This window comes from Callithrix jacchus, chromosome 7, assembly GCF_049354715.1.
Source record: "Callithrix jacchus isolate 240 chromosome 7, calJac240_pri, whole genome shotgun sequence".
Classification (NCBI taxonomy): Eukaryota; Metazoa; Chordata; class Mammalia; order Primates; family Cebidae; genus Callithrix; species Callithrix jacchus.
This window is the reverse complement of record NC_133508.1, coordinates 91216063-91718595: the sequence shown is the minus strand read 5'-3', so window position 1 is coordinate 91718595 and position 502533 is coordinate 91216063. Positions and strand designations below refer to the sequence as shown.

At 48.1% G+C, this 502533-nt stretch overlaps 7 protein-coding genes and 2 pseudogenes across 32 annotated transcripts; 6 read left to right on the top strand and 3 right to left on the bottom strand.

Annotated features, from left to right (window-relative positions):
* Window positions 1–117217: 117217 nt before the first annotated feature.
* On the top strand, window positions 117218–294062 carry SSBP3 (single stranded DNA binding protein 3). 13 transcript variants are annotated; one of them, XM_035251581.3, is made up of 18 exons: window positions 117218–117247; window positions 118660–118732; window positions 118950–119011; window positions 121546–121630; window positions 241212–241301; window positions 264295–264375; window positions 265280–265339; window positions 271003–271069; window positions 271170–271246; window positions 279041–279105; window positions 280121–280169; window positions 280825–280860; window positions 281374–281428; window positions 282701–282771; window positions 290775–290853; window positions 291108–291136; window positions 291229–291330; window positions 292339–294062. In XM_035251581.3, the coding sequence occupies exons 5-18, from the start codon at window positions 241266–241268 to the stop codon at window positions 292366–292368; spliced, it is 837 nt and encodes a 278-aa protein (XP_035107472.1). In that variant the 5' UTR covers window positions 117218–117247; window positions 118660–118732; window positions 118950–119011; window positions 121546–121630; window positions 241212–241265; the 3' UTR covers window positions 292369–294062. The 13 variants fall into 13 exon arrangements, with proteins under 13 accessions (XP_035107472.1, XP_054092252.1, XP_017830265.1 ...); XM_054236277.2 differs by having other exon boundaries at window positions 279017–279105; XM_017974776.4 differs by having other exon boundaries at window positions 117218–117649.
* Window positions 294063–301206: 7144 nt separating this feature from the next.
* On the bottom strand, window positions 301207–317012 carry MRPL37 (mitochondrial ribosomal protein L37). Its single transcript, XM_002750864.7, has 7 exons — window positions 316611–317012; window positions 312174–312357; window positions 311965–312080; window positions 308382–308567; window positions 306687–306844; window positions 303208–303411; window positions 301207–301418 (listed from the first exon to the last, which is right to left on the bottom strand). The coding sequence occupies exons 1-7, from the start codon at window positions 316954–316956 to the stop codon at window positions 301341–301343; spliced, it is 1272 nt and encodes a 423-aa protein (XP_002750910.2). The 5' UTR covers window positions 316957–317012; the 3' UTR covers window positions 301207–301340.
* Window positions 317013–317172: 160 nt separating this feature from the next.
* Window positions 317173–347604, top strand: CYB5RL (cytochrome b5 reductase like). 8 transcript variants are annotated; one of them, XM_078331939.1, is made up of 7 exons: window positions 317173–317219; window positions 325199–325292; window positions 329228–329311; window positions 332033–332120; window positions 336002–336106; window positions 340640–340843; window positions 345197–347604. In XM_078331939.1, exons 5-7 carry the CDS (start codon window positions 336011–336013, stop codon window positions 345398–345400), a joined length of 504 nt encoding a protein of 167 aa, XP_078188065.1. In that variant the 5' UTR covers window positions 317173–317219; window positions 325199–325292; window positions 329228–329311; window positions 332033–332120; window positions 336002–336010; the 3' UTR covers window positions 345401–347604. The 8 variants fall into 8 exon arrangements, with proteins under 8 accessions (XP_078188065.1, XP_035107475.1, XP_002750906.1 ...); XM_035251584.3 differs by having other exon boundaries at window positions 329228–329376; XM_002750860.6 differs by lacking the exon at window positions 325199–325292 and adding an exon at window positions 324197–324411 and having other exon boundaries at window positions 329228–329376.
* Window positions 347605–365828: 18224 nt separating this feature from the next.
* CDCP2 (CUB domain containing protein 2) lies at window positions 365829–387065 on the top strand. Its single transcript, XM_009001290.3, has 6 exons — window positions 365829–365985; window positions 374253–374600; window positions 378201–378536; window positions 379496–379849; window positions 383093–383271; window positions 386465–387065. The coding sequence occupies exons 1-6, from the start codon at window positions 365907–365909 to the stop codon at window positions 386789–386791; spliced, it is 1623 nt and encodes a 540-aa protein (XP_008999538.2). The 5' UTR covers window positions 365829–365906; the 3' UTR covers window positions 386792–387065.
* A 22529-nt stretch (window positions 387066–409594) lies between these two features.
* On the bottom strand, window positions 409595–470920 carry TCEANC2 (transcription elongation factor A N-terminal and central domain containing 2). 2 transcript variants are annotated; one of them, XM_035251578.3, is made up of 5 exons: window positions 470749–470920; window positions 470021–470163; window positions 455513–455654; window positions 432010–432203; window positions 409595–412853 (listed from the first exon to the last, which is right to left on the bottom strand). In XM_035251578.3, the coding sequence occupies exons 2-5, from the start codon at window positions 470120–470122 to the stop codon at window positions 412758–412760; spliced, it is 534 nt and encodes a 177-aa protein (XP_035107469.3). In that variant the 5' UTR covers window positions 470123–470163; window positions 470749–470920; the 3' UTR covers window positions 409595–412757. The 2 variants fall into 2 exon arrangements, with proteins under 2 accessions (XP_035107469.3, XP_002750904.4); XM_002750858.6 differs by lacking the exon at window positions 409595–412853 and adding an exon at window positions 420071–424056.
* On the bottom strand, window positions 430429–430944 carry LOC144577006 (cytochrome c oxidase subunit 7B, mitochondrial pseudogene; annotated as a pseudogene).
* LOC100390757 (glutathione S-transferase Mu 5 pseudogene) lies at window positions 447345–448005 on the top strand (annotated as a pseudogene).
* A 327-nt stretch (window positions 470921–471247) lies between the features above and the next one.
* TMEM59 (transmembrane protein 59) lies at window positions 471248–502186 on the top strand. 6 transcript variants are annotated; one of them, XM_054236273.2, is made up of 8 exons: window positions 471248–471500; window positions 477209–477314; window positions 478799–478893; window positions 480720–480872; window positions 482409–482490; window positions 483343–483424; window positions 487451–487559; window positions 501398–502186. In XM_054236273.2, exons 1-8 carry the CDS (start codon window positions 471312–471314, stop codon window positions 501494–501496), a joined length of 915 nt encoding a protein of 304 aa, XP_054092248.1. In that variant the 5' UTR covers window positions 471248–471311; the 3' UTR covers window positions 501497–502186. The 6 variants fall into 6 exon arrangements, with proteins under 6 accessions (XP_054092248.1, XP_054092247.1, XP_008999535.1 ...); XM_054236272.2 differs by having other exon boundaries at window positions 483340–483424; XM_009001287.4 differs by lacking the exon at window positions 501398–502186 and adding an exon at window positions 496522–497153.
* Window positions 487732–495949, top strand: LOC128928173 (putative uncharacterized protein encoded by LINC00269). Its single transcript, XM_078332910.1, has 2 exons — window positions 487732–488089; window positions 494057–495949. Exons 1-2 carry the CDS (start codon window positions 487865–487867, stop codon window positions 494453–494455), a joined length of 624 nt encoding a protein of 207 aa, XP_078189036.1. The 5' UTR covers window positions 487732–487864; the 3' UTR covers window positions 494456–495949.
* Window positions 502187–502533: the final 347 nt, after the last annotated feature.

Below are 502533 nucleotides of genomic sequence, written 5' to 3'. Positions count from 1 at the left end.
CCACCGCAAAAAAATAAATAAATAAAAATAAAGTAACCTTTTGCTCTTGAGATTATGCATTGCATAATGATGTATCTTACTTTTTACATATTAGTGGTATTGATTTGTTAAATTTTTTGCATCTATTTAATGATGGATATCATTCTACAGATTTATTTATTCATAATCATTTTATCTGGTTGTGATAGGGTAATCTGAGCTCATAAAATGAGTTGGGAAGTGTTCCCTTCCTTTCAGTTTTCCAAAAGAGTTTGTGAATTGCTATTATGTATTCCTTAAATTCCTTAAATGTTTGATAAAATTCACCAGCTAAGTCATCATTATATGAAGTAAACTTCATGGGAAACTTTTATGCTACACATTCAATTTGTTTAATAAATATAGAGCTATTTAAGTTATCTGTTTCTTCTTGAATGAGCCTTAGTGCTTTGTATCTTTCTCCACTTCATCAAAATTCAAATTTATTGGCATAAAGTTATTCACAAAATTTTCTTATTATCTAGTTAATGTCCATCAAATCTGTAGAAATCTATCATTTCTGAGATTGATAACTTATGTCTTCTTTCTTTTTCCTAATCAGCCAGTTGCTCAATTTTATTAATCTTCTCAAAGTACCAAATTTTTGTTTCATTAATTTTTCCTATTGTCTTTCTGTCTTATGTTTATTAATTTCCACATTTTTCTTTATTATATCCTCTTTTCTGTCATTTCCTGGTTTTGTAAAGATGGACACTTAGGTAATTTATAAGAGGACTTTCCTTTTGCCTAATGTAAGTGTTTAATGCTATGTAATTTCCTGAAACACTGCTTTAGCTAAATTCCAAAGGAGTTAACTTTTTTCTTCTTCTTCTACTTATTTTTTCATTTTACTTATTTATTTATTTATTTTTAGAAAGAGTGGGTTGGCTCTGTTGCCCAGGCTGGAGTGCAGTGATACAATCTTGACTCGTTACAACCTCTACCTCCCAGGCTCAAGTCAGCCTCCTGAGTAGTTGGGTCTTCAGATGCATTTCACCAGGCCCAGGTAATTTTTGTATTTCTTGTACACACAGGGTTTTGCCATGTTGTCCAGGCTGGTCTCAAACTCCTGAGCTCAAGTGGTCCACCCACCTCAGCCTCCCAAAGTGCTGGTATTACCAATGTGAGCCACTGCACCTGGCCAACATTGTATTTTCACTCAGGTTTAAACAATTTCTTATCTCCTTTGTGACTTTTTGATCCATGTGTTACTTAGAACTGTATTATGTTATTTGAGGAATAAATTTAATCAATGAGATGAAAGATCTACACACTGAAAAGTCTAAAACAGTGATGAAAGAAATTGAAGAAGACACAATAAATTGAAAGATATCCCATGTTCATGAACTAGAATAATTAATATAATTAAAGTATCCATACTACTCAAAGTGATCTACAGATTCAATGCAACCCCTTTCAAAATACCAATGACACATGTTCTCACTACAAATACATAAATATGTGAGATAATATGTATGTTTATTAGCTTGATTTTGTCATTCCACATTGTATATGTATTTTAAAATATCACATAGTATACCATAAATATGTATGATTTTTATGTGTCGATTTTTTTAAATATATAGAAGTGCATTGTTTTGTCTTCAAAGATACAGGAATTTTCCAGATACCTCTCTGTTATTGATTTTTAATTTAATTCCAAATGGCTAGAATCCTTTTCAATTTATTGATACTTGTTTTATTGCACAAAATATTATCTGTTTGGGTAATATTTCATGTATACTTGGAAAGAATGTATACTTTTAAGAATGCTGTTGTTGGCTAGGCATGGTGTCTCAGGCCTGTAATCCCAGCACTTTGGGAGGCCAAGGCAGGCAGATCACAAGGTCGGAGATCGAGACCATCCTGGCTAACACAGTGAAACCCCGTTTCTACTAAAAATACAAAAAATTAGCCAGGTATGGTGGCACATGCCTGTAGTCCCAGCTACTGAGGAGGCTGAGGCAGGAGAATTGCTTAAACCTGGGAGGCGGAGGTTGCAGTAAGCTGAGATTTCGCCAGTACACTCCAGCCTGGGAGATAGAGCAAGACTCAGTCTCAACAACAACAACAAAAAAGAATGCTGTTGTTAGGTGGCATGTTCTGTAAATACCAGGTCAACTTGGTTGAGAGTGTGGTTCAAATCTACATTCTTACTGAGTTTTTGGTCTAGGTGTTCTACCAAATATCAAGAGGGAGTGTTGAAATCTCACTATGATTGTCCATTTCTCTTTGCATTTCTATTTTACTTCATGTATTTTGATACTTTGTTACTAAGTTAATAACTATTTAAATTGTTATGGCTGATTGGCCCCTTGCTCATTATGTAATGATAGTATCTTTTTTTTTGAGACAGGGTCTCACTCTGAGGCCCAGGCTGGAGTACAGTGGCTCAGTCATGGCTCACGGCAGCCTCAACCTCCTGGACTCAAGTGATCCTCCCACCTCAGCCTCCTGAGTAGCTGGGACCACAGGTACACACCACCATGCCTGGATAAGTTTTTAATTTATTTTTTGTAAAGATAAGGTCTCACTATGTTGCCTAGGCTGGTCTTAAACTCCTGAGCTCAAGAAATGCTCCTGCCTCAACCTCCCAAAGTGCTAGGCATGTGCCACTGTGCCCAGCCCCGTGATGGTATCCTTGATCCTAAATCTTTCTTTTTGTTATTGTTAGAATAATATATCTTTTTCTACCCTTTTACCTTTAACATACTTGTGTTTTTATATTTAGAGTATGTATCTTATAAATAGGATGTATTTGGATCTTGCATTTTTATCCTATCTGACAATCTCTGTCTCTTAACTGAAGTGTTTACGCTATTCATATGTAATGTGATTATTGATATGGTTACGTTATATCTACCATCTTGCTGTGTTTTTTAATTTGTCTCATTTGCTCTTTGTTCCTTTTTTCCTTTCCCTGCCTTCTTTTGAATTAATTGAGCATTTATTACTATTCCACTCCTATACTAGAACAGCTTGCAATAACCTAACTATAGACAGAACTGACTATAGACAGAAAACAGAAGTCTACTTCACTAAATCCACACTAAATGTATTCTTGCACAACTTTCGTTTAGCCACATCACAACAGCCCGTGGCCACTTCAACACCATCCAGTGTAAGTGAATGTATTATAAAGGAGAAGTCATCAGTGAAAAGAGACAGTAGTCCCAATTGGTTTTAGTTAAAATAGCTTACTTTTTCAAATTTTACATAAATCACTTGATTATGTAACTGCCCTGCATTATAAGGATTTGTCGAAGTGTATGCCGTGTGCAATCTATGAACAGTACAAAAGGATTTATTCACCTTGGCCCTACCACCTGGCACTATATCCAGACCAAAGTGTGTGCTCAATAAATGTTTACTGAGTAGCTTGTGGAGCAAGCGAGGTGAACCCTAGACTGAAAGTCAAAAGACTTGTCTTTGAATCCAGCTCTGCCACTAACCAGCTCACTACACTTAAGCCCATGAATTTGAAACCAGCCTAAGCAACATGGCAAAACCCCATCTCTACAAAAAACAAACGAAAAAAAATCAAAAAATTAGCCAGGCTTGGTGGCACCCTCCTGTAGTCCCAGCTACTTGAGAAGCTGAGGTAGGAGGATCACCTGAACCCAGGGAGGCTGCAGTGAGCCATGATCATGCCACTGCACTCCAGCCTGGGTGACAGCAAGACCCTGTCTTAAAAAAAAAAAAAAAAAAAGTTTGTTTGTTTTTTGTTTTTTTGAAACGCAGTCTCACTCTGTCACCCAGGCTGGAGTGCAGTGGCACAATCTTGGCTCACTACAATCTCCACCTCCTGGGTTCAAGCAATTCTCCTGCTTCAGCCTCCGGAGTAGCTGGGATTACAGGTGTGTGCCACCACTCCTGGCTAATTTTTGTATTTTATTTTGAAAGGCTTTTTAACATAAGAAATATAAGCACATGATTTTCAAATTAAATATTATTGGCAGGAGAATCACTTGAACCCAGGAAGCAGAGGTTGTAGTGAGCTAAGATTCATAAGGAAAAGCAGTACATCTGTACCTCTCTCCCCTGAACGCTAGTCCTGCTTGTAAGAGGCAACCACTTTTTAGCTCTTTAGCTATTTCTTCTAGTTGCCATTTCCATTTTTCAAAATAATGTGGTTATGCAGCAACTCCTTGCTTATCAATTTTAAACATTGTCTATAGATGATCATCATACAGATAATAAGTTAACACACACCAGCACCATAACTCTTCTCTCCCTGCACTCCTCTGCAAATCAACTTTTTCCATTGTTCCATAATCTTACATAGTAGGGTGGGACTTCCCATTTTTTAAAATGAGGACATTAGGCCCCTTTCTTTCCCCTTTAACTTTCCTCTTCCCCTTTCTACCTCTCTTACTTTCTTTGAACTTTCAAAGTTGTTAATATTAAATTATGTTCTATAACCATAATTACGTCTTCAAACATTTGACTAATTATTTAATTAATATTAATTTGATCCTAATATACAGCATTTACTTTTTTTTTTTTTTTTGAGATGGAGTCTCAGTCTGTCTCCCAGAGTTGGAGTGCAATGGCACAATCTCGGCTCACTGCAACCTTCACCTCCCGAGTTCAAGGGATTCTCCTACCTCAGCCTCCTAAGTAGCTGGGATTACAAGCCTGAGCCATGCTGTCCGGCTAATTTTTGTATTTTCATTAGAGATGGGGTTTCACCATGTTGGCCAGGCTGGTCTCGAACTCCTGGCCTCAAGGATCTGCCCGCCTTGGTTTCCCAGAGTGCTAGGATTACAGGCATAAACCACCACACCCAGCAGCATTTACATTGTTATCAGCTATGAGAATATTAGTTATTTCAGAGACCATGATTTCCTTTCCTTTCTTATAGAGCTATTTGTTTATCCCAGAGTTTCTACTTTCTTTTCTCTTTTACTGTTTTCCTTAAGTTATCCTTGTTCATTAGATTTGGACCTCTCTGTGTTCTATCATGTCAGATGGTCTAACAGATCCCCTTTTCATTGTCTCAGAGCCCTCCATCCTCCCAGTCAATCTGGTCTGGTTGCTTTCTAAGCTTACTGGTATGGTGGTCATCGGTGCTGTTCACAAATATTCTCATTCTCCACCTAAACGTAGGAGAGAATTGCACGTTCCTGCTGCCTGTGAAGTTAGCCTGAGCCATGTGACTTGCTGTGACCGAGTTACATGTTTCATTTCTAATTTGAAGCTCTAAGGGTCAGTGCATAATTCACGTCTTCTCTTCATCTCCACCATGGTAATGGATGGCATTCACTTAGGTGGTGGTGCTGACAGCCTTGATCCTAGAATGACAACATGGAGCAGAGGCCCTAGCTGGCCCATGATGGAGTGAGAAATGGTTTATCACCTTCGTTGGTGGTAAACCATTGAGATTGTGGGGGTATTTGTTAGCTCTTCATAACCTAGCTTCTCCCAACTGACATGGAAATTGGTACCAGAAGTGGAGTGGCACCGTAACAAAACCTGAAATATGGCCGGGCACAGTGTCTCACGCCTGTAATCCCAGCAGTTTGGGAGGCCGAGGTAGGTGGATCACAAGGTCAAGAGATTGAGACCATCCTGGCCAACATGGTGAAACCCCATCTCTACTAAAAAAAAATACAAAATCAGCTGGGAGTGGTGGCACGCACCTGTAGTCCCAGCTACTCGGGAGGCTGAGGCAGGAGAATCACTTGAATCCAGTAGGTGGAGGTTGCAGTGAGCTGAGATTGGGCCACTGCACTCCAGCCTGGCAACAGAGCGAGACTCTGTCTCAAAAAAACAAAACAAAACACTAAAGTGTCCTTCCCAGGATGTGAGGGCAAAAAAGTGAAAAATTAAATAAAATAATAAAAATTAGCCAAGCATAGTGGTACATGCCTGTAGTCCCAGCTACTCAGGAGGCTGAAGCAGGAGAATCGCTTGAGCCCAGGAGGTGGAGGTTGCAGTGAACCAAGACCATGCCACTGCACTCCAGCCTGGGCAACAGAGGGAGACTCTGCTATTAGCTTTGGTCAGGCAGCAGGAACAAAGAAATTGTTATTGGAAGCTTGGGCCGGGCGCGGTGGCTCACGCCTGTTATCCCAGCACTTTGGGAGGCTGGTGGATCACCTGAGGTCAGGAGTTCAAGACCAGCCTGACCAAAATGGTGAAACCCTGTCTCTATTTAAAAAAAACAAACAAACAAAAAAACTGTGTTCTGGAGCAAATGGGGAGGAAGATTGTGAACTTAACATACTTGTAACTCAATAAAAGAGGTTGGGCCAGGCGCAGTAGCCTCAAGCCTATAATCCCAGCACTTTGTGAGGCCAAGGTGGGAGGATTGCTTAAGCCCAGGGGTTTGAGACCAGTCTGGGCAACATAGTGAGACCCCATCTCTACCCCCCAACAAAAAAAAAAAATAGCTGAGCATGGTGGTGCATGCCTATAGTTCCAGCTACTCAGGAGGCTGAGACCAGAGGACTGCTTGAGCCCAGGAGGTTGAGGCCCATGTTCACACCACTGAACTCTACCCTGAGCAACAGAGCAAGACACTGTCGAAAAAAAAAAAAGTGGGGGGTTAGCAACAGAACATTAATAGTCTGTATTGGTTGCTGTTGGCTGTATTTGGTACGATACTCCAAAAATTATTAACCTCAGAAAAGAATTGGCCAGTTTACTTGCAAGAATAAAATGAAACAAAGAATCCAGACATTGAAACTGACAGGATTACTTCTCAATCCCAATCTATAGCAGATGAAAGTGAGGGGATTTTTGAGTGAATAAGCCTCAGTGGAAGCAGAAGTATTGCCGTCACCCTCTTGGTAAAAACCTCTTAAGTGCAGCCAGATGCTGGCTCAAGCCTGTAATCTCAGCACTTTGGGAGGTCAAGGTGGGAAAGTCACTTGAGCCCAGGAGTTCTAGACTAGTCTGGACAACATGGTGAGGCCCCCATCTCTACTAAAAAAAAAATTAAAAATTAAAAATTAGCCAGGCATGATGGCATGCCTATAGTCCCAGCTACTCAGGAGGCTGAGGCTGGAGGACCCTTGAACCTAGGAGTTTGAGCCTACAGTGGGCTATGATCTGGGCAATAGAACCTGTCTCAAAACATGTGGTCCCAGCTACTAGGGAGACTGAGGTGAGAGAATCATCTGAGCCTGGGAGGCAGAGTTTGCAGTGAACTAAGATCTTGTCACTGCACTCCAGCCCGGGCGACAGGGAAAGAGCCTGTCTCAAATAAAAATAAAAACAACAACAAAAGATAATTGCATTATCAATGAAAACTTCTAGAACTCTTCCTCCATGAACCCCTGTTAATCTCCATTCTGTTTACATAATTGATATTTGAGTGCAAAGCACAGGCTCTTACTTTTATTTCACAATGTTAGATTTTTCTGGTTCCAGTCTGGGAATCTGCTTGGCCTTGATTTACTCATTTGTTTTTCATCATGATCTTTGGTTCAACACACTTATAGCTGTCTTTTACATTTATTTAGTCTTTGTTTGTCCACTTTGTAATTTATTTAACAGACTTTTTTAGCAGTTTTAGGTTTACAGAAAAATTGAGTGAAAAGCACAGAGAGTTCCAGTATATCCTTATTCCCCACTCCCACTTCCCTGATGGTTAAAATCTTGAATTATTAGGGTGCATTTGTTTCAACTGATGAGCTAATGCTGATATATTACTATTACTTTAAGTCCGTCGCTTACATTAGGGTTCACTCTTACACATTCTGTGGATTTCGACAAGCATCCGTTTATTTTGTTATTTTTATTTTATTTATTTATTTTTGAGACAGGTCTCACTCTGTCGTCCCAGCTAGAGGGCAGCTCACTGTAGGCTCAACCTTCCAGGCTCAAGTGATCCTCCCGCCTCAGCCTCCCCAGCAGCTGAGACTACAGGCACACACCGCCACACCAGCTAATCTTTGATTTTTTGTAAAGACAGGGTCTCGCTATGTTGTCCAGGCTGGTCTCAAACTCCTGGCTTCAAATGATCCTCCCACCTTGGTCTCCCCAAATGCTGGGATTACGGGCATGAGCCACCACACCCAGCCCCATTTATTTTTAATAATATAATGAAGAGCTGTGAACCTACCACCAAAATTTTATTGCATCAGTGACAACTTAATCTACCTATATTCTTCTCCCCACCTCACCCCAGGGAATCACTATCCTGAATTTCCTATTTCTTACTCTTTCGCTCTGATGGAGTTGGGGTTTTGTTTTTGCTGTTTTGCTACCGCAGATTGCTGTAAGGAATATTCTTACACATGACTCCTGGTGCTATCCAAGAGTTTCTCTTGGGTATATCTAGAGTAGAATTCCTGGGATATAGGATATAAAAATGTCCAGTGTTACGAAATAGTAATAATACATTGGTTTTCAAAGCAGTTGTACCAGTTTATACTCCTACCAGCAATGTATACGCAGTCCCATTGATCTACAGCTTCTTTAATTGTTGGACTTTTCATTTTTGGCCATTCAGATGTAAAATGGTATTTAATTGTCTTGATTTTCATCTCCCTGGTTACTAGTAAGATGAGCATCTCTTCAGAAGTTTATTGGCTATACATATTTATATTTTCTCTTCTAAGAACTATTGGGTCATGTTTCCCCTCTCCCCTTTTTTTGGCCTAAGCTGGTTATTTTTTCATACTAATTTTATATAGTGGTTTGTTTTGTTTTGTTAAGATAGATTCTTGCTCTGTTGCCAGGTTGGGGTGCAGTGGAACCATGTCAGCTCGTTGCAATCTCCGCCTCCCAGGTTCAAGCTATTCTCCTGCCTCAGCCTCCCAAGTAGCTGGAACTACAGATGCCCGCCACTATGCCCAACTAATTTTTGTATTTTTAGTAGAGATGGGCTTTCACCATGTTGGCCAGGCTGGTCTCAAACTCTTGGCCTCAGGTGATCTACCCAACTCAGCCTCCCAAAGTGCTGGGATTACAGGTGTGAGTCACCGCACCTGGCCAATAGTCTTTTTTTTTTTAAGGCTAGACATAATTTTACAAATTCCTGGTACGAATCTGTTATTGGTTGTATGCATTACAAATATCTTCTTTGTAGTGTGTGTTTGTGTGGTGTTTGTTTGTTTGTTTGTTTGTTTAAAGACAGGATCTCTCCCCCTGGAGTGCAGTAGCAATAGCACAGCGCATTGCAGCCTGGAACTCCCAAGCTCAAGAGATCTTCCCACCTCAGTCTCCTGAATAGTTAGGACTGCAGGCACACACACCAAGTCCAGCTAGTTTGTTGTTGTTTTTTATTTGTAGAGACAAGTCTCACCATGTTGTCCAGGCTGGTCTCAAACTCCTGGGCTCAAGCAATCCTCCTGCCCCAGCCTCCCAAAGTACTGGGATTACAGACATGAGCAACCTCACCCAGCCCTTTGGAGTGTCTTTTCTTTAAGATTCCTTTTCAGAAAAAGAAGTTCTGGGTTTTAATGTAGTCAAATATATCAATCTTCTATGTATGTATGTATGTACGTATATATGTATGTATGTATTTTTAGAGACAAGTTCTGTCACCCAAGCTGGAATGCAGTGGTACTATCATAGTTCACTGTTCACTGTAGCCTTGAATTCCCAGCCTCAGCCTCCCAAAGGGCTGAGAGTACAGGCATGAGCCACCATGCCTGACCAATATCAACCATTTACGGTTAGCACTTTTTTTTTTTTTTGAGACAGAGTCTTACTCTGTTGCCCAGGCTGGAGTGCAGTGGCACAATCTCAGCTCACTGCAACCTCTGCCTTCTGGGTTCAAGCGATTCTCATACCTCAACCTCCTGAGTAGCTAGGATTACTGGCATGCACCACCACACCTAGCTAATTTTTGTATTTTAGTAGAGACAGCGTTTCACCATGTTGCCCAGGCTGGTCTTGAACTCCTGGCCTCAGATGATCCACCTGCCTCAGCTTCCCAAAGTGCTGAAATTACAGGCAGGAGCCACCATGGCCATCTTATGGTTAGCACTTTTAAGGCCTTTTTTAAAAGGGGCGCAGTGGCTCATGCCTGTAATCTCAGAACTTTGGAGGCCGAAGCAGGCAAATCATGAAGTTAGGAATTTGGGACCAGCCTGGCCAACATGGTGAAATCCCGTCTCTACTAAAAATACAAAAATTAGCTGGGCATTTTGGTGGTCGCCTGTAATCCCAGCTACTGGGGAGGCTGAGGCAGGAGAATCGCTTGAAACCGGAAGACGGAGGTGTTGATGAGCTCAGATTGCACCACTGCGCTCCAGCCTGGGCAACAAGAGGAAAACTGTGTCTCAAAAAAAAAATTACCCCTAAGTCAAAAACATCTTCACTTATGCTTTCTCCTCAAAGTCTCCAAGTGCAATTGTTGATAAGGACTTTTGGTAAAAAGTTGGGTACAGATCCAATTTCATTTTTCCCTGTCTATAACTATGTTTTCCCCTTCCATTTATTGAAGAATTGTAGAATTCCCCACCAGGGAGATGGAGGCCAGAGACATTCAGCAACTTGTACAAGATCACACAGCTAATAATCGTCAAATGGTAAAAGCTCGTGGCACCTCCCCACTCTCTCTCTTGCTCCTGCTCCAGAATCTGCCATAGTTTTAATCTCTTTTGCTTCTATCATGTAAATTAAGTGCAAAAATCTCTGGCAGACTTTCAGTTCGATTCTACTCATCACTTTCTCCATTCCTGCATCAACTCCACGCTGTTTTAATTTTTAGGGCCTTTTCATACATCTTGATATCTGGTTGAGCAACTAATATGGTTCGATCTGTTTCCCTACCCAAATCTCACGCTGAAATGCAATCCCCAATGCTGGAGGTGGGGCCTGGGGGGAGGTGATTAGATCACTGCCTCAGTTTCTCACGGTTTAACACCATCCCCCCTTGATACCGTGTTGGCGATAGTGAGTTCTCATGAAAGCTGATTGTTTAAAAGCTCGTGGCACCTCCCCACTCTCTCTCTTGCTCCTGCCCCTGCCATGTAAGACATGTCTGCCTCCCCTTCACTTTCCAACATGATTGGAAGCTTCCAGAGGCCTTCCCAGAAGCAGATGCCGCCACGCTTCCTGCACAGCCTGCAAAACTGTGAGCCTATTAAACCTCTTTTCTTTATAAATTACCCAGTCTCGGCTGGGCGCCTATACCTGTAATGCCAGCATTTTGGGAGGCTGAGGTAGGTGGATCACTTGAGCTCAGGAGTTCAAGACCAGCCTGGGTTTTGCAGAGACGGGAAAACACCATCTCTACTGTGTGTGTGTGTGTGTGTGTGTGTGTGTGTGTGTGTGTGTGTGTGTGTATACAAAAAATTATCTGTGCATGGTGGTGCGTGCCTGTAGTCCCAGCTACACAGCTACTGGGGAGGCTGAGGTGGGAGGATGGCTTGAGCCTCGGAGGCGGAAGTTGCAGTGTGCTGAGATTATGCCACTGCACTCCAGCCTGGATGACAGAGGGAGACTCCATCTCAAAAAATAAAGATAAAAAATAAATTACTCAGGTGTTTCTTTATAGCAATGTAAGAACAGAGTGATATAGCATGTCTGACCACCTTATTCTTTAGAAATGTCTTGGTTATTTTTTTGGATCTTTATTCTTTTTTTTCTTTTTTCTTTTTTTGAGACCGAGTCTCACTCTGTTGCCCGGGCTGGAGTGCTGTGGTGCAATCTTGGCTCACTGCAATCTCTGCCTCCCTGATTGGAGAAATTCTTCTGCCTCAGCCTCCTGGGTAGCTGGAGGCTACAGTCGCACACCACCACGCCCGGCTAATTTTTTTGTATTTTTAGTAGAGACGGGGTTTTATCATGTTGGCTAGGATGGTCTCGATCTCCTGATGTCATGATCCACCGGCCTCAGCCTCCCAAAGTGCTAGGATTACAGGCGTGAGCCACCGCGCCCGGCAATTTTTGTATTTTTAGTAGAGATGGTGTTTTGCCATGTTGGCCAGGCTGGTCTTGAACTCCTGACCTCAGGTGATCCACCCACCTCGGCCTCCCATAGTGCTGGGATTATAGGCATGGGCCACCGCACCAGGCCTAGATCTTTATTCTTATAGGCATATTTCAGAATCAGTATATCAAATTCCTCAGAAATCCCTGTTGGAATATCAGATTGGAGTTGCATTAAAAATATTTATCTATTAATTTAAGGAGAATTTATACCTTTATCATTGTTCAGTCTTCCTCTCCATTTATTTAAGTCTTTTTAATGCCCTTCAGTTAAGTGTTCACTTTTTTCCATGCTGGTTTTGCATGGCTTTTACTCCTGAGACATTTTATAATGTTCCTTAGACACTTTAGCTGTATTATATATAGGTCTTTCTCATTACGTTCTCTTAACCCTGGGCCCATGTTTCCCAAGGCGTCATGGCTGGACTGCAGGGGTTCTGTGAACCTTCTGAGACCCTATGTGCATTTTGTGGGTGAGTTCTGTACTCCTGCCAGATTCCCAAATAGCAGCTGCCACCAGTACTAAATGTTTCTCATGTGACAGGTGTTCCCCTGAGCACTTCACAAACCCCGCAATCACCCCAAAACATAAAGGCAGTTATTCTCCGCATTTTATGAATGAGGACACTCATGCTCACACAGATTAAGTACTTTGCCTGAAGTCACACAGCTAAGAAATTAACCACCAGCATTCAAACTAGACTGTCTGACCCCAAAGCTGTACACATAACCTCCTTACCTGATAGCCTCCAGAGAGATTAAGGGGCCCTGCTCTAGGCCTAGACTCTTGGCCTCTCTGGGCTCCTGTTTGCTCATCTGTAAAATGGGGGAAGGATGACTTCTCCATCTCCATCTCAGGGCTTTTAGAGAGTTGCTGAGGCCACAGAGGGAAAAGAGGCTCTGTACACTCTAAAGTGCTGCCACAAGGCAGGCGAGGTGGCAGAGAAGGCAGGGGCCTGGGGTTGCAGAGTGGGCAATGGTCCTCTCTCCCACCATCACTGCTAGCTTCCCAGGCAGCCTCCTCGCAGAGGATGGAGGACCCCTAGGCCAAGCTGGGGAGAAGCTGTGTCCCCTAAGCACGGCTCTGCACCAGGGCCTGGGCTGAGAAAGGGGGAGACACAGAATTGGACATAGCCACGTCGGGGAAGGCCCACATCTGGTGGTTCTGACCTTAACAGATGGTGACAGCTAGGGGCAAAAGTGCCATGACACAGTCAGGCCTGGGGGTGGCAGGAGCACAGAGAGGAGCCTGATCCAGCCCAGGGAATCCAGGGACACCTTCCGGGTGGAGGTGTTGTGGTATCTTTTTTTTCTTTTTTTTAAACAAATCCAACAAAGCTTTTCTGTTTTTTGTTTTTTGGCTTTTTTTTTTTTTTTTTTGAGACAGAGTCTTGCTCTGTCACCCAGGCTGGAGAGCAGTGGCACGATCTTGGCTCACTGCAACCTCCACCTCCCTAGTTTAAGTGATTCTCCCACCTCAGCCTCCCGAGTAATTGGGATTACAGGTGTGTACCACCACGCCCGGCTAATTTTTGTATTTTTAGTAGAGACAGGATTTCATCACATTGGCCAGGCTGATCTCAAACTCCTGACCTCAGATGATCCGCCCTCCTCAGCCTCCCAAAGTGCTGGGATTACAGGCGTGAGCCACCGTGCCTGGCCTTTGTTTGTTTTTTGTTTTTGTTTTTTGTTTTTTTGAGACAGAGTCTTGTTCTCTGTCACCCAGATTGGAGTGCAGTGGCACAATCTCAGCTCACTGCAACCCAGCCTCTGGAGTAGCTGGGATTATAGGCGTGTGCCACCATGCCCAGCTTTTTTTTTTTTTTTTTTTTTTTTGTATTTTTAGTAGAGACAGGGTTTCACCATGTAAGCCAGGTCAAACTCCTGACGTCAAGTGATCCGCCCACCTCGGCCTCCCAAAGTGCTGAGCCACCATGCCTGACCCCTGCAGTGGCATCTTGTACCACCCTGGCCAGTTCCCCTTCCCTAGATGACCATCACCCACCCTCATTTAGGGCTTCCTCCAACCAAGCCCTAGGAAGCCGCCAGGTCAACTTCTGAAGAGGTGTTCCTGTCTAGAACCCTTTAGCAACCTCTGCTGCCCTTACAACAAAATCCGTAGTCCTTCCCATGGTCTTTCATCTGGCCCCTGCCCCTCGTCTCCTGGCCTTGCCCCACACTCATTACACTTCAACCCCACTGATTTCCTCAGACCCACCCAGTTCTCCCCTGCCTCCACCTCAGCATGGCTGAGCCCTCTGCCTAGAGCAGCCCCTGCACCCCCACACACAAACACACACACTCTCCTCGGAGGGCTCCTTCTCACCCCCGGGGTCCCAGCTTAAATGGCTCCTCCTCAGAGACACCTTTCCTGACCACCCCATCTACTGCCCCAGGATTTCTATTCTCCATCTCAGCCCCTTATCATTTTCTTTCCTAGCTTTTATTAAATTTCCAATTATTTTGTCTGGTTCTCGTTCTCTCTCCTCTCTCTTATCCCTCCCCATAACAAATGCTTCATGAGGGCAAGGGTCATGCCTGCTTATTCTCAATAGTCTCCCCAGTGCCTGGCCACAGCAGATACTCAAAAAATATTTGTTGGATGAATGAATGAATTAGTAAATGAATGAATGAATGGATCTTGAAGGAGCTCCAGCTGCACTGCCCAATACAATAGCCAATAGCCACATGTGGCTATTTAAATTTAAATGAACTAAGTATAAATAAATTAAAAATTCAGCCCCTCAGTTGCGCTAGTCATATTTCAAGGACCCAACAGCTACATGTGGCTCATGGCTATCACATGGGACCGCAGGGACATAGAACATTTCCGTCATTCAGAACATTCTACTGGACAGCACTGCTCTACAGGATCTTAGAGGCAGAGAGGGTAGACCAGGCATTAGGAGCAGGGGCACAGCAGGTACCAAAACCTACAAGTGGGAGAGCATAGTAATGGTGCACCCTGGAATAAAGAAAGGGGCACTTCATCCAATCTCTACACAGCCCTGTTTCTTATTAGAAACTTTGGCTTAAGGCAAGGAAGGATATCAGAGCAGGGAGAGTCCTGAGAGGAGCTGGTCCCATCCATCCCCATCAGAAGCAGAGACTGTGACCCAGAGAGGAGAAGGGATTTATTTACTCAGGGTCACAGAGAAAGTTGCATAAATGGAGCCAGAAGCTGAGGCTCCTGATTCCTGGTGCATGGAGTCAGTTTCCCCCATCAGGCTGGTAAGCACCTCCTCCCTCCTTCCTGGGTCTCATCCCCCCACAGCTAGGCCATCAAGTTCACAGAGCCTCCCAGGCACTTACCCTGGCAGCTCTTATCTCTTATTTACTCACTAAAGCAACCCTCCCAGCATCTGACCCTTAGAATTTTAGACATCCCAAGGAGAATAGCTGCTTATAACCATTTGCTAATTACACGTATGGATGTCAATTAATTCATTTAGCTAATTAGCCACTCGATGAGCACCACGCACCAAAGAACTGTAAAAGACAGGCATATGGTGAGGGAGTGGGGTGGCTGGGTGCTCATGCAGCATGCAGGGATGGGGAGGGCGGGCAGTGGCTCCAGCTCCCCACCCCCAGATGAGTGGAGGGAGGCAGCTTAATGGCTGGGGGAACAGAGCTGCCACTGCCACTGCTGTTGCTGCTGCTGCTGCCATAAAACATAATTACAGCTTCCTACTAATGGTGCTGGGAAAACACACGCACACACACAATCATGTGCACAGACATATGCATGTGTCTGTTTACACATACCCACACTCAGGTGCACACAAACATAGCAGGCACATATCCACAGGTACGATGTACATGTACATGCACACAGGGACACACACAGGTAATGGGCATGTGGGATCATGTGAGATCAATCCACAGAAGAGTTCTTAATTCAGTGCTATGCTTGGTGGAGCCTGGAAAAAGGGGATTCTCTTTTATTGCACCTAACTTTGTGCCAGGCACTGTGTTCAGCCCTTCCACATACAGTATTATTTAATCCTCAAATAATCTCACAAATAATGAATTATCTTCACTCTACGGAAAAGAAACAGAGGCTCAGAGAAGCTAAGACATTTGCACAGGACCACACAGCTGGGAAGTGGCAGAGGAAGGGCTGATTCCTTTGTCTTCATGACCACAGGCTGCAGGAGCCAGGGGAGGAAAAGGGGATTTTCATCTGCTTCGGAGGAAATCATCTTTTCGTGGGGGACCAACTGCTTCAGGAGTGAAAATGGGCTGTTTACAGGCTTCGTTCCACAGGGCTGAGAAGAAAAAATGAATACTGATGAGAAAGAAAATGGGTAGAAGAGAGAGACATGTAACTGGGACTCTAACACAAATGCCATTCTCACTGGGAAGGGACTACCCCCGTCAACAGCTACCTTACTCTGTGAGTTGGTTCTGAGCCAGGCAGAACTCCTCTGTGCCAGGCAGCTCCAGACACAAGGTGAATTCGATCCAAGCTCACAGCCAGGTGAGGTAGACAGAGTGACACAGGCTCTGTCACCAGAAAAGCAAGCATTTGAAAGGGCTGTCAGATGGAGAGGCCAAGCTCTTTCTGTTCTAGGCTCCCTCCCTCTGCTGCAGTGGGTAGGGGCTGGGCTGGGAAGCCCACCTGAGCCCTTGCAGCTCCCTGCAAGGAACCCTCACCTCCTCTCTCAAGCCCCCTCTCCTGGGCTCCTGGGCTGGCCCTTCACACCTTTCTCCATCTCCATCATGACTGCAGGCTTTGGCTTTCTCTCAGGAAAATAAAGAACTTTTCCCCACAAAATTCTACAAACTCTTCCAGCCCCTTTTTTTAGCTACTCTCATGTCCATTCACCAAAGTGATAATAGGACATCACCAGTCAGGTGACTCATATATTCACCTCTTCAGTAAACACTCCAGAGCATTCCCCTGGTCTAGGACTGATGGGTCTCACACACAATATTCTAAGCGAAAAATAAAACAAAAAACCTGCCCGGCACGATGGCTTTTGCCTGTAATCCCAGCACTGTGAGAGGCCAAAGCGAGAGGGTCACTTGAGCTCAGGAGTTCAAGACCAGCCTGGGCAACACTGAGAAACCCTATCTTTACAAAAAATACAAAAATTAGCCTAGTGTGGTGGCGTGCACCTGCAGTCCCAGCTACTCAGGAGGCTGAGATAGGAGAATTGCTTGAGTCCAGGAGGTTGAGGCTTTAGTGAGCTGTGATTGCACCACCTCACTCCAGCCTGGGTAACAGAATGAGATCCTGTCTCAACACAGAAGAAAAAACCTGCTGTTCAAGTCTTAGCTCACATTAACGTGGCTCGGGGAGGTGACTCATACTTGTAATCCCAGCACTTTGGGAGACCAAGGCAGGCTGATCGCTTGAGCCCAGGAGGTCAAGATCACAGCCTGGGCAATATTGTGAGACCCCCATCTACACACACACAAAAAAAAAAATATATATATATATATTAGCCTAGTGTGGTGGCGTGTGTATACACACACACACACACACACACACACACACACAAATTAGCCAGGTATGGTGGCACACACCTGAGTCGCCCTAGCTACTCAGGATAGTTTAAGCTTGCAGTGAGCTATGATCGTGCCACTATACTCCAGCCTGGGTGACAGAACAAGACCTCATCTCTCCTTCTCTCTCTCTTTGCGACAGGGTCTAGCTCTGTCACCCAGGATAGCGTACAGTGGCACCATCTCAGTTCACTGCAAACTCCACCTCCCAAGCTCAGGTGATTCTCCCACCTCAGCCTCCTGAGTGGCTGAGACTATGGTCACGTACCACGATGCCCGGCTAACTTTTGTATTTTTTATAGAGATGGGTTTCACCACGTTACCCAGGTTGGTCTTGAACTCCTGACCTCAAGTGATCTGCCCACCTCAGCCTCTCAAAATGCTGTGCTTACAGGCATGTGATCCCATCTCTTTTCCCTCTCTCTCTCTCTCTCTCTCTCTCTCTCTCTCTCTCTCTCTCTCTCTCTCTCTGAGTTTCTTGTTGCTCAGGCTGGAGTGCAATGGCGCGATTTAGCTTACTGCAACCTCTGCTTCCTGGGTTCAAGCAATTCTCCTGCATCAGCCTCCTGAGTAGCTGGGATTACGGGCTCATGCCACCATGCCAGCTAATTTGTGTATTTTTAATAGAGACGAGGTTTCACCATGTTGGCCAGGCTGGTCTTCAACTCCTGACCTCAGGTGATCTGCCTGCCTCAGCCTCCCAAAGTGCTGGGATTACAAGCGAGAGCTACGCCGCCAGGCCAATCCCATCTCTTAAAAAACAAAAACAAAGAAACATGGTGTCCGGTACTATCAGTTAAAAATCTTTCTCTGGGGCCGGGCGCAGTGGCTCAAGCCTGTAATCCCAGCACTTTGGGAGGCCAAGGCGGGTGGATCACGAGGTCAACAGATCGAGACCATCCTGGTCAAAATGGTGAAACCCCGTCTCTACTAAAGACACAAAAAATTAGCTGGGCATTGCAGCGCGTGCCTGTAATCCCAGCTACTCAGGAGGCTGAGGCAGGAGAATTGCCTGAACTCAGGAGGCGGAGGTTGCGGTGAGCCGAGATCGTGCCATTGCACTCCAGTCTGGGTAACAACAGCGAAACTCCGTCTCAAAAAAAAAAAATCTTTCTCTGTTGCAAGCGACAGAAAATCCAACACAAAAAGCCTCAACCAAAAGGAAAGTCATTGGCCTACATAACTGAGAAGCCCAGGGGTGTTGTGCTGCTTCAGGCATAGCTGATTCAGGGGCTCCAGCAAAGTCACCGAGCCGTCTTTCTCCACCCCTTCTCTTACTGGCCCCTGTATGTTGGCTTCACTCTAAGGATCTACATAATGATGACAGGGCAACAGGGGCTCCAGCTTCACAACTCAGTCAAGTCCACAAGGGGCTTTTCCAAGAGCTCCTAGGATAGCACTGGGACTCACTCTAATTGGAGGAGTTCAGATCACATGCTTACCTCTGAGCCAATCGCTACAGCCAGGGGAATGGTATGTTCAGATTGGCTGGATCCAGGGGTGGAGTCCCACCCAAACCACTTGAACTAAGGATGGAGAGGGAGAGGGATGGCCCCCAAATGTCAGAAGGAGTAGGACTGGATAAGGACCAGGAAGCTAACTACCAGTATTCACTACAGTGTTCTAAAGTTTCTTTTCTTATTTTCTTTTTCTTTCTTTCTTTCTTTTTTTAAGACTAAGTCTTGATCTGTCACCCATCCTGGAGTACAGTGGCGCGATTTCAGCTCTGCAACCTCCACCTCCCGGCTTCAAGTGATTTTCGTGCCTCAGCCTCCCAAGTATCTGGGATTACAGGCCCCCGCCACCATGCCTGGCTAATTTTTTTTTTTTTTTTTTTTTTTTGATACAGAGTTTTACTCTTGTTGCCCAAGCTGGAGTTCAGTGGCACAATGTTGACTGACCGCAACCTCTGCCTCCCGGCTTCAAGTGATTCTCCTGTCTTAGCCTCCCGAGTAGCTGGGATTACAGGCATGTGTCATCACATCTGACTAATTTTGTATTTTTTTAGTAGAGACGGGGTTTCTCCATGTTGGTCAGGCTGGTCTCGAACTCCCGACCTCAGGTGATCCGCCCACTTCGGCCTCCCAAAGTGCTGGGATTACAGGTGTGAGCCACCGCACCTGGCTGCCTGGCTAAGTTTTGTATTTTTAGTAGAGACGGGTTTTCGCCATGTTGGCCAGGCTGGTCTTGACCTCCTGACTTCAAGTGATGGGCTGGCCTCAGCCTCCCAAAGTACTGGGATTACAGGCATGAGCCACCAATCGCAGCCAAGTGTTCTAAGTTTTAAAGGCAAGCAGGGTAGGTATTATCGACCCCAGTTTGCAGCTAAGGCTGAGAAAGGAAATATGCCTATGAAAAATTATAGAGGAAGGGATTGAGTCAGGGATTGAGCCAATTTGACTTAACTTCCACCTTGAGCCCTTCCCCAAAGCAAGCATCCAGCAGTACTTACCAAGCATCGAATCTTGGACATACTGCCTTCCTCAGGCCTTGCTTTCTGCAGCCGGGATTCTAGGCCTACAGACTGGGTGGGAAAGGTCTCCAAGGCTGGGCTGTATGAGCCAGCTTGCTCTACAAAGCATCAGGACCACAGTGTGCCCTCACTCCAGAACAAGCTGAAAGCCTTCTCTCCACCCCAGGTATGCTGCAGGACAGGCCCGAAGGGCCCAGAATCAGCTCTCAGCAATGACCAGCGGGAGTTGGAGGATACATACCCCAGCTTCTTTGCCTCTTGGTGGGATTACAAAGTGGGGTCTATTTTACCCAGAGACGCAACGTGGTAACAAACTTGATTACACACCCTTCATCACTGTCTTCCCTTCCCCATCTCACTTGCCCCTCTCCCTCAGTGCTTCCTGGGACCACCTCCCAAACAAGCTTGCATTCTAATCTTTGTAGTGGGATCTGTTTATGGGAAAACACAACTTAAGCACTCCCCTCCCCTGCATTATTCTACAAAATGAGGGTAAGGGAAGCCTGAAGGGATTCATCTAGATAGATGATTTTCAAGTACCCTTTTTTTCAAATGCCTTTCTTCCCCATGTCTTTGTTTTTATCCCTCCCCATTCCTTCACTCCAGGCCTCTTCCCTTCCTCTCCTTTGCTCCCATCAAGTCCCAAATGTCCCAGATCGCCTGTTGAGTCTTGTGAGTTCACAGTCCTTGGCATCTTCTAAGTGAAAGGCATTTTATTTTATTTTATTATTTATTTATTTAGAGACAGAGTTTCACTCTTCTTGCCCAGGCTGGAGTGCAATGGCACAATTTTGGCTCACTGCAACCTCCGCTTCCTGGGTTCAAGCGATTCTTCCACCTCAGCCTCCTGAGTAGCTGGGATTACAGGCACCCATCACCACATCCAACTAATTTTGTATTTTCAGTAGAGACAGAGTTTCACCATGTTAGCCAGGCTGGTCTCAAACTCTAAACCTCAGGTGATCAGCCTGCCTCGGCCTCCCAAAGTGTTGGAATGACAGGCGGGAGCCACTGTGCCCAGCCTAAAGGCATTTTCTTCTCTGCCAGGTTGTCTGCTGAGGGGAGTCAGAAGCTTTGTGTCCCGTAGGTGGTGACAGAGGAGGCCATGGAGTATGGGTTGCAGTGTGCATCTAAAAAGTCAGACACATCCCACACCTCAAAAGCCGGTTTCCTGTTGAAAATCCTCAGTGTCTACATATTTTCTCTGATAATGTAGCTTTGGTCTAATTATGCTGCTGGAATTCTCACTCGTCCCCCACCCTAGGAAACTTTACAGAACCCTCTTACATGAACCCAACCTGGCAAAGGGGTCCGGGCTGATTGAGTCCTGGGTTTCTCCTTCAGCTTCATGGTGGATATGAGAACCCTACCTTTCTTTTTTTTTTTTTTTTTTTGAGACAGATTCTTCCTTCTTTGTCCAGGCTGGAGTGCAGTAGCCCAATCTTGGCTCACTGCAACGTCCACCTCCCAGGGGAACCCTATCTTTCTAACCCCTTAATCTGTCTCACCACCCTCTCCCACTCAAGGGTCATCTTCCCCTAGGGTATTTGGAAATAGGGGTGCTATGGTTTAAATGTCCTCTCCCAAAATTCATAAGTTAAAACATAATCTGTAATACTGTGTGATAACATTAAGAGGTGCAGCATTTAGGAGGTGATTAGGTCATGAGGGCTCTCCCCTCATAAATGGGATTAGCGCCCTTACAAAAGAGGCCCCAGATAGTTAGCTTGCCCCTTCAACTGTGTAGGGATGTAGCAGGAAGGCACCGTGTTTAAAGCAGAGAGCCTTCACCAGATGCTAAATCAGCTGGTCCCTTGCTCTTGGATTTCCCAGCTTCTAGAACTTTGAGCAATAAGTTTCTGTCGTTTATAAATTACCCTACTCTAAGCAGCCTGATCTAAGGGGGTGTGCAGTTATCACATGCTGTGCAACAAATAATATCGAATTTTAGTGACATAACACAATTGCTTATTATGCTTCCAAATTTTGTTGGTCAGGACTTCAGGAAGCTCGGCAATTCTCCTTTGGCACCTCCCATGCAGCTGTAGTCAGATGTCAGCCAGGTCTGCGGTTACCTGAAGGCTTGACCAGACCCAAAGATGCATTTCTCACTCTTGCCCAGGCTGGAGTGCAGTGGTGCAATCTCGGCTAATTTTGTATTTGTAGTAGAGGCAGGGTTTTACCATGTTGGCCAGGCTGGTCTGAACTCCTGACCTCAGGTGATCCGTCCACCTCAGCCTCCCAAAGGGCTGGGATTACAGGTGTGAGCCACTGCGCCCGGCCTTCCTGCTGCTTCTTTATGCAATTTAGATCTTCTTTCTCCTTCCCTCCTCACCATCCAAGGAATCAAGCCAGGAACCCAGAGAAACAGAGCCTTCTTGTTCGGCCTCCACTTTTGGCAATACCAAGAACCAGCAGAAGCTGGGACATTACAGCTTGTTCCTGAGCTTATCTTGAATAAAAATGCTGTGACCTATGCAACCAGCCTCGTTTAGGTAGGTTGGAAGTGGGCAGATTGCAGGTGGGGGAGAATCTCCTATTTTTTTAGTTTAACCACACCTGGAAGGAAAAGCATGAACCTATTTTTAACCAAACAGGGAGATTTCTCAGGAGGTTGCCGAGATAGCCCTCAGGCATCTTGGCAGGAATCTGGATGGTAGTTCTGTGAATCCTTGGAAGTGGGACATTAACCAGACTTTTTTTTTTTTTTTGAGACGGAGTCTCACCCTTGTCACTCAGGCTGTAGTGCAATGGCACCATCTCGGCTCACTGCAACCTCTGCTTCCCGGGTTCAAGTGATTGCCTTGCCTCAGCCTCCCAAGTAGCAAGGATTATAGATGCCTGCCATCACTCTCAGCTAATTTTTGTATTTTTAGTAGAGATGGGGTTTCACTATGTTGACCAGGCTGGTCTCGAACTCCTGACCTCAGGTGATCTGCCCACTTCAGCCTCCCAAAGTGCTGGGATTACAGGCATGATCTACGGCGCCCAGACTAACCAAACATTTAATAATTGTTATGGCCAGGGAATGGGGTCACAGAGGACTTATACTTGCTTCATATTGTCTGGAGTTTTCTCAGTAATATGTGTAATCAACAGGGATGACATTTCCATTTAGAAAGAGAAAAGAGGAGGCTGGGCACAGTGGCTCACACATATACTCCATTTTGGGATTACAGGGCAGATGGATAACTTGAGATCAGCAGTTTGAGACCAGCCTGGCCAACAAGGTGAAACTCCATCTCTACCAAAACTACAAAAATTAGCCAGGCACAGTGGTGCACACCTGTAGTCCTACCTACTCAGGAGGCTGAGGCACAAGAATCGCTTGAACCCAGGAGGCGGAGGTTGCAGTAAGCTGAGATCACGCCACTGCACTCCAGCCTAGGCGATAGAGTGAGACTCTGTTTCAAAAAAAAAATCAGGCAGGAGGTAGTCGTGAGCACCTGTAATCCCAGCTACTCAGGAGGCTGAGGCAGAAGAATCCCTTGAGTCTGGGAGGTGGAGGTTAGAGTGAGCCAAGATTGCGCCACTATACACCAGTCTGGGTGACAGAGTGAGACTCTGTCTCAAAAAAATGAAAAAAAAAAAAAGGTCTGAAGCAATGGGGCATGCCTCCCTCAGCAGCCCCCCACCAGGACACCTCTACTGCATGATTTCTTGAAATCAACCAGCCCAGTCACTGTCAGACACTATGGAGTCTGGACCTGTCCAGGTGCACCTCAGGGCCTACCAGGGCCCCCATGTAGAGAGACCTGGCCCCCACTGCTGGTCTTCTGCCTGCTGACAAATGATGTTGACTGTCTGCTATGATTCCCATCTATCAGCCACCCACCCAGCGCCACTGGAGTTTAATATGTCATTACAGGAGTGATTACAATTGTTAATTACCTTCCAGCTTCTGCGGGCCCTCCACCATGTGGTGGCTGCCACGGCCACCCTGTGCCTGCACGTACTACTCCCAGCCGTGCTGCCAAATGCCCTGGGACACAGCAATGGGCATTTCTTTGGGCATCTCCCCAAGGCCCTGGCACTCTGAAGGCCTGAGTGTTCTCCCCTGGTTTAATGTCTAGAACCCATGCAGTCAGCATCCTGAAGGGAAACACTGACCACATCACTTTCTGCTCACACTCAGTGGCTCCCCACTGCAACGGCATAAAGTCAAAACACCTTAGTATAGCATGTAAAATCTTCCAAGGCCGGGCGTGGTGGTGCACACCTGTGGCCCCAGGTACTCTGGAGACTGAGGGGGGAGAATTCTGGAGTCAAAGACTAGAGTGCACTATGACTGTGCCTGTGAATAGCAACCGCATTACAGCTTGGGCCACGTAGTGAGATCTCCTCTCTTAAAAATGAAATAAAATACAATGTCCCATGAGGAGCATCCACAGAGGAAGGTCCCTACCTTCCTCCAGTCTCTCTCCATTGCTCCACTGCACACATCCCGCAACAGAACTGCCTGCATCCCCAGCCGTGCCTCAAACGTTCCCAGTTCCGTTCCTAGCCTGTGCCATACCTCCACCTGGAAGGCCCTTCACCCAGCTCCATGCTTTCAACTTCTACCTGTTCTTCCAGGCTTGTATCGAAACTCTGCGGAATATGGCCCAGACCCTTGCTCCCACCGCTGACTGACTTTGGCCCCCTTGGGTCTCCTGTGGTGCCTCCTCTGACCCTCCTTTCTCACACGTGAACCTCCTGGTGTGCTTGAAGACTGTGTCCCTGTCCTGTCTCCCCCATGGCAGTGAGCTTCTGGACAAGGCCTCCGCCCCTGCACAGGGCCTGGTGTGCAGCAAGTGCGTAGAATGAGCAGATAAATGAGTCAGAGTAGGCCAGGATGCGGGGAGCAAAAATGGCCCAGAGTGGAGGCAAGGTGGCCACTGCTTCCTCCTCAGGGGACTCTGTGCCCCCAAACACCACGTCACACAGGAGGAGCAGCTTTCTTGCTGTGTCCGCGCTGGCCCCTCTAGCCCTCCTCCACCCCAAGTGAGCCATCAGAACTGCGAGTTAGCAAAACTGCAATTCTGCTACTCCTTGGCTTAAAACTCTCCTCACCTCAAAAATCAGTTTCTTAGTTTGGTGCCCAGACTCTTCATGCCCATGGTGGGTGCTTTCAAAGCTGCCTGTTCAGCTCACTGCCACCCCTCTCCTGTGTGTACCCCATACGACCTCCCCCATCACAGCGGATTCAGATGGACCCTGGCCCACACTCTGCCAATCGGACTATCTCTCCTACCCTAGGAATAAAGCTTTCGAGATGAGATGTGGAATGCGTGTAAATGCTCCAGGGGAGGTTATGGTCCCCTTGGAGCCCAGAAAATACAGAGGAAACTGGGCTGCAGGGAGGAAAATGTAAAGGATGAGCATGAAGAAGGAAAAGAAAGAGGAGCACTGAGAGACAAAATGCATCCAGGCAGCTCTGCCTGCCAGCCTACCCGCTGCCTTCTCCACACCCAGTTCCGGATCCAGGAGGCCCTTGTCTCCTTTAAACATAGTACTTTCTTTCCTTCTTTCATTTATTTATTTTTTTGAGATGGAGTTTCACCATGTTGGCCAGGCTGAACTCCTAACCTCAGGTGACCCACCCACCTTGGCCTCCCAAGGTGCTAGGATTACAAGAAGGAGTCACCATGCCCGGCTCATTTTTTTTTTTTGAGACGGAGTTTCACTCTGGTTGCCCAGGCTGGAGTGCAACGCCATCTTGGCTTACCACAACCTCCGCCTCCTAGTTCAAGCAATTCTCCTGCCTTAGCCTCCCGAGTAGCTGGGATTACAGGCATGCACCACCATGCCCTGCTAATTTTGTATTTTTAGTAGAGACGGGGTTTCTCCATGTTGGTCAGGGTGGTCTCAAACTCCCCACCTCAGGTGATCCACCAGCCTCAGCCTCCCAAAGTGCTGGGATTATAGGCATGCGCCACCACACCTAGCCTTTCTTTTTTATTTCTTTCTTTCCTCCTTTCTTCCTTCCTCCCTTCCCCCTCCCTTCCCCCTCCCTTCCCCCTCCTTTCCCCCTCCCTTCCCCCTCCCTTCCCCCTCCCTTCCCCCTCCTTTCCCCCTCCCTTCCCCCTCCCTTCTCCCTTTCTTCTCCCTTCCTTCCTCCTTCCTTCCTTTTACAGGCAAGGGATCCCCATCCACACCCCAAGACAGGGTTCTTGGATCTTGCACAAGAAAGAATTCAGGGCTAGTCCTCAGTACCAAGTGAAAGCAAGTTTATTAAGAAAGTAGAGGAATAAATAGTGGCTACTCCATAAAGAGCCCCAAGGGCTGCTGGTTACCATTTTTTTTTTTTTTGAGATGGAGTTTCGCTCTTGTTACCCAGGCTGGAGTGCAATGGCGCAATCTTGGCTCACCGCAACCTCCGCCTCCTGGGTTCAGGCAATTCTCCTGCCTCAGCCTCCTGAGTAGCTGGGATTACAGGCACGCACCACCATGCCCAGCTAATTTTTTGTATTTTTAGTAGAGACGGGGTTTCACCATGTTGACCAGGATGGTCTCGATCTCTTGACCTCGTGATCCACCCGCCTTGGCCTCCCAAAGTGCTGGGATTACAGGCTTGAGCCACCGCGCCCGGCCTGGTTGCCCATTTTTATGGTTGTGTCTTGATGATATGCTAAGTAAGGGGTGGATTATTCATGCCTCCCCTTTTTAGACCACACAGAGTAACTTCCTGATGTTGCCATGGCATTTGTAAACTCTCATGGTGCAGGTGGGAGTGGAGAAGTGAGGACAACCAGAGGTCACTCTCTTGGCCATTTTGGTTTTGGTGGGTTTTGGCTGGCTCTTTTACTGCGACCTGTTTCATCAGCAAGGTCTTTGTGACCTGTAGTTTGTGCTGACCTCCCACCTCATCCTGTGACTTAGAATGCCTTAACCGTCTGGGAATGCCGCCCAGTATCATTTTACCCAGCTTCTGTTTCAGACGGAGTTGCTCTGGTTCCCATGCCTCTGACACTTTCTTCCTTGCTTCCTTTTCTTTCTTTCTTAGACAAAGGTTTTGCTCTCACCGGGGCTGGAGTACACTGGCACAATCATAGCTCCCTGCAGCCGGGAATTCCTGGGCTCAAGCGAGCCTCCACCGCCTAAGTAGCTGGGACAACAGATGCGAGCCACCATGCCTGGCCAGTTAAGCTGGTTTCTGTTAAATGTGTAACAAAATGGAGGAAATTTTGCTCTCCCAAACATGTCTAGTTTGGAAGAAACACCATATGTGTCTGGAAGAAACACTTGAAAAGGCATTTGGAGTGTGGTGGGGAGGTGGAGGGACAAGTTCTGAGTGCTTGTCCGCATTCCAGGGAGGCCTGCCTTCTGAGAGGCAGACAGGAGCACTGTGCTGCTTCTAACAGTAGTCTGGAGTAGGGGCTCCCAAGAACCAACCACCTCCGTTTCAACCCCACCGCTGCTACTGCCTGGCTGTGTTTGAAGACTGGGCTGGTTATTTCTGGCATTGGTTTCCTCATCTGTCAAGTGGGGATGATGAGCATCGGACCCACCTCAAGGGGCCGCGGTAAGCATTCACTGAGTTCATATATGAAATACTTAGTGCCTGTTAACTAGCAAACACTCAAGTGTTAGCAAAAGTCAGAAAACAACGCTGTTGACATAAAATCCCTGCTAACTGGAGTCCTGGGGGAAATTGAGGCGTGCAAATCTGAAGCCAGGAGCGGAGGCACAGGTGAAGTTGAGGAGAAGGAGATTGAAAGCAAAATATTCCCCCCACTGTGTTTCAGGGCACGTTCTGGGTGCCACCAGGCAGCAGTTTCAATTCTAGAGAGGGACAGGCAATAAACAAGGAAGCTTCAGATGATGCCACAGAGACAACAGATGCTGGTAACGTGATGGGGACTGCCCAGAGGCTTCTCTGGATCAGGAAGTCAGGGAAGACCTCCCAGAGGAGGTGGCCAAGAGGGGACTAAATGTTTAAAGGCACCAGCCACACAGAGGGAAGCCACAAGGAGGGAACAGAGGCTGGTGAGGGAGGTGGGGAGAAAGAGCCCAGCAAGGCAGGGAGTGGTCTGTGAGGTCAGGGGAGCAACCCCAGGACAGACAGCCAGGGAATGAAAGAAGAAAAAAACAAAGGTGGCTGTTTTTAGGTTCTTTGCTGCACGGTATGAACAGAAGTGGCCTTGTCCATCTCCGCTTTGATCTTTAGTTCATCCCACTTGCTCATTAATGCTTGGGTGGCTCAGGTCACTTGTGGGAAAGGAGTCAGGGAAATTCAGTGAAGAACAAACACGAAAGAACAGGTGTGGGTGCGCAGTGGGGTCCCAGGAAGCCAATCTGACTCCAACCTTAGCCCTTCCTGAAAAGTTCCACAAAAGTCTATATTCATCCAGGGTCCAAGACCGGTTAGCCCTCTGCAAGGAAGAAGCTGACAGAAGTCACTTTTGTCCTGAGGGCCTGCTGAAGACCAGGAGTCTCCCTCAGTGGCCTCCAGTGAGGAGAGGGAGGAGCACTGGTTTGGGAGTCAGTTGAGCAGACAGGGTTTCAGTCTTGCTCTGCCACTTATATCCTGGGTACCTGGGCAAGGCACTCAACCACCCTGCCCTATACGATAGAGTGACAGTTCCTGGGGAGGGTGAGTGGACCTTGGCACTGTGTAATGGGGTATGAATCCCAAGAGGCCCATAGTCATCCTATTGTCCCTTCCTGGGGGATGGAAACAGTGGGACAGTCAGAATCTTCTCCAAGAAGAACAGCAGTGACAGCTACCCCTTGCTGAGCACCTCCTAGATGTCAGGCATTTGCTAAAGAAAACACAGCAATAAAGACTAAAAAACACAGCTATTATAGGTGCAATAGCTCACACCTGTAATCCCAGCACTTTGGGAGGCCAAGGCAGTTGGATCACCTGAGGTCAGGACTTCAAGACCAGCCTGATCAATATGGTGAAACCCCATCAGTACTAAAAATACAAAAATTAGCTGGGTGTGGTGGCACGCACCTGTAGTCCAGGCTACTCAAGAGGCTGAGGCAAGAGAATTGCTTGAACCCAGGAGGTTCAGTGAGCCAAAATCAGACCACTGCACTCCAGCCTGGGCTACAGAGCCAGACTCATCTTAAAAAAAAAAAAAAGGCTAAAAAACAGCCTGGGTAACAAGAGCAAAACTCTGTCTTAAAAAAAGAAGAAAAAGGCCGGGCGCGGTGGCTCACGCCTATAATCCCAGCACTTTGGGAGGCAGAGGTGGGTGGATCACTAGGTCAAGAGATCAAGACCATCCTGGTCAACAAGGTGAAACCCCGTCTCTACTAAAAATACAAAAATTAGCTGGGCATGGTGGTGCGCACCTGTAGTCCCAGCTACTTGGGAGGCTGAGGCAGGAGAATTGCTTGAACCCAGAAGGCAGAGGTTGCAGTGAGCCGAGATCACGCCATTGCACTCCAGTCTGGGTAACAAGAGCGAAACTCCATCTCAAAAAAAAAAAGCACCCAAGAATGAGCACTGGCCGGGCTGTCACGCCTGTAATCCCAGCACTTTGGGAGACAAAAGCAGGCGGATCACCTGATGTCAGGAGAGACCAGCCTGGCCAACGTGGTAAAACCCCACCTCTACTAAAAATACAAAAAATTAGCCGGGCGTGGTGGCGCATGCCTGCAATCCCAGCTACTCAGGAGGCTGAGCCAGGAGAATCGCTTGAACCCGCCAGGCAGAGGTTGCAGTGAACTGACATTGCACCATTGCACTCCGGCCTGGGCAACAAGAGTGAAACTGTCTCAAAAAAAGAAAAAGAAGAACGAACACCAAGTGCAATCGTTCCACTGCTGAGCAGACCCCCAGTCCACCAGCAAGTCCAGGCTCTGGGAGATGGGAATTTGTTGAGGAAAAATGAAGTTGGTCTTTTAAAGCCCACATACCACGTATTGTCCCTGCCCAGCAGGGACAGTACATTGGACTATCAGCAGGTCAGGGCTGCAGGCTCAGGCTGCCGATGTCGGGATAGGGCACCTAGGCGTCTCTGCTGTGACCCATGGGTGGGGTCAGAGTTATGCACCCAGCAGGTCCACCCCAACATCAACAGGGTTATCACTGTGTAGAGTACCCCCATACATTATCACAGATCCTCACAGCAACCCCACCAAATGGGAAACTGAAGTCCAGAGATTGCCCGGAGGTCATAGTTAGAAGGTGGCTAGGCTGGGACTTGAACCTAGATCTGTCTGGCTGCAAAGGACATAACTGATGCCTGAAGGCACAGAAAGGCCAGCCCTGGGGGGACGACAAGAAGGCGTCAGGCAGGCTGAGCTCGGCGTCCTCACAAGCTGAGGAGTAGGGGAGTTGAGGCGGGGGAAGGGACCCCGCCAGGATGCCGGCAGCGGTCCCTCTCAGGCTCCCTGAGGTTGATGGGAAGCAGGCAGGATGGCACAGCGGTAAGTGTGGGGTTCGCTCCCAGGCTGCAGCGCGGTGGAACAGGCCTGCTACCTCCCCTCCTAGGCCCCCCAGCAGGGGTGATTTTTCTACCCAGACTTTGCAACCCCACCCCTCCCCGGGCGACCAGACGCTCCCAACCTCCCGCAGACCGCCCGCCCGCCCGCCGGCCCTGCTCCCTCCTGGAACAGCCGGAAGCCGCAGTCGCTCTGCAGACACCTCCTGGTGGAAAGAGCTCATTACGGGATGGAGAAAATGTGCTAGAACATTAGCTTAATAAATCAAGCGCTCCCGGAGACCTGCAGCCGCCGCCGCTTGGCGAGGCGGGGCCGCGGCGCCCACCCCTGCTGGGCCTGTGGCGGCGGCGGTGGTTTGGGGTGCGGGTTCAGAACGCCCGCCTCCCTTCTGCCCTGCCGAGCCACGCCTTGCACCCTCATCCCGCCGCCGCCTTCGCCCCCACCCAGCTCCTCGCCCAAGCCGAGTCGCCCATATGGAGAGAGGCCTTGGGAACCCCAGGACCCCAGGGGTTTGAATCCTGGCATTGCCATTTGCTAGATTGCGACCTAGAAACAGGATCTCCTAGGAGCCTCGGTATCTTCATCTCAACGATGAAGCAATAGCAGACACTGTTGACTGAGGGCCGACTAAGTGCCAGTGCCCTCCCTGACTCATTGCAGCCCTGTGAGATCCAAACTGCCATCTCCATTTTTCACAATGATGAGACTTGGAGCCTGTGGCCAATTATTTTTCAGTCCTTTCCTCCCCTCTGCCCACGGTCAGTACCAACCTGGCTGCTCCCACCTGCGCCCCTGGAGGGTGCTCTATGAGAAAAAAGACCTGTTCACAGCCAGGTCTGCAGGGCAGCTGGATCTGCAGAGCAACAGGCTGGCCCCTACCAACTCCGCCGGCTCCCAGCCAAGGACATGCCAACCAGTTGCTGTGGTAAAGGGGCTGCCTCCTTCGAGGGACTCAGGAGCCCCAGGCTCTCTGCAACTGGCCAGACCTGGTGTCTCTGCGGGACACTGAACCCTTCCCAGTCCCCACTCCCTGCCTTCCTGGGGTAGTGCAATAGCTGGCCTAGGTGGCTTTTCCCTTCTAGTCCCAACCAAATTCTAACCTCCTGAGTTCGTGATGCAAGTCTTGCGCCTCCCTAGTCCTCAGTTTCCTCCTCTGTACAAGGCTTAGCTCTGGAGGAGCCTCAGAGGCTCTTGCCTGCCATTCCCCTCTCCTTCCTGCTGGTCTAGGTGGGGGAGGGGGTGCAACCACCAGAGCTCCTTAAGCAGGGAAAACCACTGTCTGGAGAGCTAATTCTTCCTGCTCTCTGGGGGGTGGAGAGAGAGCAAGAGAGAGAAAAAAAATTCAATTACTGGACGTCTATTCGTCAACTCCTCCCTCCCCATTGACTTAATTTTCTCTAGCCAGACCCAGAGTCAGAGGAGGCAGGAGGAGTGAGCTGCAGGCCCAGACAGGGAGGGAGGAAAGAGAGCAGAAGAAGGGGTAGGGAAGGAGGCCCCCAAATGGATGGGGTAACGGGCTTGTCCATGAAGGGAAAGTCATGTGGGCATGAACAAACAAGCAGCACCTGGAGAAGAGGAACAGCTATTCCTGCATTCCTGTGTGCCTCTGCTCCCTGGGTCTTTCCCAGCAAGTTAGGAGCCCCCACTGGGCCCGGTGGATCATGCCTGTAATCCCAGCACTTTGGGAGGCCAAGGAGGGCAGATCACGAGACAGGAGTTCGAGAGCAGCCTGGTCAACATGGTGAAACGCCATCTCTACTAAAAATATAAAAATTAGCCCAGCGTGGTGGCACACATCTGTAATCCCCGTTACTTGGGAAGCTGAGGCAGAAGAATTGCTTGAACCCAGGAGGCAGAGGTTGCAGTAAGCTGAGATCGTACCACTGCACTCCAGCCTAGGCAACAGAGCCAGGTTCTGTCTCAGAAAAAAAAAAATCTAGGAGCTCCATCTGACTCCCACAGACCCCTTGGTTTCCCCTAACACCATCTGATACAGTCTGTTCACTTTCATTCATTTATACAACACACGTTTGTGGAGCACCCAGTATGGTTCAAACGAAATGCTAGAAACAAAGCAGAAAACAGTAATCAGAGCCTAGGAAAGGCTGATGAGAGAATAATACAAACATATTTGGATTATCTACTGCTGTGTAACAAATATCCCAAACCTTTGTGGCTTAAAATAGCCAGTCATTTTTGAATCCCTCATGATTTCTGTGGATTAGGAATTGGGAAAGGGCTGGGCAGCCCTAGCACAGGGCCTCCCATATACTGCAGTCAGACAGTGTGACTGGAGGTGGCACAGCAGAGGCCAGGGTAGCTGGGGATGGCTGGGCACCTGTCTCTTCACCTCACTTCTGGGCTTCTCCATGTGATCTCTCTAAACTCCATTGGGCTTCCTCACAGCATGGTGGTTCCAGGGCAGTCAAAGTGCTTCCCTGGCAGCTGGCATGCTCCACAGTGAATTTCCCAAAAGAACAAAGCAGAAGTACAGAGAGTTTTTATGACCTAGCCTTAGTCATAAAAATAGTGTCACTTCTGCCACACTCTGTAGGTCAAGGGACTCTTGAAGTTCCACACAGGTTCAAAGAGAGGAGATACAGCCCCAGCCTGTTGATTTGATGACAGTGTCAAAATCATGTTGAAAGAGGAGCATGTGAGATGAGAGATATTATTGTGACCAATTTTGGAAAATACAATTTGCTAAAAATCCGCTTAGCTCTAAATAAGACCACCTCAAACCCTCCCCTCACCCTTGCAAGTGAACACCTCCCCATTTCCACAAAGCCCCCAGCACCTGACTCATATTTCCATGATCACCTCTGATTCCAGATTCCTGCTTCTGCTATATTTGATCAACTTTTGGACTCTCACCATCCTGTGGGTGCTGACTCTGTCACAAGCCACGTGACCTCCACAGAAATTCGATCCCTTCCTCAGCTCCCACAAAATGCTCACCTAATTGGGCAAGTGAGGGCATGTGGGTTCTGCTAAGGACTTAAGGAGACAGAGGAGCAATCAAGTGAATTGAAATGGAATATTAGACATCCCTGTTCATGCCGAGGTTTATGCCTGGGCCTCTTCACTCTGCATACCTCACTCAATCTCTTATCTACTCTCTCTACCTCTTCCTCCCAACTCCATCCCCAATTCAAGTTACTATCAGCTAAGCTAAGCAGGTCTCTAGGGTTCCTTGCCCTGAGTTCAGCCCCAGGCACCTGTCTGGATGCTCAGCAGAAACCAAGGGTCTTCCAAGTTCAGAGCTGCCTCCTTAGTCTACTCAGTAGGTTGGTGTGGACTCCCTGGTGCAGTGATGGATGTTTCTTCCCCTGCCCAAGCCAGGATCATCAAGCAGGACAAGGTCTCTAGAGAAGGGCTTTGTATCCATCATCTCATTTCATCTTTACAATAACTCTATTCTGTCTAGTCTGCCTCCCTCACTGCACTATGAATTCTTTTTTTCTTTTTTTTTTTTTAGACAGAGTTTTGCTCTTGTTACCCAGGCTAGAGTGCAATGGCGCGATCTCGGCTCACTGCAACCTCTGCCTCCTGGTTTCAAGCAATTCTCCTGCCTCAGCCTCCTGAGTAGCTGGGATTACAGGCACATGCCACCATGCCCAGCTAATTTTTGTATTTTTAGTAGAAACGGGGTTTCACCTTGTTGACCAGGATGGTCTCAATCTCTTGACCTCGTGATCCACCTGCCTCGGCCTCCCAAAGTGCTGGGATTATAGGCGTGAGCCACCACGCCCGGCCTTTTTCTTCTTTTTTTGTACAGAGTTTTGCTCTTGTTACCCAGGCTGGAGTGCAGTGGCGTGATCTCAGCTCACTGCAACCTCTGCCTCCCAGGTTCAAGCAATTCTCCTGCCTCAACCTCCTAAGTAGCTGGGATTACAGGCATGCACCACCACACCAGGCTAATTTTTGTCTTTTTAGCAGAGACAGGGTTTCACCATGTTAGCCAGGCTGGTCTCGAATTCTTGACCTCATGATCTGCCTGCCTTGGCCTCCCAAAGTGCTGGGATTACAGGTGTGAGCCATCACGTCCAGCCTGCAGGAGCAGGAGCAGCCTGACTCCTTTGGGTCCTGGGGGCCTACACAGTGCCTGCCGTAGAGTAAGCACTCAGGAAATGTTTATGAAATGACAGCAATTCAAATGGCAGATGCCATTTGGATCGAGGTGGGTCATTTGCCTGACCTCAGGCCCATGAAGCCAACCTGACTGCCCATAGCCAAAGCACTGGCCTGCTCCGGGGCAGTTGCCAGAGGCTGCCTCCGATGGCAGTTGTTTGTGGAGCACCCAACAGGAAAACCTGATGAAACCCAACCGAAGATGGGTGAAGGACATAAAAGTAACTCACAGAATAACAAGCCATTTCTGGATTATTAGTGAGTATAGGTAGCTCTTCATAGACTTGTTGGGCAACGCTCAGTAAGAAGCCAAGAAACAGGCCAGACGCAGTGGCTCAAGCCTCTAATCCCAGCACTTTGGGAGGCCAAGGCAGGTAGATCACGAGGTCAAGAATTCACCATGTTGACCAGGCTGCTCTCCAACTCCTGACCTCAGGGGATCACCCGCCTTGGCCTCCCAAAGTGCTGGGATCACAGGCATGAGCCACCGTGTCCAGCCAAGATGCATATATATTTAAGGTCACATGTGAGATTCGCTGGAGTGAGCACTCATGGAGAGAGGACACCCGGGATAGGAGGGATGAGAGGCAGGTAAAAACCCAACACGTTACACATTTACTATGAGCCAGGCACAGCACTTAGAGCACCATATCAGCTCTTTTCATCTTTGGAATAATTCTATGAGGTGGGTACTATTAGTATGTCACTTTTTCAGAGAAAACAGGCTCATATTGTCCAAGGCCACACAGCTATGGAAGTGAGTGGAAGGGCCAGGTGTTGACCCAGGCCTTGGCCACCATGCTGGCCTCCTCCCTACCTGAGTTCACCCCAATGCCATCTCTACTGAATGAGAATTCAGCTTGTGCCTTGATCCTCCATCTGATGCTGCGCCCTCAGGTATCACTGGGCCTGCTGGGACTCAGCCTCCACCTTCCTTCTGTGAGTCCCTATGCCCCGGCTGCCCCCTATCTTCAGCTCTGGCCCCTCCAAATCCAGACCAACAAACACTGGCCAGCAACCAGCACCCTCCACCCGCAAAGCACCGATTCCTCTAAAACCAGCTCAGGTCAGTGCTCTCTGGGAGCCAATGGCTCCCATATGCCTGGACACTAATTCCAACTCTATCTGAGAGTTCAGTGCCCTCCACAACTGGACCAGCTGATCTGGGCAGTCTCACCTCTCCACTATTCCCTTTCATGCATCTGATGATGACACCATGTCAGACTAAGCTTCTGGCCTTGGTGCGCCGTGTGCTTTCACGCCTTCCTTGAAAGCCTTCTCTCAGCGTGATGGGCCCCCCATGTCCTGTAAGGACCGCATTCACCTGGGAATCCTCTTTGGGTCCTCCTGATGGCACAGGGGACTAGAGTCAGGTCTGGCCAACAGGGGCTTTAGAGACAGGTCACGTGTGTCAAGTCCTGGCCTCTCACCAACTGTGCTGCTTTTTTTCTTTTGTAATAACAAAAAACTATTTCTCAGTGTTTTTTCAGACATGAGGAATATTATATGCTTTAATTGTTCTCTTGGCTTTTTTTCTTTTTAAAAATTGAGGTATAATTTACATCCATAGATCCTAACTTCAGATAATTCAATGAGTTTTGATAAAGAGCTTTGTCATTTTGACAGTCATTTCCCCTGTCTTAGTTGCAGTTTCGCCGTCTACAAAATGGGACAATGTCAGCCTTATAGGGCTGTTGTGAAAGAGGAGAACGGGCCGGGTACAGTGGCTCACATCTGTAATCCCAGCACTTTGAGAGGCCAAGTCAGGAGGACTGCTTGAGCTCAGGAGTTACAGACCAGCCTGGACAACACAGAAAGACCTCGTCTCTAAAAAAAAATAAAGAGGGGCTGGGTGAGGTGGCTTATGTCCGTAATCCCAGCACTTTGGGAGGCCGAGACAGGTGGATCACGAGGTCAGGAATTGAAGACGAGCCTGGCCAAGTGGCCAAGATGGTGAAACACCATCTCTACTAAAAATACAAAAATTAGCTGGGCATGGTGGCAGGTGCCTGTAATCCCAGCTACTCAGGAGGCAGAAGTAAGAGAATTGCTTGAACCTCAGGGAGCAAAGGTTGCAGTGAGCCAAGATTTCATGCCACTGCACTCCGGCCTCAGCAACAGAGTAAGACGCCGTCTCAAAATAAATAAATAAAGAGGAAGCTGGGCGCAGTGGCTCACCCCTGTAATCCCAGTACTTTGGGAGGCTGAGGCTGGCGGATTACCTGAGGTCGGGAGTTCGAGACCAACCTGATCCACTTGGAGAAACTCTGTCTCTATTAAAATCACAAAATTAACCAGGTGTGGTGCCACATGCCTGTAATCCCAACTACTTGGGAGGCTGAGGCAGGGCAATCGCTTGAACCCAAGAGACAGAGGTTGAGGTGAGTTGAGATCATACCATTGCACTCCAGCCTGGGCAACAAGAGCAAAACTCTGTCTCAAAACAATAAAAATAAAATAAAGACGAAAACAACATATGACAAGTGGCTAGCACAGTGCCTGGCACACAGCAAGCAGTCAGTAAATGTCTGTTGCTATTATTATTCGCAGCAGCTTATGCACAGTCTTCAACAACAAAACCTTAACTGAGCATCTACTCTGAGCCCTGGCATATATGATCTACAAGAGACCCAGGGTAAACCAGAGATGGAGGATGCTAGTCTCCTGAGGATGACTGTTAGGATGGGCACTATGCTGAAAGGAAGCACAAGGGACAATGGCAATTCAAAAGAGGAACGAAACCCAAATTTGGGCATCAAGGAGGGCTTCCTGGAGGCAGTGATGCCTGACAGGCCACAGCTGAATGAAGAAAAAGAGCCCTGGAGAACAGAATCCAAGGCAAAGCAAACAACTGGCCACAGACCAGCTGGGTGGTGGGAATGTGGTATACTGGGGGAACCGCAAATAACTCACTTGGCTGGAGTAAAGGGAATGGGAGGGGTACAGGTGAGCAGAGATGGAGCAGCCGCCAGAGCAGACAGGAGCCAAATAAGAGAGTTTTGTTTTTTTTTTTTGAGATGGAGTCTCACTCTGTCGCCCAGGCTGGAGCCCAGTGGTGCAATCTCTGCTCGCTGCAACCTCTGCCTCCTGGGTTCAAACGATTCTCCTGCCTCAGCTTCCCAAGTGCTGGGATTAAGGCATACACCACCATGCTCGGCTAATTTTTGTATTTTTAATAGAGAAGGGGTTTTATCATGTTGGCCAGGCTGGTCTCAAACTCCTGACCTCAGGTGATCCACCTGCCTCAGCCTCCCAAAGTGCTGGGATCACAGGTGTGAGCCACCACTCCCAGCCCAAAGGGCTTCCAGGTATGTCTTGTCTTGTCTTGTCTTTTTTTTTTTTGAGACGGAGTCTTGCTCTGTCACCAGGCTGGAATGTAGTGGTGAGATCGTGGCTCACTACAACCTCCACCTCCCAGGTTCAAGCCATTCTCCTACCTCAGCCTCCTGAGTAGCTGGGACTACAGGAGTGCACCACCACACCCAGCTAATTTTTGTATTTGTAGTAGAGACAGGGTTTCACCATGTTGGCCAAGATGGTTTTGATCTCTTGACCTAGTGATCTGGCTGCCTCAGCCTCCTAAAGTGCTGGGACTGCAGGCATGAGCCACTGCGCCCGATCTATTTTCTTTTTTATTTTTACTGTTTTAGAGGTAGTGTCTCACTATGTTGCCCAGGATGGTCTCAAAATCCTGTCCTCAAGTAATATTCCCGCCTCAGCCTCCCAAAGTGCTGGGATTACCAGCATGCGCCATCATGCCCAGCCCAGGTACATCTTTTAGAAAATTCTCTCTGTGCTTTCCTCATTTTGCCTTGAGCCACCTTATCCTTTACCTATCTCAGTCTGTGAGCTCCTTGAAGGCAAGAACCAGATCTGATCCTTCTTTGGTGCGCATTTAGATCCTTTCTGGAATGAGGCAGGAAATAAGAAGACAGGCTGGGTAGGTAAAAATAACCATTTCTGGGCCGGGCGCAGTGGCTCACACCTATAATCCCAGCACTTTGGGAGGCCATGGCGGGGGGATTGCTTGCCATCATGAGTTCAAGACCAGCCTAGGTAACATGGTGAATCCCCGTCTCCACTAAAAACACAAAAATTAAAGACTGGGCATGGTGGCTCATGCCTGTAATCCCAGCACTCTAGGAGGCCGAGGCAGGTGGATCACTTGAGGTCAGGAGTTCGAGACTAGCCTGACTAAAATGATGAAACCCTGTCTCTACTAAAAATACAAAAATTAGCTGGGCGTAGTGGTGTGCACTTGTAGTCCCAGCTGGGCAGGAGAATCGCTTGAACCTGGGAGGTGGAAGTTGCAGTGAGCCAATCTCGCCATTTGCACACCAGCCTGGTGACAGAGTAAGACTCCATCCCCTCCAAAAAAAATAAACAAAAAATTAGCTGGGTGTGGTGACAGGTGCCTATAACCCCAGCTACAGGTGCCTATAATCTCAGCTAAAAGAACTGCTTGAACCCGGGAGGCGGAGGTTGCAGTAAGTTGAGATCACGCCACTGCACTCCAGCCTGGACAACAAGAGTGACACTTCATCTCAAAAAAAAGGAAAAAAAATCAGCTGGGCATAGGAGCACACACCTTTGTCCCAACAACTCTTGCTGAGGCAAGAGAACTGAATCCAGGATGACATTACAGTGAGCTGAAATCATCGTGCCACTGCACTCCAGCCTGTGCAACAGAGCAAGACTCCGTCCCCATCCCCTGAAAAAAAGGCATTTCTGCATCCCCAGGTCCTGGTTGCAAGAGGGAGAGTGTTCCCAACACGGAGTCCAGCCCAGAGCTCAGGGCCCTCTGTGGTCCCGGTGACCTGCACGTGGAAGTCCCGGTGCTTTAGGCCAACACACACAGACCACCTGAACCTGCCTCCCTCCAGCTTCAACTCTCTCTACACCTCAGCTACAGTCTTATCACTGCCCTAGGAGTTCTGCTCTGTCAGGACTGTGCCTGCCCACCACACTCCCTCTACCTGGAGTCTTCCCCATTTACCTCTACTCCTCTCTCTGCACTCAGCACAAGCCCCCTTTCCTGCAGGAAGTCTTCCCTGATTTTCCCCCAGGATGGGTAAGGATCCTCTTAAGACTCCATTCTGCCAATAATCATTCTGTGACCAGGTCGGGGGTGGGGGGTGCAGGGTCTCCCCCATGAGTCTATGAGCTTTCTGCAGGGAAGGGCTGGAGTTATCCACATCAGTGTCCCTGAGACTGGGCAGGACCTGACCGATGACCCATGGAACCCCAGGGAGCGTGGCAGGCTCCAGAAGTCACATGCAATGTCACCAGGACAGAAAGTCTGTGTCAAAGAAAGACTCAAATTCGGCTGCAGAGGCGGGCAGGCCCAGGTCCCAGAGGGCTGGCCAGGAGGGCAGTGGGAGGCAGGGCCAGGCTGGGCTTCACAGGAGAGGTTCCCAGACAGTGTTGGAGTAAGGCCTGCAGGGGCCAGTTGAGAGCTAGCCCCTGGGAGATCAGGGAACAGTGATCTGATCTCTGGGCATTTCTCCCCTTAAATATCTCCCATCAGAAAAAGGGACAACGGGAGATATTTAAGAGGAGAAAGGCCCAGACTTGGTGCCTGACTGTCCGTGGGCAGTGAGGGAGAGGGAAGACTCCAGATGACTCCCAGAACAGTTTCCCTGGTCTCTAGGGACAGGAAGGAGGCTAGCAGCAAGCTCGGACACCAGTTACCTTAGACAGAAATAACCCCTGGGGACTCTGTCCCTGCCAGCACAGAGCTGCAGCCTCTGACAGCGCCTCAGCAGCAACCCGGCAGCCCCCCACCCCATCTTCCCCAGGGGTTGACTTGACACTCTACTGGCTCTGTGCCCACTGCTCCCTCCGGCAGTCAGCACAGGCCAGGAGGGGAGGGGAGGGGAGAGAGGGGCGGCTGCAGGAGCCCTGCAGGGAGGGAGGAAGGGAGGCGGGAGGAAGCCAGCCTGCAGACCACAACCTAGAAAGGAAGGAGAGAAGGAGAGGGCGTGGCAGACCAAAGAGGCGGAGCGTACAGTGTCCCCAACCACTGGAAGATTCCAGACTCTTAGATCCGCTTGCTACCAACCACTCTAAAGATGGTGAAACTGAGGACCATTGATGGCAGCTGTTTAGAGGCCAAGAGCCTAGGTTTCAGCAAACTCAACCCCGCTGTTAAATTACCACCACCCGCCACCAGCCTGGAGCAGCCACCTCCACCCGGGTATGGCAGGGATGACCATAGAATACCATGGGGCCCCAGAGCAGAAGGCCGGCCTGCTAATTGACCCTAAGGTTCAGGTCCCCCAAGTCCCCACGGTCTAGAGGGCTGAACTAAAAGATAGGCTCACTGAGCAAGTTGAGACCTCTCTAATTTCTCATTTGTAAAATGAGAGTGGTGATGCCTGACAGCAAGCCATGGGTGTCAGAGGAATCAAAGAGGACTTTGTGAGCCCGAAAAAGCCACAGGGCCGCAGATGACAACTGGGAGGACAGGTTCAAACCCCATATCCCTGAGCAAATCATTCCCTTCTCTGAGCCTCAGTTTCTCCAACTGCACCATGAGGGGACTCAGTCATGATCTTAAAAGTTTCCATCCATCACCAAGAGCCTATGGAAAACTGTCTTCCAAAGTTTTAAATTCTAGAGCAAAAATACAAACCCTACTACCATATCTCCCCAGCTCCCAGAACTGGCACTTGAAGGCCTCTGGCCTGTCACTGGTCGGCCAGGGGATCATAGTAGCCCTGCCCGGGTACTCCCCGGATCCGCTGGCCGGTGAAACGTGCGGGCCAAAGTGCCTGGTCCCAGGGCTAGACCCAAACAAACCTCCAGACCCCTCGCCAGCCCCAGCTGCAAACCTCCGGCGGCGGCCCCTAGGGGGCAGTGTTGCCCCGAGCTTGGGCCCTAGCAGTCACTGCCCCCGTCCGGCCCAGCGCCGGGAGAATATTTGAGTTCTGGGAATGTTGGACACCCCCGCCCCCGCACACACGCCGCCCCCCGCGGCCGGCCCCAGCCCGGGGGCTCCCGCGCTGCGCGTCGCCGGCTCGGTGCGGACTCGCTGCTGGCTCCCCACCTCTCCCAGCCGAATGCACTTCTGGGGACAGGGTTTTGTTTGGGGTTGTTTTATTTTTTGGCCGGGGGTGGGAGCAGGCATTCGGCTCGGGCTGCCGGCGCGGACTAGGATGTCTGAGCTCGGAGACCCGTGAGAGAAATTCGAGGGGCGAGGGGGCTTGTTTTTCCAGTAACCTGTCAGCTGCTTTCCCCGTCTCCCCTTCATCCCTCTGCTGCCACCCCTCCCCGATGTTTGATGGGCATCCACACCGCACCACCTACCAAAGATCAATCTCTGGGGATCCCCCAACCCCGCCAGGAAGCGCCCCGGGGTAGGGGGTGCTGCAGTGGATGATGTTTTCACCCCACCATCAGCCTCGCTACCCCAGCTCAAATCCAGGCCAGGGGCCAGGAGACAGTAACGATCTGAAGGGTAGCGTTTGGGGGGGTGACTCCTGCTGCGAATTTCCCCCATCCCCGACCGTGAGCCGTAAAGTCAGGGTTTGGAGCCTAGACGGTAAAGGGGAAACGGAGGAAAACCCCATTCAAGTTTGGTCCAACGGTTTCATGGGGAGTGGGGCAAGTAGGAAGAATTTTAAAGACCCGAACCCACAAAGCAGACTTTAAAAAATTATAATTGAAAACATCTCGAAGTCAGGGCCGCCAGAAGCGAGACCGCTCCCCGCCCCCCGCCCCAGCCCCCTCTCCCGCTCCCCGGAGTCCGATGAAGTCATGATAAGTAGGCTGCAAAAAAAAAAAAGTGGGGGGTGGGCTGGAGGGGTGGGGGCACAGGGGTCCCAGGCTGGGGCCCCGCGCGGACAGTTTGGATACTATGGTTACGCGATCCGACCCAAACAGCGAAGGTGGACAACAATAGCGGCCGCCAGAGGAGGAAATTCCTTCCGGGGTGGACGGCGCGGGGGGAGGGGCGCCTGGCTGGAACGCCGAGGCTGCGGCTCGGCCAATCAGCGCGCGGCCGCCGGCGGTTTCAAGGTGCCCCGCGCTGCGCGCCCCCACCCCCCCGCGCGCTCCGCTCGGGCGCTGGAATTGCTGAGACGTTTCCCTGCACGCGCCCGGGTAACCCTGCGGAGGCTGCTGCCCCGGCCGACGCCGCCCTCCCTGCGCCGCCCCCCGCGCCGAGCCCACCGCCCGGGGAAGGCCGAGAGTGGCGCTGCAGGAGTTGCTTGCCCTCGAGGGAGGTGGGGGGAAAAATCCCTACAAACCACCCCTCTCTGTGTGTTTGGTTCCTGCACAAGCCTGTTTTCTATTTTAAAGCATGTCTCAAGAAAAAAAAATGAGAGGAAGAGGGAGAGAGACGAGGACAGAGAAGGTCCACTGACAGCTCTAGAAGCCTGGCAGGACCTGACCCTGCCTCCCGGTCTCCGAGGCTGTTATATAATAAGTTGGGTTATTGATACTGGCGATCTTGCCCGGGCATCCGGGATGCAGAGGTCCAAGGACAAAGCTGCCATCTAGAACCCCCTGGCCACCACCAAGTTCATGTGACCTGGTTTGCAATGGGCTAATCGAAACCAGGGGCTCCCCTTCGCTGGCATCTGGGTTATGTATGTGGTGCCCAGTGGGGCGACTGTAGCCGCTTCTCCCTCACCTGCCAGGGATTCTGTGCCCCAAGTCCCCCTCCTTTGGAAGCCCCGGACTAGCTCTCAAGCCGCTTTCCAGGCGCCCAAACCCTCCACCGCGCCTCCTCTCTCTCCTGCTCTCCTGCCAACTAACCAACGCCGGCATGCTGGGCACTGCGAGCGCCACATCGATCCGGTTCCTTTTTTAAGCCCCTGAACCAGGTTTCTGTTTTTCTGATGCCTTCTGGGCACAGGGCACCACTTGGATGAGGAATACATGTCGTTTATTCACTGCATATTAAGAGACACTTCTCTGGAAGGATCTAATGTTCAAAAAGTATTTTGCCTCTTCACTCTTTCTCCCTCTCTTCATATATAATGGGGATAGCCCTAATTCTCCCGTTCCTCGTGTGTCTCTTTATAAATAAATAATGCGATTTTATTAATTATGCACGTACAGTGTCTCCAAGCAGATTGCTGTGTCTCTTGATGCTTAATATTAAAAAAAAAAAAAAAAAAGGAAAAAACCCTCTACACGTAAAGCTGTTTTTCCCCTACTGCAAGCAAACAAAAACTTCAAGGGGACCTATGTCCTCAAAAGGGGGAAAGGAAGATTGAAACTGGGGAGAGCATGGGCGGGGGAATCTAAAGGCGTTCCTGTGCAGGTTTTCAAGGCAGCTGAAGGTGGATTTCAAGTCGCCTGCTTCATGCTTGTGATTGAGCTGCGGGTCTGAAAACATACCAAGGTTCACTTGGGTATTTGTGCGCTAGGAGGGATGGGCAGCTGCTAATGGTAAACAGGAAACCAGTGAGAAGAAAGCTGGCGGCAGCCCAGTCCCTCTCTCAACTCCATGCCCCTCCTCAGAGCCCCTGAACCCCGGAGCTCTCGAAACACACTTGGTTTCTGTGCATTTGTGCATCGACAATCTCCTGAATGCCCAGCATAATTCCTGGCATATAGTAAGGGCTCAACAAATATTTGCACATTGAATGAATGGAGCGCGGAAAACATAAACGGGTTGGGACTGGGCTAGGTCTTGGGACCCTGGGTCTAGAAGGGGCAGAAGTTGGGGCTTTATCCATCAGACAGTTGCAGAACAGGCTGGGGGGCGGGGTTCCTGAAGCTTTCTGACCAAGGAAGGGACAGAACAGAGCTGAGCGTTAAAAAGCTAAGAGGGGCCATGCAGGGTAGCTCACGCCTGTAATCCCACCACTTTGGGAGGCTGAGGCGGGCGGATCACCTGAGGTTGGGAATTTGAGACCAGCCTGTCAAACATGGAGAAACCCCATCTCTACTAAAAATATAAAATTATCCTGCGAGGCCGGGCGCGGTGGCTCATGCCTATAATCCCAGCACTTTGGGAGGCCGAGGCAGGTGGATCGCGAGGTGAAGAGATCGAGGACATCCTGGTCAACAAGGTGAAACCCTGTCTCTACTAAAAATACAAAAATTAGCTGGCATGGTGGTGCATGCCTGTAGTCCCAGCTACTCAGGAGGCTGAGGCAGGAGAATTGCTTGAACCCAGAAGGCGGAGGTTACTGTGAGCCGAGATTGTGCCATTGCACTCCAGTGTGGGTAACAACAGTGAAACTCCATTTCAAAAAAAAAAAATTATCCAGCGTGGTGGCGCATGCCTGTTAACCCAGTTATTCGGGAGGCTTAGGCAGGAGAAACACTTGAACCCTCAGGCAGAGGTTGCAGTGAGTCAAGATTGCACCATTGCCCTCCTGCCTGGGTGGGCAACAAGAGCGGAACTCAGTCTAAATAAATAAATAAATAAAAAGCTAAGAGGGCACAGAGAGGTGCAGTAATACAAGCAACATTAAGCAGAGTCAGTGTGGCCAGAGAGGAATGGACACAGTCAGAGATGGGGAGGTGGGGTGGGGTGGGGCTCTTCAGTCTCTTTAGTACATGCATATGAGGGAGTGGGAGGGGGTCAGAGGTGAGCTCTGATTTGAAACACTGTGGTTGCTGGGCTGGGTGGGTCACCCCTGTAATCCCAGCAGTTAGGGAGGCCAAGGTGGGTGGATCACCTGAGGTCAGGACTTTGAAACCAGCCTGGCCAACATGGTGAAACCCTGTCTCTACTAAAAGTACAAAAATTAGCTGAGTGTGGTGGTGGGCGCCTGTAATCCCAGCTACTTGGGAGGCTGAGGCAGGAGAATCGCTTGAACCCGGGAGGCAGAGGTTGCAGTGAGCCGAGATCACACCACTGCACTCCAGTCTGGGCACGGAGACTCTTGTCTTGAAAAAAAAAAAAAAAGAACACCACGGTTCCAGTTCTGAATAGCAAGGCTGTGTGGGAACAGGGTTTGAGGGGTGACGTGCTGTGATGCAGAGTCTCCTATAGAAGAGGCGCCTGAGGCTGAAATGTTAAAAGCAGGAAAAAAAAAAAACAGAGATCCCAGAGGAGGCACATAAAACTGCCCATAGAGCAATTTGTCCAGTGAAGACCCAAATGCCGCAGAGGCTCTGGACCAGCCACGGGTCCCAGGGCAAGGCAGTGCCCAAGCTGGCACATGTTTTTTGTACTGCTCCCACCGCACAGAGCAGAAGCAGTTTTCTCACACTGCCTGGGGCAGACCAAGCTTCCTGACAAAAGGGTTAATTAAGCTGGGCATGTTGCGCAAGTTGAAAAATAATCTTTTTTTTAAAGGGAGAAGTTCTGGATGCCATTTCTCCTGCCTGTGAGAGGTCTATATATCACTGAGGAGTTAAAACATAAAATAAAATTGTGCTGGCTGTGGTTACCACAAAGCTATCAAGCTGGGTCTTGTTGCCCCAGCCCTGGCATCTGCTGTGTAATTTGGGGAGCACTTAGTCTCCCATCCGTGGGTGGGGGCAGCCTCCTGACTTCTCCCTTTGTATCCTCCTAATTAAAAAGAATTAGGATCTCTTTCCATGTGTGTTAAAGACCATCTCTTGTGCTAAGGAAAGGCAAGGAGAGGCAGACACTAGAGGTCCCTGGGGTTTGGGGAGACAATACCAGGACCCAGCATGAACTCACCTCTCAGAGAAGCCATGCCCTGTCCTGTGACCTTGAGCAAGGACTTCAATCTGCCCACAAATTAAACTGGGGTGGAGGGAGGCTCTTTGAAGATCAAGGATCTGTCGTGTTCTGTGGATCTTAGAGTATGTGTCCAGCAGGACCGGTGGGGCTGTTGTGACTTGTGGCTGGTTGCGATGGAGCCTCTGCCACCATGCAGCCATCATGCCTGTAATCCTGCTCCAGTTCCAACTGTGAGCTAAGATCCAAAAAAGCAAACCACCTCTAGACCACAGAGGTCACCAAATTACAGATATGCTCAAGCTCCAATAGAGAGCATCCCACACACACATGCAGCAAAACCCTAGAGTCAGAAACTGTGCAGGCTGAGAAATCAAGGGGCCCGGCTCACCTGAGATGCACAAAGGCCCTCCACAACATCCCAGGCTAGTGTGTATCCAGACCCTGCTTGAATGCCACAAGTGACAGAGAGCTCACTTACCATCTATGAACTCTAGCACAGTCTATCCTAACCGCTGCTGCTGCTGTCCACCGAGATGTCTTGCTCATATCTCAGAGTCAGCATTTAACAAGATGGAACTCTTCATGTCCTCATCAGACCTGCTCCTCCTCCCCTTCCTCCTATGTGTCCTGGCTCGGAAAACTGGCACCACAAGCTAGAAACTTGGGAGTTGTTCTTGACTTCCCACTCCACCTCCAGGCAGCCAGTCTCCAAGTCCTGAGGTTCTGCCTTCTTACTCCCTCTCCAGGCATTCCCCGCTGCCTCATCACTCCTCACCTACGTATACTGTTGCATCAGCTTTCTAGCTGGTCTCCTTGCCTTCTCGCTATCCCTTCCAAATTACCCTCCAGGCTGCCTACCAGAAGTTTCTTTCTGAAGCCTTAACCTGAATGCAACATGCCTCTGCTTATAAATAAACGATGACCTGAGTTGCCCACATAAACAAAGTCCAAATTCCTTAGCATATTATTCAAGGACTTTATTCACCTGGCTCCAGGCACACCTGCAGCCCCACAGCTCACTCCTCCCCACCGATTTACCTTAAACATAAAAACAGCTTGCTGTTCCCTGAATATTCTGTTCTTTCATGCCTCTGTATCTGCAAATGCAGCGTCCTCTACCTAGGACACCCGTCTAGCCACTAAAGAAGGAGATGAAAAATACATATCCCTGACCAAGAAGAGCCCACATTCTAGAGCTGCACTATCCAGTATGGCAACCACTCACCACATGTGGCTAATGAGCCCACAACACATGGCCACTCCAAATTGAGGTGATGTAAGTGTAAACTACGTGCCAGAGTTCAAAAGACTTAGTACCAAAAAATGTAAATTCACTTCTTAATAGTTTCTTTATATTAGGCAGGGCATGGTGGCTGATACCCGTTATCCCAGCACTTTGGGAGGCCAAAGCAGGAGAGTGGCTTGAGGCCAGGAGTTCAAGACCAGCCTGGGCAACATAGTGAGACTCAGTCTCTACCAAAAATAAAAAACTTACCCAGGTGTAGTGCATACCTGTAGTCCCAGCTACTCGGGAGGCTGAGGAGAGAGGGTTGCCAGGAGGATGATGCTGCTGGAGGTGAGCTATGATCGCGCCACTGCATTCCAGCCTGAGTGACCTTGCCTCAAAAATATAAAGAAGTTATTATTATTATTATTATTATTGATTACATGTTTACGATATTTGGGATATATTGAGTTTAGTATAACTTATTAAAAGTAATTTCAAGGGCTGGGCATGGTGACTCATACCTATAAACTTCAGCACTTTGGGAGGCTGAGGAGAGTGGATCTCTTAAGTTCAGAAGTTCAAGATCAGCCTGGGCAACTGGGCAAAACCCCATCTCTGCACACAATATAAAAATTAGCTGGGCCTCGTTGTGCATGCCTGTAGTCCCACCTCGGGAGGCTGAAGTAGGAGGATTACCTGAACCTGGGAATTCAAGGCTGCAGTGAGCCATAATGGTGCCATTGCACTCCAGCCTGGGTAACAGAGCAAGATCCTGTCTCAAAAAAAAGTAATATCACCTGTTTATTTTTATTTTTAAAATTTTTATTTATTTATTTATTTATTTATTTATTTTTGAGACAGAGTTTCGCTCTTGTTACCCAGGCTGGAGTGCAATGGCGCAATCTCGGCTCACCGCAACCTCCGCCTCCCGGGTTCAGGCAATTCTCCTGCCTCAGCCTCCTGAGTAGCTGGGATTACAGGCACGAGCCACCATGCCCAGCTAATTTTTTGTATTTTTAGTAGAGATGGGGTTTCACCTTGTTGACCAGGATGGTCTCGATCTCTTGACCTCGTGATCCACCCGCCTCGGCCTCCCAAAGTGCTGGGATTACAGGCTGGAGCCACCGCACCTGGCCCCACCTGTTTGTTTTTAAAATGCAGCCGGGTGCAATGGCTCACGCCTGTAATCCCAGCACTTTAGGAGGCTGAGGCGGGCAGATCACCTGAGGTCAGGAGTTCGAGACCAGCCTGACCAATAAGGTGAAACTCCGTCTTAAAATATATATTTTTTTTAATTAAAAAATTTAATTTAATTTAATTTAAAAATAAAATAAAATGTACCTACTAGAGAATTAAAATGACAGATGCCAGCCAGTTGCGGTGGCTCATGCCTGTAATCCCAGCACTTTGGGAGGTTAATGTCAGAACACTAACCTCTGGTCAACATGGTGAAACCCCATCTCTACTACAAATACAAAAATTAGCTGGGTATAATGGTGCCTGCCTCTAATCCCAGCTGCTTGGGAGGCTGAGGCAGAAGAATCACTTGAACCTGGGAGGCAGAGGTTGCAGTGAGTTGAGATCACACCACTATAGTCCAGCCTAGGCAACAGAAGGAGACTCTATCTCTAAATAAATAAATAATAAAAATGGCAGATGTGGTTCACGTTGTGACTTGCCTTATATGCTATGGGACAGTGCTGTGAGCAGCGCAGACGTGCAGATAAGTAGGTGTAATGATCACGTGGGAGGAGCATTGATGGCATAGTGAGAAACAAGGGTGCTGGAGGTGGGGGGGTCCGCTACCTCCTTCCCATGCTGGTCAGTTCAGCTTTCCCAGCATAGCTAAATGACTCAGGCAGTACCTGGGTCCAAGTGGCACAGAATGACAAGTACTGGTTGAAATGAGAGCACCAAGGCAGGTCAGGCTCAGCTGTCACCCCATCACTTTCTCTGTAAAGCTGTCCTTGACCACCCTATCTCTTCCCAGCCTGGGTCAGGCCCTCCTGGTAGCCCCCCAACCCCCTCTGCTTCCCTGCCATATTGCTAATCCCTCTGCTTGTCCCCACCTTTAAGGGGTGTGCCAATCTGCCCCTCCCCTGCCCAGACTCCAGGCCTTGAGGGCAGTGCCTGCCTCCTTCCTCCTGCCCTGTCCCAGAGCTTGGGGCAGGCAAGAGCTCAGCTCAGTAAATGTTTATTGAAAGTTGAGTGAATTCCTTCGTTCAACAAACATTTATTGACCCTGAGTGTCTTTTCCAATTAGGTCCTTCCACAACGCCAATGTTACAGACCCTCTGCCCATGTTATTGACCCATTTTTCTCTGGGTAACAGTGATGGTGACTGGGTTTCCTTTTTGAGCACTGACCACAGACCACACGACACTGGCGTGGGTTATCTTGTTTAAACATCTTCATAATCCTGTGAGATCGATTCCATGCATCCCCACCTTTGCCCCTGAGGCTCAGAAAAGTGAAGTGACTTGCCCAAGCTCATACAGTCGGTCTGCAGGGAATGGACCTTCACAAATCCACCTTCCAGTTCCGGGCCTTCAGCCTGAGGCAGGCCCAGACCACCCCACTCTCTCCCGCTCCTTTGCTGCCTCTCCCTTTGTCTATACTGGGGGTATCTATTCTTTTGGCTTCCAATGGCCACACCAGAAGAGGAATAATTGTCTTGCGCCACACATAAAATACATTAACACTAACAACAGCTGGTGAGCTACACAAAATAAATAATTGCCAAAAAAAATCTCATAATGTTTTTTTAAAAGTTTATGAATTTGTGTTGGGCTGTATTCAAAGCTGTCCTGGGCCACATGTGGTCCATGGGCCATGGGTCGGACAAGCTTGGTCTATAGCCCTCCAGCCTGTGAGAAGGTTTAACTCAGACCCCAGAGGCAGGGAATGCATCTCACCCCACACTCTGCAGGGGAAGTGCCCCTCCCCATATGCTGCCTAGGGTTGAGCACCCCACCCCCAGCTGGGGAAGGGTGGAGGGAGGAAAAGAAAAACCCACCGGGCCTCTGAGGCGCAGCCCTTGAGGAGCCCCGGTGTTTGGTTTCAATTAGGAGGACAAATTCCAGGAAGCCAGGCCAGTGCTGGGGGGATGGGGGTTCACAGAGCAGGACTAAGAATGAGGAGGCTCCTGGAATCCGGCCTTGGGAAGAGGCTCCCATAGGGCTGGGGTCCTCTGGGAAGAAGGGTGGCCTGCAGGGCCAGGGTGGAGTCCCAGTTCACGGTCACCGACTTAGAGTGTACTGTCAGGGCAGTAGAGAATGTAGGTCAGGCTCCTGGCACACAGTGGGCTCTCAGGGGCTCAGCAAATGGTGGCCGGCACTGCTTCTGCTCCTGCTCAGGTTGCTCCATAAATCCCAGTTCTTGGGGGTGGGGAAGGCTGTCTGGTGGTTGTCAGTGCAACCCACTGCCTGTCAAGCTGAGGGCCGCACGCTGGGGCACCAAGATGACTGAAGCTGGGAGCTCCTATACAGTCTAGGAGCTCTGGGCACAGACAAATAACTGCTATGGTGCAACCAGAGCTGGATGCCGGGAAGCTTCGAGAATAGAAGCTTGAAGAGGGAAGAACTCTTGTCTGTCCTGCTCACTCTTGTCTCCTCAGCACCTAGCATCATGCCTGGCATATGATGGGCACTCAATAGATATTTGTTGAATTAATGGGTGATTAGCTGTTCTGGGAAATTTCAGGGAAAGATTCTTAGAAAGGTGCATCTAAGTAGGTTTTAAGAAATGAATAACAGCTTGGAAACCAAGAAAGGGAGAAAGGGCATTCCAAGCAAAGGGGCCAGTTGATGCAGAGACCAGGCAGTGTGGAGCAAGTTGGAAAGTATTCATTGATTCGTTCATTCAACCGATGGGTGATGGCATACCTGTGATGTTCTGGGCACGGTGCTCACCAGGTCGCCGTGCTGGATCAGAAGGGTTCATGATGGAAGAGGAGTAGGCAGGGGCCAGACCGTGGCAGTGTTGAGGGTGGGATGGGGATGGGCTCGGGTGTCTTGCAAGGGAGTCAGGCCTCTGCCCTGCCAGCTTTAGGGAGGTCGGGAGGGGTTCATGTCTCCTCAGGAGTAATCAAGTAACATAACTGGAGCTTGGGCTGGAGGAGTTCTCAAGAACAACAGCTTGGCCGGGCGCAGTGGCTCACGCCTGTAATCCTAGCATTTTGGGAGGCCGAGGTGGGTGGATCACCTGAGGTCAGGAGTTCAAGACCAGCCTGGCAATCATGGTGAAACTCCAACTTAAAAAAAATAAAAATAAATAAATAAAAATTTAAAAAAGAACAACAGCTCATTCTACCTTACAGGTGCTACTCTGAGGGATGTTGGGACTTGCTCAGGACATCCATGTAGGCAAGCAGAGCAGGTACTCAGTGGCACACAGCCCAGTGCTTGCTCCCAGGGCCAGGCCCCTCAGAAATGGAACCTCAATCTCATCTTCTTGAAAGTTATTCCTTTTCCTCCAGGCGTGGTGGCTCACATCTGTAATCCCAGCACTTTGGGAAGCCAAGGCGGGTGGATCACCTGAGGTCAGGAGATCGAGACCAACCTGGCTAACATGGCCAACATGGTGAAACCCCTTCTTTACTAAAAATACAAAAATTAGCTGGGTATGGTGGCGGGCACCTGTAATCCCAGCTACTTAGGAGGCTGAGACAGGAGAATCACTTGAACCCAGGAGGTGGAGGTTGCAGTGAGCCAAGATCACACCATTGCACTCCAACCTGAGTGACAGAGCAAGACTCTGACTCAAAAATTTTTTTTTAGGTTATTCCTTTTCAATTCTTCCTTCTGATTAAGTCTGTGAGAAGGTAAAAGGCTCAGTTTGGGGCTGGTAGGTCTCTAATACCTTTCTAACACCTGTGAATCTCCCTTTGTAGAAGAGGAGACCTCCCAGCAAGCAGGAGTATCTAAGCCAGCGTTGGTTCGTTTCATTACATTAATTTTTTATTTACCTTCTGTTTCTGGAAAGCCATGCTGGTTTTCCATTTAGAATACTGATAGAATTTCTTTATTAAAGTTTTGCAAAAGTGAGTTAATTTAAAGTAAAACACTAAGGAGGTGAGGTAAGCAGATATGGTGAAAGTCATGGACGGGCCTTGGGGAAGTCCTAGGTGGGATCCTAAGCACCTATGACTCTTCAGTTTTAACATCACTATTTTTCTAGGAAACTGCCTAAGAGTCTAGATGCTGCTGTTTATCTTTTTTAAAGAACAAGAGAAGGTGGATGTCTCCCTGGGCATTTACTGATGGGATCAATTCTATTTGCCATGGAATTTCCCTTAGCGAACTTCAGTGCCAGTTACAACTCCTTGGCCACACCCCCTGTGAAATGGAGATGAGGAAGGAACCCCAAGCTGGGATGGTCGTCTTAGGCCATTATCAAACTCATTCTTGTGATTCTGGGGGGCTCTAAGGAGGTAATCTGGGACTTCCACACCCCTAGAGTGGAGAGCAGCTCTCAGCAGGCTTCAAAGCAGAAAAAAGCTTTGCTGAATTGAAGAGGGCAAGGGGACATGTTAGTGGACACTGTGGTGCTATCAGTTCCCATCCAATCTTTCTTCTTCCCCCATCAAGTATCCTGTAGATGAAGGTGCTTACAAAGAATTTTGGGGCCAGGCACAGTGGCTCAAGCTTGTAATCCCAGCACTTTGGGAGGCCAAGGTGAGTGGATCACCTGAGGTCAGGAGTTCAAGACCAGCCTGGCCAACATGGTGAAACCCCGTGTCTACTAAAAATATAAAAATTAGCTGGGTGTGGTGGCGCACGCCTGTGGTCCCACCTACTTGGGAGGCTGAGGCAGGAGAATCACTAAACCAGGAGGTGGAGGTTGCAGTGAGCCGAGATCGTGCCACTGCACTGCAGCCTAGATGACAAGAGTGAAACTCCATCTCAAAAAAAAAAAAAAAAAAAAATTTCAAGAGGCTAGGGAAAGGCTGGCTCTAACACCAGGTAGATGTGGTAGAAGTGGGTTCCGATCCTGTTTCACTGTTCAGCCGGAGTCTACAGCTGATTTAGCTGACCCAGAGCATTCCTGTGTGCTAGGTGGTGATCTCAATCCCCCCATGCCCCACAGAGGCAGAAAGGGTTTGATGGATAAACTAGATACTTCGAGAATAGCAACTTCCAAGGGTCAGGTACACGCCTGCTTATTAAACTATGCCAGTGTTTGAACTACAGAAAGCACAGAAAGCTCAGATGCCTTCAGGAAATAGGAACTCATTCTGCCCAAGGGACTGAAGCAAGAAAACTCTCTACTTAAGGGCACTTTTGAGTTGGGCTTTGAAGAGTTAGTAGGAGTTTCCCATTGAGTTGGCCACAAGGCTTGGGAAAGAAAGCATGGTTAGAGGAAACTGAAAAGAGGAGGCTGAGAGTCACACAGCGAGTGCACTCTCAACCCCTGCAGGTAACCACAGCAAGAATGTTGGTTAGGAAGAAGGGAGGGGCTAGGTTTGGTGGTGCTGGGCCTGTAGTCCCCACTACTGCTACTTGGAAGGCTGAGGCAATGAGACTGCTGCTGAAGCCCAGGAATTCAAGGCCAGCATGGACAACATAGCGAGACCCTGTCTCTAAAAAAGAAAGAGAAAAAAAGAAGGAAGGACTTACCCCAGGGGGTTGGGAAGAATTCTAGTCCAGGATTTGACTCTAAGTATAAGGTGACTTAAGAAGGGCCCCTTCATCATAAGTCAAGTCAAGAGGTCAGCTGGTCCGTTCCTCTGTGGCTAAGCTACCCTGGTTACTTCGTCCCTAAACCTGCTTCCTCTGTGCTAGAAGCAAGCCCCATGTTGCCTGAGTAAGGGAGGAAGGGGGAGGCTCCTCCCTGATTCCTGGGTTTGTGTCCAACAGGCTGGGCCCACAGCCCAGCAGCCCCCTTCCCTCCCTCTCCAGAAGTATGACCCCCACCTTCTACACCAGGGGATGGGGGGCAATTCTCCCTGTGGCCTTGACCCAGGGCAGTGAAAGCAAATGGAAAAATAAGCCCCCTTTCCCAGGCCTGGGAGGGACTGAAGGAGGCAGGGCCCATTTTCTAGGTCAGAACTCCTTGCCCCTGCTCTTCCTCCCCTTGCCTATATTTTTCAAAACTAGACCTTGGGGAAAGCAGGAGAGGGAGAGAGTGTGGATGCTCTGTGTGTGTGGCTGAGTGTGTATATGTGTGGAGAAGGAAGAGGGAGAGGGAAAGAGAACAGAGCCTGGGAGTGTGTGTGTGTGTTGTGTGTGTGTGGAGAGAGAGGGTGACAGGGAGAGGAAGAGAGAGCAGAGCCTGGGAGTGTGTGTGTGTGGCTGTGTGCAAGAGAGAGACTGGCGTATGGGGTATGTGTGTGTGTGTTTGTGGCGCCTCAGCAGCAAGCTGTACCTTAAAGGCACAGACCCTGCCTCTACCTGCTCCCCTATACCATCCCCCAACCCCAGCAGCACCTCCCACCACCCTCAGCTGAGAACCGAGCAGAGCCTGTCCCCAGCGACTCCAGCCAGAGGGCAGAGAAGCAAGCGCAGCCCTCAGAACCACCCCCTCCAGAGCCAAGGCTTGGAGAACTCAGAAATGGGTCCTCCAGGAGGAGGAAGGAGAAAGGGGCTTTATTGCCCAGGAAAGACGGGCCTCCCCTGAGCCCTGGGGGCCGGGGAGAGAGGAGGCCCAGCACTGGGGCCAGACTTGTTGGGATCCTGGCTGTCCTCTTACTAGGGGTCGGGTGAGTGGAGGGAGGCTTCCGCCTCCACCCATCTTATGAAGGCTGGCAACAGGGCCTCGGCGCTGTACCAGTCACTGATGGAGCCCAGAAGGGTGTGGGCAATGGGAGGACAGCCACCCGGGCCTCTTCGCAGACAGGAAGCCCCTGTCCCGGGTCTGCGCTCAGCCAGTCTCCTTGCCATCTTGGCAGCTGGCGCCTGCAGACCAGAGCACTGGGGTGTTGTTTTCTTCCCACAGCGACTGCCCCTCCCCCACTCCCAAACTCGGTTTCAGCTCGAAGGCTCGAAGGCGGGCGGTGAAGGTGGGGTGCTGTGAGGCTCACATCGAGTTTCTCACCCCGCCCTTGCCTCCCAAGCGCTGTGTGACCCAGACGGTCCGCACCGTCTCTGGGCTGCTGCCCCTTCTGTGCAATGGAGGCGGTGGGTGCAGACACCTCCACGTCAGCTCTTACAGCTGACATTCCCCGGTTCCGGATCCAATGGTGGGTGTCATCTGTTGAGAAAATAAATGTCTTCACCTGGGAAGAGGATGAACAAGGAGGTAGCCCTGAGTCCTCCCCGCCCTATCCCAGAGCCACAAAAAGTAGTGTAGTCGTGTGTGCTGGAAATGTTCATGGAAATCTGGTCTAACCCCTCTAGGCACTGTCGGGGAAACTGAGGCTAGGAGGGGGAGTGGGGAGGTGGTGAGTTGCCCAAGATGCTCGGGGAATCAGAGCCTAAACCGGGGCTGGAGCCCGGGTGTCCTGGCCCCAGCCCAACCCTCCGCGGCAGGCCCGGGTCTCAGAAGGAGCAGCCGGAGGCGCGAGGCTGGGAGGAGGCGGAGGAGCGAGGGGCGCGCCCCGACCCCGCAGGCCCCTTCCGGCCCCTCCCCCAGCCTGTGCACTGTCCCGCCACCTGCTCCCCCTGCGCCGGGGCGGGGCCGCCGCCCCCCATTCCCATGGCAACGCGCGGCCCCGGGCTGCCGGCCCTGCCTCCCCGCCGCCGCGCGGCCCATCTGGCCCCAAGCCCACCCCAGCTGGGCCACCCGCGGCCAGTCCCGTCGGGGGCCCTCACAGCCCCTCAGAGGCCGGAGACCAGGACGGCAGCGCCAGGCGTCGGGCGCCTCCCCGAGACGTGGCCGGCTGCTGGCCGCAGTATGTGGGGCCAGCGATCTCACATTCTAGCCCCGGAGGCAGAGAAACCCCCAAATCCCCACCCATTGCAGATGAAGGCATCATGCTGGAATTAGAAGCCAGCTTTCTGGAGGCAGCTGGCCTGGGTTCCAGTCCCCAAACTGTGTGACTGCAAGCATTCCCCTTAGCCTGTTACCCACCTGAAAAAGGCAGGTGATCATAGAACCTGCCTCAGGGGAGTAAATGGGTCAATAAAGAAAAATGCATGAGGTTAGCACTCGGTAAATGTCAGCTATTGTTATTACTGCAGGGGCAAGTGTTGCAAGAGAGGGAGAAGTGGAGAGGTCCTAACCGAGCAAGGGAGACTGGTGGAATCTTAGGAAGCAGCCGTTACTGAGGGAGCCAAGGGGAAGAGGGAACAGCATCAGCAAAGGCACAGAGGGGGAAAAGAATATGGGGGTGTAGGTGGGTGGGGAGGGAGGCTGGCAAAGCCCCTGAGTGTCGCTGGGAAGTATAGAAGAACTGGACTTTTAGGAAAGCCTTGGGACAGGAGCCATGGATGGGTTTTGAACAGAGCTGTGACGTGGCCCCTTCCTTTCCCAGAGACCACTCTAGCTGCCATATGGGGAATGGCTTGGAAGGACTAGGGGTCCTTCTGAAAGATGATAAGGCCTGAACAAGGGCAGGTGCAAAGTCACTGAAAGGTGAGGACAGAATCAGGAGCTACTAAGGAAGTAGACATGGCAGGATGGTGACCTATGGATTGTATGTGGCAATGGACATGGACGCTCGGGTGTTTGGCTTAGGCCCTGGGAACATGGCAGGGCCAGAAGAGGGGCAGGTCTAGGGCAGGGAGGAAGATGAGGAGTTGTGTGTGTATAGCAAAGGTTGGGGCTGCTGTCCAGCTGATAAGCCTTCTGTGCAAAGCCAAGAGGCCTGAGCTGGAGAGACCAGCATGTGAGACATCAGGGTCTGGATGGTGGGTGACAAGCCCCACCAGGGCCTGAGAGCTCTCCTAGAGTCAGCAGGGTGTGGGGAGCCCCCACCAGGCCATGATCCTCCTCCAAAAGAGGAGGACCAGTCTTCTGACTGAAATCTCAGTATCCTTTCCCTGGGGGCCAAGTGGAATCTGTCCATAAGAAATCAGGAGTTCTGACACAAACTCTATGCATGCCGTTGTGTTTCTGAGTTTTTGGGGTATTAGAGGGCAGTTTTGGAGTCAGAGGGGGACAGAAGGCTACAAGGAGATAGTATATACAAGGAGGTCCTTTACCTGTGTGAGGTCTTAGGCAAGTCTTCTCACCAAGTCTCAGTTTCCTCCTTGGAACCTACCATGCAGGATTATTGTAATAATTAAATGGGATGCTGGACACAAAGCTCCCAGCATGGCCTCTGGCACAAGGAAGGCACTCTAGTTAAACATATAAATTCCAGGATCCCTCCTAAGACTCAAGAATATATATTTCCAGGGGAGGGTCTGAGAATCTGCTGTTAAGACTTGCCCACCATTGGATCAAAGCCTCCGACTGTCACCCTGAACTCTTTTGGCACCAGGCCCTCCAGCAGATGGCCCACCCCTAACATCACAGCCTGGGACAAAAGTCAAGTGGCAGTCTTCCTGCCAGGCTCCTCCTCCTCTTCCCACCTGCCTCATCCCTTACTGCAAGGGTCCTTGTGTGCACACATTGGACCCCAGCCCCCACATCCAAACTCCTGAGCTAATTTCCTCCTGCCCCCAAACAGTTCGTTTGTGCACCCCTTGGTGAGATTTGCACATGCCTATAGCACAGTCAGTCCACTGGGAGGACACACCCTAGTCCTGGGAACCAACTCAGGGCCCTTGGGACAAGAAGTTCCAGATCTCGGGCACCTTAAGTGTGATCTAGAATGGTGGGCTTGGGCCCCAGGTGGGCATATCCCCTTACCTTGAGGGGGGCACTCCTCACCTTGTAGGGAGGGGTGAGGCTAGAGGAAGGCATAGGGGACCTCTATGTAATAGAGTTCAGAGCAGGGGCCCAGCCTCTTGGGAATGTGGGCTTCTCTGCCTCTGTTCCTATCAGCCCTTCCCACCGAGGCCCTCTGGCCAGCCCATGGCTTCCCAGCAGCCATATCACAGAGGCCATAGCCATGTGTCCTCCGTGACTAGCTGATCACTTCAGATTTCACCTCCAGTCACAGCCAGCTTCTGCTGGAGCTGGGAAGATGGAATCCTGAGGCTTCCCACACAACTACCTCCTGGGCCATCACATCCCACACATGCCCAGCCCCTCACTTGTCATAGAAGGTAATATATTAATACTTCTCCTTTAAAACAGGCCAGGCACAGGGGCCCACACCTGTAATCCCAGCACTTTGGGAGTCCGAGGCAGGCGGATCACTTGAGCTCAGGAGTTCGAGACCAGCCTGGGCAACATGGGGAAACGCTGTTTCTACGAAAATTTAGCTGGGTGTAGTGGCACATGTCTCTAGTCCCAGCTACTAGGGAGGCTGAGGTGGGAGGATCACTTGAGCCCAAAGAGGTGGAGGTTGCAGTGAGCTGAGATCACACCACTACACTCCAGCCTAGGTGACAGAATGCAACTCTGTCTAAAAAAAAATAGAGGAAACAGAGGCTCAGAGAAGGTAAAGGAGGTGCAGCAGTGTAGAGCGGCTACTAAATGCCAAGCGCTGAGATCAATGCTTTCAGACCTTCAATGACCCTCTGATGCTCCTCAAAGCCTGGCAAAACTATCCCCACTTGGCAGGTGAGGCCAGGACAGGGTAGCTCAGGAAGGTAGTTTGCCCCAGGACTCACTCAACTGGTGGTAGGAGGCAGAGCTGGAATTTAAACTCAGGCTGGTTAGACCCCTGGTCCAGACCCCAGGGACCCACAGTAGGCCTTCCGTGAGTCTTGCCAGGAGGGGCTGAGGATAGTTGTAAACCTTGGGCCTACCATCCTGGTGAGGGCCACGGAATGTGAGGAATGTCCACCCTCAGGGCAAGGCCCTGGGCAAGGTGACCTTTGGGGAGATAAAGTGGAATTCCAGTGCTCAGAAGTGAGGCTGTAATAGACAGGCAGAGGTAGACCTGGGGTGGTACCACCAGGGACGGGGGCCAGCTGCAGCCAGGCGCCTGCCCCCCAAACTCCTCCCTGAGTCAGTAGTTAAACCTGGGGCACATGATGGGGCGCTGGGAGGAGATAATGCTAGGTCTCAGGCCCTGCTGTTCCCTCCACTGGAAACTTCCTTCCCCCATCTGCTAACAGCATATATCAACTGCTATCCTCTAACCCTGTCCCCAACTATTACCAGAACATTTCCACTCGGAGAACCCTGGAGAACTGCTAAACTCCAGAACTAAACTCACCAAGCACCCTGCCAGCCTCCAGCATCCTCCATGGAGTGCCACCTTCATATTCCACTAGTCCATTCAGGAGCAGAAGTGCTAGTCTTGCCCCTTCCTTCCCCTGTCACCCATGCATCCAAACTCAATCTCCCAATTCCTCTGCAGCCCACCACTCTACCCCAGCCCCTCTACTCTGGCCTGGAACCCAGCTAGCCTCCTTGTTGGCTCTGGCAGAATTATTCCCAGTGGACAGGTGAGGACATTGTAGCTCAGGAAGGAGAGGTAACTTGCCCAAGTTCACCAAGCTGATAGGAGGCAGAGTCAGAATTCAATTTAATTTTGGGGGGGGGGCGTTTTTTAGACAGAGTCTTGCTCTGTCACCCAGGCTGGAGTGCAATGGCATGATCTCTGATCACCGCACCCTCCACCTCCTGGATTCAAGTGATTCTCCTGCCTTAGCCTCCCAAGTAGCAGGGATTACAGGCATTCGCCACTACATCTGACTAATTTTCTTTTTTTTTCCTAAGACAGAGTCTCACTCTGTCACCTGGGATGGAGTGCAATAACACGATCTTGGCTCACTACAACCTCTGCCTCCCGGGTTCAAGTGATTCTCCTGCCTCGGACTCCTGAATAGCTGGAATTACAGGTGCCCACCACTATGCCCAGCTAATTTTTTGTATTGTTAGTAGAGACAGGGTTTTTCACCATGTTGACCAGGCTAGTCTCAAACTCCTGACCTCCTGATTAGCCCACCTCAGCCTCCCAAAGTGCTGAGATTGCAGGTGTGAGCCACTGTACCTGGCAGAATTAAATTTAAAACGACTTTTTTTTTTTTTTTTTTTTTTAGACAGAGTTGCCCTGGCTGGAGTGCAGTGGTGTGATCTTGGCTCACTGCAACCTCTACATCCTGTGTTCAAGTGATTCTCCTCCCTCAGCCTCTCCAGTAGCTGGGATTACAAGCACAGGCCACCATGCCAGGTGAATTTTTTGTATTTTTAGTAGAGACAGGTTTTCACCATGTTAGCCAGGATGGTCTTTATCTCCTGACCTCATGATCCACCTGCCTCAGCCTCCCAAAGTGCTGGGATTACAGGCATGAGCCACTGTGCCTGGCCTTTTTTCTTTTCTTTTTTGAGCAGAGTTTCACTCTTGTTACCCCAGCGGGAGTGCAATGGCACCATCTCGGCTCACTGCAACCTCCGCCTCCCAGGTTCAAGCAATTCTCTGGCCTCAGCTTCCCAAGTAGCTGAGATTATAGGCATGTGCCACCATGCCTGGCTAATTTTTTATATTTTTTAGCAGAGACAGAGTCTCACCATGTTGGCCAGGCTGGTCTCAAACTCCTGACCTCAGATGATCCACCCACCTTGGCCTCCCAAAGTGCTGGGATTACATGCATGCCCGACCAACTTTTTTTTTTTGAGGGAGGATATCACTCTCAGCGCCCAGGCTGGATGGCAAGGGCACGATCACAGCTCACTGTAGACTCAACTACCTAGACTCAGGTGATTGTCCTACCTCAGCCCTCAGAGTAGCTGCAGAGTAGCTGGGATTACAGGCGTGTACCACCAGGCCCAGTTAATTTTGCGTATTTTTTGTAGAGACTTTCGCCATGTTGCCCAGGCTAGTCTTGAACTCCTGAGCTCAATCCATCTGCCCTCCTTGGCCCTCAAAATGTTGGGATTACAGGTTAAAATAAAATTTAAATTAAATTTCAAATCAGTTAAACTTGAATTTCAGATAAGCCATAAATAGGTTTTGGTATAAGTATATCCCAAATATCACATGTGTATTAGTCCATTTTCATGCTGTTGATAAAGACATATCCGAGGCTGGGAAGAAAAAGAGGTTTAGTTGAACTTACAGTTCCACATGGCTGGGAGGCCTTAGAATCATGGCAGGAGGTGAAAGGCACTTCTTACATGGTGGCAGCAAGAGAAAATGAGGAAGATGCAAAAGCAGAAACCCCTGATAAACCTATGAGATCTTGTGAGACTTATTCAGTGTCATGAGAACAGTATGGGGGAAACTGCCTACATGATTCAAAGTATCTCCCACTGGGTCCCTCCCACAACACATGGGAATTATGGGAGTATACTTCAAGATGAGATTTGGGTGGGGACATAGAGCCAAACCATATCATTACACCCCAGGACCCTCCAGTTCTCATGTCCTCACATTTCAAAACCAATCATACCTTCCCAACAGTCCCCCAAATAACTCATTTGAACATTAACCCAAAAGTCCACAGTCCAAAGTCTCATCTGAGACAAGACAAGTTCCTTCTGCCTATGAGCCTGTAAAATCAAAAACAAGCTAGTTACTTCCTAGATACAATGGGGGTACAGGTATTGGGTAAATACAGCTGTTCAAAATGGGAGAACTTGCCCAAAATAAAGGGGCTACAAGCCCCATGTAAGTCCAAAATCCAGTGGGACAGTCAAATTTTGAAGCTCCAAAATGATCTCCTTTGACTCCAAGTCTCACATCCAGGTCACACTGATGCAGGAGGTGGGTTCTGATGGTCTTGAACAGCTCCACCCCTGTGGCTTTGCAACGTACAGCCTCCCTCCTGGCTGCTTTCAAGAGCTGGCATTGAATGTCTGTGGCTTTTCCAGGTGCATGGTGCAAGCTGTGGGTGGATCTACCATTCTGGGGTCTTGAGGACAGTGGCTCTCTTCTCACAGACCCACTAGGTGGTGCCCCAGTAGAGACTGTGTGGGGGCTCAACCCTGTATTTTCCCATCACACTGCCCTAGCAGAGGTTCTCCAGAAGAGCCCTACTCCTGCAGCAAACTTCTGCCTGGACATCCAGGTGTTTCCATACATCTTCTGAAATCTAGGCAGAGGTTCGTAAACCCCAATTCTTGACTTTTATGCACCTGCAGGCTCAGTACCATGTGGACGCTGCCAAGGCTTGGGGCTTGCACCCTCTGAAGCCACAGCCCAAGCTCTCTACATTGGCCCCTTTCAGCCATGGCTGGAGAGGCTGGGACGCAAAGCACCAAGTCCCTAGGCTGCACACAGCATGGAGACCCTGGGCCTGGCCCACAAAACCATTTTTTTCCTCCTAGACCTCCAGGTCTATAATGGGAGAGGCTGCCACAAAGTTCTCAGACACGGCCTAGAGATATTTTCCTTATTGTTTTGAGGATTAACATTACGCTCCTCCTTCTTATGCAAATACCTGAATTCCTCCTCAGAAAATGGGACTTTCTTTTCTATTGTATTGTCAGGCTGCAAATTTTCCAAACTTTTATGCTCTGCTTTCCTTTTAAGACTGAATATCTTTACAAGCACCCAAGTCACATCATGAATGCTTTGCTGCTTAGAAATTTCTTCTACCAGCCAGGGACAGTGGCTCACCCCTGTAATCCCAGCACTTTGGGAGGCCAAGGCAGGGGATCACAAGGTCAGGAGATCAAGACCATCCTGGCTAACACAGTGAAACCCCATCTCTACTAAAAATACAAAAAATTAGCTGGGCATGGTGGCACACACCTGTAGTCCCAACTACTCAAGAGGGCTGAGGCAATAGAATCACTTGAACATGGGAGGCAGAGGTTGCAGTGAGCTGAGATTGTACCACTGCACTCCAGCCTGAACAACACAATGAGAGTCTGTCTCAAAAGAAAAAGAAAAAAAATTTCTTCCACCAAATACCCTAAATCATCTCTCTCAAGTTCAAATTTCCATAAATCTCTAGGGCAGGGGCAAAATGCTGCCAGTCTCTTTGCTAAAACATAACAAGAGTCACCTTTCCTGCAGTTCCCAACAAGTTCCTCATCTCCATCTGAGACCACCTCAGCCTGGATTTCATTGTCCACATCATTATTAGTACTTTCGTCAAAGCCATTCAACAAGTCTCTAGGAAGTTCCAAACTTTCCCACATTTTCCTGTCTTATTCTGAGCCCTCCAGACTGTTCTAACCTCTGCCTGTTACCCGTTTCAAAGTTGCTTCCACATTTTGGGGTATCTTTTCAGTAGTGCCCCACTCTACTGGTACCAATTTACTGTATTAGTTCATTTTCACACTGCTGATAAAGACATATACAAGAACAGGAAGAAAAAGGTTTGGCCAGGCGCGGTGGCTCAATCCTGTAATCCCAGCACTTTGGGAGACCAAGGCGGGTGGATCACAAGGTCAAGAGATAGAGATCATCCTGGCCAACATGGTGAAACCCCATCTCTATTAAAAGTACAAAAATTAGCTGGGCATGCTGGTGCAGACCTGTAGTCTCAGCTACTCGGGAGGCTGAGGTAGGAGAATTACTTGAACCCAGGAGGCAGAGGTTGCAGTGAGCCAAGATCATGCCACGGCACTGCAGCCTCGTGACAGAACGAGACTTCATCTCAAAAAAGAAAAAGGGAGAAAAATGTTTAATTTGATTTATAGTTTCACATGCCTGGGGAGGCCTCAGAATCATAGCGGGAGGTGAAAGGCACTTCTTACATGGCAGCAACAAGAGAAAATGAGGAAGATGCAAAAACAGAAACCTTGATAAACCATCAGATCTCGTGAGACTTATTCAGTATCATAAGAACAGTATGAGGGAAACTGCCCACATGATTCAAATTGTCTCCCACCAGGTCCCTCTCACAACACATGGGAATTATGGGAGTACAATTCAAGGTGAGATTTGGGTGGGGACACAGAGAAACCATATCAACATGGGATATACTTATATTAAAGTGTATTTATTGCTATCTACCTGAAATTTCAATTGACTGGATGTCTTGTATTTCACCTGGCATGTGTAAACCAGTATACGTCACCACTTGAATCTCTAATGGTTTCCTGGGTAGCAGAGGATGAGCAAAACTCCCATGCTTGGAGCACTCTTCCCCCACTGGTACTTCTCTGCCTATCTCCTGCTACCCTTCAATTCTCAGAAATCACCTCCTCAGAAAGCTTTCCAGAATATTCATAGGTGGGGCTAAGGGCTGCTCTGGGTAATTAGAAGCCATCATAATTCCCTTGTTGAAGTCCTAGATGTCCTGCACTGCTGTTCCCCCAGTCATAAGAGCTCCACCAGACCAGAATCTTGTCCTTTTATTCACAGTGGTTCCCCCATCCCTAGGACCTCATGCGGCATGAAAATAACTTGCTTGGAATCCGGGATAATCTCATTGCCTTCTTTGGGCCTCAGTCTTTCCATCCACAGGAGGAGGGGTCATTGGAACTGGTCTGGGAGGCCCCCTCCAGCTGATGCCTGCCCATTTCAACCTGCACTTTCACCCTGGAGACCCTGGGTAGGAAGCCTGCTTAGAAGACCCCAGGACAAGCCCCAGCTCTGCCTCTGTGTGGCTGCAGCCTCGGACATGTTCCCCAGCTCTCTCAGCCTGACTCTTCTCTGCTGCCAGGTCCTGTAAAAATAGGAACCGACTGCCTGCCTGATGAGGTTGTCAGGAGGCTGAAACAACAGAGGAAAAGCATTCAGCATAGCCCAGGCACACAAGAGGCCCTCGAAGAACAGGAGATTTCCACCCCCACCCCCACCCCCACCCCCACCCGGCTCTTCCCACTCCAGTGGAAGGCTTGAATGCCCAGGAGGGGCTCAGGCAGTAGGGGCCGGGAGAGCTCCAGCGGGAGGAGGGAGAGAGGGAGAAGCTGGGCTGGGAGCGTTGAGGCAAGACTTTAAATCTGGTCTCCAATTTATTTATTTATTTATTTTTAAAGGGCCTGAGCATCTTCTGCAGGAGGCCCAGGAATCAATCCAGCTGGACAGAGAGGCAACCTGAAGCAAAGACTCCTCCCTCATTTGAAGGTTTCAATTCTGAAGACTAAGTAGGGGGCTGGGAACAGGTAGGCACAGGGAGAAAAGACTCTTGAATGGGGGTCCAAGGAGACCCCGAGGTAAGGGGCTTGGCATAGCCCTGGGTTCACCAGTCTCCCTGGGCCACCGTAAATAAGCAGCAGCTTGAGGAAAGGGGTTGCTCTCGCTGGCTTCAAGGCAAGCTCCCCCACCACCTCCGGCTGACCCCCTTCCAGCCAGCGAGCAGCCTGCCCATGTGGCGGGGAGACCCTGGCAGGCCCTGAGCCAGGCCCTCCCCTGTGACTGCTCTGCCAGAGTTCGGACAAGACCTTCCCAGGCCCTGATTTGGTCTCCTCACCCGGCAACATAAGGCAAGGAGAGGGGAACATCCTCTTCCAGGACAGACAGTCTGGGCTTCTGGAGGCTGAGACAGGAGTGAGTGAGCCCCCAGGAAATGAACGTGCCTCTGAACAGGAACTTGAGACAAAGCTCTCCTCCAGCCCCTGCTGAACTAGCTTCCTGTCAGCCCATTAATCAGGCTCGGCCTAACCTCAAGGCCAAAGTGCCACAAAAAGGAGGGAGGGAGAGGAAAGGAGGAAGGGAGGGAGGGAATCGGCCTCCACTGAGCACCTGCTCAGCCCCACTCACCTTTGCCTCTGCTCTCACGGAGTCTCCCAGCCACCCCCCGAGACAAAGCCTACCTTACAAAGGAGGATTCCTTTTTTCTTTTTCTTTTTTTTTTTTTTTTAGAGATGGGGTCTCGTTATGTTGCCCAGGCTGGAGGGCAGTGGCTATTCACAGGCTTGATCCCACTGCACAGGAGTTTTGACCTGGGCCAGTTCACCCCTCCTTAGGTGACCTGGTGGTCCCCCACACCCGGGAGGTCACCATATTGATGTCAAACTTAGTGCAGAGACCCGATTGGCATAGTGCATTACAGCCCAGAACTCCTGGGCTCAAGCGATCCTCCAGCCTCAGCCTCCCGAGTAGCTGGGACTGCAGGCACGCGCCACCACGCCCAGCAAGGACTCCTTTTTAAGACAGTCTTGCTCTGTTGCCGAGGCTGGAGTGCAGTGGCATGATCTCAGCTCACTGCAACCTCTGCCTCCCAGGTTCAAGTGATTCTCATGCCTCAGCCTCCCTAGTGGCTGGGATTACAGGCATGCACCACCATGCCTGGCTCATTTTTGTATTTAGCAGAGACAGGGTTTCACCATGTTGGTCAGGCTGGGCTCGAACTCCTGACCTCATGATCCACCCAGTCGGTCTCCCAAAGTGCTAGGATTACAGGCATGAGCCACTGCACCTGGCAAAGAAGGACTCTTAGTCCCCAAGAAGTAGATGTTCTGAAGGAAGCCACACCACTGATAGGGAGCCAGCCTTCGTACTTCCCCCCTCACTCTAGGGCTCCCTGGTGAATCCAGGAGCTTAAACTGACTAGGGAGGAAGAGCTTTGGGGGTCCTGGAGAAAGTCTGGCTTCTCCATGATGCAAGGCAGGAGGGGTGGGCTGGCCAGACCCTCCCAGACCCAGGCAATCTGAGGCAAGTCACTTCACCTTTCTGAGAATTCCTCTGTCCAGTTACAAGCTGGCATGGAGTGATCTTTGCCCTCGAGAGTAAGGTGATAAGTGCCCGGGCTTTGGAGCAAGACTTGATTTCCAGTTCTGGTTCTGCTGTTTCCTAGGTGAGTGGCCAGAGACAAGTCCTTCCCTTCTCTGAACATCACTTCCTGTGACAAACATAGGGGTGATGAAACCATCCCCATAGGGTTTTTCCGAGGACTGGGAGAAGGCCTAGATGGAGGGCCCCACAAACAGTGGGCAAGGGGTGGAGACAAACCCAGTGAGAAGGTATAGTGAGTGTCAGCTGTGGGACGGAGATCTGCAAAGTTCCCACCACCTTGGTGAGGGACGAAGCAAGTGATGGCCCCTTCATCACCCCCCACTGCACCCCAGGAGGCCAAAGCACTCGCAGGCCTGAAAGGACAGACTCCACACTGCCACCTCTGTCTGACCTCTTCACCTCCTAAACCCACACCTCCTACCCCATCTCAGCCCCAGGCAAACCCATCTAGTTCATTCCTCCCCATCCTAGTGCAGGCCTCCCATCTCCATCCCACCCCCATTCTCCCACCCCCAGAACAAAAGGGACAGTTGACATTCTTTGTCCTGTGCAGACTCATTCTGTGAGTGCAGGACCCACCAGACCCAGCAGCTGGCACCTGCCACCTTCCCCCCAAGTCCCAGCCCAGCTCTCTGGGGAGGCTTTGCTCAGGAGAGGGAGGGAGGGGCCTTAAAGGAGCAGAACCTTCTTTTGGAAAACATTCCCTACCCCCAAGATCAGAATTAGCAGGAAGGAAACCAGATAAGGGAGGAGGACAAGAGAGGGGGTCTGAGGAGATCGGAGTCATGTGACCTGTCTGAGATTAGGATGGGAGCTAAATTGGGGCTAAAACTCACTCTCCTGGCTTCCAGCCAAGAGCTCTTTTCATTAACTGATTTTTCAGTGTGTTTTAAAGGAACTGGTCCCAACCCTGTCTTGATTTGCTGTGTGACGTTGGGTGAGCTCCTTTCTCTCTGGGCGTTGGTCTCCCTTGGGTAAAATGAAAGAAAAGAACTGGAGGATCTCTCACACGAGAGATTTCCTCAGCCAGACCCTGGCCAGGTGCCAGATATCAAAGATAAGCCGCACTCCCTGGAATCTAGCTCTAGGATTCCATCAGGAAAGAGCACAACGTGATTCCTGAGGAGAGCCCCCAGGTGCTGGAAGAGAGCTAGACTCCCAACCCTCAGATAGGTCCAGTCCTGTATAACCTACACAGCTCATGTACCCTGTTCATCTATCAACAAACTTGTTGACAAACAAGGCCAAATACTGTCCTCTTTCCAGAGAAAAAAAGGCTCCACCAGGGCCTAATGCCCTGGGCTCACTGAGGCCAGGTCCCTACCCACCCTGGATCAGAGTGCTGGAAAGAGAGGTCTGAGCTGAATGGGGCAAGATGTGGACCTTTCAGCCTGCATGACGGAGATTCTGGCTGAGGGACCCCCACGGGCGACAGACAGCAGTGAGATCTCCAGCTGCAGTTCCTCTTGGCTGGAGCCTAGGGTCTGCCTAAGTTCGGAGCAGGAGAGGAGGCGGGAGGGCCTTGCTGCCGGGCTTAGGAGTTTGTCCGGGGCTCCTGAGGAGACTTAGCCAGGTGGGGGTGGGATGTTAGGCCAGCAGTGTCCATCCAGTACTGCTGGAGTAAACGGGGTGAAGGGCGGGGCCCCCGACAGAGGTCACAGAAGCTGGGACAGCTGTCCACACAGGTACCTTCTGACAAAGGGGCCTTGGAGCCTCCACGTGCTGGGGGGCAGGGGAGGGGGAGGAGTCCTTGGTGGAGCCGAGCAATTCCTCCCGGTAAAGAGAGGAAGTGAGCAGGGAGATGAAGCAGGGAGAGGAAATGAAAGATTAAGTGCATAAAGGCCATAAAGCTCGGGAGCGGCTGGGCCGGATGGATTCCAGGTTTATGGACACACTTCCGTCCAAGGATGCTCCTCCAGGGCCTGACGCCCCGCAAGCTCAGCCCCCTAGGGAGGCAGCAGGAACACTGGCTGGAAGGGACCCCTATGCCCTGTGGTCCTCTCTTGCTACCTCCCTCACCTACCCCAACTCCTCCCAGCTGGCTGACAGGCCAGCTGGAAGCAATTGTGGGGGCCCCCAGCCTGGAGCGCTGCATCCCACAAAGGGCCCTGGGAAATAGCAGCCCGCACCCCAGACAGGCGGCAGCACCACCTCCCCGAGCCCCACTCGCAGCCCCCTGCCCGGAAATTCAAAACAACTGCTCAACATAGTCTTAAATCCTCCAGGAAGGAGCTCGGGTTGGCAGGCCTGGGTCTTGCCTGGAACTCCCTCTGTCCCCAGCCCCCACTCTGAACTCTCCTGAAATATCCACCCCGTCCCTGAAGCCTTGCCACGAGCTCTCCACCCCTGGGCTTCCCATGCTGGCATTCACTGCAGGCCACTGCAGCCCTAGCTTGGCTTGAATTGCCAAGTAGAGTGTGGGCACTGTGAGCAGACGGTGGTGATAGTCTTGTCCCCTGCTGCATCCTGGCCCCAGGTCTGCCGTGGAGCAGATGCACGGTATGTAAACGAAGAAGGAATAAATGAACCTGCTGAGTGACCCTGAGCCATCGCTCTGCTCTTTGGGCCTCAGTTTTGTCATCTATCAAATGGTCATGATAACTTTTACCCAGTCTGTTTCCCAGAGTTGTGAGAGTTAACTAAGAATGTTTATTTCAGTGTCCTGGTAAAATAACTGCAAAGCTGATGGGTCACGGGATTCTTGCAGGCCTTCCTGGCCTCAGTATGCCCCTCTGTAAAACGAGGTCCTGCGTTCAGTGCTAGCTGGGACTAACTCTCAGCTTTGCTATTCTGAGTCTCTAGCCAGACCTAAGGATGCCCAAATTTTCCTCAGCTCCTTAAACACCAGCTGGGTAGTAGGGGGCAGGCAGAAGATGGGGTGTCACAGAAGACCCCCGCCCAGCATTCAGAAGACCCTATTTTAGTTCCAGCGTGGCACCTGGCTCACAGTGTGATCTTCTCTGAGCCTTAGTTTCCTTCTCTGTAAAAGGGGAAGAGGTGGACACAGGAGGCCTACAGTAACCTTTAGCATTCAAGTTCATGGCAGGACAGTGCCTGGGGGGCAGCAGGGAGCCCTGATGGCTCTGAGCAGGAGTGTGTGATCAGTCTTCTTCAGAGTACTGCAGTGGTGAGATTCATGGGGAAAGGGTGGGGAGTCTGTAGTCTGGAGACATGGGAGGGGCTGTTGCCTTTGCCCGGGCAGCAAAGATGGCGGTCTCCATACCTCTGCTCATGCTCTGCCCCATGCTTGGCTCTTCCCAGTATCTACTGCTTTTATATTTTTATAAAATTAATCATACATATGTACATATATACATATACATGTGTGTACTTTCTTTTTGAGACAAGTTAGCCCAGGCTGGTCTCAAACTCTTGGCCTCAAGGGACCCTCCCTGCCTAGCCAGGTTCGAGGACCACTTCCTATATAGTTTTCCCACATTGTCTCTGCTGCTGTTCATCTCCTCCACCTGCGCCATCCAGTTTCCCAGCTCTGTACTTTTTATCATGGGACCAGTTTGAATTACTGGTGTGTTTGAGAGAGAGGGAGAGAGAATGAGGGGAGGAGGAAAGGAAGAGAGAGAGAGAGACAGGGAGAGTGTGTGTGTGTGTGTGGTGTGTATCTCCTGGTGTGTGTGTGCGTGTGTATGTGGTATGTGTATCTCCTGGTGTGTGTGCATGTGTATGTGGTGTGTATCTCCTGGCGTGTGTGTATGTGTGTGTGTGTGGTGTGTATCTCCTGGCGTGTGTGTATGTGTGTGTGTGTGGTGTGTATCTCCTGGCGTGTGTGTGTGTGTGTGTGTGTGTGTGTGTATCTCCTGGCCTGGGAACACCAGCAGTCAGAGCGGTGCTCCACCCATCCCCATGTCATCTCCCGCACTCATCACCTGGCCTGGCCCAGAGGAGGTGCTGGGTGTCTGTGCACTCTGAGTCCAGCTGCAGCATAGGAGACGGGGATCCAGCTCCAGCTGAACACTGCTAATAGCTGTGTGACCTGTCCCTTTTGGCCACAAAGGAATGACCCCTATTCTCAGGTTAGGATTCTGCAGGAGGGACCAGCCTTGGGCTTCTTCTGTGGCACCTCCCCTCAGCGTCCTCTCTCCTGTGCCCCGTGATCACGATGAGCTGTTTCCAGTGCGACTCCAGATGGAGCCCAGGCTCGCTGAGAACCTCCTCCCTGGGTCCTGCACAGTGGGCTGCTGACCAGCCTGAATAAGAAGGGCCTTGTCCACTCCCTCCCTCCCTCCTTCCCCACCCAAGGGAGGGAGTGTAGTAGGACTTCCATAAACAGTGACATGACTTTGAAAAATCCATGACTCTGCAAGAGGCCAGAGCATGCACTGCCCAGACCCGACTGCGGCCCTGCCCCTGTCTCCTGTCTCCTCCTGCCCAGCCATCTCCTGGGGCAAGTGTGAACTCCCTTGAGAAGTGTGGGGAAGGGGTGCTGTTCTCCCCTGAGGCAGATGGATCTTTAGTGGCACTCGTGTGCCCCAGGCAAGCCCTGCGCAAATCTCATCCAGGAGCCCTCCCTACTCCCCCACCCCATGGGCTGGGACAGACCTCAGCCAGCAGCCTCCCAGCTTTGATCAATACAGGGCAGGCAGCCAAGAGGCTGCAGGCTCCATCCTCCCAGGAGGCCCCAGCTCAGCCAGGGTCATGGGGGGAGGGGGCCAATGCCTGGCTCAGGGGCTCAGCAGGGTGGGGCAGGGCAGGGGAGAGCAGGAAAGGCAGGCATCACTCACACAGTCATCCATTCCTTCACCCGCTCACTCCACCAAACACATTTGTTCAGATCACAAATATTTAGTGAGCACCAACTAGACACCCGTACTGTCACTGGCACTGGGGCACAGCAGGACAGCCGCTAGCATGGAACTTGTGTTCCAGGGGAGAGAGAGACAAAAGATGAACGAACAGACACAAACCGCAGGTAGTTTCAAAAGGCTGTGAAAATAAAATAGAGTAGGGTGACAGAATGATAGGACAACATGGCAGTGGGCAAGAGGATGACATCAGAGCTGAGATGAGATGGCTCGGGTCAGGAGATTTTGCACGCAGGAAGCTCACTGTGGAGCATTTCTGGGCTGGACCCCTACGGGGTAGTAGGAAAGCAGGGCAGGGTAGAGGGAGAAGCTGAGCAGAGCTGCAGTCACAGGAAACGCTTAGGCTGACTCCCATGGAGCTCCAAAGCAAGTATAGACTTCCTTCCTTCCTTCCCTCCTTCCCTCCCTCCCTCCCTCCCTCCTTCCTTCCCTCCCTTCCTCCTTCTCTCCCTCCTTCCTTCCCTGCCTCCCTCCTTCCCTCCCTCTCTCCTTCCTTCCTTCCCTCCTTCCCTCCTTCCTCCTTCCCTCCTTCCCTCCCTCCCTCCTTCCCCTCCCTCTCTCCTTCATTCCTTTCCTCCTTCCTTCCCTCCCTCCTTCCTTCCCTCTCTCCTTCCCTCCTTTCCTCCCTCCCTCCTTCCCTTCCTCCCTCCTCCCCACCCTCCCTCCTTCCCTCCCTCCTTCCTTCCCTCCCTCCTTCCCTCCCTCCTTTCTTCCCTCCCTCCTCCCTTCCCTCCTCCTTTCCTTCCTCCCTTCCCTCCTTCCTTTCCCTCCTTCCTTTCCTCCTTCCTTCCCTCCCTCCTTCCTTCCCTCCCTCCTTCCTTCCTTCCCTCCCTCCTTCCTTCCTTCCCTCCTTCCTTCCCTCCCCCTTCCCTCCTTCTTTCTCTCCCTCCCTAGCTCCTTTCTTCGTTACTTCTTTCCTTCCCTCCCTCCCTTGTTCCCTCTTTCCTTCTTTCCTTTTGTCCTTCCTTCCCTCCCCTTCCTCCCTCCCTCCCTTCCTCTCTCCCTCCCTTCCTTCCCTTCCCTTTCTCCCTCGCTTCCCTTCCTCCCTCCTTCCTCCCTCCTTTCCTTCACTCCCTCCCTCCTTCCTTCCTTTATTCCTTCCTTCCCTCCCTCCCCTCTTGCCTCCCTCCTTTCTTCCCTCCCTCCCTCCCTCCCTTCCTTCATTCCCTCCCCCCCCTCCCTCCCTGCCCCCAGCTGGAGTGCAGTGGAAAGTTCAAGAGATCCTCCCACCTTAGCTTCCCAAGTAGCTGGGACCACAGGCCTGTGCCACCACACCCAGTTCATTTTTGTATTGTTGTAGAAATGGTCTTGCCATGTTGCCCAGCCTGGTCTGGAACTCCTGGCTCAAGCAATCCGTCCACCTCGGCACCTCAAAGTGTTGGGATTACAGACGCGAGCCCGTGTCCAGCCTCAATCTGTTGCCTAGCCTGGACTGCAGCGGTACAATCACAGCTCATTGTAGCCTCAACGTTCCTGGCCCAAGTGATTCTCTGACATCAGCCTCCTGAGCAGGTGAGACTACAGGAGCACATCACCATGCCTAGCAAAATTTTTTTTTTTTTTGAGTAGAGATGAGGTCTCACTATGTTGCCCAGGCTGGCCTTGAACCCCCGAACTCAAGTGATCTTTCCACCTCAGCCTCCCAAAGTGCTTCATTACAAGCACGAGTCAGCAAGCTCAAGCTTTTTTTTTTTTCAAGATTGATTGATTGATTTGGAAACAAGGCCTTGCTCTGTCACCCAGGCTGGGGTGCACTTACACCATCATAGCTCCTTGTATGTAGCCTCAAACTCCTGACTCAGGTGAGGCTCCTGTCTCAGCTTCCTGAGTAGCTGGGACTACAGGCATGCACCACCATGCCTGGCTAATTTTTAAATTTCTTTTAGAAATGGGGTCTCAGCCGGGCACAGTGCCTCACACCTATAATCCCAGCACTTTGGGAGGCCTTGGCAGGCAGATCACCTTAGGTTGGGAGTTCAAGACCAGCCTGACCAACATAAAGAAACCCTGTCTCCACTAAAAATACAAAAGTTAGCCGGACATGGTGGCGCATGCCTGTACTCCCAGCTACTCAGGAGGCTGAGACAGGAGAATCGCTTCAACCTGGGAGGCGGAGGTTGCAGTGAGTCAAGATCACACCATTGCACTCCAGCCTGGGCAACAAGAGTGAAACTCTGTCTCAAAAATAAATAAATAAATAGGTCTTACTATCTTGCCTGGGCTTGGAGGATAGCCTTTCAAAGTTGTCCCAGATGGAGGCAGCGGGGCCAGGCCTTTGTACCTCACTGACCAACCACTGGCTGTGGTCACCCAGAAAGGGGCAGGACTTGGGGCAAGCCACGTGTCTTTGATGGGGAGTCATTCGTGGAGTGCCAAATAACAGCAGTCCCTGCCGACACTCTCAGATCCTAGGGAAATGGGCACCTCAGCCCTGAGGGGAGATGTGGGGGGCACACTACAGCATCTGCCAAGATCTGGAGGAAGAGCGTTCCGAAGAGAGAACAGCCAGAAATGCCCTGCAGCAGAGATGCGCTCTGCCTCTTGAGGCACAGAGAGGCTGGTGCGGCTGGACTGTGGACTGTGCTGAGTGAGGGTGGAGGTGCAGGATGGCAACCAGCAAGGGAAGCCCAGGCCAGTCCAGAAAGGCCTTGTGAACCCTGGGACTTTATGCTCAGTGTAACTTCTCTTTTTTTTTTGAAACAGAGTTTTACTTTTGTCACCCAGGCTGGAGTGCAGTGGGGTGATCTCAGTTCACTGTAACCTCTACCTCTTGGGTTCAAGCAATTCTCCTGCCTCGGCCTCTTGAGTAGCTGGGATTACAGGCATATGCCACCATGCTCAGGTAATTTTTGTATTTTTAGTAGAGACAGGGTTTTACCATGTTGGCCAGGCTGGTCTCGAACTCCCGACCTCAGGATGCCCCTGCCTCAGCCTCCCAAAGTGCTGGGATTAGAGGCCTGAGCCATCACGCTTGGCTAAGTGTAACTTCCCTTTAGGAAGAGAGTGGCCTGATAATCACCTCATAAATGAGTCACCTGGCTTCTGGGTGGAGAATGGAGAGGATTGGGAAAAGGAGAGCTGTTTGGGAGCCTATGGGTAGTGTTCAATGCGGCTTCACTAGGGCATGGACAGTCACAACTCAGAGGCTGAGTGCTGAGATGAGGGAGGCCCGGGATACTATAGAGGTGCAGAGAGAGGGCTCCTGATAGATCTTGGGCTACCATGGGGTACTGTAGAGATAATTCTGCATCCCATGGGGATGGCATACCAGATGAATTGAATTTTTCCCAACCTTAAGATTCTGGAATTTCGCAAATTAGGAAAAAGAAACACTTTTTTTTTTTTTTTTTGAGATGGAGTCTTACTCTTTTGCTCAGGCTGAAGAGCAGTGGCGTAATCTCGGCCCGCTGCAACCTCTGCCACCCCAGTTTAAGCAATTCTCTGCCTCAGCCTCCCTGAGTAGCTGGGATTACAGGTGCCTGCCACCATGCCCGGCTAATTTTTGTATTTTTAGTAGAGACAGGGTTTCACCATCTTGGCCAGGCTGGTCTTGGACTTCTGACCTTGTGATCCACCTGTCTCAGCCTCCCAAAGTGCTGGGATTACAGGTGTGAGCCACCGCTCCCAGCCAGAAAAAAAAAAAAAAAAAAAAAAAAAAAAAACCTTAGGAACTCCTAGCTCCTCTCCCCAATGTGAACAGAAATCTAATTTCCAAAATTGGTGACTAATGAGTGTGCAGCCCTACTGTTCCCTACAGGGATGAGGCGCTCACTCCCCACATTCATCACCTTTCTGGGAAGTTTTCGTTGTTGCTGTTGTTGAGACAGGGTCTCCCTGTGTCACCCAGGCCAGAGTGCAGTTGTGTAATCTTGGTGCACAACAACCTCCACTCCCCAGCTCAAGCGATCCTCCCGCCTCAGCCTCCCAAGTAGCTGGGGCTACAGGCACCCACCATCATGCCCGGCTAATCTTCTAGGAAGTTCCGAGAGCTGCTTCTTTGTAGCTGCTTCCCTGTTCTGCTCTGGGCCACGCTGACTGCATTGGTTCCCTCTGTACCAATGCCCCCAAAAGTTGAGGACATGGCTCTTGTCTCTACCCCCATCCACATCTTCTTGCCTTGTGAGTTACCCTCAAGAGGATCTCAGATGATGGCCCGCACCCCCCTCACACACAGCTCCCCTCCAGCCCCAAGTCTGGTCCCTTGCCAACCCACCAACACAGTGCAGTGATTCATGTCTGAGTCCAGAAAGGTATGGAGAGGAATCATTTTTATAGATTTCTAAGAAAAGTACATTTCCTTCCTGATGCGTATTAAGGCAAAACCAGGCTGGGCGTTAGAAGAGTTGGGTTTTGGCCTGTCTGTGTGACCTTGGACCAGTTTCTTTCCCTCTCTGGCCTCCATTTGCTCCTCTATAATGAAAGCGGGCCAACTAGATAATATTTAAGAACTGCCAGGACCAAAATATCATGAATCTATGTGTAGGTTCATAAATCGAAACTTGAGCCAAAGGACTTTCTGTTTTCTTTTCTCTGACTCCTGGAGTCAGGGAATTCCATACCCTTGAGGCTGGAAAGGCGTCTCTCTCAAAGTGTAACCAATGCCCCCACCTCCATGCCACTTGCTCTGCTGAACTGACAAATCAGTTGATTGTCTACCTCCAGAGCTTGTACACCTCCAGACATAGGAATCTCACTACCTTTATTAGACAATTTTATTAGAAAGCTCTTCAGGTAAATGCAAAGAGTCTATGATTCTATAAATAGCACAGTAACTGTTACCTTACTTTGGATCATTGCTCACCCATTCATTCCTTCAGCAATATTCATTCAACAAATGAAGCAAAGGCACACACAGTCAAGTAATGGAGCAAAATCACAAACTAAAAGGTAATTCAGGCCAGGCGCAGTGGCTCATGCCTGTAATCCCAGCGCCTGTAATCCTCTGGGAGGTGGGAGGATCACTTGAGGTCAGGAGTTCAAGACCAGCCTGGCCAACATGGTGAAACCCTGTCTCTACAAAACATTTAAAAAATTAGCCTGGTGTGATTGTGTGTACCTGTAGTCCTAACTACTTGAGAGGCTAAGGTGGGAGGATTGCTTGAGCCCATGAACTTGAAGTTTTTTTTTTTTGTTTTTTTTTTTTGAGGCAGAATTTCACCATGTTAGCCAAGATGGTCTCAGTCTCTTGATCTTCCCAACTCGGCCTCCCAAAGTTCTGAGATTACAGGCATAAGCCACTGCGCCCAGCCTGTTTTGGTTTTTTGAGACCATCTGTCACCAGGCTGGAATGCAGTGGTGTGATAGCTCACTGCAACTTCTGTCTCACAGGTACAAGCAATTCTCCTGCCTCAGCCTCCCAAGTGTAGCTAGGATTATAGGTGTGTGCCAGCTAATTTTTGTGTTTTTAGTAGAGATGGGGTTTCACCGTGTTAGCCAGGATGGTCTCAATCTCTTGACTTCATGAACCATCAGCCTCGGCCTCCCAAAGTGCTGGGATTACAGGTGTGAGCCACTGCGTCCAGCAGGAATTCGAAGTTATAGTGAGCTGATCCTACCACTGCACTACGTACAGTGAGACACTATCTCAGAATAAAAGATAGTTTGTGTTCTTTGAGCATTTACCATGGCCCATGACTGTCCTAAGCACTGTTCATATGTGATCTCATTTAATCATCACAGCAACTCTATGAGATATAAAATCATTGCTTCCCAGTTAACAAACCAGCAAAGTGAGAGTCAGAGAGTATGTGATTCAGGCCAGGTGCAGTGGTACCGGCCTGTAGTCCCAGCTACTCAGTAGGCCGAGACACAAGAATCGCATGAGGTGGAAGTTGTAGTGAGCTGAGAATGTGCCACTGCATTATAGCTTAGGTGACAGAGCCAGACCGTGTCTCAGAAAAAAGAAAAAAAGGAGAGTAAGTGAATCAGAGTCCCAGTAGGAAATTGATAACTAAAAGCATTTCTTGAAGACAGTCTAATAAAGTGACTATTTACAGAGTTGTGGGAAGAGTTAAGGAAACTCGCAAGGGATGGCGAGGTGCCCTATGGTTAGCACAGTGGGGTGCAGTTACCACCTGTAGGTCTGGAGGGGAAGGGAAAGGTTGTCACCAGAATCAAGTGAGAGCTGGAGCTGTGGAAGTGGGACTGATTGACAGGAACTGTGGCTGTAGAGAATAGCGGTGGGAGGTGGGGAATTAATACTCCTTCCCCTCTGTACTTCTGAGACTTCCCTTTGGTTGAATCCACAAGAAACCGGAAGACAAGGTTTTCTGGGTGATTAGTCCACAGAGGTCAGCCTGCTGAGGCACAGAGCTGGAAGGAAAGAGATAAAGAACAGTTCTTGGAGAAAAAGTGGTGTAAACAGAGTCCAATCCAGAGAGTTAGGTGACATGTCCAAGCTGTCAAAGTCAGTGCCATAGAAATAAAGACAAAATGATAAATACTGTATTCAAGTTTTTATGTCATTTTATTTATTTACTTATCTTCAGAAAATTATTTATTTTCTTGTTCTGTCTTCCAGGCTAGAGTACAATGGTGTGATCATAGTTCACTTTAGCCTTGAGCTCCTGGGCTCAAGCGATCCTCTCACTTCAGCCTCCTGAGTAGCTGGGACTACAGGGGCACACCACTATGTGTGCCTGTAGTCCTTCTGTATTCAAATTTTAAGAGCATGAAGGAGCATGTTGTGGAAGAGCTTGGGGAAGAGTTCACATAAAAGGACCTGGAAAATAAGCAGGAGTTTGCAGAGAAAGGGGAAAGGACAGCACATGCAGTTTCATAACTGCACATTCAAAGGCTGGAGATGGGCAAGAACACAGATTATGAGGCAGGGGTGAGCAGCTCGGAGGGGCTGGACAATACTGGAAAGATTTCAGAAACCTGTGGAGGAGAGGCTGGAGAGGGAGCTCAGAAGTGTTACTGTTGGAACAAGCTAAAGGTACTACCCATCCATTAATTAATTAGTGATTAATTTTTTTGGAGACAGAGTCACTCTGTCACCCAGGCTGTAGTGCAATGGCATGATCTCAACTCATTGCAACCTCTGCCTTCCAGGTTCAAGTGATTCTCCTGCCTCAGCTTCCCAAGTAGCTGGCTAATTTTATATATATATATATATATATATAGAGAGAGAGAGAGAGAGAGAGAGATTGAGAGAGAGACAGAGTCTTGCTCTATCACTCAGGCTAGAGTGCAATGGCGGGATCTCGGCTCACTGCAACGTCTGCCTCCACGGTTCAAGCGATTCTCCTGCCTTAAACTCCCAAGTAGCTGGGATTACAGGCATGTGCCACCATGCCCAGCTAATTTTGTATTTTTAGTAGAGATGGGGTTTCTCTATGTTGGTCAGACTGGTCGAACTCCCAATCTCAGGTGATTTGTCCTCCTTGGCCTCCCAAAGTGCTGGGATTACAAGCATGAGCCACTGTGCCCGGCTTCTTCATTACTGAAATTTTATAATTAGTTTTATATAGGGTAGTAAGTCCTCAAGCTTTGTATTTTTCTTTTTGAGATGGAGTTTCACTCTTGTTGTCCATCCTGGAGTGCAATGGCGCAATCTCAGCTGACTGTAACCCCCACCTCCTGGGTTCAAGCGATTCTCCTGCCTCAGCCTCCAGAGTAGCTAAGATTACAGGCATGCACCACCACGCCAAGCTATTTTGTATTTTTGGTAGAGATGGTGTGTCTAGGTGTTGGTAAGGCTAGTCTTGAACCCCTGACCTCAGGTGATCCGCCTACCTCAGCCTCCCAAAGTGATGGGATTATAGGCGTGAGCCACTGCACCTGGCCCTGCTTTGTATTTTTCCAAATCCTGCTTCCACAGGAAACAGCTCTTCTCTCAGACCCAGGGCTCTCCAGCCCTGCCTCTGCCTCCGTACCCTGAGGGGATGTGAAGTTAAATCCAACCTGGATTCTTTCACCACCTGACACAGACAACCACTCACCCCTTGGAATGTGGTCTTCCTTGGTCCTCTGTTACACAGTTAGCTTCACTGCACTTTCACATGAATCTTAAAGTAAAATTGTTTACTTAAAAAAATTGACATTTTCACTAAATTGCATTGAGTCCTTAGGCCAATTTGGGAAGCACCTTAACAATCCTGAATCTTGCAATCTGTGAGTGTGGTGTATTCCTTCATTTATTTCGGTCTTTTTTTACTTCCTGTAGCAATAATTTAAAGTTTTCAGTGTAAGGGTCTTACATATATTTTGCTGCATTTACTTCTAGGTATTTGATTTTTTTATGTTATTGTAAATGCTATCATTTTCATATTTTGTTTTCTTAAAAAAATTTTTTTTTAAGAGATGTAGTTTCACCACGTTGCCCAGGCTGGTCTCAAACTCCTGGGCTCAAGCAATCTGCTCACCTTGGCCTCCCAAAGTGCTCAGATTATTGACAAAAGCCTCCATCATGTTTCATTTTCTAATTGTTGCTAGCATATAGAAATACAATTATTTTTGTATATTGTTCTAATATCGAGTAACTTTGATACATAAATCCTAATACTTAATGTGTAGATATTTTTGGAATTGCTATGTACACAATCATATCAGAAAAGAATAACAGTTTTGCTTCTTTTCCAATGCTTACATCTTTTATTACTTTTTCTTGCTTTATTATTCTAGCTAGGACTACTAATACAATGGTTGAACAAAAATGGTGTGATTGGACATTTTTGTCTTGCTCCTGGTATCAGAGTGAAAATGTTCAAATTAAATATGAATTTAGCTATAGGATTTTCATGGATATCCTTTCTTATATTAAAGAAGCTCCTTTCTACTCCTATTCCTAGTTTGCTGCGAGTTTTTATTATGAACTGGTACTGAATTTTACTGAATGCTTATTTCTCCTTCTATTGGAATGATCGTACTTATCTTTTCTTCTATGAATGTGACAAATTATATTAACATATTTTAGGATGTTAAATTAAACTTGCATTTCTGGAACAAGCCCCACTTCATCATACATCATACCCATATATCATCATATAGCATGGAAGAGAATGAGCAAGACTGGAGGGAGTGAGACCAGTGAGAATGCTGATACAGAGATACCAGTGGGAGAGGAGCAGGGCCCCGGCTAAGGTAGAGACTGCAGTGAATGAGGAAGATACTCTGAGAGGGTGGAGTGAGCAGGACTTGGTGACAAATTAGATTTGAGGTTTATAGAGAATACAAGCTTCTGATTCAGGCATCTAAGTGGATAATAGTGGTATCATCTGCAGGGAAGGGGACTGTAGGTCTGGGGTCAATGGTGGTTGTATTATGTACATGTAAGTGGAGCTGTCTAGGAGACAGGTGGCCATAGCAGACTGGAGCTCAGAGGAGGGGTCTGCATGGGGATGTCAAGGTGGATGTCTTCTGCTTAAAGGAGGTAATAGATGCCTGGAGAACAGAAGACACAGCCTGGAGACAGAGTGCAAGGTGAAGAGAGGAGAGGCCCAGAACGGGCCCACATTTAAGAAGTAGGCTGAAGAAGAAGCCAGGGAGTATGGAAAAAGACCAACCAGAAAAATTGAAGGATACGCAGGAGTCCAGGTGTCCACATCCCAGGGAGGGAGTAGTCAGCTGTGTCAACAAGAGGTCAAGCCCTTAAGTACACAGGTTGTGTCCCCTGGGGGGACAGAGGCACAGGCAGTGATTGAAAGCCCTGGGTCAGTCAGAAGAGCTGGCTCACACAAAAGCAGGATCAGGGATCCAGTCCTCAAATTCCATACATCAGAGACTAAAGCTTAGTGAAGGGAAATACCTTGTTCAAGGTCACACCTCTCAACTCTGGCAGAACAAGGACCAGAAACCTGTCACACTACATCCCAGGCCTAAGCTCTTTCAGTATCACCCCTGTATTAGTCCATTTTCACGCTGTATAAAGAATTGCCCAAGACTAGGTAACTGATAAAGAAAGGGGGGTTACTTGACTCACAGTTCTGCATGTCTGGGAAGACCTCATGAAACCCACAAACATGGCAGAAGGCAAAGCAGGCATCTTCTTCATGAGGCAGCAGGAGAGGCACAAGGTGAGCAAAGGAGGAACTTCCCAAACACTTATAAAACCAAGAGATCTCACTGGGTGCTGCGGCTCGTGCCTGTAATCCCAGCACGTTGGGAGGCTGAGGCAGGCAGCTCATCTGAGGTCAAGGGATTGAGACCATCCTGGCCAACATGGTGAAACACCATCGTTACTAAAAATGCAGGAGTGGTGGCGCCTGTAGTCCCAGGTATTCAGGAGGCTGAGGAAGGAGAATCTCTTAAACCCAGGAGGCGAAAGTTGCAGTGAGCCAAGATCGCACTACTGCACTCCAGTCTGGTGGCACTCCTTCTCAAAACCCGCCCCCACAAAACAAACCCCATCAGATCCCGTGAGAACTCACTCACTATCACAAGAACAGCTTTGGGGAAACCACCCACAGGAAACAGATCCAATCACCTCCCACCAGGTTCCTGTCTCTCTCTCTCTCTCTCTCTCTCTCTCTCTCTCTCTCTTTTTTTTTTTTTTTAAGACAGAGGTTTGGTCACTCAGGGCGCGGTGGCTCACGCCTATAATCCTAGCACTTTGGAAGGCCGAGGTGGGTGGATCACGAGGTCAAGAGATTGAGACCATCCTGGTCAACAAGGTGAAACCCCGTCTCTACTAAAAATACAAAAATTAGCTGGGCATGGTGGCGCATGCCTGTAATCCCAGCTACTCGGGAGGCTGAGGCAGGAGAATCGCTTGAACCCAGGAGGCGGAGGTTGCGGTGAGCCGAGATCGCGCCATTGCACTCCAACCTGGGTAAGAAGAGAGAACCTCTGTCTCAAAAAAAAAAAAAAAACAGAGGTTTGGTCTTGTTGCCCAGGCTGGAGTGCAATGGCGCAATCTCGGCTCACCGCAACCTCCGCCTCTGGGTTCAAGGGATTCTCCTGCCTCAGCCTCCCGAGTAGCTGGGATTACAGGCATGCGCCACCAATTTTTGTATTTTTAGTAGAGATGGGGTTTCTCCATGTTGGTCAGGTTGGTCTCGAACTCCCGACCTCAGGTTGATCTCGAACTCCCACCTCGGCCTCCCAATGTACTGGAATTACAGGCATGAGCCACTGCGCCCAGCCGGCTGAGGTCCCGCTCTTTGAATTGCAAACACCTTGGGACTGCAATTCAAGATGAGGTTTGGGTGGGGACACAAAGCTAAACCATATCAGCTCCCAATAATAATAGCTAACATTTGCAAAGTGTTTGCTGAATGCCAGGCACTGTTCTACACACTTTACATATATTAATTCATTTAATTAATTATTTCAAAACACAAGGTAAATATTATTATCTCTTATAGATGAGTAAACTGAGGCACAGAGCTTGGACAAAGTTTTTGTTCTCAACTATTTGTCTATATTCTCTTTTTCACACTTTAAAGGCTGCCCCTCCATGGGGCTGAAAATAAGGATCCTTTTCTTCCATTTTCATGATTTTTGAGTCTGTATTTGTGTTCCTTCCCTTGGCCTCCACAAAGTGGCATAGCGACATCCCCACTTCTCCGCTTTGGTCATTCTGCAGATCACTGTGGCCTACATCCTCATCTCTAACCTGGCCCTGGTCCTCTTGGTCCGGCTCAGGTACCTCCCTCCCATGATCACCACCACGGAATTTCAACTCCCTCTGCGTATCAGCCAGGGCTTTTAGTTGTCATTAGCAGAATACACTGCAGCATGTGAAAGCAGAAATAGCATCTGTTACAGGTTATTAGATATAGTTCAGAAAGTCATCAGAGGATGAGAGGAGCAGACTCAATAATAAACATCATTGCTAGGAACAAGGGCCCAACCAACCTGCAAAACTGGCCCTCTGAGGACCTGCTGTCATTGCCACCACCATAACCAAACTACAAAGGCTAAAAACTCAACTTCAGTAGCAATTGCTACTGCCACAAGCACCAATGCCCCATAACTGTGTCATTAACCCAATCTTGAGGCCAGGAGCAGTGGCTTACACCTGTAATCCCAGCACTTTGGGAGGCCAAGGTGGGCGGATCATGAGGTCAAGAGATCGAGACCATCCTGGCCAATACGGTGAAACCCCTTCTCTACTAAAAAATACAAAAATTAGCTGGGCGTGGTGGCGCGTGCCTGTAATACCAGCTTCTCAGGAGGCTGAGGAAGGAGAATTGCTTGAACCCAGGAGGCAGAGGTTGCAGTGAGCTGAGATTGCACCACTGCACTCCAGCCTGGCACCCAGCGACAAAACAAGACTCTGTCTCAAAAAAAAAAATGCATTTACATTCAATCCATGTAATTTGTTATTTAAAGAACAATAGAAACAATTTGCTTTTTCACCTAAACAAATTTATTTCTTGTTATGTCATTTAAGAAATCTTAGGCCGGGCACAGTGGCTCACGCCTGTAATCCCAGCACTTTGGGAGGCCAAGGCGGGTGGATCACGAGGTCAAGAGATCGAATACTCATATCTCTGGGTATTTGTTAAGGTTCATTCCCAGAAGCCTACTTCCTGGTCAAAAGAACAGGAAGCCCCTGACGTAGGTTGCCACCCTGCCCTGTAGAAGGGCTGGTCCCAGGAACTGTCTCAATGACCTCCATGAGCATACCCAGGCTACCACAGCTTCTCCAGCACTGGTCACTAGTGACCCACCTTATCTAGGTCTCAGCTGTGAATAGGACAACAGACTCCAGAATTTCCTGTTAACTTTTGTCTTTATGGCTTGCAATTTGGTTGTAGGTCCTTATTATAAACCTCAGTCATAAGCTGGGAATGGAAGAAAGTCTAAACATGATGAAGCAAATGGAAGAAGTAACTCAGAATCCGGGGGACAGTAAAGACAGCAAGTTGCTAGCACGTGTGTGCTCGGAGTGTACACATCTAAATTCCAAATCGAATCATGTTGCTAACACAAATGACAAAAATCATAAGGGTGTTGGAGGGCCAGGTGTGGTGGCTCACACCTGTAATCCCAGCACTTTGGGAGGCTGAGGCGGGTGGATCACGAGGTCAAGAGATCGAGACCATCCCGGTCAACATGGTGAAACCCCGTCTCTACTAAAAATACAAAAAATTAGCTGGGCATGATGGCGCGTGCCTGTAATCCCAGCTACTCAGGAGGCTGAGGCAGGAGAATTGCCTGAACCCAGGAGGTGGAGGTTGCAGTGAGCCGAGATCGCGCCATTGCACTCCAGCCTGGGTAACAAGAGCGAAACTCTGTCTCAAAAAAAAAAAGGGTGTTGGAGGAAAACATTGATGATTTAGTTCACAATCTGGAAATGGGCAAAAACTTTAGGCATGACGTTAACCTAGAAGATATAAACGAAAATAATAATAAATTTGAGATCATAAAAAACTTTAAATTTCCATATGGCAAAAACACTGTAAACAAAACAGAAGATAATATATGCAGAGAAACTAGTCTAATTTATCTTATAAACAAGTCTAATTTCATTTAAATAGAAGTAACTTTCATAAATTAATAAGATGAACAGACAAACACAAAAGGAATGAATAAAGGAATGAACAAGTCGTTTGTACAAAATGAAACACACAAGCACTGCTCCATGGTTAGAGAAGAAAGAAAAGAAAAAGAAATACAAATAGCCAATAAACATAGTAAAAAGATGAGCAACCTCACTTATAATTAAGTTAATGCAAATTAAAACAATGAGACCACACTTTCACTTATCAGATTGTCAAGATTAAAAAGATTGCGGCCAGGTGAGGTGGCTCATGCCTGTAATCCCAGTGCTTTGGGAGGCCGAGGCAGGCGGATCACAAGGTCAGGAGATCAAGACCATACTGGCCACCATGGTGAAACCCCGTCTCTACTAAAAATACAAAAATTAGCTGGGCATGGTGGTGCACACCTATAGTCCCAGATACTCAGGAGGCTGAGGCAGGAGAATTGCTTGAACCCAGGAGGCAGAGGCTGCAGTGAGCCAAGATGGCACCATTGCACTCCAGCCTGAGCAACAGAGTGAAACTCTGTCTCAAAAAAAAAAAAAAGGATTGCTAGATAGTTGACAAGGGAATAGGCTCAATGGAACATTCTTAGTGCTGCATAAATTTTGAAGGTAATTTGTTCACTCATACTACAAGATACCATGAAGCTATTTTTAAAATGAGATGGGCTGGGCATGGTGGCTCACGTCTGTAATCCCAACACTTTGAGAGGCAGAAGCGGGTGGATCACTTGAGGTCAGGAGTTTGAGACCAGCTTGGCCAACATGGTGAAACCCCGTCTCTACTAAAAATACAAAAATTAGCCAGGTGTGGCGGTGCCTGCCTATAATCCCAGCTATTCAGGAAGGTAAGGCAGGAGAATCACTTGAACTCGGGAAGTGGAGGTTGCAGTGAGCTGAGATCATACCACTGTACTCCAGCCTGGGCAACAGCGAGACTCTGTCTCAGGAAAAAAAAGAACGAGACATATCTATATGTAACATGAAAAGATGTTCATATAGGATCTATTAAGTGAAAAGAAGCAACTTACAGAATAGTAAATATAAGATGAATTCATTTGTTAGAAATAAAAATAGTAGGGGCTGGGCACAGTGACTCATTCCTATAATCCCAGCACTTTGGGAGACCAAGGCAGGCAGATCACCTGAGGTCAGGAGTTCGAGACCAGCCTGGCCAACATGGTGAACTGAAACTCCTGTCTGTACTGAAAATACAAAAATCAGCCAGGCACACTGGCAGGTGCCTGTAGTCCCAGTTATTCGGGAGGCTGAGGCAGGAGAATTCCTTGAACCAGAAGGCAGAGGTTACAGTGAGCCAAGATCATGCCACTGCACTCTAGCCTGGGTGACAGAGCAAGATTCCATCTCAAAAAAAAAAAAAAAAAAAAGAAAGAAAGAAATAGAAATAGTCTGGACACAGAGGCTCACACCTAGAATCCCAATGCTTTGGAAGGCTGAGGTGGGTGGATCACTTCAGCCCAGGAGTTCAAGACCAGCATGGCCAACATAGCAAAACCCAGTTTCTACGAAAAGTGCAAAAATTTGTCAGGTGTGCTGGTGCACGCCTATAGCCCCAGCTACTTGGGAGACTGAGGTGGGAGGATCTCCTAAGCCTGGGAAGGTCAAGGTTGCAGTGAGCCATGATCAAGCTAGTGCACTCCAGCCTGTGTGATAGAGACCGTGTCTAAAAAAAAGGAAAGAAAAGAGTATATATATATATAAATGTGTTTGGAGATATGTAGAAAAGATTTGAAGCAAATCACGAGAAACTGTAAACTCTAAAGGGTTTGGGTTACACGTCAGGCCAAAGCCAAACTCTCTAGCTACCTCCCCACCAGAACTTTTCAGCATGTTCCCTAATGCTCCCTGTAGTTTCACACCTGTGTGATTTTACTTTGCTGACTCTTCATCTACCATTTTCTAGTCCCCCATCATCTGCTCGGCAACTCTTCTTCATCCCTCAAGACTCATCCAAGCACTTCCCTCTCTGAGTCATCATTCCAGATTTTTGTTTGTTTGTTTGTTTTTGTTTTGAGACAGAGTCTCACTCTGTTGCCCAGGCTGGAGTGCAGTGGTGCGATCTCAGCTCACTGCAACCTCCACCTCCCGGGTTCAAGCGATTCTCCTGCCTCAGCCTCCCAAGTAGCTGGAACTACAGGCACCCGCCACCACACCATGATAATTTTTTGTGGTGTTTTTTTTTGTTTTTTTTTTGAGACGGAGTTTCGCTGTTGTTGCGCAGACTGGAGTGCAACGGCACGATCTCGGCTCACTGCAACCTCCGCCTTCTGGGTTCAAGCAATTCTCTTGCCTCACCCTCCCGAGTAGCTGGGATTACAGGCATGCGCCACCATGCCCAGCTATTTTTTGTATTTTTAGTAGAGATGGGGTTTCACCTCGATGACCAGGATGGTCTCGATCTCTTGACCTCGTGATCCACCCACCTCGGCCTCCCAAAGTGCTGGGATTATAGGCGTGAGCCACTGCGCCCGGCCAATTTTTTGTGTTTTTAATAGAGACGGGGTTTTACTGCATTAGCCAGGATGGTCTTGATCTCCTGACCTTGTAATCCGCCCACCTAGGCCTCCCAAAGTGCTGGGATTACAGGCGTGAGCCAGCACCAGGCCTAGATTTTCTGAAATAAAATACTCGTTCCCTTGTACCACATTGCATATCCCTCTATCGCAGTTCCTTCCTTCCTACCTTTCTTTTTTCCTTCCTTCCTTCCTTCCTTCCTTCCTTCCTTCCTTCCTTCCTCCCTCCCTCCCTCCCTCCTTCCCTCCCTCTTTTCTTTCTCTCTTTCTCTCTCTCTCTCTCTCTCTCAGGATCTCACTCTGTCACCCAGACTGGACTGCAGCGGTTCCATCTCAGCACACTGCAACCTCCACCCCTAGGCTCAAGTGATCCTCCCACTTTACCCTTCCAAATGACTGGGACCACAGCCACGCACCACCATGTCTGCCTAAGTTTTTGTATTTTGGTAGATACAGGGTTTCACCATGTTGGTCAGTCTTGAACTACTAGCTGAAGTGATCAGCCTGCCTCAGCCTCCCAAAGTGCTGGGATTACAGGTGAGAGCCACCGTGCCTGGCCTCCTCTATTTTAGTTCTTATGATTTCCCATTAAACTGTATATTTGTGCTTGTCCACTTTGTTAGATTTGGAGCTCCTTGAGAGCCCAGATATTTAATCTCTGAATTTAGTTAATGTTTGGCCGGGCGCGGTGGCTCAAGCCTATAATCCCAGCACTTTGGGAGGCCGAGGCGGGTGGATCACGAGGTCAAGAGATCGAGACCATCCTGGTCAACATGGTGAAACCCCATCTCTACTAAAAATACAAAAAATTATCTGGGCACGGTGGTGTGTGCCTGTAATCCCAGCTACCCAGGAGGCTGAGGCAGGAGAATTGCCTGAACCCAGGAGGCGGAGGTTGTGGTGAGCCGAGATCGCACCACTGCACTCCAGCCTGGGTAACAAGAGTGAAACGCCGCCTAAAAAAAAAAAAAAAAAAAAACTTAGTTAATGTTCACAGAATGAAGAAATGAGCACACCCCTTGGCTGGCATGTCTTTATTCCACCGATTTGTCTTTACCTGCCAAGCCATCTCCTCTCCTTGCCTTTTCATCATGGTTCCCTAAAAAGGATACCTGACGCCGAGTTTGGTGCCTCTCATCTGTAATCCCAGTGCTTTGGGAGGCCAAGGCAAGCAGATCACGAGGTCAGGAGCTCGAGACCAACCTGGCCAACATAGTGAAACTCGTTTCTACCAAAAATATAAAAATTAGCTGGGCATGGTGGTGCATGTCTGTAATCCCAGCTATCCAGCAGGCTGAGGCAAAAGAATTGCTTGAACCGGGGAGGCAGAGGTTGCAGTGAGCCAAGATCACGCTGCTGTACTCCAGCCTGGGCAGCAGAGCGAGACTCAGTCTCAAAAAATAAAAAAAAGAACAAAAACTCTAATGGATGTAGTGCATGACATCACAGAGTATAAAGCAAATAACAAAACATTTTCCTGTGGTATTTCTTGATAGCTTGGCTCTTTAGTAAAACTGGGGGGCCGAGGCATGTTTGTGAGGGTGTGGCTTTCCATCGTCCTCTCCAGATCTAAGAGCGCACTTGGAGACTTCAAGTGAGGTGCCCACCTACTCTCGCCTTTATCATCCATGTTCCTGTCTGACAGCAGCAAAGACATACCTGTATTCTCATCAAACGTACTGAACTCAAAGTGGATCTCAAAGTTATAGTATCTGAGAATGGGACTGCTTAGAACAAGGTCTACTCTTGGCCCTGGGATGGGGGAAAGCATCAGGAGTTTATGGACACAGATAGGATCAAACTGTGAAACATGAGTGTCTGTGTGTACTCATGTGTGTACATGAGGGTATGTGCCATGTGTGCATGCATGCCACATGTACGCCCGCCTCAGCCTCCCAAAGTGCTAGGATTACAGGCGTGAGCCACTGCACCTGGCCGAAGGTTTCCGTTCTTAAGCAACAGAAACTGGCTATGGCTAATGTGAGCCCAAAAGGAATCCTGTGGAGGCTGTGATGTAGCTTGTGGAACCAAGGAAAATGCTGAACTACGCAGCCTTGAAGAGGACGCTGTGGGATCCTACTAGAGATCCAAGCAGCGGGAACTGGCAGACAGCCTTTAAAATTTTTTTAATTAAATTAATTTAAATTTTACTTTATTTTGAGACAGAGTTTTGCTCTTGTCACCCAGGCTGGAGTGCAGTGGTACGATCTCAGCTAGCTGTAATCTCTGCCTCCGGGATTCAAGTAATTATCCTGTCTCAGCCTCCTGAGTAGCTGGGATTATAGATGTCTGCCCCCATACTTGGCTAATTTTTGTTTTTTGTTTGTTTGTTTTTGTCTTTTGAGATGGAGCCTTGCTCTTACCCAGGCTGGAGTGCAGTGACATGATCTCAGCTTACTGCAACCTCTGCCTCCCGGGTTCAAATGATTCTCCTGTCTCAGGCTGGGGCATCTGGGAGGACAGATTCTCCTCTCTCAGACTGGGGCATCTGGGAGGACAGTAGCTGGGATTACAGGCATCTGCTGCCATGCCAGGCTAATTTATACATATATATGTTTTTTCCTCTTTTCATTTTTTTAAAAAATTTCTTTACACAGCATGGAATTTTTTTTTTTTTTAGATGGAGTTTCGCCCGTTACCCAGGCTGGAGTGCAATGGCGCCATCTAGGCTCACCGCAACCTCCATCTCGTGGGTTCAGGCAATTCTTCTGCCTCAGCCTCCTGAGTAGCTGGGATTACAGGCATGCGCCACCATGCCCAGCTAATTTTTTGTAATTTTTAGTAGAGATGGGGTTTCACCATGTTAACCAGGATGGTCTCGATCTCTTGACCTCGTGATCCACCTGCCTCGGCCTCCCAAGGTGCTGGGATTACAGGCGTGAGCCACCGCGCCCGGCCCAGCATGGAAATTTTTATATTTTTTTGTAGAAATTGGGTTTTACTATGTTGACCAGGCTGGTCTTGAACTCCTGACCTCTGGTGATCTGCCTGCCTTGGCCTCCCAAAGTGCTGTGATTACAGGCGTGAGCCACAGTGCCTGGCCAATTTTTTTTTTTTTTTTTTTTTTTTGAGATGGAGTCTTGCTCTGTTGACCAGGCTGGAGAGCAGTGGTGTGTCTCAGCTCACTGCAACCTCTGCCTCCTGGGTTCAAGCAATTCTCTGCCTCAGCCTCCTAAGTAGCTGGGATTGCAGGGGCCCACCACTATGCCCTGCTAAGTTTTGTATTTTTAGTAGAGATGGGGTTTCACCATCTTGGCCAAGCAGGTCTTGAACTCCTGACTATGATTACAGGTGTGAGCCACCACACCTGGCCCAATTTTTGTATTTTTTTTTTTTTTTGAGATGGAGTTTCGCTCTTGTTACCCAGGCTGGAGTGCAATGGCACGATCTCGGCTCACTGCAACCTTCGCCTCCTGGGTTCAGGCAATTCTCCTGCCTCAGCTTCCTGAGTAGTTGGGATTACAGGCACGCGCCACCATGCCCAGCTAATTTTTTGTATTTTTAGTAGAGGTGGGGTTTCACTATGTTGACCATGGTGGTCTTGATCTCTTGACCTCGTGATCCACCCACCTCGGCCTCCCAAAGTGCTGGGATTATAGGCGTGAGCCACCGTGCCCGGCCAATTTTTATATTTTTTTAGTAGAGATGGGGTTTCACCATGTTGGCCAAACAGACCTCAGGTGATCCACCCACCTTGGCCTCCCAAAATGCTGGTATTTCAGGTGTGAGCCACTGTGCCCAGTCCATATCAAGGCCAAGCATGGTGGCTAAGGCGATACCCTAGCTTGGAGATGAACTGATTACTTTGTGAGACAGGCTATGATTCTAATTTCAAGGGTAAGCCTGTAATTGGCCAGGCCCAGATCAGCGCTAGCCTTTGGCCAGACTGATGGAAATCCCCATAAGACTCTTTCCAATGGTGGAGAGATAGGTCCCCAAGCCAATCCATGTGGTTATTAGAAGTCCAGCAGATGCCCTGCCCTGGGCTTCCCCACACTGAGGAGGTGCAGGGGTACCTCACACACCCCACACCTAACTCAGGCTCTTTGTTTCCCACCCAAAACTTCTCTGGCACTTCTTCCTTGGTACATGGCACACTGTCCTCCCAGATGCCCCAGCCTGATGAGGCCATCATCTTCCCTCATTTCCGTGGTAGCCAGTGGACCCCAGCTTGGCGACCCTGCCTCCTTCTTCCTTCCGGGCTCACAGCTCTCCATCCCAGGGCTACTGCCCAGGTATCCCTCCCTGAGTACCTCCATCTTCTAACTGGTCCTCCTGCTCTCACTCATTACCTTTCTGTCTCTCTCAAATTATTCCTAGCTACTAGAGTGATTTTCCTAAGAGAGCAATTTGAACAAATCACTGCTGGCTGAGTACAGTGGTTCACACCTGTAATCCCAGCACATTAAGAGGCTGAAGAGGGCAGACCACTTAAGTTTGGGATTAGCCAGTGTGGTGGTGCACACTTGTAATCCCAGCTACCCAGGAGGCTGAGGCACGAGAATCACTTGAACCCTCTGCCTCCCAGGTTCAAGCAATTGTGGAGACCAGCTTGAGCAACACACACACACACACACACACACACACACACTACCTGGGTGTGGTGGCATGTGCCTATAGTTCCAGCTCCTTGGGAGGCTAAGATGGGAAGATCACCTGAGCCTGGGAGGTCAAGGCTTCAGTGAGCTGTGATTGTGCCACTACACTCCAGCCTGGGCAACAGAGGGAAACCTTGTCTAAAAAAGGAAGAAAAAAAAAATCGCGGGCCGGGTGTGGTGGCTTATGCCTAAAATCCCAGCATTTTGGGAGGCTGGGAGGATCACGAGATCAGGAGTTCGAGACCAGCCTGACCAACATGGTGAAACCCCATCTCTACTGAAAACACAAAAATTAGCCGGGTGTGGTAGTGCATGCCTGTAATCCAAGCTACTCAGGAGGTTGAGACAAAAGAATTGCTTGAATTCAGGAGGCGGAGGTTGCAGTGAGCTGAGAATGTACCATTACACTCCAGCCTGTGTGACAGAGCGAGACTATGTCTCAAAAAAAAAGTACCTTTGTTGCTTAAAACTCCTGATCAGCTCCCCATTGCCCTCAAGATAAAGTCTTGGCACCTTTTTTTTTTTTTTTTGAGGCGGAGTTTCGCTCTTGTTACCCAGGCTGGAGTGCAATGGCGCGATCTTGGCTCACTGCAACCTCTGCCTCCTGGGTTCAGGCAATTCTCCTGCCTCAGCCTCCTGAGTAGCTGGGATTACAGGCACGCGCCACCAAGCCCAGCTAATTTTTTGTATTTTTAGTAGAGACGGGGTTTCACCATGTTGACCAGGATGGTCTCGATCTCTTGACCTTGTGATCCACCCACCTTGGCCTCCCAAAGTGCTGGGATTACAGGCGTGAGCCACCATGCCCGGCCAAGTCTTGGCACCTTAAATGGCAGAATCTTCTCCTGACCTGGCTCTACAGGCCTCTTTGTTAGCCATTTCTCCCTCCCCACACAGCTTCCCCTGTAGCCACACTGAACTACAGGCCTTTCTCTTTTATCTATTCCTGGTGCCTGGAATGTAGTATGCCTTCAGCTGCAAGTAACAGAACATCCTGACTCAAACTGGTTCAAACCATCAGGAAACACATTATCTCGCAAGATGAGCCCCAGGCCCTCTACAATCAGCAGCTCAAAATGTTGAGAAGCCAGCTCTTTCTGTTTCTTCTCCGACATTAGAAGGGGTCAGATTCCTTCTAAACTTGGATCCTCTCTGGGTTGGAAGAATACAGCAGCAAATCCAAACTTCACACTCAGATATGACAGTAGCCACAAGAAGAAAAATGGGCCACGTCTGGTGTCTCTGTGTTAGCTGCTCAGAAACACTTCTCAGAAGCCCCTTAGCTGACCTCCGCTCACCTCACGTTGACCAAGAAGGTCACACGCCTGTCCCTAAACTAACTACCAGCAACAGAAGTGAGATTAATATGGGTGGAAGGGATCTGGAGGGGTCAATCTACCTGATGGAAAGATTTTTATAATATATTGTTAAATAGGAAAAGCTGTTTAAAAAAAAGCTATTGTTAAATAGTCAATCCATGACTCCAACACTTGCCTTTTTCTTTTTCTTTTCTTTTTTTTTTTGTTTTTTTTTTTTGTTGTTGTTGTTGAGACGGAGTCTCGCTCTGTAGCCCAGGCTGGAGCGCAGTGGCAAAATCTTGGCTCACTGCAACCTCTACCTCCCAAGTTGAAATGATTGTCCTGCCTCAGCCTCTCAAGTAGCTGGCACTACAGGCGCCTGCCACCATGTCCAGCTAATTTTTTGTATTTTTTAGTAGAGATGGGGTTTCACCGTGTTAGCCAGGATTTTTTTTTTTTTTTTAAGATGGAGTTTTGCTCGTGTTGCCTAGGCTGGAGTGCAATGGTGTGATCTCTGCAACCTCTGCCTCCTGGGTTCAAGCAATTCTCCTGCCTTAGTCTCCCAAGTAGGTTGGATTACAGGTGCCCGCCACCATGCCTAGCTAGTTTTTGTATTTTTAGTAGAGACAGGGTTTTACTATGTTGGCCAGGCAGGTCTTGAACTCCTGACCTTGTGATCCACCTGCCTCAGCCTCCCAAAGTGCTGGGATTACAGGCGTGAGCCACCACTGCCAGCCAAAGATTTTATTCTTTAAATCAAAATGTATCTTACCATACTTTCTGTCTGTAAGCAGCTTTTCCTATTTAACAATATATTATAAAAATCTTTCCATCATATGGTGTCATTTTTAATAGCTACATAGTGTTTCATAATATTGACACACTGTGCTACAAATTACTCAGTCCCTATGGGCAATTGGTTATCTAAATTGTCTCATTTTTTTAGCATTATGTTGTGGCATATAAACAATGTATATACTCATTTTTACTCTTACAATACTATGAACAATGTTTTAGCATTATAAACAATGTTGTGGCATATAAACAATGTATATGCTCATTTTTACTCTTACAATACTATAAACAATGTTGTGGTAAACTTCCTTTTACACAGATCTTAGACACTTGTGTTACATGCCTATGATAAATCCCTAAGAGGAGTGTGTGGTTTTTAAAAACCAGATAGGGGCTAGGCACAGTGGCTCATACTGGAAATCCCAGCACTTTGGGAGATTGGGAAGGACTGCTTGAGGCCCAGATTTCAAGATCAGCCAGGGCAACACAGTAAGACCCTATCTCTACAAAAAAATCTAAAAAATTAGGCCTGATGAGGTGGCTCACGCTTGTAATCCCAGCACTTTGGGAGGCTGAGGCAGGCAGATCACTTGAAGCCTGAAGGAAGTTTGAGGCCAACCTGGGCAACATGGTGAAACCTTGTCTCTATTTATGTAAACATTTTAATTTTATTTATAAATTGGAAAAAAAATTTTTTTTTTGAGACAGAGTCTCAGTCTGTAGCCAGACTGGAGTGCGGTGGCACGATCTCAGCTCACTGCAACCTCCGCCTCTCGGGTTCAAGTGATTCTCCTGCCTCAGCCTCCTGAGTAGCTGAGACCATAGGCACGCACCCCCACACCCAGCTAATGTTTGTATTTTTAGTATAGACGGGGTTTCACCATGTTGGCCAGGATGGTCTCGATTTCTTGACCTAGTGATCTGCCCACCTCAGCCTCCCAAAGTGCCGGGATTACAGGCGTGAGCCACTGCGTCCAGCCAAAAGTAAAATATTTTTTAAAAAATTAGGCTGGGTGCTCAAGACCAGCCTGACCAATATGGTGAAACCCTATCTCTACTAAAAATACAAAAATAGCCGGGCGTTGTGGGGCTCACCTGTAATCCCAGCTACTCAGGAGGCTGAGGCAGGAGAATCGCTTGAACCTGGGAGGCGGAGGTTGCAGTGAGCTGAGAGTGAACCATCACACTCCAGCCTGGGCAACAGAGGGAGACTCTGTTTCAAAAATAATAATAATAATAATAATAATTAGCCAGGCATGGTGGCGCACACCTGTAGTCCCAGCTACTTAGGCTGAGGCTAAGGCGGGAGGATCACTTGAACCCGGGAGGTCTAGGCTGCAGTGAGCTGAGATCACATCAATGCACTCCAGGCTGGGTGACAGAGTGACAGAGTGAAATCCTTCTTAAAAAATTAAAATAAAATAAAAATAAAAAAATTCAAAATCGGATGACTGAAAATTATTTGCTATGCCTCCCATCAAGAGACATGGTCTACATCCCCTTTTCCGAAACCCTGAAATCTGGTGAAGCTGTGCTGCTTGGACCACTAGAGTACAAGGAAGTGACAATGGGTGACTTCTGAGGCCAGGTCAGAAAAGTTCATGCAGCTTCCACCTTGGTTTCCTACATTCCCTCTCAGGGAATTCCCTCTCTGTTTTGAAATGCAGCTGACATGCAGCGAATGCCCAAGCCACAAGGAGAGACCATAATCGTAGCTGAGCCCAACTTTCAACTCATCCCAGTTCAGGCATCAGATATGTGAGAGAAGAAGCTTCCAGAAGATTCTGGCTTGGAGAATCCTTCCCAGTTGAGGCCCCAGACATTGTGCAACAGAGAACAACCATCCCTGCTGTGTCCTGTCCAAAGTTCAAAGAATCCCTGCGCGTAGTCAGTGAGCTGCTGTTTACATCACTACATTTAGGATGGTGGGGAATAGTACCTGGAATAATGGCAATTTCTCTTATAAAAATATACACATTTTAAAACCTTTTGACTCTTGAATAAATGCAAAATTAAATCACAATGCTAGTAAATGTTCAGAGAAAAACTACATTAAAATTTTATAGCTTAATGCAAGAAAACATGTTGACTCAGAAATTACCTTCATGACACAGTGGGGAAGATGTGTGTCTGGGGTGCTACCCTGAGCAAACTTACTAACATGTCTGCTTTAGATCTGATTTCCTGGAAACCAATCCTGATTCAGTGAGCTGTGGCTCAAAGTTTTTGGGGCAAATGCTCTTAGAAGATGTGCCTGAAAGGAAGGCAGGAAGGCAGGACCAGGCAGAGGTAGAAACTGACCTGCAATGGCTGTCATTGAGGCCTCAGCTGATCCCACAGAGTGCCCTAGAGCTGAGATGGCCCTTCAGAGGTGTCCTGAGTAGGCTGACTGTGGTGGCCCATGCCTGTAATCCCAGCACTTTGGGAGGCTGAGGTGGGAAGATCGCTTGAGCCCAGGAGTTCAAGACCAGCTTGGGCAACATGATGAAACCCATCTCTACTGAAAATGGAAAAATTAGCCGAGGTGATGGCATGCACCTGTAGTAGTCCTAGTTGCTTAGGGAGGCTGAGGTGGGAGGATCACCTGAGCCCAGGAGGTAGAGGTTACAGTGAGCTGTGATTATGCCATTGCACGCCAGCCTGAGCTATAAAGTGAGACCCTGTCTGAAAAAAAAAAAAAAAAAAAAAGGTGGAGGGACAGGGTCAGGCATGGTGGCTCATAGCTGTAATTCCAGTACTTTGGGAAGCTGAGGTGGGAGGATCATTTGAGTCCAGGAGTTCAAGACCAGCCTAGGCAACATGGTGAAACCCTGTCTGTAAAATACAAAATTAGCCAGGTGTGATGGTACACACCTGTATTCTCAGCTACTCCGGTGGCTGACAAGAGGGTCACTTGAACCTGGGAAGTGGAGGTTGTAGTGAGCTGATATCATGCCACTACACTCCAGCCTGGGCAACAGAGTGAGACTCTGTCTCCAAAAAAAAAAAAAAAATGGCTAAGTTGAAGCGAGGGCAACCAGCTGGCCATTGCACCTCCACATTAGCCAAGTATCGGCCATGAGCCACCCCTTGGGAGGGGCATAACCTTGAGTGAGAATCTCTGCAGCTGAGGAAATTCCTTATAAGTGATACAGCTGGCATCCATCCACAGCCAATATTCCAAGCAGCTTAGGATGGGTGGCTCAGCCTCAAAGGGGGATATAGTCAGAGAATCAGAGTACCCACTACAGTCCACCCCTTATACTGCTCCTTTCCTTTTGCTCTGTGAAGTTGGACCCATTTGGGAATAGCTTCTCTAGTTTTCTGGTTGGGTTTGTTCCCTGTGAAACTCAGAAAAGAAAGGTAGTGAAATGAACTGTAGAAGCTGCAGAAGCTGATGTCAAGGCTGTAACAGATACTTGTTATCACACTCTTCTACCATCTGTCCTAGATTCCCTTACCTTTTGCTAGCATTTCTTCTTTCATTTTATTTATTTTTATTTTTTTGAGACAGAGTCTCACTCTTGTTGCCCAGGCTGGAGTGCAGTGGCATGACCTCACCTGACTGCAACCTCCACCTGCTGGGTTCAATGGATTCTCCTGTCTCAGCCTCCCGAGTAGCTGGGATTACAGGTGTACACCACGATGCCTGGCTATTTTTTTTTTTTTTTTTTTTCATATTTTTAGTAGAGACAGCGTTTCACCATGTTGGCCGGGCTGGTCTTAAACTCCTGACCTCAAATGATCCACCTGCCTCAGCCTCCCAAAGTGCTGGGATTACAGGCGTGAGCCACTGCAACTAGCCTTGCTAGCATTCCTTCTCATTTAGGCAGCTTGTCTGGTGGAAACCCAAATCCTCAAACCTGAAGGGTCTGAGCCCCAGGTTACTGTGCCCTGTTTAAGCCATGCTTGCTTTACCTGTCCATGTACCAGTAAAGCCAGGCATAGTAGCACGAGAAGAACCCCCCACCCCACCCCTAGTGTGTCACCTGAGCATGACACGTACTCACCTCTGTTCCTAATATTAACCACACACCCTACCTCCTAATGATAACCAGGGTAATTATCACCAACTCTATGGTGATTCCTTTCCTTGCTGATGATCTCTTAGCTCAAGAATCAAGAGGCAGTCACAGGGTAAAGTTCAGTGGAACTCCTACTATGCCCCAGTGGAAACACTCCTCCTCTGGGAGCTCTAGCCCTTCAGAGCTTTGTGTTGCAGGGATAGGAAACTTCCCCTTAAAGATGGTATAACTTTGGATAAAGTCCTTCCCTGCAGCTAAAGGGAATTCCCAGGGAGAAATGCTCCTGTGAACTGTCAGCAGCCAATGTTCCCAGAAGTTGATAAGCGTGCTGGCTCTGAATAGGGCGTCTTGGTGAATTCCCACCACAGTCCACTGCAACAGGCTGAGATTCATTTTCCTAACCATAAAATGGGAATAACAATGGCTTATTGGCATGGTACTGGGAAGAAAATGAGAAAATGTATGTTAAAAATTCTGGATGGTTGGGCGCAGTGGCTCACTCCTGTAATCCCAGCACTTTGGGAGGCCGAGGCAGGTGGATCATGAGGTCAAGAGATCGAGACCATCCTGGTCAACATGGTGAAACCCCATCTCTACTAAAAATATAAAAATTAGCTGGGCATGGTGGTGCGTGCCTGTAATCCCAGCTACTCAGGAGGCTGAGGCAGGAGAATTGCCTGAACCCAGGAGGTGGAGGTTGCGGTGAGCCGAGATCGCGCCATTGCACTCCAGTCTGGGTAACAAGAGCGAAACTCCGTCTCAAAAAAAATACAAATACAAAAATTAGCTGGGCATGGTGGCATGCGCCTATAGTCCCAGCTACTCAGGAGGCTGAGGCAGAAGAATCACTTGAACCTGGGTGGCAGAGGTTGCGGTGAGCCGAGATTGTGCCACTGCACTCCAGCCTAGGCAAGAGAGCAAGACTGCGTCTCAAAAATAAATAAAAATAAAATGAAAATGAAAATTCTGGAATTGTATTCAACAAATTTTAGTTATGTCAAGAGCTCCATAAAGTGATCATGCTTCCTTTGTTGCCTTGGCCAGCAGGGAACTTATAGCTTCATCTAGTGCTCATTCACAGAAGCTACACTGCTCATTTTCATTCTCTTATTTCCTTGGTTTTCCTGGTTTCTTCTCCTTTTTTCTTTAACCTTATACACAATCCCTTTGTGGCAAGCTCTTTGAACTGGAATCATTTTTGCAGTGTGGCAGGGGATAAGTAATGCCTAGCAGAGGAACTTGCTGCTCTGAAGACAGTTCATTTTCTAAGAAGAAACAATGCCCCACCTAGCACCTTGTTTAAACCTAGCCAAGCACTTCAGGACTGGGTCTTTGATTTGTTTTGGCATCTGCCAACCAACCGGCACCTAGGCGTGGGAATACCTCCATGCAGAGGGTGACTCACAGCTCCGACAAGTTGGAAAAATACAAAGCAGGTACCAAAAATGGGGGGATTAGTGTTATCAGGCATTCCCATCAGCTAAACACCGCTGATAATCTTTATTCCTGCCCTCCTTCCAGACGTCCCCCCCCCCACCCGAAGATGGCTTGGTTAGTAGTCTCACCCTACTTCTGAAATTGAGCCATTTAGGGGACAGAGACATAGCAGAAAGATGAGAAGGTAGAGTAGCTGGAGCATATGTGACCCAGATGTTATGGCTGAGGTTGGTCCTCCCACACCAGGCTGCCCATTGGGTTTGGCCCTGGCCTTGAGGCATCTGGAAGTCCCCATCATGGAGTCAGCAGGCCCCAGAAGGGCACAGCTGCCCTCTCTGCCTTGAGATGTCTTCATCATCTCCAGCCCAATCCTGTCAGTTCCCACCCACCTCGCTTCTCTCCTTCCATAAGATGCCTTGGAGTGCCAGTGGGGTGCCATGCCTACTATTCTTTTTTTTTTTTTTTTTTTTTGTCAGATGGAGTTTTGCTCTTGTTGCCCAGGCTGGAGTGCAATGTCATGATTTCTGCTCACTGCAACTTCTGCCTCCTGGGTTCAAGCGATTCTCCTGCCTCAGCCTCCGGAGTAGCTAAGATTACAGACATGCACCATCACACCTAGCTAATTTTGTATTTTTAGTAGAGACGGGGTTTCTCCATGTTGGTCAGGCTGGTCTCAAACTCCTGACCTCAGGTGATCTGCCTGCCTTGGCCTTCTGAAGTGCTGGGATTACAGGTGTGAGCCACCTAGCAGGGCCTTGTTTTGTTTTGTTGTTGTTTTGAGATAGAGTCTCGATCTGTTTCCCAGGCTGGAGTGCAATGGTGCAATCTTGGCTCACTGCAACTTCTGCCTCCCAGGTTCAAGCAATTCTCCTGCCTCAGCCTCCGGAGTAGCTGGTATTACAGGCGCCCACCACCATGTCCATTTAAATTTTGTATTTTCAATAGAGACAGGGTTTCACTATGTTGGTCAGGCTGGTCTTGAACTCCTGACCTCAAGCCATCCACCCGCCTCTGACAGGTGTGAGCCACTGCACCCAGTTTGCCATGCCTACTATTCTTCTTGCACATTGGTATATAAAATGAACCACACTCATCAATAACACTTCTCTGGAAATCATATTAGCAAACATGCTTGCTGAGGAGTTTCAAATCTCCTGTTGTTCATGGCTCTTGGCTCCATCACCATTTGTGGTTCTATGGGATCATCAGGAGTAGGGAGAGCTTGGGATGTCTGGTGTTCAGTTTCCCAGGGCAGGGGTCTTGTTCTTGAAATCACATACTTGTCTAGCAAGAACAAGCACAAGAGCCTTTTTAGGGAACAATTATAGGCTGGGACTTGGATTTCAGGTGCTGGGGCTCTGGGAGGGAGACAGAAGATCAAAACAGTGATGATGCTAGGTAAGAGGCTAGAGTTGGGATGCGCAGTTTCCAATCCTAACCCTACCACCTACCAGCTGGGTAACCTGGTAAATTGGTCTTAACTTCCTCTCCAAGCCTCAGCCTCTCTCCTGGAAAATGGGTGACATGATACCCACCTTTTGGATTGTTGCCACTGTCAATAAAATAACACTTAGAGGCCAGGTACAGTGGCTCACACCTGTAATCCCAGCACTTTGGGAGACTGAATCCGGTGGATCAATTGAGGTCAGCAGACACCAGCATGGCCAACATAGTGAAACCCCCCTCTCTAATAAAAATGCAAAAATTAGCCAGGTATGGTGGCACATGCCAATAGTCCCAGCTACTTGGGAGGCTGAGGCATGAGAAACCTGGGAGGTGGAGGTTGCAGTAAGCCAAGTTCTCACCACTGCTCTCCAGACTGGGTGACAGAGCAAGACTCCATCTCAAAAAAAAGAAAAAGAAAAAAATAGGCTGCGTGCAGTGGCTCACACCTGTAATAAGAGCACTTTTCGAGGCTAAGGTGGGCGGATCACCTGAGGTCTGGAGTTTGAGACCAGCCCGGCCAACAGGCTGTCTCTACTAAAAAAACCCTGTCTCTACTAAAAATACCCTGTCACTACTAAATTAGCCTGCATGGTGGTGAATGCCTGTAATCCTTGCTACTCAGGAGGCTGAGGCAGGAGAATCACTTGAACCCGGAGGGCTGAGGTTGTAGTGAACTGATATCATACCATTGCACTCAAGCCTGGGTGACAAGAGCGAGACTCTGTCTCGAAAAAAAAAAAAGAAAGAAAGAAATAATAATAATAACAACAGGCTGGGTGCAGTGGCTCACAATTGTAATCCCAGCACTTTGGGAGGGTGAAGCTTATGGATCACGATGTCAGGAGTTCGAGACCAGCCTGGCCAAGATGGTGAAACCCCGTGTCTACTAAAAATACAAAAAAGTTAGCCAGGTGTGGTGGCATGCACCTGTAGTCCCAGCTACTTGGGAGGCTGAGGCAGAAGAATTGCCTGAACCTAGGAGGCAGAGGTTGCAGTGAGCCAAGATCGCGCCACTGCGCTCCAGCCTGGGTGACAGAGTAAGATTCCATCTCAAAAATAAAAATAAAAAAATAATAATAACAACAACATTTAGAGGCTGGGTGCAGTGGTGCATACGGGTAATCCCAACACTTTAGAAGGCTGAGGCGGGAGGATGGCTTGAGGCCAGGAGTTTGAGACCAGCCCGGGCAACATAGTGAGACCCCCAACTTTTTTCTCTTTTTTTTTTTTTTTAAAGAGTCTCACTCTGTTGCCCAGGTTGGAGTGCAGTGGTGTGATCTCGGCTCACTGCCACCTCTGCCTCCCAGGTTCAAGCTATTTTCCTGTCTCAGCCTCCTCAGTAGCTACGACTCCAGGTGCATACCACCATGCCTGGCTACTTTTTAAAAAAATACATTTTTTAGAAGAGACAATGTTTCACCATGTTGGCCAGGCTGGTCTTGAACTCCTGACCTCAAGTGATCCGCCCTCATTGGCCTCCCAAAGTCCTGGGATTATAGACATGAGCCACCGAGCCCACTCTATTTTTTTTTTTTTTTTGAGACGGAGTTTTGCTGTTGTTACCCAGACTGGAGTGCAATGGCACGATCTCGGCTCACCGCAACCTCTGCCTCCTGGGTTCAAGCAATTCTCCTTCCTCAGCCTCCCGAGTAGCTGGGACTACAGGCGCGCACCACCATGCCCAGCTAATTTTTGTATTTTTAGTAGAGACAGGGATTCACCTTGTTGACCAGGATGGTCTCGATCTCTTGACCTCGTGATCCACCCACCTCGGCCTCCCAAAGTGCTGGGATTATAGGCATGAGCCACTGCGCCCCGCCTATTTTTTTTTTTAAGAAAGAAGTACAAAGAGAATTGAAAAAAAGGAAGATAATATTTAGAAAACTAGTACTTTCTACCATTTCTTGATCAAACACTAGGCTAGGTACTTGGCCAAGCATTTTATAGCTATTGCCACCTTTATTTTTGTTATTATTTTGTTTATTTATTTAAGACAGTCTTGCTCTATTGCCCCAGCTGAAGTGCAGTGGTGCAATCTCGGCTCACTACAAGCACTCCCTCCTGGATTCAAGTGATCTTCCTGTCTCAGCCATTCGACCAGCTGGGCTACAGGTGCACACCACCACGCTTGGCTAAGTTTTGTATTTTTTAGTAGAAACGGGGTTTCACCATGTTGGCCAGACTGATCTTGAGCTCCTAACCTCAAGCGATCTGCCCACCGCAGCCTCCGAAAGTGCTGGGATTATAGGCGTGAGCCACCATGCCTGGCCTCATTTATTTTTAAAAATTATTAAAAAAAAAAAAAAGAGAGAGAGAGAGCGAGAGATGAGCTCTTGCAGGCTGGTTTTAACTCCGAGCTGAAGTGATGCCCCCATTTCAGCCTCCTAAAGTACTGGGATTACAGGCATGAGATACTATGCCCAGCCCCCAGAGAATAAACTTTCAGACCAGCCCCTGAAGAAGTGTGATGGTGACTAGGGTCACACCAAGGCAATGAGTGGCTGGTGTCAAAAACTTTTCCAAGCACAGATCATTGGAAGGGACAGTGCTTTGGCCTTGGGGGTCCTTCTGTTCAGGGAGGGGCCCTGAGTAGAGGATAACAGTGACTCAGGAACCAGCTGAAGGCATCAGAAACAAGTTGCTGACTGCGCAGTTTTGCCTTGGGCTGCCCAATGCCTTGTCCTGTTTATAATGGTAATTTGGGGAAGTGGGGAGTGTGTGTAGGCAACTCTCTGAGGGTTGGAGCTGAAGGCTTGAAGTTAGGTTTCCTAAACCCACATCAACCTGGGAAACGTTTATGGGAAGGAATGCTGCAGATGGTTTTCTGTGTGCGTGCATGTGTTCAGGAGAGAGACCAGCAGCAACAGAGAGGAAGAACAGCAAGAGAGGAAGAGAGAGAATGAGAGGGACTGAGCAGAGAGGAGGGAGACAAGGAAAGGAAAGGAGAGAGAGAAACAGAAGTCAAAAGACACACAAACAGCAGATGAGGCCAGGAGAGAGGTTAAGGAGAGGAGGCCAGAGATACGCAAGAAGGGGACTGGGAAAAAGAGAGAGGAACAGATAGAGAGAATTCATTTGACAAATGCTTGCTGAACACCTACTACATGCCAGGTCCCATCCCAGGCATTGAGGATAAAACAAAGGATTAAACAGACAAAATCTCTGTCCTCCTGGGTCTTTCCAGTGAGAGAATAGAGACACCCAAAAAGACGGCAAAAGTTCAGAGAGAAGCCCACAGGAAGATACTGGGAGGCTGGGCATGGTGGCTCATGCCTGTAATCCCAGTACTTTGGGAGGTGGAGGTGGGTGGATCACGAATTCAGGAGATCGAGACCATCCTGGCCAACATGGTGAAACCCTGTCTCTACCAAAAAATACAAAATATTAGCCAGGTGTGGTGGCTGGTGCCTGTAATCCCCGCTAATTGGGAGGCTGAGGCAGGGGAATCGCTTGAACCTGGGAGGTGGAGGTTGCAGTGAGCCGAGATCATGCCACTGCACTCCAGCCTGGCAACAGAGCAAGACTCTGTCTCAAAAAAACAAAAATAAAAAGATAAAAAAAGATAAAAAGGTTGGGAGGCATGTGTTCAGAGAAACCCAGAGACAGAGATAAGCCAAGATTAAGACAGAAGAGGCTGAGATGTGTAAAGACACAGAAAGACAGAGATGCAGCAGAGAGATGAGAAGGTGGGACCCCTCGGAGCAGGAGCAGAGAGAGGGCTGGCATTCCAGAGCGGAGAGCTGCAGCCCAGGGGCGCTGCGGGAGAAGCTCTTTTTTTTTTTTTTTTTTTTTTGAGACGGAGTTTCGCTGTTTTTACCCATACTGGAGTGCAATGGCGCGATCTCGGCTCACCGCAACCTCCGCCTCCTGGGTTCAGGCAATTCTCCTGCCTCAGCCTCCTGAGTAGCTGGGATTACAGGCACGTGCCACCATGCCCAGCTAATTTTTTGTATTTTTAGTACAGACGGGATTTCACCATGTTGACCAGGATGGTCTCGATCTCTTGACCTTGTGATCCACCCGCCTCGGCCTCCCAAAGTGCTGGGATTACAGGCTTGAGCTACCGTGCCCGGCCTAAGGGAGAAGCTCTTTTCCTGTGAGCCTACTCAGCGCCACAGCACTAGTGCTCCTGGGCAACCTGTGCTCTCTCTTTCCTTCCTCCCAGGGTCCTCTCCAAGCTCCCAATTCAACCACTGCCACTCTCTGTACCCACTGCCCTGGGCTCTCTTGCACTGAGCTGGGAGGATCCTGAGGTGCTCAGCAAGCATTTGTTGACTTCAGGAACCATGGCCTCATCATATGGATGGGTAAACTGAGGTAGGATGGCTTCCTGGGCCTCCCGGGTTGGAAGCAGTGCCAGATAAAGGACAGAGCATTCAACTGGGAGCTAGGACCTTTACGGCAAGGTGGGCAGGGGGTGCTCTCAGAGGCTTCTGCAGCTCCCGAAACTGCAGAGCCTATGAATCACGTGAAAGTAAGTTTTGGAAGAGACCTGTATTTGAAAGCTGGGACTTTGACGTTTGCCGATGTCTGTTTCCGTGGAAACAGGAATCAGAATCAGAGAACGAGCCTGCGAGCTCTGCTCTGGGTGCCCCAGATTGCTAGGGTGCGAGAGCCACTGACTGGCACACTCAGTATGTCATCTGTGTGTCTCTGGAGTCCTCTCAGCCCCCACCTCGGGCTGGCAGGGGAGGGAAGCAGGGCTGGAGCCCCTGCAGGAGGGATGGCTAGAAGGGAGGTTTTGAACACGCAGCTCCACAGGGGCATAACCAACCTTTACTGGGCACTCCTTGGACATCTGGTGCTGACCTCTGGATCCCCACCCATGCAGTGTCCGGCACACAGTTGGAAAGGAATGAGTGACTCAGATGAAGGAATCTTACCATTTCCAGCACGTTCATCCTCAGGATGAAATTACTCTGTTATGCTTTGCCACGAAACATGGATTCTTCATTTATTCAGCACATATGTAAGCCAGGTACTGGGCAACGGAGAGGTGAACAGAAAACTGTCCTTGGCATCCCTCAGTGTCCACAGGTGTTCAGGCTGGGTCCTGAGTTCACAGATGCTCATGAATTCCTACATGAAGGCTACAAGAGCTTCCTGGTCACCTCTCCAGCCTCATCTATCACCATGTCCTCCTGGGCTCCGTGTATACCCCCTGAAACAACCATTGCTCTAACATGTTGGCTGGGCCAGGCATGGTGGCTCACACCTGTAATCTCAGCACTTTGGGAGGCCAAGACAGGAAGATCACCTGAGGTTGGGAGTTCGAGACCAGCCTGACCAAGATGAAGAAACTTTGTCTCTACTAAAAATACAAAATTAGCTGGGCATGGTGGTGCATACCTGTAATCCCAGCTTCTCGGGAGGCTGAGGCAGGAGAATCGCTGAGGAGGTGGAGGTTGCAGTGAGCCAAGATTGCACCATTGCTCTCTAGCCTGGGCAACAAAAGCAAAACTCTATCTCAAAACCCCCCCCCCAAAAAACAAACAAAACCATGTTGGGTGTTTCACACCTCTGTGCCTTTGCCCATGTTGTTCCCCTGGTCTGAGATCCTTTTACCCCTGCTGGTCTGCCTAGCAAACTCCTACTCATCCTTCGAAGCCACAGCTCCAAGCTTATCTCCCCTGGACAGCTTTATCTCCTAGACTGCGAGCGCCCCATGCTAGCTTTGCCCTCTACCTCCAGCCAGTTCTTCCAGCCTTGCCCTCTGCATGGACTCCCTGCAATTAGCATTCGTGCAGGTTCTAGTGTCTCCCACTTTCCAGCAAAACACAGCAACACATTAACCTCTGGGTGCTGGCTGTCTCTTAGCCCAAGAGTTATCCACACTTGCTGTCTCCTCTTTCCCTCCCATTCTTTCATTGCATTCTCTCTCCTGTCTCCCTTCTACTCCACCACTGCTGGGTCTAGTTCCAGTCTCTTCACTCCCCTAAAACTGCTCTACTCAGGCCAACTGCGCCGCTCACAGAGCTCTTTCCAAAAGCCGTGTTCATGCTCTCTGCTGCTCAGCCACTCTCCCCCCGCAGGCGCTGTCTTCCCTGGGCTACCTCCTCATCTGTGGCTCTGGGCAGTCCTCCTTGGTCTCCTTCACTGTCTCCTCCTGCATCAGCCCTGCTGGCAAACCTCAGAGCCTGTCCCGAGCTTCCCGAGAGCGCTCATCCATTCCCGTTACAGCCTGAGCAAGGAAGGTCACCTCTCCAGCCACCTTCCCTGAGGCCCTGGAGCAGCTTAGCGCCCCTGCACTGTGACCACTACATGGGCCTGTGGGTCCCATCACCCTCTTGTCACATTGGATTGTAGGTACTAACAGTCATCTGCTTCCCCACAGGTGACAAACCCCCAGGGAGCAGGGACCATAGCTCTCTTATTCACACATCCATCCCCCGCATCCAGGACAATCCCCCAACAGGTAACAAGCTGTGGAGGGAGGCAGGGCCAGATCATGAAGGACCTTGAATCTTTCTGCTGTGGAATTTGGGCTTCATTTGGGATGAGACTGGGATTCCCAAAGAGCTTTAAGCAGGAGCATGACATGGTCGGACCTGTGCCTTAAACATGTCCCTCTGGCTGGGGAAGGGAGGGTAGGTGAGAAAGGGAGTGTTTTGAAGCCAGGGAGACCAGTTAGGGACTGTACGACAATCCAGGGCTGGATCCAACCATCTCTACCACACAGCAGGGGGCCAGTCTCTGATTCTCCTCTTTCTCACTCCCAGCCAGTGCCAAGCTTGGCCAGCTGGATCTGGTACACACGCCACCTTCTGCATGCTCTCCTCACCCAGTGGGAGGGTGCTGGTTCCAGGTACAGAGATGGAGACTGACTATAGGTATTGGATGGGGAGAAATAATGAGGCCAGCTCTGGACACATGGATTTTGAGCCACCAGAGGGACAGACAGATGAAAACGCCCTGTAACTGAACACACATGGCTTTGGGGCTGAGAAGAAGGATCTGGGCTAGTGGGATGGATTCAGGAGTCATTGTCATTGAGGTTCAGGTGCAATCAGTGCCATGTGCTTGGATGAACTTGCCCAGAGAGAGAGAGAAGGTCCAGGACAGAGCATGTGAGAAGCCCATTTGTGGTAGATTTTATTACTGTTCAGCAAACATTCACTCCCCCTTCCTGCCCCATTGATGCCGGGCTTGGCCATGTGACTTGGGAGCGGATGTGAGGCTTGCGTGAGTTGGCCTGGCCTCTGGTGCTCCTTTTACACTGGAAAGAACGGCTAGGCAGCCTCTGCCCTTCAGCCTGTGCCCCAGAATGGGAGACCCATGGGACATACTCAAGCTGTACCCTGAAGCAGAGCTGCCCAGTTGACTGCAGACCTGTGAGTGAGAAATAAATGGCTTTTATTATAAGCCACTGAGACTTGGGGGCTGTGTGTTATGTAACACTGTATCAGCAATAGTTTGACTAATAACATTTTTAGAGGAGGCTGGAGAAAAAAGAATCCATTAAAGGATAACAGGAAGAACAGCCTGAGAGGAAGAGGGAAAACCAGGAGAGAGTAGAGCCCCGAAACTGTGTGAGAAGAGGGTTCAGGAGCATGGGAACCCCTGATGCTCAGACAGGGGTGTGTTGTGTCACTCTGCGTCATGTCCGTGAGTCTCTCCCATGTGTTATGCCTAGGTCATCACCTCTTTTTTTTTTCTTTTTCTTTTAAATTGCAGTAACATATAACAAAATTTATCATTGTAACCGTTTTATAGTGTACAGTTCAGTGGCATGAGTGCATTCACATTATTGTGTAACCAATGGAATCATCCATTTCCAGAACATTTCATCTTCCCAAACTGAAGCTCTATTACCATTAAAGACTAACTCCCCACTTCCTCCTCCCCCAGGCTCTGGCAACCACCTGTCTACTCTGTCTCTCTGAATTTGACTATTCTAGGTACCTCATATGAATGGAATCACACAGTATTTATCCTTTTGGGTCTGGCCGATTTCATTTAGCATAATGTCTTCAACGTTCATACATGCTGTAGAATGTATCAGAACCACCTTCCTTTATTTGTTTATTTATTTATTTGAGGCGGAGTCTCGCTCTGTCACCCTGGCTGGAGTGCAGTGATGTGATCTCGGCTTACTGCAAACTCCACCTCACGATTTCAAGCGATTCTTCTGCCTCAGCCTCCCTAGTAGCTGGGACTATAGGCACACACCCAGTTAATTTTTGAATTTTTAGTAGAGAAAGGGTTTAACTATGTTGGCCAGACTGGTCTTGAACTCTTGACCTCAAGTGATCCACCCACCTTTGCCTCCCAAAGTGCTGGGATTACAGGCGTAAGCCACCGCGCCCGGCCCGCACTGCATTCCTTTTAAAGGCTGAATAACATTCATTCAATGTTTGTACCACATTTTGTTTACCCATTCATTTCTCGATGAACGTTTGGATTGTTTCCATCTTTTGGCCCTTGTGAATGATGCTGCTATCAACACAGATTGAGTCCCCGCTTTTGAGCATGTACTTAGAAATGGGATTGATGGATCATATGGTAATTCTATGATGAATTTTTTGAGAAACTACCATACTGTTTTCCACAGTGGCTATCCCACTTTCCCTTCCACCAATAGTGCACAGGGATTTTAATTTCTCCATATCCTTGTCAACACTTGCTACATTCTGTTTTTGTTTTGTTACAGCAGCCATGCTAATGGGTGTGAAATGGTCAGCCCAGGTCTCATTCCAGACATTGCTGCAGTAACCGGCTTCCTGCAGTGTTACCTGACAGCATCTCTACTCACAGATGCCAAGTGAGCTCTCGTTTTCTGCCCTGGGGCTTCTCTGACGCCATGGCAAGGGACACCTGCTGAACTGCTGGGCATTCTGCTCCTGCTACAAGGACCAGCTCCACCTGGCAAGGCTCCTCCCTGCTCAAGACTTCCTTCCCCTGCCTGGGACATCCCTCCTTGCCTTTGCAAGATTAACTCCCACACTCTCTCTAGCATTCAAATGTCACCTCCTCAGAGAAGTCCTCCCTGACCAGCGCCTCTTCCCACACTAGATCAGCCCTGCTGTTATTTGCTCTTACAGCATACTCTGTCCGTGGTTCCTAGCACTGGTACAGTTTGTAATGACTTCTTTATCTGAGTGCCTATGGAATTAACCCTTGCCTCTCCTGCTAGGCTGTAAGTTCCACAGGAAAGGAGACCATGACCACCCTGTTCACCACGGCATCCTCAGCACCTACCATGATGCCCAGCCCATACCAGAAATTTAGGAAGCCCTTGTTAAAATAATCATTTTGGGCCGGGCACGGTGGCTCAAGCCTGTAATCCCAGCACTTTGGGAGGCCGAGGCGGGTGGATCACGAGGTTAAGAGATCGAGACCATCCAGGTCAACATGGTGAAACCCCGTCTCTACTAAAGATACAAAAAATTAGCTGGGCATGGTGGCGCGTGCCTGTAATCCCAGCTACTTGGGAGGCTGAGGCAGGAGAATTGCCTGAACCCAGAAGGTGGAGGTTGCGGTGAGCCGAGATCGCGCCATTGCACTCCAACCTGGGTAACAAGAGCGAAACTCCGTCTCAAAAAAAAAAAAAAAAAAAATCATTTTATTCAAAAAACATGTAATGATTTTTTTTTTTTTTTTTACTGAGTACCTGTTCTAAAAGTGGCAATAGGCTGGGTACTATAGCTATGCCTATAATCCCAGCACTTTGGGAGGCTGAGGCAGGAGGATCTCTTGAGGCCTGGAGTTCAAGACCATACTGGGCAACAAAGTGAGGCTCTGTCTTTACAAAAAAGTTTTTAAAATCAGCTGGGCATCATGGTGCACTCCTGTAGTCCCAGCTACTTGGGAGGCTGAGGCAAGAGGATCACTTGAGGCCAGGAGTTCAAGGTAGAGTGAACTATGATCCACTGCACTCCAACCTGGATGACACCGTGAGACTCTGTCCACTCCACCCACCAAAAAAAACTTGCATTAAAAGTGGGGCTAGGCTGGGCGTGGTGGCTCACATCTGTAATCCCAGCACTTTGGGAGGCTGAGACAGGGGGATCACCTGAGGTCAGGAGTTCGAGACCAGCCTGACCAATATGGTGAAATCCTGTATCTACTAAAAATACAAAACTTAGCCAGGCATGGTGATGGGCACCTGTAGTCTCAGCTACTTGGGAGGCTGAGACAGGAGAACTGCTTGAACCTGGGTTGCAGTGAGCTGAGATCATGCCACTGCATTCCAGCCTGGGTGATGGAGTGAGACTCTGTCTCAAAAAAAAAAAAGTGGGGCTAAAATTTCCGTGTTCATGCGATCCTTTCACCTCAGCCATTCGATTAGCTGGGACTACAGGTGCGTTCCACCACATTGGCTAATTTTTTTTTCGTAGAGATAGTGTCTTGCTTTGTTGCCCAGGCTGGTCTCAAACTCCTGGCCTCAAGTAATCCTCCCACCTCAGACTCCCAAAGTCCTGGGAGTACAGGCATGAGCCACCATGCCTTGCCTCATGGTGCTTAAATTCTTATGAAGGAAATAAGTAGAAAAAAAAAATATATATATATATATATATATATATATGGTGGTGATAGTTGCAATGGAGAAAAACAACAGAATGGAGGGCAGCTATCATTCTAAAGAGGTTTCTTTGGGAGGGGCGCTGGTGATTTGACCTGGAGGAAATGAGGAGGGAGTGAAGCCTTTACCTGGGAGAGGAGTGTTCCCGGCAGGGGCTCCAGAAGGAGCAAAGTTTGGGCCAGCGAGTGAAAACAGAGCAGGGCCAGTCCCAGGCTCAGGGAACTCAGAGGCTAGGGTGCTCTGGAGAGGCAGAGTCGGGAGAGGCTGTGACTGGTGTCCGCTCCCTCTCCGCAGCTCCTGGGGAGAGGGCTGTGCCTTCTGCTTTCTTGCACTTCCCAGCATCCCTGGCTCAAGCGATCCTCCCACCTTGGGCTCCCAAAGTGTTGGGATTACAGGCGTGAGCCACCATGCCCTGCCAGAGTGCTTACATTCTTTTTTTTTTTTTCCTTCTAAACGGAGTCTTGCTTTGTTGCCCAGGCTGGAGTGCAGTGGCCTCATCTTGGCTCACTGCAACCTCTGCCTCCTGGGTTCAAGTGATCCTCCTGCCTCAGCCTCCTGAGTGGCTGGGATCACAAGCATGCGCCACCACACTCGGCTAATTTTTGTATTCTTAGTGGAGATGGGGTTTCACTATGTTGGCCAGGATGGTGTCGAACTCTTGACCTCAGGTGATCTGCCTGCCTCGGGCTCCAAAAGTGCTCGGATTACAGGTATGAGCCACCATGCCTGGCCCAAATGCTTAAATTCTTATGAAGGAAATAGGCAGAAAACAAAACAAAACAAAACGAGGCTGGGCGCATAGGTGCTTTCAAATTGGACTAATCCATTCTATACTAACCCATTCTATACTTGAAGCTTGTTTTGCTGTGACAAATTGGTTCAGGACAAATATGTGTCCACTGGAAGACATTTCAAAACACATTTGATTTTAAATTTAAATCCACTTCTTTCTTAGCACCTCTCTGTTTGCTGGCCATGAATAGTCATCTTTTACCATTTTCAAAACATTTCCCCAATTACTGTCTCCCTTGAGCACCCAAACAACCATCCCAAGCGGCTACTCTCCATCATCAGAGCCTTGGGCTCAGCCAACACTGACTAACAGCCTAGTGGGTGAGTCCCCATCATTTACGTTTCTTTGTCCTCCCAGCCTGCCTTTGGCATAGGCATTAAGGTCTTTAGTGCACAGAGAGGACACTGAGGCTCAGAGGGGAAGGTCACCTGCCCAAAGTCTCCCAGTGAGACAGTGAAGCCAGGTCTTTGGGTGCTGAATTTTGTACTCCTCCGGTGGAGGCCCCTGATCGCCCAGGGAAACTTCTGATAAAACCAGAGCTGACTGGCCTGGTCCCAAGCCTGTCCAAACCCCCAAGGTTTTGATCAGAGGTGTCCCCATGCAATTCTAGGACTGAGTGCTGTGGGTTCAGAAGGGGGAAGGGCTGGATACTCAGCTTCCACTGAAACAGCCCCCAGGGGAGCCTGCATCCTCCTAGCAGCTGCAAGGAACACTGAAAGAGAGCTCTGAACCAGGGAAAGGGAACAAGGTGGGTCTTCTGGTATCCTTGGCAAGCACAGTCTCTTGGGTTGAGTTCATAGGCCTGAAGTCCCTTTCCTTAAACCACCTGCTTCTGGAGGTCTGGACCCCACACATCTCATCCCAGAGCCCAGGATTTCTGCTGCCCCAGTTTCTGACACCCGAGAGAGGAAGGAGCGGCCCTTCTAGCCTGAGCTTGGAATTCACCTCTCCCTCCTCGCTCCCACCTCACCTGAAGGTCCCGCAACATCTAGTTACCCAGTTCTTCATCTGTCCTTCTGTTCCTTTCACCATATTGCTGGGCACTGAGGGTCCCCCAGGGAATGATGATCATTCCCTTACCCTAAGGAGTCATATTTCCATGGGAAGATGCACCCCTGAACCATACCCATACCCATGCAGTGGGGACACACCGAGGGCACACCTGCCCTCAACTGGAAGTTCAGAGGGGATCTGGGAAGGGTCGCCAGAGGCGATCTGGGAAGGGTCGCCAAAGGAGACGATGCCTCTCCAGGATGGATCTGAGAAGTGTTGGTGGGAGTCTGTCACAGGAGGGGGCTTTGGGCAGGGGACTTCACAACAGTGTAAGCTCCATGGGGTGAGGATTTTTGTCTGGTTTATCACCCAGGGCTCAGAACAGCACATTCAATAAACATGTCCTAAATGTAATAGGCGTTCAATAAACATGTCCTAAAAGAAAGAAATAAGGAAAAAAAGGAAGAGAGGGAGGCAAGAGAAAGATGGGGGAGAGAGAGACAGAATATGAGTCAGGGTGGATGTGTGAAATGGCATGGCCTTTCTGGAAACTGAAAGTACAGAGTTCCAGGTGGCTGTAGCTTAGGAGGGTGGGGCTGAGCCGAGGGAGTGGCCTTATCTAATCCTATTGTTGGTGGTGTCGGTTCCTTATCTCCCCACTGGGCCCAGGACTTTGGGGCTGGGGTGAGTTTTCCCTCTCTAGGTCCCCCGGGGCTCCTGGGCCTACCTTGAGTGTTAATATACACACAGGTATTGAACCTGTGCTGGAGATGCACAGATAACTCAAACTGAGATCCCACCCTCCCAGTCTGGTGGGGAAGACAGACAGTAAACAAGTGGCTACAATGGTGCCAGCCAACTGAGATAGGGTTGGAGGGACAGGCTTTGCTCCAGGAGTGAAAAGCAGGGAGGTTTTCATGGAGGAGATAGCACTGGAGGGGGTGTCGGCCTTAAAGGATGGTCGAAGAAGGGAACTGGGGCAGGAAGCATTCCAGGAAGAGAGACAGCAGGCCCAAAGATGGGGCATGGTGGATGTAGAGGGGAAAGGGAGACTGGGGCCTTGAATGCTGTTGGTGGTATTGAGACTTCCTTCTGATCTGTCCACATTCTGGATAATTGTGCCAGCAGCCACACACCTAGTTAGGGCTGCTGAGTGGTCCTGCTTCCAGGGAACCCCTCAGCTAGCTCCCTTCTAGCCGGCAGGGGTGAGGGGTGGCTAAGACAGTCTCCATGCTGTATCTGCCCAGGCCCTCTCACCATCTCTTTTAGCTCTAACCAGGAATCTGCCTACCAACCAACGTGAAGCTTTGTTGTGTCAAGTTCCAGCAAAGGGCTGACCACAGAGACAGAGTGCCTGGCACAGGGTCTCCCAACTGTACCCCTCTCTTGCCACATATTTGGAAAGGAGGTGCTAGTCCTTTTTCTAGGGTGGTGGTAGGGAGAGAAAAATATAGAAGGGAAGTCTTAGCGTTGTAGCACATCAGACTATCAAGATATATTGAAGATCTTCTAACCTCCCTTTGCCATTTGCCAGATCAAGAAACTGATGCTCAAATAGATATGCTTGTGTTGCAGCCACGAAGTTGATAGGGGCATGGCCAACCTGGTAGAGTCCTGGGTCATATTAGGGCCGGAGACAGGCAGTGTCTTCTTTTTTTTTAGCCAGGATCTAACCCATACTCATAATTTGTGGGCCTTGCAGACACAAGATGAGTCAGGCTTCTTGTGAGTCAGTCTGTTGACAAGCCATTCCTGGCCATTCCTAGCCCATTCAAAATAGAAGGAAGTCCAGGGGAAGGGTATGAGCAGGCCAATTTAATTAGCGTGGGCTCTAAGGTACCTTAAGTTAGCCCTATTAAATTAAACCGCCTAGGGGAAAAAAATAACTGTAATTATTTCCTTTTCTCCCCTATCCTTGTATTCCAACTCTCAACCTCCATGCTTCCCTCATTCACAAAACAACCTTTAACATAGGGACTAGCGCACAGACGCCCATAAATTAGGGCTCAGCGTTCCTTTCTTCTGCCCCTTTCCCCTGTGAGCGCTGGGTCCTGGACGAGAGCTGAGTGAGTCCAGAGGTGTCTGCAGTGGCTGGCTGTATTCTAATTTAGGGAGGTTGTTACATTGAGTAGAATATTATTCCAAAAATTCACCCAGTCTCCTTTCGGAACCAATGCAGATCCTTTTGCTGCGGGGCATTTCTTTTAAAAGCCCCTTTTCTCTCTTCTACAGATCAAAATAAACAAACTTTAATGGTAGGGAATAATTTGTTTATTTTGTTGAAATCTAGTTCTGAGTTTTCCTACTTGAAACGTGTTTTCCCCAGGACACTGACCTATCCTTTAATTGTTTGGTGCGAGGCATGTTAGGGGGAGGGGCGTTACTTGTTTATTGGAACAGCACGGTTTAAAAAAAAAAAAAAAAAAAAATCAACCTAGGCTAACAGTTTCAAGGCTCCCCTAAAGATGTATCCAAACAGGCAGCCAATCAGCGCTTACACAGCTTTTTCTGCTTGACTCTTTTAAAGAGACAGTGCCGACAGTGTTTTATCACATTTAAAGAGAACCGCGTTCAAAAAACAGTCTGAAAATGGGGGAAGTCTTCCCTTATTTCACTGGTATCTAGTCTTAAGAGTCTCTAATGAGGGGCACACAGTGTATCTTCTGGGTTCTCGGCGTGGGCAGAAAGGAATCAGGAGCAAATAGCTGGGTCACTCAGCCAGCGCCCCCCCAATTTCCCATTGTACACCTGGGTCACTGACAATGGAAGCTTCCCCTCCCCCTACGCCTGCCTCTCGTCCCCCACTCCCCAATTTAGCTCCATTTATTTGAAGTTTGCAGATTTCTGTGGCGCGCATTCCGCGTCGCGGGCCGCCCAGGTGACGCCCCCCCATTCCCGAGTGGCACCCTTTCCCGCGGAGAAGCCGAGGAGCTAACTTGCCGGGACTGGCAAACCTTGAAAATTTGGGAAAAATCTCTCTCCTTCCTATTAGCCCAAGTACCCTGTCCCCTACCCCCGCCCCCGCCTTCCCAAAGCACGCTAAGGGCCATTTTCGCGCGGCTCCACTTTGGGGTTTTCCAAAGTATTTTAATGATCTAGTAAAGGAGCAGCCGCGCTCCTCGGCGCCGGCACGAGCCGCCCAGCTCTCAGCGTGGAGCCCTGGACCCGGCGCTCGGAAGCCAGACTGGGCGAAAGAGAGGCCCGGGGGCGGGGCGGGTTGGGGCCGGGCTGGAGTCTGGGGAGGGGGTCGGGGTCGAAGCCCTGGGGGAGGACAACCGCGGCGGGGGAGGGCGAGATAAGGGCTGCGCTGGCGCGGGCAGCGGCAGAGAAGGTGAGGGGCAGATAAGGGAGAGGGACGTGGCGGGAGGGGGCGAGCGGCGACCGCTGGGGGGGTCTGCGCCCCCTCCCTTCGGACGCTGCCGCAGCGCCCCCTTGGCCCCCAGTGGTCCGCGCCGCGGGGAGTGCCGGTCAGATCCCTCACCTCGCTAGGGTGAAGAGACCAGGGTGCCCCCAGCCCGACCCACGTCACCCTCGCCCCAGGGACAGAAAAGAGAGGCTCGCACCCCCGGACTCCCCCAGTTCGCCCGCAGGAGCAGGCAGCGGCTCCGTGGAGGCGGCGTAGCGGGGACTGCCGCGGACAGCGCTGTCAGGGCGTCCCTCTCGGCCGGCCTGGGCCCGCCCCCGCGCGCTCCGATTGGCCCAGGCGGCCATCCATCGCGGGACGTTGCCGCCCGCCTCGCTCCCTCGCCGGGGTAGCCACGTTCGGTTGAGCTCCAAGTAGACCAGCGGCGGCGGCGGCGGCGGCAGCGGTGCGGAAGGCGCAGAGGGCGGCGCAGGCGGAGCCGGGCGGGCGCGGAGCGAGCGGAGAGCGGGCGGCCGTGAGGGCGGCGGCGGCGGCACCACAGGCCGAGCCGGCGCGGGAGGAGTTCCAGGGCGATGGGGCCGCGGCCCGGGCTGACGCTTTGACAGCTGGAAAGAGCGCGGAGCCAGCGCCTGGGGGGGAGGGAGGGGAGCGCGGCGAGGAGAGCGCCAGCGAGCGAGAGAGCGAGTGAGCGAGCGCCGGGGAGGGGGCCGGGAGCGAGGGGCAGCTCGGGAGAGCCGGAGCGGTAGCGTCGGCGGCGGCGGCGAGGCTCGGCGTCCTCTTCCCAGCAAACCATGTTTGCCAAAGGCAAAGGCTCGGCGGTGCCCTCGGACGGGCAGGCTCGGGAAAAGTAAGCCCTATTTTGCAAGTGGCGGCAGCGCCGCCGCCGGGATGCGAGCGGGCGGTGGGAGGCAGGTGGGCGGGCGGGCGGGGGCCGGGGGCCGCTGCGCCCTCGGGCCCCGGGTCTAGACGCAGCCTGCCTGGCCCTTTACCGGAGGCCGCGGCGGGCGGCATGGGAGAGCTCATTGTTGGAAGCCGGCGGAGGTTGGGGGTTTGGGGAAGGGGCGGCGGGGGGAGCCGCCGGAGGGGGCACTTGGTGGCCGCGGCGCGGGCCGGGCGCCGGGGTCCGCGGTGAGTGGTTGGCGAGGTCCCGCCTGCGAACCTGGGCGCTCGCACCAACGGGGCGCTCGCCGCGGTGGCCGCACTTTGCCCACCGGGCGCGGGCAGGGGGCGCGTGGCTTCTGCAGCCCCGAAGCTTCCTTTTGTCCGCCCGCGGCGTGAAGAGTGCGTGCCGGGGGCTTTGTTCGGCCGGGAGAACACTCCCTTCCCTGCCCTCGGCTTCGTCACCGGCTCCGCGTCCTCGGATGCCGGGCTGGGCAGCGACGGTGGCGCCGGCTTGGCCCCAGGCTTGGGGGACAGTTCGGGGGGAGGTGACGAGGGTAGCGCTTTGCTGCCCTCTCCAGAGCGCGCCAAGCCCGGGAGCCCAGGGCGAGTCTCCCCTGATCTCCAGAGCTGCGGAGAGCGTAATGAGTAGTGGGTTGGGAAAGGTAAGGTGGCTGTGGGGTCGAGTGGCTCGCGAGTTTCAGGAGCCCGGGTGGGTTTGCCCCCGATGGCACTTGGAAGTTCAAGTTTGGGGGCTGCTCTCCACCCCTCACGGTTTGAGGGAACGCTTTCTCCGGTCTCCACCGCCTAACCTTTCCTACTTGGCGGCCTCGTTTGGGGTGAGTTAGCTGCTTACCTCTGGTGGGGGTCACAATGGGGCGGTGCAGACAGGGCTCAAAGCCTGCTAGCAAGGTCCCGAGAGCACCGGTGGGATCTGACGCCTTTCCTCTCTCTCTCTGCCCCCTGCCCACTTTTCAGGTTAGCTTTATACGTCTACGAATATTTACTGCACGTAGGAGCACAGAAATCTGCACAGACCTTCTTATCGGAGGTGAGTGGGACTTACCCCAGCATCCAGTTTCTTGACACCCCCCCCCCAACTATTCTTAGAGCCTTTGTTTTCAGGAGCAGCCACTGTGGCCACCATTTTGAATTTTTATCACCTTTTGGCATTTATTGTTACTTGGTCTTCCCAGCCTTTTGGTTCTGGGAAGCCCCCAGCCCGCCCCCTCTCTGCTCATCCAAGCTGCCTCTGCTTTCCTTTCCAGATTCGATGGGAAAAAAACATCACATTGGGAGAACCGCCTGGGTTTTTGCACTCGTGGTGGTGGTAAGTTTGTGTGATAGTTTTGCATGTGTGTGTGTTTTGTTCCGAGCCCTGGGTCCAAGTGAACAAAGAGGGGAGGCATGGAGCAGGCCCTCCACCCTGTGGCCCTCCCTGTTGCCCAGAGTAGGGCACCTCCGGGCGCTCTGGCCTGGGTGGCCAAGGAGGAAAAGGGCAGAGGAGGATACTCCTTAAAGTTTTGGGGGAAAAATAAGAAAACCGTCTGTGGTGTTGGGGTAGAAACTCCTTACTTATACATCTCACTTTTGGGCTCTAGGCAGGGGATTTGAAAAAACATTGGAGGATTTTTGTCAGTTCTGCATGTTGTTTTAATTAGAGGAGTGGGGGTGGGGCGGCGTGGAGGGGATACCAGGTCTGTTTTACAACTGGCCTGTCCCTTTTTCTCCTCGGAGCTCACATCCTTAAGAAAGGACACTACCGGGGCTTTTTCCAGGCACCCTGAGAAAAAGCAAGAAAGGGCTGCCACTTCCTTTAAAGATACTGATTCAGACTGACTGGTCCTTCCTTTCCTCTGGGAGCTTCTTGTTCCCCTCCCCCACTAAAACCACAAAGTGGTGTTTTATGGAGAACCTTAACTGGTCAGAGTCGACCTCACAGTGCCTGCAGTTAGGGGCTCTCACTCTCTGTGACTCTGTCACCAGGCCTCTGTGTCCTTTGGGTGTGGGGCCATCACAGGTCTGGTCTCTGTTGGGTTTGCGACAGGCAGGAGGGAGCTTAGGGTCAGCCCGAGTCAGTTGCCCTAAGTGTATGACCTGGGTGTTTTGTGGGACTGATGGGTGGGGTCTTTGACATCTTTTTGGGAAAAGAAAAGAGTGGCTTTTGATATTTTGATGGAGTTCAGTGAAACGTTTGTTGGGATCTTGGTTTACCTGCCAGCTCAGGTTACTGTTTCAAGTCTCTGAACAGCCAGAGGATGAAGTGTCTGTTCTAACTTGTGCAAAGAAAATGAGTTTTTAATTACTTCTGCCAATCTCGGAACTGCCGGTCTTGGAGGCATTTCTGTGGTGGAAGGATTCCACCTGTAGGAGTGGCTGATAGGTTTTCTGTGGCTGTTTTTGGAGGGAATGTGTGGATGGAGTTGGTGGCTCTGATCAGCTTGGGTTTTGTAGAAACTTTGGCTTATGAGTGACGGTTACTTAGAAGGGGCCGGGGAATTTGTAGTGTTGGAAACCTTTAACCTGTGGAGGAGGTAATCAGATGTGTACAGTTCCAGAAGACAGAAAGGAATGTTCTCTAGCCTTCTTCGGCAGCTAGTAGAAGTCCCTGATTTTCCTGTTATATCCAGAATCTCCTGAAACTTCTCCATCCCTGTCTCAGCCGCAGGAACGTAGAGTCTGCTGTGTTGGGCCTGGGCGGTGGTGGCTTTGAGTGGCTGTGGTCCTGTTTGTTAGAAGTTGCTTCGTGCCATTTGACACTGAGCAAATGACCCAGGCTTTCTGGAGCGGGAGGAGGCAGTGGAGCTTGTCCGGTGAGGGGCTGGCTGCATTATTCACACACCTCGAGTGAGATGCTTGTCTGGTGACTTGCAGAGCTGGCTGTTTGTGATGAGGACAAGAGCACTGCGCCAGGAGTCAGACTTTGGTTTTGGTGCCCACTTTACTCTTTAAGCTGGTTCTGTCCCTGGGCCTCCAGCTCTTCTTAGAGTGACTACTCCATGTTTGTATAGGGTATTGGTTGACAAAGGGCTTGTATGTCTGTCATTTTAATACAGAGCGTTAGAGTGACTATACAAAATCTTTAGTAGGGGGTGAGGAGGTGTTTCCAGGGCTGCTTCGTTCTTCCTCTCCCTCTCCTGACAGGTGCTTCTCTGAACAGGGCCCTCTGTTGCAATGTGAAAGGACTAGATGTTTGGTTGACTGTGACCTGTCCTTTGCCTAATTGATTGGTGTTTTTTGTTTTGTTGGGGGAGGAGTTGTTCTTGCATGAGAATTCCTTGGGGGAGGGCTGGGGTGGAAGTGGGGGTGAGGTGGGAAGAGTGAAGTTTCAGGCTCTGGGATTTCAAACCTGTAAAGTTTCATTTATTGCTAGCGTCTCCCAGTCTGAATGATAGTTGTGTCCTGACTTTGGCACTTGCAGCTTTTTTATGCGTTTTGGTTTGGGTAGTAAAAAGACGGGAGGCGGGACCGGTGTGGATTCTTATCCACATTCATGTTCATCCTCCTAGGGCGTCCATGAGTGGGTTCTACTAACCCCTTTGAGCTTCAGTTGCCCTTGTGTAGAGTAGAGAGAAAATTGCCTACCTTACAGTACATGGTAGACACAAGTAGTATGGGTGTGAGATATCCAGCACGTAGTAGGTATTTGATATATAAGAACTATGACTCCCATGAATGTTGGCTGGCTTGCCAGAAGAAGTTGGATGTGTTTTGTTTTCTAGGCTGCTTGCCCAATGAGAGCTGATATGGTGGGACGGAGCCTTTGGGAGACCTAGTACTGTTAGCGCCATGCGTTGTGCACTTGCCATTGTGTACACAAGTAATAATTAGTAACCTGATATTATTTTATTTTTCTCCTTGCAGTGTATTTTGGGACCTTTACTGTGCAGCTCCTGAAAGGAGAGACACTTGTGAACATTCAAGTGAAGCAAAAGCCTTTCATGATTATGTGAGTAACAAATTTTTAATCCTAGCAATAATTACAGGGTTGGATAGCTCTAACTTCTCTAGTACAAAAAGCAAATAGACAGCCAGTTGGCAGTGGTCTTACTTTCTCCTTGCCTTTCTTTCTGTTCCCCTGCCCACCTCTCTGCAGCCCTCCCCACGGTACCCTTCTCCAGCAATGTTCTAACTTGGTGAACGGTGTTTCATAATGTTGTAATGATGCAAAATTGTGTAGATATCTGTCTGGAGAACTAAATGGTGTTGTACAGGACTCAGAACTATGTGAGACGTTAAGAGTGAACAGTTAGCTGGGAGGGGACTGAGCCTCTTTAGTGTTGGTTTAAGAAAAAAATTCTAACAAGCAAACCCAATATGAAACTTGTGTTTTTGGAGTTGAATGAGAATTTGGTGGAATGGACTCTTGCTCTACTTTCTAGAGAGCAGTCTTTCAAATTATGGGAGGGTGGTGTGTGTGTTTGGTGTGGGTAAGCTTCTGTGCTGTCCACTAAGACGATCTGTACACTGAGATCCTCAGCTAGTTCATACATAACTTTGTGGCCAAAATATTCTTGTGAAGATAGTAAACATCATCAGATTGTAGTTCTTTCTATGCTATTACTCACTTTCTACCGGGATGAGTTTCTTAAGATTTAGGAAATTATTACAAGAGAGATGTCTGCCAACTATTCATCTCCGATAGCAGTCCCCAAAGGGGACAGCTACACACACACATGGCTTTCAAACCTGGGTTAGAATCAGACTTGACATCTGATGAAATGGGTTAGGACTCGTCTTGGGGAGATGGAAGAGGATGTGTCTGAAGGTCTTCCATAGCCTCCATTCAGTTCTTCTTGTTAGCCCTGTAGGTGGTTAAGTGTGTCCATATAGCAGGTGATCTAATTGGTTTTGCTCCTCTGTGTGCAGTGGGGAGGAATGGTCCTGGGAATCCGTGGGTCCATGGGAGTTGGTTTCTTGAACATCGTCAGGTCCTACCTGCTTGGCCCGGCCATCTGAGTTCTCTGCATGTGGAGGTTGAAATCGGTTAAGAGACCAGAACTCATCTGGTTGTTTCACAAGTAGTCAAATCCCATGACTAGCAATGTCCCATGGTGAAAATTTCTTCTGTAGTATTAGGAGTTAGAGACTCAGCTGGTGGCCCACTGGTTTTGGGAATATTCAGTGTGATACAATTTTGTTGTGACTGAAAAGTTCCTGCTTTTGGAATGGAATGCTGAGGAAATTGAGCAGTTCTTGTGCCCTCTCTAGGGCTGAAAAAGAGAAGCTGGTGAACGGTACTTCTCATCTGGTAAACTTACATGGTAGTGAAAGGGAGACGTGGCTGGTTCACTTATGATGTGGTTCTTCTGGGAAAATCCCATAGTGATGATAGGGTTTCCTGAACTTGATGTTCAGGGAGGCTAAGACGTAACAGACATATGAAAATAGTTGGTGAATTTGACTTTTCTACCTAGTAAAAATCTTGTATGGTATTTTTTCTTTTTTTTTTCCTCTCTCTCTCTCTTTTTTTTTTAAAATAAAGACAGGGTTTCACCATTTTGGTCAGGCTGGTTTTGAACTCCTGACCTCAGGTGATCCGCCTGCCTTGGCCTTCAAAGTGCTTGGATTACAGGTGTGAGCCACCACACCCGGCCGCATGGTATTTTTTCTAAACCTATGAACAGCCAACACTGTTGCTAGCTTTTGACTATGATGCAAATGGTTTCATTTTAGAATCCGTGGATGGGTGGGTGCATCTATTTCATTCTCTTGAGGTAGCGTATCTATGCTATTTTTTATGTGTACCTTTCAGAGAAGTTAACCATTTCAGCCAAGTTGGGTGCTTGAGGCTCTGGGAACTTGCGGTGTGGTGTTCTGTCTTGAAACAATATAGCGACAGTGGAAGTTCCTACATGAGGTTGCTTTCAGTAGTTTGCTGAGGAGTGGCAGTAGAATTGTATAGAGATCACTGAGGTTGGCGTTGACATTTAGAAGATACTACTAAGTGATGAGGTCACCCTGGTTGAGGCTCACACTTCATACCTATTTTCCTGAATTGGGCTCCACCTGGTATCATGTGGCCTGAGAGCCAGATCATGTGGGAGGAGGGATGGAGTGATGAATGGGGATTATGAAGGAGTTAAGGCAGGTAGCATTGAGTTGAAGGCGTAACAGTGGATGGAGAAGCAAGGGGAAAACTAAGATAAAATTAAAGAAAATTAGGAAAAGGAACCCTCTTTTCTCTTTGTCTTTCTCAGGTCTCTTCCTTCCTGTGGCTACCGTCTACTTAACCTTCATTCCTTCTTGCTAGAATGATTGCAGTAGCTTCTTGCTGACTCCTTCTTCTTCCCTGGATGTATTCCTCTCTTACCTATTCAAATCTTGTTCATCTTTAGAGGACTTACAAGATCATTTTCTGCATTCTGTGATCACCCCTTCATCTCCATGTCTATAAAAACCACCTATACAAAGCCTCTGTTGGCAGCTCTCCATGTGCTAGGCCATTCTGCTAACTGCTGTAGGTTCAGTCCCTCATACCCTGCAGGGACCTGATGGGAGAGGGCTTGTTGTACACTCCATTTTGCAGATGAAGCAGCTGAGGCACACAGAGGTTAATTCCCAGCTGGGAAGTAATAGAGTTAGAATGCACACACATGGAGGCGTGATTGACTCCAGAATGGGTGTTTTGAACACCGCCTGGCTTGGCCCTACAGGCCCATGGCAAGTACCACTTGTTTGCACAATTCCAGCTCACTTCTCACTTAGGGTTGTCTTTCTGGCTACAGCCTATTATTTTTTTCCATGGTTGAGACCGTGAACTATTCACCTCTGTAGCTTCCACGGTACCTTCCATGTAGCAGGCACAGATGCTGATTGAATGAAGGAGTTAAGGTCACAGGAAGAATGAATAAGTCACTTGGGGGTAGTGAGAGTTGAATGGTGTTCTTTCAAATACTTACTTGTGGGTGCTCTTGAACAAGGTGGTTTTAAAGTCAATTAACTAGTTGCTGTAACTACTTTTTAGAAAATCAAGTAGAGTGTAAATCAGTGTGTCTATTGACTGACACTCTGTTTCCTATCAAGGAGATCCAAAGATTCTCAGGGTATGGGGAGTTTGTGCAGCCAAGACCCATCTTTGGTGGGTAAGAAGTGCTTACAGGGGGAATGGGAGTGTTGGGGAACTCAGTCTGGAGTGGACTTTTCTGAGAAATTGGTTTGCATTAAATCAGAAGAGGTCCTGGGGCAATGGGAGGAAGGTCAGGTCCCATTGTAATTTTCTTGCTGTTGCCTTCAAGCCAGAGCAGTGCATCCCAGATTGTTGGCAAAAGGCCATGGGGTTGGGTTGGGACATCTCTTTGGGTTCTCTTAGATACTGTTGTCTGGGTCCTGACCCTTTGTAGAGCGGTCACTTCCAGTTGCATGAATGTCTCTTACTGTGGGCCCAGTGGTATCCTGGCTGCCTTCTCTGCTTTGACTTTCTTCAGGGTGGAGCTGCAGGGAAGTGTCTTTGGTGCCTTCTCAAACAACAAGCAATTCTCTTCCTCTATGTGGTAGTTAATTTTGTGCTTTCTTTTTGGTGTCAAGAAATGGGTGGAATTTGGAAGGCCAAGAGATGAGTGGCCTTTGAGCCAAAGAGACCAGAGAATAGTGATGGATTCTTAGACCACACGTCTGCTGTACTTTTTGACAACACATTTTCACTTTGCAGCTGCCTTGTTGGTTGGTTTTTGTTATAAAATCTCACTCCCATTTTACAGATGAGGAAACTGAATCCTAGAGTTTAGGTGGCTTGTCTGAGGGCAGGTAGCCAGGTGGTGGCAGAGCTGAGACTAGAAATTCTCCATCTTTCTAGTTCTACCTCTCAGCTTGTGTTGACACTCATTCGATAGAGAATCCCTGCAAAACAGAGGGAAAGTATTTGCAACTGACCTGAAGCATACCTGGCACCAGGTATGCTGGTTGGTGCCCCTTACATGTTTACTGAAGAAATGAACTTAACAGAATTGAACGGAAGCCCCTACAAGGTGAATTGTAGAGTCACTGACAGAGGTGAGACCTGAACTCTGGGAAAGGAGTTTGTTGTGGTGCAGCGACTCTTAACTCTCAGCAGGGTAAATGTGATAAAAGCTAGGACAGTATTTCCAGAAAGCCTTCATAAAGGGGACTTCATGCATGGTTTCAGGAGGTTCATGGACAGCTGCTCCAACTCCAGGCTCCTCTGTGATTCCCAGTGAAGAACTTCAGGAGTGAAATGGATGTGGAATTCCATGAACTTGAATTTTCTTTGCTTGCCTCAGTTTCCCTTGTCTGAAGACCTGAGGTCCCTTTCATCTTGGCTGTTGTGTGCTCCTGAGGCTGGCTCCCTGGCCCTGTGTTCCCATCCCAGTAGGACTCTGCTGACCCCTGCCTCAGCAGAGGGGAGACTTTGCCTTGAGGAGGGTTGGTTAAAGTAGGAAAGTGCCCCAGAGTTGTGGGCATGGGCAGGCGCTGAGGTATTTGTGGCTGTGTGGCAGGGGTCCAGCGTCCTTGGTGGGTTTGAAATAGCAAAGTGATATTTGAGAGGGCTCTCCTTGGATGTGCTGAGGGTGAGGTTCCTGCCAGGCTGGGAGTGTCCATGCCTGCCAGAACCCCTTTGGGGGAGGGGAACGAGAGGGTGGCAGTGCAGGCAGGAATAGGTGGAGAAGGCCTGCAGCTGGGCTACAGGGAGCTGAGGGAGTGTGCTGCCCTGTGATAAGCCAGGCTAGCTATCTGCCCAGAGGTCCTGGCAAGTTCATGGCGTTGCCTTTGGCTCTGACCCTTGGCACCTCGTGTGGCAGATTAAAAATACAAAACATACACACTTTTTCTTTTTTTTCCTCTCCCCGATTCCCTTCGGAGCGTAGGCTTTGGGTTACAGCCCCTCTTTAGGCTCCAGCCCTGTTTTCTGCAATTCCTCTTAACCCCAGAGGCTGCCAAACTCCTCCATCGGTAGTTAATTAAAAATTAAATGAGAAACTGGAATTGCATTTTGCCAGAACCTGAGCAACACAGCCACCTTAATGGGTTTCAAGTGGCGGCAAGACCCCAAATTGCAAATCCTTGCCCTTTATTTCAAGGCGGGAGGTGGGGCAGGGGGGAGTGGTGGGGACCCAAACAAAGTTTTTGGCAGTGGTCACTTCATTTGAACTCCCAGACCAGCAGCGTGCACCAGTCTTTCGCATAATACCATCTTTGTTAGCTAAGCATTTGCAAACTTGGACCAAGAGTTAGCTCTGTGCCAGCCAGCACTCAGAGGGAGCTGGGAGACACCCAGCTCTCCCCACATTGCCCTTAGGTCGTCTCAATTTTGTGAGGGAGGCAGGTTCTTGAGTGGGTACCTCAGGTCAATGGTGCCTGGCCCCCTTCCCTTGGCTTCCCTGCCTCTGTATGTGAATGTGTGTGTTTAAGCCTTAACAGGGAGAAGTGGCAGGGAGGTGTGTGTGCTTGGGGGTCTGTCAGCCAAGATAACAGAAATGTTACACTAGCTGTAGCCTTTATAATAGTGTCTGAGGTACAGTATTTAGAAAAATTAATCTTTTTTAGCTTGGTAATAATTCTGACTATGGCACAAGTGCATTGGACAATTCACATAAACTTCTTTAATACATGTTGCTGGGAGCTTACAGCAAATAGACAATCAACGATTGTTTGGTTTTGATTTGCTGGGGTAATGGCGCTTTTTGTAACCTTAGCAAGATGAGTTTTAGGAATGTTTCTCTCTGGGTTACCCATTTCTTTTCCTGGGTTTTGAATCCTCTGGATTTTAAAGGCTTTGTGTTCTGACTGGTGGCTTGGACTCCGGTGTGAATTGTAGTCTCTACTCTGTCATTTCCTGGTTGGAAATTGTCAGGGATCTTCATTTCCTGGCTGGGGTCCTCAGTTTTCGCATCTGTAGAATAGGGGACTGGTGATTCCTTTGCATAGTGGTTGTGAGGGTTAAGTAATACAGTACAGTCATCCCTCAGTATCCATGGAGGATTGATCCTAAACCTCCAACCCACCACCCATCCCAGCCATCTTGTCTTACCCCCGCACCTTCAAAAGGGGCAGAGCTGGCAGTCCTGTCACAGACTCGTACTGATTAACGTTCCCCTGAGATGTCTGTACCCCTTATCTATATTGGGCAGAGTGGTCCTGTCCCACTCCCTCATGTGGCCATTGCATAGCTAAGTGGGAAGGCCCAGAGTGTGTGCAGCTTGGCATCAGCAGGAATCTAGATTTGCATTTCGGTTTCATGCCCTCATTAGCTGTGGGGGTCCTGCGTTTCTCAAGGTCCGGCCCTCTACTGTAAAATAGGCTCAAGGGCTGTCCTGGCGCAGCCCACCATGGGGACCACCGTGAGAGAGGCATGGAAAGCTGTCCAGGGAAAGTTGGTTGTGCTGTGAAATCCTGTGTCATTGTTAACAGGGATGAACAGGACTGAAAGTCCCTAAATGAGGGTCTTGCGTTGTTCTCTTTGGTATGTATCTTGCCCAGACTGAACCTGATTATTATTTTTTTTTAATTGTATGAGGGAATCCTCCCTTTTTGGGGGGATTCCCTCATACAATTAAAAAAAAAAAAAGGAGTCTTAAAGAGAAGGGGTGAGCTTGAGAAGGGAAGTGTCAGCCATGGCAGGTCCATGGGAAGCTGGTTCTGCCCATATTGGCTTCTTTTTCTTTGGACTTCCTGGGGTACTCCTGAGGCCTTGATAAGTTGGCCCCCAGACCAGGAGAACAAGACATTGCCGTGTTTTCAGGTTACCAAGCTCCTATTCTGCTCACTGTCCAGTTAAAGAAACAGATGCAGTCCAGGATGAGATTTGGGCTTAAAAAGAATTGTGAGGAATGATCCTTGTTTTTCTAAGAGACCAGGATACAGAGTCAGTATGGAGTAGCAGGGGTGGGAGGGAGTTAAACAGTCCCACTCCTGTGTCATAGTGAAATATGTATTTATTGTAGATATAAATAGCAGGATTGCAGGTGATGGAACTGGAGGTTACCTAGTGTTCTTGCAAGTATCGAAACAAACCTGCCCAGAGGGAAAGGTGCCCGAGTGAAGTTACCAGTAGAACTCAAACCTGCAAGCCTAATTAAAAAGTTTAGCATGCTTTCCTTTACCTTGTTGTGGTTACAGGCTGTGCAAATGTGGGCACTTAAGTAACCTCTGAGCCTCAACTTCCTTGGGTGGAAAATAGGGTTAATGAAGTATACCAGGCCAGGCTGGTGGCTCACCTCTATAAACTCAGCACTTTGGGAGACCAAGGCGGGCGAATCACTTGAGGTCAGGAGTTAGAGACCAGTCTGGCCAACATGGTGAAACCTCATCTCTGCTAAAAATGAAAAGTTAGACTGGTGGCATGTGCCTGTAATCCCAGCTACTTGGGAGGCTGAGGCAGGAGAATTGCTTGAACCCCAGAGGTGAAGGTTGCAGTGAGCCTCGGCACTCCAGTCTAGGCGACAGAGTGAGACGCAGTCTCAAAAAAACACATAAAGTATACCTACCTTATAAGGTCATGAAGATGAAGTAAGTTTATATACACATACAACATGTATACTAGTGTCTAGCACAGTATAAGTGCTGCGTAAATGTGTCATTTTTCTTTCTTTCTTTTTTAAATTTATTTTTAATGTTTTGTAGAGCGTGGTCTCGGTTTGTTGCCTAGACTGGTCTTAAATTCCTGGCTTCAAGGGATCCTACTGCCTGGGCCTCCCAAAGTGCTGGGATTATAGGTGTGAGCCACTGCTCCTGGACTGTGCTGTCATTTTTCTTACCTCACTTACAGCCTGGTCTGAGTCCTGGCTGCCTGTTGGGTAGTGTTCTCAGTGATACCTGACAAGGAGCCAGTGGAATGACCTTGGGGTGAGAGGTGTGTGCCTGTGACCTGTGAACCATCATGGGTTAGCCTCCCTGTTGATCAGCTCTCTGGATCCCTGGGTTTTAGGTACCCCTGAGGGATTGTGGGGGCAAGTCACGTATGCCTCCCCTCCCCCAAGTGATTGGAGGAGCAAGTCACATATGCAGCTTCCACACCAGCCCGGGTGCTTGTGAGGATGAGAAAAGGGTGGACGCACGGTTGCTCCTGGCCTGTGCCTGGCCTGAAGTTAACCTATCACTGTCCATTTTCTCCTCTTCTAGTGACTTCTTATTTTCTTGAGACAGAGTTTCACTCTTGCTGCCCAGGTTGGAGTGCAGTGGTGCCATCTCGGCTCGCTGCAGCCTCCACCTCCGAGGTTCAAGTGATTCTCCTGCCTCGGCCTCCTAAGTAGCTGGGATTACAGGCATGCCCCACCATGCCTGGCTAATTTTGTATTTTCAGTACAGGCAGGGTTTCTCCATGTTGGCCAGGCTGGTCTCGAATTCCTGACCTCAGGAGATTTGCCAGTTTCGGCCTCCCAAAGTGCTGGGATTACAGGCGTGAGCCACCTCGTCCGGCCATGACTTTTCATTTTCTAGGAATCTGGAACAGGCACTTTCCCAACCCACTTTGGCCTCTTCACCATGATTCCCGCTTGGTACTATACCACCTGAGAGGGTTTTTTCCTCCCTACCAACCATTCCTTCTGCAGAGCTGATGCCAGCCTGGAATATGGCCGCCTCCACCAGGCCTGCCAGGAAGACTCACATGGGAAGATATCCCTCTTCTGTTTTTGTCCCTCAGGAACTAACTCTATTAGTCATTTGTTACCAACTGCCTGGAAGGCGAATTATTTCAGTTAAGGTGGTGTCTCTTCCCTTCCCCCTTCTGGAATGAAAGCTCCTTGAGGAGAGGAACTTTATCTTCTTGGTTTTTCTGCTACCCCATTTGTGGGGCCTATTGCAGATCTTGCATGCATTCTGAGGTCAGTGAGCAGGGCTCTGCGCCTTGAGAGGTGAGAAGGATGTGATTACTGCCCAGGCATCAAATGTGTTAAGTACATGTTTTAATGAAGATGGACAAGGGGCACATGGTGAAGCGTTTTGTAAACTCCGAGCTGTGACCCATTAGTACATCGTGAAACCAACTTAGTGGGTCATGACTGGCAATTACCAAAAAAGAAACAACTGTATTATGCAGAGTAAACATAAGTACTGTTTCTGGAAATGTCTGTTTTCAGTGATTTATGTGTGCATATAAAAGTATGTGTGCGCTGGGTTTGTGTTGTAGTATTTGCCTTATTTGGGGGCTCAACCCAAAGTCAGGAGGCCTCTAGCCCAGAGAGAGCTGAGACTGAATCTTAGTTCCTACAAGTTAAGTGGCTTGCGTCAAGTGACGAGCGATTGCTGAGCCTCGGTTTCCAGATCTGTACTAGAAGGAAATGATCTTTACCTTGGAGAGTTGTTGGGGAATTGTTCCCCACCACATCTTGTGCTTTCAGAGTTGTGCCAGGTGGGCGCTTGGTACCTTTGTCTCTGTGTTTGCTGCCCTAGTCTTAGTGCACTGAACACACAGAAAGTCTCAACAGATGCTCGTTGAAGGCAGAGTAAGCAACATCTCCCATTGGACGGGGTGCGACTGTGGCTTGGACCACTCTGGAGTCGGCATGGGAGGAGAGGGCCTGAGAGTGCAGAGACATTCTTCTTCTTCTTCTTCTCTTTTTTTTTTTGAGACAGAGTTTTGCTCTTGTTGCCCAGGCTGGAGTGCAGTGGTGCAATCTCAGCTCACTGCAACCTCTGCCTTCTGGATTCAAGTGATTCTCCTGCATTAGCCTCCTGAGTGGCTGGGATTAACAGGCATGTACTACCATGCCCAGCTAATTTGTATTTTCAGTAGAAAGGGTGTTTCTCCATGTTGGTCAGCCTGGTCTTAAACTCCCAACCTCAGGTGATCCTCCTGCCTCGGCCTCCCAGAGTGCTGGGATTACAGAAGTGAGTCATTGCTGCCGGCCAACACTTTTCTTGATAGCGGAGTCCACATGGCTCTCTAGGTAAAGCCTGAAAAGTCTGCAGCCTGTCCCTGCTGGCTGACTGTGGGGCAGCTCCTCCTGCCTGTCTGTTTGAGGTGGGGGTCCCTTGCCCCCTGTGGAGCTTGTGTCTGAACAGGGCTCAGGCAGTGGCGGCAGTGAGAATAGGTCATCAGGCATCCTGTCTGACTGAGATTGACCCAACCTCCCAAATTCCCTGTCCCCTCCTGGTGACAGCTGTTTGCACAGCTTCCAGGGCAGGTTTTGTGTCCTCTGCTCTTTATGTGTTTGGGTGAAGCGCCTGACATTTCACTTCTGTTTCACAATCCTCTGACCTTAAGAAGCACGTCTGCTCCCCGGGGCCGCTGCCTGAGGTTTTCCTCTGATCCTTCTTTCCCAGTCACAAAAGGCTATTTGAGAGAGGAGGCGGTGGGGGAGAGCAGGCCTCTCTCACATTCCGGATAGTGCTGCAGTGCTTTGAGCTTCGAGAGGGGCAGAGCGTAGCTTTGCAGACCAGGTGGAAATAGCAGTAGGTCAGTGGGCAGTTACTGCCCAGTGCCCGCTGCCTGGCAGGCTTTGCCATTTGTTGATGGGGACTTATTCGGTGTTGTGGACTGTATTTAGGATTTGGACTGGGATGACCAAGGTATGAGATCTGGTTCTTTTAGATGGCCTTGGGTAAGTCGTCTAGTATTGTGAAATGATACCATTTCATTTCATTCCCAGTGGTATCATTTCATTCCCAGTGAAATGATAGGAAACAGTGGGCCAGCATTTTTCTGCCCCTCCAGCTTTTTGGAAGTTGGGCGAGAATGTGTGAAAATGCTTTGTGAGTTGTGGTATCCTTTGAGAAGGCCGTTTCAAATGTGGATAAAGAAGGAGGCAGTTTCTAGATGGAGACACTGAGGCTGAAGCAGGCTGGTAACACAGCAAGCCTGGGGCCACCACTGACTTGAGAAAACCTCCACCTACGAGGCTGGAGCCCATGTCTGTGTCTGTGCCGGTGCCATCCTTTAGGAATTTTGCAGCTTTCTTTGGGAGAGGCCAAGAGCTTCCTGTGGCTTTGGCTGTTCGGCTGGTGCCGGGGGCAGACGGCCCAGTGGGCAGGCCTGGTGCCGGGCGTGTGCGTGCTGCTGGTCTTTGCTCGCTGGCTTTTAGAAGGCTTCCAATAGAAAATGTTATCCTCTCTCTAGAGGCCCTTCCTCTTGGCAGCACGGCCCGCCCGCCGGCCAGATCCCGCTCGGAGTTTGAGCCCGCTTGTGTTGTGGGCGGCAGCCCTGGCCCACAGCTCTGGGCAGGCTCTCTACGATCTCCGCACTGGTGAGCCGCTTCAAAAGGGGATTTTACAGCATGACAGGGAATTTCAGCCACCACGTTATCTCCGAATTGGCCAATTGATGGTTTCAGCAGAGCATTTCAGCACCGGGGAAGCCAATACAATTTGAGTTAGTTGTGATGGCTGCCACTTTAAATACCGCAGTGAATTTCTGTCAGGGAGCTAATGCGTGGAATAGGGAATTGCGGAAAACTTGATCACCAGAGTGCTTCAGTCGATTCTGACCCCAAGCTACAGAAAATGAACTTAAATCTAGTTGACTGTCGCCACATACTTTCTTTGGTGTTATTTTGCTGGCAGCATCTTTGTCAGAGGGAGCTGGAAAGAGACTAGGAGGAAATCGGGATGTTTGCCTCTTGTCCCTGGGATTTTAGAGAGCGATAGTCTTCATGGGAGGTTGACCACTGGGATTTGGGGTGGGGAGTTCCTGGGGAGGGATAAATTACAGCGTTATTTTGGCTTAGTAATGGTGAATTCCCTATTTAACAAAGCAAACCAGTGCTTACTGAGCACTTACTATGTGTTCAGACCCTTAAAGGCATTCTTAGTTCTCCCTGTTGGGCAATGTGTAGGGGACAGGCATTCCTCCCATTTCTTGGTGGAAGAATTGATAACAATAGCAAACAATTACTGAATGCTAACTGTATACCAGGAACTGTTGTGTGCTTTAGGTTTTGTTTACTGTCATACTTGAAACAGCTCTGTGGGTTAAGATCTGTTTTTCCTATTTTGCAGAGAAGGAAATGGAGGCACTTAGAGGGATTCAGTAATGGGCAAGGTAGAGTTAATAGGTTTGTCTTGTTCTTTTTTTGAGACCGAGTCTCGGCCTATTGCCCAGGTTGGAGTGCAGTGGCGTGATCTCACTTCACTGCAACCTCTCCCTCCTGGGTTCAAGTGATTCTCCCGCCTCAGCCTCCCAAGTAGCTGTAGCTGGGATTACATGTGCCCACCACCACGCCTGGCGAATTTTTGTATTTTTAGCAGGGACCAGGTTTCACCATGTTGGCCAGGCTGGTCTTGAACCCCTGACTTCAGGTGCTCTGCCCGCCTCAGTCTCCCAAAGTGCTGGAATTACAGGTGTGAGCCACCATGCTTGGCCAGGTTTGTCTTCTTAATTAAAAAAAAAAAAAAATTTATTTTTTTGAGACAGGATCTCGTTCTGTTGCACAGGCTGGAGCATAGTAGCACAATCTTGGCTCATTATAGCCTCAGCATCCTTGGGCTCAGGTGACTCACCCACCTCAGCCTCCCAAGTATCTGTGGGAGGCATGTGCCACCATGCCTGGCCAATTTTTCTATTTTTTGGGTGTAGAGACAGGGTTTGCCATGTCACCCAGACTGGTCTCGAACTCCTGGCCTCAAGTGATCCTCTTGCCTGGGCTTCCAAAGGTCTGGGATTATAGGTGTGAGCCACCGTGCCCCGCCCAGATTTGGTATCTTTTCTGTCTCATTAGTTGATGACCCCCTACCCAACCTAAGGTGGTTTGATGCTGGGGCTGGCAGGGCCAGATGGGTCCTGAGGGGGTGAGCTAGCCGAAGCCCTGCCTGGGCTCGTAGGGTTCCTGACTAGCGCAGTGCTTCTCTGTGGGTGGAGGGATTGGGCTGGTTTTTAATGAGTTCATCCAGGAAGAAAATATTTTGGCTTTGGGAACTATGTAACTCAGAGGAAAGATTTGCTATCTGTTCACTTGAAAGGCCCCCTTTTATTAAATCTCCTACCACCCCCTGTGGACTCCACGCTGGAAAATATTTTATTTACAAAGAGATTGTATGCATTGAGTCACCGTTAATTTTAATGAAGAAATGTGGAAAATGAGAACTATATAGCTGCCAATGAGACTTTCTCATCAGCTCAGGGGAACCAGTGTGAGCACACCAGGTTGATAGAATAGAATAGAATTCTGGTCAACAGAAAAACATTGGAAATTTTAGTTCCAATTCAGTTGAGGCAGACCTAATTCTTGTAGAGCTTAAAAAATATTAGCAATGCCTTAAGAGCCCCCAGTAAAGTTTTCCAGAGACCTGGTTAGAATCCTTAGGCAGGACCCACCTAGCAGTGGTACCTTCTCACTTTGTCCTGGCATGGCTAGGGTTGACCTCTGTAGAAGGACATCTCATGTTTCCCCCAGGACTGAGGAAGGTTAGAATGCAGAGTTCTCTCTGGAGATGGCTGAGCCTTCTATCTATCTATCTATCTATCTATCTATCTATCTATCTATCTATCTATCACTTATTTATTTATTTATTTTTTTGAGATGGCGTTTCACTCCAGGCTGGAGTGCAATGGCATGATATTGGCTTACCACAGCCTCTACCTCCTGGGTTGGAGTGATTCTCCTGTCTCAGTGAGATGAGGTTTTTCCATGTTGGTCAGGCTGGTCTCGGACTCCCGACCTCAGGTGATCTGCCCACCTTGGCTTCCCAAAGTGCTAGGATTACAGGCATGAGCCATTGTGCCTGGCTGGCTGAGGCCTCTGTAGGTCATCCACCCCTGCTCTTCTGGCTCTGCAAGCAAGGCTTATCTCTTAGGGCAATGCAGCTTGGAGGGTAGACACACTAGGGGTATAAGAGCCTACATGGACAGCTCCCATCTGCAGAGCCTCCTTTCCCTACAGACATGCCAAGGGCAGGAGTCCTATATTCCCTGCCATTCTGAGCTGCCATTACCTGCAGGAGATGGATCACTGGACAGTGAGTCCAGAAATCATCCTTCTCCACCAAGCTTTCCCACTTAATGGCTTGGTAAACTTTGACAGATTCTTGTCTTCTTCTTTCCTAATTTATAGTGTAGGGATAATGAGGAATATAAGAGCAGTTTCTGAAACAGCAGTGACCACCATTTACTGCATTTACCCCAGGCCAGGTACTATGTGTGGCCATGACATTTAATCCCTCTAATAGCCCACAACGTAGGGGCTGTTCGGATCCCATTTCTTGGATGAGGAAGCTAGGGCTCAGAGAAGTGAAGTGATGAGTCCGTTGTTATGAATTCTTTAGATAGTGGAGCTGGGATTTGAACCCAGGGCCCCATTCTACCTGTGAGTGCTGCTGCTACTTTGACAAACTTTGGATGACTTTGGGAGATGGGGACCTTGGGGAGGAATGCACTTTGAAAGAATTGGATCATTTCAGTAGAAACCTGTAAACATGTCTTTTTTAAAAAAAAATGTCAGTGACAGTTTGCTTCTCAGTGAGATGAATGCAGATAAACCTATTTTGACTGTTAACTTATTTTGTTGCTTAAAAGCCAGTGACATGTAGCGTTGAATTTATTTTTCTTCACAACATTTAAGTGTTTGCCACTTCTTGAGTGATGTGTGTGAATTTGGGAATTGCCTGTACTTTGAGAATGGAGGCTGCTGTTTGTACGTAAGGCTTTTGCCTTAAGAGGGACTTTTGGGAAGGCTTGTTCTGGCTTGGGGCCTCGCTGAGAAGTGACTTGAGTGCAGCAAGTGTACCTGTGTCTGAGGATATTGATGGAGCCAAAGCTCGCTCTGAAGTTGGGGTCACGGTGGAGAGCCGATCGCAGGAGTCTTTGTGACTGGAAGCCTAAATATTTATTCTGTTCTGTCCCTAATGAAAACAAATTGTCAACAGTTGTTCAGTAACTGACTAAATTAAAATCTGTAATTAGTCAATTAGATTAAAGAGTTGGCACAACCTGATTGTATCATGCTGGTTAGGTTATTAAGAGAAAGGGTGTGATTTTTAATTACTGAATGCTAATTTTGACAGTTTCAAATAGAAGCAGACGTGTTTTTCCCCCCTTTCCCTAATTCTGAATGGTTTGGAAAGTAAAGACACTCAATGTGTAAATGATGTTTTTTTGAAGGAAAATAATCCGAGAAGGCCCTTCTGTAGAGTAGGAGGGATTTCAGCTAAGAGCCCACGTTGGATTTAGTTGAAAGGGTTAGTTGGAAATCCTTCCTTTCTTGAAGAGGCATGGCTTGGCTTTTGGCAGCTTCGTTTTTGCTGTCAATGAGAGAGGTTGGATTTCAGCTCTAAGCAGTTGAATCATTGAGTTCTTTTTAAGGGTCGCCCCGATTCTCTCAACTTCAGGGTTTTTTCTGGCCAGTGCCCTGGAAACTATAAGCCATAGTAAATGGTCCAGGAAGGAATCCACTGAGAAGGAAGCCCTGTGGGCTCTTTGGGAGACCAGTGTGTGTGAGCAGTCAAACCCAGTGTGGTATCAAGTGCCTGTCTTCTCATACGCTGGCATCCTAGGAAGACGGATGGATGGAACAGACGTTCTTACTTCATGGAATGAAAGTTTTGCTGACTGCTTGAGGAGAGCTGAGAGCTGGGGAGTGGGGTGCTCCAGTGTGGAAGGTCTGGAAGAATGTACTAGGGGGAGGGTGCTAACAGGCAAGAAGGAAGGGACTCCTGTTAAGTAGTAGCTGGGGATGACAGGAGAGAGTCCTCTTGCTTGGGAGGAAGATGGGATCAGAAAGTAAGGCCAGTTCAGCTAGGTGAGGTGGTGTGCGCCTATAGTCCAGCTACTCAGGAGGCAGAGGCAGGAGAACCGCTTGAGCCCAGGAGCTGGAGGCTGCAGTGAGCTATGATCATGCCTATGACAACATAGTGAAACTCTCGCTCTTAAAAAAAAAAAGTAGGATCAGTTTATGGATTATGGATTGAAGCCAGCCAGATAATTTATCCTGATTGGGGAAATGGGTTTGAAGATGGAGCCAGTCCTTCCTCCCATTTTTTCTGGTGGACTCTATGTCGTTGCTTCCCTTGCCGACACTGGAATATGGGATATGAGCTGCCTTGGGACTGGGGGTGAGAGCACCTGAGCTGCTTCTAGCCGAGGGCCCCAGTACAGTGTGGATTCTCTCACTGGCCAGAGGGATCATGCCATCTCCCCACCCTCCCCAGCTCCTGGGAGTTTATGATGTGGATGTCTCTAGAACCCATAAGATGCTGTGCCTGTGGGACATTTTCTCTGAAGGACGTCAGTCCTAAGAATGGGCTCATGGGCCACTGCGGGAAGACCATCCAGCCCTTGCTTTTCCCTGCACAAAGTCCTGTGGGGAGTGAGGGGTTGAAGCTCTAACCCCAGGTCCCTGACTGGCCATTGGACAGCATCCCTGTCTTGAGGGAAAGCCACCCTAAACACCTGTACCTCTAGAGCTGCACTGAACCACCACTACATGTTGACGCACAGGCTCTACTTTTTGGATGGTTTTCTTGTGGGCTGAGTCTTCCATGATGCCTTTTTTTTTTTTTTTTTTGTATTTTTAGTAGAGACAGGGTTTCACCATGTTGGCCAGGCTGGTTTCAAACTCCTGACCTCAGGTGATACCCCCTGCCTTGGCCTCCTAAAGTGCCCGGATTACAAGTGTGAGCACCGTGCCCAGCCCCATGATGCTTTTTGATACATCAGTTAAAATGGCCTTTAGCTTTCAAGATGCAGTATTTAAAGCTGTAGGTTATCCAGAATGGGTCATTTTTCTTTGAAAATGGAAGCAACTTTACTGTTTGTGTCTGATGGATATGGGGTACTGGGGGACCGAGGTGCAGAGAATGAGAGCTTTTGATGGTTAAGCAGCCTGGGTTCTAATCCCCACATGAACCTTCATTCACAGTGTAACCTGTGCCTGTTGATTAACCTCTGAGCCTCAGTGCCCTTATCTGTAAAATGGGGATTGTACTCAGCTTGCAGTACTGCTTTGAGATAATGAAACATAGCATGGTAGATATATCAGGAATAAAAGAATAAGAGGCTGAAAGGAAGGTATCTGTGCTTAGGATTAGAACCTAGACTGCAATTCCGGGGCATGTTTAGCAACATGAATAAGTGAGAGGAGTGGAATGAAAAGCAGGAAGTATTTATGAATGGTGGATTGGTGTAGGATCTGAATTTGGAATTCCTCCTTCAGACTCAGGATTCATAGCCAAGGCTAAAGAAACCATTATGAGGGGTGTGTGTTTTGGGGGGGGGGTTGGGGGTTGGGGGGCAGTGGCAGATGGAAGGAACAGTGCTAGGAGAGAGAACATTTTAAAAGCTTCCCCACTGATAGATTTGTAGCCCTGGGTAAATAGGGAAGCTTGTAAAACTTGATTCATTTTCTTCCTGAAGTCTGTTTTTGGTGGAGAGCAGGGGTGAGGACAAAGACAGCCAAGGGAGCCAAATGCTTTTAGGTTAGAAGTGATTATATGTCCCCAGCACACGCCATGTCCTTCAGAAGGGCCAGGGAAGTGTTTCGTCCTGCTCCCTGCCCCCAAACGATCTTTCTCTTCCTAAGTGCCAGCTTCCCCAGTCCATCTGTGGATGGACTGCCCACTGCATGCCGCCGGAGACTCTGCTCAGGCCTCATCTAGGGGTGAGCAAGAATTTCTGCCTCAGGATGACTTCCTGCTTCCTCCTGGTTTGTGGTTTGCTCTTTCCTTTTGGTTAGGAAGTATGTCCTTCCCTGTCCCTGCCCAGAACTGCTCTGGAAACGTGGACAGGCAGCTGGGGCCACCATTGGCCAGTGAGGCGATAGGGTATGTCCACAACTGGAGGCCCATGTGAGCTCCTCAGGAATGAGGAGCTACTGCTCTTGGAAAACCTCTGCAGAAATGGAAGGGTGGTCAGCGGGGAGAGATGAGAAAATGATGGGCCTTGTATGTTGGAAAAAAAAATGTAGAGGGACTCATGGAATATTTCTGTGTTTTGAAATAAAAATTATCTGGGGACCTAACATTAAAAAAAAAAAAGATAGCTGTGGCCGGGCGCAGTGGCTCATGCCGGTAATCCCAGCACTTTGAGAGGCCAAGATGGGTGGATCGCCTAAGTCAGGAGTTTGAAACCAGCCTGGCCAACATGGTGAAACCCTGTTTCTACTAAAATACAGAAATTAGCTGGGTGTGGTGATGGGCACTTGTAATCTCAGGCTGAGGCATGAGAATTGCTTGAACCCAGGAGCGGAGGTTGTGGTAAGCTGAGATCGCGCCACTGCACTCCAGTCTGGGCGAGAGAGTGAGACTTTGTTTCAAAACAAAAATAGAAAAATAAGGACCGCTGTGTAATTTGTTGTTGGGGTGGAATGTGAAGCCTGAGATGGGGCCAGCCTGTAGTTAGGGAAGAGGGAGGCTCCCTGCCTTGGGGCCTTTGCACAGGCTGTTCTCCCAGCATAGAGCATTTGGCTGCCATTCTTTCTCCTCTGGGGGGACCCTGTTTAGTTTTCATGTCTCAGTTTAGACATCACTTAATTCTAAGATGCTTCTAATAATCCTTGAGCCTCTGGGGGCAGAGCCCCTGGTGTATCTTGTAAACTGAGGCCCAGACACTTAATGGATCCCCACTCAACATTTGTTGGCTGAAAGAATGGTCAGGGAGGATCAGGAGGCTGCCCACCTCCCAGGGCATCTCTGTGCAGTCTGTGCATTTGAGCGTCTCCCTGAAGTCTTAAGGCCCTCAGAGCAAGTCCAAGTTCGGCTGCTCAGTTCGAGCGCTGGCCTTGGTGTTTGCCTTTCTTTTCTGAAGTAGGCCTTTGACACATCGATGGAGCTTCAGATGTGAAGTGGCCTCAGAGATGTGTGGGAGAATGCCCACTGTTCAGTTAACCCAGCCTTTTGACAACCTCTGAGGCCTCTCGGGCTAGAAGCCCCGTGACTGTTCTGCCCAGTTCTTGCTTTTTGTGAAGGGGGTTGGGGAGTGGGTGGGGCAGGGATGTGGTCTGGAATCCAGAACTCCATCACTCAGCCTGTGTCTTAGCGGGGTGTTAACGGAGGATGAGGGAAAATACCCCACTTCTGATTTATTTCTCTCCTGTAGAAATATTTTATTATTGAACCCTCTGTGGGTAGGTGGAGATTTTGTCAAGATTTTTACAAGTCTACCATTGACCTTTGCATTATCTGGGAAGACTTGTGTTTGCTTAGCCAAGGATAAACAGGATTCCAGTGTGAGTGGCTCAGGGCTTGGGGCTGTGGCCTCTGTACAGGGTTGCTTCTGTGAATGGCTCTCATCTGTTCTTCAGGGAGGGTCTAGCTACACCCTAGTAGAGGGGCTTCTTTCTTTTTTTCCTTTTTTAAGAGATGGAGTCTCGCTCTGTTGCCCAGGCTGGAATGCAGCGACTAAATTACAGCTCACTGCAACCTCCACCTCCTGGGTTCAGGCAATTCTCTTGCCTCAGCCGCCTGAGTAACTGGGACTACAGGTGCACGCTGCCATACTCAGCTAATTTTTTTTGTATTTTAGTAGACACGAGGTTTCACCTTGTTGCCCAGGCAGGTCTTGAATTCCTGAGCTCAAGCAGTTCGCCTGCCTGGGCTTCCCAAAGTTCTGGGATTACAGGCGTGAGCTACCGTCCCTGGCCAGAACTTTTATTTCTAAGCCTGCCATCCAGGCCTTTCCAAGGGCCTGAAATGCTTACTCCCTTTCAAAAACCACTTTCTGCTAAGACTGTCTTAATAGTATCAGTTTAGGAAGAGGTTATCCAAAAATCCACCCGTAGCTCATCAAAGATATTTGTTTTTCTCAGATATTCATTCATCTAGTCTGTCTCATTCATCAGATATTTGATGCCACTGCCATTTGGCTATGGAAGCAAAGACACCAGCAAATCTTTTGCCCTCACAGAGTTTATAGACTATTTCCTCCCCTTTATCTGGAGTTTATGTATTTAACAATACTAACTGGCTGGGTGCAGTGGGTCATGTCTGTAATCCTAGCACTTTGGGAGGCCAAGGTGGGAGGATTGCTTGAGCGATCAAGACCAGCTTTGGCAACATAGTAACACCTTGTCTGTAAAAAAATAAAAAATAAAATGCTAACTGCACATCTTTATTTTTTATTTATGTATTTTTTGAGACAGAGTATTGCTCTGTCGCCCAGGCTGGAGTGCAGTGGTGCGGTCTGGGCTCACTGCAGCTTTTGTCTCCTGGGTTCAAGCGATTCTCCTGCCTCAGCCTCTGGAGAAACTGGGGTTACAGGTGCCTGCCACCATGCTCAGCTAATTTTTGTATTTTTAGTAGCGATGGGTTTCACCATGTTGGTCAGGCTGGTTTCTAACTCCTGACATAAAATGATCTGCCTGCCTCGGCCTCCCAGAGTGCTGGGGTTACAGGCATGAGCCACTGTGCCCAGCCTAATTGCACATCTTTAAATATAAGATATATCCTGTTGGTTCTGGTTGGCTTGTCCCCTAGAAAGGCACAGGAATGCTTCTCAGCATCCCCTCATGAGATTGTGGGGTCATCCTTCCCTGGGCTTGCCCCGGCACCCTGTCTCACTGCGCTGGCCGGCTCTGTCATTTTTGGACTTGTTGCTTGGACTCAACTGAGTATTTGCTTCCTCCTCTGTAAAGTGGTGATAAATGATACCTTTGTGGTCCTTGAGTGTGTGGTTGTGGACTTGGCTGAGCCAAGTAATTTGAGGGCCTCAGCGAGGTGCCCCAACCAGGTGGGGGTTAGAGTTTGGAGAAAGTGGTAATCACCTTGGTGAGAGCACAAACTGGAGATGTAAAAACAGAAATGTCCTTATAAGGCTATTATTCTAGCAAAAATGTGTTAAAAATTGGTTATTGGAAACACAAATCTACAAGGACGTAAACTAAAAGAATGAGCCGGGCATGGTGGCTCACACCTGTAATCCCAGCCCTTTGGGAGGCCAAGGCTGGCGGATCATGAGGTCAGGAGATCCAGACCATCCTGGCCAACATGGTGAAACCCTGTCTCTACTAAAATACAAGAATTAGCTGGGCGTGGTGACGCATGCCTGTAATCTCAGCTACAGGTGAGGCTGAAGCAGGGGAATCACTTGAACCTGGGAGGAATCTCGGCTCACTGCAATCTCCACCTCCTGAGTAGCTGGGACTACAGGCGTGCGCCACCACACCCAGCTAATTTTTTTTGTATTTTTAGTAGAGACAAGGTTTCACCATGTTGGCCAGGATGGTCTTGATCTTCTGACCTCATGATCTGCCCTCCTCAGCCTCCCAAAGTGCTGTGATTACAGGCGTGAGCTACAGTACCTGGCCAATACATAGCTTCCTGGTTTTAAGGAAGCTTTCGGGGGCCCATACTCTCTCAGACCTGAGTTAATTTTTCTAGGCTTTACCAACACCCTTCACCTCATGGTTGGGGGTTGGTACAACCAGGCCGTGGTCACCTCGGAGGCACAGGTGTTGGCCACAGCACCACCCTTTCTGGTGAGTCAGCGAGTTTGTATGGAACATCCCTCCCCGGGTGAGGACTGGGGTCCTAGGCTGGGGCCGCATGGGCTGTAGCTTCTCAGGAAGCTGAAGCTGGCCCTGGCCAGAGCTGCCTTGCAGACTTGAGATACAGATGGCTTCTTTCCCCGTCCCGTTTTCTTTTTGAAAATGTTTTTAACTCGGAGCATGTGTTGGCGCGCCGTTCTTTACACGAGGACAGAGGCTGTCACTGCACGCAGCGGAGAGACTGGTTCTGATCCAAAGCCGACTGTGGCCTGCTCCTGAGTCTAATTATTTGGCAAGCCAGGTGCTGGGGCCCTGTCCAGGGTGTAATCAAGACTCAAGCATTTGGGCCTGGGGGTGAGGAGGAACCGGGGAGGGGAAGGGAGGAGGAGGAGTGTGTGGCTTAGCCTGTGCAGACCACAGAGCCAGTCACTCCCCTCTGGAACAGCAGTGTCTGCTGCTCTGCCCATGACCTGGTGTGGGAACTGAGGCCACCACCAACTTGGGCATCCAGCCCAGATCCTAAGGGAGGGAGGATCCTGGAGCAGCCTTTCCATGGTGAGATTGGCCACATTCCATTTTCCTCTCTTACCAGAGAGCCCTCTCACCCCTGGGTGTACAGCCTCTTTCTGCTAACAGAAGTCCCCCTCCCACCCTATTGTCCCCACTGTGAGACCAGGAGTGCCCCTTTCCCGGCCCCAAACAATGAGTGAGCTCCCAGTGCCAGGCACAGAGTGAGAGTCTCGTGTTGGAGAACGGCGGGTGGGAAGGACTTGGCAGGCCCATGTTCTTACAGGGAGGGCAGGGGCGATGCTGCCTTGTGCTCTGCCTGACACATGGACGGGCTCAGGTATTTGGGTGAATGGAGTGATGTACAGAGAAAGCAGGACCTCGGCACAGGCAAGGAGTGGGTGGCAGCAGGGAGGGCTGTGGTCTGTGGAAGGGGCAGCGTGCCTCTTGGCTTTCTCCCACTGTCCCTGCCCATGGTGACAGCCAGTCAGCCTCCTGGCTGCACCCTTGTGCCTCCTTTTTCTTGGCTTCGTCCTGGGCGTGGATGTCAGATTTGCCTTGTTTGTGGAAAATGTGGTGGGATCATGTCTTTCCCTCAAATCAAATTCCAACCAAAATCAAAACAAAACAAATCAAGGGTCTCAATGAAGACAGCCCTGAGGGTTCCCTTGTTCCAGCCTGGGAGCCTGGTCAACCTCACCCACTTTTCAGATTTTGCTGTGTTTGTTGCAAACGTCTTCATCCTGGTGCCGGGCACTCACCTTCAATACAGGTTAATTCTCACAACCTCCAGGTGTGGTGCACAGTGGTCTTAAGGAAAGAAAAAACAGAAAACGGCCGTACAGGTAGGGCTTCAGAGAGCATCTGAGGGCGCCCAGGGTGGCGAGGGGTGTTGCTGGGGAAGGTGCCCCTGCAGCCTAGAAAACCCGCCCCTCTCTCCTGCATAGCAGTGTCACGTCTGTCACTGGCTGACACTTGGAGGGTTTTTCTTTTCTCCAAATAAATAATTCTTTGTCTCTCTTCAGGGTGGCAGATCTGGGCTGGAGGGAGGCAGCCATCACAGCCTGGCTGACTGTGAACCAGTGGGCTGGGGACTTGGTCAGGTGGTGGCAGGGCTGGGAGAGCCAGTGTCTTGTGTCTGGCCTGGGTGGGGAGGGGTTTGGGAAACCTGAAGCCACCTCGGAATATGTTCAGTGGGGCATTTCTTGCTTAGAGATATGTGAGTGAAATATTAGACTAAATGGGGAGTTCCTTCCTCAGAAGAGGAGAAAGCGGGCTCTCTTTTCCTGTCCCTTTGTCTCTTGTCCCCTTTGTCCCAGCCCTCCAGCTCTGCGGCCTCCCCTCCCCCAGCAGTTCCTTCCTTTGTGCCCGCCGGCCACTCACCAGTGAAACTTAGCTCCAGGCCTAACGCCCCTCGAAACAACAGAAGGAGCTAGTAGGTTGGGCCTGACTATCAGCGCCTTGGACTAAAAGGAACCAAGCCGCTGTCCCAGCCCCCAAAGGTCGCAGTTAATTTTGAAGTTTGGCGTTGACTGTCGGCAGTCCCTTCAGAGGGAGCAGCTTTGCAGGGGGTGGTGTTGCCCCAGCCAGAGTGGTCGGTGGCTGTAGGAAAGGCCAGGAGACCTGGTTGTATACTCCTTTCCCGGTAAAGGGCCCTGGGTTCTCCATCAAAGCCCCTCTTCTGCTCTGAGTGGTTTGGGGTTCTTTGTACAGTAGCCCAGAAATATGGACGCCCAAACTGTAACAGAGCCCCACCCACACTTCTGAGTATCGAAGCACCCATATTTGTTACATGATTGTCTTAATCCTGTTTAAGCAGAGTAGCCATCACTAGGGGATTAAACAAAAATCAGGAAGAAAAACTGTTAAGTTGGGGAAAATCTATCCATGAAAGAAAGTTGATAAGAATATTGAAAAGTCGGGCTTGACTCAGTTCATTTGTGACAAAAATGGGAACTCTGGCACCCTTTTCTAAGCTCATGGCTGGAGGTCTGAGGGTACCTGCTTCTTGGGGTTGTGTGGCCTGCACATCAGGAGGGAGCAGGGGACTGGGGCCTGCAGAGCACTTTGTTGAGGCCAGGAGGAACTGTTGAACTGAGGCAACTTCATTGTTGCTGAAAGTATTTTTCCCTATTTAAAGTATCTAATTTATTTATTTAACCACACGTTTAGGGTAATATAGAAGATAATGTGTAAATTTTGAAATACCATGTTCCACCCTCAATTTACATGAAATATTTTATTCTAGGTCTTTATATGCATTTTTGGCATCAGTGTCTTAAATGCTGTCATCAAAGCCAGTTTTTGTTTTCTAACTCCCCTTTCTAGGATGTATCACCAACAGTCCAAGTTGTTTGACATATATTATTTTTCAGCTTTGTGTATGACACTTCCTCTGGGAGTTTTGTCCCAAGCCACTGGAATCCATTAGAACATTAAAACAGTGGCTTTGTAAAAAACGTGTCTCATAGGTGTCTGTCGCTGGAAATGTTCTGGCAGATCTGAGATCCCTGCTGTGAGGCTGGGGGGTAGGGTGACACCACCCTTCCTGAGTGTTAAGAGCCTGGGTGATGGCATCCCACCTTGTGCCACCTGTGTGACCCTGCTGTTTCTCGGCCTCAGTGCCCTCATCTGGAAGAGGCAGACAGCAGTGCCTAGAGCTCACTTTTCAGGATTCATTGCATGCACAGTGGCCTGTATACAGTAAGCACTTAGCACACTGAGATTGGGCTATTGGAACACTCCTGCCCTTCTGGTTCACAGAGTAACCTTGAGGGCTTATCCGGCAGGGCCTGGAGGCAGACCTTGTGAGGAAAGTGAGGACCACTGTGGGTTTCAGTTTTGGGTTTTGGAGTGGGGAAACCATTCCAGGGAAAGGGGGTGTGCTTTCAGTAATGTGATGAGGACTGTGGCTCCCCCACCCCTTTTATTGATTGCCTGCCTTTTAACTGTAGTGTCTTTGCCAGCCATTTCCAGAGTGGAATGTTTTAAATGCCCTTGGTTCAGGACTGTGTGTCCTGGAGGTGAGAGAGGACTTTACCAGTCTGTAGAAAATCTTTGTCATTTAATGCTTTTTATTTCAAAGTTGGCAAAAGGTTATGGCATTGTCGCAGAGGGGCCAGGCTCTTTGTGTGTGAGTCATCACTGTCATGGTCATGACTTGTTGGTCACGGAGTGACAGATGGTAGTCACACCCCTAGGCCTCAGTTGGGATGGAAACTCCTGGGATGGGCAGCGGCAGAGATGTCTGTCAAGGCTGCCCAGGTTGTCGGGACAGATTTGCATCGCCGTTTGTAAATAAGTGCTGCGTTGAATGTCTACCTTTGATGCCGCTGGTGGTGGAGGAGCTGGGACTCCCAATTTAGATGTTTGATGTAATTTGAAACTGAAACAATCAAAAGTCTGTCTCATGAAGAAGAATAAAGGAGGGTGAAAGCCCCCCTCGCAGAAGTTGTCACCTGGCTGAGATTTTAATCCATACAGTTTGAAGGAGTCCAGGCTGACCATATGTTGAAGGCCCTGCCCCAAAGAAGAGTTTTTCCTTCAAATTATTGCATTTCTTTCTTTCTTTTTTTTTTTTAGGATGGGGTTTCACCATGTTGGTCAGGCTGGTCTTGAACTCCCAACCTCAGGTGATCCGCCCGCCTTGGCCTCCAAAGTGCTTGGATTACAGGTGTGAGCCACCACGCCTGGCCAAATTATTGCATTTCATTGAGAGAATGAGTAAAATGAAGTCAGAGCGGGCAGTGTGCCTTGTTACTTGATGGAGCTGTAAGGGCTGTGTCTTCAGGTTGGGAGCGCCATTCCTTTAGTCACCATTGCTGGACCAAAGCAAGATATGGGTAGTGGGTTTAGAGGCTGTCAATGTTGGCAGGGATAACGTGCCTAGAAGTGGAATTGTGTGGACTGAAGAACTTGAGGAAAGGGGTAGGGGTGGGAGTATGTTTCTTTCCTGAATGGGCTAGGCCTCAGGGCCACTATACCTCTTAGGAGTGTGTCACACACGTAAGCAAGCCCGAGTGAACTGGATGGAGGGGAGATCAGAGACTAAGGGAGGGGGAGGAGGTCCAGGAGTGGATGGCTGGGCTTGGGGGAGGGATCCCTGTTTGCATAACTAATTGTTGCTCCTGGGGATTGTGGAGGAGGGTAGCCAGCACAAAGGCTCTTTCCTCCCCTCCCTCCTTCCCCCTCCCTCTCCTACTTATCCCTCTCCTCCTCTTCCCTTTCCTTCCCCAGCCTGGTCAGCACCACCTGTGGCCCCCTGCGCCGCAGATGGCACTGGGCTGGCCTTGCCTTTGCTTCCCTGCCCACAGGGTTTGCCACCGACAGGGCCTTGTGGCAGGCAGGGCCACCGCAGCTGCCTGTAGCATCGAGATAAAGTCCAGAGGAAGGCTCTGGCTGTGGGTCATCTTTTAAAGGCTGTTACTTTACGAGGACAGCTTCTGTGTGAGCTCTGAGTTGCTCGCCCCTCACCATCCTTTCCCCCAGGCGACTGGAGGCTTCTGGAGGGGGACCGGCTGGGGACGCCTCTCATCATCAGTGGTGTTTCTGGATCCTGTTTCCTGGGGCCCACGACTTGACACTCTTGAAGAAGCACTGGAGTCACAGCTGCTGGCGTGAAAGTGGCTGGCAGCAGAAGTGCACTGTAGCAGCTTCAAGCAGGCCTCAGAATGGGGATGGGGTCGAGGTGCCTGAGGAGTGGCCCGTGGGCAAGACCTCACAGCGGGATCCCCGGCAAACCCCTGTCTGGCTGGTCTGCCACACATCTTTGCTAAATAAATAAATTGAATGCATGTATGCATGCATGCAATGTGACCCCCAAATAAGAATAAATAAATTATCCCTAAGTGGTTTGTCATCCACGTGTGGGCTTTTCTGTCTGCTCCTCAGTTTCCCTGTTAGTCCTGTGGTGGTGACTTTTAGCACTGTCAGGCTGTCTGCGATGATTGCTCTTGTGCTACATGCCAAGCCCTCCAGGCTCTGACCACAGGGTCCTGCCCAATACCTGGAGACACAGAGACAGAAGCAGGTCCTGTGGACACCTCTGCCAGCTAGCAGAGAAGGTGGGTGGCATGTGCAGGGCCAGGGGTGAGTCCTGGCCCAGCCTCCTCTGCTGCCTTGTTTCTTTTGTCCCGGGAGCCCCGGGAGAAGGTTACAGATTGGGAGCCAAGACTCCTGCAGTGATGGGGCAGAGGGTGCTGTGCATCTTCCCAGGGGATGCTCTTATTCCCTCCCCATCTCTGGCCCCTGGCTTCCTGCCTACCTGAGTGGTGCTTGCGCTTAGGCTATATGGCCTTTTCATGAAATGAGAACTAAAGAATGTTTTTAAACAAGTTTATGCTCTGCAGGTGAGTTGGTCCCCTGATAGCTCAAGTGTTATTAGGTGGGGTCTACATTTTACACTCTGGGTTCTTGGGGGCCAGGGCCAGGGTCAGGGTGTGGTTAGCATGGATTTGCTTTGCATTCTGTCCCCTGCCAGGTAGGGTGGGGGACAGAGGGAGACAGGGATGGGGAAAGCTTGTACCACCCAGAACAGGCTTCACTGATTGCCTTGCTTCTTTACCTTGGCTTCTTTTTCTGTGAAATGTGGATAATGTAAGCATCCATTATAGGATAGTTGAGGGTGGTTTGTGAACAAATTTCATTCTGGAGAATGTGAGGTGTTTGGTATCAGTTGTCCTGGAAAGGCTTGGACAGGTTAAGAACTTGTGGATGGGGAGGAGCAGGGCCAGCAGGGCCTCAAGGAACTTGGCCTCAAGTTCCCAAAAGGGAATTCATGCCCTTTTGGGGCTTGCTGAAGAGATTAATGGCAAAGGTCATGTGGGATGACCCAGGGTATTTGCTCAGAGTCATCATCTTCCCAGAGCCTGTGCTCCTTGTGAGTAGTGGCAGGAGCCTCCCGGCTACCCAATTGCTCTGTCCCTGGGTCTGTGACATACCATGGGCTGCTGGCCATCTGCCTTTGGACACTTTCCTGCGCACCTGCGCCTTACCTGCTTAGCCTGCCTTCCGAGGCTCTGTGTGAGCTCTGACTTCTTCTAAGAAAGCTGCCTGGGCTGCTTTGCCATTATTTATTTATTTATCTTTTTTGAGACAGAGTCTTGCTCTGTTGCCCAGACTGGAGTGCAGTGGTGTGACCTCGGCTCACTGCAACCTCTGCCTCCTGGGTTCAAGTGATTCTCCTGCCTCAGCCTCCTGAGTAGTTAAGATTACAGACGTGGGGGGCGGGGCTAAAAAAATTACAGACGTGCATCATCATGCCCAGCTAATTTTTATATTTTTAGCAGAGACGGGGTTTCACTATGTTGGCCAAACTGATCTCGAACTTCTGACTTCAGGTGATCCATCCACCTCAGCCTTCCAAAGTGCTGGGATTACAGGTGTGAGCCACATGCCTGGCTGCTTTGCCATTCTTAAAGACAGGCTTCCAGCCAGTGCCCATTGGGCTCTTTGAGTCCGTCAGTCACGTCTTACGGTGATGTCCCTGTACATGGCTCTGGGCAAGCCTCCCTTTTCTGTCCAGTAGGAGAGAGTCTAGTGGGGAAAATGGGATGAGCATCACACTGACTCTAGCTCCAGTGGTCCAGACGAACTCACGACTGGAAAGAACTCACATCTCCCCTGGTCAGCCTGGGGCACTCAGCTCAGACACCTTCCCTGAGCAGCCTCAGGGTATGAGTAGGGAGTTGGGGGCAGTTCTGCTGAGCTGGGGTGCCCAGAGGTATTTCGTTTTTTTTTTTTCCTTGAGGCAGGGTCTCACTCTGTCACCCAGGCTGGAGTGCAGTGGTGCAATCTTGGCTCCCTGCAGCTTCCACCTCCCAGGCTCAAGCCATCCTCCCCCATCAGCCTCCCAAGTAGCTGGTACTGTAGGCATGCACCGCCTCACCTGGCTAATTTTTGTATTTTTTATAGAGAAAGTGTTTGATTATGTTGTCTAGTCTTGTCTCAAACTCGTGGTCTCAAGCAATCCGCCTGCCTCAGCTTCCCAAAGTGCTGGGGTTATAGGTGTGAGCCACTGTGCCCAGCCTGTTGCTGTTTTTTTTTTAAAATAAACTCTTTGTTGACCCTTCTAAATCTACCCAGCGCACCCCCAGAGGCCCAGATTGGCTGGATTCCTGTAACCCTTTTCAACTCTGTAACTAGAGCCATGAAGGGTGGCACTTGCTTTTTATATTCACTTTTTAAAGAGGAAACCAAGTCCTGGGCAGGGAAGAGGCCGATTGATTGACAGAAAGGGGCACCGGAGGCTGTTGAAAATTTCCCTTCAGCCCTCAGTGGTGGGCTGGTAGGTCTCACCTTGCTCCCAAGGCTGTTGTTGCCATTAGCAACCAACTTCCGCTGTTGGTTCTGGGGGCCCTGGAGGGGAAGAGTGAAGAAGGTGAAGCAGTGCTATCAGGTGGCAGCTGAGAGTGTTTGAGCCAGTGGGTTATGCAGGTGACACTGGGAAGAAGGCCCCAGGCACACCAGAGCCACGAGTGCACAGGCCTGTTGGTTTGCTCTTCATTATTCCCAGCCATGGAGAGATTAGAGAGACATTGTGTTTTTTTGCAAAATCATCTCCCCCCACCCCTCAACAAAAGAACAGAAAAGGAAGAAGAGCCTAGAAAAAGAGGAGGACTAGGCATAGGGTCTGTTGGAGTCAGGGAGGCTTTGCCATTGTCCTGCCCCAGCGGTTCGCCAGCTTGTGTGGCCTTGGGTTAATTGGCTGGCTCCTGGGGCCTCAGTTTATCCATTCATAGAAGAGGGGACAGGGGCCAGGCGCGGTGGCTCACGCCTGTAATCCCAGCACTTTGGTAGGCTGAGGCAGGTGGATCACAAGATCAAGAGATCGAGACCATCCTGGTCAACATGGTGAAACCCCGTCTCTACTAAAAATACAAAAATTAGCTGGGCACAGTGGCGCGCGCCTGTAGTCCCAGCTATTCGGGAGCCTGAGGCAGGAGAATTGCTTGAACCCAGGAGGCGGAGGTTGCGGTGAGCCGAGATCGCGCCATTGTACTCCAGTCTGGGTAACAAGAGCGAAACTCCGTCTCAAAAAAAAAAGAAGAGGGGACAGGTTACAGGTATACACTAGCAGTGCAGGTGTGCAGTGCTCAGCCCCATGCCTGATGCTCCTGAGCCCGCAGGAGAGGACTGTGGAAGAGGGTCAGAAACCTGCAGTGGGTGGGTCTCCAGTCACATGGTCACCATTTATTGAGTGTAACCTATGTCCATCTGCAGGCGTGGCACCAAGGGGATGCAGAGTTGAGCAAGGATTGTGTTGACTGTTGTCTGGAATGGCAGACAGACTAATTGACAAGGCAGGCTGTGGTCAGTGCTCAGAGGGAGTGCAGGCTGAGTTCAAAGAGAGCCCAGAGAGGGAGGTGCTGGCTGCTTTAGGGGCTGGGAAGGCTTCCTGGAGGGGGTGTTGCAGCCAGGCCTCAAAGAAAGAGCGAGAAAGAAAGGTTCTCGGATGGTGTTGGCTCTATGAGATGTGCTCAAGAGAGTGCCTTGTGTTGTGGGAGGCTATTTCCTCGGTTCCTTTACCAGGAGGTGGTTGCTGGGTAGAAAGGTGTTTGATCTTAAGGCAGCCACTCCCCAACACTTGCCTGATTGTCTTCATTTTCTTTTATTTATTTATTTATATTTTATTTTTAAGACAGGGTTTCACCATGTTGGTCAGGCTGGTCTTGAACTCCCGACCTCAGGTGATCCGCCCGCCTTGGCCTCCAAAGTGCTTGGATTACAGGCGTGAGCCACCGCGCCCGGCCAATCGTCTTCATTTTCGAGGCCAGGAGCTTGTCAGCTTTGGCAGGATTAGATAAAATGTGGGCACAATGCCCGGTGTAGCACCGGCACATGCACAGCCTCTGTACACAGTTGTCATTTTTATTATTGTGTCTTATCTTTCTATATTGGTGATTATTACTGATGGTCCTCTCCTCAGTCCTATGGGTAATTTTAGCCTCATTTTATTTATTTATTACTTATTTATTGACAGAGTTTTGCTCTTGTTGCCCAGGCTGGAGTGCAGTGGTGCAATCTTGGCTCACTGCAACATCCGCCTCCTAGGTTTAAGTTATTTTCCTGCCTCAGCCTCCCAAGTAGCTGGGATTACAGGGCACGTGCCACCTTGGCCGGGTAATTTTGTATTTTTAGTAGAGACGGGGTTTCTCCTTGTTGGTCAAACTGGTCTTGAACTCCCGACCTCAGGCGATCCACCTGCCTTAGCCTCCAAAAGTGCTGTGATTACAGGCATGAGCCACTGCGCCTGGCTAGCCTCACTTTAGAAGAGGAGGTAGTGACCGGGTACAGTGGCTCACACTTGTAATCTCAGTACTTTGGGAGGCCGAGAGAGGCAGATCATGAGATCAGGAGATCGAGACCATTCTGGTCAACATGGTGACACCCCATCTCTACTAAAAATACAAAAATTAGCTGGGCATGGCGGCAGCTGCCCAGTTGCTCAGGAGGCTGAGGCAAGACAATTGCTTGAACCTGGGAGGCGGAGGGTGCAGTGAGCCAAGATTGTGCCATTGCACTCCAGCCTGAGTGACAGAGTGAGACTCGGTCTCAAAAAAAAGAAACAACAACAACAACAACAAAAAGAAGAGGAGGTAGCTTGGGAGTGGATAGTGCATCCAAAGGCACCGTAATTGCAGACACACTGAGACACCGGCTTGGGTATGTGTCTCTCCCATTCCTGCACTCATGTCACAGCACAGGAACAAGCAGATTCTCCCTGTGTGTTGGCAAACAAGGCTTAAAATCACCTGAGCTTTCCTCAGAGCCAGCCTTCTGAAGTGAGCCACCATGTAAGGTGTGACATGTTCATGCATGTGTGACATCCACATGCTTTCTCCCACTTGGGCGCTTGAGCTCATGGTAGTGTTTCTACTCAGTCCACAATGTAGTGTTCTAGGTGCTGGAGTTAATGCACTCTAAACCTAATCTTGACTATGAGCGACTCAGTCTTGCAAGAACATGCAGCTCCTATCTAAGAATACAGTGTTTGCCTGCAGGGCGACCTGATACGTCTATAAAAACAATGTAGTGGAGCAAGTGTCTATAGCTTTGGGGTGCTTGGAGACCCTTCCCCCCTTGGCTGGTCTTCTGGCAGCAGTCTTGTTATTCTTTGCCCATCCAGCTGCCACTGGAAAGGGGAGTGGCCCTGTTTCTTCAGTCACTGAGCCCTGGGGCATTAGGGCATTTGGGTCTCTGGACTGTGTGCGCTTACGGCACAGTGCTAGAACATCAGGAAGGACATGGAAGACACTGGTATCCCTTGATCCTGTATGATGGGGGAACCGTTCCCAAGTCTAAAATTGAGCTGAGCCATTCTGAGGACTGCCACCACCCACCACCATCACACTTGTGCTCATTCTTTGCTGATTTGGAAGCCTCTTGAGGATGGTGTAGTGCCTGAGGGCCACTCTTGCAGAGAAGAACTGTAATCCCTTAAATATAATAATCCCCTGCACTGGACACTTTGTAGAACAGTCTCCAGTATGTGAGCCCATTGGCACCCTCTAGCAGTCCTGGGGCAGTGACAGATAAGCCTTATTACCCCGTTTTGTTGATAAAAAGGCAGGTGGCTTTAGTGATTTTATAAAGTCATGTGTCCAGTATATGATGAAGCTAAGAGTAAAAATCCAATCTGAAGGCTAGTGATGGTGCACAGGACAGATGGTAAATGCTTGGCACATACTCCGGCATTCCTCCCTTGCTCGTGTCAGACATTGCAAGTTGATCACGGTAACTTTTTTTTCTGCCAACCCCTGGTTCAGAATTATTTCAGAACACAGCCTTCTAGTCAGCCATTATCAATCGAATAGCATCAGCATGCAGGATGAGCTTGTCATCAGAGTCACAGACGAGGCTAGAAGTTGGCTGGTGAGGTTGTGTGGATTTCCTGGTGGTTTGGATTTCTGGGTAAGTGAAAGTTGGATGCAGATGGTAAATGAATTCCATTTGGAAGCCCTGTACCTGCCTAACAGCTAGCTACCAGCTTCCAGGAAGGCCCTGGAGGATCTTAGGGAGGTACATGGTGATTGACTCAAGAAGGGTTGCCTGCATTGGAGTGCCAGGTGGTGATGAACCTGAAGCGGATGGAGGGTGGGACAGGCCAGTTTTGGAGACATGATGGAACCCTCCCAGCTGCAGGAAGCTTAGAGGAGGAAAGCTTCTCTTCCAGGCATCTTGAGCTCTCCACATTTTGATTTCTCTTGGGATGTTCCAAGGATGGTTTTTCACATCACACAAACCCTCATGGGATGTGGGGATCCCAAGAGAGATGGCAGGGGGAAAAAATGGAGCAGTGTTGCACCCAAGATAACCATTGAGGGTACTTTTTTTTTTTGTGTGACGGAGTTTCGCTCTTGTTACCCAGGCTGGAGTGCAATGGCATGATCTCGGCTCAACACAACCTCCGCCTCCTGGGTTCAGGCAATTCTCCTGCCTCAGCCTCCTGAGTAACTGGGATTACAGGCATGCGCCACCATGCCCAGCTAAATTTTTGTATTTTTAGTAGAGACAGGGTTTCACCATGTTGACCAGGATGGTCTTGATCTCTTGACCTCGTGATTCACCCACCTTGGCCTCCCAAAGTGTTGGGATTACAGGCTTGAGCCACCACACCCGGCCCATTGAGGGTACTAATCTTGGGAATCCCATCTCAACCAAAGGGACAGGATCCCGTTCGCAGACTGGTTGGTGAGTCTGCATATCTGATTCTGTTCTGAGCATCTTCGTACACCAGGTTTGAGGTGGAGGTTGAGTTTGAAGTTCTCATTCAAGTTGAACCTTGAATTCTGCATCTGCCCTTGTATAGCCAGACCACAAGAACAGATTACTGCAGGACTTCTTCACCTCCAGTCTTTCCTCCACATGGAGACACAGAAACTGTCTGCCACGGTCACCTAACTAGTGGTTCTCTTTTTTTTGATCACATAACTCTTCAAACATTAGTCGATTTCTTGCTGTCAGACTCCACGTGGATATTCTTGACCTTAGTTTTCAAGATGCCTTTTTATCCATCCACCTAGCTGCGAAGGCCCCTCTCATCTCCCCCAGCAATGGTCACCCTAGCTCCCTCCCTTCCTGCATAGGCAGGCCTCCCAGCTCGCTCCCTGCCCCAATCCCGTGGAGCCTCTGTGGGAAGAAGTTCAGCTCACACCCTCACCTTTTCCAGGGACCCTGGCTTGGCACTCCCCCACCCGCCACGTGAAATGCAGATTTAAAGAAAATCAACAGTGGCAGTTAGGAAGGACCACGCAGGACATAGGCTTCAGTGGCTTTTGACTTACCTTTTTTTTAAATTTTAGCAGGAAAAGCTTTTCTTTAAAGGAAGTCTTACATGGAAGTGCAAATAATGAAACAAAAATGGAGCCATCTACGTGTTTTAGGAGAGTGGGGTGCTGTGAATTCTGCCTGCTGGGTTTCCCACCTTTACACCTTCCCTCATGCCCCCAAAGGTATGAAGAGAGCACAGTTCTAGGTACCTCAGCTTCCAGTTGGAGAAGTTGTGCCTAGAATAGAGAGATGACTTGGCCGAAGGTTCCCTAGCGAGAGTCATTGGGTCCCCAGGCTTCCCTGCCATATTCAGGGTGCTTTTTAGTCTATCAGCTTTCCCAGCTCTTCAATGAGGTGTTCAGGCACATTTCAATGAATGGTCTATAGCCAGCTCTTCGTGGGGATGGTAAGAGTGAAGTAGCTCTCAGAGTTTCTACCGTACTAAGGTGCATTGCAGATCTCAGAAGTGGAATAGGATAAGGTATGGGATAGATTTTTAAAAAGACAGTAATGGCCAGGCACGGTGGCTCATGCCTGTAATCCCAGCACTTAGGGAGGCTGAGGTGGGCGGATCACCTAAGGTTGTAGGGAGTTCGAGCCCGACCAACATGGAGAAACCCCATCTTTACTAAAAATACAAAATTAGCCAGGTGTGGTGGTGCATGCCTGTAATCCTAGTTACTTGGGAGGCTGAGGCAGGAGAATCATTTGAACCTGGGAGGCAGAGGTTGTGGTGAGCCGAGATCCTGCCACTGTACTCCAGCCTGGCAACAGAGCAAGACTGTGGCCCCCCTCCCCACCCTCCCGCCCACCAAAAAAAAGAAAGACAGTAATTCTCACACCTGTTTATTGCAAGACCTCATCTGGTTAAAGAATCCTTAAATGGTTTCAGAAATGTTGCAGGTAGGGAGGTGACAGGTTGTGAGTTGGTTCCTTATTTTTTTTTTTATCCGAAATGGGGAGAACTGTGGTTCCAGTTGGCAATCCACAAACCAGTCCCTTTTCCCTGGCTGCAGAATAGTATCTCCGTCCTTGAGAGCACCTGTCTTTCTTCATTAAGCACCTATTTTGATGTTAGGTGAAGGACTCCCATGGGTTCCTCCTCCATGTCATTAAGGTTTTCTTTCTTTTTTTTTTTTGAGATGGCATCCTGCTCTGTCGCCCAGGCTGGAGTGCAGTGGCGTGACCTCAGCTCACTGCAGTCTCCGCCGCCTGGGTTCAAGTGATTCTCCTGCATTCAGCCTCCCGAGTAGCTGGGATTACAGGTGGGCACCACCACAGCTTACTTTCATATTTTTAGTAGAGACAGGGTTTCACCATGTTGGCCAGGCTGGTCTCGAACTTCTGACCTCAACTGTCCTACCCGCCTCAACCTCCCAAAGTGTTGAGATGACAAGTGTGAGCTGCTGTGCCTGGCCTAGGTTTTCTGTCTTTTTTAATGATCACGTATTATGCTTCTTGGATGTGACATAATTTACCAGTTCCTTACTATTGATTGTTTCCAGTTTTCCAGAATTCTTTTGCATTAAGATTCTTTTCAGCTTTCTCATAATGTAAACAGTGCTGTGATGAACATCCTCATGGCTAAATGTTTGTGCACATAAACATGATGGCATTCTTTTTCTTTTTTGAGATAGAGTCTTAGTCTATCGCCAGGCTGGAGTGCAGTGGATCTCCACTTACCACAACTTCCGCCTCCTAGGTTCAAGTGATTCTCCTGCCTCAGCCTCCAGAGTAGCTGGGATTACAGACACATGCCACCACACCTGGCTAATTTTTTGTATTTTTAGTAGAGACGGGGTTTCACTGTATTGGCCAGGTTGGGCTCGAACTCCTGACCTTGTGATCCATCCGCCTTGGCCTCCCAAAGTGCTGAGATTGCAGGTGTGAGCCACCGTGCCCGGCCAATGTGATGGTATTCTTAGGTGTAAAGTTGCTGGTCCATGTGTTACACAGAGCACTCTTTAGAAACAAAAGTCCATCAGAATTGCTAGCACATTGCTGAGGAGTGATTTGAGTTTCACTTCCTGGTGTTGCTCCTAGCAAAGGTCGGGGGGACCTGCCGCAGAGGCAGCCTCATGTAGCTTGCTGTGCTACCCTTTCTGGCTAGTCTGGTACCAGAGTGCTGGGACCCTGCCCCTCGCCCCTTCTCCACTTACTCTTCTGATGCTTTCCTTGAGCAGTGGGTCCTGTGGGGACTTAATGCATATTAATTGACTTAGATTCAGATGCTTTTCCCTGTGTAAGAGTTCAGTAGCGGAGACCCATTTATCTGAATGCTTTTTACATCTCTGAAACCTTGCGTGAGAGGCACAGATTGGACTACAGAGACAATGGGGCATCAGGGACCTTGTTCGCAAGCAGGTTTCTGTCTCTGCTTTTATTGCCTGGATCTTGCCTGACTCCTGAATGACGCTGGTATTCTCAGAAGGCGAGGATCAGGGTGGGGGTTTGTGGGCAAGAGCGATTGGTGGGATTCTCCCCCTACCTTTCATTTGCCCATTTTGGAAAAGAACTGACTTACCGATGTGTAGACTAGGATTAACGCTTAAAAACCAGCTCAGACTCTAGCAGCTAAGGGAAGAGGCAGCCTTACTTCTGGCCTCTGATGTGCACAGCACTGTATCAGATTTTTGCATGCTACTTCAGGTGCTCCCCATGAGAACCTGCAGGGTAAATAATAGCACAGTTCTCCTTCCAGCACACTCAGCCTCTCAGAGCCTTCCAGGGATTCGGAGGCTCTGAGAGGCTGAGTGCCATGAACAGTGTCACTCAGTTAAAAATGGGAGGGTGCACTGCTGAAACTGGAAGCCAGGTCTGTCTGAATCCAAAGCCAGTTCTTACCAAGCTTTTGGTCCAGGAAAATTGAACACTTCTAAAGTTTTATTAGAATTCAATCAGAATGGTTTCAAGGTCTTTTGTAGGAAGTAAGTTTAACATGATTCTTTATAGTAAGCTATTTATTTTTAATTATATGAGTAATACCTAAGTACTTTTGCTAAAAATTGCTAAAATACAGAGGTGTATAAAATAAGAAGTGAAGTGAGGCTCCCTGCCCCTCGCCATCCTCCTCTGCATCCTGGTACCAGGTATAACCAGTTGGAGGATGTCCTTCTAGGCCCTTTTCTTTGTGCTCACATGCATTGATACCTGTCTTGATTCAGCCCCAAAAGCCATTTCAGTTCTGATTGAAGGCCCCTTTGTTTAATTTCAGCAAACTGGAATTAAATAGCAACATACTAGTAACTTTGGGTAAGTTGCTTTTCCTGGAGAAATCAAGCATCAGATTCCTCATCTGTATACTTGGGGTGATAGACCTAGAGTATCTTAGGGTTGTTGAGAGGTAACTATATAATATCCCAGTATATGGTGCAAATATACTGTACCAGGTACTCAGGAAAGGGACTGGGGACTCTGCCTCCATGCTGTGGGAATGGGTATAGTTAGTACTCTGCCTTCAGAGTCGTGTGGGCAACAATGATATAAATAGGCATGAGTAAAAAGATAAGCTATAAATGCCATCAGAGGGGTGTTAGCAGCAGTTGGAGCTCCAGGCTCCAGTGGGGGGCAGTTAACCCTCAGAGGGAATTAAGGAAGACTTTCTGGAAAAAGTATCCTCCAAGGAGGGATGGGGACCTTAATGACACTAATTCAGCCCTGACTTTGTGCCAGGCAGTATTCTAAGTGGTCTGTGTAGACTAATTTATCCTGTATCAGTAACTCTGTGAGGTCAGAACTGTGGTTAGTTTCTCAGATGAGGAAACCGAGGCAGAGAGAGGATAAGTAGCTTGCTGAAGGTTACACAGCTAGTAAGTGTCTGAGCCAGGATTTGAGCACAGGTGAACTGGTTCTTCTAGAGTCAGTGCTCTTAACAGCCAGGTTGTGCAGCCCACCAGATTTTTGTGGCCCCGAAAAATATACTATACCAGAAAAGCACAGGAACCAGTGTGAGCAAGGTGTAGGGTGTTTAGAAGCTGTCGGCAGATCCAGAGAGAAGGCAGGCGTTCCACATGAGGGGGTGTGGTTGTTCATGATGGAGCTGGGTAGGGTAATTGTGGCAGACTAGGGAGTACCGAGGATCACTGATATCTGATGGTTGGGCCCCGCCCACCCAGTTCTGTGCCTTGAGTAAGAGGGCATGTGGCCTTCATCATGGCGTGCCAGCTCCTAACCTGCCTTCCTTCCACTCAGGCCACTCAGCCATAGGCGGCTTCGTGCTGTTCTGCTCAATTGTCGCCTTTCAGTTAGGCTCTCAAATAGAGTGTTACTATCAATGTTTGGTTACTGTGTTTTTGAAATTAATTTAAGAAAATCTTAACACTGACACTTCTTAACCAGTAGCCACCCAGACACACACACACACACACACACACACACACACACACACACACTCTCTCTCTCTCTCTCTCTCTCTCTCTCTCTCTCTCTCTCTCTCTCTCTCAAGCATACCTTTCTTCAGGGAACCAGGTTGGTGACACGACAGAGCATGTCCTCACCCTGTTGGACCTGTGGCTGCCAAGGGCCTTTCGACATTGTGTGTGATGCCCTCGCACTTTGATTGCTTCACCGCGAAGCACAATGGAGCCTCTGTCAATATGCCAGCTAATTAATTTCAACTTTGGGATGTTGCTTCATCTCCATGCACCATTCACATTGTTTGGAGTTCTCCTGGTGTGGGTGCAAAGAAAGCTCTTCGGCGCCTTTGTCTTGTTGCTGACCCTCCTTCTCAACCTCAACCCCTCTTCCCTCTTGATCTGCATGTCCCTCTCGATCTGCATGTCCCTCTCAGCCTGATTTCCCACAGCTGTTTTGGGGGAAGTGCTGGGCATTCCTTTTGGGAGAGGTCTTAATTATTGGAATGTTAGCACAAACCCCACTAACTTGGACCCTCACGGGCAGAGCTGTGTGAGAAGCAGAGAAGTTGACACTGCAGGCAATGGGTAGAGAAAGGCTGTTTGGGTTTGGTACTGCCAAGTTCACCATCACTGCTGAGAGGAGGAGTGGCCATCTTCTGGGCAGGGTGAGAGGCAGGATGAATCATTAGCACACGTGCTTTTGGGTATGTGGAAGGGGCATGTGGAAAGGGCTGAAAATAGGCTGCCCTTTGGATATTAGTTTGCTTAGACCATCCCATGTGCTCCTCTTCCCCTCCCCATTTTTCACATTTCTCATGTTAAACTTGAGTGAAGCATTAATGTTTATTTGTAGGACTTAATTTTCTATTTATGTTTTTCCCTACTGCTGGTGTTTGGTTTTGAGAAGCCTCACCCCTTATCTGTGTTAAACAGAGTGCTGGATTGAGAGGCAGGTGGGACCTCAGTCTTTCTAGCAGGCTGGCTCTGGCAGGTCACCTCCCCTTCTCTGGGTCTCAGTTCCTCCATTTATAGAGTAGAGTGCTGAACTAGCTGTCTTTATTCTTTGGAACCTTTCTATTACTGCAGCCTTTGTGATGGAATGTACTTGACACTAGAGTAGGGTTCGGCCAACTTTCTCTATAAAGGACCAGATGGTAAATATTTTAGGCTTTGTGGGTTGTGTGATCTCTCTTGCAACTACTCAGCTCTGCCATTGTAGCATAGAAATCAGCCATAGACAGGACAGAAATCAGTGGGTGTGGTTGTGTCCCAATAAAACTTTATTTACAAATATAGGTGGTGGGCTAGATTTGGCCCTTGGCCCTTACTAGTTTGCCATCCTAAGCTCTGGAGTGTTCTCTTTGGCTGCCATAATGTCTTCTCATACACTGGCTAGTCTGTAAGGAAGAAGTTCTTACTTGAATTAGGGACCAACACTTGAACCCTCCTGAGGCCTGGCCTTGCCATGAATCTGGTCTGCCTTCTTTGTTTCCCCTCTGGTTGCCGGGGAGGTGGCCTGTCCAGGCCTTTCTAGGGAGCAGGTGTGCCTAACTCTATGCAAATCACCCATTCTTGAAGAGCCGTAAGATTTAGTAAATCCCATTTTAAGTCTGATTAAGGAAAATCTCTATCACAAAACAATATACCTTTCCCTGTACATTTCATCTGCAGTATACCTTTATAGTGGAAGGAAAAAAAATCAAACCTTGGTTGCTTTTTAAAATTTTATCTCTTTTTTTTTTTGCCTTTTATTTTTACATTAAAAAAATGGTGGTGCGGAGGGTGTTTTTAGGGATAATAGTGTTGTTCTCCCTCCCATGTAACTTATTTTTCAGTCTATTTCTTTGAAGGCCAGAGAAGACTGGCCAGAGAAGACTGAAGGGCAAATTTGGTTATTTCTCTAATTTGTAATTGTCCAATGTAGTATCAGATTGCTGATTTGGTAGCAAACTTAGCTGTCATAATTTTGAATTGTGCTAAATACTTCTGAATTGTGCTAGTACTTTTTTCCCAGGTGAAGAAATACTCATGATTCACATCATTGCTGAGAGCTGTGTGGGTCTTCTGTTTTGAGATGGCTGGTAGGGAGAGGGCACCCTTGTCCCCATTTCCCAGGTCAGTGAAACAAGGTACTGTGTGGTGAGGAGGTTTGCAGTTCTGGATTGACAAGGTCATGTGGCTGTGACAAGCAGCGTCTGTCATTTTCCCTTGGAAACTGAGATACGACTCAGCAAACAATATCCAGCTGTTTACGGACTTTGCTAGAGTGGGCTTCCTAATGCCTGGTGCCTTCCACCCAAGAATACCTCCAGACAGCATGGTATCCACACTGGTGGAAGCTGGGAGGACTGCACCCTCATTCCAACACTTCCCGTGTAAATATGCAATCTCAGTAAGACAACAATGTCTTACCAGGCTCCCCCACCCACCATGAGACGGTTCATCTCCCAGGCCCCTATCCGGTCAGGTTGCTACTCCCGGGCAGCACACAGCTCTTCCAAATGCCTGGCCTCATTGTTATCTGGGAGAGAAAACGAGGGGTAAAACACCACCACTACCAAAAGCCCACCACTGAAAGCAGAACTAATCCCCAGGGCAGTCTAGCCCGTGGCTCAGATGCTCAGACAAATGTTTAGACAGCTTAAGAAGGTAAACTAGAACTTAAATGAATAAAAGCAACTACTCGGTCTATGAAAAAGGTTAGATTTGAGGGCCTGCTATTTCCTGATGCTTTCAAGGCCAGGAGCTTATAGGGTGGGGGATATACCACTGAGAGTTCTTTCCTGGTCTGATATCTTCCTTTCCTCCTTTGCAGGAGCCTGTGCCTATGTAGGGGCTGCCTGGAGGAGCTCAGGTTAGGTAGAGGCTTCTGCCTTCTGGGTCCTCACTCACCAAGTAGACTATCTGTGGCCCTAAAGAGGATTTGACCGGGGTACCCCCTGGCCCATTTGCTCACTAAATCAGTCTTTCCACAAAGCAACCCCTGGGTGCTCTCCACTCTCCGCCAGGCCCTTTCTTGGGGAGGAGAGGATGGTTTGTGGAGAGAGAGACCCTGGGGATGGCTCTGTCTCAAAGGATATGCTGGCTGATGCAGCATATTGAGCTGGTGGAGATTTGCTCTTAGTTGAGCAGCTGCTTGCTGCCAGGTTGGTACATTGCTGGCAGGGTCACTGAACTCGCTCTTGGGAGCTCTGGATCTAGCATGAGGAGATGAATGAATAGTGAGAAAAGGGAGAGATTTTTTTTTGCTGAGATACTTGTGTAGGTGTGTTTATTCGTGGTCTCCTACGCTTGTCCTTACCATGGTGGTAAAGATGGGCATGCAGATAATTAAGATGGCAGGCTGAGAATGAAGATAGAAATTTTGAATTTTGCCTTAAGCCACCCAAGAAACCTTTGCTAGGTCTTCAACACCTGTCCTTCCTGAGCTTTTAATTATGCCTCCAGGCTCTTTCTGGGAGAGCTTTCTGATTGCACCCTCTTTCAGTGAGGAAGGGAGAACTGAACCCACGGCAGGAGGAGGATGACAACTCCTCCCAGTCAAGGACAGTTAAAAATTAGGGCTTTTGCCATTAAATGAGAATGCACATTGCCCAGGAGTATCATCGTGGTGGTGGGGAGGCTGAGTGTTTCTGGAGTGTCCAGAATGGCCACTTATCTTGAATTTGGTTGTCACTTCTGTCTGCTGCTTGTAGATGCTCTGTTGATATACCCTACTGATGGTGGCCTTGCTTGTTCAGCTTGCTCCCGGGCTTTGGGGAGCGCAAGGGGACATCCCACGCTCTGTGGGAACAGGTTCTGCACCTCCTCTTTGATGTTCCGTGCTCAGGACCAGAGTTCTCCAAGAGGCTCTTTCTGAATTCTGTTCTGCCTGGGAGGGCCTTGCTCTATTGGGGGCAGTGTTTCTCTGCTTATCCCACACTCAGCGGGAGTGCGTGTGGGGTTCATCTGCAGCTTCCGAAGGGCTCTTTTCTTTTTAGGGATGTTCAGTTTCCCAAATGTTTCCCCATATCTGCTTTAAATCTCTGCCTGTTCAATTTCCTGATAAGGGAGCAAAAAACTCTAGATGAATTAGGTTTTACAAAAATTTACCTCTTTATAGTTAGAACAGTCTAGGTTACAGGATGTGAATTTTCATAAAATGTTATCTTGTGAACTGGTCTTTTTTTTTTTTTTTTTTTTTTTTTTTTAATAGAGACCGGGTTTTTCCATGGTGGTCAGGCTTGTCTCAAACTCCCAACCTCAGGTGATCCACCCCGCCTGGGATCCCAAAATGTTGGGATTACAGGGGTGAGCCACTGCTCACACAGCTGTGAACTGGTCTTGATTATCCTTTGTCCTGAATTAGCATTTCCCTTCGAGGGTACAAGTAATTGTAAGGTTTAGAGCTGGAAATGAAGTAGGTCCCTCTGCGAGTTGGGGTTTGTGGAGTCTCACTCTATGTGCAAACTGCTTTTACATGTGTAATCTTATTTGATCCTTTTTTTGAGACAGGATCTCATTTTGTTTCCCAGGCTGGAATGCAGTGGTACAATCAGCTCACTGAAGCCTCAACCTCCTGAGCTCAAGCAATCCTCCCACCTCAGCCTCCCAAGTAGCTGGGACTACAGGCATGCACCTCTGCCACATCTGGCTGATTTTTTTTTTTTTTTTTTTTTTTAAGCAGAGACAAGGTCTTGCTATGTTGCTGAGGCTGGTCTCAAACTCCTGGCCTCAAGTGGTCCTCCTGCCTCAGCCTCCAAAAGTGTTGGAGTGAACCACTATGCTTGGCCACATGTATTATAATCCAGGCTATAACCTGTGGCATGGTCCTTCATTTTGCAGATGAGGATATTGTGGCTCGAGGAGGTTCAGTAACATCCCCAAGTTCATGTGTCCTAAGCAGAGCAGCTACCTAAACATTTTGATCTTCAAATTTGGATTCCTTTTTTTTTTTTTTAAATGGCACCAAACTGCCTCCTAGCTTCTTCCTTGGTGGAAACACTTAGGGGGACCCATGCAGGCTTTCTCTGATCAAAGCCATTCCCAGGCCAGTTTACCTGGGTCACAGGCTTTCCAATACATTAGAGCTGGCTGGGGACCCCTGAGCCCCTTCCAGCACTGTTACTCTGTAGTTGAGAAAAGGTGTTCTAGAGAGTGAAGTGACTTGCCAAGATTGGACAGTGAATTTGTTTGCCGATTCTTTCTAGGTATTTGTTGAGTGCCTATCGTGTGCCAGTATCAGAACACATGATAAAGCAATGAACAAAACACAAACATTCTGATCCTCTGGGAGCTCAAATGGAGGTTTCCATATTTCTGTGCTTTCACTTCCTCTTCTTTCCTAAGCTTCTAGACAGCTCTTTTATCCCTCTGTGGACTCAGGGAATGCAAAGTAATTTTAGTATAATTTTTTTGGGTTGAACTCAGGGAGATAGGTGACTCAGCAGAGGAAAAGAAGTTACATAATTGATTCCAAAACTGAGAGAAAGGTACTTGGTTTGCTTATTTCTTTTTAATATGTATTCTTTTTATAAGTGTTTCTTGAGCACATAGTATATGCCAGGTACTGTTCTAGGTCCTAAGAATTTTACAAGTGAGCAAAACTGAAGGTGTTGGCGGTTGAGTCACACCAACACCCGGGGGGTGGTAGGAGGTCATGTTTTGACTCCTTAGTGACCATCAACCTGTGATCTGAACTTTCTTCAAGGTAGGTGAGTATTAGCTCGTCACAGCGGTCCCCATTTATCCTCAGCCTGCCAGGCCGGTGATGCCACTGTGGGGTATCAAGATGGCGGTGTGCCCTCCCAAAATGATGAATGCTGACCTGCTACGTTTCTGCTCTCCGAAATATATTTTCTGATTCTTTGCTCTACAGAAGTGCCCTAAACATTTGAGTTTTTACATAAGAACGTTTCTTATCTAGCATTTCTGTCACCACCTGCAGCTTTTGCCACAAAAACACAGTGACCTCTACAGCTGGGAAGAAGAGTAGGTAGAGTCTGAGCAAGGATGCCAGGAAAACCTTGTGTTTATAAAAAGCTCTCTGTAGGTCAGTGAGGGCAGGCCAAACCTTTCCATGTCCTTGTAGGAATCCTGGGTGCTGTTTTGATTGTTTTTTTTTTTTTTTTTTTTTTGAGACGGAGTTTTGCTCTTGTTGCCCAGGCTGGAGTGCAATGGCGCGATCTTGGCTCACTTCAACCTCCGCCTCCTGGGTTCAGGCAATTCTCCTGCCTCAGCCTCCTGAGTAGCTGGGATTACAGGCACGCGCCACTATGCCCAGCTAATTTTTTGTATTTGATTTTTTTTTTTTTTTTAAAGGAAAGGCTGTTTTAAAGCATGCAGGGTTTTGTGTTAATTTTCTCATTAGCATTTTCTCAGTCAATAACCCCTGAAGTCTCTTCTGACTACAGGAGTCTCCCTGGCCCCGGTTCCTTCTGCAACCTCTGCTTTACCTCCAGTGATGGGGAACTCACTACCAGATAGGATAGCCCATTCCTGGTTTAGACAGAATGGCTATAATCCATGTCCTAGGTATTATCATCACCAACTGGAAAGACTTCTTCCTATGACAATTTTTTTTTCCCCCGCAGGGAGGGTAATTATAGCAACTCATATATGTCTCTTTTCTTCCCGTAAAACTCTTCCCACCTCCACCAATGGGTTTACGTTTAAAATAGCCTCTGTTCTGTTTTGGGAGGCATCTCCCTGGCTTCTGGTTTGCCAATGTTCTTCTGATAATCTGACATCCACCACTGACCTCTAGCCCCTGCTTTTTGGCCTGGCCCCTTTGAAGCACCTGGAGCTGGCGGAGGGAGAAGTGTGGCGGGATGGAAGATACTCTTGAGTCAGGAGCTGGCGGTGATCCGCTTTGCTCTGTGGTAGGTATTAACTACGTTCCCAGGCCTGTTTCCTGCTCCCAAATGCCAACATCCCTGCCTCTTAAGTGAGGTTTAGCTTAATCCCCAACCTTACCTAAATGTTATTTCTTTTATTATTCAGAGCTGTGGGCAGAATCTCCCTGTGTCATTGAGAGTGTAGGTGGGGATGCACTGGCGGGATGCCCTCCCCACTTGCAATACTTTCTCTTGCATCTATTGTTCCACAGCCCCGTCCAGCTAGGATGATCCTGGTCTCCTCATGTTGTTTGTTAGGATGTCTTCGGGGTTCAGACTGGGCATCCTCCTCATTTCACCAGCAGAGGATACTGAGGCCCAAGGGATGGAGGTTATCTCATCTCCCCTTCTCAGGGCAAGCAGCTAGAAGCCCTGGAGCAAGGTGTGAGCTGTAGCCCCTGAGAAATAGTCTATTGTTTAGCAGTTGTGGAGTTGCTCAGGAAGCTTCCAATTGGTGAGCCAGTCAACAGTCACTGGGATTTGCACAGAAGCCCCGAAACTCTGCCCAACCCCTCCTTGCCTCCTGAGCTGGGTAGGCTGGCTCAGCCTCAGGGGAACACCTGATAAGCCCCCAAAAGTCCACTGTGTCTAAATACTGAGGGTCTTTGCACACAAGGCAGAAATGGAGCACTGTCAGAACACAGCATTGAGTTGCCAGTTAAGCGGTACTCCTTGAGGTCAGGCAGGCATGTTAGTCTTGATTTTGTATGTGTAGTGCCTGACGCATACTAAGTGCCCAATAAAAATAAGCTTGGTGGCAGCCTGCCCATATGGTGGGTTAAAATGGAAAAAGCTCATTCCTTTTTAGCTTGAAAATGTTCTCCAAACTCCTGTCCTGTTCCAGATGCTGTGGAGGGCTATAGAGGTGCTGTCTCAGCCCTGCCCTTGAGTGGATTTGGGAAGGAGACCTTTCATAAGAACACTGTGCACTCATTCCTGGATGGTATAGTGTAGCTGTGGAAGTGCTGGCTGCCCACCTGCCTTCACTTTGGAGAGCCCACACTTGAGGGGTCCTTTGGAACCTGATGGCTGCTCTGCATGTGGAAGGACCGGGAGGCAGGTGAACGTGCTGGTAAAAATCACCTCTCCTCCTTGGGTGGCAGGCCATTTGTGGTATGTCTTATTAGTTGGCAAAGAGGACATTAGGGCTTTATTTATTTATTTTTGAGATGGAGTCTCACCCTGTCTCCCAGGCTGGAGTGCAATGGGCGTGGTCTTGGCTCACTGCAACCTCCACCTCCCAGGTTTAAATGATTCTCCTGCCCCAGCATCCCAATAGCTGGGATTACAGGTGCCCGCCATCACACCCAGCTAATTTTTGTATTTTTAATAGAGACGGAGTTTTACCATGTTGGCCAGGCTGGTCTCAAACTCCTGACCTTGTGATCTGCCCACCTCAGCCTCCCAATGTGCTGGGATTACAGGTGTGGGCCACCCTGCCTGGCCGGCTTTATTTATTTTGTTAGAGACAGGGTCTTGCTCTGTTAACCAGGCTGGCCTGGAACTCCTGGGCTCAAGCGATTCTCTGGCCTCAGCCTCCTGAGTAGCTGGGACTACAGGTGTACACCACTGTGCCCAGCCTAGGACATTAGGACTTTAATTCACTGAATTGGATTTCACACCGTGTGTACCCTCTGGATGGGGGAGAGGTGGTGGTGGTGGAGCTGGCTGGGGAGCAGGAGGGTGAGGTGGCAAGGATGTGCAGGGTTGAATTTTCTCCTTTTTCTCTGCAAATAGTGCTAGCACCCTGATGGTACACCCTACTGCCAGCCCCGCAAAAACTTATTGAAGCACCGCCCACCAACACATTGACCTTCCTTTCTTCTTCTGCCTGCCTGACTTTGTAAGTGAGCCCCTAGCTTTTTGTCAGGAGTGGGGCTATGGATCTGTATGTAGCACAGTGGCATCATTTGTCAAGTGCCCTCCCTGGGCCACTGTGTCAGGCACTCGCGATTGCTGCAATGCCTGTAATTAGCGTCCCAGGTTACCTGGCTGTCCTTCTCACTTGCACTGCCTTTTTCCTTTTCACCCTTCCCTCCTAGCCCCTTTAGTCTTCTGTCTCTTCTCACTGGGGACTCAGTCCTCTCATCTGTCTTCCCTCCCTCCCTTCCTAAGGGGCCTTTTCTCGATTCTCTGGGGAAACCACATAGGCCTCCGCTAACCCATTGAGCCCCATTCCATCCACCCAGAAGATGTGGAGTAAGGTGAGGGGGCTTTACCCCCAGTGTTGAGGCTGCCAGGCCTTCTGTGTCTGCATGATTTTATGAAGTCTGTCCTGTCAAAACCAAGAGGCCAGGGAAAGTCCCTAGGTTTATTCTTTGAAGACCTCTTGAGCTCTTTTGCTGAGCACAAAGCTTGTGGGGCAGGTGGAGGAAGACTTTCGGAAATGGAGAGAAGGCCAGTGGATGGCTGATGACTTGCAGATGTGGGTAGAATACGGGAGGGAGAAGCGGCTCCCAGGGCACCCGCGCTGAGTCCCTTTTGGAGCTTGGCCCCCTTTGCACAAGCTCTGTGTTGGGGTGGGAGCGGCTTCGAGGCAGTGGAGGGCTTGTTTGGCAGCCGGCGCCCATCAGACAACTGGAAAGTGCCAGTGCCTGCGTGGCCATCTGTCCCCACCGCCTAGCTCCCGGCCGCCTTCTGCTTCCCACAGAAGGGCCCACGCTGTTCTGCAGCACAAGGGCACAGGGCCTGGCTGGGAGGGGCAGGCACAATTCCATTTCGCCTTTGTTTATTCCCATCTCCTTTGCGGCTCCTGCACTTGGGAGTTGCCAGGTGTGTAAAAAGTTTGAGGTGCCCTGGCTAGTCAGGTTGTTTGGTGGGGCTCTGGCGGGAAGGAAAGGTGGATGCGTGTGGCGTTTCCTTTGCTCGGTGTCTGTTTGTCCAACTGTGGACTTTCACCCCTCCCCGCGGCCGCTGGTTTTCTTTTTTCTTGCTTTGATTTGTAAAAGCGCAGCCAAAGCAGGCCAGCTCTCCGGGATTTGGGCTCATCTGCACGCCACCCTCTCCAAGCTAGTTAAAGGGTTAAAAATTATGGGGAAGTTCAGCCGGCACTTGCAAGATATGGTTGCCGTAGCAACAGGCCTTCTAATCTGGTAGGTGACCTGAGAGACTGGAGAAGATGTAGGGGTTGGTTTGGCATTTCATTATTTCATGAGGCTGCCTCTCCAGCTGGTTTCTTTGCTGAGCTTAAAGCTTGCTGTTCCTGCCACTAGAATTACTGGCACATTCCAAAACAACAGTGTTGATGGCACGAGCACTGCGTTAATGGGGGTCTGGCCAGGCGGGATGGGCGGAGGAGAGGGAGCTGGGTTCCAGGAGCGCTCACGTGGGACTGTGTCCCCTTGCACAAAGCAGGAGGTGTTGATAGAGGGATATGTGCAGGGGTTTGCCCTCCTGTATACAATAGCCGCCTTCTTGAAACACCACCTCACATAAAGAGTTTTTTTGGAGGACTTTAAGATAACTCCTTTAGTTTTCCAAGAAGCCTCCTTAAATTTGGGGGGCAGGGGAGCTGTCTGAATATGGGGGAGAGACTGGGCACGGTGGCTGACGCCTATAATCCCAGCACTTTGGGAGGCCGAGGGGGATGGATCACTTCAGGCCAGGAGTTCCAGACCAGCCTGGCCAATATGGTGAGACCCTGTCTCTATTAAAATTACACAATTTAGTCAGGCATGGTGGCATGCACATGTATGTACTCCCAGCTACTTGGGAGGTTGAGGTGGGAGAATTGCTTGAACCAGGAGGCAGAGGTTTCATTGAACCGAGATCGTGCCACTGTACTTCAGCCTGGGTGACAGAATGAGACCCTGTCTCAGAAAATACATCAGTAAAATAAATTTGGGGGAGATCTCCATTGTAATGTCTGTGGTTGGTGCCTGCCTCTTGAATTTTTCTCCAGATAGATATTGTCTAGAAATTCGGCTCAATTGAGCACAGTAGCCTTATGTCTGCTATGTGCCCGATGCAGAGAGGAACAGGACAGAGTGCCTGGTCTCATTCATTCTCTCATCAGACATTTGTTGGACGCTGCATGTGGCAGGCACTGCAGCAAAGGGGCAGGTCACATCGCTGTCCTGGCCTGAGATTCTCCCATTGTGTGAGGGACCTTCAAAGCAAGAGCAGGAGAGGAGGAGGAAACAACCCAGCCTCACCCTCCCCTTCCTTTTAGAGGGACCTTGTGTCGAGGGCAGCAAGCAGTCTTCTGGCCTTGGGAAGGCATGAGGCATTCATGGTTTTTCATTCACCTTTCTCTTTTCTGCCCCTTTGCTCTTGGACGTAATTACTGGGAAATCCACAGGCTGGGTAGATGGCATGTACAGATGGTGTGTTCTGAAGTCTGCTCCTCCCTAAGCGCCGTGTCTTACACAGAGTTGTATGTTACATTAGGCCCAGATTCACAGAGATCTCCGATTGGTTGGCTTCCTGGGTTTCTTGTTTTTGTGAATTTCTTTCCCCTGGAGAGGTTAGTGTTCCTGGGATTTGTGAGGGGGAGGGGAGTGGGCTGGAGAGGAGCTTAGAGTACTTACTGGGACTTCATGTGGCTTACTCCCTCTCCCCATCTCCGTTGTAAGCTCCTGGAGGAGAGGTCTGTGTGTTAGAGGCCCAGCAGGTCTTTGTGGAAGTTCCTTGCCCCCTCGTTAGATGCGACCACCAAAGACCAGAGAGACAAGGTCATGACAAGGGTGCTAGCATGTATACTCCTGGGGCTCTGGGATCCGGCAGGGGTACCTCCCCATTTCACCCACTGCCTCATTTCTCTCCTGTAGTTTGTGGGTTTGCCATTCAGTGGGGTGCATATCAAGAGTCCATTGAGGGTCCCAGCATTGGCTTATGTTTTATGGGATTGGGTGGAAAGACTTGCCTCACCGTACCGTGTCATCCCTGGGCTGTCCACCCGCCCTGCATGTAGCAGGTGCATGGGAGAGGTCGGCCTGGCATGTGGTTTTGATGAGTGGGTATATGAGGGGCTGGTAGGTGTACTGATGCTACAGAAAGCGGAGCAGACATGCAGCCTTGTAAGGCTGTGGAGTCTGTAGGCAGTAGTATGCAGTGGCTCCAGGCTTTCTAGGTAAGATCAGGTTGCGGGTAGTGGAATGGGAGTCTCATCTTTTGTTGGGCATCCTGGTGCAGCATTGAGATGGAGGAGTGCTCTTGCGTAGTGGGGGGAGTGGCCAGGACACTGAAGGCCTGGATGTGTGTCCAGCTTGGCTTCTGGTCCCTGTATGTTTTGGGGGAGTCAGCCCCCTCTGTGCTGCGGTCTCCTCATCTGTAGCATGAAGGCGCTGACCTGATCATCTATGATCCTTCTCAGTCCCTCAGCCCATGTCTGGATGGAAAGAGAGATCTCAGCAGAGTCTCTGCACTGCTGGGCCTCAGACTGGTTTCGCTATATAGAAGATGGCTTTAAGGTGTATCCGGCTTGTGTGAATTTTGTCCCATTCCGTGTAGTTCCTCGAGGGTTTACTGAATGCCACTCCCCTTGCCCCAGGCTGCGTGGGTGGGATGGGGCAGGCCAGCCATCTAGAGCAGCCTCTGATCCTGCCTACATTTCTCTGACTTCCGTGACGCCTGCAAGAGGGTGGCCAGAATTGGGATCCGACAATGTACCTGGGTCACCTGGATACTTGGAAAACTCCCATTTCCCTTCTGGGAGAAATCTTGACTTGGTGGGGCTAGCATAGAGGGGGCACAGAGTTTTTCAGAGTGGACACATCTCAGAGGAGTAAAGGGAAAAATCTTTAAGGTTGAAGCCTCTGGGGAAGGCCTGGCCAAATGTGTATAAGTCACAGGGCTGGAGGTGGGTGTGGAGCTGAAGATTTTCTGGACCCTCGAGGATCTGAAAGCAGAGGTGACCTTTCAGGTTACCCTTTCGGCTTAGATTTTGGCCTGCAGTTTTCCCCTCACAATGGGCCTGATTTCCACCGAAAGGAGTCTGCCCTGTTCCAATTAGAGTGTCAGGGCCTTGTTAGATGCAAAATAAATAAAACAAACTTGTGTATCCAGCTCTACAACTGGCTGGGGCCCTCTGAGAGCTGTCCTCCCCGTGGCAGGGGTGTGTGGGGACCGGGGCAGGTGAGGAAACCTAGGGCCACCCAGGGGATGGGATGATAGTCTGAGGACACAGTGCTGCCGGCCGGTCTGCCTCTCCTCTTCGCCCGCTGCCACGTGTGTCTCCTGGAGTTCTCAGGTTTGCTGTTCAGAGTCTGTTGAGGGCCCGGTGTCGGCTCATGTTTTGTGGGACTTGGGTGGCTTTTGTGCTCTATTGTGAGGGATCTGGCTTAAGCCCCATGGATTGTGTTGAGGTTCCTGTTTAGTCATCCTGTTTTAGAGTGGAGGAAAACTGACAGTTTACTCTCAGATTGAAGTTTCCAGGCAGTTGATTGAGATGGGAGTTCTCAGGTCTTGCATTGTCTGCATCTTTCTATTAGCAGTGGTGATGGTAGTGAGTGCAGTGCCGATCATACTAGATGCTTGCATGGTCAAATGGTGAGATGCAGCTTCCTGCAAGGTGAGACTCGGGAGATGATGGCCAGCCTGCTCTCCGCTTGCCATGTTCCATTAACATTGCTATAGGAAGACCCCAGATGGATGACTTTGTCTTCTGGAGGCTGAGAGGTGAAGGCAGGGAAGGAAGGGGTTTGGAGCTGAGATGAAGCCTCATAGGAAGCGGCGTGACTCAGTGGGGACAGTTTCTGACAGAAGATTCCCGAGGGGTGTTTTGTGGAGAAGTCACTTGAAGAAGCCACCTTACCCATCAGCAAAGAAGTTTGGACCCATTTGTTCTCTCTGGAGTTTGCCACTTTGTAGAATAACAAGGTAATTTCCTGCTAGCTGAAGTAGGACTTGAATCAGTTTCCTTCAAGCTTCCTAAGGCACCTAGTGCTACTTCTGAAGTTTTACGCTTTTGGTCCTTTTATGTACCCCGAACCCAGTCTAGCCCAAGGCTGTTCAGACCAAGGGGACTGTTTTTTGGTGGTTGGTTGTTTTGTAGAGACAGGGTCTCACTTTGTTGCCCAGTCAGGTCTCAAACTCCTGGCTTCAAGGGATCCCTTGCCTCATCCTCCCAAATAGCTGGGACTAACAGGTGTGGGTCACCAGGCCTGGTCAAGATTGGGGGACTTCCTGTGTTTTGCTTTCCATGCTGTGGAAGCCTGTTGGTTTGCTGGAATACACATTGCTCTTGAGCTCACCAGGAGCTCCTTCTGGAGAACAAACTTACAGATGTTTGGAAGAGTGGGTGGATGGATAGATGGGCAGTGTGCTCAGCTGGGCCAGATCAAGTCAGGAGTCCTTCCCAAATGGCATTGGGGATGTTTCTACAGCTGGCAGCAAGCTAGTCCCAAAACGGGGGTTCCCATAAGGGCCCAGTGAGGTCACTCCCTGGGAGTATCTGCTGGAGGTTCATCTCTGCTAGCTTGGCCTGTTGAGGACCCCTGTCTTAGGTGAATATCCCACACATCAGAGGAATATGAAAAGATGAAGTAAGATTGTTGTTAAAGTTTCATCTATACTTAGATTAATATAGCATTGCTACCGAGATCCATGACTTTGAGCATTTGTGGCCTCAGTTCATAGGCGACTGGAGTCATTTATAACCTTCCTGAGCATAACTTGAATCTTGGCCCAGGAGGCAGGTGGGCCCGTGAGTCACTAAGCTGGTGGGTCAGCCTTTCTGGCAGTCTGCAGCTCACGGGCTTCGCGTGTTTCATACGTAATCTAATGTCATCCTTGCAGTAACCTTGGGAATCAGGTATAATTGCTGCCGTTCTGTACCTGAGAGAACCAAAGAAGCGATGTGTTCTGTACATGCTCATTTTGAAAAACAGAAAGAAGAAAAAAGTCACCCACCACCAGGACTAACTCTGTGCTAACTTTGAGAGTATTCCTTTTCAGGCTGTTTTCCTTCTTTTACTTAACTTTTGCACATCATTATCTTCTGGTCAAAAAATTCTCATTTTAAAAGAGAGCATTTAAGGCCAGGTTAAGGCCGGGCACGGTGGCTCACACCTGTAATCCCAGCACTTTGGGAGGCCTAGTAGGGAACATTGCTTGAGCTAGAAGTTCGAGACCAACCTGGGCAACATAACGAGACCCCCCACCCACCCACCCCATCTCTACAAAAACTACAGAAAGATTAGCTGGGCATGGTGGCATGGGCCTGTCGTCTCACCTGCTTGGGAGGCTGAGGCGGGAGGATCGCTGAGTCAGGAGGTCGAGGCTGTGATTGCACCACTACACTCCAGCACTGATGACGGAGTAAAACCCCATCTCAAAAACCAAACAAACTTTAAGAAGCTGTGCGGGTTCTATTTCTGCTTCCAGACTTGAGTTTATTTCCATGCTGATATGATTTTTGGAGGGTCATTGTGTGTGTCCTGCCTGTCTCTGGGCAGGAATGGTTTATTCAGCTCAGCTTCCCGGGCTGAGATATTCAGACCCAAGCAAGGCCTTTGTGTCTAAAGTAGTAGTTGATTCGAGTGCTAATGAATCAATTAGAAAATTACTTGCTGCTGAGCTCCTCAGCCAAACCCGGGTTGTGCACACGTCTTAGAAAACCATTCGAAGGCAGACGGATATAAATTTCTCTTGGCTGTGGCCCTCGTAAATCGCACCACAGCCTTTCTTGGACCTGTTAATCACTTGAGAAAAACAGGACTACTTCTGCTTTGCAGGGCTGCCTTGTGCTTGGCACAGTTTTCTAGCTTGTACCTCTTCCACGGATGAGAAAGGAGAATAGAGTTCACAGTAACGCTGCTTGCTCCGCACTTAAAAAAAATCATTCAGGGGCTGCTGTTGTTTTGTCCCCACAGCAACCCTGTTGGGAGGCACTATTATTATTTTGCCCATTTTTATGGATGGCACCATCGGGGCTCAGATAGTGTAAGCAACCTGTTCTCAAGTCACCACCTAAAAGGAACCAGCAGTGGAGTCCTCAGTTTTCCAGATCTTCACACTGTCACTCTGCTGAGATACCTTTTCACGTGGATGCCCTTAGTTAGTTAATATATCTTGGTGGTTTTTCTTAGTCCCAGGTTGGCGTGGCAGGTGAGGCACAGCCAATAGAGGTGGAAATGGTAGAGGCATTTCTGGTTAGGTACCCAGGGTCGGGTTTTAGTGCAGTTTAATTTGGAGCAGAAGGGTTGTAATGACAGCCAACAGCAGAGGCTAAAGTGACCCCGGGTGGGAGATGTACTAGGGGCTCCAGATTGCCAGCAATTTGTGTTATGTATTCTAGGACACTCGCCAGGTATGGTTGAACCTAAAATGGAAATGAGGAGAGGAGAGGAAGGTTAAAAGATGAAATGGCTGTGAATCCCAGCTGAAGCGGGAGCCATTTCTTGAAAAAGACATCTGTAAAATAATGATTTTGATTTTTGCGGGGGGGGCCCATCCACACTGCTTCCTCATTGGATACCAACCTCTTGTGACTCCCAGCCCTCATTTCGTGAGTGAGCCTAAGGTGGCATGCCTAAACCTTAACCTGCTTTCTCCTGGAAAAGCCAACATGCCTCTTTAAGGCTGAAGCCTGAGGAAGCTCTGTGCTGGTTTCCTCTTTTAATTCGGCTTCATTTGAGGGGAACTAGCAGCCTTTAGTTCCCAGGATGGGGGCCAAGGCTGCTGCTTGTTTTACAACGTCATAGTATGCGCCTTTGTCCCCAAGATGGTCAGTGTATCATGCAGTTTTGATGTTTCTGCATCTAACCTTAAGGGGATTGGATGCCCAGCAGTTGTTTTTCTCACATAGTAAACATTTGGGTGTCTGCTGTGTGCCAGGCACTGTTATAGGTGCTGGGAATGGCGCAGGGAACAGCAGAGTAGCAGCCCTGCCTGCCATGTGGAGCTGACCTGCTGGTGGACCTTGTAGAGACCTGCCTGGTCTCAAGCTCTGGGTTGGCAGATAGACCCTAATAGTTCTAATCTCTCCTCCATAGTGGCTGTTTTTGATGTGCCCAACATTGTGCTGGGCGTTTTATATTTGTCATCATGCTCCATCCTCAGAAGAGCTTTGTTCAGGCAAGTAATTTTCATTCTATCTTTGCAGAAGGGGCTGTTGAGAACACATAAAGAGTAGGTGCTCACCTGTTTCTTCTTGAATGGGTGAAGAGCAGCAGCTTGCCGGTCACCGAGCTGGGTTTCTCGCCTCGCTCTGGCTCTCAATAAGACAACCAGGCTATCTCTCCCAGGCCTCACTGGCCTAATTTTGTGACTTGCCTTGAGTGTAGGTGAGTGCTGGAGCAGGGAGAGGAGGGGAGATTTGGAGGAAAATCACTTCTGCAGCCCTATGAACTCACTTCCAAGGCCTGCCCTGGCTTTGCTGTTCCAGGCACATTGGCACCACCGTGCCTGGCTAATTTTTTTTGTATTTTTGTAGAGATGGCCAGGCTGGTCGCAAACTCCTGACCTCAAGTGATCCAAACACCTCGGCCTCCCAAAGTGCTGAGATTACAGGTGTGAGCCACTGTTCCTGGCCTAATGTTTTGTATTTTAGTAGAGACAGGGTTTCACGGTGTTGCTCAAGCTGGTCTGGAACTCCTGAGCTCAGGCAGTGCGCCCGCCTCAGCCTCCCAAAGTGCTAGGATTCCAGGCATGAGCCACTGTGCCCAGCCTCAGTACAGTAATCTGCTCTGTCATGAATCTGTGTTAGGAATCTGCTCTGTGTCATGGTCAGGGCTTGGTCAGGCACAGAGGTGAGACATTGCTTGGCTTTTAGGGTGAGAGGCTAGCTACTTCTATGGAAACCACGGATTTTAAAGGAAATCTTAAAAGGAAATGTTCATGCAAGCACTTCAGAGAGGGCCTTTGAAATGCGGAAGGCTTTTCTTTTCTGTCCTGTTAATTTTGAGGCCTGCTGGCTCAAGTCAGGATTACTCTTCCTTCTCCCTGAAGGGGAAGTGTGGGGAAGGTAGCCGGGCCCATGGACTTGGAGATTTTTCCAGGGCCTTGGTCTTCTCCCTGCACGGGAGGGCTGAGACTTGGGTGGTTTTTAGAGTGCGACTGTTGGTGTCCTCTGTTGCAGGCTGCCTTGGTAGCTAGGAACTGTTCTATTGGAAGGACAAATATTATGTAGTGTCAATAAGGATGGTGGGCTCCTGTGCTTCTGCCGTGCATAAGCATGGAGAAGCCAAGTGTGAGTTAGTTTCTAATGGCTGAGTTCAGCCCATTTTCTTCCCTTGCACAAGTTTCCCATTTGAGCAGAGAACTGAGACTGAGCCTGCTCACCATGCACGACAATTCTTCTTGTAACTTTTTAGTCTCCCTGTGTGTGAGGAGAATTTCCGCATAGATGACAGGAGTGGAATAGAAAGCATTTGTAGCTATTGTATTGGTGGAAACAAGTATAAATAGGAAGTCTAGATTATATGTATCCTTACCGCTGCAAGGAAAATCCACACGCACCAAATGCAGTTTACAGCTGTGTGCATGTGGACTGATAGGTGCTGGCTGTCTGTGACAGGGCTTCAAGCAGTGGGAGACCTTGTTTTGTTTTTTAATGTGTTTATTTTTAATTTGAGACAGTGTCTTGCTGTGGTGTTGCCCAGGCTGGTCTTGAACTCCTTTGCTGAAGTGATCCTCCTGCTTTGGACTCCCAAAGCGTTGGGATTACAAGTGTGAGCCACCATACCAGACCTGAGACTGTCTTCTCTTTTGCTATCTCTCATCTCTTTGTTCCTCTCTAACCACCCAGAAAAAGAAAAAAAATTTGATCGATGTTTCTCCCAATTCTTTCTTCTCTTTATAAGGCCTTCCCCCTACTGACGACACTGAATGTGTTAAGAGGTGATGTGATCACCTGCCCCAGCAGTTATCCCAGGGAAGCAGAGCCCATTTTTATGCTCCTAATAAATGAACCACCCACAGAAGAAGTGTCTTGAATATACTTGAACCACCCCCTTCTCTATTCCCTAAGTGATACTTTTCTGGGAGTGGCTGGAATCACTCATTTTCAGAAGGGGGTTTGATGAGTCTACTTTGAGCAGAAGCACAAATATTTATTATGCGAAAGACTCTGCAGTGCATAGCTGTCTTTGTAGGTAGTTTGGTTTCATGTCTTATTTCCAGAGGATGTACAGATATATGTTCATTGTGAAGGAAATTAGATAATGTAAACAAAACTCTGGTAATTCCACTCTTCAAAGATTAATGTTGTTTATATCCTGATTCACGTCTTGGTGTGGCTTTTTCTTTTCTAAACGTGTCTCTGCCCTTAACAAGCTCAAGTGCACTGGGGTATAATGTCAGTCCACTGGAGTGACCGAGTCCAGGCATCTAATCAGAGGCACCTCTTGGCCATCATGCCCCGCACCCCCAGGTGCTACCTCAGTTACTGAGCTTCACACCATCTCTCCTTTTTCCTCTTGGGGTCTTCTTGGAGCCACTGGAAGTACAGACTACCCTTCCTCATTTTCTTGAGTTGCATGTTCTCTTCAAAAATTCTGGAATGTGTGTCAGCACACTTTCCTGCCAGTGGCTCTCTCAGCCCCTTCTTCTGGTCCAAAGCTTTTTGTAATTGATGTTGCCAAGAACCAATGTCTTTCCTTTGGGGAGAGGGGGTGGGATGTAATCCCTGCTCCATATCCTAGAGTTCAGGACTGCTGTGCCAGGGTGACCTTATGTGTAGTAAGTAGACATGGTCATAGGAAGCCATGGTTTGTAACCTTTATGGGACCGTAGATCCCTGGGAGACTGAAATTCATTGCCTTCCTCTCTAAACATTGCACATTCACATGTGTACAAATAATTGTGCACCATAAGACCAGGGGTTTGGGTTTGCAGACCCTCTGAAGCCCATCCCTGATCCCCTTTAGAGGCAGACATGCTCCTTTGCTGGTGGCCTGGACAGCTGGCATGGCCTCTTAGTGTCCGTTTTACCTTTGGTAGGATAGCTGAAGTGATAGGTGCCCTATGGTTTGATTATAGCAGCAGTTCATGTCTACTGAGCTCTGATGTTCACCCAGTCCCCATCCTAGTGCCGTGGGGGGAGGGTACTACCATTCCAGTTCACAGATGAGCAAAGTGAAGCTCAGAGACATGAAATGACGTGCCCAGGGTCATACAGTTAAGAGCCAGGATGGGCACTCAGGCAGGGCAGCTTCGGAACACATGCCAGACATCTGACACACAGCAAGAAAAGTATCGTGTTCCATACATACATGGTAGTAGCAATATGAAAAGCGGCAGAGGGTTAGGGCATAGCCTCCCCTCTTCGCAGGCCCCCACCTGTTCTAAGTATCCCCTGATACAGTATTCGGGCTATGGAGCTCACAGGCGGGTGGAGGCGAGCGCAGATCCGCCAATCCTGAGAAATGTGTAAAATCCTGTTCCTGAAAACCGGCCGGGTTCTCAAAGTGTCCCGGCTGGCGTGTTTTGCTAGTCACGAAACATGATCCATACGCTGTATTTTAGGACTCCCCATCTGTCGGCATCGGGGAGCGTTTTCCCTTGAGGAAGCTCAAAGCATGCCAGCTCACCGGGAGGGGCAGTGGCAGGAGAGTCTGTGATAGCAGTGTGGATCCAGGGGGCTGGGGCATGGGAGACCTGGGGAGGGGTCTGCCCATGGTGTGACAGGTCCCTTTCTCCATGACTTCACTTGATTTTTACACAGATCCCCACTTTTTACTCAAGATGACTGAGGTTCAGGGAGTGTGGCTTCTTTCTCGTCCAGGATTTCAAGGCTGTAGCAGAATTGAACTTCAGTTTTTAGACTGGCCAGTGTTCTCTACCTTCCCCCAGTCTGTCCCTCTTGTTGCTGGGCTTTAGGTGATGAAGGACAGGGTGTGGGAAGCCTTGCCTGGGAATGGGAGTGGGTGGAGAGGGAAGACGTAAATACCTGCTCACAGGCCCACTTTGCAGGGAGCCCACACCTGCTCTGGTCACTGCTAGTGGTAGAGGAAGAGCTAAGAGGGCTATTGATCCATCCATCTCCTCCCAGGGAGGGAGGGCCACACGTTCAGGGCTTTCTTTTTAAAAATGCTTCAGCCTGACCATAAGAGGGCCCTGGTTTAAAAACAAATAAAAATAAGACAAGAAGGCAAACAAGTGGGTGTGGGGGCAGGAGTGGAGCTAACCGTTTGGAGAATGGAAAGGGCATTTGAGAAGGGCCCTTCTCGAAGTACCTCCTGGTTCCAGACCTGAATGCCTGGACTCTGCAGCTGGACTGCTCTGCTTTCCTGTGTCTTGGCCCATGAGTACCTCTCCTGGTGCTCTCCGCAGGGCAACTTTACCCAGATCCAGACGTCGCCGGAAATCTCTTTGCGCGTGGCCTAACATAGTGTGGTACCAGTCCGCGTTTTGAAAGCCTGCCTTGGTAGCCCTGACTTGGAAAACTTGGTCTCCCTCTTTCCCTGCAGCCACACTGGGCAGCTTTTGGTTTCTCAGAAGTGCCAGGTACTGGCCTTTGCACATGCTGTTCCTTCTGCCTGGAAGGTGCTTCTGGTCCCCTTCTCTCCCCTGCTTTCCAGGTTAGTACCTGCTCGTCTTTCGGGCCTCAGCCTAGAGAACACTTCCTGGGAACCCTGTCCTGCCTGCTGGCTGGGTCAGGCCTCCTACCATATACCCCCTTGGCTCCCAGGACTTCTCTTTTACACCTCCTCCACAAGCATAATAAAGGAATTATCGTATTTTGTAGCAGGTAGCAATTCAGCTCTGGGGAAGTAGGACTGGGCTATCCTCTTTACTGCGTTCCACTTTGCCCTTGGTCACCATTGGCTAAATATCCCTGGCCTAGCACAGCTCTTACTACCATGGGAGCTCAGTAAATCCTTGTGGAATGAATGGATAGCACGTTTGGATCTATTCTTTTTGGCCCATGGATGCAGTTTGGATGAGGGCAAGGGAATAAACATTATCATCAGAAGTCACTGCAATTTCCTAAGGTTTCTTAAGGTATAGGCCCACTGTGAGGTCAGGATATGGTTTCAGAGTGGCGCCCCCAACACGTCAAAAGGGGAGATGTCTGCCAACAGTCCGCCAGGCCAGGGTGCTTAGCAGCATTCCAGAACAGGCAGGGACCTTGAAAGGTCTCTGCCAACATGTTCCCTTGGTAGGTGGAAAGACGTGGAACCTGGAGAACAGAAAGCACTTTGCCAAGACCACACAGCAATAGGGCCTTGGGAGACCTCTGCTTAAGCCTCAGTTCCATTGTGAAAAGAGAGTTAATCCAGCACCAAGTGCCAGCTAGCTTACTCCACAGACATTGTTTCACTGGCCTGGAGAGCGACTCGGTTGTGGCAGCACACCGATTTCCAGAGGAGGGAATGGAGGCTTGGGGAACTTGAGTTGCTTGTCTTAAAACGCAGCAGGGGTGGGAACTGAAATTCACGTGTTCCTGATTCCATAGCCTGGTTCTTTCCACTGCCCTGCTTTCCAGCAGGGTGGGGTGGAATGACAGCCTTGTTTCTTGGATTGGCTCTGTTGGGGACCTTCTGCCTCCTCTTAGCCAGTGGGGCTGCAGCTACTTGTAGAAGCCTGGCACCAACTAGGCTGGTATGGGAGTGTCCTGGGTTTTCATGGAGTTCACCTTTTTTCCCCAACCTCATTTTACCTTGTTTCCGTCTCCTGCCTCTCCAACTCTGAAAGATCCTCAGAAATTCCTTTGTTCCCTTATCAGTCATTTCCCTGGGAGGCCACTTAGGATCCTGGAAAGGTACTGAGGGTGATGAAGCACAATTTTCACCATTCCCAGAGTAACTTTGCCTCATGCATGGCTAAAAATAAAGTGTATACTCATTTCTCCTTGCTGCACATGGGCTTGCTTTTGGGGTTTCACAGGAGCCACTTGCCCCTTTGTCCCTCCCTCCCTGCCACCCCTGGGCAGGCCTGTTTTCACAACTTGGGAACATGGGTGGGCTTGATGCTGCTCGCATCTCCAGTGAGCAGAACCCCTGGGCCTCTACGAGGAAGCACCTCTGGCTCTCAGGGGCAGCAAACAGCACATTGGTGGGCTGGTGCTTTGGCATATGCAGGGATACCAACTCCCTTTGCAAATATTACTGCAGCCAAAAAGAGGCAAGCTACTTTTAGAGGACTTTCTTTGTGCAGGCTGTTTCTTTGTGGTATCTGGAATACACAGAGGCAAGAGAGATAAAATTAATTTGTTCAATTAATTTTGTAAATATTGACTGAGCAGAAGTTTTATGCCAAGTCACATGTCAGGGACCTGAGAGCTTACCAAAAAGCAAACGACACACTCCCTTCCTCGAAGGCGCTTATCCTCTAGGTGGGGGAAGAAAGATATAAGTGTTTAGACAGATGTAGAGCCAGAGAGGCACAGGGTCCTACCCCTACCCCTCCCTCCCTTCGCTCTCTTTCTTTCACTCTCTTGCCCAGGCTGGGGTACAGTGGCACGAACTCAGCTCACTGCCACCTCCGCCGCCCGCTCCCCCTCCCTCCCCCACAAGCAATGCTCCTGCCTCAGCCTCCCAAGTAGCTGGGATTATAGGTACCTGCCACCACTCCTGGCTAATTTTTGTATTTGTAGTAGAGATGGAGTTTCGCCATGTAGGCCAGGCCGGTCTCGAAGTCCTGACCTCAGGTGATCTACCCGCCTCAGCCTGTCAAGGTGCTAGGGTTACAGGCATGAGCCACCACACCTGGCCTCTCTTTACCCTTTCTTAAGGTACTAGATATTCCCCTCCCACAATGATTTTATTTTAGTGCTTACTATGTGCTAGGGCTAGGCTGGTATTTTACTTGCATTTATTTCATGAACTCCACAAGAGCCTATGAAGTAATTACTGCTATCATCCCTGTATTCTGGTTAATGAAACTGAGGCCCAAGGCCCCATAGCTAAAATGTTGCAATTCAGATTCAAACTAAGCAGATTAATTTCAGAGCTCATGCTCCTAACCACTAGCTGTATGGAGGCATCCACACTGAGAATGTGTATCTGCTAAGAACCCACTATCTGTCCAGCATCAGTTATCCTAAATAGGTGCTTTTTCTTTAAAAATCTTCACTATGCTTTCCATTTACTCTTTAACATTCCTAGTTATGCATGGGATAAGACCCCCTCCTCCCCCATTTCCTATTCTTTTGTTGTTGTTGTTGTTGTTACAGATTGGACCAAATGGTGATAGGTGAAGTGGCTTAACAAGGTCTCTGGAGAGGGCAGGATACTTTGGAGGCTGGAATTGAACCATGTTGTCTTAATCCAGAGTCTATGGGACAGAGAAGGCCCATGAGAACACTCTGCAAACTGCAAAGCGCTGCATGAAATGAAAGGCATGTGAGAAAAGGTGTGTGTTTAGAAGACTAGCTTTAACTTGGACCTCGTGCATCCTATTTGGGGATTTCTTGCACAGTCGTCATGATACGGTTTCAGGTACCTGTGAAAAATTATGGTAATTAAAATGTAATTTAGAATACCCTGTTGGCTCACAGCAGCTGGTCCAGATGTAGGAGGCTGGGGCTGTTCATGCCAGAACAAGCTAAGGCTTGTTAGGGGTGTCACTCTCCTCTGCGCTTTGTGTTGCTAGGGAGAAGGGTGGGGGCAAAGAGATACAGGAGCTGTTTTTAACGCTGTTCGCGTCATGTTCAGAATTACTGGATGTTTGTGGTTGGGTCCCTGTTTAGCCTTGGCCAGGAAGAGAGAACTCCCTTTGCTGCCTGGGTCTGTATGGAAACTCGAGTTCATACCTTTTGGTATATATATTGCTGTAAAGGCAGAGAGATGCAGAGTGACTGGACAGTTATCCTGAATAGTTGGCTTCGATTTTCCTTTCTCTTTAGAATGCTTCTGGGGGGTGGAGACAGTGGGGGTGGGGGGCCTGGGAGTGAGAGGCTGGAAGTATAGGCAGACGGCCATGTGCTCATCCGGTACCTTATTTATTCAACAGATGGTTTTTCAGTGTGAGATACATGCTAGATCTTTTTCTAGGTATTTGCAAAGTAAAGTAGAGTAAGGTGTTGTCCCTCAAGGATTTTATAGTCTAGTTGGGGAAATGGAAAAATAAACATTGAGTTTAGCATATGCAAGGCAAGCATATCAGCCCGCTCTGCCAGAGGTGCCAGCTTTGCAGCCTCATTGTAGTAGGGGCACTTTGGCTGTGGGAACATCAGAGAGGGACACCTGGACCACACAGGCAGTCAGAGGCCTCCTCTGACTGGAGCAGGCAGTGAGTGCAGGAGCTGGCTTCACCAGCTGGAGGAGAAGTACTTCCGGTTTAGTTACTGTTAGTGTTATATACACACATGATGTCATGGATGGTTACAGTCATTCTGTCTCATTATATCTCTGGGCCTCAATTTCATCAACCAGAAAACAGGGATGATAACAGTAATTATTTCTCAATCAAGGGTCTGGGACTTTATTAATTATTATTATTATTAGTTGTTTTTTGTCACCACCCTGATTCCTATTTTTATTATTTTTAAATAAAAGATAGAGATGGGGGGGTGGTTTCACTGTGTTGTCCAGGGTAGTCTTGAACTCCTGGGCTCAAGTGATCCTCCTGCCTTGGCCTCCCAGAGTACCGGGGTTACAGGTGTGAGCCACCATGCCCAGCCAAATTTTATTTTGTATGCCCAGAGAACTCACTGTCTTCAAAAAGTTTGAGGAGGCCGGGCACATTGGCTCATGCCTATTATCCCCGCACTTTGGGAGGCCAAGGTGGGCAGATCAGCTGAGGTCAGTTCAAGACCATCCTGGCCAACATGGTGAAACTGTCTCTATTAAAAATAAAAAAATTGGCAGGACGAGGTGGCTCATGCCTGTGATCCCAGCACTTTGGGAGGCTGAGGCGGGCGGATCACAAGGCCAGGAGGTCGAGACCATCATGGCCAACATGGTGAAAACTCATCTTTAAAAAAAAAATAGTCGGGCATGGTGGTGGATGCCTGTAATCACAGCTGCTCAGGAGGCTGGGCAAGGGATTTTCTTGAACCATGGAGGCAGAGGTTGCAGTGAGCCGAGATGTTGACAAGGAACTCCAGCCTGGGCAACAGAATGAGACTCCATCTCAAAACAAAACAAAAAAGTTTGAGGAAAACAAAATGCATTGGTCCAGCCAAGGCCTTGATGCTTGAGGTCGGAGATTGGAGTGAGAACGGCCTCAGCAGCATAAAGGTGGCCCTTGAGATCCCTGTACCTCCTCCTGTAGAGGGCAGGCCAGGGTAGGTTATTGCCAAGCAAGGGTTAAACCAGCTTCTGCAACACCGGGTCCTGGCCTGGCTCATGCACTGTGCCACGTGAGTGTGTGAGGCTGAGATGGTCATGAGGCCTGCATGTGTGCTCTATGAACCGTTTGGGTGGGTGGAAGTACGTGGCCCGTGTAAAGGGGGTTGCTGGCAGATTCCACTGTGAAGTTCAGCTGTGGAGGCAGTAACTGTCACAAAGTGGAAGGAAGAGAAGACAGCAGAAGCCCAGAGAAGCAGTGCTTCTCACCTTCGGCAGCAGTTTGCGTGGTTGGTTTGGGTCTGAGGCTAATGTTGAGAGCTGTCAAGATACCAGTTGAGGCAGGCACGGCGGCTCACGCCTGTAATCCCAGGACTTTGGGAGGCTAAGGTGGGTGGATCACGAGGTCAGGAGTTTGAGACCAGTATAACCAATATGGTGAAACCCTGTCTCTACTAAAAATACAAAAAAATTTAGCTGGGTGTGGTGGCATGTACCTGTAATCCCAGCTATTCAGGAGGCTGAGGCAGGAGAATCTCTTGAACCCAGGAGGCAGAGGTTGCAGTGAGCTGAGATCACGCCACTGCACTCCAGCCTGAGCAACAGAATGAGACTCCATCTCAAAAAAGAAAAAAAGATACCAGGTGCACACACTTTCCCCTTTACCTCTGCGTGCATTCCTTCATCCAGAATAGATTCTGCTTGGGACCTCCCCTCTATCACTAGGGCACGGTATTGAGGAAACCAGTGAATTGGGCTCAGCCCTGTCCGTGGGGAGCTGACTGTCAGGGTGGTTACCACACAGTGGCGGAGGGGCCTAACCTGACGTGTACCTTCTGGGACCCTCTGCATATAGCTTGAGTGTCCCCAGCATCCTTGTGAGCCACGTGTGCTGATGCTGCAGCATGCCAAAGCCCTGTCCTTGGTGTGGGATTATTTGCAGTTAGTATTCCAAATGTCAAGTTCCCCTTGACTTGCGCTGAGCAGACGAAACAAAATGGTAGACAGATTAGAAGAGGCTTGAGAAGCGTTTTAGGATTTGAAAACCTTACTCTGTTGACTTTGAAAAGCTGCTGAACCAGGTCCATCTGTACAGGGCCTGGGGGCATCTGCTTGGAGCCCATTGGCTCCATGGGCTTGGGAGGCTCTGGCCAGTGCTGGCTCTCCCCTCCCTACCCGTATGTGTGTGGGAGCCAGGGACCCACCGAGAATGGGTAGGAACTGAATCCAGTCCCTCCCCATTAGCATTGTGAGAGGAGGGAAGGGGGAGAGGCAGTGAGGGGGGCTGGGGCCTCTGAGGGCTCCAGGAGAGTTTCTAGTGGGTCCCCCGACGTGGGGGGCCATGTCAGTCAGCATCCATTTAACCCCATCTCATATTTGCCCTGCCTGCTGCAGAGACCCAGTGGGTAAAAGGAAACAGGATAGCCCACTGGATTATAGTCTCTTTGGAGTGGATAGTTAGAAGTTTAAGAAGTTAGGTTCACCAAAAGTATAGAAGTCCCTGGCTAAGAATCCAGAGTGTCAGTGCTAGAAGAACCTTAGAGATGGTCCTGTTTATTCCCTTCTTTCTACAGATGCAGTAGCTGAAGCTCAGAGAGGTTAAGTAATCAGTCTGAAGCCTCACGGGAAGCGGTAAAACGGAACTGGCGCCTATCTCTTTGGCTCCAGTGCCTGTGCTTGTCCTGTGACATCACTTTGGCTCCGGCTTTTAGTCCTCCCTTGGGAGACTTAGTTCTCCTGCCCTTCCCCCAGCTACTTCCTTTTCCTGCCTGGATTCCCCAGGAATTCCTTTGCCGGTACTGCTCTGTCCAGTCTGGGAGAAACAAGAGCTGACTATTTGATTGAAAACCCAGCCCCTTGCTGTTTCTCTGACACCTTCAGGGATCAGAGTTCTTGTCTTCGGGGATTGTGTGCGCCTCCTTGGTTCCTGAGGACGGCGGAAATGAGTCTTGCACCTTGTTAGGTCTCTCAGCATCAGGGAGGGTTCCTTGAATTGATGTGTTGGGCACAGGGGAGATAGACTTTAAATGGTGTGAAACTCTGTGGCCTGTGGGAGCCCATGGTAAGTCTGTCGGGACACATGATCTTCAGCCCTAGCCTTAAATCAGCCTCTGCCTCCCGCTGTCTCTGCCAGCCATGCAGGGCAGGTTGCAGGAAGGTTCTTGACATGGACCACAGTTGCCGGGGCCCAGAGTCTGGAAGGCGGGCCTTTTTCTTTGTACACTTATACACAAGTGCCTTTTCTTCCCAGAAATGTAGCTCTCTCAGTCCCCATCCTAGAAACATTGTCGGAATGTGATAGATCTGATTGTGTTTATGTTGAAGAAATGAAACATACTGCTCTACGAGGAGGAATGCACGGAGGCCTTGAACAGGGCTGTGTTTATGACAACAGTTTACACATGGGGCTTTATTTTCGCAAGCTTAGTGCTCTGTCCCTCTTCATGGGATTCTCATACAAAGAGCTGATTCTTGTGTCCGGTGTTGGGGCAGACAAAGGGCAGAAGCCGGCTGAGGCCCTCACAGCTGTGGCTGTCACCTTAGTTCTGAGTGCCTGGCTCCTCTAGGCCCTTGTCCTTTCCTGGGGGGGGTTACAACTCTTCCCAGGGCAGGGCCTCTGTGCTGCTTGAGTCAGAGCTTATTAATTCAACCTCCTATTCCTATTTCCAGGTCCAAAACAACAGGATGAAATTTAATAGGCATAAATGTAAAGTCCTACATGTGGGTTCAAAAAAATCAACTTCACAGGTACAGGATGAAGAAGATTCATTTGAACAGCAAGTGAGAAAGTGTCCCTCGAATGTACCTGACAGTCGGCTCTGTGTGCCAGCAGTTGGCCATCCCTGAAAGAGAGTTACGCAGGCTCGTTGCACAAGTATCATGTCCGCACGGAGAAAGATGATGATGTCATTGTTAATAATTCATCCTAATAGCTAGGTACTTTACATGCATTATCTGTCCATTGTTAAAACCAGCCTTTCAGGTAGGTCATATGATCCTCGTATTTTGGAAGAGGAGACCCTGGCTTGGAGGGGTTAAGTTACTTGACCAATGTTAAACAGCAAGAAAGTGGCAGAACCAACTGTAATAGAGGTCCAACTCAGAGCCTATGCCACCTGGCACTAATGAGTGGGTCCGTCAATGGCAGAGGTTTAGAATGGAGAAACACTGAAAGACATGACAGCATTTAGCTCGCAGGCAGCCTTAATAACATCTGACCTGTATTTTATTTGTCGTTGAGACAGGGTCTCGTTCTGTCCGCCAGGCTAGAGTGCAGTGGTCGCTCTCAGGCTCAGTGATCACAGCTCACTGTAGCCTCAAATTCTTAGGCTAAAGTGATCCTCCCACCTCAGCCTCTGAGTAGCAGGCAACACATCATCATGCCTGCCTAATTTTAAAACACTTTATAGAGATAGGATCTTGCTTTGTTGCCCAGGCTGGTCTCAAACTCCTGGGCTCAAGTGAGCCTCCTGCCCTAGCCTCCCTAGAAGCTGGGATTACAGGTGCAAGGCTCTGTGCCTGGCTACATTTGAGTTTTATATGACCCTCACTGTGTATTGGGCACCATTCTCAATAGTTACATGTATCAACTCCATTATTATCCCTGTTTTACCACGGAGACACAGAGAGGGTAAGTCAGTTGCCCAAGATGATACAGCTTATACGTGGCAGAGCTGGGATTCAAACCCAGATAGCCTGTCTTGGAGTTCTTTTGTTTTTCTTTCTGCCTTTTTTTTGGGGGGGGGGGGTGGTTGTTATGTAGAGATGGGATCTTGCTATGTTGCCTCAGTCTCCCAAAGTGCTGGGATTTACAGGTGTGGGCCACCGTGCCCGGCCTCTTGGAGTTCTTAATTACCACGTAAGGCCATGTAGCCTTACAGTGAGCCAGTTGGGTTGGGGTGGTGAGAAATCTGTTTTTCGGCAGGATGGTAGCTGCCCTGTTTGGATCCAGGGCAGAGCTACAGTCTGAGCATGGCTGTATAAATGGGAGAGGCTTCTGCTGTCCTGTCTTTGTAAAACAAATGGCTAGGAATAGGCAGAGGAGGCGGGAGGATGCAGGAGACCATCTTCTCCCCCGAGAGTTGATGAGGTTATGAAAATCCTTTCCATATTCTGTGGGGTATGCGAGGTCTCCAGGCACACCCACGTAATTGGCTGGCTCCCAGGGCTTTGTTGAGGACAAGGTCAGTTTTCCTGGACATTCCCCACCCCCAAGCAGTGGTGTGTTCGGTGGTGATGGTCCCTGCGGACCACTGGAGGGGAAGTGACCAGGTGTTCACTGGGTCCAACCTGGCCCTGTTAGGAAGCCCTGATTATCAAGCCCAGCAGAACTGCTGACGGTGGCACAGGGGAACAATGCTGTGTGGGAGGAGGGGTGTGCCTGTGCGTGTGTGCGCGCACACTTGTTTGCATGTTTGCTTACTTCCCTCCTGACCTGAATGCCAGCAGTGACACACTTTACTTGTCCCTTCTGGTCCCCTGTGGTCACTGAGTGTGACTCTCCGATGTGCTCGACACCCTCTCAGGGCCCTCGTTGAGCTGCAGCTCTGGCTGTGGGGCAAGGGAGCAAGTCCGTTGTTTTGATCTTCCCCCCCATACCAGGGCAGACAGAGGGACACCTTAGGCTTATGTGGCCTTTTTGGAGCTCTCATCAAGGACCCCTGGGGGAGAGTGTCACTTCCTTGGCTCCAGTTAGGGAGTGAAGGCACAAAGAGGTGAAGTGACTTATTAGAGGCCACATAGCTAGCAAATGTGGGCCAAAGCTATAGTCAGGGCCTGGCGATTGGAAATTGGGGTTGGGGCGTTTGGAAAGATGATCTCTTTTGCCCAGCCCTTTTATTTACAGCTGAGGAAATGGAGCCAGATGGGTAGCTTGACCTGGCCAAGGCATTTGAGGTGGCTGGGGCTAGACTCTCCTGGCTCCAAATCCCACATCCTCCCATCCACACTCCCACCCCTCCCAGCAGCTCCCTGCTCCACTTTTGGTTTCCTTGCATCTCATTTCTCTGTTGCTGCCTCTCCTGCAGGCCTGATTCGATTATCTGTGACTGCCACATGGGGGTCCTTTCCCCTACAGTTCCTGCCACCTTCCTTGGTAGCCAATATCTGATTATCCCATTTACCACCTTGCCTCCTGGGAGCTAATAGCAACAGCTGGAACTTAGGGGAAGGCTCACAGGCTTTGGCTAGGCAGCCTGGGATCCGCTCTCAGCTCTTCCCTTAGGAGCTGTGCGACCTTGGGCAGATCCTTCAACTTTTCTGAGCCCTGGTTTCTCATCTGGGAGATGAGATGGCTTGGACTAGATAACCTCCAGTGACCTTGCAGCCCTGCACAGGTCTGTGGCTGGTGATTTTTTAAAAAATATATTTTATTGCGTTTTAGGTTTTGGGGTATATGTGAAGAACATGCAAGATGGTTGCATAGGTACATACATGGCAGTGTGGTTTGCTGCCTTCCTTCCCCATCACCTGTATCTGGCATTTCTCCCCATGTTATCCCTCTCCAACTCCCCACCCCGCACTGTCCCTCCCCTATGTCGCCCTCCACAGACCCCAGTGTGTGATGCTCCCCTCCCTGTGTCCATGTGTTCTCATTGTTCAACACCCGCCTGTGAATGAGAACATTCGGTGTTCGATTTTCCATTCTTGTGTCAGTTTGCTGAGAATGATGGTTTCCAGGTTCATCCATGTCCCTACGAAGGACACCAACTCATCTTTTTTATGGCTGCATACTATTCCGTGGTGTATATGTGCCACATTTTCCCTGTCCAGTCTGTCATGGATGGGCATTTGGGTTGGTTCCAAGTCTTTGCTATTATAGACAATGTGTGACTGGTGATTTTCATGAAAGGGAGTGAGAGCCACAGTGACCTGTTGTTAGAGGTTCTTGGGAAGGGCAGATGGCGTGGAGTGGCGGGAAAAGCCCTGTGTTGGGAGGCGCAGGCCTGCATTTCCAGCTCTGCCTTCACCAGAGAGCAGTTGCCTTGGCTGTGGGTGCTGGTGGGCAGTTGGGGTAAGGGACCACCCTTCTGTCCTTTCTCTGCCACTTCTTTGCACTGATGCTGGGGGCACTTGTTTTGAGTATGTGAGTGGCAGGCTTTGCCAGCTGACCAGTATGTCACAGGGCAGGAGTGATGGCCGGGCACAGACAAACGCCAAATCCTGTGTTGCATAAGAGGAACTCCAGCTGTGTTATTGGGCCTGTGAGATCCCACGCATGGTAGATCACAGGTATGGTGTGGAGGGAGGGGCATCAGAGCAGAACCAGAAGCCTCTGCCCCTTTGTCACTGTCTTCAGTCTTGGTATTGTGTTGGCTGTTTACATGGTTTTCATTCTTCGGTTTTTGTCTTGGCTGTGAAGTGGCACTGTTTTCTGAACTAATCCTGTTTCATGTAACCCGAACCCAAGTATCTGGACGCGAAGGGCAAGCTTTTTCTTCCTCTTCCTTAACCAAGGATATTTGAGACTGTAGCATCTGGAAGTGGTTGGGCATCTGGTCTGAGGGAGTGTGTGCGTGCGTGCACACACTTCTGTGATACAGAGTGCCTGTGTCCAGACAATGCGCCTTTGTCTCTCCAGCCAGGCCTATACCTGTGCTGCTTTCTATACAGAGGACATGACATGAGGAGGTTATTATATTGGGGCATATGTTTATGTGGCATATACATGTATAAACCTTTATTTCTACTTAGGAGGAAATTTTCAAGGGCTTTATGTGTACAAAAGTATTTGCAATGATGGATGTTGATGTATTTTTCTTTACAAAGTGTAATAAGCCATTTAACAGTGTCTTCAGTGGCTGTCATTAGCCATTTCCTCATCACTTCTAGGCTCTGCCAAACCATGTATCACAGGACCCCTGCTCCCCGGCACCAGAAGCAGTGATTTGCACTCAAGATGGCATACTCAGGCGGCAGCACTGACCTCAGGGTGGCCTGTGTTGGCCATCTCTTAAGGGTGTCTCTTTGCTGCCTGGTTTTGGCGTGGGTGGGTGGGAGCCTGTCCTGAGAGATTTCTGGGCTGGTTATGTCCTTGAGAGTTAGGCTCTGAAAGGGATTTTTTTGACTGCACAAGGTTGGAGTGTTGAGATTTGGGCTGTGTCAGCAGATAGAGCCTCTCCTTGGGGATGATGGGCAGACAGCGCTGAGTACCTCCATCAGAGGGATGTGTGTGAGGAACCTAGGGCCGACTGGTGGTGGTGAGGAGGGACTCCTGTGAACCAGGGGGTCGCCCCTGTTCTGGTATGCTCCCAGGGACTGCTGGTGCTGGGATTCATGGTAGAATTTTAGACTCAATGCCAGAAAGAACTTGGTGTATCCATAAGGGTGAATAAAATGGGAATGGGCAGCCGTGGAGGAGGTGTGGGGGGCCAGGCCCGGTGACTCCTTGGGTACAGCATTTGCTCCTCCCTGAACTGCCACTTAAGCTTCTGTTAAGGGAAGCCATTCACACCTCCCTCTTGGTCACCGCCAATTCCCACCAGTCCCTGTGTGCCTGGAACCAGTGCCCTTTGGGGTAGTCCTCCCTCCAGGGTGGTGGTAATTATGTTGATTGATTTCTGCTTTTTTCTGTTTGGCCCAGGTTTACCTCTGGCTCAGGATGATTTTCAGGCCTGCCTTCTCAGCTTTGGGCACTGCCTGTTGGGGGATTCCGACAATCTGTTTTCTTCCTGGGCTCAGGGCTCTTGTGTGTGTTTATTAGGGGACCATATAATATCCCACTGGGTTACTTTTATAACCAGACAGTGCTACTCATCAGTATGGGGGCAGGGGCACCAGGTGTGAACCTGCACACTTTGGGTTGTGTGGTCCCCTTGGTGTCTGTTGGAGACTCTCCTTCCAGCTACAGAATACTGATCAAAATCTACCTGCAGAGCAGTCCGGTGTTCCTCTGTCCTCGCTACTCCAGCCCTAGCAGCCCAAGATGAACTGTGGGGTGAGAAAGATGGCCAGCCAGGGCTGTCCCCTCCCCTGCTTCTCAGGTGCGGCTGGGGCTGCTGTTTTATGTTGAGCATTTGCTGCCATGGCATCCAGATTCCTAAGGAGCTGGGGGCTCCCTGCCTGTGATTGTGTAACTTGGAACAGTTGATGGGGAGCTTGATTCCTGAATTAGATCAGGAAAATGGCCTTTTTTGGCGACCCCTTGCAGAGCCTGTGGTCTCCTTGAGGCTTGCTCACCTCCCCTGTAGCCTGGGGCCCTGGACTCAGCACAGGCAGGTGGCAGAGGCCTGACAGCCAGCCCTCCTGTTGTTGCGAGCCCCACCCTGGCAGGCCATCCTGCCTCCTCCCAGTGCATAACTCAGTATTGATTGTGCAGGAGGCTGGGACTGTCACATGCAGTAATCCTTGCTTCATGGCAGGCATGCTTCTTGAAGGAAGAAAGGAAGAGGTTTTGTCCCTGATGTAACATGCCTTTAAAAATGCACCTTGATTTAAGATTCAGCTTTTTGCAGCATATTTTAAAATGTCAGAAAGATAAATATGCAGCCTTCTTAATGTGTCTGCCTTGAACAGCCCTTTAAAAAAAGTATATCATTCATCCTCAGGGTCACAGGCTGTTTGCCTCCCTCCCCGCCTCCCTCCCTGCCTTTGATGATCTATCCACCTTTCTTCTATGAGTGGAGTCTTGGTGGGGGCTGGGGAGTAGACTCAAACCCCCTTCCTTCCAGAAGTCTAGGAGATGTATTTCTTTTCTCGGTTTTGAGGCTGGCAAGGAAAGCCATACAGAGTTTCTAGAAGATTATTTGGAACTTTGCGAAACAAGCAGGATCTAGGTACCCTTCAGGGGTATCCTTCTCATTTCCCACGAAAATCCACTAACCAGAGATGAAAAGAAGGAGATTGTACACGCCAGCCCCTGTCCTCCTAGGCAGGCAGGCAGGCAGGCAGGCACTGGCTCCTGGTTCCACTGTAACATGGAGGAAGTAGGGCCTGGTGCGTTCCTGATGCTGTTCCTGTGGCCAGAGCTTCCTTTCCAAGGTTGGTGTAGTGGCCCCTTCTCAGCTTAGTTAAGGTCCCGGTAGATATCCAGTTACAGGTAAGGGAGATGCCACTGGAGAGTGAATCAGTCTGTGGGGTTGTCATTGTGTGTGGCTTTTATAAAGGCGCCTTGGCAACATGGCTGTAGATGCTTCTCCCAGAAGGAACTGGAGGAACCCCAGGGTTTTTCAAGATGTGAGTGACGATGTCAAAACATTGTTAGGCTGATTTAGGAACTCAGAAACCCTGGTGGACAGGGCAGCATGGAGCCTGAACAAGAGCTGCTGAGAGGGCAGGTGTGATGAGGCGGTCACTCAGGGTGAGGCCAGGGCTAGCCCCTGCAAGTATGTAGCCCAGAGAGGGCTGGAAGCCCAGAGAGGGTGGTGACTTGGCCAGGGTCACACAGCAGATCAGCACTAGAGTCAGGACCAGAGCCCTGCTCTGACCAGAAGCTTTTTGTCACCTCAGCCTCCTGCCTCAAGTGGGCTGTGCTGGCGACACAATGGTCCTGATTTTAGTGTGTGAATACCTTGCTTGCTTTCCTTGTCGTTAACACACTGGACAGTGTGGTCCTTGCCTCTGGCTCATTGTTCACTGCTGGGCCCTGTTGTTCACAGAGAACAGGGAGAGAGGGTGGGGGAGGAGCAGCAGCGCCTCCCTGCATGTGAGCCGCTTGGGTACCAGGTCAAGGCAGCTGTGGAGTGACTCCAGGTACAAGCCCCCATTCTTCCTCCCACTCCCTGGAGTCGCCCGTCCTCTTCCCTAAAAACCATTTTGAGGATCATAACATTTATCATGAGCTTTATTATGGGAGACTCTTCTTCGTGTTTAAAAATAAACGCTGGCTTACAGAACTATATTTGGTATATGGAAGTCGTTTGCATGTAAATGTGCTTAAAGGACAACTGCTTTATTTAAGATGCAGAGTGAGCCCCAGCTCCAGGGGGCCTGAGATGTGGGAGGGGGCAGGACCCAGGGGTCTGCCTGGCTCTGGACACTTTGAGTGTAGCCTGCGGTCCTGTTGACTCTGTCGTCCTTTTCCCTGCGGACAATTGCAAAACAGGATAACTGGTACTTAAAAATTCACAGAAAATGTTTCTTATTACAACGTCATAATTGTTACGACTCAGAAAAGTTGAATTGCCTTTCCACTCTGCCTGTCTGCCCTTACTTTTGTTGCCTACTGAGTCCCCAGCAGCAGCTGCAGAATCATTAAAAAGAGAGAGAGAGAAAGGGAAAGAAAGAAAGAAATACAGGGCGATGCTTTATTTATGTTAACGGCTACATTTGACTTGAAAATTCTGTCCCTCGAGCCTTGCTTGAGGTCAGCACATTACTGAGTGATTGATGGCTGTCAGGAGCGGGCAGGGTGGCAGATTGCAGAGGGGGAAGTGGACAGATGATGCCATGGCTTTCCTGGGGCTTAGCAGATCCCAGGCCTTGAAAGGAACACCATGGAAAACAAAAGCAGAGGGAGAACTCTGCTTTGGCCCTTACCTTTTTTTTTTCTTTCTTTCCTTTTCCCTCTCTTTACTGTTGAGCATTAGGAAGCAAGGGAAGGGCACCTTGCACCCTCAGAGCATCTCAGAATATGTCCACTTTTGGGTGTGGCACTGGGGTAAGATCCTAGAGAGGCTGGGCCTAAGGTGAGGCACCCCTAATCCTAAATAACTGAGTTACTGCTTAGAAACCAGGAGGCCTGGCTCTGCCCTGGCATTGCCTGTCCTTGAAATCCCCAGAAACATCTTGGGCACCCCCCATCTTCTCCTTGGCCCTGTTTCCTAGGTCCACAAACCAAATAGGGAGGACCAACTCGGGGCTCTTGTAAATTGTTCCCGCCTTATGGCCTGGGCTACTTAGGATTATGTTTCCACAGGGCTTTCTGGCTAATCCTTGTGTATTTTCAGTGGTGGAAACAAATGGTATCAGACCCACAGGCCTGTTTACAGATGGGGAGACACGGAAATGATGGAAGAGCTTTGAATTTTAAACATTAGCTAATGAAATTGCAGATGAGGGCAATGGGTGGAACGGCCGGGGTATTCCCATGAAACACTTATTAGAGTCAGAGCGCACTTGGGGTCGGCGGTTAGGGAGAAAGGCAGGCCTGGCACGCGTGTGCACCACAAGCATATATGGAGCCCTTTCCCAGTGCCAGGAGCTGCGTCAAGGAAGAGCTTTGAGTCCTGCCCAAGGTGTCCCAGCCTGGCTAAATAGAGTAAGCTTGGGGCAAAGGAGCAGCTTGGCTGGCAGGACCTTTCTGCACAGAGGAGCTGGTATCTGCAGAGTTGGAGGAGGTACCCAAACCAGGCTTGGAAGGAAAAGGAGGCTGACCTAGCTGCAAAGAGGAAGGGATGCGGGAGGGTATTCTGGGCAGATGCTGGAGAAGCTGGAGGTGAGGCTGGAGTTCCCGTGTCCCTCGGAATGGGCATGATGGTGGGGGCTGGAATTTGTCACTTCCTTTGCTTGTGCCTCCCTATCTTGCTGCTGCGCCGTATGCAGTTGTGTCAGAGATGGGACTGGCTGTTCATTCATCCGCTAATTGTTTTGATAAGAGACTCTAATTACCCACTGCGATCATCAGATTACCCTGAGCTCCAGGAGGGAGATTTGAGAGTTTTAGCTGTGGATGCTGCTGCCACCAGCACCACCATCCCTGCTGAAAGGAACCCCCTCCTATACCTCGGCCCCAGTGCCCGCTTCTGGCCGGTGCTCACTAAGCCATCACATGAAGGTGTGACAAGCTGCTGTTGGGGGTGGGGGTGCTGCCTGTGAAATCCACCCAAGAGCACAATCCCCTGATGTCAAGCAGGATTTTCCCTTTGATTATCTTTGCCACTGTGTTAAGTCCCCAGATAAGAGGTTTGGTTCTAGGGATTTCAAAATAAGGAGAGGAGTGTGGAGGAAACCAGAGAAAAACAGTAACGCCTCTAATGAATTGACATGGGCAGTCGAGACAAATTCAAAATCCTTTTGAACTGTTTGATTAAGTTCTACTTACATGTGATTTTAGTATAAAGAGAGCAATAGACAAAAAACAACCAGGAAGGCAGATTATAAATTAATCCAATAATTGAATCCCCCAGCAAAGGTAATGGGGAATGATGGCGTCGTAATTGATGTGATACGGAGTTTTACATCAGCAGGAGTTAGAAAATAAGGGAGTATTTCATCTTGGGAGGAGTGACTGTGATCGGCTATGTTGCATCTTAAAGGCTTGGCCCTTGGAAAGCTTTGGTATGGCATGTCTGACCTTTTCCCCACCTTCCACTCCTGTCTTCATTCATTCACCCATGTCTGTAGATCTAGAAAAGCTGGTGAATCCCAAGATACTTGGGCCTAGAGAAGTAAGATTCTGTTCCTGCCTTTTCCCAGTGAGATCAGAGGCTCACAAACCATCTTGTTGGTTAATATGGTTCTCAGAGAAAAGGGCAGCGAGGCTGTGGGGTCTGGCTAGGATTTAGAGGAGTGGGCAGCTACAATACCGAAAGACAGTGGGTGCTCAGTGCTGGAGTGACTCATGCTGGGATGAGGTCCTGGGCCCAGATGCTCAGCTCCTCTATTTTTCCATTTATAAAATGGAACTGCAGTAGACGATATCAAAATTCCCTTTTGGCTCTGCTCTCTTAGTTTGTTTCAGACCCCATTCTCCCGCCAAAGCAGAAAGCCAGAGAACATAGGTCCAGCTCTCCGCTCCCCGGAGCTGGCTGCCATAGGCCGCCTTCCCCTCTTGGTGGAGCAGAGCCGGCTTTCTCCCTGGCTCACTCCCATTGTCTTCACATTTGGGGCTCGGCTAGCCGAGAAGTTTGGCAACATGTCAGGCCGTATATCTTTAAAACCGCCCTCCAGAAACCACCTCATTTAGCAGATTTACCGACATATTGGACCTGCCTGTTCTCGGGGGCCAGCGTACTAAATCACAGTGGGGCCACTGGGCTTGGACGCCTTGACGCAGAACTTTTCAAAAAATTTCAAGCAGGATATATCACTGCCCCATTAACTCCCTGCCATTAATCTACTACTAAAAACCTGGAGTTTTCCCAAAAGGACTGGAATGGGGTGAAAAACGGAACCATTTGGTAAATTCTGTAAATCAGGCTGTCTGTCTCTCCTCTGCTGCCCTGGCCTTGGTGGTGGGCTGCTGCGTGGGAAGATGGAGCTGTAGCCTTCAGGCTTTCCAGGGAATATCCCTGGGATGGATGTCAGTCTTGAGAGGCTGCTATTCTTTATCCTGCCCTGGCCTGTGGGGTCACCGAGTGAACAGTGTTCTCCAGGGGTTGGGGTGGGGGCTGTTGTCAGGAACAGCTGCAGAGAATTCGACTAGCTGGCTTCTCCATGGCACGGAAGCTGAGCCTGGTGCTGGGGCTGTGCCAAGCACTGTCTGGAAGGGACCAACCCCTTGCCTGACTTTTCTGATTTCCAAGAGGAATTTTCTTGTAAGGGGGCTTTGTCTGGAGCCCTGAAGACTGTTGAAAGGGTCCATCCTCACTTTTGATTTCTGTGACCTGAAGGCTTTCTCCTTTTGGAAGAAGATGCTGTCCAGGAGCTGGCTGGAGCCCGACAGACCTGGATTTGAAATGCCAGCGTTCCTTGCTCACTAACCTGAGAATGCAGGCAACATGCTTAACCTCTGGGCTCCTTCATTCCACATCTATAAAATGGGGATAAGACACATTCTCCAAGGATGTTTGGGGATTAAATGAGGTAATTCTTTTAAAATGCTTAGGATAATTCTGAATGCAATGCTGGTGTTCTATGAATGATACTCAGTAGATCTTCTCTGGGGGGGACACACAGGTTACCTGCTGCACTCTGCTTGTACATCCTGCTCAGGTGGGCCTGTACTAGATTGAAGGAGGAAGACACTCTTTTTTTGGCTAGTTCCCTGTCTCCCTCCACCACCACCACCACCCAATCAGACAGTCTCTGGGGCAGAGCCTTCCTCTGCTCCTTCTGGGTCATTCTTTTCCACCTCCAGATAGGTGGGAATTCATCTGTCATTGGAGTCCAGGCTTTTGCAATCCAAGGCTGAGCTTTACCCCCAAGCACAGGTATCCACCCACACTTCTGCTGGCCTTCTCCTGGCCCTTCACTTGCCTGAAGGCAGATAGCATGGTGAGGTGAGGCCAAGAGCAGTCCTTGCCTGCCTGTTGGGACAGGGCTTGATGAACAGGCCGGGACAGGAGGCTGGAGCAGCACCTCCTCCCAGGAAGATGAGGAGCCTCCTTTCAGCAGGACGCCTGTCATCCTGCTCTGCTGGAGGAACTGGTTTCCGGGGCTGACTTCCAGCCCCAGCTGCTGGAGGGGTCTTGGGATTTGAGGGGCCTGGGAGCAGAGATCTTGCCTCTGTTTCCTGGAGTAGTTTACTTTTCTTCCCACTTAGGGCAAAAGTATCTGTTATCTTATGCATCTTCTGACCTTTACAACATGAATTAAGCCCTGGAGGCAGATTTTTGGGCTTAAATTTTTTTCTTTCCCAACTGAAGAGTAGTCAAATGCTCTGGGAACTTTATTGACTTGCTTAGGGCTGTCCATTGGTTCTTTCAGCTGGGAAGTGGGAGGTTGAAGTGCTGAGTACCTACCTCTCCTCACCCCAGGAGAGTCCAGATGACTCAAAAAGATATTTCTGCCTTGTCTTTGTTCTGGAAGTTTGGAGTCTCCTCCCGAGTTTCCTTGAAAACCGTAGGTCAGGGTTCAGTGAACAGACCCATGGAGTACAAGTCATTATTTGTCAGTATTGTCCTGGGACAATTATGGCTTTTTATTCCCAGTCCCCTAGTAAGTGACCGGAGCAGTTTGAAGGCAGCCAGTGGTTATGTGGGTTCCTGCTTTTTGTTGGGTGCTGTGTTGGGACTTTCAAGGGCCACCTGGTACTTGAGGCATAAGTGGATGGTTGGTTTTGCATGAACCCAGGTTGGTTGATGGAAGTGCGAGGGATAGGGGGACAGGTGAGTTGTCGCTTGGAGAAGAGTGCGTGGGTATTCCTTTTTTTTTTTCTTTTCTTTGTCCTTCCTGGAGGGGAGGGTCTTGCTTCCTGTGTCTCTTTAGCATGATGTACACCCCGTGTTCCTGCTTGACTGGCCATTTTCACATGGTATTTGATAAGTGCCATCTTCAATTTATGTGGCCAGGTGCCTTATTAGGTTGGCAGTGAGAATGAGCTATATCCTAGATCCTGGAGGGGATTGCCTCTTGGCTCAGGGGCAGAAGCTTAGTGGTGGGCACACATCAGAGAAGGCTGGCCATTGTCTGTGCTGGTGGCTGTTGTCCAAGGCTGTTCACGTCTCATACATCTCAACCCACTGAAGCCTCTACTTCCCCCACCACATGCTACAAAACTTACCAGCAGTGCTGCAGTGGACCTCGGAGGCCACGGATCCACAGGCGTCCTTGTCAGCCCTGTTTACTGCCGGATTCTGTGTCTTCCTTTCTCTTGCCTGATCAGCCTGTTCCAGCAGCCAGGAAGGGACAAGAGAAATCGTGGAGATTTGTGAGAAAACAGATCCTTCTTGTACAGTGGTGTCAGAAATGGGACCATGGGAAGGCTGGAACCAGGGCCACCACCATGCCCATCCTGCTTCTCGCCTGCAGCCTTTGGTGTCTGGGAGACCTACTCATTTTTCAGTCCTGAAGCTTTGGAAGGGCAGGGCTGAGCAGTGCACCTCCTATTTTCCAGCCCCTCTTCCAGCCAGCTTTCAGTTTTTATCTCTAAGCAGTCAAGCGGTGCTCCAAACGTCATGCTTCTACTCATGCTCACTGAACCTCCTTACTTTGTAGGCCAGTGGGCTCAGACCCCACCTCCTTCTCAGTGGGGGACATTCTGTCCACTTTGAGCCTGGTGGAGTTCAGCTCTCTTTTCCTCATCCTGCTCTTGATTTCCAGAATAGCACGTAGAAGGCACTCCAGTATGTTTGGGTGAGTAATGCTAGTTGGGTGTCCTTGGAGGGCTTACCATCTGCAAGTCGGTGAGCTGAAGCTGTGCCTTTGCACGTGCAGTCTTCATTTGATTTGCACGGCAACTCTAGGTTTAATATCAATTCCCCAGTTTTCCACGGAGAAAGCTGAAGCTCAGTCAGGTTAAGGCCTTCCCAGGCCTCTGGCCTGAGAGTTGCCTTACTTGTTTGTGCAGATTCACCTGGAAGAGCCTTTGTAGCATTTGTGGAATATTGAGGTGATGCAGTGAGAGCTTTGAGGACGGTAGCAGGGTGTGGTAAAAGGAGCCCTGGGGTAGAAGCTAGGGATGGGTATTACCCAGCCACTTGACTTCAGGCAGATGATGGCCTCACTCAAATCCACAGTTTCTTTATCCAGAAACTGAGGGCACTGAGATGAATACTCATCCAGAAACTGAGGGCACCAAGACGAATACAGCCTGCTGCCAGAGTTCTCTCTGAAACGCAAATCTGGCCATGCTGCACCAGTGCCTGCGGATCTTAAGGGCTTTCTCCTGTTCTTCAGGATGAAGCCTGAGCTCCCTAGCTGGGCCTTCAAGGCTCTGTGGGTCAGCGCCTTTGCTACCGCATCCCCTGCCTCTCCAGCATGAACAGAAGGGCTTCTTGGGAGTTCGTGGCTCTGCCACACTCCCTTAGGCCACTGTGCCTTTGCACATGCAGTTTCTTCTGCCTGGAATGCCCTTGCTGCCTTTGCTTGCTGGGGGCAAGCTTCCCCTTGGTAACTGAGTTCCAGGTTATTTTCACAGCAAAGCTTTCCTGCCTCCCAAAGTAGAATAAATGGCATTTTGTTTTGTACTCCTGTTCATTCATTCCACAAAGTCATTGGTGGAATGCCTACTGTATGCCAGGCACTGTTTTAGTTGCTGCAGTTTCCCAGACAGCCTCAGAAGCTTCTGTCTGTGGATTGGAGCTATCTGCCCTCCTTCTCCTTTCCCTGGTTTCCTTCAAGTCAAGGCCTGTATCTCTGTGTCTGCCTTCGGTTCCTGGCACCTGGATGATGTTCAGCATCTACTTCCTGACTGCCTGCCCACCTCTCAGGACTCTGGCGTTAACTTAAAACCTTTTTGGTATAACCTGTCTTTGGCTTCTTTGAAGCCAGATCTCTTCCCCCTGTGGTCTGTTTCTTTTTTTGAAAAAGAAAGGCCAGTGTCAGTATTTCTCATCTCCGAAACTGGCTTTCCTTTCACTTTCAGTCAGTGCTTTTCAGCCCCTGGAAATCACTGGCATTTGACTCTTCCCTGGGAGACTGGAAGCCCTTAGAGGGCAGGGAGGCCTCTGCTTCACCTCTGAAGTCGTGCTCCCTCTCCATCCTGGCATGAAGCAGGTACCTGTGGCTGGAATGGATATGAATGGATGGCAAGCTACCTCCTGTTGGTGCATTTCAGAGGGGTCTGGGCACCAAGGGAGCCTGCCTTCTGTCAAATCCTGAAAAAATGTGAAGTCTGTCTAGACAGTGAGTTTGAAACCAGACTCCCCAGCACTAGTCTTTGTGGTTGCCTCATTCCTCAGACGCCTCCCAGGCTACCTGCATCCTTCAAAGAGAACACACCAACAAAAGAACAATACACATTTTCTGGAAATACCGTGTCTTAGCTGCTCTTTGTTTTTTTTTTTTAAATACACCTAATAAATTGATGCAGAACCTGCTTCCGGTCAGTTTTCCTGGAGGTGGTCATTATCCCTTTGGAAGGCTGGCGCCAACCTGGAAGGTTGATCATTAACAGATTCAGGGAGGGTCTGTGTGGTACAAGCAGGAACACAGAAAGTTGGCTTGTGTGGAGATAGGGGACACCGAGAACCTTCCCACCTGTGGGGCTGAAAGTGGCACTGAATGGGTAAGGCTGAGTCCTGGGGTTCCTGCTGCTTCTGTGTTTGGAAGCTTACCCGGTAGCAGGCTTTCTCCTTCCCTTCCCCCAGCACAGTCACATGTCTTGTGGACTCGTATCGTGCCAGGTATAGATCTGGATGGGAGTTGCAGAACAGGTCACAGTCTCATTCCCAGAGGAGTTTTCCATCTAATGGTGAGGGTCGGGAGAAGGTGACTGTCACTGTGCAGGGGACATGGGCCCTAGCTCTTAAGGTTATCTGGCTCATCATTTAGAAAGTGTTTGAGAAGGATGTCAGCTCATCGCTGAGCCTCAGTTTTCTCATCTATAGGCTGGGGATGAGGAAGCCCTCACTTCTCTAGGTTGTTAGAAAAATTAGAAAGAATGCATGTAGAAGCACCTGCAGGTGCCCAGTGCTCAGGGTTGGTTGGTTCTTTGCCCTTCTGCTCTGTTGAGCATGGTCTGCTGCAGCCAGTGTGGCATGGAGAGTCTAGATCGCTAAGGATTCAGCCAGAGACACATTGTTTCCAAGCCTCAGTTTACTCCTCCATAGAAGGGGAATTCTCACTCACTGGGTTGCTGAGGGTATAGATGAAATTATAGCAGGGAAAGGTACCCGGCATATCCTGGGGCAGGACAACCTCTTCCTTCCTTTCACCCTCTCACTAAGTTTTGAGGATATTATAACTGGCATAGGTAAGGCTGGTACAGTGATAGAATGGTCTAGAATATCTTTGCAGTGGGAGGAGGGGGAAGATTCCCAGCTTGGGGGTAGGGAATGTGGAGAGGCTTTTGAGAAGTGGTGCCACTTCCTGCATCTGAAGGGGACCTGGGAGAGAAGGCTGCGGACACATTCCTCTCTTGGCAGCCCTCTTCCTTCCAGCCCGTGCTTCCAGCTCCTCCACCAGGAGGTGAGACTCGACAGAGAGCTGCTTGGAAAGCTTTATCCTCCCCCAGCCCCCCAAACTCAAGGGTGTGAAGATGAACTGGTGTAACTATAGCTTGGTGTTTTGGTGTCTGTGAGGAAAGCAGAATTGGCTCAAGCTGCTTTCTCAGTTAAGGAGATTTAAGAAGAAAAAAATTTAATCCTACCCTGGTGATCAATCTGACACCTTCCCTTTGAGCCCCAGATGGTTGGTTGGGGTAGAAAGTTGGCCACTGCTGCAGTTAGGGAACGGAATGGTATAGCTGTCTCTCTCTTTTGAAAATTATGGCTCTCTATATGCACATGCACATTACATACATAAAGCCTGCCTGCCTGGTTTGGTTTTTTGGAGGGTATTGAAATACTTCCAGAAAGTTCCTGTTGGTTAAATGTCAACCTTGGAGGTGTCCTGTGAACACTGCCTGGAACCGTGTTCGTTTGCCTTGGATCAAAGTCTTCCCTTACCTCTCCTTGCTCCCATCCCAGGCCTGGAGATGAGGTCGATGGCTCAGAGAGAGGATGGAGACAGGACCTCGTTGCCTTCCCTCCTTGAGTACGGCACCCCATCTCTGAGACACATTTTGGAAAGTGAAAGGAAAACATTCACTCTTCTCCTAGCGAGACTTATAGACTTGGACAAAGGCTGCCCAGGTCTACACATTTTTTTTTTTGTGGTTTGATGCTTTTTTGTTTGATAAACATGTTTATCAAATTAGGATGCTGCCCCTCTCCCCCTCCCTTTTTTTTTTTGAGAGAGTCTCGCTCTATCACCCAAGCTGCAGTGTAGTAGTACAACCTCTGATCACTGCAACCTCTGCTTCTTGGGCTCAGGTCATCCTCCCACCTTAGCCTCCCCATGCCTGCCACCACACCCAGTTCATTTTTGTGTTTTTTGTAGAGACAAGATTTCACTACGTTGCCCAGACTGGTCTCAAACTCCTGGGCTCAAGCGATCCGCCTGCCTCAGCCTCCAAAGTGTGGAGATTACAGGTGTGAGCCACCATGCTTCTCTGATACTTTTTCCGTTTGACAAACATATTTATTATCATTTCAGTTTAATGGCCACATAGACTTTATTCAATCATTCCCTTAATTGGCGATTCCTTCCTGTCCTCCAACTCCCCACGCTGCCATTGTACATCACTGCAGTGAACATCTTTGTCTTTCTTTGTGCATGATTTTTGTTGTGATCTAAATGTTGAGGTCTCCCCAAAATTCATGTTGTTGACACATAATTCTCAGTGTGATAGTATTGAAAGGCAGGTCGTTTGGGGGAGTGATTAAGTTATGAGGGCTCCATCCTCATGAATGGGGTGAGTGCCCTCCTAAAGGAGGCTGAAGGGATGCTGTGTGAGGATACAGCAAGAATGTACCATTTTTGAAGTTGAACTCAGGCCCTCACCAGACACCAAGATTTGCTAGTGCCTTGATCTCAGACTTCCCAGCTCTGGAACTGTGAGCAATACATTTCTGTTGTTTATAAATTACCCAGTCGAAGGTGTTTTCTTACAGCAGCAGGAATGGACGAAGACCATTTTTCTTAGAATAAATTCCCAGAAGTGAAATTACTAGGTCAGAAAATATAGACCCTTCTGCTAAGACCTTTGAATCCTTTGACAAATTATTTTTGGGAGGGTTGTCTTGGCCAGGTGCAATGGCTCATGCCTGTAATCCCAGTACTTTGGGAGGCCAAGGCAGGAGGATTGCTTGAGACCAGGAGACTGAGACCAGCCTGGGCAGCATGCCAAGATCCTGTCCCTAGCAAAGAAAAAAAATTAGCTGGGCATAGTAGTGTGAGCCTGTAGTCACAGCTACTCGGGAGGCAGAGGCAGGAGGATTGCTTGAGCCTGGGGGTTTGAGGCTACAGTAAGCCATGATTGTGGAACTGTACTCCAGCCTGGGTGACAGAGTGAGACCCTGTCTCTAGAGAAATAAAAATAAAAGGCAGAGATCACATTACTGTACCCCAACCTGGGTGACAGAGCAAGACCCTTTTGTTGTGTTTTTTAAAGTTGTCTCAATTTATACCGATGCTAGCAATAGATAAATGGGTACTCTTGACTACATTTTTACTTGTACTAGAGGTTATTAAACATTGAGGAATCTTTTGTTGCTTGTTCTAGATGAAAAATGTTGTAACTCTGACTTTTCTACTTTCTGTACTAAACACCAAGTCCAACTGCTGTATGCCTCGTCTGGTACCAAGTGGTGTGCAGTGAGTTCTTTATTTTCCTTGACTGCCAGGGACTTGGAACTATGTAAGAGAGAGGAGGGACAGGCGGCGGCTAGAGACAGAGGTAGACCAGGCATGGTTTTGTGCTGCTGTGTGTGGCAGGAGCTGAAGTCGCTCTCACAAGTTAAGGAGAGAGACTTATGTGGCCCAGAGAGCCTTGGCCTTGAGGAATGGGTACAGCCAGTGCTTGCTGTGTACAAGGAGGCTCTGATAGTAGCCTTGATTCAACATTTTGTTCAGTAATGTTTATGGGGGGCCTCCTGGGCACCGAGCTCAGTGGGGATAGGGAGATGGATAAGAGCCAGCAGTCTCTCCAGGCAGACAGAATCACACGCAGGGAATTTCTATATGCTGTGACAGATGGCTGGATAGGGTGCCATGGATGATCAGGGCCGAGTGACAAGCTCTGCCGTTCTTTTGTTCTTAGGATTTTCAGCTCCCTTCCCCCTTTCCTGCTTATCAAGGAAGGTTGGGCAGATCAACAAGTATCCCCTCCCTGTCCAGTGCCTGTACCCAGGTGACTTTGACTTCATACTGGGAGGGGACACTGGAAGCCTCATTCACCTCCTCTGCTGGGACACTGCCAGTTGACCGGGTGCTCACTGTCTAACTAGGCAGCTCCCTCTCCAGTTCTGGTGAGACCAGTTCCACAAAAAGAACAACTCTTTCCTTAAGAGCCCTTTGAGGTCCCTTTTAGGCAGGATCTAAGGAAATATTTAAGTTCATAGAATCTTTGTCTAGGGAAGCAGTGTTCAAGGCATCAGACCCAACTAACTGCTCATCCATTTAACAGTCTATTTCACAAATCTTTTTAACGAAAGTGTTGAGGCCTTATTTTTGAGTGCCAGGTGGGGAGTCCCTGCTGTCCCCACCAATGTTGGTGAAACTGAAGTAGCAGGTATAGGCACTTCAGGCCACAGCCCTTGGTGACGTCTGAATAGAAGGGTTGCTTTGCCCTTCTTCTGGATCTCACAGCTCTGTGAAGTGGGGTAGTCCTTTGTCCTTTTAGCTTCCCTCTGTGGAGTTTGTGCCACTTGGTAGGTCCTCAGAACTGCTTATTTGAATGTGTTCCTGCATGCACATGGTTCGTGTAGCTTGTCAGTATGGGGTCTTCCTCCCCTACCCCTGCCAGATATTCAGATAATCCTGTCTCCCCTTGGAGACTAGGTGTAGGTTATACCTTGGGCACAGGCCCCAGCTCTGCTCCTTAGTAGCTGTTTGGCTAAGCCCCCCTTGGCTGGCTCCCGTTTTTCATCTCAGCCACTCTGATACCTCTTACATCTGAAAAGTGAAAATCCAACCAGGCATGGTGTCTCACGTCTGTAATTCCAGCACTTTGAGAGGATGAGGTGCGTGGATCACCTGATGTCAGGAGTTCAAGACCAACCTGTCCAACGTGGTGAAACTCCATCTCTACTAAAAATACAAAAATTAGCCGGGTGTGGTGGCAGGCGCTTGTAATTCCAATCCCAGCTACTCGGGAGGCTGAGGCAGAAGAATCTCTTGAACCTGGGAGGTGGAGGTTGTAGTGAGCTGAGATTGCGCCTGCACTACAGCCTGGGCGGCAGAGTAAGACTCCATCTCAAAAAAAAAAAAAAAAAGGTGAAAATCCTAGTCTCCCTCCTTACCAGGTGCCCTAATGTTTGAGAAAGCTTAGCCATCTTGACTCCAAGTAACATCTGCTTACTAGCACTGCATGGGCAGCCTGTGACTGCAGGTCAGGAATGCCCCGGGCCTCCATGCTTTTGTGTGAGACCTTGGGCATTGACCCCAGAGTACTTGATTTTTGATGTCAAAAAGCACAGGCAGGGCCGGGCACGGTGGCTCAAGCCTGTAATCCCAGCACTTTGGGAGGCCGAGGCAGGTGGATCATGAGGTCAAGAGATCAAGACCATCCTGGTCAACATGGTGAAACCCCATCTCTACTAAAAATACAAAAAATTAGCTGGGCACGGTGGCGCGTGCCTGTAATCCCAGATACTCAGGAGGCTGAGGCAGGAGAATTGCCTGAACCCAGGAGGCGAAGGTTGCAGTGAGCCGAGATCGTGCCATTGCACTCCAGCCTGGGTAACAAGAGTGAAACTCCGTCTCAAAAAAAAAAAAAAAAGCACAGCCATAGCTTCTCGGGAGGCTGAAGTGGGGAGATGGTTTGAGCCCAGGAGTTTGAACACAGCCTGGGCAACACAGTGAAACCCCAGCACTTTAAAAAGGAAAAAAATAGCTCAGGCACACAGCTTTGGTGTGAGCCCCTGGTTCCTGGCTGAGGAACAGGGAAACCCTGAGACAGAAGAGAAAGCAAGACCCCCAGACTGTATCAGAAAGAAGGGTCCCAGCTGCCTTCCATTGTCTGGGGAGGCAGAGGCTGCAGTCCCCTCCCCCAGGTTCTTCTTTTGAGAACAAACATATCAACAGGATTGATTACCCTGATTGGTCCCTGGACAGTTGGCTGTGGCCTGCATCTGGAGCTGATTTCTCCGCTGTTGTATACCCATTGTCTTGGATCGTTCACGTCTACAAATCAGAGGCCGGCTCTACCGCCCTAACCCTGGCACGACCCCAGATGCTTGTTTGTCAGTCGAATGAACACTTCCTGCTCAATGAAAAAAAAAAAAAAAAAAAAAAAAGATCCAGGCACACGTGGGCAGGCTCAGGGCCACCTCCCCTGCTCTGATGCAGACAGGATGTTCCTTCCCATCCCAGCCCCTCCCGGCCTCCCGCCTGGGCCTGCCTTTCTGAAGTGGATTCAAAGTAGAAGAGACATTTCCAGGAAGCTGGACGGATCAACCCCCACTGGAGTGGGAGCTCAGAGGGAAGAAACACCCCAGGGCTTCAGTGTGGTGCTGTGCCATGGGCTCTGCCTCCCAGGAGGGACTTGAGCTTGTGAGGCCTGGTAGCCCCTTTACATAGCTGTGGTGGTCTGGTCTGAACACTGGACTCAGGACTTGTAATATCAGAATGGGGCAGCCTTAAAGGATATGGAGAGGGGCCATCTCTTTCGTTAGGGCCCATAGTAGAGACTGTGAAGGAAGGAGTGAACAGGACATGTTCTCTGGTCCTCCCTGAAATCCTGAATTATTTTTTTTCTTTTCTTTTTTTCATTTTTATACCTTGCAACTTTTTTTTTTTTTTGGGGGGGAGATAGAGTCCAGCTCTGTTGTCCAGGCTGGAGTGCAGTGGCATGATCTTGGCTCACTGCATCCTCTGTCTCCTGGGTTCAAGCAGTTCTTCTGCCTCAGCCTCTCAAGTAGCTGAGATTACAGGCACTTGCCACCACGCCTGGCTAATTTTTTGTGTTTTTAATAGAGATAGGGTTTTGCCGTGTTGGCCAGACTGGTCTCAAACTCCTGACCCTGAGGTGATCCACCCACCTCAGCCTCCCCTCACACCTGTAATCCCAAAGTGCTGGGATTACAGGTGTGAGCCACGCTGCCCGCCCCCCCCCCGCCCCGCTTTTTTTTTTTTTTAAGTGACAGTATCGACAGTATCTTCCTGTCATCTGTCACCTAGGCTGGAATGCAGTTGCACAGTCCATAGCTCACTGTAACCTCAAACTCCTGACCTCCACTGACACCCCCCCACCCCGCACCTCCCAAAGCACTGGGATTGCAGGCATGAGCCACTGTGCCTAGCCGCTGCATATTCTTGAGCACACATCCCAAGCTGCACCCTCCTTGCTAAAGGAAGCCGTCTCTGACCGCTTGCTCCCAGCAAGACTTTCCTTTGAAATACTACAGAGCTCAGACCTGGTACTATGTGCTAGAGCCCCTTTTCTGTGGAGGCAAATCAGCCAGTGGATGCTGGAGAGAGGCAGAGTTGGGTTTAGGCTAAGATGGATCTGTCTGAGAGCCTCCCCAGCTGTAGGTACACAGGGCAGGAGCCCTGACTGCTGTAGATGTCAAGGAGTCCCTGGAATTGTGGCCCCAGGGAACAACACAGAGCTTGCTTGCAAGGACTATTTCTACATGCCACCTTCTTGCTTTTTCATAGTGATGATGATTTGGCTTTTTCTCTAGCCAGAAACCTTAGAAGTTGGAGCCTCTGACTCGGCACGGGGGCAGGTTGGGACAGGAGGGCCGCTGCTCAGTGTGGTCAGGCTGCCCTCTGGAGCCTGCCACCCTGCTGAGTGACAGTGGTGATGCTGTGGCTGTGAGTGTCTTACCCTTGTTGGCTGTGGGGCTGGCTCATGTGTTCCTGACGGGACCCACGAGGCAGGCGGGATTGCCTAGATTTTGACATCTTGTGGGTTAGGTCCTTTAATAGTTTTACTATTAAAGGAGCCCTTTTACCTCCACTGTCCTTGATGAGCCTCACAACAGGTCCTGCAAGTCTGGCTGGGTGGGTGATTGTCTTCACTTTGCCTGGAAACTTTGCCCAGCACCTGGTGGCCCACTAGGGCTTGGACCCACTTTGACCTGACAGAACCCCTCACTGCTGCCTCTCTCCTCCTTGGCTTCTGTTCCGAAGCAGGGAACACTCTGACTTAGCCCTTCCTATGGTGTTCTCAGGAGTTGGCACATTAACCCTGGGAGGACCCTTGTCTTCACTCTAGGCTGGTGGTGGATTTCCATCTTGAGCCTGGAGGCTGCCCAGCGTCAGACCTTAACTCTGCTGCCCCCTTCTGGGATGGCTGGTTCTCTCCCCATGACGTCCCCACCTTGTTTTCCCATCAAAGAATCGGCCCTGGTCAGCAGCAGAGGAAGAAGTCAGCCATCGATTAGGGTCGGTGAAATAGACCCAACCATGTGTGGCTTGGAAGATATCAAGCCACAGATTTCTTATTGCCCAAGAGCCCTAGAGAGTTGCGGGTGGGGACCTGTGGTCCTTCCAGGTGACGTCAGCCCCCACGGAGACCCAGACCCGAAGGCAGGCCGGCAGGCAGGCAGGCGTGCTCTCCACTGCCAATCCGCGTGCTCCCGGTGAGTCAGCTCAGCTCCCTCGATGCATAAAGCGGGGGTGGTTCTCCCCCCACCCTCGAAGGTGGTGTAGGTATTTCAGTTGTTTGAAAGACCAGCAAGTGGAAATACTGTACTTGAATCTGTAAAATAGTGGTGAGGGGAGACCCCTCTTTTCCCAGCAGTGGAAGTGCAACGTTGGAACTCTCTAGGCCCACCCACCCAGCCCCACTTTTCCACTTAACTCTTGTCCTGGTCTGGGCTGGTGCTTTGCAGATTGCATCAGGGAGCCACTTACCCCAATTAAAACTGTGAGGGTGGGGGAAGTAGGAAATGGGTTGGGGTGTGTTGGGAATGGTTTAATGCAGGGAGTGCTTTTTAAAAGACGGGTAGAAAACTTTCTTCTCTTTGTAGATCAATTAAAAACCCTTCTTAAAATTAACCCCTGGGAAGGTGTGTCCGTGGGCTCTCTTTTCTTACGTGTACCTAACTGCATTTCCCCCCAGCCCGCCCCAACCATACTCTCAATGCCTTTAGAAATTGCGATGAAAAGTGACCAGGTGTTTTTTAAAAGAGCTCTCCTCTAGTGATAAATGCTAGGTAGTGACTGAGCCTGAGGCCCCCGGGGAGAGAGAAGAAAGCCTGGCTGAGAGTTGAAGAATCATCCCAGAGAGGGTGGGGAGATTGGCTGCGCCTCCCGGAGGTCCACACGGCCTGCGGGCAGCAGCAGGCACTAAGACGGGCATCTTGTCAGCCAGGCAGATGGTGTTCACCTGCTTGGGACATGCTCCCTGGTGCTGGGGCCCTTGGAGTTGCTGGGATAATAACGGACAGCTGCCAGCTCTGGACTGAGATCTGCGGGCATTCAAAGGCTTGGAAGTACACAGGGAGAGGGAGCCTGCCCGGGCTTCCCTGCACGCTGTGTCTCGCCTTTTGTTTTGAGATTTGTGCTCCCCCACCCCTTCCCCCGCACCAACATCGCACCAACATCCGAGCAACAAGAGCATTTTAATAGAGGACAGTTCTGTTTTGGAAACGACAAGAAAGCGCCTTGTCGAGTGTGACCTGGCCTCTCCTTTGTCCTGCCTTCCCCGGCTTTGTGTGTGCCTGCAATGGGTTTTGTTCCAAGGGGCAAAGGAGTTGGACATGGATTTCGTGTGTTCCTGGGGTTTTCTTTCTTTTCCCTTTTTTGGCAGCAGCTAAAGCTTTTGGTTATTTCTGAGTACAGGGCAATTGGGGAGTTAGGGATTTATCGGGACCACTCCAGGGTCTTTGAGTTACCGATTGGTGTCAGGAGCAAGTGAGTGGCACAGAAGCCAACTTTCTGACAGCCCGGCGTTGTCTAAGCCCATTGACTGTGTGCAAAGGACAAATGATTTCTCACAGTGCAGTCTGCCTTGAATCCTAAGGGGAATGTTTCCCTAGATATCAGTCCAAAGCAAGGCTGGCTGTTTGAGAACCAGCTTCATTTCCCTTTGCTGCGCAGAGAAGGGATGCCGATGTTGTCTTGGTTATCCTGTTACTGCAGCTTGGTGAAAGACTTCACTCGCCAGTGTCAACTTGCACTGGCTCGACTCAGCCTCATCAGCTCTCATTAGGCTACTTGGAAAACTTGGTGTAATTTGGGGGTGGCTCAGTTTGATGAGGTCTGATAGAAATTTATAACTTGCCTCAGGCCAGGGTTCATGCCTTACTCCTTCAGGCCAAGGCCAGAGGGCAGGTTTGCCAAGCAAATGAGTGGTGTTAATAAGATGTGGGAAGATTGCAAAACCTGCTTGATAATCTTAAACTGCCTGCAGTGAGTGTGTTCTCTTTGCTTACCCGCATGGGACATGCCAGTGACAAATGACCTGTGTTTAGTCACTAAAGCTGTATGCACATAAGCCCCAGTTATCAGAAGAGCGTTATGATTTTGTTTCAGCCTTACATTAGACCAGCTCTTCGTCTCCTATCCCTAATCATTCCAATCCAGTGAGATTTTTCCTTTGCAAGCCACCTGCAGAGATTGCCTTGTTCTTGGGTATTGTTTCTTTTTGTAGGGGAGGTGGGGGTCACTGATTTGAATCTCAGGTATTCTTAAAGGGTCTTAGTTTTCAGAGCTGACCTTGGAAAAAATCCCTGCTTTCCTTGGTGATCAGTGGCTCTTTTTCTTCTTCTTTCTTCTTCTTTCTTTCTTCTTTCTTCTTCTTCTTTCTTCCTTCTTCTTCGTCCTTCCTCCTTCCTTCCTCCTTCCTCCCTCTTCCTCCTTCCTCCTTCTTCCTTCTTCTTTCTTTCTTCCTCCTTCTCCTCCTCCTTCCTTCTTTCTCCTCCTTCTCCTCCTCCTCCTTCCTTCTTTCTTCCTTCTTCTTTCTTCTTCGTCTTTGTCTTACTCTGTCACCCAGGCTGAAGTGCAGTGGCACGATCTCGGCTCACTGCAACCGCCACCTTCTCGGTTCAAGCGATTCTCCTGCCTCAGCCTCCTGTGTAGCTGGGATTACAGGTGTGCCACCACGCCCGGCTAATTTTGTGTTTTTAGTAGAGATGGGGTTTCACCATGTTGACCAGGCTGATCTCGAAGTCCTCCTGACCTCAAGTGATCTGACTGCCTCGGCCTCCCAAAGTGCTGGGACTCCTGTTGTCAGCCGCCATGCCCAGCCCCTTCTTTGTTATTTTAATTACTGAAGAGCATCTCTGGTGAGGGGTTTGGGGTTGTTTCAGGGGAAGTTGTGCTTTAAAACATGACTTGGGCCAGGCAAGGTCGCTCACATTTGTAATCCCAGCACTTTGGGAGGCTAAGGCGGGTGGCTCACCTGAGGTCGGGAGTTCGAGACCAGCCTGACCAACATGGAGAAACCCTGTCTCTATTTAAAAAAAAAAAATGACTTAATGTATTCTGCAAGCACTGGGAATGTTACAGGAAAGGTCTCAATCCAGACCCCAAGAGTCGGTTCTTGGATCTTGCACAAGAAAGAATTCAGGGCGAGTCCTCAGTGCAAAGTGAAAGCAAGTTTATTAAGAAAGTAGAGAAATAAAAGAGTGGCTACGCTATAGACATGTATATAGCCCTCAGGGCTTCTGGTTGCCTATTTTTATGGTTATTTCTTGATGATATGCTAAGTAAGGGGTGGATTATTCATGCCTCCCCTTTTTAGACCACATAGGGTAACTTCCTGATGTTGCCATGGCATTTGTAAACTGTCTTGGTGCAGGTGGGAGTGTAGCAGTGACTTCACCATCTTGGTTTTGGTGGGTTTTTGGCTGGTTTATCAGCAAGGTCTTTATGACCTGTATTTTGTGCTGACCTCTTATCTCCTCTTGTGACTTAGAATGCCTTAACTGTCTGGGAATGCAGCCCAGTAGGATTCAGCCTCATTTTACCCAGCTCCTATTCAAGTTGGAGTTGCTTTGGTTCACCTCTGACAGTGATACGAAGATAAATCAACATGGATCCCCTGCCCTCAAGGAGCTGATGTTAAACACAGCGAAGTAAGGCAGTTTAGGTTCTGTGCTAGGCCCAGATCAGCATAAGTCCTGGCCTGGGCTAGGGTAGACTGGGAGAGGTTGGTTCTCCGTCGGCCAGGAGGTGCGTGGGAGTGTGTGCAAAAGTTGACAGAGGTGACCTGGAGCTGTTTCGGAAGTAGAGAGTAGAGCGGGTGTTTGCTGGAGGACTATAATGTAAATGATGGGACCATAGTGAGGGCGTTGCCATAACTGGGGGAGCTGGTTCCTTTAGAGGAGATCCTGGGCCCCTGGGCTCTAGGTCCAGAAGGCAGAAGAAGTAGAGGGAGCACAGTCTGACGGAGTAATGGGAGTGTAGGGTGCCCAGTTAGTAGGGCTTAGGTGACCTGTTGAGGCCTGGTCTTCCTCCTGGAGGCACTGGGCAGGGAACAGCTGGAATGCTGCTTGAGTCTTCATAGTTTGGCCTTTAGAATCTCAGGGTTGAAAGTCAAGGTAAGTAGTAGTTGGAGGGTCCTGGTGGAAAGCTGTAGTAGAAGGAGCCCAGTGTCAGTATGCGGCCTCTGCCCTCTGCCTCTAAGTGACTTTTGGCAGTCTAGCCTCAGTTTCCTGCTCTGTGAAGTGTTTTTTTAATTAAAAAATTTATTTTTAGGCCGGGCGTGGTGGCTCACGCCTGTAATCCAAGCACTCTGGAGGCCAAGGCAAGCGGATCACCTGAGGTCGGGAGTTCAAGACCAGCCAGACCAACATGGTGAAACCCTGTCTTTTTAAATAAAAAAATAGATACATTTTTTAAATTGCGGAGACCAGGTCTTGCTCTGTTGCCCAGGTTCGTTTTGAACTCCTGGAATTACAGGTGTGTGCCACTAGACCTGGCCTGTGATGTGGTTTTTATATTTATATCTTAGGGTTTATAATATACATTTATATTTATAAAGAGAGGCAATCACATAAAGCACTCGGCACACAAAAATACCAAAAACTGTTTACTATTATCTTCTTTGTAATGATAATACCAGTGACAGCTTCTAAGAAATGTCAGGGTCCTGGCTCTGGTATACCCAGCTAGCAGCTTTCCCATTTAGCTGAGGGATGACTGAGGTAAGAGTTGAAGATGGCCTCAGGAGAGGCTGCAGTATGGCTGGGTTTTGACTTCTGTTGCACAGTCTGGTTTCAGATAACTCACTCTTTGCTAGTAATAAGCCTGGTGTCCTAGACTGAAACTCTATGCCTGTTTGGACTTGTAGCTGTCCCCTGTTCTCCAGTGGATGTGCTCTTTGACACATGGCTGACACCAGCCTGGGACATACCGCACCAAGGTGTGCATTATCATATTCCTCTTGTTCTTTCACTGAGCACGTGTATAATATCCACTCACTCCTTGGGAGGGACGTGGTGTGTTCTCTGCAGGCAAGACTGGGTCCTGGGGAATAGGGGGCTGTAGGGGTGCTTATATAGTCCAGGAGGAGGAATAAGAAATGAACACAGGAGCTGCTAGTCTGGCTAGAAGTGTACAAGAAGTTGGAGGATAGGATGGGAGGGGGAGCACCTTCAGCTGGGGGAAGTCTGAGAAGGGCTACTGAGGAATATGGTATTTCCCCAGGACCCTGAAAGTTGGTAGTTCTTTCACAAATGAGGATTCGTGGAAGGGTATTATGGTAGAAGACGATATCATAGGAAACAGCTTTCAGATACGAGTGACTGGGCTTGGGGTGAAACTGACAGCAGGGAGAGAAGTCTGCTAGACAGAGAGCCTGATAATAGTGACCGTCTTTGAGCCTCAAGTCCAAGTGAGAGTCTCTTTCCACCTGTGGTGCATAACTTTTATAATAAATCCGAACTCAGCTGGGTGCAGTGGCTCATGCCTGTAATCCTAGCACTGTGGGAAGCCAAGGAGGGAGGATCGCTTGAGCTCAGAAGTTCAAGACCAGCCTGGGCAACATAGTGAGACCTCATATTATTATTATTATTTTTTTTTAAAAGAAAAATAAATAAATAATGACATCCAAACTCAAGTCCCCTGGCTTCTTCTCCATGGCTCCCAATTGCCCAGCATGGCAAAAGAAGCTGATGGCCTGGATCCTGAAACTTTCTTCCATTTTGAAAATGTTCCCTGGCTCTATGATGGCTCAGTTAGGTTAACTTTCTGCTCTCCTGAACTCCAACTCCAGCCAGAGATGGATCTAAGTTAGTATTTCTTCAGCTGTGATGTCTCATAATAGAAAGTGTGCTATTTATTGAACCCCTATCATATGCTGGCTGGTGTGCTAGGCAGGTGCTATGAAGAGGGGAAGGAGGCATTTGGAGGACCAGTGATACCGGGAAGGGCAGGGCCTGGGTCTGTGCTGGGAAACTCACAGCTACTGAATGTCGTTATTCCTTGTACAGGCCCTCGGCAGTAAAGGGTGGTGGTTTCCATCTTACTAAGTTAAGAAAGAGCCCAGAGTTGCTCAGCTAGCAGTGGCAAAGCTGAAGTTAGTTACCCTTGGCCTGGCCTCCCATGCCATGCCTCCCGCCAGGCATACGTGATCTCTGCTTGGCCTTTCTCTGGTTATGGCAAATCTCAGTGGGTGTGGAGGACGGTCTCGGCCATGCTGGTGGAGTGCGCATGCCCCGTTAAGAGCCACACCGGGTCCTGCGCATCCTCGCTTTCTCATGGTGTCTGTAGGGGTAGTGTTCTTCCAGGTTCTGCGAAGGTGTTTATCTGTGATTGCCTTCTCAGCAGCCACCCTGGGTAGGCCAACTCATCTCAGCAGAGGATGGCTGGGAGGCTTTTGACAAGGCCCTGGGTGGTTTCCACTGGTGAGGCACCTGTCTGTTCTCTGATAGCATCCACAAACTCAGCCCTAGCCTTCCACTTGCTGTGTTCCCTGTCTAGCAGAACGGCCTAGGGTTTGGCTCCAGTGACACTGCTGGACTGTGCTCTTCCTCCTCTACCTGTGGCTGCCCTTCACTGCCTGCTCCCCTTGCAGCCTCTGTAGGCTGGACCTTCTGCCAGAGTTACCTGTCCCTCCACACACTCCATCCTGCTGTGTCCTTTTCCCACCATCACCTACAACTCCCTACTCGGCCTCCCCTGGCTTCTCTTCCTTGGGGAGCCCCTTCACTCCTGCTATGTGCAGCTAGCCATGTGCCCAGAAGATGTTCTGGTGCCCTGGTGCTTGGAGGAGAACCCTCCGCCAGAGCTCTTCAACTTAGGAAGTTGAGGTATTATTGTCATGTTCTGGAACGACACTAGCTAGGTGACTGGTTTCAGGCCTTGTCCCATAGAGGCATCATTCCCAGCTCCCTTTTCAGCATGGTAAACAGCCTTGCCAAAAACTCCGGCTCAGAGTCCTGCCCTGCTGGTCTCATCTTCTGTAGTTTGGTTTCAACATGCCTGACCAAGTGCTCCCCAGTTATGTTCAGAACTTGTTATGGCTTCTCCGTCCTGCACAGGCTCAGGAGTGCCCCCTTTGCTACCCCTTGGTTCAAGTTTCTCTTTGTCTGAAACTTGACATGTGCCATCTTCTCCATCCTCTCTTCCTTTCTCTCCATCCTACCCATGGCTCGTTCTGCAAACACGCGAGGCACTGCTGTGTGGAGCAGTGCTGTCTGGTAGAAACGAACTGAGGGCCGGGCAGATTATTTCAGATCTCCTTGTGGCCACAAAACAAAGTAAAAAGAAATAGGTGAAATTAGTTTTAATAGTATACTTTAATTATGACTGAATATATCCAGAATAGCACTGTAAGATGTCATCGGTATAAAGATTACTAATGATGTCTTTTATATTTTTTCCCCAAACTGTCTTTGCAATCTGATACATAGTTTGTGCTTACGGGCATCTCTGTTTGAACCACCCACATTTGAAGTGCTCGGTAGCTGCTTGTAGCGTGTGGGTTAAAGATTTAAGAGCATGAGATTTGTAGCATGGGGACCTGTTTAATGCAGTGTCTTGACTGCTGTTTATGGGCATCGTGTCCTTGGGCGGGTGGCTTCCTCCTCCGAGCTTACTATTCACACTGCCTAGGGTTGTTGTCGGGATTGACCAGGATGAGTGCAAGGAAGGGCTGAGCACAGAGTTCGGCACACAGTGAGGGGAAATGCGGACGATTGTTTATATCAAGTAATGAGCCAGGGACTGGCTTGGTGCCAGGGCCTGCCCCCTGCCCCCTGGGCTGACTGTCTAGGAGGTCAATAACAAACTGCCCGAATAAGGGCAGTGAGGCGTCAGAAGTGTCAGAAGGGATCATCTAGCACAGGGACTGGGTAGCAGGAGCACCGAGGTGGAAGGAGCAGTCAGGAGAGACTGAGTGGCAGAGCCCCCCCAGCCCAAGCTCACCTCTGGTTTCTTGGCCTCCAGAGCTTTCTGTGGCAGCACCAGCACCCCATGGCTCCCGTGAGCTCACCCTTTGTGCTGTGTAATTAGCGCAGTGTGCCTGGCTCTTGTCTCTAATTGTGTTGTACAGCGTGTTCTTTATTATATCAGGATATAATACCACTAGCCTGGCAGTTATCTTGTTCACTAATTGTTTCACGTGTCTGTCTTGTCTGCCCTGCTAGATCACCTGCTTCTTCTGAGCAGCAGGCACCATCTTCCGTGCCTTTTGTCTCCCCCAACGGGGCCTAGCACTGCCAGGACGTGGGTGCCGTGGCTGGGTGTCAGGAGCCTGACATCTGGGTCTGGGTTTGAGTCCTGCATTGACTGCACTGACTTGGTCAGCGGCTGTAAACAAGTCATACTCCCTCCTCTTATCAGTGAGCAGGCAGTTTCTGAGCCCCCATGCAGCCCTAACACCCTCTAATGTGGTGGAGATTCCTCCACTGGGTGGTATGATGTCAGTGTTCTTGAAGTGGTGAGTTCTTACTCCTTTGCTCAACAAGTGTGTATTGAACGCTTGCTAAGTATCAGCTATTAGGGGGCAATGATGGATAACACAGATGGGATTCCTGCCCTCGGGGTGCTTAAACTTTAGAGAAAGAAACAAATATTAAAGGAATAAACACATCAACATTATGCTAACATGAGACCAACCTGGCCAGCATGATGAAACCTCCCTCATCTCTACTAAAAAATACAAAATTAGCTGGGCGTGGTGGTGGCGGTGCACCTGTAATCCAGCTACTTGGGAGGCTGAGGCAGGAGAATCACTTGAACCCTCCAGCCTCGGTGACAGAGTGAAACTCCATCTCAAAAAAATATATGTTATACTCAGAGTCATGACCTACATTCATTCAGAAGATACTTGAATACATTTTGCACAGCCTTGCCTGCACTAAGGAAGCATGGGGTGGGGAGCAGGGGGTACCACAGTGAGGAAAACAGAGGTTGTCCCGCCTGCTTACAGGCTGGAGGGGAAGACAGGCAGACAGACACACAGAATGATGGTGTCCTTGCGAATGTGGGGTGGTGGTCTGAGTGGGAGTAGCAGGCGCCAGGCTGGGGAGAAGTGGGTGTACGTGATCTCTGCTTGGCCTTTCTCTGGTTATGGCAAATGCCAGCCTTCCCAGGCTGGGAAGAAGTGGGTGTCTCCCTGCAGCCTCCCTTTGGCGTTGTAGGCGAATCCAAAGAGGAGTGCGTAGTCTGTGCCTCCGTCTACCTGCTTCCCAGGAATTGGTACCATAGGGCTGGGGTGTTTGTATTCCTCCTGCCTTTGCACACATAATTTGGGGGAGGCCTGGGTAGGATTCTAAACCCAAACCAGATGAAGGCAGTGCCTTTGGATGCCTGGGAGCAGGGGTTGGCCCCGGGAGCATGTGGCTGGGTCACCCTCTGTAATTATACCACTGTGGTGAAGGCCCCGGAATCTGGGGTGGTGGTGGTGGTGGCGGGTGGGTGGGTGGGTGGGGGATGTTTAGCTTCCCATCTGCTCAGCCTTGCTTGGCTCTGAATGGATTAGTTCTGTTTGGGTTGGAGCTTACTGTTGTGTGTGTTTTCCATCCCCCTTCCCGTTTGTTCTTCTCTCACTGGCCTGAGCGCCTCTTCAGGGTTATGTGCCTTAGGAGCAGCGAGGGTCCCTGCGTGGGAGGGAGAGTTGTGAAGTGGCCGTTATCTAGACAAGAAAGGGAGTAATTGGAGTTTGCATTCTTCTAGGCCTCTGTGGAAACAGGGATGTGGCTGGATGTGGGTGGGGGGGGTTTGACTGTGCCCCAAAAGTGGGGCACAGTCTGCAGAAACTAGGGGTACAGCATAGCCTGGATGAATGAGCACCACCTGGTACAGTGTGCTGTTTGGATTTGTTTCTGCTGCAGAGCCAAAGTTGGTGTGCTGCTACTGCTGGTCCTCAATACTGCTTTACCATTGGCAAGATTCTGAATGGGCATTAATTCCTTCCTGCCAAATGGTCCAGGTGAGGCTTCTGTTGCAGGAAAACTGTTGGCAGGGAATTAATATGGGTATTGTGATGTGGTAAAGATGAGATGTAGGTCTTCTCCTAACCTTGCCAAGGGACCTCTCTGAGCCCCAGTGTTCCCCATCGAGTGGGGATATTGATTCCTGTCCTGCAGGGTTGTTGGAGGAAATGGCTAAGCTGTTCGGGAGATCCAGTGCCACCTGTCGAACGTGGGAAATGTTCAGTAGATCCTAAGAGTGCCTGTCTCTTAAATGCCACACCTGGGGCACAGAGGATTTGGGATGTTGGAAGTGCCCATGGATATCAGTGAATTTCCTCATGGGGTTCAGAGAACTTCTGCAAGGTAAAGCAGATTTGTGGGAAAAGAGCTTTGCTTTGACCTTCTCTCTCAAATAAAAAAGTGGGGTTCATTGCTCTTTTTGGAGTTCTTTCAGCATCTACTGGGAGCCCATCCATGGGATGGAGATTTGGAGACGGAGTAGGGTAAGGCAGAGAAAGCAGCTACAGTCTTGGCCCTGTCAAAGTCTAGCTTGAGAATCAAAGTTTCACACATGTGGAACAATTAGAGAAAAATAACAGATGGTGTCTGATCAGATGTCACTGCTCTGTGAAGCTGTCCAGACTGCCCCACCCTCTGGCAGAAGTAATCCTTCCTTTCTTTGGGATCCTGGAGCTGAGTAGAGGCCTGTGAGGTACTCTCTGTCATTGGCCGTTTGTGCCATTCATGTGTGCAGCAAATGTTAATGAAGTGTCTCCATGCGCCAGGTACCATCCTTGGTGGTTCTGCGTGTCCTCCCTGAGCGCCTGTACTGGGCCCCTGAGCTGAACTGACATGATGACACCCCCCACTCTAAGGGATTCCAGGCCCATGCACGAGTTCGCTTCTGCGGCCTCCTGAGCTCCCCGGTTGGCTCTTCTGTGCTGTCTCTAGAACTCCCTCAGAGCCCTCTTTCTTGGATATATGGCCCTCAGTGGCCTTTGATCTTGCTGTAGGGCTGGTGAGTTGGAGAGGGTCTTTGAGGACTTTTGGAGTTGATGAAGACTCTGGCCAGCCAGGAGTCCAACACTGCTAACCTTATCTTTTGTGGCCCTTCCTTATTCTCTCTGGGCCTTCATTTTCTTGACTTCAGCTAGGACTGAATGATATCTCTGATTATTGAGTTCTGGTTTTGGTGACTGAGAAGGAAGACTGTGATAGGAGCATTCCAGTGTTTGGGAAGAGTGTACAAATGCATAGAAGCTTAAAAAGACATGCAGCATTCAGGGAGGGAGGAATTAGTGGGTGGAGCTCGGAATGAGGGTCAGTTCAGGCCAGGTCCTGAAGGGCTCGGCTGAGCTGGTGTGTGACAATGAGCAGAGAATCCTCAGGTTGTGAGCCTGCACTTGAGCGATCTGGGTTTCATCTGTTTAGAGAAAAAGTAGATCGAGGTTAATAAACCAATGAGGGGGCTGATGCAGTTGTCCAGGCTTCAGGTCCATGTCTAGATGACAGATGGAGAAGGCAGGCACTGGGGTGGTTATGTGGAACCTGAGAAAGTGGGCCAGCCCACTGAGAGCTGGCATGATTTGGGGGATTGCCCATAGCCGGACTCTCAGACAGTTTCCTAATAATTTGGTGCCCCGTGCCCACAAGAGTTGGTCTGGGGTGATTGTAAACAGCCTGGATTTGTGGAATGCATTAAAAAAAAAAAAAAGCCACCTCTATCCAAATTATCCAAAGGGTGACAGCGTGGTGGAGTAAGAGGGACCCTAACCAGGTTCTGGGCATGTCTGTCTCCTGCTTGGGACCTTAGTTTCCCCTTTAGTGAAAATGGCAGTGGGTAGGGGGACATCAGACCAATGCCTGAGGTGCACTAGCATGCCTCTGTGACTGCCACCTTTGTTTCCAGGAGTTTGAGGATCAAGCATGCAGGGCAGGGTGGCTCCATTCTTGGCAAGTGGAGCGGAAAATGCCAGCGTCTTGCAGCAAGTCCCAGAGGGTGTGGGCTGGGTGTGTGTGTGTGTACGTGGCTAGGCGTGCCCCCTGAACATCTCCCTTGAACAGGGCATCCGTGCTAGCCTGGCCTGGAACCTGCATAGAGTTCTGTCTCTTCTAAAATATTGTCTTTCCTGTTAAATATTAATAACAACCAAGCACGAACCCTCAGTGGGACTGAACCCCCAGCACACCCTGGGTGGTTGTCGCCTGTGAATGTTTGTGTCTCCATGCCTGTCCTCAGCTCTGTGTAGCACCTTGAACAGAGCGCTCTCTCTCTCTCTCTCTCTCTCTCTCTCTCTCTCTCTCTGTGTGTGTGTGTGTGTGTGTGTGTGTGTGTGTGTGTGTTTTGTTTTTGTTACTTTGGAGCCTCTGCAGAATTTCTCACCACTGCCAAGTTATTTCCTTGGGATATATTTAGATAAAGTGAGATGATGGAGAAGTGGGCGACGTGTATTTGCTCAGGGCTGTTTGCACACGCTGACCATGGTGTTTTTGAAGCTGACGTCCAGGAGCTGGATCGAAGGAGAGCTGCAGTGTAGCTCCTTGGGGAGGTAGAAGGGGTCAGGGAGAGAGTGAGTGGCAGAGAGAGTGAAAGCAGGTGTTTGGGTCCCACACCACAGCCCTCTGCTGCCTCCTGCCCATCTGAATGAAGTAGAGTACTAAAGCTATGAAAAGAATTTGGAGAGGTAGCTGTGAGTCCCACACTGTGCCCAGAAGGGCCACTTCCTCCTGGAACTGGGTGGTCTCTGGCACTGTGTACTGATAAGATAGGAAATCAGATTACTCTGTGGTTTGTATTCACTGAAAATCCAGGAGATAGCACTGACTCCCCAGAGTGGGGTAGGCAGGTCTGGTCCCATACCCGTGCTGGGACTGCTTCCCTGAACTTTCTTCCTGCTGGCCTCCTCGTCATTGTGCCTCTCTTCATGAGTCTGGGTTTGTGGCTTCCATGTGGCAGTAAGGCGTGGTAGTGCAGAGAGGGTCCGAGCTAGGCCTCCCCAGACCTAATCAGCTTACAGTGGGGCAGAGCAGTGCTCTTCTGTGATTCAGTTCAGAGCCTCAGTCTGCTTGATGGAGGCAGCTTTAATGAGATTAGAAAGCTTAACCAAGAGGCCAATTAAAGCTGGGCCTATACCTGTTTGGGCGGCTGTTGAAGCCCTGATCTGCACCTGGAGGCTTCCTGTAGGCCTCTTGGGAGCCTCGTTGGGGAGCATGTGGGGGCAGAAGAGGCCTGCCCATCTGGCCCAGCTATCCCCAGAACCTGGCATCCGTTTCCCCTGCTGGGGTTAGGGCAGAGGCGGAACTGAGGAGGGATCTGATGGAACATCTGGTCCAGGAGCTCCCAGAAGCTGGATCCCTGCACCCTTAGGAAGCTGAGTTTGTTGCAAAGCTCACTACATGATTTTGATGTGCAACCAGATTTGGAAACCAGGAATTGAATCCACTCCCTTTGTTTTATGGGTACAGTGAAGGGCCTTTGCGGGTAGCCAGCCAGGCCCGACTCCTCACCCAGTGCTCTTCTGCAGCGTCTTTGTTCCCAGCTCCTTTGATTGTCCAGGGTGATGGGGATGGTGGTGTTGCCCTTCTGTTCCCAGACAGCTTTTTGTTGGTTTGTTTTTTGAGACAAAGTCTCCCTCTGTCTCCCAGGACAGACAGAGTGCAGTGACGCGATCTTCGCTCATTACAACCTCTGCCTCCCGAGTTCAAGTGATTCTCCTGCCGCAGCTTCCCAAGGAGCTGGGATTACAGTCACACATCACCACATCTGGCTAATTTTTGTATTTTTAGTAGTGATGGGGTTTCACCATGTTGGCCAGGCTAGTTTTGAACTCCTGACCTAAAGTGATACTGCCGCCTTGGCCTCCCAAAGTGCTGAGATTACAAGTGTGAGCCACCATGCCCAGCCTCCAGACTGTTTTTATGTCTGTTTCTTCGTTTGTGCTTCATGCCACCGTTGCGAGGTAGACCAGGCAGGGAATGGTGACTTCTCTTTTTACAGATGGGCAAATTCAGGTTGGATACCTGTCCCAAATTGGTGCCAGACCCAAAGGGCCTGATTCTGGGATTAAGGTTATTTCTTTCCATGACTTAAATCTTCCTTCTGGTTCCCACTGGAGGTGGTGGTGGGTGGTATGTGAGTTTATGATGTCTGGATCCAGCCAGGAAGAAAATCCCAGCATCATTAACTGTGACCTTGTGCAAGATGCTTAACTGTTCATGTCACCAGCAAGATAGGTTGGATATAAAATAAAGGAGTGGATCCACCCACCTCAGGAGATTGTTGGGAGGATTAAGTGAGATCAGCCTCCTTTGGTGCCTACATAGAGTCTCAGGATATGGGGCTTATTGTTCCTAGGACACAAAGCCAGGAGGCTTTGTGGGCAGGGATGGCAGGGCTCTGGGACTCTGCTCTGCAGGAAAGTGGTCCCCAGCTGGTCCCCAGGGACAGGCCATCCTTGTGGAAAACAGGTAGAGAGGGTTTAGAATGAGTTTAGAAATACCCATGCAGCAGGTATTTCTGGAGCACCTGATGGATGCATGCCAGGCACCATTCCAGGGGATCCAGCAGAAACTTGACCCTCACAAATCCTGCGAGGCAGGCAAGGTTTATTATTCTCATTTTCTCGATGAGACAGCCGGGGCACAGACAGCTTGAGAAAACCAGGTTCCAGACCTTTGCTGTCCTTGACACTGGTGTGTGGATGGGAAGCCACATCTGTCCAGCCTGGCTGTGGGACTCCTTCCTGTTCTATGGTTGTAGATTCAAAGTTTCCGAAGGCCCAAATTTAAATTAGTAATTTCTGTCTTGGACAGAGAGGACCCAGGCGATGGCCTTAAATGGAATTAGACAAAAATAGAAGAAAAACAAACTGCCTTAGCCAGATTTGCAGCAAAGTGGGGACCTTGTCAAGAATGGTCCTGCTGTCTCTGATGGGCAAGTTTCAGGCTAGAAGCAGAACCAGGACTCACATTCAGATTTCACCAGAGCTTTTCATGTTTGTCTCTTCCAACAGTTGTTTGAGGAGAGAGAGAGAGACATGCAAACCTTTGGGAGTTAAGGCTGCTTTTTGCACCTTTTGACATTTGGACTTACCAAAATCTGGTCTGTTCCTTAAAGTTACATCTTTATAAAGTAGACAAATAGGAAGAAGGGAGAAATGTCCCAGAAGGACCAGGCCTAGCTTTGTCCAAAAAGCTCCTTTGCAGTCCCCAGTCACTTGATGTTTATTGATACGAGACATTGTAAATATTTGGATTCCCCTTTTTTGGAACCAGTAGTCCTGCAGGGAGGTAACCCGTCCACATAATATGACCAGGTACAAAATGCTAGAAGGGTGAAGGTAGCTCACATGGATTGGAGGATGAAGAAATCATCCTGCCTTGTGTCCAGGGTGGCCTAAGGGATATGTTGGAGTGGCAGAAACCAGCAGGAAGGTGGGCATTCCAGATGGAGGGGAGGAGGACATGTACAAAAGCTGGGGACCAGCCAGCGTCCCCTGTGGCTGAAGCTTAGGGTATGAGAAAGGTGGGAGGTTGGAATGGGAGGCAGAGAAGAGAGGCTGAGATGAAATCACAGCCCTTTCCTTATCTCCTTGTTTTTTAAAAATCTCATGTCAACCTGGAGATTGTCCTGTATTACAGGGTACAGCCCAAGTCAGGTGAACTGCCTGCCTCTCTGAATTGGTCAGGGAGCCCACGAGCTGGAGCTCTTGCCCTAAATCCAGTGCTCTGTCTGCTTGGTTGGGAGGCCATTGGTATTGCATGCTCCATGGGACGCCTTGTGAAAGGGACACAGGTGGAAACTGGCATCTTCTAGTATCAAGTTCTAGCTCATGAACCTACTTAGGGACTTTAGTACCTAGTTGGACTAGAAAGCAAGGACATTTGAGCTGGGCATCAGTGGTTAACTAGGAGTTCTATAGGTAGATACATGGACTAGGATGGAGGCAGTGTTGAGGGATACTTGGTCTGTGAGGGGCTGGAGCCATTCCCAGGACATGATCAGCACAGGGATGGGGCAGAGTGGAGATGCTGCCAGGGGCCCAAGTGGGCTACAGGGATCCTGGTCTCTCCACTCTCCCCTTCTCTCCACCCCTGTCAAGTTTCATCTCATGTCAAGTGAGGGACTGAGGAAGGGACAGGGACTGAGGAAGGGACAGGGACTGAGGAAGGGACAGGGAGGGGGAGGATGGGGGTGATGCATTCCTCCCACATGAGCTCAGAGCTTGCTCTGTGGTTTGTCTCTGATTCCGAGAACCATGTCTACTAATTTCTGTGGCTTGTAGGGTCTAGCTGTAAGGGACAGCCCCTAGTTTGGTGGAGGAGCCTTTGCTTGTGGGGTGCATTTTCAGGGAAGTAGAGGAAGGTATCTCAGGCTGGTACCCTACACCCTGCTGTTCTGTGCTTGTGTCCAGGCCCAAGAGCAGCCCCTTTTTCCTCTGCTGTCCCTGGGTCCCACAAGTGATGGGCAGCAGAGGCCTATGGGAAAGTGGTTCCCTGGGCCAGTGGAGCAGTTGGCCACCTTCAGAGAGGCCAGGGAATCCAACCTCTCTGAGAATAAATAGTAGGCTTCATTTTGGAGATGGAAGGGAGGCAGGCTGGGGTGACTGGGAGAGGCCAGTTGAACCCCTTCCTGCACCCAGCCCACTGGGCCTGGTCTTGACCTCTTCCACAGTGGGACTAAGAACAAGACGCCAGCTCTATGATGCCACCCACTCCCTCTCATTGCTTTTGTCCTTCCTTGGAGCTAAAAATGCTTTCTCCAGACACTAGCTGAAGCTGTCTTTCCCATTGTTTTGGGAGGGAGTGATACAAGGATGATTTCCATTTTAATAACCGACGACTCTGGGAGATAATGGCCTGCCCAAGTCATTTGCCAGGGCTTTACAGGCAGAGGGCACAGTGTGTGGCAGGGTATGTGTGTTATTATTTGGAAGGGAGGGGCTTGTTGTTTGGATATAGCCAAATGTTAATGAAGGGGACTGAGATAGCTAGTCTTAGAGTTTGACCTTTTAGATTAGGTGACTACTCTTGAAAAGCAGGATTTTTTTTGTTGTTGTTGTTGGCTGGGGTGGCTCACGCCTGTAATTCCAGCACTTTGGGAGGCCAACGTAGGCAGATCACTCAAGGTCAGAGGTCAGGTGTTGGAGACCATCCTGGCCAACACAGTGAAACCCCGTCTCTAAAAAATAATTAAAAAATAATGAAAGAAATCATGTTAAAATGCAGGATTTTTTTTTTTTTTTTTTTTTTTTTTAAAAGATGCAGTCTCACTCTGTCCCCCTGGCTGGAGTGCAGTGGCATGATCTCGGCTCACTGCAACCTCCTCCTCCTGGGTTCAAGGAATTCTCCTGCCTCAGCCTCCTGAGTAGCTAGGACTACAGGCGCCTGCCACCGTGCCTTCCAAATTTTTTTTATTTTTATTTTTATTTTTAGTAGAGATGGTCAGGCTGGTCTTGAACTCCTCTCCTCAGGTAATCCACCCTCCTCGGCCTCCCAAAGTGCTGGGATTACAGGTGAGAGCCACCACGCCCAGCCAAAAAGCAGGATTTCTGCCAGAACTTTTTTCATCCCAAAAACATTTACTGAGCCAGCATCTTCCCTGTGCTGTGCACACTATTCCTGCCCCCATTCCTGGAGGACAGCTGGCTAATTTAATAAGGAATTAACAGTCAGGTGTGACAGACACTGTGATGAGAACATATAAAGGACGAGAGGGTAGCACCCAGGCCTGAGTAGAGAGGAGAAGAGTGTTGCAGAGAGAGGGGCCAGCCTGTGCAGAGGATGGTTGTTGTTTTCATCAAGTAAATATGTGTCAAAGAAAGGCCTTTGTAAGCTGGTACTTTGTTAAGTCCTAAATATGTGCAAGTAATAATATGTTATTATTCTTCGAATGGGACCCCAGTATATGTTTCATAAAGACCTTCCTTTGTGCTTTGAATACCATATTGATGGGTGGTATGAGTAGGGGGTGGACCACTCCATGGGAAGTCCCGTGTTTGTTCAGAAGCAGAGTTTGGGTCAGAATTTTCAGTAGATGAACTCCCATGTCCCTTCAGAAGCACCTGACTAGCCCGTCTGCCTCCCAGCCTCCTTGGCCCCACCCCCTTAGCACATCTCTCACCAGGATCCTAAGTGATGTGTGTGTTCTTGGGTGCTCTGGCCTTCTTGTTGGTGGGTTCAAACAAGAAAGCCCTGCTGTGTGCACCTGGTAGACGCCCAACAAATAATCTGTAGTGAGCTCGGAAGTGGCAGTCTTGCCTTGCCTTGTAGCTCTGTGGCTCCCACCAGACCTTAGCAGGCCAAAGCCTGGGGTTGCAGGGTGGGGTTATGTTTTGGTCAGAAGCAGGCTGCAGGCTGGTTCTTGGTGGGTCCCTGAACCACCTCTTTGTCCCCTCTGTATTACTTTTGGAGCAGATCATCCGGTCACCATCCTCTGAGCGGCCTGTGAGGCCGCTCACCAGGGTGGGGATGTGATGCCTCTTGGAGGAGCTGATAACTGTGATGCTAGAATTTGAGACATCTAGAATGTCTGTGTTTGGTTCCTAGGGATGTCAGGTACCAGAGATATTACCCTTCCTGCCCCAGAGACAGAGATGCATGTACATACACACACGTGCACACACACACATGGAATCCATGGCCTGGTGAATTCTCCTTTTGGCGGCATTAGCATTGCCTTGCCTTGACACCACTCCCTCTGGTTTGTTCAGAGCCCCAAGGGCTGGGATTGGGGAGAGATGAGGGTCACTGCTGTCTGGTCTGAGTGTAGCAAACCTTCCTGGACCTATACCCTGGAGGCTGGGGTTTGAAGGGCAGCAGGGGACCTCAAGGGGCTCATGCAGTGCCTTGCTCACAACCCAGGAGTGTTCTTGTGGGGAACTGACAGGAGGCTTCACAGTGGCCAGGGCAGCTGGGGCTGTACAAGGACGTGCCCTGGAATCTCATCCTTTCCTGTGGCTTCAGAGCTCACCCACTGGAACCCTGCCATTTTGCAAATGAGGCACCTGGGGCTCTGAGAAGGAAAGATGTTGGCTTGCTCTTGGTCACCTAGCTAGTTTCTGTCTGAGTTTTCTTTAAGGCCAAGCAATGGGCCTCTCTTGTGTCAGTCTGAAGGATTTGTTAGAGGGGAAGAATCATGGATGTTGAAATCGGGTCGACCTGGGTTTGAATCCCAGGACTGCCATTTCCTGGCCTGCCATGCACCTCTGGCTGATCAGCTCTCAGGGCTTCAGCGTTCTTTTCTGTGATACAGGGAAGACAATGCAGGCTACCCCATAGGACTGTTGAGAGGATCAGAGATAAGGAGAAGGCACCTGTGCGCACATCAACTGTTGCATTCCTCCCATTCCCTTAGGCAGTGCAGGGGAGAAAGGAGGAGGGCCTGGCTGGAGTTGTCACCTCCAGGGGAGTAGAGTCTTGGCTGAGGGGCCTGTCCTTGACTTCCTGGAACACTGGAGGGCCTAGATGCTGGCCTAGCCATTGCTACTCAGCGCCCACCTGGTGGTAAGGGGGTCAGTGTGGGCTTCTCTCCCTTCCACCTCAGCTGTATCTGGCAGGTGTCCGGGAGTAACCTTCTAGAGGCTCCAGATAAGGTTCCCCATTGGCAGCACCAGCAACTGAGCAGGATGCAGGCTGGCACCTGGATTTCAGGCAGGAGCACTATCTACACCGTTCCTCGACTGACAGCTGGGCGTGGAGGGCTGGATGGACAGCAGCAGACACTAAGTGCTCATCGGCTTGTAGTGTCGTTGGGTCCAATTTCCTTTGCTTTGTGACCTATATCTTTCTTTATTTGGTAAACCCTCTGAGCAGGCAGCAGTAATAAATCAATTAATGACTCCGATGAATCGTTTAATGGCTGACAAAATAACACTAAAGCCAACAGCTTGCATCTCTCCAGCAGTACCAAAGGACTGGTTGACTCGGGTGGGGGACGAAACAGAGACTGTTAGCTAAATTAGCGCAATTAGTGCATGCTTTAAAGGCTTAGATGGCATCTGCTCAGCAGCGAGCCTGCGTGGCACCATGCACCGGGACGACTGTGCAGACCATGGTGGTTCGATGCTCGCTGCCTTCCCTCCTGGCCTGAGGAGCTCAAGGACTCATGGCTGTTCATTTACACAGAAGAGGCGGTGCCTGGTTTGAATGATGCACACCTTCCCCGGCACTGGGGGACATGGGTGAACTTGTCAGATTGTGTACACTTTGTCCTGTCACAGTGGAGGAGGAGGTGAGGGAAAATGACTTGGTCCCCAGTAAATCTGATGCTCTCCGAGAAGAGTGTGGGGCTCCCATCCTTGAAAGATGTTCTGAGGGCCCTGCCTTTAATGATTTATTTTAAACTTAAAGTTTCTAGAAGCGGGTGGTTTTCTGTTCGCTGCATACCTCGGTCCTGGCAGGATTAAGTTGTCATTGGAACTGAGCGTGTGCACGGGTCCACGCCAGGGAATTTTCCACTTTGTAGAAGCCACTGCCAGTGTTCTTGTTACGGAGCTGTCACTGGCCTACTATGACATGTTTGTGGTTGTAAGTAGCTCCTTTAAGACAGTGGGAAGTGTGCGTGTGTGTGTTTTGCTAATGGTGTAAACCAGGGCCTGAAGCTCATTTCTCTTTAAAAGAAAATCAGCATTGTGCAAATACTGAGCTGTTGATCCACTCTGCAGTGTTCATCTAGCGGGGACTTCTAGCCTTTCATCTTCCTTGTCTTGCATGCACACGCCTGGGACCTGCGCCCTGTGCCATGTGGCCCAGCTGGGCAGTGTTTGCCTGTGGAAGAGGGTGCCCTGGCTGGGATCCACTCTTTCACCAGGTACTAATTACTAAATACATGGGGCTCCACCTCTTACCAAATGGGGACCTTTGATCCAGTCCTTAGAAGAAGCTGGGTGCTTCCTGGGATGAATGGGCAGGGCCCAGCAGTATGGTAGCCTCACACTTCTCAGCCCAGGAAATTCACTTCCTTCTTTTTTTGGGAAATTGTTCTGACTGGGATACCTTTCTTTCATTTTTAAAAAAAGAAATAGTATTTTTCTAAGGTGGCCACTCAGCAGAGAGGCTCCTTCTCAGAAGAGTTGCTTTTCTGTCCAGCGGAATATCTAGTCGTTGCACAGCTTTCAGGCCCCTTTGTCTCTCCAGCCTGCTGTGGTCAGGGAATCTTTGCCTGGAGCTGTCTCTCCGGCTCTGGGCTGCTGGTTGCTGAACCCTTACCTTGGCTGAGCCTGGCTAAGAGTCATGTTTAAGCTCCCTGTGCCCCCAACAGAGGATAGAGGGCTCCCTTCCTTAGCAAATGATGAGGGGGCACAGAAGGTAAAGTGAGGTACCCAAGTACTCGGCCCCTGGTGAACGGAAGGACTGAGCTCTGACCTGTTTCCATGTGACCACCTTTAAGTGTCGGTTCTGAAACCTGGATCAGAGAAGCTGAGATGTGACCAAGAGCTGGGGCTGCCCATTTCCAGCTGTGTGCCCTTGGACAAGTCCCTTTACTCCTCAGAGCGTCTGTATTCTGGTGGTGACTGCAGATGGTGGGGAGGATGGAGGGAGAGACTGAATGAGCCACACCATGAGCTGGGTCAGAAGGGACTGCTTGGGGACAGCGAGCCCTCTCTGACTAGGTGGCTGGCTCCTCTCCTGTGGGGAAGGGAAAGTGAACAAGCCCCATGCCCACCCCCTACCCTAGAGATGGAGTGGGGGGCGGGGGGCGTCCTGGAGGTGTTTGCGCTCTGAGGAGAGGCTGTCAGGAGGCCTTGTGCCCAGGGAGGGTTAAAATGACAGCATAATCTCTCACCCCTGTATCACCTCCTGTGTCCTCCAGTTCTGCCGTCCTTTAAGGCCCCAGCTCAAGTGCCATGTCTTCCACAAAGCCTCCCTGATCCCCCTAAATCCCTGCTCACCGCGCCCGCCCAGAGCACCTTCCCTGTCCCTCAGTTCTGTCACCACAGCTCCTTGCATCCTCCTGGCCTGCAGGGCAGACCCACGCCCTGTCATCTTCTCTGGTGAGTACAGCACAGTCTGGCTGGCCCCAACCCCAGAAGCAAGCGTTTGCTGATACATCCAGTGTGTTAAAAGCACTTGTAAGGTTTGTATAGCTCGCCCCACGCCTCATCTTGTTTCTTCTTCTCCTCCCAGGGTAATTTGCCGGTTATATCCAACAGACTTTTCAGTGGGATCTTGCATTCCTTGACACACATGTGCATGCACACACACACACATAGACACACACACGTACACCCCACCCACCCCTTGGTGAATGCCGACTCATTGAAGTATTTGTCAGAAAGCGCAGAGCTAGAAGGTCAGCCTACTTGGGAAGCATAAAACATAGACAGTCTCAAACACAGGAAGGAATTGTGTTTCTCTCACGTGTTTAATGAATTATTTTTCCATAAGAGTCAAAGCACACAGAACTCTTCCTGAGAACTACAGGGGTGGGTGGGACATGACCATGGTTTTGTATTTTTGAACCCAAGATGCAAGGTGGAGGCACAGAGGGACTAACATTAGAGCCACATAGCTACCTGACCTTGAGACAGCACACCTCTCTGTGCCTCAGTTTCCTTACCGGGAAAACAGAAATGACATCTTGCCAGGGACGTTGGGGAATAAATACTTACCGCTCCCCCTGACCCCCAACTCATTGATGGGATCAAAATGAAAAGGCAGTTGCTTCTCCAGCCCTTCCTGTATTTTAGGGCTGTACCCAGGTGGCAGACGTGAGCTGGGACTTAGTAAAAGAAGCGCAGGTATCAGGACCACCCTCATTGGGTCTGATGGTGATGGCCTGGCCATGACAGGTTGAGGCTTCTGTTGTCTACAGGTGGCCCTTTTCAGGTTGCTTGTTAAAGAGCTCCTTTGACACCCGCTGTGCCACTGGAGCAGCAGGCCCTCGGCTGCCTTGAGTGGAGCCCAGGGCTAGGGACAGGAAGACCTGCTCAGATCACACAGTAGGTGGTTTGCAGCCAGAGCTGGAACCCTGATCTGGGACCCTCAGTCCAGGGCTCTTCTATCTTAATAATCCCCAGGAGGCGCCAGGTGGTGGTGGGTCCTATGGCAGTCCCCTCTTAACATGTTTTTTTTGCCATGTCTAGACTGGAAGCGATGCCAAATTATCACAGCCCACCACCTCCTGAGGCAGCCCAGAACCTTTTTGTAGCTTGGGGCATCTACTCTTGGACCCAGGGCCATCCATCGGTGCGAGGAGGCTCATCCATCCCTCCTCCCACACGCTGGCCCCCTGGCTGTTTGAAGGCAGAGATCCTGTGTCACTTGTGTATGCCATCCAAACCTATTTTTAACGTCAGCTGGTTCTGTCTCTTCGCGTAGCAACAGCTCTGTTTTCTCCAAACCACACAATTAGAGCCCCTATTCTCCAAAAGTGATTCTGTTCTGTGGTCTGTATCTGAAACAAGGAATCCTCTTCCTGGCCCCTTCCCTTATTTGAACCCCATTTCTCTCCGTATTGGCCTTTCCATTTGGGTGATGACATTCCCTTGGTTGGTTCCATTCCTGCACTTGTATCTTTAGTTTGTTGATGCTGCTGAAATTCCCTTTGGGAACCTGGGTTACCCCATAGTTTGCATAGAATTAGAAGGTCCCATCTTGCTGAAACCAGTGCTGGCATCCCTCCCTTCCTCCCCAGGCCACCAGACAGGCGTCACTTGGAGGCTTCCTGTCTCACTTGCCCTCTGCATGAAGTCATCACAGGAGTGTCTTAAGCTTCCCTAAGTGACCTTCCTTTCCCAGCTTAGAGCACATGGCTCCACCCCCAGCACACACCTTGCACCCCTTGGTGTTTTGGGTCCTGGACCTCGCAGCCTGTGTTGAGTTTCAATCAAGGAAGTCGGCACATATGGTTGTGCATGTGGCCCCAAGCTGCTGCACGCCAAGGCCTGAGTATTAGGGCAGGGCAAGGAGGGGAGGAGATTTGCAGAACAAAGTACCATTTTGCAGGCTTTGTAAATCAGTCAGGAGGGGTTGGCCAACCTGGCAGGAGTCCCACATTTCCCTTTGAGCATTTGTTTTTATTCAGTTTTCCAGGAGCTTCATGTGCCTAGAACTAATTTTAAAAGAGAGTCAAAATGCGGCAGGGTGAGGGGGTAGGTCCAGGCTAGTTTGTGAGTGAGGATAGGTGGAGTTCTTGAAATGAGGCCAGAAGATAGCATCTTGCAGGGAATGCCCCTGGACCATTGCTTTTCAAAGGAAAAGCATGAACACTTTTGCCTACTCTGAGATACTCGTCTCTCTGGGTGGGATGAGAGGCCTCTGGGAGTGTGGGGATTTGTCAAGTCCACTTGCTCCTGGAGTTTGGGGGTACTCTGGTGGTTTTGGGATTTGTTGAGTGAGCATGAGTATGCCTGGCACAGGGTGAGGTGGGACAGAAGTCCTCCCGCCACCCCATTGTCCAGAACAGAAAGTTTTATTCCTTAGCCTGGCTTCCAAGGCACTTCTTCTTGGAAGCACCTCTCTGAGGCCCATGTTTTGAACCCTGCGTCTCTGCCCTGGAGTGTGGAGGGGGGGGGAATGTCCATCTTCTGGGGTGGGACTGGTGGTGAGGTTTTCAGGTATACTTACAGAGTGGGATTGCGGGGGATCTCTGGTTGCTGTGGCATGTGTCTATCTCGTTGAATTGTGGATGGGGCCGAGGCAGGGGGCAGTCCCGGAGCCCCATGGCTGTGTACCCATCCTGGGATCATCAAGAATCCCTATTCCTTAGAGAGCTCTGGGATCGGTCCTCCTCGCAAGTCTCCCTGGCTGGGAACGGGAAACTTCAGGCAGTGCTCTGGAAAAGCACATCCGGCTTTTGAAGTTGACTGTAGGTTTAGAGAAGGCAGCTGGCTAGAATGGGCCACATCACCCTGTTCAAGGCCTGTTTTCTGTTTAGAAAAGAATTTAAGTGCAAGTTAACCAAACTGCCTGGCTGGTTTGAGTTGGCTTTTTTGAGTCCAGAAAGTGGATAACCTAGGCGGTTAGAACCCAAATGTCAGCCACTGTTATCTGTGGGCTCAGATGACAGGTCTCTGGGTAGTTTTGAATCTTTGATCACAAAACAGTCTATAATGAATAGAGAAGAGTTAAAACCCGGGTCTCCTAGAAAGAGGATTGCCATCCTCTTCGTGGAAGAGCTGCTGTTTCCAGTTCTGGCTCCTCTAGGTGTGTGGACTGAACTGGGGAGAACAGCTTGGAAGAAGAGCCTTACTGGTCATCTCTCTAACCCCATCATTGGATACATGGGGAAATTGAGTCCCAGAACGAGAAAGGGGTTTGTTTATAGGGGCTCCCAGCTAGGAGATCTCTAGCTTCTGAATCCAGTGTTCTTTTCTGTTGTCCTCCATGGGGGACTTCTAGCCTGTTAAACCCACTGCAGCCCTGGCACACTCACTGGAGGCCTTAGTAAATGTCAGGGGTTTTCAGGGGTTTTGGTTTTGTGATGTTAGAGAAAACTCAGGAGACACTTTTCTGAGTGCCTTAATGGAGCTCTAGCTCCAAGTTGGAAACCACAGGGAGAGGCCGATTCCTAGCAGTCTGGAAAGGCCTGGCTCCGGACGGTCAGCTTTGAGCAGGTCTTTGAATAATACAAATAGTAATCATTTATTGAACACCTGCTGTATGCCTCACGTTGTGCTGGTCTCAGAAGTCGGGTGAAACAGCCCCTGCTGCCACTGAGCTGCAGAAGGGTCAGGGCAGGGATTCAGTGTAATGTTCCTAGATGTGGTTGCAGGGAGGATACCTTGGTGTAGGTTTTGTGAGCAAGTTATTTTTGAGCCTTTCCTAACCTCTTAACTCTTTCGTTGCCCTATACTATCAGTTGCTGCTTTTTGTTTTCTTCTTCATACTTTTCTGCCCTTTTTAAAGTTTTTTTGTTATGACCACATATTTGCTTCATAATCAAAGGGGAACAGCAATAACTATCGAAATTCAGGGCACATATTTAAGCACTGCAGGACAACTTAATTTTGCTGCCTGAGAAACTTTGAATGATAAAAGCATCTCCTCAGCTTCCTGCCCCTTAGTCACTGCTTAACATGGTCTTGGTTTTTGTCCTCCATCACTGGAGAATAGCAAAACTCCATCTTCCACCCCCACATTTCAGAGAATTGAAATGTGCATTTACTAGAACCACGGTCACCCTGGCCATTGCATTCAGAGAACCATGGCCCACCCACTACTTCCAGTTCCTAGAACCATTGACTCACTCCTGATCTCATAGGAAAATGACATCTTAAAGTGAAGGAGCCTCATAAATGAGGCAATGGATCACTCTCAGGTTTATGTTTTTATATAAATAAGTTTATTAGGCCAGACACGATGGTTCACACCTGTAAAGCCAGCATTTTGGGGGGGCCGAGGTGGCAGGATTGCTTGAGGCCAGGAGTTCAAGACCAGCCTGGGCGACATATGTGAGACCCCCATCCTCCCCAGCATTTTTTTTTTTTTTTAATTAGCTGGGTATGATGGTGTGTATATGTATTTTCAGCTACCTGAGAGGCTGAGTCAGGAGGAACCTTTGAGCCCAGGAGTTTGGGGCCACAGTAAGCCATAATCAGGCCATTGCACTTCAGCCTGGGGACCAGATCTCTAATAATAATAAAGTGTTGTTTTTTTTTTTATTTTTAAATCATAACTTACCCTTATTCTAGTTCCTCAATATATAAAAAGTCAAATACCCAAATAGCAGAAGACATGAATGGTTTGCCATAAAATTAGATCTGCAAGTGGTTAATGCAAACCATTTCAAAAGGTAATGACCTAAGAGGTAAGTCAAAATACCAGATACCAAAGGGATACTGACTGCCAGATTAGCAGACACTGATATGTGATGCCTGTTATTGCATTGGTTAATAGGCTGGGTGTGGTGGCTCATGCGTGTAATTCCAGCACTTTGGGAAGCTGAGGTTGGAGGATCACGTGAAACTAGCCTGGGAACACAGTGAGACCCCATCTCTAAAAAAGCAAAACAAACTGGTTAAGTAATGGTACACAAGAAGGTTGAAATTCTTAAATATAACACCAGTCTCTGAAAGAACTTGAAGAAAATGTAGGTGAGTGTTTACCTCACCCCATTTTTTAAAAAAAGTTTTTTGCTCTTGCTGCTGAGGAGTAATTGTTGACAGTTAATCACAAAAAGTTGCCATTTTGGCAGAACTACTGACCACAGAGAAACAGTAATGCAGCCAACAGTAACACAGCTAATGGATAAGCTGGCGATTCCCCCATGAGGCCCTATCTTGGATAGTGCTGGGGCAGCGGTGAGGCAGGGGCCTGGGAGGGGCCTGTGACCTCAGTCCTGAGGGATGGGGAGACCTATAATCCTGATTTTGGGAGATGCTTGAAACTTGTAAACACATTACAGGATGGTTGGCAGGATATCTCTTGCAGAGAGGGCTGTTTTTCTGTAGGAAAGAATCATTTTGAAAAGTAACATGCGGCTTGCCCATTCTCTTCACCTGAAGCCTGCTCAGCACCCACGGTATGCCCTGTACTTCTTTGTTTCTAGATTCACAGAGCTGTCCCAGCTTACAAAACACAGCCTATTCTGTCACTTAATCTTCCCACAACCCTGGCGAGGAGGTGGGACCACAGCTATCTCATTGTTTACAGGAAGCAAATTCAGAAAGTCCAAGTGGCTTGCCTACAGTCATCCCACTTACTAGTAGAGGTGACAGTGCTGAAAACCAGGTGCATTTGCTCCCAGGTCTGTTTGTTCATTTAGATGCATACGTTGTATTAGTGGGATTCGCACATTACCTCATTTTCTTCCATCAAAGTTGGAAGTTAGAGGTTCTGGTTTCTATTTTTTTTTTTTTTTTTTTTTTTTTTTTGAGACGGAGTTTTGCTTTTATCGTCCAGGCTGGAGTGCAATGGTGCGATCTCGGCTTACTGCAACCTCTACCTCCTGAGTTCAAGCGAATTCTCCTGCCTCAGCCTCCCACGTAACTGGGATTACAGGTGCCCACCACCACGCCCGGTTAATGTTTTATATTTTTAGTAGAGATGGGGTTTCACCATGTTGGCCAGGCTGGTCTCACACTCCTGACCTCAGGTGATCCACCTGCCTTGGCCTCCCAAAGTATTGGGATTACAGGCGTGAGCAACCGTGCCTGGCCTCTGGTTCCTATTTTACTGCTGATGAAAGGAAAGAGAAGTGGCTTCTTGAAGGTGGTGATGGAGGCTGTGTTTCTAAGAGGAAAAGAGGTGCTCTGTTTCCTGACCCCAAGGAGCTCATTCCTGTTCCAAAGAGTCAGAACCCTGGGAGATGATTAATGACCAAGTGTCACTTTTTCGGTCATAGTGGGGTTTGGGGACCACCAATGTTGGAGGTGGGCTTCCTGTGGGAGGAGACCCTGGAGGTTTAGAATCAGTGGGGAGGAGCAGGGCCCAGTTCCAGGTAGGACTCTTAGACACCTGTGGCTTCCTCAGGGCTGAGGCCCAGGCGTCTCAGCCTCACCCCCGCCTGCATGAGCACGGCACCAGGCACAGACACACTGACCACCTGACCAGGTCTCACACAGATCCTTTGGAAGGAGGCCAGGCTGGGAGAGCAATGTCTGCTCACCCCTGGGAGGCATTTGTTGAGGCGCATATACCAGGTAAATGCTGCCAGAATAGCAGCGTTTAAAGAAAAAAGGAATGACGGTTCCCCAACTTATCGAGCCCCCCCACCCCCATGAGACACCTAGGACCCTGCAGGGCAAAGAACGCACCCTGCCCTCTGTCCCCCTCTCCAGCAGTGTTTCCCAGTTGGTCTGTTCATTTATGCATTGAGTCATGGATATTTATTGGTCTTTTGCTCTATATGACATGCCAGCCACTTGGAGAGGTCACAGCAATTTATAAATCACCTGTCTGCCAAAAGCCTCTCAGAGTAGCTGAGCAGACACAGCCCGGGGCCATATAATGCCAGGAGCAGCCACTGCACATTGGCCATGTTCCCCTGCTCTGGTCCTCTGCTCTGTACTGCAGGAAGTACCTTTGGCGCTTTGTCTCAGGCTGTCCTGCAGCCTCCCTGAATGGTAGACGTTGCTCCCCCCCTTCATTTTATTTTATTTATTGTTATATGAGATAGGGCTGAACCTTTTGGGCTCAAGCGATCCTCCCACCTCAGCCTCTTGAGTAACTGGAACTACAGGAGCCTGCCACTGCGCCCAGCTAATTTTTTATTTTTTGTAGAGACGGGGTCTTCTCCTTACGTTGCCCAGGCTGGTCTCAAACTCCTGGGCTCAAGCAGTTCTGCTTTGACTTCCCAGAGTGCTGGGAGTTCGGGTGTGAGCCACCACACCCAGCCCTCCAATTTTAAAGATGAGGAAAAGGAGGCTTGGAATCGGCTGCTTGCTCAGTGGGGGGCACACCTGGGAATTGAGTCCAGGTCTGAGTTTACAAGCCCTACCTATGTCTTGTCTGTGGGAATGTGACACTTTAAGTAGAAAGTGGTCTTTGAGGAAGGTCCACAGGGAATGTGGGCAGACAGGGAGAGCCCAGGCCGGGGTCAGAACTCCACGTCTCTGGTTTCGGGTGTGGCCACTAACCCTCCGTCTTGTTGTCTCCACAGAGTGCAGCAGCTGCCCCAAGCCCCGTGCTTGGCAACATTCCCCCCAATGATGGGATGCCGGGAGGCCCCATCCCGCCAGGTTTCTTTCAGGTATGTGCGGGGCCCGGGGGTCTTGTGCTCCACCTTGTATTCCAGGCTGAGGCCCTGGGCAGGTGGGAGGGCAGAAGAGAAGTAAGTAGCTCAGTTTGCCATGGTCTAAATACAGTTGCTTTATGCTGGTTCAAATCCTTCCCTTCCCCATGCCTTTCTCCAGTCCTAAAAGCCGAGAGGGAGAAAAGAGATGGGAAAGCAGATGCCTCCTGCATTGCCTGCACTTCTGCTGGAGTTTGCTTTCTTCATGCCAGCTTCGTAGGCGCGACACAGTCTGCCCCTGGCTTGGGAGGCAGTGGGGGCTGCTTTCAAGCCAGTGTGGAGCTTTCTTTTAACAAAAGGCTTTTAAAAATATTGGTAAATCGTTCTTTGTTTCTGTTTTGTTGCTGCTGCTGTTGTCATTGTTTACTTTGTCTGTTCAAACTACAAACCTTAGGCGTAATCTAAAAAAAACAAAAAAACCCACCATCCCAGCAGGTCTCAGGACCCTTTCCCTCTAGATAACCACTTGATTTTTTCCGAGTGTGATCACAGACAGCATCCCACAAGCATCTGTGCCCGTGCTCTACCTGCCACAGGCAGGAACAGATCCCACATGGGTCGAGAGCCTGGCCTTCTCCAAGAGATACCTTGTTCGGCTTTTTCCAGGGTGTGTGTGAAATGGGGCTTTCTGTTTTGCCAGGTTGGATGCGGCTACCTCCCTTTCCGAGCCACCTCCTCCGTCTCTACCTTGTCCCCGGCGGTTCATGTGATTTAAGCCAACGTGAGACCGGGAAATGGCATGTTAGAGGGGTACAGCATTCAGGACTGTAACTTTCACGATGACACTCTTGATCATAACATGGCTCATTCTTTCAAGCATGTCGGCGCTGAGCTTGAGAATCCGCCCAAGTTCCCCACAGCTTTTGAAAGATTGGCACTCACAGATAAGAATGTGGAAAGAGCCGTTGTGTGGAAAAGGAGGCAGAAGCTTCCTCTGTGCAGCCCTAGAATTCAGAACTGGGACCAGTGAAAGTCCAAGGACACTTTTGCTTGGTATAGGCCAGAATTTAGCACCACGCTCATCCCACATCAAGGCAGGAGGCTCTCTGGCCCTAGGTGCACCTGCGCAAAGACCTGACAGACATCTCCTAGGGATGTTAAAGGGGTTTCTCTCTGGGCGGGGATGACTTGGAAGATGATTCTACTTGGCAAGATTTTGTATTTTTGTTGGTGTTAACTCCTGAGGGAAGAAGGCTGGGACATGCTGCTCACCAGCTAAGAAGGATGGCAGTGAAATTCAGGCATTTCCTGAAAACAGAAGTGGTAGGTCATCTACCGTGATGTGGGAGGAGAGAGAGGAACGCAGGTTGGCCATCCGGAGCATTGGATGGCCACATGCAGATCTGTATGCATTCCCAGCACACTGCCAAAACTGGGGCCTTGTCCAAGGGGCAGAGATGAGTGTAGCCTTAGAAATAGGTATGTGAGCTCCAGGCTGGACTGGACCAGGCATTGCCAGGGTCTTAGCTTGGGGCAAGGCTGCAGACATATTGAAGATGGGTTGAGAGTTAGACCTTAAAATACTGGCAAGCCATGGACCCAAAAAGGCAGGAGACAGAGGGGCTGCTGTCCTTTCCCCGGGGGGGAAATCCACAGGGCCAGTGTGTGAGAGGCTCGTCCTCACCAAGGTGGGTATCTTCCTGGCCACTGCAGACGGTGTCCTGCACCCATCAACGGGCCTTTCCCACTGGCATTCTGTCCAGTTGGGCATTCTTTGTAGGCTCACTTGCCACAGATGCTCTTGATACAGTGCAGCTTCCCTGTCTGGTGGACATAGCCCACCCAGGTACCATGCTTCATCTGTGTACATCCAGATTGAGGCTGCTTGCTGACAATATGGGTGTTCAGTGCAGATTAGACCACTGTGGTAGAAAGAGTTAGACAATAGCCAGTTGTATGTTTTAAAAATAGGCCATTGACTTTTATTTTGGCCTGAGTCTAGGACAAGGCTCAGTTCTGCCTGATATGTGGGCAGCTCCCAACTTCCTGCTTTGGTATAATTGTCCATGGCTAAGGCCTAATTCCAGGCATACTTCTTGGGCCCTCCCCTGTGACGTTTGGGGTGTATGGTCAGAAAGCCAAGACTGATTCCTGTCCTTATTTAGCCATTACTAGCCACCATCAAATAGAGGTAACTTTTGGACTTTCTTGACTTGAGGTCACCTCTGTTTTCCAGGCATGGTGAGCCATCAAGAGCTGATGGGGTCATCTAGCAGACAGCAGAGAGCAGTGTCTTGGATTGTCTGCTTTCTTGGTGATGTTGGGTGATTCCTTTCTCCCACTTCCCGGCATCATTTCCCCATCAGTCAGATGCAGGGTGGTAGGCTAGGCCAGCAGGTACCTGGCCTGGTTCTTCCTGGCCGTGATGCTGAACCTCTCAGCCTGGGTCGCTGCCAAGGGGAAAGGGTATCTCTCTGGAAGGAGGTACTGGTTGCCCATTTCCGGAATAGACCTGCTTACAACAGGAATATTAGCTATTGATTGCCGGCCCTGCCCCTCACTAGTATTGCAGGCGGCCACTGTGATATTAGAAGGGAAATAGAGATGGTATCGAGAATTTTATCTGCTGGCGACAATTGCACTTCTTCCCCTGCTTGGCCGAGGCCTGGGTAGGAAGCTCTGCTGTGGGAAGGCTTTGCACCAGGGAGTTGGCTCGGGATGGCTGAGCCAGCCTTGGCCAGCCCTTGGCCTAGGGTAACCAGCCCAGTTTTCAGGTCAGGACTTCACCCCCAGCTGGTCCTAAACGTAGAAGCCAGCAGGCCTCCAGGGTTGGGTGGGAGGGAGCAGCTGTCCACCTCCATCCCAGCCACTCAGTAAGCAGCACAGGGCCTTGCTCCTGTAGGCCTCTGACTGCCAGGCTTCAAGGCCACGCCTGAGGTCACAAATTTTGGCCATCCACACATGGGGGTCTGCCATCAGCTTTTACTTCATCCATGTCCAGGTTTCCAAGGTGCGGGCAGTACCTATTGTGGTCCTGTGGCACAAGATGTCTCTGGTAGCCAGTTACGGGCTGGCAGGGAGGTGGCTTGGAAACTGACCTGACCACACCTCACTGTTGGGGAATAGTGTGGGGTTCTTGGGGTCTTGGTAGAATTTAGCAAGGGCATTCTACTTCTGAATTTCTTGTTTAAAAACAAGACTGCCCCAACATTGGCATCCCTAGCACCTGTCATATACTAAGGACCCAGTAAATGTTTGAACTGAGCCTACTTTATTGCTCATCTTATAGGAGAGGAGCCCAGTCAGCCCCAGAGTGCTAGATCTGACATTCTGATCAGGGAGGGTCTAACAGGAAGCCGGCTTGGGAGTTCAGGAGTGGTGTCCTGGTGTTTTGCAGCAGGGAAAGACAAAGAGGGCTTGGCTGCTTACTTGCTGAGTGACCTTGGGCAAGTTGCTCCCCATCTCTGAACTCCCAGTTTTCTCACCAGTAGATGGAGCAGGCTGGACCAGATGGTCTCTGAGGGGCCCTTCCAGGTTTGATTTTCTGCTTTGGATCCAGATGGACTTTACATAATCAAGCAGTGGCATTTTTTTTTTTTTTTTTTTTTTTTTTTCATGCAGCTTAGCTGGGTTGGGCTGCACATCTGGCAAACCCAGCTTGGCTTTGGCCAGCCCCACTGATCTGGGTGGGTCCCCTAGTTCCTTGGTCCTTAAGGGGGGCACTGTCCAGTAAGAATTCCTAAGTTCCTTGGCTCTAAAGTGGTCCCAAGGAGGGCACTGTCCATTAAGGGTTTCTGAGTCCAAAACAGGAATCACAAGAGGGCAGGGGTCGTGGAGAACTGAGCATTGGGTACAGGCTGTTTTTCTTCTTGTTTTGTTTTTGAATTCCAATAATTGTTTTCAGTTACATAGTGTTTTAAACATGCAGCTTACTTTCATTTTCATCACAGTTTTTCTGCAGAGAAGGCATGCACACTGAGAAAGTGAGACTCGGAAAGGAGAATGACTTGCCCAGAGTTGACCAGGGGCTGTAATCAGAGTCTAAACCCAGGTTTCCTGGTTCCTCATGGAGTGCTCTTCCACAAACACTCCAGAGTCCAAACGTAGATACTCATCTGATTGGATGGAGGAAGCAGGGAGATTAGAGAACTAGAGAAAAGGAGGGAGAGACCAAAAGGAGACAGAGAAACTATAACTCTTATCTAAAGAAGTAGCAAGTAAGTTTCCATTCATATGCCAGCTCTGCTTGATGCGTGGTGGCTGCCCAGGACACTGTGAGAATGATTCTGAAGCTGTGTGTCTGGGCTCAACAGTGACTGGCAATGTCTACCATGAACGTGAACGTGTCAGTGGTGGTACACATCCTATTTGCCATCCCTGATCTAATTCAAGCTTCCATTTATAGACAGGGAAATGAAATCACAGGAGAAAGGATTATGGTTATGACAGTCATTGGCCGTCTCTGATGTACAAGGCATGGGGCTTGGCTCTAGCCTTGAACTGAATCAACCATAGCCTGCCCACAGGAGCAGCCAGCCTAGCAGAGAGACAGACAGGTAACCCAGGCCTGGTGGCAAAACAGAGGAGAGGCCTGTCTGCCTGCCAAGATGAAAGTTCAGGAAGGGGTTCCTGGAGGCAGTGTAGCCCTGACTGAGATGGTGTCTAGAATTAGGTGGTTTACAGGTGCTCAGTGGGAGATGAGGCTGGAGAGGTTGCTGGGCAGTTGTTGAAGGACCTTGTTGGGTGTGGGCTTGATCCGGTGGGCAGTGGGAAGCCAGGGAAGTACCCTGGGCTGGATAATGTCTTGACCAGATCTGTGTTCCAAAACAGTTCCTCTGCAACTGCTCCAGTGGCTTTGTGGTGACGGGGACTTGGGCATTGCAGCCAGTGCTCAGAAAGGAGTTGACAACCTTTTTTTTTTTTTTTTTTTTTTTTTTTTGAGACAGGGTCTCACTCTGTCACCCAAGCTGGAGTGCAGTGGTGATCTCAGCTCACTGCTACCTCCACCTCCTGGGTTCAAGCAATTCTCCTGCCTCAGCCTCCTGAGTATCTAGGATTGCAGGCACCCACTACCACGCCCAGCTTTTTGTATTTTTAATAGAAACGGGGGTTTCACCGTGTTGGCCAGGCTGGTCTCGAACTCCTGACCTGAAGTGATCCACCCACCTCGGCCTCTTTAAGTGCTGGGATTATAGGTGTGAGCCACCGTGCCCCACCAGAGAGTAGCTGACCATCTTGATGATGGATGCTGTGTGACAGAGAGCCAGCAGAGGCCACAGGGTTAAAGACTCTTGAGTGCCTTCTCTGGAAAAGACAGTCCTGGAGGAGGGGTCCCAGCTTCTGTTGCCAAAAGCTTAGCCCATCCTGCTTTGAACATCTAGATACCTTCCACCTTGGTGAAGGGTAATAGGGAGTATTTGACACTTTGCAATGAGTCCTCATTCCTGCTGGCCAGGCCCACCAGCCTTAGAAAGATGTTGAGGTCCCTAGAGAACCCTTCCCATTGGTTATGGGAAGAGGACAAGAAAGAGCAAACAATTTGTGTAGCCCAAGAGCCAGAGACATGACCCAGAAAACAAGAGAGGAGAGAGACATGCGTGACTAGAAAGCTTTTCTCATCTCCTGCAGAAGTAGCTGGGGTTTCTCTGGGAGAAGGGCAGCCTACCGAGAGCTCTGATGACTGAGTTGAAGTATCTTAAGTTCTGCGATGGAGAGCCTGCCGTGTACTCAGACCTGCCTCTGTGAGCTCTCAACCCCAGATCCCAAGTCCTTGAGAGAAAAGAAGAGGGAGGACAATTTGGATCATTGTATGGAAGACATTTCTGTCATCTGCCAAATTAATGATGAAGTGGTGAGCTGCTCAACAGCAGTGGGTAACTAAGCAGAGGCAGGATGCCCAGTGGAGTGCCTTGGGTGCTGTGAGCTGTGGGGTGGCCAATGTGTTCCCAGGGAGGGTCGAAGCCCAGTAAATGAGGACATACCCCTGGGAGCAACTGGTGCAGTTTCCAAAAGCTGTGCCAAATGCTGTCTGTTTCCTGCCCTGCTCTCCAGCGGGAAGCAGAAGCCAGCAGAGGGAGCGGACATTCCCCCTGCCAGAAAGCTGCTACGGCAGGAAAGGCCTCTCTGTGCTGACCAGGACAAGTTTGGGACAAGGGGAGACTTGGGAAGAATTAAGCCACCTTGTTTGCTTTTGGTTTCCAAAGCCTTTTACTGGTGGAAGCTTGGTGGCGGGGGCTGGGGTCCAACCTACCTGACATAATGGTGAGGTGAAGGCAGGGCAGGGGAAGGAGCTGAGCCCTGATCATGTGAGACCTGGCCAGGCTTGCTTGGTTGTCCCTCAGCCCCTCGGTCAGACATGGTGTCTAAGGGCAGGGGACCGGTCAGTCACCCAAGAGGCAGCCACGGACCCCACCCTCAAGGGGCTCTTAGTCTGGTGGAGGGGGCAGGGAGTGACTGTGTGCCACACTGGAGAGGTTGACAGGAAGAATGCCATGGGGGCAGGTGCAGGGAGCAGCTAGCCTGGCTTCTCTGGGGAAGCCTCCCCGAGGGACTGACATTTGGGTTGAGGAGGAGAAGGCAGTTGGCAGTGAATTGGGGTGGGGAAGTGTGCCAGGTGAAAGGGAGCCTGTGCAGGATGTGATGTGATGGGGCAAGTTTGGGGTGGCAGGGGCCTGGACAAGCGGGCTAGGGTGTGGGGATGGAGCCAAGAATAGACACGGGAAGGACTTAAAGTCGGGGAGCCATGGAAGGTTCCTAATAAGGGGAACAATGTGATCCCAGGAAGAGGCTCTACAGCCCTTGGCAGGCTGGCCAGTGTGGAGTCCAGCTGTGGTCCCCTCTGGAGGTGGTTGCAGCCCGAGCAGGAGTGGCTGCTGGGTGAGACTGAGGGCAGCTTCCCTGCCGGTGATTGGTGGCCTCTGGTGATGTTGGAGCCTAAAGGAGGCCTGACTTGTGGCCTGCACAGATGGGGGGCAGGAGGCAGGTATGGACACTTCATCTGGGGCTGCACAGCCTAGCCCTCCCACCCACCCCAGCCAGTGTTCTCAGGCCTGAGAGTGGAACTGTCTGATTCCCTCTTATGTTAGTAGTTGCTGGTAGAAGCTACTACCAGCAGGCTAGAAAATTCTCCAGGCTAGAAAAGCTGTCCCCTGCTGTAATGCTGTGATTTCATTTGGCCCTATGAGGTAGTCCTAAGAACCAACAGCATTGCCAGTGTATACACAAGAAACTGAGGCTCCAGTGGGGCGGGGGGATCCGCAGCTTCTTGATAACTGCTTATCTGTTGGGGAGTAAACCCCCTCCTCATTCTGGGCCTCGCCTGGCCCTGTCTGCTTCTCTGCAGGTAGGGGGAGTCTGATAGATGCAGCCTTTCATTGGGGAGGAGGACAGAGATGCTGTGTCAGGGTGGATGTGTTCGCTCCACCCCCTCCAGCTCCTCCACCCTGCCGTCGGCCTCCAGACTGACAGAAGGCAGGGTCACCCCTGCTGAGAAGGATTATAGAGGAGGCGGGGCGCCCCAACTGCTGGGCTCCCGGCCACAGTTGGAGGTGGGGAGCCACTGCTCTCCCCACCCCCAGGCCCCACCTGTTCCAAACTGACTTGGCTCTGGGAGCGGCAGCTCCTCCTCTGCTTGCTGTGCTGCAGCCCACCTGAAGCCCCATGCCCTGGGAGTGGGACACCCTGGTTGGAGTACGGCCCTGCACACCTGTGTGTCCTTGAGATCCAGCCTGCCCTCTTGGCCTTAGCTTGCCTCTCTGTCCAGTGGTGGGTGCTGGCCACTCTGAAGCATATGGGTCTGGGCTGGTCCAGCCCTCCACAATCTCCTGGCCAGTGAGAAGAGGCCTGGGGCAGAGGAGAGGAAAGAAAGCCTTTTTTTACTTGCTAGCACCTCCCTCGCAAAGGTCAGGCTGTGCTCCCCTCCCTGCCCGGCAGCCAGCCTGGTGCCTAACGTCTGCCCAGCCGCAGATGACCGGCACTGGGGCTCCTAGCAACAGTGCACTAAAGGTTACTCCTGACGTGCCAGGCTGCCTCAGCGGCGGCTGGCTCAGCCCTGTCGCCCTCCCCCTTAAATAGGAAAAAAAGTTGCAGCCCTGACTGGTGCGTGTGCCTGTGTGCACGCATGTGGACATGTTTGTGTCTGCACACTCGAGCCGCCTCTCCCTCCCTCTCTGAAAAATGTGAACTCCACATGTAGCGCTTTAACTCTCGCTGATGAAATGGAAAGTTGAACATAAATCAATGTCTGCCGCCCAGTTAGCTATGCATCAGCAGGCAGCGCCTGGGAGATTTGCTCGGTAACAAAGCACCCAGCGGCTGCTAGGGCCTCGACTGCCCCCTAACGCGGAGCCAGCCCCATGCCACAGAGCCCAGCTGGGCTGCACACCACCTTCTCCTGGTCTCCCAAGCCCAGGGTGGGACTTTCACTCCTCTCTTCTCCCTTTTGAGGGAGGGGGTGGGGAAGGAGTCTCTGGCCTCTTGGACTTAGGAGGCCTGGGCTCTGTTCTTGGTGCTGCTCTTGGCCAAGCCCTCACTGGGGCTATGCTCTCAGGCTGTAAAAGGACTCTGGAATCTCTGGCTTCTGTGGATCTGATACTGGAAGGATGGGCGTCAGTAGCTACCTTCACTTCACGCTTTTTAAGAGCGTAGGCTGCTTTATCCTTTCCCCTTTGGACCTGAGTTTTCACTTTGCATTTACTTAGGACGGAGTGATTGTTCCCTGTGGCTGGGGCCCTGTGGGGCTGGAGGGTGTTTTTGTTTTGTCTCTTCATAGCTGACTGAGGGTGGATTCCCTTCTGCTCCTGTCCCCACCTACCTTCTCAGCAAACCATACTGAGGTTTTTCTCCTTTAAAAAAAAAAAGGTCAAATTCCTTAGCCCTTGTAGCAGAAGAGGTTTGAGGAAGAGAATTCCAGCAGAATCCTGTAATAACACGCCCTCGGCATTATATGGATCAGGACAGACACCCTGAGTAAGCTCACGCCGCAGTGGGAGGAACCTGGTCTTCAGGGGAGTCTGGGCTGGGCTCTGGGCCCCAGCACTGCCCTGGGGGTCAGAGGCCATTCCAGCATCCAGCTGTGTCAGGCACTGTTCTGAATGCCAGGATCCCTAGTGTGGGGTCAGGTTCATGTCCTGTTACTGCCTAAATTCACTCCTAGACAACCTCTCTCTGAAACACTTCCTCTCCCAAAGGGCCTTGGAATCCTCCTGGGCCGGGCCCACCTGTGATCCTGTAAACTTTTCTCTCAGAAAGCCCCATCTCAGGCCGGGCACGGTGGCTCATGCCTGTAATTCCAGCTCTTGGGAGGCTGAGGCAGGTGGATCCCCTGATGTCAGGAGTTCAAGACCAGCCTGACCAACATGGTAAAACCCTATCTCTACTAAAAATACAAAAGTTAGCCAGGTGTGGTGGCGCACAACTGTAATCCCATCTACTTAGGAGTCAGCGGCAGGAGAATCACTTGAACCTGGGAGGCAGAGGTTTCAGTGAGCTGAAATTGTGCCACTGCACTCCAGCCTGGGCAACAGAGCAAGACCCTGTCTCAAAAAAAGAAAGAAAAGCTCCATCTCTTATTTCTTGCTCAAGACCAAAATGGTGGGAAAGAGACTGGGGACATGGTGGGTAGGTAGAGGGGCACACTCTTCATGAAGTACCAGGTCTGTATGCAGCACAGGGATGGGGATGGGAGGGCACCCAGCTCAGCATCAGGGAGGTCACAGAGTGGCTATGAACAGGGTCTTGACCCTGCACTTCCTGGCAGTGTGAGCCTGGCAGTGACCCAGCCTCTTCAGGCGGTTTTCCTGAGCTGTGCTGTAGGAACAGTTACGTAGCAAATCATCCCATGTCCTTTTTGGAGCTGTGGTAAGGATTGACTATACATATAAACCTATATTCAGGCCACATGTGGTGGCTCACACCTGCAAATCCCAGCACTGTGAGAGGCCAAGGCAGGAGGATCACTTGAGGCCTGTTCAAAACTAGCCTGAGCAATATAGTGAGACCCTGTCTCTATAAAAGAAAATTTTAAAAATGAGCCAGGCGTGGTTGCATAGGCTCATAGTCCCAGCGGCCATGGAGGCTGAAGTGGGAGGATGGTTTGAGCCCCGGAGGCTGATACGGCACTGAGCCCCAGTCACACCACTGCACTCCAGCCTGGGCAACAGAACAAGACCCTGTCTCAAAAGAAACCCACAGTGCTGTATTCACATGAGTAATGATTTATTACTGTGTGGAAAGATGAGTGACTGGGCTTCGGGATCCCCGTGGACCAGCAGCTGAGCTGGAGCTCCCCTCATGACGGTCAGCTCATCTGTCCCTTCTGTCTTGGACAGGAAGGTGCTGGGTCCCATCGCTCCCTCACCCTCTGTGAAGGTGGTCCATCCTTCCTGGAGGCCTCTGGTGTCACACAGCTTAGGTGGGTATATGGGTTCCCTTGGTTGCTTCATCTGGTAATTGGAAGCAATGATAGCCCTGACCTCTTAGGTCAGCTTCGAGAAGGTCGTGAGATGATGCTGATGAAGCCCCACCTGGTGTCTGCTGGGTTGGCTCTTGAGACCTTAGAGTTGTTGTAGGCATGTCTGGGACTGTTTTTTTTCTGGAGACCCAGGTCTTCCAGCTTACCCAAGAGCAAGAGCTGCCTTACGGTTTCAACTCTTTCTAGAAGGGAGTCGTAGGGGCTTGGCCCGGCCTTAGTGACTGATGTGTGGAAGAGGTTCTGGGTATTTTTGAGATCGCTAGCTTTGTAGTGTGTAACCCTTCAGTTTGGCCGATATATGTGGCACATCTAAGCACCAGGCCCTATTTGGCCCTTTCACATGTGACCTCCCTTCATCCTGTCCACCTGATTTACCTCCCTTACCCCCTGCCACCTTGACTCCCAGTGCTCTGCTCTACCACATAGGAGCTGCCAGGGGAGGTTGAGGCTGGGAGGCAGGTGTTGTGTGTCTGGGAGCCTCTGATTCTTTTCCTCTCAGGCTTACTGCCGTGAGTGTGATGGAGACCAGCTCTGACATGGGGAGCTAGGGACCTGTGCATCTGCATTCTGTCACTGATGACTTTCACCTGAGTATCATTTGAGCTTGTGTTCCCCACCTATAAACCAGGAGCAGCTCTCCCTAGTTCATCAGCTATGCCTGATACCAGCGTAAGGCGAGTGATCAGAATCAATGGCAGATGGTAAATCTGATAAGCGCTCCTTCCCAGATGTTGATCATTCCTTCCTTCAGCACACATTCATGAGCTTTCTGCCCAGCCCTGCTGGGCTCCCAGGGTTGGGAGGCAGGGCAGCCTCTGGCCCCCACGTGGTCACAGCCCAGGGCAGACCTAGGTTAGGCTAACCTGAAGTGAGCAGCTGGCTTCTTCTCCTCTGTCAGGTGCTCTTCCTATCAGTGGTGCCCCTTCATTAGAAGAGTGAAGTCGGAGCTTTCGTGGTCTAGCTTTGCTACCCTCGCCCCACTGTTGGACCAGCTGTTCCATAGGGCATGCACTGGAGCTGCTGGCTCTTGGACCTGGCCTCTGCCCCTCCATCAGTCTGCCTGGATTGTTCTGCGGGCTGCAGCCTTCTCCCCACCCCTTCTTGAAGCTTCTTCCCTCTCAGGTCACTTTTATTCAAGAAGACTTTCCAATTTTAGTATATGTGCTGCCTACGCGAGCACTATTCAAGAAGACTTTGATAAAGTCTCGCCTTCTCCTTGCCCCAAGATTAAAAAAAGGCATGCCCAACCTGCATATCTAGTTAAGTTCCTCTTCTCTAGATTAGTTGTAGTAGCCAATCCTGAGGCACTTACTCTGGAGTTGTAAATAAGGTCCAAGCGCTTAGAAACTTCTGTGTTGGGAAGTAAGTTTACCTTCCTGGATCACAGTCTCCCCACCTGTAAATGCAGCAGTATTAGAGAGAGTGGACATGGGAGTGCAATGGTGAGTAGAAGAGACCTGGCCCCTGTCCTCTGAGCCATCAAAGGCTCTGGGGACAAAAGAAATGGGGGGCCACTTCCAGATGACTCCTGTTGAGCTTGCTGAAGGGCACCCAGCATAAGGTGGGGTTTCTCTTGCTGAGGGGGTTGCTTCCAAACCCAAGACCAGCTTAGGACAGCTTATGTTGCAGGCAAGCGGAGTCGCTCCCTTGGGTAATAAGGAAGGCTGCGTGGGATAATAAGGAGGGCTGAGCCAAAGAAAGGAGGCTCCTGCAGGATTTCATGAGGTGGGGCAGATCCTGAGCCACAGCTTGGTGTATTAGCAGCTGCCCTTGGTAAGGGCTGAACTAAGTACTTGACTCCTGGTATTTCAGTTACACAGTTCTCTGTAAGGCAGGTAGGGCAGCTGCATTTTACAAGAGAGATAAGTCCATTTCAGAGGGAACTGCAGGCCGGGCTCCAAGCCCCATGAATCTGGGGCTCTTCCATTAGCACCACGAAGCTGCTTCTCACTTTTCACTGAGTTTGCCAGGTATTGTTGCACCTGCCCATGTGACCGTGGGGCTGGCCTCCCAAACCTGTGTCTTCGCAGAGTCCTGGTTCTTTTCCCTCCTCCATCCTGTTGCTTCATCTTAACAGAGGAAGGGGGAAGAGGTCTTGGGCCATTCCTCAAGCTTCTCGGGGAGGAAGAGGCATGAAAAACCACCCAGTCATCCAGGGGGCCGCAAGACTAAAAGGAAAAAACTTGGCAGACTTTGCTGTTCCATTCTTAACCCTCTTTTGCTCAGTGGGCAATTGAGGTTGAATTATGGGGATTCTGGACTTGTGGTTTCTAGGGCCCTGCAGCCCCTCTTCCTAGTTGGATATCATGAATCATTACTTTTCGGAACAGTTGGGGATGAAGGGGCAGGGCAGGAAGGCTGTGTGCACACGTGTGTCTGGAGAGCTTAAAGTAGAGCAGGAATTCTCTGGGTGGATGAGGGAGTGCCTTTTTAATATGCACCTCACCTTTGCTGTGTTGTCATGATTAACAGTGGAGCCTGAGTGCTGGCGAGTGGTGGCGGATTGGCATGTGTCTTTGCAGCACTATCCATTTTCAGAGCAAAAGGAAATCTTTTCTGGGGGGAAAGGATCAGTTCCCTTGGCAAGGCCATGTTCACCCCATGTTCCAGAGGACTGGAGTGGGTCTGGATCCCAGGCCCATCTCTTCCTCCCCAGGCTTGTCTCTCCTGGACCAGTAGAGGTCAGGGAGGGAGAGGAGGGCTGTGTGGACCCTCCCCTGGGGTCCTGTGCCAGCATTAAAGAAGGCTGGGAGCCAGGCATGGTGGCCAATGCCTGTAGTCTCACCCACTTGGGAGGCTGAGGTAGGAGGATTGCTTGAGCTCAGGAGTTTGAGGCCAGCCTGGACAATATAGCAAGACCCTGTCTCTAAATTTTTTAAATAAGGCTGGCTGTGCAGGGCTGGGATGTGGCTTAGTGGGACAGCAGGTAGGATGGAAGGAGCCACTCACAGATAGGAATCTAATAGGTTTCCAACTTGAGGGGGTGTAGAAACATCTTGGAAAGAAACATAATAGATATGTGATTCCCAAGGTACAGATCATATTGCCATTTCCTTGATCAAGCCCCCAGATGTTAGTACCCTCCTCCTTGGCCTGGTGGTCCCATCCCCAGGGTCACCATCTTGTGCATAAAGTCCTCTAGAACCCCTCCCAAGCCTGCCTCTGGACTACATAAATGCCATCCTTGCAGTCCAGAATCCCCTTCCTTTTCTTCTGTGCCAGGAGATAACTGTTCATTCTACAAGTCCTGCCTAAATGTGACTCTCTTGTGATTCCTCACTCCCCAGTGCACTGGTACCTCTGCCTCTATAGAGTGTTACACTGTGGTCTCGCTGGCCAGCCTGGAGCTCTTTAATGAAGGGCAGAATACAAGCTTGTTTACCTGTCTCCAGCACTTAGCTCAGGGTACTGGGACATAGTGCCTGTTTAGATTGACTGCCAGGTAGAGGTAGGCTCTGCCCATATGTTCTGGATATTGAGCTGTGTTCTTGAAAAGAGTGCCCCGTTGTATGGATACGTGTGGACACATAGGGAGAGTCTCTAGCAGGAAGACCCTCCTTAACATTTAGTGACTGGAGGCAAAGTTGTGTCTCTTATACCCTGCCCCTTCCCAACCACAGCTATCCTAGGTGGAGCCTTTTCCTGGCTGAGATGACCCTAAAGAATCCAATTCACACCCCTGGAAAGGGTCCAAACAGTTTGAATCTGCCAAAAGAACTCAAGGCTGAGATTCAAGCACCCACAGTATTTGTGCTGGTAAACAAGGGAAGGGCTTCTTCCCCAGCATTGTAGCAAGAATGAAATTGGGGAGACCATCAGCAAGGAGGGTTGGGACCAGCCAGCTGGGTGTGAGTGCTGGGTTTTGTGTTACAATGATGCACTATCATTGTGTTCAGGAGCAGTGGCCAAGATACCCAGGGCTTACTGATTAGAGAGCATGGAGCATGTTGGTGTGAGAACCAAATTTGGGTGTGCCGACACCTGGCCAGTGCTCCTTCTGTTTGTCCTCAGTGGCATACATCTTGGCTCTCTGATAATTAATGCCTTAATGTCACTATACCTCAGTTTTCCCTTTGTAAAATGGGGTTCACTTTTGCTTCATTTGCCTTACAAGAGAAATGTGAGGTTAAAATCAGAAAGTGCAGCACTGTTTTGTTTTTCCTTGAGAAAGAAGACTCTAGTTTCCCCGTCTTTAGTCTTGAGGACCATCATCTAACTCAGGGGTCTATAAACTTTTTCCACAAAGGGACAGCTAGGAAATATTTTAGACTCTGTGGGCCGTCAGGGCTTTGTAAGCAACCATGGACAGAACATGAGTGAGTATGGCTCTGTTCCAACAAAGCTTTATTTACACCATGTTTTATTAAAACTTTATTTGCGTTGTATTCTAATCAAAGTTAATTTAAAGAAACAAGTGGCAGGCAGTAGTTTGGGCCTGAGTTGACTCAAGCTGAGCCTGGTGGCTGTGCTCTTGGGGTCCTTGTGCTGCAGCCAAGACCAGCCATTGCCCTGGTACACAGCTTGGTGCAAGGGACCCAGCCTAGACTTTGGAAGCAGGTTGGACCTGGAACCAGTGAGCTCACATTCCTGAGGTTCAGTCTTCCCATCTGCGTCATGGCATAGTCACAGGCCAGGCGCTGGAGAAGGAGGTGCTGATGAGCAGTGTGTGGGGGGACTCCACGTTAGGTTTTAGGCACCACCTGTACTTTGCATTTGCCATGTTTCCTCCCTTCGTGTGGGAAGCCATTGCCTGCTGATTCTGTTCCTCCAGGAGGCAGGTGAGCCTCATGCCTGGTGAGCAGAGCCTTCACTGACCCCGCTCCTGTTCATGTCTTAGCAGGGCTCTCCAGGGAAGCCAGATTCCTGATGGTGCAAACCTTGCACCCTCGCTGTCCACCCAGTGCTGCCCTGGTTCCTAGGAGAGACTGCTAGGAGGAAGGGAGTCAGCTGGGGCCTTTGCTCACATGGAGATCAATGACCATTTGCTGACCTTTGCAAGGAGTGGACCTTGGTGGCTGTGAGGATCCCCTGGTATTTATGCAGAGGTGACTAGAAGGGGGGAGTTGCAGTACATTCCTGCTTTCTCTAACTGGTAACTTCCCCACCATCCAGGAAGATGGCCCATGCCATTGCCAGACCTCTGAACCCAGTCTCCTCCTTGTCCTCTACCCACACAGGGCCATTGATTGTCTTGGGCTCTTCTGCTGGGTAGCCAGGGGTCCCCCTGACTGTGAGCTCTCTGGAGTCCATGCAGAAGCCCAGGCAGTTGCTCCGCTGTTATGTGGCCTGGCTCAGCCCCCTGAGGACCGACCTACTGTGCCAGGCCCATGCTGTGTATGCAGGCAGGCAACTTAGTTGCCCTCTGCCCTCGAGTTAGTGTCTCAGCCCCAGCTCTGGCCTGTAAACACACATACCTTCCGCACACACCCCTCCTCAGGACACACACACATACACACACACACACACACACACACACACACACACACCCTCTCCAAGCCATGCCAAGTTCATTCCCATGGGTTGAAATGAGGAAATAACTTTTCCTCTAAAGAGCTGCATGTAAAATGACTTGCTTCCCTTCCTGCCCTCGTTTGGTGGTCAGCTTCCCTCTCCTCGGGGTCTGTGGGTGAGGCAGGCCATCATGACAGATCCTGGGTGTCAGGGGCACCTGAACACACCTTGGCCTTCTCCCCGTACTGAGCTTATGGCATTTTCTGTCAGTATTTGTGACCAAGGAGCAAATTGGATTGTCTGTCAAATGCCTTTTGCTGTGTATAATTATTGTAATTTTATATTCACTCAATTAAAGTGACACACCTAACAGGCAGATTACACAGGTCACTAGTACTGCAGGTCCTTCTGTGTCCCGCTGCTGGGCGAGAAAACACACTCATTCAGCCTCTCCAGACCAGTGGCCAGTGTCCTAGGAGTCAGGAGGGATGGGGATGTGTGGAGTGTTTTATCTCTTAACAACCTCGAGCCTCGAGTCCCCTTTCCCCGGCAACCTTCTGTGAAGACAAAAGGCAGATTTGGCCGGGTGGTAATGGCTTCTGTCTGGATAGCTGTCAGCGGCTTACAGAGAACTCTCACAGCTTTCGTGACCTGTGAGAGAAGCATAGCCTGTACTCCCCAACTCGTGTTAGGGATGTGCTGCCTGAGACCCAGGGCCACAAGGCCAGGACTCCAGCCCCGGTGCTTTTTGGGCTTCTGGGACCAGTGCCTTCAGCACATGCCACAGCCTGTCCTCACACACGCCCCTCCCATGCACGCCTCTGAACCTACAGAGCCAGGACTTGAGTCTCAGCACTGTTTCTCTGCAAGCCCATGATTTCTAGGCAGATTTGAGGAATATGGGTGGCATACAGGGTGGAATATGGGGGAAGAAGCAGTGAGTTTGGGGAATATTTAACAGGTAGTTTGTTTTCTTCTTTAAAAAAATCGGCAATTTATTTTGTTCTTACTTTTTTTGAGACAGGGTCTCACTGTCTCCCAGGCTAGAGTGCAGTGGCATGATCACGGCTCACTGCAGCCTCGACCTACCTGGTTCAAGGGATCCTCCCAGCTCTGTCTTCTGAGTAACTGGGACCACAGGCGCACACCACTACACCTGGCTAACTTTTGTATTTTTTTTGTAGAAATGGAGTTTTGGTATATTGCCCAGGCCGTTCTTGAACTCCTGGGCTCCAGCAATCCTCTTGCCTAGGCCTCCCAAAATATTGAGATTACAGGTGTAAGCCAATGTGCCCAGCCTTTTTTGTTTTTAATTTTAAGGAGCTATCCTCCATCCAGCTCCAAGAATCTTTAGCTCAGAAGACCAACGTGGTCACCCTTTTAGTACTAAGTTTTCTTCCTGGTTCCTGTGAGCCCCAGGGTATTAGCTGTGCCCACCCAGGGGCTTATTGTGTCTCGCCCCTTGCCCATGGCAGTGTGGTCACCTGCTAGCTCAGCCCTGCTGCTCTGTTTGGGCTCTGCCCCAGAGGTTCCCGGGGGGGTGAGCGGCCTGGCCTGGAGGGGTCCACATGGCACCCCCAGTTACAGAGTCAGGAAAGGGTCTGTGTTTAGAGAGCACTTGAAGGCCTGGAGCAGGAAAGGCTTAAGAAAGAGAGCACAGGGCCTTCATCAGGCCTGGCAAGGTGAGGCCAGACATCAAGCTCCTGCTTTCATTGTAAAGGGCAGGCGAGTGACCACAGGAGCAGGAGGATGGGGACCAGGACTGGGCACCCTGTGTGCCTCACACTGCCAGCTGTGCCACAGCCCTTCAGTGTTTCTGGAATAGTCCTCGTTTCCCATATGAGGGCGGTGAGGCTCAGAGTCATTGGGAAATGGGACTCGGCATGACCCGGAGAAGCTGGGATTGGATCCCAGGCCTGCGTGATGGCAGGTGCTTCCTGCCTCACCACAGCCTGTCTCTCCAGGACGGCTTCAGATGAAGTGCAGGAACTTAGCCAGAGTGTACGGGAGGGCTGGAGTCCTGCTGATGGTTCTGAAATGCTTTTCTGCGGAGTCCTTGAATCCGTGTTGCTGTGGGAGTGCTCTACTCCCCACAGCGTCGATGTGGGTAAAGGCTTTTTCACTAAACCATCAGTGTCCACACTTCGGAGTTTTCGTGAAATGGCCTAGTGTTTGCCTTGATCACACCCATAACAGAGCCTCCTGGGCCCTGCCTAAGTGGCTCTCGGAAGCTGCTGGATGGAGCACTACCCGGTGCTGAAATTACAGGAGAAAGAATAACAAGGAACTGCAGGAGTGAGCTGTCTCCACTCAGAGATCGTAGGGCTGGCTGAGATGGAATAGCGAGTCCATTAACAGGGTCCAGGGCAGCTGGAAGGCCAGACAGGAAGTGGGCATGTTTCCTGCCTCCTTTTCCCAGATTCAGAAGCAGGGATTTTCCCCCACATTGGGGTCTCCCCCAGGGCTCATCCTGCTGCCATCCCCCTGCAGAGGCAATGCAGTGCAGTGGAAAGAGCTCTGACCCATTCGGGGGCCCCAGTTCTCATCCCAGCTCCAGTTGGCTCATGGGGGTACCAGGTCTACATTCCGTGGCCACTCTGGGCCTCAGTTGACCTGTCTGGGAGTGAGAGTGAGGTAGGCATCACCCTCTCTTGGAGCCGCTGGCAGGTTAAGCCAACACTTAAGCTTATTTCTGTGTCCTCATTTTTCTTCTCAGTTAGCCTGGGAGCTCCTCTGGGCCAGGATGAGCCTGATGTGCCTCCAGACCCAGCCTGGGGCTGGCTGGGCACATAGGAGGTCAGCACCCCACATCTCGGTGCACTCCCAAGTCCTTCAGCCTCTCGGATTCATTGCAGTTTGCTCTTTGCTCTCTGCCCTGACAGATGACCCAGAGGTGCTGCTTGCAGGCTTATAGAATGTTGGGCTACCCAGGATCCCCTTAGACTCTAGGATCAGACATAATAGCTCTGCAATCCTGGAGTACCTTTATCTTTCTAAGCCTCAGTTCCTTGGCAATAATATGTTGCTATTGATCCCTTACTGCGAAGAGTCCAGGATTAGATGAGTTTATGCAGGTAAAGGCCACACTCACCGTTGTTACCCTGACAGCCCCATTCCACTGATGAGAAAATGGAAGTGCAGTCAGTGGCAGAGCCAGGATTCGAACCCAGTTCCTTCCAAAGCCTAAAGAGATGCGAACGGGAATGCGATGCTGTGGGGAGAGCCCCGGGCTGGAGTTAGGAGATGTGGCTCAGATACCAACTAGTCTAGTTTTCTGTGGTCTTGGAGAGGTCACACCTCTGTCATGGGCCTTTCTTTTCTCCTCCCCTAGAAATAAAAATGTTGGAGGAAGGGATAATAGAATCTGTCAGAGCCACCTGACAAACAGGTGACCCCTGGGCAGGTGCCATTCTCCTTAAGTGCCTAGTAAGGACCCTCGGCCACCCTAGTCTAGCTTGATACTTTGCACATTTCCAGGGTGCCATCTGCCCAATCCACCGCGTCTCTGAAGGATTAATTAGGCAGCATCTGTAACCAAAGTCATCCAGCACCCATGGGTGGGAGATGGTATACATGGAACCAGGACTGCTGGCCAAGCAGCCTTCCAGATGTACCCATTTTGGGTTCCTCAAAAGCTTTCAGCAAGTGGAAGCCTCACCAGAGCGTTGTCCTGTGTGCAAAAGCATCATCAGCTTTGAGACTCCCCTGCTCGTCTTACCTTCCACCACAGTCTACTCTGCCTGCCTGCTGAGTCTGTTCAGAGTTAGAGGGAGAGAGGAGCCCCTGTCCCACCAAAGGTAGAGCCCTCAACCTTGATCCTTTTTCCTTATTGTCTGCCTCCTGCATAGCCTTTTGCCCGAGGGGGTAACAAACCCAAAAGAGCGCAAAGTCTGTCTTCTCCAAACCTACCCATAGATCTCTTGTTGAGAATCCAGGCTGGGAAGGAAGATGAGACCATCTAATAAAACACAGGGCAACAGAGCCCTTGACTGCTCATAGAGACGGGCAACTCATCTGTCATGTTCTTTGCAGAAAAAAATGCTTCCACAAACACGGTTCTCTGCTCATGAGACTGTGCTGGGCTATGCAGGGTTCCTTCCATGATGCCACAGGGTCTTAGGGACACAGCCCAGACGCAGGAAACATAGTGACGGAGCTCCAGGCTGAGTGGAGATAGCCGGGATGCACAGAGGCTCTCTATGGATGTAGATGTGGGTGGCCCTTTGGGAAATGACAGGCGTTTGGCTGTATGCTGGGAGGTGGGCAGGCAGAACCTGCCAGCACTTCACTGCAGGTGGGAGAGGAGCTCTGTGCCCTGGGGAGAGGTGGGTACTGAGCTTTAGTTTGGTCTCTGTCAAGAATGCGGTGTGATTTTCTGGCCTGGGCCAGGATTCATGGTCCTCATCATTCCAACCCCTAGCTCCAAGCCAGAGGGGAGACTTCTGAGCTGCTCTTCCCACCCCAGATATAACACCTCCTTCCCCACCGTTCCCCAGGAGCCAGAGAGGTGTGGGGCTGGGCTGGGTCTCTCTGACCAGCCTGGCTCCATCCTTACCTATTGTCAGCTTTTGTTCTTGAGGCAGCTGCGCCAAGAGCAAGCTTGTGCCACTAATACTCATCCTAGGACTGGTCACCAGAGTCCCCCAGGGGGGCTTCTGAGAGAGGCACACGTGCCAGCCTTGCTCTCTGAACCTCAGCAGACTCGGGTTGACGCACTGGTTCTTTGTAAAGGCTGCCGTCAACTGAGGCCCCACCATGTGCGCCACACCCTCTTGGGTGCTTCACTTGTGTTTTTTCTAATCGGTCATTGAGTCAGCTGCCTGACCTCCCTGACCAGGGGGCACGCAGGTGTGAGGGGCTTGCCCAGAGCCTTGCCGCTCGCCCTGATGAAGCTCAGTTACAAGGAAGGGAAGGACGGGAGGGAGGAGGCGCTCCCTTCTTGCCAAGAGCCGAGGAACCAACAGGAGGCCTTTTGCCCCCTCTTGGCAACTGGACCTCACCCTTGAAACTCCCCCCTCTGTTCTTTTCATATTTCTTTTTTTGGGGGTTGGCTTCAAATTATCTTGTTTTGTTTACATTACACCCAAGTTTCGTGGTACAAAAGACTTGCAGGTGCAAATATGTCCCGCCTTCATTAACTTCCCCTCCCTTTTTAATTTATGTGATTTCAATTTTCCTTCCCTGTACTGTTAATTAGGGGACCCTCTAATCAGTGCCATTATCACAGTGGTATTCATGTTTAGGAAAGCCGCTAAACAAATGCTTGCAAAATTGCTAAATGGCTAATTAATGTCTGTTAATTAAGAAAATTGCTCATGGTAACAAACCATGCCGTTGCTGGCAGCCGCTAGAAAGACACACACTTGTTGAAATTAGTAGCATGGCAGGTAGGGGAACATCTGCTCCTCGGAGCTTTCCGGAAGTGAGCAGCTCCTCGCTTGGCCAAGAAACTCCCAGGCCTGTCAGCGGCGGCGCCCTTGGGTTCCTTTACAGCCCCCTGTGATGTTCTCTGCACACCTCTTTTCGGTGGGCCCACGCCCGCTGTCTCGGGCCTGCCCCTCCTCCCCAGCCCTGGGCTCTGCCTCCCCAGCAGACAGGCGGCTGGCAGCCTGGCTCTGCAGGAGAGGGCTGAGGGTGAACCCTATCTAGGCAGCTCTGCTCTCTTTTTAATTTCGCCACACTCATCCCCTGTGTGCATTTTGAATTTTTCTGAAAGCCAACTTCTAAAAAAACAGCACAATCATGGGTGGGGAAGTGCAAGGGGGGCCTGTCTTGTCACCTCTGGCATTGGCACCCCCAGCTAGGTGGGCTGGAACGTGCTTCCGAAGCAGCTCTCCACACTCACTGACTTGACCCACGCTAGGAAAGTCTTTCGGCGTTGTGACCCAGTCTGTACACACACGAGTATTTACACATGCCACTGGGGTCCGTGAAAGACACCTGCCTTAAAATACACAAAGCTCTCTGACATTTTTTTTAATTACCTCGGATTTTTAAGAAATAATTATTGCAGCTTGCTAAATGGATGAGTGTGTTGCAGTCTGTAGTTTGCAACCCCAAGGTTTAAGTGAATTCATCTGCCTGTGTCTTCTAGAGGGGTTGAGGTCAGCGTAGCCCAGGGTTGTGGCAGTGGGGGTGGGGGTCAGCTTTGAACAGAGGTATGGAAAGCACAGCTCACCCATTCATCCAGCAGTCAGGGGTCCCCGCCCTTCATGTACTACCCCATCTCCCCACCTCTGCACCAGGGCTGTTGGGTTTTGGGGCTGGAGATGGGCCTTGGACCCACGAAGCTTCTCATCCTGGCTCTGCCACTGACCAGTTTTGTGGCCGTGGCCAAGTTGCATCATCCCTTGAGACTCATATTCCTCATCAGTAAAAGTTGGAATGAGAAACCCTACCTCATAGGGCTGCTTTGAAATGCAGGTGAATTCACAGTGTGCAAACATGCGCTGCCCACACCGCGTGGCCCTCACTCACTGTCTATCCCCCCACTCCCTTTGTGTTACATCTGTGGTGCCCCAGCTCCTCCCACCTCTGTTATTTATCTGTCAGTGCCCCTGGGCCTCTCCCTGACTCTTGATCAGTCCTACCTTGAGTCACTCATAGCCGTGTCGCTGTCCCCCAGATTGTGAGCTCCTTGAGGGCAGGGCCCTTCCTGATCCTTCCCTACCCACCCTGTGAGTGGCACCTACATGCTTTGCACCTGGGTCCCTGTGTCTGTGCATCACTGTACTCCCTCTGAGCCTGTCTCAACCAACGTATTTAACATGGCAAACTCCGCTCCAAGGGTAGGCTGTGTCCAGGACCGTGTACTCCTGTGTGCTCTGACAGAGGTGCTTCATTTTATTTTTTGTTCTTTCAACACCCCCATGAATGTATTGATCAGCTTCTCTTGCTCCCGCTCGCCGTTTTACACTGTTGGGCCGGCGACCAAAGCAGCAGCTCCACCACCTCCCACCAACCAGAGCCCACTCCCCGCACGCCCGCCGCCCACCCTTTGTTTTGGTTTAATTTTTGTTCTTTTAAGCTTCTTCTGCGCTTCTCCATGTGCTGTGATCTATAACCTGCCTCTACTGTCTGGCCTCACAGGGTCCTCCGGGGTCACAGCCCTCGCCGCACGCACAGCCTCCACCTCACAATCCTAGCAGCATGATGGGACCCCACAGTCAGGTAAACACACCGTGGCGCTCCCGCCCGCCGGGGGCGCGGGGCACGGAGGAAGCAGAGAGCCCGCAGAGGAAAAACAAAAATCAAAATGTGCTCTAGCCACTACCTGCGAGTATTTATTGACCAACGAAATTTTTTTAGAAATTTCTTTTTTCTAAAGATAGTCTGCATTCCTCGGATATCACACTCAGCTTGGATACGAAACCAAAAGGAAAATAAAAAAAAAAATATATATATATATATATATATATATTTCTGTGACCTTGTCAGCGGCCTTTGCGTTTTTGTTTTTTCCTCTCTCACTTTTGGTTTGGTTTTGAGTTTGGTTCACCATTTGTTTGTAACTGAAGCTACATTCTGAGCCTTTTCTTTGTGCACTTGTGCTGCTGAGAAAGCTTTCCTGCCATTCCCCTGCATTAAGTTAGGGAGCCCGCTGTCTCCTTCCCGTTTCCATGGCGTTTCCCCCCAGTCCTTGCTCCCCTCTCCATGCCCACTGGTGTTTTCTGTGTGTGCGTGCTCGTGTGTCCAGCTTTGTCTGCAGACCCTTAAAATGTTACATAGAAGTCCTCCTTAACCCTTTTATTTGCCCTTATGGAGAGCAGAGGTTTCCTCCTCTGCCCTGCCTTGATTTAACGGTTTTTCTGTGTCTTTTGCAAAGTCCCAGCCGTTGCCCTTCCACCCACAGTATATCTCCATGAACAAATGTAGAGTCGGGAGACACATCTGTTGTGTGGATCTGTTGTTCCCTCTACCCAAAGGAAGTTTTGCTTAAAGGGAAGAGGCTACCAGGAGAAAGACAACTTAAAAGATCAGTAGTTATAACAAAATGGGACTTTGTGAAGAGCACTTGTATTTGTCACTGTGCAGTAGGGCAGGCTGTCATTGAACTGATTCCCTATAATTGCAGCCTTTTATGTCACCGCGATACGCAGGCGGCCCCAGGCCCCCGATCAGAATGGGAAACCAGGTACTGTACCTTTTCATGTTCTCTCCCCGCTCCCTCAGCCATCCTTGGCCCTAGGTAGACTTTGACTCAAATGAAAGTTGAGGAAAGGATTGAGGGGTGGAGGGACAGGTTTAACGTGGCTGGTAGCTTACTAACTGTTCCCCAGAGGGGACCCCGTGCCCCCGCTGTGCCCGTGGTGCATCACCTGCCTCTCCAGATGGCCTTTGGACGTTCATTCTGGGGCTCAGAAGGTGGCAGTAGATGCAGCCAAGGCGCATCTGGGATTGCAGGGTTTCGGCTATTCTAGAGAAGATGGTAAATGACCTGCCCCTCCCTTCCACCCTCTTCTTGGAAGAGGATCTTCCTCCATAATGAAGTTAATTGACAATGTGCATTTTTTCCTGGAAGCTTTTGAGAATTGCCAAAGCTGGTAAATATAATCCTGCTATTGGGGGCGAAATGGCCCATAGGAATGCTTAGATCAGGATCCTGGATGCAGCAGAGCAGGAGATTTGTGAGTTTTTCAGCAATGTGTGCCTGCTTCCCAGACCCAACTCAAAACAAGAAAGGATCTGTTCGTGTAAATAGAAAAGGGGTTTGATTATGGGGAGGGCTTTTCAGCCTGGGGTCATTTGCCTTACGCTGGCCCATTAGGGTTGGCAATTCTAGGTGGTCTGGAGAAGTCAGCCCACACGCTCCCCTCCCTGGTTCAGGGCAGGAGGGGAGCTGCAGAGGTAAATATGAATAGATACCTCTTTTGAGTATAGACAGACTTAAACTTTCTTTCTTTCTTTTTTTTTTTTTTGAGACAGTCTTGCTCAGGCGCCAGGCTGGTGTACAGTGGCACGAACTCGGCACACTGCAACCTCCGCCCCCCAGGTTCAAGCAATTCCGTCTCAGCCTCCCCAGTAGCTGGGACTACAGGCGCACCCCACCATGCCCAGCTAATTTTGTGTTTTTTTTTTTTAGTAGAGACGGGGTTTTACCATGTTGGCCAAGGTGGTCTTGATCTCTTGACCTCGTGATCCGCCCTCCTCGGCCTCCCAAAGTGCTGGGATTACAGGCATGAGCCACTGCGCCTGGCCAAACTTAAACTTTCAAGAAATATCAGGGAATTTTTCTGCTCAAATTTTTTTAAACTGAATTATTTCAGTGACTTTGCAAAAGCCCTTCAGAAAAATCTGCCAGCAGCGCCAGAGAATCCAGCCCTTGTTGCCTTTGGAGCTGGGAGTTGAGTCACCAATTAAATTGGCATTGTCTGAGTTTAATGCTTTTCGTTCTTAGGGCTCTGCAAGAAAGCTCCTGAGTGAGGTGATGCAGGGACTATGGAGAGATGCTCCTAACTAGGGAGCATCCAATTTTTTTTTTTGAGACCAACTCTTGCTCTCTGTCCCAGGCTGGAGTATAGTGGGGCGATCTCTGCTCACTGTAACCTCTGCCTCTTGGGTTCAAGCAGTCCCACCCAAGTAGCTGGGATTACAGGCGTGTGCCACCACACCCACCTAATTTTCATATTTATAATAGAGTCGGGGTTTCACCATGTTGGCCAGGCTGGTCTAGAACTCCTAGCTCATGTGATCTGCCCACATTGGCCCCACAGTGCTGGGATTGCAGGCATGAGCCACTGTAGCCGACCGGCTCTCCAGTTTTAATGTTAAATTGCCTATCGGGTGTCCATCTTTTTTTTTTCCTCCAAAAGTCCTTCCTTTTCTATTTTCTCTGACATGAAGGGAACAAATTACAAGAGGAATTAGAGACCCAGCTCTTTGAGCAAAAGAAGGGACCCCTGGATACATCACAGATAAGGAAACAAAAAGTCACAGTGGAGGAGTGACTTCCTAAAGGGAGCTGGGCTGGAGTTGGTTCCAGCCCAGTGCTAATTGTGCTCTACTCCACTCGATTCATCAGCCTTCACAGATGTAAGATTGCTACCCCTCTCTGTGTTTTTTTGGGACAGAGTTTCACTCTTGTTGCCCAGGCTGGAGTGCAATGGCACAATCTCCACTCACTCCAGCCTCCACCTCCCAGGTTCAAGTGTTTCTCCTGCCTCAGCCTCCCTAGTAGCTGAGATTACAGGCGTCAACCACCATGCCCAGCTCATTTTTTGTATTTTTAGTAGAGATGGCATTTCACTATGTTGACTAGGGTGGTCTCAAACCCCTGCCCTCAGGTGGTCCACCTGCCTGAGCCTCCCAAAGTGCTGGGATTACAGGCATGAGCGTCCGTGCCTGGCCCCATCTGTGTCTTTGACCCATCATCACTGGGCCTGCTTTGCCAGGGCACGTAGAGACGTCGGCAGCAGCCTTCTCACCCACCCACCCAGGAGCTCTCCTTGGTCCAAACTGGCCTCTGCCAGGGAGAGAGGAGCTACTTCCTTATCATAATTGTGGCCCTTCTTCTGGCAATTAAGGGACATGGAGAAGGGAGTGTGTATGTTTCTATTCAGCAGCTAAGCATGAGCAACTACTTGAGAGCAAATGGGGGATAAATCCATCATCTGCACTTTGCATTACAAGCCAGTTTTCCCAACCTCCCTGCCACCCCCCATTAGAACTCTACACTGGGGCTGGGCGACGTGGCTCACACCTGTAATCCTAGCACTTTGGGATGCTCAGGTGGGGGGATCACTTAAGATCAGAAGTTCGAGACCAGCCTGGCCAACATGGTAAAATCCTGTCTCTACTAAAATACAAAAAACTAGCCGGGTGTGGTGGTGCACGCCTAATCCCAGCTACCCAGGAGGCTGAGGCAGGAGAATCACTGGGACCCAGGAGGCGGAGGCTGCAGTGAGGTGAGATTGCGTCATTGCACTCCAGCGTGGGTAATGGAGTGAGACTCCTTCTCAAAATAAAAAAAGAAATCTACACTGGTTTTCCAGTTTCCTGTGAACTCAAGAAATTTTTATCCTCTAAAGAGGGATGTCCCCTTCCACGGGTATTGTCCCTGGGAGTTTCTTGAAGGGTACCCTCGTTGGGACTGCCATTTAACAGAAGACCTGTGCCACCTGAGTTAGCCCAGTTCTCTCCTGTGACAGATGGAGGGGGCAGAGACTAGAGGACTTGCTGGGGCTCACAGCCCATTATGAATGTGCCTTCTGGGTCAGGGGAGTGAGAAGGGCCCTTAGGGGAACAAGAAGCAAAGGGTCAGTGATGTGGCCTCAGGATCTTGCCCAGCCACCTCCCATCTGCCTCCCTGGCTAGAGACTGTGCATGGAGAGTTGCTGTTTTTCAAGTGCGGTTGGTGGGATGGGCGGTGACAGTGGAGTTGAGCCAGGTTTAGGAGACTGGCTGGGTTGTCAGCCCTCCCACACATATCTCGGCAGAGCTCCCACCTGGCAGGCTGGCTGTGCTGGCGGGGCAGGTGAGAGAGCACGCTGATGCAGCAGGGATTTGTCCGCCTCCTGGGTAGACGCTTCCTGTGCCTTGCCCCACACACTGTGCTGTAGGAGAAGAGCTGCCCCAGAGCATCTCACTCCCTGCAGGCCCTGAGGCTGTGTGCACAGTGTGTAATTATGGTCCCATATAACAGCCATTGTTTTCCCCCTCAAGTTTGAGGGCTTCGGCCTCTCAGTGCAAGACCCCTTTCCTTGGTTACTGCACACCTCCTTTCTCTGATAGAAAAGTTCCAGCCTGTCTCTCCCTGTCTGAGGGTCACCTCAGTGAGGGATGCAACTTCCAGCCCCCCTCTGAGCCTCTGGTCAGTTCAGCTTTGCTCCTGGAGTTCTGACACATAGGAGGGTTAGAGGAATCCAACGAGAAGCTTTCTCCAAGAATCTGTGATCAGCACTGGGCTACGTTGACAGTGTCTGCCACACCCTGTGGCTGTGCCGACAGGGTTGGATGGGGTGGTCCTACACTGGGTAGCTCATGACCCTGACGGTCCCCCATCCACCTCCATGTCCTAAGATCCCCCAATCCAGACAGCCTTAGAGGTAGGTTTTCCTGAGTCACCAGGACTCTATAAAAACCACAAAACCCCAGTGGGCAGGCATAAACCAGCCAAGTGATTCAGAGCTAGGGAACTTGGGGCCAGGAAGCTGGGCTAGGAGTAAGTGAGAGGCCGGAACAGCTAAAATCCAAGGATTGGAAAGACGGTTGCTAAGCACCCCAGGCAGACGGAAACAGCAGGTGCTAAATGCAACTGTGGGCCAGGTGCAGTGGCTCACACCTGTAATCCCAGCATTTTGGGAGGCTGAGGCAGGAGGATCCCTTGAGCCTAGGTTTGATATGATCCTAGGCAACATAGTGAGACCCCATCTCTACAAAAAAATTTAAAAATTAGCAGGTGTGACAGTGCCTGCCTGTAGTCCCAGCTATTGGGATGGCTGAGACAGGAGGATCGCCTGAGCCCTTGTGTTCGAGGCTGCAGTGAGCTATGATCACACCAGGGCACTCCAGCATGGGTGACAGAGCGAGAGACCCTGTCTTTAAAAAAAAATACTAATTCTGCTTGGTGAACATCAGGCACTCCCTAGGTCCTCACACAGTCCTCACATACCTGCTCCCCTGTTCCATTCTGAAGCTAGGGGAATCAGTGACAGTCTGTCCTTTCACATTGCACCACCTCATTTCAGAACCTGTTTGGAGGTCACCATTGAGCTTCGAGGCAGAGGAGTTCCCCCCTCAGCCTCCCCCACAGCAGCACAGCCTGGGCTAGGGCCCTTGGGCAGAGACCCCTGTCACAGATGCCCAGCCTTTGAGCAGCATTGGCACCTGCAGATGAGGAAAGATGACCAGCTGTCACCAAAGGCTTTTCCTCTCAAAGGCAAAGGCTCATGTTTAGCCCTTAGGGATGGGATCCTAGAAACAAACTTCCCCCGACAGCAACTCCTCCTCTCTTTTTCCAGTTGCAGCTGAAATAACTTCAGTCTCAAGTAAATTGCTTTTAATAGTTTTTCACAGGGGGCGTGGCAAGCGTTCACCCAGGAAACTCGTGCCTCCCCGTGCTTACCTTCTCCTTAGTAACCACACCAGCACTGCCGAGGGCCCCAGCTCTGGAGCCAGGTTCTCATCCAGCACCCCTGCCCCTCTCCTAGTGGCTGCCTCTGCAGCCTGTGACTGGGAGCCCTCAGGCCTGTGACCTCAGTTTCTCCATCTCAATCCCAAAGGCTTTCTCGTCCTCTGTTCCCTTTTCAACAGGGCTTTCCACAGTGATAGGATTTTAGGTAGTGGGTGTCTCAGTCCCTGTAATTTTTAGGTAGTGGGTGTCTCAGTCCCTGTAATTTGAAGTTGAGCTAAAATGAGGAATGTCTCTGTGAGACAAAGGCAGGATGGGGTTTGGCTTCAATCGCATGGCTGGGGTTTGGGCAGAAGGAGGGAGTGGGCAGCGCTGCCCCTGAGAAGAATGTGGTTGGTGGTACAGCCAGAGCAATACCTAGAGAATGTTCCTGCCGCACTTCAGAGCTCTGATGGGTATGCAGACTCCCTACCCCAAGACAGTGGGATGGGGCGATGGTTTCCCTCCACAGAACTCCCCGAGAGTGCAGCAGTTTTAGCTAACACCAGTGCCAGCTGACTGGTATGCCCGGGTTGGCCTTCCCCAGCCGGCAGGCAGCAGAAGTGGTCTCAGGGAGGCCATGAGTGGCCCCACATGGTCAGGCGGGGAACTGGATGGACAGGTAGATGCCTCTCCCTGGGTCCAGCAGCTCTGGAGCAGCTCCTCAGTGTGTCTTACATCTCTTTCAGCCTCCGGGAGGAGTTCCTGGGACACAGCCATTGCTGCCCAATTCCATGGATCCCACACGACAACAAGGTAGAGAGGACAGGGTGGGCCTAGGGTGGCTGGGAGTGTCAGGAGAGCTCCTCCTCCCTCTGCTCCTGCAGGCCCATGACGTGCTTCCTCTCTCACGCAGCCCACCCCAACATGGGAGGATCAATGCAGAGAATGAACCCTCCCCGAGGCATGGGGCCCATGGGTCCTGGCCCACAGGTAAGCACCGTCTGTCTGTCTGCCCGTCTCCCTGGCATCTGTGTGCACCTGCCTGCTCTCCTCTTTCCACGGTCTGTCACTCTCCACATCTCTCAGTTCGCAGGGATGAGAGGGGGGCACGTTCTCGCCCCTGCTCCTGTCCCCCGCCATGACGGGCTGGCCTCACGCACTGCTTAAGGCAGCCCCTCTTGGAGAACAGGCAGAGTTGAGGGGCCTGCAGGGAGCTAGGGAAAAGGGGACAGCTAGGGCCTTGTAGTTGGCAGACCCTTTTGGGGTTTGGTGTTCTGTCACGGGATCTGAAGAAGGGCACGGAGCTCCTGAACCCCAGGGCTGCTTCCTCCTGGGTGAGGTGGACTTGAGATAGCTTAGGGCCACCATCTGTTGTGCCCCCGAGGCAGGGCAGATGAGTGGCCTTCCTAGCACTGCCAGAGACTCAGCATGTGTTTGTTCTTGATGCATCACTTTGACCACTGTGGGCTCCAGCAGGCCTTAGTTTCCCTACCTGTTAAGTGGGTACCGTGTCCATGATTCTCTGGTGAGTGCGGGCCACACTGGCAGGACCCCAGCACCACTTCAGCCAGGATTCTTTCTGACCAGAGGGCTCCATGGCCACAAAGGGACCTTCTAGACCTCTTATGGTCAGAGGAAAGTTGCTGCCACTGTGGCCAGCTCTGCACTCCCAGGGAGGGCTGTCGCAGCACAGGTCTGACAGGTGTTCTGCAGTGGAACCATCTCGCAGCGGCCCCCAGCCCTCTGGGTGTTTGCACGTGGCTCTGTTTCCTGTAGTAGCTGTGACAGAGCACCCTCGATGTTCCACCCACTGACTAGAGGAAGCTGGAGCTCTGAATAAGGCAAGGGGCTTGTTTTCAGGTGTTCTTTCCCTTCTCTTCTGTTCTGCCTGGAATGTGCTGCATTGGGCGTTCCCTCGCTTGCGTGCAGGTGTTCGGACTCTCTGGGCCCCCTGTACTGGTTTCTGGGTCCCCTGGGGGTGGAGTAGTGCCCCCCACGCCTGCCCACACGTGCTCCCTTCTATAGGGAGAGGCGTCTGCCCCACAGAACTATAGTCCTCCGCTCCATCCCAGAATTGTATTTACAGCAAGCCCAAGCCACCACTTTTTTCTTAGTGGTGGTTGGAACATCTGTCGTGTTGAAAGATTTTAGGGAGGTCCTTGTCTTCTGCCGGCCCTATAATCCTAAAAGGAAGCAAACCTGCAGCACTTACAGCTCCAGTATCCTGGTTTTGTTCCTTCCTCGAATCCTCTGAAGTTCGTGTTTCTACTAGCTCCTTTTAAGCTGCAGAGTGGCCCCTTCCTGCCTGGCAGCCCTGCCTGGAGCTGACCTCTGTAGGGCTGCCTGCCTAGGGAAGGGGGTGGGGGCATGGTAGGAGCAGAGCTTCCCTTCTCCTGAGTCAGATACAGCTCTCCCTCCCCACAGCCTGAACCGCACAGCAGTCACATTTTACTGGTGTAGAAATCAGCAGTGGCCTTGGATTGGCAGATGTCATGGGATCTGTGTGACTCAGGAGGATGGAATTTGAGCAAGGAAAATTTAACTCCATGGCCCAGCCCATGGATTCTCAGAGGCTCAGTAGCTGCATCTGTAAAATGGGAATAAGAACGATGCCTGACTTGGGGGAAACTAAGGGTTCAGTATCCAGTTCCTTTTTTTTTTTCTCTTTGTTTGAGACAGGGTTCCATTCTGTCGCCTAGGCTGGAGTGCAGTGGTGCCGTCTCTGCTCACTGCATCCTCAGTCTCCCAAGTAGCTGGGACTACAGGCTTCTACCACCACGCCTGTCTAATCTTCATATTTTTAGTAGAAACAGGCTCTTGCCATGTTGTCCAGACTGGTCTTGAACTGCTGGATTCAAGTGATCCCCCCACCTCGACCTCCCAAAATGTTGGAAGTACAGGCGTGAGCCACCGCGCCCAGCCAGGGTCAAGTTCTCGGTGTGATGCTGGCCACGGAATGCTCCGCCTAAGGAAGCTACTTGTGTTTTCCAACTTCAGAGACTTAAAACCAATGTTCAGGCCTCTAGTTGCTTGGGTTTGGGGATTGCTTTCAGTTTCCTTTTTTTTTTCTTTTCTGGCAAAGCTATTAACAGTTTGTTAGGACCATCGAATGCTGAGATTCTAAAGGCTGGGAGTGGATGTCAGGCTGTTGGAGGGCAGCAGGTGTGCTGGCAGTTCAGAACTTCTTCTGGGCATGGTGGATGTCTCATCTTGTCTGCCCCTGGCCTATAGTCCAGCACACTCTTTGGCACACTCTAAAGAGGTGAGGTTCCCAGAGGCTGAGGCCCTGCAGAGAGAGACTCGTGGCCTCACCCAAGCAGTGGACAAGTGGTAGAGCTCCCCTTTGACCCCAGGATTATCAAAGGCGGGAGAGGGAGAGGCTCACCCTTGTTTGTTTATGTTGCACACCCTTGCCAACCTCAGGAGCTCTGGAAGCATCTCTCCTTCTCTTTATTTTACTTTATCAATGTGGCGACCCTAAAGTGCTTCACCCATGTTTCCTAAACCCTTCTGGGTAGGGTAAGTATTAAATCCCAGAGCCAAACCTCCCTTGAAGCAACCCAGGATATCTGCACTGGGCCATCAGTGGGGTCGGGAAGTCCTGGCGTCAGCATGGCACTGGGCCTAGACAAGGTTGATGTGCAGGATGGATTGAAGGGTCTGTGGTCAGCTGGGGCTCATCTTGGGCCTGGCAGAGCCTGGTGGTTTTGGACTCTGAGGTGGAGGGTAGACTATCCCCATTCCCCAACCCTTTCTCTCCCTCCCCTGAGGGTGCTGCCCCCTGGACAGGACAGGGGTGAGCTCAGAACTTAGTTCCAGAAAGCATAGTCCTGACAGCAACTCAGCCTGGCTGGGCCTCCAGTCCTTCATCTGCAAAATGGGCACCAAGTGATGGCCTCGTGGGGCTACTGGAGGGAGGGCAAAATAGCAGCTGTGAAATATAAGCCTCCCCATGAAGTCCCCACATGGTGTCCTCTGGATCCCTTCCCCTTCTGGCAGGCCCTGAGCTTGGGGGAGGCATCCCTGCCTATTGCCACAGCCCAGGCTATCAGGAAGGGCCGCCAGCCCCTTCAGCCTAGAGTAAGCACACTACATGCACAGCACTGTGCTGAGACCAGGCACAAAGGTGGGATACCATCGCCATGGGCTTTGCAGCCAGGAATTAGATTGCTTTTCATCAGTGACCACCCCAGAATTTCTGAACAAAGAATAGGTACGGTGTGGTCAGGGGACTGCTTTATTTTAAAACCGAATGGAGTGATATAAGGTTTTGAAACAGGCAAAATGTGAGTCTGTCACATGTCAGCCTAAATGTCTCAGAGGAAGCAGCAATCCAGGCATCACCCTGTCCTTTGTCCTCAGTGTTCCAGACAGATTTTACTCTGGCTTTGTAAAGTGCCAGTGCTAGAAAGGAGAGAGAGTACTTGCACTTGGTCCCATTCTTCCTGAAAAGTTCTGTGTATGTTGGTATCAGGTAGTAGTAACCTCTTATCCTAGTGTATCAAAAGTGAGTTCTAATAAGACAAAGCTAAAACTGAGGAGCTCTTGGTCAGACTTAGTAGAGAGAATGCCAGGCCCCATCGAAGTGCTGTGGCTCCCACACCCCTTGGGTGCCAATTCCCAGAGCCACTGACATGTCAGCGTTTCTGGTATTCAGGCTGGGGCTGAAGCCAGGGCGGCATAGAATCAGGTCACTATCCTGGTTTGTCTTTGTTTGAGAGTTCAGATGAAGGAGAATCTATAGCCCCCAGGACGATCCTGTGCCTATTCCACCTCCTGGGGCTGATCCAGGGCCAGTCCAAGCTTAGGGCCACTGAGCAGAGGCCCCCAAAAGAGATGGGTGGGTCATTAGTCCTGGTCCTGAGCACTCCAGGCTGGTGAGGAAGGAATGGGGACCCTTGAGGAACTTAACCTTGGTTGGTGGCCCCTGAGGGGTGTCCCAGCATGAGATAGCCAGGCCCCGCTGCCCAGAAAATGGCCTGGACAGCCTCAAGTCCACTCTGGTAGTTGAATCCTATAGACTAGAGAGTTATCCCCTAAGGTTAATAAGTACTGGGTGGTCCTCCTTCCCACCTGCCTCCCACAAGATGCTTGGCTAAGAATGCAGACTCGAGGGACCAGCAGATCCAGGTTTAAACAGTGGGCACCTAGAAGGCCCTTCTGAGGCAGTGGCAAGAGGGAGCAGCCACCGCCTCCAGGCCCCAGCCCAACCAGCTGCTCAGTCCTGTCTCACTGTGGAGCTGGCGGGTGCAGAGCTGAGACTGTGGACGGGGGTGCCTGCACTGTTCCTGACTGTGGATTACACCCTCCGCCCAGGCTCTGGGCCACCCAAGTGGGGACTAGGATGAGGGGTAAGGGGAGACAGGCCCCTGTGAATGTGGCCAGCACTGGAGGCTCCTCTCTTCTGCCTGGCCACCCCTGCCCCTGCAGAGTGGTGCTGAATGCAGAGGGACATCTGCTAATGACCACACCTTGCATGGCTTCGCTATCATCACCTCAGCTGTATGGTGCTGCAGGCAGGCAGGAATTGGCCAAAGAGGAAACCCATTTCTACCAAGTCTGAACTTCTGGGCGTTCCTGTCCTATGTGAGAAAACATCCCTGCAAACCAGATTTCAGCCGGATACTCACTGCTGACATCTGTGTGGCCTTGGGCAAGTCTCTGGCTTTCTGGGCCTCCAAGTTGTCATCTGTGAAACGATGAGGTACAAGTGGCCCTCCAAGGTGTGTGCCGCTATAGGCAAAAGGACTGGGGGAGGAGTTCCCTCTAGGAAGCTGCCATGCCGGCTTTTGGAGAGGCTCCTGAAGGCTGGGCAGGCTCAGGAGCAGCAGGATAGTGCACTCAGAGCCTTCCAGCCCAAAGCTGCATGCTGCATGTCAAGAGAGCGACTGCTAGTCATCTCTTTTCACCCCAATCCGTGCTGAGATATCCCAGGCTTCTGCTCTTGCTCTGAGGTGCAGGCCTTTTTCCTGGGTGGGAAAGGCGGCTGCAGTCCTGGAAGCACGAGTGTGGGGTAAAGCTCCCTCCACTCCATCTGGAAGACCTCTCTAGTCAGCTGGGCTGTACACACAGTGGAGAGGGGGCCTGGGGAGGTGGCGAGCTGCTTGTCCTGGAGCAGCAGGTGGGGAGATGAGGCTGAGATTTGTTGAGTGGATTAGAAAGGGCCCTTTAAGACCTGAGCTTCTGTGATGCTTCAGCAGCATTAAGGGCTTTGGTGTTTGTTCTGCCGCTGACATCACAAATCAGTGCACACCTCCCAGGGCTGATGGGGCACTTCAGAACCATTGTTTCATTTGATCCACTGAGCCCTGCAAGGGTGGGAACACATGGGGCTCTTTGTCCCCATTTTATAGACAAGGCAGCACAGCAGAGGGGCTTGTGGCTCTGAAGCCAGAGCCATGCCGCAGGGCTTCACCCCAGCTCAGCCATGCACAGCTGCACAGTGGGGTCATCACTCTTCTCTGCCTCAGTTTTCTGGTCTCTAAAGTGGGTGGAGTAAAGGGGTCATTGTGACAATTAATTGTAGCAGTGCACACACAGCCTGCGGTACATCCTGGCATGGAGTAAGCACTTCGGTCTTTCGGTGATTTGCCCAAAGTCACCAGCAGGCAGCCAAGCCAAGGCCAGCCTTCCTGTGTTCTGATGTCAGGTCTTGCACTCTGCTCACCCACTTGCAGTAGAGTGGGCTTGGCCCCAGCACACGCCCCCAAGACTGATGCTGTTTGCTTGAAGCCCATGCCCTAAGCAGGCACAGGGTGATGTGGGGTCTGCCCTCTCTGGTCCCAGGTCTGGCTCCTTGCCTGCCAGCCTGGTGTTGCTCCTGAGATCATCTGCATCCTGTCTGGACATTCTTCCGAATCCAAGCCCCTCTGTGACTGACCCAAGTGGAGCAGGTGGCCCCTGGATGTGGAACCCACCATCGGCCCGATATTGGCTCTGCGAGTGTCAGCTCTGGGTCTCTGTCTTCCCATTCCGTCCCCCTTCCCACCCACCTCCCACCAGTTGCTTGACTAAACATGCAGAATCTGGGGGCCCGCAGATCCGAGTTTGAACCCCAGCCGTGCCATTTACTCACTGCAACTTGAGGCAAAACTTTCTCCCTCAGACCTTCAGTCTCCTTTTCTGTAAAGTAGGAACAATACCAGCCTCCTGGAGTTTTCATACAGATCAAACAAGAGACTGTACATAAAGTGTGTCATGTACTCAGTAAAGGGCAGCAAGTGCTCGCTGTTTCTTTGCCGTCAAAATTCCAGCAACCTACTTTGAGTTCTCCTACGAGGGTAGAGTGTAGGCTGCAGCCAGACTCCCTTTGCTCTCCTTGCATTCACTTCCTCGCTTCTTCATTGATTGTCTCAGTGTAGGCGTAGTGAGCGCCAGTCTGTGCCACTGGGTGTGTGGGATGAGGGGTATGATCCTCAAGACATAGCCCCACCTTCAAAGGGCACTTGGAGTCCACTGGGAGAGATGGGAGATGGACAGACATGGCCATGATCAGAACCCATTGTGGTATGGGGGCGGGGGAGGGAGGTCAGAAGGCACTGTGAGAGTAACAGGGATGGAACAGTCAGCCCCGAGGGGTAGGGTCAGGAGGGCTTCCCAGAGGAGCTGCTGTTAGTGCTGAGTATTGGAGGACAAGTAGGAGCCTGCCAAGGAGGGAGCAGAGAAATGAGGAATGTATTATTCTTGCATGGAAAATGACCCTTGGAGATGGGGTGATGGGCAACACTGGCCTGGTTATAGCAAGAGATGAATGTGATAAGAGGCCGGGTGCCCGTGACCCACCCCACTCTGCCTCATGGGCCATCCTGAGCTGAATCTGGACTGCTGGTACTTTGTGAGTTCTGTGCAGACTTTTCTCTCAAACATTGGGCACAGTGGCTCATGTCTGTAATCCCAGTACTTTGGGAGGCTGTGGTGGGAGGATGACATGAGCCCAGGAGTTCAAGAACAGCCTGGGCAACAAAGCAAGACACCTCGTATCTACAAAAAAAAAAAATAGCCAGGTTTGGTGGTGTATGCCTGTAGTCCCAACTACATGAGAGGCCGAGGTGGGAGGATTGTTTGAGCCCAGGAGGTCGAAGCTGCAGTGAGTTAGGATTCCACTACTGCTCTCCAGCCTGGGCAACAGAGCAAGACACCATCTCAAAAAACAAAACAAACCTCCCCATATACATCATGGTGAACCCTCTGAGTGCAGAGATGGAGTTTTCTCCTGCTTCCCAGCATACCTGTCAAGGGCCTCTGATGCTGATGCATAGGTGGGGTGGGTCTGCCACCTGGACCTGGGGCAGGCTAAGTAAGGTGTCTGTATTGCAGCAGCCTCAGACAAGCTTCTCAGGAGTGCTGGCTCCCTTCCCCATTCACACCTGCCCCCTCCTTCCTGCCTCTTAGCAGCGTCCTCGCCCCAGAGCTGCTCAGTACATTCTAAGACTGAGTCCGTCCCCTCTTACCTGCCTGAGCCCAGAGGGGAAGGTACAGGATGGCACAGTGGGAGCCCAGAGACAGCAGCGGCTTGCTGGATGTCCACATGTTTTTGAGAACTTCATCTTGAAAGCCCCTGAAAATGCATTGAATGTTGTGACTGTCCCTCTGTGCTGGCTTGTCATTATGGTCACTGTGACTTGGTTCCCACCCACCCCACCGTTTTTGAAAGAATGTGTTATTTTTTCTCATCGATCCTTTTCACAGACTAACCCTCACTGTTTTGTCTGTCTGTTTTTCCTTTCCCTCCTCTCTCCGGTTCCTTTCTCCTTCTCATAGACTGACCCTTGGTTATCGTTGCAGAATTACGGCAGCGGCATGAGACCACCACCCAACTCCCTCGGCCCCGCCATGCCCGGGATTAACATGTAAGGCGAAAATGACCCGGCCAGTGGCTCAGAGTCCATTCCTTTCCCCACCCTCTGCTTGCACCCTAGGAGACTCATGATAGGAGTCATTGCTGGTACTCCTCTGGGCCTCAGTCTTCTCATCGGTAATATGAGGATATTGACAATCCTGGTGATGAGAGCTCAGCCTCATAGAGTGTCTCCGTGTCCCGGGCACAGTTTTCCAGGCACGCTACATGCATCATCTCACCTAATCTTCATGATAACCCAGTAACGTGATTTCTTATATTTTTTAAGACTGAGTCTTGCTCTGTTACCCAGGCAGGAGTGCTATGGCACAATCTCTCACTGCAATCTCTGGCTCACTGCAGTCTCTGCCTCATGCGTTCAAGTGATTCTCCTGCCTCAGCCTCCTGAATAGCTTGGATCACAAGCACTCACAAACATGCCCTACTAATTTTTGTATTTTAAGTAGAGATGGGGTTTCACCATATGGGCCAGGCTGGTCTCTAACTCCTGACTTCAAATGATCTACCCGCCTGGGCCTCCCAAAGTGCTAGGATTACAGTTGTGAGCCACTGTGCCTGGCCTGATATGGTTATTATTATCCCCGCTTACAGATGAGGTCACCAAGGCACAGAGAGGTGAAGTAACTTGCTTAGGCTCATACAGCTTTCAGTGGCAGAGTCAAGAGGAACCCCTGGACAGTTTAGCCACTGTTCTCTAGTGCACTCATGATTTTTAACCCCATTGTGAGGATGTGGACTCCCTTCTAGGAAAATGCACATCCAGACGGGATTTTACATACTTTATGTCTAATTTTACATATTTTGTAAAGTTTGCCTATCATTTAAAGCAGTTCATGCATTCCTTGAAGTTAGCCATTACTGACCTGAGCAGAAGGCCTCTAAATCCCAGGGCTGTAGGAAGGACTTCCTGTTATGATTTCAGCCCTTCCTTTCTGCCCCTGCCGCCTCCACCCCTTGGAGTTGACGGCACCTTTTTCATTGTCCACATATCTTTCTCCCTCTCTCAGGGGCCCGGGAGCTGGCAGACCCTGGCCCAATCCTAACAGTGCTAACTCGGTGAGTACCTAGGTCATGTGGGGTGGTGTTTGCCAGGGGAGGGGTTCTGGGTGCAGGGGAGCTACTGTCCCCAGGTGGAAGGTGTCATGGGGAGGGGAGATGCAGTAGGACTCTGCTGATGCTTCTAGGGGAAGGCCGTGTGGAGGTGGAAGCCTGGGAGTAATGTTCAGGGGTCATCAAGGGCTCCACCCCTGCCCTGCCTGTCCAGCCAGCCCACTCCTCTAAGGAGTAAGCTGAGAACCTGGGCTGAGAGAGCATTGTTCAGAGTGGAGGCCCCTGCCCATCTCCTCCTCCCCAGCAGGCCTGGAAGGTGTGAGTGCAGGGCTCAGCACAGACAGTGGGGTGAAGGCCAGAGGAGTGTAGGGTAAAGCTGTTTCCTGCCCTCTCAAACTGTTTCCTATGTCCCCACTGTGTCTATGACTCCCTCCCAGGACTGGGGAGTAAGAGACCAGGGTCTCAGGGTCAGGTCAGTGTAGCAGAGAGAACTGGGCTTCAGCCACATCCTGGCCCTCCCAGGGGAACCAAACGGGTGGCCAGCTCACTGGTTGGCAATGCCTTTCCCCACTATGATGAGTGGGTCATGTCCTCAGGGAGGTTTGGCAACTGAGGGCACTTGGTGACTCTGACATGGGGCTCCCCAACATCTTGTTTTTAGATTCCATACTCCTCCTCATCACCCGGTACCTATGTGGTAAGTGTGTGGGTTTGGGGCATTGCATGTCTAGCCACATGGGACCGAGTGTGCAAGAGAACTGCTCAGGGGTCCTCATTTCTTTCCCTTTCCCATGTTCTTCTGGCAGAGGATCCAAGCTGCTAGAACTTGTTGTCAATATTCACACATCTGTATAGACCCGAGGTGGCCCCAAAATCCCCAAACTAGACCTGGGGGCGGCATTTCCTTCTGGGGAGCTGAGAAGTGGGCTGCTTGGCGTCCGCAGGCCTCTTCAGTGGACATGTGTGTGAGCACATAATGCGGGCACACACACCCACAGGGGCCTCTTCATTCTGAAGAAAGGGACGGGAATCCAAACCCACTTCTCAAGCTTGCGTACTTTAGCTCTGAGTGAGCGCTGGAGTGTAGTAAGATGAACAGCGGCTGGGCCGGGGGCGAGCAGTCACTGCTGACCAGGGGGGAAGCGTGCTGGCCCTTCCTCACATGCTTTACCACTGTGGGCATCTGATGTCAATTTTATCTCATCTTCAGGGACCCCCTGGTGGTGGTGGCCCTCCAGGAACACCCATTATGCCCAGTCCTGCAGGTAAGAGCACTTGAGGGGAAAGTGGGTGTCAGGGGGTCACGTTGCCTGAGAGTCCTGGAGAGCAGGTTGCAGAGCCAGAGCTTCCCAGCACTCCTTCCTGAGCAGTACATCTTCCACTGGGCATTTAGGGGGCAGGGGTCCTCACTGTGTGGACTTCAGTCACTCCTCTTCTCTGATGCTGCTCTATAAAGGACAGGGCTGAGCAGAGCAGTCCAGGAACAAGGGTTCTCATTGCCCTTGAATCCTTCTTGTTGGGAAGAACCCTGTTCCGGGTGGGCGTTTCCCCAGACAACTGAGAGAGGGGCTTTGGGGTTCAGGATCTAAGGTGTGCTCCCTCCCCAGTTTCCATAGCTCCTGGCTTCTGATCCTCTATATAGGAGATCCCTTCTCCCTGTTTCTTTAAACAAAAGAGGGCACGCATGCACACACACACACAGCATCACAATTATGTTTCTTTCCCAGCTAAGAATAGCGTACCAGCCAGCTAGAAGGAATTCAACATGCGATCCTTACCCACCCCAAAAATAAAAAGTGAGAGGTAGCTGGATTTCTGCCCAAGAATTACAGCGCCTGCTCCTGATAGAAACGTTTTAGCTGGAGACTTTTCTGGCTAATTGGGGAGATGGAGGGGACTCTCCCCAGCCCCCCTCCTCAGCTCCCCATAGTAGGGAAGCTGCTCGGCTGCAGGGGTGGAGCTGGCTGCAGCCGGGATCCTGGGCTCCCGCTCCAGCTCTCTCTCTCTCTCTGCTGCTGCATTTTGATGAGCTGCATGACCTACATTCCGACTGGGCCACATGCACCCACTCCATATGTTAATGCGTCTCCAGCCCCATCCCTGCCTCTCCCTCCTGCCCCATCAGCCTGCCAGGGTGGCCTTTGGGTAATTTGCCACGTTTCCCTTTCCCTGATTTGATTAAAACCACTTTGTAGGGTGGTGGGGGAGAGCACAAGTGGTGGTTCTGCTGCCCCCACATTGTCCCAGGCGGCGTATGGAGACCCCAGATTTGGTGTGGGGTGGGGAGACGCTAATTTGAACCCATAATCCCCCTGTGCCGTGTCCATACTGCTGGGGTTGAGTGGTTTTCACAGTTGAATTTTCTGTGATTAAAAACTTTGTGAATCTTCATTAAATACAAATTAGCCAGAAAATGGTGGTACTTAGAGGAAATTTTAGGTGATAAAATACAAAAGAATGAGTTCAAGAGCCATGAGTTTGTTTTAATTAAGAAATGAATTAATCACCCCGACTTGTGGGTTTCTACTGTTCTACAGATTCAACAAATTCCAGTGACAACATCTACACAATGATTAATCCGGTGCCGCCTGGAGGCAGCCGGTCCAACGTAAGTCTGCTTTCTAATAATTTACATATCAGACACCATAACAAATCATAATTAACTTCATCAGCTGAGGGGAAAGCAAGTTTAATTGATTTCAGCCATTTGTTACCAAAGATGAATAAAATAAACCGTCAGAAAAGTGATTAACTCTTGGGCAACTCAGTTCCCATTTTATAGCTGGCACGGGGTGGGAGAGGAAGGAGTGGGGTGATGCCCACTCTCTGATTAGAGCCAGAGTGCCGGCTGTACCTCTGGGACTTGCCTCCTGCCATGCTGGTAGGGGAAGCGCCAGGCTGCAGGTGGGGTCTGGTGTGGTCCCTGCGCAGCTGACTGGCTGTGCTGGTCCAGGTGATCCCTCCCCTCCTGGGCTTGTTTCTGGGGCTGTGGAGCTGAGGGTGGAGCCAGCAGCAGGGGCTGCTGCCAGGAGCTCAGGAACTCCTGTACCTGGCAGCCTCTTTGCCTGTCAGAGTTGTGGCCCTTGGGTGATGTTGCAGCTCACATTTCTCCATTTCTGATTCCTGCTTGTCCCCCGCACCCACTGGATGGGACTTGGTTAGTCAGCTGCAGCCTGTCTGCCCACCTAGCAGGAGTTCCCCAAGGACAGGGCCTGACCTGCTTCTCGTCCACAGTCAACCCTTCCATTCCAGTTCCTTCCATTCTTCCTCCATGCAGGCCTCAGGTGAACTCAGCCTTGCCCCTGCAGGAGCTCAGGGTCTGGAAAGGAGGTCTGCAGACTGTAGAGCACTGTGGGGCCTGGGGCCCCAAAATGCGAGGCTATGACCTGGTTGAGCAGGTGGGGCCTTTTGGGGCCCTCTGGTTTTGTTGGCTCCATTCCTGTGGTGACACCCAGATCACCATGTGTTAAACCGAGAGTGTGGGCTGTCCCATGCTGGACTTTGCCCACGTTTTCTCCCAGCAGCCCCGAGGGAGGGTCTCTGGCCTGCCTCCTTCACCAGGGTCCTCACTGGTGTGACCAACCACCTGGCTTTTAATACTAAAGGCCCTACATCCTGAGGACTCCCGGGACACAAAAAGTCCTGGGTTTTGTCAGTGATGCGGAAGTTTGGTGGAAAAGTCTAAAAGCCACGCAGAGGGATGACAGCACTGTTTTTAGCATTGGATGGGAATGAATGGACTGTCTGCCTCAAGTGGTCCTGTCGCCGTGTTTCCTGGCTGTCGATGCTGCATCAGGGCTTGTGACTCACTGCGGAGTACATCACTCAGGGCTGCGGCACTGCACGCTGCAGTAATGCGGGTTAGCAACATCTGCCTAGCAGTCTGCCGCAGATGCAGTGTTAGGCTTTGTGTCTAGATGGTGCTGGTTTCAGTCTTGACATTGTGAATGTTGTGACCATGTTTCCTAAGAGTTCAGATGATGAAAAAGAGAACGATGACAATGCCAGCACCAGCGTGACCCCAGGCATCACTGAAAAAGAAGGCTAAATGACCATGTTACTTTAATGACAGATGCAAGGACACACACAACTAGATCAGGGAGGAAAGAACCCAAACAGAATGTGCTGCGTGGAGTGCGGCAAAGAATGTGGGATCGGGCATGTGGAGAAGGGGAGGCGGAAGCACATCGGACATTGAGTCTCCCAAGTCTGGGGCGTATCTTTCCAAATCAAGGGTTTTTTTGACCTCGAAAGGGACAGCAGTTCTCAGTCAAAAACAGCGGTTGCTGAATTAGCTGCAGCATACGCCTTGAATGGACACCATTACCTTCTTGTTCCCTTGATTGTACTACAAACCAACGTTACATTTCCTGATTTGGAAGTTACAACTAAAAGTCCTGTGGGCCGGGCGTGATGGCTCACACCTGTAGTCTGAGTACTTTGGGAGGCCGAGCTGGGTGGATCATGAGGTCGGGAGTTCAGTTCAAAACTACCCTGGCCAAGATGGTGAAACCCGTCTCTACTAAAAATACAAAATTAGCCAGGTGCAGGGGCAGGCACCTATAATGCCAGCTACTTGAGAGGCTGAGGCAGGCGAATCACTTGAACCTGGGAGGCAGAGGTTGCGGTGAGCCGAGATCGTGCCACTGCACTCCAGCCTGGGCAACAGAGTGAGACTCCATCTCCATAAAAAAAAAAAACAAAACAAAAGTCCTATATGTGAACCAAAGGGAGGGGGACTTGGGATAACAGTTGCATTGCCCCTTTCCAGCAGTGCTGATCCCGTCTGATCCTCCCAACAGTCGTGCTTCCGAGCGCGTCAAGGGATGCCTCAAGTCACAGCAGCAGGTTTTCACTAGCTCTTAGGTATGTTGATTTGAAAACTGGAGTTTCAAATCATTTTCTTGATTTTCGTGAAGATTTTAGTGAAGTCACTGAAGACATAAAAGATTGTTCTCTTCTCCAAATACAACCTAGACTTTGCTCATTTATCTACATATTTGGCAGACAGTACATAGTTAATTTGGGCAAATTTCATTTAGTCTATAAGCTTCTTACCAAGGAAAATGGAAACATCTTACCTGCTAAATGTTCACACCTTATACCCGACACTGTCACAAAGGGGTGTAATTTGCTTACCTGTGATAGCAGCTTTCATAATGAAAGTTTTGGGTCACTTTTCAATTTCCTCAAAACATGCCGAAGTACTTAATGAGATCTTTGGCTTCACAGACAGGAGAATGCCTCTGACGCGTGTCCACGAGATGACTGTCATTATTGCTGGCCATAGAAAAGATGTGAAAATGTTGGCTTACTGTGAAAACTTCTATTTTTTAAAGTGTGAGACAAGAAGGATGTCCTTTTCTAATTTGGAAATGCACTGAGATGAGAATGGAAAAAGGAATTACAATAAAATAGAGGCCAGGCACAGTGGCTCATGCCTGTAATCTGAGCACTTTGGGAGGCCGAGATGGGAGGATCACTTAAAGCCACGAGTTCCAGACCAACCTCAGTAACAAAACAAGACATCCTTACTGTCTCAGCAACAAAAAATAAATACATAGGCCAGGCACAGTGGCTCACACCTGTAACTCCAGCACTTCAGGAGGCAGAGGTGGTCAGATCACTTGAGGTCAGGACTTTGAGACCAGCCTGACCAACATGGTGAAACCTCATCTCCACTAAAAATACAAAAGTAGCCAGGAGTGGTGGTGCAAGCCTGTAATCCCAACTGCTTGGGAGGCTGAGGCAGAGGAATCGCTTGAACCTAGGAGGCAGAGGTTACAGTGAGCCGAGATTGCGCCACTGCACTCCAGACTGGGTGGCAGAGCCAGACTCCATCTCTTGATTTACAAAAAAAAAGATGTCCTAAAGGCTTTATAAAGGCAGGCAATTCAGAGACCAGTGGGAAAGGAAGCAGAGCAAAAAGTTCTAATATATTCTGGGCCAGAAAGAAACATTGTAATTTTTAATTTAAATATTAGTAATGTTTGTTTCATTAATCCTATTGTGTTTATATTTGTTCGTTTATTTAGAGACAGAGTCTCTGTGACCCAGTCTAGAGGGAAGTGGCATAGTCATGGCTCATTGCAGCTTCAGCATCTGGGATCTCAAGGGATCCCCCCCGACCAGAGCCTCCTGAGGAGCTGGGACTACAGGCACGTGCCACCATACCCAGCTAAGTTTTTTGTGTGTTGTAGAGATGAGGTCTCACTATATTGCTCTGGATGTTCTTAAACTCCTAGGCTCAGGAGATCCTCCTGCCTCAGCCTCCCAAAGTGCCAGGATTATGGATGTGAGCCACCATGCCTAGCCTATGTTTTATTTATCTTATACATAAATAATAAACCAGGTGCAGTGGTTTGAGCTTGTAGTCCCAGATACTTAGGAAGCTGAGGCAGGTGGATCACTTGAGCCCACTTTAGCTTGGGTGTTGGAGCAAGACCTCATTCTCTGAAAAATAAAATAATAATTAATATAATATAGCCTATAAAATTTAAATATTTGAGTAAAAAGTTATTTATCAGAGGACAGAAACCTTATAAAAATATTACCTTTTCTTGGCTGGGCGCAGTGGCTCACACCTGTAATCTCAGCACTTTGGGAGGCTGAGGTGGGCGGATCACGTGAGGTCAGGAGTTTGAGACCAGCCTGACAAACATGGAGAAACCCTGTCACTACTAAAAATAACAACATTAGCTGGGTGTGTTGGCGCATGCCAGCTAACTCAGGAGGCTGAGGCAGCATGCCAGTAATCCCAGCTAACTAGGGAGGCTGAGGCAGGAGAATCACTTGATCCTGGAGGCGGAGGTTGTGGTGAGCCAAGATCGTGCCGTTGTACTGCAGCCTGGGCAACAGGAGAGAAATTCTGTCTCAAAACAATTTTTTTCCTCATACGTATCAATTATTTAACTAGTCTGCCTCCTGATTGCTACTAATTGCCGTTGTTAACTAGTTCATATTGTTTATGTCATAGCATTAATCTCATAGAAAAGTAAATAATACAGAATAAATGATGCTGAGACAACTGAATATCCACATGCAGACAGATGAGATTGAATTTAGAGCAGTACCCAAAAGTTTAACTCAAAGTTAATCATGGGGGGCCAGGCGAGGTGGCTTATGCCTGTAATCCCAGCACTTCGGGAGGCTGAAACCGGTGGCTCATTTGAAGTCAGGAGTTCAAGACCAGTGTGACCAACATGGCAAAACCCTGTCTCTCCTAAAAATACAAAATTAGCCAGGCGTGGTGGTGTGCGTCTGTAATCCCAGCTACTCGGCCGACTGACACATGAGAATCACTTGAACCCAGAAGGCGGGGGTTGCAATGATCCAAGTTCATGCCACTGCATTCTGGCCTGGCTGACAGAGTGAGACTCTGTCTCAGAAATAAGTAAATAAAAATAAAGTAGACCATAGACCTTAAATGTTAGAGCTAAAATGACAACAACTTGAAGAAAGCATAGGAGTAATGACCTTCTTCATGACCTGAGTTAAGCCACGCCGCCTAAGATGCAAGACCAAAAGCACAAGTAGCAGAAGGAAAAAGCAGACAGACTGGACTCTGCTGGGGTTTAGCATCTGTTCTTCGGTGTCAGGAAGTAAAAAGAGAAATGGAATGGAGAACATATTTGCAAATCATGTATCTGATAAGGCACTTGAATTCAAAATAAAGAATGCTTAGAACCACTCAGTAATAAAAAGACAACCCAATTTAAAAATGGGACAAGCACCTAAATGGACATTTCTCCAAAAATTACCAATAGCCAATAAGCACATGAGAAGACGCTCAGTCATTAGGAAATGCAAATCAAAACCACAGTGAGATAGCACTTCACACCCACTAGGATGGCTGTAGTGAAAACGACAGATAATGACTGGTGTTGGGAGGGTGCGGAAGCATTGGAGCACTCAGACACTTGTGGGACTGTAAAATGGCACAGCTGCTTTGGAAAACAGTTTGATGTTTCCTAGAAAGATTAGACAGCCTAGTGATGTCTGCATGATTCGAGAATTGGGTTACCCTATAACCCAGCAGTCTCTTAGGTATCTGCCCAAGAGAAATGAAAACGTGTGTCCACACACAGCTTGTACATCAGTGTCTGTGGAAGCATGAGTCATAATATCCGAACAGTGAAAACAACCTGAACGCTCCCTCCACTGATGAATGGATAAATGAAATGTGGTATATCCATACGGCCGAGTGCTTTTTGTCTGTGGGAAGGAATAAAGTACTGATTCATGTGACAACACCGATGAGCCTTGAAAACATGCTAAGTGAAAGAAACCAGCCACGAAAGCTCACATGATTTTATGTATTGGCATGTCCAGGATAGGCAAATCCATGGAGACAGAAAGTAGATGGGCGGTTGCCTGGGCTCAGGGATTGGAGATAGTTGGAAATGACTAGTCAGGTGCGGGATTTCTTTCTGAGGTTATGGACGCGTTCTAAAATTGGTTGTGGTGATGGTTGCACAATGCTGTAAATACACCGAAAACCACTGAATTGTACACTTTAAATGGGAAAGTACACAATAACTGGTTTTGAAGTAATCCCTGTTTCTTCTTTATACATTGATGTTAAAGTAACATATTCATATGAAAGTGACAACATCCTTGTGCATAATCCTGTATTGCCATGTTTGGGGATTTTTTGGGTCTAGGATGGCTGTTTCCTGAGTTGGCTTCCTCTCGTCCTCTATCATTTGGATTAATAGGCATGAAATTTGTTGCTAGATGGCAAAATGTGCCCAAAAGCCTGTGAACTGCTTTGGTGCGGGTCCCACTGGAGAGGCAAGGATGTCCCCTCCAGTGTGGGTGGGCACAGGAAAGTGGCTCATGCCCTAGCTGTGCCCCTGCAGCCTGGTCACAGCCTTACCCCTTACACCCCGTTCTGGGTTCCGGCAGGCCAAGCAGCCACCCACTGGGTAGCCTTCTGCTCATGCGGAACCCCCGTCTAGAGTGACTTCTGTGATGGCTCTGCCTGCCCAGATTTTACCCCTCAGTTTTGTTGATGCTTTCCTCCTCCTCCAGGCAGTCGGTTATAATTTCTCTGCCTTGCTCTGAAGCTGCAACTGTACTTTGCAGCTCTGGAAGCCAGCATCTCTCTCCTCCTGTTGGGTAGTTGGGTATCTGTGAGCTGCTCCTCTGGGCTGAGGCTCAGGTGACTCAGCTCTGCGTTCATGGTGCCCAGTCGCAGCCAGGCACCCAACAGTCCTCCATTCCACAACCCCACTCCCTTCCCACTCCATGCATGTCCAGTCTGCATCACAGGGCCTTGGCTCTCCAGGCTGGGCTTAGCCACCCTCCCCAGCCCTGTGACTCGTGGCTGTGGGATGTGACCTTTCTGGCCTTCCTTTGCAAAATGAGTTTGATAGTTCCATATAGGCCTGTGGGTGGATAGAATCGACTCTGTCTCTGAGCCCCCATCTGCCATATCCTCAGTTCTGCACAGGAGCCTCATTAGTGACCTCCTGCCACCACCCAACAGTCCCAGGGTGCCATGTGGTGCCTCCTGGACCTAGTGCCCTAGCTCCCTCTTCCCTCCCACTCATCAAACCCCACCTTTTCTCACACCTAGTCCCAGGAAATGTCTTTTCTTTTTTCTTTTTCTCTTCCTTTTTCCCCTTTCCTTTTTCCTCTCCTTTCCTTTTTCCTCTCCTTTCCTTTTTCCTCTCCTTTCCTTTTTCCTTTCCTTCCCTTTCCTTTCCTTCCCCCTCCCCCTTTCCCCCTTCTTCCCCCTTCCCTCTTTCCTTTCCTTTTTTTCAGATGGAGTCTTGCTCTGTCACCGAGGTTGGAGTACAGTGGCGTGATCTCAGCTCACTGTAACCTCCGCCTCCGGGTTAAAGCGATTCTTCTGCCTCAGCCTCCTGAGTAGCTGGGATTACAGGCGCCCACCACCCTGCCCAGCTAATTTTTGTATTTTTAGTAGAGACGGGGTTTCATCATGTTGGCCAAGCTGGTCTCGAACTCCTGACCTCAGGTGATCCACCCACCTTGGCCTCCCAAAGTGCTGGGATTACAGGCAGGAGCCACCATGCCCATCTGGAAACGTCATTTCTAACTTCTTTTTGTGAGCTTGGAGAGGGCCAGCATGACGGTTCCAGGGCTGCTGTCAGGTTCCAGTCCCAGCTCCTCCACCTCCAGCCTCTGGGACCTCAGGCAGAGCATTTTCACAGCTTCCTCACCTGTGAAGCAGGGATGGGGAGCACTGATGTTCTGGTCCCTGGCCTGGCACGGTCGGAGAGCTAGCCACATGTGCCTTTGTCTGGGGAACCACATCCTCCACACGGGGGATGGAGAGGTCCCTGTGGTGGGATCTGAGAGGCTCGGTTTGAGAGCTGCCTCTGGGTGGAACTAGGTAGTGGCAGGCCAGTCCCTCTCCCTCACCTGGGACATAGGAATGAGCACCTCTACCCTGCAGCTTAGAGGGCCCAGGTAAGGATCCTGGCCCAGCTCGCAGGCAGGGCATGTCCAAGTGTGTGTGAGCAGAGCCTGCCAGAGCAGGGGTTCCCCAGGACCAGGACTCTGGTGTAGCTGCAGCCCCCCGCCTGTGAGGGGTGAAGAGGGCCTGGGCCCACTGAGCTGCCATGCCCTGTGCTTCTTCCTCAGTTCCCAATGGGTCCCGGCTCGGACGGTCCAATGGGCGGCATGGGCGGCATGGAGCCACACCACATGAACGGATCGTTAGGTGAGTGGCCCTGCTTTTGCCATGCCCCGCCCTGCCCAGGCAGCCAGTTCTGTGCCTCAGCTCTGGGCTCAGCTGGGCCTGGCACACAGGAAGATCCTAAGAGAAGGATGCCACCCAGAAACTTCTCTGCACAGAAAGTCCTCCACACAGTGTGGGACTTGGATGGAAGGGCTTAGAGGCCTGAGGAGCCCTGAGAGGTGGGGAGATCCTTTGTGGAAGAGCAGGCAAGAAACTGGATTCTTTTTTCTTTCCAGGGTCAGGCGACATAGATGGACTTCCAAAAGTGAGTGTGCACTCAGCCTCCCTGGTTGCACCCCAACTGTGTGGGCAGGTTGTTGGGGACACAGGCGCTCACCTCCTCTCCTCTTTCCACAGAATTCTCCTAACAACATAAGTGGCATTAGCAATCCTCCAGGCACCCCTCGAGATGATGGCGAGCTAGGAGGGAACTTCCTTCACTCCTTTCAGAACGACAATGTAAGCCTCCCCCCGTGTCCACTGCTGTCATCCCCAAGGCCTGGGGACTCTTACCTAACAAGTTGCGAGCTGCAGGGCCGGGCCACAACCTGCCAGCTGAGCTGGTGGCCGTGTTAATGGGCTTTCTACCTCAGTTATTTTTCCAGCAGAAGTGTGCAGCCCTGACTCTGCCCCGAGACTGCCTGCTGGTAGGGCCTTCTGGAGGCAGCTCTGTGCAGGCTGGACTGACTCCTCTGGCACTAATTAAGCTGATATGGCCGGGAGAGCCCTGGGCTGAGAGAGTTGGGGCAGCATTGCCCCAAGGGTCCATTTCCATCTGTCCAGTGGGGCAAGGTTCATGCAACCAGTGATTTTCAGGGCTCCTAACACAGAGGGGTCAGCTGTGTGCTCTTCCATAGAGGGCTTCTGTGTGCATTCTCATTTGAAGAAACAGTGTTATGATTAAGCAGCTTTCCAGAACCCCAGACTGCCAGCCTGGGCAACATGGCGAAACCTCATCTCTACACAAAAATACGAAATTTAGCCAGCATGGTGGCGCATGCCTGTAGTCTCAGCTACTTGGGAGGCAAAGGTGAGAGGATTGCTTGAGCCCAGGAGGTTGAGGCTGCTGTGAACCTTGATCACACCACTGCATCCAGCCTGAGTGACAGAGTGAGACCCCTGTCTCAAAAACAAAACCAGAGCCCCAGACTGGTCCCACCCAGTTGCCCTCAATCTGGAGAGAAGAGGATGACTCGGGCAGGAGCAGGGGAGGCCCTGTCAGCTGCCATAGCTCCCAGCACAAGGGCAGGCTGGCACTGAGAAGTGGTTCTTAGCTCCCGCCTCATGGCCTTCATCCTACCCTGCCAGCCCCCTGCCCACTCTGTGCCACCATGTGCCCCTCAGCCCAGCCACAGCCCCAAACGAGCCCTGCTCAGTTCCGTGCAGTCAAACCAGGCTCCCCGTGCCTCGGTGTGTCAGCGGCCTCCCCACAACCTTCACCCGCTCTTCTCTGCTTCTCCCTTCCAGTATTCTCCAAGCATGACGATGAGTGTGTGATTCCCCCTTCTTCAAGATGCTGAGAGAGCCGGCATTGCAGGCGGGAAGATGCCAGAAATTATGCAAGAAGTGAGGTGTCATTATCCAGGAGCTGGTGGGGAGGGCATCTCCCTGCTCCCCTCAACCCCCTCCCACCCCCTCCATGCCCTCCACCTTTCCCAATTTTAGTTTCATGCAATAAAAAGGCCGAACTTTTTATTCCATAAAACATGAAGGACAAAAACTCAAAATGTATTTCGAGTCAGAGACCAGGAAAATCCTACCCCTTGCTCTTTCCCCAAAGTACCTTTTCTGTACATGACACTTTTTTGTTGTTTTTTTTGTTTGTTTGGGATTTTACCATTGTTGGGAGTTTTTTATTTGTTTTCAGGGGGGTTTTTTGGGGGAAAAATTTTTTTAAATGGAAGCTTCTAGCAAGCCCCCCACCCCAATCAACCCCTATGCTTTCTTCTTAAAAAAAGAAAAAAGAAAAAAAAAAAGAAAACCAGAAGCCCTGCTGACTGTGCCCAAGCCCTTCTACCAGGAAAGCTAGTCTAGGTGTGAGAGCCTACGTTGTCTGTAGCCATCAAAAATAATAATAAACCGGACAGTTTACAATCGGTGGTTTCTTTCAAAAGGCCTTTTTTGGAAAGGAGAGGCAGTCACTGTTTTCCACTTGGTGTTTTGGTTTGTGCAGCGGGCAGGGGAGGAGCGGGAACGTGTTTGTTCTGGCTTGATTTCTGTGGCAACAGCAGTGGCACCCTTGGAGCCCAGAACCCAGCACCCTCATCATGTGGCCAGAGGGGCCAGACCACCGACCCCTTTCAGGATTCCACCACAGCCGAGCCCATCGCTGTGACCCGGTGGCATGCACTGTTCCAGGACGCCTTCCTCCTCCGCCTCTCCTGGACCTCCCTCCTGTCCTGGCCTCCCTGCCTCTCCAGCCCCTCCTCCGCCCCCACCCCAGTCTTCCCAGTGAGAATCCTGCCAGCCGGGTGGTGGCCTGGTGCAGAGTAGGAGAGGCTGCCACTGACAGGATGGCTATGACCTGGGACATGGAAACAGTGACCTTGCATTCTGGTCCCAAGATCCTCGCATCAGTGTCATCATGTGCACCGGCAGGGGGGCTGGAGTTCCGGTTTTCTTTTGTTTTTTCTCTTTATTCGTCCTTTCTCAAAGATGGGATACTGACCAGAATTGCTCTGTATACGCTTGGGACTGGATGGAAAGACTTTGGAGCAGCTGTGGGGGGTAGGGGGACACTGACAACCAAACAGACGTGCTGTCTCCGGTCCTGTTTTTATTTTCAAAACCAACAAGCCCGACAGTGGAGCCTGTCCCCTCCTGGGAGGATGCTCACGGCCCATTCACCTCATCACCCCATGGAAACCTTTGTGTCTTGCCCTGGAAGACACCCGAATTCTTTGTACATTGACACCCCCTTCTCCCTCCCTCCCTCCCTCCCCTGTAGCTGGTCTTTGTTTTACTCCCTCCCCTTTCTGATCCATGTATATCATATTATGTGAGATATCATCTGCCTGAAAAAAGACTTCGTGCGGATTATTGGGAACATTGTAGCTGTTTCTGTGTTTTTTCTTACCTTGTAGTCTGGTTCTGAATTAAGAGAGGAAAAAAAAAAAGTAATTATGCTACATTGTAGTTTGTGTACGATATATGTTGATAACGTTTTATTAAAGGGACATCTTTTTTCCGCAGCCCTTCCTGACCTGTTTGGGGAACGTGGGTTGGAGTTTATTACACTGATGACAAAATGCAGGGTGACTTGTTGGGGACAGTTTTTGTTCCTGGTGCATAACAGGATGAGGTTTTGTGTTTGAGGCATCTGTCCCTTTTTCCTGGGCCTGCAAGTTCTGTGTTCTTGTGGAGTCGTCATGGCCTCTGCAGAAGGTGGGTTGGGAGGGAGGGTGTCAGTCTCACTTTAAATATTTGGGGGCCTTCTAAAAGCCAGTTTCTGTTTCTTGTCTTGCAAGCACATTTTGGCTGGCTGGCATATCTTTTATTTTTCTGGAAGTAGAAAAAGGTTCTTGGTGCCCTGTGGTTCCTATGGGGAGACCCTATCAGCCAGAAGGGCCCTGTAGGCCATAGCCACTCCCTGCTTCCCCCCCACTCAGGTAGGGCTGGCTTCACCCCAGACTCCCAGCTGAAGTGCCTGCTGTTTGCCACTGTAGGGGAGCACAGGGAGGTTGGTTTTTTTTCCCCTAAACCTCCAAGGCAGTGTGGGAGCTCTCAAAGGGCTTTGAGAGTAGTACAGTCTACTTAAATACTGGAAAATGTATGCTGGTGGCATCCTTGGAGATGAATCCATTGGGGTTGGCGGGATGTGGAGGGAGCCATTCCCAGATGACATCTAGGCAAGAAATAGGGCTAGGGTGAGGTAAGCCACTGTGGATGCTGACTTGCACAATGACTAGAACTTTCTACTTTCCTGGAGCTCTGGGGACGTCATTCTAGGCCTGCAGCAGGAGCAGGTGCTGGGGTGGGTGGGTGGGAGGACACTGAGGGCCCGAGCAAAGTGCAGGGTCAGCCCATGTTTATAAGGCCCTTAGGGGACCAGGTAGCAAATGGCCAGGTTTAAATACTGCTTTTGCTGCAGCTTCTTGTGTGGCCGTGGGCAAATTAGTTTATATTTCTGCTCTCAGTTTCCTCAGCAGCAGAATGGGGGGTGATGGTGCCTGCCTCATGGGTGGTGAGGTTAGCACCATAAAGTACTTAGAACAGTGCCATTCATGGACTAAGCATGTAGTGATCACTTGTGTTCATTACAAGTGATGTTAGTCGTGGGGAAGAGTCCAAATGGGTGTGTTGGGGAGTACCTGGGAGGATCTAGAAGATTCCATCTGGTCCTTCCCTCTTTATCTTGAAACAAGGTTTCCTAGGCTTTGCTCAGCACAGCCACCTTTATTGGAAAACACCCCCATTGGAGAGATGAGACTGAGGCTGTGACTAGCCTGTATCAATGGTGCTGACCCAGGGCTGGGGAAAGGTGGGGAGGATGCGACATTTATCTAATACCGGTGCCCCTTTGGAGCAAGAGTCAGGTATAGACAAGAGCCGTGGGATTGGGGTGCTGAGCCAGGAGAAGCCAGGTCACAGAGCCCAGCCTGGAAGGAGTGCCTGCTGTGTGCTGTGCTACCCCTCCGCCTAAGGCCCCTCGGCAGCCCTGCAGTTGTCTTTACAACACAAATGGCCCTGGTGCAGGTTAATTTGGCCTTCCTCAGGGGCAGGTCTCTGAAAAACAACTAGTTCTTGTTCACCAACTGTTTTCACTGCCTGGGGCCAGGCCAGAGCTCTACATGAGCCAGTGGAAAGACCCTGAAATGAGCAGGAGAAAAGGGAGAGTCATGCGAGTCCTTCCACAAAGGAGGGCTTCGGCCCATCACCGAGAGTGCAGGAGTCGGGGCTGGACCACAGCTTTCCTGTTGCAGTCATGGCTGTCCACAGGCCCCTCAATTCTAGGGGTCAGCCGGTGTGGGGTGGGGGGCAAAGCTAGGATCAGGCCTGAGATAGGACCCCACACCTGGGCATCCCCACTGCCCCCTGCCCCAGAGCCAGGAAATGATAAACTTAAGTCACTGACACCAGCAGCGGCACAGCTACTGAGGTGCTCAGCCAGAGCAGGGCTCCAGCTGGGGGTAAGGCTGCTCAGCCTGGCTGCCTGGTGACCTGCCCCAGTCTCTGCTATCCCATGAAGTAGTGGGCTGTGTTCCCAGATTCCACAGACTCCAGGAGATTGATCCCAGAACATACCCAGGGCCTCTCTGAGGGCTCTGGCCCTGAACTGAGAGGAGCTGGGTCTCTTGGAGTTCAGGCTGTGTCTGCAAACCTGGTCTGCAGAGCTGCGGGGCTCCCCTGGACTTCAGCAGTGACTGGGCAGGGTGGGATAAGGGGCTGCAGGCAGATGAGCCTTGCTCTGCCTAACCCTGGGCTCACTGGGTACAGGCACTGGGGGCTTGGAGTTGGGGCTGAGGGTTGGAAATAAAAGGTGAGACCAACGAGGTTGGGTGCTGGAAGGCAGAGTCTGTTCTGTCCTGCCTATTCCCAGGGCACCTGCGGAGCTGCAGAACCTGGCATCTGGTTTCTGGAATTTAGCCCCACCCTTGGTTTCCTGCCTCCATGTCAGCCCTCCAGTGCCACAAAGACCATCTCACCTTTGAGCTTCCACAGGCTTCCTTCTTTCCATCCATCCACCCATTCATGTGTTTTCTGAGCACCCCTTTTATGCCAGGGGTGGTTCTGGCACTACGGGTACAGTAGTGAATAGACACAGAAAGACGGAGATGCCCTTTGTGGAGGTGGGCAGGCTGCAGGAAGAGCTCTGTTCTGGCAAGTTAAATTTGAGATGCTGATTTGATATCCAGTAAAGACGTCAAGTAGGCAGGTCTGAGCTAGAGACATACCGTGGGAGTTGTTGGCACTTAGAGGGTCTTAGAAGCCACAAGACTGGCTGAAATCATCTACAGAATGAATGGGAAAGAGGCCGAAGGACTGGGTCCTGACATCTGGGAAATAGGAGGGACCTGCAAAGCTGACAGAGCAGTGAGTAGACCAGGAGAGCAAGGGGCCCTGATGACCAAGAGAAGGAAAGGGGTACAGAGAAGAGAGTGCTTCCTGCTACTGGGGAACCCAGGTGGCCCTGAGACCAAGTCCAGGCTGCTCACAGCTTCCAGACAGCTGCAGAGCATGGAAGAGCCCTGCACAATCCTGCTTTTCCTTGCCCCTCAGCACTTCACCTCCAACTTTGCAGGACTGTGGATGTCTGCACAGCCAGGGCCTTTGTTCCTGCTGGCCCCTCCTCCTCACTTGCCCTTTGGAACCTAGCTTAGATGGCCTCTCCTCCTGGAAGCCTTCCTGGCTAGAGTAGCTCTCTCCCTGGGTCCCCACAGCCTGGTTCAGTGTATGCCTCCCCCATCAGGCTGGGAGCTCCTCTAAGCCAGGAACCATGTAAGAGCCCTCTTTGTCCCCAGAATCACCAGCACAGGTCCTGGTGCCCAGTAGGTACACAGTGAGTGCTCTTGGAATAACAATGTTGTTGAGTCGTCACCCCAGAACGTGCTCAGTGGCACCCCTCCCTACAGCATGCTGTCACCTGTGGGTGGGTAGGTGTCCAGATGTGGGGAAGGAGGTGGCCTTTGTGGGTATCTGCTACTGCCAATCCAAAGGAGACTACTCTGGCCATGTCCACCCAGTACCCTGGGAGCTCTTGAAGGGCAGGGACCATATCTCCTTCATTCTGTAACTTACACTTCCAGCACAACACCCGGCACACAGTAGGAACTTATTAAATGTGCTGCCCCTGGAGGAGGTTGGGCTCAGTCTCCAGTCCTGACCTATTCTTGGGTTCCATCATTGGCCCAGCTGGGGAGGGGGAGACCCGTGGGTCTCACGTGCACATATCTCTGTGCACATGTCTGAGTGTGTGGTATGCATGTGTGCACGTGTGTGTGTGAAAGCTGGCAGAGGCCATGGTGCTCTGACAGTCTGGCCTCTAAGGGATGGAGGTCCGGCCCTGGGCAGCAAGCCCACTCCTCATATCCAAAGACTCCACTGGATGCAGTCTTAGGATATGAGGAGATGCAGCCTGAGGGGAGAGGGTCCCTGGACCGGGGGGGTGGGTCTTCCAGCAGTGAAGCAGGTAGGCCTTGTGGGTCTTGGACATCTGAGTGTCCATGTTGAAGAGAGACAGAAACACTTGGGTCACCTGCATGCTTTCTGAGACTGACCCACAGCAAAAGAGGAACCAGGGAGATGCTGTCTAAAGCCTGAGAGGATCCTGTCCTGCTCCTTCCCAGAGCCCTGTGAGTTGTCACAGGGCCTCTGCCAAGCACCTGTCCTGGGTCTAGCCTGCACCAGCCTTGGGAAAGAACAGAGAGCAGCCTAAAGTGAGGTTCCCTCAAGCAAGTCCCTCTTTCCACCGGGCTTCTGAGAACCCCAAACCCATTCACTTGAAACCTCCTTGTCGAATGCAGCCTATTTGATCTAAAAGTGGGGAAACCTGCATCCCCATTTTGCCAACGAGGAAGCTGAGGATCTGACAGGGCAGCTGGAATACAGGAGGCTCCTGAAAAGTGGATTCCCCGCAGGCCAAATCAGAATTCCCTTGCCACTGAAGCTTGCTGGAAATGAACTGAAGAACTTTTGAATGGATCAACCAGGCACTTAAGTATATGAGTGAAAAATATGTTCACAAAGGGAATGTCACCATTTCACTTCCCGGTCTTGCTGAAGTTCCTATGGTGGGGTTTCACTACCCAGCATGACCCGGTGCAGCACTCCTCTCCCTGCCCCATCCTCCTGTTCCTTCCCCAGCTCACTGGCTGAGGAGCCCGTCCTGGGCTGGAGACTGGCTGAGGCCCTCAGGTTCCACTGCATTGCTTCCTCTCCTGCGTTGAATGAGGGAGTGGGGACCAGGCTGGTAGACATTTGGGATTTGGAGATGCAAGGACCTCTCTGTGGAGGGGGCAGTTGTCATGACACAGGAGCTTTCCAGCTCTTCACACTACATCATGTGGTCTCTGAGCCTGTTTCCTCATCTCTACGGGGACAATAAAAAACCTCCAGTCCTGCCTGCCTGGCTTTGCATATCAGCTGCACTTGGCAGCTCCCTTTACCAGAGACTGCAGTTGGGCTCCAGGCTCCACAACTTAGCACTAAGGCTGGCATCCGGGCTGTCCTCATTCAGGGTGGGTTGGGAGGAAGACGGGCTACCCAGGCCTGCCCTGCAACCCCGGCCCCCTTCCAGTCAGTCCTCAGGCAACAACGTCATCTGCTGATGGTCCGCTTACTCAGAGCCTCCATCCCGCTCACTCAGGGCTCAAGTTCACCTCCCCCTCCCTCCCCTCCAAGCAGTCTAGAGGGGCTTCAGCCTCCTCAGACTCATGCAGAGCCATCACCACCACTTGCCCGAGGATCACCACAGTGGCCTCCAGCTGGACTCCTGTCATCCCGCCAGCTCCTCCTCTGTACTCCCAACAGTGTTCTTTAAAAAAAACCTTTGACTCAGCAATTCCACTGCTAGGAACCTACCCAATGGCTCTGCTGGCAAAAGATACATGGTAAGATATATGAATGAGGACGCTCACTGTAGCATTATTTCTAATAACTAACAACTGGAAACAACCCGGATCGCCATTAACAGATACTAATGCGGCAGCTCAAAACAATGAAGAGATCCTATGTGCTGATGTGGCAAGAGCCTGCGACCCAGAGACATCAGGTAAAAGGGAAGTGCAGAACAGGCTATAAATAGGATGACTCCTCAGTCACGTACATATGTGTGTTCTTACAAGACACACACATTTTCACCAACAGCATGAAAGAAACTCTAAGCTCTGTTATCATTAGGGAAAAGGACTAGTTAGGGACTGCCCTGGGTGGGTCAACTTATATTTTCCTGAACTCTGAACTTTTATTATTTATGTAAAATTGTTTCTTGTCTGTAAAATAAAAGTAAAATGGGCAGCAGGGCTCAGAGTCCCTGGGACCCCAGGTCAGCTCCCCTGGGAGGTGAGGTGTTTGGTATTCTGGCCCCTCCCAAGCCAGCCACTCCAGCCCCAGCCAAGCCCTCAGCGCTCCACTTCCAGTCACTCCCCATCCCCAGAGTCCTCTGTGGCTGGTTGCTTTTTCTGTTAATCCCTCCTGCTCCCTCCCCACCTGCCTAGCCTAAAAGGTAAGCTGTCAAGTGGAAAGAGCCCAAGCTTGGGAGACAGAGACACAGGCGGGACACCACTTTGCCACTGCCTACCTGAGAGCTCCTCCAGCTGCTGGAAGTTCCCACACTAACTGCTCTCAGCAGTCCCTCAGCATGAATTACAGCCCAACAAAGCCACCTTGCCCAAGGTCCCGCCGGGGCTCTCAGGAAGCAGCACATATCCAATGGCTGGTGCCAGGCCAGGGGTGTTTGTAGAAGGCTCAACTCCCTTGCCTCTGGTTCCAGAGTGCCCATGAACAGGGTGAGGCCTCAGGTGCAGCCACACTGAGCTCGGGCCTGCCATCCCCACCTGCTGTTGCCTTTGTCCTCCCCAAATAAGTTTCCCAAGCATTTGCCTGGGAAGCTGACCTATAGCACCAGCTGGGTGACCTTGGACAAATTCCTTTAATTATCCGTGTTTTCTTCTTAGGGCCTAGAACAGTGCATGGCACATGCTAGGCATGCAATATTTTCTTCTTTCTTTTTTTTTGAGATGGAGTTTTGCTCTTGTTGCCCAGGCTGGAATGCAATGGTATGATCTCAGCACACTGCAACCTCTGCCCTCTGGGTTTAAGTGATTCTCCTGCCTCATGCTCCCAAGTAGCTGGAATTACGGGCATGAACCACCCCGCGCCTACCGAGTATTTTTCTTGACTATGGAAATGACATTGACCTTGTAAGGGGTGTGTAGAGATGAAAGATGCTGTGTATGAGGTGCCTGGCATGACAGCAGTGTCTGGCACAGATCAGGACCTGACAATATTTGGACAGAGGCTGGCTGAACCAAGGATGTGCTTGGCCCATTAACCAGCATACGAGGGAGAAATCCACAATGAATATTCTAATGAGATATTCTGCAGTCACTATGGAATGTGTCCACAATTTAAATAATGCCGTAAGAACCTAGTGACCATCAGAGTATCGGCCACGTGGCAGACCCTACACACACAGAACCTACTCTTCAACACAAAGTACGTCACATTAGCCCCAGGTTTCAGATGAAGAAATGCAAACAGACAGATGAAGATACTTCTCTAAGGTCACAACATGGGTCGAGGGCAGAGCTGGGCTTCAGCTGGGGTAGGTCAGGCTCCAGGGCTTGGACTTGTGCAGGGGCCCTTCCCAATTGCACCCTCACACCAAACACAGGCTTCAGTGCAACGCAAGGGCTCTTTATTGTCAGCAACAGCAGCGGGCCAAATGGACACTGAGGCTCCAGGGGGCCCAGGCCCTCTTCCATGGAAGAGAGGCAAGGGGGTTTTCAGGATTCAGAGGGGTCCTCGGCTCACACCGCACCGTGCAAATATAACGCTAAAAACTTTCTGAATGTCTCTGGCTTGAAACCAACCGGCCCGACAGGTTCCTGGAAAGAACAGAGCCCATTAGGATCCTGCTACTAGATTTAATGGCAGCAATTAAAACAAAGATTGGCTTGAAGTAGATCTTCAGTGCCTCTTTCTTTTTCTGCCATCGTCTCTCTTTCGGACTAAGAAGGGGTGTTAAGGGGCTACAGGCTGAGAGGACAGGAGGCATTCCCAGCCCCCTTCAGCCAAAACAGCTGTTGATGCTGCTCTGCTCCTGAGGCCCTCTCACTTCAACCACCGGGAGCAAATGGGCTATTGACCTCTCTAATCCCAGAAACAATCATCCCTCACCTATTCTACACACATTTACTGGGCACCTGCTCTCTCTCTACTGGGCCTGTGTCCTGTGCTGGAGACAGAGACACAGCAATGACTTGACTCAGGTTCCTGTCCTCAAGGAGCTTACAGTCACATGTTCAAAGAGTGAAAATAAAAGGAGACAGACCCCACTACAGAAGTAGGAAAAACAAGAAAGCAGGGAGAAATGACTATCTTGCCAATATTTATACATGGAAGGGCGAGCAGAATGGGCCAGAAAGGAAAAGAAGAGACTACAGAGAGCCCCGCATATGCAACAGAAGAAGTAGAAATGAAGGCAGGAAGAGCAAGATCAGGCCAGAGCCCAGGGTGCATGCTGGCAGGGGTGGAGTGGCAGGAGGTGAAGAGGAGCTGTCTCCAGAACAAAACAGGCCAGGCCCTGAGTCAGTATCCTGGAAGGGAGAGGCTGAGAAAAGAGAACCTAAAGACACAGAGACAGGAGGGAAAACCTGACTAAAAGCAGAGAACATGGAGGTGGCTGGTGTGACTATGCAGGTGAACTGAGGGTTTCCGGGACCAAGGCAAAGGGCACAGACCCGGCAGACATTTCAGGTGGAGAGAGTACTGAGAGCTGCCAGAGAACTAGTTCAAGTGACCTGCTGAGAATGTTCAAAGGCTCAGTGACTCCATTTGGCAAGCCTGTACTCAGGCCTGTGTGGGACCAAGCTGGTCCCAGAGTAGGGACCCCTACACTCTGCTTTCTCAGTCTCTGACCCTGCTGTGTGTCTCTCCAGGGTGCATCTCACTGGCTGACACTCTATAAGGAATTTATTTAGAAGCTGCTACTGCCCACTACACAGAGAACAGGCCTGGACCCTGTCAGCTAAGCAGTGGGGTGCAGCAGTGATGGTCCCATGGGAGGAACTCCGTATCTGGGGGATGAAATGAATGTATCCCCACAGGCCCTGCCCTCGAGGAGCTAGGAGCTTGGAGTTCTGTTTGGTGGAGGAAAAAAAACACATGAAGAGATTCTATTCACAGCAGCGTGACTGTGCTACGCTGGGGCAATCCAGAGGCCAGGGCAGCCCACCTGAGGCACTTAAGTGAGGGCTTGGATGGGGACAGGGGTGGTCAGTTTCCCAGAACAGGAAACACTTATGGTAAACCTGGAGGGCAAGTGGAGGATAGTCGGACAAAGAGTAATGGGAAGGGAAGAAGGCGAGACACCTCCTAGATGAAAGGAGCAGCATGTACAAAGGCCAGAGCTCATGAAGCCACTGAACACCCTGGGAGCTGCGAGGAACTGGATTGGCTGGAGTGTGCAAAGGGAAGCAGGAGCTGCAGTGGATTGCTGGGCAAGGCCTTAGCAGTGGCGGAGCTAAACGCCTGAAGACAGAGATCCCAGGTGGGAAGTCCCCAGGGCCAGGGCTCTACTTCCAGAGCACCCCTGCAATCCTACCTGAGGAGCATACCAGGTAGGCGGAGGCATGGCCCTCTTCCTATCACCAGGCGGGAGATGGCTCAACTTACCACAACCACTCTCTTCTTGATCACTGGGAGACACCAGAAATGCTGGTAAAGGAGCTGGTCTGAGTCCACCCACGCCAAATTCTTGACACCCTCGTTAGAGGCCAGGTCTGTGGTATTCAGTTGAAACACCAGGAAATGGAAGACACGTCCATCCGTGCCCACACTCTGCACCACCACAGGCTGCTCCAAGACCTTCACATCATTCTGAGAGGAAAAGGGGACAAGGAAAACAAATCAGAAGCTGTGAAGTGTAAGGAACAGCATGGCCCAGGCAGCTTCTAGCTCTGCCCTTTACAATGTCCACGGCTTCTCTTCGGGGCAATTAAAATAGAATGAGGAGTTCAGGGCACTGTCCAGGGCCAGGCCTTCCTTCAGCCAGGTTGGCTGTGCCTCGTGGCCTCAAGTGCCCACTCTTCAACTTGAGCACATCAAAGTAATCATTCCTGCCACTGAAAGGCGATTTCCAGGCAAGCCAGAGTTCAGGCAGGCCAGCTGGGAGGCTAATAACAGAAATCCCTCAAACTCTTGGCGTTACTTGATGAGAACCACAGTGACACCAGCTATCAAATATGAATCTGGAGGGTCAGTGGATAGATGTAATGTCATTCAGTTCTCACTCCACTTGACAGATGAGGAAACTGAGACTCAATGAGGTAAAGTGACTTGCCTGAAGTCACAAAGATGGGTGGTGTAGAACCCAAACTGGCTCATGCCAGATCATACACTTCCCCCATCCCTACCCCCGCCTTGCTTCTAAGGGCCTGGCAGTCACATTAGCTGGGCTTCATGCTTAAACTGCAACTCAGCATGGGCCACGTTTCAGGATTATCCACTACAGCCATGTCAGCATCAGGATTTCAGCAGTTGACGTCTGCTACTGATCTCTTCTAGTTACTGCCACTTAGGAGTAGTAATAACATCTAAAACCATTTACTTAAGGCCCCTCAGGTACCAGGCAGCTTGCCAGTTTTACATCAAGTCAGCTCTACTCATAAATCTAGAGGTATATTCCCACTAACAGATAAGGAAACTGAGGTTCAGAGAGGTGGTATGATTTGTTCTAGGTCACCCATGGGGTATTAAGTCACTGAAAGCCCTGTTCTTTTTGTTCTGGTTTAATCCTGGTGTCCCAGTGCACCCCATCATTCTCAGTGGTGGCCCAGTTCGGGAGATAAATCATGTGGTGAGCTACTGAGACTTTGCAGCAACCCAGTTTGGTGACTGCTACTCACTGAACAAAGCTCCAACAGGCAGGCCCCATGAAGCAGGCCATCCTTGATTCAAAAATGCTGCCTGTGTTCACTGCACTGGGGCTGAATCTGGTGTTAGGAATACCTAATGTCAGACCTCAATGTGGGCCACACTGGGGCTTTTGGCCTTAGAAATAACTGTTCTTCACTGCATGAAAAATAAATAAAAAGAAAAGTACCTGTAAGTGTTAGCCGAGAATACTGTATTGACTCTTATCTCCCTCTACAGATCAATAAAACTGCAGGTAGTACATAAATTTCTCAGCAATTTTACCTTTTACATGGAGGCTCTTCCCATAATTGCTCAACTACACATCCTTAGGAATAATTTGTACCTGGAGGGGCTGAAGGAGGCCTCCTCTCCTACCCAACTGGGTGGCAATTAGTGCCATCGTTGCTACCCAGGCTCTGCTGGCAATAGCTGGCACAGAAGCTACAATGAGTCTGCAGGCCTGGGACCAGGGTTGTGACTCTCTTCCTCCTACCCCTGTCTGAGTTAAGAGTAGCACACTCTTCAGAACTGGAGAGATCACTGTTCCAATCTTTGTTTCCCCACTCATTAGCTGTGGGATCTTGGGCAAGCTACCTAACCTTTCGGAGCCTTTAGGAAGTGTACAGTCAGAGAACGGGAATAAAGACAACTGTCCTAGGACTGGAAAGACACAAGAAGGTCACATAAAGAGGTGACACCTACTAAGCTGTGTGACCTTGGGCAAGTTCCTTAGCCTCCCTGAGCCTCGGTTTTACCATCTATAGAGTGAAGCTAATATCATCTGCCACATGGGGTTAAAAAACTACAATTATTAAGTAATAGAGTGGTCCTGAAATTTCAGTTCAGTGATTTTCTTTTCCTTTTTTTTTTTTTTTTTTTTTTTATTTTGAGGCAGAGTCTCACTCTGTCACCCAGGCTGGAGTACAGTGGTGCAAACTCAGCTCACTGTAGCCTCCAACTCCCAGGTTAAAGTGATATTCATGCCTCAGCTGCCTGAGTAGCTGTGATTACAGGTGCTTGCCACCATACTCACCTAATTTTTGTATTTTTAGTAGAAATGGGGTTTCACCATATTGGCCAGGCTGGTGTTGAACTCCTGACCTCAAGTGATCCTCCCACCTTGGCCTCCCAAAGTACTGGTAGTACAGGTGTAAGCCACCGCACCCGGCCAGTTCAGTGGTTCTTTTAATCCGAGCTTGGAGCAGCATCACTGGGGGACTTGTTAAAATGCTGATCACTGGGCCCCAACTCCAGGGGTTCTGATTCAGTAGGTCTGGGGTGGGTCTGAGAGTGTGCACTTCCAACAAGTCCCCAGATGATGCTCTTGCTGCTAATCTATTTTATGAACAAACCACTGTGGTTTGTTTTTTTAAATAAAAACTCTAAGTAAATGTGTGGTGTACAGCAGGTGCTCGATCTGGGCCAGGCTCATTCTACTCCCTATCCATTTGGCTAACCATGGCTCTCCAACCCCCCTAGGCCAAATAAGATGGGAAACAGCAATTTCCTTATTCCTATTCTAGAAGAGACTCAGGCTCTAACCAAGACCTGGGGGTCCAGCAGTGGCTCTCATGAACTCCCCTGCCCCAAACAAGGGATCTGGTGTCCTTGGCCTGCTTGAGGGCTCCCATACAACCCTCCCCTCCCTGGAGGCCTTTGTCCTTAGGGCCAGGCTTTTCCCATCTTGGGATAGCTCTCTGTGACAAGTTAGTCTGTATTCCATACCTTCTAGGTCCCTGAGACCTCCTCTTAGGATCAGGGGCTACTGCCAAGGAGTATCGTGGGTCCCAGCATCCATCCTGAGTTGGTGGGCAGGGCTTGGTCATCTATATTACTTCACCTCCTCCCGCCTGTGCTCTACTTCTGACGCTACAAGAACAGAGGCAGCATGCTGCAGCACAAATAACTGAAGACTTCAGAGTGCGGCGGACCTAGCTGCAGTCCTAGCTCCATGCCTGATAAGCCGCATGGCCTCCCTGTAATTCTGTGGCACAGTTTGGAAGGTGGGGACTTCACTGTGATCAAGTGAGCTACTCAGATGAAGCACAGGCAGTCAGCCCCTAGTGATGTGGGTTCATCTCCTCCTTTAGGGAGGAGCTGAAGTGCTCCTTCCCTAAAACTCCTCGGTCTAGGAATCAGTTCCCTACATCCCTCCATTTCTTCCTCTGAGCAATAACCTTAAGAGAGAAGACCCAACACCACGTAAAGCAGCTCAGCGGTCTTCTCCACATACGTACCCCATACAGGAGTCGGGCCTGAGCCAGGGCACTGCCAAAAGCAAACAGGATCATCTTGGCCCGCAGCTGATCTGGTTGAAAGCGGCGTGGTCGTAAATTGGCTTTGTCCAGTAAGTACAGGGTATGGGGGTAGGGGTAAGGATAACCTTCCCGGAATCCTGCAAGAGACACAATCATGTGGAGGAGTAAAAAGGATTTATCAGCCTGCCACAAAGCCTCAGGAAAGTCACCTTGCCTTAGCCCAGGGACAGGTGCTACACAGAGGCTCAACAAAAGGAGATACTATCACTATAGCTCAGGGGCTGGCAAACTTCAGCTTGCTGGCCAAATCTGGCCTGCTGCCTGTTTTTGTAAATAACGTTTTTATTGGAGCACAACCACACTCACTCATTTACATCTGTCTATTGGGTAGCTGTGACAGAGACCATATGTGGCCTGCAAAACCAAAAATATTTACTATTTGGCTCTTCACAGAAAATGCCTACCAACCTGTTATAAGTGCTTCCTACAAGCTAGTTCTAGCTCCACACCTTTCTCTCTCATTCTGGCATACAGATGACAGTGATATTAGGAGAACGAGAACTTGACATCTGTGGTAATTATTAAAAAGAAAGCAAGCCATTTGCAAAATTTACTATTATAATATTAGTGACAAACGACTCGCCTCATCACTCACAATTGACCCACACAACACTGGTGCTGAGATCAAAGTTTAGCACTTGTTCTTCTCAGCCATGACCTTGTCAAGTCATGATTCTCTTCCCCCGCATGGCTACGAGTAACTCTTGGTAGGCTGGGAACTTCTAGAGTAAGTTATCTGGATCAGTGAATACAGGCGGAAAAGATGGAAGAAAGAGGTTGGGAAGGCTGGCACGGTGGCTTACGCCCATAATCCCAGCACTCTGGGAGGCTGAGGCGAGCAGATGGCTTGGGCCCAGGAGTTTGAGACCAGCCTAGGAAACATAATGAGAACCTGTCTCTAAAAAGAATACAAAAGTTAACCAGGTATATGGTGGCACACGCCTGTGAGGCTGAGGTGGGAGGATTGCTTGAGCCTGGGAGGCTGCAGTGACCCATAATCATACCACTGCCCTCCAGCCTACGTGACAGACTGAGACTGTGTCTCATGAAAAAAAAGAAAAAGAAAAAAGAAAGAGGCTGGGAAAATAATGTAGGCTCTGAAAACCCTAGAGAAGGTTTCTGAAAACCCTAGAGGCTCTCCTGCATGCGTTCCTTGATGGAGTTTGGATTAATGGCCCCGTTCAATGTCCATGGGGCTTCCTCAGTCCTTTAAGAGGGTTGGCCAGAGTTACAGGGTAAACAGAAAATAGGTGCCTTTCATGAGACCTATGAATAAAGAAAAAGCTTGGGTCAAAAACCTTCAAGTGGCCAATGATAGTTTGTTGAAGGGGAAAAAAAAGCCCCTCAAGCCTCTCTGATGTAACAGAGTTACTTTGCCGAGGTAAAACCTAAAGTCAGCCTTTAAGCAAATCACTTCACCTCCCTAAGCTGCAGTTTGCCTATGAAATGAAGACAACAGTACTTGTCTCATGGGGCCGCCACATGGATCCTAGGAGATGGGTAATACACGTGAGGTGCCTAGTACCCAGCAAGTTCTTAGTATATCCTTTCCCTCCAGAAACACCACGTCCTTCTCCTCCACACTGCCTAAGAGTCCAAGACATTGATCTTTACCTGTGTGATCTTTCACATCATAAACACTACATTCATGAAGGTCGATCGTGGGTGATATGGGATAGAAGGTCTCTAGAACATGATTCTTAGTAGCTGCAACCTCCTCTCTGGAGGCGATGGTGGGCAGACGATCTTTAGTGTTCAGCTGGGTTTCAATAAAACCACGGACCTGAAGGAGAAGAGACTCTAAAAGGGAGAAAAAATGGTTACCCTAATCTTGTATAAAGGCTTTCTCAGCCGGGCATAGTAGCTCATACCTATAATCCCAGCATTTTGGGAGGCCAAGGCAAGTGGATCATTTGAAGCCAGGAGTTCTAGATCAGCCTGGGAAACATGATGAAACCCCGTCTCTACTAAAAAATATTAAAAATTAGCCAGGAGTGGTGGCACACACCTGTAGTCCCAGCTACTAGAAAGGCTGAGGCATGTTAATTGCTTGAACCTGGGAGGCAGAGGTTGCAGTTGCCAAGATTACGCTATTGCACTCCAGCCTGGGTAATAGAGTGAAACTGTCTCAAAAAACTAAAAATAAATAAAGACTTTCTTAACTCTGTAAAACCTAAAGCCTCCATCCTCCCATGTGCCTCAAATCATGTATAGCTTTTCTAAATCATCAGCCTAATCACAGAACACAAAACTCTTAAGTTAGGATGTTAATCCTGGGATCCTTAAGAAGGGATGAACCAATGCACTCTTCTTCCTGTGTTCCCTTCCCAATAAACCCTAAGGGTTAATGGTCTCTGGGGAGTGAAGCCTGCACCATACCTGAGCACCTGCTAAGCTGGGGACCCAGAGATGTGTGTGAGCTACTCTCTTCTCTCAAGGAGCTCACCAGTTAGTGAGTGCTATAATGAAAAGGATGAAGCATATTCAAAAATTGTACAGGTGGGGAAAACTGAACTTCTCTGGGAATGGGAAACTCCCTGAAAGAAGCAATGTCTTAAAATGACATCTGGAAGGATGGGTTAGAGCAGAGATTCTCAGCTGCAGCACTATTTACTTCTGGACAGATAAGTTTTGGTGAGGGGGTGTCCTGTGCACTGTGGGATGTTTAGCAGCACTCTGGCTTCTACTTACTAGACGCCAGTTAAACTCCCTCCCTATCCCTTCTTCCCACACCCATCCACAGCATATCAAAGATGTCTCCAGACACTGCCAAATGTTTCTCCCTAGTTGAAAACCACTGGGTAAGAGCTTGTCAGGCAAAGACAGGGGGAAAAGCACTCTAGTTAAGGAGGAATAATGTCCAAAGGCACAGGTGCAAGCAACTCCATGGCAGAATTTAGGGAGAGAAATCAAGGTGACTAGAGTAGGATACAGCAGGGAAGGAGTGATGGAGAGAGGCACACCGAGACTAGAAGCAGAGGAGATTCTTAAACTTAGGAAAGAGGCCAGATTGTCCTTAACAACTGAGAGTGAGAAAACCCTGGCCAGTTAAAACAGCCTCACTGATGTCAGATTAGCTATGCTACATGCAGATGTAGGTGGCATGAGGAAAGCAAACACACATCTGACTCATCAGCAAGCCAGCCATGGTGAACGTGCACAGACAACCTTCACAGAGGTCCCCACAGGAGATCACATGCTGCCACCAGACAAAATGTGCCTGGAAAAACACCTTGAGAATGGCCTCATGAGGAGTGTCCGTGGAGGCCAAATCTTTCTCAGAAGTGTTTGGGTTTTCAGAAATAGCCACAGTGTGATAATGGATCAAGGCTGTTTTTCTTATATGTCTAAAAATTGGTTTGGTCAACAGCACTGTCATTAATTAGCATGTGGCCTCCCTTACTGGGTAGCTAAGGAAGGGATACTACATCTGTGGGTGGACAAACTCTGACCTGTTTGTTAAAATACATCACACGCACACCTCAAGAATAGTTTTCTAAAGTACTTCCTGTTTCCTCACATATAATCTGCAAGAAAAATAAATGTGCATGGACCTCTCCTAACCTTGGTTTTCAATTCTCCCCACAGACCACTCTTGTGTGGTTTCTGATTCAATTCCCTCCATATCCCTCCTCCAGTGACAGCTCCAAATGGGGTAGTTTAATTAGAGGTAATACTTGATGATGGGCCAAGTACTCCCCTATTAATGAGGTTCACTAATTTCCTTAGTGGTGTCATTACCTCTGCAAAGCTGACTCTTTGCCAGGAAGACTATACACAAATGGGCAAGCTGGAGACCTGACCAAGCAGATGTTCTGAAATCCCAAATCATTCCATAGCTGGTTTCCCTACTCCAGGATTCCACCAGTTACAACACCTGTGTTCTCTGAATATCCCTGCCTGAAACACGGACAATAGGTATGCATTTACACATCCCTTCAGTCAGCACCTACTGTGTACCATGACTTGTTGGACACTGGGGACAAAGTCAGTAAGACATGGTCCCAGCCATCGGGAGTTCAGTTTAGTAGGGCAGACAGAACCAACAATAGATACTGACAGTACAGTGTCATCTATGCTATGATGGCAGAAAGGGCATAAGGAACACAGATGAGGAACAGATACCCCAGCCTGGATTCACAGAGAAGGGAGGCTTGAGTGAACTCTTGCAGATAAGGAGAATATGGTTAAATGAAGAGAGCAGAAAAGAGTATTCCAGGCTGGGCGTGGCAGGAGGCTCACGCCTGTAATCCCAGCACTTTGGGAGGCTAAGATGGGCAGATCCCTTGAGGCCAGGAGTTCAAGGCCAGCCTGGCCAACATGGTGAAACCCCAACTCCACTAAAAATACAAAAATTAGCCAGGCGTGGTGGCACATGCCTGTAATCCCATCTCCTCGGGAGACTGAGGCATGACTATCACTTTAACCCAGGAGGCGGAGGCTGCAGTGAGCTGAGATCATGCCACTGTACTCCAGCCTGGGCAACACAACAAGATTCTGTCTCAAAAACAAACGAACAAAAAAGAGTATTCCACACAGAATGCACAGCATGTGCCAAGGCACATAGGTGTGAAAGCTTGATGCTAAAAGGCTGCAAGTGGCTAATTTAGGGATGGGGTGGACAGGGCAGGAGAGCAGGAGATAAGACTAGAAAGATTAAGTGGCAATCAAATCACGAGAGCTGGTAACCCTCAACAAACGGTTCACATGACTGGGAGACAGTGAAGGATTTGAAAGAGGGCAGGGACATAAAAAGACTTGTACTTTGGAAAGATCACTCTAGCAAGCCATGTTGAAAATGGATTTGGAAGAGTAAGGTGTAAGTGGGGTAAGAAGACGATTGCAATAGAATTTGAGCTTTATGAGGGCAGAGACTACATGTGCGTTATTATTTCCTTACCTTCAGCATGTAGGTACTTTCCATGCACATCCTAAGCACTCAAGAGATATGGCTGACTGCTCATGGTTGAGTTAATGTCTTAGAAAGTGATTAAAAACAAAAATGGTTGGGCTATGACGAATTATACTGAGGGTATGTCTGAGCCTACAAAATTAGACCACAAAGGACAGGAGTAAGGATAGGTATTTGGGGGCAGGGGGATGGGAGCTGGTGACAGGGCTAAGCGTAGAAAGGAAAAAAAAAAAAAAACTAAACTAAAAAACAGATCAAGGCTTTCTGGTGTACAAGATAACCAACCTCGGTTCCAGGAAGCAGATGACATGGAGTTTTGGGCACAGATCCGCCTGGCCAGAGAAGGATGCTTGAGAATCTGAGATTTACACAGTTGTATTAGATTGTCCACGATGACTGGGCTTGGAGACAAAAAGAGACATTTGGGGACTTAAAGCAATAGGTCGACTCCAAGATCCATTACTTGGAAATCTTCTTTACTTGGGGAAACTTACCAGTAGGTCTCTCTCTTGGGGATTTCTTCAGTGCAATGCCAGAGACGGGCATGAGAGATCACACTCAGAACACGCTCATCTTGGTTCTCTATGTGGTTCCTTGGATCATCAACAAGGCTAAGCACTTTCTCGGGAAGGCCTTCTATTAACTTGGTCTTGGTAAGCCAGAGGGCCTGCTTTACACCTTTGAGGTAATCAGCCACACCCACACACACACACACCCACACACACACACACACACACACACACACACAAAGAGAGCAAGAAAACAATTCAGGAAGAGATACTTACACCTACCAGGTACCATCTTAGTAAAAAGGCTGCCTCAACAGAGAAACTGGATTTGTTCTGTGACACCTGAGGGGACAGAACCAAAAGTGAAGAGCAGAAGCTAAGAAAGCCAGATTTCAAGTCAAATTCAGGAACGACCATCTACTTCAGGATGGTTAACAGGTGACTGAGGTGGTGACTGCCTGCCACTAGAGGAATTCAAACAGTGGCTAAGACAGCTGAGATCATATGGCTGAGTGCTGCAAGCAGTGGACAGACCCTAGGCTATGGGACTAAATTGATGGATGCCAACCCTTCACTTAGGATCCTTTCTAATAACCCACACCCTAGTCCTGATTAGAAAAGCCTGTGTCTACCAAATGTACTTCATTTATTAGGCTGGCCCAGGCATAGGCCCATACTGCCTTCTCAGGAGAAAGCAACTTTTAGAAATAACTGGAAATACCTTTTGAATTTTCATGAATACTTTAAGGAGCTGAACCTCTCTGGCCTTAGTATAGAAAGGTTGGGCTTTTCCCGGATACAGTACTATTTTGTGTGTTTTTTTTTTTTAAGATGAAGTCTCACCACTCTGTTGCCCAGGCTGGAGTGCAGCAGCATAATCTCAGCTCACTACAAACTCCGCCTCCCGGGTTCAAGCAATTTTCATACTTCAGCCCCTCAAGTAGCTGGGATTACAAGCGTGCACCCACTGTGCCCAGCTAATTTTTGTATTTTTAGTAGAGACAGCATTTCACCATGTCCAGGCTGGTCTCGAACTCCTGACCTCAAGTGATCCACCCACCTAGGCCTCCCAAAGTGCTGGGATTACAGGCATGAGCCACTGTACCTGGCCTGTTGTCTTACAGGCATGGTGAATTGTCTCTATACCAGAGGTTGACAAACATTTTCTCAAAAGGACAAATAGTAAGTATTTTCGGCTTCTGGGCCACACAATCTCACAACTATTCAACTCTGCTACTAGAGCACAAAAGTAGCAATAGGCAATAATTAACAAGTGTGCATGGTTTTGTTCCAATAAAACTTTATTTATAAACACAAGCAGATGATCTAGTTAGCTGACCCTAACTACGTACCATTTGTTGATTGCTAGCAAGCTCAGAGCCAGGTTTGGGGCTTCCCTTTAGAAAGCAGAACCTGAGGTCGGGCGCGGTGGCCCATGCCTGTAATCCTAGCACTTTGGGAGGCTGAAGTGGGCAGATCACTTGAGGTCAGGAGTTTGAGACCAGCCTGGCCAACACGGTAAAACCCCATCTCTACTAAAAACACACAAAAAATTAGCTGGGTGTGGCAGTACTTGCCTGTAGTCCCAGCTACTTGGGAGGCTGAGGCAGGAGAATCATTCAAACCTGGGAGGCAGAGGCTACAGTGAGCCAAGATCACACCACTGCACTCCAGTTTGGGGAACAGAGCAAGACTCCCTCTCAAAAAATAAACAAATAAATAAATAAAGTAGAACTTCACAGAATAAATTTTTGTCATATTCATCTTATTGTTTTGTTTTTCCTTTGTACTGATCCCCCCACCTATCTGTTTTTTAATTTAATCAGGTTGTGTTATAAATAAACTGCCCAAAATACTTTGCATGTAAGATGGTATATACATAGCCAGGCCCAGTGGCTCATGCCTATAATCCCAGCAACTCAGGAGGTGGGAGGATGGCTTGAGCTCAGGAGGTCAAGGCTGCAGTGAACTATGATCACACCACTGCACTCCAGCCTGGGTGACAGAGTGAGACCCTGTCTCTAAAATAAATAAATTAGTGACAGAAAATCACTGAACAAAAAATAAGTAAATAAAAGATGGTGTATATGTAAACTAAAATAGATTCAATTTAGCCTGATAGTCTTATTTTTTTTATTTTTATTTTTTTTTTTGAGGCGGAGTTTCGCGCTTGTTACCCAGGCTGGAGTGCAATGGCGCGATCTCGGCTCACCGCAACCTCCGCCTCCTGGGTTCAGGCAATTCTCCTGCCTCAGCCTCCCGAGTAGCTGGGATTACAGGCATGCGCCACCATGCCCGGATAATTTTTTGTATTTTCAGTAGAGATGGGGTTTCACCATGTTGACCAGGATGGTCTCGATCTCTTGACCTGGTGATCCACCCGCCTCGGCCTCCCAAAGTGCTGGGATTACAGGCATGTAGCCTGATAGTCTTTAAAGAAACTTAGCTACTCTCAGTGGGATGGGCTGTGGTGCCACACAAAGACCTCCCTAGATTCACCTTCCCCAAATTTGGCTTCTCTAAGGGAGGAATATGCATAGTCCTAGGTATCTTAAGTTCTGGATCAAGTAAACACACCAATCCTCTATTCGCAAATGAAAAGCTAATACAATATTCTTCTCAATGATCACACCCACAAATTGACAGAAGGCTGGTGGCTGCCTTGGTTGGCAGAATACTCATCTCAGCTAGAGGAATACTTCTCTGACTCAAGGTCCTATCTTCATTTGAAAAACTGTGTCTCAGCCAGACATGGTGGCTCACACCTACAACCTCATCACTTTGAGAGGTTGAAGTAGGCAGACTGCTTTGAGACCAGCCTGGACAATGTGGTGAAATCCCATCTCTACAAAAGAAACATAAAAAATTAGCCAGGCGTGGTGGTGTGTGCCTGTAGTCCCAGCTATCTGGGAGGCTTAGGTGGGATAGATTAAGCCCGGGAGGTAGAGGTTGCAGTGAGATTGCATCACTGCATTCCAGCCTGCAAGACAGAAAAGGACTCTGTTGAAAAAAAAAAAAAGGAAGAGAGAGAAAGGAAGGAAGGAAGGAAAGAGACAGACAATGAATGAAATGAATGGGAGCTTAGGATACTTTGGGGGAGACACCCTCAGGAAATTTCTCTTATGGTAATAAATATTAAGACTTTATGTTTCATTTGCATATGAAAAACAGGTGATAATTAGAGCTGCCATTTACTGAAAGTCACCATCTACCCTGTGCCATGACTTTACGTGCAAGGTAGACGGGATTTTATAAAATGAAACTCAGAGACTAAGGAATTTGCTCTAACTTACACATACCTTGTAAGTGACAAGGTCAGGAGGAGAACTTGAGTCTGTCTACGCTAAAGAACGTCACCCCTCTCCATTATCTCTACTGGCTTCTCTAGCCCTGTATCTTGCAGAATTTTATTATAGCCTACAGAACCTCTTTGTGAGTAGCAAAAACACAGGATATACAATACATTTTCAGCATAGGCAAACGAATGTAATCTCCTAACATCTAAAATACTGCTAATGCATTCATCCACTTGAGGGTCACTCAAGGATGCCAAGTCTTGTGAGATCCTTCCCAGCACCTTGTAAGGACACTGGAAGTGTTTAAAGTCTGGAAAATCAGCTTTCAAGAATGGGATTGAGAAGCTTAAGAAGCTGGCCAATTGACTTAAGTTTTTTCAAACCTAGGATTTATTCTCTGGCTTAGTCCCCAAATCCTGCCAAGTTTTTTTTTTTTTCCCCTAATTACTCCTTAGAAAATACTGTTCCCCCTTACCTCAAACATTTTGTTTTCAAGACCTGCCCCATCCCTATCCTGATTTGGATGGGGAAGGAAGATGGAAGAATGGGGAAAGGGATAAACAAGCCCCACCATGGACTCTGGAAAATAATTTCTGGTACTGTTTTGGATAGACAGGCTGATTTTGGCAAAGTCATTTTAATCTGTCCCTAGTGAGAGTGACAGAGGAGTAGACATGGGCTTGAGAGGTGACAGTCCTAGAGATTAAACATTCTGTCGTCTCCACTATAAACTCTCTCCATCTACTTTTAAAATGTACAGTTAATCACCAGAATGTCAGACCTGGTACGGTCAACATGGACTGTCCAGCCAACACCATTCACTTCACAGGAAATAGAGGCCCAGGATAGTCAGCCATTTGCCCAAAGTCAAACAGAGAGCTCGAGGGGTGGGCCTATAAACCAGGTCTCACGCTGACACACAAACTATTATACTCCTGCACAGAGGCCCAGCTTCCTAAAACTCAATTCTAAGAAATCTCAGAAGATGGGAATCACTAGGGCCCCATTTCGCAGACGAAGAAAACAAGACCCACAGAGTTTCAATGTTTTGCCCAAAGCCACAGAGGGTCGGGGTCAGCGTTAGGCAGAGGAACATGGTCCCTTGCCGCCCGTCCTGGGGCCTCACCCTCGAGAAGGCGGCAACGATGGTGAAAGATGTAGCAGGGCTGGTCTTTGTACAGCGGATGCTCGTGAAGAGGCGGCGAGCGGTAGAACTGTGGGTGCCTCCAGCCGCGGTCCCAGGGCGGAAAGATCGGCCGCGCCAGCCAGGGCACAAAGTGCATCTTCCCAGCATAGGTTATGGGCTCCAGTCCAGGAATCTCGTACACCCTATCCAGGGGAGGAGGCTCCTTCTTCTGCGTGGAGCGCACGCCCCACTCATACGCCCTGCGTCTCGGGGCCCCGAAGCCCCCAAGGCCAAGCTGCCCGGAGCCAGCCAGGGCCAGCCTTGCGGGCCCGGACGCCAAAGCCATACCGAACTCCTCAAGACCTCCACCTGGACGCCGCCATCTTGCCGAGCGCAAGGCCTGCTGGGAACGAAAGGGGCTGGGCGCCAAAGCTCGTTTTGGGAATGGCAGCCAATTCAACCAATCACAGTCAGGATATTCTTGTCTTGTTCCTGCCCCCAGCGCGTTCTCATTTTCTTATAGGTGAGACCTACTAAGCCTGCCCCGCCTACCCGGGGACTGGGAGGAACCCGTGGAATCCTCGTGTGAGGGGAAACGCAGGCTAGTAGGTGAGTAGTCGTGGCGGGTTCAGAATCGCTCCTGGACTTCAAACCTGGCCTTAGAGCAGCTGGAGTTTGGGAAGGCACTTCCCTCTCTGAGGCCCAGTGTCGACCACTGTAAAAATAGGATGGGAATGCCTAAGCTTGCGCACCTGTACAGCGCGCGGCTGCGAGCGTCTCTGTCGCTGCCCCTCTCCTCAGCGTGAGAGTGTCCCCCAAGCCAGCTCCGAGCGCGACTGCTCACTGCACACCTCTTCCCCTGCGCCAAAAGCAAGCCACTTTCCTCCCTTTTCCTTTCCCTCTGGATTTCCCATTTCGCCTCCTAAAAGCAAGGAGAGCGATGAAGCTGCGCCTTTGCTCCTTGCTCAACACCTGTCTATCAGCTGCCCGCTGTGTGTGAGGCGCTGCGCTGAGCCCCGGTTGGCATTGGTAAATAAGACAGATGGGAGATGCAGACAGAACTCAGGTAAACAGCGCAAACAAATAAGTCAACTGCGATACACACACTCCCTATCCCTTTTCCGTGTTTTTCTCTTTAGCATTTCGCACTATCGTGCCATCTGTTTTCCATTTTGATCTTGTCTAATAACTGTTTCTCACCCTAAGATGTGAGCTCCATGAGTGCAAGGGTTTCTGTTTCTTCGGTGCTGTATTCCCAGCACTGAGAACAGCGCCTGGCACCTAGTAAATATGTTTAGTGAATGCGCATATAATAGAAATAAATAGAGTGCCTTATAGAGAAAGAGGAGGGGGAAGTTCAGGGAGGGCCTTTGAAGGGAGGTTGACCTTTAAAACCAAGGCCTGGGGTGGGAAAAGTCATCCAGCCTGAGGCAATATGTGTCAAGGCTTGGATTAAAGGTGGTGCCTCTTGAACTAAAAGATAGAGGCTCACTGGACACCTGAACCAGCTCTTTAAAATTTATGACTGACATGGCCAACTTTTCTGCTAATTTCCAAAATAGCAGAGAAAGTGGGACTGTTAAAACGTGGAGAAGGCGGAGTCATGGTTCACACCTGTAATCCCAGTACTTTGGGAGGCCTAAGTGGGAGGGGCCGCTTGGGCCCAGGAATTTGAGACCAGCCTGGGCAACATGGTGAGACCTCCTCTCTACAAATAGTAAAATTAGCCAGGCATGGTGGCGCACACCTATAGTCCCAGGTACTCAGGAGGCTGAGATGGGAGGATCACTTGGGCCTAGGAGATTGAGTCTGCAATGAGTTGTGATCCTGCCACCGCACTCCAACCTGTGTAATACAGCAAGACTGTCACACACACACACACACATCAGCATGAAGAGGGGACCAGACCTCATTCACTTATAATGTATACCTGGTCAATAGCATACAATAAAAATGGATCGCGTTGATGTAACGCTGTGTAGCCTATGAGGCTCTGTGAGGGTAAGGACAATGACCTGTTTACCTTTGTTTCCCCCAACACCTAGCACTGTTTTCCTGGCTCTCAGACTGTATTTGTAACCTGAGTAAGCAGTCACAGGGAACCTTCCATATGCCATGCTGTGCTTGTTGGTAGAATACAGAAATAATAAGATATCATCCTTTTTTGTTTGTTTGTTTGAGACAGAGTCTCACTCTTGTCACCCAGGCTGGAGTGCAGTGGCATGATCTCAGCTCACTACAGCCTCTGCCTCCTGGGTTCCAGTGATTCTCCTGCCTCAGCCTCCTGGGTAGCTGGGATTACAGGCATGTGCCACCATGCCTGGCTAATTTTTGTATTTTTAGTAGAGGCTGGATTTCATCATGTTGGCCAGGCTGTTGTGGAGCTGGCATCAGGTGATCTGCCCACCTCGGCCTCCCAAAGTGCTAGGATTACAGGTGTGAGCTCCCATGCACAGCCTAAGACACCATCCTTGACCTCAAGGGCATTCCAGCCTGCTAAAGCTTCCTGAAGTGTTAGAGCTGATGAGCAGTAGTAAGTTTTCTGAAGTTAAACTCTTCTGTTAAAGAAAGATTCACGGCTGGGCATGTTGGCTCACACCTGTAATCCCAGCACTTTGGGAGGCTGAGGTGGGCGGATCATGAGGTCAAGAGATTGAGACCATCCTGGCCAACATGGTGAAACCCCATCTCTACTAAAAAAATACAAAAATTAGCTGGGTATGATGGCACTTGCCTGTAGTCCCAGCTACTCAGGAGGCTGAGGCAGGAGAATTGCTTGAACCTGGGAGGCAGAGGTTGCAGTGAGCCGAGATCACGCCACTGCACTCCAGCCTGGTGCTTGGTGATAGAGCAAGATTCTGTCTCAAAAAAAGAAGAAAAGAAAGATTCATCTAACACTGCCCTTCTAAAACCAGTGATAGAAAGTGGTAAGAGAATTTGGATAAGGTCTGATCAGGAAGAGCTTTGGGCACCAGGCAGGGAGACTGGATTCTATCTAGTAGTCAACAGGAGCCGTTAAAGGTTGCTAAGCAGGGGACTGGTGGCAGATGTGCTGATGGCTGGTATAAGTATAGGGAGAGAGTGGAATTACATCCTATGCGACCACAGGAAGCTCCAGTATAAATGGGGATGGGAAGCAGGAAAAGGTCTTACAGATATGGACTCCTGGGTAGTGACTGGGATCCCAGGAATGGGACTTCCCTGCTCTCTGGCAGACTTGGTGGTTTGTTTCTCTGCCCCCTCACAGACTTGGCCCACTCTTTAATCCTAGTACTTTATGCATGAGTGAAATTAGGGCCATTTGGAGGCCCCAGAGTACCCATAAAACTTGATGACAGTTTGGTAATAGGGTCCCTGCTCTGTGCCAGCCCAGTGCAGGTGCTAGGAATTGGAGATGAAGGCACCCCTTCCCTTCTCTTTGGAAGCCTAGTGAGAAAGAGCACTGGTCTGGAGGAGAAAGAGACTCAGGCGTGCATACTGGCCTGCATACATCTGGCTTCCTGACCCGGGCCTCAGTTTTCTCCTCTATAAAATGAGGAGGAGCATGGCCTACCTACGTATGACTGTTGGGAGGATTGAGTGAGGCATGCAGAGCACTTGGCATAGACTCTGGCCCAGTAAATGGCATCTTTTAAAATGGTTATCATCTGTTTAGTGAGTGACTCTCTCACCAGTCCAGGAGCTCCTCCAGGGCAGGATGAGGGTTTCTCACCTCTGTATCCTGGAGCACCTCATGCAGCAGCCCCTGCCTAGTGTTTGTGGGAGGAATAAATGGGAAGAAATAAAATGCTGGGAGCTCTCAGAGGTAGTTGCATTTTAGAGGTACGATGTTTACATCAAATAATGCTCTGTAGCATCAGACTTCTCAGCTCTGCTCTCAGTACTGAGAGTGAGGAACTCTCTCTCTTTTTTTTTTTTTTGAGATGGAGTTTCACTCCTGTTGCCCAGGTTGGAGTGCAGTGGTGCAGTCTCAGATTACTGCAACCTCCACCTCCCAGGTGCAAGTGATTCTTTCACCTAAGCAGAATCCTAGTAGCTAGGATTACGGGTACCTGCCACCAAGTCTGGTTAATTTTTTGTATTTTAGTAGAGACATGGTTTCATCATGTTGGCTAGGCTGGTCTCAAACTCCTGACCTCAGGTGATCTGCCTGCCTCAGCCTCCCAAAGTGCAGGGATTACAGGCATGAGCCACTGCACCCGGCTGCGGGGGAACACTCTCTTTTACTTTGATTTGCCTGTGGAATTATATTTTATTGTTTGAGAGACAGGGTCTTGCTATGTTGCCTACTCTGGACTTGAACTAGCTTCAAACAGTCCTCCTGCCTTGGCCTCTGAAAGTGCTAGGATTACAGGTCTGAGCCACTGTGCCCAGCGTGCCTGTGAAATTTTAAATGAATAGTTAGCTTACAGGTGAGATTTCCATATAAACTGTGGAGTTCTACATGTAAGTGTGGAGAACCCTGATGTATCCCAAACTGCCCTCACAGAAACATCTCAAAATAATTTAGACTGGGCACAGTGGCTCATGCTGTAATCCCAGACTTTGAGAGGCCGAGGCAGGAGGATTGCTTTAGCCCAGAAGTTTGAGACCAGCCCGAGCAACACAGTGAGACCCCATCTCTACAAAAAATAAATTAGTTGGCTGTGATGGCACATGCCTGTAGTCCCAGCTACTCTAGGCTGAGGTAGGAGGATTGCTTGAGCCCAGCAGGTTGAGGCTGCAATGAGCCATGATCATGCCACTGCACTTCAGCCTGGGCAACAGAGTGAAACCCTATCTCCAAAATAAATAAATACATAATGAATAACCATTTAACTTCTCACCAATTTATCTTTCAGACTATGTTTAACCAATAGCTCTGAAACCGAGCTCCTTTCTTTCTTCCCTTCTTTCATATTATACACATTTAAAAATAACCATTCTGGCCAGGCACAGTGGCTCATGCTGTAATCCCAGCACTTTGGGAGGCCAAAGCAGGCAGATCACTTGAGGCCAGGAGTTTAAGACCAACCTGGCCAATATGGTGAAACGCCATCTCCACAAAAAATAAAAAAATTAGGTGGGCGTAGAGCTGCACACCTATAATCCCAGCTGCTTGGGAGACTGAGGTATGAGAATCGCTTGAAGCCGGGAGGCGGAGGTTGTAGTAAGCCAAGATCATGCCACTGCACTCCAGCCTGGGCATCAGTGCGAGACTCTATCTAAAAAAAATAAAAATAAAAACAAGACTAGTCACTGTGCCATTTCATGAACTCTGCCCTAGCCACTGTGCCATTTCATGAATAAATGAAAAATAGAACTCTGCCCTCAAGTAGAACTGTTTCAAAGAAAAGAGACACATACACATGTAACAGTTAGAATGCTGTAAGGTAAAGAGAGAGACTCATTCATTTGACAAGTGTTTATTGGCCAGGCATGGTGGCTCATGCCTATAATCCCAGCACTTAGGGAGGCCAAGGTGGGCAGATCACCTAATGTCAAGAGTTGAAGACCAGCCTGGGCAACATGGTGAAACCCTGTCACTACTCAAAATACGAAAACTAGCTGGTCATTGTTCTGGTTTCAAAATATATCATTCTTCAATCACAAGAAACAAGAGAAAGTTGTCATGGTCCAGGTAAGATGGGATGAGGACTTAGACCTGCAGCTTCAGGCAGAATGAGAAGGCAAGGGTCAATGAGAGAAATAAGAAGAAATTAACAGGACACTGTTAAAAAAGAAAAGTGTTTATTGAGCACCTTTTATGACCAGGGATGGACCAAGTGCATGGAGTGCTCACAGGAGGGAGTGAAGCCAGGCAGGCCTTCACGTGTACCTGTTTTTCTCTCTTTATTGTTTTTCCATCTCCAGACTCATATCTAGACCCGTTTAATCCAACTCACTACTGGATTTTGCACTTGAATGCCCCACAGGCACTCAGCAAGCATACCTCAAAGTAAACTCTCCTTTTTTTTTTTTTTTGAGACAAAGTTTCACTCTGTTGCTCAGGCTGGAGTGCAATGGCGTGAATCTTGGCTCACTGCAACCTCCACCTCCCAGGTTCAAGCAATTCTCCTGCCTTAGCCTCCCAAGTACCTGGGATTATAGGCATGCACCACCAAACCTGGCTAATTTTTTATTTTTAGTAGAGATGGGGTTTCCCCATGTTGGTCAGGCTGATCTCAAACTCCCAACCTCAGGGCCTCCCAAAGTGCTGGGATTACAACCACGAGCCACCGTGCCTGGCCTCTTCTTTTTCTTAAAACTCAACTTCTTCTTGAGCCTTCTGTCTACCCAAAATCCAAGCCAGATCCAAAGTGTTGGATATCCCTTCAACCCCTCTATCCCCCACACTCCCTGACATCTAGTCAGTCTCACTGTCCTGTTAATTTCCTCTTGAGTATTTATTTCATTGACCCCTACCTTCTCATTCTGCCTGAAGCTGCAGGTCTAAGTCCTCATTCCCTCTCACCTGGTCCATCACAGTCTTCTCCTGTTTCCTGTGATTGAAGAACAGTATGTTTTAAAACCAAACATACCAGAGTTAAAACCCTGGTTGCCACCATTTTAGGAGCTGTATGAAACTGGGCAAAGCTGAACTGTAGTGGTTAGGATTGCAAACAAAGTTACAAAACTAGGGGAAAAATGAAATAATTATCATAAAAGTCAGATTATGGTAACCAGGGGGCAGTGGAGTTATCAGAAGGGACACAGGTGGCTTCTGGAATGCTGGCAAGGTTCTTTTTACTTGACTGAGTAGTAGTTACACAGGTGTTCTTTTATATTTTTAATTAACTTTTATAATTAATTGAGTTGCAAGTATACATTTTACTTTATAATTTGAGACCAGATTGGCAACATAGTGAGAACTTTTCTACGAAAAGTAAGAAAAAAAAATTAGCCACATATGGTGGCGCACATCTGTAGTCCCAGCTACTCAGGATACTGAGGCAGAAGGATTGCTTGAGCTCAGGAGGTTGAGGCTGTAGTGAGCTATGATCATGCCACTACTCCTCAGCCTGAGCAACAGAGTGAGACCTCGTCTCAGAAAATCAAAACAAAACAAAAATATCTTTTAAATGCAATGAGACTTTTCCATGGAAAGTATCAACCAGCACTCAGAGCACAGGAAGAGATCAGGAAACCTTGGTTACCAGATCTGATTGTTGTGGCCTTTCTTCCATATGCCAAGCTATGCTTGTGAAAGAATAAGATACCATCCTTGTGCTCAAGGGGGTCCCACCCTGCTAAACCTTCCTGAAGGCATAGAGCTCATAAGTAGTAGAACCAGGTTTCCTGAAGCCAAACCCTTTCCTCTAGTAAAGAAAGATTCATTTCATATGAGGGATTGCTCTTCTGAAACCAATGATAGTAAGTGGTTAATGCTTCCCACCAGACAGCGGACTCTTTGGCTGATCCATCTCTGTTCCCATGCTTGCACAGAGCCTGGCACCTGCAGGCCTTGGAGAATGTGAGGAATAGAGGAGACCAGAGAATAACCCCCCGTGTTTTCCCCCTCCCATGCTGGCCAAGGAATAGGGCCTGGGCTCGTGGTCTCATAGAGCCTGGTCTGTTCTGGAAGAGTACCCAGTTGTTACTTCTAGGTCGCCCAAGCCCATCGATGATGGGTGAGAGGGAGGAGGATGACGACAATGAGGAAGCCTGGCTGCAGCTGCGGCCCAAGGAACCTTTGCCCTCCCAGTGCTGCGGCAGTGGCTGCTCACCCTGTGTATTTGACCTCTATCACCAAGACCTGGCAAGGTGGGAGGCAGCCCGAGCCAGCAAGGACAGGAGCCTGCTACATGGGCCAGAGTCACAGGTGAGGGGGACTGCTTCTCGACATGAGCACCAGGGTGGCATAATCTACTTGCCTTGGCCCTGCAAAGCACACCTCTGGGAAGCCTTCCCTGACTGTATAGCAGAAGAAAAGAGTGAGCATAACGGAAGCAAACAGATCCAGGCTCAAAGCCCAGCCCTGGAACAAACTTATTAGCAGCTGTGTGGTTTGAGGCAAAGTTCCTTAGTCTAAGCCTTAGTTGCCCCATCTGTAAAATGAGGCTAAATGTTTGTGATATATAGCACAGAGCTTGACATTCATTTCACTTAATAAATATTTATTGAGTACCTATTATATACCAGGCCTTATGAGACAGTGAGGATTTGAGAGCAAGCATGACAGACACAGTCCTTGTCCTTATGGACCAAACTAGTTATAATATATAAGTAAATAAACGATGTTAGGGCTGATATTTCTTCTTCTCTGGTCCTTACTGACTTGTTCCTCCTTTTCTTAACTCTTCCAGGACTTGATAGTCTGACTAAGCAGTTTGGCCCTTTATGGTAATGTTTGGGGGGGGTTCACAGTTATAGATGTTAGAATACTGGACTTCACCCCCTATATTACACAGATAGGGAATCTGAGGACCCATTCCTTCTGACACTACACAGGTTTTGTTTCAATCTGTTGCTGTCTTGGTCTTTTACCTCTGAACAGTCTTCCCATTTTCCGTGTCCCTCCTGACTAATGTGGAGCAGAAGGTATCTCCCATTTCTACTTCTCTCAATGCCATATGGCATCATCATCACTTTTTTTTTCTTTTTTGTAGAGTTGGAGTCTCACTATGTTGCCAGGGCTGGTCTCGAACTCTTGGTCTCAAGTGATCCTCCCACCTTGGCCTCCCAAACTGCTGGGATTTACAGGTACAAGCCACCATGCCTGACCATTGTCACTTTTTGACCAACTGTTCCCCATTGTTGGGGCCCCAAACTGGACCAAAGCTTAGTCTTTTTTTTTTTTTTTTTTTGAGATGGAATCTTGCTCTGTTGCCAGGCTGGAGTGCAGTGACGCAATCTTGGCTCACTGCAACCTCTGCCTCCTGGGTTCAAGCAATTCCCCTGCCTCAGCCTCAGGCTGGTACCACCACACCTGGCTAATTTTTTGTATTTTCTTTTGTTTTTTGAGGTTGTTTTTTTGTTTGTTTGTTTGTTTTTGGTGTTTCGCTCTTGTTGCCCAGGCTGGAGTGCAATAGCACAATCTTGGCTCACTGCAACCTCCGCCTCCCAGGCTCAAGCGATTCTCTTCCCTCAGCCTCCTGAGTAGCTGGGATTACAGGCATGTACCACCATGCCCAGCTAATTTTGTATTTTTAGCAGAGACAGAGTTTCTCTGTGTTGGTCAGGCTGGTCTCAAACTCGTGACTTCAGGTTATTCACCCATCTCAGCCTCCCAAAGTGCTGGGATTACAGGTGTGAGCCACTGTGCCTGGCCACACATGTTGTTCTTAAACTATAGATCATATATCCTGAACAAATACAGTTGTTTTTCTTTTCTTTTTTTTGAGACAGAGTTTCTCTCTTGTTGCCCAGGCCGGAGTACAGTGGCATGATCTTGGTTCACTGCAACCTCTACCTCCCAGGTTCAAGTGATTCTCCTGCCGTAGCTTCCCAGGTAGCTGGGATTACAGGCATACGCTACTACACCTGGCTAATTTTGTATTTTTAGTAGAAATGGGGTTTCGCCATGTTGGCCAGGATGGTCTCAAACTCCTGACCTCAAGTGATCCATCCTCTTTGGCCTCCCAAAGTGGTGTGATTACAGGTGTGAGCCACCATGCCTGATCTTGCAGTTGTTTTTCTGAACCCCAAACAACATGACTTTATATTTATTATTATTATTATTTTTGAAATGGAGTCTCACTCTGTTGCCCAGGCTGGCGTGCAGTGGTGTGATCTTAGGTCACTGAAATCTCTACCTCCCAAGTTCAAGCGATTCTCCTGCCTCAGCCTCCTGAGCACCTGGGATTACAGGCACCCACCACCATGCCTGGCTAATTTTTTTTGCATTTTTAGTAGAGATGGGGTTTCACCATGTTGGCCTCAACCTCCTAACCTCAAGTGAACCTCCTGCCTCAGCCTCCCAAAGTAGTGGGATTACTGGTGTGAGCCACTGCACCTGGCCACAGTTTTGCTTTTTATGAAGATAGAGATGGGGTCTTGCTGTATTGCCCAGGCTAGGCTCAACTCCTGAGCCTAAGCAAACCTCCTGTCTTGGCCTCCCAAAGTGCTTCCTGGGATTACAGGCATGAATGACTATATTTAATGTCTCCTTGTATTTCTGCCACTGGAAGGTGGTGATAGGGACTAGAATCCTCTGGCCTCTGCCAGTGACTGGGGAATGTTCATGACAACCTCTGTTTCTCACTGCCCTCCATCTCCACATGGCTCACCCTTTTACTTCTTTCTGATCTCTGCTCAAATTTCATTTCTATTCCTAACTCAGGGCTACCAGACACCACCTAGATGTGCTCTTTTATGTGTATATTGTCCAGCTTCTTGCTAAAATATTAGTTCTGGAAGAGAAGGGGCCTCTGTCTTGCTCACTGTTCTATCCTCAGCACCTTGAGTAGTTCCTGGCATTACAGTTGGCACTCATTAAATATTTGTTGAATGGATGAATGTGTTTCTCTCAGATCTACTGAGTACCATATTGTGTATGCTAGGCACAAGGAGGTTGATAATAAAGGTGCCAGGGTATCAATGCTGAAAAAACTCAGCTTACCGAAGGGGGACAAAGAACCACAGGGTTACTTGGCCAGGCATGGTGCCTCATGCTTGTAATCTGAACACTTTGGGAGGCCGAGGCAGGTGGATCACCTCAGGCTCAGGAGTTCAAGACCAGCCTGGCCAACATGGCAAAACCCTGTCCCTACTACAAATATAAAAATTAGCCAGGCGTGGTGGTGTGCCCCTGTGTCCCAGCTACTCGGGAGGCTGAGGTTTAAGAATCACTTGAACCTAGGAGGTGGAGGTTGCAATGGGTCGAAATTGTACCACTGCAATTCAGCCAGGGTGACAGAGTGACACTATGTCTCAAAAAAAAAAAAAAAAGAACCACAGGATTGTGATAGAGTATGAACTGAGGCCCCGTTCTGCCAGTTAATTAATTGTGTGATGTTGGGCATGCCATTTTAGTGTGCTAAACCTTAGTTTTCTCATCTGAAAAATGAGGATGTTAATACTTTATAAGTTGTTATGAGAATTTCATGGGATAAATATGTAAAGCACCTGGCACATGGTAGATGCTCAGTAGCTGTCATCACCTATTATAACATTGGACATGAGGGGTTCAAGACCAGCCTGGCCAACATGGTGAAACCCCATCTGTACTAAAAATACAAAAATTAGCTGGGCATGGTGGCACACATCTATAATCCCAGCTACCCAGGAGGCTGAGGCACTAGAATCACTTGAACCTGGGAGGTAGAGGTGGCATTGAGGCAAGATTATGTCACTGCACTCCAGCCTGGGTGACAGAGTAAGACTCCATAAAAAAAAAAAAATTGCAAACAGATGGAAGCAAATAGATCCAGACATTTTGTCAGTTCTATAAAATAGCATATTCCAATTTATAATTTTGTTTTTTAACTTTTAATGAAGCAATAATAATGGGAAAAGATTTTACATTTCCTTGGTAACTTACATTTTTACATTGTATCTTATCTGACCCTCATGATAACTCTATAAAGTTTTCAGGGATGAGTGGCTCCTTTTTATAGACTGGGAAACTGAATCCCAGAGGATCAATTGATATGCTGAAGGCTCCACAGGGAGGCAGCAGCTGCCCTGGGGCTAAACCCAGTTCTCCCTACTTCCAGTCCAGTGCTCTTTTCAAAGCCGCAGGCAGCTGTGCCAGAGGGTACCCAGGTGCTCTGGATGATGATGAGGTCATCCTGGATGGGGATGTGGGAAGGGGCATAGTGGAGACAAGGCCTCGAGTGCCAGGCCTGAGAATTTCTGTCAGTTCAGTGATACTGTCAGCACTACCATGGGTAACCGGCATTCCAGAATTGGTGCTGCAGGAACACATGGTACCAGGCCCTAAGCTGGATATGAAGGGGCCCAGGAATGAATGGAGTATTTTATAGGAGAGAAAGATCTGTGAGTGACAGCATTCAGAGAAGGCTTCCTGGAGGAGGTGCAGGTTGGGGTACAATATTAAAGGCAGTGGGCTGAGACTTAGACATGAATTTGAATCTTTGTTCATAGTCCGACTATGAACAAGCAAGCCAGCGTGACTCAACTCAGGCCTCAGTTTCCACATATGTAATACACAGGTATTGAATTAGATATTCTGAGGTCCTATCAACTTCTAAATTCTGCAAATCTGGATTTTAGCAGGTTTGAAGAATGGATAGGTCTTTTATACATTGGAAATGAATGTTCTTGTTAGAGGGCACTACTTGAGCAAATAAAGACTCAGAAATAGGAGTCAGCAGGGTATTTTTGGGAGGACAGAGAAAAGTCTGGCATCAGTGCCATGGATAGACTGGGAGATAAAATGAGGCTTGAGGGTCATCCACAGGGTCCTTGAGTGTCCAGCTAAGGAAGGAGCCTACACTTTACCCTGGAGCTGAGGGAGCCATGGAAGACTTGAGAGCAGGATAAGCTCAAAGGAATATGCTCTGCCATTCTTAGATCTGATTTTCAAAGGGAAGTAAGGTGAGGCTAGTGTCCAGTTTACAGGAAACTTCCCAAGCTGAGACAGCCTCTCCTTGGGGTTAGTGGGAAGGGTGCTGTGGATGCCTGTGTGTCTGTGGAGCCCTGGCCTCTAGCTGTTGGATGTTTTCTTGTTGCAGAGCTGTCCCTCCAAGCTGAACCCAAAGACCTTCGTGGCCTTCTGCATCAGTGCCATGGACAGACTCACTAAGGACACCTACCGTGTACGGTTTGCTCTACCTGGGAACAGCCAGCTTGGCCTGCAGCCCGGCCAGCACCTCATCCTACGGTACACTTAGGTAGTGGGAAGATCTGGTGGCCTTGAGCAACTAGCATACTCTCGAGCCTTAAGCCTCCATTTGTCATCTTCAAGATAGACATAGTGACACATGATTCAGAGGGTTCTTGGGATTGGACCAGATAATACATTTTCATAATAAATAATAAGAACACAATCACTTTAATAGCATTTACTATCCAAGTCACAGTTCTGTGTGCCTATATGTGTGAAATCATTTAACCCTCACAAAATCCTACGTGGTAGGCGCAGTTATTCCCCAGAGGACACTGAAGTAAGAGGGGTCCAGAGACTTGCCCAAGGTCATGCAGTTAGGAAATGTTGGAGCCAGGATTTGAAGGCAAGCAGTCTAGCTTTAGAGCTTGTGGTATGAACCTAATATGATTAGTACCAATTGATAGAATTGAGAATAAAGGGCTTGCCAAGCACCACATAGCTAATGAGTCACAGACCCAGGATTGAAACCCAGACAGCCTGGCTCCTGAGTGACACTCTTAACGACTCCTCTGAGGTTCCTACTTCCCAGCCTACTTAGGCACTCTACTCCCACCCCAGTCCCCACCCCTGCCTGCCCAGAGACAAGACCCTTTGGGATATCCAGGTAGAGTTGTCTGCCAGGCTGTTGGCTCTATGAGTCTGAGGCTCAGTAGAGAGATCTGAGCTGCAAGCATAGGTTTGGGAGCTGTTGGCACATACCTGAGTGACATTTGGGAACATGTATGCATAGAAACAGGAAGGGGCATAGGACCGAACCCTGGAAACACCGGCATCTAAGATATTAGCAAGAGGAGGAGGAGCTAGCAAAGGAAACAAGGTGTGGCCAGAGTAGAAGGTAGAAACCAGAAGAGTACTTACGGCTGCTTAGACCCTGGCCACTTGCCTCACATTGGTCCCTGGTGTTTGTGTCCAGCTCCTTCTGGCCTGTGGCCTGGCCAGCAGTCCTAGAAGTTCACTGTCTCAGTGGGTAGGAGGGGCCACAGGGCAGTTCACAGGAGGATGGAGGCATTCCTCCATCCATGAGCTAGAATGCCTAGAACTCTCTGGCTCCCCTCCTTCTTCCTCTCTGTCCCTGCGGTGACATCCCTAACACACACATCTGACCATGTCACTCTCAGGTGCCACATGGAGACAATGTAGCACTGCAGAAAGTATCTGAGGTACCACATTGCCTCCATGATGATGTCCTAACCCAAGGCCCCTGCTTGCTTTCCTGCCATGTTCTTCTCCCTCCGCCACCCCACCCCTGCTCTGGTCTCAGCCTCCTGTTCCATGCCGCATTCCCACCATCCTTCCTGTCCCCACCTGCCCCTGTCAGTGGTTGGCCCATCCTGCAGCACCTACCTCTAGGTTTCCGAGGCTCCCAGAGGAGACTGTGCACTCCCTCTGAAACATGCCAGTTTTACCTCTGTTGCAGCAGACGTCAGAGTGCTCTGCAGCCAAGCCACGTTCTGTGCTCTGTTCCTTATGTCCCCATTTGTTTTGTAAGCATTTATTAAATATTTCTGTCCAGGCCCTCCTGCTCTTGGTGCATTGAGACAGGGCCTTTTTAATCTTTGTGTACCTCAGAGAAGAAATTTTGCACATGGTAGGATTTGAGAGAAGACTGCTTAGGGAAGCTCCTGGGAAGCTCTGAGGAACAGTGGTGAGGAGCCCAGCTCTGACGTTAGAGCTGTGGTTGAATTTGAGCTGTGCAAGTGACTTCCCTTCTCTAAGCATTGGCTTCCTCATTTGGGTTGTTGCTTGAGTTAAATGAGATAATGCATATGAAATGCTTGATGCATGTGTGCATTTAATACACTGTTGCTGTTACTGTGACTCATGGTGGTTATGCTGACCCTGTTGTTGGTAACATAAAGGATTCATACATGAGACAGGGCTTTAGACTAGGGGCCCTTTGAAGATCCTTCCAGTCCCAATGCTTCTGTCAGGTGCTAGTAAGTGTTTAATAAATGCTAGCAGTTGTTTTTATCTTTATCATTCTGTGGTAGAGAAGAGGTCAGGGAAAATGTTAGTCATGTCCCCAAAACAACTGCCATCCTCGGTGCACTTTTGAAGCACTCTCCCATCTGTAGTCCCAGAGGAGCCATACAACTGGAATGCAGATAGCTGTCCACATTGTACAGAAGGGGCCACGGGGGATCAAATGATCTACTGGGATCTCACAGCCAGCACATGGCAGTGGATGAGCTAAGTATTCTTTTTTTTTCCCTCTTGTACCTTGTCTGTCTCTCAGTGAGGACCTTTACTTTCACCATTCTGGCAGAGGAGGTACCTCATAAGGATTTGCGGTTGTTTGTCTGTTTGTTTGTTTGAGACAGTCTTGCTCTATTGTCCAGGCTGGAGTGCAGAGAGAAGTGCATGATCTTGGCTCACTGCAACCTCCACCTTCCAGGTTCAAATGATTCTTGTGCCTGAGCCTCCCGAATAGCTGAGACTACAGGCATGAGCCACCACACCTGGCCAAATTTTTGTTAGCAGAGATGGGGTTTCACCATGTTGGCCAGGCTGGTCTCAAACTCCTGACCTCAAGTGATTTGCCCACCTCAGCCTCCCAAAGTGTTGGAATTACAGGCATGAGCCACCGTGCCTGGCCTCATAAGTGTTTGTTGAATGACTGGCTGACTGATTGCATGCTTCTCTTTCCTAGAGGGATAGTAGATGACTTAGAAATTCAGAGAGCCTATACGCCCATCAGCCCTGCCAACGCAGAAGGATACTTTGAAGTGTTAATTAAGGTAAGTTGACCCTTGAGGATGCTCTAAGATGCCATGGACTTATGCCTCCTTTGCCAAGTTGGTCATGAGGGGGAGGTTCCTACTGATGTGGAAAAAGCCAGGGTTCACAGGAAAGGAGGCTGACTTAAGGGAGGAGCAGGGACAGGTGAAGGCCTTTTTCCATCTGATTTCCCGGGGAAGGGACTGCTGCTAGACCACCAACAGAGGTCTATTCCAGTATATCCCTGAAAGATTTTACAAAAAGATGGCGCAGACTGAGAAGGGGAAGAAGGGAAAGCTGCTCCCCTCACTTTTCTGCCATCCATGGAGAGTGAGTACCAAGCTGGGCAGGGAAAGGGAGCCAAGGTCCCCCATACCCACTGTGTGCTGAGCACGGGGGTCCAGAAGTGAGTCAGGCACAGTGCCTGCCCTCAGGATACCTGCCCAGGACAAGCAACCAGATTAGGATGATACAGCATGACAGATTTCCTGACATAAAGAGGCCCAGCCCACTCAGCAGCTGGGGTGCAGGGAAGGCAGGCTGGGCTTCCTTGGAGAAGCCATGTGTCTAAAGAGTGGAGAGCTAGAGGGAAAATGTGGGAAGGAAACTCAGTGCTGGGAACAACATGGACAAAGGCAATTGGGGAAGTAAGTTCTTTTTCCTGGAACAGAAGGGAGGTGTGCTGAGGGAACAGGATATAAGCTGAGAGGATTAGGTAAGAGCTGGGACATGGAGGAGCTTGTGGACAGGACTAACCTGACATCACCTCTCAGGAGAAGGTGGGCAGAACCACGGGCATTTGAGTTGGACCTTGAAGAAGTATTACAAATTGGCAGTGACCATAAATGGCATTCTAGGCTGAAGGGATGGTTAACCAAAGGTTGGGTGGAGTGAAATAGAACAAGTCTTCTGGGAACTGTACCCAGCCTGAGAGACAGGAGGAGAGGGTGCTTGTGGGGCAGGCGGGGTGGATGGAGGAATTGCCAGAGATGAGATGAACAAAGTAGATTGAACACAAAACACCCTGGAGACCCAAGGAATAGGCAACAAATATGTAAGAAGTTGTGGAGGCCCAATTACATGGAAAGAATAATTAGGTTAAGCTACATGAAACTGCTGATATTCTAACTTTTTTAAAGAAGCATCAGCTTCATTTCGGTCAACCTAATACAGCTCTAGATCATCATTTCCCCAATGGAATCATAATACTAATATGTAAGGATGGTGTTCACATCTTTAATCTACCTTAAAAGACATGAATTATTATCTATATTTCATTGATAAGCAAACTGAGTCCCCCAGAGGCCCCATGGCCCCACAGCTAGTAAGAAATGCTGCCAGTAGGTGAGTCCTGACCCCGAGACCTTAGCACTGTCTCCAGCTCCTGCCTTCCTGCCTGCCTTCCGAGGCCTAGTGTTTATTCCCTCACACATAAGCTTGGATGGGATCCCTTCATGCAACTGTTTGTCTGGGAGATTCCACAAATCCTCTCCAAATGGCCTGCTTCCCCAAGCTGCTCGTCGGAGTGTGTTTCTATGGAAAGCATAAGCCTGGAGTCAGTTCTTCAGGGCAGCTGGATCTCTCCCAGCTGCAAGGCTGATTTTGTCCTTCGTTTACCAGAAAGCCTCTCTTTAGAGAGATGCCTAATTATCTCTAAGCCACTGGCTAGGAAGAGCCAGAAATGTCTTTGCAAGTTGGGAAGGCAGGCAGGGCTTATCGTTTGACCCTCCCATGCAGAAGGGAAGGAGGACCTCTCATCTCTCAGGCACCTTCTGGGCATCAGGCACTGCCTCTGGCTCTTTATTCTAATTATCTTATTTCAATCTCATGATCACCCTGCAGAGTAGATCATATTATTCCCATTTTACAGATGAAGAAACTGAAGCTCAGAAGATGACATCATTTGTCCCAAGGCCCCTCGGGTAATATAAGAACAAAAGTTCAGTGTCAGTTCTGTTTAACAAGTATGTGTTGGACATTTACTCTGTGCCAGGCTCTGTGTGAGTATGTATTAGTCTCTTTTTACACTGCTGATAAAGACATACCTGAGACTGGGCAATACCAAAGAAAGAGATTTAATGGGCTCACAGTTCCACATGGCTGGGGAGGCCTCACAATCATGGTGGAAGGCGAAAGGCATATCTCACCTGGTGGCAGACAAGAGAAAAGAGCTTGTGCAGGGAAACTCTTCTTTATAAAACCATCAGATCTCATGAGACTTATTCACTCTCATGAGAACAGTACGGGAAAGACCTGCCCCAATGATTCAGTTAGCTCATACTGGGTCCCTCCCACAACACATGGAAATTCAAGGTGAGATTTGAATGGGGACATAGCCAAGCCATGTCAGAGTACTAAAGACAACATAGAAGAATCCTTCCCTTCTCCTTGGGTGCTATCTATGTATGCCATATGGCCTCTAAGGCCACAGCTGGGGTCATGCCTCCCGCTAGACTGGGGCCAGAAAACAAAGTTTGCATGGAGACAGCCTCCAGCAAGGCAGAAGAAAACCACACCTTTCCTTTCGACCCCTTCCAGTTGAGCCAGGGGCTTCCCTTGTCTTGTGCAGGTGGTGCCCAAGGAAGGCAAGGGAGATGGTTATGGGTACTTACAAACAGGTCTGGGGTCCAAAGCCCTGTCTCTCCATTAAGCCTGGCTATAATCTTACTCCAAACACCATTCCAGTCCTGTCTCCCAGTGCTTTGCCCTCACCCTCACCCTACCATGTTCACTTGCTGTTCCCAAAACATGACCCAGGCTGTCCTACACCTGACCATAGTACACCTGATGTCCAGAGCCCTCTCTGCACCCCTGCTCCCATTCCCAGTGAATTCCATCTTGCCCGTATTTCAAGGTCCGACTCAAATGCTTCCTCCTCCAGGAAGCCATCCTTGATTCCGTCCATGGAAGTGACTGTACCCTTCTCAGGTTTATTCCTAGTTTATTTTTCTCATGGGTATTAGATGGTTGGTCTCTACCTTGTATATGTCTGAGACTTAGGTTCCTTCTAGATTGTGAGCTCCTTAAGGGGAGAGCCTGAATCTGAATCTGGATTGATTGATTCAGATATTAATATTAAGTTATTTCCATGGTTCAGGCACTGGCTACTTTCATGAAGCTTAAGATCTAGCTGTCTTGCCTGCGTCCTCAGTGTGGTGCCTGGCACAGAGTGGGCAGTGAAGTGACCCAGGAAATATAGACTCCCGTCCCCATGGAGGAATCACTCCTATAACCTTCATTTTTCATCTAGCCAGGAGATGGTGTAGAATAATGCAGAGACTGCAGATGGGTGGCCTGCAAACTGAATCTGGCCCACAAATGTATTTGGTATTGGCCAGCATAGAGTTTTAAAATTTTAAATTAATTGCAGACATTTCAGAAATGGGAGTTTTTAAATAAAAATATGGATTTCCTGCTGATTTTGGAAATTCAATAGATCTGGCCAATTAGGCCCCACAAACTATGGACTGAAACCTGCAAAGTGGCTTCCCTCCTTAGAAGGAGCATTCGCTCACCAATTTATCATAGTCCCTGTCACTCCCTATTGGCTCCTGACACTGAGACTGTGTGTTAATTGCCATTAATCATCACCCAGCTATTCACTCATTTATGGTACCTGCATGGGCCCTGTGGGCATTCGGGTTTGGGACCTCTATGCTGAAGGCTTTAGGTCCTATGGATTCTCATCCCAGCCTCCTATCTACCTTCTGGATAAGCTTCTGGGCCTCATCTGAAAACTGGGAATGGCTGTACCAACTTTGTAGGATGAAGAGAATGATTAAATGAAAATAACACGTATGAAGCACTTAGCGTACAGAATGGGCTCGACATTAATGGCTAATCTGGTTTGTGTTGGCAGCATGTACTTGTCCTACTGACGTCTCCCTGTGTTTGCTTCCAGTGCTACCAGATGGGGCTGATGTCTCGGTATGTTGAGTCCTGGAGAGCAGGAGCCATAGCTTTCTGGCGAGGACCTTTCGGAGATTTCTTCTATAAACCAAACCAGGTCAGTGCCAGCACCTTAAATCTTCTAGAGATCCCCGTTGTCTGTGGTTTTCATGTTTCAGCCCACAGTATCTCACTGTGCTATTATCCCTGAGCTCAAACCCAATCTCAAGTGTATCCTAGGGGTTGGACATGGGAAGAGATGAAATAGACACTTATAAATGAAACTGCCTGGTCAGCTCCAAAGCTATCCAGGATGGCCATTGCTTAGAACATCAGACTCACGTATTTGGCATTTAGGAGCTCTCTGCCTCAGACGCCTTTCCAGTTTCACAGTGCAATCACATGACTAAATATACCCCACTACTTCCTGCTTGGGAGCCCACTACTTCCCAGCTCGGATGGCTCTTCCCCTCCGCGTCATCTTGGCATGTCCAAACCCTTCCCCAACTTTCCCAGGAAGAATTTGTAATTTCTCATCAGTTGGTGCGTATCTAGAAAGCATTTTGACAGTATGTACCAAGAGCCTTCCGAACCTTCAAATTCTTTGCCCCAGTAATTCCAGTTCTGGACTACTGTCTTATGGAATGAATCAAAATGCTGGCTCTTTGGCGTTTGTTCATTGCATTTTTATTTATAATAGCCGAAAATTGGAAACAACTGAATATCCAACAGCAGGGGAACAGTTAAATACACTGGATTATAGGTACTTGATAAAATAATATCCTGGATTTTAAGATTATGTTTATAAATGATGTTATACTTATGCTGTAAGATCAAGTGACAAATGCTAGGTACAAAACTGAATATACAGGAGGTTGGGAAACTAAGTTAAAATGCACAGACTATGAAAATAAAATGCAATGAAATGTTAGCAGCTCTGGGTGGTGGACTTATGGGTGATTTTTATTTTCTTCATTATACTTTCTAAACCATTTGCAGTGAACACCTATTACCTTTACAATTAGGAAAACAAAGCAAAATGCAAACAAACGGAAAAGAATGAATTATGCCTTCCTCTCCATTCTTTTTGTTTAATTTTAAAATAACTTTTATTGGCTGGGTACAGTGGCTCACACCTGTAATCCCAGTACTTTGGGAGGCCAAGGAGGATGGATCACCAGAGGTCAGGAGTTTGAGACCAGCCTGGCCAACATGGCAAAAACCCCATCTCTACTAAAAATACAAAAAATATTAGCCAGGCGTGGTGGCACATGCCTGTAATCCCAGCCACTTGGGAGGCCAAGGTGTGAGAATTGCTTGAACCCAGGAAGCAGAGGTTGCAGTGAACCGAGATCTTGCCACTGCATTCCAGCCTGGGCAACAGAGAGAGACTCTCTCTCAAGAAAAAAGAAAAAGAAAAATAGCTTTTATTGTTTTTTCCCTGTTATAAATGCAGTACATGTTCATTACCCAAAAATCATCAGATGGAAAGAGGCAAAAAGAAGAAAATAAAACACACAGGCAATCTACTCAGACACACCCATCTTACAGCTGTATACCCTTCCAAATCCTCTTCCACATGAGTATATGTACAAATGCACACTGCATGCACATGTGTAATATGTATGTATAATAATATCAGGGGCCGGGTGCAGTGGCTCAAGCCTGTAATCCTAGCACTTTGGGAGGCCGAGGCGGGTGGATCACAAGGTCAAGATATCGAGACCATACTGGTCAACATGGTGAAACCCCGTCTCTACTAAAAAAAAAAATACAAAAAATTAGCTGGGCATGGTGGCGCGTGCCTGTAATCCCAGCTATTTGGGAGGCTGAGGCAGGAGAATCGCCTGAACCCAGGAGGCGGAGGTTGCAGTGAGCCGAGATCGCGCCATTGCACTCCAGCCTGGGTAACAAGAGTGAAACTCCCTCTCAAAAAAAAAAAAAAAACTTAAAAAAAAAAATAAATAATATCAAACACTTGTAGCACCTCATGCGTGCCAGGCTCGGACCTTAGCACTCGCTATATAGTGACTTACATAATCTTCACAGCAGCACTTAGATGCTACAACTCCCATTCTACAGACATGTGCTATGCATACGGGTTTTTTCTTTTGTTTTATTCTTTAATTTCTGTATCTTCCCATAAACCTATGCATATGTTAATACTCTTTCATAGTATTCTCCTAGTACTAACCATGCATCCCCCAGGTCCTTGAGAGCAGGGAATAGAAACTGTGTTTCCTCCCGGCCTAGAGTGGGTAACAGATGAACGTTGTCTTGACCCCTTTTCTGGTGGAGCCTCCCTATGCCTTGTGGCTGCTCCTTCACATGCATAGAACACTTGAAAGGCCCTACATTTATTTCCTGCCTTCCTGCCTTCCTTCCCTCCCTCTGTTGCCAGGCTGGAGTGCTGTCATAGCTTACTGCAGCTCCACCTACTGGGCTCAAGCAATCCTCCTGCCTCAGCCTCCCAAGTAGCTGGGACTACATGTACATCACCATGCCCATCAAAGTTTTATATTTTTTGTAGAGACAGGTTTCTCCAGGTTGCCCAGGCTGGTCTCAAACTCCTTGGCTCAAGTGATCCTCACCTCAGCCTCCCAAAGTGCTGGGATTACAGGCATGAGGCACCGTGTCCAGCTCCTGCATTTCTTATCTAGGGAGGTTGTAGGGCCTGATGGTGAGGAAAAAGAAATGGTGACTCCCACCTTAATATGCATTCACTGAAATTTCAGTAAGCCTTGGTTTTGCCCCATGAGGAGGTCTGGGAAGCTCCTGCCTTCTTCCAGGCCCAGTTTTACTGCTCTGCAGTCATCTTCATTACAGATGGATATTACAGCAGCCCTGTAGACTGATATATTAGCATCTGTCTGTGCATTCATTTAACAAACAGACACAAGTGTCCACCCAGGGCCAGGCCTGTACTGCACTCTGGGGACCCAGTACAGAGATGGGTCAGATAAGGCCCCTGTCCTCCAGAAGCTCATAGTCTGCTGGGGGAGTCAGATACACAGACAGATGACAGCAGCACAGTGTGGCCAGTGTGGTGTAGAGGGATTCAGAGGGAGCTGTGGAAACACAAAGAAAGGACCCTCCCCTGCCCCGGATCGGGGAAAGCCTCCTAGAGGATAGCCCAAGCTGGGATGGGAGGAGGAGCAGTAGCTGCCAGGCAGGAGTCTCCGCAGCTTGGGGAAGGGGAGGAATCTAACTGGATCTGCACCAGGCACTTTCTTTTTTGTTTGTTTTGTTTTGTTTTGTTTGAGACAGGGTCTCACTCTGTTGCCCAGCTGGAGTGCAGTGGCATGATCATGGCGCACTATAGCTCCAACCTCCTGAGCTCAAGCGATCCTCCTGTCTCAGCCTTGAGTAGCTGAGATTACAGGCATGAGCCACCAAACCCAGCCAACTTTTCTTCAACTTATTTCATCTTTGTAACAGTTCTGAGATAGGTGCTATTATGGGAAAGTGCTTTTCTTGTTTTACCACTGAGGACACTGAGGCTCAGATTGGTGAAAGAGCTTGCCCAGATCACATGGTTGGGGATTTATACCCAGAGTCCTAATCTCTAGAATGAGGTAGGTGAATACTCCTCTTTAAGATCTGTGCCTTAAAGATACTTAAAGCATTGCTCAGGTACTAACCTTTAAGGCACTGACCTTAAAGAGGTCACCCCTCTTTAAGAGGCCTAGAGCCAATAAATAAATTCAGTGAGGAGGAATTGATGGAACTGGGACCTCTTGGGGTGGGAACTCACCTTTTTTTTTTTTTTATTTGAGATGGAGTCTCTCTCTGTCACCCAGGCTGGAGTGCAGTGGCATGATCTTAGCTCACTGCAACCTCCACCTCCCAGGTTCAAGTGATTCTCCTGCCTTAGCCTCCTGAGTAGCTGGAACTACAGGCATGCACCACCACGCTTGGCTAAATTTTGTATTTTTAGTAGAGATGGGGTTTTGCCATGTTGGTCTCGAACTCCCGACCTTAAGTGATCCACCCGCCTCAACCTCCCAAAGTGCTCCGATTACAGGCATGAGCTACCACACCCAGCTGGGAATTCACCTTTTTCAGGTGACTCTTTTGTGCCAGTGCTGTGCTACATGCTTATGCATATTTTTTCATTTAGTCTGTTGATGAGCAAGCTCAGAGGTCCAAGGTGGGCCCTTGAGATCTCTGCAGAGGTACCCTGGGGCAGAGGAAGCATTCCAGGGCTGGAATGGTGTTGGGAGTGGCCAAGGCTTTGATGGGAACAGATTTCAGTTCATGTAAGTTGTGAAGACCTCTCTGGCAAAGGACTTGGCTTGTAGTAGAGCAAACTGCCTTGGGAGGTAGTTTGCTCCCTGTCAGCAGAAGTGTGTAAGCAGAGAGTCCTTGTGGAGATTCTTTAGTAGGCAACTAGGCCACTTACAGGAATGGCTATAATATTATGTTCCCTTTCAGCCCCCATATCCTGTCATCTCTGTTACTCAAACCTCACATGCCTTTCACAAGCAAAGTTGGCTTTCTGGAGGAGGTAGAGAGGGGACATAGGTGGTTGGACACCCAGGAAGGGCACTGCCATCCAGTTGAAGGAAGCATGAGGAAAAACCCCATAGTAGAGGGGATAGGGTGAGACTCCCCCAACCCACCTGTCATACATACCTGTTCTATTCCCCAGTATGGTGAGCTCCTCATGCTGGCTGCGGGCACAGGCCTGGCCCCCATGGTTCCCATCCTGCAGAGCATCACAGACAATGAGAATGATGAGACTTTTGTCACTCTGGTTGGTTGCTTCAAGACCTTTGAGAGCATCTACCTGAAAACCTTCCTCCAAGACCAGGCCCGTTTCTGGAACGTCCGTACCTTCTTTGTACTCAGCCAGGTGAGCCCAGGATGGTGACTTCCTTTCTTGATTGAGACTCTGCTGTCCCTTTGCACCTGTCCTGAGGACCAGCTGTAGCCTCTTTGGCCATAGACAGTGCAGTCATAATCCCTGCCACTGGTGGAGCACCTACCTGTATGTAGCACAGAAGGCAGGTGTTCTCACGTTCATTATACAGATGAGGAGACCCATGCTCTGGGAGTGAAGCTGCCCACCGGCTGCTGGACAGGGTTGAGGCCAGGATTTGAGCCCAGGGCTGTCTGGTTGCCAAACTCTGGCTCTCACCCCATGCATTCCTGCCTCCCATTGCCCTCTGGCATCACCAGTGACATGGGCAGGGGCCTGGCTGTGGGGGCTGGGGCAGGCTGCAGACCTCCCTCCAGCTGAGTGACGTTCCTTGAGGCAGGGACCACATGTCTGCCTCAGCACTCTCTCTCGAGTGCTTAGCATAATGCCAGACACAGAACAGGGACTCCATCAGTGACTGCTTGAGTAAACTGATCTGAGTTCCCTGAGCTTGCTAGTATCCTCCCACCTCAGCCTGTCCCTCCATTGGAAGACCCCACCTTAGCTGGCAGTGACTCTCCCTGTTGACCCCTTCTCCAGCTGACTCTATATCCCCTCTGTTCGTGCAGGTGAACCTTCTAGGGCCACCCCCATAGGCCAGAGCACAGGCCTCATCTTTGCCCCTCATCTCAAGCCAGGCCCTCAGCTACCTTTGGTGGCCTGCCTTTCCCTGGTTGACAGCTTAACTTTTCCCTCCTGTCCCCCATGGGTTGGGGTTCCTGCTGGGACCCCTGCATTCTATGGTGCTCAGGGTCAGCCTTCTTGCCTGGTCCTATGGAGTGTCTTCCCATCTGGTCCCCCTATGAGACAGCTTTGTATAGTCCCTGAACACTTATTTGATCCTCAATATTGTGGCTGGGTGTGGGGGGTAAGGAAATTGGATTTCCTGTCCCAATATCAGGGTCCCTAGGCTCCCCGGGGGCTGTGGTCTGCGGACCTGTCTATGGGGCAGAATGTTCAGTGGCATGACATTGAGAGCATGGTGAACATTCATGGCAGCAGGAAAGTGCCCAAGGGAGGGGAATGGAGCCAAAGGCTAACATGCAGCCCGAAGGGTGGGCAGGGGGGTTGGGCCACCATTGCCCAGCAGCACAGACGGCCTGCCTGAGATGGCCCTGCCTGGGCAAGGATGCCTGGAGGAGGGCAGGAAGGCAGGCACCTGGCAGAGGGTCCCCAAGCTGCTGGCCAGTCTTCCTTTCCCTCCTCTATTGCCTGAGTACATGCCAGGTATCAGAGACACAACAGTGAAGGTGACCCACTCCCAGCCCCCGGCTGTCCACCTGTCTGTGGGTGACAGCCATAGAGATGGCTGAAAAGGACTCCCCTTCATTCAGCACATTCTCTATACCCAGCACCATTCTAAGCACTTTATTAACTCATTTAATCTCCACCACAATCTCAGGAGGCTTATATGCCCATCATGCTCCTTGTGGAAACCAAGGCACAGAATGGTTAGGAACCTTGCCCAGGGTAGCACTGCTGGTTAGTGGAGAGTGGAGTATGAACCCAGGAAGTCCTGCTCAAAGGCTGCGCTCCTCAGAATAAAGCAGCATAGCACAAGGTGCTGTGAGGGTATTCAGGATGCCAGCGGTGGGCAAGAGAGGCCAGGCAGGGTCAGGAGGGCTTTACCAAGCATGTGGCATTTAAGTTAAAGTTCACTAGCAATAGAAGATCTTCAGCTACCAGCTAGGCCAGGGCGGTGGTAGTGGCCTTGGGGTTGGGTAGGCAAGTAGGCTGGCCATCAGTGGCAGGTGAAGGGGAGACTGGTGGCTCCTGCTTGTCCACACTCTTGACTCAGCGTGCTCCCTCCCCTGCCTGGGCCACAGCTGCAGCATTCTCAAGAGTCTTCCCATCCCAGCCACTCTCTGCCAATTTATCCTGCAGTCCTGAGGGCAGATCTGACCACACCACCACCCCATTTCCAGCCCTTCCCTGGCTCCCTACTGCTCACAGGATGAGGTCCAAGCCCGGGAACTGCCACCCTCTTCAGCCTCATCTCCTAGCCCACCTTCCCTGTAAGCTGTGGCCTGATGTCACTGCTCTGCCCATGGTTGTAAATGTGCTGGGCTTTTCTGGCTGCTGGGCCTTTGCTCACACCATTCCCCTTGCCAGGAGTGCTCCCCCTTCCTCACCTCACACCTCTGTAGCCCTCACATCCCTGTTGAGGTATAAGTGCATCCTGGAAGCTTTCCTAGAGCTCCCAGGCTGGCCTTGGTGTTTCTGCTGCTACTGCCCTGGCTCTCCTTCATGGCACCCACCTGCTGCACCATCACTGTTTGTGGGGTCCCCTACCCATCTCAGCAGCAGCCAGGCCCAGGGCATCTCAGGGTGTATGATGGCATGGGCTGTGCTGAACCTAAGTGGTCTGAGGGAATTGAGCAGTGGAAAGGGAAGGTGAGGCCAGTGGGCCCCAAGGCTTCACCTGGTGGGTCAGACCATAGTGAGATCATGGGAAATGCCAGATCATCGGAGAGGATACCCCTTATTAGCACAGGCTCTGTGAGATAGGACCCTGTTTATTTTGTTTGCTTTTGTTTTGAGACAGGGTCTCACTCTGTTGCCCAGGCTGGAATGTAATGGTGCAATCACAACTCACTGAAGCCTCAACCTCCCTGGGCTTAGATGATCCTCCTACCTCAGCCTCCCAAGCAACTGAGACTACAGGCATGGTCCGCCATCCCTAGCTAATTTTTGTATTTTTCATAGAGACCAGCTTTTGTCACATTGCCCAGACTGGTCTTGAACTCCTGGGCTCAAGCGATCCTCCCACCTCAGCCTCCCAAAGTGCTGGGATTACAGGCATGAGCCACTGCACCTGCCTCCAGGGCCCTTTGAGTATGCTTCAGAATAGAGGCCATTCCTCACAGGCCTCTGCCAGGGCTTACACCAGCACTGTGGCTCTCTGTACAGTGGCTTTCCATAGCAGATACTCTCCTCACAATCATGATCCTGAGAGGCCACAGTCACTCAGCCAGGAAAGTGGCAGCGGAGCTCTACCCCACACCAGTCCTGTCTTTGTGCCTAGCCCCAGGAACTAGCAACTTGCCCTCATAGGATCTGCAGAATGATAGCTGTTCTGGATTTTTTTTCTTTGTGGGCTGGTTACATAGTTTCTTCATTTAAATTCTTCAGACTATATATATAGTTGTCCCTCGGTATCCATGGGGGCTTGATTCCAGGACCCCCTGCAGATACCAAAATCTGAGGATACTCAAGTCCTTGATATAAAAGGGTGTGGGATTAGCATATAACCTACGCACATCCTCCCACGTGCCTTAAATCATCTCTAAATTATAATACCTAATATAATGTAGATGTTAAGTAAGTGGCTGTTATACTGTATTATTTTTTATTTGTGTTTTCATTACTATATTGTTATTTTTTAATGTTTTTCTAAAACTATTTTCAATCCACAAGGTTGAATCCACAAATGTGGAACCCATGGATACAGAGGGCTAGCTGTATACTAGCCACTGTTCAGAGAGCTGCAGTGCTGGTGTAATTAATGCCCACCGTATACTTAATATTTTATACGCTTTTCTACATGTACGTTGTATTCTAATAAAATGTTCACTTAAATACATTTTCTTCAAGTCACCTGGGAGTGGAGTCTTCATTTTGTGATCCTGAGGAGAAAAGCCACAGCTGAGGCTAGAAGGGCAGAGAGAGGGATCCTGGGTTCCAGCCTTGGAATGCAAGCTTAGCCTTTCTTGATGAAGGCACTGTGTCCTGGGATCTGTGTTGTATGCAGCCAGGACCCTTGTCTGTTTTGAGCAGCTGCCATATCCCCAGCAGCTAGCTCAGTGCCTGGCACAGAGTAAGCACTTGGTAAATACCTGCTAAATGAATACGTTCATTGAAACCTTAAAACAAATGAGGAAAAGTTATGCTCCAAGGGTGATGATGATGGCTAACGGTGGAAAGATTCTGGGAAACCCACAGTCAGGAGAGAAAACGTTCCTCCACAGTGGCAGGTGCAATGGCTGCTGGGAGGCAATGAGAAATGGCAGGACTTGAGTTCTAGTCCTGCTGTTGCCCCCGACTCATTGTGTGCCCTGGGGAAGTTCCTCTCCCCTGGGCCTCTCTTGTCATGGGAGAGTGATAGCCTTCCCACAGGCTTGTTTTTCAGGTGAGGAGGAAGTGCCTGGCCCGTGGTGGGACTGGATACAGGTTGGCTTCCTACCCCTTCTGCCTCAATTTCCTCATTTTTCAGAAATGAGCTGGCTGTGAGAACACTAAGGACCCCTCACTCCCTCGTAGTCACCCATACCTTTCTTGTCTTCCCAGGAGAGCTCCCCAGAGCGGCTTCCCTGGAGTTACCAAGAGAAGACCCGCTTTGGCCGCCTGGGCCAGGACCTGATTAAAGAGCTGGTCAGCTGCTGTCGGAGAAAGCCATTCGCACTGGTCTGTGGCTCAGCTGAGTTCACCAAGGACATAGCCAGGTGCTTACTGTGTGCAGGCCTCACTGAGGACTCCTACTTCCTCTTCTAGCCCTGGCCTCCCTTCCAAAGCCCAGGCCAGGGGCCTGCTACTGGGACCCAGGAAGGAGCACAGACTGAAATCAGAAGACACGGAGTCCAGGCCTGGTCCTGCTGCTCATTTGCCAGGTGTCCGTTACTGCTCAGACCTCTACTTCTCATCTGCCCCTTGAGGTTAATTACTTCTCCTGGCCTCCTACTATCTGGAGGAAAGACAGACTGTAGGGGTCCAGAGGAGGTGAGCAGCCAGCCTGGGAGTGAGGGAGGACTCCTCAGAGGAAGCCAAGTCCAGGCTGAGCCCCAGGAGGAGTAGGAGTTGGGCAGTGGAAGAGTCAGGAGGAGCTTCTCTGACCCCTCTGATTAGAGGATCTCTTGGGGGCTACAGCTGTGGCCTCAGCACCATCTCAGATTAGGGGCTCCTGGGTGTGTAGGGAAGGACACAGGAGAGGCTAAGAGCTCTTTGGAGGAGGACCCTACCTTTCCTCCAGTGCCATGAGCCTGACACAAAAAGGTCTTGGGTTCTATGACTTGACCATGTCCTGAGAGCAAGACGGGGCCCTGGAGTTTGTATTGATCCCAAACCTTTCCTGCTGTGAACAGCTTCATTCTCAGTCCCCTTTCTTGGCTCAAGAACCCAGCCTAGCAAAAGAGGCGCGGGAAGGAAATGCCCCTCCCTCCTGCAGGCAGCCGCTCAGCCTGTGCCTTCAGCTCGGTGCCCTAGTGACTGTTGCTATGGAGATCTAAAGATAGAGCAGGAGTCAGGAGACCTGGGTCCTTCTCCCAGCTCTGCCCACTGAGTGGCTGCCGATTCCAGTCACCCACCCCAGGAACCCAGAGGCCCTGGGCAACGCACTGCAGTTAATGAATTCTGATTTTCACAGCTTGGGCTCCGGCATGCTGCACCAGCTCGGGCTGGCTACAGGCAATCCCAGAATCTGAATACTAAGCCATGGAATCTTAGAGTTAGACTTTTATAGTCATAGAAGTATACTCCTCACCATATCAAAGCTGAAAGTTCAGGACTCCAAGAAACACACAGTGTGACAGACTTATTGTATACATGGGGAAACTGAAGCCCAATGAGGCTAAATGACTTTCCCAAGGTAAAACAGTCCATGGCAGAGCCAAAACTACAAGCCTCCTACTTTCAACCTCATGTATGAGTTCTGCACCAGTGGTTTTCAAACTGTGCTCCAAAGAAGATGAGGGTCCTTTGCATAGCAGCAGTGAAAGGACAGCTCCAGATGGATCCCCAGACCCCCTTCAACCAGAGCAGTTCTGTTTTTATCCCGTTCGTTTATTGGGCTTGGAGTAATTATTTGTACAAAAGGATTTTCCTATCCCACGCAAAAAAATTGCAACAAATCTCTCTACTATGTCACATTTAATAAATAATTATGATACAGAGCTGGGGGATGGTGCAGAGGTTCAAACTGTTTCACAGGCAGAGTTCCAGGGTCAGAGAGCATGGAGTACTGTGTGTGACCTTCTCCCAGAAGCATGGGCATAGGAGCATGTTAACTCCTTTCATTTTGTTTAACCCAGAGTTTCTCAAGCTTATTTAACTAAAGAATACTTTTCTATGGGTTTCATAACCTCTTTCTAGCACAGTATAATGAGTGGGAAAGGCCCTGACTGAGAGTCAGAGATTCCGAGCAGGAGCCATGATCTCTTCCTGCCTGGCCTGTGACTTGGGCAAGACACTTTTCCTCTCCCCAGGCCTCTGAGGTCTGCGAGTCTTCCTCCACCCTTTCCTCTCCGTCAGTTAGCATGTCCTATTGACTCAGCTCCAAATAGCGGGGGGCTTGTCAGGAGCCTGACTCTGTTCAGACATCAGGGGAACAACAGCACACCAGTTGCAGTTATGTCCATGGGAGAACTTACAGCCTAGCAAGGAAGGCAGAAATTCAACCTGTCATTGTGAAAGGGATGGCGTCATGAGAAGGGAAGTGCAGAGTGCTGGGGGAATGGATGGCAAGGGCTTTAGCCTAGTCTAGGGAAAGGCCAGGGCGCACCACTGCCACTGGGGATAGAGGCTTCAGAAGCTTCCAAATCTCTCAATATTAAGAGTGTTGCCGGGCCTGGTGGCTCACACCTGTAATCCCAGCACTTTGGGAGGCTATAGCGGGCAGATTGCCTGAGCCCAGAAGTTCAAAACCAGCCTGGCCAGCATGGCAGAACCCTGTCTCTACAAAAAATAAAAATAAAATACAAAGATTAGCCTGGTGTGGTGGTGTGCGCCTGTAGTCCCAGCTACTCTGGAGGCTGAGGTGGGAGTATTGCTTGAGCCAGGGAGGTCGAGGCTGCTGTGAGCTGTGATTGAGCCACTGCACTCCAGTCTGTGTGACAGAGCAAGACCCTGTCTAAATAACAACAATAATAATAAAATCAAAAAGAATGTTAAGGACAACTCCACTTAAGGAATAGAGGTCTGGGGCAGTTCTTGTGTCTCTGTCCCTGTCTCGTTATAGATGTATGATATTTAGATAGTAGACAAGGCCGCCCATTGGTAACCAACAGCCCTTTTGTCCTAGAATGTGTTGACCTCCTCTTTCCCTCAGTCTGTGTAGGTTCTTTGCAGCCTGGCTGCTGGTGGGATCTCTTATCATGGGACATTGGTGAGGACCCAGTCATGCCCCTGGTGCCAAGAAGCCTAAAGGGCTCCTGTCACCTGAAAACTTGAGAGTGCAGGGCCAGGTGCTGTGCCCTACAAGGTGCTGAGCAAGCCTAAGAACAGTGTGGGGTGTGGTGTGTGAGTTCAGACCTCTTGGAGCTGGGGCGGGAGGGGGTGCTTCCATCATCCATCAGCTGCTGTTCCTCTGATGATGCCCACTGCGTGTTGTGGGAGGCATGACCACCGTGTGATGTTGCAGTGGGAGAAGGGAGACTTAGGAGCTAGACATGACACACAGGCATGGAGAAGTCAACAAAGTGTTCGCAATCTGTGAGCCAGACAGAGCTCTCTGTGTGCATGCATCCCGAGCTTCAGGAAGGCAACAGATTATTGGTAGCAGAAGCGGTGACAGCTTCAGTTCACCCCTCACCACGTTTACCAGTGCCACTTCAGTGCTCCCCTCATGGGTCTCCCATCTCCCAGTCTCCCGTCCATGCCACCTCCATGCCAAGATCAGACCCATTTTTCCCACACACAAATCCAAGTCTGTCACTCCCCTGCTTGAAATCCTTCCCTGTTTCCCCATAGCCTTGGGGTATGGCCTGTCTGCTCTGCCTACCTCTCCAGACTTATTCTATGCCCTGGCCTGCTCGCACCTACCTCTCAGGCTCCAAACATGTTCTCTTGCCTCAGCCCATCCTTTATATTTGCAGCTTCCTCTGCCTGGCCAGCCTCCCAACTTCCCATCTCCCACTCACCTTTTTTGCCTCCTCCTCATCTTCTAAGCTCTCAGCTCAGTGTCACTTCCTCTGAGAGCCTCACCTGTCGCTTCCACTCCAGCTTGGTCAGTTAGCAGAGAGGTGTGCGTGCTTTTCTGTCACTGCACCCATCAGTCTCATCTGCATGTGAGCATGAGGGCCGGCCCATTGTACCTCGGACAGGGGAGGATGCTCAGCACTTCCTGAATGTCGAATACCTGAGCGATAGACACCTAATCTTCAAGAAGTGCTTTCCATGTGGTTAAATGCATTTCCTTTACTTTGAAGCACAGAATCTTCCCCAAAATATAAGCTATTTTATGACCCCAATTTACTGATGAGGAAACTAAGCTTCTGAGACTTCAAGCAGTTTTCCAAGGTCATGTAGGGGTACACAAGTTCCAGCATATTGTGATTGTTGTAAAGGTTGTATGTGACACATGAGTGCACCCAGAGATGTATATAAAGATTTTTATTGACGGTCAGTCATGGTGGTTCACATCTGTAATCCCAGCACTTTGGGAGGCCAAGACGGGTGGATCACCTGAGGTCAGGAGTTGGAGACCAGCCTGGCCAACATGGAGACACCCTATCTCTACTAAAAATACAAAAATTAGCCAGGTGTGGTGGTAATCCCAGCTACTCAGGAGGCTGAGGCAGGAGAATCGCTTGAACCTAGGAGGCGGAGATAGCAGTGAGGCAAGATCGTACCACCACACTCCAGCCTATGCGACAGAGCAAGACTCAGTCTCAAAAATAATGAAAATGATTTTTATTGCTGCATTCTCTGAAATAGCAAAGAATAAAAATTGCCTGTTATGTCCATCAAAAAGCAGATGGAGAAACGCAGTTGTATATTCAGACAGTGGATACAGCAATTAAAGTGAACTCCATCCACATGTACCAATATAGACAAAGTAAAAACATAACTGAGTGAAATGCACATTGTGAAAGGGTAGCTACAGTGAGATACCTGTTCTTGGAAAGTAAAAACCCAAAATAATGCCAAATACTCAGGAGGAGACACACCAACTTCAAGGATAGTGGTGGCCTTTCGTGATAGACAGAACGGAATGGGACGGGGTGACAGGGCTTGTAGCCATATCCATATGTGTATTTTACTATAAAAATACTTGACATGAACATGGCAAAATATGAACACCTGGTGAATCTGGGCAATGAGTTCCCCAAAGTCTGCTGTATTATTTTCTGCCTTTTTCTGTGTTTGAGATAGTTCCACAATTAAAGATTGTTTTAAAAGTCAAATGTGCTTGTTCAATGCTCTCTAGAAACTAGGGGCTTAGAAACATTCACTTTCTTTCTCCTACCTCAGAATAGGCTGTGCCCCTTTATCCCCCCAGACATTTTAGTCATTCACTGAAGATCATTTCTGAGCACCTACTGTGTTCCAGGCCCTGTTCTAGGTGCAGGAGACAAAGCAGTAAATCATGTCAATCATTCCTGGTATTCATAGCTGATGTGCTGTTCCCTCAACTTGTCCCTCTTCCTCATAAAGGTCAATGCAGCAGACCTAGGTTCGAGTCTGTTACTCATCTGTGACCCATGGCAAGTAATTTGGCCTCTGTGAACCTGTTTGCTCATCTATAAAATGGGGATGATGGCACAGTCTCCTGGGGTTGTGTGAGGATGAGGGCAACGTGTAAATCTCAAGCACAGCACCTGGCATGGAGTGGGTGTGAGAACCTGTTCTCTCTTCTTTCTCTCTTTCCAGCAGTGCCCAACTCATGGTTGACCTCTGAAGATAGCATTTATTTCAAGGCTTTTCACTATCAAGAGCTCTTTTTATTATTTTTCTCATGCTTTGGAAGATTTTGATCCCAAATTGCATGTTTTAAGTCATTATTAATTTATCTCCCATTTTTTATTAATCAAAGACATAAATAGCTGCCCCTCAGAGCTTCTGATCTGTACATCCAGCTGGGAGCTGTGGTGGTTGACATAATTCCAGCCAGAGGCAAAGGAGCTCAGCAGCGTGGGTGGCCCAGGTGGCCCAAGGAGGGGAAATGTAGGTGCATCTTACTCTATTTTTTTAATGGGCCATGAGTTGTGGAAGCTGCTGGGGTTGCCCAGATAGGTGCTGCTTTCACAGGGGGACACTGACTACTGGTGGGCTGGGGGCTGAGGTTTGGGTGCCAGGGTCTAATGTGGGACACTGCATGGGCCTCATCCCACAGGGCTCGCTCCAAACAGACATCAAGCAACAGTGCCATGCAGAAGAGCATGGGTTCACATAATGGGAGGAGGCAAAGCTGTCTGAGTGCAGGTCCTGCAGTCTCTGGCTGGAGACCAACACATCATCTTGCCCCTGGCTCCCGATGCCAGCAGAGCAGACTAGCTTGTAGTAGGGTGGGGTGACAGCCTTGATGTGGTCCCAGCACTCAGAATCACAGCCAGGTGGGCACACGGGCCGGCTGGTGGGCCACACCAGGCAGCTTAGAAGAGAAATGAGCCGTATCAGCTCCTCTGCCCAGATGCAAGGGAACTTCACCTCCAGCCTGGCTGACCCCAAGGAAACTTGGAAGGAGGAGATGGTGGTGGTGGCAGTGGTGTGTATTTGCAACAAGCAGAGCATTTGGCACATTAGGCTTCAAGCCTAATGTTTTGAACACAGAACCCTGAGTTGGAACATATGATTTGGAACAATGGGAGATGCAAGCCCTGGAACACAAGAAAACAGCTTTATAAACTGTATAGTGTGTGTGTGACAGATTAATCTAGCTTCCAAGTGATTGAGGCTACAGGCCCATGAGGCTATCCAGGTTAAGGACCATGGCCCTCAGTTGCATCCCCAGGCCACAGGCCCATACCTGCTCCTGGAAGATGCTGATGAGCTGCAGGTAACTCAGCTGGAGCAAAGCTGTCTGATTCTATAAAAATGAAAATGAATGGCTGGGCGCGGTGGCTCACACCTGTAATCCCAGCACACTGGGAGGCCAAGGTGGGCAGATCATGAGGTCAGAGATGGAGACCATCCAGGCCAACATGGTGAAACCCTGTCTTTACTATAAATACAAAAATTAGCTGGGCATTGTGGCATGCGCCTGCAGTCCCAGCTACTCAGGAGGCTGACGCAGGAGAATCGGTTGAACCTGGTAGCCAGAGGTTGCAGTGAGCCAAGATCATGCACTCCAGCCTAGCAACAGAGCGAGACTTCATCTCAAAAAAAAAAAAAAAGGAATGAAAATGAGTATCAAGGTAGATAGCAATTGCTGAGTGTCTACTGCGCACCAGGCTATAAAATGTGATTGTTTTGGGCTGGGTTTGCCCCAAAGCTGATGCTGAGCAAGGATTTGGTTGCAAGAAATTTATGTGGAGGTGCTTTGGGGAAGCATGGTGAGGGAGTCATGGGGAAAGACAATGAAAGACATGTGGATGGGCAGGCTGCCCCTGATGGGACCCGGAGCTCATCCTGCTGGAGCCCTGCCAAGAGACTGTGCAGGACATGCTGCAGTGATCCTACAGAGGGATGGAGAAGCTGGGGTATTTATGCACCGACAGCCCGACTCCCTTATTGGCTGAGGGTATGAATTCCTGGCACTCCAGCTTCCTCTGGGTGGGCCAAGTGCTTGGCAGCCACAGAAGTCCCCAGGCAGAGACACACAGGAAGCAGTGCACATGGAAAGTTCCCGTGGTTACCTCCAGTTGGGCGGGAAAATAGGGACATAGCACATCAACAGTGTCTACTATGTCAGTTTGCCAAATTCTCACAATCTTTAGGGATCAGCAGCTTCTTCATAGGCAAAGAAACTGATTAGCAAGAGAAAAAGAAGCTAGTGGAAAAAGTGGTGTTCCTGCATGAGGGCAGGGCTCGATACTATGTCCCCTCCCCATGCCATCACCCCATCTAGTGTGATGTCTGGCCACAGTGTGGAGGCAGTGCCTGTTGAAGGAAGGGATGAGCTGGCAGAAGCCATGTGACAGTGGGTTGATGACCACTCTTCTGTCAGAAGATGTCGGTTCTTTCCTCCCAGGGCTGCTTTGCGGAGTCAAGAAGATTGTGTGAACCAAGTGTTCAGCTCAGTGCCTGGCCCACGGGGGAGTGTAGTGGATGTTATTTCCCTTCCCCTGCCTCCAAGGGGATGATATAGTTTGGCTGTGTCCCCATTCAAATCTCAACTTGAATTGTATCTCCCAGAATTCCCACGTGTTGTGGAAGGGACCAGGGGTAGGTACTTGAAACATGGGGGCCAGTCCTTGCTGTGCTAGTCTCATCATAGTGAATAAGTCTCATAAGATCTGATGGTTTTGTCAGGGATTTTCGCTTTTGTGTCTTCCTCATTTTCTCTTGCTGCCCCCATGTAAGAAGTACCTTTTGCCCCTCACCATGATTCTGAAGCCTCCCAGCCATGTGCAACTGTAAATCCAGTAAAACCTCCCTTTCTTCCCAGTCTCAGGTATGTCTTTATCAGCAGCATGAAAATGAACTAATACACTAAATTGGTACCGGTAGAGTGGGGTGTTGCTGAAAAGATACCTGAAAATGTGGAAGTGACTTTGGAACTGGGTTATAGGCAGAGGTTGGAACAGTTTGGAGGGCTCAGAAGAAGACAGAAAAATGTGGGAAAGTTTGGAACTCCCTAGAGACTTGTTGAATGGCTTTGCCCAAAACGCTGATAGTGATATGAACAATAAGGTCCAGGCTGACGCAGCCTCCGATGGAGATGAGGAACTTACTGGGAACTGGAGCAAAGGTTATCCCTTTTATGTTTTAGCGAAGAGACTGGTGGCATTTTGCCCCTGCCCTAGAGATTTGTGGAACTTTGAATTTGAGATAACCAGTTAGGGTATCTGGTGGAAGAAATGTCTAAGCAGCAAAGCATTCAAGAGGTGACTTGGTTAGTGTTAAAAGCATCCGTTTTAAAAGGGAAACAGAGCATAAAAGTTTGGAAAATTTGCAGCCTATTGATGCAGTAGGAAAAACAATTTTTTTTAGGAGAAATTCAAGCTGCAGAAATTTGCATAAGTAGCAAGGAGCCTAATGTTAATCCCCAAGACCATGGGGAAAATGTCTTCAGGCCATGTCAGAAACCTTCATGGCAGCCCCTCCCATCACAGGCCTGGAGGTCCAGGAGGAAAAAGTGGTTTCGAGGGCTGGGCCCAGGGTCCCCATGCTGTGTGCAGTCTCAGGACATGGTGCCTTATGTCCCAGCCACTCCAGATATGGCTGAAAGGGGCCAATGGACAGCTTGGGTCATGGCTTCAGAGGGTGGAAGCCCCGAGCCTTGGCAGCATCCACATGGTGTTCAGCCTGTGGGTACACAGAAGTCAAGAATTGAGGTTCGGGAACCTCAGCCTAGATTTCAGAAGATGTATGGAAATGCCTGGATGCCCAGGCAAAAGTTTGCTGCAGGGGTGGGGCTCTCATGGAGAACCTCTGCTAGGGCAGTGCAGAAGAGAAATGCGGGGTTGGAGCCCCCATACAGAGTCCCTGCTAGGGTACTGCCTAGTAGAGCTGTGAGAAGAGGGTCACCATCCTCCAGACCCCAGAATGGTTGATCCACCAACAGCTTGCACTGTGCACCTGGACAAGCCACAAACACTCAACACCAGCTCTTGAAAGCAGCCAGGAGGGATACTGTACCATGAAAAGCCACAGAGGCAGAACTGCCCACGACCGTGGGAACCCACCTCTTGCATCAGTGTGACGTGGATGTGAGACCTAGAGTCAAAGGAGATCATTTTGGAGCTTTAAAATGTGTCTGCCCTGCTGGATTTCAGACTTGCATGGGCCCTGTAACCCCTTTATTTTAGCCAATTTCTCCCATTTGGAACAGCTGTATTTACCCAATGCCTGTGCCCCCATTGTAGGCAGCCCTTCCTAGTTACTAGGAAGTAACTAGTTTGCTTTTGATTTTATAGGCTCATAGGCAGAAGGAACTTGCCTTGTCTTAGGTGATACATTGGACTATGGACTTTTGAGTTAATGCTGAAATAAGTTAAAACTTTGAGGAACTGTTGGGAAGGCATGACTGGGTTTGAAATGTGAGGATGAGAGGTTTGGAGGGCTGAGGGCAGAATGACATGGTTTGAATTGTATCTTCCAGGATTCCCACATGTTGTGGGAGGGACCCAGAGGGAAGTAATTGAATCAAGGGGCCAGTCTTTCCCCTGATATTCTTGTGATAGTGAATAAGTCTCACAAGATTTGATGTGTTTGATTATCAGGGGTTTCTGCTTTTGCTTCTTCCTTATTTCTTTTGCCACCACCATGTAAGAAGTATCTTTCACCTCCTGCCATGATTCTGAGGCCTTCCCAGCCATGTGGAGCTGTAAGTTCAATTAAACCTTTTTCTTTCCAGTCTTGGGTATGTCTTTATCAGCAGTGTGAAAATAGACTAATACAAGGGAGCTGGGGTCTTTAGCAAGAAGTAACCCTTCCTGCCCAGCTCAGCAATCCCTGCCCTTTGGATGAATGGATCTTCCTCCAGGGAATCTCCAGAATATCTCTACTGGCTCTGTCCAACCAACCCTGAAGCCTGTCCAAGTTCCCCCGTGATAATGCTGCAAAGCCCAGCACCAGCCCTGCCTTACTCTGTGTTCCTCCAGGGAAGAATGCTCCGCCTCTGCCTCTCATATTTCCCTCCTCACCTGGAAGCGTTGCCTACAACTTTCAGTGCCTGCTTCCTCCCCTGCCTTCATTCCTCAACCCTCTGCAGCCTGGCGTCCACACCCTGTCTCTATCCCATGTGCTCTCAATAAGCTCCCTGCTATCCAGAGCTCATTTCTCAGCAGCATTTGAGGCAATGGTCAATTTCTTCCTTGCTGGGCTGCAGTTTCCTCAATGGGATAATAATTCCTACCTCAGTTGATTGCTCTGGGGACTATGTAAGTCATCCATGAAGGCATTCAGCAAACATTCCTGAACACCTGCTTCTGTGAGGTTTTTCTGCTGGGTTCTTAAGGACCCTGACACGAGGTGTCCAACAGAATGTGGGCTTCTGTCTTTTCTTCTGCTCTCTCTGGGCCTCAGTTTCCACAGCCAGAAAAGAGCGTAGGAAGAGGGGGTTGGACTTGCTCTCTAAAGTCCTGTCCAGCTTTGCTAGTCCAAAGCTTTGGCACACCCTTCTCTCTGAGCCCTTCCTTCTCACTCGAGCTCCCTGATGAGCCTGTGCACAGTAGGAGGCCCCAGAGGGCAGCCTGTGGCCACTTCTGCATCTGGACTTGCTGAGCTTGAGCTTGGCTGGCCCCTCTTCCTGATGGAGGGCCTGTTGAGGGAGCACTGCTCCCCTGACCGGAATGACCAGCAGCCTGCGGGGAAACACAGGTGGGCAGGTTGGGGACAGGAGAAACCCAGGGCTCTCAGTGAAGGAGCCTCTGTGAGGGTCTTGGCCCCCAGCTGCCTGTCTCTCCAGACATCTACAGCCCATTGCCCTTATTTGCACCCCAGCCCAGCCCTCTTCCTCTCCACCAATGAGGCTCCTGAGCATAGAATTAACACTGTGGTAAGAACACAGGCTTTTGAGCTGGTCAGACATAAGTTCAAACCTCAGCTCTGCCAGGGAGCCAGCTGTGTGATTTTGGGCAAATCACTTAATTTCTCTGAACTGCAGTTTTTCTTTCTCTTGCTTTTCTTTTTCTTGAGATAGAATCTTTCTGTCCCCCAAGCTGGAGTGCAGTGGTGCAATCTTGGCTCACTGCAACCTCTGCCTCTCAGGTTCATGCAATTCTTCCTGCCTAGGCCTCCCAAGTAGCTGGGATTATAGGCACCAGCTACCACATCTGGCCAATTTTTGTATTTTTAGTAGAGACAGGGTTTCACCATGTTGGCCAGGCTGGTCTCAAACTCCTGACCTCCAGTGAGCTGTTCACCTCAGCCTCCCAGAGTGCTGGGATTACAAGCATGAGCCACTGCACCTGGGGCTGGTACTGGAGTTTCCACATTTGCAAACTGGGGATGTTTTCATTCCTTCTCTCAACAGGTATCCGTTGAGCACTTAATGTGTGCCACGTGCTGAAAGACAGCAGTGAACAAAATGCAGTTCTCTGCCCTCCCAGTGTTTAAGTGCTGGTAGGGAAGACAGTGAACCAGGGGTGTCAAGCAGAGTGATACTGCCCCTGAGGGAGTGTTTGGAAACAGTGGGGGATGGTAACGCCTCCCCACAGAGCTATGGGAATTAAATGGGATAATGTGCAAAAGTATCACGCATTGGGCCACGCACGTAGTAGGTACTCAACAGACGCTGGTTGAATAAATAAAATGAATAAAAGCCCTTCTTTCTGAGGCCTAGTCACAAAATAGTGAAGTGGAGCTGGTAATTCTGACCTTGCAAAGGTGTTATGTAGATCTTAATTTAAATTAATGAAGGTTTAAATAGAGCTTCCCACCTGGCCCTGTGCTTTTCCTCTAAACCCTTTACAAAAATAACCTCATTGTTTCCATTTTACAGATGAGGAAACTAAGACGTAGAGGGGAGGTTAAGGAACTTGGCCAAGGTCACCTAGTTTGGATATGGCTGGATATGAGTATGCCTGGCAAACAGTAGGAGTCCGATAGTTGCTTTATTATAGAGCAGGGAGGTGTGCTTGGTGTCCAGGGAAAGGCAGGGCACTGTGGAAGTCTCCTGTGCTGAGGCTGTTCTTAGTCCCTAGAGCTGGTTGTGAATGAGTATCCAAGGGAAATTAGGGAGGGTGGAGTGTGATGGGAAGGATGAGAAGGGGTGAGGATGGGAGGGCCCTCAGGGGAAGAGGCAGCAGCAAAACATTCCAGTCAACTCCCTGGAGATTGGGGTCCTGATACGGCTAGCCCAGCAGAGAAGGGCACAGGGCAGCTTCCCTTCTGTAATCGTCAACTTCCTCCATGTACCTTTGCTTGCTGAAGGCCACAACTTGGCCAAAGAGGCAGGACTAATTGGTGCTCAAAGGAGTGGGAGGAGAGACCGAAGCAGCAGGAGGCTTCCTGTGTGTGTCTCCCCACCCTGCTGCCTCCTGACCCTGCCGAGCCTCTTTCAGAACCTCTTCCATCAGACTCCCCTGGTGGCCCCACCTGGTGGCTCAGAGACCAGCACTGCTGCTGGACAGTCCTGGATTTGAATCCTGGTTCTGCCACTTAAAGGATATGGGGTCCTGGGCAGTTACTTCACCCCAGTCTCTTCACCTGTGCAATGGGCAGTGGTGGTCTCTACTCAGAGGGCCGTGATGAGGATTAAATGCCCTCTGCAAAGTGCGTAGTGAAACCCCAGCCCCATCCACGGCTGCTCTAGTCATTGCTCAGGTTGCTGTGGTAGCACTCATCCGCTTGTGAACGCACGGACACCTACTCGTGCACAGTGCTTTACGGTTTCCAAGGCCCTTTCGCCTTCTGGATCTTGCATCAGTCCTCATGGCAGCCCAGCAAGGTACTTGACACATGGGAAACTGAGGCCAGAAGGGTAAGTGAGTGAGTAGCTCCAGGTTATGCAGCAAGGCAGAGGAGGAACTAGAATCCAAACCCTTGCTCCTTCCACAAAACCATGGGCAGGAACAGTGGCCAGTGCTGCTGGGAACACTCACATCTCACAGAGCTATGAGGGGCAGGCGGCTCCCATGAGGGGCCACTCTTTGCCTGACCCCCAGTACTCACTCTGCCCCAGATTTGGAAGCAGCCCTTTCATGATGCTGGGCCTCAGGTCCCTCATCTGTGACGTGGGGAAGGTACGCTCTCCTGCAGGGTCGGGAGGCTCAGCGGCATACGGTGTGGGAGGGCCCAGAGCTAGGGGTGGGGGTCAAAATGGCAGCAATTCTAACCCCCTCCTTACTTTCTTCGCACTGGCCCAGGAGCTGGAGGCTGTGAGGGTCACACCCTTGGCCAATCTGGACTTCCAGGACGTCATTCCTGTCATGTGATATTCACATCCCAGCCTTTGGGAACAGGAACTGAGCAGAAAGACTGTGAGAGAAAATGAGAGACTCAGAGAGAGGGGAGGCACAGGGAATATGGTGTCCCCATCCTTCTCTCAGCACAGTCCCATCCCTAGGGTGGGGTGTGAGGGGCCAGCAGGACCCCATGGGCTGCACCCCAGTCCACCAGCAGCCTTGGGTCCATACTGGCCACCGCCCACCTCCCTTGCTGTCAGCTTTCCAGCTTTCTGTGTGATCCTTCACCTCTTCCCCCTCCCCTCTCTCTCTCTCTCTCCCCTGTATTGCTGTCCTGTTTCTCCTTCCCCTCCTCCATCATGTAGGGACTCCCACCCCATTCACACACACCCCCACTTTTACTGTGCTGACCCCATGGCTGTCTACCAGGCTCTGGCAGAGGAGGTGTGGAGGCAACAGGCACCTCAGGAGCAGAGAGTGAGGACTGTTGCCTGAGGGCCCTGCCTCCTGGCCTCTGCATAGAGCCCCTACTCATAGAACACTCCCTCAAGTCCCCAGTGCCCTTGTTAAGGGAGAGACATGGCTCCTGGTGCCCAGCCAGGAATCCCCAGGGGTGGAGTGGCCTCCCTGCTCCTGTCCCCTGCCACACCCACAGGTCAGCCCAGACCTCTGTGGACAAGGGAGGTGTTAGGCAGCACCTTGCTATCCCCTGGGCACCACTCCTGGACCCAGGAACCAGTGATAGGGTACAGACAGGAACACAAAAGCCCCAGCTCTAGAGGTGCACCCTCGGAGACCTCCACAGACATGCACAGAGGTATGCAGGTGTATACCCACAGAGCTGTGTGAGCATCTATTCTCACAGCTCCACACACTCGAGCACAGATCTACACACCAGCAGAAGCTGTGTATCCATGGAATAGATGTGCACTTATAAAGACAGATGTGTCCATGTGAAGAGACACACACGTGGTTCCTGGGATACTCACACAGCTATGACATTTGCATTTAGACATGGACATTCACTCAGAAATCTTTGTATATACCCAGAGGGAGAAACAGACACACATACATCTGGGAACATGCAGATCCAGTTATATATCCCTAGATGTATAGAGAGACATGTATATACACTGAGACAGGGTACTGTGTGATCCAGGTGTGTGTGCAGAGATGGATATGTGTACAAGGAAGCAGATATGAATGCACAGTGATGGGTGCAGTGTCACATGACATGCTCTTTTTTTTTTTGAGATGGAGTCTTACTCTGTCGCCCAAGCTGGAGTACAGTGGCACGATGATCTTGGGTCACTGCAACCTCTACCCACTGGGTTCAAGCGATTTTCCTACCTCGTCCTCCTGAGTAGCTGGGATTACAGGTGCTAGACACCATGCCTAGCTAATTTTTTTTATTTTTAGTAGAGATGGGGTTTTGCCATGTTGGCCAGGCTGATCCCAATTCAAACTCCTGACCTCAGGTGATCTGCCCGCCTCGGCCTCCCAAAGTGCTGGGATTATAGGTATGAGCCACCACACCCGGCCACACAAGACATATTCACACACAGCAGACAGTCATCCATAGAAAGACTCCTATATTTAGTGCCCAATGCATAGATATTAAGATGGGATCATGTACCCCAGGAAACAGCAAGACCGGATGATGAAATGTACACCCAGGGATGGGTGCACATATGTGCAGGGTGCCAGAAACAGGCACACACAGCATCGGCCCAGAAGCACACTCACAACCTCCTGGAGAACCCTGGGCCCACTAGCTCAAGGCTGCTGCAGAGCCAGCCATAGAGGGGAGGGTCATCATATGCCAAGAGACCCCCTGCAAGTTTGAGGGTGGGTCCTCAGGGCTCAGCCCACGGGAATCAGCACAGCAGGGCACTGGCAGGCATCCAGGCACCCCATATTGACTCATCTTGGGGGTGGCTCAGGCACTCCCTAATGCCCCTGGCAGGTGGATGGCCTTTGTCCCTCTCCACCACCTCCCCTGGGGACCAGTAGAGAAGTAACGTCCAGGCTGCTGATTGGAGGGAGGTGCAGCCAGGCAGCAGGAGGCCCCACCCAGAGGTGACATCAGGAGAGATGGGTTCAAAAGAAAAATACAAGAAGACCTGAGGTCTTCAGTGAGGTCGGTACACTCTGAACTTACGCGAGATGCTGGCACAGGTCTCCACATTCCCCATGTGCTGGCCCCTTCAATCCTCTTGATGTCCTGCAGGTAGATACCACTCTTCCCATTTCACCAATGAGGAATCAGAAGCCTGGAGAGACAAAGTGACGTGTCCAAGGTCACACAGCTAGCAACTGCCACAGTTGTGATTCAAACTGACGTGGTCTGGGTTCTGGGCACTTGTGCTGAACTGCCACACCAGGCCACCCTGCCACTCTATCCAGCAGGTGCTATAGTCTGAATGGGTGTGTGCCCCCAAATTCATGAAATCCCAACCCCCATGGCTTTGGTATTAGGAGGCAGGGTCTTTGGAGAGGTGATGGGATTAGCACCCTTAGAAAATAGGCCCACGGGAGCTTGTTTACCCTTTCCACTGTGTGAGGACATGGCAAGAAGAAGCCATCTGTGAGCCAGGAAATGGGCCCTTACCAGACAGAATCTGCTGGCACCTTGATTTTGGACTCTCCAGCCTCCAGAACTGGGAGAAGTAAATGTCTGTTGTTTATAAACCATCCAAGCTATAGCATTTGGTCATGGCAGCCCACGCGGCCTCAGCAGGGTTAAAAGCACACTTTGAACACAACTGAACATGGGTTCACATTGACAAAGACACTTCCTAGCGGTGCATCCTTGAGTAGTTCAATTCGTGGATGGATGCTAAGCACTTAGGATGTGCTAGAGAGGCAGCGGAGACGGACATAAGGGAGAGGATACGCTCTGGGCCAAGCCCTGTGCAGAGCACCAGAATGAGACACCAGCCAGCAGGGGTGCAGGTGTCCCCTCTGTGCTAGAGATGCACCCAGGGAGGAGGAACTCACCCAGTTTGGGGTGGGGTTAACAGAACCCCTTGGAGGAGGTGACAACTGTTTTAAAGGTTCAGAGTCCACCAAGAAACAATGGGGCAGAAATCAGGGCAATGCAAGCTCAGGGCACAAAACATGCAGAAAAGTGAGAGAGATGTCAGGGGGCAGGGGTGTGGAGCTCAAGAGGAGGCGACAGTCTGAGACATGTTGGGGAGGTGACCTGAAGGGGCATGACTGCCAAAAAGAGGACTTTGGATATTATCATAAGCAGAAGAATGACATGATCAGATTAGCATTTTATTTTTTTATTTTTTTGAGACAGAGTCTCCCTCTGTTGCCCAGGCTGGAGTGCAGTGGCACAATCTCCACTCACTGTAACCTCTGCCTCTCAGGTGGAAGTGATTCTCCTGCCTCAGCATCCTGAGTAGCTGGGATTTCAGGTGCCCACCACCATGCCCAACTAATTTTTGTATTTTTAGTAGAGACAGGGTTTCACCATGTTGGCCAGGCTGGACTTGAACTCCTGACCTCAAGTGATCCACCCACCTCAACCTCCCAAAGTGCTAGGATTACAGCTGTGAGTCACTGCACCTGACTCAGATGAACATTTTAGAAAGATCACAGCATGAGGCAGGGCAGCAAGTAGTAGAATGTGAGTTTAGGGTGGGCAGGAAGTGGGCAGCAGCAGAGACCCCCAGGCCAGTGAGGAGGCTGCTGCTGAAATCACGCAGGAGAGATTGGTGAACTGGGGTAGCCATGGCTTCAGATGCCATTTCAGAGGCAGAAGTGGTGACCAAGCTCAAGTATGACCAATGGACATGAGAGTGAGGGGAGGGAAGATGGGGCAGGCTCCTACATTGCTGGCTTTATGGATTGGTTGTGCTGCTACCTAAAATAGGAACCATCAGAGGAGAAGCAAGTTTTGTGTTGGAGACAGTGACTAGTTTAGTTTGGGTGGGAGCTGTTGATTTTGAAAGGCCCAGGGGACAGTATGGCAGTTACCACGGATGGGGTATCATTGAAAGGCTGCTGAGGGTGCCCAGAGGAGAGGTGCAGCAGGGAGTGGGACAAGTATTTCAGAGATGGCATGATGCTGGAGGAGATATGGTTTGGCTCCCTCTTCCCACCCAAATCTCCTATAAAACTGTAACCCCCATGTGTTGAAGAAGGGGTCTGATGGGAGGTGATTGGATCATTGGGACGGATTTCTCCATGTTGTTCTCATGATAATGAGTTCTCTTGAGATTGAATGGTTTAAAAGTGTGTGGTGCCTCCCCCCTTGCTCTCTCTCTCTCCTGCTCAATCATGCTAAGACGTGCTTGCGTCTCCTTCCCTTTCTGCCACGATTGTAAGTTTCCTGAGGCCTCCCAGTCGTGCTTCCTGTTAAGCCTGTGGAATTGTTAGTCTGTGAAACCTCTTTTCCTCATAAATCACCCAGTCTCCAAGAGTTTTTTCGTTTTGTTTTGTTTTGAGATGGAGTCTCGCTCTGCCACCAGGCTGGAATGCAGTGGTGCGATCTTGGCTCACTGCAACCTTCGTTTCCTGGATTCAAGCAATTCTCCTGCCTCAGTCTTCCAAGTAGCTGGGACTACAGGCAAGCACTACCATGCCCAGCTAATTTTGTGTATTTTTAGTAGAGACAGGGGTTTCACCATGTTGGGCAGAATGGTCTCGATCTCTTGACCTCGTGATCCACCCGCCTCAGCCTCACAAAGTGCTAGGATTACAGGTGTGAGCCACTGCGCCCAGCCTCAGATAGTTCTTCATAGCAGTGTGAGAACCGAGTAATACAGGAGATGTCAAGTCCAGGGTGGGGTCACTGTAATGATGACAGCCTCTCATTGTGGATGGCTCAGTAGGTGCTTCATGGCCCTGCCCCGTCCCGTGGCATCCACCGTTCCCATCATGCAGACAGCTTCTGCCTGTGGCCCCTTGTACTCTCTGCCTCAGGGCTTTGGGGCCATGCCCAGCAGGCTGGAAATACCTGGGAGACAAGACCCTTAGAGCAACTTCCAACCAAGGGCACTGGGAGTTGGTGATCAATATTCTACTTCTTCCCCCTCCGGTGGAACAGTGAGAGGCACAGTCTATACTGTGTCCTGGAGGTTCCCACTTCGACTTAGCCCCGGTTGCCCACAGTGGTAACCTGCTCACTGACTGTCCCTGAACTGGCTTCTTTCCCCTCCTCATCCCATTTCCTTACCCGAGTTTCCTGGGATCACATCCCAAATGTACTACTCTCCCTGGGTCTTCGTGTGAAAGAACTCAAGCCAAAACAGTGGCTCCAGCCCTTCGAGCTTCAGTTTCCTGCTCTGTCCTTCAGGAGGGTACTGACGTCCGTGAAAGCTGAGAGGCTGCACCTGCATGTGAAGCACCCAGCACCGGGCCCCGCACTCAGGTTGGCGCCTCTCCCTGCCTTCCTGTCTCACAGACACAATAGGACAATAGTGTTTTAGAAACTCATTCGGCCGGGAGAGGTGGCTCTCACCTGTAATGCCAGCACTTTGGGTGGCTGAGGTGAGCGGATCACAAGGTCAGGAGTTCAAGACCAGCATGGCCAACATGGTGAAACCCTGTCTCCACTAAAAATACAAAAATTAGCCGGGCTTGGTGGTGGGCACCGTAATCCCAGCTACTTGGGAGGCTGCGGCAGGAGAAGTGCTTGAACGCAGCAGGTGGAAGTGGCAGTGAGCAGATATAGCACCATTGCACTCCAGCCTGGGAAACAAAGTAAGATTCCATTTTGAAAAATTAGAAAGAAAGAGAGAAAGAAAGAAAAAAGAAAGAGAAAGAAAGAAAGAAGAAAAGAAAGAAAAAGAAAGAAAGAAAGAAAGAAAGAAAGAAAGAAAGAAAGAAGGAAAGAAAGAGAAAAGAAAAAAAAAGAAAGAAATTCCTATTCTTTCAGACTGCCTGGAACTGCTGAATACTTCTTTCCTGCCAATCGAGCTCCACAGGTAAGCCAATCCCTCAGGCCTGACGGGTTCTGACGCTCCATTGAACACCTCCCACTCGGTCTCCTGAGCCCACAGCAAAGGGTTCCCTGGGGACTTCCTGACAGAAGGTCGGGCCAGAGGCACACGCTATCTGGCAGATGATGCTCTCTGGGTTCCTCTAGGATAAATAGAAATCTTGAGTGTGTCTATGCACTGAGCCAGGCACTGGCGAAGACTTCTCATGCACTATCATATTCAATCCTCTCAGCAAACTGCGGGCCACTAATTCTCGTTCCAATTTCGTAATCCAGGAACCTGGCCTCAGAGTTACAGAGTTGGGTTTCTTTCCCGGGCTACCATAGCCAGGCAGGGGTGGATCGAGGATTCAGACCTTTGCCCGCCAGGAAGAGCCTAGGATCCTCGCCGGGAGAGCAGGAATGTGCCGCGTTCCCCTGCTGTCCCCATACCTGGCACAGGCTCTGCACAGAGAAGGGGCTTAGAAATGTGTGTTGGGCTGAACTGAACCCAGTCAAAAGACTCCAGAGGAGAAGAAAGAGCCTACTTTCTGCTGGACACAAAGTCCCCCGGGCATTTCTGCAGTGCCAGCTCCTCATGCAGGGCCTGGCACCCAGTGGTGTTCAAGCAAGGCTTGGGAGCAATAAAGGAGGCAGCATCTCATATTCTCAGCCAGAAGTTACACTGGGGCCCAGACCTACTACTGTATTAAGAGTTGCACAATACGGTTTTCTAATTCTGTTATTTCTATTGCATTCTTGCATGAAAAAGACTTTTCCCTCATCAACTGTCCACAGCAACTTCCTTCCCTCCTCCTCTGAGCTAAGTCCACATGTCTAAGGAAGCTGTCCTGCTTGTCCCACTAAATACAGGCTCCTTTCAGCTCCCTCAGGGGTGGGGATGGGAAGAACCTGTAGCAAGCACCTTCTCTGAGCTTTAGCGAGTGCGATCTCCTTTCATTTTCGCAACAGCCCCTGGGGAGGAGCTGAACAGCCCCACTGGATGGATGAGAAGACCCAGACCAGAGTTAAATGACTTGTCCAAGCTGACCTGGCAAGTTACAGACTGAACTGGGATTGATCCCAGATCTACATGGCTCCAAAAGTTATGCCCTTTCTCCACCACCCAGTTTCCTTCCAAGCCCAAGTTGCTTCCCTTCCTGATACAGTGTGGTCAGTGCAGATCTCAGAACGTGTAAACCTGAGGACACCAGATCCGTCACTTTACAGTGAGTGAAGGAAGTACCTGGGGATCGGCTTACTAATTCTAGGGGCCAGTGAATTATTCATGCCACCATTAACTTGGAGGCCCTTTCAGCCTCACCTCTCTTTCCCCTACTCCGGACCCTCAGATCCTCACCTACCTGAGCTCTGCAGACCTGTGGGGGCCTCCGGTAAGGAGATGCTGGCAGAGTGGGGGGCTTGCCTCCTGCTGGCGGTGGCCCTGCTGGGCCCAGAGCCCTGGACCCAAGCCATGGAAGGTAGGCACTCTTGGGACAGATACAAACTGGGAGGGGAAGGAGGTGGACAAGCAGCAGCCAGGAGCTCAAGAAGTTTCTACATAGGAAGCCAGAAAGCAGGAGGTCCTTTTAGGGGACGTAGTCAAGTTGAGAATGTATTTGTTTCTGAGGTGGGGGAAGACAATTTACTGAGTGCCTGCCATGTGCTGGATGTTTCACATGTTGGTTGCATTCAATCTGCATGACAAACTTCAAGGTGGACGTTAGCCTCCCATTTTCCAGAGGAAGAAACCGGGGGCTAGAGATATTAAGTAGCCTGTCCAAGGCTGTATGGTCACTAAGTTTGAAGGGAATGACTCTGAGAACTATTAAAGGTTTATTGCTGAAGAGTCTTTGTTTTTTATTTTATTTTATTTTATTTTATTTTATTTTATTTTATTTTATTTTTTGAGATGGAGTCTCGCTCTTGTCACCCAGGCTAGAGTGCAGTGGCGTGATCTTAGCTCACTGCAACCTCCACTCCTGCGTTCAAGCGACCCTCCTGTCTCAGCCTCCCAAGTGACTGGGATTACAGGCATGTGCCACCACACCTGGCTAATTTTTACATTCTTAGTAGAGATGGGGTTTCACCATGTTGACCAAGTTGGTTTCGAACTCCAGACCTCAGATGATCCACCTGCCTCGGCAGATGCCGGATTATAGGCATGAGCTACTGCACCCTGCCTGTTGCTGAAGAGTCTTTATTCTCCTCCTGAGCCCCTGCTGTCCATCCCACTGCCAAGAAAGTGAAATCAAAGTTCCTTCTTATGGCCTTCAGTGCCCTCTGAGTGTGGGCTCCAACTTCCATATCTTATTGAGCCTCAGTTTCCTGCGTCCCTTGAGCATCCCACGCTCTGGCAGGGGAATCACGACCCCTTCTGCTTCAGCCTCAGGGGCCTTAAGTCCTGCTGTCCCCTCTGTCTGGAAAGTCTCTTTTCCCTTTTCCCACCTGAGAACATCTGGCTCAACCTTCAAGCTCAGATCAAACACTACTCCCTCCATCAGGCTTCCACATCCTCTACCGACCTCACACGTGCCTTCACTGGGGCTCCTGGAACCTTCTTCCTGCACTGTGGTCCCCAGTGGCCTTGCACTGCTCTGGCCTTCCAACCATTGTTTACCTGTCTGTGAAGCCGGGGTGATATCATTTCACCCTTCTGCAAGGCTCAAGTGGGGCTCAGGGAGGAATTATACTGGCAGAGATTGGATGGGCACTCAAGCATCTCAACCCATGCCTGGGCTGTGGGAGGAGCGAGCTGTTCCTATTTTCCAGCCACCAGGGCTTACAGGACCCAAGGAAAACCTTGGGTCCCAGTGGACGGGGCCTCTGTGTATGCTGATGACTGGAGCCACCTGGGCTACAGGAATTCTGCTCAGATGTTCTGGTGCCTTTTCCTGCCCTGTGGGTAGGGCTGGGGGAAGGACAAGAACAGGCATTGGACAGAATATCTCTTCGTCCTTTTGCCATAAAGCCACTGATTAGATGCCATTCCTGCCCTGTCCCACCCCAGGAGCCAATCAGAGAGCCGATAATGTGCATCTGTGTGGCCCTCACACAGCCTTTAGCTCATCAGCGCTCACAACCACCCAGCAAGGGAGGCACCACTATCCCCATTTCACAGATGCATGACTGAGGCTCATGGAGGCTAAGTGCACATGCATCTGAGCCTTTGTCCGTGCCATTTCCTCCCTGCAAATCTTCCCCAACTCTGATAAACCTTCTCAGTCTTCCTAGACAAACTCGAATATCACCCCCTCGAATATCACCAAGGGGGGAATCTTGCCCCTCCTTGACACTGCTGACCCCAGCAAGACTGGCTTACCTCTCCCCAGGCCCCAGAGTCCCCACATGGCCACAGAGCTATCACACTGTGTGTGTTTTGTCTCATTTGCCTGGCTCCTCCTGCCCCACCCCACGGTGAGCTTCTCATGGAGGGGCCCATTCTGAATCAGTGCAGGCCTGGTGCAGCTCACATGGCTAACAAATGTGTCTTCTCTTATAGAGATGTAGTCAAGTGTATTCTTCAGGATGCTTTTGGTTGCAAGTGACAGAAACTCAACCTGGATGAGTTTAAGCAAAAAGAAGAATATATTGGCTCTGTAGCCAGGGCCTCTGGGCTCCAGGGCCACTTCTACATCTCATATGGCTCTTCTAGTCCACAGAGGGAATTTTTTCTTAAGTCCTGAGAACACATAATGTTTTTTTTTTTTTTGAGATGGAGTCGCGCTCTGTCTTGCCCAGGCTGGAGTGCAGTGGTGCAATCTCAGTTCACTGCAGCCTCTGCTTCCCAGGTTCAAGCGATTCTCCTGTCTCAGCCTCCTGTGTAGCTGGGATTACAGGCACGTGCCATGACACCTCGGCCTCCCAAAGTGCTAGGATTCCAGGTGTGAGCCACCATGCCCGGCCAATAAGAATTTTTTAAAAATTTAAGAGGCAAATATCAACCAAATGCAATATGTGAACCTTGTTCCACCCCCAGGGCTCCCACTCCCAGTCAAGGAACCAGAAAGAAAAGAACCCTTATCTGGACATTCTGAGCAGAACTCTGGCCTAGCCTGGAGCACATGCCCACCCCGCGGGCCAGTCACTGTGCTGGTGGTGGTGGGAGCCCCAGGACTGCCCAGCTAGAGTCAGGGAGGGAGCAAGAAGAGGAGGGAGGGCTACCACGTGGAGGGAAGGAGGGGAGCAGCGTCTAGAAGAGGGGGCTACTGTTGCAAGAGGCGGAGGAAGGGGTGTTGGGCAGACCCAAAGAAATAGATGTTCACTACAGCAAGTAAATTCCCTTTTCCTGGCTCAGTTCTCTCATCTGTAAAATGAGTCAGTAACACCTGCCCTGCCTGGTTGATGGGGCTGCTGTGAGGATTATATAAGATCATTCACTCACTCATTCATTCAGCAAATATACATTGAGCACGAGCTTTGTGACAGGTACTGCTCCAGGTGCTTGCAATACAGCACGGGGAAGAGACAGAAATCCTTGCTCTCGTAGAGCTTACATTTTGTGGCAGGATACTGAACCAAATCAATATGTAAAATAAGTAGTATGTTAGATCGTGGCCAATTCTATGGAGAAGCATATAGCACAAAGGGAGGGAAGGAGCATGGGCTGGGGAGAGGGTTTTAAGTGTTATAGGGTGGTTAAGGAAGGCTTTGCTGAGAAGGTGGCCAGGGATGTGCTGGCTGTTAACTTTTAAATATGAAAAATTTCAAACACACCCAAAGCAGCGAAAATCATACAATGAATCCCTATGTCTCTATCAATCATCTTCAATAACTATCAACGTTTTGACTTTCTTGTTTCTTCTATCCCACCCCAGTCCCATTCTGGGAGGTGAGAAGAAATTTACAGCCTATCTCAGATCTATATTGTTTCACTCATAAATATGTCAGAGTATGTCTCTAATAGAGAAACACATCATAAAACTGTATATAACCTCAATACTTTTGTCATGGTATAATAAGTGCTTAATTAAAAGCAATTTTTTTAGAGACAAGATCTCTCCCTGTCACCCAGGTGGAGTGCAGTGCTGTGGTAATAGCTCACTGCAACCTCAGACTCCTGGGTTCAAGTGATCCTCCTGCCTCAGCCTCTTGAGCAGCTGGGACTGAAGGAGCACTCCACTACTCCCCGCGTAATTCCTTAATTTTATGTGCTACTCAGTTCATGTTCAATTCTCCCCAACTGTGGACCAAAAAAAAAATCTTTTTACAGTTCATTTGTTCAAATCAGAATCCAAACAAGTTCCACACATTGAATTCGGTCAATATTTGACTCTTTAAAATTTTTTTTAAATTATTATTTTTAGAGACAGGGTCTCGCTATGTTGCTCAGGCTGGTCTCAAACTCCTGGCCTCAAGTGATCCTTCTGCCTGGATTACAGGTGTGAGCCATGACACTGGCCTTGACTCTTTTTTTTTTTTTTTTTAATTTTTTATTGGATTTTAGGTTTTGGGGTACATGAGCAGAGCATGCAAGACAGTTGCGTAGGAACACACATGGCAGTGTGCTTTTCTTTCCTTCTCCCCTTCACCCATATTTGGCATTTCTCCCCAGGCTATCCCTCCCCACCTCCCCCTCCCACTGGCCCTCCCCTTTTCCCCCCAATAGACCCCAGTGTTTAGTACTCCCCTTTCTGTGTCCATGTGTTCTCATTTTTCATCACCCGCCTATGAGTGAGAATATGCGGTGTTTCATTTTCTGTTCTTGTGTCAGTTTGCTGAGGATGACGTTCTCCAGATTCATCCATGTCCCTACAAATGACACAAACTCATCATTTCTGATTGCTGCATAATATTCCATGGTGTATATGTGCCACATTTTTCCAATCCAGTTTATTATCAATGGGCATTTTGGTTGATTCCAGGTCTTTGCTATTGTAAACAGTGCTGCAATGAACATTCGTGTACATGTGTCCTTATAGTAGAACGATTTATAGTCTTTTGGATATATACCCAGTAATGGGATTGCTGGGTCAAATGGAATTTCTATTTCTAAGGCCTTGAGGAATCGCCACACTGTCTTCCACAATGGTTGAACTAATTTACACTCCCACCAACAGTGTAAAAGTGTTCCTTTTTCTCCACATCCTCTCCAGCATCTGTTGTCTCCAGATTTTTTAATGATCGCCATTCTAACTGGCGTGAGATGGTATCTCAATGTGGTTTTGATTTGCATCTCTCTGATGACCAGTGACGATGAGCATTTTTTCATATGATTGTTGGCCTATATGTCTTCTTTTGTAAAGTGTCTGTTCATATCCTTTGCCCACTTTTGAATGGGCTTGTTTGTTTTTTTCCTGTAAATCCGTTTGAGTTCTTTGTAAATTCTGGATATCAACCCTTTGTCAGATGGGTAAACTGCAAAAATTTTTTCCCATTCTGTTGGTTGCCGATCCACTCTAGTGACCGTTTCTTTTGCCGTGCAGAAGCTGTGGAGTTTCATTAGGTCCCATTTGTCTATTTTGGCTTTTGTTGCCAATGCTTTTGGTGTTTTGTTCATGAAGTCCTTGCCTACTCCTATGTCCTGGATAGTTTTGCCTAGATTTCCTTCTAGGGTTTTTATTGTGCCAGGTCTTATGTTTAAGTCTTTAATCCACCTGGAGTTAATTTTAGTGTAAGGTGTCAGGAAGAGGTCCAGTTTCTGCTTTCTGCACATGGCTAGACAGTTTTCCCAACACCATTTGTTAAATAGGGAATCCTTTCCCCATTGCTTCTTTTTGTCAGGTTTATCAAAGATTGTATAGTTGTAGATATGTTGTGTTGCCTCTGATGCCTCTGTTTTGTTCCATTGGTCTATATCTCTGTTTTGGTACCAGTACCATGCTGTTTTGATTACTGTAGCCTTGTAGTATAGTTTGAAATCTGGTAGTGTGATGCCCCCTGCTGTGTTCTTTTTGCTTAGAATTGACTTGGCTATGCGGGCTCTCTTTTGGTTCCATATGAAGTTCATGGTGGTTTTTTCCAGTTCTGTGAAGAAAGTCAATGGTAGCTTGATGGGGATAGCGTTGATTCTGTAAATTACTTTGGGCAGTATAGCCATTTTCACGATATTAATTCTTCCTAACCATGAACATGGAATGTTTCTCCATCTGTTTGTGTCCTCTCTTATTTCGTTGAGCAGTGGTTTGTAGTTTTCCTTGAAGAGGTCCCTTACGTTCCTTGTGAGTTGTATTCCAAGGTATTTTATTCTTTTTGTAGCAATTGTGAATGGCAGTTCGTTCTTGATTTGGCTCTCTTTAAGTCTGTTATTGGTGTATAGGAATGCTTGTGATTTTTGCACATTGATTTTATATCCTGAGACTTTGCTGAAGTTGCTTATCAGTTTCAGGAGTTTTTGGGCTGAGGCGATGGGGTCTTCTAGGTATACTATCATGTCGTCTGCAAATAGAGACAATTTGGCTTCCACCTTTCCTATTTGAATACCCTTTATTCCTTTTTCTTGCCTGATTGCTCTGGCTAGAACTTCCAGAACTATATTGAATAGGAGTGGTGAGAGAGGGCATCCTTGTCTAGTGCCAGACTCTTTTAATACAACAGTCGTGCCTCGTTCCCCACACTTTATCATTTATTGTTGAAGCCCCAATGTCATTTACCGTATAGAATTTGCCGCATTCCAGACTTGTCAAATGTATCCTCATGAAATGTTCCTGTAGCTTCCATATTCACTCTAACTATACACAGATCCAGAGACTTCCTGAGATTCATATTTCTTGATTTTTTTTCAAGAAGGTATTTATTGTCCAATGTTCCACTTTGACACTTAGATACACCAGTGGGTTCAAGGTTTGTTAGCCTGGACTGCTTGAAATTTTTAGGTTTTGTTTTTTTTTTTTCACTGTCAAATAGTCAGTTGAAACTAATTTTTTTTCAGAGATGGGGTCTTGCAAGCCTGGGTTCAAGTGGTCTTCCTGCCTCGGCCTCCCAAAGTGCTGGGGATTACAAGTGTGGGCTACCACACCCAGCTGTAGATTTTTAATGATAAAATTTTTTATTTATCTGGCTTATTTGACCAGCAAAAAAAATTCAAACACTTAGCAAAGTTGAAATAATTCTGCAGGGAATGCCTGTACACCCAATTATCTAACTTTTAAGTCTTACCAGCTTTTTACTCAGTGATCAGAACAGGCTTTGATAATGTTGTCTGGATTCACTATTTCATTATGGTGGATGACCTGAGGTCAGGAGTTGGAGACCAGCTTGGCCAACATGACAAACCCATCTCTACTAAAAATATGAAAATTACCCACGTGTAGTGGCAGGAACTAATCCCAGCTACTCGGGAGGTTGAGGCAGGAGAATCACTTGAACTTGGAAGGTGGAGGTTGCAGTGAGCTGAGATCATGCCACTGTGCTCCAGCCTGGGTGACAGAACGAGACTCTTTAAAAAAAAAACAACAACAACTATACCTATCACTCTTACACTGAAAATATTGGTTTCTATTTATATTAGCCTATTTATTTGCTCTATTCTAATACACAATACTTGCAAAATAATATTCAATATTATTACTAACAGTAAGTTTACTGAATAGAGCTTGAGATACTGTTGCGGTTCATTCTGATCTTGAGATGTATCCCACTAGGACTGTGTGGTCAAAATACTGTCTTTCAAAGTCATTTCAAATCATTCTTTCCCAGGGGACTGTGCCTCCAAGTTGGTAAGGTTCAGTTTATTTGTTTCAGTTTGGGATATGTAGGGGTTAAACATTTTTTAAATCTCAAAATTACATAAAATATTTTATGGCTTACAAAGTGAAAGTTCTGAAACAGGGCACATTTAAGGAGCTCCAACCAGCATACCTGCTTCCTCCCCTCCTCTTACTACTTCCCATGACACAGAATTATTCTTATTAGTTTCCTTCCATTGTTTTCTTTTGTTAAATAAAAGCAAATCTGCACATATAAAAATGTACTTTTAACATTGTAGCAGACTCTGCACATTTTCACTGGGGGGGTTAGTATTATTATTCATTTCAAATTAGTGTTTTAATAATTTTTAAATTCCCTACTGCATAATGTTTTAACTAAAATTCTAGGTCCTGCCTGACATTTCCTGTCTCCTTTCCTGGCTTGCTTTTGTCTCTATAGCTTCTCACAGTGTCATAAGCTCTATATTTTACCTGGTAGGTTTATGGTCTGTCTTCCCTGCCAGAATGTAGATTCCATGAGGGTAGGGATTTTTGTCTGTTTTGTTTCTGCTGTAACCCCAGCACCTAGAACGATGCCTAGGACTCAAATAGTATTTGTGGAATGAATACAAGCATGCTTGATCAGCATAAGTAAATGCATGAGCAAATAAACACATGGTGGCTGGGTGCGCTGGCTCATGCCTGTAATCCCAGCACTTTGGGAGGCTGAGGTGGGTGGATCATGAAGTCAGGAGTTCAAGACCAGCCTGTCCAATATGGTGAAATCCCGTTTCTGCTAAAAAAAAAAAAAAAATACAAAAGTTAGCCAAGTGTGGTGACACACGCCTGTAGTCCCAGCTACTCAGGAGGCTGAGGCAGGAGAATCGCTTGAACCTGGGAGGTGGAGGTTTCAGTGAGCCGAGATCATGCCACCGCACTCCAGCCCGGGTGACAGAGTAAGACTCCATCTCAAAAACAAAACAAAACAAAAAGCAAAACACATGGTTTGTGTTCCCTCATCGCATCCCAAGGAGCTAGCTTTGTAGCTGAGTCCACCGCCCTTACCATATGTACCCAAGACCCCAGCATGGAGCCTGAGGCATCCTTCTCTCTTGCCTCAGGTGTCAAATGTGGGGGTGTGCTCTCAGCACCTTCTGGAAACTTCTCCAGCCCCAACTTCCCTAGACTGTACCCCTACAACACAGAGTGCAGCTGGCTGATCGTGGTAGCTGAGGGATCCTCAGTGCTGCTCACCTTCCATGCCTTTGACCTGGAGTTCCACGACACCTGCAGCTTCGACTTCCTGGAGATCTACAACGGGGCCTCCGCAGACAAGGGCAACCTGCTGGGGAGGTTCTGCGGCCAGGTGCCCCCGCCGCCCTTCACCTCCTCCTGGCATGTCATGTCTGTCATCTTCCACTCAGACAAGCACGTGGCCAGCCATGGCTTTTCCGCGGGCTACCAGAAAGGTCAATGGGGGCATTAGGAACCTGATGCAGTGGCTCACACCTGTAATCCCGGTGCTTTGGCAAGCCAAAGCGGGAGGATTACTTGAGCCCAGGAGTTCAAGGGGGGAATTTGGCAGTGGAAGGGCTGGCTCTGGGGTGGAGGTGGGAGGATAGCAGCAGGGCTCAGGTGAGACCTGCAGGGTCTTGGCACCTTGGCATATAGGCCGATCTGTAACCTGCACGACCCAGCTCTCATGCATAGTTTATAGGGCAAAAGCCAGCCTCCTCACCGCTCATGACCATGCTTATAATCTTGGTAGCTGCAGTTCCCATCTTCATGGTGTGAAGCCTCCCTCCATTTCTCCGGGAGCCCTCAGAGGGTCGCACTGTCACACTCTACTACCCTTGTCCTTCTTGTCCTGTGTCATGGCATCAGGCCACAGGAGGAGACACCACTGCTGTGGCAGCCTTCGGCAGCATCCCACGACTTCACGGCTTGGGAATCCCTGCCTGAGTTCCCACACAAGGGTCTGGGTGGAGCTGGTGACTCATATCGTGTATCCCTAACCTCTCCCTTCTTCAACCAGGCTTGACACTTGCCTCTCAGTCTAGTGAGGGGAGAGAAGGCCTTGCTCTTCTTGCCTTTCTCTTTGACTCATTCATCCTTGTCCCCAGGTTCTGTGCAAAGGCTCAAACCTCCTGCTTCCTCCCAGTGCCAGAACCAAAGGCCTCGTTGATGTTAACACAAACACTAGACACCCAGAGAAGCTACTGGTCCCCAGGGTCCACCAACAGCAATCCTGGGAGATTCAGGTGGGACCTCAGTCACTGCTGCATTTAGAAGGATAGAATTGTAGAATGCTACAACACAAGAACCATAGGCTGATTTAATCAAAGTTTTAGAATTTTTTTTTTTTGAAACAGAGTCCTGCTCTGTTACCCAGGCTGGAGTGTAGTGGTGCGATCTTGGCTCACTGCAATCTCCACCTCGGTTCAAGCAATTCTCCTGCCTCAGCCTCCTGAGCAGCTGAGGTTACAGGCATGTGCCACCACGTCCAGCTAATTTTTGTATTTTTTTTTTTTTAGTAGAGATGGGAATTCACTATGTTGGCCAGGCTGGTCTCAAACTCCTGACCTTGTGATCTGTCCATCTCGGCCTCCCAAAGTGCTGGTATTACAGGCGTGAGCCACCCGCCAGCCTGGAATTTTAGACCCTTAGATTTTTAGAATGTTAGGAATCAAAGTCATAATACCATCAGTCACTTTTCCTAACATTTCAAAAAACAGGAATACCTTTATGTCAAGTGGAATCTCCATGTTAATCCCCAATGTAAAAAAGAGAGAGAGAGACAGAGAGAGAGAGAGAGAGAGAGAGAGAAAAGCATTTATTCTGTAAGTTCTTTTTTTTTTGAGATGGAGTCTTGCTCTGTCACCCGGGGTGGAGTGCAGTGGCACAATCTCGGCTCACTGCAACCTCCACCCACTTCCCCGGTTCAAGCTATTCTTTTGCCTCAGCCTCCTGAGTAGCTGGGATTACAGGCGTGTGCCACCCAGTTCAGCTAATTTTTTGTATTTTTGATAGAGATGGGATTTTGCCATGTTGGCCAGGCTGGTCTCAAACTCCTGACCTCAGGTGATCCACCCAGTTAGGCCTCCCAAAATGCTGGGATTACAGACGTCGGCCAGTGTGTCCAGCCTGTAAATTCATATTTTAACATTTACTTCTTATAAGCCAATCATTAAAAACACAAGTAAATATTAATGACCTCCAATGAGTTAAACTTTTAAATGTAGAATATTTAAATTTTAATATCTTATTAATGATATTAAAGACTGTAGGTGCTGTCTTTTCATTATGTTAAAAGAGAGTTTGAAATACAGCATAAGAATGAAATTTGCCCCAGGTGCCAGCAGGTGCTCCAGGGGGCTGCTGGGAAGCCCCAGCGTACTCTGGGAAGTCTTCATGAAGGTTGTTAGTGTGGGAAAGGATCTCATAGGCTATCTAAACCTGCTGTCTCATTTCACAAAATCTGAGCCTCTGAGAGGGCCTTCCTAAAGTCACATGGCTGGGCTGGCACTGGGAAAAGATGCCAAGTCCTTAGACGCCCCATACAGAGCACTGGTCACACAGCCCTGCCATAGGGCAAGATGCTGGAGTCTCAGGAAACACATCCCACGCATGCCCTCGCTGGGTGACCTCCAGCAAGTCACAGCATTCATGCACACTTGCTGTACTGGCCAAGCTGGCTTCCTCCGAGTTTCCAGCAACATATTTTCAGACTCTGCTCACATCTGAGCCCAGTGGATCAAGCTGCTTTGGTCTTACAATTCCTTCCTTCCCTCCCTCCCTCCCTCCCTTCCCGTCTTCCTGCCTTCCTCCCTTCCTCCCTTCAGATGGAGTTTCACTCTTGTTGCCCAGGCTGGAGTGCAATGGTACAATCTTGGCTCACTGCAGCTTCTGCTTCCCAGGTTCAAGTGATTTTCTTGCCTCAGCTTCCCAAGTAGCTGGGACCACAGGCATGTGCCACCATACCCAGCTAATTTTTGTATTTTTTATTTTTAGTAGAAACAGGGTTTCACCATGTTGGCCAGGATGGTCTCAATCTCTTGACCTCATGATCCGCCTGCCTTAGCCTCCCAAAATGCTGGGATTACAGGTCTGAGCCACCACGCCTGGCTGGGTCTTATGATTTCTAATGTTCCAATGAGGCTCAGAGAGGCTGAGTTACTTCCCTGGAGTCATGCAGCTAATAAGAAGCAGAGATGGGAGACCACTTGTCTTCAGATGTCAAACCAAACTCTACTTCATCAGATCCTCTCTCAGGCTCCTCAACCTTTGTGCCCCAATGGCCTCATAGGAGTGGCCAGTGAAGGTCACGAGGGTCAAGGGCACAGGGTTGATGATTAGTCTCCCTGGGTTCAAATTCCACTTTCCCAGTTACCATTCGGGTGACCTGCTCTCAGGGCCCTGACCACGTCCCTTGGGCTTTGCCACTTTGATGCACTCCTGCCAACCTCCACAGTTCTTCGTTGGAGGGCTTTGTCCTGAAGTCTCAGTAGGTCACTCCCAGCCCACAGCAGCCCTCTGCCCGCACTCTGGGAGCTGACATATAAACGCCGCAGCTCCCTCGCTCCTAGAGTGACAGAACTCTGAAGTATGTGCTTTACGCCGTCCCCAGAGTTCCCCAACAGGTCAACAGGTGGCTTGAACACACCTCCCCTTCTCTGTCCACTCCCTTCCTCCCCACCTGGGGTCCCCTGTATCTCCCAAGTAAACTCCTTGCACTCAAATCCTTATCTCGGGGTCTGCCTGGGCAAACTCAAACTCAGACAGGTAAGCTACTTATCTTCTCTGTGCCTCCCTTTTCTTAACTGTAAAATCAGAGGAAACTGCAGCACAGTCCTTGTGGGGCTACTATGAAGATTTGAACAGGCGGCATAGGGGCTGAGTGCTAGGCTGGAGTGCATGTTACACTTGCTACGGGTGGCAGGTGCTTGGTGGATGATAATGAGGCCCCCATGAGACAGCTCTGGGGGCAGCATGTTGGGATGTATGGTTCTCAAGGGAGGAAACTGGAGAGCCACAAGGAGAAAGGTCAGCTCAAGTGGGCTCCCTTGCAGATGTGTGTGGCGGCGTCCTGACCGGCCTGTCGGGGGTCATCACCAGCCCCGGGTACCCCAACAACTACCCCAACAGCATGGAGTGCCACTGGGTGATCCGGGCCGCTGGCCCTGCCAGCGTCAAGCTGGTATTCGTGGACTTCCAGGTGGAGGGCAACGAGGAGTGCACCTATGACTATGTGGCTGTGCTTGGGGGGCCTGGCCCCACCCGTGAGCACCACTACTGTGGCAGCACCAGGCCCCCCACCCTTGTGTCTCTGGGCCACGAGCTGCAGGTGGTTTTCAAGTCCGACTTCAACATTGGAGGCCGTGGCTTCAAGGCCTACTACTTCTCAGGTAGGAGGGGCTGGAGCTCCACCCCAAATCCTCCCGTGCTTACTGGGCTCCTGTCTCCCCATTACACTCGCAGGGGTCCCACCTTTCTGCCCCCAGCAGGCTTGGGCTTTCTTCACTCTCTCTGCCTGGAATGCTCTAGCATACCCTTGGCCGATGCCAAGACATAAGCATGTCACCTCCTCTGCAAAGACTTCCTGTTTTACCAGAATGAATCCCTTTTTCAACTCCTTATAGAAGTTTTTTTTACACTAAGATCTAACGTGTATCACTTCCGTATGTGGTCTGCATGTCAGTCTCCCCTGTCTGACTGGGTCCCTTATGGGCTTATCTTTGTACCTGGCACATCGCAGGTACTCAATATTTGTACAAATGAATGGATGAAGTCATGGGAACTTTACAGTCTAGTTGGGGAGATCATAAGGGAACAGACAAGCAAGACATTATGATCTGTGCTATCCAGGAAGAATCATGGATGACTTCCTGGAGGAGAGAATTGAGCAGTACCCTGAAGGAGTTGGACAGAAGCAGAAGGGAAGGGTGTTCCAAGCAGGAGGAACAGCATGTGCAAAGGCCTGGAGGGCAGAGAGTGTTTGCTCTGCCCATAGTACATACCAAATGGGGCAGTGAGAAAAGGGGAAAGGCCAGCATGAACCACATCATCTGTCACGCCAGGCAGTGCAGAGTTAACTCAGAGGACAGGTATTGTGTGTGATTGAATTCCTGACAGGGCCTACACTCAGGAAGGGGACTATCAATTGGAATGCAAGTCTCAGCTTTCAGCTACTTGCAGTTTGAAAGAAGCTTTGGGATCAAGCATCCCAGCTTTCATCTAGTTGGGATCAATTGCCTGGTTTGCTATCCATGGTGCCCAGTAGGACCACTGTGATGCCTGCTGCCTGAGCTGTAACTGCAGAGGGTGACTACTCCTCTCCCCTCACTGCTGCTCCTCCCCCACCCAGGAGAATGCCAGGAGGTGTACATGGCTATGCGGGGCAACTTCTCCAGCCCACAGTACCCCAGCTCCTACCCCAACAACATCCACTGCCACTGGACCATCCGTCTGCCCCCGGGCCACCGGGTCAAGGTATTCTTCCTGGACCTGGACCTGGAGGAGCCCAACAGCCTGACCAAGACCTGTGACTTTGACCATCTGGCAGCCTTCGATGGGGCCAGTGAGGAGGCACCCCTGCTGGGGAATTGGTGTGGACACCACCTGCCACCACCCATCACCTCAAGCCACAACCAGCTTCTGATTCTGCTGCACACGGACCGCAGCACCACCCGCAGGGGCTTCTCTGTGGCCTACATCGGAGGTCAGCTGGGCTGCGGGGTGGGTGCACTGAGGGGTGAGGGGAGGCTTTGCAGCCTCGGTCTTTGCAGATCCTTCCTCCCTCCCACCAGCATCCCACCACCAGGACACCAGCTTGTCCTGCCTCCCATGAATGGTCTTCTCCCATGCCTTCTCTGGCAGCTACACCCTTGCCAAGTCTTGGGAGTCCTGAGACTGTACAGTGTGGCTCCTGCGTGTTTCCACTATTCCAGAGCCTCCTTCCCCAGCTCCTAACTTCATGAGTCCTCACCCCTCCCCATCTGGTTCCTTCCCCCATGGCTCCCTGGCCCCTCTTGTGCTATAATTGGTCCCCTGTATCCAGGAGAAATAGACAAAATATGGTAATATTGTTTATGGCAAAAAAATTGGCATAACCATGGGTGTGCCTACCAGCCCTGCTTGTATCATTCAGAACTACTGATTGAGCAAATGGCACTTGTTTTCCCTCAATCAACAAGAAGCTTGGAGCGGGGCAGCTGCTGTATTGGTCCAGGGTGCAACACTGTTCCAAGTGTTAACTCTGGGCCTCTCTGAGCCTCACAGCTGCAAGATGGCTGCCATAGCTCCAGGCGTCACATCCATGTTCAAGGCTGGAGAGGACAGGGGAAGTGGCAGCTGCAAATGGCACTTCATCAAGAAAGCAAAAGCATCTCTAGAAGCTCTCACAAGGCCTTAAAAAAAATGTCCCATCAGTTTGAACTCAGTCAGATGACCATGCCTTGCTGCAGAGGAGGCTGGGGAGCTGGTGTTGGGCTTTCTCAGGCTCCACATTATTGTTTAGATTTGTCAGCCAAGAGGGCCCACTGTTGCTCCCCTCCTTCCACCCTTCCCTGTCTACAGGCCCAGAAATGCCTGCACTCTGCACCCACTGTGCCCTCTTCCTGGCTGAGCAAAGCTGCTCACTGTGCAGGGATAGCAACGAAGGTGCTGAGAGGGGAAAGATTCACTGTGACCACATGGGCAGTTGGTGGCACAGCCAGGACTAGAACTCTCTTGCCTTCTTCTTGCTTGTTTGAGAGGGGCACAAGGGAGGGCAGCCCTGGGCTAAGTTCAGAGACCAGGGCCACGTCCAAATGCTGCCATTTACTGATCATCCAAGGGGCTCCTCTGTAAAAGAGGTTGACGAAGGCCCTAGACAGGTGGTCGTGAAGGGCAAATGAGGTAACACAGGTCACAATGCCTGGATCCAAGGACATCTTTCCTTCAGGAAGGTGTCTCAGGTCTGTTCAGCATTCAAAAGATCTTTCCTTGCCCCATATGCAAGAGGAGCTGGGGCCAGTGATGGAGGAGCTGGTGAGCTGCAGCAAGCTTGAGGCAGAGCCACGAACTTAGGCAGGCCCAGCCCCTCTGGGCCTCAGTGGGCTCTACCTGCAAGCTGGGGTGGGAGAGCTGTGGCTCTGTTAGCACAGCCCTGGACAGCCCAGCTCCACTGGCTCTGCCTCCGCTAGCTGTCATGGCCCCTGTGTCTCTGTGGGCCTCAGTTTCATAACCTGTAAGATGAGGACATTGCAAGATCTTTAAAGTTCCTTTTGCCCCTGGTAGTCTGATTTCCAGAGCTCTCCCAGTCCCCCTCCCAGCCCCTTCTGCAGAGAATGAAGGAAAGTTAGGGGCAGCTCTAATCCCAGCTACTGTTCTAGGGGCTTCAGGGGGGGAGTGCCTGCCTCCACTCCACCCCGCCTCCCTCCCTCCCCAGATCCCCATGGGAGCCCAGGGGCAGACAAGGGGCACTCATGCTGGGTGAGGCTCCAGATGCGGCCCAGGCTGCAGGAGACCTCCCCACTAGGAGGGTAGCCACAGTGTCAGTCGAGGGTGACACACAGTTCAGCACCACCGAGATCATCGTGGGAGACGGCTGGCCCATAAATCCCCGGCTGCCCAGACACCAGAGGCTGAAATATGTCTGAGGCATTTCCCAGAGAGGGGTTGAGAGTTCCAGGCCTCTGCCTGCCAGCTCCCTTTCCTTTTCCTCCCACCAGGCAGCCGCCTTCCTTTCCCCTACCCTCACTCCTCCATGCACACACACACACACACACACACACACACACACACACACACACACACACACAAAGCAGATGCTTTGAGTCATGTGCACACTGTCCTGTCCAGGAGGGCTGCGGGGGGCTGCGAATAGGTTGCACAGACCACGAGCTTTGAAACCCTGCCCACCCAGTTGGCCACTGCAAACAACTTCATCTCTCAGAGCATCAATTTCCAAACCTGAATGATGAGTTTAGTCACGTGCACCTCCTGGGGTCATTGTAGGGAGGAAAAGTGAGGCCTCTCTTGCCACTCTTTTTAAAACTGCCACCCTCCCTGATTCACTCTGCTCTCCTGTTCTTTCTTCTTTGCTTGCTTTTCCTCGGGGGCACTCTGACAGGTGTGCGTGTTTTACGTTCATGGCCCCCTCGCCCATCTAAAATGGAAGCTCCACAAGGCAAGAATTTCACCTGTGTTTTTTCCCTCATGTTTGTATTTTTGGTGCTGAGAATAGGGCCTGCACATAGTAGGCCATCAATATATATTTGCTCAATAACTAAATGAATTGCCTGGCACATGGCCAAGCGATTAGCAGATGGACTTTCATGATTATGATTATGATTTGATTTGATTTGATTTTGAGATGGAGTCTCGTTCTGTTGCCAGGCTGGAGTGCAATGGCACAATCTCTGCTCCCTGCAACCTCTGTCTCCTGGGTTCAAGTGACTCTTCTGCCTCAGCCCCTCGAGCAGCTGGAACTATAGGCGTGCGCCATCATGCCCAACTAATTTTTTTGTATTTTCAGTAGAGACAGGGTTTCACCATGTGAAAGCATGTGACCATGTGGCCAGAATGGTCTTGATCTCTTGAGCTTGTGATCAGCCCACCTCAGCCTCCAAAGTGCTGGGATTGCAGGTGTGAGGCTCCGTGCCCAGCTGAGCTTTTCTGACTATTAAGAACACTCATTCATTCACTCAGCATTCACTGGGCCTGCCAAGCTCTATGCTAGGCCCAGAGGATGCTGTGAGAATCAGGCGCCTTCCTTGAGGAGCTTACAGTCTGATGGACTTGAACGGAGTAACCCGTGTAAGATATCCCATACCGTGCCCTGTTGGATTCCATAAGAGCTTTTCCCACTCTGGGCCTGTTTCCTCACCCACTGCCCTTTGTGAGAGGGTAGGGGGCGTTGGGGAGGTGAGGGTGACACTGCCTGACCCTAAGGCCTCCAGCTCCTCCCTCCTGTTCCCAGTGGTGCCCATGAACGTGAGCTGCTCCCGCACGGACTTCCAGATCCTGATCTCCACACAGGCACTGGCCCCACTGGAGCGGACCAAGGTCTACCTGGGCAGCCGGAGCTGTGCTGCCCAGGAGGTGGATGGCAACTTCAGGATCCAGGCCCGCTTTGACACCTGCGGCACAGAGTCTCAGGTAGGGGCTGGGGGAGGGGCAGGCACAAGGGAGGGGCTCTGACCCTGCTGAAAGGCACCTGCCATTCCTGAAAGTTCAGCTTCTCCTGGCTCTGGGGGCCTGGATGCAGAGCTCAGACTTCTTGGCTTTACTTATCTCAACCAACTTGCTCAGGGTAAAGGTAGCAAAGAACTGGAATAGGAAACACAGAGGAGAGGGGGTCCCGCGGCCTAACCCCAGCGGCAACCTAAAGATGCTACCAGTCACTCCTGCCACAGGAATGCTGCTAGCTGAGCTGCCTCTAGTTCTTCCTTGCTGTTCCTCCCCTTTCCCCTCAGAGCTCCCATGGACCCTGAAGACACCACGCCTTTAATATGCAGAGCTGTGGGATCCCTGCTTCTCTCACCTCTCCCTACCCTGGTGATCCAGATCCATCCCTGGGCTCCACAACACAAAAGAGCACAGGGTCCCCCTTCCTCAAAAGGCTATGAGGCTTACACGTCCATTTTCCCTACTATCCTTGTATTTTGGAGGCCATGAACCCAGACTTGGGGCCTTCAGAGAGTCACTGGGTAGTGTGGCTCAATCACTCTGGATGTTTGTATGCTTAGGGACAGATCAGGAGCTGGGATATGGAGGAATGGAACAATTGCCTCTGTTGGAGAGACTTCCAGCCTTGAAATCCAGGGGCTTTGCAGTCTGATTTAGCAGAAATCAGGTCTTTCCTGCAAACCCTCCCCTGCCTCCTAACATTAGCTGCATGTATGCCTCTGGTTCCTCCAGGCCACCCCCTGCCTCCCCCAGCCTCCTGGCAGCCACCATCCTTTTGGCCTGAGAAGAGGAGAAGGGTAGGGGGCCAGTCCTGGCTGGCAGGATATTCTGCCCTACCCTCTACTCCATGCCTTAAGTCCCCTAGGGGTTTTGTTTGGGGCAGAACCACATTCCATAGAGTCATGGAATGATGGAGACAAAGAATCCTAGAAGCAGTGACTCATGAAATCCTAGAACCAATGGCTCACAGACACTCACTATCTCATAGTTACAGAACAACCATCAGAACTCAGAACCACAGAACCATGGAATCACTGGGTGCAGTGGCTCACACTTGGAATCCCAGCACTTTGAGAGCCCAAGATAGGCAGATCGCTTCAGGTCAGGAGTTCAAGACCAGCCTGGCCAACATGGGGAAACCCTGTCTCTACTAAAAATACAAAACTTGGCTGGGTGTGGTGGCACATGTCTGTAATCCCAGCTACTTGGGAGTCTGGGGCAGAAGAATCACTTGAACCTGGGAGGTGGAGGTTGCAGTGAGCTAAGATCGGGCCATTGCACTCCAGCCTGGGTGATAACAGCGAAACTCTGTCTCAAAAACAAAAACAAACAAACAAAAAGAACCATGGAACCTTGGGGTCAGTATCTTGGAAACATAAAACAGAGAACCTTAGATTAATGGATTCTTAGTGTAACGCTTATAAATCCTAGACCCTCAAAGATCAGTCTTTGCATAGAGTTGCTTTCAAAGATCTGTAGCTCAAACAGCTGACAGCGATGAAAACTAATGCCAGTCTTTACATGCATCTCCTTAAAAACATGACAGACTTGACTACAGAGCCATGAACACCTCGTGTTGCTTGGCTTTTCTTGATTTCTCAAGCCTGTCACTCATCAAAACCCCCGAAAGTTTCCCCCATCCCCATTCTCTGATTTTCCCCTCCCTTTCTTATTCTATAGATGAACTTCAGCCTTTCACTGGGCCCCCTTCCACTCTCAGGAGTCTTTCTTCACCGAGGGTCCTGATTCTGTATCCCACAAATCCAGGGCGCAAGTTCTCGGAAGGGAGCAGAAGCTCCTCTGAGGATATGGAATCCGAGCCTTTTGGAAGAAACACATAGTCATCTAGTCCATAAAACTCCTCCTGATTTGTGACTAGCCTGTTCAACACGGTGAAACCCCATCTCTACTAAAAATACAAAAATTAGCTGGGCAGGGCGGCGCACACATGTAATCCCAGCTACTTGGGAGGCTGAGGTATGAGAATTGCTTGAACCCGGGAGGCAGAGGTTGTAGTAAGCCAAGATCATGCCACTGCACTCCAGCCTGGGCAATGGAGCAAGACTGTCTCTAAAAACAAAATGAAAAAAAGCTCTTTATTTGTGTCACCCCTTCAACCCTTCCCCAAAGGGGTCACCCAGTCTCTGGTGCTGGGGACTTCCTACTATTCAAGGCTGCTGTGACTCGGCTAGGCAAGTTTGATTTTTAGAAGCCTCATCTCAGAGGTGCTACCTGCTAGACAGGGCCAGTTAGGGCACCCTGAAGAGGACAGTGACTGCTGTAGACTGGGTGTGGGCGGGAAAGGGGCCCTGCATAGCTGCTGACCACACCAGACTGCCCATCACAAGGCTGCTTTCCAGCTCCATCGTCTCAGGCCCACTTGACTCCTTCATCCAAGGTGGAGAGGGCAGTGCTGTGCCAGGCTCCTGATGGCTCTTCCCAACACCAGGCTGCTGTCACAGGGGTGGCCAGGGACTCAATGGCAGGGATGCCTACTGCAGATATCATCGGGTGAAAAAGCTTCGGGGGGAAGCCACACAGCACCGGGGACACTGCTCCTAATGTGGAGGCAGGAGACTCGGTTTCTCTCCCAGCTCTGGGCAAGTCATTTCCCTTCCAGGCCTCAGGAGTCGCATCTGTAAATTTGCCAAGGATGGGGCATCAGAGTCAATGCTTTGATAAGCCCCCTTTGGTTTGATATTTTTTTGTTTGAGTGAGGCATGGTGGCCAAGAGCACAGTTAAGAGCTGGGCAGATCTGAGTGGGAATACAGGCTCTGTCACTTGTATGCTGTGTGACCTCAGGCAAGGGATTTAACCTTGGGGCCTTAGTTTCCTCATCTGTCACTCAGGGGTTTTAATGGTACCAGGAAGAGAAGGTTGTTGTGAGAGTTAAATAAGATACTTAAAATATAAAGCCTGGACCATGGTAAATGTGCCGAGAACATTAGCCAGAAAAACACTGGCATCAAATCTGATATTGTCCTTCCAGACAGCTCACCCTCACGGTACGCCTTTCACAGATGGGACTACTGAGGCTCAGAGTCAGGACTAGAACGCAGGCTCCTGGGGCTCTGCCCTCTTGGTACTGAGACCCCCACATATATAGGGAAACAGGGTCAGCCCAAGCTCCTTCGGGTCTGATGAGTACCCTGTGACCCACAGAGAAGAAACAACACTGCAGTGATTGTCAGCGTGTTGTACATCGACTTCTCAGCCGCGGGGCAGGAGGACATCCATGAGTACGAGGTCCGCTGTGAGCCGCGGCGCAAGGAAGCTTCTGTCTACCTGCTGTCTGGCTCTCACTGGCTGGGGCCCTATGCTGCCACTGCGGAGCACCTTCAGGAAGCACCACCCGGGGATGAGGCAGAGGCACTGGAGGGCGCAGTGGCCATGGTGGCCCAGGATACCAGTGACATCGTTTTCCTAGGTCTTTGCATCCTGGCTGGAATCCTCATGGTTATCGCCATCGTGGTCCTGATGCTGCTTTGAGTAGACAGAATAGGGGCCTGGCATCTGACATGCCTGGGAGGCAGCTTAGGGACCCACAACAGGGGTGGGATGGGGACTTGCTGACTTGGTGACCATGTCATGTCCCTCTCTGAGCCTCCATTTCCTGGGACAACCATTCTGCCCTGCTCTCTCACGGGGCTGGCATGAGGCTCAGAGGAGGGCAGAGATGGATAAGAGCTTTGTAATCTGTAGCATGCTTTGTATGTAAATGCAATTGCTGTTATTAATTTTAAAGATATTCTGCTGTAGAAAAGAACTCTCCTATGTGTGTTACTTGTCAGGATAGTTTTGGTCACTGATGGCAGAGTGTAGATAAAATGGACTCATTCTCTAACTTGTATGAGTGCTTTACCAACTCAGGGTACAAATAAGGAAACCACTTATTTTTCTCTTTCTTTTTCTGAGACGGAGTCCTGCCCTTATTGCCCAGGCTGGAGGGCAGTGGCAAGATCTCAGCTCACTGCAATCTCCGCCTCCTGGGTTCAAGCAATTCTCCTGCCTCAGCCTCCCAAGCAGCTGGGATTACAGGTGCCCACCACCACATCCAGCTAATTTTTATATTTTTAGTAGAGACAGGTTTCCCATGTTGGCCAGGCTAGTCTCAAACTCCTGACCTCAGGTGATCCTCCCACCTCTGCCTCCCAAAGTGCTGGGATAGCAGGTGTGAGCCACTGTACCCAGCCTTATTTTTCAAATTAATTGGTCACCTTAGGCATTCATTAGCAGGAAGCTAATGAAGTATCCAGCCAGGGGTTTTCACTCTTCTGAATTGACTGAGGAACCCTGGGAACTTTGTCTAAAGCAGGACAGCTCTACCTCCAAACTCCAGGAATAGAGAAAGGGAGCCAAAGTCCCATCCAGTGCCCTCACTTCCGCCCCTGCCACATGGTGTCACGGTTGAAGGCCGGACCTGTGCATCCTGGCAGATGCTTGTCTGTGGAGGTGGCTATGCCCTGCTGGGTCAGAGCCCCATATAAACTAGGGCAGGCCACACACTGTGCTCAGTCATGAGGCTGGAACAGAAGGCTGGTGTTTCTCTTTCATGTCGGAGTTTTTCCTAAATGTCTGTGATCCTTGACAAAAGCTGATTGAAGTCCCACACATCTCTGTCCTTGCCCCTGATGCTGAACTCAGATCGCCAGTCCATCTTTGCCCTCCAGAGGAGTTCTCTTTGGAGCCCTCTGTACCCTCTCCTGCCTTTGGACTTCACTCACAGCTACTCCAGTCTACTCAGAGCTACTCCAGTTCACCTGCCTTTTCTAAGTTCACATCACGGGGAGCTGGGGTTGGGTTTCCCACCCTTGCTCGTGAGAAGACCTCTGGGATTATTATGCAAATTGATCCATCCTTCTTAGAGCTCTCCTTGACACCAAGAAGTGAAGCAATCTTGTTAATGAAAAATAAACAAAAAAATCGACTTATAATACACCACTTTCCCCTGCTCCTCTGTGTATTTGCATAATTATCACTGCAGAGTCCTTTCACAATAGCAGAAATCTCCAGATTGACCATGCTGCCCACTGGCATCAAGTTAAAACAACTGTGGCCCAATTACAATTCACTCAACAATCCAACAAGCATCCACTGGATTCCAGATTTTGTGTCTGTTGTGGCAGGCTCCAGACACAGCAGCACACACAGCAGATGAGATTCCTGCCTGCGAGATGTTTGGTGTGGGAGAGCAGAGCTGGGGAGGGAGCGGGACAGATGAGTTAGTAACTTGGAAAAAAAATTAGAAAGAACCAACAAAGTAAGAAAGGAATTAAGCAAGGGAAAAAGAGTTGCCTGGACATTAGGAATTGAAATGGGTTCAAGTCCAACGGGAAGAGTTTGAGATAGGTTCAAGCTCTTCTAGTTACAAATTGTGTGAGCCTGGGCAGGTCACTCTGGTTCTATAAGCCTTGATTTCTCCATGTGCAAAATGGCACCACAGTTTGTATCGTGCTGGGAGGATGCAGCAACACGATGAATTAGGGACATTTGTCAGGGTAGGTGAGCCGGCAGGAGAGTCCTAAATGCTGGGATTAGAGGCCCCTTCCTCTTTCTCTCCTATTCACTTTCTCCCCCTCAGTCTTGAGCCATGTACCTTCAAGCCAGTTACCTTCACCCTCATGAGCCCATTCCCTTCTCTAGCTCAGTTTTCTTTTCTTTTTTGAGATGGAGTCTTTCTCTGTCACCCAAGCTAGAGAGCAGTGACACCATCTTGATTCACCGCAACCTCTGCCTCCTGGGTTCAAGCAATTCTCCTATCTCAGCCTCCCAAATAGCTGGGATTACAGGTGTGCACTACCACACCCAGCTAATTTTTGTATTTTTAGTAGAGATGGGGATTTCACCATGTTGGCCAGCCTGATCTTGAACTCCTGACCTCAAGTAGTTCACCTGCCTTGACCTCCCAAAGTGCTGGGATTACAAGCGTGAGCCACTGTGCCTGGCCTTGACATGTTTTCTTATTGAAAAAATGTTGCAAACATCATCACCTTCAGCACCATCACTGTTCTAGCTACCACCTCCTAAGCACCGATTATGTGGCAGCTGTTTAACATGGGGCCCTCCAAGGTCACACAGCAAATCAATGACAAGGCTGGGCCTAGAACTTAGGTTTCTAAATCAGAGCTTATAAGTAGATGCATAGGTCCATGGTAATAATCTCATTTAAGACATTCTGCAGGATAGGCCTAACTGTCCCCATTTTACAGATGGGGAAAGTGAGGCTCTGGAAGGGTAAGGGCTGGGTCCAAGATCATATGGCTACGGAATGTCGAAAGTCAGCTCTTCCCTGAACTGGGGCCATTATGCAGCAAGCTGGAGCCTCTTGGGATCCCAGGCAATGCCCTCAAATGTGAGAGCTGTGTCTGGTTGGGCAAGGACTGAAATGGTAGAGAATGAGAGGATGGTGTTATCTTCACAGACGTGCCCAAATACTGCCATTCCCAGCCCTCCAGGCAGCCAGCACGTTGATTATCTGCGTGAATTGTGGAAAATGACAGTCTTTATGACAGCACAGCGTCTATTAGAAATGAAAGGGCTGAAATGATACCCATTAGTCAACTTGCCCTGGCCCTGGAAGAGCATCGGGCACGGCGGACATGGCGGGCATGGCGTGGCTTGCTTGCTCACCTACCAATTTTCTCTTTTCACAGTGAGGGGCTGAGGAAAGAGCCAGGCTGGAACCCCAGCTCCCTTGGCAACGTGACCTTGGGACATGCCAGTCCTTGAATGGGAGCTTTGGATCTGCTACCAGCCTGTCCCAGTAAGGCTGATGTCACTGAGGAAAGGGGCCCTGGCAAATGCATGCAGTAGTCTTGCAAAACACCCTCTGGGCTGCAGGTCAGGCAGACCTGGGATCATTTCCAGTTCTTTCCCTGACTCTGTGACCTTGGGTAGGTTGCTTAACCTCTCTGAGCCTCAGTTTTCTCACCTGTGGGATGGGGTTAGAAACACCCTCTTCATCAGATTAGCATGAGGATTAAGTGAGAGAACATGGAGAGAGCACCCCATGCGAGGCTTCCCTGGGTGGATCAGGAAGTGGTTGGCTAGTGGGCTCTGCCTTGGGCAAGAGCTTCTCTGAGGAGTCCTCAGATCCTAGAGTTGGGAGAGGCCTCACAAGAAAGCAAGTCCCCACCCCATCCCCTATCCCACCTCCCAGCTTCCCTGCTGTTCTCCAACACACCAAGGCTGTTCCCACCCACAGTCATGCTGACTCAGTCCCTTCATGTCCCTTTCTGCTCACACGACCCCCCTGAACCACTTACCTAAAATAGCATCCCCAGCCCACCCCTGGCACCCCTTTGCTTTGCATCATTTCCTTCCTAGCGGGCATCACCATCTGAAATGCCGTTAGCTCTCTGCTTCTGCTTATCTGGGCTTGATTCCTCTCACTGCAAAGCCAGCTTCGTGAGGCCATCTTCATCTTGTTCTCCCCTGCCAGAGCCAGCACATGCAGTACCCAATGAGTATCTGTGGTTGAATGAGTGAATGAATGGATGGATTCAGTTTCATTCAATTTGTTCAATCCCATGTATGTGGGATTACTGTATTGTGGAGCAATCTAAGTCAAGGGCATTTCTCAAGTGCCTTCTCCGTGTCCTCCTGCACAGAGATGCAGACTGGCTCAGGCATGGCCTGACCCCAGGAGCTCACTGTCAAACAGGAAGAGACATGCATGAAAGGAGCGGCAAGGTACACCGTGCTCGAAGAATCTGTCCATCTATCAGTCAGGGTGGCGGCAACCAGGAGACAGTCCACTGAAACTGGGAATTTGAAGAGCATTTAATAAAGACGTAACTGACAAAGGTGTGAGCAACAGGCAGAGAAATCATGGGGACCGGGCACAGTGGCTCACACCTGTAATCCCAGCACTTTGAGAGGCCAAGGTGGGCGGATCACTTGAGGCTAGCAGTTCGAGACCAGCCTGGCCAATGTATCGAAACCCTGTCTCTACCAAAAATACAAAAATTAGCTGGGCATGGTGGTGTGTTCCTGTAGTCCCAGCTACTCTGGAGGCTGAGGCAGGAGAATTGCTTGAACCCAGGAGGTGGAGGTTGCAGTGAGCTGAGATCATGTCATTGCACTCTAGCCTGGGAGACGAGAGCAAGACTCTGTCTCAAAAAAAAAAAAAAAAAAAGGAGAGAAGCCACAAAGGAGAGTGCAGAACCTGAGATGAGTGACTGAGTGACAGTGAGGAGCCCTTATTATCCTCAGGTCTGAAGGGTGAGGGAAAGAGACGTGTGCTTCCACAGAGGGGCACAGTCAGCCAGAGGACCCCATGGGAAGGAAGTCTGGCTTCCTTCTCCTGCAGTTACTGTGGGTCGGCCTGTGCAGTCAGTCAGTGTGGGTCAGCCTGTGTGTGCAGTTGGTGTGGGCCGGCCTGTGTGTGCAGTCAGTGTGGGTCAGCCTGGGCATGCAGCCTGTGTGTGCAGTCGGTGTGGGTTGGCCTGTGTGTGCAGTCGGTGTGGGTTGGCCTCCCCAGGGCACAGAGCAGGGTGGAGAAGAGGGACAAGGAGATTTGGAGGGGCACATGGAGACTCACAGCAAAATAAAGTGCTTTTGTCTCGAAAACTTTTGAGAACAAGACAGGGTTAAGATGAATGACTCAACTTGTACAAGTGCTGGAGGAGCACCCAGGGAGGACTCACACCAACAAGAGACTCATCCATCAGACACAGGGAGGAGGGGGAACGGCATTCCAGGCACAGGGAACAGTATGTGCAATGCAAAGAGGCATGAAAGAGCCTGTCATGCCTGGGAGCCAGGAAGAGGGCTGTGGGGGAGGGGGCGGTGCTGGGAGTTGTGTTGGGGCAATGCTGGAAAGATAGGCCGGGAAGTTATTATTTAAGGCACCAAGATGGCACTGGCTGCTTCTCTTGGAACCACTGTGGAAGTGGCCCCCTGTGTCCTTGGCTTCAGAACAAAGGCACCCACTGGACCAAGAGGGGCAAGTGAATATTCTTTTCGGTCACTGATGTCTTCTCCTGGGACACAGCCCACCATGTAGAAAGGCTCTCGATCTGTTGGTACCAGACACACTGTTGGAAAATGTCAGCTTGACACAGTGAGCTGAGCTCTGGATTCCAGTCTATCTCTGCCACCTTCCACCTGAGTAACTTTGGTGTATCGACCCACCAATTCCCTTCGCCTCCTTCGAGAGCACCCATCACAAGCCAGGACCCAGGCTGGGGTGTTTGGATCCAGGGATGAATGAGGTACGATGGTGTCAGGAGATGGGGTTGGAGTTGTTCCTATCTTGGCCCTGCCACTCACTGTCTAGAAGTTCACTCATATTCCAAAACCTCTCTAAGCCTCAGTTTTCTCATCTGTAAATTGAGACTAGTATTAGGAACACTTATTGAGATTTACTCTATGCCAGGCATTTTTCTAGATTTCTTTGCATTTATTTTCTCATTTAATTCTCTAAACAGTAACTATTATGATTCCTTCTAAGAAATGGTAGAGGTTCACAACCAGCCTGGTCAACATGGTGAAACCCTATCTCTGGGGTTTAGCTGGGCGTGGTGGTGCACACCTGTAATCCCGGCTACTTGGGAGGCTGAGGCAGGAGAATAGCTTGAACCTGGGAGGCAGAGATTGCAGTGAGCCGAGATTGCAGCACTGCACTCCAGCCTGGGTGACGGAGTGAGACTCCGTGTCAAAAAGAAAAAAAGAAATGGTAGAGGGAGGCAAGATAGAAACCCAGAAATCCAGGCAGTATATTGGTCTATGGAGCTCAGACCTCAACCATTACAGTCGAGCATGTGAGGGAGGCCGTGAGAAAACAGGTAAGAGCCAAACTCACATTTACAGTGGTGACGAATACATGCCAGGTATTCACACAGAGCACTGCGCGCCTGGCGTTGTTCTAAGAATCTACGTGCTTTGCATACATTAGTTCATGTAGCCTTTGTAATAACATCGTGAGGTGGGTACTGTTAGGAGCTCCATTTCACAGATGAGGAAACTGAGGCACTGAGAAGTTGGGTAATTTGCTCGAGGTCACAGCTAATAGCGCCCATTAGGTGAAGGCTAATACCAAGAGCCCAGAATTGTTCTAGACACTTCACATGTATGGATCACTCAGGCCTTGGTACTGGAGGAAGTGAGGCACAGAGAGGTTGGTTCCTCACCCACAGTAACCGCAGCTAGGCCTCAAGCCAGGCGGTCTGATTTCAGAGTCCCTGCTTCTGACATGAAATCCTTTTCTGGATACAGTGACCAGTGCAGAGTACTGGCTCCCCAGGTATTGCCCCTTAAGACCCAGTCCCCCTTGGAGGCTGTAAAATGGGTTCTGGGCTCCTGAGGCCCTAGAGAAGCCCCAACAAACTGCTGCCCCATCGCAGGTGCCTTGTCAGAGCTCAGAGCTGCTCCCAGCAAGTCTTCCAGGAACCCCTGGCCAATCCGGCCTGCCCATTGTGCCCAGGCAGGCACCAGAACACACGGGGAGTAAGCCAGGCCCCGCTGACCTGGATGCTGAGCCTCAGGACCTCCCAGGGCCACCTGATGCTCCCCTCCAAAGTCAACAAGGCCCTGGGCTGGCCTCCTTCCTGGTAAATCATCAGGGCTCACTGCCCTGGGCTGGCTTCCTCCAAGCCCCTCCGGCCATGGGAGTGGCAGGCACCTTTGGGAAGGCAGCTCTGGCTTTCTGAGCACCCTGGCCCCACCTGGGCCTAGACCTCACAGCTACTCAGAGCCTCCCTGGCTGCTGCTCCGAGGAGCGCGTTGCAAAAAGCCAAGGACACCATCTCCCTTGGACTTGCTTGAAGCAATGGAGATGCAGCAGCAGTGGGTCCCGGTCACTGAGCCCTCTGGACATGCCCCCACCGTAACCCTCACATTTGTCCCACTTCATAGGTGGTGTCCCACTTGCTGGGGCTCAGCAAGGCTGGAGGCGCTTAGAGAAGACTGCCTGCTGTCTCGTGAGGGAGTAAGTGATGGAGCGGGGACTGAGTTCACTCCTCCTGCAGGCTCTTCCCATGAAACCACACGCACTTCCCAGATGCCCCCACCAACCGAAGGACACTCCAGGGGTATTTAGTCATGGGTGCCAGGTCCTGAACACAGGGGCTGTTAGGTAGACAGTGGCAAATATAAGTGGTTGGCAGAGACCTGCCCGCAAACCAACATTGACACAGAGCAAATGAGAACTGTGGCCAGAAGAGAAGCTCCACACAGCCTGGAAGAGGAGATGCCTGGGCAGGGTCTGAAAGATGACACCTAACAGGAGAAAGGGCAGGAAGGGCGCTCCAGACCAGGGGGTGGGGTGAGAAGGTTGGAGATTTGGGGGGCTTGAGGGGACTCTGAGTTCACTAGGTGGCTGCAGCAGACAGTGGGAAGGAGAGAGCAGAAGCCACGAAGACAGAGGCTGGCGGAGACAGGGCCTGGCTGGCAAGGGACTTCCCACGCAGCAGGGTCAAGGCCTGGGAGATCTTGGGTGGTCTCCTGGGGACCAGCTCCTGGTCCCCACTTGATTCCCCCAGGAATCCCAGGGAATAAGAAGCCTCTCAAATTATAAATCCTATGGACTGACTTTATAGCCAAAGCCCCTGAGAGAAGGTGATTGGCCTAACGTTCCCCAGAAGAGCTGGACTCACACCCGGGTCACCTGACTCCAAGGGACATCCTGTCCCTGCAGGGCAGTCTCACTGCCCTTTCTCCTTCCTGGGGGGTGAGTTTCTGCCTGATCACTGTGGGGGGTGACCAGAGCCCCCAGCCCTCGGGATTCCCCTGGCAACTGTGTTGACCAGGCTCTGCCCACATCACCTGCACGAGGGAGTTTCCCTGTCTTTGAAATCAATACAAACAAATCCTAAACAGAAACTGCTCCACACCTGAGCTCCAGGTAAATGCAGCCGGAACCGGTGAGGGATACATACTTTTTGGCTCACATCCAAGAGAGGAAAGGAAGCTGTTTGAATGACAACTCCCCTGTATAGGTGCCCAGCGATTTACAATTTGCAAAGTTCTTTCCCCAGACATTCCACCCTTTGAGCCTCATATCTGTCCTAAGAAAGAGGTGTTGCCCATTTTATAGAGGGGAAACTGAGGCCTGAGAGGTAAATTCAAATGCTCAAGGTGACACAGTAAGTTGATGATGGATCTAGGCTTGGAAACAAGTAGCTCCCAGAGGCTTTACGTGTGGGTCATCTCTGATCAGTGTGGTGGTCAAAGCCAAGAGCCATTTAGTCTGAGTGGGAGGGAGGAAGTACCCCTGAAGCTAATCTTTTAAAGACGTGCAGCAATCACCAGGCAGAACACAGGGGAAGGCATTCTGGGCAGAGGAAAGAGCACAAGCAAAGGCCTGGAGGTAGGAAGGCAGGCGATCAGTTCAGGATCAGTGAAGACTCCAGCAGGACTGGTGCACAGCGAGCGTGGGGATCCGAGAGCTGGCGCCCCTTCTTTTCCAGAGGCCTCTTCCCGATTCCTGCCTCCAAGCTCCTCTTTCATCATGGGCTCCGCTTCGTCCTCAGTGTTCAGATCTGTCTCCCCTCTCATCCTGGGCGCTCCTGGAAGTCAAGGACCCTGTCCAATTCATATCTGTGTCCTCAGTCTCCAGCACAGGGCTGGCCAGGCACAGAGAGAAAGGGACTCAGCGAATGAATAAAAACGAATGAATGAATACGTGCTGCAGCTCCATACACAAAATAGCTTTTAGCACTTTTCTGAACACCAGCCGTGGGCCACCAGGCACTCAGCTAACTGCTTTTACTTGTATCATCAATTTCATTCCTATGAGACCTGTGCTATTCAGTTATTTTCATCATCATCATGTCCATTTTACAAATGGGGAAACAGAGGCACACTGAGGTAAAGAGCTTGAACAAAGTCACAAAGCCCACAGATGTCTTGGGCTTTGTGATTCCAGCCCAAACCACCAGGCTCTGCTGAGCGATTCTGCACACTCTCGGCCATGTGGAGAGATACTCTCCTGCACAGACTTGCACACAGACCCAGATATGCAGAGAAGCATGAATGCCCAGGCCACAGCCCACGCTCCTGGATGCCCAGACCTCCTCTGTTTCAGCCATATCTTGGCAGAGTGAAGGATCTCACAGGGCCGGGTGCCAGGCCAAGGGCTGGGTGGGGTTGGAAGGCGTCAAGGAGGCTCTGAGACTGGCTCACCCCTTTCTTCTCTGGGGATGCAGAGCTTATCATTTGACACCCCTAGTTTTGTCAGGACTGTGGAAATCCTTTCTTTTCCCAAGCCCCCTGTTCCCCCGCCCACACACACACACTTCCCTGCCACAAAATAATAATTCCCTGTGTCTTAGAGGAAGCAAAGAGCTCCCATCTGCCGCTAGTGCACCGTAGCTTGTGCCGCGCTCCTTAGAGACAGGAGCCCCTCAGCAAGGTGCATCAGGGTGCCCAAGGTCACCCAGAGGGTCTGTGGTGGAGAGGGAGTTCTGACTTAGGAGTGCCAGACCCTGCAGCCCAGTGCATCCCTCACTGCCCGTCTCTCACCAGGATCCTCCAAGGCCTCTTTAAGGTCTGACAGAAGAAAATTCAGCCCCAGGGAGCAGGGGAGGGATGAGAGAGGAGAGGACCTTGCCTGTGATCCCACAGCCAAGATAGAGGGAGCTGGAACCAGGGCTGAGGGTGCCTGCGGGGGTGCAAGAGCATATTCCCAGCCAGAACTGAACTGGGGAAACCCTGCCTGCGTTGGCCCACCTCCCCAGCCCAGCTTCAAGGCAGAAAGAGATGCTGGGAGGGGGTACCCTGCTGGCGTCAGATGTCCAGACCAGACCTGCAGCTTCCAGCAACCAGAGCTCAAGTTTGTGAGCCGTGTGTCTGTGTGTCCCCTGCTGGCATTCCCAGGTGTGGCTGGTGGCAGGACAGGCGTTCCCTCATGTGTGGCTGGGTCTAACATTAGACCCACAGGCCGGTTTGCATATGTGCCTGTGGGTCTAATGTTACCCCCGACACCCTCACGTGAGCCTGTTTCCCCCAGGACTTTATTTGATGCCCACCGCAGAGCTTTGAGGGGCACGGCAGGAGTCGAGAGAAGGGAGGCTTCAAGGGGAAGGCGGACCTCAGCAAAGCGGGGCTCCTGACAGCCCAGGGTGGGGGTGCACATGTGTGGTTGTGCGTGGGGTGTCCCCGTGCGTGTTCATGTGCGTGTATGCCCGTGTGTGTGGACACGCGTGCACTGTCTCTAGAAGGGACTGGAATTGACGCTCCCAGGGGTCCCTGCTGGCTCTGCCCGTGCTCCGGCTGGGTTGTGAGTGTCGGGGATCTGGGGTCTGGGTGGGCGGCAGGGTGCGTGTGAGTAGGAACATGCCTGCAGAAAGAGGCGGCCTGTGTGCTGCAGCGCGTCCCTGAGCCCCCGAGTCTGGGAGAGGCTCAGAGGCGGCTCCGCTCCGGGTCCCCCTATCCCTTTGGCAGAGCCCGGGGCTGGCGTTGGACACAGCGCCACCTTGTGGGGCCGCAAGGAGGTTCCGTGGCACCACCGGGAGCCGCCGGCCACCCTGGAGAGAAAGCGGGATGGGGAAGAGGGCCGGGGAGGGGCGGGGGGACCTGGGAGGCCCAGCCACCCACACACCCTGACAGACGCCGCGGCCGAGTGGCGCCGGTTTCCAGGCCGGGAAGAGAGCCAAGGTGCTTCCCTGCGGTTTTCCTCCTCCATCCCAAAGCAGCCCCGAGTCCCGTCTGTGACCGTTGACTAGGGGAGACAGACAACAAACAAACCTTGAGGCTGAGATAAGCGAGGCGTAATCCGTCGTTCCGGTTCGCCTCAGTTTGCCTGGGACTGGGGGTTCCCGGGACATGGGAATCTCCGTTTTAAATGAGAAAAGTCCTGGGCGAACAGAGGCTGGTCAGTCCCCCTAGAGGAGCGAGTGTGGCAAAGTGGGGACAGCGGGATCCTTGCCTGCTCTGGGGCTACCCCAGCAGGGGTCTTGCAGCTGCAGACTCCCCGCACCACCCCTTCCGGCCTGTGGGTTTTGTCACCATCTCCACGGTACTCGGTGGCTCCCGATCTGTTTCTCCACCGAAATCTCCCATGCTGCGGTGCCCCACCCACACACAGCCACGCCATGTGCCTCACACGGAATCGTGGCGCTCCCTCTTGTCGTCTCCACCCCCAGGCTTCTGGGCTGGTCTTGGACTTCTCCCTCTCCCCCAGGTGTCATGTCCAGCCCTGTCAGCCCACGTGCTACCATCTTTCCAGTCTTCTCCTTTCTCTTTGGCCCCACTGCCGCCACCAGCCCCCACAGCTCGCGGCCTCCAGCTATGCCCCAAGTTCGTCCAGACCACGGCCAAGCCCGGGAGCATGTTGCACTGAGGATGAGGGGGATGCCAGCTTGCACTGGTTCCCGGTTTTAGGTCCAGGAATTCTTGCTATGGCACCTGGACACGCCATCTCCACCTACCCCGCACTGCAGGGACTGTGAGGGTGCCATCTGCCTCCCACAGGGGCTTTTTCTGGACAGGCTGGCCATGGCCTCTCTGGCCTCCCCTACTCCACTACCACACCTCAGCAGGGACCTATCTATTCAGGCCAGCAGCGGTCCCCCATTGCCTGCAGGGTGAAGTGCTCCAGCCTGGCTCACAGGTCCTCATGGCCCTGCCCTTCACTCTTGCAGAGAAGCCGCCAGTCAGTGCTCTGCCTGCACCTGCCCTGCTGCTGCGCTTTGTGGAGAATGATGCGTGTGTGGTGATGGCATGTGTGTGTGTGGAGATTGTGATGATGCGTGTGGTGACTGTGGGTGGTGGTTGTAATGATGATATGTGTGGTGGCTGTAATGGTATGTGTGGTGATTGTGTGTGTGGTGGCTGTGATGCTGTGTGCGGTGATCATGTGTGGTGGTTATGATGGTGTGTGTGTGGTGGTTGTAATGGTGTGTGTGGTGGTTGTGTGTGTGGTGATTGTCATGATGTGTGTGTTGCTGTGATGCTGTGTGTGGTGGCTGTGATGGTGTGTGTGGTGGCTGTAATGGTGTGTGTGGTGGTTGTGTGTGTGGTGGTTGTCATGGTGTGTGTGGTGAATGTAATGGTATGTGTGGTGTTGTGTGTGTGGTGGCTGTAATGGTGTGTGTGGTGGCTGTAATGGTATGTGTGGTGATTGTGTGTGTGGTGGCTGTGATGGTGTGTGCGGTGATCATGTGTGGTGGTTATGATGGTGTGTGTGTGGTGGCTGTAATGGTATGTGTGGTGTTGTGTGTGTGGTGGTTGTCATGGTGTGTGTGTTGCTGTGATGCTGTGTGTGGTGGCTGTGATGGTGTGTGTGGTGGCTGTAATGGTGTGTGTGGTGGCTGTAATGGTATGTGAGGTGGCTGTAATGGTATGTGTGGTGTTGTGTGTGTGGTTGTTGTGATGGGTGTGGTGGTTGTGATGGTATGTGTGGTGGCTGTGATGGTGTGTGTGGTGGCTGTAATGGTGTGTGTGGTGGCTGTAATGGTATGTGAGGTGGCTGTAATGGTATGTGTGGTGTTGTGTGTGTGGTGGTTGTCATGGTGTGTGTGTTGCTGTGATGGTGTGTGTGGTGGCTGTGATGGTGTGTGTGGTGGCTGTAATAGTATGTGTGGTGTTGTGTGTGTGGTGGCTGTGATGGTGTGTGTGGTGATCATGTGTGGTGGTTATGATGGTGTGTGTGGTGGTTGTAATGGTGTGTGTGGTGGTTGTGTGTGTGGTGGTTGTCATGGTGTGTGTGTTGCTGTGATGGTGTGTGTGGTGGCTGTAATGGTATGTGTGGTGTTGTGTGTGTGGTGGCTGTGATGCTGTGTGGTGGTTGTGACAGGTGTGGTTGTTGTGATGGGTGTGGTGGTTGTGATGGTATGTGTGGTGGCTGTGATGGTGTGTGTGGTGGCTGTAATGGTGTGTGTGGTGGCTGTAATGGTATGTGAGGTGGTTGTAATGGTATGTGTGGTGTTGTGTGTGTGGTGGTTGTCATGGTGTGTGTGGTGGCTGTGATGGTGTGTGTGGTGGCTGTAATAGTATGTGTGGTGTTGTGTGTGTGGTGGCTGTGATGCTGTGTGGTGGTTGTGACAGGTGTGGTGGTTGTGATGGTGTGTGTGGTGGCTGTGATGGTGTGTGTGGTGGCTGTAATAGTGTGTGTGGTGTTGTGTGTGGTGGCTGTGATGCTGTGTGGTGGTTGTGACAGGTGTGGTGGTTGTGATGGTGTGTGTGCTGGCTGTGATGGTGTGTGTGGTGTTGTGTGTGTGGTGGCTGTGATGCTGTGTGGTGGTTGTGACAGGTGTGGTTGTTGTGATGGGTGTGGTGGTTGTGATGGTGTGTGTTTTTGAGGTTCATCAGTATTGTAGCATGTATCAGGACTTCATTCCTCTTTATGGATGAATAATATTCTGTTGTGTGGATGACCACCACGAATTGTCCACCCATTCCTCCACTGATGGACACTTGGGCTGTTCAGGCTTACTTCTGACCTCTCTAGCTATGTTCATGCAATGGCGTGGAGGGCACAAGAATGGTGAACGATGGGTTGGGGAGTGTCTCAGTGATATGAGCCTAGGACAGTGGCCATGGGAAGGACAATGCCGCTGATTTAGAAGGAAGGTGGGCTGGGTGTGATGTCTTGAGCCTGCATTCTCAGCAACTCAGGAGGCTGAGGTGGGAGGATAGCTTGAGGCCAAGAGTTAGAAGCTGCAGTGAGCCGTGATCATGCCACTGCACACCAGCCTGGGTGACAGAGCAAGACAGCGTCTCTAAAAATAAAAATAAAATTTAAAAGAGAAAGCAGATGGTTGGAAGGTGGGGCTGGAGGGAAGAGTGAAAAATGTCTCCCAAGTTTATGGCTCATGAGTTGTATGAATGGTGGTACCATTCTTGGTACAGGGGAGGAGGGGACATTTAAGGAGCAGACTCCAATGTGGTTTGGACCTTCCTTACAAGTCTGAGGTGCCTGTGGGCCATCCAGGAGGAATTGGCCCCCAGGTAGTTAATGGTGTGGATGGGGAAAAGCGGGGCAGAAGCTGGGCTCTGACAGTCATCAGCATGTAGCTGAGATGATCAGGAGAGGCTGTGTATCGTGGGGAGAGGAGGGGCATGAGAGCAGGACCTCCGAAGATTCCCTTTTCCTTGTGCTCTGGAAGGCAGATCCTGATCCTCTTGTTCATCACTGAGTCACTAGACTCAGGCCCAGTGACTGACACAGAAAAAGAGCCACTTAAATAATAGCTGGATGAATGAAGAGGAGTCGCAAAAGCCCAAGACCTAGGAGGGTAGTGGCAATGTGGCAGCCACCCGTCTGGGAAGGGACCCATAGCCTTGATTCATAACTGGGAATGGGGAGAGCACTGGTGACCCAGGCAGGTGAAGATGGGGTCGAGGAGGAGTTGAGGAGAGGAGTTAAGATAGTGACAGTCATGGCTCCCTGGAGAAGTGTGGCCTTTCTTGAGTGGGAGAGAGGCAAGCAGGAGCTGGAGTGCCAGTGGGGGTAGAAAGGGGCTGATTTTGTGGATGGTGACCCTGGTTTCCCTCTATTGGGTTTTATTTGTTGAGGATGGAAAGGCTTTAAGTGCATTTAAATACTGACAGGAAAAGCTAAGGAAGGGTGAGAGGTGGATATTGAAGTAAAGAGAGGCCTGTCCCAGAGTGGGAGGCAGGGGCTGGAGCACAAGGGGAGGGGTGGGCAGTGACCGAACACACCTGCCTCTGAGAACAGTGAGGCTTGTGTTCCTGCAGGGAGGAGGGTGAGGGAGCTCCTGTGCGATGCTTTTTTGGCATGGGAGGCAAGGCCATCTGTGAGTACAGGAGGTGAGGGTATGGTTAAAGGGCGGAGGCAAGGGGAGAGCCCCTCAGCTGCTCCAGAGGGGCCCGGGAATGGGTGAGCCAACCAGATTCCGTGGAAGAAATAAGTGGGTCTGGAGGCTAGGAGTATGTGATGGTACCGATCCACTGCCCAAGGGATATTTCTGCGGGTGGCTCAGTGATCATTTGAGTCAACGTGGCTGACTCACATTTCTGCATCCCCAGTGCCCAGCCTCCACCTGGCACAGATCAGGAAGCATAGTGCCCAGTGGGCATGCAGTCAGGTTTGCAGAATGGTGCAAAGACATGGTAATCCCAAGAACCCTTGCAGGGGAGCTTGGAGAAGGGTGAGGGAGCCAAAAGGCCTCCTCTGAGCAGCTGGGCTGTGCTCAGGAGGCCCAGATCTGGCTGAGTGACCTTGGCTAAGTCCTCTCCCCTCTCAGGCATTTCAGCTGCTGCTCTTGGAAGATCTGCAGGGACTCTACTGCACCCTTCACTCGCTTCATTCCACCCCTCCACCCCAAAGCCCACCCTCAGATCTCACCCCAACCCTACCCAACCCTGCACTTACTTGACGCTGTGACCTGGTTCTCTGCAGAAGAAAGAGCTTTGTTTGACCTTGGGAAACACTGCTAGTTGCCCCCGTTTTTCAGTGGCACTGGGAAGTAAGTGTATGCAGAAGGGATAACTAGAAGCTTCCAGCTACTCTGCCCGAGTTTCTAGGACTTCAAAATTAGTTTTCTTTTCCTCTCCCCAAGCTGAGATTTGTAGTAAGCCCCGGGCACATCAGATGAGAGGGGCAAGGAAGGCATCTGAGAAGAGCTGAGAGACACCAGGAGCACCGAAGCCCAGGGTGGGCACTGTGTACAGATGGTTCAAAGGACGGCTGGGAGAAAGAAGACTTTGGTTCTGGCTCCAGCTTTGCCTTTAGCTCACTGTCTGACCTTGGCCTCAAACCTGAGCATGCCCAGGGTCAGAACTCCGGGGACTTTGTTAAAGGGAGGTGGTTGATTGTTGGTCCCAGCCCCAGCGTTTCTGATTTAATAGGTCTAAAGTGGGGCCCAAGAATTTTCATTTTCTAACAAGTGTCCAGGTGATGGGAGGCTGCAGGTGGAGAGTCCCCATGTTGAGAATCACTGGCCGATTCACTTTCCTTCTGAGTCTGAAGGGAAGTTCCCCTCTCAACAGGGAGAATCACACTGGCTCCTACTACCTCTCCCCCAGCGGTGCTGTGAGGGTCAAATGAAAAGCCAGATGAATTCAGGAATTTCTGAGAGTTGGTTGGGACCCAAAGATCCACCTGCATTGAACTCCCCATTTGACAAGAGAGGCAACTGAGGACCAGAGATAGCAAAGAATAAGGTCACAGTCCAATCAGAAGATGACAGCTGGAACTAGGTCCCAAGTAGCCTTCCCCCTGTGCTCCCCCAGCCTAGAAAAGAGTTCAGTGTCTTGTCTTTCAGAGGAAGTGACCCTACGTGGGATTTGTGGCAGGTGCTGGAAGAGTCCTGCCTGCGTCCCTTGATGTTCACCATCCCTGTGCATGCCGACCTGACAGCCTCTAAGTGCCAGCCCCTGTGACTCTGCCTGAGGACTTTCTCTGGCTTCGGAGCCCACCCAGGCCTGGCCTGCATGAACACAGAAAGTTGTCAGCAAGCGCTAATGTTCATTCTTCTGCAGCAAATTCCAGACAATTCCTGGTGGATAGACACCCCAGCTCCCTCGCCCCTTGATAGGGACAACTGTAAGGCTTGTTGTACCCCATCATGCAGGAATCCTCAGTGGAATTGAGCCCTGGCTGGTTATAGCAAAAATCGGCTTGATAACACACCCTTTGTTGGCTTATTTTCCTCCCGGTTTCACCTTCCAACACCTCTATAGGTGCCTCCTCTGACTCACCTCTCAAATAAACCACTTGTCTCAAATTGTCTTTTAGAGCCTGTTTCTGGAGAAGCCCAGCCTCAGACAGAATAATAACGGTAACAGCCATTAATTCATTGAGTACCTATTATATGCCAAGCATTGTGTACAAATGATCTCATTTGATCTTCCTGACAACCTTCCAAGTGGGTTTCATCACCTGCTTGTCACTGTTGAGGTTGCTCAGGTTCTGAGAGGAGAGGCGGCCTGACCAAGAACTCTCAAACTGATAAGCTGTAATCCACAAGGGGGCGGGCAGGTAAACCAGACTACACACTGTACTTTGTAGGACTGGGAGTTAAGGAACCTGGTTTCCTTTGTGGGGGCTCAGCCCTAGCCCCTGCTGCCCCTGGACAGTCATGACCAGAAAGAAGGCAGTGTGGGCCACCAGGATAAGGCATCTTTGCCCCGACACTAACCTCATTGCAGGCACCATTAACGGCAGCAGCAATGGGACTCCTTCCAAAGGCCTCACTAACTGAGGATACTGATGAAGGAGCCAGAGGGTGGAGAGGAAGAACCGGCAAATATGGTGACTGCAATTGACAGGCTAGCTTGCGGCTACTCTTGGGGACTCCCAGTAATAACTAGGAGAGCTTCTGAGAAGGATGTTTCTGCTTATGTAGAAGTGGGGCTCATGGGCATTGCCTTTTTGGCAAAAATGGGACTCCATTTTGTAACCACAAGCCGGTGAAGCCAGGCAATGTTTCGGTTTCATCTAATACACTCAATTTTTTTTTTTTTGAGACAGAGTTTCGCTCCATTGCCAGGCTCCAGGCTGTAGTGCAGTGGCTCGATCTCAGCTCACTGCAACTTCCACCTCCCAGGCTCAAGCAATTCTCCTGCCTCAGCCTCCCGAGTAACTGGGATTACAGGTGTGTGCCACTACACCCAGCTAATTTTTGTATTTTTAGTAGAGACAGGGTTTCACCATGTTGGCCAGGATGGTCTTGATCTCTTGACCTGGTGATCCGCCTGCCTCGGCCTCCCAAAGTGCTGGGATTACAAGCGTGAGCCACCATGCCCGGCCTCATCTAATACATCCTAATGTGCTTGTGGGGACAGAATATGGTCTTTGTCTATGGAAGCGCAATATTTTGCTTTTGGTTCAAGTTTCAAAGCATGTTTCCCTCATAAATAATTTTGTTACATAAAAAGAAAACTATTTGAGTAATAGTGAAGTCATATACTCACGTATAGAAAAATAAGCTCCCTCGGTGGCACTCAGGGTCCACGTTAGACTTCACACTGGGCCCATTTTCACTAGTGGGAGCTTTGTATGTGTCTTCCTGTGTCTAGCCTCAGTTTCCTTGTGTGTGACAGGAGAGGCAGCTAAATGGCCCCTTGCCCTCGGAGGTCCCAGGTTTGACAGGGCCTGTGGCTCTCCCTCGGGGCCACTTGGTAAATCTGGGCAGGTTTCTGCCCCAGTCTAGCCTAGAAGCAGATCTGTAATTGAGCCTGCAGGGTCACTGTGACAGGCACAGCCCATAAATCTCAGCTGAGGGAGCAGCCCAGGGAGATAAATTGTGCTGCAGCTGAGTCTTCCCTTGCACTCTGGGAACAGCCTGTCTCTGGGGTTAACCTGAAGAGAATGGGGAGCTGCCAAAACCATTCCCCATGGATGAGACACGCAGTGGGGTGGGGGCATGAGGACCCAGTCCATGTCTGGTGAGGAAGAAGTGGTTGCAGAATGGTGTTTGCTCTTTAGAGCTCATGAACACAAGTGCAGGATGCTTTCAACAAAACAGTGGCTTGATCAGAATGAATGCAATATCATGGGATATTTATCTGCCTCTCTTCTCCCCTGGGGACTGAAGCCAGAGACCACATGTAGGTCAGCTGGCTGTGCCCAGCACAGGGATAGGCAAATACAAATCACAGAAAATAATAAGAGGTAGCCTATATTGAATGAGCACTTATTCTATGCCAGGCTCTGTGCCCATCATTCTATGTGTATTATTTATTCTTTGCAACAATCCCAGGAGAAGCCTTCATGATACAACTGAGAAAATAGCACAGAGATGTTGACAAAATTGTCCAGAATCACTCATCTAGTAAGTGGTTGAGCCAGGCTTTAATCTCAAGCAGTTTAGCTCCAAAGCTTGGGGTCTGATCCACTCTGTGAAATGATCAGTACAGTAATGATGACAACAACAAGGAAAGCTCATTGTGTCACATACCTGTCAAAGGGAGCGTAGGAGGGATTAATCAAGGTTGGTCAGGAGACCACAGGCAGCCTGGCACAGGGAATATCACGTGCAAAGACAAGGGGTTGAGAAGTCATTGCGTGTTTGGGGAATGATGACACAGTTGGTAAGGCTGAGGTGTAGAAAGGGCGCTGAGAGATGAATCTGGGGAGGGAGGTGGGGGCCAGATCACTGCAAGCCTCAAGAGTTAAGCTCAGGGCCACGAGTTCTAGCCAGTGGGCCAGGGCAGCCACTGCAGGTGTTAAGCAGGGCAGTGATAAAGCCAGGTGTGAGGACCACACCACCTCTCACCAGATCTGTGACCTTGGGCAAGTCACTTCTTCTTCTGGAGCCTCAGTTTCCTGATCTGTCAACTGGGAGTGATTGTCACCTGCATATCACTGTTGAGATTGCTTGGGTTCAGAGAGAAGAGGTGGCCTGACCAAGAATTCTCAACTGATAAGCTGTAATCCACAAAGGGGGTGCAGGTAAGTCAGACTCCACTCTGTACTTTGTAGGACTGGGAGTCAAGGAACCTGGGCTCTCTCTTTGCAGCCTTTGCCCCGGGGCAGTCATGACCAGAGAGAAGGCAGTGTGGGGCACCAGGATAGGGAATCTATGGAACCTCCTGCCTCATAGGGCTTGGACAGGGGCTAACAAAACAGGATGAAAAGGATTTTGTAAACTGTAAAAGATTTTATAAATGCAGCTTGGTGGGTGGAATGGAAGGAAGTGAACAGATAGCAGGTGTGAGTTAAGCCAGCTTATTTCACATAGAGGCCACTAGGTTTATTCCAACTTTCCTTTATTGTTATTAAAATTATATTTGCATGGGGTTTTGCTAATTACCATTTGGCTTTCATTACCTCTCTTGAGGATCTCCAAACCTTTTGATTAAATAGAATTAATCCCATTTCCCAAATGAAGACATTGAGGCTTGGAGAGGGACAGGACTGCCCCAGCCATGCAGAGGGCAGAGCTGAGGCCTAGCCTGGTGTCAGACTGCAGAGCTGTGCACCGCCTCCCCTGCTTCCCATGACCTTCTTTATACTGAGCAGCTTGTCTGAGTTAACGCCTGCAAATGACCAACCAAGGGTGTAAAGGAGCAAGGAGGCAGGAAACAGCAAGAATGGATGACTGGGAGGATTCAGGATTGTAGTATTTGCAGCTTTGACTATTTGTCAATAACCTAGATGGTCTGTGACAGCTTGTAATTGGTCAGTTTGCTGAGATCCAAATTTGAATTCTTCAAGATCAGTGTAGGCAGACAAAGCCCATTTGTGAGAGAGTCCAGCTGGCTGCCCAGCACACACTTCTCAGCTCAAATTTCTGGTTCTCTCCTCTTTGTGGGAGGCAGGGTGACCCTCAACACATGGGCTTCAGTCAACCCATCTGGGACGAACTCCTAGCTCTGCCCTGAAGTGGTGTGACCTTGGGAAAGTGACTTCCTGTCTCAGAACCTCAGTTTCCTAATATGTAATTCCAGAATAATACTTCAAAGGGCTGTTGAGGATCATTCATGGACTCTGCTGGATAAAAGGAACTGGTCACCGTGTGGCCTGTGGGAAGGGGAGGAGGGCACGGGAGTGCAGAGGAGGCAGGGAGACCTACTTTGCTCTCTTCACCATTTCGTAATGTCTTTTCTTTTTAAATTAAATCACATGTACGGAATTCCTTTATTCACATAAATTATTGAAATTTCAAACATTGAGATAATGCGTGAAAAGCACTGCGCATAGTCTTGCACTTAATAAATACTCCATAAATGTCAGCTTTTATGGTTATTATATGCATGACTACACTTTGTTGTTGTTTGACACAGGGTCTCTGTCACGCAGGCTGGAGTGTAGCAGCGCCATGCTAGCTCACTGCAGCCACAACCTCCTGGCTCAAGTGATCCTCCCACCTCAGCCACCCTAGTAGCTGGGACTACAGGTGCACGCCACCATGCCTGGCTAATTTTTTAATATATTTTTGTAGAGTTGGGGTTTCGCCATGTTGCCCCAGCTCGAGAGTTCTGCCCATCTGCCCATCTTGGCCTCCTGAAGTGCTGGGAATACAGGTGTGAGCCACTGAGCCTGACCCACAGTGATTTTTAAGAACCCTGTTTCTTTGTGGAAAATGACTCCTTCCAAAAGTTAAATGCTCCTTAATGGAGCTGAAGAGAAAGTGAAGAGATTAAGGCAAGTGATACTTCTTAGCCAGAAAACAGGAGTTTCCTTGACTTGATCTTTGACTTGGTTCCTCATGGATCCAGTCAAAGCTAAAACCAGGGCACTGGGGAGCATGGCAGCCTTGCCAGAGAGGAAGGCTGGCCCGCCCTGGGGCGCCCATCCAATCACTCCCACAGACTGAAACTGGAAACTGTCTGTGGCCTACGGGCTGAGTCATTTAACCTCGCTGAGCCATCAGCTTTTCATTTGCCAAACGAGGATGGTGATACTGTCTGCCTTGCAGGGTTGTTGTGAGGGTTACATGGGAGAGCTGTGTGATAGCCACCATCATCCCTTCTTCGTCTTCATCATCATAGCATTCAGGCCTCACCCAGGACAGCGGGGCCAGTAAAAAGCGTTCTGCCTGGGGCAGGAAGTGTGGACTTAGGAGTTGGACAGGCCACTCTGGAGGTCAGTGAGGAGAGGGGACTGAGAAGGTCCCACTCGCGTTGCCCTTCCTGAGTACTACCCTTAGCCATCAACTGGACTGACCCAGCATAAGTTTGGCCCAGGATTGTGGCTGAGAAACAAAATCTGAATGTAACTAACAGAGCTTTACCTTATCCACTTGCCTGGGATGGTACTTATGCTAATCCTATTCTGAGCAAAAGCAACTCAGACTAATAAAAGCTGCGCCTCAGCTCTGGGCTCCACACCATCTGTCGGTCCACACGCTTGGGATTAGCTTTTCCCATGGAGCCCAGACTGTCCGCTCGGCTGCGTGGAGTAACAGAGGCCAGCCTGGAGGTATGAGGGGTGACATTCATTCATCAGCACATATGCATGGAGCCCCGCTCAGGGCCAAGCCCTGTGCCAGGCACTGGAGGTCCAGTGAAGGAGAGACGGACAAGGTCACTGCTCCCAGAAGAGTGAATTCTGGTGGGAGAGGCAAAAAAATTAGCAAGGGAGTGAAGAAGTGCATACGGTAACTTCTGAAGGTTTTAAGTCCTATGAAGAAAAAAAAGCACTGATATGTCAGAGAGTGACTTGGGGGTGTGGACCTGATTAGAGTGGGTGGCCAGGGTAGGCCTCTCTGGGGAGTAAGAACTGAAGGACAAGGAGTCACCTCAGGGCAATCAGGACATGCAGGGCAGAGGGAAGAGCATGTAGATGCCCCAAGGAAGGGCTACAGTTTGAGGAACAGAAGACCTGGAGCCAGGGGTAGGACAAAGATGGAGATGGTGCCAGAAGCCAGGACGTGTGGGACCTTGTAGGCCACTGTAAGGACTTTTGTTTTATTCTTAAGTGATCAGGGCCATTGGAAGGTTATCTTTTTTCTTTTGATTTTTTTTTTTTTTTTTTTTTGAGACAAGGTTAGTTCTGTCGCCCAGGCTAGAGTGCAGTGGTGCGATTACAGCTCACTGTAGCTTCAACTTCCCAGACTCAGGCAGTTCTCCCACGTCAGCCTCCCAAGTAGCTGAGACCACAGGTGCACGCCACCACATCTGGCTATTTTCTTTCTTTTGTAAAGAGATAAAGGGATCTCATCATGTTGCCTAGACTGGTCTCAAACTACTAGGCTCAAGTGATCCTCCCATCTTGGCTTCCTAAAGTGCTGGGATTACAGGCATGAGCCACCACATCCAGACCCATTGAAGGGTTTTGAGGACGGCAGTGATAGGACCTGTGGTATATTCTAGACATTCACTCTGGCTGTTGAGTGCAAACTGATTAGAGAAGGGAGAAGGTGCTCCCAGGAAGACCTAAGGAGGTCTTCTTGGCATAAGAGGCTCAGGTATAAGAGGATGGAGAGAAGATTAAGGGGTGGGGTCACATTTGGGAGGTAATAGTGAGACTAAGGCAAACTGCACAGAGTACCCAGCATAGTCTCTAGCCTGTACAGGAGCTCACTACATGGTGGTTGGGGCTTCAATGATTTTGATTCCCCTCTGACACACAGCCTCCCCTATCTGATCTGCTGAAGTCCTTGTCTGGAGGCCCCTGTGGCAATGCTGGATGCTTCTCCCTTGTGAGGAGGCCTCAAGTCATCTCCATGCCATGTGGGGTACTTACCTCGGTGGTAAGCCTGCCACAGGCCATGTGTTTTCTGGCTCTGAAAGTAATTCAACCTTAGCGCTTCTTCGGGAACCTTGCTCTCTGCATCAGGCAGGAGGGGATGGGGCTCTTGCACATATAGAGATTTACTGACCCAGCACCAGCTTCAGAACTATGAAAACCCATGGCTGGGGGAGGGTTTGGCCTCTTGCCTGGGCTTTTATGTACTAATTCAGTGCATGTGTATGGAGCCCCTGATCTGTATCAGACTCTTCTGGGGACACAGAAATAAACCAGACACAGTCCCTTCCCTGGAGAAGTTCACATTCAGGTGGAGAGGGGAACAAATGCTTGATGTGCTATAGGTGCTCCATATTTGCTGGAAAACAAATCGTTATCTACATAGTAAGCCCCTGATACATGTAACCATAATTTTACTTAGGAGTGTTCTTACCTCAAAACCTTTAAAGTTCTATAAGTAAAAATTCCCAGCCCAGGACTCAGGCCACCCATAGACTGGCCCCTCCCTCCTATACCAGGCTCACTTCAGGCTGTTCCTCCTCCTGCTGCACTTTGGCTCCATCCATATCACACCTACTCCTGTTCTTTGACATCCATCCAGTTTCTATGTTTGCATATATCTTTCCTTTCCTTGTACCTGGAATGCCATTCCTGCCTGGGAAACTCCTTTAAACCTGTCAAAACCCAGCTCACAAGTCAGCATTTCTGCTAACCCTTTCCTGATATCCTCTGGGCCAGGCCCCTTCTCCAGGCATAGTTCAGCAGTCCCACCACTGCAGTCCCACAGTTTCCCACTTAGCCCCTAGTATGTCAGATGGCAATGGATGGATGACTTGGCTCCTCACTGGACTGTGAGCCCTGTCTGGTTCATCTCTGTGGCCTGGGATCTGTCACAGGGCCTGGCATAGAGGAGGGAGGCATTCAGGAAGCATTTTCATTCATGGGCGTGTGTATTTGCTTCTACTAGGGCTGCGGTAACAAGGTACCACAGACTGGGTGGCGTAAACAATCGATTCATTTTGTCACAGTTCTGGAGACCAGAGGTTCAAGATCAGGTGTCAGCAGGTTTGGTTTCTTCTGAGGCCTCTCTCCTTGGCTTATAGATGGCCACAGTCTTGCTGTGTCCTCACATGGTCTGTGCTGTCTGCGTCCTAATCTCTTCTTATAAGGACATCAGTTATATTGGATTTAGGGCTCACCCATATAATCTCACGTTACCTTGATTACCTCTGTAAAGGCCCACTCTCCAAATACAGTCACATTCTGGGATACTGGGGGTTAGGTCATCAACATATGAATTTGGGGACAATGCAGGGTGATAAGGACATCAGTGTGGCTATAGCATAGCTAGATGCAAGGCACAAGAATGGGGCCAAAGAGTCAGCAGATGCTTGGTAGGGTTGGGAATCCTAGGCCTCAGGTTAGTCTTCAGCTGCTGGAGAAAAAGCTGAGAAATAAAAGGAAAACTTAATCCCACTTAGAGGGGTGAAAGAGGAAGGAAGGTGAACCCTTGGGGTTGTAATGGGGAATACAAATATTGATTACGTTTACAGGATGTTCTCACGGGCTATTAGCTCTGAGTTCATTTTCCAACATAAATAAAAGAAGATAACCATTAAGGACTTAGGGTCTATTAATAGGCAACAAAATATGTGGACACGTGCAATCATACAAACACCATCCCCTTCTTCACCTCTGAGACCACTGCATGAAGCATTCTCTTTCTTAGATGGGGAAATTGAGGTCTGGAGAGTTGAAATAGCGTGTCTACGGTTGCTAGTTGAATAGCAGTAAGCTAATGATTATCCTACTCAAAGGCAGACGTGAAAAGCTGTGGAGGAAAAATCTCTGCCAATCATTAGAGCTCGTTTCTCACACAGCATGATTTTTGTGTTTTCTGCATTAAAAAAATACATTATATGAATTTATGTTCACTATAAAAAATCAGATTGATTACCACCCAATGCATAAAATATGAGTCCATATTGATATATTAATAAATTATCAAAATAAATTAAATGGCAGAGAAGGGATGAATCTTCCTTAAAGACCTCCAAATTATATGGGTAGATAATCTACTCTCCAGGAGGTGGAGTTTAATTCACCCCCAGCCCTCCAACCTTTGAGTGAGGTCTGGATTTGGTGACTTGCCTCCAAAAAATAGAATATGGAAAGGGAAAAATGACAACTTCATAGTGGGCAAATCTGGCAAACGCTAACATAACCAAGCACTCAAGGTCCTGTGGAAGCCATGTGCCACCTGGCGTGATGCGATGAGAAGGGTGCTTCATCTCAGTGGTATTCTTCCCAAAATCCTGAATTCCAACTTGATCATGAAGAGATCCTCAGACAAACCCAAACTGAGGGATAGTCTACAAAATACCTGGCCAGTACTGCTCAAGACTGTCAAGGTCATGGGAAACAAGGGAAGACTGAGAATCTGTCACAGAGCAGAAGAGACAGGATAGGCAGGATGACTGAGTGCAGCCTGGGATCCTGGGCTGAACCCTGGAACAGAAAAAAGGCATTGGTGGGAAGATTGTAAAGTCTGAGTGAAATCTGGAGTTCAGTAATAGTAGTTACCAACAGTGGGCTTTTAATTTTGACAGATGTACCACACTAATATAAGAAGTTCACAATGGTGGAAACTGGGTGACGGACACACAGAAACTCTCTGTATGTTTGCCACATTGTGTATATCTAAAATCAATCAAAAATAAAAAGTTTATTTAAAAAATCAGGCAAGTAGAGTGAGTCCCTCCTGACCAACAACCCCTCACCCCATCCAAAACGTCTCTCTTAATTGCGTGTATATCTGTACACATCTTTTTTCTTTTTCTTAATATGTCTCTAGGGAAATAGTTTTTTTCCCTTACATAAATAGTTCATAGTGTACATATGGTACTGCGACTTCCTTTTTTCACTTAACAATATGTCTCAGCTATGTTCCCACATCAGTACTTGTAGATTTGCGTGGTCCAGCACAGTAGCCACTAGCCACATGAAGCTACAAGCATTTGAAAATGTAATTAGCCCAAACTGAGATGTGCTGTAAGAGTAAAATTACACACCACATTTCACAGGCTTAGTACAAAACATTTAAAATGTCTCAGTAATTTTTATATTGATTACATATCAAAGTAATATTTGGGGCATATTGAACTCAAGATATATTATTAAAATTAATTTTCATTTGCTTCCTTTTACATTTTTTATGTGGCTACTGAAAAATTTAAAAATATGTATGTGGTTTGTGTTATATTTCTATTAGAAAGTGCTGTTATACAGACCTAAACTCATTCTTTTTATCCACAGTACGGTATTCCAAAATCTGGATGTACAATTTAACCACTCTTTTTAAAATGTGCTTTTAGCCTGTTTCTAAAATTTTGCTATTACAAATCATGTTGCAGGGCCTCCTTTGTGCACATGTAATAGTATTTCTCTAGAGCATGTTTTGGCAAACTAAGGCCCATGAAGCAAACACAGCCTACCACCTGTTTTTTTTTTTTTTTTTTTTTTGAGACGGAGTTTCGCTCTTGTTACCCAGGCTGGAGTGCAATGGCAGGATCTCGGCTCACTGCAACCTCCGCCTCCTGGGTTCAGGCAATTCTCCTGCCTCAGCCTCCTGAGGAGCTGGGATTACAGGCACGCGCCACCATGCCCAGCCAATTTTTTGTATTTTTAGTAGAGATGGGGTTTCACCATGTTGACCAGGATGGTCTCGATCTCTTGACCTTGTGATCCACCTGCCTCAGCCTCCCAAAGTGCTGGGATTACAGGCGTGAGCCACTGTGCCCGGCCCCACCTGTTTTTATAAATAAAGTTTTATTGGAACACAGCCATATTCATTCATTCATTTACATACTGTACACAGCTGCTTTTGTACTACAATAGCAGAGTAGAATAGTTGTGACAGAGACTGTCATGGCTCACAAAGCCTAAAATATTTACTATCTGTTCCTTTAAAAAAGTTTGCTGACCCCTGTTCTAGAGTTGTTAGTAACAACTAGAGGAGTTACGTTATAGGCCCACTTCCTTGGAAAGTAGACTTTGAGATGGAGATTAGCATGCAGGAAGTTTAGCAGGGATTGCTCTTGGGAAGGGGGCAGGAAAGGAAGCAGGAGTGGGAGAGAGAGAAATTGGGCTCTGATGCTGTATGAAGACCTCAGCCAGTCCCATGGGAGGCTGTGAAGTTGCGATGGCCTTTCAGAGTTGTCAAGTTGAGGCAGTGGGGCCAGACCTTCCTAACCTTGAACTGACCTGACTGGGAAAGGGGTATGTCAGTGAGGTAACTTCCGTTGAGGAAAATTCCCAGGGGACTAACAGCTGAGGGGTGCTGGCTGAGAGCACTCCCAGTAGCTGTGTGAAGAGGCCCAGCAAGTGTAGTGGTGGGAGGATCTGGGCAGTACAGGATGGCATCCACTACAGCCCACACTTGTGCTGCCCAGCTCCACTTCTTGGTTTAAGTTCTGGTGGGCCTACTTTCCTGGGGGGAAACTTAGGAAAGTCAGTGGGACAAACTACAACCTTCATCGCTGACTGATCTTCAGGCCACAACTGATACTCATCATCTCCCTCTTCTACTATGCACTCTAGATTCCCCTTACCCTAAGCCAGCACCTCTTCTGGTCTCCATGCCTTCCACGGAGACATGATTTAGATCCTCAGCCCTGAGGGGGCTGAGCTTGAAGTTAGCATATCCTGCTCAGGTCACAGCCTGGGCACTTTTATAATTATTTCATAAATACTGGACAAGAGGGGGCAGGCACTGTGGCTCAGGCCTGTAATCCCAGCACTTTGGGAAGCCAAGCCAGGTGGATCGCTTGAGGCTAGAAATTCAAAACCAGTCTGGCCAACATGGGAAACTGTCTCTACTAAAACTACAAAAATCAGCTGAGCGTGGTGGCGCATGCCGGTAATCCCAGCTACTTGGAGGCTGAGGCAGCAGAATAGCTTGAACCTAGGAGGTAGAAGGTAGAAGATGCAGTGAGCTGAGATGGTGTGATGGAGTGAGACTCCATCTCCAAAAAAAAAAAAAAAAAAAAGAAAGAAAGAAAGAAAAGAAAAAGAAAAAAAAATGGGCAAGGGAATATTAAGAAGTCTCCATGTGAATTAACTGAGTACCAAAAATATAACTCCCTGCCCTCCATTGCTTAACAGCAGCTGTACCTCTTCCTGATGATCACGGTTAATTATCCCTCAAAGAATGGTGACTGTTCTTGTCTACTAGTCTCTTGACATGAGAAGCTCATGTGTCCGGGTGCAGTCACAGCTAATAGTTCAGTAGTAATCTTGATGTTTCTTTTAGTGGAAGTGTTCCTCCCTTGTGACTCAAAACCTCTAAACCTGTAGAGCACAGAACTGTGAGTTTAGGAAGCACAAATGTCCAAGCGAGTCACTAGAAGTGATGTAAGAGTGAGATCACTCCTACTTTCATTTCTTGGTTCCTAGACTCCTGTACTCTACCCATTGAAGACAAACTATCACGTAATGGTCTTTGATCTTGAACATGTGCTGCATTCTCGAGGATGGCAGCTACTCTCTCAGGATTTCTGAGCTGGTGCCCCAGCTGTGCCTTCGACTGACAGTTCTAAGCTGACAGTTTAAGAAAATAGTGCAGTAGATGAAAGGACAAGTGGCCCACTGGTGCATCTCTTCTGCTGTGGAATCATGAGATCCTGGATGACTATCCCATAATCTGTAGATCCCATAATCTATCCCAGTAGGTTAAACATTGCATAAGCCCTTCTAGAGTTGTGCTGGATGAAGCTCTACAAGCAATGCAGATGAACTCTTATCTGGAATATATGTCTACTCCAGTGAAAACGAATCACAGCTCTTTCCAGGGTGGATGGGGTTTAATATAGCCAAATTCCCAAGTGGCTGCTGGTATTCTCAAGGGATGGAGCTATATCTAAGGTTCAGAGTTGGTCTCTTACCAGCAGGCCAAACACTCAGCTGCAGCAATAACGATCAATCCTGGTGAGTGGGAGGCATGCCATACCATCTGATATGGTTTGGCTCTGCGTCCCCACCAAAATCTCAACTCAAATTATAATCCCCAAGTGTTGAGGGAGGGACATGGTGGGAGGTGACTGGATCATGGAGGCAGTTTCCCCATGCTGTTGTCGTGATAGTGGGTGACTTTTTTTTTTTTAAGCCCCCACTCCTTGAAGTGGGTGACTTCTCAAGAGATCTGATGGTTTAAAAGTGTTTGGCAGGTCCCCCTTCGCACTTGCTCTCTTTCCTGCTGTCTTGTGAAGAAGGTGCCTGCTTCCCCTTTGCCTTCTGTCTTGACTGTAAGTTTCCTGAGGCGTCTCCAGCCATGCAGAACTGTGAGCCAATTAAACTTCTTTCCTTTATAAATTACCCAGTCTCAGCTAATATCTTTATAGCAGCATGAAAACAGACTACTACACCACTATGGTTGCTGTTTATACACCCATTGTGCTAGCTTTGGGGTGACCTCAGATGGAGACTGGTTGATATCAACTGTGTGTACATGGTTGTTTAGTGCTTCTCCCATGGCATGTGCTCTCTGGTGGGTGTTTACATGGAATATAATCACACTCACCCTTGGTGCCCATTTCCATAGGTCCAATCACATGCCTCCACCACAGGTTTCCTTGTTTCCAATTTTCCAATCTTTTCCTTTCAGATCTCTTACCAACAAGCCAAGCCATTCACCACTGCCCATGAGATCCATGTATAGTCTAAGCTCAGGCTCCTTCTCTTTCCACATAAAGTGGATGGCTAGGTGCATGATCCACAGCTATGCCCATTAGTAGGATCCCCCCCTCTGCTGTCTTTCAAGGATGCGCCTGTGTGGGGTTGCAGTGCAGCCACAGTCTCTTTTCGCCTTGCTCATACATACTGAGCTGATCTATCTAAGGACAAAGCTTGGCTTTTTTTTTTTCTCTTCTGTCAGCTAGATATAAAGAGCTGCCCAGGCAGACGAAGGTGTGAAATGAGGGACAGACAGGTACTGGTGCAAAGGTAGTGGATGACATAGATATCTGGGCCACCCGCTCATGTAACTATCTTCTGCCCTCCAGCCCGGCTATGTCCAACCCCAGTTGTACTATTTCTATCTTAGGAATTGCTGCTGGCCTTGCCTGACCTTTTGACTTGGTGGATCTGGCAGAATCCAGCTTTGGCCACATGGTCAACTTGATGATCCATGGTCTGATGATCTGTGTCTACCAGAACCCTGGAGCATCAAGAGTTGTTTCTCAAAAAGCATACAATTCCTGGCTACAGATGGCATGGCCCTGCTCCAGAACCCTGAGTGTCTACATTGTGATTCTCCTACAGGATCTTGTCACAGGCATTTGTTCCCACCACAGATACCTCAGGTACATTGTGCTCTGCCAGGTCTTCTGGCCCACACAGCATGGCCACTTGTGCTGTAGCCTGGAGCTTCTACTGAACCCTTTCTTGCTCTGAGCCCCAAATGAAACTGACAACTTTCTGTGTCATCCAGTACGTGGATAGAGCAGTATTCCTAGGTGTGGGATATGCTGTCTCCAAAACCTAAAGAGGGCTCCCAGGCATTGCGCTACCTTCTTAGTGGTTGGAGTGAGATGCAATAATTATCTTTTAATTTCAAGAGAATGTCCCTGCCATATCCCACACCATTGGCTCCTAAAAATTTCACTGCTCATGAAACCAACAAGCCAAGCCATTCACCACTGCCCATGAGATCCATGTATAGTCTAAGCTCAGGCTCCTTCTCTTTCCACATAAAGTGGATGGCTAGGTGCATGATCCACACCATTTTCAAAAATGCTCTGGGCAAGGCACAGTGACTCATGCCTGTAATCCCAACACTTTAGGAGGCCAAGGTAGGAGGCTCACTTGAGGCCAGGAGTTCAAGACAAGCCTGGTCAACATGGTGACAAAATGGCTAATAAAAAATTAGCCAGGTGTGGTGGCATACAACTATGGTTCCAGCCACTCGGGAGGCTTTGAGGTAGGAGGTTTGCTTGAACCTGGGAGGTCAAAGATGCAGTGAGCTAATTGTGCCACTGTGCTGCAGCCTGGGAAGCAGAGTGAGACCTGACCCCTCCCAAAATAAAAATAAACAAATAGGCCAGGCGTGGTGGCTCACACCTGTAATCCCAGCACTTTGGGAGGCCAAGGTGGGCGGATCATGAGGGCAGGAGATCAAGACCATCCTAGCCAACATGGTGAAACCCTGTCTCTACTAAAAACATAAGTTAGCTGGCTGTGGTGGTGTGTGCCCAGTTACTTGGGAGGCTGAGGTGTGAGAATTGCTTGAACCCAGGAGGTGGAGGTTGCAGTGAGCCAAGATTGTGCCACTACACTCTAGCCTGGTGATAGAGCAAGACTCTGTCTCAAAACAAAAATAAATAAATAGTAAAAATGGTCTGTTTATTGTCTTCTCCTTCACTAGACTGTAAGCTTCTTGAGGCCAAAGACTATGTCTTCTCTATCCCTGTGACCCTAATACCTGACACTTAAGAACTCAACAAATAACGTTTGAAAGAATGATTTTATCAAGATTAAAAAACAGCATTTGATTGGCTGTCTACATCTTCTTGGATCTTGAAACCAACCTCTGCAGGTTATGAGTAAGTCCATCCCTGACAGTAATTATATCATTTTGGTTGATTTAAAGAAAATACAATGTCATCTAATCAAACCATCTCTCCTTTATACCAAGGCAGTGTTACCCAACTAACTGAAACTCCCAAAGCTTTGTTTTCTGGATGGACTCCCTTTGGCCCCAATAATGGGCAGTAACAAACTCAGCCCTTGCCCCATCTGGCTGTGATAAACACATCCAAAACACATTACCAATCTCAGAGCAAGGTTCTGAGGCTGGAGGCTACAGCAAAAGAAAACCAAGGTTGACAGACACGAGTTTAAGAACCTGATATTCTATAAATGAAAAAAGGCCAGCTGCCTGTTCCTTCACCACAGAACATAGTAAATGCATTATCTGGGCCTCCTGCCATTTTTCAAACCTGGAATTCTCTAATGATATCTGTTCGGGCAACTTTAAACTTCATTTGTCAAAAAAAACCCTCTAATTTACTGAATCTCAAGTGTTTCTTTCCTTTGCCTTAAATTGTTGGGTTTCTTTTGAATGTTTAAAATTTTCTTAAAATATCTGTTGGGTTTTTTTTTTTTTTTAATCTTTCTAAAACACACATCATATTAGGTCCCTCACCTCCTCAAAAACTTCTCATGGTCTCCCATGATCTGAAAGTCAAAGTCCAAACTCCTTGATAAGGCCTCCAAGGCCTTGGTTACTTTTTTTGCCCTATTTCTCACCACCATTCCTAAGAACCTTATGCTTCAACCACCTCATGTTATTTGCCTTTACTGAAGCTAGCCATACATCTTACGATTCTGTGCTTTCACATAGACTGAACCCTCTGCTAAGAACTCCTATCTATCCTCTGGCTTTGCTTCAAACATGAACTCCTCTTTGAAGATTCTTCCTCTGAGTGTGTTATTCATTCCTTTCCCCATTTTCTCAATATTTTTATGTCTACAGTTACTACCCAATATGCTATTCTACATTTATTTACTTATGTGTCTATCTGTCTCACCAGATTAAGAGGAAATTATCTCTCCTTTATTGCTGTGTCCCCAGTGCCAGTCTAGCCCTTGGCACACAGAAGATGGGTAATATTTGTTGAGTGAATGAATGAAAATACAGAGACTGAGTCCCTACACAAAGGACCAAGACATTCAATTTTTAAAAATTTATTTATTTTTGAGACTGAGTCTCACTCTGTCACCCAGGCTGAAGTGCAGTGGTGCCATCTCAGCTCACTGCAACCTCTGCCTCTTGAGTTCACAATTTTCCTGCCTCAGCCTCTCGAGTAGCTGGGATTATAGGTGCCTGCTACCACACCTGGCTAATTTTTGCATTTTTAGTACAGACAAGGTTTTATCATGTTGGCCAGGCTGGTCTTGAATTCCTGACCTCAAGTGATCCGCCTGCCTCAGCCTCCCAAAGTGCTGGGATTACAGGTGTGAGCCACCATGCCTGGCCAGGACCTCCAATTTAACCACTACAAGAAAAGCATCAAAAAGCTGTTAGAGCAGATACAAATGGTACTTACTTTCCCACATTTCCCCTAGCAACTGAACATGCTTGTAAGACATATTCACACCTTGACTTACAGGTAACTCAGAGGTCTCAGGAACTACTCTCACCCCATTTCAGGAGGAACCTTTGCATTTTTTTTTTTTTTTTTTTTTTTTTTTGAGACAGAGTCTCACTCTGTTGCCCAGGCTGGAGTGCAGTGGTGCAATCTTAGCTTACTGCAGTCTCCGCCTCCCAGGTTCAAGCAATTCTTGTGCCTCAGCCTCCCTAGTAGCTAGGATTATAGGTACTTGCCACCACACCCAGCTAATTTTTGTAATTTTAGTAGAGATAGGGTTTCAACATGTTGGCCAGGCTGGTCTTGAACTCTGACCTCAGGTGATCTGCCTGCCTCAGCCTCCCGGAGTGCTGGGATTATAGGAATGAGCCAGTGTGCCCGGCCTCAACCTTTTCATTTTTAACAGACTGTAGCTCCGAGGTGCTTCTCAGTGGGTGGGCAAGATTGGAGGTTTGTCTGCAAGTTTCCTTCCCTTCAGCAAATGCTCAGAATAGCTCCATTAGCGTTCATGGAAATTCTGCACATGCATCAAGGAGAAAACAGCCACAAATAACACAGCCTGCTTTCCAAATCTCCAAAGCACATCTCTACAGTCATTCTACTTTCCAACTATTGCCACTGAAGGCTTTCAGCCAGAGAGCAATTTGCTTTCAACTTACTCTGGGTTCCTAAGTTAGCAGAACTCTTTGGTTCTTTAAACGTGAGGTTTGCTACTTCCAGTCTCCCTATCCCAGGTTTTCTTCCACATAGCCTGTTAACACAAAACTGGCCAGTTCCTGCTTCAAATCAGTCTAACCCCTTCATCTGATGCTCAAGACCCTTCAAACCTGCTGTGGATCCTTGCCTTCCTCTCCTGCCTCATCTCCAGCTCCTCCCCTGCCAGGGTTCCCTACTCCAGCCGTACCAATCACCTTCCAGATAGCTCCACTTCTGGGTTTTTCCATACTCTGCTTGCTCTGCCAGGCACGCATCTCAACCACTCAGTTAATTACTCCTGCCCTTTAATTCTTAAATTTTGGTCATATTATCTAGCATTCCCCTATCCAAACTCCTCCTCTTTAAGACTGAACACAGGTTTTGGCTCCTCCGGGAAGCACCCCCTGATTGAATTAGATGTTTATCCTGTACATACACAACCAGTCCCTCAACTATCAAATAGTTATGGAGACCTAGCTTGTCCCAGGCTCCGTTCCAGATGCTGGAAATATAGCAGGGAACAGAACAAAGACTCTGCTTTCATGAAGCTCACATTCTGGGAGTGGGGAGATAGACAGTAAAGAAATAAAGAATTATGTTAAAGGGTAATAAGTATTCTGAAGAAAAATAAAGCCAGGTACAGTATTAAAGCATAGTCGGGAAGGAGTTAGCTACTGTATTTAGGGTATCAGCAAAGGCCTTCTGGATAAGGGAAAGAGAGACCTAAATCAAGTGAGGACAAGAACATGCAGATGTCAGGGGAAAGAGCATTGCAACTGGAACAGCAAATGCAAAGAAGTAATGCATTAGACGTAATGGCAAAACCACAATTACTTTGCACCAACCTAATAAAACCACCAGGACTTGATTGGCTAAGGGTGGGAGATGTGGGGGTCTAGGCTGCCCTTGAGTTCCTAGCTAGAGTGTCTGGGTTGCTGGTACTGCCAATGGAGAGAAGATAGGTTGCATCTGAGATGTCTATGGGACATCTAGGAGATATCATCTGAAAGTCTGGGGACAGGTCTGAGCTGAAGATACAAACTGGAATGTCATCAGCATGTAAACGATGCTTGAAAACACAAGAGTAGATGAAATCATCCAAGGGAACCGCACACAGTCAAATAGACCTGGATTTTGAATCTTAGGTCTGTCATTCACTATCTGTGTGACCTTGAGTAAGTTTCTGTACCTGTCTGAGCCTCACTTTTCTCATCTTTAACTGGGTATTTTCTTTTTGTAAAACGGTTACCACAGTGCTGGGCCCAAGGTAAATGCTTGATTATTATTCGAGATCCAGTAGTTACTAGCAGGGGGAAATTGAAGGTGATGCTTCTGCTCAGTGAGCCTCAGGCTCCCATTTGTAACTACTGCTCAGTAGCCACCTACCCCACAGAATGAGTGCTCAGGAAATGGTTGCTAAATAAACAAACAAATCTAAACAATGAAAACAACATATCTACCTAATACAATGGGTGAGAGAAGTAAGCAAGATTTTTATAAAACTATATAAAGACCCATGTAAATGTGAATAAACTGTCTCAGGAAAAGCACCTAGCATTTAGAAGATAGGGAATAATGTTAGTCCTGTCCCTTCTTGCCTTGTTTTTCAACTATCTTCTTCTTTTTTTTTTCATTTTAAATCTCTCCCTTTCTACCGGCTCCTTCTTTTCAGATTACAAATGCGCTCTGGTCTCCCCTAATCTAATCCCCCCCTTCCCTGAGTCTTGCTACCTCCCTCAAATCCTTGTTCCATATTCTTTAATTTCACCAGCTATGCCCTTTCTCAACCCAAAACACTTCACAATAAACAAACTCCACATTTTGTTTTAGAAAAAAAAAGTCCCAGCTTATTATTACTTTTAAAAAACAAGTCTCATTTACATAATTGTTAAAACAGGCCTGTGTAGAGATATTTCATTTGAACATATACATGTATATACTTTTTTCTACTGCAGTAATTCATTTCAAGAGAAATTTCATTATGTATCTTCTACAGAGCCCTAAACTGAGAGCACCAGCATATTCAAATAAACCTGGAGGTGTGAGAGGCTTCGGGCCAGTTCCTCATTAGTAGCCTCAGCATGGGGGCTCTGGAGACCAAGGCAGAAGGTCTTCCAGGGAGAGCTGAAACGTTCAGATAAGTGAGCTCTGGGAAGAAGGGGTAGTCGGCTGGCTCTGGCAGGCTCTGGCAGGCTCACCCCTGGGGTAGAGCAAAGAGAACAGACAGGGGAGTTCTGAGAGGCACCAGAGCTGTCTAAACTCAGGGGGATGGAACCGAGTGAGCGGCAGCGGTAATTGAGTTTCAGTTACCTGCAGGGTGGTGAAATAAAGTAGTAACTTCATCTGCCTGACATGGGGGAAGTTTAGAGGTGTCCTTGGCATCCTCACAGTGAAATCTGTCACCCTTTCACCATTTTGGGTGATAGCAATCGTATGGCGCTTCCTAGTGACAGCCAGTGTGCGTTCTGTTAGGCAGCACCAGCGCACTCCAGCTAATGAAGCACATTCCTGCAGGCCTGTCTCCTAGGGCTCTCCGCATCCTCTGTCTGCAAAGGAACGGCACCATGGGAAAATCTCGCACAGCCAGCATCAGCCATCACCCAAACTCAAAAGCGTCTTTGAATGGCAGACAGAGGCCCATTTTCCTCTCTGCCTGGTCCAGGGCTGGAACCGTCCTCAGGTCACTTTTTGTGGGTCTGTACAAACGTGCCGACCGGCAGCGAGCCGTTCTTCACCTGAGCCCGGATTTCAGCTCGGTGCTTTAATGTGAAGACCAGGGCTCTCACCGTCCGCCGGTACGGCCCATTAATGAGGCGGGAGCAGAGATGAAACGTTTCCCGCTCAATATTTTCAACCAGTAGGTGATCCATCTAAAAAACAGCAAAATTATCAAATTAGAGCCTTACATTGGATAAGGATTAAAAGCAAGAGAGGCTGGAGCACTCTGCTCAGAGGCCTCCATTAATCAACTGAAATTCAAGGACATCTACTTCCTGTCACAAGAGAAACAGGAAGAGCAAATTAATTCCACCCTGGCAATTAAGGAACAAGGCCATGTGCTTTGTGACAGGGACCTCATTCACAACCCCTGCCGGGTGGTAATATTTGCCATTATAACAGGAAACTGGCCTGAACTAAGCAACGGGTACTGGGCCCTGTACTTTACCAACCAGGAAACGAAGCCCAAGAATAATAAATCAGTATAACGATTCATATTTTTTTTGTTTTGTTTTTAGATTGCCTTTTAACTCAACGGCATTTTTGAAACACGGGGTCTGGATCCTAATATGTGTAAAGAACAGTTCAAAAATCACTTTTCACATTTAGTGCTCATAACTCCTATTATCACAGTTTACACATAAGGAAACAGGTTCAAAGGCAAAGGTTCAAGGTCTTACAATTACTAAGATACAGAGCTGGGACTCTGACCTGGACCCCTTGACTCCAAAGTTCATGTTTCTTCCCTTTCGCCAGACTAATGGTTCTTTCAACATTCTGAGAGAATGGCTGAGACTGGGGACTCCTGCAGTTTCAATGAAGCAGAGCTGAGGGGATGGAATCTATGGCCATTCTGGGGTGGTCTGGCTCAGTCCCAAGCCATCTTGAGGTCCCAGAACTAATCAAAGCAGGACAGATCTGGGATTTTGTCTTCATGGTCTGAATCCAGAGTAGGTTGGGATGCTGGTCCGAGACCCCCTCAGCCCTACCCTCCTTTACAGGTCCATCTTCAGCTATTCATCTCCTGAATCCTGACCACAGCCAGCCCTGAGCACTCCACTCTTGGCCACTTTCACACACCTCTATCCCTCTGCACAGCACATGTTCCCTTAGCAAGCACATCTTTCCCTACAAAAATTACTCCCGTCTGCATGTCAAAGCCTTGGCAAAAACAAACAACCTAACAACAACAACAGAAAACACTAGTGCAAAGGACTGAAAGTTCTTCTTCAGGCTGTCACAATGCCCTGGGCTTCCCTTAGTCATTATCATGATATATTAGAAATGAAGTGTACATTTTTATTTTAGAGACACTGTCTCACTCTGTTACCCAGGCTGAAGTGGTGTGGTTGAAGCTTACTGCAGGCTCAAACTCATGAGCTCAAGTGATCTTCTGGCCTGAGCCTTCCAAGAGCTGGGATTATTATAGGCATCTGCCACCATGCCCAGCTAATTAAAAAAAAAAAAATTAGAGATGGGGTCTTTCTCTGTTGCCCAGACTGCTCTTGAACTCCCGGCCTCAAGCAATCCTCCTACCTTGGCCTCTCAAAGTGCTGAGATAACAGGCATGAGCCACTGCACCCTGCCAATGATCTATATTTTAAGTTTGTCTCTCCTAGCAGAAAATTCCTTGAAAATAGGAGACAAAATTTTTTCTCTCACCCCCTTTTTTTCTTTAATCTTTCTCTCCCTACCTTAGCCACTCATTCAAACATTTATTCAGCACTATGTGCCAGGCTCTGTGCTTGGGCTGAGCAATAAGCAGTGACTAAGGCAGGCTCAGCCCTTGGGCCCATAGGCAGCCTAGTCCAGTAGGACAGACAGGCTGTGAACAGGGCTTGTAAGGATCCTGTGCGCCAGGAGAAAGGAGAGGAAGCAGCGCTGGGGAGAGCACAGCCACGGCAAAGCAACCCAATCCAGGAGGGCAGTGCCTGGCTTCAAGAGGAAATGAAGGTTAACCTGAGACCTGGAGCATGAGTAGAATCTGGCTAGGTGAAATAGGTGTTTGCTTTATGATAAATTCACTGAGCTGTACATATATGTTTGTTTTTCTCTGCAAAAAGCAAAGTTCAAAAAAAAAAGAAAAAAACACACCCCAAATAAAAAGGAGTCACCTGACATTTAGTAAAATGTCCTAAACATGAGAGAAAGATAGACCAAAGTAAGTAGAAAAAAGAAACTTGGAAGACACGAGGACCAAGCAAGTAGCAGAACAGGACTGAAAGAGACAGAGAGAAAGAGAGAGAGAGAGAATATCCAAGCCCAGACATCTGCCTTAGTCTAGCAGACAAAAGGTGTGCACAAAAGTATGTGGTCGTAATGACGGACAGATTATTTCCTAGGCTTGTGCTGGAGTGAGTGGACTTGGCACTGTGGCTCTCTAGAACCCAGACTCCAAGTTTTTTGAGGCCACCTGGGTGGGCACCAAACTAGCCCCCTGAGGCCGGCCTGGCACCAGACTACTTTAGGAAGCTGGAAAGGTGGCTAACCCATTTGTCCTGCAGCATTTGCCAGAAAGAAAGTTCCTTATCCTGTCGTGAAGCTGGTTAGTCTCTACTGATGTTTAGAGAACTCAGCAAGAAAGTCTTTTTTTTTTTTTGAGGGGAGTGGTCATCAAAGAAAAAGGATATATATGTGTTTGTAAAACAAGTCATGGGGACTCCAGCAAATTATAGTACCTGTATTAAAAAAAAAAAGAACTCTGAGGTTATCTTGGAATTCACATACTCCATTCAGGAAATAGTTAACTGAATTGCTACTCTGGGTCTAGCCTGCTCTTAGGGAGACAGAACAGAAAGGATGTGAACCCTGCCCTTCACAAACTCACATCCTAGAAGTGGGTGGGAAGCTGGGGAGAAGACAGCATGACAAGTGCTATGCCTGTCATAGCATGACAGGTGGGGATAGAAGGCAACAATTCTCATGCATGCCTCTTGTTAAATGAAGACCAATCAGAATGAAGAAATGGAGAAAAATATGTGACATTAAAATAGAAATCATAATAGAAAATGATTCATCATGTACCATGTGTATAACGAGTTTGTTGCACAAAGTGAAGAATGCCTATCTTGTAAGTGGCCTTTGGTACCCACCCAAGTTGATGAGTCCTTTCCAGTGGGTCCTAATCTGGTGCTTTAGATGAACCCTTCTGAGTGGAAGGACCAGAGTTTCACTGAGTCCTTGAGAAAAAGGGCTTTTGCTATGAGATAATATGAATGAGAATAAGGAAAGGAACACTGGGAGAAACCTAGAAATTTATTTAGAAATCGGTCCTTTCTCTGTATCTCTCATGAGCTGCCTGGTCTCTTTCTCACACGTTTTTGCTCTTCTCCATGGGCTTTACTCACTCCCAATTCTAACTGCCTTATTCTCTCCCTCTATGCTACACATCTTTTCTCTACTCATAACTCTGCTTCCTCACAACTCCAACATCACTTCTGTTTAACACTTGCACTGTTGGTTTCTTGATATCTCCTACTTCACATTTCCCAGAGACAGAGAATCAAATCTGCCTTCCTTATTTGTTTGTGCCTGTGAGTTAAGTGTGTTATACAGCTGTCTAATTCTGGATGAAATGGCTATAGCTGGAGGAAGATATAAAACACAACCACCTTGAGCTCCTTCATCAGCGGGAAATGGTGCCATAACCAATTAGTGATGTCTGCCACATGCATGAGCTTTCTCAGGACAAGGGAACAGGGTCTTCTTCAAGCGTTTACCTTAAATGCAGAACTTCCCACACTGTCCTGTAATGATTTATTTGTCTATCTTCCTCAGAAGACTATAAGCACTGCTAGAGTTGAAACCATGTTGAATCCATTTCTAAACTGCCCATGCCTAGCACAGGTTAGTGGCACATAGTAAGTGTTCAAAGAATATTTGTTAAATGAATGTCCTTCCTTCCCATGTCTAACTCCCTTCTTTCTTGCTCTTCTAATAATATCAGATACATAGCAGATAAAATATGTTTCTGTTTGATGTGTATTTTCCAGGTAGCAAAATCCTATGTCTCTTAAAAGGCGAGTTCCACTGCCATCTCTCCTATGAAGCATTCCCAATTCCCCCATCAGATTTAACTGCTCTGTACTTTGTGTGTTGATACTTGCTAGTTAGTACCAGTATTTCACACTGCCTCATATTTTAATTAATCATTTATAGGCTCTCAGCCAGGAGATAGTAAAGCTTTTTTAGGACAGGGAATGCAACTCATTCATGTTTGTCTTCTCCCCCAGCACCAAGTAGATCCTTACTAAACATCTGTTGAATAGCCACTGGAAGCAAACGTTGTATGGATTTTCTAATAGCATGATTGAATTTGTACATATCTACCTACACTTCTTTTTGACCACTTGAATACATTCACGAGAGAGCTGGTCAAAGCCAGGGGTGCAGTCTGAGGCCATTAAACAAAGAAAAAACTAACAGTCCCATATGGGGACGTACCCCTGACCTGGATCTCATTAGCACCATCTGACAACCAACTGAGCCAACCAGCCAGTGTTTCATAACTCTTAACGATACAGGCTCACTTTGAGAATCAGGTTCATTTTTTTAATGACATAATAGGAAAATGATCACAGGTCATGAGGTAGGAAAGGAGAGTAGATAATGAGGAAGGGGAAGTAAGAGAATGACACCACAGGGGATGTTCATATGAGGAAAGATCTAAAAGATGGGGAAGAACAAAGAAGATCCGGAAGGGAGAAAGTAAAGAGGAATGGAGCCTGGGTTTCAACGATGGAGTTTTTATTCATCTATTCCACTATTCCAAGAACAAGGAAATAATCCATGAATCTAGAAAGCAAGATCTGTAAGGTAATAAAGAGATGTATCTTTAGGCTGTACATATTATTCTTCATCTATGGCTTTCACTATTAAAGGATATGAGTGAAACAACATGGAAACATTTTTTTTTCCTAAAACAATGTAATGAGAAGATTTGGTATTTGCAATAATACATGCTAGGATCAAATTGTAGAGGTTTTTAAGTCACTGGGCCAATAACTTACTCAATGCTTTACTACTGCCTGATTAAGTACATTCATGGAGATCTGATGCCTGATTTGAATGCACTCAACATTGATTACTGTCAAAGACCAGATACTGAATTAGATGGTTCATTGATTTACTCTAATATGGAAATATCTCAGATGATGATAGGTGCTAAGAATTAACCTTATAGAAAAGTATTTGTATTTATATTCTCTAATATAACAAACTGATAAACATGCTATCAAATGTTTTGCTGTTTATGCAAGGAAAGCAGATTTTTTTTTTTTTTTGGCTAAGAAAGATAGTAAGATGCATACTTTTAATTTTTTAAATTTACTCTTTGGGAACAAAACCATTCAGCTATGCTTAATCTGATATTTTTTCCAATTATGTTGAAAAGCACTAACAAATGTATCACTTTTTTAACTTTGCTTTATAACACTTGAGTGCTTACCACTTGATGTGCCATTTAAAGGATAATTAATGGATAAACTAAAAGGATAATTATTATGGAGTTTAATATAGTAGGCAAACTGCTCATTAATCCTTACAAGCATAGCTTCGTTATTATCATTTACTTAAAAAGATACCAAGGGAACTGATACTTACCACCACATTAACTACATATTATATACCCATACTGTATGTTTCTGCAATAATTTTGATTTATTTCAAAACTAAACTTTATTTAAAATAATTCTTGTTGGCTAATCGATACTCTGGTAAATTAGACTTACAACTTTCATATTTTTTCCTCTCTTCCAAGGGTTTAATACTCATATTAAAGTTTCATTTAGGAAAAGTTAAGCAAACTTCCAGCATAGCAATTCACTGAACTATTAAATAGACATTAAAAACTATAAACATGAAAAAATATATATAGAAAAGGATATACAAAATGACACTAACTAAAATTGAGCAAGATTAAAGAGAACACAAATGTAAATAATTATGCCATTTTCTGCAATGTTACTTAAATAATCAATAAAAATATCTTATGGAACATTTGGCATATAATTCACTCTATATAAATCTCAGACAATGATAACTTGCCCAGCATTCATTTAAAAAGCCATAATAATTTACTGAAAAAGGAAATGTGCCAATGTGTTAGCAAGATTATGTCTGGGTTACATTTTTTTTCCCTTTTCTACATTTTTCTCATTTTCTATTATAAGTTTGAATTAAAAACCCAAAATTTTTATTTTTTTTAAGGTTTCAAATATACTTTATTTCTTCAATAATGCCATGTCTTAATGGGTAGACAGTGCTTTAACCTGGCATCAATTATGAGCTGGGTTTTGTTTTTGTTTTTGGTTTTTTTTTTTTGAGACAGAATCTCACTGTGTTACTCAGGCTGAAATACAGTGGCATGATCTTGGCTCATTGCAACCTCCACCTCCCAGGTTCAAGTGATTCTCCTGTCTCAGTCTCCCGAGTAGCTGGGACTACAGGCATGTGCCACCATGCCTGGCTAATTTTTTGTATTTTTAGTAGAGACAGGGTTTCACTGTGTTAGCCTGGATGGTCTCGATCTCCTGACCTTGTGATCCACCAGCCTCGGCCTCCCAAAGTGCTGGGATTACAGGAGTGAGCCACTGCACCCAGCCAATTATGAGCTTTTTTTTTTTTAAAACAATTCATTATTATACCAGCTGAGATAATTACTGACCTCTCCATTCCTTTGGGGTGACTCTACCAACAAGAGACAGGTTCCATTCTATTCGGTTTGTGTTGCTACATATATCCACATAGCAATACAGAAAGTAGCTCCACTAGCTAATACAGCATTACCATAGTGTCATGAAAATCAGGTGTCCATTTCCAGTGGCTCTACTTTGCCATTGTTTGCTGAATGCCATTGTTTGCTGAACTTGCAGATGACTTAGTGTGTTTTTGACCAAGGGAAACATCATGAAGATGAAGACAGAACTGTGGCAATGCAGCTGCTGCTTTGGTACAAATTTGCTTCAGGTCCAAAATTTTATTTTAATAAAATAAGTACTGGCCGGAAGCCATGACTCATGCCTGTAATCCTAGCACTTTGGGAGGCCGGGGTGGGTGGATCATCTGAGGTCAGGAGTTCAAGACCAGCCTGGCCATCAGGGTGAAACCCCATCTTTAAAAAAAATTTAAAAAGTAAGTACTATATCACAAGTCTTTCTTTTTTAGATAAATAATTGAGATAGAGGGGCTAAATTTTTTTTTAGAGACTGAAGTAACAGATTTAGCATTTAAATCGAATTTCTGAATTGCTTATATTATTAATATTAAATTGTTCTTTAAGGATATTTTAGTAGAGTTGCTCTGGGATATCTTGGGGTGAGGAAGAAACAGGAATATTACATGTCTGATTTTCCAGAGTGTTAATTAGCGTATAAGATTTGTTGTTTGATGATGATGACAATGAATATTATTATTAATGAGCAGAAATCCTTCTTCCAACATGTATACCTCAAACCACTAACATCATCTGAATTGTGAGCCGTGAAGATGATAGGGAACATGTCTATCCAGTTGATTTTATGCCTTAAAACTAAAGGTATGGCTATTGACAAAAAATGCGGGAGTTGAGTCTTTTCAATAGACAGCTATTTATTTTGCCGTTGATATTCCATAACACAGTCCGTCAAAGAATTTTTACTTCAGTGAGAAGGGAAGGAATTTTAAATGGCAAGTAACCAACATTCATTAAATAACTTCTAATCAGCAGGCACTACTATTCTTTTGCATAAATGGTTCCTATAAACTAATACCTTAGGTGGTAGGATTTATAATCCTCATTTTACAGATTAAGAAATCAAGTCTCAGAAAAACGTTAAGGTATCTGCCTAAGGTGTCACAACTAGAATGTCAGGGTTTCAACTAAGATCTTGCTAGTTCCAAAGCCTGCCCTCCTACAACATTATAAATCCAGTATGCTTAAAGAATAACTGGTTAAAATAAAGCCACAGACAGCATTAAGACTATGAAAGCTCATTATGTAACATGAGGCAGTTTAACCAAGAGCACCTACTAATCACATTCAAACCAGGACATTAACTTTATCTTTCTTCTATTTTAAAAATTAGTTATTACGGGTACATAAGAGTTGTATATATTTAGGGCATTACCTTTAATTCCAAGGCTTCTGAGAGTAATTTCTGGGCATTTTTCCGAAATGACTCAGTTTTGGGATCACTTCTAACTTCAATAGAAGGTCTATTTGAATGTTTTTCAATGAAAGTTTTCCACTCAGTATAAACTTCTCTGGCAAGATAAGCCACTTCTGAATCTGAGTGTTTACGCAGCTTGTTCACAGTGTGACCTGGAACAGGAAGAGAAGAACCAAAGGAAAGGTTGTTCCATCTTCTTTTGAAAAGCGCAGGACTAGATGGACTGACGTGTGGCACTGAGAAAGTCATTCACACACTAAAGGATCTAAAGACTCTTGTGCTAAAGAGGTTAGTTTCACAAGGACTGAGATAATAAGATAATAACTGGGGGAGAATCAGCATCCTAGCCAATGCATTAGTCATAAACTAGAAGCGTAATCAATAGATTATTAAAAAGAACAACAATGGTACCCATTCTTTAACCAAAAATTACTATAAAAGAAAATGAATTAAGCATTTTTCTAGGTTTTTTGGGGAATGGGGTGCATACTATATTTCAAGACAACAAAATAGCTCTAGTTATTATGGGAACACTATTTAGCTAATACATGTGAAAAGACTGACAGAATGAGAACTTTTTTTGTATCCCCTGATGAAATAATTCATTCAGAGACAATCATGAGTGGATGAACTCATTCAATGAGTCTGATGGGGAAATTTATAATAGACGGATGAGCTGTCATCATCTAAACCCACTGTTCAATGTTAGCATCCCCAAGAGTAGTGGGACTATCAGATAGAAGTACTTGGAAGCCTTAACCTATGAAGTAGTCTCATCCTCTTCCCCAAAAGAAAAAGAACCATAATCCAGTTAGTCACTCAAAGCTAACTTCCAATTTATAGGAAATACGAGACAGAAGAATAAATTAAATTATAGTATGAAGAAACAATACAAATTCTGAATTTGGGACATTCTACAGGATAATAGATATGGTTTCTTCCACAGTTGGTAGAGTTTTGTTTTGTTTTTGTTTTTTTGTTTGTTTTTTTTTGAAAAGGGCCGCTAGGGTTAGGGACTACTGTAGATTAAAAGAGTCTCTTGAGTCCAAACTACCAAATGTGATGTGTGATTCAAATCCCAGTTGGAACAAACCAACTGTTAAAAGATATTTTGAGATAAACAAGGAATATGAATATGCACTAGATACTAAATTATACCACAGAATAATTGTAAACTCTGTTAAGCACAATAACAATGGCACTGTGGTTACATGAGAAAATATCCACAATTTTTAGAGATGCATATTGAAGTATGTAGAGTTGAAATGACAAAAGGTCTGAGATTCTGCTTTAAAATACCTCAGCAACAACACAAAAGCAAAAAGGGAAAGATGAAGTGGGGCAAAATCTTAGTTACTGAACCTGGGTGAAGGGCATATAGGAGTTGTTATAATATTCTCTTTATTTTTGTGCATGTTTGAGAATTTCATAATAAAAATTTAAAAAGGTGAAGGGTCAAAAATATCAATATGCACAAGTACTTAGATAAAAATAAATGCCTAGAAAGGCTAAAAAGGTCAACTTAACACTTAAAACTAAAAGTTTAAAAAAATGGAAGAATACAAGATAGATATATATTTTTTAAATTTTTTATTTTAATGAATTTTTAAATCCTGTTCCATGGATTGAATATAAGATAGATATATTTTTAAAAACCAACAGCTTTCTTAGGTCAGCAATAGCCAGTCAGAACACAACAGGGGAACACATCCTGTTTAAACTAGTGAAAACTATAAAGCACTTTGGAAAGTGCTGACAAGAATGGGTATGTGAGCATGCAAGGGTGCTGTCTGTCTGTGCGCCCTCCCCTGATGCTCCGGGATCCCTCCTTTTCTTCCATCCCTAGTACCACTGCCCTGCCTTAAGGCATGTTGCCCCAGATGTCTACAGAGACACCCTGATTGACCCCTCTGGCTAAGTTTGGTACCACTTAATGCCATCTTCCACACTGCAGCTAGGATAGCCTTTATTTATTTTTAGTGTTTTCTTTTTTAGGGACTTTTTTCCTAAAGCATAAATTTGACCATTTCACTCCTCCACTTAAATCCTCTGGTGCTATATCCACTCTTACCTTTTCACAAAAGTCCCTTCACAATCTGCCACCCTCCTACCTACTTTCTATCTTCATTTCCAGCTACTATCCACTGTCACCCAATACTCCAGCTACTTGGAGCTCCTAAAACATTTTATTTTGTATCTCTTTACTTTTGAACACACACCCAATGAACACTCTGCCTGCCTGAAATACTCTTCTCTTTTTATCTGGCCAACTTCCATTCCATCTTTAAGGCTCATTTAAGGGACCTTTCCTCCAGGATTTCTTCCTTAATATCTCTAGTCTTGGTCAGCATCCCTGCTCTCTGCTTCTTTCGTATCTTGTGCTTCTGTTTACCATGATAATTACTATAGTTAGTTGTAATTATTTGGTTGGTTATCTCTTTTGCTCACCAAATTGAGCTTCCTGCAGAAATTGCTGTGCAAGAAATCCTCTAACCTTAGGGGATGCTCGGCTTTGTATCTCCAGCAGTGAGCACAGTGGCAGGAGATGGAATCAGGAGAGCACGTTGGTTGTATGAGAGACCGATACAAAGACTAACATACATTCCTACTAAAATACATAATGGATGATTTGAATAAAGGGAAAACCTTATTATGAGATGGAAAAAAGCACAAAAATGCCTATATAGAAATTAGTTGGCCAGGTGCAGTGGCTCATGTTTATAAACTCAACACTTTGGATTGCCAAGGTGGGAGGACTGCTTGAGCCCAGGAGTTCAAGACCAGCCTGGGCAACACAGTGAGACTCTGTCTCTACAAAAAATTTAAAAATTAGCCAGGCATGGTGGCATATGCCTGTAGTTTCAGCTACTTGGGAGGCTGAGCTGGAAGGATGGCTTAATTGCAAAAGTTCAAGGCTACAGTGAGATGTGAACACGTCACTGCACTCCCAGCTGAGCAACAGATCAAGACTCAAGACTGCCAAAAAAAAAAGAGGGAGGGAGGGAGGGAAGGAAGGTGGAAGGAAGGAAGGAAGGAAGGAAGGAAGGAAGGAAGGAAGGAAGGAAGGAAGGAAGGAAGGAGAAAGGAGGAAAGGAAAGGAAGGGAAGCAAACAGCAAAAAAGAAATTAGTTTATAGATTTTATGTAATCTCAACCAAAAATCTCAATAGGTTATTTTTATTAGACTACAACCAAATACTTCTAGAAAAATGTAACTGGACAAGTGTATAAAATGCTATTTTGAAAAAGAGGAGTTATGAGGCATAACTAGCTTCATAACTAAGATCTAAGATATTATAACATAAAGTAACGATATTGAAAATGATGTGGACCAACACCAAAAAAGAAAAATGGATAGGAAATAAAAAATGAAGGTCAGAAACGGAGTACAATATGTAAGAATTTAATATAAAATGAAGACCAATAACAAGGGCTGAAGTTGAGGCAGCAATCAACAGCCTACCAACCAAAAAAAGCCCAGGTCCAGATGGGTTCACAGCTGAATTCTACCAGACACACAAAGAGGAGCTGGTACATTCCTTCTGAAACTATTCCAAACAATCCAAAAAGAGGAAATCCTTCCCAAATCATTTTATGAGACCAATATCATCCTGATACCAAAACCCGGCAGAGACTCAACAAGAAAAGAGAACTTCAGGCAAATATCCATGAAGAACATAGATGCAAAAATCTTCAATAAAATACTGGCAAACCGATTGCAACAGCACATCAAAAAGCTTATCCACCATGATCAGGTAGGCTTCATCCCGGGGATGCAAGGCTGGTTCAACATATGCAAGTCTATAAATGTAATTCACCACATAAACAGAACCAAAGACAAAAACCACATGATTATCTTAATAGATGCAGAGAAGGCCTTTGACAAAATTCAACAGCGCTTTATGCTAAAAACCCTCAATAAACTAGGTATTGATGGAACATATCTCAAAATAATAAAAGCTATTTATGACAAACCAACAGCCAATATCATACTGAATGGGCAAAAACTGGAAGCATTCCATTTGAAATCTGGCACTAGACAAGGATGCCCTCTCTCACCACTCCTATTCAATATGGCATTGGAAATTCTAGCCAGAGCAATCAGGCAAGAAAAAGAAATAAAGGGTATTCATTTAGAAAAGGAGGAAGTCAAACTGTCTCTATTTGCAGACAACATGATTGTGTATTTAGAAGACCCCATTGTCTCAGCCCAAAATCTCCTGAAACTGATAAGCAACTTCAGCAAAGCCTCAGGATACAAAATCAATGTGCAAAAATCACAAGCATTCCTATACACTAATAACAGACTCAAAGAGAGCCAAATCAAGAATGAACTGCCATTCACAATTGCTACAAAGAGAATAAAATACCTAGAAATACAACTAACAAAGAATGTAAAGGACCTCTTCAAGGAGGCAATGCCACACATCTACAACCATCTGATCTTTGACAAATCTGACAAAAACAAGCAATGGGGAAAGGATTCCCTGTTTAATAAATGGTGTTGGGAAAACTGGCTAGCCATGTGCAAAAAGCAGAAACTGGACCCCTTCCTGACACCTTACACTAAAATTAACTACAGATGGATTAAAGACTTAAACATAAGACTTAACACCATAAAAACCCTAGAAGAAAATCTAGGCAAAACCATTCAGGACATAGGCTAGGCAAGGACTTCATGATTAAAACACCAAAAGCATTGGCAACAAAAGCCAAAATAGACAAATGGGACCTAATCAAACTCCATAGCTTCTGCACAGCAAAAGAAACAGTCATCAGAGTGAATTGGCAGCCAACAGAATGGGAAAAAATTTTTGCAATCTACCCATCTGACAAAGGGCTAATATCCAGAATCTACAAAGAACTAAAACAGATTTACAAGAAAAACACAAACAAGCCCATTCAAAAGTGGGCAAAGGATGTGATCAGACACTTTACAAAAGAAGACATTGATGAGGCCAAAAAGCATTTGAAAAAATGCTCATCATCACTGGTCATTAGAGAAATACAAATCAAAACTACATTGAGATACCATCTCACGCCAGGTAGAATGGCGATCTTTAAAAAATCTGGAGACAACAGATGTTAGAGAGGATGCGGAGAAATGGGAACATTTTTACACTGCTGGTGGGAGTGTAAATCAGTTCAACCATTGTGGAAGACAGTGTGGCGATTCTTCAAGGAACTAGAAATAGAAACTCCATTTGACCCAGCAATCCCATTACTGGGTATATATCCAAAGGATTATAAATCGTTCTACTATAAGGACACATGCACAGGAATGTTCACTGTGGCACTGTTTACAATAGCAAAGACCTGGAACCAACCCAAATGTCCATCGATGATAGACTGGACAGGGAAAATGTGGCACATATACACCATGGAATACTATACAGCCATAAAAAACGATGAGTTCGTGTTGTTTGCAGGGACATGGATGAACCTGGTAACCATGATTCTTAGCAAACTGACACAAGAACAGAAAATCAAACACCGCATGTTCTCACTCATAGGTGGCTGTAGAACACATGGACACAGGGAGGGGAGTATCACACACTGGGGGTCTGTCGGGGGGTAGGGAGTTGGGGAGGGATAACATGGGGAGAAATACCAAATATAGGAGGAAGGCAGCAAACCACACTGCCATGTGTGTACCTATGCAACCATCTTACATGTTCTTCACATGTACCCCAAAACCTAAAATGCAATTAAAAAAAAAAGAATTTAATATATAATCAAAGAGGCATCACTGAACAAAGGGAAGCAGAAAAGAAAATTTATTTGAGAAAATGGTCAAAAGTTCAGAAAATTTCTCCAATTATGCCAACTGGATAGCCCAATATTGTTTGACTCCTTTATTGAGGGCCTGCTTGCACTAGACACTATGCTAGCCACTAGTCATGTAGGGCTTAAACAAGAAATTGTCCCTGCTTTAAAGGTTCTATGAGGAGAATCCTGAAGTTGAAAAATAAATGTAACTTTGAAGGGAAGTTGTGGTAAAATAATATTGAGTCTTTAACTTCTCGCTCTAACCAATTATTTATCAAGAATTTGTACCTAGCTGTTCTATGAACCTGGGAAAGGAGTACATCAATACTCATCACAAGGAGAAAGAGGAGGAATGCAGAGCATTCATTAGAAATGTCTAAAGGTGCTTCCTAGCTAGCAATGCTTAGGAAAGTGCTTTCCAATACACATCACTTGAAAGCACAAAGCATCACTGAATACTTTCCTTTTCTGGGTAGAGTTCTCTTTTTCCCTGAGATTATTCATTCAGCAAACTTGGTCACTGTTGTAGATGCTAACAATAAAATGATAAGACACTACAAGATGTTGGCCCCAGATCCAGGGCATTTAAACAGTTTTTTTGCTTGTTTTTTAAGATGGAGTTTTACTCTGTCACCCAGGCCACAGTGCAGTGGCACGACCTCAGCTCACTGCAACCTGCCTGTTTCAAGCGATTCTCCAGCCCAAGTAGCTGGGATTACAGGCACGTGCCACCACGCCTGGCTAATTTTTATATTTTTAGTAGAGATGGGGTTTCGCCATGTTAGCCAGACTGGTCTCGAACTCCTGACCTCAGGTGATCCAGCTGCTTTGGCCTCCCAAAATGCTGGGATTACAGATGTAAGACACCACGCCTGGCCCATTTAAACACTTCTAGTGGGCATCTACCCTATGCCTGGTGCTGAGGACACAGAGATGAAAGTCACAACCCCTGGAATTTAGCCTACATTTTACCTGCCAAAGTATACAAAGAAGACACATGTATAGAAATATTCATTCCAGCATTGTTTGTGATGGTGAAAAGCTAGGAACAATCTACAAGCTCATCATTAAGGGCCCAGTTTGTTAAATAAATCAGTCAATTTAAACAATAACTACTTTGCAGTCATTAAAAACTAAAATAGGCTGGGTGCAGTGGTTCACGCCTGTCATGACAGCACTTTGGGAGGCTGAGGTGGGTGGAATCCTGGAGGCCAGAGGTTTGAGACCAGCCTGGCCAACATGGTGAAACCCTTTCTCTACTAAAAATACAAAAATTAGCTGGGCGTGGTGGTATATGCCTTTAATTCCAGCCACTCAGGAGGCTGAGGCTCGAGAATCACTTGAACCTGGGAGGCAGAGGTTGCAGTGAGCCAAGATTGCGCCACTGCATTCCGGCCCCGGTGACAGAGCAAGACTCTGTCTCAAAAAAAAAAAAACCAACGAAACACTAAACTAAAATAGCTCTACACATAGTAACTGGAAAAATGATCACTTTTTTTAGTTAAGTGAAAAGAGCAGGTCTCAGAGCACACAATATGAGCCACTGTTTATTTTTAAAATTACCTATGTGTATACATATAAACAACATTTTTGTTTATATGCAGAGAAAAAAGTCTTAAAGAATTTACAATAAAATTATTAATGCTGGTCTCTTCTGAGTAATGGGACCATGTATATTCATGCAGTTCAGCTCACAATCTAGTGAGCTGGCTCAATGTGTCAACAAACCTAATAGGCTGAGCTGCATTATAGGAGGGCAATATTCAGGTTTCTTCAGAATAGAGATCCTTCTTTCATAAGATTCTCACCTTAAACTTCTCTCTCTAAAAAAGGTACTGCTGACCCAGCTTTATGTATGAGAAATGAAAATGCACAAGTCCCACAAACACAGAGTCCTTTGACTTGGTCAAATCCAACGGTCCTTCTCCATCATGACATTACTTGGCCTCTCTGTGGCCTCTGACACTGGCCTTCTTCCTGAAATATTCTCTTGCACTTCTTTTGGAGATACCACCTGTTACTAGGTCTCTTCTTCCTTCTCTGTCTCCTCTGCTGGCTGCTGATCCTTCGCCCAATCTTTAGTTTTCTGTGATCCCCAGCTAGGGCATTGTCACTGTTCTCTTTTCTTTCTCCACCTGAGTCATCTTGCCCACTCCTGTGGTCTAACTACCTGCGGGCAGATGACTCCTAACTATGCAGCCCTAGCCAAAGCTTCCCACTGAGCACGAGACCAAATATCCAGTACCCTATTGGACATCTCTACCTGCTTATTCTGCAAACACCTCTAACTCAACATTTTTGTCACAGAATGGCACCATCACTCACCCGCCATTTTAGGGTCCATTGTTTCAACCTTATGTTCATTCAGCCATTCCAAGTCATATTGATCCACTTCCTTAATTCTCCCTATATCTTTTCCTCTTCCTCCTCACCTCCTCTGCACTCTCACTGCCCTGATTCAGGTTCTCATCACTTCTCCACAGGTCTACTGCATTACTTTACTAACCAATCTGTCTCCAGTCTGGCCCTCTCCAATTCATCCCCTATACTCAAGGCAAAATGACCTTTTTCAAACACAATTTGATCATATCATACCTTAATGAAAATCCTCCAATGGCTCTCCATTGACCTAAAATTAATTTCTAACACAGCATCAAAGCTCTGGATGACCTGGAACCTCTTTGGCCTCACCTGTAACCATGTCACCCTCCTTCTCCCTCCTCCCTCACCTTCACCCCCCCACCCTTTTGCCTCTGTGACTAACTTCTAGCCATAGAGAGCAGCTTGCATGTCCCTGCTTAGGGTCATGCTGGCTGGCCTGCTCCTACTTCTGTGCCTTAGCTCTTACCATTCCCTCTGCCTAGAATATTTAAATCTCCATCTTCTCCTCAAAACTATAAACGTACTGAGGGCAGAACCTGTATCTTACTCCAAGTTCTATTCCCAGCCCCCAGCATAGTGCCTAGCACAGAAGAGACAATCCATAAATGTTTGCCGAATGAAATCGGTTAAATACAAAACATTTACATTTGACTTTCAAATTGGTTTTGTACTAACAGTTGAATATGGATGGAGTTGATTAGGAAAATCATACAACTGCAAACAAAATAATGAAACTACACAGTAAAGAACTGACTCCAAAGGTGCAGAGAGAATGAAGTTTCTAATTCTTATCCACTGCTGAGAATTTTTCCTACTTATCACTCCAGACTTTATATGAATTATCTCTAATTTTTACAACAATGACTTAAATGCCATTATTATATCTCTTTTTACAAATGAGAAAGCTAAACTCAGTAAGGCACCTTGCCCAAGGTCTCACAGCTAGTAAGTGTGGAAGCTAGGATTAGAACACAAGCAACCTGACTCCACCTCCAGAGCCTGTACACTTAACCCCTAATACACTATACTTCTCTGTTATTAGGGACTGGCGCACAGGAAGTCTTCTATAAGGTTGTATTAAGATACTGTTATTCACATTATCAGTATTCCAAAATCAAAAAGGCACAGGCCCTGAGAGGTGGCCAAAGGACAGAAAGCTTCAACTCACAGTTCTGGACAGTAGAGTCACTGCTTTTGCTCAGATAGTCCTACAAGAGCCATGCCTAGACTGGTGGGAGTCTTCTGCCAACTCCAGCCAAATCAGCCCAGGAAGGGTAGGGCTGTAAAGAAGCCCAGTGGGGGATGCAAGACTTGTCAGCAAGAGAGAAGAATTTCCAAAGAAGAGTAACAGCAAGAAAGGCAATTCAGTCTGGGGCAAGAAGGAGTTTGAGAAACCCTCTATTAGACAAAAACAGAGCAGAATCACAAACTTCGGATCACAAAGAGAATTCCATGATAACATTAATAATGACAGGCTGGGCATGATGGCACACCTGTAATCCCAGCACTTTGTGGGGGCCAAGGCCGGAGAATTGCTTGGGCCCAGGAGTTTGAGATCAGCCTGGGCAACACAGTGAGACCCTAGTCTGCAAGAAAGAAAAAAAAAAAGAATTGACTGGATGTGGTGGCGCATACCTGCAGTCCCAGCTACTTGGGAGGCTGAGGCAAGAGGATCGTGTGTGCCCAGGAGTTTGAGGCTGCAGTGAGCTATGATCACCCCATTGCACTCAGCCTAGGTAGCAGAGTGAGACCTTATCTCTAAACAAACTATAAAATAATCATAATGACAGCTGTTGTGCTAACTACTTTACACACATTAATTCATTTAATCCTCAAAACAACCCCATGAAGTAGGTGCTATAGTTCTCCAACTTACAGGTAAAGAACCTAAGGTACCGAGAGGTGAGGTAACTTGCGAAACACAAGAATAAGCCAGAACAGATTTCATGTATAAGCAGTCTGGCTCCAGAGCCCACCCTTTAACCCTCTACTATTGCCTCTGGTGATCAGATAGTCCTACATCCTCCTGATTCAGATGAAAAAGATGAGGCTCCATGACCTTTCCCCAAGGTTACAAGTTGGCCAGTAGCTACATCAAGGAAGTTAATGATCTGCAAAAAGTCATTATTTGCTCCATGAAGTTTATGTTTTAAAGTAAGCAGTGCCACTGGCTGGTCTTATGACCCAGGTCAAGTTCCCTGGGTTTAAGGTTAGGGGATTTCTGCATCCCCGCACACTGTTATGACAAATTCCCTGCGGGAAGCCGTCTTTTGCTCATTTACCAAACATTACCAAATACTCAGTATTTACCACGCCCTGTGCTAAGCATTGGGATAGAATGTTAAGCAAGACAAGACCTGAAAAATCCAGACTAATCTGTATTCAAGGAGCTCTAGGAAAGCCAGGGGACAATATCTCAAAAAACAAATGCATACAAAAAGGTATTACATGGGTCCTAAGATAGTATTGAAGGGGAACTCCAAGGAGGGCCAAAAGGACAGAGGAGTCAATTCAGCTGGTAAAGGCAGGGTGGCTCACACCTGTAATCCCAGCACTGAATGGGAGGATGAAGCAGGGAGATCAGATGAGGCCAGGAGTTCGAGACCAGCCTGGCCAACATGTGAAACCCCATTTCTATTACAAATGCAAAAATCAGCCGGGCAAAAATTAGGTGGTGCATGCCAGTTATCCCAGCTACTCGGGAGGCTGAGGCATGAGAACTGCCTGAACCCAGGTGTCGGAGGTTTCAGTGAGCCACAATCGCAGCACTGCACTCCAGTCTGACAGAGTGAGACTCTGTCTCAAAAAGAAAAGAAAAGAAAACTGGAGACCCCTGGTTAGGAGCATCTCTCCATAGTCCCTGCATCACCTCACTCAGGAGCTTTCTTGCAGAGCCCTGAGAACGAAAAGCATTAAACTCAGCTAATGCCAATTTAGTTTGTGACTCAACTCCCAGCTCCAAAGGCAACAAGGGCTGGAATCGCTGGTGCTTCTGTCAGATTTTTTGAAGGGCTTTTGCAAAATAATAATAACTCAAGGGGACAGGAATAACACAAGAGGTATTGTGAACAAGAGCAGAGAAGCCTGAAAAGCATAGCATAATTTGAGGATTATCATAGACAGAACAATGGTCCTCAATAATGACTATGCCCTTATCCTCAGAACCTGTGACTATGTTACCTTACGTGGCAAAAGAAGCTCTATAGATGTGATTTCAGGTTAAGTTCCCTGGGATGGAGAGATTAGCCTGGATTTTCCAGGTAGGCCCAATCTAGTCACATGAGTCCATAAAAGTAAAGAAGAGGCAGAAAGATGGGTCAGAGATGAGATGTGAGAAGAATTCAACCTACCATTGCAAGTTTTGAAGATGGAGGAAGGGGATTACAAGCCAAGGAATAAAGGTGACCTCTAGAAACTAGAAAAGGCAACTAGTCTAGGAAACAGATTGTCCCCTAGAGCCTCCAGAAAGGAATGCAGTCCTACCATCATTTTGATTTTAGCCTTTTATTCCTCTTTAGGTTTCAGGAAATGGCATAACATGGTATAAGAACATCTTAGCTTTGTCACTTATTATTTGGTTGTCTAACCTGGGGCAAGTTACTTTAAACTCTCCAAGCCTCAGTTTTTCCGTCTGTAAAGTGAAAAAAAAATTACCCTTACTTTCCAGAACTGTTATATAGATCAAACAAGGTCATAGATGTGAAAGTACTTTGTAAGAAGAGGGGTTTTGTTGTTGTTAATGAATCATAAACAAAAATACAGCATCTCTTAAATCAGATATGATTGACCAAACTTTCCCAGAATATTCATATATATAGTATTGTGAAAATTCACATATAGAGACTCTGCTCACCAGGCTGAGAGTACAAGGCCTAATTCCACTGCCTGATCAGCTATTTACCGACACCCAGTGCTCTTTGGTTTCCTTAATAATAAAGGTATCAGTGGCACATGCCTGTAGTCTGATGCTAACTCACTAGGTAGTCCCAGCTACTCGGTAGGCTAAGGCAGGAGAATTACTTGAACCCAGGAGGCGGAGGTTGCGGTGAGCTGAGATCGTGCCACTGCACTCCAGCCTGGGTAACAAGAGAGAAACTCTGTCTCAAAAAAAGAAAACAATAATAATAATAAAGGTATCCGCTCACAGAGGCCTTGTAACTGCCCGCTCCAAAGACTTTTTACTAGCTGGCCCTCAACTTCCCACAACACTTGACACTGGGGCCGCCCATTTCCCCTGCCTCTAAGAACACCCTCTGGCCAGCATGCCTTTGTACTGCCCTGGCTCTCTTCCTGTCTAACTACACTTCCTTAGCCTCTTTACCTGGTTCCTCTTCTTCCTTCCACTTCCCCTGCATAGATTTCCTCCCAGGTTCAGTCCTTCAGCCCCTTCATCTTTCCTTTTACTCAGAGACTTCATCTATGTAGGTGATTGTAAGCAAACACTTCCTGGCAAATGACTTCCAAATAAGTATTTCCAGTCTAAATTTTGCATCTGAGCTTGAATTCCACATATCCAATTTTCTGCTGGACATTTCCACTTAATGGGTTTATGTGAGAGCAAAACTCTAGGGACACTGATGCAAATGGAAACACTGAAAGAAAACTCCCATTTGAGGTATATAAGAAAAGGCACTAAATTCTGATTTAAAACAGATGGCAGAACCCATAGAGACAGTCCAATAAAATAAAGGGACATATGGCTGGGGTCCAGGGCACAATGGCAGTCTGCTAACCAGGAAGGGACACTGCCCCAGGAGACCTGGATTCTCATTACATCTCTGGTGCTAACTCACTAGGTGGCCCTGGATAAGTCACTTCATCTCTCTAGGTCTCAGTTTCCTTGTTTATAAACTGAAGTAGGTAAATGGATTTAAAAGGGTTATTATACTGACATTTACAGAGCTCATAGAAATATATTAGAAAAATTGTTAAGATCCCAGCACAAATGGACAAAGAACATGAACAGTTTACAAAAAGAAGAACAAAGTGCCAAAAAATCGCATGGAAGACAATTCATTCTATGCAGCACATGAAAACAAGATGCTATTTTTACTTCCTACATTTGTAAGATTTAAGAAAATGGTAGGAATGTAAATTGGAACAACCTTTCTAAAAATCTAAGATTCAAAAATGGATCAGAACAGGAGATGCATATCCAAGAGGTATCTGAATTAAGGCTTCAGCTAAGTTGGAGACATGGACAAGCTCTCTGGCTAAATGCTTCAAAGCAGCAGCAAAAGACTATGGGCTGAACTTTAAGGAAAAGCACCCTGTTAGGGGAGAGAGGATGATGACTGAAGAAACAAACAGGAAAGAAACAAGGACATAGAAGGCCAGAAGAGCCATGGAGAAAACTTGTTCAACTTTGTCATTTTCACTCATTTGAGGACTCTATCCTGAGCTCCTGCTATATGCCACTAATGCTTGAAATACACTGGTAAATAAAATGTAACTTCTGCTGGCATGGAGTTACTGCCTAACAAATAAAAAAAAAAAGAAGTAAATAATTAAATAGGTGATTACAAACTGAGATAAGGGCTATGAAGGTAACAAACAGTTTAAAAATAGATACAGAACTGGCAACCAGTTCAGTGTCATTTATGTCAACAGAAAGGGAGTGATCCATGGTCTCAAATTCACAGTCTGGAAAGATGAGAACTAAGACAAGACCACTGGATTTGGATTGAATGAAGTTACTTGTGTCCTGAGAGAGTAGTGGTTGTGGGAGAAGCCAGCTTGGAACGGTTTTCCCAAAGGAGTGGGCAGGCCAGAAATGGGAGTTGCGAGAAGACAACATTTTTAAAGGAATCTGGCTATAAATAGAAGAGAAATTAGGTGTTTGGAAAAGGTGGCAAAGACAGTTAAAAGGGAAGATTTGTGCTTCTCTGAAAGCAGAAAGAGGGAGCCAGGGGAGAAGATAAAGGTGGCAACACAGCGAGAGGCATCGGGACATCCCCATTTTGCCTCACTCCTATGGTCAGTCCTTGCTAAATCCAGCCCATTATCCCTGATAAGGTTTCTCTAAGGAGCTATTTCACATCTCCATTCTCTCAGTCCTCCTCCATTCCCTCAGCCTTTACCCTCCAAGCCTTCATTGTGTCTCAGCTCAATGTTTATGGCCATAACTCATCCTCACGGCTCACTTTCTCACCTCCTTCAAGTTTCTGCTCAAATCTCTCTCAATCAGGCCCACTCCCCTCAACACCATCCACATTCCCCATCCCCCTTAACTTTCTTGACTTTTTCTCTTGCATAGCACTTATCATCTTCTAACATAACTAAACAAGTTATTTATTATGTTTCTTCTTTATTGCCTGTCTCCTCACTAGAATGTAAGCTTCAGAAGGATAGGGATTTTTGTCTTGTTTTGATCACAGGCATCTAGAACACTGCCTGGCACATGAATGAATATCTGAATGACCTCCTATCTGATCTCCTGATTTCTAACTGATCTTTACTAACACCCATTTCCTATGCATTTTTCTCATAGTCACCAGAAATGCTCATCATGTCTTCCTATAGTTAACATTAAATGGTTCCAGTAGCAGCTGTTTCTAAAGCTCATAGGTTGCTAATAAGATACCCATCTTCACTGCAGCACTATTCACAATAGCAAAGACAAGGAATCAATTAAAATGCCCACCAATGTCAGACTGGATAAAGAAAATGTGGTACAGATACACCATGGAATACTATGCAGGCATAAAAAAAGAACAGGGTCATGTCCTTTGCAGGAACATAGATGGAGCTGGAGGCCATTATCCTTAGCAAACGAATGCAGGAACAGAAAACCAAATACTGCATGTTTTACTTATAAGTGGGAGCTAAATGATGAGAACTTATGAACACAAAAAAGGGAATAGACACTGAGGTCTACTTGAGTGTGGCGGGTAGGAGAAGGGTAAGGAGCAGAAAACATAATTATTGGGTACTAGGTTCAATATCTGGGTAACGAAATAATATGTACAACAAACCCCCATGACACAGAGAGTTTACCTATATAACAAACCTTCACATGTACCCCCAAACCTAAAATGAAAGTTAAAAAAAAAAAAATAGGCCCTTCCTCTCCTTTCTCCGGACTAAAAGTCTGACTCCAGCGCCACTTGAGGCCTGTTTGCAGAACCAGCACAAACCAGCACCATGCCCACGACAGTGGGGTACTGGGACCTCCGCAGGCTGGCCCACACCATCCGCCTGCTCCTGGAATACATAGACTCAAGCTACAAGGAAAAGACCTATATGATGGGGGACGCTCCTGACTATGACAGAAGCCAGTGGCTGAAGGACAAATTCAAGCTAAGCCTGGACTTTCCTAATCTGCCCTACTTGATTGATGGGGCTCACAAGATCACCTAGAGCAACGCCATCCTGCGCTACATTGCCCGCAAGCACAACCTGTGTGGGGAGACAGAAGAGAAGAAGATTCGTGTGGACATTTTGGAGAACCAGACCACGGACACCCGGATGCAGCTGGTCATGATCTGCTACGACCCAGAACTTGAGAAACTGAAGGCAAAGAAAGTACTTGGAGGAACTCCCTGAAAAGTTAAAGGTCTACTCACAGTTTCTGGGGAAGCGGCCATGGTTTGCAGGAGATAAGATCACCTTTGTGGATTTCCTCGCCTATGACGTCCTTAACCACAACCGTATATTTGAGCCCTGCTGCCTGGATGCCTTCCCAATCCTGAAGGACTTCATCTCCTGATTTGAGGGTTTGAAGAAGATCTCTACCTACATGAAGTCCAGCAGATTCGTCCCAGGTCCTTTGTTTGGAAAGTCAGCTACATGGAACAGCAAATAAGGCCCCGGGTTGCCAGAAGATGGGAGGGAGGAGCCGACCCTGCTGCCTGGGCAGAATGCTGGAGAACAGCCTGACTCCCTGGACGAGACTTCTTCCTTTTTCCTTCTTTCCGCTATCTTCTCTTCCCCAAGGTTTCACTGTCTTGCTTTCTTCTAACATGAGCCCTCCTCGCATTGAGGCTCTTTAAAGCTTCAGCTCCCCACTCTCCTCCACCAAAGTTCCCCTCCTAACATCTCCCTTTTCCTGCCCTAACGCCAACCTGACGGCCTTTCCTCAGTGCTTGTCTCTTCTTTGAGAAGCCAGACTGATCCCTGAGCTCCCCAGCACTGTCCTTAAAGACCGTCTACATACCCTGATCCCTTTGCTGAGTCTCTATACCCAGTCTTGTGTGATGCCCAATAAAGCCTTAACCGTGCCTGAAAAAATAATAAAAAATAAATAAAATTCTCATAAGATAAAATTTGCTATTAAAATACGTTATCCCCCTCCACCCACCATGGAAAGTATTCCTTGGGGAACCCTGCATAAAATAAAATTAAAGTTTCTTTCTTTCTTTCTTTTTTTTTTTAATTGGAGACAAGGTTTTATTCTGTCCCTCAAGCTAAAGTGCAGTGGTGTGAACTCCACCTTCCGGGTTCTCCTGCCTCAGCCTCCCGAGTAGCTGGGGACTACAGACACAGCACAACACCCAGCTAATTTTTATATTTTTATTAGAGATGAGGTTTCACCATGTTGGCCAAGCTGGTCTTGAATTTCTGACCTCAAGTGATCTGCCTGCCTCAGCTTCCCAAAGTGCTGGGATTAGAGGCATGAGCCACTGTGTCCGGCCAAACAGGTTTCCTTATTGTAGGATTTCATCTAGCCTATTAGACGAGATGGTATACTGAAAACCTCTAAGAGAGAGGAAATAGTAATGTAACATATTCCAAGCTTATTTGAACCCGGGACACTTTCTTCAAATAACATCTCACTGGACCAGAGTTCTAAGAAATCCACACTTGAAAACAATGGCATCTGGGAAAAGTCCATATCCTACTGGCTAGTTTTTAAGTTTCTTTATAATCTGGTCCTATCTCTATCCACTCTTGCCCATTCCAGCCATGCATATTACATTCTAGCATGTTGTTTTCGGGATTTTCAAGCCTCCATTCCTTTACTCATGTCTCTGCCTGAAATGAGCCAGATCTCATTTTGACGTAGCAAAATCCTGTCTCTTCTATAAAAACCCTTCTCCATTTGCCCAATCAGAAGTAGTCACTGTCTCCCTGTATTCCCACAGACCTTTGTACATTCCTTGATTTTAGCATTTTCACGTCAATCATTATTATACACCTGAATGTCTATTTCTCCAGAGAATGTGGGTGACTTACAAACATGAACCACGCATCATTCTGTAGCACCCAGCATAAGGCATAGAACAAGGAAGGTGCTCAGTATGTGTTGAATTAATGAATGAATATATATTCTATAAAACACAGATCAAAGGATGATCCAAGGTTCTTGCTAATCCTCATCTTGCTTATCAATCGTAACAATAAATAGTGGCTCGCTCTGTTACTATTCTGTATTAACTTCTCTCACTCTACAGAATCTTCGCCATTAGCATTCAACCTGTTAGGATCCTCTTCCATCTTATAAAAACAGAACTTTCGGCTGGGCGCGGTGGCTCACGCCTGTAATCCTAGCACTTCGGGAAGCAGAGGCAGGCGGATCACAATGTCAAGAGATCGAGACCATCCAGGCCAACACGGTGAAACCCCATCTCTACTAAAAAATACAAAAAATTAGCTGGGGGTGGTGGCGCGCACCTGTAGTTCCAGCTACTCCGGAGGCTGAGGCAGGAGAATTGCTTAAACCCAGGAGGCGGAGGTTGCAGTGAGCCGAGATTGTGCCACTCTGTGAGACTTTGTCTCAAGAAAAAAAAAAAAAACAGAACTTTTTTCAATCCCACATATTATCTTTCAATAGCAAACTTCTTGAAAGAACTGTCTATTTTGTTTCATTTTCATATATCTTCTCCCCTCAAGTTTCTGCCCCAACCTTACTTTTGAAACTGTCGTAACCAAGATCATTAATGACTTCATTTTGCAAAATCCAATGTGTAATTTTTAGATGTAGCTTATTTGGCCCTTTGACAAGAATGGACATAGCTAAACAATACCTACCCCCCACCCACGCCCAAAGAAACACTCTTTCCTTTGCATTCCATGACAATATTCTTTTGTTTCCTTTCTGTTTCTCTAGTCGTACCTTCTCAGTTTCTTCTTTAAGTCCTTAAGTACTGGTGTGCTTCCAGATTTTAGATTCAGCTCTTGGCTCTTCTTAACTTACTCTTCCTGGGCAAGCTTATCTACTATTATCACACCAATTCTCAGCTCTATGCTGAAAATGATTCCCCAGTATATGTTACAATCTTTCTTTAGCTTCACTCTTGTATTTCTAGCATTCTTTTGGACATTTCTTTTGGGACATTCCACAGAATAAGTCTAAAATGGAACTTACTCCCTCCACCTCCTTCCCTATCTTAATGAGTGGTACTGCCATCCACCTATTCGCCCATATCAGTCTCTACCGCTTCATCTTCATTCCCAACACCCAATCAATCTACAAGTCCTTTGGATTTATTACATGTATGTCTCTTGATTCCAGCTACAATTGCTTCATCCCCATGATTACTACTCCATCCAGACCAGCCTCATTTCTTATGCAGATGTTTTAGTAGCTCCCTAACTGAGCTTCCTGCCTCTAGGTTTGTTTTTGTCCAACACTTTTCCCACAAGGCAACCAGATAGATTTTTCTAAACTGAGTATGTCATTCCTCCATTCAAAACTCTTCAATAATAATCCTATTATCTTTACGACAAAGAGCAAATTCTCAAACTTTATGGTGGACTAAAGCTACTCTTTCACTGCAGTATTACCAGATCCTGGAAAAAAAGCCATCTCACCCTAATAAAAAAGTTAGCAGAGGCTAGAAGGGTACACTCAGGGAGGGGTGGGGTTATCCTATGGCCTGATATCAATAGCAATGCTGCTGAAATACCTAGCTTTGGGCCATCAGTGAGGTGGGGGAGCTAATCCTGGGACTCTCATACTGAGGTGAGATCCTTAAGAGGTGTGCTAAAATATTCCAGGTCAGAGATAGCTCTGACTATTGGCAGAAACAGAAGTTGTTAAGCCCCTTTAGAGGGAATCTTCTCAATTTAGTCCCACAGAATTCCTATAGATTCATAGAGGCCAGGCACAGTGGCTCATGCCTATAATCCCAGCATTTTGGGAGGCTGAGGCAGGAGGATCACTTGGGTACAGGGGTTCAATATCCCTAGCCTGGGTCTCCTGTATAGCAAGACCCCTTCTCTATAAAACATTAAAAATGATCCAGGCATGGTGTTATCTACCTGTCGCAGCTACTTGAAAGGCTGAGGCAGGAGGATCACTTGAACCCAAGAGTTCAAGGCTGCAGTGAGCCATAATTGCGCCACTGCACTCCAGCATGGGTGACAGAGTGAGACCCTGTCTCGAAAAAAAATAAAGTTCAAAGAAAAAAAGAAATACAATAATGAGTTCACAATTAAAAATTAACAAGCATATGGGAAGGCAAGTAGCATCAGTCAGCAGAAACAATAAACAACAGATTTGAATCCCCAAGAACCATAAATGTTAGAATAGTCAGATGAATACAGAAGAGCTAGATATTAAATGTTTAAGGCACAATCACAAGAATATACCAAAAAAAATGTATAAAAACATTTTGGGGAGAAAGCAAATTTGTAAAAATGAAAACAGTTTTTGAAATAAAGAACTTAACGAATGGGCTAAATAGCAGATTAGAGTCAGCTGAAGAGAGAATGGGTGACTTGGAAGATACATATCTGAAGACATTACCCTATAATGCTGAGTCAGACGAAGAGATAAAAAATAGATAAACTAAGGGGTATGAATAATAGAAGACCTAACATGCTTCTAATAATAGAATCTCAGAAGGAGGGAACAGAAATAATTAAAGAGAGGAACTTCTGAAGAAATAATGGTTGTTGCCAGGCATGGTGGCTCACACATGTAATCTCAGCACTTTGGGAGGCTGAGGTGAGAAGACTGCTTGAGCCCAGGAATTCAAGACCAGCCTGGGCAACATAGGGAGACCCTGTCTCTACAAAAAATACACACATTAGCTGGATGCTAACCTGCAGTCCCAGCTACTTGGGGGGCTCAGGCAGGAGGATCACTTGACCCTGGGAGTTCAAGGCAGCAGTGAGCTATGATTGTGCCACTGCACTCCAGCCTGGGTAACAGAGAAAGACTTTATCTCAACAACAACAAAAGAGATAATGGCTATAAATTTTCAACAATGAACATGAATCTGTAGGTCCAGGAAGTATAAAAGTATAATGTATCTAAGATTAATAAAAAGAAATACAGGCTATAGTAGCCAGTCTACAAGTTAGACTCCAGTGATTATCAATTCCTGGTACTGGTGTTGCCTTCCAAACTGTACCAGGGATAGTCTGTGTGACCAATAGCATATGACAAAACTGATGATGTATCACTTCTGAGATCAGGTTACAAAAGACACTGTGGCTTCCATCTTGGTTGTTCTCTTGCTTCCTTGTTCTTTCCTGGATCACTTGTATGAGGAAAGCCAGCTGCCATGTCATGAGCAGCTCCAAGGAGAGGCACACATGATGAGAAACTGAGGCCTCCTGCCAGCAATCCTGTGAGCCATTTTGGAAGCAGATCCTGAAGCCCTGGTCAAGCCTTCAGATGAGTGCAACCCCAGCTGGTAGCTTGACTGGTAGCTTAAAAAAATTGTGTGCAATAATAAATACTGTCTTCAGCAGCTACATTTTAGAGTAATTTTTACACAGTGATAGATAACTAATACATATGCCAAGACCAAACAGTTCTGAATGGCTGACAAAGAACCTTCTCCATCTGGTCCAGAATGTCTCTCTAGCCTCATTTCTTGCCATGCTCTCTCAAGCACATTACATTTCTAACATGCCAAACTTCTTTTAGTTTCTGGAATGCATCATGTTCTCTCCCACCTCCACCCTCTATACAGCTCACGTGATGTACTCCTGCCTGACACATTCTTCAACACCTTCTGCCCTACTCCTAACACATATAGTCATTTTGCTAACTTCTCCCCATCGTCAGAGCACTCATCGCATTGCATGATGAAGTCTTGTTAAACTATTAGATTTAAAGCTCCAATAAGGCAGGACAATATCTGTCTCCTTCATTATTATGCCTATATAGTTCCCAACACAGAAAAGATACTCAGTAAATATTTGTCCCTTATAACCAAGGATAGGAACAGGCAGGAAGACCAAAGGTTGAAGAGTGTAAACATTCTCAGGCAATGATCCAAATGAAATCTTCAGCATAGCACAGTTGCTGTGCTATACAACATCAGTTGTAACTATAAAGAAACCAAGAAACTCCTATATTCCATATAACCTCAGGTTTAGGGGAGACTTCGGATAGTCAAGGCTCAAGGCCAGGCATCATGGCTCACGCCTATAATCCCAGTTCTTTGGGAGGCCGAGGCAGGCAAATAATGAGGTCAGAAATTCGAGACCAACCTGGCCAACGTGGTGAAACCCCATCTCTACAAGAAATACAAAGATTAGCTGGGCATAGTAGGTGGGCCCACTAATCCCAGCTACTTGAGAGGCTGAAGCAGAAGAATTGCTCGAACCCAGCAGCCAGAGATTGCAGTGAACCAAGATGTGCCACTGCACTCCAGCCCAGGCGACAGAGTGAGACTCCGCCTCAAAAAAAAGAAAAAGACTCAAAGTTAGATGGTTTCCAGTTCCTCCTAACTTAAGCCCTGTCGTGGTTGCATTAGGATCCTTGAATTGAAATCTCCGAACATTAGAAATATCCATTCTTGAAAGCATACTCATAATTGTATTCAAACACCAAATAGAAATTATATTTTTTAATTATAATCTTAAAATCTTCAAATCTAGACTATTATGTTGATATTTAAGTTATGATCATATATGGTATTTGTGGAATGTGCTTAACCATATACATATGCATATGTACATATATGTACATGTTATGAAATATTAATCACTAGTACCCTCTGCTGGTGGAAATACTTTATCTGCTCATATGAATGGTCTTATTGCCCCCTAGTGATTATAACCTATAAAGACAAAATCCAGCAGCAGATGGGAGAATCTCCTTGGCTATAAAAGTAGGGTTTTATATTCTTAAAGCATCTGATTTTCTCAGATTCTGGTTTATATTACGGGGTACAACACTAAGACTCTTGGGGGCCCTTTGGGGATTTTGCACAGCTCTTCCCAGCTGTTAGTGCCAGTTCTGAAGCTGCTGTCTCTCCTGCTTCTCGTGAACAAGAGGTCAAGGGGAAGCAGACAAGGCAATGGCTGCACTAGTGAGGGCAAGAACAGCAGCTGTGAATGACTGTCCTGGACTCCCAGGGGAACTGGGAGCAGCTTGAGGAACACATGTTGGCCCTCCCTTGCATATTATTCACAGTTGTGTACTGTACTAAAATGGCAATTCAACATGGTCCCTCACTTACCTTTTAAATATCTCCAATGCTATAATATCAAGATGTAACTGAAATGTCAACTCCTTTATGAAGCCTTTTCTGAAGTTCCCAGTATATCCCTTATTTAGATTAGAATAGTAACCAGAACACTATTTACACGTTTTTATTTATAACCTACAATATTTCACTGTTACCATTTGTCTATATGATTGTCTCTTCTACCAAACCCTAAGTTTCTTTTCTTTTCTTCTTCTTCTTCTTTTTTTTTTTTTAATTTGCGACAGTCTCAGTTACCCAGGCTGGAGTGCAGTGGCATGATCTTGGCTCACTGCAACCTCTGCCTCCCAGGTTCAAGCAATTCTCATGCCTCAGCCTCCTGAGTAGTTGAGATTATAAGCATGTACCATCACACCTAGCTAATCTTTGTATTTTTAGTAGAGACAGGGTTTTGCCCATGTCGTCCAGGCTGGTCTCAAACTCCTGACCTCAAGTGATCTGACTGCCTCAGCCTCCCAAAGTGTTGGGATTATAGGCATGAGCTAATGTACCCAGCCCAACCCCTAAGTTTCCTGAGGTCACAAATCATGTCTTGTTCATTTCTGCACATCTAGCATCTAGCACATTCAAAACGTTATCCATATGCTATTGCCAGTTTCCAGTCCATGAACTAAGTACATAAATTGAATGTAAGCATTTAGAAACTTTCACAGTAATTTGACAAGAGTAATTCTATATCTGTTGAATCTCATTTTGAAAATTGGGGCTGTATTTTGTATATTTCATTTCATTTTTCTGGTAATTTTTATTATATATTACCAAGGTATTGGCCTGCAACCAACAGATAATTTTTTAAACAACAGTCCTTTATGAGAGAGTTTGAAAAGCATTGAGAAAGCAGGTAACTTCATGTCTGAGGGAGAGAGGAAGGAAAGAAAAAGACAAAATATAAGCTTTCTTAAAAAATAAAGTGGAATATACCTATCTTTGTTGATTTTAACACCTCCCTGGAGGGTATTTTCTTCTTTAATTCTTGTAAGGCTTCAACGAGATTCTCTTTCGTTTGACCAGGAAGCTCCAGCATAGTTTTCCATCTTTTTATGTCTTCTACAACCACAACTCTCTGGAAAAAAGAAAAGTCATTTGGAAAATGGGAGATTTTCATTAGAAAGACATCTGCCTTCACCTGAGCTAATGGGGCTCCTATTGACATATGAATTATTGATTATGACCTGAACCAAAGTACAGTGCATCTGATGGCCCCAAATGATGGATAATTGCATAAAAGCAGGTACGGCTTACTGCAAATCAGGAAGAGAGGTGCATCTATTAGGAAAAGTGCAAGTTTTAATCTCACACTGTCAGACACCACTGGGCACTTAGCAGTGAGAGGCAATAAGGATGAGAAGAAAAAAACAATGCTGAGGTGAATAAACTCTATAGCTCACTTAAGAGTGACTTAATTCATAGGCAAGAACAGCAAGCAGAGAAGTCAGACATGTTGATTTCAACAATTAAAAGCACATTTCAGTAGTTCCCCACTTCTTAGAGGATAAGACTCAAAACTCTTGTTCAAGTAACTTTTTAAAACTTCAAACACATACAAAGTTACAGAGAGTAACCCACTATTTATAATGGAAAAAATGAACATTTTGCCACTTCACATAAAATAATAAAACATTATAGTTTAAGTCCCTTTGTACCTTGCACCAACTCATTCCCCTCCTTCCCTTCTTAGAAGAAACTATGTACCACCTTAAAGTTGATATGCATCTTTCCATTAAGTATAAAAAATTAACAATTAAGGAATCTGGGTAAAGAAGATGGGAAAGTTCTTTATACTGTGTGGCAAACTTTTCTATAGTGTTGAAATTATTCTACTAAGAATTATTTAAAAAGTAAAGTGGGAGACTTTTAAGTTCCTTTTATAACTACACACACAAAAAATCTTGGATTGGTATTACCCGAGGGAGGTGGGCACAGTTAGGAAACTGAAAGGGATTCTGGGATTCTGATAATATTGTTTCTTGATCTGGATGCTGCTGTGTTTATTGTGAAAATTCCTCATGTAACTTGCAATTTGTGCACTTTTCTATATGCATTTTATATATGATAGTTTGATAAAAGCACCCAAAAATGTCTTATCTCTCTCCCTTGGCTGGTGTCTGCTTCCAGCCTAGAAGCCTATGGTGGGAAGAGGATGTGTTTGATTTCCCTGTCACCCCTACTTTGCTTCTCTTCCTCTCCAGTCTGCTTGTTTGCGTTGGCTTCTGACCCTTCCAGGTTCAAAGCCAGGAGAAGAAAAAGAGGAAAGGGGAAGGAAAAGCCTTACTTTAACATAGTGATACTGTGCTAAGCAGGTTTTAGTACTACCTGGACTTGGCAGACATTGAAAGCTGACTTTCTTTTTCTTGTATAGGTTACTTTTGCCATTCCTTGGAAAGCTCCCACTGTTGAGCTCTCACTGTAGTTCCCATACTGTGGGTACTGTCTCCTGCCAGCCACCCACAAGTCCTCCCCTGATTCCTGTTTTTGGCAACCTGCAGGCCCTCTCTAGGGATCCCATCGTCCTTCCAAGTATCTTCGTGAACCCATCCATTTTCATTCAACTCCATGCCAGCCAACATTTTCTCCCTACTTGCCCATATCTTTGTCCCAAAATATTCTGAGAGTAATAGCCCTTCCAATGCACCCACTTCTTTCACATCAGTCAGCCACTCTCTGTCTTTAGATTTTCCAAGGCATAGTCTGATCTCTGTCCACCAATCTCAGGTACTGAAGTCAAGTTCTCCAAGTGGCATTCTTGCTTCATCCAAAAGAATTTGCTCTCCCCTCTTCCTTTTACTTCAACCTACTTTAAAGCTTATGGTGAGTGACAGGTTCAGGGTCCCAAAACTGTTCTCCATGTATTGCCTTCTGTATAGATGGTCTAGAATCTCACTGGGAAATATCATTTGATACCTACTGCTTTGTTCTCAGTTTTTAAGGGCATGAGTAAAAATTAAGACAAAATCTTTTTCTATGATCTGTTACAATATGAAATGGTATTAGTGTTAAACTGTATGAAAAATAAATCAATAAAGCCAAGTAAGGGGACATTTTCACTAGGAAAACATAAATATCATACTTTTCTCGCCGATGTATTTTCTTGATTTATCCATACTGAAACATGTAATCCCGGTTGGTCCATTTTAATAGTATTGGATAGTATTCCATTATTTTTATATACAAATGCTTTAGAATTTTAAAATCTATTCCCCTATTGGATATTTAGTTTCCTTCCTCACATTTTACATGTTATAAACACTGTTTCAATGAACTCCTGTCTATGACAGATTTTTTTGTATACTGTCTTCATCTCTTTACTTTCAGCTTTTCTGAGTCATAACACTTTACATAGCCTCTGGCTGCCTTATTTTGCTCCCCATCCCCTATTCCAATCTGAAAATCTCTATCTTTTAATAGGCATGCTTAATCCATTTGTATTTATTATAATTATTGATATATTTGAACATATTTTCTCTTCTTTCGTATCTTCTATTTGAGTTTTCTTTAATCTATTTTTTCCTTTTTTTGTTTTTTAATAGATGGCGTCCCATTCTGTTGTGCAGGCCGGGTGCAGTGGTAACAATCACAGCTCACTGTTAGCCTTCAACTCCTGGGTTCAAGCAATCTTCCTGCCAGCCTCCCGAGTAGCTGGAAGTACAGGCACGTGCCACCACACCTGGCTAATTTTGTTGTTGTTGTTGTTTTTGAAACAGAGTTTTGTTCTGTCACCCAGGTTGGAGTGCAATGGCACTATCTCGGCTCACTGCAACCTCCACCCCTACTCCCCCAACCTGGTCAAGTGATTCTCCTGCTTCAGCCTCCTGAGTAGCTGGGTTCACAGGCAAGAACCACTACACCTGGCTAATTTTTGTATTTTTTGTAGACATGGGGTCTCACTCTGTTGCCCAGTGCCCAGACTGGTCTCAAACTCCTAGCCTTAACTGATCCCCTCACCTCAGCCTCTGAAAGCATAGGGATTACAGGTGTGAGCCACTGTGCCCCACCTCTTTTTTCCCCTCTATGGTTTGGAAGTTATGCATTATATTTCTGTCATTTTAGTGTTTACTCTTACAATTTTTTTTTTTTTTTGAGAGAGAGTCATGCTCTGTTGCCCAGGCTGGAATGCAGTGGTGAGATCACATTGCAGCCTCAACCTCCTGGGCTCAAGGGGTCCTAACACCTCAGCCTCACAAGTAGCTGGGTCCATAGGCGTGCAACCACATCTGGGTAATTTTTAAATTTTTTTTATAGAGATGGGGTCTCACTATGTTTCCCAGGCTGGTCTCAAACTCCTGGACTCAAGTGATCCATCCACTTTGGTCTCCTCAAATGTTAGGATTACAAGTGTGAGCCACCATGCTCAACCTACCCTTACAATGTTTATTATGTATACTAACAAATTGATACCAGTATTGTTCTCAGAAGCCTCTGCTTCAGAAACCCAAATTCCATGGCTTCTCTGTCTATCCTTTATGTACTTTTTTCTTTTATATTTCTGTCTCTTCATTTCTCTATGAGATATCCTAAGTGACTTCCTCAGATATCCCAAGTATTTCTCTCTTTAGCTATGGCTTGTCTATGTTTAACCAGTTCAATATATTTCTGCTTCAATAAGGATATCTGTTCATTGGAAAAGTTCTGTCTTTCTTCCTCTCCAAACTTTCCTGTTCTCTCTACATACTATTCTGTTCTTATCTGGGGTTTCCATTCCTATATCTTTGTGAACATGAGGTCTGGAGGCAGGAAACCTAAGGCTGATTCGCACTGACTCCCTAGAACTAAATCAAAAGGGAGGCCGAGGCGGGTGGATCACTTGAGGTCAGGAGTTCAAGACCAGCCTGGCTAATATGGCGAAACCCCATCTCTACTAAAAATACAAAAATTACCTGGGCATGGTGACACATGCCTGTCATCCCAGCTACTTGGGAGGCTGAGGCAAAAGAATCATTTGAACCTGGGAGGTGGAGGTTGCAGTGAGCCAAGATCGCATCACTGCACTCTAGCCTGGGTAACACAGTGAGACTTTGTCTCGGAAAAAAAAAAAAAGGAAAAATGCACAACCAACCAAACTGGTCCCCTGCCTGGTCTTCAACTACATAGGGGTATAATTTTGTAACTTCATTTCACCTCTGATTGGTCCCCTCCTTCAACCAATTAGATGTTGCATAGAGTGTAACTTTGTAACTTCACTTTAGCCTCAGACTGGTCACCTTCCATAACCAATCATACTGGTTGCAGGCCACTACTTCATTCACATAGGGTGTAATCAAGTAACCAATGGGAAACCTCTAGAGGGTATTTAAACCCTGGAAAATTCTGTAACCAGATCTCTTGAACCTGCTCAAGCCCGCTCCCACTCTGTGGAATGTACTTTCACTTCAATAAACCTATGCTTTCATCGCTTCATTTGTTGATTTGTGCGTTTTGTCCAATTCTTTGTTCAAAATGCCAAGAACCTGGATACCCTCCGCCAGTAACAAACATTTTAAACATATTTAAGGTCTCTTTCAGATTGTTTTCTTATCTCTACTTCTTCGGGTAGAAATTCTATTACATACATCTGTCTGCTCATTCTCCCTCTTGGCAATTTATTTTCTTATAGACTTTGTAATTTCTGACCATTAGTTTATCCTTACAGGGGGTTGTGTTCTATGAAAGTCCTCTGCACTCTAGGATATGAAGTATCTTAATACAGAAATCTCACATTTGTCTTTGCCAAGATTTGAATTTTGTCAGTTCTAGGCCAGTTTTTATATTAATTTTTTTCAGTTTGCAAATAGTGTGAATTTAACTACAGTTACCCTTCTGGATCAGCAGGTTTCACATCTGTGGATTCAACCAACCACAGGTCAAAAATATTAAAAAACAAAAAAAGGATAGCTGCATCTGTATTGAACACTCACAGACTTTTTTTCCTTGTCATTATTCCATTAACAATACAGTATAGGCCGGGCACGGTGGCTCACACCTATAATCCCAGCACTTTGGGAGGCCGAGGCAGGTGGATCACAAGGTCAAGAGATCGAGACCATCCTGGTCAACAAGGTGAAACTCCATCTCTACTAAAAATAGAAAAATTAGCTGGGCATGGTGGCACGCACCTGTAGTCCCAGCTATTTGGGAGACTGAGGCAGGAGAATTGCTTGAACCCAGGAGGCGGAGTTGCGGTGAGCCGAGATTGTGCCATTGCACTCCAGTCTGGGTAACAACAGCGAAACTCCGTCTCAAAAACAAAAAAAAATACAGTATAACAACTACTTACATAGCATTTACATTGTATTAGGTATTACAGATTGAGTATCCCTTATCCAAAACGCTTGAGACCAGAAATGTTTCGGATTTGGGATTTCTGGATATTTGTATTATACTTACTGGTTGAGCATCCCTAATCCAAAAATCCAAAGTCAAAAATGTTCTCATGAGCATTTCCCTTGGGTACCATGTTGGCACCCCAAAGTGTTGGATTTTACAACATTCTGGATTTCAGATTAGGATGCTCAACCTGTATAAGTAATATAGAAGTGATTTAAACTATACAAGAGGATGTATACGGTGTGCAAATGGCACACTATTCTATATAAAAAACAAGCATTTAGGCCGGGCGTGGTGGCTCACGCCTGGAATCCCAACACTTTGAGAGGCCAAGGTGGGCAGATCACTTGAGGTCAGAAGTTCGAGACCAGCCTGGCCAACAAAGGTGAAACCCCATCTTTAAAGAAACAAAACAAAACAAAACAAAAAAACGAGCATTTGTGGATTTTGGCACCTGTGGGTGGTCCTGGAAGATGACTGTACACATATTCATGCATGGTAATAAGAACGTGGCTCTAATTTATTATTACTGTCAACCCTGTTTCCATCTAAGACCCTGAGAAGGTAACAATCTGCTTCCCTGGACCAGTGGATAGAATTTTTCTAGCTCATTTTTCACAAACATATGGTAGTCCTGTTTTGGCTTCCGGCTTCACATAGGGGATCAGTTTTAGCTTCCCACATCACATTTGCCTGAGACTTTATCTCCCATCCATAATGGCCTTAAAATCCCAGCCCCTAAGCATTATATCTGGATTCAATATTCCCTGGAACTATTCAACTTCGGTTCCCACTTATAGCTCTGATTTTGGCTTTCCTCTCTCTTCCTGGCACCTAAGGATTTCCCTTTCTTGCTTTCAAGCTCAGCTCTGAATTGGAGGCTTTTAATCCAGCATTTCTATATGGCTGGAATCAGGTTAAAGGTTCCACATCAGATAATTTCACCATATGGAACTAAAGAAGTCCAAACTCTTTAGCATGGCATAAAAGGCCTTCCATGGCTTGGCTCCTGACATTCTTTTCAGTCTCATCATTTGCTCCAGATACACCAAACTATTTACAGCTTCCTTTTGAATTTCATACTCTTTGCCTGGGATATTCTTTCTTTGCCTCATTTGCCTGATAAATATTTATTTTTTAAGACTCTCTTCAAGCATCACTTCTTCTACGAAGACTTTCTTGCCTTGCCTCTACCACATTTTACCATACTCCATTTTGCGTCCCTCTGTAAGTTGTATAGACTCCTATTACTGCATCTATGCTTTCTGCAAATACTTATCATCAACAAGGCTATCTTTCCCACTAGACTATGTATAACTTGAGGGCTGTAACAATTTTTTATTTATCTCACTATCCGCAGTGCCCAGTAGGTGTAACTGAAGAAAACTATTTCTACCTTCAAGAACTAAGTTTTCAGATATGAAATTTTATGTCAGAAATAGGAAAAACAGCAGTCTATTCAAGAGCAAAAGAATTCCATATATATCAAGAAATGTCTCAATTTCTAAATATGGGCCAGAAAACAGATCACTCAAATTACTTGGAGAAATGAGAGAAATGGACAGAAAATATCAACGAGGAAACTACAATGAAGAGTAGAACAGTTATTGCCAGAAAAAAGATGTGCTTTCCAATATACCATCTGGTTTTACAGTTGTGGGTTGCTGAAATATCAGGTTTGACAAAACCAATTAGGGAAAATGACTCATTCATAAGTAGTTATGGGGGCACCATTCCACTGGTGAGGGCAGGAGGCAACATATTGGCTAGTCGATCCTACAAAGGAAGGAAAGGTTTATAGAATGTTCTGAAGTGATGAACCTAAAAGAATGAGTATACTCCAGGACCTTTTAATTTAAAAAAAAATCTCTTATTGCAACCAACAGAAGAAATCACTTCCACTTAAGGGAATAAAAAGAGATTAACTAAATTAACCTTTACCACTTAAATGTACACTACATGAGATCTATTGAGAATCACTTTTATAGGTGGTAAGCCTATGGCAAAATTACTTGTAATATACTGATAACAGAAATACAATTGTCCTAATATTTCAAGATTTTTATACCTCTACAGTTTGGCATTCAGAAACCTACACTTATTTTTTTCTTTTTTTTTTTTCAGCTTACCCCATCTGTAGGGGACAGACTATGGACCCAGATTGTCTAGTTCAAATCCCAACTTTGCCACTAATGGCTGCATGACTTCAGGCAAGCTACTTAATTTCTTTGTGCCTTAGTTTTTCATCTGTAAAATATAAATGATAAAAGCATACATCTCACAAAGCTATTATTAAGATTTAAAGAGTTAATAGATGTAAAGCGGTAGTTAGCACAATGCCTGGCCCATAAAAAAGGACTCAATAAATGTTATAGTAATCCTTGTTCCTACTATCATCCTCCTCTTCCTCCTCAGCTTTGATTTTACTAAACAAGCCCCTCCTTTGCCACACATGAAAAGAAGAAACTATTTATCAGTTTTTACTACATGCTAGGCACAATGCTTAGCCCTTTCAATATGAATTTATCTATTTTGCTCTCATAACAATCAAGTAGATAAGGTATTGTTATTTCTGATGTTATTGATGAGGAAATTGAAGCTTGAACATTTAGTAGGTTCTTGGCATTAAAACATAATGCTGATGTTTGGTGGAAAAGTGGACCTAGCTAACTCTAAAATTCACATTTAACTCAATTTCTTTTTAATTTCCCATTGTGAACACACCAAGCATCATGCATGCATAGAGGAAACAGAAGAGCAAGTACCACTCATTGAATGGTTATATGTCACTACTTCTCAAGAGTATAACAGACCTAGCCAAATCCTCCCGTCCCTTTATGGTGGCTGGCCACATAGCCTTCTCTGACCACTAAAACAGACACTAAGCTCTCTCTTCACTTACCTTTTTTTTTTTTGAGACAGAGTCTTGCTCTGTCACCCAGGCTGGAGTACAGTGGCATGATGTCGGCTCACTGCAACCTCTGCCTCCCAGGTTCAAGTGATTCTCCTGCCTCAGCCTCCTGTAATCCTGAGTAGCTGGGACTACAGGTGCCTGCCACCATGCCCAGATAATTTTTGTGTTTTTAGTAGAGACGAAGTTTCACCATGTTGGCTGGTCTCAAACTCCTGACCTCAGGTAATCTGCCTACCTCAGCCTCCCAAAGTGCTGGGATTATAGGCATGAGCCACCGCACCGGGCCTCTTCTCTTACCTCGTAACCCTTATTGTTTACAGGACAATTCTGAAATGGATCACGTATAATTCTGTATCATTATTTTATTTTTGAGACAGGGTCTTGCTGTTGGCCAGGCTGGAGTGCAGGGGTATGATCATGGCTCACTGCAGCCTCAACCTCCTGGGCTCAAGCAATCCTCCCACCTCAGCCTACTGAGTAGCTGGGACCACAGGCACATGCCACCATGCCCGGCTACTTTTTTTTTTTTTGAGATGGAATCTTGCTCTGTCCCCCAGGATGGAGTGCAGTGGTGCAATCTCAGCTCACTACAACCTCTGCCTTCCGGGTTCCAGCAATTCTCCTGCCTCAGCCTCCTGAGCAGCTGGGCCTACAGGCATGTGCTACCACGCCCAGCTAATTTTTATATCTTTAGTAGAGATAGGGTTTCACCATATTGGCCAGGCTGGTCTCGAACTCCTGACCTCGTGATCTACCCACCTCGGCCCCCACAAAGTGTTGGGATTACAGGTGTGAGCCATTGCATCCAGCCACTATTTTTTTTTTTTTTTTTTTTTGGTAAAGATGAGGCTTCATCATGTAGCCTAGGCTGGTCCCAAACTCCTGAGCTCAAATGATCCTCCTACCTTGGCCTCCCAAAGTGCTGGGATTATAGGCATGAGCCACCACACCTGGTTTCATTATTTATTAACCTCCTATAATTTGATCCCTTTTCAGGAAGTTTCATGAGGGTTTGTATTCTGATCTTAAATTTCTCTTATGTTCTCTATAGTACTTAGCATTGTGCTGGGCCAGTATAAAGATGATTATTATCTATTCAACACATTTTACTTACAATATAGCAGGCACTGTGTTAGGTCTTAGAGCAGAATCAGAACATAATAAGATATTGCAGTCCCAGGACTCAGGAATTCACAGTGGACTGGATTATCTGTCATAGCATATCTGCCACAGCACTTACTTTACTATATTATAATTGTCTGATTACCTGTAGTTTTCTCCAATCCACTATGAATTCCTATTAAGTGGTCAATAAATATTTGTTATTAAATATATGTCAGGCACTGTGCTACATCCCAGGACAGGGAGGTAAATAAAATACTCAAGGTCCTGGCCGAGTGTGGCAGCTCACACCTATAATCCCAGCACTTTGGGAGGCCAAGGTAGGTGGATCACTTGAGGTCAGGAGTTCCAGGCCAGCCTGCCCAATATGGTGAAAACCCATTTCTACTAAAAATACAAAAATTAGTCGGGTATGGTGGCGGGTGACTGTAATCTCAGCTACTTGGGAGGGTAAGGCAGGGGAATTGCTTGAACCCAGAAGGCAGAGGCTGCAGTAAGCTGAGATCACACCACTTTACTCTAGCCTGGGTGACAAAGTGAGACTCTTGTCTTGAAAAAAAAAAATACTCAAGGTCCCATACTCATGGAGCTTTTAATCTAGGATTTATAGGCAAAGTGGTTCTTAAGTGGGTTGACAAATGGGTAGAAATTGTCTCTGTAAAAGAAAATAGAAGGGCTTTCAAGGAAAAGGGACCTGGACCGGGCGCGGTGGCTCACGCCTGTAATCCCAGCACTTCAGGAGGCCGAGGCAGGCAGATCACAAGGTCAAGAGATCAAGACCATCCTGGTCAACATGGTGAAACCGTCTCTACTATATATACAAAAAATTAGCTGGGCATGGTGGCATGTGCCTGTAATCCCACCTACTCAGGAGGCTAAGGCAGAAGAATTGCCTGAACCCAGGAGGCAGAGGATGTGGTGAGCCGAGATCGTGCCATTGCACTCCAACCTGGATAACAAGAGCGAAACTCGGTCTCAAAAAAAAAAAAAGGAAAAGGGACCAGCATCAAGTCCAAGGAAGCCCTGGAGACATGAAAGAGTACAGCTTATACAAAGAACAGCAAGAAATAAAGTGTGGTTGGAATGCATACATATAAAGGAGAGGCTACAAGGGATGAAATGATAAGCACACTGGGGTAGAATACTCTCATATGCCATGCCAAGCCTTTTATTTTACTTCATTTGGTCATTTAGAAAAATGTATTGCAGCCTACTATAGGCCAAGTCCTGTGCCAGGAACCAGAGACACAAAATCAATGAGACACAGACTTTCAAGAAGCTCAGAGCATAGCAGGGCACAGGCATGTAAAGAAACAACTGTGATACAGCACAAATAAGTGCAATGATACAGACATGTTTAATATACAGGGACGGCTCAAGGAGGGAGTGATTAGATCGGCTCTGCGTCTCAGGGACAGAAAGGTGGTCAGGAAGAGCCCTAGTAGAGGACTTAAACTAGGTCATGGGAAATGAATAGGATTTCATAAGGTAATTATAATAACAATAATAGCAAATACTTACATAGTACTTAGTATGGGCCAGACTCTGTACCAAGCACTTTATGTAGGTTGACTCACTCAACCTTTGTAATACCTTATAAAACGGGTATTATTAATCCCCATTTTATAGATTAAGACAGACACAGAGAGGCTAAATAATTTGACCAAGGTCGCAAAGGTAGTAAGTAAGCTGGGATTCTAGGCAGGCAGTCGAGCTCCAGAGCCTATGTTCTTAATTACTGCATTACACTGCCTCCAAGACAAGATAGTCAGGGAATTCCAGGCAAACAGGACAGTTTAAGCAAAGGCACAGAGGTAGGAAAGAGCACAGCATCTTTGGGGATTTGTGAATAGTTGACATTGGAAGTGGCATAAATAAAAAGACTAGCAGAGGACGAGGCAGGCAGGTGCCAGGTCATGGAAGGCCTCGGGTGCCATGTAAAAAAATGTGATCTTTATTAATGGGTAATGAGAAATTATGGAAGGATTAGGCAGGAAAGTGACCTGAGTAGATTTTCTTTTCTGTTTTAGACATATTTCTCTGGTGTAAGAGTGAAAGGGAGGTGAATGGGGGATGTCAAGAGCAGGGAGAAAAGTCAGCCGACCATAGCACTGCTCTAGATGAGAAGTATGATTTTGAACTTAAAGTGGAAGACAATCAAGTGAGTATGGGCATGAAGGATTTTTAGGAAGCAGAACAAAAAATTTGGGCCAGGAGTAGTGCCTCATGCCTGTAATCCCAGCACTTAGGGAGGCCAAGGTGGGCAGATAGCTTGAGCCCAGAAGTTCAAGACCAGCTTGGGCAACATGATGAAATCCTGTCTCTACAAAAAAAAAACAAGTTAGCCAGGTGTGGTAGTGTGTGCCTATAGTTGCAGCTATGATGTGCAACTATAGTCCCATAATCACATCACTGCACTCCAGCCTGGGTGACAGAGTGAGACCCTGTCTAAAATAAAAAGAAAGAAAAAAGAAAATTGGATATAAGAGAAAAAAGAGTTAAGGATGGTTCCTAGATTTCTAGTCCCAGTTCCTTGGTATATGGATATATGTTAATACAGGAGAACAAGAAACGGGTTTGGAAGGAAAGATAATGCATTTAAGGGGAATGTTATTACTTATGTCTGTTGTTTTATTCTTTTTTTTTTTTTTTTTTGAGACAGTGTCTCACTCTGTCACCCAGGTTGTAGTGAAGTGGTGCAATCCTGGCTCACTGCAATTTCTGCCTCCCAGGCTCAAGTGTTCCTCCCATCTCAGCCTCCTGAGTAGTTGGGACTACAAGCACACACCACCATACTCAGCTAATTTTTGTATTTTTTTGTAGAGACAGGGTTCTGCCAAGTTGCCCAGGCTCATCTCAAACTCCTGGGCTCAGGCAATCCACCCGCTTCGGCCTCCCAATGTGCTAGGATTACAGGCATAAGCCACTGAACCCAGCCTGTTGTTTTCTTCTTATTCCATAATTTTCACATCATTTATTTTCATCATCACACATAGTTTTCAAATGAGGCACAAGCAGGAACCCAGAGAGGAGAGGGGTAGGTAGAAGTATATTAGAATATGGGTGTTCGGGCTGGGCATGGTGACTCACACATGTAATCCTAGCACTTTGAGAGGCCGAAGCAGGCAGATCACAAGGTCAGGAGTTTGAGACCAGTCTGGCCAAAACAGTGAAACCCCACTTCTACTAAAAATACAAAAAATTAGCTGGGTGTGGTGGCGGGCACCTGTAATCTCAGCTACTTGGGAGGTTGAGGCAAGAGAATCGCTTGAACCCAGGAAGTGGAGGTTGCAGTGAGCAAGATCCCACCATTGCACTCCAGCCTGGGTGATGGCATGTGACTCCATCTCAAAAAAAAAAAAAAAAAAAAGAATATGGGTATTTGTAAGAGAGTATATGTGTACTTCAACTATTCCTTCCCACATTCTTCCTTGAGTCTGATATTATCCCTCATTGAGAATCATTGCTATGTACGATTATCCATGAATATTCTGACAAGGTAGAGACAGTTGAAAACCTTGAATGTGTTCTAAGCAGTCACAGAACTGCAAGACTAGGACAGACTTTCAAGATCTAGAGTTCTATAGGGCTCAACCAAGTGCTGCCTGGAAATATGTGAGGGCATTTTCGGTAATCAGAATGGGAGGTGCCATTGGCCTTAAGTGATGCTAAGTATCCTGTAACTCACCAGCAGCTCCAAATAATGAAGAATTATCTTGCCCCATACAATAGCAGTCCCTCGAAGAAACACAGGTATAGTTCAGTCTCCACATTTTATAGATGAGGAAACTGAGGTCTTAGAGAAGAGACTGACTTGCTACTAAAGATAACCCAGTTACCAGTAGGGTCTGTTTATACTCTCCTTCACTGCTTTCCAATATGGGTCTGGTAAGTCCGTGAGAGACATCCAAGAAAGGGGTCCAACTGAGTAGATGTCAAGTACTCAGAATGCTGCCTTGCTCTCACAGTCCTTTGCACAATTTCTCTAGCTCCAGATGCCCCTCCTACCTTCTGAAACCTAGGCTGGAGGTGCAGGTTTGGCAGTTTTAGCATAGAAAGCCTTGAGATGGATAAGGTGATCCTGGCCAAATACATAAAATGTGACAGAACTCTGAGGAGCCCAAACACTAGGAACCTAGTGGAGGAAGAGGAACCGATAAAGGAAAATGAAAAGAAAAAGTCAGAAATGTAAGAGGCAAGGTTCAAGATGATAAGGGGACTAAGTACAAGTTGTTTTGTTTTAGTAAAATAATAATTACTTTAGCATTTATTGAGTAACTACGTTGACTGATTCATTGTATCTACTCTTTGCATCTTGCTTGCTAACAGGCATCAGACTGAGTTCAAGGTAGCAAAGAGTACATCGATATCCTCTTTCCCACTGGGCACAGTGGCTCTCGCCTGCAATCTCAGCACTTTGGGATGCTGAGGCAGGTGGATCATTTGAGGTCAGGAGTTCGAGACCAGCCAGGCCAACATGGTGAAATCCCGTGTCTACTAAAAACAAAAATTAGCAGGGCGCCTGTAATCTCAGCTACTTGGGAGGCTGAGGCAGGAGGATTGCTTGAACCTGGGTGATGGAAGTTGCAGTGAGCCGAGATCATGCCACTGAATTCCAGTCTGAGCGATACAGTGAGACCTTGTCTCAAAAACAACAAAAACCAGCCTCTTTTCCAGTCTCAGTTATAGCTGTAAAGCCATTTGATACTGTTCTGGGCAGTAAGACGTGAGAGAACTGCATCAAAACCCACCCCTTAATGAGTCTGTACAGGGTAGGTATATAGAATCATATTTGGTACTTTAACATTCCTAACGGACTACATTTTGCAGAAGGGGACTTGTCCTACCAGCTAGCACACATGCTGCAAACCATACTCTGCACCAGAGTAATTACAAGGGTGTATCGGAGGGGCGGAAAGTGATAAATCTAAGTCTGTACAGCTACGGAGGGAACAAAGAAGGAGTGGTCAGGTACACTCTGGGGAAGGAGGCATAACAAGAAATAATTCATAGGTCTTTCCACACCAGAAACTCTGGCACCACCTTGCTATCAGTCCTTTGCACATTTCCTCTAGTCCCAGATCCCCTCTCACCTTCAGAGATTCAATCGTGGCCTGCTTGTAAACCTTTCCTCCAGAGTCTTTCTTCTGAGGGCTATTCTGGATTCTAGGCGTTCGAATGATGAATTTATCCATTGTTAGGGGACTCCGACTACCTTGACGTGCTTGCAGCGATTCTGGTCAAGAAAGAGGACAGATTCTAAAACTTCACCCAAGACCGCTGTGATATTTGTTTCCCCAAAGTGACACAATTGAGTTCTCTGGAAGAAGTTCTGAATTATAGGGACTCGGGTGGAATTGACAGGAAGTAAGATTTCCTCTTTAAAAGAAAGATCTTCCTAAGAATTGAAACCGTAATCATTGGTCTATGTCCTGAGTTAGGAGGTTCCTAGCTTACAGAAGAGCCCGTTCTAGGAGGGGATTCCAATATCCCCCTCCTAGAGCGTGCACCTAAGCCCTCTTCCAATTCAGATAGGGCTGTGGAAGAGTTAGGATTACACAGAGCTCAAAGACACCCTCTTAACAACTACCTCACCACAGCCACAATCTCAAGGGCTGTCCTGGTAATTAGCAACCGACAACCACCGCAAGAGCTCAGCAGGAGGTCTCACAATACGCAGTCATCCCCTGGAACAACTGCTCGGTGGTCAGAGGACTCTACCCACGGCTGTAATCTCTGGATCCCCGAACAAGGAGAAACCCCATCTTGCACTCAGGAACCCGGGTAGAGGCACTCAACAACGGTCTGACGTGAGACCCACCAGGAAAAGCTACCCTGGCAGCTGCTTTTGGCACCCTCCAGACTGCAACCTCGTAGGCTCCCAAGCCCAGCCGTCTGTGCTGAAACTAAACAGACTTCCTCCAAGGGCAGTAGTTCCTCTAAAGAGGCTCCGGCCGGCCCTCGCGCCTCAGGGCCACAGCAAACCACATTCCCCGGAATGCACTGCGAAGAAACGCGAGCGGAAGGCTAGCCGAAGGCGGCTGTAGTTTTCCCAGATCAACTTTCCCGACAATACCGTGCGCCTCCCGCTTTGGGAGAACTACATGCCCCAGCCTGCTCCACGAAGGGAAGAAGTCAGGCGGCCCCGCTTCGTGCTAATGCTCGCGATGGTTGAGTTCCCCTCCTCACGCCTGCCTAGGAGAAGTTCGCAGTCTGGGAGGTGGGGCAGGAGGCAGCCGTTTCACTCGGGTCAGGGCGGAGCTGAAGCGACGGCGGAGGCGGAAGCAACGGTCGGTAGGGTGGGGAAGGGGGCTGGCCCCAGGAGGAGGAAGCCCTTCAAAGAAAACAGCAACAAGCTGAGCTGCTGTGACTGAGGGGAACAAGATGGCGGCGCCGAAGGGGAGCCTCTGGGTCAGGACCCAACTGGGGCTCCCGCCGTTGCTGCTGCTGACCATGGCCCTGGCCGGAGGTTCGGGGACCGCTTCGGCTGAAGCATTTGACTCCGTCTTGGGTGATACGGCGTCTTGCCACCGGGCCTGTCAGTTGACCTACCCCTTGCACACCTACCCTAAGGTAGGGCCCGTCCGGAATGGGCTGCAACCCTTCCCTGGAAGCCCATCTCTCGGCTCCCCACACCTTTGTCGGCTCTGGCAACCTGGCTGTTCTGTCCGCCCTTCAACTGCTGTCTCCCATCTGTGTAGCTTCTGTTTTCCTCCCCAATCCTGCCTGCACCCCGTTCCTGCTGTAATTACCGGAAGTTTGTCCTGCACCACCCTGTGATAGGCTGGGGGACACAAAGATGAGAAAGACACAATGCCTTTCCTCTGGAGCTTGCGGGGCAGCAGGGCAGTCGAGCACTCAGACGGAGAGGATAGCAGAGGATACGGGTGATTAATGCGGGGTCCTCATCTTAAGGAGCGTAAGTGGGGGGTGGTTAGGAAAGGAGGCGCAGAGATGCGAGTCCACAGATAATTGATTCATAACCCTTGTTTACTGAGCGTCTTTCGGGGCCGGGCGTAGTCTTCGGGGCGTCAGACAAGTAGACGATTCCACTGTAGTATAAAAAGCGTCACGAAGGCGTCTCAAGGAGTAGTGAGACGCCCAGGAATGCTGTCTGCCCGTGTTGAGTTAATGTGTCCTAGACGCTGCCAAGAGGGACTGTATTAGAGAAGAGGCAGTTAGGTGTCTGCCTACCAGAAACAGACCACTCAGTGCAGAAGACGGGGAATTCGTGGAGTGGGGAAAGAAATGAGACTGTCCACAGGCGGGGTTCGCAGCTTAGGGAGACGAATGGCCCTCTCTTTGCTTCCCCCTTTCTTTTAATTACATACCTAACCCCCCTTAAACTTGGTTTTTCATCCTAAGAACTCTGTTTACTAAACATTCTAAATTGCTTGGTGATTCCCGCCACACCTTCCCCATGTATGATTTGAGTATAAGCCCTCTCTCGTGTTGTTTTATGAGAGCTTTTGTTGATGTTGCTGGTAGCTTCCTTTAAGTTTTTCCTTAATCTTTTGTATGCTATTTGCTTAACCATTGTGGCTGGACCTCTTTGCTCTCTAAAACTGCAGAGTGGCTACGGAGACAGTTCCAGGGAAGCTTAGATTGTAGTGCTTTCAGAAGGTCTTTGAAATGAAAAGTTCTAAGTGCCGGCACTTCTCAGATTTTGTTTACGGCTGGATTTTACATTGCATGAGGATTATCAATTTTTTTAATAAAGTGTGGGAGACGGGCTATACTATATTTTTCCAGAGGTTTATGTAACAATCGAGAAAGAAATAAGTTTTAACTTCAGATTTAAATCAATGAATATTGCCTCTAACCACGTTATTTTTCTTCACTTCTTGTAAACTTCTCATCATTAAGAGGATTGTATGAGGAAGCTCATTAATATTGATTTGGCCTGGAATTGGGCTGAGACTTACTTTGTATTGTTCTAGGGTTTGTTTCCTTTTTTAAGATTTTCCTGGCAATTGTGTAGTATAAACCAGAATGTTGGGAGAATAATTAAATAATTTGAAAGGATATACTTCCTAGAACCTTTAGGAACTTTAAATTGCCCACTGTTTTCTAACAATTGGTGTGATATCTATAAACCATTGTTACTTATTTATTAAAGCATTTCTCGCAAAGAACTCCAAGTCAACTGGCTCCCTACAGATCCTGGACTTGAAATTTATTGAGACTCCACTGTTAGCCAGAGTGATGGGAGATTTACCATACCATTATCCCTAATTCTCACAACAACCCTGCAAAGTAGGGTTTTAAAATTAAGGAAATTGAGGCTCTGAAAGGTTAAGTGACTTGCCTAAGGTCACATAGCCAAAAAAAAAAAAGTAGAGTAGGAGTTCAGCTTAAAACTAGCTACACTATGCTCCCTCCTGTTAATAAACTTGCATTAAACATACTCCGCCAGGCACGACGGCTCACGCCTTTAATCCCAGCACTTTTGGAGACTGAGGTGGGTGAATCACCTCAACTCAGGAGATTGAGACCAGCCTGTACAATATGGCAAGACCCATCACTGCAAAGAAAAAAAAAATACAATAATTAGCCTGGGATGGGGACAGGCATCTGTAGTCCCAGCTACTTGGGAGGCTGAGGTGGGAGGATGGATTGCTTGAGCCTGGGAGGTGGAGGTTGTAGTGAGCCGAAATGTCACTACTGCCCTCCAGCCTGAGAGTGAGACCCTGCCTCAATTAAAAAAAAATAAAAAGGCTGGGTGCGATGGTTCACGCCAGTAATCCCAGCACTTTGGGATGCCAAGGTGGGTGGATCACTTGAGGTCAGGAGATCGAGACCAGCCTAGCCAACATAGTGAAACCCCCTCTCTAATAAAAATACAAAAAAAAAAAAAAAAAAAAGAAATTAGCCGGGTGTGGTGACATGTGCCCTGTAATCCCAGCTACCAAGGTGGTTGAGGCAGGAGAATCACCTGAACCCAGCAGGCAGAGGTTGCAGTGAGCTGAGATTGTGCCACTGCACTCCAACTTGGGCAAATAGAGTGAAAGTCTGCCTCAAAAAAAAAAGAGAGAGAGAGGGAGAAAAAGAGAAAAGGAAGGAAGGAAGGGAAGAAGGAATTTAATTATTTCCCTGGTTTCTGTTGATGCTCCTCTGAATTGTTGTGCTTTGTGCTCCAGGAAAAATGCATTATGCTTTGTAAGAAATCAGATGAATTTCCAAACTCACATAGCTTCTCTGTCTGGTATTTGTAACTGGCAGATAGAAATCTCATTTTAGGCCAGACATGATGTCTCACGCCTGTAATCCCAGCACTTTGGGAGGCTGAGGCGAGTGGATCATGGGTGGTCAGGAGTTCAAGACCAGGCTGACCAACATGGTGAAACTCTGTCTCTATAAAAATACAAAAATTAGCTGGGCGTGGTGGCACATGCTTATAATCCCAGCTACTCAGGAGATGTTTATTTTTAAATTATTCTATCTTTTATCTACAGAAGTGCAATTGCATAATTTGGGTTCAAAAAACAAGAGACATAAATTATGTTAATAAAAAAGCTGGACGGGTGTGATGGCTCACGCCTGTTATCACAGCACTTTGGGAGGCTGAGGCGGGCAGATCACCTGAGGTCAGGAGTTTGAGACCACTCTGACCAACATGGAGAAACCTTGTCGTTACTAAAAATATAAAATTAGTCAGTCGTGGTGGTACGTGCCTATAATCCCAGCTACTCTGGAGGCTGAGGCAGGAGAATCACTTAAACCTGGGAGACTGAGGTTGCAGTGAACCGAGATCGTGCCCTTGCACTCTAGCCTGGGCAACAAGAGCTAAACTCTGTCTCAAAAAAAAAAAAAAGAAATTGTAACAGGGTCTTGCTGTGTTGTCCAGGCTGTCTCAAACTCCTGGGCTGAACAGATCCTTATGTCTTGGCCTCCCGAAGTGCTGGGATTACAGGCATGAATGAGCCACAGCACCTGGCCTAAATAGTATCATTGAGAGACTTTCTAATTATGAACTTAGCTGTATTTAATATGGTGGAAGCACCATTTATTTCCGTGTGTCCTAAATCAGAAGATACATGATATACAAGCTTGCTAGTCATTTAGGATTCATAGGTTATTAATTATTTACTTGAAATTATCATTTTTGTATATATAACATGAAATACTTAGAATAAAGACATGATTCTTAATAGCTACCAGTTGAGTGTCAGCTCTATACCAGATGTTGCATAATATGTCAAGTCTTAACACAGTGCCTGGCACATTGTGGATGCTCATTAAATATGTACGTCTATTAGATAGTACTACATAATAGTAATGCTATTGTAGATATAAATGTATAATTCTCCTAATAGTTAAGATTGACACTCTGCAGTGATCAGGCAGTAGAAAATAAACAGTAGTTAGGATTGATGTAAGAGTATTGTGCTTATTTTACAACTGAGGAATTAGAGAGATTAAGTAACTTGCCAAAGGTTGTACAGAGTAAGTGGCAAGGCTGAGCTTCAAACCAGGGCTGACTCCTGAAACCTAGGCTCTTTTCACCATGCCATATGGTTTTCTGAAATTGATACTGGATGACTCATTAGGTTTCTTTAACAAAGGAAAGTATATCTGAAAATAAAATGGCATGTGATATAGCTCATACTAATAAGCTCATGCTTCCTCTGTACAGTATAAGCAAATAATGTGGTGCTTCAAAGACATAAAATAATTATTTAACTGTTTTACAAAGCCTGCAAAAGCTACTCAGGTATGAAATTTATTATCTTAATTATTAAAATTATTTCAATTTTATCTTAATAAATGCAGCTAGAACTGAGGTCCAAATGTGTGCTACCTTCAAAGTTGTATGATAAAATATATTTAATGTTAGACTGCAGCCATCCCTTCTTGATGGATTGTTGCTGCTACATAAATTTTACTAATCCTTCTGCTGGAAAGAAATACATACCTTGTATTCATTGGTTACTATCTGGTATATGCACATACTGTTTCCTTATTAGGTGTCTGCCAGTTTGTACACACTGGATCACATAGTAAGTTGAGGGGGCTCCCCCATATGCAATAGCTTTTTTAAAATACTATATTTTAGCAAAGAAAAACCCACTGAAGACATTAGTCTTATTAAGCAGTTAATACTTTATAGTAATGAACAACTAGCTGTCCATCCTATCTTGAGCTTTCACACATACACAATGATGCCTGTAATTGTTTTCAATTTTAAAAACCTATTAACACTATTACCATTTATTAAACACCTTCTACATCCCAGGCATTGTGCTGGGATTAGCTGTCTTTCCAAATTATTGAGGAATTTGGGGATGATAGCTGTTGCCTCCTTTTTTGATGAGAAACCTGTGATTCTTAGACAGGTAAGATGACTTACGCACTTGCCCAAAAGGTTTGATCTAGGTCTAGCTGTTTGCATATCTAGGTCTAGCTTTCCCATATACCACACTGTAGCGCCCGTGTTTTCATTTAATGTAAGCCCAATTTAAAAAAATCATTTCATATAAACATTTTTACAGATGTATACCTTACTTTATCAGGCCGTTGTAACACCATTTGCCGTGTGAAGCTAGTCTGATACTTTTCCTAATAAGCTTGGTGATTCATATAAACATGGATGTGGCAAAAGTAATGTCGCTGGTTCTAGGGTACTTGCTTACTCCTTTCTATTTCTGTTAAAGTTCTAGTTATATTACTGTTGTTTTTGTTTGTTTGTTGTTAAGAGATGGGGTCTCAGTCTCCCAGGCTGGTGTGCAGTGGTGTGATTATAGCTTACTGTACCCTCAAACTCCTGGGCTTAAACAATCCTCACACCTCAGCCCTCTGAGCACTAGGACTGCAAGCACATACCACCACACCCGGTTAATGTTTTTTGGCGGGGGGGTACAGATGCAGTCTTGCTATATTGTTCAGGCTGGTCTCAAACCGTTGGCCTCAAGCAGTCCTCCTGCCTCAGCCTCCCAAAGCCCTGGGATAACAAGTGTGAGCTACTATACCTGGCCTGTCACTGTTATTTTTATTTTCAATTTTTTTTCCCCCACAGATTGTAACCAGAGAAAATGAAAAAAGGGTGATGGTTTTACCTACTAAGCTTTTTTCTTGGTATCACTTTTAAATGAAGGAACTAAAACCTCTGTATGGCGAAGGTCTTGGCTATCAACTGGCTCCTATCATTTTTTTCTTTCAGTTATGACACTATTGGATAATTTGTAGTAAACTTTACTAACTTTACTTTCTTCCTAACCTATTTTCCCCTGAGGAAGAAAATGCTATTTTTTGGTAACCCTCCCTGTTCTTGAACTCCCTAGGAAGAGGAGTTGTACGCATGTCAGAGAGGTTGCAGGCTGTTTTCAATTTGTCAGTTTGTGGATGACGGAACCGACTTAAATCGAACCAAATTGGAATGTGAATCTGGTAAGATGCTATGCTAACAACATCAGCTGTATGTAATGTTGTTTTCTTTGTGATAAGCTTTTAAAGTATTTTCTTTAGGAATGGCAGATACACTGTTGAAACTAGTCTTCTAACATTTGTAATTAATATGGATTTAAGAGTTTTCATAGCTGTTGCTAGAAATTTCATGGGCTTTAAATTTCATCTATTTGTTGAGACAGTGTTTATTTTCTACTATGAATAGGACACCTTTGTTTAACCAAGCATTCTGTCAGACAGATGCAGTAGTAATTACCCTACTCACAATTCATTACTACCTTTTCACAGATTGTATAATTTTCCTAAACCTTTCAATCATAGGTTACTTGACTTATCTCCAAGTCTTTTACTGAATCAGGCCTTTGACTCAGTATTTAATAGTGTATTCTTCATTGGTTATGCCATTAAAATAAGTAGCCAAAGGTTTTGTCATCTATTAAACCACTTGTCTTTCTTTTTGCTGAAAGCAATATGTTTAATAAAAGAAACCTGTAATCAGGACACAATTGACGTTTAACTTTTAAATAACTATAATGGAATTTTCTCCATTCATCACACTATTTATTCAGCATAGAAGCAGGCACCTTTTCCCCTGTCACTATGCCATGGCTCACATGCAGTCTTCTTTGATATCATATAGCCATATTTTTACGGCTCAGTCTCCTAACTGATCATCTTTATATGTGCAGAATGCTGTCTAGTTTATTATCTAGCTCGTCTGAGAAGTGTATTACAAATGCATTACTGAGTTGGGAAAAAATAAAATTGGTATAGTGGTAAAATGTTATATCACATGGAGGAAATGGATTTAATGAACTAATGAAAGTATATCTGGTAGAGACCCATTTCAACATTAGAATCATCTGCTGTAGAACATTTTGTAGTTCAGTTTTCTTAGACTTTCAGATGTTAGGCTGATTGTTTTATTTTTCCCTTGCCATGTGCATACCCTTCTTAACTGAGTGGTCTAGTTCTTAACAATAATATCTTGTATTTGTATAAATCATTAAAATAATATTATTTCATTCAACCCTATGCAGTAGGTGGTGGTATTTTCCATTTTAGACATATAGAAATCAATAGTCAGAGGTTAAACTGCTCAGCCCAGGTCACACACACCAACAAAAGTTGGAACTAAACTCCGAGTGGCATCTTCAGGATGCCAACCCAGTGCTTTTTTCACTACACAAGCCTTAGCTACAAGGATCTTCTTATATGAGTATCATCATGTGGCCAGAGCCTGGGTGTGTAATTAATAGATTTATATCTAAAACATTTGACTTATAGGAGGGAGGCAGTATGGAGTTTAAAGATACATGTCCTACTACTATATTACCAAATTTGGAGATTGATATTAATGAAATCTTTTTTAAGTGTAAGAAATTTTTTTATAGAACGCCCAATCCTTTTCTTTCTCTTTCTCTCTCTCTTTTGTTTCTTGTAATTTGGCTGTTTTTCTCTTACAGCATGTACAGAAGCATATTCCCAATCTGATGAACAATATGCTTGCCATCTTGGTTGCCAGAATCAGCTGCCATTTGCTGAACTGAGACAAGAACAAGTAGGAAACAATACTGCCTTTCAAAATAGCCTGCTTAGATGGCACTGACTTGTATTGCTTGAAGTGTTTATCACCCACTTGATCCTATTTTAAGGTTATATTTTATATTTGGCTTTCAGCAAACAAATTTAGTTTGCAAATAGAAAAGTCAATTGAATAATTGCTTTTGTATAATGCTTTACTGTTAAAAATTATGCTCATATTCATAATCTTGTTTTGTTTGTTCTCACATTCTAGTGAAATTATTATCCTCATTTACATATGAAAAAACCAAAGCTCAGAGGAATTATTTCAGAGTTCTTTTTCTCTATCCCACCTGCTGTTGGACAGTTGCCATTGCCTTAACTTAGATTATCATCATTTCTTACCTGTATTTTAAAATTAATTTCCAAACTGTTTTTCCACTTTAACCCTTTCTAACTCCATCCTTTACTGTGTCCAGATATTTCTTTTTCTACATTTCATTGTGCCATTCTCCTGTCTCATATAATCAGTGGCTCCCAGTTACATATAGATTTAAGCCCAAATTGTTTATCACAACATAGCTCCTGATTACTTCTCCAGTGCTGTCTCTTAAAATTCCCTGCAAGGGAATTTCCTACTCTATTCTTTAGACATACTGGGAAAAGTTTAATTTTATTTATTTTTGCACAGGAAATAGTCATGTGTACAAAGCTCAAGAGATAAAAAGAGTATACATATAGTGGAAAGTCTACCACCCCTGTCTCTTAGCCACTCGGTTTTTCCTCACAAATGTAGCCAAGTTTACTAATACAGAGATACTTTATGCATATACAAGGATGTACACATATATATTTTATAAATATAAGTATACATGAAGAGCTTCTAATTTTTTTCTACTATATAATCTGTGTAGATTTATTATAATTTATTTAGGCAGTCCCTTATTTGTGAATATGTAGGTTATTCCTAATCTTTTTCTTTTATAAATGGTATCTATTTTGCACATTTGTGAATATACCTATAGAATAAAATCATAGGGCTAGAATTGCTAAGAGGTATATGTGTTTTTTATTTTTATGGTTTTTAGAGATGAGGGTCTCACTATATTACTCAGGCTGGCCTCAAGCTTCTAGAATCAAGCGCTACCGTAGATATCACTGCACTTCAGCCTGGGTAACAGAGTGAGGCACTGTCTCAAAACAAACAAACAAACAAATAAGAAAGCAGAACCAAAGCTATCCCTAGAGTTTAGTAAATGGCATCCCATACTTGTGCTTTAGAGGGGCCCAGTGCTGCTAAAGAAGTCAGAATTGGAGGAAAGATGATACCGTTTGTTAAAATGTTATCAGTAGCTTACTGCATATACTCAGTCTATAAATTCGCCCTTCACCCTGCCTGTTGTTACGTCTACCATTTTATGTATATATTCTTCTGATTGATTTTTTTCTTCCTCTTTTCCATTGATGTTCAATATAGATGATTTATTCTCAATGAAAGGATTAAAGATGAGAATGATACAATTTGCCCCTTCCCGTGCTTCCCTCAAGGCCTTGCTGGTCCTTATTTATCTTAAGAGTCTCCTTATTTTTGGACTTAATTCAAAAGCCTGTTATTCTGATAGAGGTGACAGGTAGCTAACTAGTGTGTTTGGTGGCAAATTAAAGTAACCTTGGTTTTTAAGCTTTACCATAATTTGCATAGATAACTGAGTTTACTCTAATGCTATTGATTATGGTAGATTTATTTAATTGTTTGTATCCTGTCCCAATAAGGATTTGAGTAATCTTTATTATGTTGTTCTCTTGAATATACATATGCAAAAAATAATATATTTCTCATTATTTATTTATTTTTATTTTTAGCTTATGTCCCTGATGCCAAAAATGCATCTACTCTTTCCTCTAACTCTGGTGAGGTCATTCTGGAGTGACATGATGGACTCTGCACAGAGCTTCATAACCTCTTCATGGACTTTTTATCTTCAAGCTGATGATGGAAAAATAGTTATATTCCAGGTGACAACTGTGCTTCATGGATTCATCTAAATACCAACAACAGTAAATGTATATGTCTTAAATGAGTGTTTCAGCGTAGAACCATACTCAGTCACTTACAAATATTTATCATCAAATAGTAATTACTTATTTGACCCTACATTAAAATACTGGGCATCAGTTTGATTACCCTTCCCTTTGCACATTAAAAGCCTTATCTGAAGCCTGTTAGTTCTTATCTAATCAGAACTCTGAGTCTTTTAAATTTTATGGTGGTTAAATTGATAAAATGAAATCCTTAAATATGAAAGATAATAATATAAATAGTGGACATATATGATTACATATGGATATCAGATAAAAGCAATATGACATAATTTTTAGTTTTTTATAGTGTTTTTCCTCATAACTCTTATAAGAGAACTTGTTGAAGAAGTATTTTGCCTAAAGAGGTAACTTTTCCTATTTCATCATTTACCATGTGATAACTGTTATTCCTTGGAGGTTATATGGTACTAGATATGTTATCTCAGATCGTCAAACAACATTATGAGATTATATTATTCCTATTTTATTGATGAGGAAGGTGAGAGTAATTTGTTTAAGTTGCACTGCCAGTAAGTAATAGAATTAAGCTTCAAACCCAGGGCGCTTTAGCACCAAGGCTCATATCTTACCCTACCATGCTTTTAATTCAGTAGTTAAATTCCCAAATTTGCCAGTCAACAGAGTTTATGTGTGGCACTATCTTCCTCTCAGGTAATAAAGTAAACCTTTTAAGTACTGCAGCTAAGTAAGTGGCTTAATATATGGGTAGTACATGATTTTTAGCACTATCCTGAACCTTGGATCCCCTCTACTTAATTTGGTAAGAAGTAAAACACAGGACTTTTTTCTTTAAATTCGTGAACAAGTTCTATGTCCTGACGCTACTTACATCAAAGCATAAGTTGACTCTCAGAATGAAGCTCTCATTCATTCTTCATTAGATAAGAGATTAGCTCCATGTCTCTCTAAAGTTTGTGTGAATTTTGAACATAAGTAGGAATGAGAAACCCCCATTCTAGAGGATCAGAACTATACAGAAGATGTAAATTATGGAATGTTTGGCTGTAATTTATGGATTGCTCATACGTAGGGAAGAATGAAATGTTTCATATGAGAAGAAATAGAATATGTGTTTAACCAAAAGTTTTGGCAGTCTGCTAAATTATTCCTGATCAACTAGAATTAGAACTCATTTCTGCAAAGTATAGTATTTAATGTATAATGTAGTATGTCATGATTTGTCCCTCTCTCCCTTTAAAAAAAAAATGTTGTCAGGAAGTTAAACTAACAAAAATCTGCCAGAAATCTGTTTCTTTGCAAGGCACTGGATCTGATGTTTAGGAAGTGCAATTAAAATATATTGTGGTTTGTATGTTTTATTTTTTATACAGTATTTCTATTACTTTTTCTCAATTTAAATGTTTAAAGAGAGGACGTGTTTTAGAACTTGTTATACTGAAAAAAGCTAAAGAAATACAAATGACTTAATTGCTTTCATTATTGTTTTAGTCTAAGCCAGAAATTCAGTATGCACCACATTTGGACCAAGAGCCTACAAATTTGAGAGAATCGTCTCTAAGCAAAATGTCCTGTAAGTTTTATTTTAAGTAGCTTAGATAAAAACATTAGTAGTCAAATCTAGTTGTAGTAGAGTTAGTTGTGTGTTTGTTTTTACACTGTTGGAACATAAGCAGATAATTTCTAAAACAGTGGTTCTCAAACTTTCATGTGTATTAGACTTTGGAGAGCTTGTTCAAACACGGATTGCTGGGCCTCACTTCTAGAGTTTCTAATTTACTAGGTCTGGGAGAAGATGTGAGAATTTGTATTTCTCACACGTTCCAGATTTTGCTGATGCTGCTGGCTTGGGGGCCATACTTTGAGAATCACTATTCTAAAAACATTTAGTTTGCTTTAAAGGATGTTTTGAGCATGAACTAATCAAATATTCTGGTACTTACCAATAAATTGACCAAATAGTGAAAAATGCCAAAAGTATGAGTCCCCATTCTGTTTTTATTTCCATGTTAGAAATAAATTTTAACTTGTAAGAACATAAAACACCAAGCTAAAGCAGAGCTTACCTTGTAAAATTTACTCATACCTTCTTTTAGATACTGATTTCATTAGCCTTCTCATTATTTTGGTAGGTAGGGACCATCTTTAATTAGATTAGAATAAACCAAATCCAAGCTCACATTTAATTAAGCAGAAAGCTTCAATGTCAATAAGAATTTGAAAATAAAACAGGAAACTCCTAATGTGGTAGAATATTCATTTGGTTTTGATGTGCTAGAGAAACTGGTACACATTATAAAATGTATCAGATGACACAAACAAAAATAATTGGATATCTGTAAAGTGTGTATATCTTGAAGTAGTCATATGAGACTAGCTTTTGGGATATAGGATATAATAAACTTGTACCTTACTATTTCAGCAGATCTGCAAATGAGAAATTCACAAGCACACAGGAATTTCCTTGAAGATGGAGAAAGTGATGGCTTTTTAAGATGCCTCTCTCTGTATGTACTCTTTATTATGTGTGTAACAGATAAAATCTGACTTGCATGAGAGAGATATTACTTTTTATTATTTTAAAATTAGCACCTCAAAAGTAAACATTTTTACTTTTTCCCTTCCAAAGTTGTACTATTCGATATTTTAGTTTGTTTAAAAGGTAATAGGCATACTGCTTCAATAAAACCCAGGCAGGTAATTATTTTCACAGTACAATAGCATTCTTCTTGTTAGAATTTCTTGATTTATGTTGAATGTGCTTCTCCACACATTTAAACTAAGCTATAATTTAACTTATGTCTGAGGCTAGATGCATGGCTCATGCCTGTCATCCCAGCACTTTGGGAGGCCAAGGCAGGTGGATCACCTGAGGTCAGGAGTTTGAGACCAGGCTGGCCAACATGGTGAAACCCCGTCTCTACTGAAAATACAAAAATTACCTGGGTGAGGTGGCATACGCCTGTAATCACAGCTATTCAGGAGGCTGAGGCAGGAGAATTGCTTGAACTTGGGAGTCAGAGGTTGCAGTGAGCTGAGATCACGCCACTGCACTGCAGCCTGGGGGACAGAGTGAGACCGTCTCAAAAAAATAAAGTATGTCTGAATGGCTTAGATATCGGGTTTAATTTTTTTTATCTGCATGGCCAGATATGAGGCTAGAGGATCTAAATAAGGACTATAGATTAAGAAGGGGTTTGTATTCTATACTAAGGAGTGTCGGCTCTGTGCCAAGAATTTTTAAGTGTAATGGTTAAGTGGGCAAGTAAGAGTAGTAGGTAACGTATGCCCTCCTAAGAAGGAATACCAAGCCTTATGAGGGTGAGGCAGGTTTTATCAAAATGCGCATGTTTTCTCTTCTCCAAGGAGTTAGGATATGAGCCCTCCCCAATACTTTTACTCCTCCCCACCCCACAAAAAGGAAAAAGAGAAAGATAGTGGGTCATGTCACTTCTTGACTATTACCTACTCTGTGTCAGATAGCAGGCCAAGCATTTCAGTGAGTGGTAAACTAGTTCTTGGTTTGTAGTGTATTCATTCTAGTGGATTGTTCTATCCCAAGTATAAAATTGCAGTAGTCCAAACCACATGCTTCCTGTAATTTTTTATAGAAATAGTTTCTTGAGAGGTTTTATTATAATCATTAGATTTATGTGGACCTTACAAATTAATACCTTTTATTCAGCAAAATGTTAAAAGACTGTATGAGAAAACAAGAATTAAACTTTAAATTTTATCCTTTCATTTCTAAACCTGGTTTTGAGCTTGTCCAAAAAAAGGCAGTTTTTCTCTTTCCAGTGTTTAGGATGTTTGTTGCAGTTTGATAGTTCTGTGAAACCTAAATAATCATTTAATCTTAAATTACAGTTCTCAGTACTGGCATATTATTGATCTATTGATGTTTAACATTTTGTATGTTGTTGTTTTAAATCGAACACTTTAAAAGTGATTTTGTGAAACCACTAACTTTATAACTAGAAACGTACTTCTTAGAAATTTTTATGCCCAAACATAAATTATAATAGGATTCTACATTTGAATAAAAAGTATTCTTTTGGACGGGTGCAGTGGCTCATGCCTGTAATCCCAGCACTTTGGAAGGCTGAGGCAGTAGGATCACTTGAGCCCAGGAATTCAAGATCAGCATGGGTAACATAGTGAGACCTTCATCTCTACAAAATATTAAAAAATTATCTGGGCATGGTGGCACATGTCTGTAGTCCCAGCTATCAAGAGGCTGAGGTGGGAGAATCACTTGAGCCTGGGAGGTCAAGGTTGCAGTGAGCTGTTACTGTGCCACTGCACTGCCTGAGTGATAGAGCAAGACTGTCTCAAATATTTTTTTCAAGTGTTCTTTTTTAAAGTGCTGTTTCCCCTTCAGTGATCCAATTTGACTTTTAGAACAATACCCTGTGATAAGTAGGCGGTGATTTAGAGAGGTGAATTGACTACTCCCGAGGTTACACAGTCACTATATTAAATTCAAGCCTAATTTTTCTAATTATACATCTTCTACTCATCCTATTCTACTGTAGTTATTTACTTCCTGAAGTGTCATGATTTTTCCATGATTACATACAGAATCACTCAGCCAGTTAGTGGAATCTGGTCGTAGCTGTTAAAGAGACACCCTTGTCTCCAGAATGGAAATTGAGGTTACTCTTTCTTCACTTCTATTTCTTTTTGAAAAGCCAGGCACTGTGCTAGGGACTTGAAACCTAGGAAAGATGTCAGGAGTTCTCAGGTCTAGACAGACATGGACAATAATGATTGCTATACACACACCCCCGCCACACACATATCTTATACACAGCATATAAGGACTATATTTAAGTCTACTGGAGGTTTCAAGGGGAGGATTGACAGGTAAGATAGAAATATCTTTTAAGTGACAAGTAGAAATTTTTGCTAGTTGTAGCAGAAGATTTACTTAAAAAAATTTTTTTCAGATATACTGGTTTCCTGCTCAATGTGTATAGGGTATATTACTATATATGGAGGATAAGGAGAGTCAGAAATTTGACTAAACTGGGAAAACAGGAATAGAGAGGAGCAGGAACATAATGCAAGTGTCAAGAAGAGGCCTTTATGTGAAGGATAGATTACAGGACCAGGTTGGAGAACTTTGGCAGATCAGGGAAGAAATTATAAGGCCTGAATTAGGGCAGTAGACAAGGAGAACAGGAGATAATAGAGATAGTTGAAAATCTGTAGGATCTAGTCATTATTTTGTTGTGGAAATTGAAGGGCTGAGCCCCAGTTTTCTGGCTTATCTAGTTGCTACTGGAATCCAGATACCAAATATATCCTCATTTTGTGGTAAATTCCTTAGTACTCAGGTTAGTTAGGGCTGGAACATGTAGAGGAAAGTGGGTATTTTTTTTTTATTAAAAATATGTTGTCCTCTAATCTTTCTAAATTGGGATACTTAAAGCATCATATGGGAGTTCCCTGCTTTTAGATAAAAATACGTTCTCCAAAGTCCACCTCTTTTGCTGGCAAACAAACAACTGTGCTTACCGCATGTTCAAGTCTTGGCAAACTATCGAGTGGTTAGTGTGGTAAGTAGAGTTCTCTTATTAGGCAGTGTTAGATGAGCAGAGATGTGAAGATTAGGGACTATCTATATTACATAGTTTGTCAGATTTAGACTTTTAATTATTTTTAAGTGGCTTGACTTTTTCCTGTTCTTTGAATCTTAATAGGCCAATTATAAAAAAAACTTCAGGCTGGGTGTGGTGGCTCACGCCTGTAATCCCAGCACTTTGAGAAGCCTAGGCAGGAGAATGGCTTACACCCATGAATTCGAGGCCAACCTAGGCAATATAGTGAGAATTTGTTTTTATAAAAATTCAGAGTAATTAAAAATAAATTAAAAACCTCTAATTGCTGATTCTCTAAACTGGTCTTCTATCTTATTTTAATTATAAGGAAAATATAACTGTCTCTTTACTGAGATATGCTATAATGGTTACAGAATGCCTTATAATAGATGTGCTCTTTTTAATGGAAGTGTAAGTAAATTATGGCTAATTAAATATGTGAAGTATTCTCAGGAAGCTGACTTCTGGAAGCCTGTTGTGATTTCTTTTATGAAACAAATAATCATTTTAAATTTAGCTATTCTATACTTATATTTTTTGGTATATTGGGTTTTTTAAAGCAAATATTATCATAATACCTTGCAAAATAATATATGACATTTGTACAACAGTGTGCAATCCACAGGACATTTTCACTTACCTTATATATTTAGCAGAAAGTCATGTCTAATTGTTTTATTACAAAAGTGATGTAGCCATGTTACAGAAACATTAGAAGTGGAGGAAAAAGGTATTAAGCCAACCTAATGTAATAGCTATTAGTCTAATATTTCCTTCTATAAGTATGTCTTTTTAATAGTTTCAAAGATAATCAACAAAGTTTTAATTGTACTGTTGAGCTAAGTACATAAGGTTGATGACTGTAATTGAGAATCTCCTATTTCTTGTGTTATGAAATTTTAACGTAACTAATTGTTGATTTTTTTCCAGTAATTCTGGGTGGATTTTAACTACAACTCTTGTCCTCTCGGTGATGGTGTTGCTTTGGATTTGTTGTGCAACTGTTGCTACAGCTGTGGAGCAGTATGTTCCCTCTGAGGTAAATTTAATTCTAACCCTTAGACCATTGGAAGACTGAACCCTGTGATATACCATTTTAAATGCCTTATTTATTTAGCTGGAAAAACAAGGCCTCTCTACTAATAGAAAGAGAGAAGATGTGGTGGTTTTAATGTGGTTGAGGTTGGCACACAGAAATTATAGGTTTGAAGCACAAGAATTGTTGTTCCCAGCTCTCTGCGACACTAACTACTGTGGTGACATATATGTTGACTGGCTTGAGTAAAGTGTCTCTTTTTGGCTCTCTAAGACTGAAAAGACCTGTTGACATCAGTTTGTAAGAGGATGTATAGGAGAGAAGACTTTTTTTTTTTGAGACAAAATCTTGCTCTGTCGCCCAGGCTAGAGTGCAGTGGCGTGATCTTGGCTCACTGCAACCTTCGCCTTCTGGGTTCAAGTGATTTTTTTTGTCTCAGCCTCCCGAGTAGCTGGGACTACAGGCACATGCCACCATGCCTGGCTAATTTTTGTATTTTTGGTAGAGACAGGGTTTCACCATATTGGCCAGGCTAGTCCCAAACTCAAGTGATCTCAAGTGATCTGCCCGCCTTGGCCTCCCAAAGTGTTGGGATTACAGGTGTGAATCTTCTCTCCGGCTGAGTATGGCATGATCTTGACTCACTGCAACTTTTGGAGAGAAGACTTGTAGAACCACTTAGTAGTTTAAATAAATTACCACAATATTAAGGAGCAGTGCTGCTTTAGAAGCGGCAGGGCTGGGCCAGGCGTGGTGCTCATTCCTGTAATCCCAACATTTTGGGAAGCCTAGGCAGAAGGATCACTTGAGTCCAAGAGTTCGAGACCAGCCTGGGCAACATGAAGATATCCTGTCTGAACGAAAATTTACACAAATTAGCTGGGACTGGTGGTGCATGCCCATGATCCTAGCTACTCAGGATGCTAAGGTGGGAGGATCACTTGACCGCAGGAGGTTGAGGCTGCAGTGAGCCAGATTGTGCCACTGTATTCCAGCTTTGTTTTGTCACTCAGAGTAATAGAACAAGACCCTGCATCTCAAAAAAGAAAAAAGAAAAGGGTAGACTGTTTGATTTTAAGTTCTTACATTCTGATACCTAATTCCCCAAGAGATGGGAGACATTGTGACTTCCTTGGTAATTAAAATTTAAGTGGCCCAAAAAATAAAACTGTTAAGGTAAAGGATTTTTGTTTGGGGAAAGTCTATAATTTGAGGATTCAACTTAGCTTTCAAGAACAGAAAAGTATTTGCATAACTAAATATAGAATAATAATGGCTGTCGACATCTAATCCAACTGAAATAAACTTTTAGTTTTCGTATGCCTACAAAGTACTATAGAAAAAGAGAGAAAAAGAAGAAAAGACAGAAATTAAAATAGAATCTAATAATAAGCCATTGGCATGTGCCTAACATGATGCTTGAACATCTATCTTATCCTAATAGACTATAAAGATGTTTAAGTATGTGATTTGCACATGAAAAATAAAATTTTAAAAAAATATTTAATATTTTTATTAAGGTGATATCATTGTTATAGGTACCTAGAAACTGGGACAGGATAATGTTTATAACTAACATTTTTATAGTCTTTAAAATTTACAAAGTATTTTCATATATCTTTTATATCAATCCAGTATCCAACAATAGCAGGTTTTAATATCCATTTTGTAGGTGAATAAAAAGGCTTACACAGTCTAGGTAACCTTCCTGGGATTGTACAGCTATGAATGTATTGGCTGAAATAAGTTCACATCTTTAGATTAACAATTTCTATGTTTTTTCCTGTATACCATCTTGCCTATGGCTGATAAGGTGTTTAAGTGGCAGAAATAATAATCTCATGAAGTGTTAAGGAAAGCAGAGACTATTTGCTGGGATTGTCAAATAAGGATTTTACACAATAGGGATCTTGATGTGAACTTTGAAGAATGGGTAGTAGTAAGGTATGAATTAGCAGAGAGGAGAGTATACAGTTCTCTCTGATATAGGCAAGAGTAACCCAACTGTTGGCGAAGGACTGTGAGGAACCATCCTGATTAAAAGAACTTACACTGGGAAATCAAACCAAATGGATAAAGTTGGACTGGATTGTGAAGAACCTTGAATTGTGGAAGTTATAGAGAATGGGTAAATTTCTACGGAACCCATCTGTTCATGAGATGAATGTACTGATAGCATCCTCTTATTACATTACCTTCTTTCATTCTCTGATGTCCATATTTTAATCATTTTATTGTTCTTGACAAAGCTGAAATTATGTGTCTACATAGGATTGCCTTTGTCTATTACTTTTTTTCAAGCTGCCTCATGCACTCTAAATCCTCATGGCAACAAAGCTATAAACCTGTATGTAGTAAGGATGCAGTGGCTCACACCTGTAATGACAGCACTTAAAGAGGCTGAAATAAGGCTGGGTGTGGTGGCTCAAGCCTGTAATCCCAGCACTTTAGGAGGCCAAGGTGGGCGGATCACTTGAGGTCAGGAGTTTGAGACCAGCCTGACCAACATGGTGAAACCCCGTCTTAAAAAAAAAAAGAGAGAGAGAGAGAGAGGGGCTGAAATAAGAGGATCACTTGAAGCCAGGAGTTCAAGATAGCCCAGGCAACATAGCAAGACAAGACACCCATCTCTACAAAAAAATAAAAATAGTGAGGACCCCCCCCAAGGAAAAACACGATAGTAATACATTTTTGTTGACCACCCGCCAAGCCTGTGACACTGTTCATTTCTTCTTGTATTTCTATTTCTCCTTACTTCTAAGATGCTCCTTGTAAAAGAAAGATACACATAGACATTGATCAGGCTATTGTCAGGAAAGACTGAATGGCTGAATTCAGATGGAATTTACCTTGATAAATTCACCAAGCCTGGTTTGTGGTCCTCGAGATTAGTAAGGTTGAGCGTTTTCTATTGGGTACTATTCCAAGTGTTTCGTATGGATTAGCTCATTGAATCCTCATGGTAACCCTGGGAGATGACCGCTGTTATCCTCCCCACTTTCCAAATGGGAAAACTACAAGAGAGTTTACAATATCAGTAAGTGGTAGAGCGAAGATATCAACTCAGATAGTCTGACTCCAAAGCCAGTGTTCCACACTTTGGCTACGTATTCATTTTAAGTACATTGTTGTTTATAAAAATACTGGGCTGGGCACAGTGGCTCATGCCTGTAATCTCAGCACTTTGTGAAGCCAAGGCAGGAGGATCACTTGAGGATAGCAGTTTCAGACCAGCCTAGACAACATAGTGAAACCCTGTCTTTATAAAAAAGTAAAAAAAAAAAAAAATATGCATGGTGGCACATGCTTGTAGTCCCAGCTATTTGTGAGGCTGAGGCAGGATGATTGCTTGAGCCTAGGAGTTTGAGGTTACTGTGAACTCTGGTCACACCACTGCACTCTAGCCTGGGCAACAGCAAGAACCTGTCTCTTAAAAAATAAAAATTATATGCTCAGTATAGAAGTTTATAAAGTAAAGTACATATAGTCTGGGCATGGTGGCTCATGGCTATAATCCAGCACTTTGAGAGGCTAAGACAGGAAGATTGCTTGAGTCCAGGAGTTCAAGACTAGCCTGGGCAACATAGCAATACTCTGTCTTTACAAAAAATGCAAAAATTAGCCAGGTGTGTTGGCACATGCCTGTAGTCCCAGCTGCTCAGGAGGCTGAGGTGGGAGGATCGCTTGAGCCCAGGAGATCAAGGTTGCAGTGAGCTGAGATCACGCTGCTGCTCTCCAGCTTGGGCGACAGAGCAATACCCTGTCTCAAAAAATAAATTTTAAAAATAAAATACATATAAAGAAGTAGAGAACAAAAATCACCCAGCCTGTCATCCAGAACTATTATTATGTTGCCATTTTAGTGGATTTCTTTTTAGCGTAAACTATTTTAAATACATTTTTACCTTTATTTCTTATTTTAGAATTTTGCAGTGTAAATACGCCACTCTTTTCTGGTAGTTTCTCCTTTTTTCACAGTAAAAACTAAAAGTTATTCAGGTTTTCTTGGCCAAAAACTCACTTTTTTTTCCCCCCTAAAATCAGAAAGAAAACATGAGGCCTGGAGTTTGAGGTCAGCCTGGACAGCATAGTAAGAGCCTATCTCTACAAAAAATTAAAAGAAAAAATCAGACAGGCATGGTGGTGTGTGCCTGTAGTCCTAGCTACCCGGGAGGCTGAGGCCAGAGGATCTCTTGACAGATACAGACCCTGTGTCTAAAAAAGAAAGCAAATAAATAAACTCCTAATATCATTTAAGTTAATAAATCACATATATTTATGTATAACCTATTATGTACCTGGCCGTATTCAAAAGACAATGAAGAATAAGACCAAGAACCTTGCCATTTAGGAGAAACCTTTAAGTCTGATAGCAGACATAGACCATCAGAAAATAATCCAAATTCTGTTAAACTGGGTTTTAGGAAAGATTTAAGTAACTCAACCAAGTTCATATAACTAGTTAATGGCAAAGCCAGGCCTAAAGCCGAAGTACATATTTACTCATTGAATTTATTTTAAACTTTCAGAATTCATGCATAAATATGGCATAAAATTGTCTTCTTCTTCCTCACTCCTTAGATAAACCAGTCAGTAGTTTTAAAAAATTCTCCAGGTAGTTATTTTTAAATGTTATATTCTATTTTTTTGTTTTATCAACTTTAGATATTATGTCATATCTTCCTCCTGAAGGATAAGGAATTTAGTCCCTTTACATTATCTCCCACCTCATCCTCTCTTCACTTTCTGGTTTTTGTAATGTGTATTATTAGGTTATATACTTTCTGTGATCACTTTATAAATTTCCGTTGACACTTCGTCACTGCCTATACATTCCTATTTCTTCCCATACTCTGTGTCTCAATTTTTATTATTATTATGACCCTTGACAGTAAAATATAAATTCTTCTGAATTTACACTTCCATACTTTGTCCGTAGGTTGATTTGAAAAATTAAAATCCAGTAGAAAGCACTTACAATATTATAACTATGCAAATATTCACAGTGGAACCAAATACTGTGATTGGTTATTAGAGTCATATAAAAGCAAATATAAACCTGAATTGTTTAAAGATTTTTACAGGAGACTCCTCAGTACCTCCACTTAATGGATCCTTTGGTGTAGCTTTCTTCCTGTTTTCTGAGTCAACTGAACTGCTGCTGTTTTTTGTATTCTATATTGTTTTCTTTCAGGGATTCCTCTTTTGTTGGAATACCTCCTTAAGTAATTGTTCTCATAAAGAATATTTGGGTGGTAAACTTCCTAAGTTAACACACTTTGGAGAACATCTCTGTTGTATTCATTTGATTGATAATCTCAGTTTACCTGGTAGCCACAAAATCACTATACACACTAGTTAGATTATTCATATAATCCCATCCACTTCTCTGTACAGATTTTATTTTCTCCTTATTCTTCTTCTTTTTAATTAATTAATTTTTTTTTTTTTTGAGATGGAGTCTCACTTTGTCACCCAGGCTGGATTGCAGTGGCATGATCTTGGCTTACTGCAACCTCTGCCCCCCAGGTTCAAGCGATTCTCTTGCCTCAGCCTCCTAAGTAGCTGGAATTACAGATGCTTGCCACCGCACCCAGCTAATTTTTGTATTTTTAGTAGAGACAGGGTTTCAACATCTTGGTCAGGCTGGTCTTGAACTCCTGACCTCATGATCCACCCTGACCTCATGATCCACCTGCCTCAGCCTCCGAAAGTGCTGGGATTACAGGCGTGAGCCACTGCGCCCAGCTTTAATTAATTTTTTAAACTGACAAAAATCGTACAGATTTATGGTAAACAGCATGATGTTTTGATATATGTATACATTATGGAATGTCTAAATCAAGCTAATTAACATACTCTTTACCTAACATGCCATTTTTTGTGGTGGGATGGTGGGAACTTTTTTTTTTTTTTTTGAGACGGAGTTTCAGTCTTGTTGCCCAGGCTGGAGTCCAATAGCAGAGTCTCAGCTCACTGCAACCTCTGCCTCCCAGGTACAAGCGATTCTCCTGTCTCAGCCTCCTAAGTAGCTTGGATTACAAGCATGTGCCACCACACAGGCTAATTTTTTTGTGTGTTAGTAGAGATGAGGTTTCACCATGTTAGTCAGACTGGTTGCAAACTCCTGACCTCAGATGATTCACCCGCCGTTGCCTCCCAAAGTGCTGAGATTGCAGGTGTGCACCACCAGGCCCAGCTGAGGAGAACATTTTAAGATCTACTCTGCTTAGCAGTTTTCAGGTGTACAATACACTGTTACTAATTATAGTCACCATGTTGTACAGAAGATCTCCTACACCTTTTCTTTCTATGTAACTGAAATTTTGTGTCCTTTACCTGACATCTCAGTCTCCTTCCTCCCCTATGATGGCTTCTTCCATGTTGATGTATGAAATCAACCAGTTCCTGGTTGCTGTTTCAAGATCTTTAAATATTGTTAGGTAGAGTTGTAAACATTTTTTTTTTCACAATGTCCCAGAGCCAGTAGTCACATGTGAATTCTGAGTTTTAAGGAGGCCTGCTATATCAGATCCATGTTCAACCCATCAACCACTGAACTTGTCTATCTCAGCTCACTGCAGTCTCTGCCTCCTGTGTTCAAGCGATTCTCATGTCTCAGCCTCCCAAGCAGCTGGACTACCAGCGCCCGCCACCACACCTGGCTTGTTGTTGTATTTTTAGTAGAAATGGGGTTTCACTGTGTTGGCCAAGTTGGTCTTGAACTCCTAACCTCAAGCGATTCGCCTGCCTTGGCCTCCCAAAGTGCTAGGATTAGAGGTGCGAGCTACCATGCCCAGCCTGAACTTGTCTTAAAGTTACTCTCTTACTGGAAAAGAATAGGATACTGGGGCACCTCCTTGCAGGATGGCTGCTGCCCTGAGACAACCGTGCAGTAGACCACATCTGAAACATGTTTGAATAAGCAGCTATCATGACAATCACTTTTAGAACATTTTCATTAGCCCAGAAAGAAAATCTATACTCTTAGTAATTGCTCCCTGGTTTCTCCCAAGCAGCAGCAGCAGCAGTACCACCCCCACTCCTACTCCCACCTCACTCTCCAGCCCTGATAGCCAATATGTAGTCTCTTGTGACTGGCCTCTTTCACTAAGTATAATATTTTCAGGGTTCATCGTCTTGTATGCGTGTATCACTTAATCACTTTTTCTTTTTTTTTTTTTTTTTTTTTTTTGAGATACAGTCTGGCTCTATTGCCCAGGCTAGAGTGCAGTGGTATGATCTCAGTTCACTGTGAAACTCCCCTCCCAAGCAGTTCTCTTGCCTCAGCCTCCCAACTGTCTGGGACTACAGGCACACACCACCATGCCCAGCTAATTTTTATATTTTTACTAGAGTTGGGGTTTCACCATGTTGGCCAGACTGGTCTTGAACTCCTGACCTCAGCTGATCCACCTGCCTCAGCCTCCCAAAGTGCTGGGATTACAGGCATGAGCCATCATGCCCAGCCAGTATAGCATGTATCACTTTTGATAAACTCTTTAAGGTGTTCTTTATTCAGCATCTTTTAAAAACATCTTTCCAGTATCAGGTACTTCTGTGTAGTTCTTGGTTTATAATAGAGTCAGTTGCCTTGCCAGTGATGTCAGCACTGCAGTTTCTACCTTATGGATACAGGGATTTGTTGCTATATGAGTGGATTATTAACAGAATCTATACCTTTTTTTTTTTGAAACAGAGTCTCACTCTGTCCCCCAGGCTGGTGTGCAGTGGTGCGATCTCAGCTCATTGCAACCTCCACCTCCCAGGCTCAAGCAATTCTCATACCTCAACTTCTTGAGTAACTGGCATTACAGCCATGTACCACCACACCTGGCTAATTTTTTGTAATTTTAGTAGAGACAGGGTTTCACCGTGTTGTCCAGGCTGGTCTCAAACTCCTGATCTCAAGTGATCCACCTGAAAGAAAGAAAATCTGTACTCTTTCTTTCAGCCTCCCAAAGTGCTGGGATTACAGACATCTGGGATTACATACGCCTGGCCTATGCCATTTCTTAGTGAAGCCTTTTCACTTTGCTTTTCTGCCTTTAAGATACATAAGGACAGGCATGGTGACTCACACCTGTATCCCAACACTTTGGGAGGCCAAGGTAGCAGGATCACTTGAGGCCAGGAGTCTGAGACCAGTCTAGGCAACCTAGCAAGACCCCATCATTAAAGAAAGAAAAATTAGCTGGGCATGGTGGCACATGCCTATAGTCCTAGCTACTCAGGAGGCTGAGGCAGGAGGATCACTTGAGCCCAGGAGTTTAAGGCCGTGTAGTGAGCTATGATCCTACCACGGCACTGCAGCCCTGGTGACAGAGCAAGACCCTGTCTTTAAAAAAAAAAAAAAAGAGAAATACATACATATATCTAAGTCTGCCTACTCTCAAAAGATATTAGATATGACCATTATTCTCCAAAGAGTTTATAACAATTTCAGTGATTCTGTTGTGTGCTTTCATTCTTTTAGTATCTTCTTGGATATGGTAGTAACAATTGAGAAACTATATATTTATGAAGACCCTTCTATCAGTGTTAGCGCATTTCATGCATATGCTTTGTTCTCACAGTCTTCTAAAATAGCATCTATCATTTTCCATATATGTTAAGCTAAAACATTTAGGAGCAGAAAAAGTTGCACCAAATTATTTTACCACTTGGTAGGGGAGCTAAGTTGTTGAAGGATTCCATCACATAAGGCATCCTTAGCTACTTTTCTTGGTACTCAATTGTTATACTCCTGAGGATTTTAACTTGAGACATGTGGAAAAGCTTTCTTTGGCCATCCACTGGGAGCAGAATCATATATTTACGACATTTTGAGTAGAAGCATTCTTCATTCTTAAAGATATTTATAGATTTTTTTTCTACCAACTATTTATAAGTTGTTACTTAAAGACTTACTTGGAGAGGTTCCTAATTATCCAAACTACTAATTTGCATTGGTTTTCTTTTGCAGAAGCTGAGTATCTATGGTGACTTGGAGTTTATGAATGAACAAAAGCTAAACAGATATCCAGCTTCTTCTCTTGTGGTTGTTAGATCTAAAACTGAAGATCATGAAGAAGCAGGGCCTTTACCTACAAAAGTGAATCTTGCTCATTCCGAAATTTAAGCATTTTTCTTTTAAAAGAAAAGTGTAATAGGCATCTAAAATTCCACCCCTCATGGAGCTTTTAAAATGGTTTCGTTGGATATAGGCCTTAAGAAATCACTATAAAAGGCAAATAAAGTTACTCAAATCTGTGAAGACTGTATTTGCTATAACTTTATGGGTATTGTTTTTCTAGTAATTTAAGAGGTGGATATTTGGGATTGTGTTATTATTTTACTAATATCTGTAGCTGTTTTGTTTTTTGCTTTGGTTTTTGTTTTTTTCCCTTTTCTTAGCTATGAGCTGATCATTGTTCTTCCTCACCTCCTGTCATGATGCTGTCAGTTACCTTAGTTAATAAGCTGAATATTTAGTAGAATATGATGCTTCTGCTCAGAAATGGCCCACAAATCTGTAATCTGAAATTTAGCAGGAAATGACCTTTAATGACACTACATTTTCAGGAACTGAAATCATTAAAATTTTATTTGAATAACTATGTGCTGAAATTTGAGTATCTGATTTTCTAAACCTTCCTTCCTATCTCTGCCCAACCTAGAAAAGAATTATGAAATCTTCTGTGTCTATTGCTATATAATGTGATGGTCAGGGACCATTTTGATGCAAAAATGATCTCTCAGCAGTAAATTTGATGTTATTTTGCACAGGCTATAGGTTTTTGTTGGATGAGTCTTTCCAAATAACTATTTTTCTCTGTCAGACAGCATATCAAGTGTAAGGTCAACATATTTTCAGATAAAACTTCATTTTGACACTAAGAATTAGATTCTTGTGATGCAGAATTAAGTATAAATTTTACTTGGCAAAAACCAGTGTTATTTTTACCTGTAATGATAGGGGATCTTAAAATTAGAATGGTATCAGGTCATAATAATAATACACTAGAATCTTAATATCATTCAATGTTATACCATGAAATGTTAAAACCTTTGTAAATCAATACTTTCCTCAGACACAGGAGCATTGCTGACAACTCCATCAGTGCTGTTTAACTGAAGAGTAAGTTAGTCACTCTCACTATGGCCTAGTCTTCAGTCTTCCTGAGTCCAAATAAAAAGCAGTTGACAGCTAATCAAGTTAGACTTAGGTCACAAAATACAAGTTTTTTTTAGTTTGTCTAGATTTGGATGATAGAGAAAGTTGTGAACACATCCAGATGGAAAAGAAAGGAAGAATTAGCAGTCATTGTCAAGCAGTCATTGTGTCTTTCTTATTTTCGTGAGAAAACATGGGATAAAACATGGGGACTCAGCCAGGCATAAGCTGAATATTTAGTAGAATATGATGCTTCTGCTCAGAAATGAAGCAGAATCCCAGCACTTTGGGAGGTGAAGGTGAGAGGATCACTTGAGGTCAGGAGTTCGAGACCAACCTTGGCAACATAGCAAGACCCTCTGTACAAAAAAACAGAAACAAACATGGGGACTATATATAAAACATGGGGAGTGAATTGGAGTTACTGTTAAAAACATAAGGAAAGCCCTGTTGTTTTGTCACCCATCATTAGTGCATACTTTGGTTCCTTAATCAGGCACGGTTTTAATTATAATGCATCCAATGAAGCAAACGGAGAAACATACAAAATGCTGCTGTATTACAGGAGTCAGAGAGCCCACTGTTAGAAAAAAAACCTCCCTTATAAAAACAAAACAATACAAAGAATTATCTAAATTATTTGGGTCCAGAAGTTCAAGACCATCCTGGGCAATATAGTGAGATTCCCATCTCTTTAAAAAAAAAAAATCTGGAAAGAAGGAACAACTGTACAGTTGTCCTATATTCTTCCACTTTCCCTTGGTTTTATTTCTCTTTCCTTCCTGAATGAGAAGTCCCTGAGATACACCTTCACTTCTCTTGAAAGTATTGATCCAACTTTAGACAAATATCTCCCCTCTTGTTGAGAGAATTCCTTATATGTAAATATATCAAGATATTCTTGATGTTTAGTAGGCACTCAAATATTTGTCTCCTTTTTTAGCATAATTAAGCCAGACTGATGTTTACATTTGAATATTATCAACACAAGTAACCATTTTAATTTCTCCTTAACTACTTGTTCTACACAGGAGTCTAGGGTTGGGGTATGTACAGTGATAAAGACTGAGTTAGTGGGAAATTTTGTCTTCTGTTTGGGAAGCTGGATTGTAGTGTTGATTTTCTGACTTCTTGTGGTAATTAAATTCTGAAACAAAGAATAATTTACTTTTGAGAAAAAAGATTTTACTTTTGAAAAAAAAATCCCCAAAATATATGCAGCATAAAAATGTTTCTTCCAACCAAAGCAACAAAGGCTGAGCTTCAAAACCCCTTCTCCTAAAGTAGCAGTTTGGCCCTTCTTGGATGTGCCTAACTTAGTTCCTTGTTTCCATCAAACAGTCATAATCTTCTTTGCTACCACACAGAAAACATCTTGAGAATCTGGTCTTGGCCCTATGCAAATTCTCAAGGGTCTCTGGTTCACATCTCCCAGACTTCTAAGGTCCTTCTTGGTTCATGTTCCTCATATAAGAGGCATGCTAACTCAGGCAGTACTAATCACCAGAATGAATGATCTAGGTCCAGATTCCAAAGTTTTTTTGCAAAACTTCACAGGCACCTTTCATTTATGATATATTTTGTGGTAAATCGAAAATTACTAGATTATCTGGTCAGTCTTATCTCAGAAATCCCTGTGGTGCATCATTAGGCAATCTGAGCCACTGATCAGCACAAAACCCTGCACTGTCTGAGCTTATCTTCGAGCCAGAAGCAGACAATTTACCCCTTGTTATTAGTCTGTCTGGATTTATCTTAGATAAATGAGCCATTTTTGTTAGGATTTTTTTAAATATATAAAGTAGTTCCATTATAATTTTCGTGGACTCAAACATCAAGTCCACATGTAAGGAATCATCGACAGATTTCCAGTTACTGGCACCACCACCCCACAGTAATTTTGCTCAGCTGTGCCTTTATAGATCCACAGTTCAACTGTTCAACAACCACTTGAGAACCTGAGCAGCAGGCCGTCTGCTAAATGCTAGGACCACAGTAAGACCCAGTGCCTGACTCCAGTTGCTCAGACACTAAAGGAGACTACTATTAGTGTGAAAAGCGCTGTGACTCAATAAGCACAGACACATAGTTGGAGCTGTGTGCGTTATGGGAGCACATAGGAGGACTTCTGGGAGAAAGTGATAGCCAAGCTTAAACCTGGAGAAAAAGGGAAAGCCAAGCAAAATACAGAGAGCAGTGTACCAGACAGTGGGGACGCTGTGCTCAAAGACCTAGAGGCCAGAGGGTGGAACACTGTAGATTGTTGAGGAGGCCAAGATAGAGCATACAAAAGCAGACCAAAAGATGGGATAGGCAGACCAGATAATAAAGGACCTTTTTCAGCCTGCACTTGATCCTGAGCACAGCAGAGAGCCATTGAAAGGTTTCAGCAAGAGTGTTCTATACAGTGTTGGAATGATTCACTCAGCAGCATGGAAGATAGAACAGAGAGGGCAAGTCCAGAGGCCAACAATAAGCTTACCCTCAGAGTTCTTTTTTTTTTTTTAATACCCAAGAATACTATTTCCTTTCATTTTACTTATAGTTTTAAACTTTTCTCTAGAACGCTCTCTCTGTTACCCCACATTGCTGTCTGTCTGCATGGTAAACCTAGGACTGGTCTCTGAGTCCTGGTCCCAGTCTGAATGTTGCCAAGCAAACTGGGAAGGCTGCCCCATGGATACCTGGCTTCTTACCACTGTCCTTTCATTCTAGGTTTGCCAGCCAATCTCTAGGAACCCAGCGTGCTCTTGCACCCCTCCCACCAGGTTTCCAGATCCTAAGCATGCCATGCTTGCATTTGGGTTATCATCTGCATGAGTGACTTTTAACCTCTCTTTCCTTGACTATTTGTCCTACACTAGTGTCTAGGGTGGGTGTATGTGCAGTGATAAAGACAGGGATAGTGGGAAATGCAGTCTTCTGTTTGGGAAGCTGGATTGTAGTGTGGATTTTCTAACTCCTTACGGTAATTAAATTCTGAACCACAGTTTTTAGACCTTTTCTGAAATCTTACTGTTGAAGTCAGCTTCATATATTTCTCTTTTTTTTTGAGACACAGTGTCACTCTGTCACCCAGGCTGGAGTGCACTGATACAATCTCTACTCACTTCAACTTCCACCTCCTAGGTTCAAGTGATTCTTGTACCTCACCCTCTCAAAGAGCTGGTAGTACAGGTGCATGCCACCATACCCTGCTAATTTTTGTATTTTTTAGTAAAGACGGGGTTTTGCCATGTTGTCCAGGCTGGTCTCAAACTCCTGGCCTCAGGTGATCCTGCCTGCCTCAGCCTCCCAAAGTGTTGGGATTGCAGGTGTGAACCACCATGCCTCTCCTATTTCACTATTAAGTACTCTCTTCCTATGATATTAATGACTTATTTGCCTCAAGCAGAGGTTCTGAACATTTTTTGTACCACTGAACTTTTTGGTGATCCAGTGAAGCCTGTGGATCCCTCTCATAGCAAGGTTTTCAAATGCGTAAAACTGAATATAAAGGATTACAAAGGAAACTGATCATATTCAAATAAAGTGAAGATACTTTTCAAAATGGTATGATACAGTAACATATGTACTTTATTAACACGGAATAAGATTGCATGGTGGTTCTAAAACTACTGTAATTTCAAATTAATATTTTGAAATATCTAACAACTGTAATATATCTTTTTTTTTTTTTTTTTAGACAGAGTTTTGCTCTTGTTACCCAGGCTGGAGTGCAATGGCACGATCTCGGCTCACCACAACCTCCGCCTCCTGGGTTCAGGCAATTCTCCTGCCTTAGCTTCCCGAGTAGATGGGATTACAGGTATGCACCACCATGCCCAGCTAATTTATTTTGTATTTTTAGTAGAGACGGGGTTTCACCTTGTTGACCAGGATGGTCTCGATCTCTTGACCTCGTGATCCACCCACCTCAGCCGCCCAAAGTGCTGGGATCATAGGCGTGAGCCACCACGTCCGGCCCAACTGTAATACATCTTAATGTCTCATTTCTACTGGTGACAAAGTCACAGGTACTCGGATCCTACTGTGGACTGTTTCCTATATTCATAATTGAAGGAAATGTTATATTTCAGTTAGAAGTTGGTGAAAAGAAAGATTTAAAATTTTTCCTATTCAAGTTCACCAAACCCCTGGTTTAGAGGTTGTCTTAATTTTACTTTTATCATTTTAAGAGTAAATGATTTTGTTTTCTTGTTCAATTCTAAATTATTTGGGCTTATTTTACTGCCTCTTGTCTGCTTTTTATGCTCAAATTGTTTTTGCAGTGTTAGAACTGCAATAATTGAAGACTTGGGTGGAAAAAAATAAGCACCCAATTGAAAATGAAAGGTTTCAACAGAAGCTCTTGATAATGTTACCTCCAGGTGCACCATCATGCCACCATTACTGGAGCTCCAAATCTGTAAATTTCTTTATGCTTAAGTATGTAAACTTTAATAAAACTTGGATCATCTGCATTAAACAATAATGCTATCTTGTCAAAGTGTCTACGTAGGTAATTCACAGCAGGGTTTGTTGATTCCCCATGACATTTGCAAAGCCCTTTGTAGCACTCTCATGTGTCATCTTAAATGGATTCTTATAACATCCATCTAGTGGATTAAAGACTTAAGTATAAAACCCAAAACTATAAAAACCCTGGAAGACAACCTAGGCAATACCATTCAGGACATAGGCAAAGGCAAAGATTTCATGATGGAAACACTAAAAGCAATTGCAATAAAAGCAAAAATTGATAAATGGGATCCGATTGAACCAAAGAGCTCTGCACAGTGAAAGAAACTATCTACAGAGTAAACAGACAACCTTCAGAAT

Coding starts and splice junctions, on each gene's coding strand:
- TMEM59 (XM_002750859.6), top strand. CDS start 471,312: ATGGCGGCGCCGAAGGGGAGCCTCTGGGTCAGGACCCAACTGGGGCTC. Junction 477,315..478,798: donor CAAATTGGAATGTGAATCTG/GTAAGATGCTAT, acceptor TTTCTCTTACAG/CATGTACAGAAGCATATTCC. Junction 482,491..483,339: donor GTCTCTAAGCAAAATGTCCT/GTAAGTTTTATT, acceptor TTACTATTTCAG/CAGATCTGCAAATGAGAAAT.
- LOC128928173 (XM_078332910.1), top strand. CDS start 487,865: ATGTATAGGAGAGAAGACTTTTTTTTTTTGAGACAAAATCTTGCTCTG. Junction 488,090..494,056: donor TTTCACCATATTGGCCAGGC/TAGTCCCAAACT, acceptor AGTCACATGTGA/ATTCTGAGTTTTAAGGAGGC.
- MRPL37 (XM_002750864.7), bottom strand. CDS start 316,956: ATGGCTTTGGCGTCCGGGCCCGCAAGGCTGGCCCTGGCTGGCTCCGGG. Junction 312,081..312,173: donor CCCAAGAGAGAGACCTACTG/GTAAGTTTCCCC, acceptor TTTGTCTCCAAG/CCCAGTCATCGTGGACAATC. Junction 303,412..306,686: donor AGGCCCGACTCCTGTATGGG/GTACGTATGTGG, acceptor TTTTCCTCTCAG/AATGATGTGAAGGTCTTGGA.
- CYB5RL (XM_002750860.6), top strand. CDS start 324,214: ATGATGGGTGAGAGGGAGGAGGATGACGACAATGAGGAAGCCTGGCTG. Junction 336,107..340,639: donor TCTTCTATAAACCAAACCAG/GTCAGTGCCAGC, acceptor TCTATTCCCCAG/TATGGTGAGCTCCTCATGCT. Junction 340,844..345,196: donor CCTTCTTTGTACTCAGCCAG/GTGAGCCCAGGA, acceptor TTGTCTTCCCAG/GAGAGCTCCCCAGAGCGGCT.
- CDCP2 (XM_009001290.3), top strand. CDS start 365,907: ATGCTGGCAGAGTGGGGGGCTTGCCTCCTGCTGGCGGTGGCCCTGCTG. Junction 374,601..378,200: donor TTCCGCGGGCTACCAGAAAG/GTCAATGGGGGC, acceptor GCTCCCTTGCAG/ATGTGTGTGGCGGCGTCCTG. Junction 378,537..379,495: donor CAAGGCCTACTACTTCTCAG/GTAGGAGGGGCT, acceptor TCCCCCACCCAG/GAGAATGCCAGGAGGTGTAC.
- TCEANC2 (XM_002750858.6), bottom strand. CDS start 470,122: ATGGATAAATTCATCATTCGAACGCCTAGAATCCAGAATAGCCCTCAG. Junction 432,204..455,512: donor GTTAAAATCAACAAAGATAG/GTATATTCCACT, acceptor TTCCTGTTCCAG/GTCACACTGTGAACAAGCTG. Junction 424,057..432,009: donor CAGAAGCCTTGGAATTAAAG/GTAATGCCCTAA, acceptor GCTGTTTTTTAG/ATGGATCACCTACTGGTTGA.
- SSBP3 (XM_017974775.4), top strand. CDS start 117,594: ATGTTTGCCAAAGGCAAAGGCTCGGCGGTGCCCTCGGACGGGCAGGCT. Junction 271,070..271,169: donor GGATCCCACACGACAACAAG/GTAGAGAGGACA, acceptor TCTCTCACGCAG/CCCACCCCAACATGGGAGGA. Junction 281,429..282,700: donor CATTATGCCCAGTCCTGCAG/GTAAGAGCACTT, acceptor ACTGTTCTACAG/ATTCAACAAATTCCAGTGAC.